Source organism: Daldinia childiae (assembly GCF_008694065.1).
Source record: "Daldinia childiae strain JS-1345 chromosome Unknown Scaffold2, whole genome shotgun sequence".
Classification (NCBI taxonomy): domain Eukaryota; kingdom Fungi; phylum Ascomycota; class Sordariomycetes; order Xylariales; family Hypoxylaceae; genus Daldinia; species Daldinia childiae.
This window is the reverse complement of record NW_022984643.1, coordinates 5,836,084-6,342,776: the sequence shown is the minus strand read 5'-3', so window position 1 is coordinate 6,342,776 and position 506,693 is coordinate 5,836,084. Positions and strand designations below refer to the sequence as shown.

Below are 506,693 nucleotides of genomic sequence, written 5' to 3'. Positions count from 1 at the left end.
TGTATAGCGAAGGATAGTAAGGCAAGGAAAGTAAAAACATATGTGCATATGATAGTAGCTAGAGCTACGTTAGACGTAGTCAAGAACATTGGGGATGTGAGAGGTGAGACATCTAAGAATATTGACTGACATGCTAAGCAGGCGACGAACGTACCCAGGTATGTTAAGTACCTATTTATGAATACTAATCTCGCAGACCTCCCTTTCGAGCTTCCCTGTGATACCGGTGCTCAGCCTGCTTCTAAAGCATAGCCCTCATGTACTCGATTTCATATCCAATAAAATAATAAGAACGCAAGGCTTTGATGATAAGGTATGGTGGATTAAATGTAAAAAATCTGCCGTACGTTTCGCCGTTGATATGCAGGCTGAGATGCCAACTCAGATCGGGGCAGTACGGCTAACCAACCAACCAACCAGAATCCGCCCTTCAGATTCTTGTATTTGGGTTACATATTTAGCTGCAATAGAGTAACCACATCAACTTCGGCGACAGCAGCTTTTCATTTAGAAGTATCTGATCAGTCTCTCATTTCGGGTCAAGATAGATGTTACAACTGTCGATTTCAAACATGCTATAAACTGTGAATTCTCATTACTACCTGCCTCAACTGTCAGTAGCAAGTAATAGCTAAGCTGGGTATCATACTATAGCATCAATGCCAACTTCTATAGACGTCGGCTGCACACCGATGTTCGAGGACCAATATACTCCTAGAGACTGCCCCTTAAGCCACCAGGTTCCGCAACCTAAATCACTTTTTCTTTGATGACGACGTAGTCTTGCTCGCAACTTTGTTCGCAACTTTGCCCCTTATAGCAAAAGCGTGATCGATATCTTGAACGGCAACCCAGATCGCATATATTGGGATAAAGACCCACAGCATATTGAAAAAGACTAGGTACACCCATTTATACATGAAGTTGCTCGTGTCGAGATTGTAGTTGGAGGTTAACCACTCGGGGCAGAACGTGATAAATCCGCCGTAGAGCTCCATGGTCGCGATTACGATCAAAAGGATGTTGGTGCGCGGGTCTTTCTTCGCGATACCGTAGCAGATGAGGCAAGCGAGGGGACCGGCGATGAAGACGGTCAGGAGCTCGAGACTAATAACGGTCTAAGAGAAAGAGTTATGTCAGCGACAAAAGGCCAAGGAGTGGGTGTAAAGCAACGGGATTGTCCTTACCAGATCTGCACCGGCCCATCTCCGGTCTGCCTTTGCATATACCATCCAAAGCTGAGCAAACGGGTTATTTCCGCCGGCCTGCGAGCCGTACGCGCGATCGGCGTGGCCGAGGAAATTATTGGCGGTGGGCGCTAACCAGTGTGGATTAGCCACTTTAGAAAGGGGTATCCATGAGAAGAAGCAGTGGTAGAGGAAGCTCCCCTCGAGGATGAAGTGTATAAGGGCGTCGAACGCGTGCCATATAAACAAGAAGCGGTGGCTTCCCGGCGTCTTCTGGTCGAGCGCTTGTAGAGATATAAGGTAAGCGACCGCTAGGATCGCAAGTGTCGAAGCAAGAGACACGAGGGTGGTCCGGTCGAAGAGATCCGGTGGTAGGGAGTTCTTAAAAGAAGCCATTGCGACTCAATTGTATAGTTGATATTTAGACACACACACAGGCTGCTGCCAATGTAGAAAATGAGCGTTGTTAGTGAATGAGGGGAGGGATGTAACAACCAACCATTTGATGTTTAAAACTGCGGTGTTCTGAAAAGTTCGTGTCGCGTGGGGACATTTGATAAAAGGGGCTCGTGCGTTGCTGACAGCATGAAAATTTACTGCCACATAAGAGGTAAACAGAGGATATAAAGTAAACAGTAACTATTCCAACGTAGTAAGTGAGGATGTAAATTCAAAAGTATTATGAGTATAAGGAACAAAGTTTATATTATTTCATTTTATACTATCTTTCCAATTGAACATTCAACTATCATTCATATAGTTAAGTCATTATAAGTGAACTAATAGATGGTAGTGAACAAATATTAACTATAAAAACGATAACTAGGTGCTTATCACTGTATCTCACCCTTAATGAACCCACTACGATTTTAAGCAATAACAACAACATTTTCACACCTGTTTCGAAATACCCCTGACAATATGATCCGCAATAGCCATGATGGTTGGTAATCATAGGCTTCACACCAGATCCCGAAGGGAACACGCTCGCGTCTGCAACATATAAGTTTTCGGTATCCCACACTTTGCCGTCTTCATTTACGACCCCATTAGTCGGGCTCGTGCTCATGCAGCAACTCCCCATTTGGTGAGCTGAGCCGAAAGTACCAGACGAAGAGTTCAGTTTTGCCGCCTCCAGGCGGTTTAACCATTCTATAAAGTCCGCATCGTCAAGGGTTCATTCGTGGACGGGTAGGTAAGTCGCTCCGATACCAAAGTAAACCGGACATCATTTACGGTGCCTTGAATATAACACATTTTTGCGATTGCTACTAGTCCTACAATCGCATTTGCACGATCGAACGACGATGTCGCGTAAGTTATGACAGGGCTTCCGTTGTCTAGATCTAGAGTGACGCTACCACTATCCCGATCCCTAACGAGGGCCATGAAGCAATTTCATCTGTCAGAACTTGAGCGCATCTAATTTGAACTGCAACCCGCCGTGCCATAGAACTTAAAATATAGCCATGCGAGGCTGTTAAGGGTGTTAGTTAGTCGATAGGTTAGGTAGGATAGGCAAAAAATTTCACTCACAAGCATAGAGGTCGTTTCAATTCTAGGCCCATGGCCTTTCCCGTCAAGACCTTCGAATTCCGTCACGACGGAGCTTATGATATCACCTACAGATCCCATGCCAATACACTTATCTGTTTCCACATATCATCTGAGAACATCGCTTGACTTACCTTCCCATCCACGGATATCTTCATCAAACACCGCGCTCGTGCTGTTGATGGGGTGGAGATGCAAGTTTTCACCTATATTAGGATTCTGCCAACGTGTTAGCATTATATACTGAGAGACAGAGTATCATCCACTCCAACGAAGTCGCAAACGCAGTCAATGGAATCTAGAAGTCCGGCGTAGAGAAGAATTTCAAGCCTTTCTCTTCTGTCTACTATTTGCGCAATCAGTTTGGTGGTGGCAGGCTCACGGCCCAGTTCACGGTGCCGCCGCCTCCCCAGCAGCTCCCTACCGCAACTACGAACGAGCCATCTCCGGTTGATAGACCACCACTCTCCCCTTCAAATAATAACTCCGCAGAACTGGCTCCGATGGAAAGCTGGTTTGGAGGCATATAACCCCCTTTGTCGACTACAAGAACCCTGTGTCCAGCTTCAGCTAGGACTTTCGCACATACCCCGCCTCCACATCCCGAGCCGACAATCACAATATCGGTTTCTATATGTATCGACTCAGGGGTAGCATCGAAATTCATAAAATTGAAGTCGACAATAGGTTCGGATTCTGAATGCGGATTGGCCACGTAGTCGTTCGGTTCGTGGTATAACGGATCTGTTTGACTCCAAGCCATTGTTCCCAGCTGGACGAACGTTCTCCCAAACATAGGCCAGATGAAGAGCCAGGAGCTTGGTAAAGTGCACCTATAGTTTTTCTAACGCACTTAACGGACACTGGATTATCAGAGGGCCTCGTTGCCAGATAATCCTAGAATGCCATCTTACTTAGCGGATGCTTCAATCTTCGTCGGATATCATGGTAGTGTCTATCGAACTCTTCCTGAGAGATATGCAGGTAGTCATCCCAAGTAGATGAGGAGTCTGATACTAGAATAGGTGGGACAGCGGCGTCAAGTATTGACAGCAACGACTGCCATTGTAGCCTAGGAAAGTTATTCTCTAGATTAGTTCCATGGCGATAAAAGGAGATGCGAATCGACCGTTTTCTAAACAGCCAATTTTCTAATTTATATCGCTACAACTCATAGTATCCCTCTCTTCTTCTGAACAAAGGATATTAATTAAGTGAGTATTATACAACATCCGCCCTACGGTAAGTTTCTATAAATTCCATCCCTCGCTTACACTTTGCTTTTCGTTTTCTCTGGCTTTCCTATCAGAGTATAATAGTTCAGTATAAGTTCTTCCTTTTATGCCCGCCCTTTCTTGTGGTCTAGTAGTCTAACAAATCATAACTAAATATCTATTTCTCTTACCTAATCATTTTAACCACGGGTAGACCTGGTAATCGTGGCGTTCGTATGTTGGCAAATGAGTATATTTCAACCGCCATTGAACAACTTCACACTTCCTTACATTACGTACCTATGTAAATACATCGTATAGGGGTCGCACTATAAGGCTCTGCTTTCTGACTCATTGTGGCTGTGCGTCGACCAGGTCTGCTCCTTTAAATATTGTTGATTCCGACCCCGTTTGGACTCTAGACTTTCGGCTTTAGTTTTCCCATACAGATCCGTAGAGTATATCCATCTGCACCGATATATGGGGGTATCGCAGCCTCCTTGTTTACTTCCCTCCGGATCTCCTTCCACGCCTTCTATACCAGGATGTGACGATGGCCGTACCGCCTGCATTCGTGCCAAGGATCAAGCAATGGATGGGCTGACCGAGCAATCATGAAACACGGTTCACATTCCTTTGGGCCTTAGTCAATGCAACAGTCCAGCATATCTGAGACGGGCTTCGCCAGCTATAGAACGCTGGATTTTCTTAGAGTTCTCTATACTTTTCGTTACTCGGATCTAAACACTTAGCATCAATGTTGTACCTAGGTTTAAAGAACATTGTTATAGGGAATCACGAGGACGATTTTCAGTAAACACTAGGGGTAAAATGGCGCGATGTGGAACTTGTGCTGCCTTAACCGTGGAGGAACTAAGAAACCATATGACCTTTTTTCATCCTAACTTACGGTCGCTCCGGGACTCTGCAACGGCGGGTTGCGATCTATGTCTACTATGTTGGGCTTCCATCCAGCGTAAATGCACAGCTGGTGAAATCAATTCCGTACTGGACGGTAGGTTCCCTGTCAACTATGAGAATGCAGGGCAGCCACTGGGTGACGAGCGGGTCTGGTTGACGGGTATGTTTATGGATCTATTCAAAAAGAGGAAAACAGCTGGTACCGTCAACACTCCTGTTGTAGACCATCGTGCTCAAACTGGCAGTAGGGTATTGGTAGAGTGCGGGAATAAAGAGAATGCGGAGGAGAGCTTCGGAAAGGAGATTTTACGTGCTGAGCTCTGCGTATTTGCGGATCCAGGTATATATCTCGAGTTCATTTACATATTGTTCCAACTGACGGGTACAGGCACACCTGCTGCAACTAGCTTCGACGAACGCCTTTATACAGCATTCAGAAATAAAGCTGGGGAAATTAGCTTTGCCCATACACTCCTCGATGGATGCCGGAAGAGACATCCAGAATGCAGAGCGACAGATGATAATGTACCACCGGAGATGCCTACTCGCGTTCTAGATATTGGTGTCGAGCCAGGATGGACAAGGCTAGTTCAAACACCACACTTAGGACTGCGTGAGCCGTATCTAGCTCTATCTTACTGCTGGGGACAAGGCGTTCGACACACGACAGAATTAAACGATAAAAACTTTCCATCTTTCTTAGAACTTATCGATGAAAATAATTTAACGGCGACACACCAAGAGTGCATCGCCATTGCTCGCCATTTAGGTATTCGCTATGTCTGGATCGATTCTCTTTGTATTATCCAAGGGAACCTTGAGGATTGGCTTTACGAGTCTGAAAGAATGGCCGAGGTATACGGTAATGCGGTATTAACTGTCATTGCCGGACGATCCGCAGATAGTCGTACCGGCTTCAGGGTAAACAACATGGAGCAAGTAGTGCCGCCCTGCCCAATACCATTCGGCGAGGATTTGGGCAACGTCTATGTATGGCTACCCCGGGACAAGACAGAAGGGCCTGTTAGTACCCGGGGATGGTGCTTTCAGGAAAAAATACTGAGTAGAAGGGTACTCGTGTACGCAAAGGAGCAAGTATACTTCTCGTGCCAGCGGTCGCAGCTCTGGGAAGATGGCACTCTAAACATGCAAAATTCAACACAGCTACGAATTGGGACATTCCCAAACCCTGTGGAAGATGCTAATATAAAGTCTGATGCAAGTGAGCAGAAACAGCTACGCACCCAGATGCTATATCTGTGGTATAAAGAAATACTTCCAGATTATACGCTCCGCCACTTGTCCAATCCAAATGACATATTTGCTGCATGCAGCAGTATCGTCCAGCTAACACGGAAAGGTATTAGATCTCGCTATCTAGCCGGTATATGGGAGGTAGATATTCCTCGCGGTTTACTATGGTGCACCTCCTATTTGGTTAAATGGACCCTTAGAAAGGTTTCCTGGCCTAAACCCGAAAGACCTGTTAACAGAGAGGGTGAGACGGTAGTTCGAGCACCATCATGGTCGGTAAGTCACCCATCTCAAGTACCCGGGTAGGCGTACTATCTCTACCACCTCCTATTCCTATTTGATGAGAGAAAAGGGGAAGCGAGGAATAAAAGCAATATGATTCGTTTAACTGTTAATCTACATTTTGAATAAGGTACCCTTTTCTTATAGCATGTCACTGTCATATAGCTACATACCTGTTGAACCATAAGCTTACCCAACTTTGCCAGTGGGCATCCGTCCAAGGCCAAATTTTCACTCGCCCAGAATTTCTGCGACGAGATGAGTCCTTCCAGAATCCCACCAATGTCCTCATACGGCCTTTATCTCCATCAATCACGTCGCATTCATCACCGCAGGATTCTACTCCAAGATGGACTCTTCTCGAAAATCCCAACTGCGACGCCAACATACTCCACATGCCTACCTGCGAACTCGCCTTCTTCGGCCATCCTAAGCCCGTCCATTGCACAATCCCTTCGCAGTCTCAACTCTCTACTTTTCCAAGGATCGGTTGGCCGCAGCGCCGCCTTGATCTCGCCGAACAGGGGTTCTTGGCACTTTTACAACCCGCAGATACGGAATACGCCATGCTGGACCAGCTCAAGTTGCCTTCTACAGAAGGTTTCGCTATTGCCTGTTTCGATATAGCTGAGGATCGTGAAGGGGCTCGGGACTGCTGGTTTTTGCCCATTATTAAGAGCGAACACATTGGTCTATTGCTTCGTAAGGATGTGTCGGATGGGAAGTACCGGCGTCTCGGTCTTGTGATGCTAGTGAAGGAAAAGGTTCGTCTTTTTTTTCTTATCCTTCCTCATATACCCCTATGCATGCGTACATGAGAATACGAGCAGGCTTATATACGAGATGCTTTCCTCCGTCTTTCAGCTTCCGGCTCTTACTTCAAGCACATAATAACTAACACTTGCCCATAAGTTTCTACCATGGCTGATTTCTGGACCGGAGGAGGAAGTTCATCTCGTCTAATAGAAAACTACCCCGCTAGCTTTCTCGCCAACCCTCAAACTTCAAGAACTAGAAGGTTGCTATGTCCCACTAATATTAAGAGGTTAGTTAAAGGCATGGTATTAATCGAAATAAATGCAAACATATGATATCTTATCACCTATATTCTGTTTATAGTCCACTGCCTGCCTGGCCCGTCCTTGAATCCCAGTATCCTACGCCGGCCTTGTGAACCCCCCATCTCGTATAATCGCACCAAATATCATCGCCGGCGACACGCCCACCAATCTCAAATGGGGACATTGAGTCATCCGCGACAATAGGGAAGAGGGAGTCGAGTAGTGTTTCGACGGCTACATTGAAAAAGCCCCGCCACGGAGCTCCCTCAATATCCTCGTTGATTGGATTGCAGTCTTGTTGACTACTATCTCTAGAAACAGCAACGACGAAAGGAATTCTAGTTCTATATTTTCTCTTACATGACGAAGGGGAAGGCGAGTTTAATATAGAGTCCACTGAAGCCGGCGTAATATATAGGCATAAACTATGGTTCAAACCTGGTAGTATAGGAGATGACGAGTATGCTCTGAAAAAGATCAGCCTAGATGAGACAAGGGCAATAAGGGGTGTTGCCCACCGTGATATAGATCCAATGCTCCCATCCTCTTTTCCGACGCCTTCTACCCATTGAAATTTCATTTTTCGGGCACATTCGTCAAGTCCGGCGTATCCGCGATAGGGACCAACAGAATCATCTATGATTTCTAAAAACCGCTTCTTGCAGGCCATCCACTGCTCCGCATCAACGATCTCTGGACTTTTGAAAACGACGAACCCCCACTGATCCCAGCGGACACCGCGATCTTCGCACAGGCGCATAACTTCCATGAAAGGAGGCTCTTTAATAGTCTTAGTAGAGCTTCCTAATAACTCCGCCATTAGAATATGGACGGCATGATAGGCGTTCTGTGCACGCAATATTTATCACCCTACCTAACGCCCCTTGCTCCCGCCTAAACATCTCATCGAAGAACTCATCGAACCCCTGCTGCCCCAGGTCGGCCCGCAGACCTTCGCGAAATACTTCCCTCTGTTCTTCGGTTAGGTCATTTATATCATTGACAGTAGCGTCGAGCATCCGCTCATGATCCCAGCCTGTGGGGTAATAAGAAGGAGTTGGGGCAGGCATTTGGTTTGCTGTCTGATAAGGGGCTATTGTTATATAATAGGAAGAAACAAATATTAGATGACGAGAAATTGAAAAGAAAGGGGTTGAAGTTGAATAGTCCGAGGTTTGACCGAGCGTCTAACTTGATGCCAATATAATTTCTAGGATAGGTGGTGAGTTAGAAACGTTACTCTGGAGCATGAACAGACTGTTGACTTTGTAAGCTACCATAGAAGATATAACAATGTGTTTAACTCCATTTATACTTTATCAAGGCCTCTTTCATGATCTTACATCAACTCGAACTAGGTAGTCAATAAACCTCTCCTAGTTCTAATTTTCCTACTTTAAATTACAAGCAATAACTACGACCAGTTATATATGGCCCAGTCCAAGTTCGTATTGGGCATTTTAATTATGGGATATATTTCTGACACTCCCTGCAGCTTACTATCATAAGCTATACACAACCCTTGGTATAGTTTCACCGATGACAGGCCTAAATCTCAATATACACGCAGGTATTCCTAAATGTGACAGAGGTACCGTGTGTTACGCAGTAAGAGCTCTCAGGAGTGACTGTGGATGAAACCGTCGTACAGCCGAGCACTAGGTAATATCTTACTCCGTAAATATTACCTCCGTACTAAGTAGAAAATACGAAAAAATATACTCCCCAGAGCCTCCCCAGACACTAACGTGACGGGTCGGAATGAAGAAAGAGGCAAAACTCGCAAAGCAACTTTAAGATTGGAAAGGTTGACTTGAGCATAACCTTTTTTTTCTAAGTGAGTGACCAGGTCTAGCTTCACGACACTAATTCTAATCACTTGGAGTATTAAAATATCAGCAAAATTTGGTAATTACGGCGTGGCAACAATTCCATCATCTCTTTCCCGGTTGCAATGAATCCCCCATGGACCTTCCATCCGTTAGGCAGGTACGACTCTAGATAGCGCAGTTCATGACACACAAATCAGCTATGATAGCAAAATTAAGACGGAAAGTCCATTCATTATGTTTCTCGAAGCTTTGGACGGCCACAAACATATGTATGAGCCAATCCCCGCCTATGGAAGGAACTTCCGTCCTCCCACAGGTGTCATTTTCATCCGTCGTTAAAATTCTACTGAATCACAGCAGAGTTGTAGATACTTTCTCCCTGACTCTTTCTGACATGGCTCGTGACCTCCGAAAAGCTCAGAGTAATGTGAATACCTAATGAATAAAGACCTGAGATGTAGATTTGAGTCAAAGAGCTCACGTTCAAGTATTTAAATTCCCCCCTCCTATGCCATGTCCTCCTTCCGAAGACATGCAAAGAGAATTATCTCCTCCGCCTTAGAACAAAAACTCCCATGCGAATAATTTCAACCCATTAGAGGACGGGATTGGGGTAGATACGGAAATTCAGCGAGGGGTCGTGCACGTCGCGGAAGATTGAATTCGTGGTATTAAGGATAAAGTCGATCAGGTCTATCACCACTCTCAACCCTCAAAATGGCTGAGAATGACAGTACTAGCAATGATGGGGGCCCATCTAAAGAGGAGCATCATTCCGAGGAAAGTAGCTGGGAGACAGAAACTGACGACGATTCGACCTTGGAATATGAGTTCGATTATGAGTCCGGTAAGTGTTTCTACTTCAACTAACAAACATATATTTTTAGCAATAAATATACTGATAATAATCTTAGAAGGACTAATACTTTGCAATCGGTACGAATTCATGGCATATGCCTATGCTTTAACCCCATACTTCGACTACGGGAGTAGCGAGTTATCCTGCAAAGACAATTCCAAAGTCCTCCTGCCAGATGAAGTTATCACAGAACTGCAGAGCTGGCTCGGCGAAGTGAATTCGCGGATGATCTGGATCCAAGGCCTACCGACGAAATCGTACGGCTCCGACCTCTCGCTAGCAGCGCTGCGGATCGCCTCGATGCTGCAAGACGAAGACATCCCCTGCGTATCGTTCTTCGTCAAGCCGGGCGACAACTTCGCGCCGTCGGTCCCGCAGCACCAAGCCGCCGTCATAGCCCTCCTGTACTCCATCATCGCGCAACTGATCTATCTCCTGCCACTCGAGTTTGAGGACGTCGACGAGCTCCACGAAACGAAGTTCCGGAAGCTGGATGGGAGCTTTGGAAGCGTGCCGCTTGCTCTGCAGATAATACAGGCTTTGCTGAGACACGCGCCACCGTCGCTGGTCTGGGTCTTGGACGGGTTCCATCTGGCGGAAAATCAAGATACGATTCCTCATCTGGAGACACTGGTTGATATTCTTCGCGCCCAGGAGTCGATGCGGGTTTCCCTGGTTTGTTTCACTACTGATGGTATCAGCGCGGTTCTACACCGTAGAGTGGACGTACTCGAGCAAGTCTGTGTGTCGGAAACGGGTGGTTCTGATATCAACAAGTTGAGTCTTCCTCCAAGTGAGTTCTCTTAGAGAACAATTTACTTGTCTGCCTATGCCATACCATTGGTTTTTCTTCTTTGAAGAAAAGGGGGGGAAATGACAAAGGGAAAAAAAGGAGGAAACCCCCAATTTCATGTATGATACAGAAAGTTGTAGTTGTTTTACATCACCTACATTTCTAAATGATTTTATTATACCAAATTAGAAATATCCGCAAAATCAGTCGTGACATTAAATTTTCATACTTCAAAATGATTCTTAACTCATTTAGCCTTGAGGTCATAAACCACCAAACCTTTATTACGTTAAAATTCACCATATTCATATCACGTAGTCAATGTAGAAAAGTAGTTTGGCGATGAATAGCGGCTTTAATTCTAAGCTATCATAGGGGTATTATAAAGCCAGCCGAGGATCTTTTGAATCTTTCAAGGGAATCAAATATTCCATCTCTCCATGCCCATTGTCAACAAAGGAAACAGCCCTGTCTGTTCCAAAGACGCCCAAATAATCACATTCCCCCATTCATCTCATCGTACAAGTCGTATAATAGAGGTGGAGTTGATCAAGAGGATTTATTGTATAAGCAAGCAAGTTTAGTGCTTGACGGACTCCTTGTTGACGTCGGCAGAAGTGTTGTGCTTCGTCTCGTCGACCTTGTCACCGACTGCGTCCTTGGCGGCGGATGCGCTGGGAGGTATGTTAGTAGACGGTCTTTTTTTTATGTGTAATAGTTGGTGTAGATGAAGCTTACCGAGTGGTGAAGTCGGCGTTGTTGTCCTTGGCGACCGACTTGTTGGTCTCCTTGGAGGCAGTGCTGGTGGCACCCTTGACGGTGTCAGAGACGTAGTTGGCGGCGTTCTGAATCTTGTCCATTTTGAAGGTTTGGTTGGTTTGTATTTGGTGGTAGTTGTGTTTGTTGATTGTTGTTGTTGAAGATTGAAGATGATGAATGATGATGGAAAGAAGTTGAGACTGAGAGGGAGTTGGAAGCACCTTATATAGAAAGTTGGAGCAGATCGTTCGACGGCTCAACGAACTATGGCTGATCTAGTTTACCTTACCTTACCGGCAGTCTATCCACAAGGATCGACCTTGGTAAGGTAGAGTGTGTATCATATGAACGAGTAAAGTACGTCATCATCTACCAGTTCGGTCATTATCCTATGTTCGGGTAGGTAGCCTGCCTCTCTTAGTCCGCATTCCAGCTATATTTTCTTGCCGCCCCTTTGTTCTCCATACTATTTTCTCCATTCTAAGTACCGCCGGTCAAAAAGCCGCAGTAAGCTATTTGTCTATTGGGTTGAGAAATTCCCCTGATGACCTGACGTCACCACTTTCGCAAAATAGATGAACCCCCAAACCCTCCTGCAAGATGCACGTTTTGAACGGGATCACACATGCGAATTGTCATTTATGCCTAGGCTATTCCCATATTATCTGACTCAATAGTTTGTACTTATTAAGTATTTCATCATGATCAACGGTTGGAATACTCTTTCTTTCGACTTGATCTATACTTTACCGTAGATGAATCGTGATAGTGACGATGTGAAGAGGCGAATAGTTGACATGCATGATGTCTTATTCCTTTTCGGGAACGGTTGACCAATCAGATTTTATTCTTTTGGTGAGCTTCCGCTCCAGAAACTTAGATCGCTGCAGGGGAAATAGTATATAAACATTCTATTGGTTACTTTAAACAAAAGGTCTCCGCAATGACAACATGACTTTTCGGAGCGTTATTTTGTGGAGTGGCCAAAGTCTAGAACGTCGCCCCGAATTGCAGTAAATATTGTCTCTCTTACATGATAGCAAACCGGGTTAGATGGAGATGGGAAAGCCATGGGTAAATTACGATTTCGTTACTATGTACGGTTGATCTCGATTAACTTCTCCCCCGCTAGTCTCTATCTTAGTCTCTAGAACCTATAGAATAATAGGTCGAAAATCGAACATTACCCCTCCCTTTTTCATCTTGCTTCATGATTGGAGTTAAACTACATCATTCGGGTCAGAAAGCTTTTCATAAGCCTCGTGTACAACACACACTTCTATGTAAAGTATAAGCCACATAATTAATTGCCTCTACACTATTACTCTTTTATACATATCTCTCATTGTAATCAGCGGAGGAAATGGTCCGGAAAGTCAAAGAGTCTATACATAGGTACTTCCCTTTTTGATCTATCGATTGTCTATCATGATTATAGTACTTCTAACCGTTAATTATATATTTCCTTTTTAACATAATTTATGACTCTATCGTCATCCATGCTTATTTAGAAATCCGTTCTCTACCGGCAGAAGTTGACTTGGATATGGATGACGTCAATCAACAGTTAGATCATAGTTGAGATCTAGTGTATAACCTATCTTATCAACTATACAGAAGCTTACGTGGAGAGTACCTATCTAAAAGTTATGCGCTTTGTTATGTCACACATCTATATTAGGATCGTGATATAACCAGAATTTGTTCGGTCCCGCATATTTACTTAAGCCATGGGTGCATAATGCCCGTCCCGGCTTGCGGCTCGTCACAAGATTACCGAAGCTCCTAGGTCCAATCCTTGGAAGGATCTAAACCTAGCAAGATCGGGGTTGATCAGATGATCAGCATAGGGAGCCTATCGTAAGGCGGGAGTACCCGACGCCCGTCAGACTAATCGAATATTTTGCTGCTTGGTATTTACCCCCTTGTCTACTTTTAAGAAATCAATGGGTATATACGTCACTAGGAGGCATGTTATTAGCGCTGGCTTTTACCTATGAGGAGGCAAAAGCTAGCACTAATACTCAAGAAGAAATACTAATATCGTTTATAGGAATCGCATCTAAACTCAACTAAATAGTCTATCACGGCAAACCAACATTTAACCTAAACATAGATATCTCGGTTTCCGAGGCGATATCCATTCAGTAAAGTTTAGTAACGAGTTCTCGAAAGGGACCTTCGGCGACCGAGCTCAAGACTGGTTCCATTAAATCCTACGACTCTTATCTACCTGGATACCTAGGTACCCAGGTTAGTAGTATTGGATACCTAGAGACTGTTTTCTAAGATGATGACGATGACGAACTCGTTAATAGCCAATGAGTGTGCAAGCTATCTAAATCATTTACACTTAATCACCCGAAATGCGTCCGTAGTGTGTGCGGCTATTATATCAACACATATGTCAATGAAGAAATCCGCGCATGCTTCCCCTGCTTATGGAGCAGAGCAAATAGCCACGGACGTCTAGGTACTTAATAGTGAGGTTTTAGAGCAACCAACCTCATGAAGATGTAATACCAAAGAATTCAATGGATATCATCGGCTTGTTATACCACAAGAACAGTGTAAAATCCTTTTACCTAACATCCACCAGATCAGAACCAACCGTAGCCACGTATATTACCGCTAGCCTACGATCACCCACCTAATTCCCACGCTTGCACTGAGCAGGTAGATAGCGGCCTTCCATCTCCTAGCCCATCCAACCCCCAGCCATAATAAAGGTATCAAAGAAGCCAAAAAATGATCCCAAATGCCCCCGAAAGCATCAGCGCCTCTAACATAATATCACTGCAAAGTGGAGGCCGCCCCAGCTGCGCTAGCATGGCGGCCAGGCTAAGTGGAATTAACATGGACGACATAGCCAACACCATATACTTCTTAGCGACATCTTCTGGGATCTCCTGCTCCGGGACTATGTCCGCGTCTAGCGTACTTTTACACAAGCAGCACTCGCAGTCAAAATTGACTATTGTCGTTATATCTACGTCTAGGAGGTATCAGTCCTTTTCTCGATCGTGTATCAGATGATTAATAGTGGGTTACCTCAAGTAGACAGGTAGTTATATTAGCAAAGTAAACTTTTTTCTTTTAATTCGTTTCTGCTTCCTTAGAGTACTTAGGGAAGTTTTGCGGGGTTGAAAAGAGATATGAGACGAGAAGATACGTTGCGATTTGCTTTTTGTTAAATATCGAGAAATTACGTAGGTGGAGAGCGCCTTGGAAATAACACTGATACCAACCCTCATTTATAAATGAAGAGAAGCACGACCAGCGATCAGATAATTATTTAAGAGTTAGTTTATGGGCACTTTATCCTGATCACACTTTCATGTTAGCAGTGATCACTGAAAGTTAGCAACTATCCAATATCTTGCGCTCAATGGCGGAAGAAACTCTATCGGATGATAGTAGGTCTAGGTAAGGGGTTGCATACCATAACTACCTAACCTAGGTACCTAGGTAGCTAATAGTCAAATTCACGTCTCACTCGTTTGAAGGCATAGTCAATGCTATAAAAAAACACCACATTTAGGTATATGTCATTAAGCCCGGTGCCTTAGTATGCTATCTATCATTCCCATATCATAAGATAGGGAGTAGATGTCTTTCCCCCTTAACTCCTAACTGTAATGCAAGGCAAAGACGAATAAATATACATTAGCTAGAAATTTGAGAATCATCGTAGCAAAATACTACAATACTCCCAGCGTAGTCTTAAGCCAGTTCCATCCCTACTTCGATTTGCCCGCATCGATTATCTTCTTATTAGCCCTTTCAAGTTTCGACCTCGCCTTCTCATCTAGTAGGTTATACCACGCCCGCATGTGCGCTACATAAGTGATCTCTCTCTCGCCGTATTCGACGGGAGGTCCCTTGATCTGAGGCGGTTCACCATCCTGGTCAAAAATGGCCCAGCTTGACTCGTCATTTGTGCGTAAGCCGAAGCCCTTGCCTTGAAGTGAGATGACCGTGAAGTTGCGAAGGAGTACAACATCACCGGCCTTGACGATTGGCAGCGTTTCTTTGTGCGGTCGATATAACTGTGCTTCCACAACCGAATAGGGGCCGATCGAGTGATCAGTGATAGTAAACGACATCATGAATTCGCGCGGGCCGCCCTTGGCTCTTTGTGGGTCTGGCGGGTACATCATAGCGACAGCAATTATATCTAGCTTCTTTTGAAGATGCTGTCGCAAAACCTTGAGAGGCGTGCAGTCAGGCAATTCATCCCGAAGATGACGCACAAGTTTTAGCTTCGCCGCCGTCATCGAATAGCTTTCTTCATCACCCTGTGAAGATCTAGTTAAAGAAGCTCGAGCTAGTTGTACGCTTGAATCTTCCACACTAGGCGACGAGCGTTCAATAGCAGACATATTTATCTCGTCCGCATGAACAATTTTGGTTGCATCAGGATTCTTCACCCTTCGCTTAGAAGCATATGCAACACGTGCAAGCTGCACACTCGGGTCCGTTTGTGACATTTGCTCAGAGTCAGCCTCTATGTCAGTTGAGTTGGCCCGCCTAGTGTCCCGTCGCTCTTGTATCTGCGTTCCAAGATCTGGAGACGGATCTCTCGAAACGGGACTTTGGCTTTCAAGCTCTGTGTGAACATCATCCTCACTTTGAGCGAGACTACCCTCATATTCATATTCTTCGACCTGGTACTGAGTTCCACGTTCCTCTGCCACCTCAGTATCCGTATCATCATCAAACTCGGAATTTTCCATGATACTGGCTTGTAATTCTTCATCAACCTCCATCTGAGATATAAATGACAGGCTAGCACGAGAAATACTAGTCCCAGTATCAGGTCGGGCATCAGTTCCGGTCTCAAGTTCGATCGTAATCTCAGGAATAGACTCAACGAAACTTGCTGGGACCATTTCCTCAGCGGCAACCTGAGTCTGGAAGGATAAACTCGGCGAAGCAGGCAAGTTGTTCCGTTGTGTGGTATCCTGGGATGGTTCTTCAAGGTGGGTATCTTCTAGTTGAGCTGTGCTGGGTTCCGTAGGCTCCTCGACATTTGTAATGATATCTTCAGCAGCTACCGAAGGTGGTTTTCTGCTGGCCAATTGCTCAGCCACGGGCGACAGCCCTGTCGCATCGTCTACCACATCTGGCTCATCAACATCCATAGAAACAACTGCAACAGAGTCTGATATCGTGATATCACCCATTAATTGTGTATCTTGAGGTGTTGGCAGCTGATCAGCCGGAAGCCGGGATCCCGTAACAGCAATATTCTCTCGTAACACTACATCCATCTTTTTGGAATCCGCAGATAGAGATATGAACGAATGTGTTAACAGAGGGGACGAGGGTGCTGTGGTTTCGGCTCGCCTCTCTTCGTCCACTGCTATAGGCTGCGGGGTTGAAGAAGTAGCTGGTAAAATAGGTACCATATCGACCATATCCTCATCCTCTTGAGAATTTAGGGATTCATATCCTTCTACTTGCCCCTCTAGAGCTTCTGTGCGTTCCGCTAGGGGTTCGTCACTTTTAGATAATATGGTGTCAACAGCATCTTCATCTTGCATATCCCTAGGAGACGTGACATTATTGTTGTTGGATTCACTATCGACCGCCCGACTCAATATTTCGAGTCCGTCAGCGGCCGATTGTGGAATGTTGTTTTCTTGATATTCCACCTTAGTTTCCATGCCCATTAATGCTGCATGACTAGGCTCAGGCGATGTTTTTTCATATGCGGTGAGCTCGTTAGGGCGCGGGGTTTCGGGTGCAGCGGGCATTTGCTGAGAACCCATCTCAATAGACTCCGCCACATCATCGTCTCCAGGAGTAAGCGCTGCTTCTTCAAGCTCTTCCTCGAGTATTCTCTCAACATCTTCATTCTCGCCTCCCGAGGACTCAGAATCCGATTTATCAAATGAATCGACCGAGCCGACGACGTCCTCCCTTTCAATATATTTATCCCCTTCCTCATCTTCTTCATCATTCCTCTCCTCGTTATCCAGGCTATCCTCGTCATCTTCTTCACTTTCACTTTCGATGGGCTGTACAAGTGCTTGCTTTGATATAATTCCTGGCGATGTTGCTGGCCGATTTTGTGATATACTGCTAACGACTGGTCGAGCCGCTTGCCGCGGCTGGGTAGCTTCGTCATCTTCCCCTTCATCCTCCGAGGATGAAATGAGATCAATGACCTGAGGGATAGACTGTGAAACTGGCCGCAGAGGTTTTCGATTCTCCTCATCATTGTCAGTTTCGTACTCGCTTTCATACTCAAGATTTTCAGCGTCCTCATCCTCTTCATCCCAGCTTTCGCCGTCGTCAAACTCGGGTTCTAGTTCGTGTGGTCGCAAGTCTTCATCGTGACTATCATCTTCATCATCGTCTGGTGCGGTATAATTCACTGTATCGTAGTCACCGCCCATTTCGTCGGCATCATATTCAGGTTCATCATCATCCGAATACTCAGCATCCACTTCTTCTTCAGCTTCTACTTCTTCATACATTTCGAGATCATCGACTTGACCGGTCATGACTGTGTCCTCTACAGCAGTCGGCGGTGGTGGTTCGTCGTCTGAATCACTCTCGTCTATGACAACTGCGGTATCGGGAGACTCTCCCTCTGCACTACCCAACCGGCCAGTATGAGGCATCGACGTCGCTTGGGGTGGGTTATTGACCGTAGCCCAAGACGATGATCCTACAATTTCAGCTGCAGGAACGCTAGAATCGAACGAGCCTCGTTCAATATCCATAGTCTCCTCTTGGGAGAATGGGTGATTGTTCTCTAAATAGGAAGGAGGATAATCCATATGTGCCACATGAGGTATCGTTGTACTTTCCTCTTCATCCTCAAGACCTAGCGGCGGGTAGTCCGTGCTATGTAATGTAGCGTGAATTGGGTAGCCTTGCTCATCAGTCGCCGGGCCCTCATTAAGATGGTGCTCACCATGTTCAACAGCAAGGTGATTAGGTTCGTTTGGGGAGTGTGTACGGCTTCTGGGTCTCATTATATCATGCCCCACGGATGTTTCGATCTCGAAGGAATTTGGAAAACCATTAGCTGATGGAGGTTCAGTAGTATGTAGGTAGCCTTCAGGCGGAAGGTTCATAGATGGAGCATTCCATCGCTGAAGGTCATCAGTGACTATGTTAAATCCATCGGCGGCCTGGAATGCAGATAATTCAGGACCACTACTAGGAAGTTCACTGCTAGCCCTGGGTGGTGGGAGTGAAGCAGGTGTCGCGACTGGCCATCCGCTGTGGAAATCCCCTTGAACACCATGATCTACCATTCCTTGTTGGGGATAAGTAACATCTACTCTTGATGTCGACTCCAAGATTAGCTGTGCTTCGTTGTTAATGTTTTCTTGCGTAGGCAAAGGCATTGGTAGGTCAATTTCCATGGTTTGACACCCTTCATCAGTCATATCAGGTCTTGGCGGAGAGCTCACGGTGATCTGAGGTGAGGTAGGTTCAGGACTAGGAGACTGGCTGGTATATTTCCATGCACCGCTTTCACGACCAAATCTTGACCTTTTCCGGCCTCTCCCTCTTACCCCACCATCGTCCTCAAATATGTCGTATCCATCTTCGAATAGGGATCCGTATGACATCCGAGCTCTCTTAACGAAAGCTGGGGATTCGAATTCACCATCTTTGAGCTTCGCAATATACGTTTTGCTAGGTGGCGTGAGAGTTTCGAGTATTTGAACAGGGAGATCTTCTTCGTGAGATATTTCGGTCGGCGGCGTTTCAGCCCGAGGTTGGGGCACTGCGGGAGGAGGACGGTCGACATTGACGAGCTTAGTCTCTCCAGTCTCGGTCAAGATAACCTAGAAAAGATATGAGCAATTGCTAAACCATAAGATGTACACACATATGTAGTCACCTGAAGTATAAGTTTATCTGAGAATTTCAACTGCCAATCAATCCCCGCGCCTAGTAAACTCTGCCGCTTCTTGGTTTGTTCAGGCTCCCACTCAGCTCCATCCAAGCTCACGAGAACTTCATCACCACTACTTAGCCCGCTCTCTCCAGCGGCCTTGGCAGATACACCGTTCAGATTTATACGAACCTGCCCCTTGCTTCTGCGAAGACGATAGTCAGGTTCAGCGAGGATAAAAGCAAATGTGCCTTTAACAGAATTATAGGGCCATGTGATAGTAACCACACCACGCACAGCACAAGATGCCGAGTCTTGTATTTCGGGGGTTAAGTCTGCGATAGCAATCCTGTTCATCGCGCCGAGCTGCTGAAGCGGATTTGACGCGTTCGTAGTGTCCATGACATCGGCATAATTTCGTGGAATCGCAGTCGCGTTGAGTGTTTGTACTATGACGTGGGATGGAAAATTCGAGCACGGCGCATTTGTACGAAGGGTGCAGTTATGATATAAGGATTATAATCTAATATTAAGTACTTTCTGGCTTGCTATTCCCAAGGCTATAGTATCAACCTTTTCTAAAATAAGAAGGTGGGAGTATTGTGGATGATATGTATTAAACTTGAGCTTGCACAGATGAAAACGTTAAGTTGAAGCTTCCAAATTCACCTCTAGCTGAGGTAGCTGCCAAGAGTCCTTAACGCGCCTCAAGTTATTAGCCACAGATAATAATAAAGTGGGGTGTTTCCGATAAGAGGTTAACCCCTACTTATCATTCCAGCAATTCCAACAATTCAAAAGATTCTTTTCGCATTCCATCCACCAACACTATAATATCACCCAAAACGGACGAGCTTGAAAGACTAAACCGTATCTCTCATAGAAGCATCTTTTGAGGAAATAGAATGAATCGAAGATAATATAGGTATTCACAAATCAACTCCCGCAAGAACAACAGCGAAGAAATAGGAGTGTTTGTTTGAGTTTATCGTCATCTACCTTAAGGTAGACAAGTAAAAGTCAACCATTGTTCAATCTAACTAACTTGATTCCAAAACACCGATCTTAAGAATCATCTATATCCAATTCACTTCAAATTCTCTCATTTTCAGTCTAGCTATAAGTAATAGTCCAATTACCAGGGAGCTGGTTGAGCCCTATCCATAGATATACGGTTAGTACACCCACATCAAGTATATCGAGAACTATAATCATCGACTTACATCCATCGTACTTCTCTGGAATGGTCTGATTAAGTGTGCACCGCATCGCGTCATCGGAAGTCTGCGATTTAAGCTGTGCGCAGCGATCGTTGCTACAACGAGCATCTAATGCTCTCTGGAGAGCATCGTCCTTCCAGCCGAAGAGGTAGTCACCGTGTTGGCCGTAACCGGAACTAGAGGCTATCAGCCATCATTCCAACTACTCTTCATCACATTCTCTCGAAAGAGTTCAGAAACTCACCCATCTCCCATACTATAGACCAGGGGCTGAGACCCATCCTCAGGCCACAAATCCGGGTCATTAAAGGGTCGTGTCTATGAATCATCCGGATTAGCAAACGAGCTAGGTCACCGTGGCTCTAAATATCGACCCCGTCTGAAACTTGTAGCCCCCGAAAGCATCTAACCTAGATAGAAACGATAGTACTTACATCCCATATAACTTCATACCTAAGCTCACATTTTTTCTGTTAGCAGCCAATCTTGATCCCGAAGAGGAAAAAGGTGAGAGAAATAGTTACATCAACTGTGGGAGCTTGACGGGATGACTGGCCGGGCAAGGGCCGCCGCTCTCGAAAGATCCGGTCTCGGGGTATGCAACGTGACTCTTATGGTCAGGCGAGTCGACATTAACGCCGTCCCAGCATGTAGGGAAGGTAATCGTTGTGCGAATACCGCCGTTGCACATCCCAGGGGGGAGGGATGCTGTATCGTCGCCTGTGCAAGGTGCGCCGCCAAATGGCACCTGGTTAATCGTGCTGAAGCACCGGTGGCAAATCTGTCGCTGCTGGCCTTCAGCTTGTCGTAGCATCGGGTCCCCAACCAGCATACGGAACCCCTGCGTAAAACACTCCTGTCAGCGGATTTAATCCAAGACAGGGAGGGGTACATGAGTGTTCTCAGATCTCATGGCTTGGGTTGGGTACTCACCGGCTTGAATGCAGTAACATTAGTCTTGCCATCATACGGCGGGATATAATACACGGTTAAACCCCCGTCAGCTTTCAAGCCCATATTCACCAGTTGTGGTACGCGTTTCAAGGTCCCATTACGAGCTCTGAAGAACAAGTTGGCAGTCCAGTAGTTCGAAAAGTCCTCGGCAAAGGTACACGAAGTACAAGTCGACTCCTTCACGGGATCGAAATCGACGGGTGGCATAGACGCTCGAAACGAGTTTCCGCCGCCGACCTGATGCATATGCGGTGACTGTTCCATACCTGGCGAGACCAGCGGGTCTAAACGCTCGATAGTCAGCTTCGAGCACGAGAATCGCAGCATCTGTTGCGCATATACGACATCATGTGCTGCCAGGAGCGCTGCCAAAGCAGCAAGAGAGCGCCATTGCATATTTTCTTCTCTTTTCCTTTTGATGTTAAAATTGAGGTAGAAAGAAAACTAGATGGTGCAGCAAACAGATTGGTACGTCTATATATCAAACCCGGGGCGACTACCTGAGGAAGTGTACCTCAAGACGATTAGGCCTTCTCACCTCCATAATGATCTCGGCCAAGTCACGGCAGCAGCGTAGGAACCTAGTAGTCTTGATACAGAAGCGGTTCGCAAGAGGAACTGCCGTAGATGAAAAATTACCGGGTAATTTGTTTGATAAGCTGGGGGAAGGGTTATATTCTCCAAAGTAATTGCCTCCGGTCTTTTGATTGGATAATGAGTAGGTGAGATTCGGCATGCCCATACGCTCCCCAGGCCAGTCATGTTATATTATCCGTGGCTTGGTTGTAAGCAAGCCACCTTGTCCTCAGTATAGGGGCTGGGTTTCTCCCGATCGGAATACCTAGTACCATCTCGCATAGCAAGGTAGGTAGTTTGAACTACATGTCACAATCACACCAAAGCACAGCCACGATCATTGTATAGATGATTCGGAGCTGAAAACAAACACGAGGCGATGCTACGCCAATGGCGCGTTTGTGCTAGGCCAACGCCTACGCTATCCCTAGGTAGTGATGCGGCTGAGACTTGGCAGCATCACATAGTCGTTACAAGTTTAAATATGAAAGACCACTTGCGACATTTTGATTCTCTACTAAGTATCTAAAGAACTAACATTTAAAATTATGACTACACTTTGAAATATAGTTATAGCCTCTCCACATTGGCCCGTCAACGTCGTTGCGTTTCCAACGTATAATGATATGACTACGTCGGACTAGATTACTACTTTAGTGTTACTATTTACAACTCCAAAATGCTAAATATATTCAGTTCCACCAAAGATATTACTAAGGGCGTGCGATTAGCAGCCGATACCGCGTTTTGGGTTGGGAATGCTGTCTCGCGGCGTGCAAAAGGACGCAAGACAGGTATTTGTCTCGTCTGCAATAACCTACAGCCTTACGGGCACGAAGATACATTCGGTCGACCCAGCACCGCATGGGATCAGCTTAGAGACCCCCAGCGGGCTACTCGCAAAAAGGAGCTTGGCTCCGTTCCTACTCTTGTGCTAGAAAAGATATCAACGAAGAAGATTTTAGAGAGTCGTGAAGTCGATCCCCAGACTGGTCGTCCTAAGAACGATTGCAAGTACTGTCGACTCCTCTGCGAAATATTTGACGCGTATTTCATCGACAAGTGGATGAGCTGGATTACGGAGACCAAAAATGCTATGCCGATACAGGTCGGTCTTATGATCAGAGAGGGGACACCTTTGATAATTAACTGCTGGAACTTCACGTACGACAAATGGTTTCAGAATCCGAGGGTAGATCTGGAGTTGTACATGGACCCTATGCCTCCATCTCCTATACCGGGAGCCCCTGCAATGGGGCCAGTAGGTTTTCGTGCAGCAGATGTCCGGTCTGAGGAATGCATAAGGTTTATGAAGGAAAGCATTGATGAATGCTGCAGAGAGCATCCTGGGTGTGCCACGCACCCCAATGGCTTTATTCCAACAAGGTTAATATACGTTGGTGAAGGGAAGAACGCGCTCAGACTCTGCGATAATATTCCATCAGGGGGGGATATTACGTGGGCAGCGTTAAGTCATTGTTGGGGTGGTGGCAAGCCACTATCATTGACAAAGTCGGTTCTGAGTAGCCTGAAAGAGCGCATTGATTTCTCAGAGTTACCGCCTACATTTCAGGATGCAATCACTGTTACTCAAAAGCTTGGATTAGCATATGTTTGGATAGATTCCCTTTGTATTGTCCAAGACGACAAGACAGATTGGGAGAAGGAGGCAGCTCTCATGGGCGAGGTATACAGCCGCGCGTTTATTGTTATCAGTGGTGCCTCTTCACCCAATCCTAGTACGCCATACTTACGGCCTCGAGAAGAAGAATGGCTTCCGAAGCAATTCAATTTTCCTATCGCACCCGGTGCTAATATACCAATCATGGTCCGGCAGCGACATCTCCTAGCAGCGCCACTTGACCAGGGGTTACTCGAACCGCCTTTCACGGGTTCATGGGCCACGTTGAAGAAAGTTGGTCCCCTTTATGCGCGGGGATGGTGCTTTCAGGAATCGTTCCTCGCGCCACGAATCCTCAACTTCGCTCCAGGTGCTATCATATACGAATGTCAGACGCATCGGAAGAGCGAGGATCAACTACCTCCTTATCCGTCTACAGTCCCTGGCTCATTAGGCGAAGTAACCCCCTTGGAACAGTGGCACATGATTGTCAAATCATACACGTCGCGCCAATTAACATTCACCAGTGATAAGCTCCCGGCTATAGCCGGCGCTGCTACTATCATGCCGCAGGTGAAGACCAGCAAATATCTTGCTGGCCTATGGAGCGAGTCTCTGCTTTTAGATCTTCTTGTACGTACTTCCAAGAACTTCCCAACAAAATAGGGAAATATCACTCCAGTGAAATACCCGATGCCCCTAAGCTACTTGTTTATTAAAAAGTGCAACTGCTGACCTATTTTTAAAGTGGCAAATAATGCCAGGCCGCGCACATCTACCACTAATGACGAAGGAGCACGAAGAGAATGCGCCAACATGGTCATGGGCTTCGATGAACTGGGGCGTGACTTGGAACCGAATGCAAGATCCGCAGCTTCTAGCCTCTGTGGTCGATGCTCAGGCAAATGTAGTAGGGGCTAATCCTTACGGGCAAGTATCAGGGGGCACTATCACTCTCCGAGGCAGAATTAAGTATTGTCGACTTTCGGCCGATTACCATAAGAACGAGCACTGGGTTTACTACCAAAAAGGCGACGGTGCTTACAGCCGAAAGCAGCACTTCCGAACTGATGGCGCTTTGGAATCATGGGTTGCACCTGGACATACCGACCCCTTTGCCTGCCGGTCGCGAGCCACAACATCTGGAAAAGCGTTGGAGACGGGAGCAGCGTTTTTCTGTGTTGCAAAATGTCACTGGATGAGGAGTGATCACATGGGTTTGATATTGGGCATGTCACAGAGGGTTCCTGGGTATATGGAGAGGGTAGGAAGTATCTCTAATGTGCCCAAGGATTGGTACGACACTGGCGTAGACGCCACAATAACTGTAGTGTAATGATAAGCCAGCCCGTGATGGGTATAACGTTGAGGGTGGAAGTGTACTTAGACTATGAGGAGATAGAGGCTGGCATGTTCTGAAGCTGGGATTCATGCTCAACTCTTCTCCATGACCAGCCGCAGCAAGCCATCAGATAACTCTGTATACTGGTAAACAGGGTAAGAAGCAAAAGAGAAGACATCCACCAATCTCAGTACAACACCCCTATACTATTGCAGAATAAGTTGGCAAAGGTATACGTCTGCATTGATATTCTAGTAATTTAGATTTATTAATCGTTGAGGAAAGTCACATATACCCGAGTGGCTTCCAGTTGTGTAGCTTTACCTACCTGTGTATGTCGTCTTGGCAATATATAATAGAACGTGGCGGCCTATTAGAGAATCTCGATCAAACCCCTTTATGCCATAATTCAGGATTCGCGCGCGCACACACACACACACACATCGTGTCTAAATAACAGGACAGTCATGATCACGCCATTACGAATATTCTATTTCTCTCGACTGTATATTTCTATAAATCTTTGCACGTATCTATCTCTCATTCAGAAACTATTCTACGCAATCTTAATTGAGACGGCATCACGTTCTTACCAATACAGCATTATGGCTAGCAACGTTTGGTTCATCGCAGGAGCAAGCTGTGGCTTTGGCCGTGCTATCTGCCTCGAAGCTTTGAAACGAGGTGACAAAGTAGTTGCCACGTCCCGTAATCTATCCAAGATGGCAGACCTCGAGGAAGCCGGTGCCTTAGTCCTGGCTCTGGATGTGACTTCCGATGATACGACTATCCAAGCCGCGTTCCAGAAGGCCATCGATACCTACGGAAAGATCACACACTGTATCAACCCGGTAGGGTATATCTTAGAAGGCTCTGCTGAAGAAGCTTCGTAAGTTGAGGTCCTTCTCCGTATGCCGATTTGTGAGAAGTAAGCTACCGACCCGCTGATATTTGTATATAGGACCCAGGAAGTATTCAATCAGTTCAACACCAATGTCCTCGGCGTCATGAAAATAACACGCCACGCGCTCTACCACATGCGCCCTCGCCGACAAGGCGTAATCGCCAACTTCGGCAGTCTGGTCAACTGGCAAGGCATTCCCGGCGCAATCTACTATTCCTCGACCAAGTCTGCCGTGACCGGGTTCACGGAGACGATGCACCGGGAGGTCAGCCCGTTCGGGATTTCAGCCGTCATCATCGAGCCTGGATTCTTCCGGACAGAAATTTTCGAAGACGGCGGTAGCAATCGTATCCGCGTTGCGAAGCCCTTGACGGATGAATACAAGAACACGCCTGTGGACGAGACGCGGAACCATTTCAATATCCTCCACAAGCACCAGCCCGGCGACGTTGTTAAGGGCGCCAAGGTCATTGTTGACGTGTTGACGCAGACGGGAGTCGCAGAGGGTAAGAAGATCCCTCCGAGACTCGTACTCGGCCGCGATACATTCGAAGCCATCAAGGATAAGATTCACAGCATCGAGGTATTGATTAAGGAGTGGGAGGATATCATTGTCAGCACAGATCACGACGATATCAAGAAATGAAAATGGCGTCGTGATCCTATAGCCTACTAACAGGTAACTAACCCTGCTTCTGGGTAGTCTACAAACATAGAGAGTTGCCAAGACTCGGATCTAATTAACTAGCAATACTTATACTTACCTTCAACCTATATCTAAAATATCCTGTCGTGTATCCCTTGTGCATATGCCGAATGACACATCATAGTTATCCCCGCAGTCTAGATGCAGAATAATCCCTGAACCGTGGTTTTGGTATTAGCGTAGGCACCTACCCGGCCTGCCGGGACGTGATAACCAAAGCTTAACTTCCAGAAACGGCAAAACTTGTCTCCACACGGACCCGACACCGATAGAGTGCCGGATATTGCCCGATTATGTAGATGCTAATTCCCGTGTCTACCTCTCTTAAATAATAGAACACTTGAATATTAATTCGGTATTAACAAAGTCTCCCCAAACTTATCAATCTCCTAATTATAAACTATTATACTAGCCAAGAAAGCTATCCACTGTCAGACAGAGCAAAGCGATAAAATATGGGATTGATATCATTATATTTCGCCTGTCTAGAGCGTAACATACCACTCCTTTATACAGCACTCCACGAAGCTATCTGAGTGTATCCTTAGGATCCACGCTACCAATGCTATAAACGCGTGAGCAACAATGCCGAGCCTCTAGCTAGTGAATGAGGCTGCTCCTACACATGATGGGAACCTCCATACCACGAATGATGCCCCAAAGTCAATCCCATACCAGAGGATCCTTCTGCCTAGTTTTTGTACACGCCCACCTCTTCGATAGGTGCCATGGAGTTATATCTTTCGAAATATATAATCCATTATCCCCCGTTGTGGAACTCTAGTCTACACACCTCTGCTATGGTTTCTTCACCATCTATGCTGTAATTGTTCGACTTTTCTTCTGTAGAAGATAATGGTCTGTCCTACCCTAGTGTCGTCTCGCTCGCTACGGGCTCGCCAGACTGTACAACATTAGAGCTTGAAGCTCGACCTAGTGTAGGCGGTTGCCCGTCAATATGCGGACGTTTGCTGTCTCGTTGGGACTCGTGGGTTGACGGCGGCCGTTTCTTATCCTTATCACGGCTGCTACCTTCTTTAGCAGCACGCCGTGCGTCTCGCTCCTGCTTCTCCTTCTCCCGACGTAGTGCCTTCGACTCAAACTCGTGCCATTCACCCTCCAGATCACGTAGTCTATAAAAAGTTAGCATACGATAAATGAGTAGGGAGAATGAATACATACTCGATAGCTTGCCTTGCAGGCGGCTGCTCCGTCGTGAAGTAGGGATGCTCCAAAACTTCTGCCGCAGACGGACGTTTCACTGGATCATACTGAAACATGGCAGCAAGAAGTTCGAAGGCAGCTGCTGGCACTCGTTCCTTGTATTTTTCAGCAAAGACATTAGGTCGTCGAAATCCAGGCCTCAGTAACTCAAACCAGGGCATGTCGACAAGCGCAGGCCAATCATTCTTATTCGGCGTACCGAGCACGGCATATATCTTCTCCAGCTGGTTGATCTCACCACCATCTCCAGGAAAGATGGCATGACGTGTGAAAATTTCCACCATGACACAGGCTGCACTCCAGATATCCACGGCGGCACCATACTGCGTCTCGCCAAGTAATAGCTCGGGAGATCTGTACCAAATAGTGATAACTCGGTTCGTGTAGTCGAGTTGGTGGCGTTTTGCGTAGAAACGAGCCAGGCCAAAGTCTGCTAGTTTTAAGACCCCGTCGCTACTAACAAGGATGTTAGCTGCCTTTATATCGCGGTGCAACACTCCTCGTTTGTGCAGATAGTCTAGGCCTTCAAATATCTGTAGAGCAAGGTGCTTCTTTTGTGCCGCATCAAGTTTGTACGATGGATGGTTTAACAAGCCCGTAAGGTCGTGAGACATATACTCAAAAACCATGAAACAATCGTTCTTCTCAACCATAACTTCCTGTAATGTGACAATATTTCGATGTTTCAGGGACTGGAGAAGCTTGATTTCTCGCACCGCGGTAACCGGAAACCCATCTCTTTCTCCTTCCATGCGTATCTTTTTCAGAGCAACAAGCCTCTTAGTATATACGTGGAGGCCCTTGAAGACTTTGCCATATGTACCCGATCCTACAACTGACTCGTTGCCAGGTTTTCTAAAGAACACCGAATCTGACGCAGCAAGGTCGGTTGGTAATTCGGGCTTCAGTTTCAGTCTTCGTTGTATTCTCTTTACCTTCCGCGTCCTTGGTAATTCGGGGGGGGCTCTATTAGCATGATAATCCGACCTTGCTCTTGCAGAAGCAGGCTCTCTTGGAGTATCTCGAGGTAAGTCCCGGTCCCGGTCACGATCGCGCTCACGCTGCCTCTCACGCTCCCTCTCACGCTCCCGTTCCCGTTCCCGTTCTCGTTCACGTTCCCATTCGCGCTCTCTATCACGCTCACGCTCTCGCTCGCGGTCACGGTCACGGTCTCGGTCACGGTCTCGATCATCAACATGTGGAGGTGGCTCCTTTTTAGAGGCCGTGTTGAACTTTTGAGAGATTTCTGGCTTTGGGGTCGCAACCGGTGTTTTATTCGTTGCCTTAAAGGCAAAGCTGAATTTCGAACTTGCAGGACCCGTCGGGGCTGAGGGAGGGGGTCGAGGCGGAGGCATCTGCTCATTAGTATTTTTCTCCGACAACAAATCTTCATTGTGGGTTTTTGATGCTCTGGATGTATCCTTGTCCTCATCATCTCTCTCTTCCTTTGCTCCAGCTAGGTCTGGATGGTTTGACGTCGAATGCTGTGGACTATGATGATGTTGAGGGGTATTCTCTCTGGAATGGCTGGGAATGCCTCTACCAACGCCTGATCGCTGAGCATTTTGAGCACCTCCCACATTCCGATAATTACCTCGAGCGGGGTGTGAGCTACCCCGAAAGCCCCCTCTGGAAAAATTACGGTTGTGAGGGTAAGATTGAGACATAGGCCCGGTAGGCGGCTGAGGTGACTGGCCTGAGGCGTGGTGACCTGAGGGGCCGGTAGGAGGTCCATGACTACTTCGAGGACGCTGCGCAGAATACTGACTAGATTTGTGATGGTGAGTAAATGATTTGAACCTATAGGGATTTAGTTGAGCATACCTATGGGGTGAGCCTTGGCGTTGATTACTCCAAGCCGCTCTAGCACTGCCATATGGTGATTGTGATGTCGGGGAATCATGGAAAGATGAACCCGAGTTGGGGCGCAATGGCGAACGGGCTGAGTGAGTAGGTCGACGGTCGTTATACTGGGCATTTCCGGGGCGAGTAGGAGGCACTTGTGTATTAGAAGGGCCTCGGTGCTCTAACCGCCTAGACATATTGACTTCGATACTGTTCGCACCGGACGCTAACTGACCTCCAAGAGGGAATTTAGAATCTTCACGATGCTTGCCCTTCTTGCGAGAACGACGAGACCCGCGCTCTCTAGGTGACCTGGGCGGAAAATCAGGCCTAGGGGGTTCAAAAGCAGGAGATGACCGACGTGATCGTGAGCCGGCTTCCGATGAACCGTGATGCTGTCGATCAAGTGGACGGGGTGGTGAATGTGTGCGTGAGAAAGATGATCGCCGGGAACTGGAATGCTGAGAACGACTGCGACCTCGATTTTGGGAGTCTCCTCGTGGATGAGGCGGAGGAAGAGAAGTGTCCTGTTCGGAATTATCTTCTCGAGCCGGCGAACGACTATGATGATGATTTCGACGCGGCTCGGGTAGTTCGCTACGGTCGGTACGCCTAGAATGAGACTCGTTGTCGTAAAGGGGTGAAAGAGAACGTCTACGAGATGATGCAGGGATTGAACTTTTCGGCTGATCCCTCTCTACCCTCTCTATCCTCTCCGCCCGTTCAGCGCGACGTCGGCGGTCCCGTTCACGCTCGCGCCGAGATTTCTTAGGCCGCGAAGGTGGAAAAGGAAGCGGGCTCCGGCTTCTCCGTCTTTTTCTGGACGTTGGCGAAAAGGATCGGCCCCTAGCACCGTGACTCGCGTAATCGTTGTTTCTCGGGCCGTGTCTAGGAGACGTAGGTATATTGCGGTGCCTACTTTGGTCCCGCAAAGGGCGATCCTTGACCTCACGAGAGCTATCGTCCTCTAAGTTCCTACTTCGATCTTGCGATCGGCCACGCTGATTTACATCGGACTTGTAAGACCTGTCGTTCTGCCGCGGAAATGGCTCGTCGCGAGTATTCCCGGTCCTGACACTGTAGCCTTCTCGGCGTCGGGAAGCGGGTGACTGAGATCGCGATGCAGGTGGCCTAGAGTGGGAATTGATAACTGAGACTCGACGGTCTGAATCAAATCTATCTCGATCCCTGCGATCGCGAACGCGGTCGTGGTCGTCGTTGTCGTAACCTTTGTTGCTCTGATCGTGTTTCATCGCAACATCTCGAGAATGGATCTTAGATCCAAATTTGTTGTTTGGAGCTGAAGCTGGCGGTGGTGATTGAGGATCAGGCCTACTGGGGTGTCGATGCATTACTGGATCCATGTCGGCATCTCTCATTTTAGCACTAACTGACTGCATTGATTAGTGCCAATGCCAGTGACAGAGTACCGCTAAACCAATGCCAGCCCGCTGAGGTCAGAAGAGAAAGGACGGTAAAATTATGTCGCCGAAAGACATGGGTCAGGCCACCTCAGCAGCCTCAGTTACTGAGAAAGATGGCTGATAAGTGGTCGATAAAACATGCGCTGGTACCTTTTTTTTTCTTCTTTACCCTTGTCTGCCCCGCAAAGACAATATTGGATGCGATCTTTGGGGAAATAGATGATAGAGAGGAGGGTAAGGATGGAAGTATTGAGGAATGTCGAGATTTGGGTGGTATGACAGATTTGATAACAATAAAAAATGATTGCAAGTGGCCTGGTCTTTGCATGTAGTTTCAATGTCGGAAAAAGTATAATGTTGTAAATGAACCGCGGTGCTTTGAAGGTTTTCCCCGTCCAAGATTTCTGGGTCGCGAAGCTTTGGCGTTTCCGCCCCGGGAGCCTTGCGGCACAATTGTCACCTAGCCTAACCCAAGCGAACTGGGGCACAGGCACAGGCTCAGGCTCAGGCTCAGAAAAGGGTACTTGTTAGTACTGTTGAGCGTACCTTTTATCACCACTATTACCACCGCCACCACCCAGACCGCTGATGTCCGAGGGGTAGAAATTTGTCAACTCTTAGATCAAAGATCCAATTTTAGTCCAGCCCCAATTTTAAGCAGTGGACAAAGGATATCAGCGTGCAGGTTGCCGCAAGAGCAGCACACTCGAGTAAAAAAAATGAGGTCTCGAGTGTTTTGATCGAGACTGATCAAACACCTAACCTAGAAATGTCTCAGCACTTCCAGGCTTTAGTGACTAGCCTAGTAAGAGTGACCAGGCAAGTCAAGCAGCAAGACAAACCAGGACAATGCTATCTACGATGATGTGTGCACTCTAAATATCATCCCACCCTTCAAACCATACCTTAGGTACCTGTTATCCTTTTTTGTCGCTATTCCAATTCCCCGCCCAACATAAACAACCAATATATTGTCAGACACGACACAACTCTTATAACCTAGCTGTCTGTATACCAGATCCCTGCGATATCCTAAGGACAGCCTTTGTATCTTTGTCGTCCACCGATTCTGTTGCCTGTAAGGCTCTGTCGTAACTTGACGTCGTCTTAGGACGGAACTAAAGCTAGATCCCTCTCCAGTGAAATTAACAGTGAAGAATTATTGAGAAGTCGTTTATTGAGCTGCTCAAACAGACGGTCGACCTGGGTTTCGTCGACATCTGCTTGAACAAGACGTAGTTGGAACCAAATCGAAAGGTCCCAAATCAAGCCGTAGGATGACTTTCTTCTCTGTGCCATTATTGCTTTGTCAATATGCAAATACCACATAACAGGGAATTACCACCGAGAGCCCAGTTCTTTCCATGTAATATGCAAGTCTGATATAGACATCGACACAAGAATCCAGACGTGAAGAAATATAGAACTATCTAATACTTCTGGAAAGTAGTAGCAAACCCAAATTAGGTTACGGAACAATAGGTATTTTGGTCTCTCATATCTAAATGAAGACTAATTAGATGGCTTCATTGAAATATAGAGCTGCCACGATAAAGGTCGGTAGAGCCAGATGTTGGCAAAGCATGGCATCATTACGCCTGCAAGTAATTTGACTACATCCAGTTAAAGTAGTAGAGAGCCTTCAATTTCTTAGAGGGTTTAGGAGTGTTATAGTCTGGCGGACTGGTGGATATTATTCCCTCTGCCGGGTATCGATGGTCAAGACATAAAAGGGCTTGTGGCAACCTGCATTGCGCAGAGCCCCACGGAAATGCCCACCATGCTGAATAGGAGGTAGATATTTTCCCCTTCATCTAGACAGGCATGGGTCCGACGCTGATAAAAGATCGTGAATTGAACTAGTTGAATGGGAACAACTGTGGGAGACGAAAACTCTCAAGCGAATTTCGATAGGTATGGCAGAAATATGCTAGGAAGGAAATTCGCTACTCCGAATTTCCGGCAAAGGTTTCTATCTCAGAACATGTTGCAAGAGAGGCAAGTGTCGAGAGAAGGCATATAGGTAATGGTAGGTCCGTGGTTGGCGATTCGGTCGGACCCACGGTCGCATACGGACATTCATGAGGTCAAAACGTTGCTGATAATAAGCAAAAGATGGCAGAATATTTCATCCATATCTAAGAAGATACAGTGAGACAAGATTTAACAAATAAATGCTATAGGCGTAGTGACGATTGATTTCTAGGAAGAACATCGTCATTTGTAAAGGTGTGGTGTGGTGTGTTGTCAACTTGGAACATTGAATTTGGAGAAAGCGGGATTCAGTAAAGAAAGCCTAATGCACCGTGTAAATCTATAGCTTGTATTGCTTATCATACTGTATGAGCAAATTATGTAATTCACCTAGCCTAGCAAAGTCTACATAATTGTTACTTTAGTTAGTTAGTTATATGTAACTAAGGTAACTACGATGTCAATTCTTTACATCATAATTCATATCCACCGTTAACATCATTCCAATAGTATATTGTGAATATGACATAATAAGAAATAATTCGACGTGTGAAAGATATCCTTTCTCTAACCTCTCTCCTATTCAACCTCCGAAACTATACCATGCTCATCAATCTAGATATGATTGGTCCCTCTAACTAGACAATGCACTATCGAAGAAATGCCACCATTCCCGTGTTTTCCGTACTACAACATTAATAAGCTTGGTAATTCGCGTCTAATCGTGATCCTCATCATCTCGGATCGACATCATTCCTACCAACCAAGTCCAGTCTCAAGAGCCCAGCCCAAGGTTCACATGCTTAAATCTGCTTGGACACATGGAAGCTACCCCGCGACCTACCCAGGAGTGATAGGAGTCCGGATGGCATCCTATTCTCCTGGTACCCATGCAATTACTAGTACTATCACTAAGCACGGCAGTATACTATGCCTTGATAGTTTTCATGCCATAAACCTACCTAACCTAGACTTTAGATATATTATTACATAAAATCGAGTCTTCTTAAGCCGAGTCTATACTCATATCATAACGAATCTAGTAAAAATAGTTCAATGTTTTATTATTAACTATATCGTTGGTAGGGATTGGATTTCATCGAGTCAGCTATATTCTTCTAGAGATGGGCGACACGCCGACTAATCAACTTCATAAATCCCCGTCAAAGTTGGGTCACTGGTCTTAATATAGACCTAGAAGTTTCCTCTCGCAGAATTTTCAACTCATGTTGGTTCGTCTGAACAATTATCGGCCAAACCCCACGCGTCAGCCGTTTCTTGTATCACACCCGCAGCAATTCGCACAAGGGGTTCCCATCGCCCCCATAGTCCAAGCTGACTATCTCTTACGAACAGCGCTTCAGACTCCAACCAGTCTCTAAGGAAGGGGGGTATAGGGTTAGATTATACTTTAAGTTAGATCTTGATGTCACCATTATGATCGGCCATTAAGTCGGACACGATCATATCACCTCTATTTCCATCAGGGTATAGATCAGTACCTAATGTATAACGTACACTACAGGTTACCAAAGCAAACTAGCACCTACTTACGACATGATGAAGTTAGCCAAGAAGAAGCTGCGAGGGTGAGGTACTATTTCCCTCTCATGCTACCGATAGGCCCTGGATTTATGTATGGGCTAGGGACCAGGGGTCTGCTTTGTTAGATTGTAACACGATCTTTCGATTTTATCCTCACCAGTAGAAGCTATTCAGAAATCCGCAGACCCGCCATGGTAAGCTTATCTATCACGCCCAGAAACGAGCGAAGAAACATCTAGCAGCGCGTATTTCAGGAGTCTTTTGTATATTATATGAAAGCTCCAAGTAAGATTAGTGGGCGATACGAGGAGTTTAGAACCTAAAGACATCTGCGTGGTATCAAATCCTTCGATAGTCCACCGATAAGGTCCAGAAGTTGAAGTTGAAGTCAGAAAACATGTTACAGGGGTGCGTCTGGCTTATGTGCGGAATGGTTGACCCCTGGCCGCGGCAACTCCCAGACTAATCTTGATTGGGCTTCAGTCTCCCCTAATGAGGCTTAAGCGACCCTCAAGTGGCCCGAGCCCCAACCTCATTGCGATAATTTAGCGAGACGACAAGGGACGCCGAAACCACTACGCGTTCCATCTCTGCCTCATCTACTCTTACTGCTTAATGCTTTCTGACAGCAGCGCCTTGGTCCTAGCCATAGCGGGTCGTCTCTCTACCTGGGTACATACACCATTATCATGGCAGCATGGTTGCGGATTCTTCGAGAACGGGCCAACCTAGCTCGAATTGGTATTGCCCGTGTACTCGGACCCTAGGAAGTTCATAGGATCTCGTCCGAAAGGTACTTGCATTGTTCATTTTGGATGAATCGATATGGCCAGTAGGCAGCCTCACCAGTGTGGGCTCTCGCCGCCATCGGTCAGTTGTGGCCAATCGCGAGTGTTTCTATTTCCCAGCTTGGACTGTGCAAGCACTAAGACAGTGACGGTACCCTTGATCGATCTTGCAGAACGAGCCGTTAGTCGAACACGGACATAGGCTGGCCCGCGCGGAACTGCTACCCTCGGAGTAGTCCTCGAGGTGCCTGTCTCTTATTATCGATTTCTTCTATGCATTCTTCTCATTTTGCCATCTCCTCTGGAGGAGACTTGTGGCCAAGTGCACGTTCTTCACTTCACCGGTCTACACTCGTCTGTGACCGTCACCATCTTTTAGTTTCCCTTCGTTCAGGCTTGACCTGATAACTGCTGGTTCAGGATTTTTTTCCTAATTTCACGAGCTGGCTCTTTGTATAGCATATTTTTATGTTTGCTTTGCATCCCGTTGTCTTTTCATCCTCCTGTTCGTTAACGAACGGCACACTGTAATATCGAACACGATCCGGGCATATTTTCTAGTTAGATGACTTGACTACAACGACAGGCGACTCTTTGGCCCGAAGCCCTCGCCTGATATCAACCAAACTTGGGCATAAGCCATGTTAGACAATATGGATAACTTTCACGGGTTCAGTAATATGGGCAACGACTGGCAGGGAAATATGAGTTCATTAGGCTATCCAAATGGATTCTCACAAGCTGCCTTTAGCAGCAACTCGACATTTGGTGTCATTAATCAGTTCAAGATCATGGCCGCAAGTTCGATACGGCAATCAACAATCATCCTCGCCGCTTTCAATACCGTATCGGCTTTTGCGACGGCAGCTGGTATTTATTATGACTGCTACACAACAGCGAAACGATCAAATCTAGAAGGCAAGCAGAGGTGAGTTAACATAGCCCCAAAAACAGACAACAAATGTAGTGCTTACGACGATTATAAGAGTCAATATTTTCCGCTGTGTTCAAGGGCCTGTGACATACCCCTTCATGTTATCTTTGGGGATCACAATCCAAGGCATTATATTTGCCGTCTCTCAGTCATATGGCTTAAACGATATATTCCTACGCGGGTGCTCTTTGATATCGCAATTCATGTGGCCTGGTATGTAGTACTCGATATGATCAGAACATCCATAAGACACCGTACTAAACAATTATTCAGCGATTTTCATTGTACCTTATATGCAGCTAGTCTTCGGATTAGAAGTTACCATTCGAGCTCTCAGGAGCAGACCGTTTCTCCCGAGAACCAAGTGGAATGTTCCGATCTGTCTCGCCGTGGTCGGGGTCCTCTTATTAACCACCGGTTTGGTCGGCCACTTCATCCGGCCTCCCACTTTCTGTTTTGCTTCACTCTTCTGGTTTGTAGCAAGATGGGCCGAAGGCGGTTTTGTGGTACTGCTCATTATCGCGGTCACTTTAGTGATCTGTACCATCATCATCATCTTGAAATTAACAAGGTATTCGACAATCGATGAGTCTGAGCGGATCAGCGCTTCTAGGATGGTGTACTTCCTTGCTTTAGCAGTTGTATCTAATGTAAGCACTTGACGTTTTACCATCAAGGTATACACGTGCTAACAATATATAGGCTTTAATCGTCCCGTTCTTCGTATCCCTCACTTTTGCGAATCCTATGGAGGATAGTGGTGGTTCCGGGTTAACATTATCCATGATTGCAACTGTCGTGGCTAACGTTTCGGGGCTCACAACCGGAGGCCTCCATATGTTTCTTCGATCCAACGCCATTGCTACGATCGGTTCCAGCAGCAAACTGGCTGAATACGAGCGCCAGAAGTTGAAAAATCAATATGAATCCGGAGCAGCAACCAGCATGGACTTTAACGGTCACATACTCAAGCCAGTATCGGGCCCCGGATCTTTCTCGAAGGCAGAAAGTCAGGTGCACCTTGTGGATGAGGAGAGCGATGCCATGGAACGTGGTGAGGGCTCGTATTCTATAGATTCGCCGATGTACAGTCCGATGAAACCAAATCCCCTAAGGTCCAATGCGGTATTGGAGACCCCGAACTTTTCTTTTCCGCGAGCCCCAGAGCCCGTTCAAGTACCTAACACTCCTTCAGCCAATTCACACAACCGAAAACCATCAGCATCTTACACACTCTTTCCCAACAAAAACCAAAACACCGCCTCGGTTGCATTATTACCATCAACTGCCTACAATCCTAACCCCCAGCCAAGTTTTGCCGTGAATGGGCTTCCTCCTGACGATTTGGATGTTCTACTTCAACCACCCCCGTCAATCCGAACTTCCTGGGGTGCCCATACTCGAAACTCCTCCATGAGCTCATCCACAACGGTCCAAATAGGTATACGTATCTCAAATATTGCAGATATCGGACCGATAGATAGCAAGGTTTCCACAGAGGCTGAAAGAGTATATTCTCTAGACTGTCCCCGGGATGAAGAGTTAAATATTTATCAGCCGAGCCCTCTTGCATTCAACGTATCGAATGTTACACCGCCACAGAGTTCTTATTCGAGGGATTCGAGGATGAAAAATCTCCCATCAACGCCTGCCAGGTCCGAAGACGAGAGAAGTGACTGCACCTTAAATCCGACAGTCTACGATCCGAATAGTCCTACGAAAGCGAAGACGCCGAGTCCAAGGGGGGTTGGGTTCAATATCCCCCGTAGGACAAATACCACGCCCGTGCAGGGCACGTCAACACAATTGCCACCCCGAAGTCGCGGCAATTCAAGCAGCGCTACAAATAGCAGGCCTAATTGGATCTAAGGTCTATCGGATAAGCGGACACCATATCGCCCGCTTTTGAGGTTAAAGACAACAAGATGAATCGACATGTACTATTAGAACCCGTGTTTCTTATCCAAGAGACTCCCACCCCCTCGTTAACTTTCCTTCAACCTTATCCTTTCTTTACAGATGCACGATGAACTTCGTCGTTCTCTTGTACCTCTTTTTTTCCTTTGATTCGATTCTTCTACTGAAAGGCGTTGTGTGGTTGGTGCGATACCAAAACAGACACTAGGCCAATATACTAGTTCTAATTCTACAGCAGGATAAGGATTGGTGGGTCAAATATCATGCATATACAGGCGTCCATCAGAAAGACGGGAGTCGCCTCCCATCTTTTTATTCATTCTCGGTTGGTTTTGCGTCGGCACGACCAGCGCCTGTAGTCACTATCCTGTGTGAACTAGTAGGGAATATTGTACAATGTTGGGAGAGGGCGTTGCATTTCCCGATGACTGGATGACAAACCAAGATCATGAAGGCGGCGGAATACCACGGAATAAGGGCCTTAGAAAGGTCCTGGGGTATAGACGGTGATGGCTGCCGTAGATGATTTAGCTAGAAAGACGCGAATATCCTAAATTTTTCTACACCTCTATAACTTGATTTAGTCCGATACATTCTCGTGATTTGTTCTGTAAAGTTATTAAACATCTTTCTGGGCTGACCTAGAAACGTAGCCGAGGCAAGGGATTTTACCCTCAAATAGAATCGTCAGTTCTAAGCACATTAGTAACATTGATGGAAGTAAGTGAAATTTCCCATAAACCCAAGAACTACGCCACGTGTGGAGAGATAATAACAAAATAGGGGTTATATAAACATTATACTATTGACAAGATAATAGCAAATTTTCCTAACCCGGTGGATCCGCCAAAGAGAACATTCCTCTTTTCTATGACGGGGCTCCGTTAGACAAGGGGATAAGGATTATGTTAGTGCTTTGCAGTGCTTTATTGTCATAATTATAAGTAAGGGTTCATCCAAAATAGCTATATATAAGATAGTAAGGTCCACAATGCGGAAGTTACTGCAGAGGCACTGGTTTTTTTTATTACTTCTTATAATATCCTTGCCTTTAGCGGTCTTCATATGAGAAACATCAAGGTCCTTCTACCAACCTATGAATCAGACGGATATCCTCACTTACATGGAGCACAGATTCTATTGGTTCTAGCTCAGAACTTCCGAGAGAAATGGGAGCACAATACCCGTACGGATATTGGCCGTTTAACACCCCATACAATTAAATGGATGTAAGCTTTTACGCTGTAACTTGTTTTTGCCGATCGGGCAGTGTCAGAAAGGTGACACTCCCGATGTCAGTCGTACGAGGCCCACATCTCCTTAAACAAGGGGCGGATACACTCTTGGTCACGATAGTAGTTTATTTACATGGTACTTATGGCTGCACTTCAAAGCTCATGATATGATGGGATTAGTTAACTAAATGGCACTTTAGGGGTTTAATATGAGGCTTCGGTAGTGGATATAAGCCTGGTAACAATATGTATTTAACTTAATGGAAACATGTAGGCTATACTAGATCGCTATTCTATCGTCTAGACTAATGCATTTAAATAATACAATTCATAACTGAAAGTATTGAAAATATTCTGAGCGAAGATCATTTTCATAAAGAGGCTTCTACCTGCTAAACTTTTTAACCTAGTTACCTTTAGTTACAATACAATAAGGCTCATTGTTCAAAACCTAATATGAATACGTAAGATAAAAATAATTTACATTCTATTTCCTTTAATTTATTTCGTTTTTCCAATCTCATGTTTAACACCAATCTGATCTTGTTGTTGTTAGACTTCTACTAGGTACGCCCATAGGTACCTATATACCTCTGATAAGATGGAATTCAGAGGGAAGCTACGTCAGCCACAATGTGGCGGGAGCTTAGATCTACATACCCTCAATTTTTTGAGCTCCTTAGAACCAGTGACGTCTCAACTTCACTCTCACTTAGCACTATCAAAAATTTATGGTTGGAATTAAAGGATAGGGCTAGGAGGAAAGTATGAGGTAGATACTTGTTTTTCAAATCAGTCGCCCCTATGAGGTTCGCGGATATTATTATCGACTTGGCCGCTGTCGTCCAAGCATCTCGGTCTATTGCATCGAGACATATAGAACTTCGAGCTCGACAGATCAATCGCTATGGCCAGACCTCAAGTATTGTGCGGTCTTTGAGAGAGAAGAAGTCGGGAACTTATCCTACCCATCCGGAGACATCTAGTGTTGCTAATACTTCAGTTGGCGGTGGTAAAGAACCAACTCGTGATGCAATTGCTCAGTCTGACTTAACTGCAACCGAAGCCGAAAATATAGAACCTGATGCGAGGGATTCTCCATTAAGGAATATAAAAAAGGATGCTGAGGATATCAGAACCTCACCCTTAGACCAGCAAAATGTCTCTAGGAACCTTTTTCGACACGGCTCACTAAATGACGTGGCATCCACACAGCATTCCTCAGTGGTGCAGTCAGATCAAAGTGCAATTCTAGCTCAACTAAGGAAAAATGCCGAGGAAGCTGAAAAAAGCACCAAAGTCGAATTGAATCGTACTTCTCAACCCCATTTAGCAACACCGGGCGCCGCTTTGAGCTCCGCAGTTGTGGAGGATGTTCCTTCAGATGTGGATGTAAACGTATTTCACACGAATCGAGGCTCGCAGATATTAGAAAGACAAAAAGATATGCTACGTGCAAATCGGCCTAATATTGCGGCTCCGTCCCCTGGGTGGTTTAAGGATTATGGCCATGGACAGGTGAAACCCCACAAAGAGGAGACTCAGGCATCGTCTCCTATTGCTGAAATTTCGGCAACACCGAAGGACTCGGCGACGAATGAGAAGACGACACATACGGATGTCAATACTGATACCCCATTTGCTAGAGAAGAACCTATAAGCCAGGAGGCTGAGAAGGAACACACTCAGATGGTTGATGAAATCTTGCCCAGAACAGAAATAGAGATACCACCGGACGCAACAGTCGAAACAGAAGCCATGTTCAATGACGGGTCGACAAGACCGGCCTATGTTCTCCGGGAATCTAAGGTACCGTCTACCCGCTTGGGCCGATTATGGAATTACGGGGGGTTAGCCGCCGGAATGCTAGGCGGTGCCATCACCGAGGGGCTCAGTAGAAGCCTCGGCGGCGGCGGCAAGGGCTCAGTGTTACTCAGCTCTGGGAATATGGAGCGACTCGTTGCCAAGCTCTCCAGGATGCGAGGTGCCGCGCTGAAGATGGGTCAGTTGATGAGTTTCCAGGACTCCAAGATGCTTCCCGCGCCCATCCAAGAGGTCCTCCAGAGAGTCCAGGACCGAGCCGATTATATGCCCGCGTGGCAGCGTGACCGCGTACTCACAGCCAACCTTGGACCCGAATGGCGGGAGTTATTTGACGAGTTCGAAGAAAAACCGATCGCAGCGGCGTCGATCGGCCAAGTGCACCGCGCGACGCTTAAATCTACAGGCGAAAAGGTGGCTGTTAAGATTCAATTCCCAGGCGTTGCCGACTCAATCAACTCGGACTTAGACAACATATCTATGCTTCTAACAGCCTCTAAAATGCTACCTAAGGGACTATATCTTAACAAGACAATCGACAACGCACGGATAGAACTAGGCTGGGAGTGCGACTACGAGCGGGAGGCCCAGTGCGGGCAGCGGTATCGGGAGCTTCTGGCTGATGAGCCGGACGTTTTCCTCGTGCCCAAGATCTACGCAGAGGCCTCGGGGAAACACGTTATAACGATGGAGTTTATGGAGGGAGTAGGCGTGACACGGAATATGTCATTCACGCAGGAGCAGAAGGACTGGATTGGCACGCAGATCCTGCGGCTTTGCTTGCGCGAGATCACCGAGTTCCGCTTCATGCAGACGGATCCCAATTGGACCAACTTCCTATACAATGCTGATACCCAGAAACTTGAGCTCCTCGACTTCGGTGCTTCACGCGAATTCCCAGAGCACTTCGTCACCCAGTACGTCGGTCTACTCGCTGCTGCCGCACGCTCCGACCGCCACACCGTCCTTGAACTATCACGCAGCTTAGGGTATCTTACAGGTCACGAGAGCAAGACCATGCTCGACGCACACGTAACCTCGATCCTGACACTGGCCGAGCCATTCCTACACTCCGCGCCTCAAGTGTACGATTTCAGCGACCAGACCATTACCGAGCGCGTCAAGGCGCTCATTCCCACTATGATCCGTGAGCGTTTGAGTCCCCCACCCGAGGAAACGTATAGTCTACACCGTAAACTAAGCGGTGCCTTCCTACTCTGCGCTAAGCTGGGCGCCCGCGTGCGGTGCCGCGAACTGTTCGAGCGAGCGATAAAGAAGATGGATGTGGATGATATTGTATGATAGGGGATATAAATGTATCGATCGGATTATACCCACCACTCACCTCTGTATAAACAATCTACCTACCTAAGGTTATATGTCACATGGAATAGGGGCAACGGAGCATTAAAGGGGTGGATAGAATTGCGGGAAAATGGTATCATTTTGTTTATAGTCATAGTAACTGTCATAGACCGCGGATCGCGGGCTACGTACCTAACCTTAGGTATGTATATGTATATGTCAGACTCTACCATCCTGCTCGTAACATCAACCCCCCCTTTCATCATCACCACTATCGCCTGGTATTGGTATATCCATCTATCCATCCATCCATCATGACCTCTCCCGCCTCTCCATCGGCATATCCCTCCTCTCCTTCGAAGCCAACTTCTTCCTACGCCGCTCAATCACCCGATCAACCTGCTTGCCCTTCAGGCCCGCAAACCGGTCGACGAGCAATTGCTTCTTCTGCTCACTGCGCTTGAGATAAAAGGGCTTCTTGCCCTGCTTCACGAGCTCCTTCTCCCGCCGGCGGTGCTCCTCGAGCAGCTTGCGCTCCGCCTCGCGCGCCTGCTGCGCCTTCTTCTTGCCCTCCATCGATGATAACGCGCGCTTGAGTTCTTCCTTGGCGGTCGCGTCTTTCGTCTTCCTGGCCGCGGCCCGCAGCTGGGCTATCTCGGAGTCCCGGTACTCGTCGAGGAAGCCGTACGCGCGCTGGAGCCGCTCCTCGTCTACGGGCCGCCCCTGGACTGCGGCGGAGAATCGTGGGTCTCGCGCTACGGGCTTGTGTGTTGCTATGACTTCTCGTCGGCGGGTGACTTGGCGTTTGCTGGTTTGCTCGGTGGGGGCGTGTTTGCTGGTACGGTGTGGCGTAGATATTTTCGTTTTAGACTCGGATCGTGGGTCTTTGTGTCGCTTGTCGTTATCTTCTTCATCTTCATCTTCATCGTCTTGGCTTTTGCGCCCTTTCCCTCGTCGTGTACCGGGGAGAGATGCTTGAGCTTTAGCTAAAGCGCCGAAGGAGATTTGTGAGGCGGCTGTTGATGGATCTTCTACTTCGTCTTCGTCTTCCTCGGATGAGGAGCCTGACTAGGAGGGTTATTAGGATCTTGCTCATCGGTTTCCATTCGCAAATTCGGTTTCCATACCTCATCGTCATCCTCTTGCTCATCGCTCTGTCCTTCAGAACCCTCGTCCTCACTACTCTCTTCTCCTTGGGATTGGTCACTGGGGATCTCTTCTGGTTCATCTCTTCTTGCCCTTACACGACGTTGTAGGCTTGCAAGTGGCGCTTTGCGTTTGGAAGTCGTCATTCGTTCCATCTTGACAGGGAAGTTTGTTTGATCTGTTTAGCTTTCAATGTTGTATATACCTACCAGGTATGTACTTGTAAATGATGTAAATGATAGGTGCATCACCTGCAAGGTGGTAACGCAACATACAACATACAAAAAAAGGTGGCAGCGATAAGGAGATAAGGGGATAAGACGATACTAACCCTTTATCGATAAACAATTTAGGCCCCACCAAGCCGTCGGGTCGCATTTGCCTTGGTGTTGCCTGCGCGTCGTTTTTAATTCACAAACATCTTCACTTTCGTTGCTCTGTGAAGAAATATTTGCTACGCCATTTCCTTCATGTGGCACGTATCCCATGGCAATGTGCTGCATAGCGTAGCGAAAGTGTCTACCGGGCTCTTGAGGCCACCATTTAAATACCTACCTGGCTTCTCGGCTTGTCGATCCTCAACCGTCGCAACACATTCAACATTCTCCCAATCTAGACACAACTCGCTACAGCAGAACAAAGGAACTTGCATCATGAGTGCAGGAGACTGGGGATACCAATGGGGGTATCCGCCTCCTCTTCCCTATGAGTCTTTTAACCCTGAAGCGTCTGGGTATGTCCCTGTATACTCTCAAGGACAAATACCACCACAACCACAACCACAACCACAGCTGCAACCTCATCCTCATCCTCAACCTCAATTTCAACCGCAGGCTTTCACTCCCTTCACACCATTCACGCCAATCGCCGATATACCTATGAATACTCCTATACCACCACCTGAAACCGACTCTCCTCCTTACTCACCACCCCCCTTCATAGGATCTGAGGCATCTCGCTCACAAAGCCCAGCAATCATTAACGGCAATGGCGCAAAGCCGGGCAAACATCCAAAATCCAAGAAATCCAAGAAGGGTAGGGACGAGAAAGTCCAGCCATCTGCGGCGTCAGGTGGTGTCCCAGACCCATCTCCAGAGTATCTGACACTGGCAGCGTATCCGCCCTTCCGGTTACCGTATGCGCGCAAGATTCTTGTGGTTATCGACCTCAACGGAACGCTGTTGTACCGACCTAGCCGACACAATCCTACGGCCTTCATAGAGCGCCCCCATGCGCGCACCTTCCTACGTTACTGCATTGATACCTTCAAAGTAGTCATTTGGTCTTCAGCAAAGCCATACAATGTGACCAGAATGTGCGAGCAACTTCTCACGCCTGAGCAGCGCTCACGTGTTGTTGCCGTCTGGGGACGTGACCACTTTGGTTTGACTCAAGAAGACTACTACCTACGCGTTCTCTGCTATAAGCGTCTAAGCGCGCTATGGGCTGATCCCGAAGTTGCAGCCAGCCATCCAGAGTTTGCAGAAGGAAAGCGCTGGAGCCAGGCTGATACGGTACTAGTAGACGACTCAGTCGAGAAAGCGCGTACCGAACCGTACAATATCATTCAAATACCCGAGTTCAAGGGTGATGCAACTGAAGAAGGCTTTGTCCTTCCCCAGGTGCATGACTACGTCAATGAATGTGCGCATCAGACTGACATTAGCACCTATATCCGTAATCAACCCTTCAAGACGGTTCCGGGTTGGAAGCTTCTCCCTCCTAACTCGGTTGAATGAAGAGAGAAGGGAGGGAAAATAAAAGGAGAGAAGTTAAGCAGAGAAATTTCACTCTATAATGGGAGTCGACCTCCCCATATGAGCCTCTTCCGAGTGGGTGGATGGCCAGAAATTTAGTCTCAGAAGCCTTGCAAAAAAGGCATTAGGAGAGGAGAGGAGAAACGAGTGTTACTCTAAGGTCTATCTTACTTTACTATAAATACCTATACACTACAGCAACTCTTGTTTAATAAGAGAACTTTCGACCTCGCACGACGAGTGTCTGCCGTCTCGTTCTTCTGGGAAAAGGGTCTTGCCTTGATACCCCTTCTTGCTATGGCTAGATTTTCTATTGCAATGCAGGATAGTGATGGATACCATCAAATCGAATTTTCTAAAATCGTGAAGTCGCTTACCTATGTCGTTATAATAATAAGTGAACTCTTCTATTAAGAATGGCTATCTTCGTCTCCTTGTCCAGAAAATGAGGTGGATGAAAACTGGTCGGACAGCATTCGTGGTAGTCTTCAAATTCAGAAAGCTAACTTAACTGACCAAACAGTTAACTTGTCTAGTAAAATATTGTGTAACTAGCACATCTAGTTACCGTAACTTAAGATATGACTATAACCTCTCTTTGGCTACCCCTATTTGCCTATCTAAGTCTATATCTATTATTGATATCTATGACTAGAGGTTGTATAACATCAAGCAATCTACGCTATAGAGTAGGTATACAAGGAGCACGACACTAATCTAGACACATCCAGGAGTTTGAAGTTACCCAAACACGTTCTTTAACAACTTAAGCGCTTGCTCATTCGCCGTAAACAATATCCCACCTGCCATAACAGTACGCCCAAGCCTCATCACAGTCCCACGCCAAAACCCCCTAACACCATCTTCGGCATAAATAGCACGCACGCAATCCATCGTACGCACCGCACGCGCCTGCTGCGCTTTCGTCTTGACTGTGTCGAAAGGCTGCGTGGCAAGCGTAGTCAACGTACCGGCAAACGCGCCGTTCGCAAAACTAGCCACCGCACCATCGACCTGGATCCCGTGTCCGCGCTCCCAGTCTTTCAGCGCGGCGTACGAGCCTAGCCGGAACCCGGTTGTGCCGACTTGCTTAAGCGTCGTAGTAGTGTACCCGCTGTATAGGGCACGCACGGGGCCCTGCTCTCGCCATAGGGATGCGATGCAATGCGTCGGCGACCGGAAGCGCTGTGTTGTCCGGGCATCGTCTATTAAAGCAGTTTTTATGCGCTCCGAGGGCGTGACGATGGCGGTCGAGGCTACGATGCCGGTTAGCATGCCGGCCGCGATGGATTGCGCTGTGGTGGACCGGTGTGTCTCCGGGTCTTCAAAGAGAGACCGGATGCTGTCGAAGGCGACGAAACGCACTGCGTCTTTGCCGATGGAGCCCTACATGTTGGACGAGTAAGTTACCTCCTATAGATCAACGGATGGATCTACCGGTGCGTATGTGTATGTGTATAATAGGAGAAGGTAGGGAAAATGATACATGTAAGTCGGAGATATTGCTCCGCCTAGCGAATATACAAAAATGAAAGATTAAAACATGTGAATGTCTATCTAAAACTGATATTAGAAAATTAGATTCTCCTAAAGTAGATTCATACTCCCTCTCTATCATAAGATATCGTGTAAGTCTCACGTCTACTGTTACTAGCAGAAACGAGTTAGAACAGACAATGATTCGTAGACTTTAAGCCTCCTATTACAACCGTATGATTGAGCAGCAAATAACGAAGCCGTTGAAACGGGCCTCGTTCGGCACTTCTATCAACCACCCATCCTTCATAGCTTAGGTACCTAAGGTACGCAAACCACCCCTGGACTACCGGGAAGTTTTAGTGCTATGTACATAGCATAGCCATCTCTAGTACGTAAGAAGTCGGCAGCTACCTAGTCTTGGAGCAATAAGAAAAAAAGGGCGGACCCCCCTCCCCCCAAATAGGTAGATAAACGCGAGCGGATAGATAGGTAGGTAGGTAGACAAGAAACGGACATTAGGTTAGGTTAGGATAGGTTAGGTCAGGTACATACCACTATCATAGTCGAGCAGCCCTTATACAGCGCGCGCAGACCCTCCTCCCGAGCCACCTTGGCAACGACCATGAACGGGTTTCTGATGCCCTCATGGCCGTATAGCTGCACGCGGGTCTTTGCGAACTCGAAGGGGTATCTATGATGGTGGTGGTGGTGTTAGATTGTCTAGTTCACATGCGGAATTGTCTAGCTTGGATATGTATGTGTAGGGGGGATAGTAGTATGAGGTGATATAGTGTATGGGTATAGGTAGATAGGTAGGTTGGTACCTATGTAAGTACCTCATCTAACAACACAGAGATCGATAGTAAGAAGGAAAAGAAAAAGAAAAAAAAGAGGGAAAACCCACGTGCAGGCCGACTCGACACCCCCCGCGATGCCGCCGGCGACCAGGGACAAGACCGGGGAGGTCTTGCGGTCCGCATCCGCTACCATCTCTCGATTTCTCCTCTTCTGATTATTATTTTATTATTTTTCCCGCTCTTCCAGCGCCTACGTCGATTTACGTTCGCGTGTGAGATATGTATGTATGTATGTATGTATGTATGTATGTATGTATGTATGTATGTATGTATGTATGTATGTATGTATGTATGTATAAGTGTCTGTGATTTGCGCGCAAGCAATGTGATGATGATGTGATAACAGACAGATAACTGACGTATTGGGAACCCGCAGCTAAGTAGCGGCGGGTCTATACATAGTAGGTAGCTCGGTAAGGTAGTCTGCATATGTACATTAGGTGTAGGTAGACAGACATCCATAGGCGACTTACATACATCTTCCCCGGTCAATAGTCGACCCTTGGCAAGAAGCCGAGGATGGGTCTTTTTGTTTTGTTTTGTTTTATTTTACTATGGAGTTCATGATGATTAGGCATGCAGCACGGGCTAACGGCTACTAATCACTAAATAATTCTCCAATTCTCTTTGTTAAGTTGCCTAGGTTAGGTTAGGTAGGTAGGTAAATATGTACTATGTATGCATGCATGCACTTCCAATCCATCAAGCTTTGTACGGAATACCAGGTTAGACGTCGGCCCGGGGTCCTACATATGCATCGTGGGGGTCAAGCTTGCGGCGCCTAGGTATCTTACAGCGTACATACCACCTACATGTATATTACGTACCTAGGTCCATATTCGTATCTAAAGGATCGGGGACTTTGTCGGAGTTATGGATATGCTGGCGCCAACAGCACTCCGCATCGCGATATTCATTGGATATGTATAAGACAGAATCAAGGACTAACCCTAAGGAACACGACAGGTAGACTAACCCTTACCCATATTCGCTTAAGCTTCTATATCGCATCCAACTATTAACTAGTACCAAAAGTTGGCTAAGCCACCTACGCATATTCTGCGTATTCTGCGTATTATACGATCATGAATACCTAGTAGGCATATGTAAGGTCGATCCAACGGGGCTATTTGACATGCCGTTTTGGTGCATGTACATGCAAAGCCTGCAAGCCCGCTTGAGTGCGGAATACAGATTTATGTACTACCGGGTCCAACGTAGCTCATCAGCCCAGAATCTATCTCGTACAGCATAATACCTCTTTATACCTACGTCCTTAAAAAGTACCTAAACTACCTCCTAGGCAACTATGATATCCAGCCAGGGACCCAACATATATCCATAATGGAGCCCTAGTCGCATCTAAACAGGATGTACTGTAGTCAAATACAGTAAGTAGGCAAGCGGCGAAAACCTCGCGAATAGGGATAATCATTCGGTCCTAAGAGACATGCCGAATACTCCAGCAAGCTCAACCATATGCAGATCCGTGTCCAGCGTGATCCCACTCGGCGTTCATATTGTCTAATTGCCCGACATCGGCCCACACGTCCAGTTTCTCGAGTTCGCGCTTAAAAAAGTCTTGCTCGTTTCGTAACGCCTCTCTAATATCTGCCGCCATCTGATCCGGGTACCTCCGGACGTTGAACCAGTGCGTCAAGCTCCGGAGGGCTTGCTCGAGCGGCAGGGCTTCTTCAACTTCCGCGTCTACATCGCTACCAGCCAGCCATTCGTCGCGGAGCTCTGGGCGGCAATGCAAATATATCGCTGTGATGACACGCATATTACCTTGCCGCCATTTACGGCCACAGTACGGTACCTGGTTTTTGAAGAGTTTGAGCGTGTATAGTCGCAACTCGGTTTGCGGTACCTTGAGTGATTTCCTTATGATATTTGACGATTTGTACTGTACGAGTAGTAAATTACGGTGCGCTTTGTTCTTGCAGATCTTCTGCATGATTCGCAGGTAATTGATGAGGGCGAAGAAATTTCGGCGCGAAAAATCGGTGATAGGCTCCTTAGGCAGGGGGTTTACGGGATAACCTAATTCGTCTACTTCAGGGCGAGTGGGGAGCTGCCCTTCTGTCTTGTTCGCGAGCTCGCTACTTTCGACCACTTGGTCGTGCAACGATCGTCGCCGTTTTATGGGTGGAGGCGCCGCATCGTCCTCGCTTTCCTCCTCTGGCCCGTCGATCTCTGTCGGCTCTTGCGGTACCTTTTCTGGAGGATGAGCACGATCGTTGCAGAACTGAAAGAAACTAAGATTTGTGAGATAAGTCAAAGTGTATAGTAGTTATAGAGCCTTTACCTGTGTTCAAGGCGATCGGTCTTACTATCGACCACCTGTTGAATATCTTGATGTGCAAACAACTTGAGAACCAAAGGAAGATAATTAGAATCCAGTAGTAGTTGTGCCAAGTATTCAAACTTTAAAACATCTAGGCGAGCAATTAGTATACCAAATCCAGAACTGGTATTTCTGTTACTTACGCGAGATCTTGAGCCATTTCATAAGCAGGAGAATGATGCCCGTAGCGGCTTTCGATTCAATCTCTCTACATCTAGCGGCATCTAAATCCTCCAAGGAACTGTCGGAACCGTCTGGGTTGGTCGAGCTGTTAGCTCCCATAGAACTATCCTGCGATCGATTTGTACCAGGGCCGCCATTAACGCGGGGTTGGTTACCCCCCTGGATTTGTGATTGCTGCTGGTTATTAGCAGGAAGAGCAATGCAAGCAGTGACATTGAATAGTATGCTTTTCATCAGAACTATAATCAATGACTGCAGTTGAGGCAAAGCAGCAGCCTATCAATAGTCAGTCGAAATTCACTAGCAGAAACGGACTATCACCTACGTAGAACGCTTCAATGGCTTCTAATCGTCGTTTGACCCTCGTATCAACATTTGGGTCCGGACCATAGTCGATCTCGGCGCCTCGCGCCTTCTTCTCTCTTTTCTCGATAGTTTCTAGAAGTTTGTCATCATCAACATCGTCGTCAAGATTAAGACCATCCAGGTCTAGGTCTTCTATGTCATCATCCGAAGGATCCCAACCCCTCTCGAATTTTTGAAACTTCTCGCGCTCTTCCCACAACTGCCTTGTAGCTCGGGTCATGCGCACTCGTTTCGAAAACAATTCGCCAGCCTCAAGAATAGATGCGGGCACGTCACTGCCTTCCCATTTCCGGCCAACAAGGAAATCTTGAAGGCCAGCAGCACCCTTTCCTCCTGCGCTATTACTGGTGGCATCCAATGGAGGGTACATGAAAGGGAAATTCTGGTTGGTTTGGTAATTTTGTTTCTTACCCCCTTTACCACCGGCAGCAGGAGATGGGGGAGGAGACGGCGCAGGGGTCGCAATGTGAACAGGTTGGTGAAGGATAGACGCGCCTCCACTCTGCGTCCCAGGAGGAGCAGGGAGTATACCATTCGATCCATTGTTCCTAGTAGGATGGTTGGGCAGCGGAGGTAAGAGAGAGGTGTTGTCTGCCTCAAGGGGTATTATTGGTTGAGGAGGTACATAGGCAGGGTATTTTGATGTGATCTCTTGTCGAAAAACATGATAGTCGAGAGGTGTCGCCATGATCAGGTCTTTTTCCTTGTCGTCAGTAGCCGTTTCCCTAAGGGCCCTTTTCGTTTCTTCAATCTCTGGCGTTCCACCGAATTCCAGAAGAATACACTTCCATAACAACAAAAGCGTCTAGTTGGTTAGCATGGTACTCGAGTCACCTTAGAAAGTATCGTACCTGAGGAGCTGGTACAACATTTACTTCTTGCCATCGTAGCTTAGCTGAAGCTGTAAGCATGAATGTTGTGAGATGAGGCTCTAATTCCACTGCGACTCTTAGCTTGACACTCCAGAAGAATTCAACAATATCACACTCACAGAGCTTTTCGTGAACCATTACCATTCCATCCGGGTCGTTAAGCGTTTCCTGTATACACATATACATTATGGTCATTAAATTCATCAGTTCGTCCTGTGCCTCGGCTAAGCTACTGCCTTGCGGTCTCTGAGGTTCATCCAGCCTGCAAAAATATTAGTATGATAATGGCCACCAAAGTTGGTAGATGCGAAATACCATAATATCTCAAATGCGCTGCGCAAAGCTCCCCATATAACGAGAATACCGTTCCACTCTGCGATCAACTCGACACCAGATTTCGTTGCGGCAAGCTGGGCGGGTGTTGCAACGCTTCGGGGATTCGTTCTGTCGCCTTGAGGCGAACCAGCAGTGTCTATCCACCGGCCCAAAACGATATACGTAAGTCTTCCTATTGCAGCGCCGCGTGTGGCAGCATCACTAGCTCTAACTCCGTCTAGTGCCTGTAGGATAAAATTTGTCCTAGCCTCATCATCTGCCTCATCCCAAGTAATTTCATCCTTCCTGGCTGCTATGTCGTGCTCCCACTGCCACTCGAAAGCCCGTTGAGCAGCGTTTAGCCGAATCCATTGCCAAGGTTGATAGACAAACCACTCGTCAATCTCCTCCTCATGAGGTCCTGTATCGGAATATTCAAAGTCATACGCGGCAGCTTCAGAGCGAGGGAATTCGGATACTATGCGTCGTAGCTGTGCTAGCGAGAGAGAGTCAGGTGGCTGGTTGTTTGCGGCCTGTACAGGTGGAGTTGACTGGATTTGGTTTCGCTGTAGCTGAGGTCGCATAGATTGTTGTTGGCCAGACGCTGCGCCTGTTATTCCAGGTCCAACATCAGCAACACCTGTATCTGTTACGTCCACCGATGTCTTTGATGCATTAGCACCATCATCGGCAGCTTTTGACGACCACAACGAATTCATTATATCCGAAGACGCGTTGCGGGGCTCAGATCGCGGCTGTCCTTCAAGGGTACATAACCGTAGAATCGCAAGTGATCATGCACATAGCTAAGAGAAGAAGTCGTGAGAAGTTGCCAAAGATATACAGAAAGAAGTAATTATTAAGGCGATAGAGCGTTGAAAGGTAGAATACTTGCTTGCTTAGAAGTAGACCTTAGAAGACACGACGTGAATAGATGAAGTGGGTAGGTTAACGGTACGTACCTCCTTAAATGTAATTGATAAAGCTTAAATGACCTTAGGTGGGAATTTTTTTAATATGTGGCTTTGATTATGCACTCACGGAGAGATTGTGGCGCAAGCTTGTGATAGACAACTTTACCTACCTGTATCTAACTTATAACATAAAGCATAGGTAACTACAATTAAAGAAACTCAAAATGATAACTATTAATTGAGATCACGATGATAATAGCTTTTAATCTTTAATTCTTATAACATCTTTAACCTATGAACTCCTAACATGCAGCCAAATTTAATATCACAAATAAGGCATTAGCTTAATCAATCCTCCTAGTCCGAACTGTCCTTATTACTATGCTCAGAAGCTGCATCGTATTTCACATCTTGTTTCTTTTCTCTTTCCTTAGCTCTCCGCTTTAGCTTTTTCTGCCTATTCAGTCTCTTTTTCTTGTCCTTCAGGTGCTCTTCCTTCTCTACTGTTTGTTGTTTTGTAGCTTCCTCTTGTTCCTTCTTTGCCTTCTCACGCTTTCTCAGAATTATTCTTCGCTTCTTCCCTGGCCTCTTTTTCTTCTTTTCCATATCAGAAATTGCATTCTTGCCAACAGAACTATTCGGGGCGCTTATTTTGTTGTTTGTAGTGATGGTGATAGTTGTGACTTTCCATGGCTTTTCAAGCCCCCACCGTCTCCTTTTTGCGTCTTGGAAGAGGTGATCTGCACTAACTGCGGTCATCTTGAATCTATTCGTAGCTTCAGGTGACAGCTCCCCAACTAAGTAATATGAGACCGGCCTTTTGGCAATCATAAAAGCGCCATCGCCACTCTTTTCCGCGCCAGCATTTTGAGGTTTGAGTACTACCTTCCGCGAGGGTTCCTCGTCCCGAAATAACCTGAATGTGAAGGCCTCTTCCTGGGGCTCCTCAACATTATCCTCATCCCTAGGGGTTTCATTTGCATTTTCTATTTGAGATTCTGGGACTTGTTGTGCTCTGGTATCTCCATCAGCTGCAAGGCTGAGATCTAGTAAACCAGAGAACTGTGCATTTAATTTCTCACGCAAAGTTGAATCCCATTGATCATCATGTGGCGCCTCTTCGTCCGAGGAGGAATTATATAATTCTTCCCGCCGAATCCTTTCACGTTTACTATTAGCTTCTGAATGAAAACAATGAATGGCTGAATCTCATACCGTTTAGCATCAGGAACATCGAACATAGTAGTAATATATAGAATTGAAATGGTAGGTAATATGAAAACTAACAGTTGTCGATAGAATGTATTTGCTGTGGATTAACACTGCATAGCTTCATATAGTACCTAGTCTGGTTGTATGTATGTGCGACCTAAGTAGGTTGAAGAATTGAAAAAAGTGTTGTCGCAAAGCTTGGACCACTAAAAAAGACCTACAAAGTACTCAAGTAAGCTAGTACAAATACGTGTTCGGGGATGGGGGGTCATCTTCTTCAGCCACTATCTGCACCGGACTGAACGGATGAGCGCCCGCATGACCAATTCTCGTCCCGACAATCTGGAACGGGTACTAATCTTAGCTGAGCACATATTACCTTTACCTACAGCCAATTCGTACATAAACTCTAAGCTAGTAACGGCCGTATGTCAGAGTTTCGTGTCACCTTGGATTAACTAGTGATACTACACCCGTTTACCTAACAGAGTACCTACTACAGTAAGTATTTTACATAAGAGGGAAAGTACATGCTAGGGGGTAATTATTGAAAAAGGAACGAAAAAGCAAATATGCTGGTGTAACCAAACAGGCAGGAATAAGCTATTATATTACCTAAGGAGGTAGTAACTTGATTTCCCAGCTGCTAATTTGATTTCTCTTTTCTACTCTTCTACATTTCTATATCCCATCATTTATTCATAAGTATACTTAACCAAGGCGAAATTAATGCCAACGAATCATAACTTTATATTTTAATCGCTAGCACAATTTTTGTAAATGATTTTGCAATGAAAGCTCCCCAAGGTTACTTTATGGAGTCCCATCTCAGCTTACTTCTTCCACACCTACATTTTATACCCATGAAAAATTGATCACTAAATAATGGTGAAGCAATAGTCCGCACTAAAAAAGACGATAGACACAACGAGCAAATGAAAGGATTTAGCTTGAACGGACAGATGTCTTGGTATGATACAATACACGACCTAGCGGCTGAAAGCTGAAAACCAGGTCCCACAAACCATCCAACACTATATAGATCGTGAGTTCCGCACTTTTACTAGAGTACAGGTATCAGTAATCCCAGATTTCGTCTTAGAAGCCTTCCAAAAACAATTCTCGTTTCTTGCCCTCTTCTGAAGCTTGGACGGTGGCCACTGCGCCTAGAGAACCTTGCATTCGGATGTTTTTAGACAGAATACTCTCTTCTTAGCCAGACCATGCTACCGTGCTGGGTAGAAGAATAGGATTGGCGTTTGAGATGAATATCGATATTATTCAGAACTAGCGCTTCCCTTTCCGCCGCCCAATTCACGGGAACGGGAACGGGCATCGCAAACGGCAATGACAACAAATTACCGCTCTAGCAACCCCACCTATCATATCACATGAATCCTGATCGCTGGAGAGATAACACTGTGGCCGCCCTGATCGCTTGCGCCAGTTTGTATAAGACGTAATGTCGATGATACTGCATGGTAATGGTATGGTATGGTATGGTACGTATGATACGAACGAGGGGGGGATATCGAATAGCAAATGACGATTTCCAACTCAAAATAACGACAACAATACGAGAAACAGGAAACCAACTCCGGATATTTCAATATCGACCCGTCTCTGTAAGCACTGGTGTGTATGCTATACGTCCAAATAAGATGGCCGAGAGGGTCGCGCTCGCTATTAGCGAAAGACACGAATGAGCATCGATATAAGAGAAAACCACCAGATACACAACCACCGCAGCAATGGTGCCTCTTCTCAGCACAGGTACACGGAGACCATGAATTCCACCCTCTCCTCTTTACTCCGTCACTCCAAACATTGCCTCCCCAATAGCCCTATACAAATCCTCCATAAGGGATGCGGAATTTCGAAAATAGCTTTTGGCCCTTTTTCTTCCACCACGGGTTTCGAGTAAGAAACAAAATCAAGCTTCCATTAAAATACTATACAGGCGACATGCAATGCAAGTCGCGCTTTTTATGGCAACGAGAGCAGTCGACCCCTTCTCTTATTCGCACACGCGCATTCCCTTAATGCGCGCACAGTGTGATCGAATAACCGATCCACAATCGATATATGAGAAATACGATCAGTATACTTTGATCGTTTTCCTCATTTTATTATGTTTAAGCACCAACTCTCACGTCGGGCTCCATGAATAATGGTTTAAAGTTGAGGCATAGCTCCCAGGCGCCGGCGGGTGATCGCTTTTGCTCGGAAATGCGTACGGCCTACTGCTTTCGTTGCCCGTCGCGGCGCTATTGTGGTATGAGTGGACAGTGGCGCTGCTGGGTTCGCCTGCAGTCGTTGTCCACGATGTTGTAGGTGGATAATAATCGCGAGGTGGCGGTTGTTGCGATTGAGGTTGTTGATGGTGAGAGTGACCGCCTGCCGATGAAGGAGCACTGGAGGCAGGCCCGGTTGGTCCAGCACTGCTCGCGCTGTCAGCGTTATATGTAGACGCCGAGTTTAGCTCGTTGGAGCTGTTGTTCACGGGTACGTACCCTGAAGGCCCGTACCGGTACTCAGATGTGTCATTACTATTGCTTATGGAGCTGGTGCTGGGTATGGACTGATGGCTACCATGACGCGGGCTCTTAGTTGGTCTCGGGTTCGAGTCGACGTACCGCGGTACGCTGAGATTGCTGTGATCTGAGCTGCTACCCATCGACGTTGTTGTTACTGAGAGCTGAGGCGGAGCAGAGGTTCCCTGTACGTAGGCGTATTGCGTCCGGATTGCTGGCGGCTGCTGCTCCGTTGCGGCTAGGGAAAGTTGCATTGATGGCATGGACGTCTGCATAGGCATCTCTTGCGGCTCCTGTGTGAAATTCGATGATCCTGAGAGTGGCATTTTCTGGTACGAATCGGCAGGTATACTTGCTGGCGGGTAGCTGGCAGTAGCCGAAGCCGGCATTCCAGACATGGGCAACTGGCTAGGAGGATTCCAACTGGGGTACGAACTAGAATCTCTCGTCAGCTCTGATCTCCAAGACGAGGAAGTCAACAGAAAGATTCCTATCTGCTCATCTCATTCACCTCAAGCCATTGTAACTTGGCCAAACAAAGTAAAATGTGAATCCCTTGGAATGGGATAAATGATGGACTTACTTGGACCTCATCGTCATCGGGCTCCCGGGGAGCTTTGATGCGTTGAAAGTAAACGCCGTCCGCGGTAATTCCAGATTCAGGCCACGCAATTTCGGATCCTGAGGCTTTACAGTTAATGGGCCTGCAACAATGCCTAGTCCTGTTTCAACCAATGCTTGCCCCCGCGAGCCGGCACTAGATCCCAGGAGAGGGATTTCCTTTCGAGCCTGAAAGTTTCGCGGACTTCGCCCCCGAACTACGATCGGTGCCGTTGTAGATTCCGTTAGAACTACCTTCGACCCATTTGCTAACGTTCCTACCACTTTTAGGTGTAGCACAAAATGCTGCTGAAGTTCTTTTCGCCTTCCGTTATTTGCCGTTGCTCTATGGAATCTGTGTCAGCTTATTGAACTGGGGACTAAGCCTTATAGCGGGATGATCGAGACCCCTTAATTGGACAACCTACATTCTGAACTGCAGCCGCCGCCACCCGATAGGGTATACAGCATATTCGCCCTCCGCTTCCTGTCCATCATCCGGGAATGGGATTAGTGGTAACGATGGAGGTTCCTGGTCCGGGGTCTGGGGTAGTTCCGGAGAATTCGGCGGTGGCGTCTTCCAGGGAATGACGATTAGCCTTACGGGATGGCCATCGACGGACTCGATGGCGGAGATGGTTACTTCGGTGTTATTCACAGGGACGGTTTCGCCCGTCTCGGGGAGAATCACTGAGAGCTGGCCTCGCGGTGTGATGAGCGAGCCACTGATCTGAAACAGGTTCCTCCGGTAGCACGTTAGCTCAGGTTGCAAAATCGCGCCGTCGCTCGTACTCGAAGGCATTTCCGAGAGAAAGAACATGCCGTGGAGCTGCGCAGTAAGTTCAAGCTGCTGCATTCGCCCATGCTGATCGACGATGGTGTGCTTGTCCTGAACTCTCCGGAAAGAGAGCAACTTATGATCATGGTTCACAGTGAGCTTCGACCCGTCGTCTCTCAAGTCCTGCACAATCTCCTGGTACGGCGGGTGCTCACCAGGTTGGTGAGGCCTCTTTAGGTTAGGGAAGCTGTGATGTTGTGTTAGAGACGGCTGCGGGTATCTGTCAAATCCATCCGACTCCTCCTGCGGGTATCTAGGGTACGGGTAGGGGTGATCGATAGTCGGGTGGCTGCTTCGTGGCCGGCCCGGATGTTGAGAAGATGTCGTCGACGGGTGCGAAAGATTCGACTCCATGGTATTAGGGAATCGAGCTGATAAGGACACCGGACCGCCATAGTTCGACCAAAGACTACTATGCGCTGGCTCCGGCTTCAACTCTGCCATGGTCGCCGTCAAAGTTGTTGTGGCTGACATGGGAGCCTATGTCCCAGTCGCGCTTCCAAGACCTGTCCTCGTGCGCCACCGGCTGACAAATTTCTACTTTCTCTTCCTTTTCAATTTTATTCCCCCTCTAGATAACAAGACGTTTTACTCAGAACATCAGCCTCGCAGCAATAATGGCTCACTGGTGTTCAAACTAGTTGTCTTGCCAAGTCCAAGTTCCTGTCGAAAGACAACACCTTGGTGGGAAGTGGCTGACTTTCCTTGTACAGGTAGGTGAAGTCAGAATAAAGTGAACGTTGAAAGAAGGTAAGGTTGCAGGCCGAAGTGTACTTGTATGGGATGGAACGAGATACAGTAGGATAGATGTTGCCTCTGAGGGGACTGTTTTGTACAGAGGACGGTATTATCCATTACCCTGGGGGGCATGTTTAACGGTTAACGGGTCCCTAGCCAAGCGGAGATGGCCCAGCCCGGTCAATGAGAGAGCAAGAAACGACTTGGGGGTCTGGTACAGAGACCTTTAGTACCTACAACTGACATGGGTTTAGAGTATGTACAGTGCATGCAGCCCGACTGGGAAGGAGAACGGAGCTAATGGCGATCTGGCTGGGGGAAGATACAGGGCTCTCAGTTCTAGCCGGGACTTGATTGATAGGCCCTGGGCAATATCTACAAGAGCTTGTTCCTTCAGGCCCTAGAGGCGCCAACTGTTGGAAGCTGTCAACGGGCAGAGAAAACAGATAGTACATTGGCCCTCGCATTCACTTGACAAAAACAAGGAAAGGCAGCTTTCTGAGCCATCTGAACCTCACGGCTACAAAAATACAGTCAGAACTTTAGTAAAGAGAGCTGAAGACATGCAATAAATGTAAGCGCAAGCTGGCTAGATTGTACAGTACTGGACAAGACTTTCAACGACAGTCTTACCCCATAATAACCTTCAACATGTCTGCCGACTACGACAGGGGGCCAAGGTACCTCGATCCTGTACCCTCCTCCAAAAATCCAAAATCCACCGGCAAACGGGCCTAGCCATTGCGGATGAAGATGATGGCAAGGCCTTCTCTAGAGGATGTGCGTATGTGAGTGCGGATGGAGGGGGTACAGAGTAGGCAGGTAGAGATGTAAAAGAGCATGGATCATATGGAGGCACGGGGGCCTATCGACAAGAGGCTAGCAGAGAGCCATTCAAGATACCCCTTGTAAAATAAAAGCCCCTCCACGCAGCTCCGTCTTGCCCAATGCTTGCCCTGGCCCCCAACAGGGGAGGTACTGATCAGTTAGGAAATCCTCCGACGGCTTTAGCTGGGTACGTAGAGGAGGGCCCGCTAATTTCTAGAAAGGCCGTTGGACATATCCGCCGATGAAGAGCCAGAAAGGAAAAGCGCGGGAGCATGGGGTGTGGTGGGTACGGTACCAGACATTACGGTACAGTAAAAAATATCGGTTCACGAGATTGCTCTCTTGCCTGGCGACAAGGGGGGGTACGGCGGGGATCCAGTAAGCTCGCTTCGCAAAAAGCGCACATAAGTTTATTGGACCCTTGTATGTCATGTATTCATTACCTATCTCGAGGTTGCCTTTTTTCCTGCTAATGCCCCCAGGAAGGAGGCTGCTAACGAGTTCGCCGCCTTGTTAATAGCAGACGGGCTGATATAGGGAATGATGCGGATAGGTCTCGGCCCACGAACCGGAACCGGCGATGGAGAAGCAATAGACAGAGAGACGATGCCAATATCAAGGAATTTCGCTTGCATGTTTGATTATCTCGACGGCTTTACAGCGAGAAAGACCCGAGATGAAGCGCGTCGAATTGGCGAATTGTCGAATTGTCATGAAAAGAAGGGTGAGGTGTGTGGGCCGAGTGCAGATAATAGAATGCATTAGCATGGCCGTTAACTATCTTATAAGTCAACTGGACCAAGAGCAGCCACCCACGGCGACAATGAGTGGCTGCAAGGCGAGTTGAATAATTGCTCAAAATCTACGATAGATAATTGGCAGGACGAGTTGAGCAGGTCCCTGACAAACCTGGCAACAAGCCTAGCAAGCCTAGCAAGCCTTAACAAGCCTAAGAAATGCGGAGGAATAACAATGCCATTACGCTACATGCCATACAGAGCCATAGCACACAGATCACGCCCGTACATAGTATCCAGCACATTCCCGATTTGGATCAGCGTGCCTAGCAAAGCGATCCACAGCTGGACAAGCCCGGCACGCCACTTCGGAGGTCATGTAAGCTTTAGAGCTCTTGGAGGGTACCACAGCATTCGATAGGACTGGAGTACATTTTGACAGAGTCGCCCCCAAGCAACGACACGGCTTTCGTTGAAGTATTCTAAGACGGGAATCGGCGTAACAGCCGCATCCTTTTACACTACTACTCTCTCTCCCTAGCCGCGAGCCGAATTACTGATTGGAGAAAGGCCTAGCTGATCAGAGGAAGCGATATCTTCTATCCTCTGAAGAAACAACCACTTATGCCGGTACTAATAAAAGCCTGCAGAGAAGTCATGGGCTAAGATATGCCTTGTCCGCTTACTCAAGCTATATACGTAGATATTGTGTAATGGTCCGCGCGCCCTGTCGAATGCTTCCTCGCTTGCGACCGCGCTTTAGCGATCGCATATCATTTGACGGCTCGTCTTTCTCAAGAGCGGGTGTGGTGCTTGTAACATGTGTTCTAAAATAGAACGCCCGCTTCTATTCACGCGAAGCTATGCAGGTGATATCGAACTCCAATGTGACGAGCTGGCCAGCCGCCCTCTTCGTTTAAGATTCTTATTACCTACCGCTGCGATGACGGCGCGCACAAAGTGGCAAGAGATTTGATTTTTAATTATTGTCATCGATATTAGGAGATAGGTAAGAGTACGCGCGCACGCGCGGAGATTTGGGGAGCTTTGGGCATATCAAATAGGCATTATCTAAACTCGCCTCCACAAAGCAAGGACCTTGTCATTGTTCCTTGTAGCTTTCGTTTTCCTAATCTGACGATAATGATATGTATCATATTTGTATCAACATGGGCGACTTAACATAAGGCCAGAAAGGGTTAGGTTTAACCAAAATGAAGCCGGCAGATCGCGCCAGATATTTCGTCGATTTGTATATATATGTGGCCTAGGTAAAATAGGTTAAGAAGCCAGGAAGCTAAACCTAGGTAACCTAGTCGTCCTCCACGAACTGACTAGGGCTGGTCCTGGTCCTAGCCTAGCAGAGGTCAACAAGGACCAGGTTGGTAACAATCAGTCAGGGGAAATGTTACCGGACATTTTTCCCATTGTCTCTTTTTCTGCTAGCAGCAATACACTACATCTACATACATAGTAGTGTAGATAGGCAGAGTAGTATTTCGCCGCAACGTAGGGGCAAGCCAGATAGCTACCGTACTATATATGTACCATACGTACATACGTACATACGGCGACTACCAAACCACATGGTTTGGTTGCTTCGAGTCTCCAATTGCTAGGTATATTCTTACGGTTACGGCAGTGAGATTCTCCCCTGATCCCTCACCATGGCCTCCAAAAGTTTCAAGGGCATTTTCACTAAGGCATCTCTAAGACCTCTAGTTTCAAGTAGTTAAAGCTGCTAGGTCAAATCACCGACACGAATTAGACTCCACAGCCGTTGAACGCGTGTGGATCCTGATGTCAGTGTCGATGACTAAATGGGACGAAGCCTTATCTACTTCCGGACTGGTAGAGATGCAAAACTTTGGTTCGAGAAGTGTATGAAATCTCTTGGGTAATGAAGCGGTCAAGCGATTCGAAGCTTGTAGCAAGAAAAAAAAAGAGATGTTTCATTAAGCTTAGTTCGTAGTATAGCTTTGAACGGACGTTCTAACGGTTGTTAACTAACTGATAGCTTAGGGCGTTTTTGATATATCTAACTTATTATAAGTAGATGATAAGTGATATTGGTTGGGGGCCCTTTTCACGAGGTCGAGGGTTACTTTGACCCGAGATTACCACACGCTTCAAACCGTGATCTTAAAAAGGGGCCGGGTTATAATGGTAATATGTGGTAGTTAATATATACTGAACCGAACTCAGGAACCCTTGTGAGTGGGAAGAGCTCACTATCCGAGATGCAGCTAATATTGTACGAACCACAATCGCGTGTAAACGAGAGAGCTCATTGACTGGTAACAGCCGTCAAGCTCCAACTAGCTCGGTGGCACTCGGTGTGTTGCGCGCGTTGGCGCGATAGCGAAAGCTGTAGCTAACTTACTAGTAGCCTGTGCCTTTTGCTGCTTATTCCCCAAGATTGCCGTCGCTCTACGGGATGGTAACCTCATAACCAAGATCAAAGGATTTGGTGGGGGTTCACTATAGATGCCTGCCGCGCCCGCGTTTCAACAGTCCAAGTGCGCGAAAGCATGTAACCCATGTCCCAAAGAGAGACAGCTGCCCGTCTTGGTATATACTTATTGGTATACGTATTACTATGTACAGAAGGAGTTAAACCTCGAAAAGGAACATCTGGAGCGAGCCGTCGTCGACGTCAGGTTCGAGCGGCAAGGATCTAATGATGACGAGAGAAAGAGGTGGGGAGAGCATATATGTAGCTAATGTATAGCGGATCAGATCGCGGCAGATGAGAAAAACAAACGAACAGCTTTTCAGAACAGACGGTGGTTCCTTTCGACGCAAGGCTTCCGCGGTCGCAACATAGCACGGCACGGCGATATACTTAGACGGGGCTATGTATCTGTGAAACGAGCAGATCCAGACTTGAACGAGTATATCTATCGATCGAGAATATATGGTTCGAGATACGTATCCTTTAGTATCCTTTATGTAAGAGGGACCAAAACGTGTTAGACCTAGATTCATCTTTGTATATACGTATATAGGTATGTATGTACATAGATAGTCTAATGTTCTGGCAAATCTTGCCGCGGTGCCGGTAGTCGTAGATCAACTAACCTAGTGAGGCAACAAATGAGGCAAGGCGAGTTAGAATCCATAGCAACTCATACTAATGTAGGTAATGTGTAAGTACTTACATATACTATAAGACAAGAGGCTGGCGTGCGCGTCTGGCCGCTGTCAAGTCGACAAACTAGCCTACTTCAAGGCAGTAGGACCGGCCAGTAGACTCCGCTTCGAACGAAGATCATCTACTACCGCTAACCTAGTCGGTTGCAACACGATCTCAGTAACTTGCTTGTACGTACATACATAACAGGCATACAACAAGCATACAACAAGCATACCAAGCTTATACCGGCACCAGCATACGCTAGTAGTATACATACATGCCTACATACATGCCTACGTACATACATAATGTTATAGACGCGCACACACCACGCAGCCTTGCTAGCTTGGCAAGCTGCCCAGTCGTTTACGACCTTTGTGATCCTTACGACGAAGGATGCGATATGCTTTCACGAGTGGAGCTCTGGGTCCCATATCCATATCCATATCCCCATCCTCATCCATGCCCTGACCAAAAGGCTCGCTGGGGTGGTCTCGATGAGAAAGTAGACTGGTCAAATCATAAGACAAGCCGACGCGCCATTTTCTGTACGACACCGTCTGTGCCGCCTCAGGGCCGTTGACGATCCCTTTCCCTGAAAAAAAGGGTTGTGCCACATCTCGTTGGCATGACGCAACAGATGAATTTCAGGTACGCATATGTATGATAGGATGGAACCTCTAGAGGGGCTATCTTACACTCTCTTCCCTCTTTCTCTTCTATGTATTCACTCGCGCCGCGCCGCGCCGCGCGAAAGTTGGGGTGCAGCATTATTAAATACCAAGACTCTTCTTTCGACCGACGCGGGCAGATCTACCAAGACCCCGGCTTACATCGTAGGAGGTAACTAGATGGGTATATGATAGACCTACGCGACGACCCTCTAGACTTGATATGTAGATGCGTTGAAGAGCATATATTATAGTGTAATGTAACTTGGTAAATCTCAAGGATTAAATTTCTATTCTATACCATATCAGGTCCCGTGGGATTTACACGTGTAAGCAGGTACCCGCGAAGGAGTTGATCTTTGATCTTGCGGGACCATACACTAAGCCGCCGCCCGTCGACGGCTCATGTTTCGTCACTCCCCAACCGCGGCTTACAAGGGGGGTTCATCATTTTCAAGAGTGCCTACCTACCTAGGTACCTCAGTACGTAGGTATGCAGTAGAAAACCCGGCGATAACCCCGGAAAGAGGTTAGCTACAGGGATGCCAGAATGATGTATGGTGCAAGATTCGCAATTCTACGACTACAAATGGGTGGATATCTAGGTAATACATACGCAGCTCGTTGAAAGAACACGGTGAATGTCTTAGTCCGCCTTGCGCGAAGACAAATGTACGTACGTGACGGGCCAAGTTACGGATTACGGAGTAATCAATGAGAAGAGTTGGATGTCGATAAATAAAAAAGGGGAAAAGCTTAGCGCGCTTGGGATCAGGCCATAGATCATTGTGATAGCCCATAAGAGACAGTCGTGATGCGGGGCTGTATGCACTGATGCAGGCCATGCATGTCCGTCAGTCAACAGGAGTATGGAGAGAGAGGTACATGACGAGAGCTGGATGTATGTGGTATGCAGGCTGTACATGCATACACATACATACATACATACATAGTAGTAATAATGGATGGCCTCCATACATAGAATAGAATCCATAGAACACATTCATCTAACGTCTCGATACCTTGAGGGATCTCGCGAGGTTGTAATTGTGTGGTTCGCCTTATTAACTTATTAATATACCCACGACGACTGAGATAAGTTTATTATTTAGCATTGTTACTCTTACTTACTCTTAGCATTAGAGAACAACCTCTGATACATGTGTATGACACTGATAGATAAAACTTACGATAGTTGAGACACGGACACGGAGTTATTTCCGCTAACTAGTTTAACTATTCAAAGAAATATACTATATGTATATGTATTATGTACTAACCCACCACAGCTAGAAGACGACGAGACAGCCGAAGCTAGGAGGATTTTTCTACGTCTCGTATCTTTGTATTGCCCGGACAGCCTTGTCTAATATCTCGGCGCGAGCTCCCAGTTAAGAAGGCATCAACAGCTACCTGGTCTCTGATTGGTTGATCTCACCCTCCATCACATCTAATAGAGAAGGCAACTTCAAATGAAGGTTACTCCCGCACTCACATCCCCTCACATCCCGAACACGAACCCCAACTCTAAAAGGCCACATGTTGCTACCAACCAGCAGCTATCAGCTATGTATGTACATACCTACCAACTAACCTACACTACACTACACTACACTACATCACACTACACCATCAAGAGAAGAAAAATTTTATCTCTTCGTCCTTCATTCCTCTGCCGCCTTGCCGCGTACTATATTCGAGACTTCTTCAGTAAAGTCTTGACCAATCAGGTTTTAGCTTTGCGAGGAAAAGGTTGCTTCCCTCTCACGGAAGTGATTACCTGAAGTTGACAAAGGCTGGTCCCGAAGAAGGAAATAGTTGGGTTGGATTGTCAACCTGGATCTTCCCGCCGTCGTATAGCTGACGCAGCCCTACAGATAAGCCATCAGTCTTGTTTGGTTGTAATTCCTTCCCTTGGCCCCCAGCCTTTCCCGTCGCTTTGGGGCACTTTATCTAAATAAGCTTACAAGCAGCCTAGCAGAGATTATTAAAAGAGCATTCTATTTGAGTGTGCGTGTAATGGTGTATGTAGGTAATATACTATTTCGAGGACCTCAAATTGAAGCTTGTTTGGATGATGGTGATATCTCGAGTTGTAGAAAGTGGATTTGGAGATTGTCCACTCTTTGACATAGTCCCTTAACATAGTACATATCTCACTTCATTCTTCTTATATGGAAAAGTACAATATAATACCTGAATATGTATGTATATATAAGTATACATACCAGATAAGTATACGGATACTTATACATACATATACATACCTCTTAACCTAGATATTCCCACTTACACCCACTTATACTACTATGTACGCACGCTAGTCTCCACTCTAACAGTTGCCAAAAGGGGAAATACGATATATGAAGAGAAAGAGAAGCGTAGTCCGGCGCCCCGTTAGGAGTTTTAAAATTTGACAACTCCCGATTTTAATCGTTTTTACCCCGCAAAAAAACCAACCAAGAAAAGAAAAACGTCTGGCCGCCGCAGGATCCGAGCTTCTAAATTTTAATACATATATATCATCCAAGTTGTTTTAAGCGCGTCGTATTATACATATCTGATACGGATCCTATATATGTACCTAAGGTATGTATATATGTATGTATGTAAATATAATCCTATATTTGGAGAATAAAGGGATAGGAATAGTAACAAACTAAACGAACTAATACCAAGTTATTAAGTTACTAAGATACTAACTAATATAACTAACTATATGTACCCCCATAACAAAAGATAGGACAAGAAGGTCGGAGTTCAGGTTTTATGTTTTATGTATCGAGACCCGTCTCGAACTGTCTAGGTTAGATAGATAAGAACAGAACCCTTGAAAGCTCGAAATTGTATAATCGTCAACAAGGCAAAAACTCGTTCGTTTCGTCTCGTCTCATCTCATCTCGCCCACTTGGCCACCTTTTTCCCTTAGGTTAGTTTAATAATAATAACAACCACCATAAAACCCACGCTAGGCCAGGCTGCCGAGATTTGGCGAGGCTATACGGACACCCGTTATGCATTACCCTACTTTAGCCTGGAGAGGTCCCCCGAGTTTAACCCGGCCAATCCAAGCCCGTCGACGGCGGTGCTTCCCCCCTAAAGAGATGTCCAAGATGTCCCAAATTGCGGCTGGCCATGGACTGCCATGGGTTTGAATATATGTACCTAGGTATGTATGGATGTTAATGGCCCCAGCTCCAATTTTATTGCCGCCAGCCCTTTTTTTTTTTTTTTTTCTTTCCTTTCTTCTTCACAATGAAAAAAAAATATTTAAAAAAATAAAATAAAATAAAACCCCATGCCTATCCAATCCATGTCCTAGCTCGAATCTCTTTCCCTTGTGGGCATCGATGCAACCAACCCAAGCAGCCAAGTCCAACCGTCCTGCAGAAAACAGTCAAAACGGCCCCCAATCGATCCCTATTCTAGGTAATCTGTTGGCGTCGACGAGTCCATTTTCAATTTATCTATACTACGTTGTATAATCTTTCCCACGTGTAGAGCTAGACGCTATCGACGATTTCCGCCGCGCGCGGACGCCAGCCAGCCCGTCCATTCTCATGCTAATGCCAGTCATGATGGGGCAATGGCAGCCAACCTTTACATAGCTTCTACCCCCCCTCCTCTTCTTCTTCCCCCCCCTTCCCCTCCCCCCTTGCCTATTTTTCTTTACATACTTGTGTAATCTTGTCCTAACCCTTCCAAATATAGTAATTGAGCTGCACCACCAAGTCCTGATAGAGTCGCCCGTTGCGATGCCGTGTTCCTCCACCGCGCTCGAGCTTTGATTAATCTTGATGTTCCCGTACTTTGAAAGACGACCGCTGTTACTGCTACTGCTACTGCTGCTGCGCTCATGCAGGTGAAGCATGTGGCATCCCGGGATGTTGCCCATATTCATCAAAAGAGCAATTTACTTGTGGGCCGCATGGCAAGGGATATTTAAAGATATCCTTACTATATTAATATAATCGCTCTCTCAACAAAACTTAACTGGTCCTTATATCGCTATTATAGCTACGGGACACGATACCAGTAATCATCAGTTTCATTTCGTCGCAGAAAATAGCCAGCGGATTACCCCTATGTAGGCGCATTATTACCTACCTACCTACCTATCTCCTAACCTAACTTACATACGAGGCAATACCGGTAACCTAGTCTTATGTGCTTAACAGTCCCCTAATAGCAGCAACCCGAAACCCAGCACCACCAGCCGTGCTCGGTTTACATATCAATAAGTAATCAAGACCCCGGTCACTTACGGTAGTACGCAGTTATATCAAAACGGAAGCCGATCTTACTTCTATATTCCCTAAACAGGAAAAAAAAAAAAAAAAACCACCAAAAGAAATAAATAATAATCAAGGAGGGGAGGCGAATCAGAATTCGCCCACTCGCTACAATAATCAACCAATTAACACCCATGAGAAATACGGGACCAGGTTCGCTCCAATCTAACGTGCCTAACATAACCTAACCTAACCTTTCTTCTCCCCCTTCCCTTCCCTTCCCTTCGCAAGAACCCCCCACAGACTCAGGTGGCTCGTCTGGGGTTCTCACGACGAGGCCCTGCCGCTGTTGTTGTATGAGGTACCTATATCTATATGTAAGTAAGTAAGTAAGTAAGTAAGGATAGATAGTGTAATGGTATAATAAGCTGCAGAGCAACATACATACAGATCGTCGCGGGTACATGCGCGTAGGTATGTATCCATCCATCCACCCCATACATACATACACGAGTCATGAAAGAAGAAAATTTGAGAGATCTCCTGACAGGGGGGCGTGGTTGGAGTTTAGTGATTCGACTCAACATACAAGGTACATACACATATATGTACATACCTAACCTTACCTACCATGTCAGATTACATAAAGCATTATGGAGAGCGTCTACATGGAAGCAGATGTGATGCCAAGAGTATCAGGTAGAGCTATGCGAGTTGTAGGACTCGTCGATGAGTATACTATGAGGTAAGCAGACCAGAAGTATGGTAGAGAGCACAGCACAGCATAGCATAGCCTCCAAGACAACTCCTCCGGTAGAGACGGGCTACAAGCGGCGGGCGGTGCGGTTGCAACATCGACACCATTTAGCGATCGCATCGAAGAAAAATCTCGTCGCAGAAATATGATTGTTGCGAAAGTGCATGTAGCGTGATTCCTGCGATGTTGCTGTGACATACCTGACACATATACACATACGTTATTTTGAGTGCTTACGGTATTTCAACACACGTACACTATATTAGACATATTTATTATTAGCCATCTCCCTTGATTTCCCCTGTTTAATGCGTAAGTTCTGCATACCGTCGCTCAGCTCGCTAGGGGCTAAGGAGCACAGTCGTCGTCAGAGGCTTTTCAAGGGGGTCGGTTTAAACATCAACGGAAATGTCACTTCGGCGTAACATTGCGAGCCGGCGAGATCTGCCTATCTCAGCCAGCCCGCTGTAACTTTAGCACGAACAAAGCGATTCGTTAAACCTGCCAGGCAGAATCTGCCCCGTGACAGCTGCCGGAAGCCGCTAGAGATGCAACATGACGCCCCATTCGCTACCAGCTAACGTCCGCTTCTGGTCACCTCCCTTCGGGAGTTCGATACACTCGAGCTATTGTGTGGCCAAATTCGCAAAGACAAATGGCCTCTGCGCTTGTGCTGTTACCATCTTAGGAATATCGTGCCTCGCATGCTTAATGCCTAGAGCCGATTTGAACCTATCAAGACCTCCCTGTCTAGTCGTCATCACTATCCTCGACCAGATCTTCCTGGTCGTTAAGTGCCAGCTGCACGAATTGGCGAACCCATGCCTCGTCTCGCGCATCCAGTTGGCCGTCTCCGCGGAGCACGTCGTCCTCCCCCATCCTATTCTGGCCGTTGCGACCGTTATTGTTAATTTGTTGGTTCTGCCCCTGAAGTCGATTCCGGTTGTTTTGCCGATTTACCCCGGGGCCTCTACCTCTCCTATTTCCTCGGCCCCCTCGCAGACCCACGTTGAAGGCGTGGACTTCGCCATGGTTGTTTGGAATGCCGGGCTGACGACGTCGTACTAGATCCTGAGCCGGCGGTACGTCGCCCTCGATTCGGAGTACAAGCGGCCCTTCACGGGCCACGGCGACTCTTCCATTAGGCTGATTCCTTGGCAGTTGGCGTTGACCGGGTCTTGGCCGGGGTTGTTGGCGTTCTGCCGCTACTAGCGCTTCGCCATCAGCCTCGTCAGGCTCGTTAACAATGCGCCGTTGAACAATTTCTAGGTGTTGTTCGTTTCTGCCAGGCGCAGCGGCTATGTTTCTAATACCATTCCCCTCGTGTCTGATCCCAGCTTCGCCACCATCGCCATCATTTAACTCCCATAGTCTCATGTAGCAGTCATTTTTCTCACCTGATGGTGGAATGTTGTAGTGTCGATACTATGATGTCTAGGGTTAGCCATTGTTATTTTCAAGTGTCAAGAACGATTCGAAGTCCGAGGCTAAACTCGAATCCCCAACAGTCAAGTGCCCTCTAAAGGGACAAGTGGATATGTCTAACATGGGAAATATCGGAATTCTACTCACCGGGTTAGAAGGATCGAGCCAGGCAGAACAGAGGTAGCAAAAGTGTGTTTGGCATTTGAAGCAACACATATGATTGCAGCCCTGCGTTTTCTGACATGGAGCATCGCAGGTAGGACACGGTGTGGTGTGCGCCTTCAGATACTCCAGCGACGCTTTCTCTTCCTCCGTGATCTCGTCTCTTCTTTCTTTCGGTATGCAATATTTGAATTCGCCATGCCACGACTGTTGACATCGAGTACAGAAAGCGAATTCACAATCCTCACAGATAGCAAGCAAATCTTGTGCCGATTCCTTCTTCTCCGTATCATCCTCCGCGATGTCATCTATATCGGACTCGAACGGTTCGACGAATTCAAGCCCCTTGGGCTTCTTATGTTTCTTTGATCGAGCCGCGCCTTGGCACCACGATCGAGGGCAATATACAGTATTCTTATCCGACTCGAGTTCGTTTTTGTGTCTTAGCGTGACGTAACGCATGACCATATCTCGTTCCAGGGGAATTTGTAAGAGCTCGCTAGGGCTGATGAAGGTCTTGGCTTTCTTTTTCCTGCTGGAACCTTTAACAGCATCCTCCCGTTCCTTAGCACATTTTGGTTGGAGACATCGTATTGAAGCTATATCGCCTTCCGTAATAGCATTGTTATAAAAATCCTGTAAGCACTGTACGCAGAAGACATGGCCACAGTCGAGCATCTTGTGGCAAACGCTCCCCTTTTGAGGATCTGATCTCTAGTATTAGTTATGTGCATATGTAGTAAATCGCCTCCTTTTTGGTACTTACCTAAACAGATATCGCAATTGAAAGTTTCTTTGTCAAAAGCCCTCTGCTTAGCTTTAATATCATAGTCAAGGATCTCTATCTTATGTTCTAACCCAACTCTTAAACGACCACCATCGTCGACTAACCCAAAGACTGTTTCAGAAGACTGTTGTAAATTATCGAGATATGTAAATATGACTTGGTCGTGACCGATTTCTTCCCACAGTGTTACCACTTCGGTTTCGAGCTTGCGTAAGATATGCCCTGGCAGCCAAGGGGGCGAAACCGAAATATCGACTCGGGGTGGCTCTTCTAAGGGATATTTGTCCGGAAGTTGTATAACGATGTGCAATGATGGTAGATTTGACAAGGCGTGTAAATCTACGGCTGTGACCACTGGGATTCGGCCCTGTACTGGCTCGACCGAAGGAGCGCCTTCGTTGGCGGCTGGGAAGAATACAACTACTGGATTTGCTAAGCTCACAGGCATTTCGATTGATATCTTATAAGGGTCATTTTCGTCGATCTGTAACTCGGGATAGATGGACGCTATCGTAGATAGCTCAACCTGACGAATATCTTCCTCCGCCATCCTGACTTATGGTTCACGTCACCGGTTCGCATAAAGGCGTGTGTAGACGTGATTGTTTATGGACATCTCCATGAGTTTGTGTTTCTAATATAATATTTCCTCTCGTCGGCCAGGTAATGTGAGCATTTACCGTCACTACATTCTCTTTGTGAGCTACTACACTCTCTTTGCGAGCTACTAAACTTAGTATCTGAATTTCAGACCCGAATATTATGCTCTAGGTCGTGCTAATAGTGAGCTCTTAAATGCTGTTTAGAGGCCTAAAGAAAATATTAGAAAAATAAAGAAAAAAGCCAAATCTACCTATCCTCTCTATATTAGGTTATAGGCTAGGTCATATACTCAGGAACAAGAGACAAAATTAGAAAGTGGCGTCGATATGAAAGACGGTATGACTCGAACGGCAAAAAAAAAGAGCAGTGGGGCAGAAATATGTTTGTAGGTAAAAGGAAGCTTACGGCGATTATCATAACCGCCTATCGATATTGAAGGTGAGGGGCAAAAGAGTAGAAGGCGCAACTTTATTATGACGCCTAAGTATTACAACAGCAACTACCACCTAACATATCTCTAACTAGAGCTAGAGCTTAGGAGGTTTAGCGCACTTATTGTTATCTCCGCAGTGTACCTATAATAGTATATATTTCTGCCCAACTGGCTGACAGCTGACCGCTTTTTTGCTTTTGCTAATGACGAAATTGTTTTAGACCCTTGTTTAGAGTTAAACCCGAGGTAGATTCAAGTGTATCGCGACTTTTTCATAACATCGTGAAAATACCAAATGCTTAATTTGATCTACGTATCTGGACCTACATAGGTACTAGTTAGCGTTGGGTGTTAGACAGGCTAGTCTGATGCTAGAGTTTTATTATTGATTTCCTATCAGACGAAAACGCCACTTATCATATTATATTTTAGTTATACAGAATTCTCGCTTTAACACTCAACCTCAATCCTATTGCGCCGAAAGCAATGCGTTGCTAAAATATTTCGAATTGCTCTCGCTTCAACCCTCTATCTAGTTCGCCACTCACAGACACTCATATAATTCGCCTCTTCCTTTAATATATCCGGCATGTCTGACGATCCAGTGCCCCTAGCATCTTTATCACTTACCCACGTCCACTATGTGAGTTCATTATCTGCCCGCCTGGATTCTATTTCAAAGCTAACCAGTCCCCTTAACTCCATAGGACCCCTCCGATCCCATATCCTACCTCTGCGCCTGGCTGGCCCTGATCCCCCAGGGGCTATGTGTCATGTACGCGACGCTAATCTGGTCGACCCGCGAGATCGAAATAGCGCTTCTGTTCGCGGGCCAGCTCGCCTGCGAGGCCCTCAACTTTGCGCTTAAGCGATTGATTAAGGAGGAGCGACCCCGTCGCATGAACGGGAAGGGTTATGGAATGCCAAGCAGCCACGCGCAATTTGTCGCGTACTTCGCCGTCTCGATAACCCTATTTCTACTACTTAGACACCAACCGCCAAGTCCCAGAGTCAGGAAACGGAATCATACGCCGATGAGTCTGCTTGAGAGGACTGGATGGAGCGCGATTGGGGTGGGTATGGCGGCTGCAGTTGCATGGAGCCGGGTATACCTAAACTACCATACTGAGAAACAGGTTCTCGTAGGCACTGCCGCCGGGGTGGTGAGCGCCGTGGGTTGGTTCATTATTACGACTATAATACGGCGGTCGGGCTGGTTGGCATGGGCATTGGACACACCTATAGCCAGGTTCTTCCGTGTCAGGGACCTCGTTGTGGAAGAAGATCTATGCCAGGCCGGTTGGGAGAAATGGGATGATAAGATGACAGCACAAAAAGCTAAGCGAAAACACAAGTAAACTCCTCGTCGTGGCTTATGGTTAAGTTAGTCAAAAGTTCACATTACTACCTACTCACTACTTTGGCAAGCGGCCATGGCAAAAATAAAATTTATCTCAATCAGCCTCGAAAGGACTACGTATACGTGATGAAAGATATAAGGCTGCTACATCGGACCAGTAAGCAGTACGCCAGATGCTACGAAGGAAAGTTGACGCCATTTCAATTTGCAATATATCCTGGTGTTGAAGTAACTCTTGAAATGCCAACTGGTTACAGTATATTTAAACAACTATATTTAATCAAGATGTCATCACAACATCCATATCTCCATTCTCCACCAATTTCATGCTACTTAAGCTGGGCGCGAGACTATCCATTTCCTGCAGGGTATATTCCACCAGATAGCTCTCCTCAACCAGCTCTTCCATACGCTTATAATGCCTCTCGGTATAGACCTTAAGCGCGTTCAGGACCTCCTTCACACTCTTCTGGCCCCGCGCTCCTTTAACAGATAAATTAGAGAAACGTGACGCTGGGTAACTCTTTATGAGCGCCCAGAGAATACGTTGGGCCATCGGTGCTGTCCGAGCGTTGGTATTCCAATCTCTTAGCCTTAGCAAAAGCAAGAATAGCTGGTCGTCTGAAAGAGATGCTAGCACTTCGTCGACTGCCTTCAGGCCTGAAAGACTCTCGGGATCCGCTGTCTTCGAATTAACTACCCGTTCGAAAAGGCTCTGAAGCTTGCGAGGGTGGTTGAGTTGAAGCGCCATCGTGATTGCCTCGCGGTATGCTCCCACATATTCGTAATTCTCAAGTTCCTGTTCTTGCTCAATACGCTTTAGAGCTGCTTCGTTGGAAGCAGTCTGCGTCTCGCTTGAAGTATCCTTCCAAAACGTTACAGTTGAGTCACCGCTACCAGAGACAATCATGTTCGTTTCGGGGTGCACCGCGAGAGCCCAGACTCGGTCCTCATGGTTATCCAATGTGCATTCGTTCTCACCATTATTGATGTCCCATACTTTCACCAGCCCATCTCCTCCAGCACTGGCGCATAGTATAGGCTTTTTACCGCGCTCTTCGTTTGGAGGGATGTTAAGCCATACTACTTTAAGAACCGTATTCGAATGGCCCTCGAATGTTCTCAAACATGTATAATCCGTGAGATTCCAGAGTTTTACAGTCTTATCACCACTTCCTGTGAGTATTACACCTTTCCCAGCAACTGATCCTTGCTCGCCCTGGAGCACGGGTGTGCTAGGGGGGGCAAAACTGACAGACCAAACACCTCGCCGATGGCCTCGGAGGATGCCTTGCACTTCTCCTTCTTCTATCGACCATATTTTCACGGTTTTGTCCTGGGAGGCTGAGGCAAATAAGCGCGATGCATGATTCATGTCGATAGCATTGATATCCTTGTCGTGAGCCTTTCGTGTATAAGCAGCTCTAATGGTCGTCTTTACGCCCTGTTGGGGCTCTTTAGGTATCTCCCAGCGTTTTATAGTTTGATCCGACGATCCCGTGATTAGGAATGAAGGGGGGTGACTTAATGGATCAGCATATGCCTTTGAACCTTCTACCGGCCGACTTCGAGGCAATGCCACGGCCCCGACAGATTCGGCATGTCCTGGGAATGTTGCCCAGCAGATATAAGAATTATTAGCCGGATCTACTCGCCACAATTTCGCGGTATTATCTTTAGCGCCCGTAGCGACCCAGTGTCCAGACCAGTCAGCATCAAGCGATATGATGATGTCTTCATGACCCTTAAGAAGCGCAATATCCTGCCCAAAGTACTCAGAAGACACTATAGCTTTCGATCCAGGCCTTGACCCAGTTACCGAAACTATCCGGATGTCTTCGGAGTTCGTTGCTAAAGCCATTGCAGAATGGTCAGGAAGTAGATATCGTAAGTCTATGATATCGTCGTGGGTGCCCGAAATTCGGCGAAACGGTTCAGGAGGCGGGAGTTGGGACTGCTTATGGACATCGGAGGGAATATCATACAGAGATAGAGTGTGATCGACCTGAACACAGACTACAAATGGGAACTCTGGCCTGTAGACAGCTCCTACAAAAGCTTCAACCTCAGATTTCGGCGCTTGTTCTTTTGTGAGTTCCCTGCCTGTTTCTGTGTCCCAAAAGCGTAAGCACCCGTTCGACCCAGCAGTATAGGTAAGTTGGCCATCCCCAATAAAACCAGCTGCCTCGACGAGTTCGAAACATGGAACGACCTTTCGAACTTTCCAAGACTTTGTATCCCACCATCTAATCGTTTTGTCCCTACCGGCAGTCACTAGTACATTTTGAGAGGGAGAATAATCTAGGCCTTGGACATCCGAAACGTGCGAGTCGAGGTTCGCTACAACATTCCTCTTATGTAAGTCCCATATACGAACTTTTCCATCTTGACTTCCTGAGGCCAGTCGGAATTTCGCCGTGGAACTCGTGTCATTTCTATCATCTTCAGTTGTGCCTTTTGGTTTTCCTTTTTTCCCTTTTTCTTTTGTATCGTTTTCTGGGGCGCTTGACGAACTTGCGGCAAGTTCAAAAAAGTGAAGGGCAGACACAAGAACGCTCGGGCCTCGAAATGTATGCGTGACATAGCCGCCACTTATATCCCAGACTTTAATAGAACCATCGGTTCCTCCAGTTGCTAAGAGGGTGCTAGTCCTATCGACAGCGAGAACAACGACGGGAGTCGAGTGAGGTTTGAGCGTTCGTACCAATTGAGGTTCTATCGAGTCGCTTGAGGCTTTGAGGGCATATATCCGCATGGATAACGAGCGGGAGCATATAATGAGGTGGGATCCCGAAGGAGTCACTATATTACAATGAGTTATGTTGCGCTTAGTCTTGACAAATGTCCACATCACTTACAAGTTAAAGTAGATATTAATTCTCCATCCTATAATATAGATGTTAGTATAAATCCAGTTAATAATAATCACTCAATCACCAAACACTAACCCCTTCCACTGTTGTGATATGTTTTCCAGTCTTGATGTCGGTCAAGACAGCATCCTCACCAAGGGTTGTTGCGAGAACTCGTGCGCCATTCTCCAATGCGACAGCGCCACCTGTAAAAATGGGCCGAATTACTTCGCTGGCCTCGAAAGTTGTCTTAAACGGCGCCTTATTCGCCATTTCGGAACTGCGCAAACATATAAATAAGTTGCAAGAACCTATTCTTTTTTTGCTGATGGGATGTTCAGGAAATTTTTATGACGGAGATGGATATCGATAAGGATTTATTAATTCACCTGCAAGTAATCTGCCTCTAGCGCACTTTAGCTGCTGCTAGCAGGTACGTACTACATGTAGCTGAGGTCCCAACCACTGTAACCTAGGTACCAGTAGGTACATGTATGACTTGGTCAATGCTTCCCCAATGTTAACATTCATTTACACTAGGTACAGTAAGAACATCTCATCCATTGTCTTCGCCTTCCACAACTTTATCAACACTTACCAATCTCATGTCTTTCCTTAAAACTTAAGAGATTTCTTGTTGAATCTCAGATTCGCCTAAAACAAATTCCTCTACCTATGCACTGAACGAACTGCATTTCATAATGGGACGACTTGAGCCCTTAACATCCCTAGCACTAGTATGTACTCAAATATAATCTCAAATCTATTGTCACGAAGAGGAGCTCATGAATCTATAGGGGAGATCTCCTTACGATGATGTCGTTTTAGGGGAAGGAGAGCAAGACCCTCATGAGCCTGAAAAGCAATACGACGGGACAGGGCGTATTGTGAATCCCCGAACAAAGAGGATCATCAAGGATATTATTCGCGCCCACAATGAAGTGATGCTGGTCATAGGAGTCGCCGAACCTGAGAATAATGGCATCAGCCCGGCCGACATAGAAATTACAAGGCAGTATCACGAGTATGAGAGTGACACAGGACGAACGTTATATCAAGCCGGTACAACTCTTGGTATATTAGGCACCTGGGGTGTTCTCAATATCCGACGACGCATTCTGGTAAGTTAAGATATACCTTTATTATAAAGGCAAGTTTTCTCTAGGCCCCCTAACATTCCAATAGGTGTATAAAAGACACGCAGATGTCTCGTTTTTTCGTATGATACAAACGGAACGCAGTAATCATTCCATTCTACAGTTATGCTTTGCAGGCTATCCGTGCCACCTGGTTATGCATGGATTACGGTTGACTTCTAGGTACATGAATGCATTTACGACCAGAGGCAAAAACCCTTGGTAAGTTTAGTGCCTTGGTTATTTATGATGAAGGCTGATGTTTTCCAGGCTCCATGGCGCCATCGAATATGTTCGATTTCATTTACACCTATTCCTAACAATGCAACGTTTAGATCTGGTACCCGCATCTCAGCTGCTTCCCGGCCCTAAATTCTTTATACCCTTTTCCAGCTCTTCTCCATTAACTGCGCCACCTCCGCTTGAATCATTTAGCATCTCAAGCGTCTCTAGGTGGGTTGGTCAGTTGATTATAGGCTTGGCACCTTACGCTACATTTTATGTTTGTGGTTTTCTTTGGCAGTCGGCATGCGCTACATGTAGGGTATACATACGAAGGCGTCTACCACGTCCTTTAAATTTTCATACGAGCAACCGAGGTCTGGCTTCCACTAGCGTAACTCAGAGGCAAGCTATTCCGGAATCACCAACTTTGGGAACATCTGATAGGGATGTTAGGCCTCAGAATTTAGAATCTGATGCTACGACTTCGCTAGCTTTAGATGTCCAATCCAATGGTGAAACGGTTCCCGTCGGCTCAATCAGGCGACAAAGCACATTTTCAAGCCGAGGCGGGGAAGATTACGGGACCGATGAAGAAGACTCTGAGATGGTCAATCCTACATTGATTAGCTTTGACGTGGATACTAGCGAATCTACGGAACCGCCTACTGGAGTCTGGTCAGCGGAGCTACGGCCGAGTCTTCAGGGAGACTCTCGTCAGCAGCCCAAAGAAACACCTCGCTATATCGTAAACCCCCTTACCAAGCTGCCTAGCTCATTTGCAGCTGACATACTTGCTAATTTCATTACAAACATCCTTTTCCTGCCTATTGATATATATGCATTCCCGATTGCTGCACGGGCGCTTGCATATAGGAGAGGCCTCCCTTACGAGGGTATGAATATTGGAGGCGGTGTGACATGGAGTGGAATCTTCAATATCGTACAGCTGGATGTGGTTAAGCTGCTCATCTCTGGCGAGATCTGGGCTTTTACTACTATAGTTTCGCAGTGGTTACATGTTACCGAGGAAGAGTGGAAGGAAATACGCAAGGAAGAAGACCAAGAATGAGCAGACCTCCATTAAGAGTTCACCCAACGAACCTGAGATTCCTATCTGCTACACATACAGCTGGTACAAAACCAGCGCTAAATTCGGCAATGAACTCAACGATTATTGATGTTCTAACCGCGGCTAAGATCATGTTATGGCGCCTATACCATATGGGCGGTTAGATAAGAACATGCATTTTGTTGATTAAGCGGTTGTGATACCAATATTATAAGGGGCAAGGCGGGAAACTAGGTGTACTATCGTCATTCCGCACATAATTATATACGATGTTTATCCAAGCGGACTGCTACGGTAGCACTTCGTAGAGTGCGGTATTACGCGACGATGGATCTCGAATAACCACGGTACCTAAATCCATCGCAAAATGGAACGTATCGTGAAGCCCTTTAGCCATCTCCGATGGATATCAAGCTTTATGCAGAACAATCCCTAACAAAATTAATTTAAATATTAGATAGTCTCCAACGTTGTGCACACCCATGCGAATATAATAATGTATTTGCAGAAAAGCAAGCCCCAGGCTGAGGAATATCACGGCTTCGCACTAGAGAGAAATACAACAGCCCAAACATAGTTACCTTAACTCACTAAGCAACACCGTCTTTCGCCCCTTCTTTCCCGGTATCCTACTCCCGGCGTGAAGATGAGTGGATATCGGCCCATATTTATACGTTCCAAGGGGCTCTCCCGGAGCATCTGCAACGTCTCCGCGGGCGGCCCGAGTCCAATGCAGCTACGTCCAGAGCTATCGGTGTTCCTTATCTTACTTGTGAAGCGAGTTTCATTCGTGATCGCGGAACGCCTCCTACGTACCTAAGGTAGGTGATCTCACAAAGCGACGTCGATCCTGACGATGTGGTGAAACGGCGATTACTGAGCTCCGGTTGCTCCGGTAGCGGCTCCCTTTTCCCCATTGCATAACCGGAGCAGGATCGATCGCAGCTGAGGCACCTGAGTCATCTCCTTGCTTATTCCCGCTTGGAGATCTGCAAGCCCCGGTAATGGCTCGGCATTCCGCTTTTTCTCCCAACACGCCGAGTCTCGGCCTGCGCGACCCGCTGGCAGCGCGCCGGCGGGGTCCCGTCGGGGAATAGCGGAGTCTGGTTTATGTTTGTATGTCTTACCTTAAGTCTTTAACCTAGTATCGTGCAAGTGATATTCGTTAAGGGCTCGAGTGCATTCAGCCGTAGTAGTATGAAGTTTCTACTTATATGTCTATCAATCTTGTAATGACCCCGCTATAACTCACCCCACCATCAACTTCATGATTTCTTTTTCTAATTATATATAATACATGTTACAACTTGTGTTCCCCCAGATTTGGGCGTCTATGTGACATATTGGTTCAGAGGCAAGCTGTGAGAAACCTAGCCTTGGCATAACTACCTAATTATCAAAATTTCAAGCTCGGCTCTTATTGGTGCGGTTGGGGTTGGCACTGACGGTTTGTTAGTACGTAATCAATGTGGTGATGCCCAGGTATGTTCTAACAATTACGGATTTCTGGTCTAAGTTTTCCTTTGACCCTTCGAGCAACTTTCAGCGATCAGATGTGACTAAACGAATAATGCAGATTTAAAAGAAAACAATGGAAAATGGGTTGCCTCTAAGACAGCAAAGCAAAGTTTTCGAGGTCTAGATGCTCCAAGGACTATTGCAATCTAGCAGGAGGTGGCGTGATTTACTGGCCGTTTGCATCGTGCTGAGAAGGATCCTATGCGGGATACCAATTTAAGACATCCGTTGGTATTGAAGGATAAAAATTCAATTGCTGGTATAATAATCTGCCAATTCCTTGGACAAATGGTAAGTGTGCTTTCGAGTATCTTGAGCATACGTAACTAGTTGTTGGATCGGGCGAGAGGGTGACTTTCACATGAATCTTGCGGGGCCCCAGAGTCCAGGCCAGCGAACCCAGACCCTTGGTGTTGGCAGATAAAGACGTGAGCTCGACTAGAGCGTTCTTGGGATTAGTTTCAACCCCATTGCCATGCGATGCGGAGTAATCTAACCTTAGGCGGCTACTGTAGATCACCCCATGATTTTGATGTGTTCCTAAGATGAAATGGCAATTGCTCCGATCCCTGGGTCTCGTCCGATTATAATTCTAGTCCGGGGGGGGGATCATGAGAGTATAGAGATAAAACCACTATAACTACAAGCAAATCCTAACGTAAGATAGCTAAGGATCAGCACAATTATATTCAACCTCTCTTGACAAATGATCACATGAAGTTGGAGTGTTCCTATCGCCCGCGACCTTCTCCGCATTTGAAAATATGTAGTTAGTATCGTTAAATAATACCTGAAGCAAGGGTTCTAAAGCTGCTAGTGGATAGACCATGTATTCTATTTGCTGAAACTTGAAAATACGTTGCAGTCGTGAGGACTAAACACGAGACAAGACTAGGTTACTATAATTCCCGGAACATCGTATAGTCTTGTCGGGTCCCGTGTTGGCCGTCTATTCAAGCCGTCCGGTCTACCGGTGTGTCAACCATGTGGTAGCCAAGTAGATATTACTCACATCCATGATCTAGCCCGGAGGCCTAGAGCTTGGCACCGGGCGCCTGGAAGGGAATAAGATCTCGATTTGTTGCCTAGTTTTCCTTTGTCCTTTGTCATGATAAGTGTATAGTAAAAAAAAGATTCGTTGGTACTTTTTTAAGTATTTGGAGATCATGCCGTCAATGTTATATTCAAAATGTTGAAAGGAAAGCCTTTAGTCCGACTGGTGACAGGACAAAGCGGAACGGCGTGGGGCTGAGTAAGACGCGGTGGAGACCTCCGGAGGACCTAGTCCTGATATATGCACCCGCTTAGTATGCATCAAGGTGGAGAACTTGCAGGGTTACGTAATGTGAGGCTAATGGTGAGTAAATGATCAGAGAGGTACGTACATAGGTACCATAGTATCGTTGCATTGCGCGTGGCCCTTTAGCCCGCTTTTTTCTAAGATTCAGGTGCTAATTCATTGGGGAAATATTTGACCCGCTTTCGCCGTTACATTTGATGCCGATTTTTAAGTCTTCGATTGGAAGTTACATTTTAAGTACGAAGTTACCTTCGATAAGGTACTGGAAACTCCGGCTTTTGGTTATGTTTGGTTGTTTTTTTGGGTTGTGTCACCCTGCCACAACAAATCCAAAGACAGATCGTGACCTTACAGAAATTTCATCGTTGATACGTCACATTCCTACCACATCCTACTATAGTACATCTTATTGTCTTCTATCCATATTGTAGAACAATCTGCAATACATGTTTCAATCTAAAAAAGAATTTGCATAATGTCGAAAAACCCGCCAATGCCGTTATTCAGATTTCTAACTCGTCTCCGAACACGGTTGACGGTTATTTGGATATTTTCGTTATTTTTTATAAAATCTAGAATTTCGACCGGTTTCTCCCGCTAGTTGAAGCCGAAACTGGAGCCCCAGCTGCTAAAGACATATGCAGACATGGCAGATGCTTGAATTGCTAACATTTTCTAATGAATACAATCTCATAGGACACAAGGTCCACTTGGCTTAGGGTTGGCCGCATGCAACATCGATGATGAGAGGACAAAGGAGTTTAGTGTGCTATGTACCTATGTATGTACATCGCGACGGTGACGGGGTCGACACCGATAATACCCCTGAAATTCTATGTTAGGTAAAAGTCTTCTATTATCCCGGTATTTACCGCCCAGGTTCTGCATGTTGTTACAATTCGAATGACACTTATCTGCGCTTGCGGCTTGCATTTTGCATTTTGCATTTTGCATACTGCAAACTTACGGAATGCATGCGTACAATCATCTTCCATGACGAGCGGTATTATATCGGATAGCCCTGCCCCCGGGACCACACGGATCATTGGTAGGCCGGGCGAACGGCCTTCGATCGTGTCTGTTTCTTATGTCGTACATGCCCAGGTCTTCATTATTGACAGGGGTGCGTTTACATACCAGATGCCAATTGGGATGAATGCTATCCCTTTTTTCGAATTTGACTGAGATTGTGATATGTGCTAATGGATCTATTCTTTACATCATCGCAAGTGCTCGAGCAACTTTCCTAGTAACTTACATTAATATCGAAATCTGTATTCAAGTCGTTTACATAAACGTCCCGATCGTTTCGTTAACTATTGCCTAATGGGTAAAAAGTTAACAATGATATCTCACCTTGATGGACATCAATTCTATAGAAATATCTTTTCCTCTTCCCCGCTAAGCTGACTCGAGGCCGTGGTCAGCTAAGCCGCCTTCAGACTAGGAAACTAAGCAACGTGATGCAGTTAATAACTGCAGAGAACCAGCGACTTGGTATTATTATAGCGTGTATCCGTGATTGGCTGCTCCGCAGAAACCAAGACTGACTGCTTCACGCCAATTAGACTTGGGCGTGGAGCTTTTTACAATCATGATCCTGAAGGCCAAGGCTGGGGTTATACGGAAAAGAATCGGAAAAGGAATCAACTCCCTAGACTCCATAAGGCAAGATTGCCTATAGTTAGCTGGAGAAGGTACCGTAAATGTATTATACTGGGTTATGATGTAGGTATTGCTTAGTTTGGTAGTCAACAAATCATATTCCTTCTATTAAGCCAGGCTATTGCTGTTTAGAGGAATTGTAGAGGTCACAAGGATGACGAGGCTACGCCTTACCAAATGCTTCAGATGTGGACATGTGAGAAGCCCGTTTTATCCTTCTAACGTTAGTCTCACGAAAGTGTTCCTTGCCGAAGCCAATGATAGGAGACGCACGCGAACACTTATTATGGAGATCGCAAAGCTAGGTTTTCACCAGGATTGCATGCAGGATATTAGACCCCGAATTACGATTATGAGCCCCCATCGGGAATCTAGTGGAGCGGCGACTTTTCCCAGAGAGGCATTCATTTATGACCGGTGGTAATCTGGTATTATGTAGTCTGGTAGTAAAGTAGTACTCTCGTGGTAACAATGGAATATACATAATACCATGAATCCCCCCCCACCAATATCCACCTCCACACAATCCCGTCCTATCCACCCGACCTTTCTTTCTCCTTGTTAATTCCAAAACTCCTAATCCCTAAAACTTCTTCTCATGCTGTCGAGAATCCTCGAGTCTCGTTTACTAGTTGTCGTTCGGTGTGGAAGTCAGAGGTGGGAGAGAGAAACCTCTCCCCCGTAGTCTCGTCGACGCAACTATCGACTATTAGATACGGCTTACAGCTTATACTTACAAACACCGTTTACCTCGTGACCTAGACATTCCAATACGTCTTCGTACTTTTTTTACACCGAAATTCGTCTAAGACATCTAGGATAACTCGGGTATTTCAGGAAATAGTTTCTTTCATACTTTTCCGTTACCAAAAACAACTACAAGTTTTCGTCTCGTTGGAAAAGGAATCTACAAGATGGCGATAGGAGACATACTCCCGGTCCGTTCACCCGAACAACAAGCCGACGAATCGGTAAACATCACCATGACCGACCGTCCCTCACCAATGCCGGAAGACAAGGAAACCTCGTCAGATTCGAATTCACAGTCAAAAAAGCGATCTGCGTCGACTTCGGAATCCAATGGCTCGGCCAAGATCACTAAGCGGAGAGCGGCGAGGGCCTGCATCAGTTGTAGGAGCCGAAAAGTTAGGTGTGATGTGGTCGAAGGGGCTCCATGCGGCAATTGCAGATGGGACAACGTCGAATGCATCGTACAGGAAAGTCGTCGTAGGAGGTGAGTTATCATCTTCCTTCCCCCTATCTCGTGAATTTACAAGTTCATGATCCAATTCATGTCTTTGGTATCTCATTATTCGATCCTAATTGCGTCATTCTCCAAAAATTGGTTTATTTTCAGCTCCAAAAAAAAATCTCCAAAACCACGTTTCTACTTTTCTACTTTGGTGCGTCGAAGCTTACAATCCCTGTCACTTTGTGTACTACAGAAAGAACCTTTTTCATTCGAATTCATCAACCGCTTCTCATAGCAGTGTTGCCCCGCAGGCTGCCGAGGCACAGTTAAGAGCGAAGCCCGCAAATCCAGTCGCAATCGCTTCGGCTGCAGCTCCGTTGCATTCCCCTAGCGAGGCAGCTCAATCTTCAACGTCTAGCAATGATGTAACTACTTCAGGGGGAATCTTGGATAATGGCTTGGAGAGTCACGTTCCTCATTTGCTATGTAAGTCATGGTTGTGGACCTCCAGATTTTCACATGCAAATATGCATCAACCTATCAACAAGGTGTCAAGCCTTGTGGAACGCAGTAAGCATCCCTCTAGTTGATCACGAGGACTGACATGTGCTTTAGATCAACGATCAGGTTTACGGCCTGACCCCGTATTGCTATCTACCCTCCAGGCTAGTAATACCGGATCAAGGTACCCCAGTATCTGGCCGAATCCAAACACGTGTCAGAGCTCAAGCTCGGCTGCCGGTACGGGGGCCTTGAGGACAGCACAGTTCCTCAACTCCCTCGAGGAGCCCGATGCGTCCTCGCAATTGCCTGCCTTCATCCGGCCTCTTCCGGCCAAGATAGCCCCTGAAGATGTGACCTACCTTCACACTAAGGGGGCCCTCACACTTCCAAGCCTTAGTCTTCAGAATGCTTTGCTTTCCTCGTACGTCGAGTATGTTCATCCTTACATGCCTCTCGTAGAGCTGCATGATTTCCTGGGTATGATCAATGCTCGAGATGGTCTATATGGTCAGATCAGCTTGTTCCTGTATCAGTCTGCCATGTTCGCGGCAACTGCCTTCGTTGATGTGAAGTATCTGAAGGATGCGGGCTATACCAGTAGGAAGGCTGCTCGGAGGGAGTTCTTCTATAAGGCTAGGGTAAGACTATTGTTCACGATCCTCTATACAGTTATTAACATATCCAGCTTCTATACGACTTCGATTACGAGAGCGACCGTCTCATCCTCGTACAGGGACTTTTACTGATGACATATTGGTATGAGACGCCGGACGACCAAAAGGACACATGGCATTGGATGGGAGTTGCAATCTCGCTAGCACACACCATCGGTCTGCACCGAAACCCGGCTAACACTAACATGACGCCGAGGAAACAGAAATTATGGAAAAGAATATGGTGGTCGTGTTTTATGCGAGATAGGTTGATCGCCCTCGGTATGCGACGACCGACACGGATAAAGGATGAAGACTTCGACGTTCCGATGTTAGATGAACACGACTTCGAGATCGAACCGCTCGCTGACGAGGTTCAAATCATCGGTCCCGAGTGTACGCTAATGCGGGATGTTATGATGCAACAGGAACTCGCCTTGATGTGCATTGCGAAAGCAAAGCTCTGTCTTTGTATTAGCCATATGTTGAAAGCACAGTACTCTGTCCTTATCAGGGATAAGTCGAGGGCAGAGAACACTACCAACAGCACGATGATGTTATTCCCTAACAAGCAGCTGGACAATGTGGAGGGTGTTAATTCATGCGACTTGGAGCTCCTCGCGTGGGTACAATCACTCCCGGTCTGCTGCCAGTACAGACCCTTATCAGCGCTTGACCTGAAGAACGGTCGCGCAACAGTCGCTGTACAGCGCAACCTTTTACACATGGTGTATTATACGACGATATCGGCTCTTCATCGACCACAGTTTCTCCCATCATCTCCGACGCATGCACCCCAGACGTCAGCGCAAGTTCAAGAGATCTCCCGGACTAGGGTTCGTGAAGCTGCAGCTCAAATCACGCGCATGGTTACCGACTTGCATACCCTGCGGCTTGAGAAGTATCTTCCGACTACTGGTGTCACTGTGATTCTTCCTGCTATGATCATTCACTTATTAGAGATGAAGAACCCGCTGCCACAACCTCGCGACGTTGCCATGCGAGGGTTCAAGCAGTGTATGAAGGTTATGGAAAAGCTACGCGACATTTATTCAGCCGCGGATTATGCAGTCGCGTTTCTGGATGCCGCATTGCGAAAGGCAGCTATTGATTTGCAAGTAGCGCAGAATCAAGCCTACGCAAACGGTGTTATGGGGACTACCAATGTCAAGACACCCTTGGCGCATTTCACCACTCCGGCTACCGCGTCGGTAATCGAGAACATGACCACGCCTCCACCAGAGAATGCACCGTATGCGACGACGCAGGAGGCTAGCCTATTCACGAAACCTGCGCCTCAACCGTTCGTGCCACCTACGGATCTGATCACCACCGCAGTCCACTCGCCCCCACATACCGAGAAGGACGTGCTTACACCTAGCGCGAGCGGATCCTCGGATGGACACGCTGCGACTATGGATATAGAAATGGATTTCGACAGCTTGGATAACCACGACGAATTCGACTGGAACGCGCTTACGGGTACTAACATCGACTTCGACCAGTGGCTACAGTTCCCCGGCGAAGGTATGGGAAACACGCGAACAGGCGGTGCGATGGGCGCCGGTCTAGTCACGATGAGCGATATCGACGGCTCGGCAAATTTCAACCTCGGCTTCGATAATGCCGGGCAGGGCATTGTTTCATAAGGACACAGCTAATGAACGCGATGAACATTTGACGTCTTGAGCCGTGGTGACGGCGAAAAAGGCTTGCTTTTAGGTAACTTACTCGTTGGGTTATTGGCGTTACGGGATTTCTACATACCGTTTTGCTATATAGATGTGGACATGCATAGGTAATTCCATGGGACGGGCGTTGGATAGGTACGTGGGGGGGGGGATCAAAAGTTCTACCTGGTTTTAGGGGAGCTGTATATAGTGCGGGTTTATTGTTTCTCGTCGTTGTTTTTTCGTTTTCCTATACCCGTGATGAGTATAGAATTGAGGGGAACGGGGGAGGGGTGAGTTCACTCGTGATAGACTTGGCGGAGGACTCGATATAATGATTAGTTCAATGAATATATTGATATGTCTTCTTATGCTTTTTTTTCTGCCTAGAATGCAATTCATGATGTATCATATATGCGGTGGTCCGTTTATGACTATGTATACCGGATATATTTATTATTCTGATTCTGATTGATAGACCCGACGGCCTGTATAACCCTGTCGCGGAGGAGGCTCATAAATAAATTGACCTAGCTTGCGGTGTGGCTCTTAGATGGACAAGGTAGCTGCTGCACATCATCTTTTTTCCCTGCAGCGAAATGCTACGAGATCCGAATATGATGTTCAAGATGATATCACGTAGTTTGACGTACATAACTAGATATTCTATGCATATGTATAGAGTTGAATATTGTTAACTAATAGTAATAGTATACGCGTATTTCTATCACATGAAGAAAAGTAATGGTACCTAAAATACCTAATAGGCTATGAGAGTGGAAGCCTTACCACGTCTATGTTGTAAAATGTATACTACGTATTCCGTACTGTGTGATCTTTATTCGATAAGGAAATTATCTGAGAGATGTCTCGGCGTACCTCATTTCAAGTTACATGTAGACAAGGGTATAGAGGTACCTCTACCCGCTAACAAGCAAGTCTTAAATTGACTTGGTCCTAGCTTCTTTCAAATGAGTTTAATGAGACTTTTAGCGCTTAAGAAGCTAATGATGGTTGCCCAGCGGCTCGTTGTTTCCACATTTTGTATTTGATAGCCAACAAGTACCTAGATTTGGTTGTCCACATGAAACTCGTCCAATTAGCATTGAGCTTTACTTCCCGCCTTGCCGCTGTACTTCCGCGAAGTTGTAATTGTAATTCTTTCGCATTCAACTCCCAAGCTTCTTGTATCCTACTTTTGTCCTACATTATACAATCCAATTTCTTTCATTCGCTTCTGTCTTTTTTATGCTTTTCTCTTTCACCTAAGTCGTCTATTAGGTCATTGTATTCAATTCCTTGTTATTTTTATTATACTACTTAAAAGTAAATGTGCATTACTGCATCACTGCGTAATCCCGCCGCTCCTTTGAACACGTCGCATACCCACCTGTCGCGCATATCACCAATGGCCATCAGCCTAACTTAAGTCTATCTCTGAGACCAATCCACCTTAGCTACGTTGCTTGATATTTCCTGCGGGCAGCCGAAGAAGCTGAGACTTTCCTTTTCGAAAACCTGCCGGCTCTCTGGAATCGCAGTGACCGGTCCAGGTGTTTCCCCTACTTCGTGTTACCAACAGGAACTTACGGGAAGGTGGCAAGGCGAACAAGGTCTTTGGCTGTAAAAACTCTGGGGGAAGAAGGAGATGAAAGTTTACAAACGAGAAACTCAATTACCAACTCCCTCCGTCATGGAGGACCGAATTTAACTTTTTCCGCATCTACGCCTATCCGTATCGACAGGTCATATTTGAGCTGGAAATGCCGGTTCGAAAAGTTGTACCGCCCACAGAATCCCGGATACTAACCCACAGCAATCAGACATGGCCGAGCAGCGAGTATTTACGCCTTCCGGCTCACGGGGCGCTGTTAGACGACACTTTCGCTCGAGCTCTCAGTCTCAGTCCCAGTCGCCAACCCACAATTCGCTTCGTCCCAGTGACGACTTGCTTTCTCAGCTTACACCCCTCGCGGCAGTCGACGCTCTTCAGTCTCCTACAGGAGCTTTAAAACAATGTATGGACAGAGCTTCAGCCTCCGAGCAAGCCTTTGCGATGAGAACGGCGACTGCCTCCCAGAAGATACGCGAGTGGTACGATGAGCTCTCCAGCTGGCCTTGGCCTAAGGACAGCTCTTCCGCCGGTTTTAAGATGCCATCTGGTAAGAAAAAGGACCCGTCCGACCCGAAGACGCCAGGAAATGATTCCAACGATGAGTTGGAGGAATCTGGCTTGCTTTTTGACGGAGGTTACCTTGGTAGTCTACCTGCCGCCGATGTAGATCGATACGAGAAACGGGTCGAAAAGATACGACGAGATTTAGACGAGTTAGATCTGGAGGAGATTAAGAATCAAGTTCTACATAATCATATCATGCCGCTTTCACGACCTGGCACTCCTCTGTTCGAAGGCGACCGTTCTCTCACGTCCACTCTTATGTTCTCGAAGATGGAAGATTTGACTGCGGTTGTTACCGCAATCACCATACAGGCCCTGCCTTGCCTATCCAGACTGTCAAGACTGTTGAACATGTGGGCGGTGCGGTTTGTCGTCCTGCGGAAAGTACCGTCTTTGCATTTTATGATGGCGGATGCCAAGATGGCTTTGCGTTCTGGCTGGAGTGCCATCGAGTCGGCTGAGTCGGGTGCTGCAAGCTCGACCGGACACGATAACTCAAAAAAGAAGCCCCGGCGACTTACTAGAAATGAGTTTGAAATCATAAAGGGCGTCATACAGAAGAAGATAATGAAACCAGGCCAAGTCCTAGACTCTATGCTTGATTCTCTAGAAGGATCAACGGATACCTTACCGGATGAGTGGTTGGACCGCATGGAAGCAATTGAGAAAGATTATGCTTCATGGGAAGCAACTGCTGAACGAAAAGTTCGGGAGAACGAGACACCTGGCTCATTTAAGGGATCTCCAGCGCACGGGTCTCGTATGGGGCCCGAAACTCCCCGACCGAAGATCAAGGTCCATGGCCCAAGTCCGACTAGGCTAGAGGAATCCGATGTCAGCCAGTTTGCCTCGCCTCCGATGCCATTCGATCCCTCTCCGGCAATTAGGCCTGGACGAAGGCCGAGCTTACCCAACCCCGAGCCGTCGAGAAGAAGATCTACGATTTCTTCCCGAAAAGACGGTGGGGTCAGACTTTTGACCGAGGAACGAAGCAAAATCATCCGGAGATCGGCTTCGCAAACCTTTGATCCAACAAGACATGTAACATCTCGGCGTGATATCGGCTCGGGAAGTATGCTCAGGGGGCAGAGCTTCAGTTACGACGGTTCTCACGACAGACGACCTCCAAAATTCGCAACGGCCAAGTCGACCGGTGCGCTGCCCAATGCTGCACGTCTTCCTCAGGGTAGACAACCTCAAGGTCAAGCACAAGATAAATTTAAAAATAAGCAGGGGGCAGGGGGCAATCAAATTAATCCTGTGCTAGGTGAAGTTAATCGCAACATCATTCGCAACCATTCCCAGGAACCCAACAAACCCAATGCAACTAATGAGGGTGGAGCAACTTTACTTGAGGATGATTTTGAACTCTTGGAACCTTCGGTCCTAGAAGCAGTGAATGAGGAACGAGAAGAGCCCGATTTACCCCCAGCCCGGTTCGAAGAACGGAAAGGCAGCATGGGGTCTGTCGCTTCTACTGTCATCCATGGTTCACCTAATGGTGGCGTCTTTCTAGGTCACTCTGATAATGGATCCTTCAGAGAGGGATCTATGGAGCCAGATCTACCACGTTTACCGGACCCTGATGAACCATTTTCGAGTGATGGTATGAGTCCACCTAGCTCGCCACCCTTGCGGTACAAGACTCGATCTACCTCTGTTACTTTTAAGGATGTTCCTGAGGTCGCTCACTTGCCACAAGTTAGTAGCACTCCACCCCGGAGTCCCATCGAGTCATCTGGAATCATAGATGGCGATGGCTCGTTTGAATACGAGAGCCAGTCCGGTAGTCCAGGCCGTATGAGCACATTCAGCTCTCTCAGCGAGGACGAACACCTTCAGCAACAGATTAGCGATCTCCTCCAGTCTATCCCGGCTAAGATCCGTCTTAAGAGGACACCCGGCGTTAATCTGAATCCGCCTGACTTTCAGTATCCATCACGGCCTAAACCCAGATCTTCGGACGGTACACGCCGAAGCAACTCTGGACTATCCTCACGTGGTGAAACTCCATCCTTCTCTCGTAGTGGAACTCCTTCGTTCATGTTGACTCCAGCGAGAGAACCTCGCCCAAGATCAAAGAGCAGCCAGGGAATTAGAGTCTACCACTTGTCACGATCCACTGGCGAGCCCCCACTCAAGCTACTGGTCCGCAGTGTCGGGGAGAACGGAGAGAGGGTTATGGTTCGAATCGGTGGCGGCTGGGCCGACCTGGGTGAATATCTTCGGGAGTACGCGTTACATCATGGCTCACGATCTAGGGGCGAAGGAAAGGTAGATATCAAGGATCTACCAACTGCGCCCCCTACCACAGGGTCAAGTCCAGCAAGCCGACCTAGTTCTTCTATGGGTTCTCCGGTTTCACCCCTTGCAATCCGCAAGACTAGAAGGAGCGTGGGTTCCGAAGGGGCCCCATTAAAATTCCCAAATACACCATTCGCTAGTCTTCCAAATGATGCGGAAACTCCGGCTTCAGAAATATCAAATAGGTCGCGCTCCTCGTCGCATATGGAATGGGATGAGGAGGATAGCGCTCTAGGTCTGGCGGGTCCGAAAGGGAGACGCGTAGATATGAGTGATGAAAGCCGAGCTTGGGTCGAGAGTGTGAAGGAGAAGGTCCGCATCGCTAGTAACGATCGCATACCGCCTCCAGAGCAACGAATAGACACGAAGTTCGGTGAAATAAACAAAGTCGGGGGTACTAAACGGTTGTTCAGGAAGCACTAGGGATATCTCTACGACCCGTAACGTACTTTGATCTCAAAAGGAGTTGCGTTAGGGGAGTAAATCAGGGAGTTGGAATTGCTCTGGGGAAGGGGAAAAGGAGAGGAGTAGGAATATTCCGTAAGAATAAACCCGGGAATGAGGATTCGGTTCGGTTAGCATTCCAGGCCGGTGTTCAGCGGTTCTTGTGAGCAGGCGGCCCTGCGGTTCGGGCCGCCACTACTGTGCACATTCATACACATATAAGTTTCTTTTTGTTATCAAGCATTTATCCATTGCTGAACCAATACCCCCTCTTTTCTCGACAATCATTTTGGCACTCGTAGGAGTGTTAGGGCATTCGTCCGTTTACAGACAGCACTTTAAATGCGTAAAAGCAACCAAATACTATATTCATATATTGAACATTTTGACTATCTACGTGAGTTTATGTATATCGTACCTTTCCCATAGAACAAGTAGAATTGTAGCCCATGTCTCATTATCTTGGGGTTGGAGCGAAACCCTAGTATGAGGCTCAACTACTGACTGGCGTAAGTTTTATCGCCATTTGAGGATTAGACGACCGGTTAGTTAAGCCTAGAATTACTAATTAAAACAGCTTTTCATCTCTATTACACATGATAAATATTCAGCATTAATAATGCGTTTCTAAGGTTACCTACCTACCCCCCAACGCACCCCCTAACAACATCCCACCTATGCCGCTATTATATTTGCCTACCTACCTGTCGTGCCCGCGTCGAGAAATCTCGAAGCTAGGAATGACCTTCTTCGACCGGGCGTACGACGCGGTACGGGGCTAGGGGAAATACTTTGCGAGTACCGCTCCCCTGTGACATTGCGGCGGCGGCCCTACGCTTCCTGGCTACGTGCATATGCTTCTCGAGTTGCTCTCGCACGAGGGATCTGGGCCACCTTCTTCTTTTTTTTTTTTTTTTTTTTTTGCTAGGTTAAGCGATTTAGGTACGGTTGGGCGGTTTTGGACTAAGACATTCTAGACCGGCTCGGACTTGGCGTGGGCCTGGGACCGGGGAAATGGGCTGCGTGGTCTTCGTAAAGCTTGATGGGTTCCGGTTACTGGTTACTGCGGAAGTTCTGGGGTGATGGACTGGGATGTCTGGGGAAGTCTACTGATGTGTTTATGGGTACGCTGTCTAACTAGGTTGTCTTCAATATGGCATGGAATATGGCATGGCTTGTTGAAGGCAACATTCGACTGACTGGCTACAAGACTTCGGACGGTTCTGTCTTGCTCTACTCAGGAAAGGGATCCCTCGACGAGACAAGTAACATGCGTTCATCTAGTGTAATGTGATGATAATAATCTTGTTATTTGCCTTGTGCCCAAGTTCCACGTCTCGCGCCCCCTAGAACCTGACTTCGTTCGTCCGTATGACAGCCCCGAACGTCGATGCAACAACAGCCAACGCCCTATATCTTGTACCGCGCGAAGCGGCCGTATACATCGTAAGGCATATGTCTACCTAAGGTAGGTAGGTATGCATCGAGACTCGTCTGTAGCGGACCGTGCCGTGGCAAAAAACGGCAAAGCCCATGGCCGTCCTACAGCAAGTTGCCACGCGATTGCGGTATTGTGGGGAGATTGCGGTTCCTTGACATCCTACCGCCGCCCATGGGTCAGCTTTTCGGGTTGATAACGATCTCGCCTCCACTTCGGTCTCGCTTCTCGGCCCGGGGATAGGCTGGCTGGCTGGCTGCCCGTGGGGATCGAAGTGCTGGGGCCGGACGGTTGCAGGTTTCCGTTATCGGGTCGGGCTTGCGCATTCGATGGCTTGGTAATAAAAGTATGGGGTTTGTATATCTACGGTAAATCTTTTATATAAAATCTCGTTTGTTGTCATCGCGATCACGGGAGACGTCGTATTCCTTACGACATCTACTGGTGATTTGCCCAAGTTCATATCAATCGACTGCGCTAGTGCTAGCTACTGTCTACATGTAGGCTGGGATGGTTGGTTTGTCTTTTCTAGCATGGCAAAACCTTCTATTCTCGGAAGTAGGTGTTGGTATAGATTGCTTGATAGTTTCTATCTATCCATCGGCCGTAGCGACGTGGTTCCTGTTATAGAAGGCGGCGAATTTACACGACGTTTTAGCCCCTATCAGGCTTGCTACATGACTACGACGGGGCGATTTCTATGCAATAAGGGTCCAGTCTTTTCCTATAGTGACGACCCCGTAAAGGTATAATCCAGCCCTACAAGTTCTAGATGGTCTAGCTATTATCCATCCATAGTCATTAGTAATATGATAAGAAGTAGGTATCATGATGATCGTGATGAACCGGGTTCTTTTGTTAAATCCGACATTCGTATTATATATCATAAAGGAGAGCACAGCAGTATCAGTGCTGAGCTGTCCCATCTGTGCCAAGGGGCACTACGGAATAACACCCGCATCCAATGGTTATATTTCCCGATGTTATTGACAGGTTAGGAGTTAGGCTCATATTCTCAGCCGTTGTGTCCATGTCGACTACGAGCTCGACTACGAACGAGAAGGTGTTTGCTATTACGAGACTTCATGTGTTTAGCACGTCTGCGTGCCTGCTTCTCGGCAATATCAGCAACTTCACCGAAAGTAGTGCAACGTTAGACGATGTAACGGCCATATTCTTTTTTATTTTTTATTTTTTTTATCAATCAGCGCTTTAGTATTAACTTCGCCGTGTCTACGTAACTAACAGGCAATATTGTATACTTGCGCTGCGTTCTATCATCTTATATCATATGTACTCTATAATCAGACTAATTTCATATATATTCTTGCTTGACAGGTAAACGGAAATGGGTATAATAGGTAGGTATATAAAAATTATATACCTAGATAAACGAGGCTATCTCGCATTATTCTATACCTATGGTTATTGAAATTCTTTGATGGGCTTACAACATGTATTAGCAAACTGTATTGATACGTTTGAGCTATTTCTTCGAGTGGGACTAACAGCAAACCAGGCCTCGCCCGATGGTTTCTCTACGATATTCGTGCGAGTTCATCTCAAGTTTTCAATCGGGTAACAGGAAGAATTTGGATCGGATGTTCTCTAGACACGAAACGTGGACTTGAGGTGTCATGATGCCTATTTGAACCAGTATGTGTTGGATCTTCATATTTATCACCAAAGGAGTCATAACAGTTCAACTTCAGGGTCCGACAATCCTCATCGTTGTTCATCCGAGATTGGTCGCCTTTTATGATTGTCTTAGTTGATGCGATATTGAGCTAATCGGGATTGTATGACGAGATCTACAGCCTCACATACGATTGAGAGGGTGGCGCCATTCTGCAGAAGGTAGTCTGCGGCCGGAACTTTGATCTGCGTGGATATATTACCTTTTCGCAAGGGCTGGGGAAATAACTGGAAAATAACAAAAGTGTGGCAACCATGATCTTCATTGAGCGAATCAATATTTTATTTGTTGGCCCTATGGTGACCCTGTGGTGATTCTAAGGGGTCCCAGCACAACGGAATCTCGATATTGTCGATATTAAGATGCATGGCGTCGGGTGTGTATCTCGGCGAATAGAGTGTTTTTCGTGATATTTCAATACTACCTTGGCGATCATGAGAACTACATCCGAGGCATCATAGTTCATGGCTGTGGGTACACAAGAATGTAGTGAAACATTGGGTAGAGACACAGGTCAAGAGGACCCTTCTTAACTCTTCTACAACAAAAAAGCCGTCGCACAGGTAAGACATCGGAGTTTTGAGCTGCATGGTAACTCACAGGGTCCAGCTGCTACCAGGTAGCTCTCCATAGGAGCTAGCTTTTAGGATGAAGAGACCATCTACACGTTGATAACTTCCAAGTCAACGAACCCCTTTACTTACAGCATGCGAGACGACAACTGTTGAGGATAGTTAGGCAGGTCATATTCCGTCCTATATGCATTCAAACTTGATCGATTGCATAGCCTAGCTGCAAGTCGCTTAACTCCGTAATAAAGCCTGCTTGACTTGTTTTTGGCTTCGCTAATATTACTTTTACGTACACGGAGGGCGCATTCTGTAATACAACAAACGTATAAGGTCATGATATCTCTCTCTTGTGCGACTAATGCTCTATGTACCTATGTAAGTTGATATTCGATTGAAGTCGTAATCTAAACTCACCAGCCACCATAGCTCTACTCCTTCAGCTTTGCTGACCACCCTTCTTCTCAGCAGAGTTGTGATACCCCTTGCCGAAGGCGGCGTGCAGCACAGCATCGCGTACCAAGACGTCAAGATAACATGATGATTTGATGGCGCAAACCATGGCTGAAACTGTCAATGCTGCTCAACCTACGCCTTGTTTAGATATTGGTGAGGCGACGCGTTGGCAGGCGAATATGTCAACGTCGATTCTCTCTACAAGTTCGTGTGTGTACCTACATAGTCCAACGCCCGAAATAATAGTTAGCGAATGCGTATACACCTTGATCTCTGTGTACGGCGTGTACTCGGGCGAGAAGGGTCTTATTTATTAGGGGTACGGGCATATATTTTTAATGTTATGCAGAATATGCGGAATATGCAGTGCGACGATGCATAGAAAACGGAAGTGGTTCAAGGGCAAAGCCCATAACAATGGATCATAGATCTCGCTCGATAAACCTGCGGAGTAGGTGTTCCCAAGACCAGCCAAGTGCTGCCAGTCAGAGTCAGTCAACTAAATTTGAACTGCCTGGATAGGATTAGTGAGGGGCAAAGGATTGTCGGTTCATCGTGACTAGCCCAGATATGGATGTGTTATGGATGCGTTTTATGGATGTAACTCTTAGAAACCAGAAATCATAGAGACCTTAGAGACCCCTGTTTTTCCACCCCGCTTCTTATTCCATCATTTGCATACGAGCTGCAGTAGCAAGGTCCATTGGGAACCATCAGGAACGCGGCGAACTTACACTTTTACCACTTACATCTACACCTACATTATACTAGTATAATAAATCTACGGCACTTGGATAAGCTAATAAGCCTCTATCTCATTTTCGTCATTAGCTGAGTGACTTAGTGCCACAACAACCCGCAGCAGCTCACAGCAGCTTAAACCCTGAAAGGTTGACGAAGAAGAGCGTGGAGACGGCAATGTCCGAAGCCACTGACCTTTGAGGCGCTTTTGGAGGTCCATCCTTTTTAAGACGCACTGCCTCGCTGCTTGTCATTTGACGTCTTTTAAGTCTTTCTAAGCGCTACTTTGAAGCGTTAAGAGTTGTCTTTTCATCGACATCTTCACCCGTCAAATTACTTACGACAAGTTCACGGCTGGGGCTTGCGCTTGAAATTACTCAACTCTTAAACGCCAGCGAATCACGACTTCTCGTACATTGCCGCTTATCCGTCTGCTGTTCCGAAGTTCCAGAGGTTTCAAGGAGCTAAGCTACAGTTGGCGGAATCTACTTGGAAGCTGGTCAGCAAGGCTGAGAAGCAGGGCGTTCGATTTACATATCAACTGCTATCAACTGCATTCTTTCTCCCCCTCATCAACACACCCTGGTTGCCATGTTCCAAAAATAATCAATAATCTCCCAATAAAGTTGGTTGAATATCTCCAATATGGTTGATGTCGACATCGACGCGTTCCTACGACAAGGCTATTGGCCTAACTCTAGAGCTAAAAGCCCAGATTCAAGATTGTAAGTTTCTATACCCCGAATCAAAATGACGTGGGATGAATCCCCAGGTATGAACCAAAGTTGGACGATTTACTGATACGTCATATGTAACGCAGCGCCACCTCGAGTACACCATCAAGTCAGTCCTCTTATGTAAATGTGACGGCTCCGAGTAAATTACCATTTCACACTCGTCGCCAGCGCGATTATCCTCCTCCGCCATGTGTTGAGGATGAGACGGCATCGCTCGCAAAGGAATATAGAGCCACGGTTCCAGTTTCAGGCGAGGGACCGATACACCGGGGGGATATTGACCAGCTGCCTATTCTGCTCCCCGTGCATGAATATAATCCGGAGAGACGCTTTGTAATAGTTTCGACTTCGCCCGATTCTACAGTTGATTCCTCTGGAAATGCTAAGCAGCTACCGAGGCGACCCAAATCTAGGGATTCAAACCCCGAACCCGAACCCGAACCTACCTCTTATGAGGCGAACACCGGTCGCAAATATGAAGCGCGCACGCGTCAAGAAGAATCACCTGAGACTAAATCAGACACGCGACCAAACCGTGAAAGACGTCGTAGCAAACTTGAACAATTACCTACTATAACTACGGACATTGAGCCTGATTCTCGGAAATCCGATACAAAGAGATCTAAATCTACGACGAGATCTGATAAAGGTGACGAGAATTACTTCTCGCCCCGCCATCATTCTCGGCTTCAAAGCGCAAGTACGCTGCCTCCAGATGTCATAGAATATGCTAGCAGAGGAAGAGATCGAGCATACTACCAAGGGGGCTCAGATTCTTACTCTCAAAATCGCAATCGCTCATCTCACCCTAATGTTGAGTACGAGAAGAGCCCTCGAGATGATAGGAAATATAGAGATAAGCCTCTTAAATCGGCCAAGTCGATAAGCCCTACTCATCACAAACGACGTTCGACTGCGGATATCCCCCAACACGTGCGAACATCCTCCAAGGTTGGCTATGAGAATCCTCCGCCATATGCCGAGCTTCGGTCGCCGAGAACTGAGACGAGAGCTGAACAGAGAGCTGATGATACTAGCCGTAAACAATATGAACGAGATACAGCGTCTCAAGTCTCATCTAATTCTGAAGAGAAACCAGAAGTCCCGCCTCATAGTAAATACATCTACTCAAGTGATGAAGACGCATCATATCGAGCTCGTCCCCGCCGTCATCGAGAATCAGTCGTATCTACTGACGGAAGATCATACCTCAAAAGCTCAGCAGAACTAAGACCCAGTAGCGATCGAAGATCCCGGGGCGCCTCCCCGCTTCCATCTTCAAGAACCTCCCAAGTCTACGAGAGGGAGTCGACTTCATCTAATCCGCGCAGCTCTACGTTCCCAAAAGATATTAAATTTTCACGAAGCGAGCATCGTTCTCAACATTCATTATCCCGTTCCTCTACGGGAAGATCCGAGCTTAAATCTTCCGCTCCGATCGTAATTCCTGTCGCTGCCGCTGCTGTAGCTGCTACCTCGGCGGCTATACATTCTAGTTCTCCCACTGATCCTCGTCGATCAGGTATACTTCCACCACCTAGAGTAGGATCTATCCAGCAAGATCCTCGCTCGTCAACATCGGCATTGTCGACGAGCCCTCAGAGACACGTACGCCAGCCGGTAGAATCCGCTTCGCCAAGGAGTCTTGTTAGCAAAAACCATTTTATGCCCCCGTATAAAAGATATCTCGACGAGGTGCAAGCTGGCGAGCTCCCTAATATGCGTGACTGCCCTCGTAGGCAAGCAACTACGGGATATATGGATTGGCTAACGCTTCCTCGTTGCGACAACTTCGACATATGTCCGTCATGTTACGAAGTCACATTTTCTCAAACCGAATTTGCGCACCACTTTGTTCCGGCGCCGTTCCGCTCGACAGACCGATATATCGTCTGCGACTTCGGGACTTCCCGATACTACCACATCGCGTATTTCCTAACAAGAAAATACGGAATGGCGGATCTAGCCATGTTTCGAAATATCGCCAACGTCACCGCTAAGAGCCAGCCGTGTTCGGGAGCGAGAGAAACTTCCCGAATCTGGTATTCAGTCAAAGATCCCCGCTCGGGACACCCTGTCGAAAGCTTTACCGTCTGCTACACTTGTGCGAAGACGGTCGAGGCTTTACTTCCGAATCTGACAGGCCTTTTCGTGCCTATGGACTCCCCGGCCGAAGCTACAAGGGGTGTCTGCGCGATGCACCAAGATAATGAACGAAGATTTTTATTCTATTTCGACCTTTTAGAGGCGGCGGCCGATAAGGCCTTAATAACTAAGAGCACGCCGGACGTCCAGGCCCTAGCCGATAGACTTCGCGACTTGACGGCCGTTCCCGAATGCGCTCGCGATACTCCGGTCCACAACGGTAAGTGGTACACGATGCGGTCAATTCCCGATCTTACGGTCTGTGAGGAGTGCTTCGGGGAAGTAGTCTGGCCTATGATTCAACGCGACAGCAGCTCCATTGCGGCCAACTTCCACAAGAACCCCCAGCTACTCCCGCTGGCCTCTTGCCAGCTATACTCGGACCGCATGCGCCAAATATTCCAGTGGGCCGTGCGGCATAACGATATGAGGTATCTGGAAGCGAAGGTCAGGGAACGCAGGCTTAAAGATCAGGAGTATCACGCCAGGATTGTGGGACTTGACCCGCACCGCTTCGGTACGGAATGGGTTGAGGCCGAGCTCGACCAGGCGGTTAGGGAGTGGCAGAGGTGGGAGTAAGGAAGGTCATTATAATGAATAGATAGGTGCGGTCATATAGATAGAGGGGGGTAGGCTAAGCTAGGATGGCATGGTATGGCATGGCATGGCAAGGCGGGGAGGGCATGAGACCACGCCGTTTATGTGTGACGAAGATGAATGAAACTATATTTATAGTGACGAGTAATGAGACATGGTTATGGCGAATTCTTTGGTATGAACTTTTGATTTTAATAAGTAAAGTATGAATAATTTTCAATTGCCCATAACGATAACAAGAATCCCTCCTCAACTTCTCCCTTCATCATCCCATCATTTGCTTCCACGATAGAACCTAACGGTTTCCACTCAACTGCTGCGGCCAATCAGCCGGACACGTCCCCGTGCAGGGGATGCCGCTCTCAGCCTGGCCCTGGATATTACTACACAAGTACTTGGGCGTACTCTTCCCATCCAGCGGGGTGATCTCGACGTTCTCAAAACTAAACCCCGAGCAAGGGCTAGACGCGGAGCAGTGGATCGCCGAAGCAATATTATACCGACTAGTCCCCGTCACGTTGATCCAGCGCACATCCTGGATCGGCAGGCGGCTCTGGTCGCAGCCGCGCGCCGTGTAGATGCACGAGGTGACGTAGATGGGCTGGTTGACGTTCTCGGCGCGGATGTTGGAGAAGGTGACGTTGCGCACGAGCCCGTTGCCGCTGTAGGTCTTGACCCAGGCTGCGTTGGAGCTGTGCGTGCAGGTGATGTTGTCGAAGGTTACGTCTTGCACGAAGTCTGGCGCGTTGCCTGGGTTGTTGCCCAGAGAGCCGATGGTTGCGCAGCCGGACTCGTAGCAGTGCACGTCGGAGACTTGGATGTTGGTGCTGTTGCCTTTGATGGCTATGCAGTCCTATAGGTAAGTTAGTTGAGTATCTGGTGTTTAAGCGAATAGGAGTAGGAGGGTGGTAGAGATATCGGGAGAGTTGAAGGGTAAAGGGGCTTACATCGCCGCAGGTCACTTTCCAGTTCTTGATGAAGACGTCCTTTGAGTTCCAAGTGTCGGTACCGTCAGTGTTCACGGTACTCCATTGGCTGTTACTGGTCGAGTTCATGTCTAGGTTCGTCATGGTGATATTCTCGCTGTACGCAACGAAGGTGTCTTATGTTCTATTAGCCCTCTTTCGTCTTTTATTCAAATTGCAACTTCAAGATACTGTTAGTAAATATGAAGGGAGAGTGAAATTAGCTTACGCCAGAATTGGCTCTGCCTCCAGGTGATTCCGTCGATAAGGACATTCTTAGCATGCCAGAGCGTTAAGCTGATCGGTCGTCCGGCCTGGTTACTTCCTCCACGGTTCTGGTCATACCAGAGCTGACCCTGACCGTCAAATAGCGCCTTGCCGAAGCCACGGATGCTGATGTCTTGGCCACCAATGCGCCAGGCCGTAGACCGCTGCGCGTACTCGACGCCGATACTGTTTCGCAGCCAATACTGGATATCCGAGGACCATCGTAGCGTACCATGGATCTCAATGTCCACATTGCTCAGGTCTTTAAGATCCATCACCTTCCCGATGTGGAATGAACCTTCCGTCAAGATGACCTTGCCGTTCTGTCCGCATTGCTTGAAAGCATCGAGGATCTGCTGTGTGTCGTCCGGTTCCTTACTACCCTCAACCGGTAAAGGTGTTACCGTGCATGTCGAGCCTGTGACGTTGAGAGCCGCAGAGGCTCCGCTAGCAAGTGCCAACAAAGCAGGTATAAAATATGTGAGCATCATCCTTCTTCTCTTATATGCTTTAACTTAGTTGTGGAATAAAAGATTTCCCCGGGCTTAGAAAGGAATCGCGCAATCGCTGCTCTTTTTCTAGCTTCAGGAATCTGAGTCCTAAGATGTGATGGCAGGAAAGAGAAAAAAAAGCGACTGCATTCCTATGGGATAGCGGAGCGTCCCATCTAGGTAAAAGCTTCGCCGAACCGTAGATATTTTAAACTACGGCCCCCCTTGGTGTCAAACTCTTCCAGAGTCGTAGAACCAGGTAATCCATATTACCGTCTTGGCTCTCGCGAAGTCCAGGCTACCTCGGTCGATGTTGGTTGGGCGATGGAATAGGGAGGGGGAATGGGTTGCTGTAACGCAAACGAGAAGACATATATTATCTTGATTCTATATTAAGGGAAAACGTGGCATCGTGTACCCCAGAAAGGATGCGCTCAAATCAGAATGCGCGGACAAAAAAAACGTAGACATGGATATTGGCGAACTCGGCTAATGTAGAGTGGGCGTGGAAGAAAGGGGCGAGGTTGATTAAGCGGATATTAAAAACCTGGGGTCTAGACTACAAGTACTTAACCTAGCAGTAATAACGGGGAAAGCTTCATAGTCAGGTAGATGATATGATTGATGGAGAAATTTTATGAGGTCAGGAGCTTAACAACTTATCTATCGCCAGTCCATATTTGCGGTGGTCCTCCCATTCGCGGCATCCTGCTCACAGGCTACGAGTATCTTGCTATTAGATACTAGATTATCTAGAAAGCACATGTTTAATAAAATAGTGAACCTAGACGCATAAACCCGTAAGATACAGCGGAACCATCCATTTTCCTACGAGAATAACAACAACTATGAGTTTCGATACGACGAATTTATGAAAGACGATTTGTAGAAATTCAACAACTATTTCCAGGCAACTTCTATAGGAAAAGATAGAGTGTTTAAAATAAACAGAATTTGAACATGGTCGATTTTAGTTAAGCCAGCTACGTAAAATTAATAGGACAACTTTTCTAAAAAGCCATAGGTTAATACAATACTGTATCTTCGATGGTCTAGATACTTAGGTGATATGTCACGATAAAGCGTCACCTAGCCAAGAATACCTATACAACTCATAGGATATCAACTATGGTACAAACATTCATCTTATAAAAGCTCAATTCGTCATGTGCATCACTACTACGATTCGTCGGGAATTATAAGTGTTACTATAGAAGTATATGGTGACGACGCTTCAAAATACGCACGGGTGATAAAGTCAAGCACACGCAATATTACCGCTAATGTAATAGACTTCCAGGCCGGAAATGCCACTTGCCCATGTTCGACTTTGGAATTAGTATAGAAGTTGCATTGGAGATTTGTTGGTATGAATAAACGAGAACTTTAAGCACCTGTGAATATAATACTTAGAGCCAGCGCTAATTAAGTAGAATAATGTTAGAGGAAAGAGGGAATGAAACATATATAAACGGAAGGTCTCATGTGTGAAATAATGATCTAGCTCTGTCCCGAAGAGGTTTCTCTAGACGTCGAAGTCAGTATCATTATCAACAACAACAAGCACATTCTTCTGCTAACAGGTACGCATCTTTATCAAGTAAAAATAGCAGCATCGCTTCTTAGACACGTTTGAAATGGATCAATATTTACATATTTTATCAGCTTATACCTTTCATACACACGCTGTACTTGTTGATTATGGGCAAACCCTTCAAGGCCGGGGTTTCCCACGAACTCAGGTTTATGTCGGGCAAAGGACAACAGGGACGGGAGTAACAAACTCCATAAACCTGCGTCAAGTCACCTACCAGCAGAACCCGAGGGATCACAATCCCTATCATACAACCTACGGATCAGGTCCTGTCCCACACCAGCAACTTCAACATCCTCGGCCTCTACGACATGTACGGAGCTCGCTTATACATCCATATTCTTATCCTATTAATACTATGGTAGGCATACAAGTCAACTACAACGACAGCCAGTCATCCCATATCAGACAACCACCCGATAGACCCCTTCAATCTGACCAGCCTACAAGTCTACGGAGTCTACATAACCCACCTACACAATCTAGTCTACCTACACAACCTACACAACCCAGTCTACCTATACGACAGAGACGGCACGATCTAGATAGGCAACATAGGCGATCCAGTCTACCTGGACAGCCCGGACAACCCAATCAGCCCAACCAGCTCGGACAATCCAGGAAACGTAGTAGGCCTAGGAAATCTCATCTGGTACAGAACCAAACACAGTCGTCATCGCCCGAGTTGGCGCCTCCGAAGGTTGAAGCATCACCTTCTGAGATCCACGCAGCGCCACTACTGAAGACCGAGTCGACATCTCCAGAGGTCAGAAAAGTGTCACCAGAGCCTCAACAAGCATTGCCAACGACCCAAACGGTACCACCAGAAGCTGAGCTAGCATCACCAGCCGCTCAAGCGATACCGCCGGAGATCCATACAGCACCGCTAGAACTTCAACAGGCAGCATCGGAGACCCAGCCGTTGCCATCAGACGCTCATTATGAACAATCAGAGTCTGAGACACCCCCCGAGATCCAAGGAGATATAACCGACCTCGATCCCGTAAGATGGGATGAATGGATCGAATTTTAAGCGGAGTGCTACGCTGTTAAAAGATATTTTCGTGATGGTTTTCACTCTATTGCATGGTATATGTCGTCTTGATGGACTGCTCAACCGATTAAGACTTCCAAGCATAGGGGACTCTTATTTAGGAGCGCAGGGAGGTCTGAAAGGGGCTGGCGGGATACACTTGACGTCGAGTTACAGTAATGATTCAGATGTTCAGCGTTAGGAATAGACAGGCACAGGGAGAAGGGATGGCAAGTGCCAAGGCATTTACGGATATCTCATAGCGATGGACTTTATAGACGGTTTGTTTAGGATTAGGTAACTAGGAGATATCCGAATGGAAGCGCTTCTCCTGAGAAAATTATTCCTACAAGGCCATTATGATGGTGCTCAATTTAAGTTAGTAGATGAAGTAATAATAAGATTCTTAATCGGCATCACTGGAATGATGGGAGTCACTAGTATTAGGTTCGGCCCTCAATGGAGCATAAACTACTTCGAGTTTGTCGGATGAGTTCCATAATTTCAAACTCTTAGAGAAATCGTCTGGTCTATCGGAGCACACATGCTGGTATTATAAAGAAACAACGAATATGTGAATGAAAGTGTTATTTGATCTATATAGCCCACCTATCTATTCGACCCTTATATCGTTGATTCTAGATCGCGGTGTTGTTTATTCCCTTTTTAACATGTTCCATGTTCTTTCTATCCACGGATTCGGAAGATCCCTCAACATGATGCCCGTGTAAGTAGCTAAGATCCCCCCAAGGATATATCCGAAAGTGCCTTCGTCGGAAGCGAAGCGTAATAATCATTATGTGCCAGACCCAAAGATGGGGAAAATAATACCAATAACGCCGACCATGAATCTCATCTTATGCATACCTCGTCATGCGAGCCACGTTCCTTACTTGAGGGGATCGTAGATCCTCTCCTTGATGTACTTCGTTAGAGCGACGTCACCCCATTCTTCCCATTCGACCCACTGTTCTTCGGGTAGAGTGCTAACACCTTCTCTGCGGGCAGCCTTCATCACCTCCCGGGCGACGACGACGCTGGCATCCCTGACACGCTCGATGTGGGGGTAGATCAAACCCTTGTGAACCTCTTCGGCATTTAGAGACTCAGATAACGAAGAAGCCGAGATATAGACCATCTCGTCGGTGATCTTTGACGCTTTGGCGAGGATAGCACCGAGACCTAGACCAGGGAACACGTAGACGTTGTTACCCTGGTTCGGCCAGTAGGTTACAGCGTGGTCACCGGACTTAACGGCAAACGGCGCAAATGGAGAACCAGATGCGAAGATAACGGTACCATCTGTCCACTGGACTGCTTGCTCAAATGTGCATTCAGCCTTGGTAAGAGGGTTGCTAAGAGGGAAAAGGATGGGTCGCCTTCCGGAGCCACCAGAGTCAACCGAAGCCTTGAGGGCACGAACGACTGACTCGGTAAAAACACCGAAAGTTGCCGTAAGACCAACGAGGGCAGACGGCCTCACATACTCGATTACTTCCTCGAGTGTGCGGAATTGGTGGCCGTTGTTATCCGACCGGGCAAAGTACTTCTTGTGGTCCGCCAACTTGTCACCTCGGTCTGCGGTAACCAGGCCCTTGGTGTCAACAAGGTAGAACTTCTCTTTCGCAGCTTGTTCTGAGAGACCGCGACGGGTGTAGTACTCAACCATCTGCTTTGCGACACCAACACCGGCTGAGCCAGCACCCATGAATACTAAGCGCTGCTCCTCAATGGGAACACCGGATAGGTTCACAGCGCCAATGTAACTAATATCATGTAAGTAATTAATGATAAGAGGTAAGATCAAGCTTCGAATCACTTACCCAGCTAATACGACGGCACCAGTTCCCTGGATGTCATCGTTGAAGCACTTGTACTTGTTACGGTAACGAGCCAAGTAGTTGAAAGCCTTCTCAGTCTCGAAGTCTTCGAACTGAACGAGCATGTTGGGGAAGACCTCGGCGGCAGCCTCCATGAATTCATCCATGAACTCCTGGGCAACAGCCGGCGAAGGACGTCTAGCCCGGAGACCCAGGTACAGGGGGTCCTTCAGGTTAGTTTCATTGTTGGTACCGGTGTCTAGTACGATTGGTAGAGTCTTTCCGGGGTGGATACCGGCGGCACCGGTGTACAAAGCCAGCTTGCCGATCTAAGTAGGAGTCAGCCTCAGATTTCACGGAGCACTAATGTAAGCCAAGATGGTAAGATGGTGGAACTTACGGAGATCCCCACACCATTCATACCGAGATCACCCAACCCCAAAATGCGGGATCCGTCCGTTACCACGCAGATTTCGGGGTCCGGATAAGGCCAGTTACGCAGGATTGTCCTGATTGACCGGCGCTGCTTGATCGATATGTACAACGCCTCCGGATGAGTGTAAAGCGTAGAGTATTGTAGACACACATCACCGATAGTGGGAGTGTAGACTAGCGGCATTAGGTCACGGACATTGTCGATAAGTACCCTGTAGAACAGATCCAAGTTTTGAGTCTTGAGATGCGACAGGTACAAGTACTTGTCGACGTTGGTCTGCCTAGAGTTGATCACCTTCATACACCTGGCGACTTGAGTCTCAACGTTTTCCATGGCGTGCGGCATTAGACCTGTGAGGTTCTTAGAGACACGCTCATCTGGGGTAAAAGAGAGTCCTGGATAGCTTGTGTGTTAGTAGGAAAGCAATCGCAAGGGAGTGTGGGCTTATTTAAAAACTCGGCGCAATACCTTTGTTCCACAGAGGCTCCCGTAATATTTGGTAACCACCAGCGGCGGACTGCGGGACGTAATCCGTGCTTCGGTACTGTTGAACCTCGCCGTAGTGGTTTTGTGCGTAACCTCGAAGACCGTCTAGAGCAGCCATTTTCATCTGTTCTTCAATTGCAGATATATCGACCGAGGACATTGGGTTAAGCGCAGACTGCCTCCGTTGCAGAGATAAGGACAGACGTTTACTAGAGACGGAAGTATGAGAGGAGCGCGCAGACGCGATAGAGAATGAGGAAGGAGAAGACGAGCGAGGCGTTGATATATCTGAACTGGCGGTGCTGTAAGTATTAAACGCCATTGGACGTCGCGGTGACGGGTGGCGTGCCAGTATTAAAAGACAACGGTTGGATGTTGAGCTGATGGGGTAAGACGGAAGAGTAGGGCTAATAGGGGACTGTCCGATCCAGCTGACGCTATCAGAACTAGAATTGGCTGAAGACAACGTGGACTGGCACGGAGCAATAGGCAAAGACGATGGTTCCCCTTTTCGGATATCACTACCAGTAGTGGTGCAAGAGAAAAGTCCGGAATGCAAGGAATACAAGGAACTAGGTTCGGGTGGGTGAACGTGGTGTGTCTGCTGATTACTGTCCCGAAGAGTATTCGTGTAATTTCTTGTGTTATTGCCGTGGTGTTTAATAAAAGTCCGCCCAACTACGAAGTCGTCGATGAGGCCATTTGCAGATGGGACCGGGCTTCTTAATAACATTAACGGCAAGTCGGCATTAGGATGAGTACTAGCATTAGTTCTAGCATAAGGAAGAGCATGAGGAATACCAAGGATCCTGGTTCCGTATGCCTTCGTTCTCAGACCTCCATTCGTTGCCGCCAAACGACCGCTAACACGGAGCCGTGTAAGCTGTGACAAGGGCGAACTGGGGTTTCGTTGGGGTTTCATAGGGGATCAAACACTAGGTCTAGATCGCTGTAGTATTTTTCGTTATTAGTTCAGGAGCCCAGGAGCCCAGGGGGAGCTAAGGGGGGCGGCTGATCGGCAAGTTACGGAACGAATAAGAAGAGAGGGAAAGGTAAAAAAGGGTATATTCGGTACGAGAGTACCAATGAAGCACGGCCGTACCGAGATTCGCGTAGTTTGGGTATCCTCCAATCGAAAAAAAATTTTTTAATACTTTATCATAAGTGGAAAGCAACGTAAAAAAAAGCGTTGTAAATCAATTAAAGCAACGTCCGAAACGGGCAACTGGTAAAGTTTTGGAGAAGTATGTAGGAGTCGATGTAGAACAACACTAATAGACCTAATGATAGAAGAAGAAGAAAAAAAAGATATTCTAAGTCAAGATTGACAGACACTCACCAAATTTCCGGTTTTTTTCTTATTTCTAAGAAAGATAAACGGAAAATTTTTGTTGGGATCCGATCAAGGGGAAATCAAGAGACTGCCGTACGAATGTACGCCGGTACCTACATATCTACCTACATACAGCATACATGGTGGTGTGTGTAAGAGCATCTAAAAGTATGTACGGATCCGTAGTACAGACAAGCATTGCACACCGTAGGGTTATCCCATAAGGTCATGACCTCCATAGAATACTCTCCATATTGGAATATGTTAGGCAGTTATTGTACGTACTAAAAAACTAAAAAAGAAGGATACGCCAAAGAAGGAAAGCTTAGCAGTTCGTAATTGGGCCCGGGGAACGATCCTTAGGACTACCTAGGACTAGCCCTGAAGGACTAACTGACTTCTAGTGGGACGTGGAACCCCCTTCATACCTAAACCTACTACATATGTATGTATGTACATAGTAAAGGTAAGTAAGTATGTAGCTAAGACGAAGGAAGGGTTGTTCACCGGCTGCCTTCACATGTCCAAGCCTGCCAAGTTACGACGTTGAGAGAGTATAAGCGCTACGTGTACGGTATGCGGACTTGGGCATTATTCATGCCTATTGCTTCATCCTTTCTGTGGCTGGTTATGGTACGATTACTCTGCAGGGCTTCATCCCCAAGAATTGCCACGAAACGCCTTCTCGTCAGCGACAGCAAGATTCACGAAATTTCTAATGTAAGAGGTATATGAGTGTGTGTGGTGTACGAGTGTACCTATGACATGTCGCAACACGGACTCCGAAAAAGTTTGGGGTGCATCGGATTCTCCCTGATCCTTGACGTTGCATGTCCGTCGATCCCGCAGTCCCGACTCTTGTGACTGGTCCGAGATACAACCAATTGAGCTCTATCTCCCCGTCCCTGCATAAGTCGGATTTGCGACTTGGGACCGTCCAATGTTTCTGATTTGATTTCGATAACGTACAGGTTAATCTAGCATTTCCAACCCGTCTTAGATGGTTCGTGCCCTTCCTCTTCTCGCCCTTCTCAAAAGTTGGGGATGATCATATTAAAAGAGGCTTCCCTTTGCAAGATCCTGTGATCCATCAACGGTTGGAGGCCTTAAGGACGAGGATTCGGGGATAAGAGGGTATATGGCATTTCCAAATGGAAATAACAGGAGATCATAACTTGAGATATTGTATGATTGACTAACTAAATCATGCCTCTCTCTGCTGTTACACGCGTAAGTAATGTTAGGTATATCAAGGTGCCCAAGCAAACTCCTTTACTTCACCATGGCCCCCGTTCATTTTAAAAAACTTTTTAGCTTCTGGAAGTCCAATCCAGGGCCAGCCCGAAATTGATCACGATATTGCAAGGTATGACCGCGCCGAAGGATGGGGCTGACAGGGCTGACGAATCTTGTACAAACCCTTGTAAGGGACCCGGATTCTTCCGATCTGAAAATGCCACGAGGCTTGGGTTTTACCGACTGGGTGCGTGGCAGGCGTGGCTAGTTTTACCCGTCTCTACCTCATAGAGAATTTTAGTTGCTGTAAGTCTATGTATTAACAGCCTCACCGAGCTCTAAGTCAAGACTACCTACCTATCAACTAGATTGATACATCAGATTCAACAAGAATTTCAAGATGACCGAAGCATACATGAGAGCTATATGTAGTATGTTCATCATATCATCAAATTCGTCGGAAGAAATAGGGAATACATTAGTCGTCATTACTTCAATTTCCTTCGGATTAGTACTTGAAATACGGCCATTATTTCTTTTGGGCTCTTCCCGTCCGTCTGATGAACCCGCCCAGCCTGTCAGTGTCAGTGCCCTACCGTCGTCCAATCTCTCTCCACTTCCAAGCCCAAACCCAAGCCGCCGAGCATGGAGAGCATGGAAAAAGTCTCCACTGAGCTCAAACACAGATTCACCGTCACCCTCACCGGGAACCCTACGGTTTTTCCATCTTTCATGCAGCTTAACCGTCCCCACTTGGTTATCAAATCGAGCTTCTCCAGACTGCGGGAGGATACAGACAAGCATTTTGTAGGTCTAGGCTAATTATTCGGAGTCGTAAAGCTCCATTTCGACGTGCGCATGACCGCGCTCGAGCCTAATGAGAAATCCACAATACCCGCCTACCTCGAGGCCTAGCTTCCCGGCAACGGTGAGCATTTTTCAATATCGTGACTAACAAAGTGGCCTTTGCCATGGCCGCGATCGTAGCGCTTGCTTCTAGAAAGTCGTCCGAATACATATATTCGGTCAACGACTAGCGGTACTACTACATACATGTAGCCGTGCCCGCACTGCAGCTCGTCTATCGCTCTGCTGTCTCAGGGTGCACCCTGATTTCTTGGCTTTTGAGCTTGTCTTGACTCTTTGCTTCTTAATTCATGGCCCTTTAATGGACAACAGGGCAAACTTCTTCATATCGTAACGTGCCAATGGCTTAGGCAATCAGGAGCTTGTTGCTCGAAGTTTCAGAAACTCTCAGTCTCATTGGCATGTGCCTTTTACTGATACAAAGGCACATTATCACATTTATGTGCCGAAATCTCGTCAGCTATGCTGTTATAATTGTTGCCGGATAGAGATCAGCATTCACTGATTCCCCATCACTGTCTCGGTGTTAGGCAGAATAGTCATGATGCGGCTAAATATTTCGCGGAGCTCAAAACACATATTACGTTAAGATAGACCGAAAATTTTAGGTCCAATTTCCGCTAAAATGTGACGATGCCGTCATTTTCTAAAAAGATATATATGTTCTACCAGTAATCATGGCCTTATTGGTAACTCCAATATATAGGAATAGCACTAGAGCCACGCCGGTCTCTGTTTCACAGAAAGGATCGTCACCGAAAACTTTTAAGTCTCGGGATGTTACGGCGAAAAAAAACTCTGCTCCTCAGTGGTATTCCTTATTTCAGATGAACTTCTATCTTAGTAAGTATTCGACTCGGCTAAGCTTCCAAGACGAATTTAGCAACGCTATGTTGTATTCTGACATGAAACCTCCAAGCATGAGACACGATTAAATTTTTACAGCTCAACGGCGTTTCTTTGACTTGCGATATTGTCCTCGGTTGCTTGCCTAACCTAATATAGCTCATAGCTTGTGGTTTTCACCGTATTACTCGAGTCTATGTGAGAAGACCGGTCCTTACTACACCTAGGCATTCCTAATAGTGGCGTCTCATAAAGAACTGAACAATATCGTCGCCTCATGTAATAATAAACATTATGTAGGAACCCAAATTACAATGCCAGGTTATAGAATTTCGCAAGGCTTCTTAGAACCTACTACTTAAGCTATTAGGCGTCACAGACAATATACGTACCTACCTAGGTACCTATCCTATTCAACTAAATAGCCAATGGTCAATGGATAATGCAGGATTAACGAGGCTTCCCCTTTGTTCGCCTACCTGGGCACTGTATTCGGATTGTCTAAGGGTCAAAGGCTCTGTATTAGTGAATACATCTACCCCATATACGAAGTTTTTCCTCATCGTCCGATAAGATATGTGATCATATGAGTAGCTTAAGTAGTAGATATGTCGCCATGTTACTTTATATCTTCATACTTAATCTTTATATATCGGTTAAGGGATGATAGCTATGTGCACTCACCCTACCAGTCTCACAGCCAACATATATATATCCAACTCCGCCCCGTCTATCATCACGTTTTCACACTTAAGGTTTCTCAAAGCACATGACCGCATACCTAAACGTCCCATTTGCATAGCCTCTCCTCATCGCCCTAAATGCCTGCAAGAACGCAAGGCCGTCTCTACCTTGAGATATGGCGAAGGCCCAGAGCGAAGGCGAGGAAACAAGAGACCATGAAATATCCCTATATGTGACAATTAGACCACGAATTTACAATAGCATAACTTGAAGTAGCTTACCACGTCTTAGCCACATCCTTACTTATATCAACCGGCTCCTTGCGAGCTCGGAACCCTGCCTGCGTCGCCAGTGCAACATACTCGTCCGCGGTATAGAGCCGGGGAAGTAACATGCCGTCTTCAATGGGCTTGATGTCAGCACTCTCTTGCTCGGGCGATAGAATCGGCGCCTTAAACCAATCGGCGATAACGAGCAATCCTCCACTCTTCACCAAGGAAAACGATGAAGAAAAGAAAAGTTCCTTATTCGGCAGATGCGACAGCGCCTCCGATATCCAGACGCAGTCAAACGTCTCCGCTTCACCGGCAGCCGGACGGAAGTGATCCAGCATCTTCTCGGCATCGAGCTCGAGGAAGCGAACCTTACCTCCCTCCTTCCCCGCCTCATCGGCATACTTCGCGAAGCTTCCCGGAGGAGGCGCGGCACCACCCGTCTCTGTCGCAGTCACCTGCCTCGCGATCTCGACCTGCCTTCCGCTGATCGTAATGCCCGTGACCGTGCAACCGCGCTCGCGCGCAAGAAAGCGGCTCGTGCCGCCGACGCCGCAGCCGACATCCAGGACCTTAGCGCCAGCGGGAAGAGCCGAGATCTCCAGCAGATAGTTAATAAGATTGACCTGGGCCTGCTCCTTGGTCTCGTTGGCGGACTTGAAGAGGCCGTGGTGGATGTGTTGGCCCCTACGGATGAAGAATGGGCCTGGCTTAGCTGCGCACCGGAAATAACGACAAAAAAATGAGAGGCGGGAAATACCATAACGAGTAGTAGTAGTCCGACGCGATTTCGTAGTGCGTCTTGATCCTGTCCTTCAGCGAGTCGAAGGACCCGTGGGCCTCAACGCTGGGGATCTCGTGCTGATCGCCGGGGTGGAGTTGGGGACTTGATGCTTCGTGTTGAGCCATGCTTGATAGGTGTAGATATGTATCTAATGTATATATGTATGTACCTCCTTGGGTTGGTATGTCTTACAAGTTCTATGCACAGATCGGATTTAGATAAGAAGAGGAAAGTTGTCTGGGGAGAAGTGAGGCAGAAGAAAAGTCACACGACAAGTAAGTGGCATACCTACCAGTGCCCAGGTATTTGTTCAAAGAAGCTATTCTGGTGAGGTTTTCAATAGATATGGGCCGAAGCAACGCTAAGGCAAGCAACTGGGATCTTGGCTGCATATCACGTACATATTGCTGAGCGCTTGTGACGAACTCCGAAACGTTGAATCGTCGTTGTGCCTTTCGCCTAATCTGCAATTGGTTACATCATGATGAAACCGACAGCAGAATTATGGCGGTTCTCTTGGGGATTTAACTATGCTGAGCTTTTTTTGGCTTGTGCACTTGCATAAATACCTGTACTTGTAGGCCACCTACCTGTTATACACATATGTATAGCTGAACTATATAGGTTTGGTACACACAACAGGACTCATAGAATAAATTGAGGATAATCTTTTGAATAACTAGTTTAGATAACATTATATTGATTCATAAACATACACTCAAGAGTTGAGATATATGTTACCAAGCAGGCCATTTACAACGTCTCGTCTCAGGCCGTTGAACAGAACGGAAATGCGCCGTATAAACGCCACCCCATACCGCTTCCCATACGTATAAAATAAAATAAAAAACCATAGATAAGCAAATTCAAACTCCTCATGAGGTTACCTGCTTAGACAGTAGATCTAGTTCTTAAACATCATCGGCCAAAACAGCAACGTCAGTCCGAATAGTCAAATCCCTTCAAATTCCCCCCAGCCTCATTTCCCTATACTTTTTTAGAAAATCACAACCCCCCCACGCCTGTGCTCAATTCCTCGCGTCCAATGCCCCTCACGTCCCGGATGCTTTCTCTCATACCTATCATGCTTATGCTTGTGCCTTACTCCCTAATCGAACGTAACGCTTAGACACTCGACCAATGTATTCTTTGTTTCGCGAAAAAATGTAGGGATAGCCGATAGACCCCCCGGTATGGTATTAAAGTAGTGGTAGATAGGTCAAACTCATCTCCCATTCTGCGTCGCGGACCCATTCTCGAAGCTAGGATACACGCCTCCCGTGAACTCGGCCCAATCCCAGTCGAGCCCGCCGGGCATCTGCCATAGCTCCTGTGGGAGCAACGGCTGGTATCCGCCCGCGACTCCAGGCGCGGCGGGACCCGGCAACGGCGGTGACGCGATCGGTTGTCCAAAGCCTGTCATCTCTGAGAAGTTACCGAAGTCCATAGCGTTAGGGTTCCATTCCTGCTGTTGTTGCGGCGATGGAGACGGCCAGCCTCCAGGTCCGTCGCGTGGTGCTGAGCCGTTGTTCGAGCTCGCTGTGTCCATGGGGCTAAAGCCTCCGTTTGCTGCATTATTAGCACGGTTTTGCTCTCCGTTAAATTTGGGCGATAGCTGCGAGGTTCCGGAGTAGTTGCCCGTCGGTGTGGCTGCCGATGAGGGTTGCGGCGTGCTGTATATTTGCGATGGAGAAGCTTGACTGATGGAGGGTCTCTGAGGCTCGTGACTCTTACGCTTTCGCCGATTAGTGTCGCGTTCTGCCTTATCGATGACGATCTTGGCGATGCGCTCAAACTCGGAGCATACACCGAGCATACGATGCACTCCACCAGTTTCAGCCTCTTGGCCGAGGGTGGAGAGGAATGTCACCACCAGATTCATTAGTTTTGTGTCCGACTTCGCTCGCGGGTCTAACGGGTTCTGCAGAATATTCCCGAAGAGCGTGACGAGAGCCGAGACAGGGAAGTAGAGAATAAGCCTGCAGTATGTTAGTAAGGATAAGGAGTGCGGGTATAAATATTGAGACACTCACCAAACGCAGGAAAAGTCGCCCTGCGGGATATATTTGAGGAGTTGAATACTTGCTCGGGCTGCGGATGCGCACAGAGCTGCAGATGCAAATACCCGTGGATTTAAAGGCCTGGGGTTCAAGCCCTGGATTGCGTAATTGGATAGTCGACTTGTCCAGTAGCCGTGATGTATAGACATGCGATGGATTGTAGTGAGGGCATTGTAGTAAGAGAAATGTAACATGACCACATGGAGTATTAGAGGAGTGTGAGACGCTTTTATTTCGTGTTCCGGACGGAAATCAATAGGGATGTTGTCCTTCCAAGTGTCTAGCTGTTTATCAAGCTCTCCTATGGTTTGTAACAGCTCGCCTTCTGATAACTTGGTGGCCTTGGTTGAATAGAGCCTCTTATAAACCTGACTTTCAATAACTGTTAATTCGCACATCGCTCGGAATAGATTCATCTTTCCCTTTCCGTCGGCAAGGGGAATGTTGCCAATATTGTCTACTGGATCGGCATCTGGGAGCTCTACATTCATGTCATCGTCATCCTGCGCTGGAGGCCGTCCGGATCGGAGACACAGATCCTTGTCCAGCATATATGCTATCCAGAACACTCGTTTCCTTTGCTCAATCTCGACCGGGTTCAGATTAAAACCACATCCGCGCTTATGCAACCCGATGCTGTGCGACAGTCTGATGGCTGCGGCAACCAGCAGAAACGACGGCTGAGGGTTGGGTGTTCCCTGCATAAAGGAGGCCATTCCGAGTAAAGCTTGCACGCTCAATAAGTCGGTATTGCGCATCGTTAATTCGGAGAAGACGCCCATGGCGTTCTTCATGTACGCCCACGACTTATCGTCCTCTTCCTGCGGTACTAGATTACTCATGACTCTAAGACGATGCGCAATGGCTAATGCAACATTCAAGCTAGCCCACCATCCCGAACCCTGATACGGGTCATTGGAGTACTGCCTCTCAACGAGATGCATAAACGTTGGTTGGTGGAACAGCGGGAACATGCAGTTGAAGTTGTCAAAATAGTCTTTGAGCAGGGATAAAGCCTCTGGCTTAGGCGGTAATTGCCGATAAATATGACGATGGAAAAGGTCACTAAAAATCTCGGGTTTCCAGTGATTCCATTTGTGATCGTCGATGGATACTTCTGATATCATTTGTTGAAACGATCTGTCTCCCGTCTTTTCGTTTACCCATTGGATACCCTTCGGTGAGAATATAGAGAAACCCGACGATGACCCTAATACGAGTTAGCCGAATTCTATCACGGGTTATATTCGTGATTAGTTAGTGGTTAGTACCTATATATCTTGTCTCTCCGGACTGATTCGTTACTAATGAACACATCATTTCAGATAGGGACTCGACTTCTTCATCTTTAGGCCGTTCGGGTTGCGGTGAGCTATCTTTTCTATTATCACGGTCTCTAGTCGGCTCTGGGGATGTTAGGGAACTTTGAGGTGTCGATGCAAAGCCATCATGACCAGATGTCGTTTGCGACGGTGATGTAGGATTTGAAGTGGCCGCTTGCGAAGCTTGTCTCGACTGCTGGTGCTTCTCTGCGAGACGTCTTTCCAGTGTAGCTAGATCGGTTGATTCATCGTCGTCTCCAAGTAGGCCTTCCTTATATTGTGAGCCAATGCAAGGTGTATAATAAAGAACTCGGGACGTACCGGATAGCCTCAGCAAACTTTCCATGCGCCCTAAACGGTTCTCAAGACCCTCGATATACTTTGCACTATTCGTATAGGTCAGTCTCTAATCGGACTTAGTTGGACATGAACCACTCATACCCTTTAGGCGGACTTCTCTTCTTCTCGACTTGCGTGAAGACGCATTCCGTCTTATAGTTAATACAATGCGTGCACGCGGGAAGCTTTCCGTCGCACTTTATTTTCTTCTTCCGACACATATCACAAGCCTTCATTTACACAGGTCAACTTATGTACAGCTGCACAACCGAAACTGGTGATAACTCACCCGTGCAATTCTCCTTCTCTTTGCATCGTTCGGGTCATCAAGCAACGACGACGGATCGAAAGCCATTTGTGCCGCGAGTTCCGGATGTAATACGGGTAAGCCATCGTGACTATAAGTTCCGAATATCTGTGGTGGTTGATTCATCAGTTGTGGACGGTGCATTCCCGGTATCTGGAAGCCCCCGGGATCAACCCTCATGTGATCCATAGTCTCTCTTCTACGGACTTAGTCGTTGATTCGGTTGGAAGTTGTCGCTCCTGGAGATAAGAAAATCGTCGGGGTGGTTATCGAGATACACGACGTTATCGTGGGGGGGTGTTTTGGTTAATTAAGAGAGTTAATGTAAGTTGACGTTTTAGAGAAATAATCCAGCCTAGGTAACTTTCAGGTAGGTACTTTATGTGGTACTAGGATTTTGCGGATTTAAAGTGTTTCCCCATGGACAGTGATCGATCTCCTTGCCTGTCTTTATCGAAATTGCCAACGGGTCTGTCTCCAGTCAAGACTCTTAGCAAGTGCGCTATTCGCTCGGTGAATTGTCTAAGGGGGCTTGGGCCGGGTTTAAACGCCGGGTTGTATGTACAAGGCTCTGTACGATGTACTGCGGATTCGTACTCGCTTTTTTTTTTTCTTTCTAAACTTGGTATCAGATTGAAGATTTAGGCGCCAAGCACTACTAACTGAACACAAAGATATTTTAGGGACGGTAATATGTATAGCTAGACTATCATATCGCGTGGCTTAGACGTCTAGACCAATAGTTTATTAAAAAAGTGGCTTAAGGGAATTATTGGCTATTGTTATTCTTCTTCCATAGGGCGAAATAGAAGGAAGAGAAAAACAAAAAGGACTCGTAACATATGAGACAAACAGAATGGAAATTCCGTTGTCTGAGACCTTATGATGTCCGTTGGTAACGCTAGTTGACTACTGACTAGTATTGACTGTCAGGGACGTGCGAGTACTCCCCTCCTAGTCCAAACAATGATTCAGTGGGATTGAAGTTCCCCGCGAATCAGAATTCACTATGACAGCACCAAAGGGTTCTGGGGTGGTATTATGAGGGGATCCTTTCGTCCTGAGTACCGGCAGGGTATAGTATGATAGACGCTTGAATACCCTCGGATCCCATGTCCTCCCATGTCCTACAGCTTCCAAAAGTGTCTGGTCTATGAATTACAAATTACCTAGTTACCTTGTTACCTAGAGTTAACAAGATTTATGATCTTTCCGAAAAAGTGCCTATATACCAAGCCGCTTAGTTTCCCCTTAAGTTAAGACAATAGATCGTCGAGGAAGTCAAGAATTCACTCGATCGGACAAAATGATACACCAGACCCTTGAATATTAGAGAAAAGTCCCCGAGTCCTAGTTTAGCCCCTCTTGCCTTTTTTGGTAATCAAGAACACTAATGCCTTTTGTTAAGCGTCTTTTCGAAGCCAGAAACGCTATGTAGAAACGGATTTCGGAGTTTATAATTATAATATTAGTTAGATAACTAACAACAACTGAGAGAGCATTTCTTTATGAAATTCCAAGATTTGAGAGGGTATTCTACATATTTCCAAGTTAATCCAATAAGCTTAGATACGTATCTCGTCAAAATTGTGACGACATATGGTGGAAAATATCATACGATAGATAATACTTACCTAACCTAGGTATACTTATCTTAGGCACCTAAGGTATTCAAGTATCATCAGAACGTTTGATGTCAGAGGCCGCCAACTACATGCACATGGTCGATAAGCTTCAATCCTTCCCCAGCACTAGGTTACGTGCATCCCCACCCTTAGACTTGATCGCCTTGCAGAAGTGACCTTGGTTTCATCCACCTAGGTAGTATGGGATGAAGAATCCAGTCTAGACTCAACACCCAAGGGGGTGACGAGATCTATCTACAAGCGTATGCGTTAGCGTTACCCGGGGTAAAGATAGACGGCATACGGATCCGTAAACACCAACGAACTTGACTCCGTCACCTCGTAACGGTATGGTGACATAGACATACCGATTTGTAATAACAGGCCAAAGCGTCAACGGAATCGCGGATAAGAGGCCAAGTCGTGTTTCATAACCGTCTCAACAGGTACTTATCTTTACAAACCCCTCCGTTAATCATATTAGGTAGTGAGATGCGATGCACGCTTGTGCTTAGGAATAAATGCTTCGTATGTAGCAACGTAAATTCATAGTGAAGGATTACTTCTTAAACTATACCTAATGGGAATAAACTAACTTCAGATCCATACACAATCGACAAGCTTATTCCATCGGCATAATAAGGCAAGTCTTTCCACTCAAGTCCTGAAAACGGTTATAACACAAGATCCGAAATGATATAGATAAAATATGTTTGATGACAATTATGCTTGATTAGGAGCAGACCACAGAGGAGATAGCTGCCGCAACCTCAACTCCCAAATATCGTGCTCTCATTGTCGTTATCCAGCCCGAAGGTCTGGAACGACATTTGACTATTTACAAGAAATGGTTTACATCTGACGCAGGGCCGAAAGCTATAAAAAAAACTAGCCTTCTATCCCTTTCCCCTATAACCCCTTGGAGTTTTTATTTCATATATCAACGCCAACCCGATGCCGTGACGAGTATATGTCGACACAGAATAACAAACAGGTATCATCACAATAAAAAAAAAAGCGAAATGTACACAAGCAAAGATGAAAAAGCAGGGTATCTATCCAGGGGGTCATAACTCCTCGGTAAACCGGGAAGCTGAACCGTGGGAACGACTCGACCCATCGTGAGAAGGGTGGGATCGTCCAAGTGGATCTCGAGGAGGCTCAAGTTCTGAAACAGGACTGAAAGGTACCTGCTCCGTCTTTGGGGTGCGGGCCGGCCCCGGGTTGAAGACCGGGATTCCGCTTTCCGGCCGCATCGGGGCACCCACAGCTAGCCTAGTCGGTGCGAGCCCACCGCCTAATCCAGGGAAGGCCGAGTCTCGATAATCAATGGACTGATCACTTAGGATAGTATCCCGGGGATCCGAATAACCATCCCCGCCGAACTGAATAACCGGAGGTAATTTCCTCCCAGAAACCTTAGAAAATCCTCGTTCGCCCCCATCCGAAGAGGCGGCACTACGTCCGGAGAAGTGTTTATACCCAGTCAAGCTGGCGAGAGCCGCGGGAATTGCAAAGGGAACCGAACGCCGTCGTGTTTCAGACATACCGCCCTCTCCTCCTCCGCCGGGACCGGAATTTCCAACCAAACCGCCGCCGGGGCCTCGTTCACTCGTGGAGCCTCGCATGAGCTTAATGGTGTTCTGGCGTTTCTTCCATCGAAGAAGGAAGAGAGCAAGAATCAAAATACCTGCAAGTGCAGCCACACCTCCTAGAACGCTTCCTGCGACCGTGGCCGCCTCGGGTCCATTTGAAACGGAGTCGTCATCGGTCGCTACGGCGCTCGAAGATGATGGTTGTGCATTGCCAACGCCAACAGTACCGTCTCCCGTTTGGGTAGGTACTCCCCAAGAACCAATAGTAGTCGATGTGGGGTTGGAGCGAGTGGTAGTCGTTGGCGAGGAGGAAGAAGAAGTAGTAGTAGTAGTAGCAGTAGAAGAATCAGAATCAGACGATAGTACAGTACTAGCTGATGACTCAGACGACGAGGAATTAAACCCCTCGATGGAAAATGAAGGTAGCAAAGTAGAACTAGTACTATTGGGAGAAAGAGTGGACGAAGAAGCTACGTATATGTTAGAAACCAATAACAAAACGACAACGACGGGGAATTATTTATAGTCGTAATAGTTAATAATAATTAAAAATAAGAGACTTACATTGGGTTGTGTTAGTCACGCCAGCCAAGGATGGGAAAACGGGAGAGCCTGATAAAGGAGTGGACGTCAAAGGCGAATAAGATAATGTGGGAAAGATAGTAGGCATCGAAGACTCCGACGGTGCTACGGTCGGGTCTATCGTGGGGATGGAAGTCGAAGAGAGGCTGTCGCCTTCATCGTCGCTGGTTCCCGGGGAAGAAGTAGGTAAACCTAGAGCAGAACTCGAAGTCGAAGTCGAAGTCAAACTCGAACTTGAACTTGAACTTGTTGTGCTCGTCGGGTCGACACTAACGTCGGGTTCGGAGCTAGTGATATTATAGCTGGACGACGCAGGTGGTGTCGATTGGGATGGCGTGAGGGTCTGGGTAGTAATTGGGACACCGGCGGAATCGATAAGCTCAAGAACGGAAACGGTCGTGACGATTATAGTGGGTTCCGAATCGGTGCGTTTGTGGCCCCTTTTGTTACTGTTTTGAGAACGAGCGTGGTGGGTGTGGTGAGTACGGTGGTGGTAATGATGGTGGTGGTGGCTTTCTCTGGAATTGTGAAAATGATTGTGTTGATGTACGTCTCGGGTCTGAGGGAGTGAAGACCCCGAGACTGGGGTTGTCATCGCGCGTGGCGGTGAATTGGAGAAATACGAGCTTTTTTCTCAAAGTGCGTGCGTGCGTGTAAGCGTGTGTACTAGAATACTAGTTTTTTTTTTAGAGGCAGAGTCGGATTCGCTGGTGGGTTTTGGGGGCGCGGTTCGCGGTTTGCGGTTCGCTGCTTGGGATAGACTCGTTTTTTTGGCCTGACTAAAAAAAAAAGGCTGCGATTGACTGGCTGGCTGGCAGGTAAAAGAGTGAAAGAGAATGAATGCGTTAGTTAGGTTGCTGATCGTCCAGAATAGCATCCCATCATTATCGTATTATTATCGTCCCCTATTCCTACTTCTTCGATCTTTGTAGTCCTTCTATCGTTGCCGGATCCTCATTGTTGGCGCGAAAGGCTCTGGAACCGAAACATCGACACCCACAAGCGACGAACGGTCGGCCGGACGTTAAGGTGAGGATAAAGAGAGGTAAAGGAGAGGAGAGAAATTAATGAAACCCGACGGCGGGAGCGTTTTTGATAATATGTTTGCCAATCCAAAAATTAAAATGAGATACTTCTCATCAGTGGACACCCCCCCGAGCATCGTTAGCTTCGTCGGACGCTCGACATGACACTGAATTTGGGGGCCTGTCTCGCTGTAAATGGACGACAGTGCTGGAAGGGTGATGCTGCTCATTTCGCTTGGGCTGAGCGTTGTCCCTCTGACCAGGGGGTCATAAACATACGGACCAATCATACTTAATAGCTACGGACAAGGACATGGGCAAGCCCTTCTACGATTGGTCCGCGAGACGGGGATTTCTTTACAAACATACGGGCATCTCTTGCATCCTCATAGGTCATCACCAGGTCGTTGTACCATTTCATGACGTTTTATCTCTTGAGAAGCCCCTTTTTTAAGACTTTTTTTTTTATACATATCATTATGGTGGATATCAACTTGATTCAATAAGTTGGTATTGTAAGATAGAATATAGGTAGAATATAGGTAACTATATAAACCGTGATATACCAAAACATTAGTGCTTGCAAGGGCAGACGAATATAAATGTACTTCTCGATACCCCCAAATCAACATGCCAAGCCTGTAACCAATGCAGGAACACGAAGTTTTAACTGCAGTAGGTTGGAAACCTAAATCCGCACAAGGTTAGCCACAGGTAAGCAAGATAGAATCATGATTCGATCCATTCGCGTGTAGCCGCCATATGCAAACCACCCGGTCCATCGTAGATTAGACAAGTTATGGTTGGCGGGTAGCAGAACAGCTCGTATTCCTTGGTGCAGATCTACCTGTTAGAAAGCCACGCGATTGGAATTGATTGATTCCTATGACAGATAAATGATTCATGACTGCGCTCGTATCACCACTCCTACTATATACAAAAACTCTCACATCTTCCTTCTCCTCATCTTCTCCTATGTACTACCTATTGTTACTTTTTATTTTTTTAAACTGAGAGGACCGGCCCAGTCCGTAGTCTGTTTGGTCTACTCAGATCGGTCTGGGCTTACGGCCTAATTTAGATGGCGTCAGGGTCCCCCAGGCCAAACGGTGGGCCGCCTTATTTATACCGCGGGTGCTTACGCGCAGCTCTGGTACTTGGCTTTTCCAAAATCATCTTGTTTTAGGGGAATTGCGTCATAATTTATATGAGATTCTCCGGTAATGGGGTCAGTAAAATCTAAAATCTAAAATCTAAAGTAGAAAGAAAAATAAGATTGTTTACTTTAAATAAGATATCAATGTTTACTTGAGTAAAGGAAGGGATACGTACGCACTTATATAAGGTAAGCATTAGTTATGTTGTTGTGAGACCACGAATCTTAAGCTAGGATGTTCCTAGTTTAGTACAAACTGCCCTCTATATTAGCTTCGGTCTACGCCCTATTTTTGCACCAGTCCGCATGCCATATACGCACTATCGTCGTGTCTAGACTCGTAACAACATGAGATTCGTCGCTTTGTCTTTATGACCTAACTAAATGATATCTAGCATCTTACGAGCGTACGTTGCTTGTGTTTCAACATCTTGCTACGTGCGAAGCTTACAATTCATGTTTTTCAATATTAACTATCCAAAATGGGTAAGTAAAAAGAGTACCGTAGTATTATAGTCTTGAATAGGGCTATTACACAACAATACCTTTCGCATGCACACTAAAAGAGACTGTCTCATCGCATCGTATATAGTGTAAGTGGCTTGCCAATAATGGCGCTTATGTAAAGTCGTCTCTTACTGAAGAACCGAATTCATGGTTAGTCTTCGATTAACCTCGGATCTTACAAGAAAGAGATAACTAAACACTTTAAAACACGAAGTGCTAAATCTGATGAAGCTATCGAATTTTTCTTATATTTAACATTCTCCAATTAGGGAGGTGATACAGATTTAGAAGAGTATCACCTTATAATAAGAGTAGTTGTGATACGTGTTGCTAGTTTTTGTTGATGATTAAATCTCACTTTTCAACCTAAAAGAGAAGCCAATAGCGCTTTACGGCAAAGTAAAACAATAGATCTGCAAATAGGCTTGTTAGTAATGCAGCCTCACCCACCGAATAATAGGTCAATTAGAAACAAATCTCTCAGTTCGCTCGGACAACTTCATAATAGGAGCATAATTACTAGAACTTTTTCTTGCCATTTCCATCAACAGAGCTACCTACTTGCATACAAAGATAGGTACATATCAAGAAACTACCTAGGTGGTTACTTAAGAAACATCGAGAATATCAAAAGCGACATATTAACAACCTACCTAGGTAGATACCTAATAATGACAATCTATTGCTAGAAAATCAAAGGTGTTTAAACTATGCTTAATATTAGAGAATCCCCAAACATTACCGTCTGTTTTAAGCTTAGGTAAAAAGCCTGTTATATGTTCGAGTTGCATTGTTCTCGAATCCACCCTCGAAACTCTCATATAAGGCAAGACCTAACATCATTAAATTCGATAATCTTATGAGCATCTACCCATACTTATCTACCTTAAGTACCTGTTTACTTGGGACGACTCGCAACTTTTGAAGTGTTTAGTTTAATTAAATTACTACTTGGACATTTCTTGATGGGCCTTGATTATGTCGGTGGTAGTGAAAAGCCATGTCGTCGGTTCGCATACCCTTCTAAGCTACATCCCGAGCGTAAGGCGTATGCTTGAGGAAATAATATGATTGGGACTGGAACCATCTTCTAGTTGTATGATAAACTAACTCGCGTAGCTTGGTTGAACCCATGCACATAATAATAGCCGTATTAATTTCGTCCTAGGGGTATCACGAAAATGCTTTGATGCTAATTTTATCGATCAATGCTCGTATTTTCTCGGGGGGTAGCCCGAATCAACGCCAAAACGCCGTCCAGTCATTCATATTCCCATCCAAAATCTCCTAGGCGAACGATACCCTCTTCTTCTTGGGTTTGGTGGCCTTGGTCCCAGCAGATGCGACTTCCTTGATTCTATCGCCGTCGTCGTTCTCATTAGGCTGCTTAGTCCTCTTCCTCTTTCTCCTCAGCGAGTCCTTGGTCTCGTCGAGCTTTGCCTTTTTCTCATCCTCTTTCTTCTCCGCTTCGACCCTTCTCGCCTCGCGTATTTCTTCCATCTGCCGGGCCTTGATCATCTTGGATTCGATCTCTCCATCCTTGTCGGCCTGAACCATGGCTAGAATCGTATTCATGCTTTCCTATTGGCGCAGCGACACATGTTAGCACTAATTCGTTGGCTGAAATGGAATAATCATATGCGAACTGGCCGTACCTTGTCGTCTACGAAGACTTTGCCCTTCTTCTTCCCTTTAGGTTTTGTAACTCCGACCGGGGTCACCATATTCAATTCTGGAATACCCAATTCCTTCTCTGAGTAGACCCTCTTCTTTTTCTTCCTCAGTAGGTCAGGTGTGTTTTTCCCTCTTACTTGCTTCGAAAGCACCGGTCCCTTCCGTTTTGACTTGACGATGCCATCTGACGGACCTCCTTTTGACGATTTACTGGAACTTATACCGGATTTATTCGCGGCATGCTTATTTTTGACTGTTTTTGTTCTCGAAGGCGCCATTTTTACAAAAGTTCTGATGCGACAAGATGTAGCTTGAAGACTTTGGTGCAACCTGCAGATTGTAGAAATAAAATTGTACTTTTACTTATCAGCGATAAGAGATAACCATACAGGTAGCGCAACCCACTTACTCAATCAGGAAAAGAATTAGCTAATAAAGCCGCCATCTGTTTAGTTGCGAATTCATATGCTTTAGCACGCTTAAGTAACTTAATCTAATGAATGTAAAGTTGAAGCCGTATGTTTTTGTTTATTTTTATCATCTAAGCACATGAATATGCCTTTTTAATGGCTATACCAAGTTGTTAAATGTCAGCGAGCTTACACACGACACACAAAATGCATATGCCAACTTCCCATTAACGCACGAGTCAGGAGATACATTCCTCTCCTCTTATCCTAAATAGACTACCTATCCCTCATTAATAAGTGGATTTTACCAGATGCCTCAATGCTAGGTAGGTATATTATGTTTCATATATGATTTAACAAATAGCTCTAGCTACAGCACCTCTAGGACAGAATATGCGGCTTAAGACAGGTAACCTAAGTTTTAAAGAATAACACCATTATACCAAAAAGCAAAAAGTAAAGGTGGTAATCTAACTACAAGTTTGTTCGCGGCCGATCATCAGCATTTATGCTTAAAGCATAACTTAAAGCCATGGGCTTTACTTTGAACTCAATGTACCCTGGCCTTCGGGACGGTCCGCTCATCGACGTATTCGAGTATACAACGTCGTAAAGGGTTACGTTACTCATATTTACCCAAATAGAGCAATAATTCCAGCAAAAAACAGTGTAGGCCATTTATATGCTTCCGTAGGGTTTAACGCTTGAAGCTATTGGTGTTAGACATACCTAAAGCTTACGAAGGATCTTCCGCAAGAATTCGTCGGTCTCAAGCTTTCGAAGCTACTCCAATCAAGGTCCATGGAAATGCTAACGGAGTGTTTTTATTGCTTTTTTGGTTGGCCAGAATATACGTTATAGTCGATATACCCCACTGATCGACAGAGGCTTTATGGTGGCCTGCAGGTGAAGTAGCGCTATAGAAAACCCTAAATCGAATAATTAGCTTTATAACGATTGGTCAATCGTCTGACGCTATAGCTTTCGCCTTCGCATAAGCCGATCCTCGGCGGATCAAAAAAATTACAAGTTAATACATTTACAACTTAGAAAACTAAAAAGTTAACTCGGGAACAAACGACATACCTAAACGAAAATGGGTTCCGAGAAAGCTACCCCGCGATGGGCAGCGTTTACCCGCGACACCAACGAGACCAAGATTCAGCTGGCTCTGAACCTCGATGGCGGGGCATTTCCTGAACATACCGACCCTCGCCTACTAACGTCCGTCGCCGAGGGCCATGCCAGCCAGTCGAGCAAATCGCAATCCATCAGCGTAAACACAGGCATCGGTTTCCTCGATCACATGCTCCACGCCCTGGCCAAGCACGCCGGCTGGAGCTTAGCCCTGGCGTGCAAGGGCGACCTCCATAGTACGAGCCCGCCCAACAACATGACATGATGAAGAACGAAGACCCGCTGACGAAGAATAACATCGCAAAGTCGACGACCATCACACCGCAGAGGACGTGTGCATAGCGCTTGGATACGCCTTCGCGAACGCGCTGGGCAGCGCCACGGGCCTAGCACGCTTTGGCTCGGCGTATGCGCCGCTTGACGAGGCGCTCTCGCGCGCCGTCATCGACCTATCGAACCGGCCGTATAGCGTCGTTGAGCTCGGTCTCAGGCGCGAGAAAATCGGCGACTTAAGCACCGAGATGATCCCGCATTGTCTACAGAGCTTCGCCCAGGGCGCCCGCGTTACCCTACACGTCGACTGTCTGCGGGGCGAGAACGATCACCATCGTGCCGAGAGCGCTTTCAAGGCCCTTGCTGTTGCCATCAAGCAGGCTACTACTAGGATACCTGGGAAGGAGGGCGAGGTGCCAAGTACGAAGGGAACTTTGAGCGTATAGTTGCTTAATATAAATGGTTAAACTTCTAACAACAGATATATTTACATACCAAAGTCTTCATGATGATCTAATTATCTAGTTGTTTAATATCTACTAAATTCGAACCTCTACGATGGTCTTGAATAGCCCTTTCCCCTTTGCTCTTCGACATGTCATCTACATCACATATTCTCTTTATTCTCATATCTTACGTTGACAACTTGACAGACAACCTCGAATTCATGCGACTGTTGTTATTATTTTTAACTCGTGCTTATTTAGCAAACGACGAATATATCTTGCTTCTCATTTAACTTCATTCTATTATATTCATACCAGCCAAGCAATGTTGGTGGCTAAGAGTCTTTTACGTTATATGCGTGATAGTAGACCACCAAGAAACCTAACGCGATCATTACGATTCCGCCACAATGTTCCCAGCCATGTCTAGCAATCTCATTAATATTCATATACATAGGGCAGCGAACGACAGCATCCCACATGCTAATCCCGTATAGGGTATCACTCCCAGTTCATACATATTTTTCTTTTTGAAAGGTACCGTTCCCCTCACGTTCATGAACAAACTCCTCCGTTAGAAGAGCAGTGCGCGTTTAGTAGCGGTAACCAGCCGGTGTAGTATGCGCCGTCGCAGTGCCGGTCTCGGGGTATGCGACTTGACCGTCGTACTGGTATTTGTTATTGTGCACCCCATTTTCATGACCGACAGCCGTAGCCTCGGTGTTATAACTCTGACGCATCTGGTCTGGGTGGGTGTGCTCAGGCAAGATGTTAGGGTTTGGGCTATCTACAGTCTTCTTTCGGCGGAATAGTCCGAATATGCCTCTCCGCCCGCCGTAGCCCGACGTGTAGTTGTTGGCAGGACTAGGGCCAAATCGCTGTTCCTTGCGTCGGTGGCGGACGAGGACAACCTCAAGAAGAGCAGAGAAGACGAAGAAGACACTGATATATCGGTCAGTAAGTTATACGAACAACCCGGAACAAGAACACTTACACTGCTACAATCGAGACGGCTAGACAAGCAGTTTCCATCTGACAAACTTGTTTATAAGTAGGGTGCTGATTGTCGATCAAGTCCTCAGCACGACCGGTGCCAAAAAGCGTATCGACCGTGCCGGTGCAACTGCTGGCTCCGGCACGAGTAGCAGTAGCAACATAGATATAGGACCCGATGAAGCAGATATCCAGCACAATGGCGATGAAAGAGGTGAATGGGTGACCAGCCAGACAACATAAGAGCAGAAGTCCGAGAATAGTATATAGTACACCGATACCCGAAATACCCTCAACGGCACGTGTCCATGTTGGTATGGGCAAATTACGGTTAGCAAGCACCGCGAGGAAGTACGAGAAAAGTGCGAGGATAAGAGCGCTGCAACCGAATTGCACGCCTCGGATGAACCATTGAACTACTTTGAGTGCGAGACCTGCTTTGGCGCCCATGATGGCGGTTGTTTGCTAAGTTGTGCGATCAAATCGCAGTTGTACGGAGTAGTACGTTGTGAAATGGGTCGGGAATTGAGGTAAGGTAAGGTAAGATGAGGTGAGTATGAGTAGAGTTGAGATGGAGAGCTTCCAGAGATTCCGGGGATAGGTTAGAAAAGGTCTAGACGCAAAAGATTTGTGCAGGAGTAGCAATAATATAAACCGGGGACAAAGGAGGAATATTGAAATAATAGGTGGGTTAGGGTGAACAAGTGTGTGTCACTTTTTCTTCTAGTCGGTCAATGAAAGGGAATTGACGTTACTCAGGATACATGAAAAGAGATATCGTTCGGGTTTTTCCACACGTTTGTATGCACTATGTACAGCAGGAGGCCGATGATAAACGCAGTTTTCTACTCGATCCAAAGCTTTGTACATACATAAAAATTAACGATGACGAATGCGGTCAGAGTTTATCCCAATCTGCGCCATTACAACAAGGTACCTCTGCCCCTCCATCTCCCTCAGTAAAGCTTCTCATTCGACGATGGCCTGTCACACTAGTGCCGATCTGCCGGCGTGACGTTGGGTCCCGACAGGGATAGAGAATGGTTATCGTCGCTGATTCGCTACGGAACCAACAAAGCCACAAACTGGCGTCATAGCTTGTGGCTTCGGCAGTGGGCAGGTTTGGCGGTTTAGCCACACTAACAGGTAATGACGATCGTCATCCGTCTCATCCGTCGCAACAAGGAACCAGCTTATTAGTGTGTCTGTTTGTATCGAAAAGAACGTCGGATGCTTTAGCAAAGGGGGTTTCGCAGCATGTGAATTACTCTTAGTTAAGTTAGAGTACCTAGCCTAACTCCCTTCTTAGAAATTATGGATTCATTTTTTTTCCCGCCTTCAATTACATGGGGAATTTAAGAATGCGATTATTCTACTTTCATTATCTTCCATGGATATTTCTGTAGGAAGTGGACCTGATTTTACACCTCTGATAGCCTATCGTCAACCCGACATTTCATAAAAATTATCTTGTCAGAGACTAATATGGATAAATAGATCTAGTTTGCTTTTATCATCATCGAAGCTTGAGTGGTAGCTATTACGTTGCTGGTGTCATCAGCTTATTGACTTGGCCGCTTGGCTTGGTTAATAACTTAACTGCAGTTGCGGGCATATGACTATCATCCATGCTATTTCCAAATTTAGAAATTATGTTGGACTGACTTAAACCAGTGGATAAGCAGACCGAATATAAGAGGGTACATAGAAGATCCAATATTCGTATATGATGTCTACATCAATAGTCTTGTTAAAGATATTGCTTTTGAGAAATAAACTTAGATGAGGTGTAGAGGTTGAAAAGGTTATCGGTTTCAACTCTATAACTCCTCAGTAACCTCAAGTATCAAGCCGGGCTCAGCTTACCTTCATAAGCTTTCACAGCTTCCTACTCTCTGGACAATACTGCCATGTGCCTTCTTTTATAACTGACTCAATTAAGAGATAACTTACTATCAGACCCATTGAGTACTAAGAAGCTGAGGAACGCGGGCTGTCGTTTCTCGATGAGTGTACTTACGAAGGGCTCTAAAGTAAGGGATTAAGGTAGCCTTTGTTTAACTTACTAAAAAATATGATGTATAACATCATAGTCTGAGCCTGTTTCCAGCTAAGCTTTCATCAACAAGCCATTTTGGCAAGTAGTTGGTCGTTGCAATCCTTTCTCTGGCGCACTTTTCGTATTGATCTTATTAACTAATTCTGAGAAGAAGTAGTAATTTAAATAGTTAAAAGTCTCGTCGATTTTGCCCAGGGCGCCGTGTAAGATCAAGCTCAAGGGGAAGACTCTGCCGCGTCTAGGAACGCTCAGTAACCTGCCGAGTCTGCGATTCAATATCTCGACTCCGATGTCTCTACCAGCATGACGGCACGATGGAATGCCTACGGAGACCCTAACTTCTGCGTGGCTGTGACTCCCTCGAGCGAAGTAAAACGCTGTCGAGATTGTGAACGAACCGTCTATCCTCGGCCTGGCAGATATAGCCAAGCTAAGTGTATGTGGTTGGTGAATAGGTTAAAGCTGATAATGCAGTGAACGTGCCGTTTCTTACTATGGGAGGATGTCACCAATATGGCGCTACGCTGCATAATCTGCAAAGTGGTCTTGCTATCGACTTGAGATGCCTGAACGGTATTAATATAATATCATCTACGCCCATTGTAACCGTTGGTAGTGGAGTTAAGATTCGCGGCGTTATTGAGCCCGTCGCCGAGACCGGTTGTTAGATCCGTAAGTTCTTTCTGCTTTATCGAGTAGGGAATAGTCTAGAGCGATGAGGTCTTTCGTAATGCCTAGAGCGGTTTATTGGCTCTGGCTTTGGTAGTGGCATAGGGGACATGGCTGATGTCCTTGGCTTGGTCAGCGGCGCTCTCGTATCTGGAAGACTAATTGTAGGCCGAGGTGATATAATTGAAGCATCGGAAGGCTCGAATGTAGATTTGTTCTGGGGTCTCCGTGGAACTAGAACTGGTTTCGGCATTATTTCAGTTGCTATGTATAAATTATCTGAGCCTGTCAATGATGATAAGTTTTTTACGCCTGTCTGATCTATTCGGCTGGTATAATGTTGGATTGTTTTAATGCGCTTCAATCATTCAATGATCAAATGCCTCATTAATTAGGGCTCTCTAGTGCTATATTCTAAAATTTTACTACTGATGAGGTAAATGTTTGAATCGCTTCTTTTCGAGTGTTGTATACGTGCGTAATATTGGCCACGCTGATATACGCTGATCCTAAATCAGAGGCTCACAAAGATCTCGCTACATTTTTGACTTTAATCCATCTATTGTGCGTGTTAAGAATAACCCATTCTATCGCGGTCTAAACGTCGTACTCACAGGCATCACGGATTTCTCATGTGATACGATAGAAGGCACCCACAGTATACATACAGTCAACGTCTGCTGATTCTCGGTTGAGACATACCTAGCTCATCTAGAAATCTGCCCACGTAGGCGCTCCCACCGTGCTCTGCCCTTTGCTGCAATTCTCGTCCCCGGTAACCGAGTAACCTAGATGATTATACAATTGCTCACTGACATCTAACTACCCATGTTAGGAGGTAAACATGTAGTTAGGTCTGATATTAAGGGATCGTAGCCTAAGCACATCTTTATGTCTTGGGCTAATATGCGAATAAGAATTATCGCTGGTCCTTAATCCTTTGTAGATATAAGAGATGATCTCATCTTTTTGATTTGCCCTTTGCTTTGGAAGCCTTTTGCTTGTCTACGAAATCTTTGATGATGGCATGGAGATCTTGATTTCGCCTGGCTAGCAGAAGGACATCGTCTGTGTTGATGGTAGTACGTCCTGCATGGCGACTAAAGTTTTCTAGATCCAACGCAACGTTTTCTAGAACAGGTTAACCTATGTTGCTATTATGATAGAGCTTAGGAATTCATAAATGTTGGTGATGATGATACCTATTTGAGCCCAGACCATCTCAGTTAAAGCGCCGATAAACTGGGGAGTGACATTTCTGTTTCTCCTCAGGGTCTCTTCGTCAACCATCTTCCCCACAGCGAACCATAGTGCAGCTTTTAGTTGCTATTAGTTATAAATACCGAGTTAGCAAATATTTCTTAGGTAGATAATTGCTTTAGAGTGCTCTCTCACCTCTCGCACCTCTTCCTCGGAATTATCCGCCATGACCGATTATGGTGCTCCGTCTAAATTTAGGACTTGTATAGTTTTAAGGGAGAGGAATTGGCAGTTCAACGCGTCTCGGTTACGTCAGACGCGTTGGAACACTGAAAGTTTAAAGCTCTACGCAGTAAAGTTTAGCGCTATTTTATATTATATAGGGGACCGTGCGCACTAAAGTTACCAAGCGGCCTTTTTCCCTCTTGGATGCTTATTTCACGCGGCAGGCAGGGATTCTGAACCATTCCTACGGCTTAAAAAGTCTCACAAGCCTTGTACATTTGCATATCCATTTGTATGCCATTCATTATTGTCCCATTGCCGAATACCTTTGAGGCATTTGATAAGATATTACGCGACAATTTAACTCCCAACTTCTTTATTTTTTCTTCTTTTTCTTTTTCTATTCCCTTGAACTGAGGAACAATCTATTCACTACAACGAGAAAGACAACCATTTGCCCATCATGTCGGAACTCATAGATCTAGTCACCCATCTATTCGAATCGATATCCGAGCTCTATACGCTGGTTCGAGACCGCTTTAGCAATAACATCAGCGAGTCATTTACGTCTATGACGGCGAAGGAATGGATTCGGCTAGTCATCATCGTTGGTGCATATGCATTACTACGACCGTATATCATCAAACTCGGCGCCAAGCACCAAGAAAAGCAGCTCGAGAAACAGTTTGCAGAAGAAGACGCAAAGCAAGCGGAAATATCGCCTAATCAATTACGCGGCGAAGTCGGTATACCTGAAGATAGCGACGACGATAACGAGGAACAAGCAGAAACTACGGCTTCGGATTGGGGAAAGAAGGCACGGAAGCGCCAGAGGAATATGATAAAGAAGTTGCTGGATGCTGAAGAAAAGAGACTACAAGAGCTACAAGAAGACGAAGAGGATAAGGATATTGAACAATATCTAGTGGCAGACGACTAGATAGTTGTACCGTACCATATAGTAAGAGAATATTGATATGCTTCGTTATCTGTAGCTGGAATAACAAAAAAAAAGCACCTATTATTGGGCAATCGAATATTTATTGTCCTCTATATAATCGATCTAGTAGTGCCTCATAATAGTATTTTGAATCAAGCTTTGTCATTTAATATCCCATAGCTGGCTGTACTGCCAGGTCTTGTAGCTTGGAATTTTTTGGTTTGGTTGGTAAATATGTCCATTTTGTGCATATTATACGATAGGTATGTAGTTTTCTTCTCTTTATCACATAAAAGGGATGCATCGCATTGGAACTTGTTCTTGGACAAAAAAACCCGTTACCTCCGAATGAGTCACGTGTGCTAACGTAATTGAGATAGCTTAGCTTATTAGCACTAATCTGTTTGGGGTTAATCTAGCGCAACGGAAGCTTTGGAATGATCACCCGCCGCATCTTTCTGACAGAGCGAGGCGAATTCGATTTCTAACACACGATTTACCTTAAGAAAACGTTAGAAATCCTTCCGGTATAAACCACTTGTCCGGTTTCAATCCTATTAAATACTACCCGCCCGTAATATCGGCCGCTGCCGCTGCCGCTGCCATCTACGTCCTCATGAGATAACTCGGCTCTCTATATTTTCCTAATCTTCACGGACCCTTGATATCTCCCCCGCCTTCATCGGCCTCAAGCTTTTGGACTAGCCCGGCATGTCAAGCTTATTACGGCGGTCGACCGGTCTTACGCGGGTTGCTAGCATCTCGCTCAGCGCCTCTGCCCGCTCTACTATACGATACTCGCGTCTGCTACCCACCTCCCAGTCTGCCTGGGCAGTCCAGCAGCGTTACTATTCTGAAAAGAAGCCCGAGAACTCCGACGACAAGAAAGAACCCGGTCGAAATGCGGTACCTCGGCCAAAAAACCAAAACTCGAAGCCCCAAATACAGAGCTCTCAATCGCCGGGACCAACGGAGGGTGATGCGCCAGTAACATCTGGTCCTAAAAAGGACGACTCGCCCCCACTACCCCCGGGTTGGACACATCTAACTGACGATGAGTTTAAGTCACTTAAGGCAATGTCCAATTCGGTTGGCATGGGTAATAGCAAGATCTTGGATTTGATAAAAAAGAGAGGAACACCTGAAGAGTTTCGGGATCTAATTAGAAGCTTTCAGAAGGGTACTCCCAGCGCTGGCGATCTTGCGAGAGCATGGAAGGCTCTGCAAAAAATCCCGGGGGTGTTGAATAATACGGAACTTGAAGAGTTTTCTAAGGAGCGGAAATCTAGCTACTTCAACTCGTCCTCAAGAAGACCTCGGAAGCAAGAGAGCAAGGAGCAGGGACAAGAAGAGCAAGGGAATAACCAGCAGAGGCCCAAAGAGGGCGAACAGGGCTTCAGCGGATTCAACTCAAACAAGAAACCTCCAGGCCCTGACCCCAATATCAACCCGATGCGAGGAAACGACTGGCTCACGATGATCGTGGGCTCGGCTATTGCGTATTGGCTTTACAATTCCTTGTTTGAAGAGAGTGGCCGGGAAATCACATGGCAAGAACTGAGGAAGAACTTCTTAGACAAGGGTCTTGTTGAAAAAATGGTTATTCAGGGTCACCGAGTCCGCGTTGAACTTAACCGGGATGCGACCCAGTCTATGTATCCTGAATCAGTTGCGACACGTCCTGGTTTTAACTACTACTTCTCTATCGCCTCTGCTGATGCTTTTGAAAGGCGTTTGGAAGAAGCACAGAACGATCTCGGGATTCCAAGCAGCGAGAGGATTCCTGTTAGCTATGCTCCTGAAAGCCCATTATTAAACCTCCTGATAGCATTTGGCCCAACAGTATTGTTGGTCGGTTTGCTCGTCTGGGCTTCACGGCGTGGTCCCGGCGGTGCTGGTGGATCCAGTGGTATCTTTGGTTTCGGGAAGAGTAAGGCGAAGCGGTTCAGCCACGAGACTGCCATCAAAGTCAAGTTTTCGGATGTAGCTGGCATGGACGAAGCTAAGCAGGAGATCATGGAGTTCGTGAGCTTCCTCAAAAAGCCAGAACGGTTCCAAAGACTTGGCGCCAAAATTCCCCGTGGCGCGATTCTTGCCGGGCCTCCTGGAACTGGTAAGACGTTGCTTGCAAAAGCCACTGCGGGTGAATCCGGAGTGCCATTCTTCAGTGTAAGCGGTTCTGAATTCGTTGAGATGTTCGTTGGTGTTGGTGCGTCTAGGGTCAGAGATCTCTTTGCTACGGCGCGAAAGAACACACCATGCATCATCTTCATTGACGAGATTGATGCCATCGGTAGGTCCCGATCGGAGGGACAGCGGTTCGGGGGGAACGATGAGCGAGAAGCCACGCTCAACCAGATCCTCACAGAAATGGACGGTTTCAACACCACTGATCAGATTGTTGTTCTTGCCGGTACCAACCGAGTAGATGTTTTAGATAAAGCGTTGATGCGACCTGGCCGATTTGATCGACACATCAACATTGACGCCCCGACAATGGCAGGACGGCAAGACATCTTCAAAGTGTACCTGAAGAAAATTGTGACGCATGAAGAAATCGAATATCTAAGCGGACGGCTCGCGTCCCTGACGCCAGGTTTCGCTGGTGCCGATATCGCGAACTGCGTAAACGAGGCCGCACTCATTGGTATGTTTCTTGATCAATCTCATCGAACAAACGTAGACACGATTACTAATGAAGAATAGCCGCAAGGGGAAATGCTGCATCGGTTACATTACTGCACTTTGAGCAAGCTATCGAGCGTGTAATTGGTGGTCTCGAGCGCAAGTCGCTCGTGCTAAACCCGCTAGAAAAGAGGACGGTAGCTTATCATGAGGCCGGACATGCTATCTGTGGTTGGTTCTTTAGATATGCGGATCCGCTGCTCAAGGTTTCGATCATACCCCGAGGTAAAGGCCTCGGGTATGCACAATACGTGCCAGGAGATGCATACTTGATGAGCTACGAGCAGTTAATGGACCGGATGGCTATGACGTTAGGCGGCAGAGTCTCGGAGGAAATCCACTTCCCTACGGTCACGACGGGAGCTAGTGACGACTTCGATAAGGTGACTCGAATGGCCACGGCTATGGTAACGCAATGGGGTATGTCAGAAAAAGTTGGGCCGCTACACTTCCGCAACGACGACAGCAGGGTCTATAAGCCTTTCTCCGAGGGGACAGGACAAGTCATCGACGCAGAAGTGAGACGTATTATAGAGCAAGCGTATAAGAAGTGCAAAGACCTCTTGCTAGAAAGAAAGGAGCAAGTAGGGCTTATTGCAGAGGAATTGTTAAAAAAGGAGATGCTAGTTCGGGATGACATGGTTCGGATTTTAGGTCCTCGACCATTTAATGATAGGGACGATTTTTCTAAGTATTTCGGTGGTGATGCTAGCACGGCACCACCGGCACCACCGGGGCCTCCGCCAGCACCGTCATCGCCATCGCTTCCCGATACTCCTGAGCCCCCATCAAGCCCTGCACTGTTCAAAGAAGTTAAGAGCGAGGATGGCAGGTAGCAATTGTGTATATACGACCTAATAAGCTCGGGAGGCTATTTTCGGCTAGGAGCTGTCGAGGGCTCTCGTCATGATATATAATGACACGAAGCTCCCAACTCATCCTATGTATATTTAAATAATGATGACAAGGGAAAAAAGGAGGGCATGCCACCCCGCCACGGTTTGCATATACTGTACAATAGTAGATAGAAGTCTCACAATCGCAAGACACTGGACTAAAGTTCAGATGTAAGAAGACAGAGTAGAGTTTCGTAGAGGCCACCAATGATGGTATTCCTCATTTGCCCATAAGAGTTTCGATTTCCCGCCCAGACAATGACCCCCCGGCCCCGAATGCGGCCTGCGGCCTCAGGAACACTTTTCTTGCCCGCCTAATCCCCCAGTCTCTCTGTGGGGAAGCGGCTCGGCAACATGAAAACTAACCCAAACCAAGTAGAGCATACGTCAGGATGCCCATCTTGGATTAAGTAATTGTAGGCCCTTTTTTATGGAAGAAAAAAAAAGGTGAAATAAAGTACACCGCCGGTCTAGGCTAATTATCTGATATTTCATAATAGTAGCTATTTATTCATCGGCCTATTGCTATTCGCGTCTGGATTGGCACCATCTGGCACATGTTATAGATATGTCGTCGCTTGGACTCGAATTCATATTCTGGTTTAGCTAACAATCTATACACTTAAGTTAAGGGGGCTAGGTGCATATACGCATATACATCTTAGTGAAGGTATTTGTTACTACCTACATGTAAGTACTAATTTTATATATTGGTAGTTATACTATATTAATAACGTTTTAAGCCTCAGCGATATATATTACGGGAATTTTTTTCATCAACTAGAATTGGGATATTCTGCCTTATCCACCATGTCGCGGACCGCAGACTCGCTGACCCTGCCCACGGCGATGCATTCCCCTGGGGGCGGGACGGCCGAGCCCAGGACTGCAGCTAACCCGTCACCAAGCGCCCGGATCCGGCAATGGACGAGTTCCCTGCTAACATCGTCGCGCAATAATGCCTCCGGCCGCGGCGATAGCGACGCGGCGTATGCGCCTGATAGCTGGTGGAAGATCCATCTCTTCCGCGGCATGGTCAACGACGTGCGCCGCCGGGTGCCGTATTATTGGAGCGACTGGCGCGACGCGTGGGATTATCGCGTCGTGCCGTCGACGGTTTATATGTATTTTGCTAAGTATGTGTCTCCCTTGAATCATTTACTTTCTTTGGGATTGGAAAGGTTGGTTGGCGTCTGCTTCTATATTTGTGTTTTGAAATCGAAGGATGAGAAAGAGGAAGAGAGAGAGAGAGAGACTAACACCTCGTCCCTTCTAGTATCCTCCCCGCTCTGGCCTTCTCGCTAGATATGTTCACCAAGACAAATATGCAGTACGGCGTGAATGAGGTACTGCTGGCGTCGGTACTTGGCGCCGTGGTGTTTGCTGTATTGGCTTGTCAGCCGTTGGTTATCGTGGGAGTTACGGGACCTATTACGGTGTTTAATTAGTATGTCTATTCCTAGATCCTATTTTTCGCATCCTGCATAGTATCCCGAGACCTAACTGTAGGGGCTAGTACTGTCTACGATATCATGTCACCTACCGGGACCAATTACCTGGCATTCATGTGTTGGATCGGACTCTGGTCGCTTGTGTTTCATTGGATCCTTGCTATTACGAACTCGTGTAATTGGTTGCGGTATGTGACGCGGTTCCCGTGCGACATCTTTGGGTTCTATGTTGCTTTTATCTATCTACAAAAGGGTATTCAAGTACTCGAGCGCTTTGGCGATGGGTCACCTTTCTACCTATCTATCATGGTAGCTTTGCTCGTATTTATGGTTGCGTACGCGTGCGGCGAGCTAGGAGGTAGTCCCCTATTCCGCCATCCTGTTCGTGTCTTCCTGAAGGACTACGGTACACCGCTCACTGTTATATTCTTCACTGGCTTCGTCCACTTTGGCCGTATGAAGAATGTCGAGCTAGAGAAGCTTCCTACTAGTGCTGCTTTCTTCCCTACCGCGGATAGGGACTGGCTCGTTCACTTTTGGGATATCTCGGTTGGCGATGTGTTTATTGCCATTCCTTTCGCTATACTACTTACTATCCTATTCTATTTTGACCATAATGGTAAGTTCTACTGAAGCATGGACCGATATAATGTTTCAACTTGGGGAAGATACTGACAGTGACTAGTGTCGTCGCTCATTGCACAAGGGACTGAGTTTCCCCTACGCAAGCCCGCAGGTTTCCACTGGGACTTGTTCCTACTAGGCCTCACCACTGGTGTTGCAGGTATCCTTGGACTGCCTTTTCCGAACGGACTAATTCCTCAGGCGCCATTCCATACCGAATCCCTGTGTGTGACCAAGCTAGAGGCAGATACAGAAGAAAACGGCGAGGCGAAAGGCCACTATGTTCTCAAGCGGACATACGTGGTCGAGCAACGAGTTTCAAATCTAGCACAGGGTCTCCTAACCCTCGGCACCATGACAGGGCCTCTCCTCGTCGTCCTACACCTGATCCCGCAAGCCGTTCTCGCCGGCCTGTTCTTCATCATGGGGTACCAGGCTCTCGAAGGCAACGGCATCACAGCTAAACTACTCTTCTTACTTCGCGACCACGCCCTAACTCCCGGCGGCCACCCTCTCGCGGGAATCCCCCGCCGCGCCGCGGTATGGGCTTTCGTTGCCGTCGAACTCGTCGCTTTCGGCGCTACGTTCGCCATCACGCAGACGGTCGCAGCCGTCGGCTTTCCCGTCGTCATTCTCGCGCTGATCCCGGTCCGCGCACTCGTTCTGCCCCGCGTCTTCACGCCCCATGAGCTTGCTATCTTGGACGCGCCAACCGCTAGCCCGTTTACTATGGAGAGTGTGGGCGGCTCGTACGCTGCGCCTGCTGCTGCTACTGCTACTGATACCTCCTCGGGCGTCCAGGAAGGTGTTCGTAACAGTGTTGGCACGGGCGTCTTCGGGGATGCGACGGAGGGTGAGCCGAGGAGAAAGAGCGAGGAGGTGCTTGCGGAGGAGGGTAGGGGGCGGACGGTCGAGGAGACGGGGGCGCGCGATGAGATTGAGATGAGTCGGTTGGGCGTCAGTAGGAGGGGCCAGGCAAGTCGGGGCGCGGGGAATGAGGAGAGTTAGTATAGCGGAAGTTTAAGTAGGGGTTCGTGCAAACATATGTAGGTAGTTTGGGCATTTCGGGTAGTATTTTGGAACGTATAGAGGCATCGAAGAGACCAAGGATATGTTCTTTTTTAAAATCTAACGTGGCTCGATAGATCTCGAATAGGCGTATATGATTTGATTAGAACGAATCGTGATTTGGAACTCGATATAGTCTTGAATTTATAGAGTGATGGTGGCATCGCGCGAAGCAAGATGCTAAAGGCCTTGGGAGACGATGAGTTGGATTATCCCGAGGCCTCCATAATACAGGTAAGGAGGAAGAAATATGGTCGAGTTATCGGATTCTCGCTGGTAGTATAATGTTTGGATAACGGTAGTTTCATTTGACGGTCAAGCCTCTGGATAGAGCAAGATGCCAGAGTTTGAGGGTTATTAGCAAGCTCTTCCCCCTTTGATACTTGTTCGTAGTCCAAGCCGTAATAGAACAGTAGCCAACGTATAATGATGGTCGGATTTGAAGATAGCAAGGACCAAGAAGTTCATGTATAGGTAGGTATTGTGGTTTAACTATTTGTATTAACTTCTCTTCTCTTCTCTATACTATATCTTGTCTCAAGTGACGGGAAACTACATGCTTTCAAGTCCATATGAATATTTCTCCTTATAGCTTCTCTTACGCTCGTTATATCTATCGCTTGTTACCCCGTGTTAGATAGGTCGTTAACAATATAGGGTATCGATATGTGGTGGTAGTTGCGTAGAATTACTCCGGTGTGCGTAGCACAGCTCGTTCGACCGATGAAATACATATTGTCCCTACTATCCAGAGGACTCGAGTCGCATCTACGATACTTTTAGTTTGGAAACCTCGAAGATGATCGTTTTGATCACACGTAAAGGTATTTTGAGTATGCGTAATACCTTACGATTAGCTATTCGATGTTTGGATACCTAGCAGCGCAGGAGGAAGTTAGTTCAAGTTCTGAGCGACTCGACCTTTGTGCTGTCTAGAGCCGTCTATTATTTAATTTAAAAACTAACTTATCTATGGAATAACTGAATATTTCCCTTCGACTCACTATATCTCTCTCCTGTCTGTCAGTTGGTAAAAGAACGAGATGCAGAAGAGGCTCTATTTCTAGCATCCATTCCCAACAAGCGGCCCTAGGGATGAGTTGAAAAAAGGGGCAAAATAAGGACGATGATGAGTACACGTGCTAGAGTATATAGGAGCGAAAGATTCAAATTCAATTCTTTAATGATATAAACGATTTCGTGATATTTCTAGACGAAAAAACAATCGTGAACCACATCTACATGATCCCCTAAAAATCATCACTAGGCAAACCAAGCGAATCATACACAAATCTTCTGCTCTCTTCAAAGGATCGAATTTATTCAGGTTCCACGATGACGAGGATGTAGGGAAACACATCTCTATTCATTCATTTCGAAATCCTGACTTGTCTATTCTACGGATTGCTCGTTTCGTAAACGATTCGATCGCATCTCACCGGTTCGTTTACTCGCGTGGCAGCTGGGTTTACGACCGCCTATGATAGGGCCATTTTCTGCTTTACCCGTGTATTTAGGACTGCGCTTATAGGGGGAGGGGCGAGGCCCTCTACTCATATGAATTCGCAATATGGACTTCATTAAGGGGAACACAAATCTACCTCTCAAGTTCACATGGTTTAATAAATAATTAGTTACCCTCGACATGAATGCCAATTAGTCGTATGGGCTGGCTCGTACAGGTGCTTTGATAACTTCTACTTGGGTCGAGACTCTAGCTATTGGGTACACGAGTGCTCGCGTGCATTAAGTCTACCTAACTTGGGGTTTAATCGCACCAGGCCCCTTTGTTGTTGTAAAAGGGAAAGTTGTTGGAAGCAGCCTGAACAGCAACTACACTTCGCGATGTCCCCTCCTTTCCCTTGGGCGACGGCAGTGATAGGTAGGTAGGTACGGTGGCTACGGCGGGTAAACACTACGGTTTTGTTTTTGTTCAGGATATCTTCAAGTATCCCCCCGTCCTGTTTCCCTGAACGGTAGCCAAACCTGCGAGACCCATTCTACCGTTTTGACTCCGTCGTCTTCGTGGCGCCTACGACTTAGCACTACGTAAAACAAACAAAAGAAGGCGACTGCCGTGCTAGCTTCCCCTCGATCTCGATATGAGCCGGTGCACTTGGGGCGGCTAACGGAGGCTGTAGGGGATGGCAATGATGGGGAAAGATGGGGCTCGCGAGTAGGAGCGCGGCAACCCAAGCGGAGCTGGAAGGGGGGACGTTAACGTCGGCTTTCCAGTGGGCTTTCCCAGGCAAATACGCTATTCCCCTTGGTTCACCTTCACGTAGAAGCACCGAGTTTCTGGCCGCTTACCTGCTTGTGACTGGTGAATCATGGCCCCTTGCCCCTTTTGAACAAACGGGGGTGACAAGCCATCGGAAAGTAAGTAGTAGTGCTGTGCATGGCAGTCCTTCTCCTGCGTCCTACATGCTTCTCCCCACACTAAACGACTCCTCTAAACTAGGTGGGAATGTAGGAATCCTGCAAAGCACTTTAAACATCGCAGCCATTTCCCAGGTCCTCGTGCTGCTAGATAGATAGGTAGATAGATAGGGAGGGAAGGATGGAGGGAGATAGATGAGCCTACCCCCGCGCTGCAGGTTTCCAGCCGTCCCCGGATTCTAAGACATATATGTAAGATTGGCTGGGTTGCGTCCTGGACGAACGGAGATCCCTAGGGCCATTCCTGTTTGGAGCCGCTTTGGGGATTTGGCGTCTTGGAGGATGAACTGATTCTTTTCGAGTAATACGTACGAGTACGGCGTGTAGCTACGAGATCTTAATGTATACTACATCTTTAACAGCAGACTCCAGACTTTCTGCTGTGCGAACGTGGGTTCTTCTTCCCCTTGCAGGAGCAGGAACCCACTATAGAGGGCATAATTCTCAACTCATTATCCCACTCCGCATGCGATAGGTACTACCAGGAGCCTGCTCCGGTGGCTCTCGAGAAATGCCTACATATGTCACTGTACCACGATGTCTCTTTTTTTTTTCTCGCGGGCTTGGAAGACTAGGGTTTGCTGTCGGCGAAATATAAGTCGCATGGCATCATCGCGTGCCAGAAGCGACCGTAATAACGATGCAAGGACAGGGCGCGGCTATAAGACAGACAGGCCAACCCTAATGCATTACAGCCGAGTCGGGTACCCAGGAAAATACGTGAAAGAACCGGGCACACAAGCAAGCCCGCAGGCGCCAACAGCTGCACGGTTATCGTCATCCATCTGCAAGCACATTATAATATGGCTCTACATATCGGTGGCGTGATACGATGTGTTGCTCATTCTGTCTCGAAGACATAATACGCATACAAGGTACATAGAGCTGGCTACCTAACCTAACACATACATACATACCTACACAATAGGAGAGACACCAAGGATTGTCTTGCGGGTGTTAGAATTCGGCCGCCCCCCTTCCCCTATTGATTCGGACAAAGTCAGGCCCGCGACCGGGCTTCGTGGCCGAGATGGCCTGTCCCCGGCGCGGAACGCTGCTCGCATAGCAGCCCCCTGGCGCCGCCACTCGTTTCAGTGATAGACCACGAATAACGAACCGATGACAACCTACCATTCTTCGGTAGAGCTTTGGGGCAGGTCACATTAGCGAGTAACAGCAGATAATGTACATCAATACCTAGGTAGCCGGTCAAGAAGGGGAGGGGGGGGGGTTAGAATGTGTTAGTCCGGTAAACCGCTCAGACACCGTTTCTACGTATACAGGTATACAGCAGCAGTAGACGCTCGAGAGATAGGTATAGGTAGATAGGTTAGGTAGATATCCACCTAGACATTGCCCTCAGCCACTGATGAAAAAGTGCCGAACTGCATCTAGGCTCTAGCCTCCAGGAACCGGTTTCTGGAGATCGTCGTTCCGGGGCCCCGACCTCTCCTTTGTCGACCCTTGATCCTTTTCGGAATTTCCCACCGTTCGGCATCGTGGGATTTTTGGGTCGTTCTACCCCTATGCGGCGTCCCTTACCCTTGCCCCCCGCGGAAACGAGAATGAGAGAGGCTTCCATTCGACGTATGGGGGTTTCTTTTTTTTTTTTTTTGCTCTCTCCCACTTTGCCCTTTTTTTCGCTTTTTCCCCCCACCGCTGCTTCACCGGAAATTTTCAATCCGGTTAGGTAAAGATACGGGTCCAGTAAGGCCAGACCTAGCTATCGTCTCGGCTCTCTGGCTGGCTGGCTCCCAGGGCCCCATATGCTGTCATTCCACACCTTTTGCCTAAATGGCGGGCGATCTCTCATCCTAGCGAGTCTACCTAGTTGGTTCCTGGCTAACAAGCTAGGAGCATAGATGACCGTTCGGCGAGGCTCCGTAGCTTTTCAAGGCTGAAGTCATTGTCATTATTCATACGGCTGACTGTGTCGTTCCTTTTTGCCTTTCTATCCGTGGAAGTTTGGATAGGGGCATATGTAATATACGAGGGCATATGTAGTACTTAGGGGTCCATTCCGGGGATGCAGTCATTCTGCGGGTAGGTAAGGTGAGGGGCCAGTCGGTATGGGATTGCTGAGTCATTTAATGTGGTGTAATAAACGAGATTCGCAGATTGGAGACTCGTTGTGAGATGAAGCAAGCCTAGAACCTCACCGAGTCTGACTAAAATGATCACGTTCCTGGATTTTCCCTCTGCACGTCTATCACCCGTGCATTCGTACGAGAGCCTAGAGGAGGGTATGGTAGGCGAGATAAAGATATGAGATATGTACAACTACGTCGTGTCATGGTACTTTTGTATCTACACGTTTCTAGTGACATATCCAGTACATCATTATCCTACCTTAGTAACCTACCTGTACAGAAAAAGGCAAGGCTACGACGGGAATGGGAATCACTGCATCTCAATAGGGGAAATCAGGACTCGAGGAATAGTGGAACGAGTGGGGGGATATAGCAGCACATCTTATAGCCCTGCCTCCGGCTGCCACGGCCAGGTGCATAACACGAACCAAACTGTGGCTTCAGTCGGACCCGCGACCTTGATTGACAGAGGTACGTATATGTTTATGTTAGGTACGCAGTAACGCAGTAGCCGGCTAGGCCTGTTCGATCAAGATCAATCGTCCAGAACCGATCGCCAGCGCGCGCTTGCGCCTGTGGCTTGATGAGGGGGGGGTGTATGCCATAGATGGGTGTGTATAAGCCGTGAGCGTAGCGAAGTCAAAACGGAAGAATAACAGAAGAACACGACAGTGCTAAGAGAACCTCTTAGACGCAGAGACACGTTGATTGAATCTAGCCGCAGTCAGATTCGGCTGTTGCTGCTGATGTTGTATGCGTCTGCAAAGATACGTAGGTAGACATGGACGGATTGAATCCGTGAGCAGATGAGATAGACGCGAGGATAAAATTTGTAGTCTAGCCTCTTGTTCGACGAGTGGTTGAACGGTGGGAGAGAAGAAGAAGAGAAAAAAAAAACCACCAACAGTAGGGTTAGGGGGCCAAAAGCCTCTCCTGCAACTCGATGTGTCGTTGTCGTTCAGCGCGGGATGACGCAAAAACTCATCCTGTTATTTTTTTTCTCTATAATACCAGGGCCAGGACCAGGACCAGGACAAAACTACCGATGGCTGTGCTGTCCGGGGCCTAGTCCCGAAGGAGCTGGGCGCTGAACGTACCGTCTAGCCAAAAATATCGGAGCGATCTTAAGCGTCGCAGCGCAGCTGTCTATCTGTCTTGGGCACGGTCGTTGTACCGGGAATCCTTGGCCGGAATCTACTCCTCTGCCCTAGGCTAAGCTTTGAAATAACAACGACTACCTACAACTAGGTAGCTTTACCGGCGAGCGACGGCAAGCATCTGCGGTGCAGCCATGACATGACATGACATGACATGACATAGATGGCATAGGCTACTATATTATGTTATGCTATGCTATGTTATACACATTCAATAGTTATATTGTTTGTATACAATGTTGGTAGGTAGTGTAAAAGTCGTGGTATATAATATAATAGAAAGGTGGATGCTTGATGCTTGATGCTTGATGCTTGCTACTTGCTACTTGCTGCTTGTTCAACCTACTTGACGGGAATATCCCTCCTCTTCCTCGATGTTGGGGGACTATGGCCCGGTCCAGCAAAGTCCTTCCCGCGCCCGAAGATCTGAACCAATCGTTATGTCGTGGTATCTGGCACAGCGTTCGGGTCCCTGTGCTGTCTTCCACAGAACTAAGATCCAGCTCCCGACAGGGTCTCACTGCACTGCGCCGTACGTATGCTTTCCTTCCTCCTCCTGCATAGCATTATACTGCATATACTACATATACTACATATACAACAGGTCTGTCTACCTTGGTATACCTTTGGCAGGCTTAGGTGGTTTAAGTGGTGGGAGGGTCGCACTCAGACGCAGCAGCCGTCATAAATACCATCCCTTTCGTATGCAACGGGCTGCGTCTTGTGCAACCCATCATGCAGTTGTCAGCTTTGGGACTCTCCTAACCATTATTGGTCTTTTCTTCTAAGCACCCCGGGTGCATCCATGTAACGCAGTCCATAGCTTGAGAGCTTGTTACCGCGCCTTTCGCTGCGATGCTTGCATAACACTAGGAGATGAGAAGATGGGATATCCCAGGAAACTTCTTATCATCTTCTTCTTGTCATGGAGAAGAAGTTTTATATCATATGAATGTTTAGACCCCTTGTAGACGTTTGATGATAGTCTTTGTTTGTTACATATATAATAACTCCTTGCTTTCAGATATCTTCTTTTCTTAGGTACCTTACCTACCTATTAAGCAAGATGAGGAGGTCCGTGTTATAGGGATCCGCTTATTTTTTTATTTTATTTTTCACTTCCTCTTTTCTTCCGGAATACTTGTTAGTTATCATGTAAGTTAGAGAACCCCTCCCTAGGTAGTCAACCATATCCATATCCATACCATCTCTCTTCTGCCTGCACGACCAACACCCGCCCACCCGGAAATGGATTTAAAACAAAATAAAATGAGAAGGTATAAAGAGAGGGAGATAGTTAGCTGTCTAACATCCGCAATGTCGCATCGAAGGCGCTGCCTGGGTAGGGAGGGCCGTCCTTATTAATTGCTAAAACGTGTTCGGGGAATTCTGAGTGGAACGAGATCTCTCCAAAACGAGATTTACCATCTATCGGCGTTACATTCCGAATTTAGGGGCAAAACCCTCTTTCTCCACGCTACTACAACTTGACCGTGTACGCTATGTACGCTATAAGGCAGGCAGATAGACAACCCAGCGTACTGTAGTAGTAGTAAGCTAGGGCGCATACCCTCGGTAAGTATCTCCCTCGTTGTTTGCGTTGGGCCGCCTTGGCCCAAGATGTATACCGGGAGACGACTTTCATGCCTTACTAGTCGTGAGCCTCAACATAGATCGACGAAGATTTGCGGAGAAGGTTAGAATTTGGAATGCGGATCGGTACCAAGCTTCATACAGGAGGTATCTAAGCTATGTAGTAATCACATCACTTATGCCACTACGTGCATCCCTATACAGGAAGCCCGACAAGAAAAAAAAACACTACAAGTAAAATAAAATTCCATATGAGCACTAGAGATTCAACAATCAACAAATGTGATCATGTTGTTCATTAGCTCGGTTCGCTTTCGCGATCCAGAACCTTTGCATTGAACACGAGAATACGTCTCGATCAAAGATGTTTCTATGTACATCTTATGGGCAAAGGGTACTTTTGCGCCTTAAACGGTGGAAAAATATGCTCGCTCGAATTCACCCATCTCCGACCACACGACAAGCCCGTCCCAAAGTCCCACCAGTCGTGCCCTCCTTTCAGTACCTATGTATGCGTGTATGTATGTTATGCTCTTTTCTCAGGTCGTAAACAAAATCATTCTGGTCCCGCCAAACCAATCACAAAATACTCCCCAAACCTGTCATGGCGCTGTCGCGCATCCACCCCTAAAAAAAAATGCAAAGAAGAAAATGAATAAAAAATGTATATAGTAACACAAGATAGTCTAGAAAGGTCCTTAAAAAACCGGGTATTATTTTCAAAAATCGAACCAGAAGAGCGCCGCATTATTTTCGAGTTTTCTGTGTTACAGTACTTCATGCTTATAATTTCGAGGAGTACGACTTTTAAGTGGCGCATCCCTCAAGTTGTGTGTCCGTATGGTTGAGAGGTCTGGGCTGGTCCAGGCGTGTGTCCACCCTGCGAGAGGCTGAACGAGCTTCGTTTGCGCTTTAAACTCGAGCTAGATCCGTCTTGTGAATAGTCTTCGCTTCTCTCACCGGACCCCTGCCCCTGATTAACGTTCAAAGGGCCACCTCCAAATGAATCTCTCATAGGAGTCCTAGAACTTGAACTACCTATACCACTATGTAGCGCTTGGGTGAAGTCCTGAGGGGGTGCAATTGGCGCGCTCATCTGAGACATGGAGTAATCCTGAACCGAGGTTCTATTAATTCCAGGTGTTCTTGATAGCGGGAAGTCGATTGGCGCCGATAGCGGAGCAGACGGGAAGCTCGTAGTGTATGCAGATGATGACCCATAGGGTGAAGAGGTAGGAACTCGAGGAGTAGACGAATGACCAGGAGACTGAAGACTGTGACTAGAAGACATGGGTCGATATTGATGTCGGAGATCTAGACCGAGCGGAAGAGTGGCGGAAGCAGCTCTAAGGCGTGATCTATTCTGCGAAGGCTGCTGTAGGCTCGAGTAGTTAATGTTGGTAGGAGAGGTTTGGACACCCGGGGCTGTGTAGGAAGTTAGCGACCGATATTAAATAAGTTACAAATAAAGGTCCCTCCTTACCAGAATAAGAGCTAGAATCATAGTTCAGTGAACTAGTTGAGTTACTTCCCATCTGGTCCGGCTGATAGATAGATTGATGTCGTCCTCCGATTCCAGGGCTACCACCGGTATTTGAGTACGTGCTGTAGTCGATTGCATCCCCCTTCCATGACATGCTCGAGCGCAGGGGAGATTGGAGGTTCTCTGGTCTCGACCGAGATAATGTCTCTCTAAGCTGAAGTGGCTGCAGGGGTCGGATTTGCTGTCTATTTTGCGAATGCATTTGAACACCGGAGTCGAGGCTATTTTGCCGGGCGAAAGGGTTTGAAGCCCTGTGGGCTCCTCCCAGAGGGCCTGTTAGGTGACTAGAATAGTAACCTCGATCACTTGAAGATTGCGACAGCGGTGAAAGAAGATCAGAGCTGTTCATCGGCCCTGAAGACGTAAAGCCGATACTTCCAAAAGCCGGACTCATACCTGTAGAGGACATATGGTCGTCGTTATCCCCTCGGCGCATGCCGTCTACCATCAGTGGCCGCATAATATGTTCTGTGTACGATGAAGCCCCGAAGTCAACAGGAGGTGTGATCGGGGTTCCCAGTCCGTGCACAGCTCCATAAGGAGAATGTAATGCCTGGACATTATCGAAGTCATCTGGCACAGCACGCATTTTGATCATTCGATCCCGGTCATCAGCTGTGAGTCTCTTGATTTTCGCTCTCCTGTAATTGTTTAGGCTTCTCTTCGAAATAAAAGGTTACCTCAGTAGTCTTACCTGTTTTGAAACCAGACTTGAACCTGCCTGGGGCTCAATCCGGGGATCTCTCTTGAAAGACGTTCTCGATGGGCAGCATCTGGATGCGGCTGCTTTGCGAACTCGCTCATGAGGAACCGGGTTTGTTGATGCGTAAGCCTACTTATTGTCAGCATAGTTTACGACCCACTACACCATCATTTCCTACCTAAAACGCTTCATTTTCCGCCGGGCAGCTGTGCGCTCTGCTGCAGTCTGGGGTTGCGTCGTGACATCTCCATCGGCTTCTACCATCTCGTCGTCTTCCAGTACATCATCATCTTCATCTTTCCCAATAGCAGCCTCTTCGTTTCCAGCTGGAATAGACGCGGGTTCCTGATCTTGACCTGCTGACGACGTTGAGCTTATCGTATTCTGTCCGAGGTGCAACCCTTGGTGATCCGCCGAAGCCAATGACTCTTCATGCGCAGACTCAGCCTTTATAGCATAGCTCGCACCCTGAACGTCGGGATGTTCTTGTACAGGTGATTCGGCTTTTGGTTGCCGAAGTCCAAGAGGGTCTAATATACGATGGTGGCTCATCGGCGAGTTTATGCGGCTATGATTTGTCTGGCTTGTGTTCTCAGGATTGCTGTTTTGCGCACTTGAAGGGCGCTGCTGAGAAGCGACATTGTTGTTACTGTTAGAGCCTGAAACTTGCTCGAAGGACTGTGCGAAGATGCTACCTTCTCCGGGAGGAAGAAAAGCGTATTGCCCCTGCCAATCAGGCTGTGTCGACAAATGGCCGTCGTAGCTCGACATGCGTGGGCTTGTAGATTTATGGAAGGCGGTCTCAAGTTTGCTAGACCAGTGGTGCTGCTCTGTATCGAGATGCCTGGTAACGAGCATTGGAAATATTGTAGAGGTTGGGTATCGGAGGCGATGTGATTCCAAAAGCTAGGGGAGCTACTTGCCGAAGTATATCGTTCAAAGTGGTCCCAAAGAAAACCAACTCTTCCACGGTAAATGCTCGACAAGGTATCAGCAAAGCCAGAAAAATAGCTTCTGGGCCCTAGGCTAATGGTAAAATCAAGTACTGTCCTAACTGCGAGACGAGATTACTAAGGCTCCAGTAGTAGGCCACCTCAGACGACCCGTAGTATTTAGATATCTTCTAATATTGCTGAAGGAAATCGCATATGTCTGCTATGAGAATCTAGAGTAGTTGCTAAAGAAGGTTCTTCTTGGATATACGGCCGAAGTGTCTCCTTTAGGGGTTGTCGTAGACGAAATTAGATACTGGCACCCAAAAGCCCACTGAGTAGGCACTCAACTAACAAGTACGAGCTGAATATATATCGAATCGTCGGGAAGGTAGTCAGGAGACGCAAGCTGTAGTAGTACGGTCCTAGTTGTTGAGCTTGTTTGTCACCGACAAGGTTGGATGGTAAGAGGGTTGCGAGGCATAGATATGAAGCCAAAATGTATATGTTATGAAGGGAAAGAAATAATCTTGGAGGCTGTCCTTCTTAATTCTATGACGGGTCGTGTATAAATCGAGAATCCTCGAATGATGGTGGGGTCGGTCGCCTCAAAACGTCTAGACACCGGCAGGCCTTGTGTTATGTATGTATTGGGCTTTGAAGGTTGACCGTGGTCGCAACGAGACGCCTTCGAGGAAACCCCTGCTCTTGAGGATGACAGAGGTGGAATTAATACCGAATGGTACATCCCATCCTTACGGAGAAATGCCCAGGGATGGTCCGAAGAAAAGAGACAGGGTCTGCACGGGCTGGAGAAGAGGGTGTTCGTGGGTGTTGGGTCAGCCTGGGACGGTACCTGGCCAGATACGGTAGAGATATTGAAAAGGGACTGAATGCACGTTTTAAGGCTCGTCAGGTCAGAAGCCGCACGCTTAATAGGCTAGGTGTGGTAATAAGAAAAAATCCCCCAGCATGGTAACTGCTGAGCCACACATCTTTTCCGTCATGGATGATAGTAGAGATGTAGCAACGTCTATATCGAGTGGGCCGTGACCATTGGGGTTTCTCGGCTGAATGGCTAATGCCGTGTTATGGTGGCCTGCCAAAGGACCAACAGATAACCCTTGCCGTTGTAGACCCCAACCGGAAACGTCAATACAAGAGTAGTAACTACGGAAAGACAGCCGCTATACTGCTAGGCACAATTTCTGTTCACAGGTTCGAAATCGGGAAATCTTTTTTGGTGTACCCAACGACTAGGCTAGATCCAGACGAAACAGAGGAGGAATACGGCACGGCTAAGACGACGAGAGGTCGTCCACACAGCCTACGCTAGGTACCTCAAGTCAAAATTCATGCTATATGAACAAAACTGAGGTATAGCGGTAAGCATGATCCTCGGAGAGAGGGCAGGATAAGGAAAACATAACATCTCGGCTGGGACATCTGGGAGCTGGTAATTGGCCTTTCATTACATTAGCTTAGCGTAGACTTCGCGGATGAACGCATGACCGTTGATGAGACTAGTGGAGGTTCACGCCAATAGGAAGATCAACGCTTCTGGGTGGGTGTGGTCCTCGACGCCTGCGGGGACGGCCTGGAGGACTGGTCCATGGTTAAGATGCCCATGTACAGAAGTACAAGAAGTACAGAAGTGTTGGAGGATCGCATCCGAATCGGTAGGGAAGTAAACCTGCGAATAATGTGGGCCGGACAGCGAGCAAGGGGTATCGATTTGTGATGCTTGCCCTGGCGGTGGCGACAGGGGGGTCAAGGGAAGATCCCATAAGATCTTCCTTGCCGAATGACAGTACAACATATGTACCTCGCACAGACAGGACAGGCCATGCAGAGCACCTGTCATCGTCCCGCGTTTTGATGCTTATTAAGAACAGTGAGCCGATGTGGGCAGATTGGCATTCTGCTCATCGTCCCTATCATCACATATGGGACGTAAAATATGATCGACAGAACCTTCCACACCGATTGAAGTGATGTAGCTGAAATGAATATCCTATGCTACGAGCTCGACGGTCTTACGGGCAGTGAATGAGAAGTACGGGAGATTTCGAGGGAACTACAGTATGCAAAGCACCTACACTAACAGCTTCAGATCTGAGGACCGCCATGAGAAGGCAAACAAAGAAGCGCGCTAAGTGGCTAAAAATCAAGGGACACCCGAATTGGTGATGGGGTTGTGGGAATCTGCGCCGAATGAGCCGTAGGCTGATAATGTGCTACCTACCAAAAACCTGTGGGGCCAAGTGCAACGGTAGATGAATTCAGGTGGTAATGAGATACCTATTTCAGTTAAACACTGTCCTAGTTCCTCAAGATTGCGAATTCTAATTTTTATTATTATTAGAATGAGCCGCAAATGAAAATGGGTACGGAGGGGGATCTGAGCGGAGAAGCCCCCGGGGTATAGAGATTTTGACGTTAGCAACAAGTCGACAAGGAGTAGGGATGACGTGAAGCGTGTGAAGGGTCTGATGAGATCCCCGTTTGGATCTTGAACGTTGAGAATAGACTTCAAAAAGTTTGCTGGTCGATTTGGCTAGACTATTGTAGGGAGGTCTGTGGGTACAGAACGGAGCATGCCTCTAGCGTGGGAGGGCTCTGCGGCAAGGATATCAGCCCGTGGTTTCATCAGGGGAGGCTGGCTGGGCGACAACATGGGTCCGTGCCAGGGTAGAAGTGAAGATGGCGCGATAAGATTGATCTAAACTCCCAGATTCTATTCTCAGATGTCATTTTTAGATGCCATTCTAGACATACGAAGGATATTCGATAAAACAGCCATGGCCAACATCAGCATCAAGGAGGATTCCTAGCGTGGATGGCGCATTTAAAGGGCTGATACGCTGATGAAATTCAGAAAAAAAAAATGAGCTTTGAAGAAAGCGGAAGCTGTATGTGAGCTGTGAGCTGTGAGCTGTAAGCCACGAGCAGTTGTGGAGACGTGCGAGAGCCCTTTCATTCCCCTGAGAGACCGCCATCATGGAACAGATTGTCTCATACGAAAAGCTGGCAGCGAGAAACATCCAGCATCGTTGCGTAACTTATCGTACCTGCAGGCGGACGCCAAACAGCACATCTGAGAGGATCCCGGATCCCGACACTGTGGACGTGACCACTCGAATACATTTTGATCTTCCTTTTTCTGTCACGACAGACGTGGAGACGTGATAGAAGATCTCCCTATCCCCAACATAATATCTCTTACCCGCAGTTAAAAAGTTACTGATAATTTAAAGCGGTGAATGGGTCATGACCATTAATACCTAATTTTATTCCCCTCTAAAAAGAAAAATATAAAAAGTTAAGAAACTTAACCTAGGGCATACAACTTTGCTTTGGGGTATACACCTAGGTTAGTCAGGTTGTGATAGAGGGGTTTAGCGAATTATAGCGATTGTATGTAGCGAATTGAGGGGAGGGTTAAGCATTTTGAGATTTCAATTGAAATTCCAAGATACCTGTTTTCTGTTTCGCAGCTAGTAGATGTACCTGCATACCGGCGCGTCGGGTCGCCTCTCCGGAGGTACAAAATACAAAGTACAAAAATGATCGATCTATGCCCATTGATTGGCAATTACACCCTCCAGCACAGACTGCACAGACTTATCGATGTCTTGCAGCGACGGGGTGGCTGGGCAAGGGACAACACCATAACTTTAGGTAATGGTGTTGATCTTCTTAGTACGGGTTAACTAATAATACCTTATTTTTACTACATTCAAAGTGCAATACCGTTTTCTATCTCACGCAATTGTTCGACACTTAATAAACATTTTATTCAGTAAAATACCTAATGCAAGGGCAATTCATACATACAATTAATTGTTAACTACCTAACCTAGTTCAACTCTCCATTAACTACTATATTTCAGTTTCAAAATTATAATTGTATATGTACGTGTTTCCAACATTATTCAATTACTTACTAAAAGGCCTTTCTTTAATAAAAGGGGAGAACGCGGCTGTGACAAGGATATAGCTTTTTCGTAACTCTTTATATTTACATATTAATCTACGAAGTACCTACCAATCCAGGGCCTCGGATACGTAGATCGCACGAAAGAGATTCTGAGACGGCTAGTAGTAGAACGTAATATAGCTAAGTCCCGACAGTATGGTTTTTGGCGACTGGTGCGGCTTGCTTAGCTTTGCTTTGAAAAACGTTACGAATATCTTATAACGTGATAGCTCGGCAAATTCCGCTTTCTTGAGAAAACTCTCGGGGTTTGCTCACGATTATCTTTTACACAGTAAATAACTGAGTTAATTATCGTAGACCTTCGGCAAATAAGTATACAGCAGTTGGTCTGCTGTCGAGAGCCGCAGCTCGACTTATGCAGACATACGGGACCAATTTCACAGCAAAGCAGTGATAGTACTATGTATGCGATTCTGTGGCGCAGACGGAGTACTCAGGGGTTGCTGTCCGTCGAAATGTTGAAAGGCTGCGAAACCGCCCCCACGAGGTGCGGTCGACGTAGGCAAGTAGGTAGCCGTAGTGATCGGAAATTGTTAACTCTCGGGTATCAATCTTCTGCATAAGGTTATGTTACAATCTGCCTAACTACAGTGTCGGTATCTATCCTTAGCCCGTCCTAGATGTAACCAAAATAGTCGACTAAGTAAGGTTTAGTAACCATAAGCGCGCATCCGCCTGTAGAGCACATATAGAGTCGTATGTGGTGTTGCTGTTACACATGTACCGCCCGTCGAGTCAAAGTAGCTCTCATCCAATCCCATCCTGCCGGTCGAAAAAATTGGGGCTTAGTTGACAATTACTTCAGATACCCATCGCCAGGATCATTAGCAGAAGACTCTCTAGTAACTTCGGTGTTTCGAAAATTACCTATACTCTATTATGTCAAATTCATACCAAAATAACTTAAGAAAAGACTTTTCAAATTGGGATATTAAAAGTGGAACTAGAAAATAAGAAAAATTTAAAGATGACGAATCGTAAAGCCGGGAAAGGCAGCCCCCCTTCCCCCCCCCCCTTGTAAAATACCATGCAGCTCTCAGTATCCATTGCAGAAACCCGCCTCTGATTTGCATCTGGGTCTGAGCTGTATTTAGCACTAGAGCTGCCCTGGTAGCTTGGTTGCTACATAGATCTCATGAGTTTTTAGAAAATCCTTGAAGAGAAGGACGTTTAAAGCTGCGGGGATCCCCATCTGCGCCACAGGAACCAAGAGTTTAAGGCGATGCGACTTACCCAAAATAGTATCAATGCAGATCCTCTATTCGACTTTTGCCTACATAGGTAGGCACAATTGCAACAGGATATAAATAGGCAAATCTCGCCAGCGTGCGGGTGGCGTCAGAAGTTTCAACACCCCGCTGCGAATTGTCGACCTGCCGTCCAAGTGCAAATACCTACAAGGGCGCTATACCAAGTAGTAAGGTGCGCGAATAGCTATTGCTAGTCGGTGCCAAGGTGAAGCGACCTACCATCTCGAGAGATCTGATGCAAGGATTGTGGCGGCGAACGAGCTATCAACCTAACAATCTCATGGACGATGCGGGAGATGAGAGACGGTAGTTGCAGTTCCCGGGTGGCCGTGTTTTCAACATCTCGCGCAAGCTAGCCTCGGGTCTGAACCCACGTCAGGCGATTCTGCGCGCATTGGCAAGGGGTTTACTGTCGCGAGACGTAATTTCGTTCGACGCGACAGTTTGTTGGCTGACCACAGAACGCCTCCGCCATTCGAACCTGAAACTGCCATATCGATTGGGGATACCCACCCTCACCGTCGCGAAAAGGTCCCGAAATAGTGCTCGCAGAAGGAATTAGATCCAAAGTAACGTTGAATCTCCGCGTGCCGGCATACTCTAGGTATTCTTCGGTTGTCGACCATCGAGATTCGGCTTAGCTGAGTTGACGCGCAACAAGGTGCATTACGTGCATCAATTGGATATCTTGGATAGCCGCGCAAGATGAGGCGTATTTTTAGGATGGTTATAAGATCGATTTTAGATTTGAGCTCCAAGTCGGGAGCTATGAACTACATAATTGGTACCTACCTTTGGCCCGGTATGCTCCTTACCGTATGCAGGTACATACTATTTGTAGGATGTAGCCGTGTACAAACAAACCCTAATCCAAGTTAGGGCGTCTTGCATGCTCTGTACACGTTACTTCCGTATGTTACGCAGTATAATTGTACATACATTAGAGGTAGGTAGGTATCCAAGGAAACAACACCCAGAGCTATAGTCCTGGGAAGGTATAGTCTAATTGAACATACATATGTATAGGTACCTAACCTTACCTATATAAACTAGGGGGTGTTAGACCCCGGGTTGACAACCCCCCAACTAGAATACTCGTCAATCTAGATAATATATTCTGTAATTAATTCTTATTATTCAATACCACTATGCAAGGTCTAAAGTTAACGGTCGTTAGTTGTAGGGCTGAGCTGAAATGCGACAATACCTCTAGTAAACCTCTATAGTAAAACGAAGAACCATAACAATTGATTCTATTATATAGGTGCACTTAATATTTAGATATTCAAATAAGAGGCACCTTAGGTAGCTTAATACCTTCCATGTGATGAATACATAGGTACCTACCTAACATATACACCTTAATGTTTTCATGTGCGTCTCTTTTTTTATTAACCTAAGGTCGTGGTTTCTCCGTGTGTTTCCATCCCTTTGCTGTGGAAATGCAAGCTGTACACCGTAACCGTAACAAGACAGGGAAGGGACAGCGCCGTATCGATAAGGCTTTACCCAGGGGTACCTAGCTCTTCTACAGTGATGTCAGGACCAGGGCATGTCAGGGAAAGAAGTGCTTCTTCCCTTTCTAACACCTCTTACACTTCCTCATTTCCTCATTTCCTTACTTCCTCACTTCTTACATAATGTTTTCGTCTGTACGAGTTTCTGCAGTCATGCAACATAATGGATCCTCTTCTCCATAACTCTCCTCGCGGACAATTCCCCCGTAATTACCTTAGGTAGGTAAAGGTACTGCTCGTTTCCTGTAACATCCATATTAACGAGGAGTGAGAAATCATTGATCAAGGTCTCTCAATGGCAGGCTTCATCACGATCAAGGTCCTCCGTTGTACAAAAAAAAAGCCACCTCGTTTTCATCCTAACCTATGCCTAAGCAGTATCCACGCTTCTGAGACTACAATATTGGGTCTCGAAAATTATGGATAAGACTATGCAGGAAGCCGTCTCGGAGTTCTAAGTTCCAGCTGGTGGCCGGACCCCGAGATCAAGGAATGAACTATGGAGGACGGGAACCGACTTTACTTGGTTGGAAGGCTTCTTACTACGGTTTACCTTATGTAGCAACCTAAGACAAGCTTAAATACATACAGCATGACAGTTGTCCGAAACTCCAAGCCACGTGCGCCAACTTTCTACACCTCAATCTCGCTCTATCATTTTTTTCGTCGTCTCTGGCACATACGCTATTATGCAACATATGGACTCCTTAACACTTTAATATCTCAAACTTCTATCTACCCTTTCATAACGCTCGCTATCTTAGCCGTTTGAGACTAGATTATCAGGAATGATACAGGTTATAATAACCAACCCTGGCTCTTTATATGCATGGTCGATGAAGTACTGGACCTATATCAACGCCGATCTACAAGGCGAATCCTTGGCACCACCCTATTGCTTCCGCCACATCGTAAGGTCGAACTTGGACTTACAAAGGACGTCTCAAGGAACGTGCCGATTGGGCAGGCTTATGTTCAGCCAAACGCCGGTCATGGAGATTACACCGGATTGCACTGCAGGTAGAATTTAGATTCTAACTTCTCGGCGTTTTATCCCCTTTGTCTTTTCACTACCTAGGTTGGGTACGTGTGGATAACTTTCGCAGTAACACGTCTACTCCCTCTCTCCCAATCAGCAGACTACGTGAAGCATATCCGAGACCCCAACGGTCAAACGGGAGTGGCCCAAGCCACATTACAACTCCAGCTTACGAGATCGTCGCTTGGTAGTGTAGTCTAAGTGTCTACTTGATGTACTCTGTATCTACTCCCTCACAACAGGATAGACTAACAGCGTTCAGGTGCAATATGCACTACTTGCTCGCGTGTCATCTGACCTGCTACTATGCTCACTATGAAGATTGCCTAGGCGTAGCACGACTGACCACTGGTAGGCACTCTTGGTGAATAGAAGGCCTCAAAATATCGCCGGCATGGTTGAAAATTGCTAAGCAATACTTTTAGAATATCATGTCTAAGGACTCTCATATCTAGTTGTCATCGTGCGAACTCATACATGATTTCTTAACGATATAAGCTTTCGATTAGCCGACCATTGGGCATCCTGTGATGAGATCCATCTACCTCATGAACCCCGATAGTGGAACATTTACACGCTAAATCAAGGTACTCAATTACGGTTATATCCCAGGGAACAAATCAAAGACATTCTCCTATCGGCTAGTGCAAATTTCTCGTTGACTGAATTCCGAAGGCTATATTCGAAGGTCTCTTAGAACTTGTAACGTAGCTACTGCTAAGTAAATGTTTTACCTAGGAATTCATATCACGCCGAGCATTACGTCGGCATTTTCCAGGGAAGCTGTTCAGCACGGGAATATCAACCTACACAGAGATGATGATAGATCCCACCAATATCCCCACCTCTATTATTCTGGCCTGTATGCTCCCCTTAATCGATATAGTAGAGCCCATAATAGCACGATATTTTTGTCCTTCCCACCTCGTTGCATAAGCCGAAGCAATTTTACTACATGAATTTACGGCACGTGGACGATCAAGGCAGTATCTTTCCCAAATGGGGAGGTTCTTATTCACGGTACGTTTCCCTTAGCCAACAATAGGCCGCTCCAGAGCCTTCGTGTACCAGAAAAAGAGCCATGTTCTATCCTATAGACAGGGTGTATTCGCCCCGTCTCTGTATCCCAGTCTCGGAAGTCAAATAGCTGCCCTCCGTGGTCTTGGTACTGACTAACTTCGGTTTCTGGTGAGCCAACTTTCAGGATAAGGTTGCTGCATAAATATATCTTATACAGGTATGAATGTTCATCATGATATGCGATGTCTTTTTGAACCAGTTTTAATTGACGAAGAACCAGTACCATTTTAATTCAAATGAAAGGCGTGTTCCTATGCCGTGTTCATTTTCCACCTAACTCAACGCCAAGAGTTATGAAATACCTGATCATAGTCCCCGATATCACACATTGTATAGTATTTAGTTTATACTCCTAATACCTAGATGGGTAAAGTCTAGAGATGCTTGATCATTCGCTACCGACGGTAGCTGTCCCGTTAGCTCCAGCCGCTTTGGGAAATACCGGACAAGGTTCAACTGGAGTCTACTACCGGCTAATACGGGGTTTTCTCCAAGAGGAAAGGTATAGCCACCGGGCCAGCCCTGTGATATGATGTTCCCAGGGAACTCTGTGCGGCCCCTAGTTTCTTCTATCTTCGATGTTCGAGAATACCGCACTCCTACTGGTCAATACGTCGCGACACCTATTCGCTCGCGGAACTTAAACTTCACAAACCTCTGGCCTTTGCGGGACTAGCTTGCCCGTTCTTGACAGCCTGCGGACGTGTGGATGCGACGCCTTACATCCCGAGAAACTTGTGTAACTTATCCAAGCGCGGCTATCGGTAAGTCTGTCTGACTTGCCCTTGCTACATGGTAGATGTTTGGTGGTGATGAGGCCATATATGCCGCACATCGCGCGGGAATGGAACACTGGAGTTGGATTCTAGCCGTCGATAGAAGGACCGATGCGTCTTGCAGTCCGCCCCCACGTTCTAGAAAACTTTTTCGCTACCTTTCAACTACCACCGCCAAGTCCTTTCTTCCGAATGCCTCATGACATCTTCGTCATGCGGGTTAATTGAAGTGGCCACGAGGGTTTCGACACTTAGAGTTGCTCAGCTAGTAAGGGTTCTCTATACAAATTCTGCATGTTAACACTTAGCTTAGGATAAGTAAACATGTACTAGCTTCTTAAGGAATTGAATCAGCACAACCGTTGACGCCGGACGAGTGATTGAATATGCTTTGGGGCTTAGGACTAATAGTTCTCGCGAATCATCTCATAGGAAGAGACACCGGTATAAGTTCTAACCAAATGGTCTGTCGGGTTGAGATAATAGAATCAAAAACACGTAGGCAGGTTCTGGATAGCTTATACCTAGTCTGAAGCGCCAAATGCATGGGCATACGTCACATTTACTTTCAGGTGCCAACATGTCCGATACTCGGGCCCTTGTAAGCCCACGATCTCTACTTTCTGTATTTATTTCAAGGAGGAGGGTATGCGGAGTGCTATATGCATCGGCTTATGTTGAATCCAGAAGCACCTTTCGGTAAGCTCGCTGACTTGCAATCGCATAGCAAAGGTTCAACACAGAATACGCCAAGGAAAATAAACCTATCTTCTGGAGTAAATAAAATCTACTCACTGATCCCATCGTGAGTATACTGCCCAAGTGTAATTTCTATGCTCTCAAGTAGTGTGCGTCACAACACACGTCGAGATGCAGTTAATGCTGAGAGCTGTATGTATACATAAAATCCAATCGATATTGAGGTTAATTGAAGTGTACAAGTCTGCGGCTGTTACTTCCTAGGCGTGGGATGTGCCTAGTTAACCCAACAAATCATGGATGTCTATCTCATAGGAATAAAGGTTTATATAGCACGTAAGACTATCTTCGTGTTATCTCTTGGTTTAATACGAAAGCTGAACTCTTAAATACTAAGTTGAGAACCTAATAACAACTTGGATCCAAGTACATCAGGAGGTAAATTATACCAGCACATTTAATAGATGACCCCTACGGCTCTATAGTCATTGGGAGGACATCGGGAAAAGTCAGAAATATGTAAAGACTAATGTTTAATAAAGGATCAATATAGGTCATTGCGCATTCATATTGCTTCACTGAAGACTAGTAAGGATTAAATCGCTCAATGCTTTGTTTGGAATTATCATGTTTTGCTAATACTAAATATACGATACGCTAATGCGGATATCAAAGTGATCATGTAAAATACACATACCCAGAGCACCCCCTCGTGCTACTTTACGCCATTGTCTCGTTACTTGACGCTCAAACTTCCTCCTTGGTGGCATGCTCGACGTTGGACACAGCGGCCTTATCGGTGAAGCCCATATCGGCAGCGTACGTAGAGTGAGGCACCCACTTGGCCGATGTTCTGGGTGTGGTCTCCTCCAACATGCGGTCCACCTGCTCTAGGGTCAAACCCTTGGTCTCGGGAACCAGGAAGTAGGCGTAGACGAAGCAGATACTGCAGAGACCGCCCCAGACATAGAACACCTTGGGACCAAGGTTGCCCTTGTCCGCGTCTACCATGTAAGGAGTAATGACGGCGATGATGCAGTTCCACAGCCAGTTGCTGGCGGTGGAGAGGGTGACACCACGGGCACGCATGGGTAGCGGGTAGATCTCGCCGATGACAACCCAAGCTCCACTAGATATATGTTAGCGTCTACTTGATCAAATGGAATAAAAGTCAAAAGGGTTAGGGATGAACTTACGGGCCCCAGGTGCTAGCGAAGAAGAAGAGGTAGATGCAGATGAAAGCAATCATGGTCTTAACAGCGGCGTCGGCTTGGGTGACTGTACCCAGAATGGCAACGATCAACTGGCAGATAACCATTCCAAGGGCACCCCAGATGAGTAGAGGTCGGCGACCGATCTTTTCCATACTCCAGAACGAGATAGGGGTCGAGCAGACGTTGACGAGTGTGGTGACGAGGGAGATTAAGAATGGGTCCTGAATAGTACCGAGTTGCTTGAAAAATTGAGTTCCGTAATAGAAGACAAAATTAACACCGGTCCATTGTTGCATCATCTGCAGCGAAGTTCCTAGTATAGTTCTCCTGAGGTTGCTGCTACCCTTGAAAATAGAGCCGCGGAAGCAAGTCGTCCAGGTGCTCCAGTATCCTCCCTCAGGGGCAACCGACATCTCGTACTCATGGTTCGCGATGATCTCAGCAAGTTCGTCCTGGATGTACTCGGTCTCGACGGAGTGACCACGTAGGCGGCCAAGTACCTTGGCAGCCCTGTCAAGCTGGCCCTTCTTCACAAAGTATCGAGGGGATTCCGGGAGGACGAAGAGGCCGATGCCGAGGATGAGAGCCCAAAGCATCTGGAGAGCGATGGGGATGCGGTAAGATCCACTGTCGTTTCGGTTTTGGGTAGCGTAGTCGACGGCCGATGCTAATAGCAGGCCGATGGTCACGCAGAACTGATAACCCGAGACGAGGGCACCGCGGATTTTACGGGGGGCAATCTCGGACATGTACAGGATCAGAATTGCAGAAACGGCACCAACACCGAAACCAGCAACAACACGACCAGCCACAATAAGTGATAAGCCAGCCGAGGCAGTCTGAAGAGCAACACCGATAAGGAAAACTATACATCCCCCGATGATAGTAGTGCGTCGACCATACCAGTCAGCAAGGTCACCGGCAATAAGAGCACCTAAGATAGTAGTCAGTGGATTGAATTCTTATACGTAGGTAACTATACCATATTATAAAACAAAGAATAGAGTTAATTCACTTACCGAAGAAAGTACCAGCAGACAGGATCGACGTGATGAGAGACTTATGATCACCAGTGAGTTCAGTAGCACCGGGACCCTCGATTTGGTTGATGAAATAAGGCATCGCCATGACACCGTTGATATAACCGCTATCGTATCCGAAGAAGATACCACCGAAGGCGGCAAAGGCACACATGAGATAGGCCTTGAGTGTAACCGGAGCCTCGACCCGGTTAGGGTCGGTGGACCCCTGGACCACGGCACCTCCCGCCATCGCGAACGAGAGACTTAAGTCGTCAACGTCGGATTGGTAATTGTGAGAGGTTGATTTGCTTGTCGTAAGACAGCTTAGCAATACGACTGTCTACTAAGCACCGGGGAGGTTGTTATATGCTAAGTAGATGAGGTCGGGGAGGGGTGGTGATGGGTAGTAAAGAAAGTAAAAAGAAGAAGTGAAGGATGAGCGACAAGGAAGCGTGTGTGAGAGAGAAGGAGATGTGATACATCAAGGGGAGTCAGATCTTCTTAAATGCGTCGTTGTATGTATGTGTGTGTGTGTGTGTGTGTGTATTGATCTTACCCAGGACCACGGCACAGTTAATTAACCTAACCTAGATCTCTCTCGTCCAAGCTTTCTCCTGAAGACCCCACCTCCACTCCCCAGACGAGATGAACTGAAAGCAAGTTGTCTCCACGTCCCCAAAGCACGAGGACAACCCGCAAAAAAAACCTAGAGCACTCCAGGCCCCAGAAGAGATCCCCTCGGGGTCACGGCCTTGTAAACCTAGCTAGAACTAGCTCCGTCTTTAGTTTAAGTGGATTACGTTTCTGGAACATGGTGAGGTGCCAAAATTTGGGAGGTAGGTTGCATTCATCCCGAGTTTGTTACACGCGTCATGCATCCCACGGCGGTATTCTGACCCCCACAGGATGTTACTCTCTACTTTCGAGAATATTTTTTTGATTGTTTAATGTTTCATTCACCAGTTCATTGATAAAGTTGTCATAATCGTCCTTGTGCTGTAAACCAAATTTACCTTTTATCTATCCCCGTAGGTTTCGAGAATACTAGTCTTCAACAATTGACACAACAAACAGGAAAATAGTTTATACCGTAAACATTTTTAGAAGGACTCGCTTCCTGATACGAACATGCCATGTTCTTTGTTCTTCTCGGCCTAATCCATACCACCACTATCCCATGGGGAACCCGGGGATGCAATCCTGTCATGGTTAATGTCTAAAGATGTCACGTCCGCCATGGAAGAACCAGCGCGAACTCGGTCTAATAGGCTCGTATCAGGGTCGAAAGCAAGCGGAGAAGCAAGGCGGAGTGCAGCGCCAACCCCGACCTAGTCCCCGTACTACGGATGAAGCCCCGAGGTGAAGGAGCCATGTGGCAGGAAAGAAAACGAACAAAAAAAAAAGAAGAGGTCTTTTTGCCTCTTCCCCATACTTAGCTGCTAGCACACACTTACCGATCTCCATCGTCAATCTTCCAAGGAGATGACGAGAACTCCACCAACCTATTGGCCGAGAGAATGCACTACACATTAGGTACGCACCAGTCTTTTCCCACCATCGCCCCTTACCCCAGAAAGGCCCCTTCTTTTACTTCACACCGGTCGGCCCGGTATGAAGTACGGAAGGTTGTCAATATACTACTCTCTGCATCCACGCCGTTCTCCTCCATTGACATTATCTATTCGAAAACGGCCGACATATATGCATACATACACACACACATACATAATGAAGACGGCAGGAGAAAACAAGAGAAAAGGAAAAAGCAAGCGTCTGGTGCTGACTCGGTACACTCGGCTTCATTGTGGAGCCGCGGCGATAGCGTCGGCCGTTTTGTCGTTGGCTCGACGGGGCCCCTTGATAAATGCGGCTCCGCGCCCAAGGTTTTCTCGCGCGGTCATTGGTCAGGAGGCCAGTCGAGCTAGCACATGTTTATTTTACGTGTACCGCGCTCATCTCCTGAGGCCTGTCCGGTTCTAGAAGGCCTGGTCCGTGTACCTTAACCAGTTTAATGCTTATGTCGGATTTTGAGATCAGGGGCAAAAAAAGACAGACAGACAGACGGACACTAAAGAAAAATGTCTGTTGAGAACGTGACTTGATTGATTTTATAACGGTCAATTGGGTGTTTTTATTATTTAGGTTTAGGTACCTGTTTAAGTACTGGGAATAATTAAATATACTTGACTAATAAATCTATAGTATCTAAGATAAGTTTATTATTCCCCATTCATACCTACCAAGGACCTAAACCTGGTATCAGACGATTTAGTATGTACTTTGGTAGCGAAGACGGTCCGACTCGGTCTATTACCTTATCCTGATAAAAACTCTACCGCGACGGACTGATTGGCTCTGCTCGTATGCGAAGCTATCGATAGCTATAGTAAGGGTGTAAGGATCAATTATTCAATTCATCGTCTCTTAACCATCTCCAAGTAGTAATCTTGTCGAATGCAGTATGTATGTGTCTTCTATATATTATGTAACTACCTATTCCATATACAGTCTATACTTCTAAGATCTACCGCACATCTTAATTACGTCATGTAAAGTAAACAGCGTTTACCCTTGTCATATGTCACTACTAGTCTTTTTTTTTTCTTTTCCTGGTCGGATGCCGTAAGCTAGAAATCATTCTAGACTCTTCTCGGCGGTACCGAGCCCGTCCTTGACTAACGGCCGCGCCGAGACGAATAGCGTCTATGCTCAAACTTGATGGGATATTAATTATTAAAAATACAAACTCTATGCGACATTCATCTTCAAATTTATAGCTTAATTTCTCTCTTACATCGGATGCGTTGATTTAGAGTTAGGTAACCGTAGGACATTAATATACGATCGATCACTGGAACATTCACACAAATCACTATTCGGTAAGACACAAGTCTATAAGCAGCAGCAAACCCAATTCTCTTGAATACATAGCGTCCGCCGCGCATAACGCACAGCAATCCGCATTACAACTATACATTGAACGTCAACATACATGCATGGTATTTGATATGTGATTGATATCAACCAACGTCTCTTCTCGTCTCGTTTCGTCTTGTCTTGTCTTGTCTTGTGGCAAATCTGCCCGTCAAATCGTTCCTTATGCTGCCAAGCGAAAAAAATAAATCTTGCCTTCGCGTGAGAAGGTAAAGTGCAAAGTGAAAAAAACATGATCAAAATGATATCCATGCCGGCCGTGCTAGACGCAAGAAAAACAACAACAAAAAAGACATGTTAGAAAAAAAAGGTGATCAGATGGTTTCCCTTTTGAAAAAAAACAAATAAAAAAACGCAGTGCACCTCGCCTTAAACCCGAAAACGCCACGCAAATGCAGACAGCCGAGTATGTAGGTGTATATACTTCATCACCGCCACTGCCCGGCCACAAGTTCACAAGCCACCGGCCGCCATTAATAAAACCAACTAGCGCGTAGCTTAGCCTAGCTTTGAGTCCAGTCCAGTCCGGTCCTCCGTGGGGTCCTCGCCCTCGTATCCCCATCCTTAGTACCACAGTAGCACGTGCACATTAGCAGTAGAACCCCGGAATTTGGGGTTTGGTTGGTCAGTTTTAGTTTCATTTCTTCTTTCCTTGTTCGTTTCGTTTCGTTTCGGTCTTCAAGTCTTCCATCTTCCCTTATCAGACGCAAACCCACTCTGCAAACACGCACCATCGTGCTGTCCGGTCCGCGAGCACCAGGCCGCGCCAGACGCCGCGCTCGGAGCACTTAATGATGGTTTCCCACGTGCCGCCGTCGCTGGCCTCCTCGTCGGCGCTGCGGCCTCCCACGCCGATCCCGGACCTGCCGACGCGCTCCTCTTTCCGCATGAGCCGCAGGATCTTGCCGCCAGGTGTTTGGATTGCCAGCTTTGCCGGCTTCTTGCCTGCGATGCTGCCCGTAGCTGAGCTCGGATTTGACCCCGCCGCACTACTGCTAGTCATGCTCATGGCGCTGGCCGGCCGCGCGAAGGGCACCGGGCTCGTACCTCCTGGGTTGCTGCCCGGTCCGCCTGCCGGACTGGATGGGTGTTGTCGGATAGCGAAGACGAAGGTATTGTTAAGTGCCAACCGTTGACATTGTGGCTGAGCCACGTAGATATCGTGACGCTGCGCGTGCGGCGTCGGGTGGCGAGTAACAAACTCGTAAGGCGGATTATCGCCTGTGTGAATAATCGGCAAGGCGAAAGCGAGAGGGTGCGGGATGTCTTTAATACTATGCATAAGTCCGCGCTTGCCAGCATACACCTTCAAGATGCCGCTGCCCTCGTCACCTGGTAGGAGCGCCTTTACTGTGTACCGTTTTATGCCGCCGTACCAGTCGGCTTGCGCAAGTGCGCGTTTCTTTACTGTTTCGCCGCTTTCGAAGAAGTCGCCGTCTGCGTCTCGTGTGAACCCTTTAGTTTCGACTTCGGCTGCCACTTCGATATCAGGGGGCACGTTGAACTTGATGTGTACCATCTCGAGATCTTCGATACGAGTTAACGACGTATTGTAATCCACCATAGAGATCATCTGTTTGAAGAACGGAGGACAGACGCCGGGTAGGTTGAGTAATGTTTCATGAGCTACAGGTGGGCAAATATGTTGTTGACTATGGCGCTCGGGAATATGAGTCCAACAAAGCTCGACAGGACGGGCGAGGAACCACCAAAAATCGGCAGTCGAATTACCAGCGCTTGAGTATAAGCCCCGACGGGAATTAGTAGGACTTGCAAGACAACAATCCATCATGCGCCATTCGTTATCAATAATAACCGCATTCCACCAATGGTTTGATCGAGGCATTATAGTCGTTTCGGGGATCTCGCCGGGAGTCTTGAGGTAGCCACGGATGACTTCAGAGTGTATACCAATCGCGGTACACATCTCGTGGACGAGAACAGCATATTCTTGGGGACATGCTCGCCTTGTCTGGATCACTCGCCGCGTATCTACATCTCCTTCAAAATCTTCCTCCCAATTCACATTCTCCGCAACCCAAGTGAAAATTGCCCGGAGACGTTGGACGTCACTTTTGTATGGTCTGCATACGTAAGTCGTGGCGAGGGATATGGCTGTCGTCATCGTCGGTAGACTACTGATGAAGCGAGAGTTCTTATCGACTTGGCTCAGATTTATGGCCTGATAGTTGATGGGTGAGTGAACCGGCATTCCATCGGCTCCTTCATCTCCTTCGACGCTCTCATACAGCTCATCGACGGGATCTATCGCCGGGTAATCTAACATTAAGCAACGATCTTTTCGCTCATTGCGCTCGTTCTTACTCAACGTATTCGATCGGTTAACATCTCTCCGTACTTGGACCCAGTCCCCGTCATTCCTGAGCCCCATATCTGTAGCTGGGTCCCGCAATAGGTTTGTGCTACTAGCTCCTGTAATGGCTGATATCCCGAGACCCATGGAGCGCTTAGACGGCGAAACTTGTCCAGACCCCGGGCTCATCGCAATACTACTACGACCACTAGCAACACCGGTTTTTGTTGCCTCTAGAATCCTCTTAATGAAATTTTGCTTCTTAGGTTTAGCGCTTCCAGGCTGCACGAGACCCCCAATAGGCGCAATTCCATCTTCGTTGAAGGCAATTTGTGACTGGGGACGCAAAGCTGATGTAGAGTGACTTGGGTGATACGACACCCCGGTGAACGGTGTTGTTGGGCGATTCGAATCCCAATCTTCCTCGTCGCCGTCTCGGAATCCCAGTGCACTCCGTGCTCGCTTTTGCTTCCTAGCCAGACTACCAGCACTCGTAGCGCTAATTCCGCCCGCGGATACGCCACTCATCAGACTTCGGTTCGTGCTATTTGTTACTATACTTCGATTACCGGAAGAGGCGTCTGTCGAAGTAGTCTTCGTCGTCCCTGTTCTATCCAACTGCTGTCCGATGTCATAGAACGACTTCTGTTTGCGGATGGATTTACGATCTCCAAAGAAGTGATCACCTATCGAAGACTTAGGTCTGCTATATAGGGGGTTCTTAGGCGGCGGCGGGGGTGGGGGACCTGTATCCTCTTCATGATCGCGATGATCAAGGACTCCTGCGCTCGAGCTTTTATGATGCATCTTGCGAAGACGTGTCTCCATTCTTTCAACATAATTGCTTATCTGCGGAAGTGGTTGCTCTGGAAAACTGCTGCTGTGATGTGTACTATCTTGAGGCGAACCACCGTCAAACGATCCGTACCCCGAATCTTGAAACGGCAGACCAATAGATGTTAGCGGTCTCGGCTGCCCTTTCTTCTTTGTTCGATGATGGACCAAGTCGAAGGACTCGGGAGACCATGGGTCTAACGGCGGCTCAGGTGACTCCGCCTCGCGTGACATTCCTAACGCGTCTAGTTGCTCAATTACGCCGTCCATAGCTTCGCGTAATGGCGAAGGGGTAAACCCGTCTACGGCAGGGGAGTGAGGACTCGGGGAAGGGACCCGCGGTGTATGATATCCTTCATGGAGATGTCGATTATCATAAGACGCATTTGACGCGGTCGAATTTCCCCTGGCGATAACGTGACGATGGGGAGGTGGAGCAGGGGGCGGAGGTGAGTCGCGCTCTGCTCCAGGCCGGTACGGCTTAAAACTAAATGACGGCGCCGGCGATGGTCCTCTCGATCCATAGTGTTGCACCGGCGAGGGGGGGATAGGGGAGGGTTCTCGTTGATAGTTGTATGACTGCGGCGGAACTGGGGATGGACCCCTGGAGCCGTATGAATGTATAGGGGGGGCAGGAGATGCGGCTCTGGGCATATATGAACTAGCCTGAGGAGGGGGAGGCGCAGGCGATGGGGCTCTCGATTCGTGCCGCCGAAGCTCAGCTGGTGACGGATCGCGGTCGATATTTCGAATAGCCTGGCGCGTACTATTCCTAAATGAACTGGCCGAATTCTTTCGAGGCGGTGTGTTAGAAAGCTTCCTTATTACATCGGGCTGCTTTATTATCTCGGGCTGTTTCGCGGTTGTGTAGTGAGGTGCTTTCGCGTAGGCCTCAAAAGGCTTTCGAAAGACTCGCGACTTAGATTTCTGCGGCGCATTCGTAGGGCTCGGCGTGTTACTTGTTGTCAATGGACTTACCGACCTGGTAATAGGTCGGAAATCTTGAGGTAATACCTCGACGAAGTTAGACGGGAAGACGCCAACAGTCTTGTTGCGCCGCAATCTGCCAGTCCACCATGATCCATCCCCCGCATTTAGACATTCTATTAAGTCTCCCTCAATAAATCCTAAGTCGTGTTGCGACTAAATAGAAGGTCAGCAAAGTAAACAAAGTCGCCGTGATATCACAAAAAATTTCAAAAATCAAATGCATACTTCTCCTCCCCAAGAATATACGGCTCTACACCAGCACGGAAACCGCGTGGGTAGCGGCGGTGCTGATCCCATTGTGCCGATATTCGAAGTCTTGGTAATCGTCTATTCGCCAGGTTGAAGATGTGGCGTTGGCGTAGGTAAATCAGACAAACTCGGCGAATTTGAGTTTATTCTGAATTCCTGGCGGCGTATTCGGCGGTTGCTGCAGGGTGATGGAGTAAATACGCAGAATACGCAGTTGGGAAAGTCGGTAGAGTCAATAGCATCTAAGGCGGTGTGGTTGCTCGTGGGGACTCGAAGGGATCAACAAGTCGGTGCAATAATAGCAATAATAGCAATAATACTAGCAATAATACGCTGTATTATTATGGCTATTAAGCCGTACTAAGCCCTAAGCACGAGTCAACGGTAGGGATGTTGAAGGTTGCAAACGTAGAAAAAAATAAAATGAAAGCAGTAACGGGAAACTCTGGAGAATGCCAGCACATCAATTTAGATCTTTGGATTGTGATTGGGATGTTCTGGGTGTTAGAGCATAACTAAAAGTTCAATATTAGAAGCTCGGGGCAGTATTGGAACAGGTTACAGTTAGTTTAGGTACCTTGGCGCAACCACCGAATGAAAACAGAGGGGTCTCGTAATCGTTGCCGGGTAACCACTAAGCTTTGAGACCCATAAATTTAGCGGCGCAGGGCGTTTCCTTCCCGCACTTACATTAAGTATGAGTACATACGTCACTATGTACAATATCCAAGGTCTTTGGATAATGCAATTGTACACTAAGGACCTTATCAACATAGAATCAGGATTTACAAACGGAGCATTAATAGCACTCTCTTCTATAGATACTTTAAATTGAAAAATTGAAAAATTGATTAAAATGTTCTTTATAATATCAAGAATATAATTATAACTTTAAATTCAAGTTGATAAATCATCTATTGTTATTAAATAAATAATACACGCACGTACATTAGATACATGATAATGTTGGTATGATGTGAAACCACAACACATGCACAATCATGGAGCAAAGTATGTATGTACATATGATACACCTCACGCACATAAAGCTTAAAGTACCGATACAGCTTTATTGCTAATGGCTGGATGCACCTTGTTTACCCCATATCTGCTCAATTCACAAATCAGAATAACCCTAGCAGAGCTGACAGACCTGGTTCGCATTATATGTACTGAGTACATGCATGTATGTATCTGTAGATGGCACTAATGTACTACCTATGTAAGCCCTGGCATGTAATGTAAGTCACCAGAGGATAGCTGCGTCTATTGTGTGCTTTCTATATGCATCCTTTTCCGCTTTTTTACCCTTTTTTTTCTTTTTTATATATCTTTCTCGGATAGCCATCATGAGAAACATCACGAAGTTACAGGAGAAAGATCCGTTGAGTTTTCCACCCCTGTTATTCAAACGGTAAAGGCTATCTGACGGAGTGATAATCTTATTAAATTTCCTAGATTCGGCACATCCATAGTACATGACTACGGATAGCAACCAGGATAACAGCCAGGATAACACGGATAACACCTGGAAAGCTCCCAATAAGCTCCACGCTACCCCTAAAACAGCAATCTGTTGTTGGTCATAGCTCCCTTTTTTAGAGCTTGTTACCATTTTAGAGCTTTGTTAAACCTTGCGCCCTGACAACCGGCTTCTCCAACAATTATCACAGATTATTATCACTTTCTACCAAAGATCCTCCCTGGCACTGGTTTAATTGCCAGCCATCGCAGCTCTTCCCAGGTCTTCCTAGCAACCAGACTTGAATCCCCGTGTTGCTCTTTTTGCTGTTTGTATAATACATTAGCAACCCATCTTCCGCATTGCGCCGTTTGGTGTTAAAGATCCTGTGTTGCTTGGTCTTTAGCTACCTCTCTACCGCTCTAAACTGCGAATCTCTATATTTACTTTCGTTATACTAAGCTTCAACATTTCGCAATCCTACAAGCTATAAGACGAGTTACAAACACTAAAGTCCTAGAGCAGGTGCTCTGCAGGCAACATGGGGTCCGAGGCTATTGCAAGTCATTATCAAGTCCTTGAGGAACTTGGCCGTACGTGTTTACCTCAGTTCTAACCACGCCATAACCTAGCATGGGGACAGTGCGCGCTGACCTTGTATCTCATGTAGGTGGTAGCTTTGGAATAGTATACAAGGGCATTGAGAAAGCAACAGGCGAAGTTGTTGCTATCAAGCACGTAAGTGGCACATTGATCGCAACCCCTGGTACATTAGTGGAAGCTACTAATTCGGATCCTCACAGATTGACCTTGAGTCTACCGATGATGATATTCAAGATATCCAGGCTGAGATCTCAGTCTTGAGTACCTGTGCTAGTTCCTACGTAACGCAGTACAAAGCTAGCTTCTTGCGGGGAACCAAGCTCTGGATTGTCATGGAATATCTTGGAGGTGGATCCTGTCTTGACCTGGTAATTATATCTCGCTACGCTGCGCACGGTTTCTAAATCTGACATATCATTCTTGCTAGCTTAAACCTGAGCCATCAGTCTTTAGTGAGACGCATATTGCTATAATATGTCGCGAACTACTTCGCGGTCTAGAGTACCTCCATACTGAGGGAAAGATCCACAGAGATATCAAGGCTGCCAATATCCTCCTCTCAGAGTCGGGTAAGGTTAAGTTAGCCGACTTTGGTGTCGCAGCTCAACTTACAAACATTAAATCGCAACGTAATACATTTGTCGGCACGCCCTTTTGGATGGCACCCGAAGTCATTCAGCAGGCTGGCTATGACTTTAAAGCTGACATATGGTCTTTGGGAATTACGGCTATTGAAATGGCAAACGGAGAGCCGCCCCACGCTAATCTCCACCCCATGAAGGCTTTGTTTCATATTCCAAAGAACCCACCCCCTAGACTAGAGGGTAATTTCTCAAAAGACTTCAGAGACTTCGTATCACAGTGCCTCATGAAGGACCCGGATCGCCGGCCGTCAGCGAGGGACCTGCTAAAGCATCGATTCGTCAGATCTTCGGGAAAAGTGGAAGCGTTACAGGAGTTGATCGAACGACGACGCAAATATGATGCCACAAAAACCAAGAAGAGAAGCAGAGCTTTCTATCAAGAAACGTTACGAGACTTCTCTCCAAAGGACGAGCAAGATGAATGGGTCTTCGATACAGTCAGGTCTGTTGCTCCTAAACAGCCAACTGTCAAGTCTCGAAAACCATCCTCAATCTTCTCTACTGAAGAAGCATTGCGTAGGATGGACATCAAGGATGCCCCATTGCAACCTTCGTCACCAGCTCCAACCCCGGTCACGATGCGTAAGGCTACAACGCGAAGACGATCCTCTCTGGCACAGATTTCTAATTCTGGATCTGTACGTGGTCCACCAGCCCCTGCAATTAGACGTCCTCTCCAGCCAGATATGTCGTTCGGTAACTCGGGATCGTCACAACGTCTTTTCAGAAGAGTGCCTTCCGACAGTTCCACATCTGGCCAGGTGGCTTCTTCAGACTCGATCCACATACTCTCGGATGAGAATAAGCACCCTGGCGCTGTTGAAGCAACCAGCAAGGAAGCTGTGCTCGGACGGCGCCTATTCTCTAAGGCTGTCGAGCCTACACTTGCAGAGCTGCATGCCCAGACATCGAGTATGGCTAAGCGGGAGGCACTAGGTAAGCTATCTGACGCTCTTGCACTATTAGACTCGGTTGATCCAGAAGGCGCCTACCATCTTTTGCGCAATTTGAACTCTGCTATTTCGCAAGATGCCAAGTTATCCAATGCATTCTTGCAGCAGAATTCAGGGGTTTCCATGAAGGGATCCGATCCCACAACACCACAGGGTACGGGTACGGTGGTTATTAAGAGTCAAACACCAACCAGCCAAAACCAAAGTCCAACAAAGCTTGTCCTGGCGGCTAGCAACCCTCATCTGAAGAGTCACAAAAGACGACAGGGGAGTTTGACAGTGAATGGTGTTGGTAGTCCTGAGAAGAGGGAGAGAGACCCAGAGAAGGTCGCACTACAGGCAAAGTATCCTGGCCGCGATGCTCAGCCAGGTATGGAGCACTGTAAGCAACTCTCTGATGTCTTGTACGGTCGATGGGTAGATGGATTGCGCTTGCGTTGGCCGGGTATCTAGTATGGATGCTAGGAGGCATCACCAACTGGGGAAGCCAAAGTTGCTGAGAGCGAACGTACTTGAGAGCGAACGTACTTAGGAAGTTGATATGGTGTAAGATCAGGATGGGTCTACAGGACTCTAGGGACGTAATTGGACTTAACAGCAAACGACGGCGCAAAATAACGAACAGCTCGCGCTGAACACGGATGAATGGGGAATATGGACATGGCAGCTTGGACTTTGATGCGTTTTCTGCTACTAGGGGATCGGGGATCAGGAGGGCTATAATCTTTCTGCATTTGGGTCCTTTATTCTAACAACTGCTATTCGCATTGCAAGGGGTGTTTGATGCGTTCATGTTTCATGTACATCATTGTAAAAGGTAAATAGGTACAAGGTTCGGATAGGGATAGGCAGTTCAACGGTCAGATAGCTTGGTATCAAATACGAACTATAGTTTAAGAACTCAATCTGACTTAATATTGAGATATAAGATACGAATGTAGTAGGCAAATTTATAAGTCACTTAGCCCCTTTTAGACACTACATATAATCAAGTCACGAAATCTGATTTAGTAAGTGCGATTTTCTGGTATTCACTCTAAACTAATATCTCATATAGAGAACTGTCTTGCAAACTGCTTAAGTACAGTTGCCTCCTTTTTTTTTCTTTTATCTTTTATTGCCCGTATCAGAACAGGCTACATGTGGTGAACCCTTTATGCCATCGCGATAAATTCTCAAAGAGTCTAGACTTTAGATAGTCGACTTTTAAACCGCAAGTGACAGCTTACCAGTGCCGTAGTCAATGTTCCAGACGGGTTGAGAGGTCAAAGAATCCAGAGAACCGAGAGTGTGTGGGCAGGTGGCCTGATTGGCGCCAGCTGCAAGGGTGCACACCTCGTCGTAGCCTTTGGTGCATACCGGGTTGGCGATGTTGTACAGGGCGGTCTTGGTGTTGCCGCAGGTGCCGAAGAAGTTCATGCCGTTGGCAGCAGAAAGAGCAAGGCGGCCCTGGGGTTCCTTGATGAGGTTGGCGCAGTCGGACAAGGGGGCATTCTCCCAAGTGGCGTCGATTCCACCACCGACGGTGGGCGCATCGCGGGCAGATTTGCCGGTGACGAGGTAGTTCCAGGCATCGTAGGAGATGTCGTGAGCACCACCCGAAGTGTCGACCTTGAGTAGATGCACGCTGCGGCCGTTGGCAGAGACTTTGACGCACAGGTTGTCGCAGTCAACGTTGGAGGGCCAGTACGCCACACGGTTGGTGTCGATCTTGCAGCCTAGCACGCCAGCAGATGACGAGTAGCGGTCGTGAGGCGTCACAGAGATGCTGCCGCGAGCCCGAACAGGGGCAGGGATGGTCGAGGCACAGACGGCAACGGCCGAGGCGACGAGGGAGAGTGTCTTGCTGAAGAGCATCTTGGGCAACGATAGTGATGGGTAGTAATAATAGAGAAAGACTGTAGTGAGGACTAAGGAGTGTCTGGGTTGGATGAGTAGTCTGATGGATCTCCGACTGAACAAACGGCTCTACATTGGGGAGAAGCAGATGTTTATATAGAAATATACGGTAGGTGAGGGGATTCCGTCGTAGATGCCTCTGTTATAAAACTACAGCGCTGTTGCCCTCTTTCCGACATTAGAGTCACTAACATTCACTCGAATCACAGTAGATTACCACGATACAGCCTAGCAACGGGAAACAACTACGCCCTTGTACCCAATCAGCGCCCCAATACTGTCGGTACAACGTTCGTACCTGCACATAACCCTTTGTTCACATGGCAAGAAGTAGTTCTAGAAGTGCAATCACGGTACCCTAGGCGGTCCGAGGGTACACCTCTTGACAGGTGTCAGTACAGATTCACTTGAAGTTATTTGCTAGCTAGAGCCTGAATAGCCTCATTAAGATATATGGCAGGCACGGACTAGGAAAGTGCGGCAGGTGCTCTAGCAAAAGATCCCAGTTAAGTACCCTTCGGGGATGCCCGGTCTTTACAACTACGATATTCGCTACAAATGGAATACTTTTTTTTTCTTCTCTGAGATAGGAACAGGAAGGTAAGATAGTTATGGGAAGGATCGTAGCCGTTTTTGAAATGCCGACTTGGATTATCTTTTCTTAATGTACATAGACTTAGACAAGGAGTACCTGGTGAGGGTTTTATTTATTTTTATTTATGTTGACTTATAAATCTAATAACTACCAGCCTACCAGGTACTTAACAGATCTATAGTTATAGTATTAATAGAAAAAGCCTGTAATATTTCTTGCATAAGACACCAGTCCCAAGTGTCTAGGGTCGAAGTAGGGAAGTAGTACAAAGGAGCAACATATCAAAGCCCATATTCGGATCGGTAAGCCGCAAAGAATGGTATTATACTATCACGTTTTGAACTTTATTAATAATATAAAAAGATCTGCGTAATGCAAACAATACCATAGGTTACCAGTTCTTTTCCCATCTACCAACACGTGGTCTAGATCTTGCAGATAATTGCAGGGCTATCCATCTATCTACGGCGCAACACCAAATAAAAGGTACCTTAGGTACATATGTATGTCTATATGTAACTATGTTAATATAGTAGACATAATATGCGCGCATGTTAATATAAGCTTATTTTTCTGCAGCGTGCATCGTTACTTCAAATATATATGTCCTTTCCACAAACATGCCGAGCTGTTTTGTATGTAACGGCGTTAGTTACCCCCTGTCTGCCCTACGTACCTACATACATTAAAAGCACCTAACGCTAGAGGACCCTGTCGATCTCTTTGTTACATCGTACCTACCAGGTGACGTATGTATCTACAGACGGCAGCTTTGTTAGTTGTGAACCTTATCTAAACTCAAATCTTGCAGAGATGGAACCATTGAATAGTCGGAATGGACCGGCCGTCTTAGCTTTCCACTGCAGGAACGGATTCGACAGGGTTAGTTTTTCCGTTATTGCGTTTGATACTTTAATTATTTAACAATTGAAGCTCTTATGCTTCTATCCGATATCAACTTTTCCACTACCTTACCTAAGGTAATCTGTATCTATGTACCACCAGGCCTTCCGAATTCTATTCAAAGGGAAAACGTTTAAACTTCATCTACCTCTAGTCAACTATTTAACTCAATCTTTTACCACATCTTCCCTGCTAATACATGACTAGAGGGATATAATTACGTATCAAATTGCATTTCAAAGGTTCTTCTCATTCTGTTTCCAAACGTCAAGAGTAACAAACTTTTCGGATGCCTCGAAGCAAGTCACCAAACCCAAGATTATATTGTCTAATTCATATCTTGATATTAATGCGTAGCAAACCAGAAATGCAAAATTCTATCCGTCACGCAATCCAAGGTCCTGTATTACCCAAGTTCTATATGAAATGACAGCATCCAGGGTATCTTTTTCCTATGTACTCTTGTGGTACAAACAGCCGCAATAGATGATAATACATCTTTATTCCCGAACCCAGACCCAGATCCAAACCCGAAATAACTTGCTCCATGCCCAATCAAATCCAATCTATCTTTTCAGAGGATGTTCCTTTTCCGCTTTTTCTTTTAACTTGTCCTCTACCTCCCTGCTAATCTCGCCGTCGGCAGGGATACCGTTGTCCACAGGGTACTTTAAGAAACCCTTCTTTTCGACCTCACGGATCTTCTCCATGAATATATCCGCCATCATGAAGTACCCTGAACTAGTAGGGTGAATTTTGTCGTGGCCGATGTCTTCGGGCCTAGGCCGGCGAGGAAGTTCCTGGTCGTAATGCATTTCTGCCAGCGCCACCGGCTTCCCCTCCCGGATTAGATCGGTAGCTGCCTGTCGGATCTGGGCATTGGCGCTCTTCATACACGGCTCGAACTCCATTCTCGGGGTCGTTACGATGGTCGACATGATTACCGTAGCCCGCGGCGAGGCTTCTAGCAGATACTCGACTAGATCGCGCATTCGTGACATGATGTTGGCGGGGTCGTCTTTTTGGAAACAATCGCTGGTACCGACCTGTATAAGCACGAGATTCGGCTGCAAATATGGCACGGACTGCTCTGCGTGTTTGCGAACCTGTCTAATCCGATTTGCGCTATAGCCTTCAACATCGTTGTCGAGAAAGTTGCCGAATCGATTGAAGCCGACGCAGTTGACCGGATTACCCCGTGACGTGAGCTCATCACGAAGATGCTTCCGATATCCTCTATTACCCACCGATTCTTCGCCGCGCGTGACTGATGCACCTAGGAACATGATGCGCAAAGGCGTTCCGCCCGCTATAATGCCATTAGGCGATGGTTCTCCTTTTCCATGGGCGAGGAGATGCCATTGGTACATAACATCAACGTCGACCGTCCGTATGAAGAAAAAGACTATGAAATTTATACATGTTAGTCTAATTGTGGATATGCGGATCTTCGCGTCGCTGGAAACGTACTTATCAATGACAATGCGACTACGGAAGCGCCCACTAACCTATAAATATTCGGCATTGTAACCAGACGGCGACCACGAATAGTTAAAACAGTAGAATACTCGCTCTACAGTCTCGTGAGTGGTTTTCTCATAGTTTATTGATGTCATGATTTCGATTCCACACGTAGGAAATATAATAATCTGACAATATCTTCTATTATTGTTGCCTAGATTTATTTTCCAGTTTCAGATAATTCTACCGTTTCCAAATGCTAATCTTCCCCTTTTTTCGGTAACCAAACCCACGAACAGTCGGCAAAGACGGCACGGGTTGTACTTACGTCACGCACCACACCAACACTTGGCGGTCGCCACAAGTGTAGAGAATCGTCGCCAGTGAGCTAGGGAGCCTCCAATCTCGCCAATAACGAGGCTGCTATACTTGGCCTGCACGTGCGTGATGCGACCCCAGCCCCAAATCCTACATGCTGGTTATTAACGACGTCGTAAAATATCTCCTTTTCTCTCCATGGCTTAGTCGCCCAGCACGGGTTTTATTACTTCGTAATTCGCGGAGACATACGAGGCGTAAATTTCTTGTGCGACCCTGTTCTTACTGCTACTAACGTTAAAAGAGAAAGATCTCCGTAGGAAGGAGATTCTTTTATTATCACTTTCCTGGGCACGAATGTTGGTTGGTATTAGGAGCATTCGTTCTCCTTTCACTACATATCATGTATGAATCTATTGATCCATATTTATCCAAACAATTGGTGTTCGACACTAAAGTCTCACGAATTATCAAAAATACCAAAACTGAACATATATGTTCAATGCGCCCGCCCCGAACGCATGGCTTGGTCTGTTTCATCGTTTACATCCGCAACATCGTCTTCGTAAGTTATAGCCTTACTCGTCAAGAATGGTTGGAGCGTCTCCCCAAAATAGCTGCCTACTACGAACCTGTACTGCACGGTTTCAGCCTCCTTTGCCAAGCCGAGATCCAATAGGAGATCGATAACGTCGTACTTAGCCTTGTCGATCTCCGCGCCGTGGCACTCATAAATCATCCGCCACACATTCTCCTCCGGGGCGGTGGCGGCGAATTGTACGATGCCAGTACAAATTCGGGCGTGCGTTGATACCCAGCGGCCATCTAGCGAACCGGCTGCCATGCAGAATTCAACTGTTGCCTTGGTATTTTTCTCTTCTACATTTTCGTCGCTATAGCAGTTGAAGTTGTATGCGCCAAGCGAGTTAGTATTTATTAGGTTCGCGACTGCGCCGTGGCTGCGACTGCTGAAGAGTTGTATGGCCCCTTGTAGGATATCAGGATGGGTAATAGGCTCCAATGGCTGGCCGGAACGGTGAACTTCGTATGTATTGAAGGGTATAGTTCGTTCCAGAGAAAGGACGATGTTAAGCATGTTACGCGGTAACGTGCGTTTGAACTCGGTCAAGAGTCTTTTTGGTCGCGCTTTATTGATATACTCTTGTATAGGGATGTCTAGCTTGTCAACGGGCTTAGCTTCTGTTTGTTCTGCCTTTTCTCCTTGATCGAGTTGAGCCGTTTCGCGCGGATCTTTGCGCCGTCTATTGTAGTGGCACGAAATAGGATGTATTTGCTGTAGGATTGGGTTACTGGCCCAGCAAACGGCAGCCATTTTTACAAAAGTTGGTAAGGGGACCGAACTGGATCCTGCGCCGACGAGTACGCGCATTCCACAGAATGGCGGGACCGCAGCTCGAAAAGTAGCACGTAGCATGTTGGTGACAGCCTCGACTTCTTTGAAGCTGGCTTCGGCGGCATACATCAGCGGTGACTGGACCTCTAGGTCGACATCCCAAAGGCCCTCGTATTCTGGCCGGGGTCTAGAGTCTTTCTTTACGGTGGCCTTGCCGGATTTGATCTTCCATTCTTGGTACTGACTTAATACGGGATCACCTTCTACGGAGACAACCTCGCCACGGTAAGATTGAGGGAGTTCGGAAAGACAGTTTTTGATTGCATACGATACGCGGCGTATTATCTCAGCTTTCATACCATCCAAGTTGTTGTAACTGTGCATGGTAAAACCCGGGTTCCCTTGGGGCGACATGTCAACTACAGGGGCTAGGCGTGGATCATTGTAGATGCCGACCGGGCGGAGGCTGAAGAAGTATACGGCTTCTAGCTCGACGCTGAAAGTTAGAGGATGCATATCGGCGGGAGAAGTGGTTGTTTAGTCGGATAAGTAACTAGTGTTGGGTGGGAGGGGCTTATAAAGTATTCGATTGGAGATGTTGGTCCTAGTGAGTACCTAGATAGGCTATTTTCATGTATGGATAGCTCCTTTCTTGGGTGTGTTCTGGTATGTTCTGATTTATTAGAAGAAGGGGATATTTAGATATATTAACTTGCTGCGTAAATGGCAAAGGGCTTCACTACCGTAGCTTTGAACTCAACTATAACCATCATAGTGGCTAGACTACAAGTTTATGTTATTATGCGATAGCTTTACTCTGATGAACAATGCCTAAGCTAATAGGCACCAGAGGATAGTACATGAGCATAGTTTTTCTTTGTTCTAAGCTCATTATAATAACATAACGTAATTGCATAGACTAATGGTCGAAGTCACCGCCTGTGCTGTTGTTTGTCATTATATTTAGAGTTCTGCCATGGCATTGCTCGGACTCCTATAGTAAGTTATTCCTTTAGATATCTACTGTGCTAGAGTAAGATAGTTTCAAGTATAGTCTTAGACCTATAGAAAGGATCAAACCACAATGCGAAAGTCTTATCCTAAGCCACCCGACATTCTCCCATTTTGAATCTAAAATGAAGGCTTATAAGCCTGATTAACAATATAGGTCTTTAACAAATGCCAAAAGGTCGTGTTGGTACGACTTAGCTAATACTCCTCCGACCCTCCTAAGAACTGCTTTGACTGCATCCTTATACTATCCTTATGGAGTATTGCTAGGTCCTGGGGTTCGATTCCCTAGACGACTACATATCTTTTTTTTTTTTTTTTCCGAATTTCGAACTTCTACATCACATAAGCCGATAAATTATTACTTTTACGTTTTCGAGATATAATAATAGTAAACTGAATTTTATGTTCAAAATAATAAGGAAGCCTTAGTAGCTAATGTAAATATTCAATTGATAAAGTATAAGTTAGGTACCTAAGGTAAGGTAAAATACGATGCGGCTCAAAAGTATTCGTCGTTGCAGCTGAAGGAGCAGTTACCCTACCCCTAACCCAGCACTACTAGACTACATGTAGTGGAGTTACATAATGTGGCCCTGTTAGGTAGTGCTGGCCCAGCTTCCATTTCTCAGGGTGCATAAGGAGGTACATAAAGAGGTACCTTGGTAATGCAAGCCCCACTACGCGCGAGAAGGTCGAATCTATCCGCCAAACGTCAAATGCACGTGAATAGAAAAGATACAGTACAATACATCAAAAACTCGATTATCTACAACTTCATTTAGTAACGCGATCGTGAAATTTATGAAGCTGAATTGAATGTGCTATTATAGTGCTTAAGGGTTTCTAGAGCGGTTTGCGGTAGGAAGCCCTAAACGCGTCTTCACTTCTCACTAGAATACACCAGGCCAGGGTTCGGACCAAGCTTCACTCAGTTCAATATCTATGAGCCTGCCCAGAGAGTTACAAAATTATGGAAAGCTTCCTTCGAGAATGGAGGCAAGACGCCTTAAATAAAGCACAGTATGAGTCTGCTATTTTCATTGGGGACAAACTTTTGGCATTAACCAGTAGGTTTGATATTTGTTGTTTGTATACGAAGTTCATGCTAAACTTGTCTTGTAGATGACGACAATGACGCGTTTTGGCTGGCCCAAGTTCATTTCGCTACTGGGAACTATACCAGAGCCCAGACCTTCCTATCTAAACAGGACCTTATTTCCCGGAATCCCTCATGTCGATACCTGGCCGCTCACTGCTTCATTAAACAATCTCGGTTTGATGAAGCTCTTGTGGTGCTTGGTGAACGAAATCCTACACACTTGATTTCTAATCCTGCAACTAAGCGCAAAATTCAGCACACGGGTACACGTACTGCCTCTCATCATGGAAGAGGCGCCACCAAAGCTCACGAGCGCAGAGATGGGCTATCAGAAGAAGAAGCAGCTAACAAACGCTTCGAAGCTGCTATGTGCTTTCTACGAGGTATATGCTATGCCAAGCAGAACGCATTCGATCGGGCGAAGGAGTGTTATAAAGATGCTGTTCGCATCGACGTCCAATGCTTCGAGGCATTTCAACAGCTAATGAAGAATTCACTTATGTCTCCCGATGAGGAATGGCAGTTTTTGGAGTCTCTGGATTTCGATGCTATTAATGTCTCTGGAGACTCATCTTCCTCTCAGGAGGCTGCCGAATTTACGAAGATGCTCTACACTACCCGACTCTCCAAGTACAGGAACCCAGCATCTTTCACAACTGCTTGCGAGACTCTATCTACACACTATAACCTCGCCTCAAACCCTGACCTGCTACTTGCCCGAGCAGATTTACTATACACTCAATGCAGATACAAAGACGCGCTTGCAATTACCGAGTCTGTGCTTCAAGAAGACAAATACAATTTCAGCATATATCCCTTACACTTAGCCTGCTTGTACGAACTCAGGATGAAAAACGTACTCTTCCTAATCTCGCACGACCTCGCCGACACACATCCGGAAGAACCCTGCACATGGCTTGCCGTTGGCATTTACTACTTCGCCATCGACAAGATCGCCGAAGCCAGGCGCTACTTTAGTAAAGCTAGCATGATGGATCCGCACTTCGGGCCGGCCTGGATCGGATTCGCGCATACGTTCGCGGCCGAGGGCGAGCACGACCAGGCTATATCGGCGTACTCTACCGCGGCACGGCTATTTATGGGTACGCATCTGCCCCAGGTGTTCCTGGGGATGCAGAACCACGCGCTCAATAACATGACTCTGGCCGACGAATTCCTCAAGACGGCCTACGGTCTCTGCAAGACAGACCCGTTACTGCTCAACGAGATGGGTGTTGTTTATTACCATCAAGACCGACCTCAGGACGCTGCCACGCTCTTCCTAAAGGCTCTCGAAGTCGCAGAGGACATCGACTCGGAACCTAATGCTTGGATCTCAGCACGCATTAACCTGGCACATGCATACCGTCGCGCCAAGCGCTACGAAGAGGCGCTAGATCAGTTCGACGAGGTCTTAAGACAGGGCGGCAAAGACGCGGCTATATTCGCGGCGAAGGGCTTGATATACATGGAGCAAGGAGGGAAGTTCGACCTGGCTGTCGAAGTGCTGCACCAGGCGCTCGCCATCCACCCCCAAGACCCCATCGCGACGGAATTATTAAACAAGGCGTTGGACGAGACGGCTAGTCTGTTACCTTGACATTGCATGTAGCGGCGTGGTGAGGCCGGTCTGAATAACTTATGAGAGCAGTGATGAGTAATACCTACCTACATAGGTAGTCTTTGTAGGCTGCGAAGATGTCTCGGATGAGAATGACTAATGCTATGCTTATGCCGTCTTATGCTCTCTACCATTACTTCTTTGTCTGGACGACGTCTTTCCTTTTTTGAAAATTTAGATGGCGTGCGTTGCTGACCGCCTATGTATGTATATGATCTGTCGGCCCGTGTCTAGATAATGTATGTATGTACCTTGCATGAGAGGCTTGCTGGCTTGCTGGCTTGCTGTAGGAGGTAGGTAACTCATCGATCGTGGCGTAGCATGGCGCATCTGCCCGAGCTGACGGATCGACTTATTTTGAAGATTGTAATTTAATTATAGTTGGCGCGTCCATTTCTCGTCGGTTATTTAGGTATGCATATCTTAGGCATGTATGTAACCGTGATTGAATGAGTGGCTTATTGTTTTATGTTTTATGTCTTATGTCACTTTCCAAATCCCGAATTGTTATTTCTATCTAGGTAACTGGTGTAGTGTATTTCTTAGGAATTGAGCGTGTGCCCTTATGTATTGCGCGTCACGTTAATTACCATGCCCTTGCGCCTTGATCGATACGTGATAATGATTATCATTAAATTTTTATTTTTTTTAAATTCCCCCCTAAGCCCGCGGACAGGGAGACGGAAGAGCGGTCAAGGTAAAGGAAATAATTGCTCGGCCAATATAACATAGAGCTCGGGTAAGTTGTAATATGTACATACTTATATATTGATAAAATTGGTGAGATGATGATGATGGCTGGCTGATATGTCGCGATTGCTTCGACCGTGCCATCTTACGGCGACGATGTCGGCTTTGTTGGCTGGTGGTCACAATTTGGGCTATTTGTATGTATATATGTAGGTATGTATGTACCTATCACATTGTGCCTTAGGTACCTAACCTATATAAACTTACATACCGTAGTAGCTAACTAAACTACCTAGTCATGAAGTCATTAGATCATCGTTATGCTTTCCGTCGCCTGTTATACCCCCTAAAATTAGGAGGCCCAGATCTTAGTTGACGGTATATGTATTGGGGGGACCCTAATTATCGCTGTATGTGCTACATTGCACATACATAGGGTAGGTATATATATACATATATACATGCTGCCATGTGGGAAGGCCGGGGTTACAATTCCTCTGTTCATTAATATGTAACGCTAGGTAGCCCGAGCCGTTTTTGCGCCGCGTGGGGGCGAGCAAACCCGGCCTTGCTGATCTGTTGTTGATCACCTCCGAGTCCGGACTGGAAGTGAATCGTATGTATGTAGGACTCGATTCAAGATAAGTTCAAGATTACCTAGGGTTTCGAGCGTGGTATCCTCGTTAGGCCTCAAAACGGCATCTTCTTAGGAGCGAGAAGCCGGGAAGTGATGTGGTCGTTAAGGCCGATTAAAGTAATATGTAGGTTAGGCATTTTTCTTCGCCCGCAACGTGTTCTTGGGACGTTGGTGGGCCATCGTCGCATCGGCAGCCAAGCAAGCAAGGGAGAGAACAACGATCTCAGATAAAGGGGTTCATTCCTTGCGTGATTGCGTCGAAGCTACCTACAGACCTAATGGTCAATCGTCAGCGGTACTGGTAAATAATTGACCCAATATTATCTGCCTTGCAAATCCCGCTTGGGTTTGCTTGTCATGAATATGTGTTTTAGCCTAGCTTGTCGTATTGACGAAAGTAGGCTTCTACATCTACTATAGTAGTGAAAGTTTGTGCCATGTGAAAGATAGCATGGGTTATCCTAGCATCCTCTATTTATGTAATGAATACATTTTTAAAGTTGATTTTTACGTAGCAACTTGAGGTTGTGGATAGAGAGAAAAAGGGGACCTAGCGTGATATCGATCAGCACTCTATTTATCCTATACACTAGTGGCTGAGTGGTAAGTAGTTCTTTAGTATATTAGGTAGTTAGTTATACATATAACTATATGATGTTAAACATGCGGGATCTGATGGAAGCTATGTATTCATCACATTGTTTATTACGACTTCATCCTTCGTCTCGGTTTAAGTATCCCCACAGAAGTATTCTTCATATGGGGATAATGGGGGATTGGTGGGGATTCTCATCCTACCTAACCGTCCCAAGAAATGGAGTTGCGGGAGTGATCCGCGGCGGGGCCGGTCTTCATCTTATGAGACTTTCGTTCGCTCGTCACGCCCTGACCGAATCTTTTCTGTGCACGTTACATAGTAAAGACCCTCTTCTATGTAGTTACTGCGTAGTAAAAAGGGCCGGCCCGTTGTGCAGTCATTTCCATAGGTTCCGCACAGAAGGAACTGGACTCAATTGCTACATATGTCACAGTAGGTAGCAGTTGTTGGGGCTTTTACTCATTATTCAAGGGGCTCGCTTAGTTACGGGACTTACCGTAGCCGTTCGAAAATGCCTCGATTTTATCAAAAGTGAGGCGTCCATGTTTTCACCACGCCGCGTCTCACAATTTGCTTCAAGGTTAGATTCCTGAGTAGATATGTAATGTATGGAGGTACTTGAGTAGATTTAAACTGCGATGATAGATCGAGTAAATATAGATTAAATATGTACCTATATGCATAGTAATACGACTGCATGGAGGAAGCAGATAGGATTTTCGGGTAAAAGAATGGTCATTTTACGTGCACTAACCTGCCGAATTCGGATGCCCCGGAACACGATCACAACTGTTGTTTATGATAGTATCATGATTGAATATTTATGGGGGGCTGAGTTAGTAAAATACTATCTACGACCTATTGGGAGTTTTACTGGTCTGATAATACAGAGTTATGAACGATATCGAACGGAGTAGTAGTAGAGATCTAAGTGTGTCTTGTAAACATAGTATAATTGAGGACTGGTTACACCAGACAAAAGTCGAACACCAGGAAGGTTTCGGCGCTGATATGCGTGATCTATATGCAAGGAGTCGAAGTCTTCGCGAAATTGCCACTTTATCGGTGAAGAGGCAATGTCGTCTTGTCGGCCGAAGGCGGAGAGAGAAGGTATAAAAAAAGACGATTAGGAGGCTCAGAATCTGCAGTAAGATAAGATGATGAGATGAGATGAGATAATCCGTAGTGTAACTTAAGGATTGTTGTTGGCGGCGGTCATACTCATAAGGCAGGAGAATATGTATTCTTGGGCGTCGACGTTGCAATAAACCGACTGCTACATTACCATCTTAATTGTATCTCATGTACTCTTTACGAATAGATTTGAAAACTCGTCGTATTCGTTAAAGAAATGAGAGTCCAGCCAAATTCAACTTTTGATACCACACAAGTAGAACTCTCCATGCGTTTGACACGCCTGAGTCTCCTCTAAAGGGGTTAGCGGAAAGACCGAATCTACATACCAAAAACATTAAATATTAAAAATACCCCTAATTCATTCCACGCATTTTATAGCCTTTTTTTCACGATCGTAAACAAAAAGTATATTGATGTGCATCTTTTTGCATACGCCACCGGACCCGACATTTGTCAATTGGGTATGGAGGTATGGTAGTTAACACCGTTTAAAAAAAATGCTGTGTGGCTGGGCCTGGAATGTCGAATTTTATTAATCGTTAAAGGTATTAAGAAAGAAAAAAAGAAAAAAAAAAGACCCCTTCAAAACGTAAATCCCAACGAATAGCGGGGTATGCCCCTTTTGAGTGCGGGGACTAGGAAGGTACTACTATGGGATGTATCCCGATCATTCGAACTTACTCTCGATGAGCTTCTTCTTATAATACCCCTGATCCTTGCTGGGGATCGCTTTTTAAGACGTCGGTTATCTGCCCATGTCAAATCGACCGTCATATGACCAAAATAAGCTATTATGCATCTTTTTACTTTTTCAATATGTCATATTTTCTTCTTGTCCCCTTTCCCACCACCTTCACCTCTAAATGCGAACCATCGGTCAAGACTTTGAACCCTTAAAAAGGTAATTAGTATATCCACCCCTGAGCTTAGCAGAATCGAGGATTGCCTGTCGATCCAGTATATATGCTTCTAGAACAATAGAAGAAAACTGTAAAAGTGGATTTTCTCTAGTCTCGTCTCTGCACTCGACATACATCCGCGGTCAACCCTATCCACTGAAGACACATCTGTTCGGATTATGGTGCATATCTACTGCATATACATATAAATGGTAGTGTCAAGTGATCCACACGGTTTACCAACACGTACATGCACAACACATGGGCATCAACTAGCTGCAGAGAGCTGATTGACCAGTCGTCCAATAGAATAGTGAGACCCCTGTGCTGGCAAACTTTGCCTGTTAAATCGGGGTCAAAGCGTGCAGACAACTAGTAAGTGCCCAGCGCTGCCAGCCTACTTTAATAGGGCCAAAATATCCCGTAAACGACCAGCGAAGAACGAACCCCTTATACTATCCTCCAATAGAAGCAACGAATTCTTTGTTGTTGATATTTAGTTGTGATGGCCCTATGGCCGCAGCAGCTGCGGCCATCATCATAAACGTGATCGGTGATTGGAACTAGCGGTGGCTAATGCCCCTTTCTACTAGATCGTCCCGGGTTCTTGGATTATTTACAATTCTTCGGATATATGTTGTGTCCAACTTGGACCGCCTCCACCTTCATTCTCGTATACTAGACCCCATCCCCATGGATTCGTGAATCATAATACATACATACAGGCCGCTTGGTATTCTGCCAAGAGAGAGAGAGAGAGAGAAATATGTAGATAAACTATGATCCCACAGGAGTGTGTATTCAGAAAATAAGGGTTTAGACACGACGATCCGATGAGTAGCGTGTCGGGAATCGCACATAGCGCCTGTATTCGCAAATGATTCTCCTTATGGGTTAAACTAATATTTAACTAACTACATAACTAGTAGTAAATGTTATTTACACAGTAGAACCCATACCTAAATTGACTAGTCCGTTATGACTTAGACAATTACGACTTAGTCAAGAATGGAGGTAGTTGTCCGGTCGAAGCTGACCTTACTACTTATAGATAACTTACCTAATCCATCATTACCCTCCGCAAAATCACTTAAGCACTTAAGCAGGCTTGCAGGTCTTGGGCGAAACACGTAACCAGGTTCCCTGTACCTGAATCCTTCGCTCTTTCTGAAACTATCTAGCCTGCTGTGTAGTGTGGTTCCAAGGATGCCGATTAACAACCGTGATTGGAGGCTAAGAGCCGCCTCTGTTACCGAGTAACTTTAGGTAGATACATATGTAGTAGAGTGCTTACCTATATGTACAACGCGAATAGATATTGTTTACTGAACAATTAGTTGAATGATATAACAATACATATAGACTAGCTTTGAAGCCGTCACAAAAGACTTGAATATCCACTCGAATCGGGAATAATCCCTCTTTCACTCTTCTTTGCCTTTTCGGCTTTCAAAACCAGACCGAGGTTTCTCTAACTTTTCCCCCTTTCCCTGCTAAGCCGCTGTGGGTACTGCTTTATACATATTACGGTATACGATTTAATCTACTAACTACATGTAACTATCTCATCAATATACATATGCATATTTGAACTTAATTGCTTTAAGCTCTAGACTTAATATGCATATATACACGCACTTACTTTAATTGTATTATTCTAGGGACGTCGTTGCTATAGATTAATACTAGGTACTACTAATCACAAATTACGCCCCTAGATTACCCAAGAGACTAAAAGAGGCGATTACGTAGGTACCTAGATATGTCTCATACTTTGTAGATCTTGGTAGGTGCCAAGTACCTACTGCGTAGAATTCTTGGCTACCCTGCCATACATACTTTAGTACCCATACCACAGTACCTCTTTGTACGGCGGTCTTTTATCGCGCTAGAACTCACTAGACTCTAGTAGGCATGCGTACCCAGCCTAGCATCCATATGACATGCATTAAAATATAATTAATAATTTCTTAGGGGGTCTCTCTAGTTAATACATGTAGCAAAGGTAGCGACAAGCCTCGTTCTCGTCAGCAATACTACACTAACCTACTCTTCTTCTCTCATCACTTCTTCCTAAACCTTTAACTCGCCACCCCTTCCGTCCGGTTGGCTCTTATGTCTTTTGCAACTTTCATTACAACGTCCAATTAACTGTGCGATTCCCGGAAAAAGGCCATCGACAGTCGTCGGGAGGACCCGAGTCTTCCTCCAGTTTTCATCTCCTTAGTTTCGACTTTCTTGATTCTTCTAAAAGAAAGACTAAACCGTCTTTCTTCTTTTGGCCTGCCATTTATTACAATATGCCGTGTTAATTATTAATGTTCTAAAGTCCGTCTTATATTCGATCTGTCGTTTGCTGCGCGCCATTATACAGATTAAGGTACGGCAGTAGCCTAACACATCGCGCAACCCCCCGCTGTATCGACGACAAACGGCACGATCTACCATGGAGGGCGCTTTACTCGTTCCCCCAGATCGGGGTAGTATCATTGGGAGAGCCGCGTGGAAGGTAATAACCCACCACAATTGCCATGCGCTCATCCTACGAAGTTCGTATACTCATTTATTTACAGCCTCGATATCTTGTCGTTGGTCCGCCTAAAGATGGTAGCCAACCGAATACTGGTTTCTCTCAAGTCCTATCCGCCGCTCGTATTAAAGATGCCAGCGGTCGATCATCTAAGTCGCAACAAAAGATACAGCCCGATCTCGTCTACCTCTCGATATACAAGACAAAGGTAGGAATTGAAAGAACTTATCTTATGTTGGAAAATACTCATTGTATTCTAGGACGATTGGGAACCGGTTCAGCAGCACTCGATGGCCTCTATCACAAATTGCCAGGTTCAAAAGCTTGCCTATCGCAAACAGGGGCCAATCCTTCCGACTCTTGCTGTTCAGATATCGCCAGATCCTACTACTGACAAGTTACGGAAACGCCGATCGAGTCGAACCGCAGGCTTAACTACTACTAAGGAATCTGGACCAACGACGCTATGGTTCCGCCTCGGCGATGATCGCACATACGCACTAGAGGACTGGGCCCACTACATACAATCACTAATGCTACCTGATGTTCTTAATAGACATCCGATCAGCCCGATCAGTCCGATATCGCCCTCTTTCATTAATCCATTTTCTCCCTCGTCATCCCGGGATGCGAACGAATTCTATGCCGGCACATCAAGTGGAAGCTCCTCTAAGACGTGGACGAAACGATATGGCAAATCCGGCCATGTGCATGCATCAAGTCGAGATGCTGCCACAACGTACACTTCGGGGACACCCAGTATACGCTCGAAACGCAGCGATGTCTCATCTTCTCATGCTAGCTCAATGGTTCCCGTTCCTACAGGATACCCAGGCCAACACTACACGACCGTTCACCCTTCGGATCTTCCGTCGCCTGCTACCACCATCGGTGGTGAATATCAAGACCAATTTATCGAGGGATGGACATCAGCACAAGGACGGTCCTCTACTCTAAGCTCGCCCGCCAGGATAAGAGAAAGTATTGCTTCTGCGCCGGGCCAATTTCTACCTGGTTTCAATTCCAGCTCGCCGCCAACGCAACGGGAAACCATATTAGATAGGGCTTTCCAGTTACGATGTATTCCCGGCTCGGATCGTGACGTACCCGGAGAAGAAAAGTTAAGCTCTATTGCTAGATTTGAGGCATTGATGCGTGAGGTAGAGGAGCGCCAGAAGGCTTTCGACGCGGATAGGACGATTACCAAGGAGCCGCTCAAAAGTACGTGGGAGGATGACGAAAGTGACGTTGAAGGCGGTGTGGATGAGGACGACGAAGAGGACAGCGATGAGGATGCTTTTGAGCACGACTTAGGTGCCGATGAGATCGGACCGTCCGCTCACAGAGCGCTCCAATTCATAGCTAATCGTCACAGCTCGGGGAGATCGCACTGGTCACACCAGAGTGTCAGAACTCTGCCTAATTATCAAGAGACAGGTTCGTCTATCCTTCGACCGCATACTGCGAATTCAAGATTAAGGCCTGCGGCTCAGCGAACAAATAGCCAGCCACATATTCCTACAGCCTCGCTCGATATGACACCTATGCCTAGTAGGGTACCAGAAGAAACGGTGGTCCGATTAAATCATGAAAAACGACACTCAGTATCCGACGTTAAACGCCTCAGTTTTAATGAATTTACCAAACGGTTGAGTGGTACTAGCAGCCTACTCCTCGTACAAACGAATGCTAGCAACGGTAGTAGTCGGGGGAGTAGTGAGATCGATGGATCTCAGCAAATGACACCACCAAGAAACGGTGCGTTAAGTCCTAGAGGGGGAGCTATGTCGCCGAGCGAGCGGGAAGAACGATGTCGTTGGCGAGGTAGCGTTGGTGTGTTCGGCAACGAAGGTGGTTTCCTATGAAGCTAGCACTCCGACTATTGCGCATTCGATTCCTGAGGCAAGCGATTGAACGACCAGCATCACGGCTAGGGAAGTTGGATCCCTCTGTATTTGATACCACGAATTTTTGCTTATTACGACTCTTCACGACGATTGCCCAAGAGCACGGCGCTATGATTTCCGATTTATGGAGCATGACAGTCCCCATGCATATTTGGAAATGTTCAGTAAATTATTATCCATTGGAATACAGTACGACGAAATATGTTTGAGTAGCTGAAGGAAGAAGAGCATTTGTCACGATTTCTGAGCTGGAAGACCCAGCTCCTGTCTTATATCCATTTATTTTTTTTAGAAAAGAGAATATTTTGTTTGTTTTGAAGAATAGTCGATACCCTTGGGTCATCATGCAAATAGATCACCCATATTTATATTATGTATTGTCTTGATCAACGGCTTCATCGTTTGGCCCCCCCTTTCATTGCGGTGTGATATCTTCTACATCTCAACATTCTATTTGTCAGTTGATCCGAAATACTAGATGCTGCATATGCACCGAATCCCAGTTCCAGTGCGGCAAATGGCATCTTTGTCTTCCCTATGGTGCGGAAGTTTCCCTCATCTTCAGCCACAGAGCTATACTACGGGTCAGAATCTTGATTATATGCTTGGCTTAATGGCCGTGCAACCAAACTCACGCCGGTATATCGTTCAGGGCTTTACCGAATCAAAGTTAAATTGGCGTAACAATTTGGAAAACTAATTGCACCGAGTTCGTTCGAAGTATCAACTAGTCGGATTATTTCGCACTCTGAAACCGCGATGATAAAATTTGCTCACGGCGATTTGGCCACGCCTAGATCTTCCTTCCGGTACTGGTCAAGGGGTTGGTGCATCAGGTATGGCCTAGAAGTCGTCGACTCCGTAGTAGTCCACTATTAACCCGATCTATGGGTTCCGGGACCTCAAACACGCATGATCTTTCGTCATTGTGCGCCATTATGCCCGTTACTATAGTGCCGGGTTCGGGTAGATCTAACCAGTTTATCGGGTAGGGGCACATGATAGGATGGGGTTTAATCTAGACCTCTTTGTAAGACACTAAGGAATACATAGTAGATGACCTACTTTAGAGCACGATCACGTAAAGAGCAAACGGACCGGCCAATCGCGGGGAGGGGGACGCTACTGAAGAAGAAACTCGATGGGGTGAGTTGTTAAATGAGGAAGATGAGCTAAGAAAGACAATAATGCTGATATAATCTTATAATTATACCGGCTTACTATTGAGATTATATGAGTACCTACCTAAGTTAGCTTATTTTGTAAAGCTCACTTATGAATACAGGTAAGTTTTCTCTATGCAACTATGCTGTTGAGAATAGAAATGAAGCCAGAAATTAGAAATCAGTCTTATGCTATTTGCAAAGACCATACTAAAGAATCCGCGCCGGGCTATCTAGCTCCGATTTACATATCGTCAGGCCTAGAGTGTCATTAGCGGTAGTACTCGAAAAGCGAATACGGTTTACGTTATCCACCTCTTCAGCCCCCAACACCCACAGCGTTCCACAGACCCTGAAGATCAGAGAAATAACAAGGAGTATCCTTCTTATTAGGATACGGAGATAGGCTATTAGGTACCGCAGCCGATATCAGGTGGTACATACATGTATAACGTTATAAAGAAAAGAAAAAAAAAAACTCAAGACCACGCAATTCGAAGGATATAGTAAAATATTTGAAAGGAAATCTGGAGTAAAACGGTACCTTTTTCAGGTACCATTGGGGGCCAATCAGCCCCCGGCGCAAGGTCCTTTCAGCTTTATTGCTCCTTTGTACCTGTTGAGGCCCACTTTCTCTTTAACGGTTGTGATCCCTGTCCTACCATGTAATTGGTAAGCCAGCCCCAGTACCATGGTCCATGCGTGGTTTAAGTGGACCTTCCCGTGGGAAAGGGTACTTCTGCAAGCTAACCGTTTGTGGCGATTCCAAAAGTACCAGTTAGGTACCGTCGGTCCAATTCAAGTTCATCTCAACCTTCACACTTACACATCCTAGAACAAGTTTGTCACGACTTCACAATCGTATATCCTTCTTGAGCCTTAAGACCTTTTTTTGAAATGGTTGGTAAAGTTATAACTATTTTAGGCACTTGCTAGGTTATTTTCATCGGACTAAGAAGATAAGTATTGGTAGCAGTCTAGAACATGTGCTAATATTTATCCCGATTCTAGCATGAATAGGTATCCACGAGGCTAATCTTAAGACGGAAGAGCGATATTTATATTTATGCCGCACACGGGTTATGCTACCCCAGCTATAGGTAGCAATATCTCGTATCTCGATATATGTCCTGCGATACTACAGCTTCGCCTTCACAGCTCCCCTGGCCTCCTCTGCCCTCTTCCTCTTGCGTTGGAAGCCTTCGATCTTATGAGTGATCATGCCCGTCCATAGTTCAAGCCATTTCTCGTCGAACGGGGGGAGCACGCGGCCGGTGGTCCCCGGGGCCGGCTCTCCGGCGATGCCACGCAGGAACTCGAAGAAAGCACCGTAGTCAGGCGCAATCGAGTAGTAATCCTTACCACCGCCTTTTTCGGCGACGCGTTTGCGCTCCCATTCTAATTGCTCCGGAATTGGAGGGAGCGGCTTGGCTCGACCCGCGAGATGCCGTGCAACAGTGACGGCTTGCCATTCGTACACTCGGAACGTGAAGCCACCTCCGAGCTAAATACAATAAAAATTAGTCTTCTATTTCATGCTAATATGTGTGATTAAGAAATGAGAGTCACTAGTTAGACTAGACTGTATAAGGGAAGCTTACCATTCCGACAAACGTCAAAGTCGGGTCCTCAATATCCCACGTATGCTGGTAAACCCCGGGAAGGCGACGATAGGCATTCCTTATACGTTCCTGCACGTGTTCTAGGTACGGCACACTGAATGTATATCCAGTTCCAAAAATGATATAATCTACATCATCGAGGGTCGAACCATCAGCAAAGAAGACACGCCCAGTCTCAGGATCCAGGCGTGTGATCTCTTTCTTAATTGCAATGTCAGGATGTAAGAACGGCTCCCACCCGAAGGCTGGGATAGGTTCCCCTCTTAAAGCTGCGTATACGGGGCTCTGAGCTGCCTCGAGGACTTCATGGACAACCTCGTGTGCTGATATAGAGCCGCCTACTACCACCACTCGCTATTTAGCAGGTTAGCGGCTACCGACTAGGCGTATCACGTATAAATGGGCTGGGGTAGTAGGTGGTGGCCACTTTGCGATATTCGCTTACTTACCTTTCCCTTGAATTTTGATCCGTTGCGGAAGTGCTTGCTGTGCTGTATCCTTCCGGGGAATTTCTGATCGTACTCTACGAGCCCCGGAATGTTTGGGAACCAAGGGACGTTGTAATGCCCCGTCGCAACAACAAGGGCGTCGAACGTCTCCCTCCACCAATAATTCCTCCCTGAGGATTCTTTCCTTAGCGTTAGCACCCACTCATTTCCGACCTTCTCGGCTCTCTCCACAGTCGTATTTAACTCGAGAAGCTTCTCGTGGCCACCACGGGAGAATATGCCCTCAATCCACTCGCGGATTACCGTGTGGTGCCGAAAAGGAGCACCAGGGCCGTACTCAGCTAATGTTCGAGGTGATAGCTTGTTCGGGAAGGGCTCTTGAGTGTAACTCATAATAGCCGGCGTAATATTGCTATGTAGATTCTCATGGAGCGCTGTATCCGAGAAGCGCTGCTGGTGTCCGTTGATCTCATCGGACGGTAGTGTAACAGCCGGTAACTGTTTTGGCAGGGGAACAGCAACGTCCGCCTTGCCCGATACTAAGTCACTAAGAGATGGAAATCCCGTTGGAAGCTGAGGCGTGTAAACCCAAGTGCCACCGATCCCGGCTCGCCGGTCGAATACCCGGATTGTGTCAAACGCCTGCTCCTTTACCAGCGCATCCGTGGCTATTGCACCGGAGGGACCGGCCCCGATAACAGCCACGCGCCGCGCCTTAACCGTCATGGTTAGGTAGGTAGCCTATAATAATTATAAGACGAAGTATCCAAGTAGCGAAATACTAGACGCCTTATCCCTTTACGGCCGCTACCTGCGGGCTCACGTATGCAACTTTGCTTAAGCGTCTTAACGAGAGAAGCCCAGAAATATAAACAGGCGGCTTTTATGTCTAAAATATTGAGCCAATGTCCTCCTATGAGGAGAAAGGAAGAGAACTCGTTCACCGATAAGCATGCTGCATTGCGTGACACTTGCCGCGATGGCGTCTGCGTCTGACCCAAGCACGCCAAAGAAGTTGGCCATATTGGATGGTACAGTAGGGATTATAGACATTGTGGAGAACTATCTGTTGCTACCTACTCCTCTCTGGATCATTGAAATGTATGTGTTCTCACCATACGCCGCATTCGAAGTTCGGGCAGGGTAGCGATCACGCCATCCTATACTATCTGCACGTAACGAGCATCTGTATGGCCACACAGCACTCCTTAAGTTCGCAACCCCTCTTGCCTCCGGTAGGCTTTCCGATATGTAGTACAGCGGCAAGGAGTGCTTTAAAGCGAATGACATCCATGTTGTCATGTAAAAGGATGGATACCCCGTCTTATTACTCCTGCACAATTACTTGCAGGATTTCGTAAAGATAGAGCGAATAGATATAAATCAAATATATATTATATAACGTAAGATTTATTTATCTAAGTCGATCCGAAATGCCGTCGGCCGTCGTGCCCAACCGACCGCTTCCGGTCTACTTTATCGGCCATGCCGGGGTGGGCCTCCTGTTCAGTGAATCGCCGCAAAACCGGATCGTCCAGGATAATCTCCGTGCCGTCGGTGAGGAGATCCGTGCGATATCACCCCGGCCTAAGGCCATCCTTACTTTTAGCGGACACTTTGAGGCCGGAGAGATTCACGGACCCGGGGTAATAGAAGGTGAGCTTAAAATATTTACTAGTTTGCTCCAAATGACGGCCAGTTGGAGCAGTACGGAAGATTATATATAACTGACTTAACCGGCATCTTGCGTATATGATAGTCAATGTGAAGAAAGGAACATATATCATGGTAAGGGGACATACATGCATTCGTCTTGACCAGGTTAAAGGAGACGAGAAATATCTAGAATAAAATACTAATATGTATAATATCCAAAATAGCACGATTTTGTCAACGACTTTCACGACTCAGCGCCATTCGTCTACGAGTACGACTGGCCGCACGAGGACGCACCCGAACTAGCAACGGAAGTGTGGAGGCACATAACGAAGTCCGGGATCAAGGCTAAGCGGGTAGAACGCGGCGTCGATCACGGCGTCTGGGTCCCCTTCAAGCTCATGTTTCCACCTGAGAACCCGCTTGATGTTCCCGTAGTCCAGGTCTCTACGTTCTACGGCTACGATCTAGAGAGCCAAATTCGGCTGGGAGAGGCTGTTACTTCGCTCCGGTGAGTACATATATATATATAGGTACCTATTGGTTAATGTTCTCATTACACCCCAAATTAACTATGTACACATTACTAACGCGAATTTCTTCTTTTCCAACGGCACAGTAACGAGGGATATCTCATCGTCGCCTCCGGCATGGCCGTGCACTCATTCCCCTCCATTGCGGAGATAAGGGGCGCGCCGTCCGACGAAGCAAGGGAGCTCGCGCGGCAGAAAGTCCTCAAGGAATCGCGAGATTTCGACACGCATCTCCGAGCAGCCGTGGCGAAGCGCGGTGCTGCGGAACGCAGAAAGGCGCTGGTGCAGCTGCAGTCGCTGCCGGAGTTCCGCCGCTCGCACCCGACGGTGGAACACTTTACACCGTTGCTTGTAGCGGCTGGGGCGGCGGGAGATGCTGAGGGTGTTGTGCCGTTGGGGGTTGATGTGGTTGAGCCGGGTATGTCGTATTTGAATGTGCGGTTTGCTTAGAGGTTGTTTGACTGGCTGGTTTTATGTAAGAGTTGTTTTGGACCGACACTCATTTTATCCTGTCTTAGATTTCTGAGGTATGTATCGAATTTAATATGAGCGAGGTTTAAGGTATAACTTACAACTTGAGAATAAAATGAGAAGAGAAACAGAACATAAATATTGAAGATGGTTATATTTGCTCATTTGTAAAGGCGTAGAATAGTCACTAGCTTTATGTGGCACAATCTTAACAAACAATAGCAAATTCAAGCGTATAACTAGAATCATGCTATATTAGAGCCATAATACCTAGATAAATATCCCAAGCTTATATCTACCAATAATACCTATATTTGCGGCCCTTCCGATCCGTATATAATGCTTCTACCTCTAAAGATGGCTCATCATGCATCTTCTTAGCGAAACGGCGATTCGACCACTTAAACAAAGACGTTTGTATGGTGAGTGTTACAATCCACACAGCGCCGAGAGCTAAACATGCCGCCCATGCTCGGCGGTATAGGGGTGCGTCGGACTAAACGAAAGGGAAAACGTAGGTAATTAACGGTTATTCTCGGAATAGGGGAAGCAACTAACTTACTCCTCTAAATACCTGATTTCCGTATGTTCCACCTAAATTGGAACATCCAACTGGAGACAATTTGTTAGAATACCCCTTCTTAAGGTATGATATGATATAGGCTTAACGTACTATATACTGCATATGCAATAGCACGCTTCTGTGGCGTCTTCTGGTTCAGAGACAACCACGTAACATTCAGGGGCTGCCAACCTCTACGTCACGAAGCCCGTTAATATATATTGTTAATAGGGAAGAACACGGAGGGGTATATCTTACGGGGCAGCAACCGTCACGACATAAGCAGCGTAGAAAGACCACGAGGCCTCGGTAGTAACCGGGAGATTCTTCACTTTATTAGGCTCAATGCTTCATACTAGGGGGTAAGTAGACTTACATAAAGAGCTATAAGCCCAGCCATAGTCCAGACCGCAGCAAACATGATAGTATAGCCGAACCGCTTGTACCGGTCTACGAACCAGGACAATACGAGCGCGAACAAAGCCGAGATAATAGGCGCGGGAGCATTGAGTAGATTCGCGCGGATGCTCGTGAAGCCGAGAGACTGGACGATGGTTGCTCCCCATGTTTGCAGGCCGCCGGCAGACTGAAGACCGCTTAGGCAGATGATTAGGTAGGGCCAAGTAGTCCAGCTGAAGAGCACGTCGGTTCTAAAAGGTAGGCAAGTTAGTAAACACACCCAGTTATACTTACCCTTTAATAAGAATCCAGAAGAATGATACGTACATGTCCTTAAACTCAATTTTCATAGTAGCAGCTTGTCCTTTCTTCGGATCAGCCCTGATTATCCTCGCTACGAAGACGTCTGCCTCGCGCTCAGATAGCCACCCGCTCCACGGGACCAAGCCACCAAGGAGGCGGTTTGTGTGGTGAGGGGACTCGGGGACGAGAGTAAAGGCTACGAGGCCGGTAGCTAGAATACACAGTTAGTAAAAACTAACGGTTATTTAGTGCTTAATTCGGTATTCTCACTTATCGTAGAAACACCACATATGAGAAAAATCCTATAAGGCCCATCGTTAGTACATGTGCACCTAGATACATAAGCACCAAGGTAACCAATATATCACGTCGGCCACGCAGAACAACTAACCATTGCCACCCATACAATCCCCTCGCGCCCTCGATACTCAGCGCCCCGGCACTTATCAACGAGCCAAAAGCGGCCGAAATCGACGGGCCGAAGAAAAACACCGTCGTGCGGCTCGCGAGCTCGTCCTGCGTGTACCACCGCGAGAGCACGTACAAACTGCCAGGGATAAAGCCGCTCTCCGCCAGCCCCAAGAACAAGCGCGCCGCGTACCACCCGCCAGCGTCCCGCACGAACATCTGCAGGACCTCGAGCACGCCCCAGACGACGACCTGCAGCGGGATCCAGTAGTGGGGGCCGACGCGGTGGAGGACGATCTGTCGGGGTGGTTAGCTACCTCCTGCACGGTTTCTATTGCTGGAAAAGGGTGCTGTCTGGTTTTTATAAAACGGTCAAGGTATATAACTAAGAGGATGGACAGTGCAAAAAGTCAACCCACGTTCGAAGGAATCTCGAGTAATACGATGCCGAACCAGAGCAGCGAGACCCCCGTGTTCGCCTGGTCTCGCGTCATGTGGGTGTCTTTTAGGAAAGTCGACGTTAGGACGCCCGAGACGTTGGTGCGGTCGATGGCCATCCATGTGAACATGAGCTGTGACGCGAGTTGGGTATTAGACAGGTAGGTGACCAATATAAGAAGTTTATATTCAACAATATGAGCGTATAGATGTGACCGAACGAGCGCAAATACGTACAGCGAATATAGGGAGAAACAAGTAATCTGCTTTACGAACAACGCGCCTCTCCTCTTCCTTCGTCCAGCTGACGAGGACTTGTTGGCCATTTCTCTCGATATGCTGGTGGAAATACAATATATCCCCTGAATTCCCAGACTCGCCATCGGACGGTGTGTTTAAGCCGTCTTCCTTCGCGTCTACACCAGCTTCAGCAATAAACTTCGCCGCCGTCTTAGTCGGCGCCGTAGCCGCAGCAGCAACGGCCAGAGACTCGGTAACTCGAGACGTCATGTCGTATACCCGGAGAACTCAAGATGTCATACCAATCAATCCCTTACGAAATATAATCAAGGGGCGATAGCAATATATAAGTCGCGACAGACCCAACAACACGGAACCATGCGGATCGACTCTTAACTACATTAACAAGAGCCGGTAGCAAGATCCCGATGCGATGGGACTGACATGTGAGTAGATACTTTCGCAGCCGTGGGATTCAAAGATATCCCAAACCATGATAGCTCGCTTGTCTAAAGCGGCGAACTATCTTTTTGGGAAGCCGAGCCGATTCTACCATTCCAACTCCTGATGTTGCGATGCTAGATAACGATAGAATACATGCCAATAGCTACGTCGGAAATCTACAAATGCCGACCCTGGTTGCAGTATAAGTCGTTCTGGGTCGGTAGGGTGTGATGTCGTCTTCGGCCCTGGGAATATCGTGATAATAGTGGGGTTAGTATAGACTGAAGAGCTTTTGTGTAATAGGTCCAATGTTATTGGAGAATCAGCCTTAGAAATGGATTAAGAATATCATTGATTTCGAATAATCAGAGATTTGTTAAATCTTAAGATTGAAGCATAGATAGGTACCTACTTCTATGAGGACAGATACATACCTAGGCTTTGGGGCTAATATAACAACGGCGAGTTAACTAAATTCAAGTTTCAGCTCGAATAGGCTATAAAACTTCCCCATAAACGAGGTAGTTATACGAGTTGGAAGTATCAGTTGTATACCAGGTCACATCCAAATCTTGATGCGACCACGGTCCATCTACAATCCGTATCTTTAGGTATATGTACATATGATACATTAACTTCGATAATACATTTATCGACGGCCATGAGCGATACCATAGATCCTCTTGCTGTATTTCCATAAGCCTCTGTACTTGGGCTTCTGCCTCTTGGCTTCCCATCCCCTCGGTTTCTTCTCCTCCTTGAGAGAGTAGACCCTCTTGAACTTGAACTGGACATCGGCGCCCGGAATACCCGCCTTCTCCATAACGCCAGCAGTACCCTCATCCCAGATCGTTCGGAAGATGTTGAAGCCAACTGGCGTGAGGCCAAACTTGTCTCGGTAACTCTTGAGACTGAATCCATCCCGACTAGAGTATAACTCTCGCAATTGAGCAATGTCTATGTTTTCCCCCGGCTTCTGTTCTAGAATAAACACAGATAGTCGGTGATATGGCGCGCCCTTTTGAGAGAAGGCGGGGAGCCACGGTACAGCAAGTTGAGACTCCTTATTGACCTTACCTAGGGGTAAAGAGGGCTGGTTAGGAGAGATAGGAACATTTGCCGCAAGATAGTGACACCGCCTGTCAAAGGAGTCCGTCTCTGCGTTGGGAACATCCGAGTCCATAACTACAACTGAGACGAGGCGCTCGCCAGGGTTGAAGACTTGAACTTTCAAGCGCGGCGGGACTTCCGTAATTCGGGAATCAAGAATAGCACCGGGAGTGACCTTGATTCGTCGGAAGAAAAGTTGAACATCTACAACGGGATCAAACTTGGGTAGCACATCGGGAACGATATTGAGCTGCTTGATACGTTGTGTGATGATACGATAAGGCAAGCCACGCCATTTACGCTCAGCATAGTATCGGTAAATCGGCTTGTCCATGTCACCTATGTAGTTGTTAGCATATATGTCTTAAACACCCCAGATATAAATAGATACTATGACCAATAGGAATTAAGAAAAAAAATAAAAAAAGAAGAGACCAATAAAAAATAAAACATACAACACCAGGGATTCGCTGGTCGTCACCGACCCAACTACTAATCTGGCGGTATCTGGCTTATCTATGGGAGAGCGGACGGGATCCCGAGTTTTCCAGATCCTATGGTCGTATGTGATAGAAAGGTTGGTTATTCTTTTTTATAAAGCAGTCCAATTGCCAAGTCCACTCCAGACTCAGGAACCAGGTGCTTTTGAAGTTGGCCCAACCCCTATCATCCCACCACATTCCAGTAATATAGAATTCGCACCAAAATTCAAGGAAACCCAATGTAACACCCAATGGCTCAAATGTTTCTAGAAAGAAAGAAAAAAAGGAAGAAAAAAACCTACCGAGTCCGTCCTCGAATTTCCGCTTGACGACAGGGTCATTGACATCCGCTAGGATTTTGAGCTTCTCTACCCACTTCTTCAAGCTGGCAAGACGCCTATTCTTCCTGTACTCGCCGCCGGGGACTTGGTCAGCCGGAGTTTCCTCTAGCCTCTTAATCTTAACCAGCTCTTTTGCGATAGCCTGGATCTTCTCCTGTCGGTCCTCCTGCAGGATCTTGCGTGCCTCTTGGAAGCATTGGTAAGGCAGCTGCTCGAAGGGCACGTTCTCAGAGGTACGTATAGCGGCACGCCGACGTCGCGAACCAACCGGCGGCGTACCCATGCGGACGAGCTTCCACTCAGCCCAATGCGCCGTAGTAGTCTCCCGGTCCATCAATCGGTCCTTCATGCGCAATTTCTCGGTTTCTGCTCCATTGCTGGCAGCCTCTAGCTTGTCTAATGAAGTTTTCGAGGCCGTTGGTGGTGGAGTAGAAGTAGTAGTTGTTGTAGTAGTTGTTGTAGAGCCCTCATCTTGGCGTACTATACTTCTCGAGAAAGATCGCGAGAAATGCGATGCACTCTGGAGGAATATGCGCTCTTGTCGAAGAGACTGCACTAAAGGTCTTGCGACCCTCTGACAGCTCGACATGGCTCGGCTCTGTCGAGACTGTACCTAGTTTAGTGGTAGGTTATAGAGGAAGAGGATATAATCGATAATGTCGAAAGCATGGAACTTTTTGCAGCTTGTGTCCCCACTATAAAATTAGAAAGTGCCATATCTTAGTGGACGGCACACTCCGCTATATCTATCGATATGAAGTATCTACGTACCCTTAGCTTGCATCTTTAATAATTTTTCCGGGGTTGAATTGAATTAAGTTCTTCGTCTTCAATTGGGAATTGGGATATCGACATACTCGCCGACGGGCCTACTAGGAAGTTCAAACTACCCCGGGTACGCCCCCCCAATAACAACCGGAGCCATGGCGAGCAAAGGTGTAAAGTGTCTCAATGAGGCCTTTAAAGGCCTAAACCTATCGTCACAGACATGCAGAGAAGCCGTTTCAGTGCGTTATACTCTTTTTCAATAAATCGACTATAGTAGGCATGGCTGCTAACGAGCCTAGCATCGGATACCATCGTCGACATTTACTCGATCAATGGCAACTGAAGCCCCTCTACCCAAAATCACCACCTCGGTAGACTCGGATTCTATATGGAGACCAGGTACACACCCATCCACACATCTATCATCCACCCCCGCAACTCACGATCCCTTTTCCGTACCCGAATCCAAAGCACCCCTCGATCCACCATACTAACACAAATCATCAACAGCAACCACAGTCCCTCTAACCATCTTCAACTTCCCGTCCTTCGAACCGCAGCGCCTCGAGTCCTGGTCCGCGAAGCACCTACACCTACCGCTGCGGCGCGATATCCTGCACCTAGCAGTCGTATACGAGGGGGACAACACGCGGCAAGGCACAGCCTCGACGAAGACGCGCTGGGAAGTCGCCGGTTCGCACCGCAAGATGCGGCCGCAGAAAGGCTCGGGCCGCGCCCGCATAGGCACGCGGCAGTCGCCGATGCTGCGCGGCGGCGGTAAAGCGTTCGGCCCCAAGCCGCGCGACTTCGGCACCAAGCTCCCGCGCAAGGTATACGACCTGGCCTGGCGCACCGCGCTGAGCTACCGGTACCGCCGCGGCGAGCTCCTCGTGTGCCAGGACGGCATGGAGCTGCCGCTGCCGGCCGAGTTTGCCGACCTCGTGGCTGCGGGCGAGCTGCAGGACGAGCTGCAGCGCAGCTTCAAGGCGAAGTGGGTGCAGCAGGTCCTCGATGCGAACGATTTGGGGCGGCGCAGCGGCCGCAGCACCTTCATTACGACATCGCCTAGAGATAATCTATTCGAGGCGTTGGAGGAGGTGCCGAATTACGGACGCGCGCTGGAAGTCGACGACGTCGATGTTAAGAATCTACTAGAGACGGGCCGTCTGGTTGTGGAGAGGGAAGCGCTCAAGGAGCTGATCGAGCGGCATCAGAGCGATATAGTCACGAGAGTGTTTGTCGCTAATGCTGCGTTGCCCAAGGCGCCTGAAAGTGGTCATGTGTTGGTAGAGTAACATTATTTCGGCTGTATATTATTTGAAGCCATTGTAAAACCTCTAAACTACATCCTCATAAGTAGGACCAACATGTCCATATATTGATGCCATTGGAATAACTACCTATTATTTTGAGCATGTATAAGACTTTACGACAAGCTTTAGCATCTTCAGTCTTTTGCTTGCAATCCTGATAAGAAGCCTATGTATGTCTTAGGATACCTCGAGCGGCACAGTGTTTACATGCTAGGTAACTTCGCCAGGTATCTAATCTAGGTACGATGGACCGTATTTACTATAATGGCAATATTAAGTATGCGGTTTCTAAGAATGCAGATATCGAAAAAAACGCTGGACACATGGCATGATGACGTCGATCTTATGTATTGCATCCATACAAGATCTACGTCCTAGCCAATTCCGGTTTGCTTTGCCCCAACCTTTTGCCCCTTGGATCACGATGCACTTAAATAGAACAACCTTAGAATTGCTGCCTCGTGTCAGGGAGTGAAGTCATCAATATAGTAGTGTAAATAGTTCTAGTTTTCTGACGTTATAATGGGGTATACCAGGTATCAATATAAGCAACTTTCTAGATCTGTAGGTCAGGTACTTATAACTAATATAAATAAGAGGTAGCATAGCTATATGAAATTTACATTCTGCTTTTCCACCAACAATTTCAATTAGTGCCTCGCATAATCTTTACTATGTTATCCTTTCTCGTCCTAAGACTTCGTTGTTTATAAGATAAATAGTTATCATCTTTAGCAACATGTTCCTCTTCTGAGTTGAAGCTACAAGATGAGTATCGTCAAATATCGCCTTTACGTTTATGATAATTTTGACTAAGCATTAACTAAAGTCAAATTGGAATTTCGAAGTGGCTTAACTTCCCGAGACACGGGACTACATATCCGAAGGACAGGGAGATGAGCAAACTTACCTAAGGTACCCCCCGTCTTATGTCGATATCCTTTTATTAGGTAGTCTACTGGCTTGGTACACCGAAGCCTACAATACAGACACCGTTACTCGGGTCGATCTAGCCGAATAGGCAACACTCTCTGGGCGCACTTAAATCTTTGGTATATTTAGGTAGCGAATCGGTTTGCTACTATAGGTATCTCGGAGTGGATGCCGTTGCCGAATCACATACTTTCCAGATGAGAATAAACGAATGCACGGTCCCGTTTAGTCAGGGATCAGGATATGGGAAATCATAAGTAGGAAGACATCTTTTGCCACTTCCATCCAATGTTGGAACCACAGCAGATTATCTTCTATCTCCCTCTATTGCTCCTTTCGACTACGGTGGGAAACTACTTTTTACGGCATTCTCCCATATCGAATTTCACTATCACGACTAGCGCCGGAATACTCACAACCTATCGTGTGTGGCACTCGCGGTAGTGAAAGTGCCTCCGAGGTGATTATGGTATCGTTAGATCATTATTTCCCCAGTCTATCCGATATCCAAGAGATAGCCTGGTAAGAAGCCATCTCCTGCTCTTTACAACCCTCTCCTCGATGCTTTATAACCCAAAAACCCCCCCAGAAGGAACTGGATACAGGGAACGGGACTAGATTCAGCCTTTTTCAACCCCCCTCTTCCCCCGCGCGCCGGCATAGATCCACGTATTTTTGCCATTTCCGTAGCAAACTCCTAGAGTATATAAAAAACTGACTTAGACGACCGTAGGAAATCCTTATAACAGAAACATAAAACACCATTCGTACTAGATTGCCATTCACCGCAACTACAATTCATTTCGTCCGTCAACAGGATTTGCAAGTATGGGTCACCATTCAGCTTGAGCGTTCTGGCATATGACTATACCACGTCACGGCCTCAAGTAGGGTTTCCCTCTGGTTTCGAGTACTTCCGAATCAGCTTGTAGGAAGAATAAAATTCTCGAAGGTTTCAACCATCGGTATACTATGGAAGACGGACATGTCCTCGGCCGTCGTATTATGTAGAGTGTCAACCGGGTAGGGCTCTTCGTGTGAGTCCGATGCTGCGACCTGCGGAAAGTTCGGCGTTAGATCTGGATGGTAGAGTATAGATGGATTTGGTTCGAAACCCCCGGGATGAAATGAATGTGATGGAGTAACTGGGCTAAGAAGTTCCGAATCACGCATTGCCTGACATCCTGCGGCGGAAGAGAAGCTATCCTGGCGAGTTATAATATGTCTTGGAGAGTGGCTTAAATTAACCAGCATCTGGTCGTATTTTTCGCTTGTTCCCAAGACAAATCTCTTTGCTTCATTTTCGATCCATTTGTCGATATTGGGATCGTTGCAACTGGAATGATTCATGAGTTGCGATTTTATCTCAGTAATCTCAGTTTTTAAGTCGCTGTACTCCCTCTGAAGGAGGTTGTGCTGGTTTTCTAAGTCAAATTTCGTTTCTTCTAGATCCGTCACCCATTCCCTTTTCTTTTGGCGACACTTAGTCGCCGCTGTTCGATTTCGCTCAAGGAACTTAGTCCTTCTAGTCGTGTTGACCCCATGATCAGTATCATCGTCCGCGTATTGGGATCGTTGCCGCGTCCCCGTAGTTGGAGGAGAGTTTGGTGACACAATCCCGTTCCGTCTGGGTTTATTATTTGCCCTACCCGTTATGTATACGCTTTTATCCTCTGGTGTTACGGTCTGATGCGACGAGCGAGACGATATTTCGGATGATCGAATTGACGACTTGGGAGAGTCAACTTTATCCGATTTAGAATGTGAAGTTACTCGATTTTTGGCACGGCGATTCGCAAGTCTTCCAGATGTCCTAATGGAGGCCGGTTTCTGAGGCGAAGAGATTGATTGGCTAGCCTTTGCTGACAGTGCGTCGGTCGAGGGACTGCTTGGGTCGGTGCTGCTTTGGCCGTATGAGCGTTCGTCGCCTTGGCCCATAATCGATTGGGAATCGAGGGTCTCGCTTGCAGAATATTGGTCGTTTCGGACGTCAATACTAAAAGATACCAGTGGCATATCCATACTTGCTTGCTACGGAACTATTGCAAAATCTCTCAGCCTAAGAAGATTATCCAGGGCACAGCTAGGAAAGTAAGAGATGCAAGGCATGAATGGATCGGGCACGGATTTAATAATCGAAAGAGTTGGAAGAGTTGGACTTCCAGCTATCCAATAGTCGAAGGACTGGTAAAGGTGGCCTGCCCATTAGAAAAATAGTCAAGGGGGGGGAATGGAAGGAAATGGACATGCCAGCATGCGAGTCAAGCATAGTTGTTTTACGCCATCTAAAGCACGAAAAGCAAATCGAAGAAGACGAGAGCAAATCGACTTATTATTAGGTCCCTATAAGTTGTGTTACGATAGGCGATGGCAAGTGAGGACAAGGGGATTGGTAATCAGAAGCGTACTTTCTGCGTTGCTGCTCCTGCAAAGAGACTACTAAATTTTAGGCAGGGCTTGTAAAGAAAGAAAGCACGAGACACACATACGGGCTAGTGGAACAGGGGGAGATATTTTGGATGCATACAACCTGCAGACTTGGGACTTGGGATTTGGGACTTCACATTTAGTACATAACCCAAAGTACATATTGGGTAGGGCCGAGTCGCAAGTCTCCAACTTCACATGTACGTAATGGATGTGATTGATTTATTAGCCCAGCGATGCCCGTTCAACTTGCTCATCTCTTTTTTATGTCTGCTTCCTTGCTACGGAACGACTGCATTAAGTTTCGACTGCATCAACTGCATGGCTAGACGAAACTTTGTCCTCCCAACCCCCCCGTCTTTAAACCTTAGGTACCTAACGATACCCCCTATATCCCCGTTCCCTCAGACCGGCCATACAGGGGCGCATTCCGAACAATGTTCCATATGGGTTTAATAGCCTTGGGCAGTGATTAAACTATGGGTAACTGGAAGTGCCCTAGAAGTGTCAGCATAGGGCGGCTGTGATTGCGGACTAGGCGGTTGAGATCCGATCTCCGATCTAAATTTATAATATTCCTTTATTTCGATCACAAGATGCCAAAGCGGCGGAGATAAGTACCCAAGCTTCGCATACAGAGCCTTGTTTGCTAAGAGTATGAATACGAGTCGGAATATGCCAAGTCCGCATAAAAGCTTCTTAATTTACCTACATCATGTATGTACTTTAAAATATTAAATTCTGTTCGGTAGAAGCTAGATAAGCCACATGTACTTTTAATCAGACTTCTGACAGAATCGGTTCTAGATCTCGATTAAACTTTGCTACGAGGTATCGGCGCAAACTTAACCAATTATGTGCTATTTGTGGTAAACAGAGCTCCCGAGCATCTAGAATGTTCGTCTTGTTCCCTGTCTCGAACAGCTCCGACTATCATACATTTAACGACAGTAACATCGAAATTATCAATAATAATGAGCTTCAAATAGTAAATGCTATCTAGGAAGGGCTCCGACGAACGTGTTGTTTATAAGATGTTGTTCTATAGATATATTTTTGGGGGTTGGAATCGAGTCTACAATACTTACTTCACAAATACAAGTAAAGTAAATGCTAAAGGCATACAAATCTATATCGGGAATCGATCGAGGCCACCTGATCAATATTTTGTGGTTTTTGATAAGTGATCATCACGTTCATCGAGATTAGACGCACCATCGCCCTGAACACGCTGGTCTAGGGCTCATGTACACGTGAGCAAGGGGTATACAATATAACTAAGCAATGTAGCCGCTCCGGAAGTTTAGATTCAATGGAGATAAGACTTATAAGTGGGTGGATCTGCCGTAGGTTTCCTAGCCGGAAAGTCTAATCGACAGCTTAACTTTGACGGAATCGACGCGTTTAACTATAATATAGAAGATTATTGTTTTGACAAGAATTGACAAGGTACGATAAGGGATGATGCTAGCGTTTGTAGGCTCTTTCAAAAATAAGAATTTGCTACCACACCTATATAATGTTGAATCTGATAATAAAAAACTGAATTTATTTATGTATGTATTCTACCTATTCAACTGACACGACTCCTTATTTATATTTAAGTGATTGGTTATGCGGGGAACATTTATGACAAGAGATAAACTGGCTCTGGTCGTTACTTATTTCGAGACCTAGTAGCATTAATCTCTTCTCAACTGTACCTACCTAATAAAGGTACCTAAGTTATACGATATACGGTAACTTTAGGTTGTAGCAAAGCACCAGGAAAATATGCACATGGTGTGTCTATCAATTTCTACGAGGGCTAGGATATGATAGCCTCTCGATAAGTTGTAGTGATCTCTTCCTCCCGAAACTGGAAAAGCCCATGCAGACCGGCATCTTTTACTTTGCATCACGTGAAAACAAGAAAAAAAAGATATTACGTAGCCCTGGAATATTATGTCCGGTTATGATGAAGTGTTGCAAGCCTAGAATACTACTACCTACTTATTTATTGATCCCCTTGGTCATGCCTACCGAGGTAGGTACCTATGTATGTTGATGTCGATGTCGATGTTGATTTCGATTTCGATTTCGATTTCGATTTCCCACCACTACCTGGTTCCGGTGAAGTGACTTTCGACACATCGTTTCGTCTCGCTGCAGCACTATCTCTCATAACCCAATAGTGCTTTACCGTAGTTCTCTTCTAGCTCTTACCGAGCATCGTACAGAGAATAACTAGGAGCTTGAATGGATTAAGACCGCTGCTAGTTTTGTCTATGAGGTTTAGGCTTACTTTGTATACCTAAGCAATCGACTATCTTCCTTTTCTTTAATCTACGAAACCATGGACGTTGAGTACTTCGGAGGTAGATATAGTCTCTCCGGAGAACTTGATTGGCTAGATAAGTAGGGTGAATAGTTTAGACCAATCACATCCTGGCGTTATAGCCTACAACGGTCCAGATTGGCTTCCAAGTTCGGAGGCGCCTCCAACAATAGGTACGCTGTTGCACAACAGCTGGGTGTTGTAGGCTACCTAGGAAGGAAAGTACGCATCGACAAACTCACCGTCTTTTAATAAGCTACGTCATTCTTGCTTTAATACTCCGAGGGGTTAGCTCAAAGTTTACCTGTTACGGTAATCGTCAAGGACTTAAAAACTTAGGTACAAACCGAGGCCCCCTCTTATTGAGAAGAGGAAATGTTTGTTCATGTAATGTCATCGAGCGCCACACTTTGGCGTTCAAAAGTCACGGGCCATGCGTTGTGGCTAAAGCGGGACATAAACCTATGAATTCTTCTAGAAAATAACGCTTGGACCATCTCATTTTCCAACTAGTAACAAATTTTCGAGACAATTCAATTTAATTCAATTTAACTAACTCAAATCAATTCTCAGCTTTCAGCCCTGAATCTTTTCATGACGCGTCGCGCCTTTGATCGGCCCCACACTTAATTAACTTTTAGGTACTCTAGGTATTCCGTGCGGAAGTCTTTGATAAATCTCCATCTTCAAAACTGTTGTATCTGTTGTATCTAGATTTTTAGCGGCATCACCGTCGACTATACAACTATACAATGGAGTCGACTTCAACACCCCGCATCTCGGCGGCTTTAATGGATTCGTACATTGGCCAGAATGTCATAATCGTTGGCAAGGTTGCCCAACTACGTGGTGACGTCGCTTTTATTGAGGCTGACGGACAAGTCCAAGCCAACCTCACCAGGGTGAGTAAAAGTCGACTCATAGCGTTGCACATGATCTAAACTCTACCGTATACAGGATTGTCACCTCATGGTTGGAAATGGAGCGCAGATTATCGGCAAGGTGAATCCAGACTTATCTATTAAAGTACTGAACGCCGTAGATCTCGGCTCCAATGTTGGTATGTATTACACTTTCTATTGCACTTACTTTCTTACTATCTGCAAAAGCATCATCCCGTCTAGAATTAGGTCTGGCGTACGGATTTATGAACAAACGGAGCTTACGATAAGGTCTTGCTCAACTCATTTATCTTATCTTATAAATTCTATCTTATAATATAGTTATTAGTTATCCTAACACTGTGTTTCACAGATTTCCAAATATGCCAGAACGTCGTTGACGTTACACACCAGTTCAAGGACATCTTCGTGTATCCGGAACGAGGCGGCATGAACTGACGTTTCGCACGTGGACGCGTGTCTCTGGGATGGTCGGCTGGTTCACAGCAGCAGTCTTCGTCTACTCAGCCTCAGTTTTTAACTCAGTCTCAATCTCAAAAACATGAATCGCCAAGTTTTGCTGAATCAACTAATAATACTACTGCTTCTTCCGTTGCTACTACTGCTACTATGAGCTCGCGGTCTTCTGAGGCCCCTCGAGCAATATCACCGCCGACTAATCAGCTATCCCACCTATCTATCCAGGAGACGCCGCAGTCCTCTCATACCGTCACTCAGTCGTTCGTACCTAACGATACCCAGTTCTCCCAGCAACCACCCCCTGTTACTCAGGACATTCAGTATACTCACTACACGTATGAAGAAGCCACATCCTCGTTACGGCAACATAAAAGGAGTCGGTCATCTCAGTCCTCTCGTCATCGACGAAAACCCCCTGCGCCTGCACTTGAAAAAATCAACTACGAACCATCAGCTCCAGACCTAATCTCGGACCCAGTCCCACCCCCTACCTCGGTTCCAATAGCAGCACCAGCCACTGTTCCTATTCCAGTCTCAGTCCCGGCCCCTGCCTCAAATCCAATCTCAGCCTCGGTAGAGCCATACTATTACATGACCTCCCCTTTTCCTGTACCTCCCCCCACACAGCGACGCGGGCGGCTCTTCCGTACACGCTCAGGGAACCTGGTAACTGCCGTCGAAATCCGGCGACGTAGAGAGCTAGAGCGACACGCCGAGGAGCTACTAGAAATGGTCCTTGAGGGATTTGGTGACGAGCTCTCTCATACGATCACCTTCAATCTGGACGACACCGGCCGCTGGCGCATCGCAAGGCGGGACCAGCCGGAGGTGGAGGTGTACGAGAATGCGTAGTTTATGACTTAATTCCAGCACATTTGTCCCTCTGGTATGTGGGCTTCGGATAGAAGTCATTAGATAGGAATCTCATAGGAAGGGAAAAAGGAATAATGTGCATGTTTGAGTACTTACTTGTTATTGTGACGATGATGTAGAAATATATGTAGAAAAGGCTTACCGTTTCATCTTTCAGACCCGATATTCCCCTATATCTGATTATGGAAAGATATCCAGGTGTTAGTATGGCTATCTACGTGATAAAACATACTGGAAATAAGTTCTGGACTAATTAATTCAAAATCCTATATGAGTTAGGAAAAAACAAAAAACCCCTCACCCTTTAAAGACAGGAGAACCTGTTGTGATGAAGCTATTACTATAAAGTATACACGAGACTTTGCTTTATACGCAACATACTAGTGGCCAGGCTGTTCGAAATTAAGGTTCAGTCGATATCCTAAGATGAGGCTTTAGTAACGAACAGGAGCATATGCTTATTATGCGGTCGTGGCTACATATATATCACCACGATTATGACAGGTAAGCAGTGATCTCATTATACTAATCGCAGTCGAACAAGCTTAGGCACCTAATAGTTAATTTGTCGAAAAAGGATTAAGTACCTCATCAGGTTGGTTCGGGATTCATAAAGCATTGGGTTAGGTAGACTAGCGAATCAAATCACAACTGCGGTCCTTAACTATTGGGCTTTTTTTTTTCTTCGTGCCTTCTATTAATACTCTTAGCATTATACATAACTAATAGCTATATAGTTCAACCTTCGTCCATAGTTTAGGTCACAGCATTGGAGTCTTACATGAACACCACCGATCGTTCTTCAACTCTCAAGACAGACACAGTGTAACCATACAAACATACACAGATCACATCTCAACAAAAAAATTTCAATCAAGGAGGTTCCTCTATTTATTTCATTCCACTGCCCTCGATAGCACTCATTACTTCATCCGTAGAAGCTACCAGCTGCGCTGTAAATGCCACAAATGCCATATCATGCGTGAGCTTTCCGTGAAAAACGCCACTTGAAATAGAAAAAAAAAAAAAAAAAAGCAAAAAATCCTTCATGGGTATCTTTACAAGCTTCCCTTTTCCTGGGCTTGTGCTGTGTTATCCTGTCTATGACCGAAGACCGTAGACCGTAAACCGTAGAACAAGAGAAAAGTGTAGGCCAAACAGATCTACACGCCTCAATACTCCAATAAACTTATGCAGAAAGCCGAAAGTGAATCAACACGTAACTGTAGATGTGCGTATAATGCTCGTTAGGCATTGTCGTCATCTAATTTCATCCCATTAATATTCCGTGTCCATCTCAGCCCATTGATCCGCGTGTCTATCGTAAGTGATGCGTGGGCCGAAGTTCCCTCTTTGGTCTTCATTTCGTGCAGAAGGAGAACTACGCTGGACTACGTCGATCGTGAATAAGTTGCCGAAGTCTAAAGATGCATGGTTAAGCTCTTCCTCTAGCGGTGCAAGAGAGCTAAGATCCAATTGGAAACTAGGGGACGACGGTATCGGCATATTAAACTGACTGATATCAGGTATCAGTTGGTTGATGGATCGTGATAGTGGCGTGTCAAAGATCTGACTATCCAGGAGGTGCGAAGGTAGAAGACCGCCCGGTGAATGGCGCTTAACCCCACTGGAGCGAGGTGTTCGAGACGGAGTACGTTGAGCCATTAGAATCTGGCTTGGGGAGTTGAGAGATCTGCCAGAGCGCATAGATCTGGTAACACTTCTAGTGACCGGTCGATGGCTTGGGGTGGGACGAGTCGGTGTCTTAAAGGGGCCACTATGGTTGGCCTTTGAAGGTGGTGTCGAAGGCCGGGGCGGAGTACCAAATATATCCACAAACTCATCTTCCACCGAAGCCTCTCCAATCATTGCTGGGCCGCTATTCTCTTTCTCCAGCTTGCGTCCACCTTTTGCGTCCGGATATTCAGGTGGCGTCTGCACAATATTAATAACAGCCTCACCTAGAATCCTCTGCTCTCCATCTTTGCGCGGTGACGGAAAAAGAAGTCGTCGAGTAACTCCGAGATCATCATCAAGAGCAATGGGGCTGCCGGGAGTACCACTTCCCCTAGAGTGTGTTGATCCCCGAGAATGTGTCGAGCCTTGGCAATTTGCTTCTAACTCGGATTTCCCATTCCCCTTTCTCGAGTTTATTCCAAGGCCTTGCTGTTGTATCTGGCTGAGCGACTCAGCTACTAAGTTTTTGGGTGATAGGGATCCATCTAACGGTCCGAGAGGATCAGTGGGTAGGCAAGCTTCTGAGGTTAAATTCGTCTGTGAATCGCTCTTTGTCCGTGCCTTCTTCGAACGAGGTGGTGCGGCGCCATTCGCCCTCTTCTTCCGTGTTTGAGAGAGCCTCTGCTCATCTTTCTCCCATTTCTCTGCTGGCCTATGTTGTTTGAACTTGCTAAACCAAATACCACAAGCTATGAATTGTTAGTCAACTTCAACGCTAGCTATGTCGTTTACAACTTACGATTGCAGAGCAATACTTCGTTCCACGCGCTTTTGCTGTCTTTTGGACCTAAGGACTTCTTGATAATTTCGTACGAGATCACTTTGCCTTCGGCATCTCTCTCGAGAACATTAATGGCAGTAACGTAACCTGGCTTCTCCGAATATTCATGATACGCCGGAATACCTTTGTGTTCCTGTTTCCAAATCTTTCGCCACGTTGGCGTCTGCAGAGCTCCACAGTTGCGACAAAAAGACGGCAGTTGACCTTGAGCAACAGCTTCTTCTAATTTCTGGCGGATCGTCTGTCTTTTAACGAAATTCTTATTCGACTTTCCATCGGCAGGTCCAACGGCATCAGTTTGGGGGTGTGCAGGCTCTGAGTGAAGCGTGGGAAAAGTCAATTGAGGAAGAATAGGATCACTCGCGGGTACCACTGGAAGCTCAGGCTCCGGAGGTGTCTCTCGGCTCTGTCGGAGAGCAGGCGGTTCTATTTGGCTACTGGCGATCTCTGTAGTGGGCTGTACGTTATCGTACTTTGACAAATCTTCGGGAGCTCGAGTAATTGAATGACCATCATTTAAGGACCCCAAACCCTGACCCTGATCCTCCGTTAAATCATCCATTTTAGCCATCTCCAGGTTCAACACATTCTCTAAAGTGGTTATTTTCTCTGGAGAAATTTCCTTTTCTAAGAGTTGCTGTTTAATAATTTCTGCCTCTGCTCTTTCGGCTGGTAAGCATGGAGGTTCAGAAACCACGGGTGTTTTAGCAACTTCATTAGTTTTTCGACTGAGATGAGGTGGGTTATATATCGACGTTTGGGGTAATAACTCGGGGGGTCCAGGCGTCTCTGTATGGATGATAAGGTCACTTTGAATGTTGGCTGGCGCTTTCTTTGCACGACTTCGACGGGGCTTCGGCTTCGCTACCACAGGGGCCTTGCGTGCTACGTTAGTCTCTTCCTCTATTCGGCTGTCCAACCCTCCGCTCATGTATCCTGAATCGGGCTGTGGCATTGCTATGGGCATCGGCGGTAGGATAGGGCTCGAAGGGGCTGGGCTTGATCGCATACTACTGTATAGTGCAGATCGTGGAACCGGAGGTGATGATCCAATGTCGGGACTAGCTCCATCGGAATATGTACGAGATGGTGACGCACCCGCAGACTCTACAGGAGATCGAGCGTCCTGGCTTTGCGACATGGACGGGTTGGGCTCTAGGAAAGATGGCGTGAAAGAGCGGTCCATCCCTGAACTTGATATCGATTCGCGTCTTAGACCACTAGGAGCTAAAGCTCGTGCTTGCGGGAGACCTGAAAAACGGGAGTCGGGGACGGGCGTTGGAGCTCGTGGGATCTCTTGGCCTGCAGGAACATCTCCTGCAGAAGCAATAGGCCGGAAATTTCGAATCGATCCTGCAGTGCTAGCAACAACTCGGAGTGACTCCTGTGCAGAGCCGAACGTGGCAGTATTACTACGTTCAGCTTTAGTCATTGTAGCCCTCTTCTTGCTTCGCGGTGGTCCATCATCCGCATCGGTGCCATCTTCGTATCCCGATGTACTGCCCTCAGCCGGAAGAGGCTTCTTTCGTGGTCGTCCCCTAGGCCGTCCTGACGGGGGGCGGCTTGATGCTCTAGAAGCTGGACGTGACTGTGCTTTTCCTCCCTTAACCGGTGCCGGCGCTCTTGCTAACTCCTCCATAACCATGCCTTGCTTTTGGTGAGCAGGCCCTTGAACTGAAGCTGGTCTATGCAACTCCCTGACGCCTGGTTCGATCGAAGCTGGACGACTTCCTGGTGCTGACCTTGGCTCTTGAAAGCTCGATATGGGTGTATTGGCTCTAGGCTCGTGATTCGGATAAAAAGGTTGAATGGGCGTAGGAACCATAGAGGAACAAATAGGCGTTCCTTGGGGTGGAGCTAAATTTGAATAGGATTGGTTAAATGAACCCCATTCGGTGTTCTCTGAGGGGGTAGGTGTTGATGTTCTCGGAGCAGTAATCGGTTCTGTACCAACCGCCGGTGTTGAACTGTTTCGTGTAATTCTTGGAACTGGAGTCAATTTTAGTCTAACTTCGAGAGTCTCTCTGACGCCAGTTCCGAAAGCAGCAAGTAGATTCTTCGTGATGCGCCCCGTAACTAACTGTGGAGTGTTAGATAAATTAGGTCCTTGATCGAGGCCCCAGCTCAGCATGCCCTGTCCAACTAAGGGGATGTCCGGTTCAGAATAGTCATAAGCGTAGACGGTGTAGTCCTTTTCACCACTACCAATTAGCTCCGGACTGCATTGAGCTACTGCCTGTAGACATGGCTTTAGGTCAATAACACCAATACGATTCTGTTCGTCCATCGGAATCGTTTGGACTTGAAGAACATGAGGCCATCGGGCAAGACATCGTTCTTGACAATCTTTATCGAAAGTATATTGAACTTTTACTGTACCGCAATGATTAGTCCTTGAAGCATCACTCGGGGGGTCGATGATGCTTACACCCCATAGGCTTCACTTGTAGCCCATACTCATCCATGTCCTGATTACTACCCCAGGAGGTATTGCCGACATGATTCGCCATACTGGCAATAAAGAGGCCCTTGGCCACTTATGATGAAGAATTTTGATGCACACGAATATGCAAACGAGAATCTTGTATGATTAAAGGTATACGGATATAATTGTCAGGCCTAGTTTCGTGAATTATCGTTATCAGAGATGCGTCATGGTATTGAGTCGTTGCAAGTTTTTATAATCCCAACATTGATTCGCTAGGATGTGAAGGTAGACTTGATTTCGGGAAGGGGAAAAGAATTTCAAATATTGTTATGTATGTTAATTATTGAAAATAATATGTAGAACGGATAAGTACGCTAATTCCAATTGGAATTGGTAAAGTCCGACAATTGTCGAACAAGAGAAAAAAGTTGAAGAAGTTGAGGATATTGTGAGAATATTGTAAACTGGCGGAGGTACGAAGTACGAAAGTACAAGTTGGGCGGAATAGATATTTAGGAAGTCAAAGTACCCGGCAACGCGCTGAGTGTTAGTGGGGATTCGCGCTAATAGTTTCAATTGAAGAACGCGTTAAAAGCGTGTCTCGCGATAAGGACGTCACGTCACTTGATCGGGGGGAGGCTGGACTTGCGCTAGGACTATCAGCAAGAGATCGGTTATCATACGGTTACGATATGGGGCCGTTAACGCACAGACTATATATGCCGAGTCCGAAAAGACGCTAGTACGTATTAAGCCAATACAATATGGAGGCAGACCACCAACGCCGGTAGCTGCACCTTCTTCTCGAGACAATCCAGAAAAAGTTATTGAATTTATTTGTAGAACATAAGAGGGGGGACTCCGAGGAGATATTTATACTAGCCGGTGAGACCCACAATTCAACGGCCCCTTTAATGACTCAGCCAAATCAGGCTGTCTATCTCACATCTTAGCCCCCCTTTACACCAACTGGGATACTTATGTTAAGTTAGGTACCTTAAAGGTGCGTAATTTAATACGTGCCAAGATATGATATCTGGTATCTGCCTGTAGGTAACCATCCATCTGATGGAAAACCACCAACTGATCCCAACGCATCGATGGATTTTTGTACAAGTTCTGCGCCGAGATCTTGCTATCTCTAGCCGTTGCTGGCCTATCATAATATACACGAAGAGGTAATACAATACGATGTGCTATTTTGATTATGAGTCGATCCATTCCGCTTTGCCCTCCTCGTTCACGATGGTGTTTCTAGATAGAATCTCATCCACAATAGCCGCGATGCCCTGCCTGCCATTTTTCTTTCGGATGAACTCTTCCCGAACCTCGTAACGGGATGATCTGCCTTCTCTAACGATGGCTTCAACATCCTGTTCCGTAGGTACACCAAAGGATTGGTACGGGTATTGGGAGTAGTCCCTATCTGTCACTAAGTTTAACTTTGACGGGCCGCCACTCAGTTGGAAGAAGGGCTCGACAATCGTGCTGTCTGGTGGGATGTCTTCTAGACTAGCTGGTTGCCACTTCGGTGTTTCTTTCGAAACTAGTCGCGCTGTAACGCCCTCTGTAAAGTCAGGATGCTTCATAAACCTGGCAGCGATTTGGTGTTCTCTCTGGAATGTCTGCGAAATGGTCCAGTCGCGACCTAACCTCATCTGCCTAAGAGCCACGTGAACTGAGGTTGGCGATCGTTGATGCAGAGTTTCCAGCGTCTTTTCAGCCCAGGCTTGAGTAACACCTTGCTCTGCCTCTAAGGCAGCTATGATGTCGGCAACTTTATTTTTGCTGAAGCATCGGTCAATGGCCTTCCGAAGTTCGCCACCCAACAGGATTGATTCTCCAGGAGGTAGACCGGTCGCATATTCCTCGATAGTCTTTTCGATAATAGCAAGGCGTTCTGTCATGGTATCATAGTCTTTAAACCGCAACTCGGCTAACCGTGATTCTAGGCTCGGTAAACTGGTTGAGTGTAGATAGTGAGTTGCGATTCCAGAGTAAAATACATTCGCTCCTTTTAACCGCTCGCTTGTCAGGGCCAAGTAAGTACCTACAGAGCCCGCCATCCTTGGTAGGAAGAATGAGGCACCAACATCTGGGAAAAAGCCTATAGTAGTCTCCGGCATTGCGAAGACCGTCCTTTCGGTAGCAATTCGGAATGGAGCATGAATACTGAGTCCTACGCCACCGCCCATTGTGAAGCCATCCATAAATGCAATGTATGGTTTCTGATATGTCGCGATGTAGTGATTCAACTGGTATTCCTGCGCAAAGTACTCTACCGACTTGTTCTGGCCTTCTGGACCTTCCTTGTTTTGTGTTGCTAGTACGGTCACATCACCTCCCGCGCAGAACGCCTTCTCACCAGCACCCTTCATAACAATCACATTTGCCATATCGGATTTCTCCCACTCAACTAATCGGGGGAATATCTTCCTAATCATAGAGCCATCGAGTGCATTCATTTTCAAGGGTCGATTAAGCTCGATGGTCCGTAGACCATATATGTTGTTGAAAAGGACATCATTGCGTTCATCTGTATCAAGCTCCTTAGGAATTTCTCTAATGGGGTTTGTAGACATCTGCACCAACAAATCAGCAGACGTTCGCTAAGAAAGTATATCTTCTTCTGATCGTACTTGTGCTCGTGCCGTAGGTTGGGGACTTATTATCTTAGCTCTTAGTGGCATAGTAGGATTTGTTCTCCAGCAAGGAGAGGTAGCAGTGGTAGCTGCTGACCCAACTCTCCTTATTAAGACTCTGAAAGACATCTAATCCAGTTGTCCGGATGCGCAATCCTCTACCTATATGCGCATCTAGTGGCCTGGGCTGAAAGCTTCAAGGGTCCGGGGGGTCAAGTTGCGACAAGCGGTTTTCGATGCAAGTCGGGAGTTGTTATCCTCGGTTTAAAAAAAACAAAAAAAACTGATATCTTTTACCCGAAGTACCTGAGTACAAAGTGGGATAGGAGTACATGATTCAATGTACCTTAGGTACCTCAGGTCCTTAGCATTATGTACCTAAGTACCTTATACAAATTTACTGCACTAAAGTGGATACTTATTCAATTTGAAGCTTAACGCGCTTCAACCAATCAAATCTCCCTTTTGTTCTGACCGCACTAATACTTTGGAGATTTTAAGAACCGAAGTAACCAAACATCTCAGCCTTGCCTCAACCTTAACAAACTGTCGCTTTTTGATTCAATAGTCCGACCACAATAATCAATATGGCAGACAATAAGATTCAGTAAGTTCTAAATTGCATGTACTGGTATGGCTAAAGCTAATATTATTCTTTTAGGGAGCTTCTCACAAAGCCACGCAATGAACTGACGTTCGTATTCCGCCCTGCCGTCTATAGGCTCCCTCTTTTCTAACGCGCGAAACAGGGAATACGAGATATCGCTTCTCGAGGAGCATGAGTTTAGCGCCGGCCCTTTATCAATTCTCCAAACCGCTGTCCGTAGCCATACGCAGGTTCTGATCTCTTGTCGCAACAACCGGAAGCTCCTAGCTCGCGTTAAGGCTTTTGACCGCCATTGTAATATGGTGCTAGAAAACGTCAAGGAGATGTGGACCGAGACGCCCAAGTTATCAAATGGAAAGAAAGGGAGACCTGTCAACAAGGACCGATTTATTAGCAAGATGTATGTTGTGTACACCCCACACGGCTCGATGACAGGATACCTAATTTTGCATCTTCCACAGGTTTCTAAGAGGAGATTCGGTTATCCTAGTCCTACTCAGCTAGAGGAAAATTTGGAACCCGGTTATAAAATACCACTCGTGTACGCGGCATATCCTTCATTATACGGTGTCTAAAACAGGTAGACAGGGCATGAAGGCCGAGACAGCATATCAATGCAGAATTATGTCTCGTGGGCGTGCTCATTACGGTAATAGCAGTTTGACGAAGCTGCCTAAAAGGAACATATTGAGCAGCAGAGAAAGCCGTGATCATGGGATGAAATAGGACGCAGATATTATTAAATCTGATTATATACTCTGCACTACCGAATCGGCTCAATACCATTACAAGACCCGTAGGTGAACTAACAATTATATAGTTTCCCAGCTTTCATCATCGGATTTTATCCCAGCAAGGCCTAGGAAGAAACTTGCCAATCCCCAAGCGCCCGGGTCAGGTACCTGTTCAAATCCGGAGCCCCCAACATACACCGCCCGGCCCAGACTAGGCTTCATTCCCTTGGTCTCCTCAGCAGCTTTCCTCGAGGCTTCAGCGGCCTCCTTAAGATCTCCTGTCTTTCCGAGAACTTCAACAAACGGATATAGCGCGTCTATTAGTGTGCGATCACCTGGCCGTGCCGGTGTATATCTTGATAACGCATCACAGCTTTGTCTGAGAGCGCCAGCCCATACCTCCGGAGATGCATCTCCTGGGGCAAAAGTTCGGAGTGAATGAACAAGAGCGTTTAGGAAGATCGCAAACAGCGCCCCTGAAGTGCCATCCATCGCCTTTTCAATAATAGTGACGATATGGGTGAGATCGACAATGACATCTCCTGTTGCCGGCTTTTCCTTTAAGTGATTAAGGATAGCTGCGAATTGTTAACATTAAGTAATCTTCTGCTAATATCTCAACGTTGACTTACCTTCAGCACCACGTTTCAAGCCGATACCGCAGTCGCCATCTCCAACCACAGTATCATATCTGGTCACCTCTGGCTCGACCGCTACGATAGCTCGCAAACCTGAAGCCAAAGCATCATTGAATGCATTTCCGTTGGTCTTAAGACCACTTGATTTAATGCTCTGGCCGAAACCCGTTCCATTTTCCCTAGTAGCGGCATTCTTTGCTTCCCATGTAGTTTTCTGGATCGGTGCTGACCAGCCTGTAGCCTCACACGGATAGTCTAATAGCTGAATCATGCTCGGACCACCAATATCTGTATTTACGACATTCAGGAGCGAAATACTAAATCCTAACCCGTTTAAGCTTGTCACTATGGTGCTTGTGATTAGCGATCGACATTCATAAAAACTCTTGTAACCATGCAGGATAATTACTCACTGTATGTTCCGCTAAGAATCCTCACGGGCTGAATACCCCAAGATGATCTTAGCTGCTTCGCCACCTCCGCAGTGATGCCTCCTAGTTCGAGGACGCTAACACCCCCAAGGTTGTTCACAAGTAGTACTATTTCGTTAGAGTTTACGTTGAGGAACGCTCTGTCCTTGTCGTTCTGGTCTAAAAGCTGTGATAGCATCGTGCCCACGAGCTCTGGGAGATCGACCTTCTTTCGTCCCGATCCTGCCTCGTTATGGATTCCCATTCCAATTTCTACCTCTCCTTCTTGAAGGCTCTCGGCGGCGTTAGAACCGATTGCTCTCCCGGGAACATGCACATGATCAAGGCTGGCTCCGACGCTCACAAGATTAGCTGCGGTGAGTTTTGCGACCTTGTAAACTTCTTCAAGGCTGCGTCCCTGTGCTGCGAGAGCGCCAGCTATCTTGTGTACTAGAACTGTTCCAGCGATTCCTCTCCTACCAACTTTACCTCCCTTTTCCCTGCCAACTCCAACGTCATCGCCAACAATGATCATCTCGACATTCAGACCGTCAGCTTTCGCCTTCTCGGCTGCCATACCGAAATTAAGAACATCGCCAGTATAGTTCATGACGGTAACCAAGACACCTTTGTCAGTATCCACTCTCGAAGTTATAGCCCTGCGTATTTGCTCTGCGCTAGGTGATGCGAAGATAGTTCCGGCCACGGCAGCCGAGAGCAAGCCAGTACCGACGAAGGCACCGAAGCTCGGCTCATGCCCACTACCACCACCGCTGATAATTGAGACCTGCGATGGCTCATGGCTGGGTCTTTTATAGACGATCTTGTTCTCAGCATCCAGGGCCACAGAAGGGTTAGTAAGGGTGAGGCTCTCGAGAGCTGAGTTCACCAGCAGAGTAGGATCGTTGATGAAATGCCTGTCGGACATCTTAATATAATTATGAAGACCTCACTTGTTATAAAATTGAAAAATATATGTATGAAGCTCTCGTGAATTAAAAACGATAAGGTTTTGATGGACTGGACTTCGATTATATATATATCTGGTGACACAGGAAGAAGAGGGCAGATAAAAGATGGGACAAAAGATGGATTCCATCTGAAAGGTTTAGGTACTTGCCCATCATACCTTGTAGTGGCGTCCGATGATTAAGTCGATGCATGATAGGTACATGTATGTAGGTACCTATGATGCAGTTAATTCAGGTACCGTGTGTTTCGGCTTGACATACACAGTCCAAGACTTGAAGGACCACCTAATCGGTAAAGCTACTACAGAAAGTGCGGGGTCTTCCTCGCGGGGTTTACTAGTTGATAGGATTCATCGGGCTTGGACACGGCATCTTCCCGACTCAGAAATATAACGGAAAGAAGCCGTTTACAGGTTGAAATTACCTAACTACCTACCTAGTGTCAAACTCAAATACGGCATTGACGGCTAAAAGATATTGATATCACAACGGTATTAAATTATATACGTCTAGTTACAATACCGTGTAAGTCGTAAGCGGAAACACTTCAACATCACATAGGTATGTTCCAGGTCATACATATGCACGACCATTCGTCCTCCCCTCCCTGCATATCAGGTGCTTAAAACATACCTCTACATAGATCTGGACCATCTACTCTTTGCAGTATCCCGGTATTTCACCCCACTAAAACAGCCTTAATACTACCACATGCCCATCAAATGCCGTTCATTACACATACCCACTAGAAACACAAACCGGAGATTCTCCTACATATACCTTCCGCCGTCAACGGACTACATTCCCTTCGCCACTTGCCCCATGGATTGCGCGGCTCTCTCACCGGCATTCTAGCGGCTGATCAAAGCAAATATACCGGTTTACCAGGATGAGAATAAATAGCTCACCCGAGACTCTTTAGGCCTCGAGCTGCGTCTATGCACACAGGCATCGCTAATATATTTCCCAAATTCAAATTCAGTACCGAGTTAACCAAGAAGCTCCAAAGGAAATCCGAAGATAGGGGGTTTGAATCTAACAGTATGCGATTTAAGAAACACCGTGATTTACATTGCGCCAATTTTATCCATAATTTGAGGAAGTTCTAGCACTTACACAATGACATGTGTCAATAGATTCAACAATATTAATATTTGTTTTCACCGCTATTGGATTGCAAGGCGCCTTCGGAACTGATAGATACCTCGCGTACGGCAGGCCATTATACACTAATAGCACGTGGTACTTGAGACGTTGAGGTCTATGTAAGTTTTATGTCCCTAGAGGCGTTTTCGTAGTACATTATATATCAGTTTTCATCCTAGGAACACGGGAGTCTAGCAACTCGGTATCAGATATTCAAGAAATACCACTATTTTCTTCTTTCGCAGCGTTATTGGTACCATGCACAATTGTATGTATTGATAGTAACTCTAGATGTTCACCCGGGAGATATATATACCTAATTAATCAAATATGAGACAATTCAAATTATCACCACTATGTAAAAGATATTATAACTAGGGGTACATTCTAAATATATCTCGATTTCAGATGGTGTGGAGTTTATTGTGGCAGATTGTGGCTAGGTAGCGTACTTAAAAACTTGAAGATACCCGACGCCAACCCCTCCACAGTGTGGCTCGTGCAATTCGAGAAATATTCCTTGCCCCGCGCTATGAATGACTCAAGTCTCTCCTGCACGCAACGCAACGAGATTGGTCGCAAAGAAAAAGGAAAAGAGCTTCTTTAAGGGAAGCTTAGGTTTTCCCACAATTCTTTCTCTAAGCCTAAGGCTCACGTGCAATTTTTTCAGTATTTATTTAATGAAAAAGCTTATACGCTGGTACCGTAGTTTTCTTAAAGCGCGGCGTGACCGTGATTCCATTCTCGGTGAGCCAGGAAGCACAAGCGTCACTATGTCAACAGCTCAAAATGAGCCGCCTACAGAGGCTACCCCCAAGCAAGCTCAGCCTGCTCAACCAGCCCAGCCATTTCAGGATGCCATAAAGCCTGAGAAACCCCAGGCACCTACACAAAATAATAAGAGCACGAAGGGCGAGGCGACTGAAGTTGCAAAACCGCAAAAACCCTCGGGCGCGGAATTAAAAGCCAAAGCTAAAGCAGAGAAGGCTGCAAGACGTGCCCAAGCAAAGGTGTCGAAAGAGGTCGTTAAGGGGGAAGCTGCCGTATCATCAACTCCCGGCCAATTAGGTCCATCTGCGGGTGAAGTGAAAGGCAGCAGGGGCAAGGGCAAGCAGGATGGTGGCGCATCAACTGCCTCGGGAGCGGCAGGAAGGCCAGTAGTGTCCAAGGGACCTGTGCCTGTTGCTCTATCTGAGCCAAAGTTCACGATACCTGAATGCTTTAGTCACTTGTCCATGGCTAGGAGAATCCCGATAACTCAAGCAGATAAAGATGTCCATCCAACTGTCTTAGCACTGGGTCAGCAAATGGCCACGTTCACAATTGATGAGAGCATCACGAGACTAAAAGCAACCCTTTTGGCTTTTAAAAAGGTATTTGAATCGATTGTGATAACATTAAATTTATACCTATGCTAATAATAAAATAGGTCATCAATTCATACACTACCCCCCCTGGCAACACTCTCGCGAGACATCTAACACCTCATGTTTTGAATCCTCAGATTGACTACCTTACAGCATGTCGGCCGATGTGCTTTTCTATGGGAAATGCTATCCGTTGGCTTAAGTTGCAAGTTAGCAAGATCGATCCTGACGTTCCTGAAGCAGAGGCGAAGAAGCAGCTATGCAGCAACATAGATACCTTCATACAAGAACGGATTAGCATGGCTGATCTCGTTATAACTGAGAAGACTTCCGAGAAGATTCAAGATGGCGACGTTGTACTGACATTTGGACGGAGCACTCTCGTCGAACAAGCCCTTCTTCAGGCTCACACCATCACTCAGAAGAAGTTTACAGTTACTATTCTCGATGACCCATATGAGAGAAAGGGGCAGATACTAGCGAAGAATCTGACTGCCGCGGGAATAAGAGTGTCTTACTGCGGTGATTTTGGTGGACTGAGATACTATTTACAAGGCGTCACGAAAGTTATAGTTGCTGCTGAGTCCATGTTTAATAATGGATCTATGTATGCACGATCAGGTACTTGCGATCTTGCGATTGCCGCAAAGCAGCTGGATTTACCTGTTATTGTTCTCTGTGAGACCGTCAACATTACTGAGCGAGTCTCAACGGACTCTCTTACGTACAACGAGATTGACCCTGAGCGAAGTTCAAGCGCCTCTTTCAGACTATTATATGACACTACACCAGACAAGTACCTGTCACTTGTCATCTCGGAGCTAGGAACGGTGCAACCAACGTCAGTGCCAGACTTACTGCGAAAACTTGAAGAGTCCAACTAGAAGGGGGGCCCAAGAGAATCGAGGTATTTAGATAATAGGGCGGACTCGGATTGAATCTTTCAACCTACTTGGAGATTTCAATGATAACTATGTCAAGGCTCCTAAGTAGTGCCCATAACTGGGTAGAAAATGCAAGATCGTTAAACACATAAAATATTGTGCTGCATCCTTAAGTGAAGAACATGTTGGTTTGCTCTTAATTGTCGACCCTTTATTCCGTAGCCTCTATATGTACATTGAACCGAGTATTCGAGATAGGGGGTTTTTTTTTTCACGCGGTTGCCGCCGCATCCCTTGCAGCCTTCCGTGCTCTCTTCTCAAGGATAGACTGTTTCCGCGCCTCCAAGATTGCCGATTGCCTCTCATCAACACCCTGTAACCAATATCCGAAGCTTGCGCCGACTCCGGCAAAGACCGGGTAAGCCCATAAGGAACCCCTGTTGAAGAAAGGTCGCATCTCGAGGCCGAGTTGCCAGAAGCGGACGGCAACGCCTATATTAACAGGTCAGCCATAATTCACTCAGTGGAATGTCTGCTCTCTAATCTCTAAAGTCATACCGAAGCCTCCCCAGAAAACAACTCGATGCACCATTGCGAACGTTCGGAGTGGGGTGTTGCCTCAATTGGCTGGTCTCGTAGTTTATTTCGTATAGTAAAAGCGCTCTACTTGGCCTGAAGTAGTGGTAGGCCTGCCTATGTGGTGGAGGATTGAGATGGCGACTGCCGACGATACTAACACTGACACTGACACACTGACTTGAAGTTCATTCGGGTTGTGATTTGGAGCCTCCAATCAAATAAGGTGGAAACTAAGCTTATGCACAGACCAGGTAAGAACAAAATGCTGCACGGATTACATAATACCTAAAGTCCCCCTTATCTCTTATCACAAGCTAAGTACCTAGGTACTACCTGCCCAAAGGCTGCCAAGTCTAATCTCCAGGGTCTACTCAACTTTCCGACCTTCACCAATTTAATCATTCGCGTTTCTTCGATCCATGGTTCGCCGGTCTCTCTTTCTCCTAATAGCATTTTGTTGCCCATCATCTAGAAAATTCGTGACACTATACATTTGATTTACCTCTGAATCAAATTCACATGCTCGTTCCTCACCTCGAATAAATACTCGCGAGGCCAGATGGCCTCCGCGGCCACGACTATGGCTTCCGCCGAGCAAACGACTGTTCCAGCTACTAGCACTACGACTCTCACGCCCCGAAAATTCAAGGCTTCGGATCTACCTCTGCCATCTGCTACGCGATCCGCAATCGAGGGATTGGCCCATAGCTTTAAAAAGAAGGGTGGTTACGATGCAATTCGCAAACAAATCTGGGAGAAGTTCGAGCAGAGCGTGAGTAGTCGCGACTAGTTATCTACGGCATAATATTATATAGCTGCTTGGCCTCGTATACTAATTACCGCGGCCAAATAGGATTACGAGGCTCAGGTCACCAAATCTATCCTCGAAGTCGCCGAGCAAGAACTAGAGCGTAATCCGTCGCAACTTCTAACCCTTGAGCGCCGAAAGGCTGCCGCCCTTATTGATGGTGCTCTCGACCGTTCCGGCGTCTATCAAAAAGCCGAGGAGGTTCTCGACCAGCTGATCGATGTTGAGGCTATTGAGACGCGCATGCGTGAACTACGTCAAGCTGAAATCGGCCTCGACGCAGCTAAGGAAGAGCAAGAACGCGGCTCCAAAACAGATATAGAGTACGCTATTGAATCAGCTCGCAGCCTAGATGAGCGTGAACGGATCCGACGAGAGCTTAGGGTGAAGGAAGAGCAGATCTTGGAGGAGAAACGTAAGATCGAACGAGAGGAACGCAAGAAGAGAGAGCGTGAGAGAGAACGTGAATTAGAAAAAGCCGAAGCTAAGCGCAAGGAGGAGCGAGATGCTCGAAGGCGTGAACGTGAAAAGAAAGAAGCAGAGCGCGAACGCGAAAGGGAGAAGGAGAGAGAGGAACGTCGACGCGCCAGAGAGCGAGATAGAGAAAAGGACCACGACCGACGCAGATCCAGAACCAGGTCAAGGCATAGATCCCGGGACAGGTCACGACATCGCGACAGGAACCGCGAGGGAGATCGTGATCGAGACCGCGATCGTAGCCGTCGTCGGGATAGCCGCGAACGGCGACACCGCGAGCGGTCCCCTAGGGATGAACGTGAACGTGGAAAGCCGGAGGAACTCAAGAAACAGCTTACTAAAGAGGACCATGAGAGGCTTGAGAGGGAAGCGCTCGAAAATCTTTTACGGGAGAGCAAAAAGAGCACTGCTAAACAACCCGAACTAGAGGTTGATGAGGCCCTCGTACCGCCTCCTCGAAGGATTAAACCAGCTTCCGCCATACAACCTATACGTCGTGACTCGATTAAGAATTCAGACACAAAGAGGACACCCGAGCTTACGAAGTCGGAATCCAAAGATTCGGCAAAAGAGGCTGCGGACGGAAAGGAGGGGAGGGAAACGAAGACATCTAAGGAATCTAAAGAACCTGAACCCAAAGAGACCAAGGAAAATAAGGAAAGCAAGGAGCCCAAAGATACCAAGAGCAAAGAGGAGAGACGGCCTAGCCCGGCCCCTTCTCGACACCATCGTGATCGATCACGTGGCACAGAAGATGATCGAAGACGCCGTGATCGTGACCGTGTTAGAGAACGTAGTCGATCCCATGCTAGATCTGATCGAAGGGAACGGAGCAGATCAAAGCATCGATCAGACCGTCGAGAACGTAGCCGTTCTAGAGATCGTGACCGGATTATGGAGAGAGATAGGGATTTTTACCGTCCAGGCCAACGAGACAGAAGTCGCTCTCGTGCGCGACCTCAGCGCGACAGACATGAGAGGAGTCGCTCTCGAGATAGATACAAACCCGACCGTAGAGAGCGAAGTCGTTCTCGGCGGCCCAGGGACGATCGAGACAGACGTGACCGGAGTCGCTCACGTGCCCGCCCTGAGAAACGGGATGATCGCCGAGAAAGGTCGCGCTCACCTAAGCCCAGAGTCGAAAAACCTCGGTCGCGTCCGCCCCGAAGCCGATCCCGTTCTCGGCCAGCTACTGCTAGTAAGCCTGAACTCACCGATGCCGAAGCCTGGAAACAAGGGGAAATCAAGAAACGCGAGCAGGAAGCGAAGGCTTATTTGGCAGCGCAGCGCGCGGCTCGCGAGAAAGGTCTGCCTATTCCTGGTGTCGATGATAAATGGAGTACTGGAGAGCGCTCACCCGAAGCTAAGAGAGCCCGTGCCCCTGATGAGATTGATCGGTATAGGCCTGGCGATCGCGACCGAACCGACAAGTATCGCGAGCGAGATAGAGATGATCGTCGAGACAAAGAGAAGGAGCGCGACAAGGATGATCGACGAGAGCGGCGACGTAGTCGAAGTAAAAGTCGTAGTCGCCGCCAGGATCGTGATCGAAGCCGTGATAGGGATAAAAGCCAAGATCGCGAACGTCACCGGTCCCGCGATAGATACCGTGGGGAGGGAACTCGGGATAGGGACCGCGACCATGACCGTGATCGTGACAAGTATCGCGAAAGAGACCGTGATCGCGACGGAGATAGGGATAAGCGCAGCCGTCGTGACAGAAGTAATGAATCACGACGCGACAAAGGCCGGGACCGAAGGGATAGGAGCATCGAGTCTAGGCGGGATAAGAGAGATCAAAGTCGCAGTCGCCGACGAAGCCGCAGCCCCCGTTAGTCACAGGGCCAGCCATTACTTCAAAATTTAGTAATATTACGGAACACGGTCCGTCGTTATCCTATCCGGGACCAGGTGCAGTAATTACTAAGGTTGATGGGTTTCGACTATATGTAATATTAGTGCAATAGGAGAGGATATCAGACCAGTCGGCATAAGTTATAGCACACAACGATAGTGCGTCTGATTCTAATTTGGAGGGGGTTTGAGACCGAGTTACTTGGACGTTACGGACTACAAAAAGCTATACCCTGGAACTTTGCTGGGCGTTGAAGGTTTTGCTATCTCGATAGGTGTAGCACAAGTCACAATCTGGAAAAGCTAATTGATAGCAGGAGATAGGTACTAAATAATGGAGTTGTTTCATGTCTGATTGTTCTTCTAGTTATTCTTTATTCGCGTATTTCGTAGTATCTTTATTCGCATATAGCACTGTGTAATCAACCACATCAGCGTTGGTGCCATTGTAAAGTGCATAACACAAGTTCATCTAAAGATAGGTAGAGGTAGGTAGGTAGGCATCAAGATAATAATGCACCGCGTAACGCAATGCGCTTGCCGAAACAAGCCCCTTGTGGATCCGCGCTTACGAAGGATGTCAAGAACTCGCTAATGTACTGGATGTAGGAGAGGATAAGCTTCCTATAGAATGTGGTTGCATAAAGAGGTACCTATTGATTATATGTAGGTATCTTCTTGAGTATCGGAATTGAGTCTATTTCCGATAACTAATTAGAGAATCTTCGAATCTTAGGTTAGGGGTGTGGCTTATTATTAACGGAGAAGGAGAAGGAGAGTAATCAGGGCCTAATATGAGGTCAATTATAATATTGCCAAGAAATTGAACCAGGTGACGATGATACAGTGAAGGGGAGAGTGCGATACAAGGGTTTCCGGGTCGGGTGAGATCTCCAGCGTTATGAAAATAGTCTCAGCGTCGTCATTAGAGGCTTGGGATTGGCAAGGGGTATGGATGTACGTACATGATATACATACCTCTTAGCTACGATAGAAGCATTGTTGGAGTAATGGAAACAATTTGGAAGTTTTCCGCCACTTATAGAATTGAATTGATGTACCCAAGGTATTGCGTCAAATTCACTAATGAATTGTGACATATTAATGTATTATATAATATATTTACCTATTGACAATAATAAGGAAGTATCGTACCAAGACGTGCCTTACTTCCTCGACCCATCTTGTGACGCGCACATCTTTTTAGGTAAGGTACCAAATGCAAGTGTCACAAGCCACAGGTTCCTAGCCAGCCAGCTCAGATTTTCCCCATCGTAGGGCGGAGTAATAGCGGTTACCTAGTTGCACTTTTGCATTAGAACTACATGTACCTAACGTACCTCTTACTCGGGTACCTATACCTAACGTACTATCCAAACCAAGTACGATCCAAGATAACCAACCAACTTGGATGAACTAACCTAGAGAGCTGCGATCATTCCTTCTTCTTTTTCTCGTCCATTCTTATTCTCCCATTTTTCCCTCCGCTCTTGTGATACGCTGTTACCTGCGAGGCAGGACATATTCATTTCTTCCTGTCTATCAACTCTATATTCTGTTCTGTTCAATCAGTCAATCCATTCAAGTCAAAATCGCCCAACTAAACAATAACAGCATTATCGACCTAGTTAGTGCGTCTTATCAATTAAACTAGGCGTTACCTTTACGACCAGTGCGGTGTGTCAGTAATAGTACAACGACACACGACACTTTTGAGACTTGAGACCCGACACCGATCACCCATACCCATTTCAAGGATCAGGAACCAATATACCTCCTCAATCGAACTTCAACCCTCCACAGCCACCCTTTTCCATTACGAACGAGAACCTTACTACTTAGACTTGTCTTTCGGAACCCGAGGGAATTTATTCATTTTTTGGTGCTCTCCTTTTTTTCCATTTGTATCTTTTTTTTAGCTGCTGCATCGAGGTACTTCATCCTCGACAACTCCACATCCGAATGCTCGAGATTCGACCGTGAGGGAAAACGTCCCCTAGTCTAGAATATATAATTCCCCTCATATTGCCACCGATCGATAAACCACTTCCAAACATGGCGAGCCTAGATGGCATCCTGATCGGAATTTTATCGTCCTTCGGCTCCGCCATCCTAATAGCCCTGATTTTCCTAGTCGTATACTTCTTCAGATACACGACTTCCGGTCGCATCTTTCTTGGCCGGATCGGTCGGCCTGGCGAATATGACGATGAGCAAGCATTTGCTAGGGAGGAGGCGGAGGCCTTGGAGGTGATGGATGACATGCAAAGGATAGAGTACCTAAGAGCAAAAGGTAAATATCTACATTACGAACCAACAGCGCCCGTGTATTTCCTTATCGTGAAGGATGGTCCGTTAACAATGATGTAGCGTTTATCCAAGCGAATCCGCCCGAGTCGCTTCAAACAGACATTTCTTTATCACAATACCTAGCCATACAAGAAAAGGGAGTTTCAGCGTGGGAATTCGAGCCGGAGCTGGAAATCGCCAACTGTTTCGTTGAAGCGAGAACCGAGATTGAGTTCTTTGATTCTGAATGCACAGTCATGAGCAATCTACCCGTACCAAAGCAGAACGAAGTCTACTACTGGGAAGCCAAGATCTACGATAAACCCGAAACCACATTGCTTAGCATCGGCATGAGCACGAAACCTTACCCTCTATTCCGACTTCCAGGTATGCAGCTTCATTCAAGTTGACACTGCGTATCCTGAAACTAACCTCTATCACGCAGGCTTCCATAAATATTCCATCGCCTATACTTCCATCGGTGCTCGACGGTACAACCAACCCTTCAACGCAACTGCTTACGGGCCTCAATATGTTCAAGGCGACGTTATCGGAGTTGGCTATCGTCCAAGGACAGGGACCATTTTCTTTACCCGTAACGGCAAGCGATTAGACGACGTAGCTCATGGCCTGAAGTCTCAAAACTTCTTCCCATCTGTTGGCGCGAACGGACCGTGTACCGTACACGTCAACTTTGGTCAGGCCGGCTTCGTATTTATCGAGGCGAACGTAAAGAAATGGGGACTTGCTCCGATAACCGGCAGTCTGGCACCGCCGCCACCTTATGGAAGCGAACAGGGAAGCATCCTACTCGAGACCGGACGCAGGAAAGACGAGCAGCCCGGATCGCCATCGAGGGGCTATGGTTATACACAGTCGGTTCAGCGGTACACTAACAGTGGCCCAGGTTTAAACCCAGGACACGGGCGGACAAGGAGTGGCAACTTCAGAGTACTTCCGCCTACGAGTCCAGGACCACAAAGAAGTCCTACTGATATTTCCCTCGCGCAGCTGGTTCCTTCGGACGAGGCAGGCGAAGCCAGCAACGCTATCAATGCTGGCGGAGACCAAGTTGTCGACGTCGTTGGATTGGGTCTACATGAAGCATCACACCCACCGCCCGAGTATACTAGTCCGGAACACTCGGATGAGGATAGCTCGGGCTCCGATAGCGATCACGTTCCATTGATCAGATCAGGTCGCAGCCGCGGGGCATCCGCAGCCACCATAAGACCGAGTAACCCCCCGATACCTAGCTATAGTGACGCCGTCCGACAAGGTGCTGGTAGGGACAGGAGCCGCAGCGACAGCGCCATGCCTAGACGGGATGGCATGTAAAGCGGTGAAGCCGCCCATGAACCTAGAGTAGCGAAAAATGATTTATCACTCAGCGCGGAACAGGGGAGTTTACGGTCAGGAAAGGGAGCAACACACTTTTTTGCTTTGCGTTTGTGCCGCAACTTGTTTTTGGGCTACGACAAACATTGGCATTGGGTCAGGTGACACTACTTACATGATACCTCAAGAGAAAGTTTTTAGGTCTTTTTTTTCGCATTGTTTAGCGGCATGGTTGAGGGACGGAATGGGAGGGTTTATTATTTAGGGTTCTTTTTTGTTGTTGTTGGCTTCTTGTCTCTCTCCCGAAGGGATCGAAAAAAAATTCAAAGTACGAAACAGGGCTGGAACTACTAGAACTACTACTACCACCTGACCTGCTCCAGACAGGAATAGGGGTTTGGGATGGAGATGGACTAGGTACCTAACATGTCACATACTGGGAACAATAAGAAGAATATATCAAGGTGATATAAGCGTGCTTACCATTACGATATCTGATATCCTTGTGTTTGGTTAGAAATACGGTTTCGATTTGCGTGAAGCTAAGAGGTGTCATCAAGGTCATGATTAGGGGCTTGACTAGTAGGAGTTGAAAATATACTTACGTACCTATGAAAATTGAAACCTTACTCGTATGTGTACAGGTAGATACTCCTATTTTTATGATATGTATAGTTAGTTAGAGGTTACGGTTAAGTCAGAAATTGCATTCCTGGGATTTAATTGCAAGACTTGGAAGAAAGCATAGCCTTAATTACGGCATAGCTACCTGTTAATTATTAGTTCTAAGTACTCATATAACTATATGCTCTTTACATTTACTATTCCAAATAGTTGATATTAAGAATATCATTTTATGCTTCCGTCATAACATCTTCCGGTGTCAATCTCTGAAAGGTCCACGTAATAGTACTGCAAACCTGAAGAGACAATCCTTGAATCGAAAACTCAAGCGAAGAGGTCTGGTCAGTTGGCGCTTAGGTTTAACTACTAGACAAACGAGACTGTTATTGAGTAGGTTATATAGGTAGGTAGTGTTGGAGAAAGTTGTAGTTGCTATTCTGCGGACTACCTAAGGTTTAGAAAGCTCGGAATGGAAAATTAAAATGTAACTTGGAATATTCAAGTTCTTGTATATGTGTCTATAGTATCTGTTTATCACCTGTTAGATTTGCGACATATCCTAAAGCATAAGGAAACCACATGGAACTTTAGGTACCCTCGAAGGTAAACTTTATACTAGGTATGTAGTATACTACAGCATATTATGCTTTTAGTAGATATAAGTCAGCATAAGTTGCTAAGCAATAGTAGACATATGTACTAAAGAAGAAATTATTTAAACGCAGGCGCTAGCTTTGGAAAGAGGGACTCAACCTAATAGCACTCTGCAATGTTGTGCCGCAAGACGTAGAATACATGTATAGAAAAATGTAATAGGTACCTTAACATGCAACAAATTGAATCGTCAACTCTATAGCGAAACAGTAATCAAACAACTTTGTAAAATGATACCACGCTGCTCTATTAACTCCTTCAAATTACAAGTAGCCATCAGAGCAATATCAATAAAGAGATGAGCTATTTAGATAGAAATCGTCTATCTTAATTCAGTGCTACTTGTTGATTCTACAACATGTAGTAACCCCGAGGAAACCCTCCAAAATAGTTACCGCTTGGCTCGTACGACTGTCACAAAAAATCAAAGCCAATTCCTCGGCTATAAGAACCAATATCTTCAAACCCGGTATAGCAACGCTTTCTCGCGTACCTGAGCTCGAATCACTACACACATAACGCAGAACGCCAAAAAAACAAAACCATGTACCGCGGCCCTTCCGTTGGCTTGCTACATACCCTATCCGCAAATCCGACCATAGAATGAGTTACTAGAAACCAGGGGGATAGAAATTGTTCTTAGTTTGGGGGAATATTGACCTGTTGGAGAAAGGAGGAGGCGGCGGCGGAGGCGGAGGCGGAGGCGGGGGTGGGGTATTTGGCCATCTTCTTCGAGGCTTATTGCGATTCTATCGCCGATATACGTCTCGGTCCCTGTCCCGAACGGGTGAACGGCTGCGACTGCGTGTCTGGCTTGCACGGCTACGATCGTCGTAATCTCCTTCGCGACGGTCCCGATCACGTCGTCTACCATCTCGATCCTCCCATCTTCGACGATCATCTCTCGGTGGTCGATCTTCTCTAGGCGGTCGATCTTCTCTAGGTGGCCGATCACCATCACGGTAGCGAGGAATGTAGGTGTCAACATCCGGCCGATTAGCCCCACGGTTTCTCGGCGCCCTATCCCTGAATGAGTCGTGATGCTCGGCAGGATTATCCCATCCGTTTCCTGGGTAGTCAGGGGGAGGGGGACGTGGCGGTAATCGATGATCCATATGAGGTTGGTCCCGGGCCCAGGCAGGTCGACGACCCTCTTCGCCGCCCCGATATCCGCCGTGATGTTTGGGGTATCGTCTGTTACCATACCCATCACCACTACCAAATTCCGCATTGGGACCTCCAAATGCACCCACACCGACAGTACCCCCCTTGGGGGCGGGCGGTAGAGCAGCTTTTCGATCATGGAATTTCCTACGGTCCAATTCGTGGCTGTCCTCAAAGGTGGGGAGGTCTTCTGGCTTTGCCGGGAAAGGAGAAGACTTGAAGTAGGGATGTTCTAGCGCATCAATAGCGTTGATACGACTTCGCCAGTCAAGTGTTAGGAGCTCTTTCAATAGAGAGATGGCGCTCGAACCGTGCTCGCGGAACCGTTGCGCCAATGATGCTGGTCGCGGTCGTGGATTAATAGCCTCAGCACCAGGTAATTGTTTCCATCCCGGCATAGTCTGATCCGTCGGAGTTCCGACTAGGTCAAAGATGATGTCGAGCTGGTGCGTATCGCTCTCGCCGGCCAAAATAGGTTTGCCAACTAACATCTCACCGAAGACACAACTGAAGAAAACGTTAGTATAACACGTGATAATAAGTTGTCTTTGATTCTTACCCAACACCCCACATGTCAATAGCAGTGGTGTATTTTTTAAGGTGTAGCAAGAGCTCAGGAGGTCGGTACCATCGGGTGACCACAAGACTAGTGTACTCTCTCCGACCCTCACCACCACCTTTTCCTTTTTCGGGGACTTGTCCCTCGTAATGTCTTGCAAGACCGAAATCAGCAATCTGTAGTATACCCTTATTACTGATGAGTAGGTTGGCGGCCTTCATATCTCGGTGGAGAATCTTGCTGTCGTGTAGGTAACGGAGACCTTCGAGAAGCTGAAGGAGATAGCATTTAATCTGAGGTACCGTAAATTGAACGGATGGGTTGTCGAGTAGGCCAGATAAATCGTGATCCATGTATGGCGTTACCATATACATGATCGGTCGTTTTCTCTTATCGGCTTGAAGGAGTCAGTCTATGGGAAATCATTGCGCAAGGGCAAGTAAACCTACTCATTTTACTATGATGCTCGACGGCCATGTCCTCCAGGCGCAACACATTCCTGTGCGACAATAGTTTAAGAAGCTTGATCTCTCGAAGTGCTGTGATTGGAAATCCATCTTTCTCGTTGTGCATTATAATCTTCTTTAATGCAACCAAAGCACCATTTTTTCGTGCTCTCGCCTTGTGAACTTCACTTGAGGAGAGTCAGCGTCACTAGCAAAGCAACAACAGGCGTAGAGAATACTCACCCAAAAGTACCTTCTCCTAGTTTTCCCAAAAGCTCGTAGTCGCTAATTCGAGAGCAGCCAACGAAACTATCCTTAGGTCGTTGATGCTGAATCGCAAAAGATCGAGGCGAAGGCGCCTCGCTTCCATTATTGTGCGCCATTCTCGAGGTCAAAGCTTCGGGTGTTGAGGATTATATAATTCGCAGGTCGAGGCAATGGTAGTGATTGGGATTGGAAATAAATGGTTAATGGCGAAAGAACCGTTGGAGTTGACCAGGTCAGGAATTTGTTTGCCACGTTAACATCGCAAACCAGTGACCAGCCAGGTCGCGAGGGGTATGGCCAGATTAGGAAGGAACTGATCTCATTATGTTTTATGAGAATATGTTTCGTAAATGTAAAGGAAGGTCAGTTTAATTTATGAAGCTATTTGGAGGTTCCAAAGTTGTTTGTTCGCGTTCTTGTACAGAAAGACGACGCCCCAAAACGCCCCAAATTGGTTCCACTTTAAAAGGTACCTAGCGCATGTACATATGTACCTTGCATTTGAGCTCGGAAGATGACGAATGCAGAATGCGTCTGTGCGTAATCCACGGTTTACATAGCAGTTTAGCGTACTAATCACGCATACATAAGCTGATAAGATAATACCTGCTAATCCAGCAAGCCGCGGGGAATCTTCGGTTCTCAAGGCTTACCTTAACGTCTGAAGCTCTTCGAGAGAATCGGCTTGTAATTAGGTTATCCAGTTATTCCCTATTAACCTCACAATACCAACTTGTCGGTTCCTCTTGCCATTGCGAGCTCACACCACTCCCTATTGAAAAGGCGTACGCTCCCTTAGCATAAGAGTGCATTACCTTTATTCCCGACGCAATTAACAATCTCTAGATTCGAGACACCATGGCTGGCCCCGGTCCGATCAGGCCTCATGTCCCTGGTATCTACAGATACACTGCTACCGCCCTCGGCGCTAGCATGTGGTTCTTCGTAAGGCTCCTTTGCCTATTCTTTGAGGGAGTATCATATACGCTAACTTCACTTACAGCTAATGTGGCGCGCGAGGAAAGACGGTAATTGATCCTAAATCCGAACAATATCGAGTTATTACTTACACGAACCCAGGCCCCGTCCTACTAGGCTGGAAGCACCCGTGGGACCATTAGACTGGTAATTTAGCGAGGGCGATATAGGACCGCGCAGAGGGCAGATACCACGACTGAGAAGGGTTGAAGATGAATGTGTAGATACGCAATGGTCGCCAGTCATCGGGAGGCCCAGGTCAATAGAAGAGAAGAAGAATCAGGCAACCAATCTATATAGTATACTACATACTACGATGTTGCTATCACGATTGTTTCGGCTTCTCGAACAAATAATGGGCCACACCCCAGGTATCCCCACCCTCATAGGCGAATAATTCCGAACAAGCCATGTAAAAGATCTGCCACCTGTTGTACCACGTGTTCGCGTTGTCCTCTCCGTACGTTTCTTCCAGGTGTGGCCATATATTATTCTTGTTTGCAATCGTGTTGGAAAGCCAATGCTTTGCTCAGGTCAGCGTATTATTCAAAAGTATGTAAAAGGTTGAACCAGTTGATAGCCTCCCCCTTTACGGATAAGCGGGAACGAAACCCGGGGGTATGTATGCTTACCTCGCACGTCTTTGAGTAATTATTTCCATTGACCCACCATTGCTTCTCAACGTGAAGGTCTTTCTGGAAATATAGTAGTAGATCCGCTGACGGCACTATTCAAAATACCTAAGTTAGTAAGACCATCCTCCCGGCTATATAGGGGTTAAGTATATAGTACATACTAGTCCCACCAGTGAAAAAATACGTAGTCATCCAACCCTCCTCATAATCATACGGGGTATTCTTATGCGCAAATATATGCACAAACAACTTACCCCCCGGCTTCAGGGCCCTCGATATCTTAGCCATAAGTTGCTCGTAATTCTTCATATGCTCGAAGAGCTTGTAACAATGTTAGCGCATCCATTCTATAATGAAAACACGGTGTTAGTGATATCAAGCTAGATACCTCTATCGAGACCACCCGATCAAAACTCTGCTTCTTGAACTCGTAGTCAACCACGTCCCCCGTGATGACTGTCAAGTTCGTCAGGCTCTTCTCCTTGGCCTTGGCGTCGATGTACTCCTTTTGCGTCCGCGAGTTCGAGAACGCCGTGATCTTGGACTTTGGGAACATCTCGGCAAAATACAGGGCGCCGGAACCCCAGCCGCATCTATTGCATTATTTCCGTCAGCATCGGCGCTTTTCAATGCTAGTTGGTTGATAGGCTCGTTTACCCTAGGTCTAGGATACTCATGCCGTCGCGGAGCTCTGCCCTCGCAGCATACAGCTCCAGCATAGCCATCTCGGCCTGTGCAAGAGTTTCGCCGCCCTTGGGGTACAGGCTGCAGGAGTACTTCATACGAGGGCCTAGCATACCGGCCAAGACGCCCGTACCGACTTCGTAATGCTGCGTGTTAGCAGTAGCAGTCTCGACAGCGATGGGTCGCGTGCCCAACAGCTCAATGTACTTCATCTTGCGCTCGTAATCAGCTGCTAGAGTCGACGACTTAATCTCCTCGAGCCGCTGCGCCAATTGCCGCCGGATACCAACCCGTATCACGGGATGCGGTAGGTAACCGCGGTCGAGGAGCCAGTCTATACTATTACTTAAGTCATCTCAATTCTATATATAAAGGGGAAATGGGGGTAGTTACCGATATTCATCGTGTATTACCCGAAGCTATTCTTTTTATAGGTATATCTAGTATCTAGATTAAAGGTACCTAACACAATTAACGGTCGACGTTTCTCAGTTATGAAATCCAAAGTTGGGTAATTAATAATTATTGGGTAGTGGGAGATTTCACCGTCTCTTACACCATTTGCATGAATGCATGAGCGCATTCTAAGCCTTTGTGAAACAATGACATACATGGATGTTAAAAGTGGATCAAAGTTAGAGAAGTCTATCGATTATCGTAGTTAGGTACACTTATAAAAAAGCAATGAGACACCAGAAAACAAGGGTTACCTTATCAGTATACATACAAGAACCCTAAGTGATCGGCCTTATAAGATGCACTGAGAAAGTTATAGTATTATTCAACTATTTTCTCAAAATGATGACTGAACCTCCAATAAAAAAAAAAACAGAGCTAAAAGAGAATAACCACCAACAGTTTCACAGAATGAAGTAATACCGACAATAGAAGGGCAAGCATTAGTTCCAATTATATTTATTATTTCATTTTCAGCCCACTTAGATTTAGTATTTAATACCCTATATCATAATCATCCCTCACGTTTTCCGTTTCCCCTTAGGATCTCGCCGCCTTTCCCATATCTGCAGATACGACTCCCCGAGATACAATAGTTCCTTCTGAGTCTTCTCCACAAAGAGGTCCTGACATACCACCCATTCGTCTCGTCCTTTATCCTTAAGTTGGACCTTCCACGTCTTCCGTTCCTCTCCCGAGTCCGCTACATCCTCTTTTGCCCTAATGGCTTCGTGCGTGACGTTTGCGACTAGATCGTACCAGATCGGTTCCCCTGGAGGATGATCTGCTGGGCTTGGTTCTACGTAGGGTGATATGTCAAGACCGACACGTGCATCGAACGTGACGATCGTCGGGTTCCGCTCCGACACGAATTTGTTCGTGGAGAAGCGTTTAATATGAAAGGTGAGGTATGGTGGTAACGGGTGCATAAGTCGGTATCGTTTCCTCTGCGCCAGATGTTCTTGCGCTTTCATACCGTCATATTTGGTCAAGATAGTCGTTAAGGGAACTTGAGGAATGATGTTGCGCTCCAGCTCGTCTTGGAATAGAGGCGCAGGGGGCAGATCGAGCGTCAAGAGCAAGAACCGATTGATATCCGTCTTGACTTCTGCTGCCTCTTCAAACCGTAAGCGATCACCGGCATCTGCCTTGGCTGTAATAGCTTGCGATTCGACTTTGAGTTTCCCCTGGAATATTCGTTGTATAATACTGCTCCCTGGCTTTGTCTTGCTTCCACCTAGTCCTAGGTGCAAATTGTTAAGAAACCATGACAAGAAATCAACAGGGTCGGATTGATTTGTCAAAGTGAACTTCTTGTTGGACCTCAACGAGATCTCCTGTAAAAGTTCGTGAGGTGATACGTGGTTCTTGAAGGCTCGAGGATTCCAGATCTTTCTAAATAAGATGCCGCAGCGCTTCACGAGCTCTATGCGCGACGACAGATCTTCTAGTAGAAGATAGTTCCGTAGAGGCGAAACGTGAGATAGCGCTTGAACTACGACATTGAGATAGTCATTCTCCTTGATGTTGTTCATACCCACAAAACCAGGTGTGTATTCTTTTCCATCTAGTGTCCAAGCGGTCCGAGCCTTGCGATCCAGCTCCATCACTTCCTGCCTCGTGTATCTCGGATCAGATACGTATTTTATATCGTCCAAGGATTTGCTCTTCACTTCGTAGCCTTCTGGTAATACATAGACTTTCTGAGTTTCCATGTTGATAAATACATGATGTCCGACTTCGAGAGAGTGGAAATATGCATGCGACTTTGGACCTCTGCCTTGAAAGTATTTCCCGCAGACCAGACATGCATAGACGTTTATGTTGGATAGGCTGATAGAGCATAGCTTTTCGAAGTCGAAGTCGAGCACGTTGCGATCGATTGTATCTAGATAAAGGTCGTCGTACCCTGCTGTAGGCGCAGACTGTCGTATCGGCGCCTTTGAAGGCTCATCTTCAAATTCATCGTTATCTCCCTCGCCAATAATGGGAATATCGTCGTGTCTCTCGTCTGAAGCTAACGCGCCATTGGCATTTAATTCTGGGCCGTCATCAAACCGCGACCGTTTCGATGCAGGCGAACCAACATCAAGCTCCTCCAAAGCTTCGGAGGCCTGTCTTTTAGGCATATCGTATAAAATTGAGCACCGAGTTTAAGATATCGTAATATCAATCGGGAAAGGTGGGAGTATATTAGAAGATCAATGTTTAGTTGAATATAAGGCTAAAAGATTAGGAACTATGTAAGTCGCGACTTTGAAGCTATCAAAGCTCTTTTTTTAAGAGTAATGTTATTTTAGTAGTAATGGTATTTTAGTAGTATTCAATTTTAGCCCCACTTTTTTAAAAAACCGGCAGAAAAAACTAGCGCTTATAGCGTTTACAGCCTTTATTACCATATAATTAATTAAGTAATATACATTATATTTTACGAGGTTTTATTTTTTTTTTTTTTTAAGTTGAATTGTAAGTTTTTTTATATAAATTTTTTTTTTTTTACCAATAACCGCGCGGTAATAGGCTATTATTGAGGTTTAGAGGTTTTAAAAGTAAGATCCTTGATATTGAGGATATTTTGGGAGATGAGGAAAGAGGTAAGGAAAGTGTTGGTGATATTGGCGTGATTGATTTGACCAACGAGTAAGGATTAGGAGGCTTTAGGAGGCTAGGATGGCTAATACGCTAATAACTGTATATATATTTTAATTCGGAAAGGTTTAATTGATAGGTTTATGTATAAAAAGGCATGTTTTTTTAATAATTTGAGGTAATGTAAATGGATTATTTTGATGAAAAATAACGGGTTTGAATGAGTAAAATTTAAGAGTGAGGGTATATTTAATTTGGTAGGGTTATCCGGGATGCCAAGAAGGCGGTTACCTTTTTGGGCAGGCGGTGAGAAAGGTGGAGCTAAAATTGAATATTACTGAAATACTATTACTATTGAAATAATATTACTCTTTTTTAATTAATGGGGACATTTAAGGCTGGGCCGGTACGTACCTACTGCACCTACGAAGGTACCTGGTACCTATGCCCCTCCAAATACACCTGAAAGGCCACCACCAAAGTCAATCATACAATGAACGTAAGTGGAAGCATTAACATAGAAGCTTTATACAAGCTATGAGCACAGCCTTCAATTAAATTAAGTATCAAATACATGTGAATACGTCTGGTTGTATTCATTTCCATTCAGAAAGAGACTTAGGATCAAACTTTTTATTTTATTGATATCATATAATCAGTCTATCATATATAATGCATATTATTCTCTATTTGGGGTATCATAATTCCTATCATAATTCATGTCTGCCTGTATATGTGTTATTTCAGCACATGCTTCAACTTGGAGCTTCTTCCTCTCATCGGCGTGCCTTGACCTCCGAAAGGCGTTCGAGGTGTAGCACCACCACTCCCTCCAATCTGACTCCAGAGCCGTTGCGCTGCCGGCGTCAGCCCACCTGTGACACGGGGACTGCTTGGGAATTTCGGGACAGGTGTCTTCTCAACTTTTCCAGTCAAGCCGATCTTGGAAGACGTTCTCTTAGACTGTGAGATCCGGTCAACCATGCGATGATGAAGGGCCTCCCGTTTGCTCTGCTCCTTGATGATAAAGGGGTTCGGTGTTGAATCACCGGGACCAAGATCGATCTTCGGTGCTGCCGGTGGTTCATATTCTGGCTCCTCGTCGTCCACAAATGCATACCCGTTTACTCTCGGTGTTTCGCTTCCCACGGTAGTCGAGTCCAGCTCGCTCATTCCTCGTTTTCCTGCAATAGCATCTCGGACGGCGGAGAGTGATGGGGATGACGGTACGAATTCGTCATCGCCAACCTTCAACCCCGGTAATCTAGTGTTCTCATAGTTGACACCCTTCGGGGCGGCTCGAGATTCAGTCTCTGCCCTTTGTATCCTGGTCTCCATAGAATCCTCTACGCTTTCGGGGATAAACATCAACGAGTTATTTGGCAACGACTTCCACGTATCCGGTTGCGCAGGTCTCTCCTCTCGATCCTTGATAGCTAAACGGTCCCTCTTGAACCCATCGTCTGTCAAACTCCGCGACTCCGCCAACTTTGCTTCGATTTGTTTTTGTTTCAACTGCATCTTGGAAGGTAACTTGTTTCCTGACCATAACCACGCATACTTTTCAGCCTTCTTTGAATTTTGCTTATCGAGAAGTTTGTAAAAGCTCTCATTATCCTCGCTCGTATATTTGGCCTGAAAGGCTCCTAGACTCATATTCGTATCGATATCGTCCTTCTCCTTCAAACTGGACACAGTAGATTCCGAAGCCACTGATACCGGCGTATCACCTACAAAGCTTCTAGGAGTTTGCGCGCCTGGAGCCAATGATGTTCCTCTTCTTGTATTGTGACGTCCCGGGGTCATGACTTGCTGAAGGCGTCGGCTTGCGCTCGAGATCCATGCTGCATCCTTAGACTCTATTGCATCTAAGTATTCCTGTTGTGTTTCGCTTTCTAAGAGCCCGGGAAAGAAGTCTCGGGCAATAATCTGCGATAGCGCATCGGTGTAGCTATCCTCGTCGATAACTTTCTTTGGTCTCTTGATCCGCTTCGGGGGTGGCGGAGGGGGCATCAACTCCAGGTCATTTCTTTTTCGGACGAGCGCTGTAGAAGCGCTCGCGCTATTTTCCATGGTCGTCCGCTACTGATCGTTTATTACAGGGTGGTTTTTCGTGATAAAAGTGTTGAAATAAATAATGGAATATGACAAAGAAGTCAAACAAGGCGATATTAACGAATCCTTTGGTATTCGCGATCAGCTGAGCTTATCGATATGTATGTAGCCCCACAATGTGCCTTAAATAGTACATAAGCTAAGTACCCAGCAGCCCAGGTGCACATATACGTCACATTATAAATTAGCCCTCATATTTTATAGTTGAGTCTTGGAATAAGACTGGCTACTCTAGATAGTCTTCATTAGTTAGTCTTTATTCTATCATTGCCTAGATTTTAAATCATTTTCAGTGACCGCCAGCACAAGCAATCTCATATATCCAGAATTTCTAATTCTAATCATAATGTAAAGGAGTCAAGAAAGGTTAGATTTGAACTATCCAACATGTTGACTACATTCTATCAAGATATCCAAACATAATAAACCCAAGCCTAGCAAAGGAAATTTCTATAAATCTTTGGCATGGTTAGGGGTCGTAAGGACGTGGATACATGAATAATTGGTGATTTAAGAACTTAGATGAATTAGCAACGGACTAATATATCTTGGCCTACAAAAACGTAGTATGTGTAAGGACAAGGAGATGTAGAATATAGTAGTTTCAATTAAAACTAATTAATTTTACTATGTTAAATGATTCAACCTTGAGGATGCCTTATGTTTACATGATTGTTCTGTGATATATTGAATTTAGGCGTATCAGAAGATCACAACTAATTAGTATAAGCATATCCTCGCTGTTTCGTTTATAGCCACTCTAGCTGTATCTCTCTAACTATATCTACCGTTTGTAATAAAAAGATAGGCCATATCATTTTACTATTTGACGTTCAACGTGACTTTAAACCGTCAACACCAAACCCCTTTACAATTACCTAACCCAACTAGAACTTTGTAAAAACAATTAGTGTTTTGAAGATCATTATATTTGGAGCATGAATGAAGTAAAGCCACAAAGTCACATCTATATCTATTTGCTTAGATTATTAAGTTGTTAGAATATTGCTAAAACTTAAATCAATATATTCCACTAGGAGCCAACATCATCGACAAGCAACTCTACAGCTATACTTTTTCAACGTATTAACTAATTTCATCCTTGTAAATACTTGGACTCGAACACTTTACTGTCTCAGCTCATTGATGAATACCGGTGCCATAGTGGCCAAAAAGGGAGAATTACGTTACACGATTGGTATACTATGTCATTTATATGAGGGTTTAGACATGTATCAGGGGAAAGAAAGCTTAGCCCGACTAGGGGGTTTCTGGCTGCATGAAAATGAATTGATATTAATTAGCATTCCTAGAAAAACATTTCTGGCTAGATCTGGTACTGGGCCCTGTAATGACACTACTTTATTTAACAGAGTTAAATAGTAACCACGAAGTTGTAATGACTAATATTAAAACCGTGAATATATTGTAATTTTTCCTCTATCACCACGCAAACAAATATAGAAAACTAATGATATAAATAGTATGTGACATCAAGAGTTCTTTATTCTGTCTGGGTGGTCTTTGTAGTCAACTTATGCCTAACTACCCGTCCTTTGTTCCAAAGGGATCATGTCTTTATTCAACACTACAAGACTCACGAGCCGGATATCTTACACTTAATCTTAATCCTTTTCTATACATAATCTCCCATGGCTGTGTTTACGACGCACTCATAAATCGAACACATTAAATAACAAGGGATGGTCGCTACATCGCTATAAGTAAATTGAATTATATATTGCTTCGGTTCGTGGAAAGATAGACAATTTTTCAGGGTTCTTTACAAGGACAGGGCCGCAAGAGTAAGAAGTTCACATCACTTCATGCTTTGCATGTAGAAAATATAAGATAAACTGACGCTGTGTTTAGGTAGCCTAAGAACTCTAGGTATTTAGATAGAATCTATTGAAGAGTCATTTCGAAATCAAGTACATTCACAGTTAAATAATTCAAAGCTCGCAGTCACTCATTCAAGTATGAGTCAGGTATATATGGATCAGCGCCTGTATTGATTTTTGTACGGCAAAAACGTGGTACCTATGTACAGAGAAAATGGCTAATGTTACATCGAAAAGTCTAAAATGCTAAAATAGTGTCGTGAAGAAGAAGAAGAATGTGAATGCACCGAGATGGAAAGATGAAGTGAAAAGTATGCAGCCCGCTCCCTAATCGTGATAGCCCCAAATATTGAATACAACCCCGTGAGAGAGAAAAAGTTTTTGTTGTATCCAGTCATAACAACCCGTCGTTAGATTCCCTAGAGAGAAACAGAAGGAATCCGGACCGTCATCATAACACCGTGAGACCGCTCAAGAAAGTATGCGATGATGAGAGAAAATTTACGCGCGGAAAGAGCGTCCGGAGCGCTTGCGGCCGGCGGCGGCGATGCTGAGGGTAGATCCCTGGCCACCAGTGCACATGGTGCCAGCAGCCATGGGCATGCTGACGGACCAGGTGCCGGCAGCGCACTGCTGGTAGCTGGAGCCCATGCAGTTGAAGGTACCCTCGGGGCTGCAAGCACCAGACTGAGCAGAGCCGGAACCAGCAGCGGGAGCAGCAGGGGCGGCAGGGGCAGCGGGGGCAGCAGGAGTCTCGGGGGCAGCAGGAGTCTCAGGGGCGGCAGGAGCTTGAGTAGGGGCAGGGGTGGAGGGCTCAGTGATGAAAGCACCTCCGTCAGCGGGAGCAGGGTCGGCCGGGGTAGCAGGAGTCTCAGGGGCAGCAGGGGCGCTGTCACCATCAGTGCAGCCACCAGTACCGCAAGTGGCGACGGAGCCAGCAACGGTGTTGTCCTCGACAGAGTCGCCGGGGTTCTCGAACTTGTAGTCCTTACCCTCGGGGGTGGAGGGCTTGCCCATGATGTTCAGGACAACCATGTCAGGGAGCTTGTCGAAGTTGGCCTTGTCACCACCTTCACCGGTGAGCTCGAGAGCACCGCAGTTCATGTAAAACTCACGGTTACCGACCTTGTTGAGCCAAGACCAGGCAATGGTAGCCTTTCCGGCGGGGATGTTTGAGGGGATGGTGTAGTCGTAGGTGTAGGGGTCAGGGAAGTCAGCGCTGTCGGCAGGGAGGTTACCGGGAGTGTCACGGGCAGGGCAGCCACCCTCGATAGAGTGGATGACCTTCCAGACACTGTCCTTGGTTGGGCTCTCATCGTAGGTGATGGAGATCTGGCAAGAGCCACCACCGTGGACGGCTGAACCCTTGAAGGCAAGCTTCTGTTGGGAGCCGAGGGCGTAGCTGTTCACCTCGCCACCGGAAGCGGTGTAGCCGCCGGTGAACTTGCAAGGGAAGTTGCTTCCATCAGGCTCAAGAGGGCCGTTGCTGAGAGCGGTAGGGTTGAAGGGAGCGGGGCTGGTGATGACCATGTGGGCATTGACACCGGCAAAGAAACCGGCGATGGCGGCAATCTTCTTAGAGTAAGACATTTTGACTGTTTGATGAAACGGTGAAATCTGATTCCTGCAGATTTAGTGAAGTAAAAAATCGATCTGGTCGTTGACTGAAGAGTCTGAAAGTTGCTTGAACTGGATGCATATAAATTAGCTTTCAGATCACTGGTAAAAAAAAATAATATTGCCTTGATGCCTTTGACTGGGGGTATACAAAGACGTTGTTGCGAAACAAGATAGTTCTCGAATAGCTCTTTCGAGTCGAGATGAGTAGCTTGTAGTCGAACAATGCATTTATGATGCCAGAGAAAGGAGAAAAGCGTGTGGATAATTGGTTACTGACCTTGTTGGTACTTTGTTCGACTAAGGGAACAAAGGTAGAAATCAGTGTGACGATGTTTGAGAGAGTGAGATCGATCAAGATAATTCTTCGTGAGGTAAACTCAAAGGAAGGTAATGCTCCAGGCGATTGGAAACGAAGATGTTTGAAAATGAAGGAAAGACTGAAAAGGTATCAAATTGTTGCCGCTGGCGTGATGATGAGAGAGGAAACAAAACAATCGACTTGGGCGATTTGTAGAGATTCTTATACTCTCGAAGGATGGGCAAAAGAATGGAAGGCGGCAAGTGAGTATGCACGATGATGGCGGAGGGAAAAAAAGAACGAATGCGGTAAGTCAGTGAGTTTGTGTAAGAGTAAGATGCAGGAACAAAAAGGCAGGAGGAAAATGATTGGATCTAGGAGGAATTGAGTAGAACATGACTACATGGGCTAAACATGGTCTGCATGGCCTCTACATGGTTCATTCTCCCCTATCCACTTCCCATTATCACGCTTATTCCTTACATACTGTCCTTACTGTCCTTACTGTCACTGCTACCTAAGGTACCATAGGATGAGATCCACTTGGGGCGCAGAGTTAAGAGTAGATCGACAACCCCACAACTCAGGGCACCGATGGAACGTAGCCAGTAAAGCTCAGCCATAACTATCACTGTCGTGGGTTTTGAGGCATGGTGTTGAAGAAGGGCTAACAGGGGGGGAGTAAGGAGGGCTAGATGACAGGGGATGCAAACGAGGATAAGGTCATCGGATACAGCGATTGGCTCCAGTAAGAACCCTAGTAACACTAACTACTGGCAGACGGCTCTTTTCACTTGTTTCGTCTTGGCTTAAACTGTGACCAAACATTGCTCTGAGTGGACAGAATAAGGGCACGTCAAAAAACTTGTGTTAATAATTTTTTTTTCTTTGCTTTTGCTCTTGCCGTGTTATAGGTTATTTGTTATCTTTAATTCTGATATGAGGTCATTGTTTAGATTTATTGTAACTGCATATGACTAACTAGGTGGAAATGTTTGTGACTTTGCAAACGAACTTGAATCGTGTCCCGTTTGCCCACTAATTACCCCAACAATGGTAAGTCAGCTGCAGTCCAAACTGCAACGACACTACATACATACGCGCTTTACATTTGAATATGTTGGTAACATTATTCCGGAATGATTAATTCCAAAAAGTGAAGTTTTAGTTTTAGTTTTTTTTTTACGCCGTACATAGGCAGCAAGTTAGGAATGAAAATAGAATGTGAATAAGGAATTAGTGACGGCGCAGACCTCGGTTCTCCATAAGTTTCAAAATATTAGAATACCATTTTGCTTCAATGAGGAAGGTTTTTCCCAATGTCTGTCAGGCTGCATTATCATACAGCCAATCAAATCACCTAGTTACCAAATCTACTTGCCCGATTCGGACAACTTGGCAGCCAATTACGGTAGCGTGGCGCAACATAAGACCCTGCTTTTTACCCTTACACTTGGGACTTGATCCTTTCTGCGTGGAACTTTTCTAGTTGAATACGAGGAGGCAAGTCGTAGTGACATCGGGAGGCAAAAAATCATTATTTCATTTACGTACCTACTTACGAGCGAAAAAGCTGGCCGCGATCGTCAGGAGATATTCATTACTAAGATTCAGGGGGTGAAGAAGGCGAAAGACTTTCCCGGTTGCGTATGAGCCGAAAAGCTCGTGATAGGCAAGGGGAATTAGGGGAATTTTTGACTTTAGTCGTATGTCAAGAATCTTCCAGCCTTTAACATTCCAGCTGGGTCGCGCCGAGAGATCCAAGCATCGTCCACTCATAGCTCAGGAACAGGGGCTAGGCCGATCCCCTAGAGACCTATGGAGAAGCTTTTAAGCCTGTAATGGTTCCCTCCCCTGCGTCTAGGCTTGCTAGGCATTTTAGCGAGAGGTTAACCCCCCGCCCCCGCCAGGCTGATTGAAAAGGTGAAACCGCACTAGTTTCAACCGGCGCTGAATTCTCCAAGGAGGGTTGCAGTGTGAGACTTGAGACGCCTAATTGCCTATGATTTTCTGATGATTTTGCTTGTAGCCTATCTCTCATGGACGATCGCATCATGCCGCTTGTAACCCTTCACTAAAGCACACACATAAAAAAATTAAGGTTTGTTCGAGCCAACTGTCAACTAGCCAATGGTGTTAATTCTATGCACACCTAGGTATGTCGTCTAAAGTGATGACCCTAAAATCAGCCTTACATGTACCTATCAATTGAATACTAGCCACTGCAGCTATTTTCTATGTTGAGATTTCTTACGTTCTGCGCTAACTACGCCACGTGCTTTACGTCTCCGCTTGGTGCTGCCTTAGGTACCTAAAGTATACTCCGGCCGCATATGGCGAGCCACCGGCTCAATCGACCGGAAGAAGGCGCCTCGGCTTCTAACACAGACCAATGCATACATTAGGTAGTCTATTAAGTAGTCATCACCAACACCCCGTTTTAACTGTCAGCTATTAGAAGATGACAAGGCTGTCTCCCTACGGAGTGTCATCTTCAATTACTACCTAATGCTAATAGCTTACCGCATGTGAGCTGCAGATTGACGCCAGCTCAGCAATTCTAAACAAGGCCATCCCGCCATTCCGCCCGCCTTTTTGTTTTCATTATAACGGTGCTGTTTTTAAAGCGATCCTTTGTATGATGTTTCCCGTAAATACCTTTAGTTAGGTATTTGGGGACGCAAGGCTGTGATTCCATGGCTTAATGGATACCTCCACTCTAGAAGCACTTTACATAATAAAATAGAAGTTCAGGCAATATTGAAGGGGAGAAATTAAGCATCTTGAGCTGCCTATTTAGGATCCTGGAGGATAAAAATAGAGAGAAATATTCTGGGATGTAATCTTGACGATTTCCTTGGCATCAAAATAAGGTACGCCATATCTCATCGGATAACTGTGGAGATGAGATGCAAGGGCATTACCGTTGGATGCTCAGATAGGTAGAATGGAGTTATTTAGCATTATGATGCCTGTTGGTTGCAATAAACACGACACAGGCCAGACCTTCGAGAATTGTATTACGTGCCGCTTGTTCCTGTCAGCTGTTGTGCTGAAGGAACTGGTCTCAACGCTTTGAAACTAGTTTCATGTTTAACATATTAAGACGATATGCTGCGATCTCGTTGACAATGGACTGAGACAGTCAAAACTGGTAGTTAGATGCATCTTTGATTCTCCTTGGTAGTTCCATGTTTATTGACGATTGGCCGCCTCAAACACAGCTATGCTATGCATGCGGCTCCTCAGCTCTGCTCAGCCGAATTTCGTTTCAAAAAGACCATATAACACTATCCGAAATGTACATTAGCGTGATATGCACCATTCTATTTTTCGATTGACAGACTAATTTAGCCATGAGAGAACCACAACCAAACCAACCTTCCCGATGGGTCTATGCTAAGCAAGTATGAGATGCATCATTACCATGCCTACCTAGTATACTATGTACTATTGTAAATAGTTCTCCATCCTAGAATATCGATTGATTGATCCACTCTGGTACCAACGTCTAACTGTATAGCTGGTAATTCTGCAAGGCTTACCTTACCAACATCAAGGTCTAGGCAAAGCTGAGAGATTGCGAATCCCCACAACTAAGTCATTTCAAGAAAAGAAAGGTCGAATTAGTAACGTTGCATACCTATCTATTAAGCGAACAATATGTACATGTAGTCTTGCGAAAAAAAGACATTATGAAGGCATTGCCGCATTAGCACTGATGCATTCTGACAGTAATCTCAACTCGACCGCCATTCTTCCTTATTGTTCTCTTTGAAATCAAGATAGGAGGTCAATGATGAGCTTTGTAACACTTGGGGTTCCGCTGAGCTTCAAACAGCAGCCACCTTTTCGTCATCTTTGACGTCTTGAGGAGCGAAATGGTCGCTCTCTTCGAAGCCATAATCTTCTCTTGTCCAGTTTTTCATCTTCTGCGTCCGGAATTCCTCGAAGTCCCATTCACGATCTTCTAGGTGGTTAGGATGCTTGAAGACGTATACTTCGCACTCGACCTCCTCGCCTTCGACATTGCCCTGTCCTTTGTCGTCGCCAACTTTCGAAAGTAAGCGGGCTTTAACCGTTTTACGATCATATTCGCTCCCCTCGAAGGCGTCGAGATGGAACATGTTGGCGTCTGTTAGGCCTGTTACGTACATCCCTCTGACCTCATGGTTTGGGTCCGGCGTAATTCCCGGATAGTCTGCAAATTGAACCCGACTATGGAAGTAAGTGTTAGCCCCATACTGTGGACATTCAGTTGAGGCTGTTATATTATAAGGCAGTGTGAGCGTTCGGGCGGTTCGGGGCCTTAATGTCCAACAAAATGATATCCTGATTATCGACTTACCGTCGGCAATAACCATGTAATATAGCTGGCTTGAAATCGTGAAGGCTTTTTAAGAGCGCTACGTTTTCTGTGGAAAACCTATAGCACACCGTAAAGAAGACTTCAGCGGCCATCTGAATAATTGTAAGAAAACAGATGATTTCTAGATACGCTTGGGGAAGAAAATCTCACCAGCGTGCCTATAAATTATTAATACTGGCATTCCAGTGGACAGAGGTCAGACGAGACTCACCATAGAAGAACGCCGCGTGCGTGCGGTCCGACATTGCTGCTTAATATTTGAGCTCACGAGTCACTTTACTTTGTTTTGTTGAGTATAGTATGGAGAAGTATGGCAGTTAACTTGGAGAGATGAGTATAAGATCTAGGAGTATCAGTGCTGAGTTTAAATAAAAAAAATCGAAACTACCTACCTAAGGTATTAAAGTGAGTAGACCCTCAGACCTTGATTTTCTATAAGAATAACTCTAACACATGTACCTAATGATTCATGCGGGGATATTGAGGCCTGATATACGGTGTTCAGGACTTATCCCTGAAGAGAGATAACCGTATCTCCCTATAGATTCTAAAATTTAAATAGGCTAAAAGCTTTACTAAAAGTATTAACTTATCTACCTCTTATTATTATTTAAGACACATTCGGATGCATCCAATAATTTAATGTCTTGAAGGTTGAAGCAAGCTAAAGGCTACTCCAGAATCTCAATGAAGATAAGGTTCGGGACTTGGCAGCTAATAGCCCGAGCTACCTCACCTAGGTACTATTGTTCTTATCGATAGGTAAGAATAGAAGAAGAAGAACTCTATCGGGATTGGTCAAAGCAGTCATGATCCCTGCTAACTTTCAAGCTGATGCTTAAGCTTGAACCAATGACAAAGCTTGATTCTGGAGTTATCGGAAAATCAATAAGGCCTAGCGTTGTATATGTACAATTCGTCAACCGTCGCGCCCACCTCTCAATGAACTTTCGCCTGTCTTTTCGCGCTGCTTCAACTTTTTAAGCTTTTCCCGAGCATCACTCAGCCTTGCGCGTCCTTTTTTCTATACAATATTTCTAGTTGTTTCATGATACCCCCTTCAATACATTCGATTCTATCTTCGTGCAGGCGTAAAAACTACGATACGAATTTCTTCGCGTTTTATTACATTGCCGTGTTCTATACGCAGCATTTACTAACCTTGCGTCTACGTCGCATCGAGCTATCGCGTGGAATCCCGGAAGCGCCTCATACTCTGCGCCCCTCCCCGAATACCTTCCTGTAGTTAAGGCGGCATTTGTAATTCCCAATTCGAAAATTACTTCCTATGAATATTATATGGTAAACCTCGAGTTACACACGCGCATGCGGGGGCCGGAGTCATGTCGGGAACAGGGCTTGAGGATATCGTCAAGAGGCTGACGACCCATGAAACTGGTATGCATCTATACTGTCATTGATAATGCTTGCCCTACTTGATTAGCTGTTATTTATATCTATCGTGCTTGTATGGTATAGCTAATCTTCATGATTTTGTAGAGCCTAAATTGAAACTTGATGCTGCCACTACGCTGCGAGACAGCTTGGATCATTACACCAATGGCCCTCACTATGCCGTATTTCTTAAGCGGATGATGCCGCTGTTCGTTCTTATCCTTAGAGGACCATGCTTATTCCAAAGCACATCACCGGAGCAGGTATGCTATACCGGCCTTTTCGTAGTCAACTCCCGCTAAGCCTGCTATCTAGAAACTCCGGAATTGCGTCCTCGAGATCCTCCACCGATTACCCACTCACCAGACACAAACTTCGCCAGAACCCTTCGAGCCGTATGCAGAAGAGATCGTTGATATATTAATGAGTTTAGTTCGGAATGATAACGAGGATAATGCCACACTATGCGTGAAAATAATATCGGATATTATGAGGCACCAACCGAAGGTTCTCCATGGGAAAGTCCAGCCGTTTCTGGATCTGATCCAGGAGCTTTTCGAACAGATGGAGAAGGTTGTGAGGGAACAACTCGATAGTACGGCGATTCCGTTCAATGCGTCGGGTCAGCCATCAACACCTGGTAGTACCCAAACAAACTTCCAGTCGCCGCGGCCGGGATCGCCAGTCGCTTCTGTCAATGACTTGGCTCAAGATGCTCAGCAGCAGAGCCGGCCCTTGCTGAAAGGCATGCAATCGTTTAAGGTTCTCTCGGAATGCCCCATCATTGTTGTATCCGTCTTCCAGACGTATAGAAACATTATCCAACAGAATGTGAAGGCCTTTGTCCCCTTAATTAAGGCTGTTCTGTGTCTCCAGGCCAAGGCCCAGGAACAGGCCCATGCTGAAGCGAGGGCGAGAGGTACTGTGTTTGCCGGGGTGAGCCCAAATATCAGAAACCGGGTGGCGTTTGGAGAGTTTATCACAGCTCAAGTGAAGACCATGAGTTTCTTAGCCTATCTACTGCGCCAATACTCTAGTCAACTCGCCGATTTTTTGCCAACTTTACCCGAGATTGTTGTTCGATTGCTTAGAGACTGTCCAAGGGAAAAATCGGCCGCCCGGAAGGAGCTGCTTGTTGCGATCCGCCATATTATAAACTTCAACTTTCGGAAGATTTTCCTTCCAAAGATTGACGAGCTCTTGGAAGAGAAGACATTGATTGGCGATGGGCTCACTGTTTATGACACACTGAGACCGCTGGCGTATAGCATGCTAGCCGACTTGATACACCATGTTCGCGAATCACTATCGCCGGAACAAATTCGAAAGACGGTCGAGGTGTACACAAAGAATTTGCAGGACAACTTCCCTGGCACGAGTTTTCAGACGATGAGCGCCAAATTATTGTTGAATATGGCAGAGTGCATAGCCAAGATGCAGAATAAAGTCGACGCGCGACATTATTTGCTCATGATTCTGAACGCTATTGGTGACAAATTCGCCGCAATGAACAGACAGTACCCCAATGCCGTTAAGCTCTCCAAGCTTTACGCGCAGCAGGCTGCTGACCAGGTTCCTGATACATATCTTGCGGACAAGGAACACCATCCTGAGTGGGATGAGACAGATATCTTCACGGCAATGCCGATCAAGACGTCGAACCCTCGTGACCGTGGCACAGATCCCGTGGCAGACAACAAGTTCTTATTCAAAAATCTTATGAACGGGCTGAAGAACACTTTTTACCAGCTGAGGACTTGCAATGCAAGTATTCAAATCGACCCCAAGAATGCACCTCAGCATTGGCAAGAAGTATCGTACGGATTTTCCGCGGAAGAGGTCAAGGTTATCATCAAACTTTTCCGCGAAGGTGCTTACGTCTTCCGCTACTACGAGATTGAGAAACCCACTGCCGAGGCTCAGTATGCTTCACCGGTGGAGTACATGGCGAATTTCTACATGGTATCTAGTAGTAAGGAAGAGAAAGACCTTCTTGAGACATTTGCCACAGTTTTCCACTGCATTGACCCGGCTACGTTCCACGAAGTATTCCAACAGGAAATCCCTCGCCTCTACGAAATGATCTTCGAGCATACCGCTCTCCTACATATCCCTCAGTTCTTCTTGGCAAGCGAGGCTACATCGCCAAGTTTCTGTGGTATGCTTCTAAAGTTTCTAATGGAGCACATTGACGAAGTGGGTTCGGCCGACGTAAAAAGATCTTCAATCCTCCTGCGACTGTTCAAGCTCGCATTCATGGCGGTGACTCTTTTCGCGAATCAGAACGAGCAGGTGCTGCTTCCCCATGTTGTGGATATAGTCACGAAGTCAATCGATTTGTCTACTAAAGCCGAGGAACCCATGAATTATTTCTTACTTCTACGTTCCTTGTTCAGGAGTATTGGTGGCGGTAAATTTGAGCACCTTTACAAACAGATATTGCCTCTCCTAGAAATGTTGCTCGACGTTCTTAATACTTTACTCATGGCTGCCCGCAAACCTACGGAGCGAGATTTATACGTTGAGCTCTGCCTTACGGTACCGGCACGTCTCAGCAATCTGTTGCCGCACTTGAGCTTCTTGATGCGACCTTTGGTTGTTGCTCTTAGGGCTGGGACAGACCTTGTGGGCCAAGGCTTGCGCACGTTGGAACTATGCGTTGATAACCTTACAGCAGATTATCTGGATCCCATTATGGCTCCTGTGATAGAAGATTTGATGAATGCGCTTTTCGAACATCTCAAGCCCCATCCCTACAGCCATTTCCATGCCCATACGACGATGCGCATACTAGGGAAATTAGGCGGCAGAAACCGGAAATTTATGACAGAGGCATTCCCTGTCGACTATCAGAAGTACGCCGATGACCCTTCGAGCTTCGATCTACGTCTAATAGGATCTAAACGGGATCGTGCATTTCCGGCTGAGCTTGGGATTGACTTTGCCATTTATAAATTGATGGAAATTCCGAAACCGTCTAAGGCTAACCCAGCCAGACAATATGACGGGTACTACAAGAAGCAAGCACTGCAGTTCATCAAGGCCCAATTGAAGTTACGAGTTGGTATCGATCATCTTCCCGAAGACTTACCCCGATTAGTTCGTCTTCAGGCCCAAGACCTCCTCGCCCGGAAGCCAGCGGCGGATTTCGCAATATTCAACGCATCGGACCGTGAGCGCTCTGTCGCCAAGAAAGACGAACAGGATGATGTTACGAGGCGCCTTATTAAGGCCATCATGTATGCGGAATCTATTCCCGAGTTTCGGGAAGAGGCTGATATATTCCTCATGAACCTTTGCCGGCACTTCACTATTATTGAAATTGGGCGGGGGCTTGCAGATATCAAGAAAGAGATGAGTCTCTTTGATGTGCAAGCAGGAGAGGGACCCTTATACATTGACACTAGGGTTCTTGCGGATGCTATTGTTGAGTCACTTGCGTCCGACCTACCTGATGTACGTGATACTGCTTTTCGGGCGATCCGCGCAGTGTACGACTCTACTGCGACCATTTTTGGATCTGAAATCCATGCTGGCCGACTAGCGTTCTTCAGCCATCTTAGCAGGACTTTCTGCCATGCTTGCAATGAAGAAGAGTGGTACACAAAGACTGGTGGCACGCTTGGTATCAAGTATCTTCTGGTAGAGATCGATCTTGGTGATTTATGGGTGGTGTCGAAGCAAATGGATTTCATACGAGCTTTGATGTATGCGATCAAGGATATGCCGCAAGACTTACCAGAGAGGACAAGGAACTCGGCTCAAACTACGCTCGAATCTCTATTGAGACGGATTACAACAAATGCGAAGAAGGAAGATGTGTTACCCCCTCCTGCACCGCCAGGCCAACCACATCCCAAGCATTCGCGACTAGCGCAGATCTGCGTTCTATTCAACGACGAGCTATCCCACATGAACAAGCATGTTCGAGGGACTGCGAGGCGGTCACTGGAGATTATTGCCAATGCAACTAAGGTAGAAATATGGGAGCTTTTGCAACCGTATAAGGACCGGTTATTACAGCCTATCTATGCTAAGCCTTTACGGGCGTTGCCATTTTCAACCCAAATAGGGTACATTGACGCAATTGCTTATTATATGAGCCTTAAGTCCGACTTTGTCGCTTTCGATGATAATCTAAATCGGCTACTTATGGAGTCGCTGGCTTTGGCTGATGCTACGGACGAGTCCTTAGCCGGCAAGCACGCCGAGTTCCGGACGCATGAATCTATTGTGAACCTTCGAGTTTCTTGCATCAAGCTCTTAAGCAAAGCAATGGGATTTGACGAGTTCCAGAAGGGCCAAAATAACCCGACACGCACCAAGATTGTCTCAGTGTTCTTTAAATGTCTGTATTCGGAATCTAAGCCTACAATTGAAGCAGCGAACGATTCTTTAAAGGCCGTACTTTCTCAGACCAACAAATTGCCCAAGGATCTGCTGCAGCAAGGACTTAGGCCTGTTTTGGCTAACCTTCAAGATCCTAAACGGCTGAGCACTCACGGACTGGACAATCTTGCAAGGCTTCTTCGCCTTTTGACTACTTATTTCAAAGTAGAAATTGGTGCAAGACTATTGGACCATATTAAGGTCCTCGCAGATCCAAATCTTCTACAGCAGATCTCGTTCACGTTCTTTGAACAGAATAATCAGATGAAGGTAGTCGCATCTGTGTTTAACATATTCCATCTTCTTCCACCTGCTGCAGAGCAGTTTAAGGAGCGACTAATTGACACCTGTTTGGACCTCGAGGAGAAATTGCGCCGAACTCACCACAGTTCTTTCCGGGCCCCGTTATATAAGTACCTTAATCGATACCCGGCTGAGGTGTGGAATTTATTGGTGGGCAAGTCGGAAGACTTAAAGTATGGTCGATTCTTGGCCCAAGTTCTCCTAGATCCAGAAAGCAAACCCTTAAGAGAATACGCTGCTACCAACATTGACGGATTGATATCGGCTTGTACCCAAGTCGTCAATGCTGGCAAAGATACGAGATTCATAGCGGTTGTAAACACTATCAATGTCCTCGAATCGTTGAGCCAACATCCTAATACGCGAGGTTGGCTAGAGCGGAAGGACACGATTTTGTGGTTGAGACAAGTTGGCAAAGATCTAGAACTTCACTTACGGACGAATAGCTTGTCGCCAAACCTACGACTTCCTGCCGACCAAGCGGCGGAGCAACTGATGGGTATCTTCACTAAGGCTTTGTCTCTGAACCCGAAAGATTTGGATGCTCTCTTTAGCCTAGTGGATTCTGTCACTTCCGAAGAGTTGCGTGCTACACCATCCTTGTTTAACTTCCTCTACAAGCACGTTATCTGTAGCGATTCCATTGACTACTGGAAGGCCGTCGTGCTCCGTTGTCTTGATATCTACGCTGGAAAAAGTTCCACACAGAAGACCAAATGCTTCCTACTTCGTAACGTCGTTAATCCAATTATTGCTATGGATGTCATGCGACATTGGCATCAGCCAAGAGCCCAGAGGTTGGTGGATCGAACAGTCATCGAGTCTATTAATGTCAAGATATGGAAAGTCAACCCTGGAGAACCCCAGGAAGATCTAGGACACCCTGGTATCGATCATACGAGAATGGAAGTCCTCCAACTCTCTGCGATGCTAGTCAAATATCATTATGCCATCCTCCAAGATGCTAGGAAGGATATTATTAAGTTTGGATGGACCTACATAAGATTAGAAGATGTTATCAACAAGCACGCTGCCTATGTTGTGATTGGCTATTTCATTGCGCATTACGAGACGCCGCCAAAGATTGTTACGCAGGTATACTATTCATTGCTGAGGACAAATCAGAATGAGGGACGTGCTCTAGTTACCCAGGCTCTTGAATTAATGGCTCCTGTTCTCCCCCTACGCTGCACGGCAGTACAGAGTGATCGCGGTACTGGAGACCGTAACGCGGTCTGGGCTATGGCGCCGCGCCGCATCTTGGCCGAAGAGGGTCAGAATGTTCAGCAGATGACAAGTATATTTCACTTCCTCGTCCGGCATCCTGATCTATTCTATGAGTCTCGAGACAAATTTGCCGTTCTCATTATCACGTCCCTCCGAAAAGTATCGCCTTTTGTGTCATCTTCGACCGAGAGTAAGAGGCTTGCCTTGAATATGATGTGGCTAATCTGGCAATGGGAGGAGAGGAGAGTAGATAGTAAACCTAGCGATTCCGAAAGGGTTCTGTCAGAATCACCTAATTCTAGAAAGCGGAAATTTGATAACGACAAAATGAGTTCCTCGCCACCAGCGGTTCGCCAAGTTGCTCAAGTCGATAGGGCCGAGTTTCAAATCCCTGCCGGATACCGCCATAAGATGGTGAAGTATTTGATCGAGTTTATTGCGCAGCTGAATGAGAGGTATCAATTGCCCTCGGCGAAGCCCAGAGATGCAGCTCTAACATCCGGGCCTGCTCTCCCGTCTCAGTCTACGGAGTTATGCAAAAAGGCAATGTCGCTCCTTTATAATCTGTTACAACCGCGATACTGGGCCGACCTTGACGTTGATTTGTTCCCGAATATCACCGATGTTGTCCTGGCTAGCGAGAGAACTACTAAACTCCTCGCGGCAGATCCTTCAGACAAGGAGAATTACGATGAAAAGTTCATAACCAATATCATCAATACTCTCCAAGTGGTGCGGATCATTCTCAATTTCAAGCCCGACGACTGGATACTGAGAAACATGCCATCAATCCAAAAAGTTATTGAGAAATGTCTCAAGTCAGAAAATCCCGAGCTGCAGGATTGTCTCCATCTAGCAGATAAGAAATATGACGATGGACGCGACGTCAAGTCTACAATCCAGCGGATCCTTGATGCTATACCAGAGGATGTACCTATGGAGGATGCGGATGCTGAAGGTGAACCCGAAGCTCCCATTTCGGAAATTATCACCTTCCTGTCTACTGTCGCGACGGAGTCTCTAGCAAGTTCCAACTATGTGTCTGGTGTCAATATCCTGTGGTCTCTGGGTCAACGCAAACCCTCGGTCATTGACCAGCATATCGTCTCCTTAATGAAGGCATTGCAGACGAAGCTTGCCAGGGAACACGTCCAACACTATACAAGTGTGGCTACGCACCAGCAGATGAATATGGGTGCTATACGACCTCAAGATCCAAATGCTCAACCCGGAGAGTTATCACCTTATGACCTCAATATCCAGACTGATTTGATGATCAAGGCGATCCAAGTAACTGCAATGCGCATGGAGATACTCGGCGACCACCGACGGCCCTTCTTGAGCGTTCTAGCGACTCTGGTCGAGAAGTCACAACATATTCCACTTTGCGAGAAAATACTTGACATGGTAGAAGGTTGGGTTTTTCGATCCGAAGGGACATGGCCGACGCTTAAAGAAAAGACGGCAGTGCTTCATAAAATGTTAACCTTTGAACATAGGAGCGATACGACAATGCTGGGGAAGTTCTTGGAATTGGTAATCCGTATCTACGAGGATCCGAAAATAGCACGAACGGAACTCACCGTACGGATGGAGCATGCTTTCTTAATCGGAACCCGAGCACAGGACGTCGAGATGCGCAATAGATTTCTGAATATATTTGACAAGAGCCTCTCTAAAACAGCAACTGCTCGGTTGTCATATGTCATAAGCTCTCAAAACTGGGACACCCTTGCCGATTCCTTCTGGCTAGCACAAGCCACCCAACTCCTTCTAGGCGCTGTTGAGATGAATTCCAGTGTTCAACTCCACCAAGAAGACTTTCGGACACTTCCGGCGTCTCTTGTTTTTGGCATTTACTCCAAGGATACCAGAGAACCTACTGCGATGATTGATGATAAATATGATACCTTCATGGCGAATCACCGACGCTTTGTTGCCGAGCTAGGTGACGTAAAAGTCCGGGACATTATAGAACCACTTATACAACTTCAACACATCGATAGTAACCTATCCCATAGTCTTTGGGTTACTCTATTTCCTATGTTCTGGTCTGCTACCGCCAAGGAGGAGAAAACAGATCTGGAGAAAGCTCTGGTAGTACTTCTCTCGAAAGACTTCCACTCTCGTCAAATCGACAAAAGACCAAATGTGGTGCAAACTCTACTAGCAGGCGCTGCTAAAGCGTGGCCAGAGTGCAAGATCCCGCCACACATCCTTAAATTTGGAGCCAAGACTTATGATGCTTGGTACACAGCATTAGTACAACTTGAGAATTCCGCTATCAAGCCAGATGTGGACTCGTCTAAAGTGCGGGAAAGCAATCTTGATGCATTGGTTGAACTGTATTCCAGTCTAAAGGAGGATGATCTTTTCTACGGCACTTGGCGTCGGCGATGCCAATTTGTCGAGACCAACGCGGCCTTATCATACGAGCAGAATGGCATGTGGGACAAGGCTCAAAAAATGTACGAGGCGGCTCAGATTAAAGCCCGAACAGGTGTCATTCCGTTCTCCCAAGGAGAGTACATGCTCTGGGAAGACCACTGGGTCCTTTGTGCGCAGAAACTGCAGCAGTGGGATATATTGCAAGATTTCGCCAAGCATGAAAATCTCCAAGATCTTCTACTCGAATGTGCTTGGCGAGGTATTGATATGTGGCAAACCCAAGAACAACGTGACAGCCTAGACATGGTCGTTAAGGGTGTTATGGATGCACCGACTGCCCGGCGAGCATTCTTCCAAAGCTTCATGTCCCTGTTGAAATTCCACAACAAACAGGAGACTGGGCAGGACTTTTCTCGCGTCTGTGATGAAGCAATACAATTATCTATTAGAAAGTGGCACCAGCTTCCGAAACGTCTAACCGCTGCTCATATTCCCTTACTTCACAATTTCCAACAGCTTGTCGAGCTCCACGATGCTAGCGTCATCTGCCAGAGCCTCGCGAACACGAACCAAACGAATTTAGACGTGAAATCTGGCGAGTTGAAGCTTCTCCTCGGATCTTGGAGAGACCGGCTACCGAACATTTGGGACGACATAACCGATTGGCAAGACCTAGTCACCTGGAGACAACACATTTTTGGGCTGATCAACAATACATATCTCCAACTTCTTCCCCAGCAGGGCCAAGGGGCTAATGGTGCTTCATTCGCGTACCGCGGCTATCACGAGACGGCGTGGATCATTAATCGTTTCGCCCACGTTGCCCGCAAGCACAATTTGCCAGATGTGTGCATAGCCCAACTCAGCCGAATATATACCCTTCCCAATATAGAGATTCAGGAAGCCTTCTTGAAACTAAGGGAACAGGCGCGGTGCCACTACGAGAATCCTGCGGAGCTTTCAAGTGGGTTGGATGTTATCAATAATACGAACCTCAATTACTTTAACAACCAGCAGAAGGCCGAATTCTTCACTCTAAAGGGAATGTTCCTGGAGAAGCTCAACCAAAAAGAGGACGCGGATGCAGCATATGGTACGGCATTGTATTACGATATTGGCAAAGCCAAGGCCTGGGCTGAATGGGGCTACTTCAACGACCGCAAGTTTAAAGAGGATCCTAAGGATTTGAATTCTGCTAGACAAGCTCTAACTTCGTACCTACAAGCTATTGGTAGCTATAAGAGCGGTAAGGCACGGAAGCTAATCGCGCGTATCCTCTGGCTCCTAAGCTTGGATGATTCGAATGGAACTATTGCTGCGGGTTTCGATGATTATAAGGGAGAAACTCCCGTCTGGTATTGGATCACATTTATACCACAGCTTCTAACCGGCATGGCCCATAAGGAGGCACCCAAAGTCCATGCTATTCTTCTGAAAATAGCCAAGGCGTATCCCCAGTCCCTGTATTTCCAATTAAGGACAAACCGCGAAGATATGCTTGCCATCAAGAAGAATCAGGAAGCCAAGGAGAAGGCACGGCAACGAGCACAGTCAACAGCATCTAGTGGGAAGCCGAGCAGTTCACCGTCGCTTAGCAAGCAGGAAAATCCCCAGATGAAGGCAGAGTCGTCTTCCAGACCCGCAACCTCAAACGGCGAAAGCAACCTTCAAGCGAAGCCGGAGGCCACCGATGCTAACGGGGTAGCCAACGCCACACAAGCAGGTAACGCGGACCAACAGTCGACTGGGAAGGATGGTACATCCTCGGCTCCGGCACAGAAACGGCCGCCTTGGGAGCTCACAGAAGAGATCATGTCTGTTCTGAAAACAGCGTTCCCTCTTCTTGCTCTTTCCATGGAGACCATGGTGGACCAGATCCAAAAATACTTCAAATGCCCCCCTGACGAGGATGCGTATCGCCTAATCATAGCTCTTTTGAACGATGGCTTAGCGTATGTCAGTAGAATGCCTGCTTCGTACGCCAGGGATGTGAAGCTGCCATCAGGTACCGAGACTAATATCACTCGCTTCGCCGAAACGATCCTTCCTGCGCACATCAAAAAGTCCTTCGAGGCAGACTTCGTTCAAGTGAAGCCAACGATGTACGAGTATATTCACAAACTTCGCAAGTGGCGAGATAAATTTGAAGAGAAGCTGGATCGTAGAAATCCAAGAGCGTACTTGGAGACGTATTCGCGTCACTTGAGCGAGTTCCGCTACTTGAAATTCGATGATGTCGAAGTACCCGGGCAGTACTTACAGCATAAAGATAAAAACCAGGATTTCATTCGTATAGATCGCTTCCTTCCTAACGTGGAACTTGTTCGGGGCATTGGTGGCTCCCATCGGCGCTTGAAGATTCGTGGTCACGATGGTAGCATTCACTCGTTTGCAGTACAACATCCTGCTGCGCGACATTGCCGACGAGAGGAGAGGATTCTCCAACTATTCCGACACTTAAACCAGACACTCGCCAAGAAGAAGGAAAGTCGCCGTCGAGACTTACAGTTTACAGTGCCCTTGGTGGTCCCTCTTGCTCCTCATATCAGGATTGTGCAAGATGACCCATCTTATATCACGCTCCAGGGCATTTATGAAGATCATTGTCGACGCAATAGTATGCCCAAGGATGAGCCCGTCATGTTTACTATGGAAAGACTGAGAGGTTTGATTGAGCCTAAGGGATCTGTAAGTTTTTCTCGTCAGATTCAAGTACCAGGGGTCGCTAACAATTTGATTCAGAAGCCTCCCGAGCAAACTGCCACGGCACGTCTTGAAGTATTCACGGCCATCCAAGAGAAATGGGTACCTCGTACTGCCGTTCTCGAATACTTCCAGAGCATCTTCCCCGAGTTCTCCGAATTCTGGCTTTTCCGACGCCGATTCTCGTACCAACTCTCAGCACTCACATTCATGACATATATCCTCTACAGTACCAATAGGTATCCTCACAAGATGCACATAGCTCGCGGCTCTGGAAAGATCTGGGGCTCCGAGGTAATGTCGTTCATGGCACCCGGAAAGCCCTTCTTCCACAATCCAGAACCCGTACCTTTCCGTCTCACTCCCAACCTGCAGACCCTGATGGGCCCTCTGGCCACCGAGGGTATCTTCAGCTGCTCGATCATGGCTATCGCGCGCTGCCTAACCGAACCTGAATTTGAACTCGAGCACGCGCTTACGCTTTTTGTTCGGGATGAGGTGATATTCTGGTTCACTAGCAGTCACCGAACTGTCCATCTTAACGAAAACCAACTGCGCGAAACAGTCCAGACCAACTGTGATATGATCGTTAAGCGCGCCGTTAGCCTCGCTCAGAGCCCAGTTGGTAATTTACCGGCAAACCAGACGGTCATCGATCTTATCGCTCGGGCCGTCAACCCCATGAATCTCGCCCAGTGCGATGCTCTCTGGATGCCTTACCTTTAATATCCTTCCCGTCTGTTATCATCCCGAAATAGGGACTAGCATTGTTTTTGTTTTTTATTTCCTATTTTTCACTAGGGACTCATGGAATTGCGAGGCTATTTTGCAGCAAGGCGTTAAGGGTCCGGGTCCGAGACAGCATCACGGGCCAGGCTGGGGTTTACGGCGCGGACTAACTGGGCATCAGATTAGACGGTCGATATTAGGGACTAAAGGCAAAATTATTACTCATATTTAGGGTTATACGCTTAGTTCGACTTGAATTATAATGCGTTTGTTTTATGATACTCGTTTATTGTGATTAATATGCTTTACTCTGTGATATATGTTAGATATAGTTATACTTGGAACTACGTAGGTTTATTCTCTCAAAATTCAAATTTTCTATGAGTCGAATACCGTTATTATTGAGTGTCGATTATTATACAGACTTTACAGCTTCTTGCCGCGCATGAATTGGGGGTATCAAGATGATTCAAGAGGGCTATAGGTCTATCTATTTCAATATAGATATCTTATTTAGGTTAAAGGTTCTCTAGAGGGCATCATTTATTCGGGCGATATTATCATTCCTTTTTTTTTAAGGTTGCGGGCTTTATGCAGTAATCGTAATAAAAGCCACTTGCGAAGGCCACCAAAGCCGCTGAAGTTTTTGTAATTAATAAAGCTAATAAAATTAATATTTATTAGATTTTAAAATCCAAATTGGAACATAAAAACACGTGTTTTAATATGTATAGCAAAGCAGCTCGCTTTGAGTGGACATGATATCTCGAACAGGAATATCTTTCGCAATGTTAAGCATAGGCATAATGTCATCTAAGGTGGCTTGAGGAGGTGTTGGTTCTCCGGGGTTACTTTGAGTCTTAATACCGCCGTATGCATTTGTGCGGATTTCCGGGTCCCCCTGTTGCCAGAGATACCAAAGACGGTCAATTTGAGTGTGATGAAGGAAGAAGAGAGGGTCTAAGGGATTTATCAGTATTTAAAACCTCATTATGTTCGGTTGGAATTTACCATTAGGCGAAGTAGCGGGCATCATGTCACCCGCCACTGAGCTATGAATCGCACCGTGGGGCCCGCCCTCCAGTTCGTTGTGAAAGTTATCATAGTCGGAAAAGGCATTGATCTTGGCTATGGCCTCGGGCGTATAAGCTTCGCTAAACATATTTCCAATTTGTTCGGTTCCGTTATTGAAATTGCGTCTTAAGCAATGCGGTACAAGTGTATCAGTAATATAGGCAGGACGGAGGTCCTTAAACGGCCCATCTGATACGCACTTGGAAGTGCTTCCGTCTATCGTAATAGTATTGTTAGGGTCTCCATTACCGCCCACACCGGTGACAGGATCCCATATCGACGACTTGGAAGTGTCATCTGAGTCGAGTGTCCAATCCCAATACCTGAAATATGTAAGTTATTAGAAAATACAAACTGTAGGAAATACGCACGCTACGGCTCCAGTGTAACCGCATTCCTTAAGTGCTTGCTCGTAGACGTGCACAAAATAGCGATGCCACGGGAGGAAGCTTGCGACGAAATGGACTAACATTTTATAATTAGCGACTTGTTATCTAGGACTTACACTCGAACTTACTGTCGTCGTTGAGAGCATTATGCACGAACGGGAAGTCATCGTATTGCGTCGTATCTAGGCCAAGCTTAGAGGGTTGCTTGGCAAGGCAGTGGACAGCGCTAATATATGAGTCTCTTTCATCTGACGATAGAGAACGCCACTCTTTTCTGATAGTTGGATTCTCACAGGTTACGGCTGGCGACCTAGGAGGAGTGATAGAAGCTGCAACAGCAGCTGGGAGTGCTAAGGTTCGAAATAACATGGCTAAATTCGTAATTATTTTATTGATATAGGCAAAAGAGTGATGAAGAATAGAATGCAAGATCAGTGAGTGGAATAGTTGATGGTGGATTATGAAGGTTGACCAGTCTCTTTAATCTATTGATTATTCAAGTCCTTAAGCATGTATCGTATATAATATTACCTAGGTACCTGTAGCTAGGTGATCGAACTTTGTAACACGAGGTTGCCTCGGCATAAACTGCTAGAATGGGATGAATATACCGAAGATAGCCTACTTGGTAGCGCCCTTTATCCGCCTACATATCAATCCGCCGTGTATGATACTTTTGGTAGTTTTCAACTGAAACTGCGCAGGATTATTATTATTTATTATCTTATTGGTACATGTTGAAATAAAACTTATGGTCTCGACTGGCTGAAAGGTGTAATTGAAAGTTATTGTGGGCATTACTCAGTGTTATGCTAGGGGTCTACAGACTTGCCAAGCCCTTTGGCTCACTGTCCTTTTCGGTTTTCTGTCGAAAACAACCACAAAAGTGTAGCGTGAAACAGCACACCCTTTTCTATTTGGTATTAGGGATCAAACGGGTCTTAAATCTATACTAGACCTTGAGTAACTAGTGTATTTCAAACAATTTTAGTCAATACGAGTTGTTTTGCATCGGACCCTTGTCATAAATTAGCTAAAAATCCGGAGGGTTACCGGTTCAGTAATAGGCATGAGAGGGGAGTTTGAAAAAAAAAAAAAAAAAAAAAAAAAAAAAACAGTTCTTCGGGAATACCTATTCTATATATATTAGTTTAATTCACGTATAATGGCATTGTAGGTTATTATTAGAAGCCATATTTGATATGGAAAGGCTGGGTGGCTATCTCTTAGGTGGTTGAGAAGTATAAATTACATATTTTTTTGCACTTGATACTATAGATACCCAAGTACCTATTAAATAATCCTTGATGATGCGCATTTCGTCACTGGAGAAGATGGCCAACTACCTAAGTTAATAATTTCCGTATTTGGAATCGAACTAGACATATGGCGGTGCTAATTGGCTGGAATATACTACGCATAGTATACCTACCTACGCTAATGAACTCAGTTTTACATATGATTATCATCAAGTTTATCGGTTGCGCCTCTTTTATTCCTATTTACATTTTACCCACTTCAATGCCATGCTTCTTTTCATTTTCCTCTATGCCAAACTCAGTTTCGAGGCTACTGCGTAGCTTGACTTGTTTCTCAAGAAACACGAGTAAAAAAGATAACCCTGAAAAGACAATCGAAATCTGCCATACTCGCTGTAAACTGTGGCTGTATACACTGACGATCTCTTCCCGTGTGGGCGAGGAGAAAGACCATATAAGCTCTGCCTGAGCGCGTTCGTAAGCAACACCGCCACCCTCGAACATTGCACGAGCCTGCGGATTTGTAATGGCACTGTTTAGTTGAGAAAAGCGGTTGTTGAATATAGCAGCAGGGATAGCAACGCCCCAAATGCTACCAAAGGCACGCATGAACGACCAAGCAGCAGTGGTCGCTGCTTGGTCTTTTTCTTCGAAATGTGCTTGGACTGAGGGTAGCAGAGTATTTAATACGAAGCCTGAACCGGCTGCAGTAATAGCCTGGAATATGATCCACTCGGCTGTCGTAGTATTCGGGCTAAAGAGGGTAAAGAGCCCCAAGCCAATGGTACAGATAGCGAAGCCGATCATATGAAGCGGCTTGTACTTCCCAAACTTAGCTAGAAGAAGTACTGCCGCGATTGCTCCTGGGATTGCAATAAGAACCGAGGGAAGGATCTGTACTCCGGCTCTCGCTGCGGAGCTACCAAGAACGGTCTGAAAGTATACAGGGAGGAAGAATAGAACCCAATATAATAGTGCTGAGTTGAGGAATGTGATGCCGAAAATTACGCAGGAGGTTCGGTTTGCGAATAGACGCGGTGGTACAACAGGTTCTTTCGCCCATTTGGTGGACTCAAACCACATAAAACCCCCAAGACCAATAAATCCTATAATTAGGGGTGTCACAACATTGACAGAGGACCAACTATACTTAGTACCACCATAGGTAAGTGAATAGAGGATAGAGACCGTTGCGCCAACTAATATTAAGTTTCCGCCGAAGTCGATGCGTTTTATTTTCTGAAGAAATGACATCTCCTTATTATACCGAACTTGGAGGAAAAAGAAAATCATAATCATCGCGGTACCACCAACCTGCCACAATCAAAATTAGATCAGGAGTCTAGAATGTGTCAATATGGAGTTCACGTGGATGAAATGCTTACAGGAAGATTGATCCAGAATACCCATCGCCAGGTAGTATGGGCTACAATTTCACCGCCAACCCACGGGCCTAACGCTGTTCCAACGGTATACACGAGAAGAACTATAGCCATATAGTTTCCTCGCTCTCGAAGAGGTACCAAATCAGACACAATAATATCGATGATGATATTGATACCACCGGCGCCGATTCCCTGAACCGCGCGACCAGCAATTAACATGGCGCCATTGGTAGCACCACCACAGATTCCGCTCCCGAGAGTGAAAAAGAAGACAATGGCCATGGTGACCCATCTACGTCCGAAGATATTGGCCAACTGCCCGAAAAGGGGTTGGACGGCGGCGCTGTTAACTCGATTAGCATTTAGATCATCCTTATAATAGACCTATGCCTATATACCCTGCCAGGAAGAACACGTTCGTCACCCAGACGTAGTTGTCCCCTAGATCCAAGTGTTGAGTAATGAAAGGTAGCGCAGTGGTTACGACCGTATTCTCGAGGGCGCTAAGGATGCCGGTAACCGAAAGAGTAGCCATAATAGCCCAAAACCGCTTGCTCTGGTTGAACTTCTTTTCGATGGTAAAGTTATCGGAATGAGAGCTGTTGTTGTCTGTTATATGCGTAACATGACCTAAGTCGCTGGGCGACTTAGTTTTGATCTGATCCATAGCAAGACTTGTGCGGTAAAGGTTTAAGCCGCGATAAAAATAAATTAGGAAACTATAGTTCTTCGAGTTGATTATAATATGGTCATGTCAATAGTTATTGGTAAAACTGGCCCTAAAAAATCTCGACAATGTAGGACCAAGGGGCCGTAGCAAGTTTTATGATCAACCACATTGAAGTCCAACATGGGGGCCGCGAAGAATAGACGGCGAACGGGGCGACATAGAATATAGTCGGAACATCGTCGGGAGGTTATAACTGAATGTAGGTAGTATATTGGGTTGGTAGAAAATGAATCCAAGTAAGAATAAAGTCTCCGAAATCAATCCGCCCCACAAATAAATATGGTATAGTTGAAGACTCTTTTGGCTGTCTAATGGTGTTTATACCTCCTAAGTGCGGCACAGATTAAAATTACTGCCTGGTTTCATATGAATTATCCTAGTAAGCTATTGGTGATTAGAAGACCTAGCTAGAATATTGCTCTCAAACTAACGACTAATATTATTCTAGAGAATGGCGTAGCGCATAGGGTAGGTATTTCAAATATCGCGTCTAAGGGTTAATGCATTTTGTAATACTTACCTCTTAGGTAGTCAGAACTAAGTCGACTTTACTAGTTTTAATAACTAATGCCCTACCGGCTCTAGTCTAAAACGCCATCGTAGGAGCCTCTGGTGTAATTGTACCAACAGAAAATTGTAAGTGACTTGTCTTCATTTGTAATTTCTCTACGTTGATGATGAACCTTAATTACAATATCTCAGTGAAGAGGAGAATGTCTCAAAACATATCCCCTAGTCTACTAGCTATGAATATAAGGTTATTCTAGTGAGCCTGTATTTTCCTAATGGCATTTCTGATCTTCTCGCTGAAATGAGTAGATGAGGGGATTTTGCTAGGTATAGCGTGAGGTATCTTGGTGAGATCATGTGTATAAATCAGGCTTTGCCCTTCACTCATGGAGTAACCCAGTTAGTCAGTTAAGTCATTCATACTGCTCATATATCTCTATCTCTGGTAATCCTATAACACACTCTAACAGGTATCTTCTACTATACTCGTAGTTCTGAAAAGGGGGTGAAAAGGGATAAAAGTGGACCAACACAAGATTTGTGAAGATAACAAGATATCAGACTCTATATCCGTGGACTGTATATTAAACCAGATAAGATATAATTGAATGGACGTTGGGGAATGCTGACCATTCGTGGCCAGGCCGGGCTAATGTATTATGTGGAGCAGAAGGTCGAACCATCAACTTAGATGTACATCATGCCTTGTTGCTTCATCGTCTCTGAAGTAGATTAAGTTGTACCCCGGGTAGTCCAGGGATGGTGAATATCTCCACACGGGAATTCGATTGAACTATGATGGCTAAAGATCATTGGCGACAAACGTCAACTTCCGCACAGCTAGGGTAGCAATCGCGGGGTAAATGTAACATAAGACTCATCTAATGCAATCACCCTTAACTATCGTAGAATTGGGACCTATAGATACCTTACCTACTAATGTCTATCTCGGCATAGATGCCATAGCCCGTATACGACACCAAGTAGATGATAATCTGTTAGTAAGCTCGTCTAATGAGAAAAATGATGGCTCTTAGGATCTGCCGAATGTCTGTGGTAAGTATCAAGTAGTTTATCGTCACAGATGGGGGACATACAAAACAAGCTCCGCACCCATCAAAGCATGGTTATGAAATATCCGAGGACGTTTTCTGTTTCTTCTTGGATATCATTTTCTCTCTATAACTCTCCCGCGAGGTTACTTATTTTCTCTATATGAATATGGCTCGTAAACTTGTCAGTGGGCCTCAAAGCCGTGGGACGCATCTGGTGCGTAGTCACGCGCACGAAGAAGATATCCCCGGGACCGTCAATGTCCAGACCGTGGGTTAGTAAAACCCGAGGTTATATCCAACCATTAATTATTGACATTTTGGGAAACAGAAGGGGATGATTCTTATAACGGCCAGGCGCTTTTCCCTGTGCCTGCTGAAGATCCTAACGATCCGTTACAGGTGTGTCCTAGACCTGCGAAGTTGACATTGAGGTCGGAAACCTACAATTAACGATTTTAACAATTGTATAGTGGTCGAAGTCTAAGAAGATAATGATACTAGTAGTTATCTGCTTTTACTCTTTCCTCGGCAATGCAGCGCTATTGGGTCCTGGCCCTTATTTGACGTTATGGTCGGAACTATTCGATATCACCCCTGCGGAAGCATCGACACTTATATCATATCCCAATCTCGCATATGGATTCAGTTCTTTCATCCTCGTGCCATTATACTTGAAGTTCGGAAGGCGGCCTGTGATGCTTGGATCATTGTTAGCTGTAGGTCTAGTACATAGATTTGGATGGAGTATACTTCCCAACTAATCTCTTCTAATAAAGTTCATTGCTGGCCTTGCTGGATGTTCTCAGGCCAATGACTTTGGTGGACTGATGGTACGTATCAAGACCTGTGGTTCCAAGATATAAATATTTCTATTCTTCGTCTAATTAGGTACCGTTTAATCGTTATTTCTGGCTAACGGTTTGCAGTAAGTCAGCTTATCCTATCCCCTTATATCATCTTCTCTGGCAACGGATTATGGGGATACCAAGCTCGCTAGAGGTAGTCAATACCACGGCTAACATATTAAATATCCAATAGGGCGGGCCGAATTATACACTGTTTTGGTGCTGGTATATGCGAAGCTTTACCTGTTCAGCTCGTGTCAGATATATTCTTCCTTCATGAGCGGGGGAAACATATCGGCTACTATACATGTATGAAAGTGACCACTGCTTAAACCTGTAGAGCTTCTGCTTACGCTGATTGAAATAGTCGGCATGTGCTTCGCCTCCATGGCAACAATTCCAGCCGCATATATGCTACCAACTAAATACTCCTGGAGACTATTCTTTTACGTCATTGTCGCCTTCGCCAGTGCACTATTTATCCTTGCATTCTTCGTCGTCGAAGAAACATCCTACGATCGGGAGGCGCATATGGTCCAAGATACCTCTACAGAGCGCTCGGATGACACTGCCTCCAATGCCTTCGAAAAGCCTAACGACTCAGTCGTCGAGCAGGCGGCGAGCATGCCGAAACGAAAAACGTTCTTATCAACACTTAACCTATGGGGTCGTGTCGATCCAGATGTCCGTCTTCATAAGTTTATGTGGCGACCTTTTACCTATTTTTTAGTCCCTCAAGTCCTATGGGTTATCACTTCTTTCGGAACTATCATAGGGTTAGGTGCATTGGCCTTCAACTACGTCTTCCCAATTAAGATAACTGCACCTCCATATAACTGGTCAGAGGTATGTGTTAGGCTCTGCTTTATCCCCATAAATAAGTCTAATTAATGATGATCTATAGGCCAGTTCCGGCGTGCAGTCGCTTGGATCTCTCATCGGGTTCATTCTTGCGCTCCCTTTTACTTCCTCGTCGGATCTCTTGGCGGGGTACTTGACCAGACGTAATAATGGCATTCGCGAAGCCGAGATGAGATTAGGAGTCATGTTACCTGCTATGATAATAGGCCCAGCGGGTTTAGTTGTTTACGGGCTCACCGCAGAGCTCAACTTACACTGGATAGGCTATTTTATCGGATCCGGCCTGGCTTCTTTCGGCGGTTATTTCTATTACTGCTTTACATTGGCATATGCTGTTGATTCTTATAATAGCGATACCTCCGAAATGCTCATTGCGATAAATGTTGGAAAACAGGCCGTTAGCTTCGGCTTAGGTTATGGCGTTCTCGATTGTATGAAACCTTTCGCCTTTCCCAAAGGACCTCCATATCCCGGGAATCCATATTATTCTTATTTAATTCACATAATAAATGAATTGCTAACATTTCTTCAGGGGTAACCGAAAGCGGCTATGCAGCAATAATTGCAGGGGCATTTGGTGGAGTGTTCTTAACAAACAACTTGATGCTCATCGTGTTCTTATTGCGTGGCAAACAGATTCGGCGATTCATGTCAAAGATTAGAACTAAATATGGGTTCTAAAGTTATACGATATATAGTAAGCTTCGGAAAAACGAATAGTCAGATTTAATAATTAGGTACCTTTTTTTTTATAAATCATTGTCTACTAACTGAAAGTCTTGCACATCCCAAAATCCCTAGTATCGCATTTAAACGTAGGTACTTTTTGATTTACTAACACTGTATTAACTACACGCTAATTCAAAGTTCGGATAGTGGCTTGTCCACTAAACCTAGGTGATTTACCACTGTATTTATAGCGAGACCAACCACTATGGCTTAAATAATACCGTGCAACTAGGTTTAATCACACATAGTCTTGCCAGGATTAGATGTGTAAGACTTTTAGCCCGGATCTTCATAGTGTTGACCCCTTTCAAAAATTACATACATAGAAGAATTTTCAAAGAGTATACTGTAATCCATACTAGTGATTTCCTCTCACATATCTGACAGGTAGGTAGGTACCTATATTTGCTAAAAGGCTAATACTTAACCTTTGGCTGAAGTTATTGTTTAAATGCATGGAGGTACAGTTACATAAAGATTAGATTCACAGGCGCTGGTGTAGAAGATGGCTTTATTAAGTACCTAATCCTTTTAATCCTTTCTCTATTGGTATAGTTCATCTTGAATACTTACCTTCTGGTCGCTCAAGATTTATTGTAATAGAAGTAAATTTATTCGCCGTAGATTTTTAAACACTGGTTACCTCACTCTGGCCGAACTAATGCTTACCTCCTGTAAGCTAAGCAACGATCCAGAGGCGTGATATCAAACTACTTCTCTATATTGAATAGCTAAAACATTGTGGTTACTGAGCCATAATGGCTATAAAAAAGCGTGTTCCTCTTCCCGATCACCCGCCATGTAGAAACAGGTCTATGAATTCTACAGGCCCCCAACCAACAATAAAAGAACAAGTTAAGCAACTCCCCCAGAAGCGCAAAAGAGGCAGATCAAAGGCTATTACGAGTTGCGAGAGATGTCGGCAAGCACATGTCAAGTGTGTCTCACAAGGTCCAGGTGAGCCCTGTGTCAACTGCGCAAAACGATCGACGCGAGCTTGTAGCTTCACGCAGCGTCTTGGCGAAACTGATCTTAATCCGCCGATCCATCAAAAGGAATTTCCCTTGCAACTATCCCCAGATCTTAAACTACAAGTACTTGCAACTTCTGCCCTCAATTATATGGAAAGACAACTATTGCACTTGAGTGTTGATGCTACAACATCGTTGTCATCGGGATAGGCCTTGGATGTACACTAGTCACCCTGTAGCATGGGACTAGAAGCAAAGCATAAACGTATGAGGTACTTGTAATACCGAAAGCGAATAAGAGACTCAACATGCTGTAATCGAAAATATTGTGAGTTGTGATTTGTTATTACAGCATCAGTTGGTATTGACACGTGCCCCACTATTGGAATAGGGGCTATGGTTGATGAAAAGTGTCAAATATGATATGAAAATACACCAATTTCAAAGTAAACTACCCGATTTACTATAGATTCATTTAACGAGGGTATCATTTGAAACTAAAAGTGGTTTGCGTAATATCTAGTTGGTTTTTTTTCTCGCTCTTCATTTATAAAGTAAACGGAGTTAAAGATCTTATGCAATTATGTGCCTTAGCTCAGCTATTAATACCTCTAACGATCAATACAAAATTTTTAAATGTAAGCTAAATATATATAAAGATGTAAAAAAAAATTAGAATAAATATCTGAAGCTCTTCGTAAAAAGTGAATACAGCACCAGTCTATAATAGTCTATAATGCTAGAAATGATGATGCGATAAGTCTTTTAATGATACCCCTTCAGAATTTATGCTGTCAGAACTTTATAATACACCAAATGCTTCACAACTTCAAGATGTTATTCTCGCTGCGACAGGGACTCGCATATATGAGTGAACGAAAATATCCAACCGCCGTATCTGATCAGTGCTTGCAGATGTACTGGCCCTTGTTTGAGTTGCTGAGAGTAGGGGGGTTAGTGTCCGCCTTTCCCCAAACCCAGTCCGCTATGATGAGGTTAGCGTAGCCCTAGACGAGATAAAAACATTCATTCCCAAACTTACAGTGAATGAGTGAGCCGGACTGAACAAGGCTGTCCCAGGGCCAGATGAACCAGTCGTTCGAACGGAACTCGGCTTGTTTATCGGCAGGATCAGCGGTATCGATAGATGTTTTGCGGGTGTCGAAGATGGCGTGGTAGAAGGCACCGACGTAGACTTTAGCGTGATCACGGTTCTTGGCCCCATTCGTGCTTTTATCACCCGAGCTAACTACATGTTAGAACATAGAACTGGTTGCAGTATCGACAGCCCACTTACTCGTTGAAGGTATTCTGAATGTCGCCCCAGTTCCTTGTTACGTAGCCGCCGTGCTGGCCCAACATGAGTTGGCTTCTAGTCCACATGTTGTTGCTATCTCCCTGCCAAACAACCGATACTACCTCCCAGTCGCTCTTGTGTCCGGAATCATGCTTGAAGTAAATACTGTAGGTCACACGGAACTCATGATCCTTGCATTGGTTGATAGTGTAATACACTGGGAAAGGGTTTCCTTGCCCCGGACCACCACTCTTAGGATTAATCCACGGGCCGGGGTCAGCGCACCCCCTGCCAAGATTTGACCAGTTTCCCGAGTCTGGATCATTACCGTCGACTTGGTTGCCATTGATCTGTGCCGACTCAGGGTAGCATGGATTTGCGCCATGAGGACGGCCAAAATGGAACATAGGCACAGCAGCCATGGCAGCCTTGTGACCCTTGCCAAATCCATCATCTGCCAGATAATTAATTAGCATGCGTAATTAAACAAGACTATAAAGTACGGACCATCGTGGAACCAAGATCCAGGAATTTTAGTTGTCCCAAGCGCAGACCCTATAAGGGCGGCGGAGACACCAAAAATTGATGCGAATTTCATGATGGTTCTTGAAATATGATGAAATTTATATTATAAAGACTTGGCTTGGGAGTGATGACACTGATGAGTAAAAGATTTTAAAAGTTCAACCGCGTCGACGCTGGGGCTTCTTATACGTGAGAGTCCTCCTGAGGGAGCCAGCGACAACGTGATTAAAAGCGGATTTCTTAGATCTACATTACCTAATTTGGTTCACGATGTTCTTTTCTATAGACTAGTTCAATTTATTTAGACTATAGCTGGCTAGCTGGCTAACCTGGCTATGCTACCTTCCCAAGAGGGTTTATTGGTATAGCCAAGACTGTAGTTGACGCCAGCATCAGAGCGTCTAGATCAAGTCTCTTTAGGACCCATAGTCAGCAAGCAAATTATAGCTTAGTTTTAGTTACAGCTGCGGGCGAACTAGTCACTGGAAAACGTCAGCAACAATATAAAGCATTGTTAAAAGAGGCGCAAGTGTTAACACAGCCGATACGTTAGGTACCAAGACGGTAAAAGAAAAAAGATAAAGTTCTATAATAACCATTCGTAAGTCCAAAGTGCAATCTTACAATAATAAAATATTTTCCTATGCCTACTTTTAATCCGACAAGATATAAGATTCTTTGGGGCTTGCATAGGAGATACCTAACCCACTAAACCGGATGCTAATAAAGGCACCTAACTTTTACTATTTTTCAAATGTCTACTACGGTTTAACTTGGTATTATATAGCATACGTATTAATTATCTCCCCAAGAATTAAAGTCTCTCCAGCCCCTCTTGTTTCAACGCCGTTTTTGTATCAGGTAGTTAATCTCACTGGGGCGCGTCCGACTTGATGCCTCCAATATCTTCCGCCGAAATCTCCATGTCTGTGTTGCAGCCAGAATATGATACGTTCCACTTCCTGCTATCCCGAGGGCGGATTTCAACATCTATGTCCCAATCCGGAACAGGAACCGCTGCTACTAGGGGCGACTTGTCCGTCGTGGGTTTCAGCCATTTCCCGCCTACTGGACGAATGTCAAACCGCAGAGCCATTAGGGCAGAGAACATCAAGACCTCAGTGGACACAAAGTGTCGCCCTGGACACAAAGTAGTACCTCCACCGAATCCCCGGAAAGCAATAGGGTTAGGTGCCTTAATTCCAGGCTGTCGTATAAACCTCTTATGGTGAAATTCGTTTGCCGTTTCGCCCCATACCGATGGTATGGAATGTTGAACTCTGGATGGAATCATCACTGTACTCCCCTTCTTGATGAGGTACTTATTATCGAGCATATAGTCCTCCATTGCGATGCGAGCAGAAACACCTATCGCGTTACAGCGAAACATCTCCTTAAATGTAGAGAATAGGATAGGACAGGAACTTTTGACGTCCGCAAGATTGATAGTGCATACTCCATCTACTTCCTTCACATGCTCATATAGCTCAGTTCTGATGTCCTCCAGCACTACGGGGTTAGAGAAGATATGATATATCATCCAGAAAGTGGCCGGCAGCGTGTTAGAAAGGATGGCAAACGAACCGCCCACTTCGATTTTGGCTGTCTCTTTAATAGGAATTTGGAAATCTTCGTTGATTTTGACCCGGCATTGGATAAGTTCGGAACCTTTCTTATACGCGCCAGATTCAAAATAGCGCTCCCAGACCTTACCCATGTATTCACGGGCCTCGAAGCTCTGCTTTGCGAGGAACTGCGGCCAGAGTTTTAACACGAACATCATGATGCCCGGTTCAAATTTGCTATCTTGTTAAGTATCACTGTAACTATAACGTAGGTTTTGGGAGACTTACTACCAAGCATCCTCCATAGCTGGATCGCGATAAGGGTTTTTGGGACCATAAACGCCTTCTGTAGTCGCTATTAATAGCTCATGGCGCGTCCATTCGAACATTTTAGTCGTCGTGGGCCCCTTATCCGACAATCTATCCAAAGACTCGGCTAGCACTTCAACCGACCTCCTATTCATAGCATCCAGGCCTGGTCCAGCACTGACGGCAGAATGGATAGATTTAGGAAATGTCATAAGGTACCCTTCGTCGCGCACAAGATTGTGGGATATGATGTCATGCGTGCTTTTACTGACGCCTATTAAATCTCGAGCCAATCTTGACTCTAGAGCAGTAAAGGCCAATGTGCGAAATTGGCGCTGCACTATGGGAATAAGAGAAGTAGAGTTGATGACGTATATCCTCGACCCGGGCATTCGCAAGGTGTACAACGGGAGGTTGTACTTATCTCTGTTAGGGAATGCTGTTAGTAGAGTCTATATTGATGAATTCTGTGATACCCACCTCATCACACTGTAGAAGTTTGCTTTTTTAGCAGCCATTTCTAAGATCGGAGAAATAAATGGGATGGTATGCGCAACTGATTGCGGCTCTTTTGCATCTTGCGTAAAGTATAGGAGTGCCAGTAGAAACATGTAGGCTCCTACAACACCACCTAAGAATGCGACCCCAAAGAAAGACATCATCATCATATTTGTCAAGACTGATAAAGTAGGTCTAAAGAGAGACTTGTTGCCGATGAAGAAGTGTAGAGTTGGGAAAGAGTCAATTTGCTTTTGGTGGCCCCTGTTGGTCCTTTTATTTGTTAGCACCATAGCGGTAACCAATAGGAGATCTACGTCAACAATGAGTGTGAAAGGGAGTACATCTAATCGATTATATTACTTATCACATGTATTGAAGCAAACCTACATAAGAATGAGGCAGGATGGATATCAAATGTCTTGGCACACTACCTGGTGTAAGTTTCTGCCATCTATATCACCTCCTTTTAGTCACGTACCTAATAGTATGTGACACTTAATCTTGGTGTAGAGTTATAGTGTCGAAGGGTAAGCAGGGTTCGAGATATGAACCAGGATCCTGGCTTGAATGCATGTTACACAAGGACTTGAAGAGCAACTTCTTAGCCATGAGGCTCTGAGGTTATGTGGTAAGTAGTGGAATAGGAGAAGGTAGGTAGAAGGCGCTCTGATGCTTTTCCTCCCATTTGATCGTTCACCTATCGAATTATCTTTCTCATCTCTTGTACGTAGAGTAAAATTTAAAAGCAGTAGCGGAGCTGTTTCGTAGTAGCCGTATAGTAGTATAAATTTATTGACGTTTAATTTTCTTTTCTTCTTTGGACATCGTATGGCGCCCCTTAAATATCTATCTCGAATGGATATATCCCTAATTTATATCAGTACTATTTATACTCTGACAGTGGTGTCAGTACAATGGCACATGGTCATGGTCTCATTTTTCAGCTAGCTGTTTCACTTTCATTAATTATATGAGAGGGGTCTTTGAATATTTTGCTATCTTCTACCATTAGCGTTGCTGTAGGGTTCTTCGTATGAACAATAGGAATGACGGAATATTTACTAACATTGTTGTTACTATTATTGATTGCGTTCTATTTTTTTGATATTACAATATAATTTGAGTCTCCTAGGACGCAGTTTGGTCAGCATCGCCTTGGTCATTGAAAGATACCTGGGAGGCAGGTAGGTATTTTTGTTTATAACATATAGTAACTAACTACAAATGTCCTTGCGAGGTCTCGTTACTTCAAAGACAGCTCTAATCATAGCCTCATACACAATCTCATAATTGAGTAGTAAGCCTGTTACAGAAACTGAAAGATTCTTGAAGCTTGTTATCACCTTCGTGCTCACAATATCTCCCTCAATAAATATCTCAAGGGGCCCTGTGCCTTAGCTTCATCTCTTGGGAAGAACTTTTCTCTAGACTTAGTGTACTGCTGAAGGGCTTCGAGGCTCGGAAATATACGAATGCGCTTGCCAGTCCGTTGACAATCCACCAGATCAACGAGATTAACATGTACCGAAGAAACTTTCTAAAAGACGCTGTTAGTTCATCACATGGCAATGCCATTAATCAGGTACCGATAAGGGTGAGATAAATGATTTGGAAAGAGGCGAACCTTGCGGCAAGCATCGATGTCATCAGGTACAGGGCGAATTCTGAGAACGCGACAAAGCTTCTGCCACGACGACAATGATGTGTTGTCGTTACCATATATTCTTCCGAACTCTGATATCATGGCATCCTTGAATTTACGTCGGGCTTGACGCATCTCGTAACTTTTTTTATCCCATTTTTGATGCTTGCACAACAGTCTGAACTCATCCCAAACCGGTACAGTTTTATCATAGTGAAATCGAGGGTATTGGGCAAAAAATTCTTCCATTGCGCTGGAAGGAGGCGTTCTGAGACAAGTAGATAGATTTCGATTTGTAACAATTAACGAAGATAGGCGAAGTCCCATATCGGAATCTATATATTAACAATAGCTTTGAATCCCGCACTCCTTAACTAGTAGTAAGAGGACATTTTTTGCCCAATATGCGGGATTGCGAGTCGTACCTGTACTACAGAAGAACTTCATTTTGCATATGGAACGAAATCTGATATATCATATTATTAAGTGGTCCGACACGCGCGTATCCAATCCAAAAGCAAGTATAGCCCGAGGCGAAGATTAAATGTAAACGCCATGGGACAGTTAACCACATACATATTAATATGAGCACCAAATTGACCAGTTATTATTCAGCAAACAAATCGGGCCCATTTCCCCCAAGTATGTTGTTACATCGACGGCCAATGAGCGGAATGGGGCAGCAGGAGCCCATCCGAATACGAAGTTGTAATATACGTGTCCGATCTAACTGCGTACCTATCGTGGTGAGCTTAGTCTAGTAGGAACAGAAAGTAGCAAGAGAAAAAGATCAAAGTGATGAATACACATTATACAATGATGTTAAGATGTAAATACATTAAACTAAAGGTAACCCCGGGCTGTTAGCGCAATAGTATATAATTTCATCTATTTTATTATTATCTTTATCACGGTCGCTTTTATGTAGACAATAGGAATAAGGAAGTCCTCGCAAACTTAAGTGCCTAAGGTAACTATTATTAACTACCTAGGTAGGTAGGTATTATCAGTAGGCTATAATTCCAAGACCTCTAGGGAGCAAGAGGATTAACGTTGCCTTGATTCATTGACGAGTGTGAAATGTGTAGATCGCGAGCATCTGAAAAGATCTGCCTACTACCTATATTAGATGTAAAATAAAAGTAATTAATCCAAAAGCCAGGACTTTTCTTTGCATAGGTAGTAAACACGGAACTTTAGCAATGGTATATTATTTCAAAGATAGCTCCGAATCGAGACTAGTTAGGCAATTAATACAAGTTCTCGCAATCCATAAGTAAACCGACTATCGAAACAGTTATCAAGATTCTTGAAATCCGCTTTCATTCCTTCCACACGCAGACATTTATGTACTCTTAGACGGGAATATTATCCTCAATAGATACCTTAATGGTCCCTGTGCCTTAGCTTTTTTCTTAGGGTAGATCTTTTTCGATTCCCTAGTATATTTCTGGAGATCTTTCAGATTTGAGAAGAAATGAATACGTTCACCAGTTTGTCGACAACGTACAAAGTCAACGAGGTTAACGTGTATCGAAAGAACTCCCTAACCATATATTGTCAGTCCATATTTAATAATATTCAAAGCAACAGGACTTGTTGGATGCAAACCTTTTTACAGGGAATGATTGTATGAGGGACGGGAGATATTTCGAGACTACGACAAAGCTCTTGCCATGATGATAGTGATATGTTGTCGTTACCATATATTCTTCCGAATTCTGCTTTCATGGCATCCTCAAATTGACATCGGGCTTGACGCTTAGAATCGCCTTTTTTAGTCCATTTATAACATTTGCACAGTGACTTAAACTCGTCCCATAGCGGTACAGTGCCGTTATATTTGTATTTGGGGTACTGGGCGAAAAAGGACTCCATTGGTCCTTTGCGCTGCTCAGTACAATCCGATGTGCACTGTTGTTTGCTGGTATCATTCCTGGCCGAAGTCGATGAGATGCAACGGAATAAGTTGTAACCTGGGGAAACAGCACGAACTACTAGCCGGCTAAACTTGAAAGAATGGACGTATTTCATCTCTACTGAGTATAATAGGAGAGGAGAGGAGGGGATAGGATGAGATGTTATAAAATAATCTATAAAGACCTCGTGAGTGGAAACGACATAAACTATATAGTGGTAGAAAACTGCTGTTCACTAGTACCTAATATGACTTAGAAAGGTACGATTTGCTCCTATGATGCTTCTAACCGAAGACCTTGTGGATGTCAGTCGATTATATTTTAGACTTGTCATATTTCAAACCCGTTGAAAATGGCTGGAATAGTAATTGGTATTGCCCTCCAAATAGTAAGTGACCTGGTATGTATGTAGCCGATGTAGGGGGAAGATTACCCAAATCAAGCTTCAAATGCAAACGCCATGAGGCACTGATGGCAGATTTCTGCATATTGTCTCCGTTCATTTGCCGATTGAAGTCTAAGTAGTATCTCATGAATGACATATCACTGTTTCACGAATAGGTAGGATACAGGTACTAAGATTGTCTGTTATGAAGTCTTGAGCGCAATGGACTGAACTTGTGCTCCGAGGAAATAACTGCCTACCTACCTAGGTAGATATTCGAGAGTGACGAGTTTCATCCCGGAGCGATAGGTACCTAGGTAGGTAGGGAGGAAGAAAGTATAAGGTCATAGATTTAAATTGTACGACGATGTTAGCCTCTATCACATAATTACATGTAAGCCTAGTAACGAAAATACACTCATGTTATAGTAAAACTGCATTCAAGTGACAACCCAATCCCCCCTAAAATGGGCCTTGCGTGCCTGTGAAACAACGTCAGGCAATATCAGATCAACGTCATTAACCACAATCATATGAGAGGTTAGAAAGCTAGAAGTTAGAACTAAAGGGCCTTGAAATGTTCCTCGCGTTGATGACGGAGGATTTCCTCAACAGCCGACAAGTAGGTATTGTTGTTCTCAACTCGACCACCGGTAGACTTCGAAATATCTCGCATCGCCACAGATGTATTCACAGATCCGCCATTGTAGATTATAACTGAGTGTGCTTGAATGTTCGCGGACTTTAGTTGGTCGCAAGCTGTGAAAAGAGAGGTAGAGCTTGAGCAGTTGGCATTTCCATCTCCTATGAGTATTATAAGCTTTTTACTGCCAACATATGCATGAAGGATACTTCTGGCTTCTTCCATGCAGTAAGTGTAGTCCTCGCTGTCCATGCCGTTGATGGAGTCTAGGATCTGAAATGTCGCATTGGAAATGGTTTGGGCAGGCAAGGGATTCATCTTCGTACGGCTTCCATGAACAACAACCGCAACTTTAGCATCGTTGTTGCTCAACTTAATCATTAGTAAGGTTTCCCTGTAAACCTGTTTGACTTCATGCATGATTGAAACAAGACTTCCGCTAACGTCGACGCAAATGACTATTGTCTGGGTAAAGGGTGCAGTAGTCTTTTGCAGGTCGTCGAAACTCTGGGACTTTGCCTTGAAGGCATCGATTTGAGCGTCGAGTTCTTTCTGCACAGCTTCTTTCTTCTCAATGGCATTCGCAGAAGTACTCCGAAGTGTGTTGAGTTCTCGCTCAAGGTCCCTAACCTCTCTGCCTTTTGAAGTGAGCCGCTGCTGAAGCTCGCGCTCGCGCGATTGATGAGCTTTTTTCATATCGGAAATTGTGAGATCTGCTTTGTCATTCTTTTCTTGAAGTTTCTTGTATGAATTATTGAGGTCGTGGATTTTAACCCGGTCTGCCTCAAGGTCTAGTTCAAGCTGTTGGACTTGGCTGACTTGCTGGTCACGAGCCTTGACAACCTGAGTGTAGGCTAACTGAGTAATGCCTAGTTCGTATTTCGCATCATCGAGTTTCTTGAGTATTTTTTCAAGTCTGGATTGTATATCTGTAATTTTATTCGATAAGGTTTCTTCTCGCTTTCCAGCTTCGGTAGTTTGAGATTTGAACTTCTCATCTGCCTCATGTATCTGTCCGTGAAGTCTTTCGCATTCAGCTTCGAGTGTTTCCTTGCTAATGTTGAGGCTAGTTATCTTGTCTTGTTGACTGGTGACCTCAGCTTCCAATTTTGTGCACAGCTTTTGTTGGTCGCTGAGCCGTCCCGCAAGATCAATGCGTTGCATGTTTAAGGCTCTTTCTCTGCCACCGGTTCGATTAGGCCGTGTACTAGTCATAGACGGCGCATTTGTTGTTGAAGTGTTTGAAGTCGTTGCTGTATGACTGGGATGCATGGATTGATCCGATTGAAGTTGCACGCCAGTTGCCCTCCCGGCAACCGGCCCCCGTACTGGTAACCCCCGTGATGCCGCTGTAGTGGTTGACATACACATGGCCATTTTCCCGGATGCCTCTAGTGGCATCGGAGGTACACCGTTATCTGTCATGGCTGCTCTAACTTGATTTGAAGTGATAAAGCGCCTATCAACCACAGTGTTAAATGTCGAGAGGGATAATTATTGTCTAAGATGGACGCGATAGTAACATAGAAGCTTGAGAGGTACTTGACCTAAGGTAGGTAAATATCTTTCTATTATATATTTTAATATAACTTAGGTAGGTACCTAAAGTAGTTCTACTTGGATGAGAGGATACGGAATTTCTCTAAGTTCGTCTGTTGAGAGACCTTCCGCTATTGTCTGGACGGAGCTGGTTCAAACGGATCTGACCTCTCGGAAGCTATGCGACGATTCTATTCAATCATTACACGGTTCTAACTAATCATTTGCAAACCGAATACGAAAATAAAAACAGGTACATAAGTAAAATTGGAAATAAGCACCTTTCCGTGTGCGCCTAATCTTAGGTAGATTCCTCGACGAATATTCGGGAACTATTACTGTACCTATCCGTGATGGAAATATGAGGCAAAATATAGAAGCACGAATCATATGAGTTTATTATATTAAATTGAGGATTTGGTCTTAGATTAAACGGCCTAACGGAAATGTCGTAGACTAGAATCTAATAGGTACCTAATTTATAAATCATTTCTCATGCTTTCGACATCTATTATCTACCTTGGCAATAGGCAGCCACCTTGAATACTATCAACAGTCATCGACTAGACTAGGCTCAACAACTACAAACAATACCCTAGTTCAGCCGCTTGATGATTATGTAGGTGAATGGAGAAAGAGTTGTTTTCGTTGTGATACAGTTAGAAAGTATACTATACCAAACGATCAAAGAGTAAAAACACAATTGCGATTCGTAACTTTGATCTGTCTAAGAGTAGGTAGTTTCGTGGTCGAATTCTCCAGCACCTGCCTACCTACCTGGTATCCAACGCCCACGTGCATGTGAGCGCCTATTTAATATATTTATATATCTCTGACATTTTCATACGCTGTAACAATATCTTGTATTATCATTTTACTCTACCTGTCTTGATCTTGCTTTTAGAACATCATGTCTACTACCCCAAAGGAAGAAGATATAAGTCGATTTCTGGCACAGTATCCAACCTGCTCCAGAGACACCGCGTCGGATTTTCTAACAGTGAGCATTCCTAGGTCAGCCCCCACAATATGAAATCGCTAATATCCTAGGTTTATGGAAATGATCTCGAAGAGGCTATAGAAAAGTATAAAGCATCTGAGGTTTGGATTTACTCTTTTATTCGTAGGCCTTTCGTTTAACAAGTGTTTAGAAATACCTTATACCCGTCCCTCCGTTTGAAGATGATATCTCGCCAAGTAATTCAAGTAATGAACATGACACTCGAGTTAGAACAAACTCACTTGAATCATCACAAGCTGAAGACGAAGGTATCGATGAATACAGCTCGTGGATGCCCAAGTTACCAACCCTTCCGGTTCCTGATAGATCTATCGCCAGTGATCCCCCCGACCCTTATGTCTTTGAACTGCGCGAACTCTTAGGCGCAATTCGAGCTGGCTATTTCGACGCCGACCGTATCCGTAGATACTTAGGGTATTACGATAAAAATGATTTATATACGCAGCTGAATGAAACCATCGACGGGTATCCGGCAATCTTTTATGTTATCTCGACCAATGATATCGGTATACTTCGCGAGTGGCTCAAGCACGGAGGTGATCCTAACGCGACATGGGGAACTAGCGCCATTCCTGCAATTGGCTTCTCTATTCTTCATGGAGGCCAAACTATGCTTCAGGCCTCGAAGACACTTGCTACACTTCTTAGATTTGGCGCAGACCCTCGGGTCATCCCAAAAGCGTTCTATGATCCCTATTGTCGAGATTTGCCGGAGGGAGGGCCAATTCTGGAAGAGCTTTACGATATCAATGATACTAACAAGGAATGGTGCACAGAGGAGGTACGGGAACATCTTACTGAGGTTCTAACCTTGTCACAGCGATATGATCTCTACAGGTCCAGTAAGGTCATGCCGCACTCCGGTCGAGAGAAAGAAGTACTTAATCGACAAGGCGCCGGAGAAGTCCTAGGCCTTCACCAAATGATTGTCGCTCAGTCCATTGCAACGCGCTGGCTCCAAAGAAAGCTTCTTGTGTAAGTTCAAGGCTTCTACACATGTACGTTCTACAGCTAATAGACATAAGTTACCTTGCGCTCCAAAAGAAAAAGCCGTTTATTTTGGTCTTCGCAGGGCCGAGCGGTCACGGCAAAACGGAACTTGCTAAAAGATTCGGAGATCTTATGTCGCTAGAATTGCATGTGGTAGACTGTACCATATTTAAACAAGACAACGAGCTGTTCGGACCACGTCCCCCCTATACTGGACATGAGGACGGCTCACAATTGAATAATTTCTTGGTTCGCCAGGCTGGGCAGCGATGTATTGTGTTTATGGACGAGTTCGAGAAAACTAGCAAGGACATCCACAACACATTATTATTACCTTTCCAAGATGGTTAGTAAACCTAGACAGCTGGACTATTTACCCTTCGTGCACTAACAAGTAAGAAAAGGCCGCTATGAAGATCGTCGGAATGGGAAAATAATTGACTGCTCCAAGACGATTTGGATTCTCGCCACCAACAAACTGGATGATAGTATTCATGGGTTCTGCAACGCTAATGAAAAGACCATTTTCCACTCCGAAGACCAAGATGCTCAGGATAAGTTGGTAGAGAAGTTGTGTCGTCAGCTCCGCAAGGAGTTTACCGGGCATTTTGGTGCCCCTTTGAGTGGTCGTATTACCGAAATCATTCCTTTCCTCATCTTTTCGCCACAGGAGGCAGCTGTCATTGCTCATAGAACATTGATGGATTTGGAGAGCGAAGTTATTCAACATGTGCGCCTGGCTCTGAACAAGGAAGAAGACGTCTATGTCGGGAATATCAACATCCGTATCAAGAATGATGCAACAGTATGCTCCGCCATCACCCGTGACGAGTACGACAAGAAGACCGGCGCCCGTAGCATTAATCAAGCTGTGGAGCGTATGGTCCAGGATCCGCTCGTTAGCCAGTACCTGAAAGATGGTGATGAGTTTGATGAAAATCAACCTATTACCTCGTTTGTCGTTGATGTTGATGTTGATGGGGAGGTTGAAGTGAGACTGGTTACATGACGAGGAGTAGAGAAGAAGGATACTAAAAGGGAGTTGCCGAATGGATTATATCTGTCAGGTATAGAGCAACATTTAAAATATTGGTAGGGGGATTTAAAGCGCTACTCTGAGTACCTTTTCTATAGAAACCTACATATCTAATGGAAATACTTAGTCCTCATGTTACTGCATACATTTAGCGTGATCATCAAATAATACCACTCAAGAGAACTAATCGGAGAGTTATCGACCTAATTAATCATATTCGTTCCAATTACAATAAGCTACTCTCAATGTAGACTCAATAGAAACGCCCAAAGGGGTAGTAGAAATTCAGCCAATCAACGTCTAAGGGATTCGTATTAACTACCTAAGGTATCTAACCTACCTATGCATCAAGCACGGAATCCCGACTTTATGCAATCCCATAATAGTGACTAGAAAAGAATGAATAGCTACCGGACTCCGTAAAGTTAAATTCCGCCCCGGGTGATCCGGTATCCACCCCCAATGTCTCGGTAATGTAGGTCCTGGCTTGGAGATAAGAGTGAGATTCATGTCATCAAGCTCATAAGAGAAGTAGAACAGGCCAACAAACCACGAAAACGTATAGATAATGGTAGAAGACAGATAAACTATACACTTTAACTTATAACTAAGAGACCGTTTATTTATATAACCAAATCCTAAACTTACATTAACCTTAAAGAACTTCAAATCAATTATCTTATCATGTAAGCTGAAGCTCGAGCCCAAAAGATAAGCTAGCTGCCCAGCTGAGAGATCTCAGTGGTTATTCAGCAAGGGTGGTGCAAACGTCAGGGGGGATGACGTGCGAGAACATCAACAGGGCTGAGTGGCACACAGTGAAACAACAGGATGGCGCAACCTCTGGATTTAGTGATCAAGAGACACTTTTGTCAGCAGCTCGGGCAATCAGATGGCGTCCAAGGTGCGATTTCCAGCCCGTCGGAAAACCTAATAATAATGGACTTGCGTCCTTTAATATTTGGGAATCTTAATACATGAACCTAATAAACAGGTACGAAATTTCGAATCTCTCTGACCGGACAATAAACTACTTATACACGATCGCGAATGAAATAAATGATACTAGAAACTATGAGCTAGAATTACGCGTCTGTGCGAACTATTTCCCCAAGCCTTACTAGAAAATGTCTACGTCCTACGGCGAAGATAGCCCCTTGTTGGGTGCGGATACGGCATCGATACGTTCGTCTTCGATCCTCAAGCCCCCGACGGACGACGAAGATGGGCCTTCTTCACCACCCGAGTTCGGGAATCTCGAAGACGATGTCTTACCCGAGGAGTCCGTCCTAGGCCGGAACATCGACTGGAAAAGCGCTTATATCATCGCCATTTCAAGAGTTATCGGAAGCGGCATCTTTGCGGTTCCGGGAGTTATTCTGTCCTCCGTCGGAAGTGTGGGTCTTTCGCTTTCGATTTGGATCCTTGGCGCCGTCGTCGTAGCATGCGGCCTTACGGTATCTCTTGAATATGGCTGCATGCTGCCGCGGTCTGGCGGAGACAAGGTATACCTCGAGTTCACATATCCGTGGCCACGCTTCTTTGCCTCGACCATGATCGCGGTTCAAGCTGTGCTTCTAGGTTTCACGGCAAGCAATTGCGTGATCTTCAGCCAATATGTGCATTTCGTATTCGACGTCGAGGCTCGAGATTTTTCTAGGAAGGCTCTGGCAGTCGGGCTCCTTACTGTCATCACTATTATTCACGGCGTCTGGTATAGAGCTGGCATACGCATCCAAAACTTCCTAGGCTGGATCAAGGTGGGGCTTGTTGTATTCATGGTGTTATCGGCTCTTTACGTCGTGGTATTAAGGCCCGAACAGGAAGATGCAAACTTAAGACCGAAGAAGATACAATCTTGGGAAGGACTATGGGAGGGCAGTGACTGGAATCTTGGGACCCTTGCGACTTCATTATTCAAAGTTTTCTATTCTTATGCTGGTCTATCCAACCTGAATAACGTTATGAACGAAGTGAAAGATCCGTAAGTACTTTCATCTCCTTCCTCCCGCCTGGCTTGCGGTTCGGATTTCCTAATCGAGTCGACCGGGTTTTACTATTTCTAAGCCATGCCCATGAGTCTTGATTCTCGGACTGTTTACTAATCGAGAAAATGGCTGATTATCATTTATACAGTGTTAGAACCTTGAAGTCGGTTTCTCTGACGGCTCTGGTTACAGCGTTGCTCTTGTACTTGCTTGCTAACCTCGCTTACTTTGCCGTGGTACCCATTGAGGATATCAAAGAGAGCGGTCAGCTGGTTGCCGCATTGTTCTTTGAACGTACATTTGGCCCCAATATCGGCAAGAGGTTTCTACCTCTGGCCGTTGCGCTCTCGGCGGCAGGGAATGTGATGGTAGTGACATTTTCGACCGTAGGTTTATGCCCCCAGAGTTTCTGTGAGATCACCAGTGTAAGACCTGAATCCTAACCAACTGTAGGCGCGTCTGAATCAGGAGGTTGCTCGTGCGGGCTTTTTACCATTTTCCAGATATTTATCATCTTCGAAGCCTTTCAACGCTCCATTAGGAGGATTGATTGTACACTGGATTCCTTCTGTTCTGGTTATCATACTCCCACCATCGAGCGAAGTGTACTCCTTCATATTAGAAGTTGAGGGTTATCCAGGACAAGTATTCGCGCTTGCTACGTCAATAGGACTTATCTGGCTGCGATATAAGCGACCGGACTTGAAACGGCCGTTCAAAGCCTGGATCCCGGCGGTCATATTTAGAATCGTTCTGTGCTTTTCTTTATTAGCTGCTCCCTTTTTCCCTCCGTCGCATCCGAAACCCGGTGGCCTATTTTACGCGACATACGCCATTGTTGGTGTCGGCATGTAAGTTACAGCGTTCCCAACACGAAGAACCAATAATAGTGTCTTTTAAGATTTTAACCGCATATGCTTACAAATTCGTAGACTTGTGTTTGGAGTCCTATACTGGCTTATATGGACAGTCATATTACCCCGACTGGGCGGCTATAGGTTAGAAGAGAAGCAAGACGTGCTAGATGACGGGACTGCTATCACTGTGCTAACAAGGGTACCGAATGATGTTGACTAATTGTTTAAATATTTGGTACATTTCATCACTCTGCTTACAAGGTGTCCACTGATGTTGAGTAATGAATCGGGAATATTTTTTTCAAATTCGGTTGTAGTATTTGACCGTGGTTGTGTAATTTATCATCATATCATATTGAGCCGCAGTTAGACGAAAACCGTAGATGTCAATGAAAACAAAGGCTATAACTGGTAATACAGAATAAGTAAACGTACTTAGTGAGAAAACGAGATATGACAAATACAACTTGAAACTAGTATTTCTAATCAGTGCCACGCCACTGGAGTCTAGATGCAGGATGTAGGCAATCATCTTATACTCTGGGCGCATGACGTCCTGTCACAGAGCTCCCCCTACTGTCGCAATCTTGCGTGATTGCGGGGAGCTACTATTCCTTTACCGCAAGTGGACATGCACTACTGTACCGACATCCATGGATGAGGTAGCAGCCGATATCACAGTATTTCCGGACTAAGGAATTCATCTTTCGATAAAGAAGTATATAAGGAATAAGACTTGCCTCTCTATCCATTGCTACATCAGACACGAGTATACAAACACTACTACGCCTTTAACAAGTATACAAAACACACAATGGCCTCCCCAGACGTCCAACTCCCCAGATCTGTCCCAGCTTTCTCAGCCGCTGGTATATCAGCTACTCCCACGGCCCCAGCACCGCGTGACGTCGACACCGTGCTAAACTACCACAAGGACGCAGAAGACGGCTCACCACCGGCCCCTACCTACGTAGATCGGCCCGAGACCCAGAACCGACCGTTCGAGTCTTACCCAGTCCACATTACGGACGTGTCAGGTCGGGAAGCCGAGTTTACCCTCGACAAGAACGGTTTCCAGTTCTATCGTCATGTTGCGCAGGAGAAGGACTTCCTTGATGATGACCATATCAAGGCGGTTTACTACCCCGAGACCGAGCAGCTGCTGAAGGATGCGTAAGTTGATGAATTACAAGTCATATATTTATACACTTATAAAAGGGGGCATTGTCTCAAACATAACAACCATTGACTAATGCCCCATCCAGAACCGGCGCATCCAAGATCTTCATCTTCGACCACACCATCCGGCGTAACCCAGCCGACCAGCGCGGCGCCGACGGCGGCCCTTCCCGCCGCGGCCCCGTCAACCGCGTGCACATCGACCAGACGTACTCTGCGGCGCTATCCCGCGTACCGCACCACCTGCCCGCGGAAGAAGCCTCCGAGCTCCTCAAAGGCCGCGTGCAAATCATCAACGTCTGGCGACCCATCAAAACCGTTCTGCGGGACCCGCTAGCCATCGCGGAGGCCAACTCGGTCGGAGAGGCGGAGCTCGTGCCCATTCCGCTTATTTACCCGAACCGCAAGGGCGAGACGTTCGCGGTCAAGTACGCCGAGGGCCACAGGTGGTACTACAAGTACGGGCTCACGCCAGAGGAGGTCCTGTTCATCAAGTGCTTCGATTCCAAGACGGACGGACGCGCCCGCCGCGTTCCGCACACGGCTTTCGTGGACCCGACGATTGGACCTGATGTGCCTAAGCGCGAGAGCATCGAGGTTCGCGCGCTGGTGTTCCATCCCGACGATAGGGATTAAATACTTAGGTATATAAAGGGGAATGGTTTAGATACCTAGCTACTATCGATGAGATGAAATAGACGTCTCGAGGTGTGAAGAGATGAAGATGCAGCGTGTATAGGATACGGGTAGATTGTTATATTAAATAAAACAACTTTACAGGAATACATTGTTAGAAATACAATAAGAATAACTCTATCTTTAACAGTGTTAGATTCATAAGAAAATATACGCTATTTCTAATATTGCCTACTTTGGTATAAGTATATCAATATGATTGCTTAGGAAAACTCATCCAAGACGATAAATGGTGCATAGAGATCACTACTAAGAGAACCTCACAACGAGCAATACAAGTATCATATACACATATCAAATAAAATTCAAACCATATCTCATCTAAGATATCTCAAACGCCACCCGTATGCAAATCGCCTATGCGCCCTCTCTGCTAAGCCCCTAACCCCTATTCGCCATCCATCATCTCATCACGCACCTAAATCCAGCCCCTCCAGCCCAAAATCCAACCCTCTAAACCCCTCTTCAACGCTCCACGCGCGGCCCTTCTCAAGCTTATTTAAGAATTCGCACGCGCGCCCGACGACAAGTAGTCCGGGGGGCCTACTACCCTCCTGCTCGACAGCCTCGACGACGCGGTCAAGCGTAGTCCGGATGACGCGTTGGTCCGGGCAACTAGCGCGTTCGACTACGGCACAGGGTGTATTTCGCGGCCATAGCGCGCGCCGAGGAGCTTCATTAGTGGTTATGTTTTTTTCTGTCTCTAGGTGCCCCGTTAATTCCTCAACAAGCCCCGCGATGCGATGCAGCGCCATAAGGAACACAACTGTCCTACTCGGTACATATTCCGGCGGTGTCGGTGCCTTGCCCTTCTTGCCCGTCCCCGTGCACACCAGTACCTGGTCCGCAACGTCGCGCTGCGTAGGTGGAATTCCCGCGAACAAGGGTGCGGATAGCGCCGATGTAACCCCTGGTAAGACTACAACCTTGTCTCCTAGCCCCTGACTTCGGAAGTGCTCGACTTCCTCGCCGCCACGCCCGTAGATATACGGATCGCCCTGTTTGAGGCGTAGGACCGTCTTACCCTCGCGCGCGCCCGCCATGGCCATTTCCTCTAGCTCGGCCTGCGCCGCGTCCGCGTTACCCGGGAACTTGCGCGCGATGTGCACGGGAGTGCGGCGCGGAATCAAGTCCAGCACGCCAGCTGGTACTAGCTTGTCCGCTAACACTAGATCCGCGTTTTGTATGGCTTTGTACGTTGCTCGCGTGAGCAGGTCCGGGTGGCCGGGGCCGGACCCGGCGAGAATGATGCGCCCCCGGTTGCTAGCGTTGTTGGCGGGGGAAGATTTGCTACTTGGATTGGAAGAGCCAAGGTCGTCGTAGGATTTCAAGATGTTAGCCATATCCTCATCCGTAATAGCAGCAAGCCTTTTCAGTGGCCAATACTCGCAGATTTGGCTAAGCCAACGCATGCGCCTATTCTTCACTGCGTCTAAGTCTGCCTCCGTAACAAGCTTGTTGAAACTAGCTGATTGGTCGATCGAATCGTCAACATCGTCTCCATCCGCCAGGGCCATATGTAGCAAGTGATCTTCCTCTTGTATCTTCCTACGCACGTCTCCCAGTCGCGAACAGGCAGATCCTAAATTCAGAGGTAGCGAAGCTACAACCTCACGGCGTATTCTAGACGCCAATTTGCATCCGCGACCATTCGTTGTTATGCCGATTTGTAACGGACCGTCGACATGCGTAGAGAGGAGGGAGAAGGAGCATAATTGCGGCGCATCGACAACGTTCACGGGGATGCGATTATGTTTGCAAAGTGATGATATATGTGCACCTGTTTTAAATTAGCAAGCATTTCTACTATGGTAGGTTTGGCAACCAGTCATACTTAGAGGGTCTCGAGATCCCGAAGTCACGAAAACAGCGTCCACAACACGATTGATTTCCTCTCTTCCCAATGTGAATAGATGCTCATCCTGGAATTTATTCTTTACCCATTTCACTTCACCATCGTCCACGCGCTTCTGCAGCGCATAGTACAGCTCTGCTGTCTCCGGCGCAATGAGGATTGGCGATGCGCCAGCACTTAACGACTGTCCACATCGCGCCGCCGCAAGAGGGTTCGAACCAATGATTAGATGGACATGTGATCGGGCATCCGTCGCCGTTAGAAGGGAGATATAACAATTCATCGTCGGTTTAAGTCTCTTCTTATAGGCGCTTGTAGACGAAGTCTTGATAGCTCAAGTCCCCCACTACCTCAGACTAATAAATGAGTACCTATAACAGTGATACTCTAGTAAATCAACCATACAAGTATATAAAGGAAAAGAAAGAAGAAATCATGGAGGAAATAAAATATAATTAGTCATTGTAAGTATATCCTTACAACAGCCCCAAGAAAAATATATATAGTTCTTAGCTAAGAAGTTATCCGCGACTAGAGGCGATGTCGCCATGAGCGCCGCGGCCGAATTCTTTGAAGAGTCTGGACCGATTCCCGAAAATTTCAGCGGGACCCACGGGGGTTTGGAGGGGCATTTCTCTGACGCAATCGCACTTGATAATGTTATCGGGCCAATCATTGATAAAACAATTGACATTAGTTTAGTTGCTGCACACCGAGTTCCGCGGACCCTGAGCGGAAATCTGTAAGTCGATGAAATATTCTAATTAATACCTTGTGAGTGAACCATTTTATTCGGAAATGTGACTTTCAACTACTAATTCTTATCGTATTCTTAATTCTCATTCTTACATAACAGTCATAGTTTGAATGAATATAACTAGGCCTATGCAATTCTTAAGTGGAGGTAGTTCGTTCATAGTTCATAGGTACATATCTGTTATAGCATTTAACTATACATAGTAATACATCCTCCGAGGAGATGTTGTACAAATTTAACGGTAAGCACTTGTCCATATTATTTATTGGAAGCCATCCTCTTCGAGCTCCTTCAGCAAATTCTCCAGCTTTGCCTTCTTTCCTCCCTTGGTCCTCCTAGTGGAAGGGCCATGTACTTTAACTTTCTCGTAGGCGCTGTAGATGCCTCTCGAGTCAGCATTGAGATGGACAATCTTCGCCTTGTGACCTTGTATGTTCTCGCGAGACCGTACACCACCATCATTACCCACCGCACCCGCTCGTCCAAGTCGAACATTACGAACTACTCTCGTCTTAGCACCTAAAGCCCATAGATCTCCCCACTTCGTCTTGCGTGCGTCGTGATACGCCTGCTTGCTGAAGCTCTTGGGAACCGTCCATCTCTCGATCTTTCCGGTAGGTGTGCACAGGTCAAGCGTCACGTGCCCACGTCGCTTCAGAGGAGGGAGAATGTTTCTGGGTAATAACAATGTGTTCGGCACTTCTGTAGCGTTCTCGTAGCCCTTAAATGCGCGATCAGTCATGTTGCCGCTCTGTTTAGGCACGGTGACCGGCTTCATGTCGGGCAAAGTGCCGCGTTGAATAGCGATAAAACTAAAGTTTATGTCTGTATGGTTACGGTGCGTGGCACCAAGCACTTTTTGTAGGAATGGTGGGCGAATAAACCTCTGATTAAAATGACAAAAATCTTTCCGCCCACTGCTGAGTCCAGGCGTCAGATACATGGGACACTCCTTGTGGTTAGTACATGGGGCAATAATCATGCCTGGCTCACGGATCCTTCGCTGCTCAATCTCAATTTCATTAGGTCGAGGATCCGAAGTAGGTGAAACGATGAATTCATTCAATAACCGAGAACGAACATCTGCGACAGCTTCAAATCCCCGCGGGTGGCCTTTTTCCATGAAGATGAGAATCCCACCATCGGATGACAACATTTCCCACAGGTTGTCTAACAGAGCTTTGCGTTGGAATCCTTCCTTTAATGGCAATAATAAATGGGAGGCGATAATAATGTCAAATGACTTCTTCTGCTGCGGCTTATCACCAGCGTCTAGCATATCTGGGTTGTCGGCAGAGTGTATATAATCTGGCAAGCGTGGGAGGAACGTAGTGTCATCAAGAAATCGCGATACCCGTTGACGCAGCTGATTAGATCCAACCACAACCGTTTTTTTCCCTGGCGGTCCATGGTTAGGCTTCTTACCCCCTTCGATCATGAGATCCCATTCTGCTTGAAGGACTTGCTGCCAGGCTGCTAATCCCGCACCGCCCGTACCGACATCAAGCACACGAGGGCCCTCCCCATTGCCCCTAGAGATGAGTTTGGAGATCCACTCCGAGCCTAGGCGTTTCCTAATTTCAACTAGGATCCCCATCGTAGACGCAAACATTCCTGGAAGGTTGATAGCCATATAAGCGTCTGCTTCGATCTCGCTCATCTTGTGCTGACCTGCTGCCATGGCCACAGGTTTCTGCTCGGGACTTTTCCTCACTGCGGGAGTTGCAACAGAGTTTGGAAATCCGACGCCACCAAAAGCTTTCTCTCCTGCCTCTTTAATATGCTTAGCATCTGTTCGGTCGAGTAATTTATTGATTGGGTTGACAAATTCCTCTTTCGGTAACTGGATAGTCGAGGGTTGGGTTCTCCATTGGCTCATTCTCGTATACTGGTGAACGCGACTATCTTGGATTCGGAACCTTGCATCTGACTCGCCTTCGTCTTCATCTTCTTCGTCTTCATATTCCTCATCTTCCTCCTCAGGCTCTTCATCGATTTCCTCTTCATCAACTGCTCGCAGCTGGGTGCTTTCGAAGTCTTTTTGTAGTCTCAACAGAGCGTCGTATTCTCTTTGGCTTTTAGCCACGGCGCCAACATGACTTAACCCGGCTTCAGAAGGGAATTCTCCTGAATTTTGCATGTTCGCTGAAAAGGGAATTTGAGTACCATCAAAGCCTTCGGGATTAGATATAGCAATATTAGTTTCGTAGACAAGTTCCTCTAGCTTCCCGTCTTCTCCTTCCCGCAGTAGTATTTTCTTCGATAGATCGTAGGACGCATCTTCAGAGACGAAGTCAGATGTCGGCACACCTACATCTTCTGGCCGAGTCTCTCGTAAAGGCGCGCCGTACAGTCGCTCGTATAACTTATATTCTTCTTCATTTAAATAACCCCTTGGTAAAGTGTCACCAAATGCGTGTTTCGCTTGTCGTACCGCAACTTCGATGTCGTTAGAATTTGACTGGCTTTCCGTTGGCTGCGAATTTTGAAGCTTGCGCTTCGTTGTCGAGAAGAGGCGCACATTCGACTTTCGACTTGACGGGAAACTTCTAATATTAGGATATGTCGACCGAGGCAGATTTCGCGGGGCTTCAAATCGTAGGCTAGCAAAACCGTTCTCAAATAGATTGAGAAGTCGGAGCCTGCACTGAGGACATGAGCCCTGAGCTTTCGCTGCGGAAAGCATTGCGCTTGTTTCTCTTAAACCTTGAACTGAAAAGAGAAGTAATAAAACCTATGTGTGAATGATGGCAAAGATTCGCAAACAACTTTTTCATATGTTCAGGAAATTTTAGACTAGCTCATGTACCTTGAAAAGTCCCATCCACTTAAAAGGCGGGTATTAGAATACCACCCCGCAGTAGACCCGTAGCCCGCATGGTTTAGCAAGGTCTAACGTAGCTCATTGCAGCTATGGCAAGGGCATTCAACAATCCGATAAGAGAACAATGCACTATCTGGAACCGATAAACTAATAAAGTTTATTTAGGATAACTAAGGGAAAGCTATTATTCTTTTTCTTGATAGAAAGGTGCAATTCGTCTAAAAGCTCAATTATGTAGGCTGTTAAGTTACATCCCCCAGACGACCTCTATAGGTACTCGACATAGTTATACGAGATCAAGCAATCTTCCCATCTACCACATCTACCACCTTTACTTAGTAAGATCAGCCAGTGTCCTAACCCCCCCACTAGGTCGAGCAGAGCTGCCTTGTCCACCAACTTTCTGGCCCTTAATACCGATCGGCGCCGGCGGTGCCCCCGGATTATTAAGATTGAATTGTGACCTTTCAGCCGCTTTATAGGGATCAAACTAGTTGACATTGTTAACACTATATGCAAAACATGGGTAGTTAAAAAGGCGACTTACTGAGAAGAGCGATACGAAGTAAAGTCCGAAGAACGTGAGAATAGCATTGATGATATTGAAAGGACTAAACTTCCACGGCTGACCGCCTAGCGACTGACCACCTCGCCTCGTCGGTGTGACAGAAGAAGACGAGTTGCCTCCTAGTGTTCTTCCGGGTGTAGTGAAAGATGCGCCTGGTGCGCTCACGGTAGCCAACTTGACAGCCTTGTCGACAGCGGAAGTTAGGGCTGGAGGGTTCGCGCCCTGGATCGTTTCGATCACGGATCCGTTCTTGAAGATGAGGAAGGTCGGCATCGCGCGCACGCCATGGCTTTGAGCGATGGATTGTTGATTATCGACGTTAACTTTGCAGAAGGTGATCTTGCCAGGCTTGGAATATTTCGTTGCTAGCGACTCAAAGGTAGGCGCAATCATTTTGCAGGGGCCGCACCAGTCGGCGTAGACTACATGATCATTTGTAAGCGGCCGGGCGGGATCGCGAACGATGCGACAGGTAAGAACTTACAGTCTGTGACCACGATGGTCGAAGACCCTAATATGCGCTGCCACTCACTCGAAGAGCTAATATTTACGGTCATTTTAGCTATCTCGTTTGGTGATGTATATTTGTGTTGTTAATAAGACTGAACGAAGTTGCTGGAATCGTTGATGGGTGGATGAATGGACGGATGGATTGTAAGTGGATCTTTTGGCTAATGACGGGAAGCCGAGATAAAGCTGTCCAGATCTACAATCTATGAGGTACCTATGTACCATCGAACGCCACATTAGTAAGGCGTCTATAGATGTTACACAACATATGTTATTGTTGGTAGTTATGTCCATCCATCCTTAGTTTTTTTTTTAGGTAGGTTGGATATTTCGTGATATGAATTTGTACCTAACTTACTAATTTTCAAATTATTCAAATATATCGCGATTTAAAGTGTCAGACGTTTTATTTTCCATAAATTCGATCGACTCAATGGCACTTGACCTTCATATTCCAGCCTGCATCAGGAATCCAATTCATCCTTTACATCTCCCATCCCTAGAACAGCCTTTAAGAATCCAAATTGAAGGTCCGTTGGTATCAATCCAAAAATTATTTCCAGATATACCATGGCATACCAATGTCATGTCTCTAGAATTTCCACAGCCGGCTGGTCCAGCACTCGCGAGATTAACATATTAGAAAATTTACGGACAAGATGTCCGTCGTGATATTGCTGGCGATATGATTGTGCGAGACGAATATTTAGGTTGGGTAATGCCACAACCATTAAGGTAAGGGAATATTCATATCTCTAATCTAATCACATCTCGACATCAAATAATCTGTACTACATACCGTAGGTACTTGTCACTATGTTCCATCACGCTCATCACCTTGGGTATTTAGGCACATTGACTACTATGGCGTCACATTCGATCATCTAGTCCCTGGCGATAATCCAGACCCAGAGGTACTCCAAATCAACATTATCGAGATAGAGGAGGATGGTGGTTTATACGCGAGTAAATGTTTGCCTTTTTCAATAGACCTAGCAGAATACGCCGGGAAGAAAATATTAGCTGTGCCAAGATGTTGTCAGAAGAGGAACGGCACTCAAGATAGGAATCGAGTAAATGATTCGGTCACCGAGAGAGATCAAGAGATATTGCAGCAGAATAAGTTGGAAATGATGCCACCAAATTAATCATCAGTTCTATCAAGCTTGGGGACATTATGTAGAGGGATGAACAAGTTTGCTTTCCATCAACCCTGATACGTTTTACGTGATTGTGGCTTGCAGTCTTCTATACCAGTGGTCTACGTACATATCATAGTTTCATTATCACTACGCGGCCTTCCATTGTAAGACCAATATATGCTAGATAACAATGTCTCATCCCTATCCCCCAGTCGTATATATACTTGACGACATCAAATAGCTCTTCTGACGATGATCTAGATAGCAACAGTCCAAGTAGATATAGGTTTATAACCTACGCCAACTTAATCGACTCACGAGCCAATTGAATAGGGATATTTTGATTCCAAGATATAATGTCGGTCATCGTTCTGATCCTCTCATCGGATAGGAGTAAGATTTAAGACCATCTGGAATTGAGATACAAATAGCTACTAGATCTATGCCAAGTAGCATACAAGGCTCAATTATGAGGTTAATAAGGAGTGTGTAGGTACTTCATCCAACCAGTAACAGCCAGAAACCAACTTTAGAGAGAGATGAGCGATCAATCCCCGGCACACTTGTAAAAACCCTTCAATGCGAATCGTATCCTAGGGGGATTACAGCCCGTAGTCTTGCTTGATTAAGTCAGCAGCTTTCTCAGCAAATGCATAAACAGTAGACTGAAGATAAGCAGTACTATTGAGTGGGATCACACTCGCATCCACAATACGAAGGTTATCGACGCCATATACCTTCAGTTTCGGGTTCACGACGCCTCCTTTTTCCTCTAGCAACATTACGCAAATCCCTCCCATATGCCACATAGATATCACGCTAGCGCGCAAGAATTTCTTAGCTGACTCAATATCAGTGAGGTAGGAAGCGAGTTGCGACGGATTAGAGGTTGTTTTAGCAGCTTGCTGAAAGGCGACGACTTAGCGATTGTGTCAAGGTAGAGCATATATCATACATAAACTTCGATGTCAATCTCGCTAGAGAAATAATTAGGATCGATGGTGGGCGCGGCCAATGGATCGTTAGATGTGATGTGAGCACTGCCTCGTGAAAGGGGTTGAGAAAGCGCAGTGATGAGTGTCATAAAACTTCCCAGTATGGGCCCAGATGGCAAGTCTAGGTTGGGGTCGATCGGATGAGGGATCTGTCTTAGAGCTGAGATATAAGCTGCTGGAGGCTAGTTTGAGTCTAGTAATATCTTTTCGGCGAACTGATAGTATGATCAAGCTCGTTTTTCATTAGGGTTATTGCCAGGAGGATGATGCTGCATAACTTATTTCTTTCCTCGTTGGATCGACACTGGAGAGGGAGGTAAGGGTCCCGACGGATATTCCTAGAATTGGGTCATTTGATATTTGATAGCCTTTGCTTTTGAATGTTGTCATCCAAGCTTCGCGTACGGGATGCTCTGGATTTCTGGCGTATGATAGTTGGAGTGGACCGTTGGGAGTATTATATGGGGAATACCGGTCTACTCCCAGCACCTTTCTTGATGATCGATTAATTTTGGGAAGTATAAATGCCTTGGAATAATACATCTTAAATGTGTCTAAGTTCCATCCGTCGTTACCAAGTGTACCCCAGGCATCAAGCGATGCATCGGTTGGGGGAACAAAAACTTGCGCGTTAATAGCGCTTGACCCTCCGAGGGCCTTTCCTTAGTTCAAATTGATAGATTTTCCATTTAGATTCAACTTATAGAGTATTAACCCGGAGTGTTTAACACCAAAGGGTGTGCGTTTACTTACCTGAGGCTCGCTTTGGAAATTCCAATCCGCTTGTGATCCAAGCAAAGCCGGTTGGAATGCTGCTGTCTTGACTCGTGGGTCATCACTCAAGTAGACCCCAGCTTCCAGGATAAGAACGCTCTGTCTTGGATCTTCAGATAGACGAGTAGCTACGACAAGACCTGCCGTGCCCCCCCCTATAACCACGAAGTTGTCATGGTCAAGAGGAGCACCTAGAAAGACCAATGATTCATTGAAATTTTCAGAGGACAATGAAAATTGTTAGGTGCCTATTCTTTATGTTTGAAGTACATATGATGGGAAAATAATAAACAAAGACCTCATATATATGCCTATGTGTTACGAGAATCATCTTCTCGCATATCTCCCACTTTTCTCAATTACGTCTTTCAAGCCGAGAATGTAACACGGATAGATTCACTCTTCAATTCTAATTCGCTTCTTATCTACCTCTAATAGCTTTCAAGCTTTCACCGGTCCAGCCACTGCCACATAGCGTTGACAATGCCCCTTAGACCGGGCGCAATGCAAGTGACAGTGGTGAGTATTGTCTTAGCCATTTTCTCGCTTGTTTTCCTTGGTTTGAGATTATGGTCCAGACATATTTTACAAACCACACTCGCTTTTAATGATTATATGGCAATTGTAGCAATGATTCTCACCGGTGCTATGCTCTCCACCCTTGTTTTAGGTATTTCTTTCGAGTCCCTCAAATGGTAAAATCGCTGTCATTACTAAATAGTCGCAACAGCTAGCTTCATTGGTGGCCTCGGATACCACGTGGAGGAACTTTTGATGACAGCCCCTTTACTCTATGATCGCTTCTTAAAGGTTCGTTAATTCCTCAAACTCATCTACTATATCTCTAGTTAACAGCGTTTGTATAGTTATTTTTAGCTGCAGAGATACTCTGGGCAGCAGCAAATTCAAGTGTCAAGTTTTCAATTCTCTCCCTTTATACATCTATATTCCCTAATCCGAAGTTTGCTTACATCTGTTATGCCACTATGGTCATCAATATGGCTTACCTAGTCGGCGTAACCTTACAAACTTTTCTTGTCTGCAAACCATTCCCGTACACCTGGGACAAAAGTATTCAAGATGGAAAATGTACAGGGCAACTTATGGCATTCATCGTTACTGGTATCATCAACCTCGCTCTTGATATTTTTGTAGTGTTGTTGCCAATGCCAATGCTGTTCCAATTAAATATGTCATTGGCGAGGAAATCCGTAATCGTCATAATGTTTAGTGTTGGCGCCGTGTAAGTATTCCAATTTCGAAGATACCGCTCACAATATCAGCTACTAACTAGTTTAAATAGTATCTGGGTTGTCTCTTTATTGCGCATTGTTACGCTCTTCAAACTTGACATAGAGGATCCAACATATTCCGCTACTACAAACAATATTTACTCTGCCTTGGAGCCAGCTCTTGGAGTTATCAATGCATGCGTCCCAACTATTAAGCCCGCTATAAATAGGCTCACTAGTCTCCGTCCGGATCGGTGCACTAGGAAAGGAGTCAGTGTTGTGATTACATCCGGCCTAACAGCAACTGGAGAGCGCAACACTTACCTTTCAACACACGATGGCTTGAGTGTTCATTACCCAACCATCGAAGACGCGATTCCCACACATAGTGCTCATGAGCTACATCGTTTGGGTGGAAGCTTAGGGAGTACAGATGGGATTACCATTACCCGACAATGGGAAGTGACAATGGGAAGTCGATCATACCCATAAGGGCGAAGTTTGAATAAAAGTTGAATCAGTTAAAGCAGTTTAAATATCCACAATATATGGCGTCATTGAAATGATGCTTTTGTAATAATTTATTAGTTGGTTTATTATTTTTTCTTATTTTACCTTTCTTATCTTGAGTAATGCTTTAATGTACTGACTGCAAATTTAAACAGTAAGAGAACCGACATATATTAATGTGCTATCCAGGAATATCATGTGTATACCTATATATATTTAGTATCTACCGATTAGTGATGTTTAGTGTATTAAGGTTTCTAGTACCTACCTCTAACCATACAACGTTCCATGATTGTGATTAGTACCTAGGTAGTTAACCTAAGACTTAACAGTATGAAAACACACATTATATAACTTTGATGTAGTTAACTAAAATGTTCATTACATACTTAAGGCAATATTCTCGCCATGGTTGTTGAAGTACGTTGGTTACAAAGTAGTATGAAGCCTTAAATGCTTGTAAACTAAACCGTACCCTTTTAATAACATTGAAAATAATAATAGTATATACTTCTATTGTCACCAGGTAGTTTTCGCCCTCACTACTTATTATAATAACGCCTACCTATTCAGCATGTGATTCAAATATTACTGATAAGCCTTATTACCCTGTAGTACATTATTAACTGAATCGTATAAGTAAGTGGCATAACTTAATTTTACTGCAGATATCGCGTCTACAGAAAATATTTCCTTGTTTCACGTGGTTTAATCAAGATAATTTATTTTGTATAAGCTTAGGCAGATCAAAATAAATAGTTCGCGGGGTTTCAGCTATACCCCTTTTAGGCTCAAGTTCCCACCGGAATATACTTTATGCCAATGGAGATATGCTGTCCATAAACATGTTCTCAAGGTTGCAATTGGTGTACCTTTTATCATATTTAGGCTAATTCCTAATTCTAAAATGTAAATATGTACCCAGCCTAGATATGTAGAGTATGGGACCTAACAAAGTTCACTGAATAATACATTATTATGTGGTATGTATGTATATATGTATATATGCATGTTATTTAGGTTTTAATATTTAATTTTCAGCCTATCTGTCATTTTAATAGGAGAGTATCTATTGCTGGTGACACAATGCCTACCATTTACTCGATGAGTAGGAGCTGAATCATGCATCACATCCAACACGCGTCGAGCTGACGGCAACATCGTCATACCAGAAGGTGTTAGTATCACCGCCGTAGGACTCCCATCCAAAGTAGACACCGGTGATTTTAGGCTTGGCGGTGCCTCTCTGCCACTGGCCTGCGTTGGCATTGTTGCTACCAGATTTGACAGTAAGACCATCAATAGCTTTGCCGTTCAGCCAAGTCTCAATGGTGCCATCGGTTCCCACGTGGTACTCGAAGCATTGCCAGTCGCCGGTAGGAAGGGCAGTGGAAGCGGCAATGCCTTGCGGGGAGAGGTCGGGAAGAGTAGCATCATCAGATTCGCGGTTGTACATTAGAATCTTGCTCTGACCACCAATCCTGAGGTGCTTTTTGTCGCCTTGGGAAGAGTCAGGCATAGTGATGAAAGAGACGTGAGAATCGGTCAAGGCTTTAGAGGCTTTGCTATAAGAGGATTGATATTAGCATTGCCTTTAATTAGAATCGCTTCATTCCTCAAGCTCCGTAGTACTACTACAGCAGAACTTACAGATAAGTCCTCACGTAAACATCTCCGCTGGGGACTTTCGTCGTGCCAAAGAAGATGTGTCCACAGTAACCACCGGCACCATCAACCCTCACGGAATTCTTCCCACTGTGAGCGGTAGAGCTATCAAGTGTGACTTTACCGCCCTGGTTACAGTCGTTCGCGTATGTAGGCCACGAAGCTGCGTCCAATCCACCTTCGAAGTCATCAGAGACTTGGGCGAAGGAGAAGGGTAGGAAAGCAAGGGCAAGGAGACCGAATTGGCGGAACATTGTCACGGAAGGATTATCGTAGGTGATAGGTGAAGGTGCGGCGGATAAGACAGAATTCCAAGAACTCCAAGAACTGGGAGATTTGAAGGTATTTACGTAGATACCCTAATATACCTATACTCAAATTCGCATTCCGGGCACCCTCCCTCCGTTGCCGCATGGTTGTATTGTTGTTTCCTTCCGTCCATCCTCTCTTCTCCACAATTCGGAATTTGGAACCAGGTTTTCCGAATATACGGCCCGCTCTCCGAATAGCAGGTGGGCGCAAATTGGGTCTCGCGTTGTCAATTCGATGAAAATGAAATTGATCGCTTAATACTGAGGATAGTACAGAGTGGCTTCATATGTGAACATGATCGAGAAATGTATACCTAGCTTCTTTCATAAATGTGTTTACCTGTTATGTATCTATCGTAACTTTAAGCTTCATAACTGTATAAATTCGAAGGTTGCCATGTACGTTCAACCTCCATCTTAGCATCAGAATAGGTTCTCGTAAAACATGAAAAACATGAAATGTTGATTCTAGCCAGAGAGTGAGATACATTTTGAATATGAGTATGAGCTTATCAAATTCCCTTGTCGGACTGACGTGCCTCGCATCTTTTAGATCTTAATTATACAGTCGGCCTGGTATTACGTACTTTATAATGAAAAAAAAAGAGATTTGTAAGGGTAGGTTTTAGTGTTAATACATAGTGAAGACGATCTACTGTACGTAAGTATTCAATTATACTCATATTTAATATAAATATAAATATAAATAGTTAAACACGGTTTAGTTCGCGATTTGTATGTATCTTGAAGAGGTAAATTTGGTCTTATGCAGGAGAGGCGGGGATAATATACTAACCTAGACCTATGTAGTAAGTGGATGTGATTGGACTGCTGAATGATGCATATCTTATCCACCACGCTATACCCAACAAGGGAAGCGGTGAGGAAGGTGGTGAGGTTTTGCCGGCGCAACTTTTCAAAAGTCAATTCGAAGCTAGAAATTTTACTATGCGCCATGTGAAATGTCATGTCTTCGAAAGTGAGCTTACAATTCTTACCGACACACCCCTAACTTCCGTCGCTTCTCACAAAATGGCAAGCTATGAACAAGACAGACAAAAGGTAAGCTAATCTACCATAAAGTAATTCAAGCTAGAAATCTAACTGGTCTATAGAAACGTCGCCTTACAAAAGACGGCGACTACGTAGATACATCGAAGCCGACTGCCTTCTTTAAGCCTATCCAGGGTCGGGACTGGACCATATCCGTAGCCGTTCCGGGAAGCGTTCTCTCAACGTTAGTCGTATTCACTAGCACACCTACCAGTCAGCTTTTGCGACAAACTCACTAAACTTAGATTCTAGCTGTCGCCGAGATGACCAACGTACAGGAGTTGTTTCACACATCGCGCGTGCTCTTGCCGTGTTTAGCATAGACGAAATCGTCATATTTGATGACTCGCATCCGGACACGCGACCTAGGAACATCGACCCTGCTGGATACACAGGCGATCTCGACCCCTGTGGGTACCTCGATCATCTATTGCAATATCTGGAGATGCCGCCGTTTATGCGACGAACACTACTACCCATTCACCCTAATCTAAGAGGTGCGGGGCTTATGTCAAGCTTGGATATCCCTTCACACCCGCACTCTACCGACTGGTTGCCGTATTGCGAGGGTGTGACGGTGACTGGAGCACCGAAAGGTGGTAAAGGGACGCTCGTGGACGTGGGTAGAAAGGAGCTAGTGACTATCAGTGACGAAATCCCCCCAAAGACCCGAATTACTCTTCAGATTGACGAAAACGATTTATCAAGGGCGGAGCCAGTAGATCCTAGCACACCACGAGTTGAAGGGGGTTACTACTGGGGCTTCTCAGTGCGACGTTGCGATTCGCTCGCAAACGTGTTTGAAGAGTGCACCTACGAGGGTGGCTACGACTTAAACATCGGAACATCGGAACGTGGTATCTCTATATCAGAAGCGTTTCCGGAGCGAAAGAAGAAGGATGCGGTGGCCTTCAATCACCTTCTAATTGTCTTTGGTGGACCTCGAGGCCTTGAGAATGCCGCAGAAAACGACCCGCAATTGAACGGGATGGGAATTGTCAAGGGGAGAACGAAGGAACTGTTTGATCATTGGGTCAATATTCTGCCAGGACAAGGAAGCAGAACTATCAGGACGGACGAAGCACTATTTATCGGTTTGTCAGGCTTACGGAAAATATGGGAAGGAAGGTGAATGAGCAAGATATCTACTGTCCTCTAGGGACTATGAAAATTAAATTTTGCAGGCAAGTAATCGATACCCTATTCGAAATTTGTTACTAGAGTTGATATTGCTATTTTTCGGGACGTGGTCCAATGGATAACAGATCAATATCATCAATCTTCAGTTCCCATCCTTTTCCTCTGAATCTCTTGGGCCAAATCCCGTTTCGACCCGGGGCTAGAATCCCATTCGGGTCTAATACATCCTTGATTGTCTCATTGAAGCGCATAAACGCCGAATTGTTCCAATTATATGTCCCGGCTACTTGATCGGCGAAAAGGAGATGTGTGCGATACTCACCAAACCCCTTTTCTGCGCATTCCTTTATCATTTCTCTCATGAGTTTAATAGCGGATGCCTTCATATCCTCATCGGCTCTGTCATATATTATGTTGGTAATGTAATGTATCTCACGACCTGCCACGCAAAGCGTAGGAAATAGATCGAAGCCATGACGTTCATGCGCCTTGACAATTATGTCGTGAATAGTACGCGCATCTTTGCCACGCGTTGGAGCTATCGGGCTAAAGAATAGATGGCCGCTATTCGGTAGCCAGTTTAGCCAATGGAGCTCACGGAGGACAGGAACACCACTGCAGACTAATGAGCGGTCGTGCAAATAATGATCAGACGGCAGATCAGATGGTAAGAAGAACTTGGAGCCAGGGATCTTGAAAAATGCAGCCTTGATAACTTCCAGTTGTGCTGCGATGGATGCGGATGGACCATATTGCGTTCCATAGAAGACCCAGGAACAGTCGCCTAAGGGCAATTCAGCAGCCGCAGATCGAATCTCTTCACGCGTCATGGGGCCAGAGCCATCGTGGAAATCTGACCTCCGCCGACTGGTGACATTGAGCTCCTGGATTACATGACGCAGCTGCGGAATATTCCCTACTACACCCTTCTGCGCCAACGGCCGAATGAGATCAACGATCTGATCAAAATCATCATCGCGCGGGAATGTGAAGCAGTAGGACTGGTGTTCTGTCTCTGGCATCAATTGCATTCCCATCTTAGTCACGATGCCGAAGTTGCTCTGAGAGAATATACCATCGATCGATGGGCCGAAGGCATGTTGAAATGACTGCCAAGTAGGATTGTCTGCCCCGTTTGGACCCGGCAGAGCTCCCATACCCGTCCGCAGTAACTCGCCATTAGGCAGGACAACTTCCATGCCGCAGCGGTTTGCGAAATGATCGCCATACGGTGTGTACCCAACACCGCGGTCAATCGCATTACCCAATACGCTACCACCGCCTAGATCAGGTGTATCGATCCATAAAGGAAGTTTTCTATTCTGAATTTCCTCGTAAAGTCGAAAATATGTTACTCCAGGCTCGAGGAGACAACTCGCGTTCTCAGCATCGATATTCAGAATCTCATGCATCCGCCTGCCGAGATCAACGACTACACCTCCTGGGACTCGGGGCGCCGCCCCGCCATAGCCTAAGTTCCTGCCAATGGAGATGGGATAAATCGGGATGCCGAATTTATTTGCCCAACGTACCGTAGTCTGGACTTGCTCGGTTGATCCGGGATACACGGCTGCACTGCTGACAAGTTCTTCCTGGTCCGTGATATGAAAAGCATCGTGGGTATTTGGATGCTGCATATACCATCCATCCACCAATGGTTTATCATTGACTTCGACATTTTCGTCTCCTATTGCGCCTTTCAGCTCCTTGATAGCTGCTTCAAAATCCTCTAGGGACACATCTGGTGGAAGGCGTATTGGGTTCTTCCTCGGACGGCTAACCGGTAGCGTACGGTTTGACAGTAGGCTATCTCGTACAACTTGGGCCTCCCGCTCCAGTCGCACAGGCACGCCACTATACTTCTCCTTTGTCGAAGGGATTATCCCCGGGGCAGCTTCTGTTGCCATGATGTTAATAATATGATCTTTTCAAACCACGAAAGGACCCTCCAATTTCTTTCTAGGAAGCTTGGTGAACTTGACATGTCGACTACCTTCGAACCCCATCTTCTTATTTGAAGTTTCTCCAAACTCACTAATAATGCCATGTTCCAAGTTCTCCAACAGAGAGCGGCACCATGTAAGGATATAGGCGGGGTTGGATTTGGGGGATCCTCGGCAGATGCGTCCTTGCATATATCATCGATCATGCCCCCTATTTGTGCGATGTCTCGTTGGCATTCTCGACGTGATCGATCGGGCATTGTCCGAGACACAATTCCTATGTTACTCAACATATCAGGTCCATGTGTAAGATTAGCTACCTAATTATCTTTAGCATACACTACAGATTAGATCTCAAGATATCTCATATAAACTTTATCTAACGGTACAATTCGATGGCAATTCTCTTAATACGTACAAGTTTGGACCATACCCTCACAAACAGAGAGTTCATATATCAATAATCATATAGAGCTCAACCCTGGTAGTTGGTAGAATTAATATTGAGGCTAACCATTGGGTGATCGATTCGGTAATTCATATAGCACATTCGGTTACTATGACGGCATCTAAAGAGCCTGAAGAGGGGGGGATTCGCCCCTAATACGCCGAGGGTGGGGATACTACTAAATCATATCCTGCATGGGATTGGAGAATCCTTAACAGCTGGAAGAGGATATAATATAAAAATCCGAAGATGCGGGTCGAGAACAACGTACCGTCGCATTAATAGAATCTACCGTGGTAAAATGGGCGTAGCACGATGGATCTGTCTTGTTATTAGTGACTTCTTGGCAGGGAATCTGCTGATGTTCCCTTCGGCATGAAAAGAAAGTCATTTACATGCAGGCCATCCTGGAAATCCTGGCCCTAAATATGGAGACCCCCGGATTCTCACGAAGGCTCGTCCCGCCGAATCGTACCCATCACCTAAATTTCACGGAATTTAATCGCAGCGGTACATGTTATAATAGAGTCTATCCATCATGACCATCAACGGTATAAAAAAAGAGCCCATTAAGGGTGAGTTGACTGAATTAACCACAATTGTGCTACGATTTTATACTTTCGATCTTCAGAAAATTACTAAATCTATCAATTATAAGTCATCGTTATCGGTGCCGGTCTTGGCGGATGCGCCTGCGCACTCGCTCTTAAACATCATGGACACGATGTAGTTGTTTATGAGAGGCTGAAAGCATTCCGACGGCTGGGTGACTCGTTAGGGCTAGGGGAGAATGCGCTCAAGCTACTCGAACGCTGGGGAGGCAAGTCTCTTTACCATAAATTAACTAGCATCGGTAATCAAGCCCCTGACATGCAAATCCGCCGCTGGCACGACGGCAAGATTCTAGCGCAGCAGCCGTTGATGGATATGGCGGGCTACATCGGCCATCGCGGGGATTACCACGAAGCTTTCATTCAAGCCGTGAAAGACGCTGGCATTGAAATACAGATGGGCCGCGAAGTTGTCGCATACGATGAGTTTAAGCCAAGCGTGATATTTGCCGACGGAACAGAGGATACGGCAGATCTCATCGTGGGTGCCGACGGTATCAAGTCGCGTGCACGGGAGCTCGTATTGGGATTCGAAGACGCACCGAAGAGCAGTGGATACTCATGCTACCGAGCTTATTTTCCCGGAAAGCATTTGCGGGAAGACCCCTTATGTCGCGAGTTTGTAGACCACGACTGTGTTAATATTTGGTATGCTAAATAAGTACCGTCCTTGAATGAAGTCAAGTTAGTTCGAAGCGTGTACTAAAGATAGCAATCTAGGATCGGCGAAGATACACATCTAGTTCAGAACACTCTCCGGAATGGCGACGAGTTCAACTGGATTGTAACGCGCAAGCTATCTCACGAAGCTGACATGGTGATCAAGGAGTCCTGGTTTCAAGAGGGAAACATGGACGAGGTCAAGAAGTCGCTCCAAGATTTAGACCCGCGGATACGCGCCGCTGTAGAGAAAACTGAATCATGTTTGGATTGGAGTAAATGCTACCTCGCCTCATCTATACTGTGAAATATAACTAACATTTTTAAAATCAAGAAATCTGCTACAGAGACCCTCTCCCTACATGGATATCCAAAAGCCACAAAATTGCGCTTCTAGGCGATAGCTGCCACCCGCATCTACCGACAAGCGCACAGGGCGCAAGTCAAGCGACAGAAAGCGCCGGCGTACTTGCAATTTGCTTGAAACTAGCCGAAAAGGACAATATTCCATTAGCAGTAAGAGACCTCCTATTTTCCCCCTAAACTGGTGTATCATTAGATCGATATGGTCATTAATCTAAACAACGACCCACAGACAAGATGTTACGAGAAGCTGCGATTCGGGAGGACTAGAGCCAGTCAGACGAACGGAGAGGACTTGAGAGATCGCTGGCACAACGCGCTCAAGAACGTGGACGAGGGCGTCGAGATCGATCCCGAAACCGTCAAGATGCGGAACAGGTGGTTGTACGCGTTTGATGCCGAGGCAGATACGATGGAGCGCTGGGACGAAGTTTCGGCGCTGGTTTCGGATGAGTTGAAGGCTGGGAAGATTACGCCGTTATGCTAATGATACGTCGTAGGGATCGTAAGCAAATGTATGCTGTATAATTCTATCATTCGGTTAGATCTAAGCTATATAATTATTTTATGTGCAGTTATTTTACTCAAGTTTCTCCTATACTAATAGGAGATAATTATAGGTGTAGGTAAAGCCATAGGACTATGTTTTTATTATTCATTATTTGTAGCTCTAATAAGTACACTTGTTAAGGTCTTGTAAAAAATTCTAGTTAACTAGACTCTTTTCAGAGTAAGTAGTTTCTACATGGTACATCTTCATGCATCCAGAACCTCAGACCTCTAATGACATTTAATATCCTATTAACACAGCCATGACAAACGTAGCAATCCAACTAAACATTATAAGATCCAACACATTCAGCAGCTTCTGTGTTCGTATTTCTGCCTCTTCGTAATCCCCCATTTTAGGCAGACTGCCCTTGATCCCAGGGGTCTTCCCAGCCCAGAAGCCCTGGATATGTTCTCTCGCAAAGTAGACAGCGACGACCGTCACAACCGGGGCTAGGTAACGCGGTAAAACCCCATATATTGAACCACGACGGGCAAGCAGTACCGACATGAAGAATGAGAATAACAGCGTGACGACACCGGTAGCTTGCGTGGCGTATGTCTTTTGACGCTGGCGTTCAGCTTCGGTAGATACCTTGGCTAGCTTTTTGGTTGCGTTTTCGTATTTTTGAAGGTTGGTGATAGCGATGTAAGATTGCTTGCCGCCGTAGATTGCCAAGGCGGCTTGGGCAAGGTGAAGGATTTGTAAGAACATCTCTACAATTATTACTTAAAGGATTGATGCGGTATTAATGATAAGTAATAGTGATAAAGTAAAACTTAAATAGAGAGATTGATGTATCCCCTTGGCTGGCATAAGACAGCAACTCCATAACTTTCAGTATTAGTACATAAGGCTTAACGTCATTCATTAACATAATAGGAAAAGGCCTTATGATTAGTCTCTAAAACCGCAACCCACAAATATTATTGGTCGATTCAATACCGCACGAGCGTTTCTTTCTTTTCTAGCCAATCCGTATGTATTGATACTGAAAATTATGGAGTTGCTGTCTTATGCCAGCCAAGGGGATAAGATAGGTATTTTAAAGACTACTTGATTAAAGCCGTCGAATTGATTTTGATAATGGAGTACAGGTATGTACCTAGGTACCTAATGTAGTGAAGTAAGTAATGACGGCTTGACTATTTGATTGTATGACGTAATGAACCCGACATAAGATCAACTAAAACCAAGTCATTTTTACCCCCTATTCCCCTATTCCCCTATTCTATAAAGTTTCAAGAACATAGCTACATACACTTAATATGGATTTATCCTATGTTTTCCAGAGTTGATACCTTAATGAAAGTATTATATTGTTACATAGATGAATGATTTATTTTACATTCACTTAGTCTCTATCTTAGGAGGTACCTAAGTATTATAATTAACGCTACATTTATGACCTGCAAAATGCTAGGTTAGAAATTTTGGAGTCTTAACTAACCCCCAAGAATGAGTGAAACGCCAGAGTCTACCACCACTGACTGGCCGTTGACAAAGCTTGCCCCCGGGCCAGCCAGGAAATGAACTACACCTGCAATTTCTCGGGACAAAGAAAAGACACATTGCCCTTAGTTTCACCGTATTGTCACCGGTTTATATGGAAAGATAAAGACAAGTAAAGGAGATAACTATTAGCTGATGCAGCATTTAGATGGTTGGTAAGCTTCGATTTTTGTAACACCCCTGAGTACTCTGTACCTAGGGGCAAGCAAAATATAAGGATCTAGGAAAAATTCTCTTTCGTAATAGAGGTACATAGAGTTAAATTAAATGGAGAAATTTCCCATTGCAGGTGCTGTAGCGCTTACTATACCGTCGGAACGCATTGATTGCCTCATTATCGAGGAACCCGATAGTTGCGTTAATATACCTGCGCTTGGCAACAGTAGAACCGGACTTCGTGCAAAATGAAGACACATAAACGGCCTGAGGCTCCGTAGTGTCGGGATTGAACTCGCTGGGGCTTGCTGCACCGAATAGAAAGGTTATATAGGCGTAAATCCGTGCAGATGTATCGACACATACAATTATACTGTACAACAGATGCCGACTTCGCAATAGCTATGTCGGGGGCTCATAAGCCTATCGGGTACGGCTTACCACTACGATAATTGGGAAAGGTTGATACTGGGAGGCTGTTAGACTTGGTATCAGCCACGGGCAGAAGAGAGAAATATACAACATGTGCATAGCCTATTCTGACTAGAAACGTACCTCTTTGGAGTGTTTTGAACAGATTCGGAAAGACAATTTTCGTGTTAACCAACTGCATATATTAATATAAGATTTTGACTGGCTTGTATCTTTTGTCATTATTAAGTGCATCATTCCGACAGTTCTAAGAGGGCAAAATATATCCCTGGGTTGATATGATAATTAATACATGAGTCTATGTTGCATGTATTAACTGCGGTGCTACTTTACGTACCTGTAATTCCTTGGCCCTTATGAAATAGGATCTGTCGAGCCAGTTCATGACATTCAACAACCCGAAAAATTGGTTATTTTAAAGACGCATAAGCTTGCCTTATACTCCTAAGAGGTATTCTTCTACCAACTAACATACCAGCATAATCCGCATCTAACTGTCTTATTAAGCTCCACTAGTCTAATTCATACCTAAAATCTTCTAATATTATATTGATGATATTCTTACCTATCTCATAGTCATCTTGCAACGTTTTATTATATTTCGACCCTCTTGTCGTCACTATGCCAACCTTGAGAACTAGTTTCAATCCTTCGGCACTTAAACCAGACGAACAAAAAGCGATCATTCCCCTTCTCGAGAATGCTTGGAAACATGATGCCCTGAAATCATCAACCGAGGCCATCGTTTACGCGTACGTCTTGTTTAATTCCAACAGCTATTCCTCAGCTGTTACTCTAAGGAACCTTGACTAACCTGGTTTTGGGGTTCCAATTGTAGTTCAGGTAGAAATTGGTGGCATGTTACCGATAACGATCCCCGTGAACACATTACAGTTCGGTATAACCGCAGAAAAAACCGGGTCCATATCTATAGGGATGGTTCCGTTAACGTGAGCCCTCAAAAGGGTCCCCGTGTGCGACTGGAAGGTACCGTTGGAGGGGATGAAGGAGAAGACGGAGGCTATGACTCTGTGTCGGATATTTCTGAGGAGGAATTCGATGTACAGCAGCCAGAAAGTACACAGTAAGGCGACCATGTTAGGATTCTAGACGGGACGTCTAGAACAAAGAACATGTTCGATACGCATAGGTTAGAGTTCCTTGCGGAACAACGAAGTTGTTTATATGCTATCTGGCTCCGCCTCGTAATAGGTGTGTCCAAATTATAGAGAGTGTGTATCTGCGTGCGTGTCATTTCCAGCCTCAACGAATAGAGCATTTTTGGGCTCAGCCGTACAGACCAGCGTTGTTGGTGGCCTGGAAGATAGCCTAGCTAGGTCCCTAGCTAGATTTCTGAAGGTGTACCCAGTAGCCGTAAATTGCACAAGTGCCATCGGGATCCTATGTGAGGGCTTCTGAAGCGTCGTTAATGAAAGTGAAATGCACAACGCAGTCACTTCCCCTGACTCAACTTACGGGCAAACTGCGACTAGCCTGTTCTCGGAACTCCTGAGGGAGTACATCAGGCTCGTGATATTAATATCTGCAGTTTATGCCAATATTCCGGTACTTACAAAGCTTCTTTGACGACCAGAAAGTGGTGCAGAAGTGTAATACACTATAAAAGGCTCGAATCCGATAATTGGTGAAGGTTGATACCGGTAGGCTGTCAGACTTAGTATCAGTCAGCCCCGGGCAGAGTAAAAAGGGAACTATACAAAATGTGCATAGCCTATTCAAGCCGAAAACGTATTTTGAGGTCCTCTTCTACAGATTCAGAAAGTCCGTTTTTATATTAGCAAACCGCATGCACAAATATTTTTTTAGACTAACTACCTCTTGTATGTTTTCTTGTTATTGGATATATCACTACCATACTTGCCAAATAACAAAACATGGCGTTCTTTCGAGATGGTAATGAATATAATATATCAGCTTATGTTGCATATGTATTAACTGTTGTGATACTTCATATAGTAATTTCTAGCCCTCGTGAAATAAGTTTGACTGGCTGCGAAAACTTGCGTTACTTCGGCTTTTGTTACCTATCCAATATCAAGGCGCCACCCCGACTCACCTCAGCCATGCGATTGGTATAGAACTTTTGTAAACGATGTATTTGGAAGAGCCAAGTAACATCACGCCCTTCCAACTACTCCTCGATATGTTGGACGGTATAGCCAATGCTCATACACTCAATCTACCACTAATAATCAAACCACACGGCGGGGTCTCAGGCAATATGTGCATATTGCAGCATTTCCTTTTCGTCCGGGGCATTTCTCGGATCACGACTGACTCCTACGTATTGAGCATATGTCCACCCGGTCATCATGAATGACTAGGGGATATTTGCAGATCTTGTAACTTCAAATTCTTTTCTTGTGATGGGCGGTCGCTTTATGACAGTATCCGCCCGCGAGAAAGCCACGCAAACAGTATGTTGCAGTAAGTGCCATGTATTAGTATAAATATAGCCTGTGATTCCATCTCAAATTTCTCTGAATCTATCTTACACCACACTCTTCAGCATCTTAAATTTGATCTTATAAACTCTACCACTGAACAAAATGTCTGTCTATTTCAATAATAACTATATAATTGCTCAGGCAAATGCCGCTATTGTTTCCATCGATCTTGGATTCGCTAGTGCAGATAACCTTACCAACAACCAAACAACCACAACTACAGTCACGGGGACGTCTACATGGGTTATTACCACATTCAAGGACAACAACTCACCACCTTTGCGCTTCACTGTTACTCAAGAAGTCACATTTTCAGACGGAGCTGATATAACCATTACTGGTAAGTTTAGACCTTTCGAATTATGATTACCTACCTAGGTAGGTATGTAGATACTGATAATGATTACTAGGTGGTGGGCCGAACGATGATGTTATCGAAGCAACCGACACATCTGGAAACAGAGCTGTTTGGCAAGTTGTTGGGAGATAAATAGGAAAAGGCTTTTTGGGGGAAATTACCAACTAGGTGCAATGCTTTTCAACAAGCATTAAGAAATGTTGAAACTAAGAAAGAATGCTTAGTTTATGATCTTAGAGGGTTTCTTATGTACTTAGTCGCTCTTTATTTATTGAAGTTTAGTATGCTTCAAACAGCCACATAGCATAAATAACACCAGAAGGATACAATAACTCGTTGGTAATCTTACCACAATTATCATTATCATCACCATCGCCGAATCAATCATGCGATAGAAGTAACAGTTTATGCAACAACAGAGGAGATAGTCACATATAGGAAACAAAACTTTACCATTCTCCGTCTCCTTCAAGTGATAATTATATAGATATTGAGACTCTGAACCTTATCTTATTCCTCATACCTAGCCTCTGTAGACTGTATTCTGATGGTCTTCTTATAAGCCCGAAGGATCCTGATATGGCCCAAGACCTAGTATGGAACAAGTGGTGTTTCAACCAATGACAGATAAACCATAGTAGATGAAGAGATCCAAATAATTTATTAGATGATTAGATTATTTAGATCATACAACTATAGGAATGTAGAAATAAGTAGTTATATAAATTTAGAGGTCTCTGTAAGGGTAACGTAGGTCAACCTGCAATATTCGGTAGATTCAGGTAGTATACACCGGTAGTTATATTACTGAACTTATAAACTTTATTTGTTTTGATAAATTATGCCTTTGCGATGTAACGCTGGCTTCGCGGGCATAAAGATGAAATCAGATCAGGGGATATTATATGAGTACCTACATAAATTGAGAATAGGGGTTATAAAGGGGGAGTGGCGTGTTAGCTTTGTCAGTAGGAATAACTGAAGACAACGGGAAATCCTCATAGTCCAACTTTGAACAGATATTCATTACACTACATAGGTTAGAAATAGGGGTGCTGGTACGAAGTTACACATCTATTTCGCGAAGTAAGTTTGGATGGTACTAATATACATACAGCTTACCCCCCTCCGATGAGGGGTTCTTGGGGTATCAGGAGAGGTTGAATTATAGATCTTACAGTCCTTAATGTATATTTTTTATTATTATTACATATTATCATGATATCCAGTCTCCCTTTTTCTTCTTTTTTCTTTTTACATCTTCGCTCCCTTTTATATCCCGAATTTTTCATATCTCCCTCCTAAATATTATATTATGTCTACCATCGACACCGCTTCCACCGCCAACCTAAGTATGGATTATGACTACATTATCGTTGGAGGCGGGACAGCCGGGCTTGTAGTTGCGTCAAGGTTAACCGAAGAGAAAGATGTTCGCGTCTTGGTTCTTGAAGCCGGTGCGAACCGCCTAAGAGATCCGAAAATCTCTATTCAAGGCCTTGCCGCTGCGACGTACTTTGACCCGGATTATGATTGGTGTATCACTACAAAACCTCAAGTAGGACTTAACAACCGTAGGCTAGCACAGCCTCTGGGTAAAACTCTGGGCGGTTCGTCGGCGTAAGTACCCAAAGCCCTAATATAGGAATACGACACCTCTGAAATGATAGCTAACTTAGCTTGAGTTGAAGTATCAACTTGGGTATGGCTGTATACCCGTCTAAATCTGGCTTTGACACATGGGAAAGACTGGGAAATCCAGGCTGGGGATGGAAAACTATGGAAAGTTATTTCCGCAGGTTCCATACATTCACCGATCCTCAAGCGAAGCTCAAAGACGAGTTCATGCTTGATTACTTGAATGGCGTTCACGGCACAGATGGACCCATCCAGATCTCTTACGGTAGTGAGGAAGGCTTCCCCCCCTTTTCCCAAGCCTGGCCCCGGGCATGGTCCGCTCTGTGTAAGCCTATTGACGGCGATCCTATCGCTGGTATGTCTATCGGGGCTTTCAACAATGCCGCTACGCTTCATCCAACAACTAAAGAGAGGAGTCATGCCGGAAATGCGTACTTTTCGGACAAAGTCGCTCAACGACCAAACCTACGCGTCATCACAGAAGCACTCGTCGAGAAGATTCTCTTTGTTAAACGAACTGACGGTCCTGACAAGCTTCGGGCCACCGGAGCCGCATTTATTGGGAAAGATGGCCGGAGACGGCAGGTTTCTGCCACACGCGAGGTGATTCTAGCGGCCGGCGCAGTCAAGTCTCCTCAGCTGCTTGAGCTCTCAGGAATTGGTGGGAAGGATATACTTGAAAAGTACGGGATTGGTTGCCTTCTAGACAATCCTAATGTTGGCGAAAACTTCCAGGATCATGGTTTCGTACCGTTTTCCTGGGAGGTAACCGACCCGATAACGTCAGGCGATCAGATGCGAGACCCAAGAGTCATTGAAGCAACTATGGCGGCTTACCAGGAGGCTAGAGCAGGTCCCTTGTCTGTGAACGCACTTGCATCGGCCTTTTTCCCGCTTCAGGATGAAAGTCTTGCACCCGTATCCGTAAGCCAGCTCCTTTCGGACCTCAACCAAGCGGAGGCAGAACCTAGAGTTCTTCGTGAGCAGATCTGTGCCCCTGGTGACTGCTCAGCACAATTTACTCTCGCACCATTTCAGCTGAACCCTTTCCCAGGGGATAATCCTTCCCAGATCTTTGGCCTTGGTACTGAAGGTTTCTATGTGTCTATTGTAGCTGTTCTGAGTCACCCATTCAGTCGCGGATCAGTGCATATACAATCAGCTGATGCATACTCATCACCCATTGTTGATCCGCGTGCTATGTCTCACCCGCTAGACTTGGAGTTACACGCACGGCACGTACTACTCCTCGAGAAGATCCGTGATACTCCACCACTACGACAGCTATTTAAAGAGGGTGGGCGGCGTCTGCATCACAGCGGGCAGAAGATTGAGACGTTGGACCAAGCAAAGGAAGCGGTTAAGAACGGATACACACCGCATTATCATGTATGCGGAACGACAGCCATGATGCCTCGAGAATCTGGTGGTGTGGTGGACTCGAGCCTAAGGGTCTATGGAGTGGACGGCTTAAGAATTGTTGATGCAAGTGTGTTTCCACTAATTCCGAGAGGGAATATTCAAAGTTCAGTCTATGCAGTTGCTGAAAAAGCTGCTGATGTCATTAGGTCATTAGGATAAGTTAGTGGAAGAGGGACACGACGATAAATTCAATAAAGTTTATAGGTCAGTATAAATCAACGCGCGCGTCCCTATGACAAGACAACGGGTGCATCTGCACTGCATGTTTAGTTACCTTTTGTACTCGGGTTTTACGGGGCATGTACATAAAAGGTAGGTACCGTAGAATAAAGAATTTATTGCGCCAATCTGACCACAGAACTATTTCGACTAAATCAATTCACGGTCATACGTGCACGCATTTGGGTCGCGTTTACTACTTGCATATGAAAAGCTGAATTTATCTCGACCACCAATATAAATAAGTGTATTCTCCTTAGAATTTTTTTAATTTATGCGATAGAAGATAATATATGTAATATTTACTTCTTGATCTCTCCCCCTCTTTCCTCTTCCCTTCTCCCTCTCCCCCCCCCCCCCCCCCCCCCCCCGGTAAAGGTGGATCCCTCCCTCATCAAGCCTCATTTAACATAACAGCCACGTTTGTGGCTATACGATACTCTCAATCCTAGAGATAAATCTCCATCTATCTTTAATTATTAAGAGTAGCTGAGCTGAGACTTATATCGATTCACAATGTCAAAGAAGGTTGCTAAAGTCATATCAACCGAACTACTCGTATGTGCCCAGGTAACCCAATAGCATCAAATTTGCTAAGGGCGTTTTTTAGGAAAATAAAGATGCGAAGTGGATCAACCTCGTAAAGTCAGTCGTGATATACCTAGATATACAGCGTTGAACTATACACTACCTACCTATATACTACGTCCTAAGTTTCTATAAACTCTTCATCGATCTAACCATAATATGATTTAGAATTACGTACGAGGATGAAAATGGCCAAGTACGCACTTGGGAGGCGATGAAGCGCCCTGGACGTCCGAGCACCAGTGCCGTTGATGCTGTGCAGATGATCGCCGTCATTCATCATAAAGAAGGTCCCAAGGTTCTCCTTGAGAAACAGTTTCGCGCGCCAGCAGGTAAAATCGTTGTTGAGTTTCCAGCTGGATTAGTAGACGAAGGCGAGACTGTAGAGCAGGCGGCGCTACGTGAGTTGAAGGAGGAAACAGGTTACGTTGGGGAAGTAGTGCCAGACCGTGGAGGTTCAAGACCGATCCTTTTCAGCTGTGAGCTCTATTAACTCTTCCCGTTTTATGAGAATATAAATTAACCATATCCTCAGCTCCTGCATCCTCGAGGTAGAATTTATGCTTCCTAATTCTTATACTAGTTAAGCCATTTGACTAACTCTTGATATAGCTCAAGGACATTTCTCATCCATATAAGAATTGACCCGGAAAAAGAAGAGAATAAAAACCCAAAACCTCAACTAGAAGATGGTGAGTTTATCGAGGCCTTTTGGGTGTCATTAGACAACATATATGCCGAATGTAGGAATTTAGAGGCCCGAGGATTTGCGATTGACGGCAAGGTCGGTGTCTTTGCTGAGGGTCTCGAGATGTCTAAAATTTGGCCAGTTTCATGAATACGCCACGGATCATATAAAAGGCATTATGTACCTATAATCCATAAATATTGCTACATATATAGGTATTTATAGCGAATAAGAATGCATTACAAAGTCGAATATTCATTAATAGAAGAAATTATTTAGTTACCTACCTCTTAAGTACTTTCTTATGTGATAGCACCTTACGAGTCGACGATTAAAGACTATTAAAGAAACTAAATCTGCCACGACGGTCGCAACTTTAAAAGCATAGGTACCTAGGTAGGTACCTAGGTATACTAGCAAAATAATATAAATACCTACATGTATGTCTATTATTAATTGTCTATCCGATAAACCCTTCCCTATCCTATACTCTCAGCAAACACTAGCAAAACCAAGGTATTAGAGTCCCATTTTCTACTTTTTTCCAACATGAAAGAGGATTGCACAGTCCATCTTCCATCCAAATAGCAGAAAGTTGAGAATATATCTTAGCTATGACCCCCATACTTTTACCCGTCTACATTAATTAATACAATTATCATCTCCCCAATACTATATACAAGCAGCGAAAATTATAGGATACTATCGCCATCATGTATTCCCCGATAGGTCTCACTAAACAACAATACACCTGGAAGTGTAAAAAATGTGGGCGCTGGTGTCCTTTCACCACTGATATTTGTATCTGCGGTATCTATAGGCCACAGACCAATCATAGATTCCTGGGGATTCAGAATCCAACTCAACTACCCGCGTTTCAATATGCACTCGGTATGCCAGGTAACGTCTTTGGGCGTAATTCTGGACCTATAGGAAGCACTATATCGAATCAGACCATTTTTGGTGGATATGACGCGCCCTCTGAACGGGATAATCTCCCTTCGAGAGGCTCCCCTAGACAAAATGCTCTCTCTGTCACTCCACTAAATCCCTTACGAATATCATCACTTCTGAATGAAGAAAATACAACTGCCGGATACTATCACCACACCATACAGGATAGGCATTTTTACCAGTATCCAGTCGTCGATGCATCTGCCAGTCCATCTGTCAGTCCATCTGCCAGTTCTTCACCACCTAGTGGAGCTTCTACGATCGGCGAACCTAGACGTCCAACTGACACGCCTTTCCAAAGCAATTATATCCAACATGATACCACTCCCAAGACAAATGACGCTTCCTCGGCACAGTTCTCTGCTACTTATCAAGGAAATTCCTCTCAGGGCAACTTGGAAGAAACCACTTGGTACAATCCGACCAAGAGATACGAGTATTAAAATGAACGCTACGTTGTGTCAAAATCGTTCGAAAAATTAAAGGTTCGACCTCCTGCCAGATAAGATCTCTCCCTAAAATAGTGTAACTAACTTTGACGAAGTTTTATTGCTTCTACATGTAGCCACGGCAGTTCCCCTGGATACGGCTCTTCTAATACCACCAATCGAAGATATGCATTATATCTTTACTAAGGACGCAAAAGCTTAGTGTACTTATGTGCATTATTCTGGGCTTGCCTGTGAGTTTATGGGGATGTTTGTTCTGGAAGGCTCTACTTTAGGTTCTTAAGGTATTAGTAGATTGGATTATATAGGGGCTTGTATTGAGGGCTGGCTAGCGATCTATACAATTGGTACACGGAGCGAGTCATTTTTAAAAGACAAAGAAAAAAAATCAACTTTTGTTAGTCATTCATTAAAACTTCAATGTTAATGAGGATTCTATGATAATCCCGTTATTCCATCATTGCTTAGAATCCTTAGCGTCTTGGGGGGGGTAGCAGTAGCTGCATATATACCGCTTATTAAATATAACCGTATTTATCCCACTCAATTCAAGAAGCCGCTCCCAATTCTTACGTTTAAAAGATTAAGTGACTCAAATATTTGAGTGGTAATATTACCGCTTACGGTTTAAACGCACCAATTTTTTTAAACGTTAGGCCAAAATGAGCCATATGCATGCGGTTCCAGCCAATGAGCGGCTCCTGCGCCCCTCATACTTTTTGCGCCTCTCCCATCTCTGCGCCGCTCCCCGTTTTGAGCCGCTCCTCCGTTTTGAGTGGTACGTATAGGGTATTATTACATACACCTTGGCCGCACAGACCCCCTTATACCCCATAATTACAAATCCACACGCGTGCCCGTAATATGTAACATGACATGCCCGTAGTCTATTTGAAAAACGCGTAACCTTCCAATAAAATCAATCATATACCATAACCTGTATTTGTAATCGTGACCATATAAAAAAATAAAAATAAAGTAAAAATAAAAATAAAAATAAAATAAAGTATATTCCCATACAAAAAAGTATGGGAATATACCTTTTAATATTTTATATATATATATGCACTTACCCGGAGCGGCTCCCATTTGGGAGCGGCGCAAAAAGTGTGAGAGGCGCACGAGCCGCTCATTGGCTGGAGCCGCTCACAGTGGGGGAGCCGCGCAGCACTTGTACCGCTCAAAAAAAATTGATTGGCTCAAAACACCGATACGTATGAATTTGGTGAGCTCCACGTTTTTCACTAACATTTGGGAGCGGCTCATACCTGGGAGCCGTATATATACTGTATATATACGGCTACCACTACCCCCCATCTGACGCTAAGGATGTGACTTAACATGTAGCGGCTTAAGGCAAGCCACAGCAGGGGAGAAGTCTGCATTAAGGGTTACCTCTGGATTGGCCAAGCTCAACTACAGCAAATGTTAGTAAGCTCTGTCCATCATCAATATGGCTGGGATTACCTTCTTCATATGTAACATGGCAATATTCTGCCCTAAGCAACTCCGACGTCCCCTACTAAATCCCATATGGGCAGCCTCCATGCGCCTCAGTTGTTGTCGATTAGAAATAAGCCAGCGTTCGGGACGAAATATACAAGCATCATCTCCAAAGATCTCAACATTGTGGTGGACCGCTATGGGTAAATACCCTACACTAGTGCCTCCTGGAAAGAACATGCCCGCAATAGTGACACCTCCCGTAGGAACTAGCCGCTCCATCGGCCACGTAATAACGGTGAACAGCCGCGTACCCTCTTTAATAACAGCATCTAGGTACGACAGCTTAATGACCTGTGAGGCACTAGGTATTTGCAGTATATCTGAGGGTACCAATTCTTCCTCGAGCTTCTAGAGTGATTCTAGGTTCTTAATTAAGTTATAGAGTATTGCCGTTACGGTAGTCGCCGTCGTATCGCCTACTCCGGATATTGTAGACATTAGCATACCTACAATACCCGCCGCGTCTAGCTGCAGGTGAACTTTGCCAGCTTCAAGAAATCTTTGAAGAAGATCTATATCACCAGCCTCGTCTTTCAATTGACCGCTCCTTGCCTTGATCTTGGATAAAGCCACCCCCACCATACGAGACGGCGCTCGTTTCTGACGCATGGCGAGAGGGTTACGATATACCAATCTCTCAAGCTTTGGGATCGAAGACCACCATCCCCAATGGTTGAAGCGGTCGCGCACGAGCTGTATTGAACCATCCACGTAGCCCTCAGCCCGAAGACATCCGAGCGGCTCACTAAAAGAAAATCGCCCCGCCGCGTCCATAGTGTACCAAAAGATCATCGATGAGAGGTCAAAAGTCTCCTTCTTACTTATAACATTTATTAATTCTTCTATCGTAGTATCAATCCACCTCTCATAGTCCAACACCCCAGTGGGCGTGAAGGCATTGGCTACCGATCGCCGCAATGCTCCATGACGAGTCTCGTCGGATGTGCTGATTAGGCCCGGTACCTCCTTACTATTCTGTATCCCTATTATCACCTTGTATGAGTCTGCCTAGGTGCCTATGCAATATTGGTAAGAATACGGCAGCACAGATACCTAGCCTTTGAGGTTACTATACCGTGATGAACCCCGCCCGACTTCCGTAGACAACGTTGATAACTTCCGGGTCGCTGATACTGATACTACGCACGCCATATCTAACTATGGGCCCGTATTGAGAGTGTAGGTCTAATAGTTTCTCCCTTAGTCTCCCATTATATTAATAGTAAGCCCTCCACAGATCTGTGCACCCCGCGAGGATCGGCCCTGATGCTTTACTGAGCTTTGTCCAATTGTGGAGAAGGCGGGCAAAGATTAGAGATACAATAATGATTGAAAAGGATAGAAATGAGAGAGTCATGTTGATTTTAAACGGATCTTTTGATATTTCAAGCCAATATGGATATGAGTAGAGAAACTGAGAGGTGAGGGTGAATTGTTTGTTTAGATATGGACCAGGAAATGATATGCATGCTTACCTCTCTGACATCACCTCCTTTCTATTGTTCTTCCGCAACACATGAGTGATAAAATGGAAAAAGTTCGGAGTTACCAGAGATTGTGATAACTTCGTATATCAGCAATGAGCACCTAGGTTAGGTGCTGAATAAAATAAAAGGAGTTCAAATGTATAACTACAAGTCTGACTAGGAATTAAGCATAATGATTTATATATTCATTTGATACATCCTATTCGTATGTATCAATAACCATATTCCATGTTCATAACCAACGAAAAAAGTTCCACCATCTCTTGATTGCAAATTACCATGTTGTAAGAATAACATAGAACGCCCATAATATGTTTTTTCTATTAGAGATCCATATTAGGATTGCGCGTGTCAACCCTTGCTCCGAGCTTCTTTGTAATCTCTTCCAATCAATACTCCTTTCACTCCTCAGTTCTCCGCCATCCCATTCAAAATAGCTAGTGCAATGGGTAAACAACATTCAAACTTGCGAGCTAGCGACAGAATTAGAATCCCAGTGTTTTCGGAGCAACACGATAGCTTCAATCTGAATAACTACCTTCTATCGTGTTGATAAAAAATAGAGGAATACTCGGTATATATGCCTTCTTATAGAATTTCGGGCGTGATGCTATTTGCCTGGGTGCCCTAGTAAGTATTAGAAGTCGTTGTGTTCTATCTCAATTCCTATAAGTGGCCAGGGAATTTCTGCTTTTTAAAGGGTTTTAAATAGCCTTTATTACCAAATAGTAAAAGCACTTGAAGTAATTATCCAAGAAGTAAAGAATATCTACGTTAAAATGGAAGGTTTTATTCGCCTATACTCTTGTTCAAATAAGCTAGATATATGGAAGAAAAGGGAGGAGATTTAGGAGTTTAGCTTATTGAGAGATAATTATATGAGCAACAGATCTTTTATTAGTATAGTCACTTGTTTATGTCACATCACTTGAAAGAGAACTCAGTTTATTGTGTAGAATTTATGAAAAATTATCTTTTTGATTAATCGTTATAGTCTCAGTTCCAATCTACTGTACATATCCCAGTAGGTATCTCTATTTCAATCTTTCTGCTCTCCAAAGTTATAGATCTAACCATGCCTATTTCTGCGTGAAGATTGCATAAATATTAATGACCCCTAGGTGAAATCTACAGATTTAGTAAACAAGTAAATGTTATTCGTCACAATATCAAAGTTTAAATGTCTTTATCAACTTGCCTTATATATCGAAGTAAGCCTTGTTTAATATACACTAATGAGCATTCTTGTTCCTTGTTCGCCATACTTGGGTCACCCACCCCTAACCTCCCTCTGGATAAATCAACCCCCTATAGACCCTTTCAATATAGCCATTTTCAGTCTAAAAGGTTTAATAGTTATAGTATAACCTGAATATATTGAATGGGAACATCATTATGCTACAGTCGATTGGCTATGTTAAATGTGCTTGGTCCAATATATACCCCCAAAACAGCTTTGACCAATCCTGTTTGATAAGGTAGAGATATGAATTCATCTATCAATTAGCCTCTTTATTAACATGCTAGCTGTCATCCATGTTACACATGTCTGCCTGAAGTCCACATAGCTCTTGACAGATGTATGGATTTTATGATAGGTCTACCCGTTACGTAGGGTACATGCAGCTATATGTTTGGTCTAAGTGCACGCAGCCAATCATATAAACCTCTCTATTAGGCGGACACGTTCCTCCTAGCAATTCATGTATCACAGCTGACAACACTTCGCGACCGCGACCGTGGGGAAATTCAGCCTTTGTACCTTCAATGTTCTTTTATCCTCCATAAATGCCTACCTAAAGTATACGTACCTTAAGTAAATACCTAAGGCAACAATCCACAATAGAAACCAGGATGCTCTTTCCCAGGAGTTGCTGTTGCCCCGGTACAAAATGCCATCATGACAACCGCGACTTCTTCGATTTATGAAATGACTGAGGCTGTTTCCTTAGTGATAAGGCTCTAGGCAAATTTTTACCTTAGACATCCAATCATGATTCATTTGGTTGAGCCTGCATGCTCACGGGCAACTTTGGGAAGTTGCATTGCTGCATTCTGCATGTAATATTTTTCTATATATTTACAGCCTTCCCTTTATACTTCAGTCATCTTGACTTTACACTTCGTGGAAGCAAAACGTTTAACTAGCAACGCGTCTTTGACTTTAGACGCGTATCACTCCTTTTAAGACGTTTTGTTTTTTTTTCTATTTGATTCTCCCATTATCCCCCACAGTTCACTCTCACTCTCAGCAACACCGTGATCATCGAGCCCTTTAGCCGTCAAGCAATAGGTCGCTCTAGTTCTCTGCATAGCTTTGGACAACCGGCTTGCACACACTTACTTGGCGTAAAGTTTTTCGACTACTATGATGCCCTGATCTTCACTTATATTTTGATCAAGCCAACGTCAGCCGTATTATAAATTGTAGCACCTCAGCCGAAAGCCCAAGTTACAATTACTTTACGCTAGCAGTTGCGTTACCCCCAACAACTACATCTCTTCCGCATAAATTCAAGTCACCAATAGCCCTATTCTTTGCCGATTAGTCCAACATGGCATCAGAGTACATTGAGCCTCAGAAAGGTAAAACATGTCTTAGTTCCTTAGTCTTCACCCTTCTCTTTTATCTTCACCTTGTACACACATTTCAGGTCTTATACACCTTGTTTGAAACTACCTTGCTAATTTTCCGCGTCTCTCAGCTGTCTATCAGGACACTGGTGATCCTATGTCCATTGCCTATACAAGCCAAGCTGGCGAGTTCCCTGAGCTATCTCAAGACATCGACTATTCCGCTACTAGGAAGCGCTCATTCAGCGAGTATCTTGAATCATCTGAGGATCTCGAGACTCCAATTAGCAAACTCCGTTGCGTTACTATAAGCCCGCCCATACCTGAGCCGACAGCTTCATTAACCACAGCAGAATCACGAGATCAACTAGAGATCAAAAATGCAAACCTTAGGATGCTAAACAATTGGTACTGCTCTTTTACAGAAGCAACAGCGCCTGGTAATAATCTTAAATCTTTCCTCGATGAAGCTTCCCTCTCCAAGAACGGAGATAGCTTTGAAGGGCTATTTTCGAACTTCCAAGCCGACGACGCTCATCCGAACCTAGCAGGTTCTCTAAATGCTTTGCGATATCCCCTTTATAAGCATCAGCTAATAGGGCTGGAATGGATGAAGAAAATGGAGCTAGATAAGGAGAAGAGGGGTGGCATACTTGCTGATGACATGGGTCTTGGAAAGACACTTTCGGCTATTGCTCTGATGGTTAGTCGCGACACTGAGCCGTTTCGATGGTCCAATGTAAAAGTAAGTATCTCTTCAATGTTAATATGATCTATGCTAACTATTACAGACCAACCTCATCATTGCTCCAGTATCCCTGCTCAAGCAATGGGAGCGGGAGATTAAGCAAAAAATCCTGCCTGGCTACCAGCTAAAAGTTTTTATACAGCATTCTAGAAAGAAGAATTACAATCAGCTCCGCCATTATGATGTTGTACTGACTAGCTACGGATTGATCGTGTCTGAAGTCAAGAAGAGGGATCAATACATCAGACAAGCGAAAAAGGAGGGACGGGAGGTCGATGAGGATTACTTGTCTGAGATCTGCCCATTTCTGAGCCAAAAAAGCCTCTTCTATCGCGTTATTCTTGATGAGGCACAGTACATCAAAAACCACAAAGCCAAAGTTTCAAAGGCCGTTTGTGAGTTACAGGCCAAGTACCGTTGGTGCCTAACAGGGACACCAATGCAGAATGGGCCAAACGAACTCGCCGCCCTTGTCCGATTCTTAGGGATCGAACCATACTGCGTGGTTGAAAAATTCCATGCAGTAAGTTTACTATTAATGAGAATCAAAGTGTCTAGGTGGCTAACAGTATTGCGCAGGAATTCAAATCCCTGCAGCCCGGATCTAAAGGCAGCCCAGACGAGAAGAGGAGGGCAATGAAAACGTTGCAGAGTCTCCTTAAAGATATTCTACTTCGACGAACAAAGAAGTCTAAGATTGACGGAAAGCCTATCGTCCCGTTGAAAGAGAAAATAGAGGTCATTGATCATGTTGTTTTTGATCCTGATCAACAGGAGTATTATGATACTCTTGAGAAGGATGCCCGTGTCCAGTTTAGCAAGTATCTCAGGGCTGGCACAATTGGGAAGCATTATACCAAAGTCTTGATACTCCTTCTTCGGTTACGCCAAGCTTGTTGTCATCCGTATCTGCATCTCACTGATCTAGAACTAATCGTACCCGACATCCCAGAGGAGCAGGCAGAGGAGTCTGCAAAGACCATACCCCCAGAGGTAGTCGAGCATATTAAGGAAACCGAGCTCTTCCATTGTTCCGTATGTTCTGATGTCGTATCAAACCCTTCTATCATGTGCCCTTGCGGAGATCTGCTCTGTTCGCACTGTGTTGAGGCATTTATGAACATGCTTAGGGAGAGGGAGATACGCACGGCAGGGGATGAGCGCAGCTTAGAGTGTATGGCCTGTCACAAGCAAGGCAATTTCACACCAATCAAGTTCGATTCATTCTTGAAGACATACCAGCCTGAGCGGCTTCAAGATGAAAAGGAGTCAGAAGCGGGTGACACAGATGACGACGATGATGATTCCGACGATGATTACGAGGTTGATCTTAAACCAAACGAGCTTGCGAAGTTGTGTCAGCGGGCAAAACACAATCAGCGAGCCCACAAAAGGTACATGCGAAACCTTCGTGAAATCTGGCAGCCATCGGCTAAGGTAGCCAAGTGCTGTGAGCTCATTTCGACTATCCAGAATACTACGGGAGAGAAGATTATAATTTTCTCGCAATGGACCATTTTCCTTGACCTAATTCAAATCTCAATCGAAGATGAACTTGGGCTTCGGGTTGGCCGCTACGATGGTAGTATGACAGCAACCAAACGTGATAAGGCAATTAGTGAATTCACCGAGGATCCCGAGGTGAAGGTTATTTTGGTGTCTCTCAAAGCCGGAAATGCTGGCCTCAACCTGACAGTAGCCTCACAAGTTATTATTATGGATCCGTTCTGGAATCCCTACGTCGAGAATCAGGCCATCGATCGCACATACCGTATTGGTCAACAGCAAGATGTTACAGTCCACCGAATCCTTGTCGAGAAAACCGTGGAAGATCGGATTATGGCCACGCAGGAGAAGAAGCGTCGAGTCGTCGAATTTGCTCTACAGAGCGAAAATGCGATGAAAGATATGAGCAAACTTGGTACTGAGGATCTCGCATTCCTCTTCGGCATGGATTCCTAGCCACGAAATCTAGGACCTCAAAGGATATAATCCATACAATACCTCATTGTACTAATCACGACTGGTTTCTATTTTTATAACCAATCATTACCTTATGCTTTTTTTTTCTTTTCTCTTCTTTTCTTCCTATCAGTTAGATGCCAACGATTCCTGATGATATTCAGACAGAAAGAGGACCATTTTGTTGCTTTGCGACGCATGGCTCTGGCACAACTTACCATCTGCTTGATTCACAGGCAATGGATCATTGAGCGGATGAGCATTATAATGGCGGTTTGACAAGAGGTATACTGTCTGCCTAGGCTTACAGTTTAGTCGGTTACCTAAAGGAAGGATGAAGGATATTATTTCGTACACGATCCTGCCTCGCGGCGAACCACAGGAGACAGACGATTTGTTTGTACTAAGGGAGCATGGTGTGTAAGGATGGCTTTTGTAGTAACGAACTTGCTATATACGGTTCTTTGATTGATATGATTGTACTCTCCATAGTCATACTCACGACTTAATAAGAATGAGTGTATTTCTTTTCCCATTCGATTTTCGGTAATCCTCCGTACTCCTATCCCTTTTTATGACCAAGTGCTAGCTAGCACAATGCGCTCATCCATAGCTTGCCTACATTGGATATCAAAATCACAGTATGGGCCTTGCTCAAGTCAACTAGTAATAATTAACCAGGTCTCCATATGTGTCTCGTTGCGAAGAGGTAAAACATTGCATACAATATGAAACCCGTTTAGGTAAGGTACCTAGGTAAGTTAGGCGCCTAAGGAAATATCAGATATCACAAGTATACATAGGTATCTCATATAAATAAGGTTCTTTGTTCGCTACGTTAGAATAAATCTCCCTAGGTTAGTCTATTATATTCAAACATTATGTAACTACGTACCTACCTAGGTAGGTAAAGGCGAAGAGTACCTGTCTTAAGTAAAGTACTTGTGCTATTGATATACGCAACGCCTTTGTTGTGGATGTCTCGATGGTTCAGGGGTATATTTAATAGGGGTTAGTGGGTCCCAGAACTTAGGTACCTACCAAGGTATGTTCATGAATAGTAGATACCTAACCTATGGAGGTATTTTAACAGTCAAAATTAGATAGAAGCAGCTCTCATACTGGGTTTAGTGTTAGTTGGAGCAGTTACACGAGATATTCAGCGATCAAAGCTCATGATCCCTTATTTGTAGTTATTAACTTTGAATTATCGAGCCTTATAACTAGTATAGCTTGTAGAGCTAATTCTATACCTGGGATTTATATATAGGTAGGTATATACCAGATGCAAAACCTTCTGCCTCACTCAGTTTTCGGAGAACCCTCTTCGGTAATAGAAGCCTCCTCAAAAAGGAAATTCTTTTTGATAGCGAAGCCAAGTTTAGTTAGTCCATATGACACCATTCCACATTGGGGTAGTCGACTAGGGTATAGGAGGAATGGATAGAACACTCGTCAACAATGATGTCGTCGAATGTCTAATTAACTACGCCGTCGCCCTGATGTTGCGAATAACTCTGCATAACTTGGACCACGGCATCAATAATACTGTCCCCTCTCTCATCTCCGCGGTCTGCCCTCCATGTCCACACGCGCCTAGCCGTGTGATTGCCTTCCTTCCATCGCCCGTCGAGGCTTAGGATAAGACGTCCATCGCTATCCTCCGTGATATTAACCCTTGCCTCGCTGTCATCTCTGTCAACCACGCCGGGACCATGCACTGTCTCGGTCCAATGTATATCGTCTCTTCCCAGCTTCTCTCCAGCAGTTCCTGCAAGAATTTGTGTTAGGGCGCGCAAGATAGCTTGTTGAACATAATAGATAGCATCTTTTGCGTTGGGATACGCTTCGCGATTGAGATCGGCGGGTGGGTATAGATCTTCCAGGGGATTTTTCGCTCCCTGATTCGTAGATGTGGCGCCTTTATTACTCTCCGCGGTGCCATTTTGAGGAGGAAATGGCGTTAGTGAAATATTGAAGTGCATCTGGATGTAAGGGACGACCATGATCCGGGCCCGCCCAAATATTCTGACTTCTGGTGTAATAGCTAGCTCAAAAGCAGACTCGAGACGGCCGGCGAGATAGTTAATAAAGTTAAGCTCGGTCTTGGGGTTGCGACGGGTTAGGTTGCCTTGCAGGAGTATAGGGGTGAGCGGTTGGGTAGCCGACTTGCAGGCAGCGGTAGAAATACCGGCCCGCTTTAATGTGAATACCAGATCGTCCAAAAAATCTATCATAGCTTTGCAGTCTCTGAAGTACTCTGTATTTGCGATTACTGCACGCAGAATAGCATAGGGTGATTGCATGCGATTGGGTGGGAGTTGCGCCATAGTAGTGCGCCGGTGATAGTTCTGCCGGTGCCCTTGGAATAAGAGGAACTGTATGTAGATGTAGTATGCCGTACATGAGCACTGCATATTTGTTATCCTTTCATTTGCGTTATCCGGTTCGCCAAGATCTTCGAGTGTGAGGATAAGATCTGTTTCTGGATCCTGCTTCCAAGTAATACTTGAAGAATCCGAGTAAACATCCGAGGAGAGTAAGGTTCGAGCTTCTCGATTAATCTCGTACCAAAGCTCCTGGTGAAAGGCCGTATTTCTGGCTTCACGTACTCGATCTTGTAAAGGCGCGTCGTCGGATACCCGTCCAGGCAAAGGTGATTGATCCACGATTATACCATTCTTCTTGAGGGTGATACGAACTCTTTGAGAACCCCCACCAACGCGACCCAATCCTAGACGGACGGTACCATCATCATTGCGCCTGAAGGGGGCAATGCTGCTGTTTCTAAACTCAGGCGCGGATTCAGCGAAACCAAACCGGACACCCAACGTATGTGCTTCGTGAGGCGCGGCACAAACAGCCCAGCCGCCTTCGCTAACAGTCAAGACATCGGCCCAGTACTTGGTCTCTAGCTGCATTTCTTTCTCCAGTTTCTCCGCAGCTGCTACAACCGAGTCCACCATATTGTTGACCCCCATGAGCCTCCACCCCGTTGCGACAGCTAGATCATCTTGCCTTCGCGTTTCGGTGATATTGGATTCGTTCAACTTGGAAGCTCCTAGAGTACCAATGCCGACTAGTTCACGCAGCTCTGGCGACAACGTGCTCAAAGCCCGTGGGTCTTGTTTCGTAAGAAGGAGGGATACGAAGTCGAGACTTAACATGGCGGATTGGTGCGCGACTCTAGACAACTGCCATTAGTATAAATTTTCACTAATTACAGTTTCCTTCCACCGCGAAGGCGCTTACTCGATATTCTTTAGGAATTCTTCTCGCGCTGCTGTAACACTTTTCAGCTCTCCATCTTCATCTTCCTCCTCATCTGAAGACCCCTCGGCTTCAACGCGACCATCTTCCTGGGCTGCAATCTCCTCACGCAACTTAGCTTCCGTTACGTTGCGAAAGCCACCGCTTTGGGCACTAATGCGTGAGATGAACTCGCCGAGGTTCTTTGGTTTCTTGTCGCCTATAGGCCAAGGGCGCAACGAGAAAGGTGAGCTGGAGGCCATTTCAATTATTCGCCGACCTATATATTACGTTCGAACTAATGTTGGAATTGCGGGCGGGAGACTCAAGGAGCTTAGATGTGTGCCGTTGGAGCTTACATTTGATTGCGATTTCGAATATTGAAGATGAAGATGTAAAGAAACGGTATGTACAAAGTACATGAAGCTTAGCTGGAAAGCCGAGATCATGATTGTAACCAATGATTGGAAGCTTAACCTTGATGAGTCAGCAAGAAGCTAGTGCAAGGAGACTGGAGCTTGGTGATATGTATTTCCCCACTAGCTACGTACTCCTCTCTCTGCTCCCCTGCAGTAGATCATCCCAAGGTTTATGTTTGCATTTACAACACATGCTAATGTTCGTCAGGATGTATTTTTATAATATTTATCACAGAAGTCTTCTATCTCTTCAACAAACGAAATATCCTTCATGGTCATCTCATCTTTTCATAACAGTTTTAATATATTCTACGGTGTATTTTCGGGTATCGCCATCAAACTTGAGTCAATACTTGCCGACTATTTAATCTCAACAACTTGCTTCATCGCATGATCTAGGTTACTCAAGTGTACCCTTAATATGATGCAACTGTAACAACAACTAACAAAGTAGTTGGGATGGCTTCTTTAAATACATGTATTTTGCCGAATCATTCGAGAATATACAACATGCCGATCCTATGTATCATGTTATCTCACGCTAGAGCTACATTTCCATGTGGTTTTCTTCTGGAGTTCTGCCCAGTAGGCTGAAGATCGTCTCGAGGAGTTATTTCACGCAACCGAACCTATCGGACGCCAATCCATATATGTATAGGCCTATCGAGCGATTACCATACTCTACAGTTTTCATACATACATTTTTATCACTGCGGGAATTTCTAGCATATGCATCAAGGTATCTCTTGTCTGGGTATTGACAGGGAGTTCTTCAAACAGTCAAATAGAATGCAGCGGATCCTTCTCAACAAGACCTCGACACTACGTCAGGTGGGGATTGCCAATCGGACGCTAATTTGACTACCGTTCCATGGCGAGCTCCGTTACGTAGACATACATATTCTTCGATTATTCCCACCTGGTACGCACTGTAATGCTAGGTACCTAAAATGTTTCGATGACTCCTACTTAGGACAGAGCTAATAAAGGACCGACCTAAGTGCCTATTTTATCTTACGAGAATAGGAATATGTCTCATGTTGAATCGTAAATATATTATAGCAATACAAGCAACTATTCGTATTCTAGGTAATATAGGTATGTAAGTATGTAAATGTTTGGAAACAACAAAAAGAGCTCAACAAGGTAAAAATAACTCAGCCTCACCATCCAGCTACAATAAATATAATTAGGATTAAGGGTGCAGGTAGGTATTACGTTAGAGACTTTCCAATAAATTAGCCCAGACACACTGCATGTACGGAGCATGGAGAGGTAGTGAGGGGTTTATTTGTACCTCCACTACCTACGTAAGAGGGTTGATACTTGCATGGTGCGACTTCCTATAGCTCCCCCGCACTGATAGTTGATAAGAGCTTCTTTTGTTCACCATATTATCGTTTTTTTTTCTACTCGATCTAAAGAAATGACATACATGTATGTGAAATAGGTAAGTACATGAAGAAGGTAAGCCACTCTTTTTTTATTTCCCTCGTCACATTAATAACACTACTATCTCCTGATATATATTTTTTTTTCAGTCGCTCTCGCTTGCATGGGCTAATTAGAGCATGTAAAAGAACGCATTATAGGTCCTTGCAGTTCTAATTCCTCTTATTCGCCTACTTAACCTCTACTTTAACCTTTGGATGTGCCATCTCTTAGTTTAGTAGACCTCATATTTCCCTTTTATTCATTCATTCCTAAAACCTCGAATTTCGAACCCCCCCCCCCCTAAATCTCTTTACCTACGATATTATACCTAGAATACCTATCAGCATGGCTACAACAAAGAAGAAGATCGCCGTTATGACCTCAGGCGGTGATTCGCCAGGCATGAACGCCGTTGTCCGGGCCGTCGTACGAATGGCTATTCACATGGAGTGCGACCCCTATTGCATCTACGAAGGCTACGAAGGCCTAGTTCAAGGTGGGAATTTCATTAGAAAAATGGAATGGAATGATGTTCGAGGATATCTTTCCGAGGGTGGCACACTCATCGGTACCGCGAGATGTATGGCTTTCTACGAGCGTCCCGGACGTTTGACTGCCGCCAAGAATTTAATCCTCAATGGCATTGATGCCCTCATTATCTGTGGCGGTGATGGCTCCCTTACCGGTGCTGATAGATTCCGAGCCGAATGGCCTTCTCTACTTGAAGAACTGGTATCTACAGGCCAGCTACAAGCCAAACAGATCGAACCCTATAAACACCTTAACATCGTAGGGCTCGTGGGTTCAATTGACAACGACCTTTCCGGAACCGACGCCACCATTGGCGCCTATTCCGCTCTAGCCCGTGTATGCGAAATGGTAGATTATATCGAAGCCACCGCCTCCTCACACTCTCGCGCTTTCGTAATAGAGGTGATGGGGAGACATTGCGGTTGGTTAGCTCTGATGGCAGGCGTAGCTACCGGTGCCGACTTCATCTTTATCCCAGAGAAACCTAGGGAGGATAACTGGAAAGAGGAGATGTGTCAAGTTATTAGGAAGGTATGTGGCCAGACTTAATGGTGTACTCCAAAAAGGGGCTTATACTAACTTCACAAGCACCGAGACTGGGGCAAACGTAAAACCATTGTCATTATCGCAGAAGGTGCCCTCGACAGGCATGGCACAAAGATTACGCCTGAGATGGTGAAAGATCTCCTTGCCGACAAATCGGGCCTAGCCCTGGACACTCGCATCACAACTCTCGGCCATGTACAAAGAGGAGGAACCGCAGTGGCCTACGACAGGATGCTCGCCACGCTACAAGGAGTAGAAGCTGTCAAGGCTGTACTTGAGGCTACACCAGAAACCGAGACTTGTGTTATCGCTATTACCGAGAACAAGATCATTCGGAAACCTCTAATGGCAGCGGTACAAGAGACGAAAAAGGTAGCGACGGCTATCGAAGCTCAGGACTTTGACAAGGCAATGTCACTCCGTGACACTGAATTCTCCGACCAATACAAGTCATATATGATGACTACTACTATGGGACTTGACCAAGATATACACCTGGAGAATTCCAAGGTACGTTTATAAAACTACTAGCATTACTAGCGATGGACACTAACATCTCTATAGAGGATGAAAATCGGTTTTATCAACGTTGGAGCACCTGCTGGTGGTATGAACGCTGCTATCCGTGCAGGTGTAGCTTATTGCCGATCTCGTAAGACGCCCCCTTCGATTCATAGCCACCCCCTTGACAACGTCAATGGGTGAGCCTTCCAATACCTACCATAGCATATCCCCCTATGATATCAATTGGAAATTCTAACTTTAAGTTTATAGGCGGGCATGAGCCTCTCGCAATTCACAATGGCTTTGCTGGATTTGCCCGGCATCACGGTGACTCGCCATTAGGCGCTGTCCGGCACTTCGATTGGCTCGAAGTAGACGGATGGGCCAGCAAAGGAGGCTCTGAAATAGGAACGAACCGGGAGCTCCCGGAAGAGTCTGGTATGGAGCTAATTGCCAAGTTAATCGAGAAGTACGAATTCGATGCTTTATTCCTAATCGGCGGTTTCGAGGCCTTCCATTCAATCTCGCAACTTCGAAAAGCCAGAGCCAAGTATCCTTCGCTCTGCATTCCCATGACTCTACTTCCAGCAACCATTTCAAACAATGTCCCAGGCACAGAATATTCCCTAGGCTCTGATACTTGTCTAAACGAACTCGTCGCCTACTGTGACAAGATTAAACAGTCTGCATCAGCCACCCGAAGGCGAGTGTTTGTTATTGAAACCCAAGGTGGTCGTTGTGGATACGTAGCAATTCTAGGAGGATTAGGCGTCGGTGCGAGTGCCGTCTACATTCCAGAAGAAGGGATCAGTCTAGACATGCTGAATGCAGACGTCAAACATCTAAAGGAGGTTTTCACGAAAGATAAAGGCCAATCACGAGCAGGCCGGCTGATCCTTGTCAACGAGAAGGCAAGCAAAGTTTACTCAGCCAAGCTTATCGCAGATATCATCCGGGAGGAAGCTCATGACCGGTTTGAATCTCGAGATAGCATCCCCGGCCACGTTCAGCAGGGTGGTGTCCCCTCAGCCATGGACAGATGCCGTGCCGTCAGACTAGCTATCAAGTGCATACAGCACCTTGAGGAGTACGGCCCCAAGCCGCAGAAAACCCCGGAAAAGATAATTCAGGATCCTCTAAGCGCATCCGTCATTGGTATCAAAGGCGCACACGTGACCTTCTCGCCCATGGAGCAGATAGAAGATAATGAGACGGACTGGAAGAACCGACGTCCGACGGCAGCCCACTGGTTGGACAACAAGGAAGTTGTCGACATTCTCGGCGGGCGTCCTCCATACCCATTGCCCGAGAAGAGCCTGGTCGGATTGATAGCCAAAGATGCGAAGCGCGGACTTATTGAATAGTAAAACGGACTGGGGACTAGAGAATAGGACGGCCGGCTGGGTTGGGAGTTACAACATTGGGACAATACCTAGGTAGATAGATTGGTACGGTTATGCGAGCATGATTATGGTTTATTTTTACGGTTTCTTGAAATATCGTTGGGGCGTGTCATGAAGTTGACGTCCCCATTTCATGACAATCAGTCTATTTTTAGGACATCTGCTTATCAAAACAACGTCGTTATCATTGTCTTCAGACGAAATCTCATGTCATTATAAGTAAATCGTTTCTTGTGAAAATCTAGCAGGAATTCATATGGTTCAATATAGGACCTTATTGATAGTACCACGCATATGATAGATATGAAGGTTTACTATACGGTAGTGAGAGTAAATAGGGGTAAGTTATTGGTAGAGAAGTTCGACGCAATACCGCAGCCAATATTAGACCGTTGATATATAGCTAGAAATAATTTGCCGCAAGTATCTTAATGGATAATTCGCTCAGAGCGTTTTGGGTAAAACTCTTAGTTATTCGTATATCTCTCATGGCACATTCAAACTCTTACCTTTGCAATACCCTACTATCGTAAAGGACTTTTTACCCTTTATTAGCTCGAGATCCTATTGTTGTTCTTATTCATCTTATGTCCTCTCCGGTGTGTGCTAAGCGTTCGTCAAGAGTCCCAACAATGCAAGAAATATCCGGGATGTTTTTAAAGGTGTATTTTACGAGGTCGGTGCATGCAGGTCAGATATGACGAGGGGTTTAGTTGGTGCGTGATATTGTTAGCATCCGCACAGAGCTTCATAGAATTCCTCCTAAGGGGTTCTTGTCGACCGGTTATGATTCTAGCATAACCTTGTGTGCTAGCAGAGTAACGCGGATGATGAACTCTTGCCACGTGAAGTGTATGAAGACTGGATGAGGGGGGACAGAGCGTTTATATAACTTCAGCCTCTCGGGACCGTATGTGACTTGGCCAAGAAAGAAGCGACCCATCAAGTATTTATAGCATATATAATCTGGGGTAGAGGGCCTATCCGATTGGGTAAACGGGAGAATTATGCGTAGCTGTTTCAACACATAGGTACTCAGACTTTGTCTAAAATCCTAGTAAGCAAAGCCGCCGTTGTGCTGAAGCAACCGAGCTTAATCCAGCACTTCGGGACTGAATCATGAATATAGTTTCGAACGAAACGGCAATTCATGCAGGGATATCAGCCACGCCTGAGTTTACTTGGACGGTAAGCAGCGGGTAGGCACCGTCGCTATTGTGTTGAAGTACTCCTGATCCTTGGTGAAGCTTGAGATAACAGTCACAGCCAAATCAGGTGCTATGTTTCTACATAAGTTCAGACTAACCAGCTCCGCCCTCTAAAATTGAACCTCGGTCCTTGGCAAATTGTAATTGGATACAGATAATCGAGAGAGAAAAAAGCCAGAATTAAAGATATGTTATCTATGAGATAAATGAGAAGCTGAGAGTAGAAAAGCTAACTATATTTTAACCAAGATAGAGAACTGACACAGATCAAAATCATTAGGAGACTGGAAGAGATAAAAGGCAAAAGAGTCAACCTTGAACAGAATGAAAGTTGGTTTCGCCACAATATGCAGTGATTACGCCCCCAGCAAGCCACACCGTCTCAGAATTAGGAAGGAGAACCCGGCGTGTCTCGGAATGCCCGGCCGAGGGCACGTGCCTTTTCTCGATTTTCAAACGCCAGCAGCTGCTATTCCTGGAAATTCACTGTATCTTGTACTTACCTTTTCCAGAACTAACGGGACTTATGTCTTATGAGTTTTGTAAGAAAAGAAATTAACATTTCGAAATGACGGAAGTAAGGATATATATCTAATTCCAACTATGCGTTGCGAATGTATGAAAATGAATAACTATGGTAATTGAATTTTTGTATTCGATTGCTGGACTCCGACTCGGAATTTCACATGCTTTAAGTTGCAATCGGATGAAAAGTCCCCCTGCTACCAAGTTCGTCTCAACCCGAAAATACTACCTACGACGTCAGATCTATAAACGAAGACGCGTCGAAAAAAGAAGAATGCGACTTTAAACCTGCCAGTTTAGCCTCCAACCACTTCCAACATACGAGTGTTTTTTATAACTTATTGCCTCCTAGTTTAAGACAGGTCTAACAGCTCGTGCAGCTTCAGTCCTTTTATTATAAAGTACTCAATTGGCCACAGGCTGTGCCACCCGCTAATTTATATAAAATACTACCTGCGGTAAACTTCGCTGTTACTATGTACCCATGGTTCGAAGCATCTTGTAGCCCCCAAGAGACAACTTTACCTTGACAACGCTATATAATTACCTAGGTAACTAATATATCGTTGCATCAACAATTTAACTACCTAATGCTAAGCACATAGTTATATTCAGTCAAATCATATATTCCCTTCCAAGTTACTACCTCCTACCTAGGTATTAGAGCTTACAATTAGTTCTTAGAAGAAGCCAAGCTACCTATGTAATGGTCTAGACATACGATGTAACTACGTATTATCTCACCTACCCGATTCATTAAGCCGGTCTAGGCTAGTATTGCCAATTGTCGATCGAAAAGTAGGTATGCTACTAACCCTGAATCCTTCCCGTTGCAACGCCCTCTCCAGACCCCAGGTCCGAAGGAGTAGTGAATGAAAGCGTTGGTAGATCAGGATTACTTGTTCCAGGCTTCACCCTAATCGATCAATTGGGGTGTATTTTATCCCTGCATATATATCATCTACACACTTAGGTTAGTGGCTTACCAGATACGACTTGATACCTAGGTTAGATCTCATCAGTCCTATTTCTCATAATTTTCTCTCTTTTCTCATCTCATTTTTATCTTTTCCTCTCTTTAGCTACTTCTATTTGTTTTATGTGGTTTGTGATTGCTTAAGTTTTATCCTACTTCTATCGTCTGTACTTGGGTATTAGCACGATAATGGCTATGATTATCACATGCTAGCTTTCTCTCGACATATCATAACCTAAGCGGATCCCGACGAGCCTACGCGCTCCTTTACGACAATGGCTGCAAAATTCACATCCCTCATTTATCTATCAATATGGCTGCTTGCGGGACAAGTGTCATGTGGCTCCATTGCAGCGTGGTGGAATACAAGAGCTCCCAGCTTTATTATGCAGGACGATGATACTGGCGGTATACGATATAGTCTCTGTAACGGCAACTATACACCAATATTTCCAGAAGACAAGGCGCTCATAGCTCCCTTCAAAGACCACCAGCCGAAAAACAAAACGGGGCTGTCCGCAACTGGGTGGATGGATGGCGAAACCGCTCGAGTAAGTAAAAGCTGAGATATTCTCACCATTGCGAAATGGGCGAAGTGGAGCCGGTCAGACCAAAGTGAGAGTTTCGCTGACGCCAGCCAACAGGCATCGATTTTCTACATGGATAATAACGATCAGATTGTCAATGCGCTTCTGAAATGCGATTGGAACACGGGACATTGGGAAAATGCGGGCGAGTATGTTGTCTCCGGAGGAGCTCCTAAAGTAGCGCCAAACTCGGGGTTATCAGCGGTGCTGCTTGGATCAACGGAAGGATACCGAGTATATTACAATGACCTCGAAGGGACTCTTCACGCAATCGGATACACACCTAGTACGACATGGTCTTATTATGGTGTAATCTCCCATGATGCAGCCTCTTCCCAGGCTATTGGGTCTACTTTCTCCGGCAGCAATATCTCAGTTGTGAGGCCTAGAGATGCCGAAAATATGGGAGTGTCAAAATTCGATGGTGGTGACATGTGGCATATATGTGAGACTACCCTCAAGATTTATTCAACCATAGCGCTAATTATGAATTTTCAGCAACCTTTCCACAGTCATTAACACAAACGGGGAACCATTCAACCAACGCAACAAAGGCGTCCGACCTCAAGCTCAGTTCCAATAGCCCGAGCTTTAGCCTCCCAGCTTGGGATGGTAACGCATCTGCCCTCGCCGTAACCATCAACAACAAGAATACGCGTAGCATTTTCTACATCGGCACTGATAAGAAATTATACCAAGTTAGTAACAGCGATGGTAACAGCACCTGGAGTATAGCCCCGCGCCCAGATGACGAGGATAAATCTTGGCCCGTAGCCGATGCGGCCGGTGCCCCGATCGGCATCGCAAGCGACACCGGGAGCCGTACCACCCGTTTGTACTACATGAGCGGCGGCCGTATGGTCGAGGTCAACGGCGACCACGGGAAGTGGCAGCCATCCACCGTGCTACCTAACACCAACACAAGCCAAACTACTACAGCACAAGCACCAGCGGCGACAACTACATCGCCATCAGATGAAGATAATGGGGGTTTAAGTGACGGTGCGAAAGCAGGGATTAGCATTGGCGTAACGCTAGGCATTATCGCGCTTGCGGGCACACCATTTGTATTATGGCTTTTACGCCGGAGACAGCGGAGAATCGACGAGGCAGCTGCGGCGGCGATGGCGGCGGTGAGAAGAGATCAATATAAGCCGGAAAATGGATATGCGGGACCAGGACCAGCGTACGGTCCTGATGGGACGCAGGCTGGGGCTCAAACGGCGGTTGGTGCCGACGGGTACGTGTACGGTGCACCACAGACTTATGGAGGATACCCACAGGCTCAGCCGCTTCAACCTGGATATGGACAGCAGCCACAACAAGGGGTTGCTTACCCATCGCAGATGGGTTATGCTATGACCTCGGATGGGTACGCACAACCTACCGCGACAACAGCAGGGTATCCGCAACAGGCAGGGTTCACGCAAGATGGGGGATGGATGTATACTCCGCCAACTGGGGATAATGGAGCACACTACCAACAACAACAACAGCAACAACATTACTACCAACAACATCCGCAAGAGATGCCGGGGGATACGAAACCCGTTGAGTTAATGGGCGAGGGACATTACAAAGAAGTACCATGATCTAAAGTAATCTAGTAATGAGCTAGATACATGCGCGCTCATATAGAAAATGGGACGGTTCGGGAAAAAGACGGGAGGTATTTGCATTTTGGTTATCTCGGTTTTATATGTCGATACTTCAAACTTAAAGGCGGACTTCTAGCGTTAAGCGGATATGTCTAAGCATAAGCAGCATGGTAAAGAGCTGTGCCTATTCAGTATATATACGCTATTATAATGTATATAATTAAAGAATGTTAAGTCATAATAATTATTCTATTTGTATAAACGAGCAGATTATTCATGAAGAAGTCTTGTTTATGTGTTTTCGAGGCCGCTAAACGGTCTAGCTTAACTAAGTGAGTCACGAGCTATAACCCTCTATTTTAGTAGTAGTTGATGAAAGCCTTTAACCTAGTTCCTTTGCGTCTTAGTATAGATTAGCTACTTACATATCCGCCAAGTGAAAACAGCTAAGATAGGATGGCCATTCGTAAGAATTCTTGACGAAGTAAAACCTCACTATGTAGAATGAAATATCGTGTCAATGGAAAACCTTCGAGTAGATTAGATAGTCCAGATTCAAGAAACTCAACGGTATCCGGCACGGCCCGGTAACCTTGATCTGCGGATCAGCTTAGGCGAACCAATTTCGAAGTTCAATTGGTCATGAGATCTTCCAAAAATTATGGCGAACCTCCTAGAAGGCTCCCTGTGTCCTATGAGATCTGGAACCGAGATGAGTTCGTCGATATCAGGGGTATCCTGACGCAGGGTTCCTGAGAGCGACACGCCATCTTAGGTTGTTTGATGCCCAATAGCTAGATCATCATGTATAACTGACTGTTATAAGGAAGTTCCTGGTTATATGGAGACAGTAATAAATATCCAATAGTGCCATAGTCCAGAAATCCCTTGCAGATGTTTTGAACAAGACGCATTTTGTCTTCTTGGAATTGTCGAATTAGAATCCCGTGATTTCCGCCATCTTCATAACGAATTATATGGTCGACATTATCTAAGCGCATTATTAGGTACCTACCTATACATGTATTTAGGTACATCTATCTTATTAGGTAAAATATGTACATATTTAATGTACATTCTGCGAAATCTGTACGAAGTTACATAAATAGGGCATATCACGTTATGGTCCGAGCGTGGACATCTACGGAGGCCTTACGAAAAAAACAGGAGCGGCTAGGTAGGCAAAAGACAGGGAAAAGCATTAATGCTGCAACTGCAACCACTGCATCATTGCGTCAGCGTCCTCCCCACTGGTTTCGACCCCACCATTTTTCTTCCTACTTCAGGTTCCTTCAGGCTTCTCTGCACCTATCCGAATGCCCATCTACCAACCTCTCCAACCACTCAACTGCGACTTGGCATATACAATATGCAACCCGATGTTATGTATGATGCATTCGATTTCTTTCGATACTGAAAGAAGAAGTAATAACTGGCCATACTATGTAAAAATTGGTGAGGAGAGTATTCGGCATTTCTGACGCAGCGCAACATGAATTACCTACCTATTAACCAAAGAGGTATCGTGAGCAAAGGTGGCGCGTGGTTATGCCCTGGTCTATCGCATGGTCGATATTGCATACGCTACTGGCCTGGATGCGCAGCCTGCTCATTTGGCTGCCCAACAGCGTATGGCCGTTTGCTTGTCTCACATACTAGCATGGCATACTAGCATGGCCTTGCTGTCTCACGAGGGCATCCGTCACGCTCAGCCTGCAGCGATCTGCTGAGTTGAGTAAGCGGCATAGGTTCACGCAGAATCTCAAGACATTCGAGACATTTCAAGGACCTAAGACATCTTAGGACGAGGGGGGAGACCATAGCCATAGCCAAAAAAGCCAAGCCACAATCTGAATCTATATTTCTATTTTTTTTATTGATGGTTACCTGCATAGGTTCTTTGCCTGATTCCGTGACATTCTTCTCTTCTACCCGCTGCCCCCCCATTCCCCCTCCACTCTCTTTCCTCGTACCGGACGTAGTATCGTCAGGACGTGAGGAGCTTAGCTTAGCTTAACAGCCCTAGCCTTCCTTGATTCCCGTCCACCGCTCCAAGCGAACCCCCCTGCTACTTTTCGTATGCTTTATTAGTATCGGGTCTCCCAGCTGCTGTGGTATGACGACGTTTGTCTTCCCTTAGCTTCTCTCCAGTCCAGAATTACACTTTTAACTTGCGACGACATCTGGTATTTTTCTCCGCGAACCTGTCAGTTTTGTATCACTGCTTTGACACCATTGACACCCAATCCGATGAGGCCTTATTAGCTAGTTTATAGTACAAGCAAACGGCACAAATCCTGGCCTACAAATCTTGTGACCCCCCCCAGCTTGAGGTCCTTCTGACAACCTTCAGCTCTAATAACTCATACTGAACTTTTTTTACTTCTTCCAACTACTGTTAAACCATCAAGCTATTCTGCTAGGGAGTTAATACTTCAGGAGATTTCAGGTCGAAATACCGCGGCACGCAGCCTACAGTATTCTTGGTGTTGATCATTTCCGTATCAGTCTACAGCTATTGAGGTTCCTCTTCTACCCCGCTACCGTCGCAGAGTGACGCACCTCAGCGGTGAATCTTTCACCACCACCACCACCACCACCACCACTACCACCAATTGATAAACTCAACTCTTCATCTACTCCATAGACGATCTCTTTGAGAAGCAAAGTTTATTTTTAGGCTTAAGGCTTGAGGAGATGTCTTATAGAACTAGTCGGTCCGATGTGGACGACAGATATTATGAGTCCGGTCCGCCGCGGAGGGCACCGGCTCGGGATGATGACTTCGAGTCCTTACCGCGACGTCGCAGCCCACCACGCAGAGCACCCGTGAGGGAGTATGAAGACATAAATATTCAAGTCCAAGACCGGGAACGAGAGCGAAATGACCGCACTCCTGCATTTCTTAGAGAAGATGTTAGAAGGACAGAAGCTGGACCGCTAGTCCTGCGTCAGCGTGAAGTTGAGACAGTTGACCGGCGACGTCCTCGCAGCCCTAGTCCTATTCACTACCGGGAGCGCATTGTTGAGAGGGACCGTGAGCGGGCTCCTTCGATGCCTCCGGAGCGTCGGCCTAGATTTATCGAACGATCACCATCTCCACCTCCCACCGCCGTGCGAGTAGAATCACGCACAATTGAAAGACGACGGGAAAGGTCACCAACTCCAGAGCGGGAACGGGATCGAGATCTCATTCACCTACGAATTGAACGTGAAAAGGAACGTGCTCCCTCACCTAGTCCTTCACCTCCGCCTCCACCTCCCCCACCAGCAGTCATCCGAGGTCCTACAATCGAGCGTGAGGTCATCACGCACTATCGTGACATTGACCACGGTAAGTTTTACCTATTTATGAAACATATAACTTAAGACGGTCCCATTCTAATATTCGAATAGGTCTCATACGGGCTAAACCTCCGACTCCACCCCCACCCCCGCGTACTGCACCGCCTCAAACTAGAGAGCGGGACATAGATATCGATATTGATATCCGCCGTAATGAAACAGATGTTGACATCCGCGAACGAACTCGGTCGCGATCTCGCCCGCGTGTCGAGCGCCCTCGTCCGCGCAGGCAACCAACTTACTACGATGAGGACGACTTAGTAATTGAGAGAGACCACGACATCCTTCGTGTAGACTCTCGACGAAGAGCTCACTCTGCTGCACCACCCCCAAGACCAGACTATGAAGATGAAGCTGAATATATCACCGATAAGATCGATTCACGGGGTCGTATGGGAGAGGCATGGAACGGCGCTACTAAAGACTGGACAATCGTCGATGTGCCACCCGGCACTGAGCGCGTGAAAATGGATGGTGCCGGAGGCGCCGCCGCCGAAGTGACCTGGCAGCGCTACAGCGGTGTGAGACGGTCTAAGTTCATCCCTGATCGGGAGGGAACACCTATCAGCGCCGTAAGTGAACCAATTCGAGAAACGATTCGGGAATCTTTTCGGGAACGCGAGCCATCACGTGAACGAGATCGGCTCAGCATACAAGTATACGACAAGCGAGAGAGATCGCGCGACCGAGACGTTGAAGTTGAGGAGATCCAAGACCGACGGATTTCGATCCGTGATGGTGATAGAGCGCCACCTCGAAAGCGTAGCGAGATGTGGACCGAGATTACTAAGGATCTCGTGCTTCGTGAAGCTATCGAACGGATGGGGTACGAGTATGAGGAGACAGAGTGGTTCTTCTACGTTATGCAGTACCTACGCTATGTAAGTCTCATTCTCGTTTCTGTGGCACCGCGTCACACGTCGCACCTTTTTTTTTTTTTAAGATCAGCATGTTAACACAATGTTTCAATAGGAGGACGTCCTTGAACTCGTGAACTTGTCTGACGACATCCGCCGCGCTAAGCGACGCAGAGCCGAAGAGGCTCAGTGGAGCCGCGATTGGGACCGACGACATCGTCATCGACATTCCTTGAACTGGGATACTGTCGATGACGAGCGCATCGTTGAGCGTGAGGTTGTGTATGATCGCCCGTCGCACCGCGGGTATGCCCGTTAAATCACTACTCATGACACGGATTATTCTATATCCTATGATTAGGCGTGTCTACCTCGTGCTTATAGTTGGGTTTTCTCGACTTTTAGCTTTCAGGCGAGAACAGTAGACCGTAGTGGCGAAATAAATGATAACACCAACGCCATCGAGAACATCACTCTCCAAACACGAAATGAGGCAGATACCACGGCGACAATCTTAAACATCATCTTCGCCGACAGCGCATCATATAAAACATTATATATACCTCACGACAGTGGTACTAGTCCCAAAGGCAGAGTTGATCGCAGCATATGTTACCTTTTTATTTTTTTTATTCCATACCTCCTTTTTTTTCGGTACCTATCATGAAGATGAAGTCACGGGGTTATGAAGACGATTTGAGGTATAAGCAGGACAGGCAGATGGCGGAGGTAATTTGGTCTGTTGTTTTCTTTGCGTGTAGGGGAATGGAGATGAGGATGATGATTGAATGGTATTATTATTATCTTTTTTTATGTCTATATGCTGTATCTAGACTGCTGTTGAGTAAGGTACGGAAATTGATTACGATTTATGACTATAACTTCTGCTGTTGCTATTTGACTTGTTTGTGATGATTACTGAGTGTATGTGTGTATGCTGTGTACCGTAGTGTAGGGTCGGTATTCATGGCTCTGAATTAGGTACTTACTTCGAATACACGTCTGCATACGCACGCACACACATGTATATAGCAGACTCTATCTACGGCCTTGGTAACATTCTAGAAGACTTAAATATAAATAGGGGATGTAGATATGAAGGCGAGGTAAGTGACGATATCGCATAAATACCTCGGGAACCCTAATCATGGTCGAAGTAAGACGTCATAGGTACCTGTATTGAATAAGGTAGATCGGTATACTGCTTGAGCATAGGATAAGAAAACATGAGGAAATAATCATGATCCGTGAATAAGTAAAGATCGAACTAACCCCTATATAGATTCCTCTTTCTCCGTTCGCTAGCATCCTTCAACGATGAGCGTATACCACCAGATGCAGGATCTCTCATGTGCAAGACTTGTCAGCTAGTACGCGTCTTGGATCACTAGTCCCTCTTCATCAACAGGTTCGTAGAAATAGTCATTGTCTTTAGGGTGCGAGCCAATCCTCTCCTCAGAAACCTCAATGAATTCCTCCAGAGATTCAATAGCAGCCTCTGTCATCCCCTCCTTTATCTGGACGTCGATGGCTCGGAAGGTCCTGTACTCAGCTGGAATATTCCAACCTATCTTTTCCTGTATAACGGATTGGAGAGTCTCGCGCGCAAGTTCAGTTTCCTCGGCCTCGATATGCGTGATGACCTTTTTCAAGGTCTGAATCTCGGCGGTTAGGTAGCGGTCCCTGACACCCTGGAGCAACTTCCAAAATGATTCGATATCGCCTTCTAGAAGAGGGTGGATTGCATATTTCACCGGATCAGCTCTCATCCTCAATTCAAATATTTCTAACGGTGTCCATCCATCTTCATCCTGCATACGCACGTCTGCTGTGAACTCGGTTTGTTCCAGGATGTCGATACTTTCTGCATAACCATCCCACGCAGCTTGTATCAAGGCGTTCTCGTTACTTTGGAATTCATCGAACCTATAGCCAGCACCAACTAGTAAGCGAAGCATATGTCCGTTTCTATAATAAAACGCCTCCATCAGAACTGTACGGTGATAAATATTTTTCTCTTCGACGTTTACCCCAGCACTGATAAGCAGATTAAACTTCTCCTCCATATCAGCCGCGTCATGAATCACCGCAAGCCAGTGCAATGCATTCCCCTCATAATTAAAAGTGCTAGCACCGTGATATAGGAGAATACTGGCAAGATTTGCTGATCCTTTTGATGAAGATGCTATCGCATAGTAGAGAGCCGATTGATGAAAATCATCAACCAAATTTATATCACACCCGCTATCGATCAAAGCCCGAACTTGATCGTATTTTAAATATCTTGCTGCTGATATCAACGGTGTATCGCTGAATATATCAACAGAATTCATGTTTGCACCATGGGATATTAAAATTTGCATCGCCGCATCGTCGTAGTTTAACACGGCAAGATGTAGAGGGGTGTTTCCAGCGTGATCAAGTATATTGATATCTTCCGGTGATTCCTTTAAAGCCTCGATTAAATCACCGCCGGTTCGTATAGCCTCATGAACTGGCCAGGAATCATACACACTTTCGTCATCAAGTGCAATGACTTCTCGTAGGATGACCTGCTGTCTATTGTCTGGGCCTTTGAAGTCCATTAAATATCTAGCCATCATTGCTGCTTGTCTACAATTCGGTAAGAACATGCGAACAAATCTATCTGCTAAATAGGGCTTCAAAACGCTTACTTTCCGGTATCAGTGCCCCTAACAATTGATCTCGTACCGTTTAAGATGGTTGGTATTGGACCGTACATTTGCCAAACTAAAAGGTTCTAGTACATATTATTATTGTGCATCGTTTTTTACGAGGAAGGGCCGCCTTACATATAAAATACTGTTACCACTAATTCGGTCAAGAGGAGATAAGCCGCCATAAGATATCTCCCAACAGAGCCCTTCAATGTTATTATTAAGTACGTGAAAATTAAAATGTCTGTGGTTCGAAAGAATGCGCGGGACACGTAGGTGGAGGGAAGCGCTGGCACCGGTAATGCTACTAAAGGATAAAGTCGCATCGAGTGCCCGAGAGCAGAAGAAGAGAGGAACGCGTAAGTTGAAATGACGAGGTGAGCGAGCCCGTCGACAGGTATGCACATCACAACTCTGCGCACCGAGTCGTGGGGCACCATTATAAACAGACTGAAGCCATCCATAAATGACCGAGGTGGCAGGGTACAATCGGGTTCGGGAAATAGAAGAGTGGCATTGGCATGCACAATCTTTGGTGCAGGCTCTTCGTAACGCAGCCGTGATTTGTACTATTGGCTCATGATTCTGGATCGCTTCCCCGCTGTCGTTCATATATAGCGAACCCTCTCTAGACATGTTTGATAAAGTGAGTTGCGAAATTTCCTGTGTTATAGTAGTATCAATGCTACTGGCTATCGCCTCGGTGCTATCACCGTCGGTAATAATGTGAGAAGTACTTTCATCATCATTATGTCCTTGGCCGATTGACTGGCGTGGAGGCAGAGCGAGGGTTGTTTGCTGTACTTGAGTTGTTACTATTGTATGAATATCCAAGAGCATCCTTCCATTAGACCTTGAGCATTATCAGCATAATACTAAGCTCTGGAAGTAAGGATGATATTAGACATACGTCGACGCAAAGAAAGATGCGCTATCGAGAATTGTATGTAAGTATTCACGGTTCATTGTTGCCCTTTTGCTCAGTGAAATAATCTTTGATCTATACCAGAGCCACTTCACCTTGGAGATTTTAATAGGGCCATTTCCTTTCACCTCTTGTCGACATTTTCGGCAAAGCTCTTCGAGTTGCGATATAATTGATGCCGTGTTGGCCTCAATCATCGATAGTAAAGCGCGTTGGGGTATTTGAAATCTCGGGTCATTTGGTAAATCCTGGATCCCCTCTCTTATGCGAATCCCAAACTCATTCAATAGGATTAGCTGAAGATTTTAGCGAGAGTTACTGCGAGTGCTCTGAAGGGGTGGTAGAACTGACCTCATTCGTTAGCTGAATCGTCTCATGCTTGGCCCCGAAGAAAGATTTCAATATATCGATGATCTTTGGCGTAGCCGCAAGTGCTTGTCCGATCGCAATGAAGCTTGCGATTGCTGAAATCACATCCATGTTGCTATGTTGAATATTCTTATTTCAACTTAGCTGATACGGAATAGATGAAGTTGGAAGACAATGGGGAGGTGGGCGGATTTGGAGTTTATTACACCAATTGCCTCTTGCCGATATGCAGGCTGACCCGGACAGCAAAGACAGACAGATAAAGTCGTTGTGGCTTAGCAATACCAGAGCCTACTTTCCTGGCTTAGACGCCTACATCTAAAGCAACGTTGCCGTCACCGATTGGTAGCCTTCACGTTAGGCGTTTCCATGCTCGCATCCTTATGCAAACAGAGGGGATCATCAGAGTACTGAAATGGATTGTCTAAACCTTTGAATTATAAGCTCAAGATTAAGATGTCTTTTCGGATTTGAAAGGAGAATATAGACTGTTGCGTACATATATATCTCTAAATCTTACTCTGTGCAACGTCGATGAGCACTATGAGCTTCGTGTTTACAGCTCGGGTAAGGCATCCTAAGCGCCTTAGGTAAGTACCCATACCTCGTAGGTACAAGCCAATTTCGAAATATAATAAAGGGGTATTCGGAGTTATAAAGGTGATTCAGCCTAGCTGTCGAATCAGCAAGTAAAGAAACCGATCATGCTAAAGAAAGGGGTATAGGCCGCGGCGTCTGATAATACCTACTCACGATACGAAGATAATAGGTAGCAAAGAGCAGGTTACAAATTAATATTTCCTTGTATTTATTTCTACCAAGCTGTAACCGTATTTGACGCCAATATCATAAATAAGTATTCCGCATTTCCTCAAATCAACGCCATGAGATGCCTCGTCTCCTATCGTCATTATGTCGGGGATGTGATAACCGGGTATCTAGCCGAGCCGACAAAGAGGTAATTCCTACCCTAATAAACACCGGAGTTTCTAGATGAATGCGCCAGAGCCCTGCCAGAAGGCTTAATTGTATCGCTTGGCGGCTTCTTCAAATGCCTTCTTTTGGATCTCCTCCAGTTGCGCTAGAGTCATCCCACTGTCTTCCAATTTATTTCCACGCTTCTCCCGGACCTGTGATAGTTAGAGCTTGGACCATAGTAGGAAGAGTTAAGGGGTTATCAAACCTTCTGTGTCTCTTTGTGCTGTGCCGCAGCCTCAAGAACGGCGGGGATATAGTCCTCAAACCCTAGGGTCTCTAGTGCCTTGGTGATATGGTCGCATGCGATTGTTTTCTTCGCCTCCTTCTCGGAGATCTCGTTAGCTTCCGAAGATACCAGAGTGATGAACTCCACGCAACATTCGATAAGCAGATCCCGAGCTTCCTTGGCAAAGGAGAGACCGCTCGATGCAGGTAGAATTTCGGTGACTATCTTCTGGACAGTCGCTGCATTCCATTAGTATACAAATAAACCAGTGGCGAAAACAAGTAAGAGGTTTACCACGTACCTTTGGGGAGGGAAAGATCATCGCTGCCTAAAGAGTTGTTAGTTATCAGTCTGAAGCTTTGTAAATGAAAGAAGGCTAAGAAGGGCCAAGAATGGAACAAAGAAATATAAACGTGGCTTTATGTCAGTACCAAAATGGCTCGAAAACTCCCAGGAAGTGTCTTTCTTAGGGCGTCCCATCCCGTGGATTGAAATAAAGTTGTATATTGGCGATAAATGTTGGATTTGAAGTAGAAGTCGATGATATGTCTACAATATAGGTCCTACCTTCTTCTGGGAGGGATAGATAGGCAGCGATATATGTAACGAAAAGACATCAACCAGGATATTGAGCTTCTGTTTGATACAGTAATACGCGTGACCATGATAGGAGTCATTGAATTTATTATTGAATTTATTTCCTATTGTTGTGGTAGTAGCCATCCGCTTGGTAGACTAAGAAATGGTTCAAGCCTCGAACAGTTCAGATGCATATTGGGTCAGTGATACAGTTCGTCATTGTCCTGAATCACAATGAATAAAGTTTGCTTCATTCATCGTCCCATTCGGGGAGTTTACGGCCAGGGCAGTTTGCGTTTATTTCATTGCGAGGTCGTAAATGACTTGGAATCATAAGACTAAAATAGATATAACGAACTTACCGCCGTACTCATGATCCGACATATTGAAGATGGGTTGAAGGGAAAGTGGGGGGGTCGTGAGAAATGATTGACAATATCTGCTTCGCGGCAATTTCGATCTTGTATTCCCTAGTTTGATTTAGACTTGGATCAAAATGTAAGAAATAATGTGAAAGTTTAAAGAGGTTTGTGGACGAGATAAATAAGAGTAAGAAACGCAAGGCAAACTACCTTACACCTTCGTTAAGAGGATGCAGCGATGTTTTGTATCGAAACTGCAACCTTAGACAGCCGGCACACCGGTGGGTACTGTGGCTGATGGAAGAAAACCACGGTGGCGTTAAGTTCCACTTTATTTTTTATCTACCTCCCCATAAATTCTTTTTTTCTTCAAATTTTCATTTTAATTTCTTCCCAAGAATATCAACATTCTACCATTTTTAACAGCATCTTTCGTGGTATACTTGCTTACGATGCCTCCTAAAGTATTCTGCTAGAGGTTTTCTTTGTCTTGCTAAGCTACTAAGTAGCAGCAATCTATATATTGCATCCTATAAGGTACGTTTTTCTGGAACATCATGTATCACCCTTTCTATGATGAATACGTTGTCGCCCCAGTCTTACTATAGCCTAATGGCAATATGGTGATTGACACGTCTAGCCAAACGACATATCTGAGTTTATTCTATTCACATTTTATGTACAAGACATTTTTCTGTTTTCATCTACTAACAGTGGACTTGCAGGTTGCATTGATTTTATAAAAAAGGTATATACATGCACGCATACCAACTATCCCATAGCTTCTCCGAATGATGCCAAATAATAAAAGTACTATCAAATACCGATTCTACATGACGGACCCTATTATTACCTGACCGACCACACTCCCGCTGTATAATGAAAGAATTGCATTAGCTGAAGGACGGGGGGCTAATTTGATCATTATATAGTACCAAGATGGACGTGGGTTTTATATCGTTGAACCGGTTATAGAACCCGAAATATAATTCTTGTAAGGTATGGTAAACCTCTAAATATTTTTTAACGTAACTGCTTATGATGATTTAACGTGCTCCTGAATCATAATGTTGAAACAACCAAATCTTTTCATCTTTCGACTGAAGCTATCTTCTTGTTCTTTCTCTAGTACAAATAAAAAGTTAATCTCAGCTAACTTACTATATAATCTTAGTACCTATCTCGCGGGTTGTCCTTGCTATTAGGCCTACTGGAACTCTGCAAGATCGGTCGCGCTCCAGCTGTATACGCATTAGTATTCTAGTATCTCAGACGGGGTCTTTTCTATTACGTACTTGAAATGCTTGCCGCTTAAATCTCCGGGTGCACTGTTAACCAGCTTGGCTATGACAGTGCCTGGCTTTTTAGGATCCACCAACAATCCGCTCTCATGTTCATTGACGAAGCTCTGATAAGCTTCTGGTGTCATCCCAGCCTTACCCGTGTCTCTTATTTCTTTCTGCATATCAGTATCAAGCTTCCCGGGTGAAATAGCAATGCTAGTAATGGAAGGTTCCTCAACAGCCAGATGCCTGCAAAAGTGATTCAGGGCTGCCTTAGAGGTACCATAAGAGCCCCATCCCGCATACGCGCCAAACGCGGCTCCGGAAGAGACAAAGATAACCCGTCCCTTTGACTTTCGGAGTTCGGGGATGGCTTCTTTAATCTGTAATTAGAGTTAATACTAGCACTAGCACGGCCTCATCTGGCATACATACCAATGCTATAGCACTGAATACGTTGATGTCGTACGCTTTTCTCCATTCTTCAGCACTTGAATCGGATATTTTTGTGATAGGAGATATGACGCCATGATTGACAACGATACCATCAATCTTGCCAAAGGCTTTTAGCGCCGATTCGATGATTTTGGGTGCAACCTAGAGCGAAAGTGAGCTATTTGCCTTCATAATGATACAATCTAACAATTCTGAATTGGTAAGTTTAGACACACCTTAAGATCTGCTAGATCTGCTGCTATGAAATCGACAGACGATGAATGTTGGTCCTTCAACGTCTGCATATCCTTCTCAGTTCTGGCAACCAAAAACACCTTATGCGAGGCCTGGATTAAGGCTTGTGCTACAGCTAAGCCGAGACCTCGGCTCGCACCGGTAACAATAAACACTTTTGACATGGTGGCTTTAAGGTCTTTGAGAGGAGATATATAGTAAGGTAAGTGAGATTCTCTATTGTTGATTCATATTTCCAAGTAAATGTCACTAGTTTATAGGTAGACAAGGTTACCGAACTATCTATGAACTATATTGCTCAATTTTTTTTTTTATTAGTCCAATTTTTTTTCTTCGTCTCCTTTCTCGGAACTGCGGCTACTGGCGGGGTTGAGAGGGGCAGACGTCACTATCAGATTATGCATATGTTGATGCATTCCATATACAAGTACCCTTTGAACTACATATATATATATGTAATACTAGGTATATTACACATCTGGCATCGCCTTGATATAACTGTCTAGAATCTACTTTTGCAGACTTCATGAATATTAATTTTAGTTCATGAAAGAATTGAAGGATATGTTGGTGTCATGGCTACGACAGTAATACTAGGTGCAGGTATCATCGGTACTTCAACCGCTTACTATTTATCCAAGCACCAACCAGCATCAAGCATCCATCTCGTCGAACCCTCGCCCGAACTGTTCGCTTCGGCCTCCGGTTACGCAGGTGGATTTCTGGCGAAGGATTGGTTTTCGCCTGCCTCGGCTGACCTTGGCGCATTAAGCTTCGAGGAACATCGCAAGCTGGCTGGGAAAGAGGGCGGCGCGCAGAAATGGGGTTATGCGCGGAGTACGTCTATTAGCCTGTCGCCAGCTACCAGGTCCAAGAAGAGAATCGACCTTTGGGTCCGCGACGGCGCTAGTCGTGCAGAAGCTGCGAGTGCGAGCCCGTCGACTGGCGTGGCGCCACCGTGGTTGAGAAAGGGGGAAGGCGATGCTGTGGAGGTTATAAGTGAGGAGGGTACTGTTGCGCAAGTGTAAGTTTATAGCTTGGGGTTTCCTGTAATCCACGTGAGGTACGTATAATTCATATACAGGTTTCTGATCGTGAGATTCAGGGATCCGTTGCAATTATCTCAGTTCCTATTGCAGAAATGCATCGACGCCGGCGTGCACTTACATCACCCCGCTAAGGCGATATCCATACAGACCGACGTGCGCGATGAGCTTTCCAGTATCTGCGTCGCGGAAACACAGTCTAGTACTGAGACGGATATCCCCTGCACTAATGTCGTTATCGCGGCCGGTGCTTGGTCGTCAGAGGTCTTTAAGACGCTATTCCCAACTTCTAACTTCAAGCTCCCGGTTTTAAGCCTCGCAGGCCATTCTCTAGTAGTGACTTCGCCTAAGTGGAAAAGCGAACATGAGAACGTCGGCTGTCATGCCTTATTCCTAACTAGCAGCCCGGGGTACTCGCCTGAGATCATGTCGCGCATCGGCGGACATATATACATCGCGGGCCTGAACTCTGCAACTGAGCCGCTGCCGGACTTAGCGACGGACTCGAAGGGTAGAATCTCAAAATCGAGTATCGATACGCTGAGGCAGACGGCGAAGGAGGTACTAGGTGAAGATGACGTAAAAGTTGTGAGAGAGGGACTATGTTTCCGTCCTGTGACAGAGCGCGGCACGCCGATTTTGAGTCGCGTGCCGGATGAATATCTTGGACCCTCCATTGGCACGAGGCCGGGTCCTGAGGGAGGAGTGTATGTTGCGGCTGGACATGGGCCGTGGGGGATAAGTATGAGTTTGGGGACGGGCTTAGTTATGGCTGAGATGATTCAGGGGAGGGAGTTGAGCGCCGATGTGTCGAAGTTGGCTTTGAAGGTTTGACGTGGTTTGATGTCCATCGGCGCCTTTACAGGATGTATTTTGACTTGTTACTCTTACATCTAAATGAAATCTAATGCATGTATTTATTCAGAGGCCTGATTGTGTCATGTCGAAATTTGTAATTACGAGTTTGCCAGATCATATCGTTAGCTTTTAGCAATTTTCGATTTTTAATTAAGTAGGAATTATCCATATACGTCGAACTAAACGGTAAATTATTAGATTAACATCTGTTTGAATATAATAATAGGCACTTATTTGATAATTGTAGATTGATTAGAAGACTAGGCCGAAATGCGTAAATATTAGGGCTCAAAAAGCCTCGCTCACGAGCAAATTCGAAGTTGAAAAATGCACTCAACTAACCGCGGTCCATGGATTTAATTCACTGGCACAAGTTAGATCTGTCTGATAATAGCGTCCCGGAGTAATAGACCCGTAACGTGTACAACCCGCTAACCGTGAGACGCCACGGTCTACCATTCTGTAGCGAGAACCGAGACAGTTCCTGACAGGTACCTAGCTGCCTAACCTAAGGTACCATACCGGCAAAATGTGGTTTTGAGATATGATATTTGGGGGGTGGAATGATTTTTGTACCGGATATCTTTTCTTGTACGGGAATCAGAATCTTGATTGGATAAATTATTATTGTAATATTAAAAAAATGAAAGTGTAGCTAATAAGGTTCAAAAACGGGTAATCTTTCAGCACTAGTGGACTGGCCACCCACTAGCTGTTAGCTCAATCAAAACACTCCCGCATTGGTGGGGTGTGTTGTGGTGGGGCTAGGAGCCTGGGGTTCGAGTCCCAGCTATCCTAGCTTTTTTGATTTTTAAGGTTTTTGGGGGTCACATGACCCAAATCCCACTTATTTCAACCAATCAGAGCCTTCAGTTCCAAGGAATCATTCCTAGGAAAGGAATGATTTTTTACAAAAGAATTATAATTTTATAAAATATGATATTACCCATTTTAACCATTATTATGGGTAATATGATAATCTACGTACGGAATCCTTCCTGAAACCCATACAATGCCGCTACGGTAGGCAGGTAACCATCATAAAAGCCAAACAACCAGCGACTTAGACACAATACTCCGTAGCAAAAAGCGAGGAACTTTCTAGATCGCTAAAGGTTGTGAGACATATTTATGGATGAGGGAGTTGAGCAAGTCCGATGAAAATCAGCGGTTTCGATGTTTTTAGATCGGACGGAGAATATTTCGATCACAGTCTCCCACAACGAACGTCGGCGGCGATAATTGGGGGGGTAGATCAATATTTCTATCTAGCTGCCCTTGCTTTTCAATCTCGATCGTAGAAAGTTATATTGAGAAAGGGGGAGTCGAGACAATGATAAGGCACACGCGAACAAAGTGGCGCCCTTTATGAGAACAGTGGCGTTCGAGTCTCGATTCGAATCACACTCTTCCTCGGCATCGCATCTGCCTTTGATTGTAGCTTGTAGAATACTTATCTCCAGTACCTACCTACACTAGGTACCTAACTCAGGTCCCGATCGTACCTGAAATTGCTAAAACTATCTCGTACCTGGCCAGGCTTAGTCTCCGTGGCACGCGAGAAATGCCAATCGTGTCTTAGCCCTAGGACGACAGGCTGTCATGTGCCCATGTGCACCGTCGGGGACTTACGCAGGGGCCGGACGAAGTTACGCCCGAATATGTCTTGTCTTGTCTTGTCTTGTCTTGCCTGCAGGGTAGACACCCTATCTAGCGTATGTACGCACTTAAGCTTAGGGCCATGAACTGAGACAGGTAGGCAGATAGACAGCACGGTAAGACACGCATACGAACGATCGTGTGACGCAAACGTCAGCGGCCACAGTCGTGCAGAGGCTCCATCAGCTAACGTGTCTAGCCGATTGCGGCTTACAGCTTCAGCTGGGCTAGGCTAGCTCTCACCGATGCTAGGACCTGGAGAATGGACGGGTAGGTACCTACCTAAGGTAAGAAAGCGATGAGCGAGCTGGGTTTAGCTGTATGTATTTTCCTAAACGAGGCATATTACTCTATTCTAATAGCGCGAACCCCGCCGAAGATGCCGAGAGTGGGGATATGCCGAGCCAAGCATGATGAAAACGACGACGACGATGAGATGGAAGATAGAAGATGAAGATAAAGGTTAAAACTTCGAATTGAATGAAGCTACGCTAATGGTAGATGATTAAAGTAAAACTAAGGTAACCATGTAATAGTGTAGTTAATAGTAATGTTAGGAGGAAATAGTTTTTTAATGTCAAGTGGTATCTTTGTCCCTGCACCGTTTTACACCCCGAATAATGCAGCCCTAGAAGATAAGATGTACAAGAAAGTTAGGCACAGGTACCCCCCCAAGATGAACTCCCCCCTTCCTCCTCCGTAGATGATCGTTTGTCGTGTAATAACGCTGTCCTTTCCCGTCCATTGGCTTCCGTGGCTGCCCGTCCTGCTCAATTCCTTATTCTTTTCCCCGCCCTTCCCATAAATTTCGTCAAAGCACAATTTGCGGGGTTGTCCCCGGTGCTAGTAGTTGTAATAATAATAGAGTAGTAGTAGTAGTAGTACATTTAATAAAACATGGTGTCGAATGAGTTAGAATTTTGATGGTGTGATATGATATGGTGATATGATAATGTAAATGCTTTTAACACTCAGGTAGTTCAAAGTGCTGCTCTTGTTCCTCTTCATCGTTCGGGTCGAGCTGGAACACTATACCCCTGCGCTTCCAGTCGCCGCGCTTGAATAGGGCGTCTCTCTCGTTCATCCATTCCGTCGGCCGCCGGCGGTTGTTATAGTGCTGGGTAGGCGACGAAGCTGGAGACGAAGCTGGCGAGGAAGAGTCGAGCTCAGCGAGGCCTGGCGGGATTGCCTGCCAGTCCTTGAGTGGCCACTGAACGCTCTGGTCATAAACGTAAGGGCGGCCGCTGATAGGCCGCATGAAGAAACAGTTACGATCTTTGAGTGGTGAGTACTCGGCCGCGTTGTCCAGATGTTCCGCAGGGTGCTGCGATATCCGTTCTAAAAACCGGCGTTCTCGCTCCTCTTCCTCTAAGTACCGTTCCTCTTCGTACTCCGGGATAATATTTGGTGATGTGTTGAGACTTAGGGGTGGGTGTAGCGACAGCGGGTCGAACAGCTTAGTATCAGGGGAGCTGCTCGCCGTCGAGACGGTACTCGATGTACTCCATTTCCGCGCGTGAGAGGAAGAGTGCTCTTCGAGGCTGTCCTTTCTGCTTTGGAGGCTGCTCTTAGATTTCTTATGAAAGAGCGTTGATTTGTTTAGGCCTCGCATCGTGACCGTTATGAGAGTTATCTGGGTAGATAGATATGGAAAGTGCAGTATGTCCTCTTCAATGTGAAGGAGTACGAATGAGTGTAAGAAAGGAAAAAAGAGACACGACTAAGTCTTGTAGTCGGATGTCATGGGTAAGCGGTGAGGCTTATGTTAGGTTGCACAGTATAATATCAGCTGTTAAAGCTGATAGTTGGAGAGTCTCGAGGAGTCGAGTTGTATTGTATGTTGGAAAGCCAGGTAAGATTCACCTCTTTTTTTTTTTCAGCTCAAGGATGGGATCCGGGGCGCAGGAGGGTGTAGTATTTTAATAACTATTCCGTGATCCATCATGATCGTCCCTGAAGATCCGGTAAAGAAAAAAGAGGAGACCTACTACCTTGCAGCTAGTTCAATTCCTTCTACGCTTGCGAAAGAATGCGAGTAGTGGATCCTAGGTCAAGCCAGGAAGTCTTACTACATAGGTATTCTAACTACGAATGTACTTTTGGATGACTCTAAAGGCGAATATAGTGAAAAAGCTTATTGCCCACAAGACCCGGTACACAAGACTATTCCAATTCTTCCTTGGCTTAGCTTCTTGGTGGTGTGTGTGGACCGGATGCGTCATTGATCAATAGCGGCATGTGGTCGCTATTCTATTGCATCCGTCATAGGTCCGCCAATCATCGGATCGCTTGTCTCAGAATTCGGACGAACCTTGGCAGAATTGACAGATTGGCAGATTGGCGTAGAGGGGAAGGGATGAAATAAATGGAGAAAAAAGGAATATTATGAACACGAATTGTCTTCGCCCTCGTGTGGTGGACTGAATCAAGGCTGTGAAGTGTTTAATTCTTAGGATCGAATTATATAGGTACCTAAGCCAAGTTATCGTCCGTTTCTCGTTACAATTTTTCGTATTATCATCGTACATATTACCGAGGCTGCCGAGGAGTTATGCAAGGCTATCTAGGTACCTAACCTACCTAACCTACTTAACCTACCCATGTCGTACTTATGATCCATCATCCCATCAGTTTGGATGATCTTGCAGATCCTTGTTAGCGCATCACCGATTGCAACTTTAACCTGCTTTGGCTGAACCAGGTGGGGATGTTCAAGAACCGGCTCAGCATAAAACTTAATTGATTTAAACTATTGCCGGCGTCTTCATACTACATAACACGCTTTTCCCATCTCGTCTATACTATCTATAGTCTCGTCGGCTTTAAGCAATCTCTTAAACTTCATTGGCGATATAGTTAGGTAATTATTTCTTCTCTAGACGTCAAGTCCAGCGCTTATTAGGCGATGTCTATATAGATGAAAACTTTATGTGTGCGGCTGAATGTGAGTGAACTCACGCTGATGTCACTGGGGATATAACATCTCGATAGCGTATAATAAGTAAGTCCGATATTGTCCAATCGCGAGTGATTTCAAATCAGAATTCCTCCACGCTAGCAAGAGAACTTTTATTTAGACTTTCTCTTTTTCTCTTTACTTTCCATGGCGACTTAAGCGATGCCATTAAGATTTTCTCACACAGAAATTTCGTGTATCCAATGCCAAGAAGTTCCGGGTAAGACTCTAGGATCAATATATTCAGATTGACAAGTGGCAAAGACCCTAGAAACTCTCAAAATATAAACCTAATTGCACGCTAAAGAAACGGAATATGCCTACTTGGATAAGGATGAAGGCTTTTAAATGGAAACGAATGTGCCGAGTTAGCTATCTTGGAGACTTTTTCAAGCTGTGGGATGATTGTGGCGCTTAGGTATTTATATCTCCTTTAAATTATAGTTTAGAGTTAAAGCCCGCGTTGTCTATACGCTCCCAGGACTGATTGTAATGACTAAGTAGCCGAGGTTTGAGTAAAACCCAAGAGTTGCAATGCTGAGAATAGCTGCTGATAGACTGCGAGTAATCAACATTTCGAGCTACCCCTCTTCTAGGTCTATTGTAGATGGCAATAGAAAGCATGAAAGTGGTCCCAACCCTGCCTAGATAATCATACAGAGCGGGCTTAATTGGTTCCCCAATTAGCAATCATATTGTTGGATTCGGTCGATTATGTTATGTTATCTGAACATAAGTTCTTCCCCCTCACTTTAATCTTTCGACAAATCGCGGAATCCCGCGCAATATAACCCCTAGCGCATCGGGCCAGATTAAAGCAACACTTGAAGCTTCGAGGAAACCACTCTGATACTATGTCGTAAGGGGGTGGCTGAGAGAAGCATTTTCCCTCAGTAGTTTTGTAGTCTTACTGCGAGTATTTCATCAGAATCGATAATTGGGTAATCGGACTCGAGGATTGATTTGGGCTCGAAGTGACCCCTTGATATACAGATCGCTTATGTCGCGTCGTGATCAACTCAGATGCTTTAAAAGAAGCATATTGATGCTGAGTCCTAGCATGCTAATAATTGACTGAGAAGTTCTTCCGAACTGTAGGCTATATTTTTATAACACGCCGTCGTGCTCTCCAGGAAGTCTCTTGACACGCTTCTGTTCCCAGTTGTCTATGTCTTTCGCAGCGAGCCTCTATATACGTATAGGTTAGAGTAATCCTTTAGAAGTACATGTTGAAGGAGGCCGAAGCTTTCACAGAGAGAACTGACATAATATTCGTCTTTCATATTGACTCTCCGCCCTGTTTTGCCGACTCCTAATTCTTCATCCCGCGTCATTTGTCTAACTCGTCTGTCATGTTTCTCGTATCGCACGGCCGTGGCAGGTGTTAGTACAAATGATCCAGCTACAATAACGGACATGAATGGCAGCCCAAATAACAAGAACGGATGTTTCGCCATCATAGCACGATATTTCGCTGCAAACGTGCCAGCATCGGCGGCACTCCGATATTTCTTAGTTTGAAATATCGCCATTGCGACCGGGCGAAGTAAGTAAAATTGAAGAACGGGGTTATAAGTCAGTTTGGGACTAATCAATGGGTATAGAGGCTGATGGCATTGATAAGTAATGTAAAAACGAGTGGCATGACATCAATTGTAAAAAGTGCTTCAATTGTTGCAACGGTTGAACGAGAGCTGCATGAAACATGTACCTGAGTACCTAAGGTACGTACCTATGTAGGTAGATATATCTATCGATTGCAGAAGGTTGAATAACCCCACCTTGATTGTGTTGATAAGATTCAACTTAAAATCACGTGCTTTCGTGAAGATTACATTCGCGTAGAACGCGTCTCCAACTTCTAATACCTAAACTCAACCCTTTCTTGCCTTAGACCAGGCTGATAATCTAAGGTAATAACATCAACACTATGGCTCCTACATCTCATGGAAGAGTTGGTCCAAATAGCCGTGAGAGCCTTGCGAATGGCTCCGTGAACAATAATAATGGTCCGCCACCTTCGACTCTGGCCGCGCAGCTGGTGGAAAATATCTCTGCTTCGACGCGTTCTTCTCGGCCGGATGAGACAGCGGAATTGAAGAAATTCTTCGGCATCATAGAAGAAGTCAAGAATAATCCTGAACTATTAAAAACTGCGAAAGAGCGAATGGAACATAATCACATGTTGATATATGTCTATACTCGAGTTGTTTTAGAAGGCCTTAGATGGGATGACCCCTTTGCCGACAGAGTTCAGCTACGCGCAGATGCATTAAAGGCTGTGAACTTTTTGAAGATCACTATCAGAGAAACACCGGAAGTCCTGGCTGCAAAATCCGGCCCAGCTTCGTTCCTCTTCAGGGGGGGAGAACCATTGTGGTTATGGATTTTCCCAAAGGTCTTGAAAATGCTTGGGAACGGCCAATGCGCTGATCTAAGAGGCGAGATCGAGCTATTCTTCCATGAAATTCTCTTGACTGCCTCTCATACTGGGGTTTTATGGCCTGTCTTACCACAATTCCTTACACATATTAAGCTATGCTTCAACGGTAGGCGTGTAGTTGCTTTGGTTCCGTAGATATGGTCTTAGCTGATAATTTATACAGCTATAATGGAGCACTTCAAGGGGCTAAAAACCAATTCGATGAACCGAGATATTCCTATTCACTTACAATTACCCCCAGAACCGTTTCTAATGTCTACTGCGAGTGGAGACTTAAAGCTACTCCAACAACAATGTACATACGTTATACCTTTGGCATCGCAGGCCCTACAACATGCAACTTGCCTTCTCTCTATCATATCCACACCTCTAACGCAACACTACGCTGAATTTGACATCATGTCTGGTTTCCAGGAATATATTCCTTGGCTATTTGACGCTTATCTTAATCTCCACGACACCCAGGTTCGATGGCAATACATATTTCCTAGTACTCTCCCTCTACTCTTAGAAAATGCCTTGAAACTTTTTGGGGCCATCGAAACGACCAATGATTTTGATACCTGTATTCAGCAGAAAGCATCTACTCTCCTAGTCCTTCTCTGCATGGAAATGTCAAATCATTCGTTGGGACGACTTATAGCTGAGGAGCAGGGAGGTTCTGACTACCTATTACTCTGCAGGTCACTTGGCAAGGTGGCCAAGACTTGTCTACAATCTGTACCAATATCGCGACTCGTCACCTCGCAGCTGATACCTGCCCTTGAGAAGCCGATAATGGGAAATGAGGTTGCTGTCTCTGGTACTGATCTATGGGTGAGTATTAATTTAATATTGGATAAGGACATGCTAATTCTAGTATAGGGGTGTTTAGAGTTGCTCCGGAAGGTGGCTACGGCTCCTATATCTACTTCTCTAGGTGTCGTGGCACAGATCGACCAATTTTCCGACGAAGCACTCCGCCAACAGATTAATGAATTGAACATAGAAGTCGCAGATGCTACGGAATCTGAGCGGCAATCGAAGCGAAGAAAGGTCTCGGCCGATTCGCTAACGTTATCTAAAGTGACTGCTCGCCTATGGTGTTTACTTGGGGTTGAGCCCCTGACGAGTCTCACAGACTTAAAGCCTATCTTAGAGTATGTTTATTTAGTTACCTGCATCGTTGGTTATATTTTATTTACCTATATTAATAGGACACGATTCGAAGAGTTATCTGAATCCGAGTTATGCCGAATCATTGACTTGCTCGGTTACGTCTGTTGTGCTGCAGATGATACGCTTTTGATACATGAGAAGAGAGGCGATAAGTTCCTGCGACTCGACTGTTGTCATTGTCAGGCTTCAAGATCATCATGCGAAAGGTCGTTCTATGTTGACCTCACTACAAAGCAAGCGGTCCAAGGTATATTTGCTTCGTTGGTTCGGCTTCCAGGTTTCCTGGAATCTCAGAAACCACGCGTAACCGCGATGACTGCGATGAGACGCATCGCAAAGCACTGTACAGATTTAGACTTTCTGGATATAGAAATTTCCATAACTGCACAATGGTGCTTAAAGTCGCTCCAGAGCTCTGTTAGAGAGCTTCGTATTGCTGCCGGGTAAGTAAGTGTTAAAGCACTTATTCAATTTTTTTCTAACAGGTTTAGACGAACTATTACCGTGTTTTTATCCACATCAACTCATCCGAGCATCACATCAAAAGTTGTACAAAGGAACTGCGCAAATGTTCTCAACATACTTCGGTCTCTTTCGGACCAAGACATGCCTCAGCTTACAGAAACTTGTATTTTAGCTTGGTCTCAAGTTGGAAGGTAGGCGCAGAAATCCAACACCGGTTCTAAATGATTACTAAATGTTCATATTAGTGTTATAGACGATGATCAACTAAACCTCGTACTCGTGAAGCTGGTTGATTATCTAGGGCACGAGAGCATGATCATATCTGCAGCCGCATTTGCCGAGGTACGAGTTTTTCATTGTAATCTTTGTTGCGCCAGGCATCTTACTCTAGGCAGATAGTGAAGCTGGCTCGCTCTCGGGGTATGGCTATTCGGCAATTCTTTGAACCGTTTTGGCGATATCTTGCCTTCTCCGCAACCAAAGATCTCACGACCCGCCCAAAACTGACAAAGCTATTGGCAGAGCTATTAGATATGAGCGTAGTGGAGCTGCTACTGTACATACAAAAATATGCTCTGCCCTGGCTTGTGCTTACCAAGAAGCGAGATGTTATTCAAAAGATCGCCGAAGCTCGAAACGAAAAAGAAGTGTGGCAGCCGTGTCTGGACGAGGCTAACTTAGGCCCAATACTGGCTCTTTTGCTTACCCAGGAAGCCCCTGATATTCAGCAATTTTGTATGGAGTTGTTGGGGCATATCTCGCTCCATCTTAATAAATCGGGTGGTCTTCTAGAGTTACTTCGAATAGAACCTATCGGGACTACCTTAGAACTACTGAAGGCCGCAGGCGATTCCGAAGAAGATCGAAAACATCACGTAAGAACCCTATGCCCATACGGTTTGTTATAAGCCACGCTAATTAGACTTATAGATCCGCGGCGTCTTGAATAAAGTGGCAAGCATGATGCTAGCGGGGAGTGGAGAGTTGAAACAGAAAAAAGTACACGCATCAGGCCCCTTTTTACAGAGGTATGCACTGGCACTCATGGCCGGGCTAACTCAGGTCATCAATGATGCGTCAATCCGAACATCAATACAAGAACGGAAACGATACATAAAAGCGATGGAGGAGATGATTCGAACTGGTAAACAGTACATCCGTATTGCTCGTCCGCAGGTAATGTTGATGCCTTAGCTTGCACTTAATACGCGCTGACCACATAATAGATCTCCGCTTGTCTTCAGGCGGTAATGCTATACGACGAACTTCGCTCCGCTGCGTTTTCATGCTGGGCTGCAATGCTTATTCACTTGGAAGAAGAGGATGTCGAGGCTCTTATTGAAACGACATTCTTCCTCATCAGTCATTACTGGTCCTCATTCGACGAAGCAACCCAGAAGCTGACTCGAAATTTAATCGAATCTTTATTAGAAAAAGAGAGTGTGGTATTAGAAGCGATGATTAGTAAACTGCCATCGTTTAGTCACATCAACAATCTATTAGATATCGAAGCTCAGTTGAGCAAGCTCCGTCAACCTGTAGACAGCAGGACGGCTTTCTCCTTGCTCGCAGAGAGAATTCGCCATGAGAATGATGGGGTCGTCTTGCTAGCACTGAGAGAGCTCGTATCCTATCTACAGAGGCAGCAAGACTATTTACAGGCATCCGCCGTTAGTGAGCAACCTGACTCTGTTGTGCCTATCCTTGCTCGCTCGCTTCTTGATTGCTCATCGCGATATAACGGCGTCCACGGTGAAATCTGCGATCTCTGCACCCAGTGCATAGGGTTGATAGGTTGTCTAGACCCAAACCGCGTGGAGACAGTTCGTGCGGAGAGACAGATCGTTGTTAAAAGTAATTTTGAGCATGCCGGGGAGACAACAGATTTTGTTATATATATACTTGAGGAGGTTCTAGTTAAATCATTCCTTTCCGCAACTGATACTAATCTTCAGGGGTTCCTCTCATATGCCATGCAAGAGCTTCTCGACAGATCTGATATCAGAGCTGCCGTGGAGATGCAAGGCTCTCGAGAGGCAGCACCTATTTACCGCAAATGGCTGACGATGTCTGAAAATTCTCGGGAGGTATTAATTCCTTTCATGACTTCGAGATACGTTGTCCAACCAATGGCACCACAGAAGACAGAATACCCCATCTTTCGTCCCGGTAAGACAAGGTATGCCAACTGGATGCGGAATCTCACCCTCGATCTTATGCGTAAACCGCAAGCTCCATTTGCTCAGCTCATATTCGAACCCCTATGTCGGGTGATTCGAATCAAGGACCTATCAACTGCGGAATTTCTATTTCCTTATGTAGTTCTTCACATTGTTGTTGGTGAAGATACGACGGACGAAGAGCGATCAAATGTTCTTAATGAGCTTCTCAACGTACTTCAACACGAAGTTCCGAATAATGCTACTTACGAAGAGAGGGAGAATCAAAAGTTGTACTGCGAGGTAAGTTTTATACGCGTATTCTTCACGCTCTAAGACTGACTATAATAGGCTGTGTTTCGTTTTATTGACTATGGTATGCGATGGTTACAGTTGAAGAGGAGTTCTGGTGGCCTTAATCCGCGCGACCACGCTGCTATGGATAAAGTACAGAAGATACTTGAATCCATTCCCGCTGAATTGATATCGAAGCGGGCAGTAGATTGCAAGGCTTACTCTCGAGCCTTGTTCCATCTAGAACAGCATATTCGTCAGGTAGATGAGGAGAAGAGAGGCACCGACGAGAGAGAGCGATTCCTTCAAAGGTTGCAAGACATATATACGCAAATAGATGAACCGGATGGTTTGGAGGGAATATCAGCACATCTGCACGTACTTGACATTAACCAACAGGTTCGAAGTCATCGGAAGGCTGGGAGATGGGCAGCGGCACAGACTTGGTATGAAATCAAGCTGGCTGAAGATCCTGATAATGTAGACGTTCAGATCGATCTCTTAACTTGCCTTAAGGAGTCAGGACAGCATGGTGAGCTGCTTCTCTTGGATATTCGTTTACACTGATAGCTAATCGAGATCACAGATGTCCTTCTGAATTATGTAGAAGGTATCGAGAAGCACACCGCAATAACGACGATCAATCGGATAGTGCCGTACGCCGTAGAAGCGTCCTGGGCAACGGGAAGGTGGCAGACGATGGAGAAATTTATTAGGAAGTACCAAGGAGATCTTACGGAAAATTTCAACGTATCCATCGCTCAAGCCCTTCTTTGCCTAAAAAGGGGATCGACCAAGGACTTCGTCGATCAGATGAAAATACTCAGGGACAGAGTCAATGCTTCCATGAATTACTCAGTCACATCATCGCTACAAGCGTGTCACGAGCCCATGCTGAAATGCCATGTCTTAACCGATCTAGAGCTTATTGCTGGCATTAACAACGATGGCAACCAACATCCCCAGGAGGTGCTCAAAACTCTCAGCCGACGTCTTGAGGTTCTCGGATCGTATGTGAGCGATAAACAGTACGTGCTCGGTATTCGGCGGGCAGCTATGAAATTGTTAGGGTAAGTCTCCGTGAATCACATAACTTGCCTTCGAAAGCTAATTTTAATAGATCGCGATTCAGTGACCTGGATATTTCAGCTCTCTGGCTGTCAAGTGCTCGGCTTGCAAGAAAGACTAATTCCATGCACCAGTCCTTCAACGCAGTGCTCCATGCTTCACAGCTGGGTGATAATTCAGCAACCATCGAAAATGCTCGACTCTTATGGAAAGAAGGTCACAATAGAAAGGCAATACAGACGCTTCAAGGAGCTATTGCTAGCCAAGCCTTTACCAGCCATAGTTTCACCGAACATGAATCCTCTGAGAAAAACCTTGAGTCGCAACAGAGCATGTTGACTGCGCGTGCTCAATTACTTCTCGCAAAGTGGCTCGATAGTGCAGGCCAGACTCATGCATCTGCGCTGCGGGAACATTATCGGAACGTCCCTAAAATCTACGGCACGTGGGAAAAGGGTCACTACTACCTCGGCCGACATTACAAAAAAGTTCTTGAATCTGAGAAGGTTCTTAAACCGGATGATCAGAGTGACGAATATCTAACAGGGGAGACGGCGAAGCTCGTAATCGAGAACTACATCAGATCATTAAACTATGGGGTCAAGTACCTCTACCAAACCCTTCCTCGGGTACTAACGTTATGGCTTGAGATGGGTGCTCAGGTCGATAAAGCACCGGAAGGCAAGATCTCTCTTTCCAAAGAGCTTCAGTATCGTCGTAAAACACAGCTCGAGTCGCTTCATAAGTATCTTTTCAAATCAATTCAGCGGTTACCAGCGTATATCTTCTATACAACTTTACCTCAACTAGTAGCTCGTATCGCTCATCCTAATACAGAAGTATTCATGATACTCGAGGAGATCATATTGAGAGTTGTCGAGGCTCATCCAAGACAAGCACTATGGAGTTTGTTTGCTGTTATGACATCTCGGCAAGCGACTTCTGAACGGAGGGCGCGCGGTCAGCAGATGCTACAAAAGCTCAGAGGTAAAAATAAGAAGGTAGAGAACGGTACTTACGATCTCAAAGCTCTGCTGCGAATGGGTGAGAAGTTGGCAGAGCAGCTACTCATGGCTTGTAATAATGGGGATTTCCAGAGCAATAGGACGACAGTAGCCAGCATCACCCGAGATTTGAACTTCAATCACAAATGTACTCCGTGTCCCCTCGTCGTTCCGATCGAAGCCTGTCTCACGGCCACGCTGCCTACCCTCACAGATAATGTCAAAAAACATAAAGCGTTTTCGCGAGACGTCATTTCCATTCAATCATTCCTTGACGAGGTTTTAGTCCTAGGTTCTTTAGCGAAACCTCGAAAACTTACAGCTCGCGGGTCAAACGGAGTAAACTATGGTCTGCTCATCAAACCTAAGGACGATCTTCGAACTGACCAACGGCTAATGGAATTCAATGGAATGATCAATCGATCGTTGAAGCGAGATGCGGAATCCAGTAGGAGACAACTATACATCAAAACGTACGCCGTTACGCCACTCAATGAAGAATGCGGTATCATCGAGTGGGTTGACGGGCTTAAAACACTTCGGGATATTCTCCTCGCTATTTACCGATCGCGTGGCATTATCCCCAATTATCAACACCTCGCACAGATGATGAAAGATGCTGCCTCGGGAGACAAGAATACCAAAATATTTTCAGAAACGATCATAGGAATGTTCCCACCTGTACTTCCTAATTGGTTCATCGCGCAATTCCCGAACCCTTCAGCCTGGTTCGCAGCTCGACTTAGGTACACAAGGTCGTGCGCTGTCATGTCGATGGTTGGTACCATTCTAGGACTCGGTGATCGACATGGAGAGAACGTGCTCCTAGAAGAAGGCAACGGCGGCGTATTTCATGTCGACTTCAATTGTCTTTTCGACAAAGGCCTTACCTTTGCGCAGCCTGAACGGGTGCCATTCCGCTTAACGCACAATATGGTGGCAGCAATGGGAATTTACGGATATGAGGGGCCATTTAGACAGTGTTCAGAGCTGACACTAAGCATTCTTCGACAACAAGAGGAGACGTTGATGACTATTTTAGAAGCTTTTATCTACGATCCAACATTAGATTTGCAGCGAGATAAGCGTAGAAAGAACGAGGTAGTCAGGCTTAACCCCCAGAGCGTGGTGGATAGTATTAAGAGGAAAGTTAGGGGTTTACTACCCGACGAGAGCATACCGCTTGGAGTGGAGGGGCAGGTGGAAGAGCTGATCAAGCAGGCTGTCAACCCAAAGAATCTGTCGGCTATGTATATTGGTTGGTGTCCGTTCTTGTAGAAGAACAGTACCATTCCATTTTTATAGCTGCTCGTTTCCTCACTATGGGATGTGAGATGTGAGAAGCTCATTGTTACCGTGGGGTTTAGACATGATATTTTTAATAGTCATTCTCTACACACAGGTTCTGCATTTAGGCTGTGTTTCTTGCGTGTTTAGATTAGAGGGAAAGGGGGCATAATGTGATGAAATACCTACGAGAAAATGAAATGAAATAAGTTATTGATATTACGAGTGCAAACAAATTAGGAAATAGTAGAATTTTCAAGCAGGTGATCGTTTCCCCTTGAACGATGAGATGTGCAAATTAAATATACCGTAACTCAACCATGGTTTGGTAGGTGCGGTACACCTATAGTTAGTGTATGAGTACCTAAGTGTACCTACGTACCTAGGTAACTTACCTCCTATGTAAAAGGTACCTGCAGTTGCCTAGGTGAATAATAAGGTACCTAAAGACACCTATAATTTATGCCCTAATCAATCGTGCTGCCGCCTAAATTGTGTTACATAGGGCCCAACTGTAAGGGCATAGCCCACTGCTAAATAGACAGTTCGGGGTGTCTGGAGCTGCCTCCGTGTTCGACGCGCTGCCAACGCGTTTCAACACCCCCCCGAACTCGTCTCCAATTCTTTCGATTTCAACCACCTTCCTTATTGTCTCTCTCCCTTTAACAACCTGAGGCCATTTTGTCTCTCCATTTATTCTCTTTATTTCGGATGTGCTGCATTTGACATTTGATATACTTTTAACCTTAAAGAGGCTCATCTATCAAATCGCAGTTTCTTCCGCAAATTTATTTAAAACAAAATACATATTCCAAGACCTGCATTAATTCATTTCTTCCCGAGGGTCGCCTCTTCCACCACACCGAATCGCCCCTGTCGTATATTATACGATTCTTCACTTACCTTTGACTTGCGACATTCTAAGAAACTACCTAATACATTAGGTATTTCTCAAATCAATTCAAGACAATCATGTCTTATCGCATTGGTACGTTTTAATCTTTATTTATCTCTATCGTCGTGAATATCACCCCTTACATTCTACCCCATTATCATAGTCTTCGCACTATATTATTTACCCAATTGTCTTCTTTCGTAGTATAGCTAACCTATATTTTAGAGATCGCCAAAACTGGCCGTGCTGGCTGCCAGGATACCCTATGCAAGAAGACTGGCGACAAAATCCAAAAGGGTGAGCTACGTTTCGGTGTCTGGGTTGATTTGCCCGGATCCGAAAACGGATCCTACAGATGGCGACACTGGTATGACAGTCTATTGCTTTTATAAATCACCAACTAATTTCCCTAAGGGGCTGTATCTCCGGCAAGACCGTCGCCAACCTTCAGGAGAAGATCTCCGATGGCGATGGTGATTATCAGTGGGACATGATCGATGGTTACGATGAGTTAGAGTAAGTATTACCAATAGTTACATGGTTTATAATTCTTCCATTTTGCTAACTTTTCTCCCCTAGTGAGTCCCCTGAGATCCAAGAAAAGATCCGACGTGTCGTGACTCAAGGTCATATCGATCCCGAAGACTTCAAAGGAGTAAGCTTCCATTTTGTGGATTCTATCAAATAGTAACTGACAATTTGGTAGGATCCCGAATTTAACAAGCCTGGCCACCCGGCTATTCGCGGTCGTACTAACTCTAAGAAAAAGGCGAAGGATGATGAGGTCAGTCTATCCATTGTGTTCCGTTTTTCACTTCTACTCACATTTGTTAAGGACGAGGAAGAGGAAGCCCCCAAGAAGGCTGCTCCCAAGAAATCTGCGAAGCGTGGCCGCAAGAAGGCAGATGAGGAAGACGATGAAGAAGATGATGCCCCACCTGCTAAGAAGAAGGCCACCAAAGCTAGCCGCAAGCCTAAGAAGGTAGCTGACGAGGATGAGGATGAGGAAGAAGAGCCAGAAGAGGCTGCGCCTGTCAAAGCTCCTGCCAAGGCCCCTGCTAAAAAGGCTCGAGGTAAGAAGGCTGCCGCTAAAGCTCCAGCCCCAGCCCCTGAATCTGGCGATGACGAGCAAGATGAGGAACCAGAGCCTGCCCCCAAGGCCAAGGCTAAGCCCAAAGCGAAGGGCGGTCGTAAGGCTAAGGCTGTTGAGCCTGAGCAGGATGAAGAAGACGACGAGGAACCTGCCCCAAAGACGGCGCCTAAGAAGGCAGCACCCAAAGCAAAGGGTGGCCGCAAGACCAAGGCCGCCGAAGCTGACGAGGAAGAAGCTGCTCCTAAGCGTGGCCGGGGTCGAGGTCGTCCCAAGAAAACGTAAGTTTTCAACTTCAGTTAACTCGGGTTTGATAATATAAGCTAACAAGATGAACAGAGATGACAATGAGTAAAAGCTCTAAGTTCTTTCAGGCCGGACAATATAGTTGACGACGATTTCAAGATGCCATTCCTCTCCTAGTCCATTGCAATGTTATTAAGGGCTGTTTAAGCAGATAATCCATGCGTTTCCTTTCAAATTTAGCCAGTTCGTTAAGCAGGACAGTCAAGATAGGAGGTCTTGATACTGATCCATGTAATACCAGCAGAAGAAAGGCATATATTATGGTAGTTATGCTTCGAGAGATACCAATTGATGCTTGAGATTGTTGCTATTACATGGGCGTATTGATTCTTGAGCTATACCTACCAGCATTTGCCATAATTAATGATTATGAAATAGCATAGCAGGTACATATAATTGACTTGATGAGATCAATCAAATTTCCTTTTGGGTATGTGGGTATTGTATATGTACCTAATAGATGAATATCTTGGTTGTATGCATACGAGCTATAGGTTACGTAATAATACCTACCTAAGACACCTATGTAAGCATTGGATCATAGTGGATTCGAAGTGGATTTGACGTGGATTCGTCCCAACGTTAAACAACGGTGGATCTTCTCTAAGCCATCAACCATTCAGCCATCGACTCTAATGCCAGATATTACTGATTATCACGATCCCGGTTCCAAATAGCATCTTTGTCGCGTAGATTAGTCTCTACGCATTCGAACAAGATGCATCTACCGGCTCAGACGCTATCAATTGCTTTACTGTTAGCTCTGCCTGCTGCCGTGCGCGCCGTCTTCAAAGACGAGGTTGGCCATATCGACTTCCACCACGAGCTCCTCGGTGTTCCCCAACGCGAAACCACATTCTTCCACCGTCCGAGGCCCCAGGAAAAGGCTAGCCTGCTATACACTCTTAGCGATTTAGGCGTTTTAGGTGCTGTCAATCCCGGCAACGGTGCTGTCGTATGGAGACAGCTGTTAAATAAGAATGTTACGGATGGTGGTGGCCATCTACGAGCTGGAGAGGATGAGACATGGTTAGCCAGTGCTTTGGGCAGCTCCGTGCATGCATGGGATGCTATTAGCGGCCGCAATGTCTGGACAATTGACTTCGATGGGGCTGTCAAGGACCTAGAAGTTATGGAGATGACCGAGACAGACCACAAAGACGTCCTAGCGTTATATCAAGAAGACGATGCAACGGTTGCACGAAGGATACACGGCATTGATGGGCGTGTGGTCTGGGAATTCAGGGAAGTTACCAAAGGTGTCCCTCTACAAGTCAGCACCAACGTCGAGAAGGTCTTTGTCGTCACTCTACATGGGTCGCTGCTATCCTACAACCTCAAGGTTATCGTGCTAGATACCCTCACCGGGAAGAAGTTAGACGAGATTGTCCTTGGAACTAAGGGCGAGGTGCAAAAGCCGGAGGATGTTCAGTTCGTCGGCGCTAACTCCGCGGCTCCCGTCGTTGCTTGGACAGATAACACTTTAACGAAGCTCAAGGTCAACGTCCTCGGCTCTAAGAACAGACAAGAGTTCCCTCTCGTGGCTGATACGGTTAGTGTGGAAGTCCATGCTCCGCACACCGTTCGCTCTTCGCCGCATTTCCTCGTACACACTCGAACTAAGAAGGGAAGTAGGGCTGACATATTCCACGTCGACCTCAAGAGCAATGCCATTACCAAAGCGTACGACTTACCATTACTCGAGGGTGGAAGTGCATTCTCTACCAGCTCGTCTGCTGCCAATGTCTACTTCACTCGAGTTACTGCCGATGAGGTCATTATTACTTCATCCGTCTCTCATGGCATTTTAGGTCGTTGGTCCTTGAACACAGGAGCGGAAAAATTAGATGCTGCACATGGTGTCTCTGAGGTCATTAAGAAGTCCGAAGATAACTACGCCGTCAGATCAGCTATTGTCACCGACGCCGACGACTGGACGCAAATTGTCAATGGTGATGTGTCTTGGACTCGACCTGAAGGACTAAGTGGTGCGATTGCTGCTACGTGGGCGGAAATTCCCGAGTCGGAAGATCTAGCGAAGACGTTGGAGGCCGAGGCGCATACCGATCCCTGGTCCGCTTTCGTCCATCGCGTCACTCGTCATATCGACGAGCTTCAGTACTTGCCCGCGTACTTACAAACAGTTCCCGAGCGTATTTCGGCTAGTCTTCTTGGCTCAGAGACTATAAGGTCAAGCGAAACTCTGACACGAGATGGCTTCGGATTCAATAAGCTCGTCGTTCTTGCGACAAAGCGCGGTAAGCTATACGGACTCGACACTGGCAACCACGGCAAGATTGTCTGGTCTAAGTCGGCAAGCGAGACCCCTGGAAAGAAGCCATGGAATGTGAAGGCCATCCATGCTGATGATGTGAATGGATTCGTTACTGTCCGTGGATCTGACGGTGAATTTATTATCGTTAAATCTGATACTGGCAAGACTGTTGAATCGATACCGACCGGTTTGTTTCCTGCGGTTGAAAGTGCTGTTGTGGTGGACAGCGACGCCGGGCCCTGGTTGTTGCCTGTTGGCGAAGGTGGGAAGATTGCTGAGATAAATAGCACGTGGGCTCCCAAGCAGACTGTTGTCACACGGACGAGCGATGGCGGAATCAGGGGGGTGAAATTTGTGACTAAGGGTGAACAAGCTATCGAAGTTCCAACTTGGATCTTCAACCCTCCTACAGGACAGAGGATCGTCGAGGTTGCAAGTCGGTCTACACACGACCCAATTGCATCTATAGGCCGAGTACTTGGGGACCGGACTGTCAAGTACAAGTACTTGAATCCTAACACGCTGGTAGTCGCCGCGATCAACGAACAAGCAGCCTCCCTCTCAGTCTACCTTCTAGATACGATTTCCGGACAAGTATTAACTTCATCTACCTACGAAGGTATCGACCCTACCAAAGACATTACATGTGCCGTAGCCGAGAACTGGTTTTTATGCTCTTTCTTCGGCCAATACAAGCTGCGAGATTCTCAATCCCAGAGACTAAAGGGATACCAAGTTGTCGTATCCGACCTATACGAATCAGATAATGCAAACGATCGCGGTCCGCTTGGCGACTCAGTTAATTACTCAGCCCTAGATCCGATCGATTTGCCTACTGGCCCATATCTCCCTTCCGTCGTGTCCAAAACATTTATCCTATCAGCCCCTATCAAATCCCTCGCCGTGACAAAGACACGCCAAGGCATCACATCTCGCCAGCTACTAGCGTACCTACCGGAATCCCACTCCATCGTCGGCATCCCACGCATGGCCCTAGAGCCTCGCCGCCCCGTAGGCCGGGATCCGACTCCCGCGGAGCTAGAAGAGGGGTTGAGCAAATACTTCCCCGCCATCGAGTTAGACCCGCGTATGTTAATCACGCACCAGCGTGACGTGCTGGGTGTTAAGGAGGTGATTACGGCGCCGGCTGTGCTCGAGAGCACAAGCTTGGTTCTGGCGTATGGCATCGATGTGTTTGGCACGAGGGTCACACCTAGTCTGGCATTTGATGTCTTGGGTAAGGGGTTCAATAAGTTGGCACTTGTAGGCACGGTCGCGGCACTTGTTCTGGGTGTAGGTGCTTTGAGGCCTATGGTAAGCTCTGCACTCTTTTCATATCGTTTTTTCTGAGTGCCGAAATATAAATGCTAACAACCCAACGCAGGTCCGGAAGAAGCAGATCGATGCTCGGTGGAAATCTTGAGTAAATCAGATCAGGGGATACGAGGGAATGTCACAGGTTTTAATATAATAAAACAGGACGGGAAATATAAAGTGATAGAGAAATACGGTATGCATTGTATATTAGTATTGTAAAGGGGAAGTAGTGGTACCGTGATATCATGAATAGGTAGTCAGATGCTGCGCCTAGGGAAGTTTCTAATGCGAATAAATAAAATAAACAAGTACATCTCGTCTGTCTAGTGTCTGAATTCCTTCCCTTCTTCCCATTTTATAGTGAGATTAATACCTATGAGCCTAACATCCCAGAACGGGGATTATATGTCGTAACCGCAGAGAAACCTCCACGAATTGGGTGCTCAAGAATATAGTAAGAGTGGTAAGCGATGAGGTAGGTACTTTACGCAACATTAAACACGGACAGTTAGTTAATTTGAAAATATTTATTTTGTTTTATTCTATTTGTCACGACATCTACTCTTCAGCTCGGCACAACTAGGTATGACAAAACCCTCGCCCCTGAATCACGAGAATAGTTCTTTACTTCTCCTTTTTCTCTTACTTCCCTTCCCATTTTCGCTTCCTATCGCAATAAGCCTCGGCAAGGTACACACATCACACACCCACCCATCCCTTACGGGGTGAGCCTCTTAGGTGTGCGGGGGTAATAGCTTGCCAGATGCACACTGGGTAAGTTCAAGTACCACGCGACCACACGGTCGAGACCAATGCCTCCACCGCCATGAGGCGGCACACCGGCTGACCTGAACACGTCGACGTAGTCCTTGATACCGGGACTCGTGGGGTCGATGCCCTTCTTGCGTAGACGAGCTTCGAGCAGCTCGGGGATGTGGATACGCTGGCCGCCGGACAGAATCTCCTGGCCGCGCATGAAGAAATCGTACGCGTTGGTGACCTTCGGGTTCTCGGGATCCTCGATAGTGTAGAAGGGACGTGCACCCTCGGGGAACTTGTCGAGCACGTAGAAGTCGGTGCCAAACTTCTTGCGTACCAAGGCTCCTAGCGCCTTTTCTTGCGGAGTGCTCATGTCTTCATCGTCTGAGACGTTGCGGAATTCCTCAGGTCCTTCCTCGCGTAGTAGCTTCTGGCCCTCGGCAAACGTGAGTCGCACTTCCTTGCCATTTTCCGGTAGTAAAAACTCGTCTGATGGGTAAATAGCTCGGACGAGCTCGATTTGCTCCTTGCATCGCTCCTGGAGGCCTCGGAAGATGTAGAGCATGACGCCTTCGATCATGTCGCGGACCTCGTGGTAATGGTCCTCAATTTCCATCTCCAGATCGAGACCAGTGAACTAGAAACCGTTAGTTAATTTACTTTAGTTAGACAGTAATTAAGTACTAATTAAAAGTGTATCCTACCTCAGTCATATGTCGGGGAGTGTTACTGTTCTCTGCTCTGAATACTGGTCCGATACAGTAGACGCGCTTTCGACCACCAGCAATTTCAATTTGCTTATAAAACTGAGGCGATTGCGCAAGGAAAGCCTGCTTCTCGAAGTACGGTAGCGAAAAGACGTTTGCGCCACCTTCGGAAGCGGCACCAATTAGGCAAGGGGGCTCGAACTGGACGAAATCTTTAGACTCGAGATATTCGCTAAACAGCTTTCGCACCGTCATTCGAACATCAGCGATAGCTTGCTGTACGGGTGCTCGCTTGTGCAGAGCCGGGTTGTTCAAGTGCGTAGACAAGCTCGCAGACGGCGCGGCAGCAGATTCTGCAATGCTCAGGTTCTCGACACCCTCGGTCGGTGCTGGGGCAGGTGCTGAGGGGTCCTCATCGTCGAAGCTGGAAATAGCCCTGTTCGCGGCATTAAGACCTAGGGGAAGGACCTCGGGACCAGAGGCGATCAAATAGACCTTTGTTAAGTGTAACTCGTAGTCGCTAACACGACAACTCTTGACAGGCTCTAGAGGCTTCTGAACGGTGGCCTCGACTAACACAAAACTCTCTAATCGTACGCCACCAACCCATTTAGCCATCTGCTTGCTGACTAGCTTGCCCTCGGCGCTGGCAGATATGACACCTTGTATAGACCAGTTGCGCTCTTCTCGCAGCTCGACGAAAGCCATCTTTGCGCCTTGCATACGAGAATTTTGAATCCATGCTCGTAGTTTAACAGATTTTCCAATATGCTCGTCTCCTAAATGTTTGAGTTGTACTTTGTCTGCAGCAACTCTGGTTGTGGGAGTAATATCGCCATAGTTATCCTTGGCGAGATCCTCGTTTCCACCAGAAGCAGCTTTTTGAGCGGCAGCAGCAGCTTCTCTCTCAGCAGCCTTGCGCGCCTTTTCGGCTTCCTTCTTAGCCTTTGCTTCGGCCTTCTTTGCGCCCTTCTTAGACTGGGCGGGAGCTTCACCCTCGGCTGGAGGGGCAGAACCCTCAGCTTGGGCCGGGTCAACGGGAGGTTCAGACATGTTCTAGTGAAATTTGTGGAAGTGGTATAAATCCAATTGAAGTGAAAATACGAGAAAAGAAACGTAGGATTTCCCTCCTATAAATATGTCGCCGGCGTGAGCAACAACGTACGATGGGGTGATAAATTACTGATAGTTTTTGACTCTTCCGGCGAACGTGTGACGCGGGGCAATTTTCTATTCTTGGTGGGATGTCGGCATAGCGGCGGCATGGCGGGGCTTAAAGACTTAACCTAAAGGCTTAGATTAGATAATTCAAGTTACGAGGTACAGTACGTAACAGTGAATCTCGCATATATGAATATTTAATTTAGGAGCTAGGACCTCGACGGTTAACTGAATTTTTCTTCTCATTGACAATTCTCATTCTCATATCACAACTATCATAATTCTCGACATAACATACCATCTACACTTTACACATAAATTGATAATCCAAAACACATAAATAGGTGTTAATCATGGCCGAAACTCAAGTTCAGAGGCAGCAACCCGCAGCCACAAAAGCCAAGTCCAAGAAACGCCCTCGCAATGACGAAACTACTGCACGTAAACGAAGAAAGCAAGCTTATGAGGAAGAAGAGGAATACCTCGACCTAGAAGCCGGTGTAAACAAGAAGATCTCTATGATCGATAGCCTACTCCTTGCAGACCATTATTCCAAGAAAATCAGGAGATTCGGAACGGATTTAAAACCAGTCGAGCTCAGCCAGTTAGACATATCACGTATACTTAATCCATCCCACATCTTATCAAAGACAGACAAGACAGACAGACAGACACTAATACGCCAATCATAGCAAACTACATCACAGACACCACGTCTTTCCAGGAGACGAGGAATCTAGAGAATCTGCCACAGTTCCTAGAGCAATTCGCAGACGCAAAGAAGCTAGGGGAAGCACCCAAGGACAATGGCGCACCACACACTATCATCGTCACCGGTGCCGGTCTAAGAGCCGCAGATCTCGTGAGGTACGTCCCCCTTTTCACCCTATTCTTATTTCCCTAATACCAGTATAAGTACCTACATACTCACAAAACATAGATCTGTTCGGAAATACCAATCGAAAAACAACGCAGTCGCAAAACTAGTACGTATAACCCATCCGGACCAATTAAGGGGGCTATCCCGACTAACTAACTCCCCTCCCTAGTTCGCAAAGCACATAAAAATCGAGGAAAGCGTACAATTCCTCCAGAAGCACCGCACGGGTGTTGCAGTAGGCACTCCCGTTCGATTATCCGACCTAGTCGATAACTGTGAGTCTCGCCTCCCGTCTTCCCCCTAGGTAAAGCCCTTTTTCGCAGGTCTAACAGACATGTAGCCGCCTTGAACCTAAGTAAGCTCGAGCGCCTGGTTGTAGATGCTTCGCACATTGATCAGAAGAAACGCGGTGTCATGGATATGAAGGAGACCATGTTGCCACTAGCCCGTTGGCTAGCCCGCCAAGAGTTCAAGGAGAGGTATGCCGATCCTGAGAAGCCCCTACAGCTACTTTTCTACTGAGCAGACGGGTACGGCTCCGGTGGGTTGGTTAACCCAGCTTACCAAAGATATTCAAACTTATTCTCTGTAATCTCATGAGAGTAAAGGAAGGCAGTCAACATATGATACCCCGCAGATCGACGAGTCTTTCATTAGTTAGTAATTACACATAGGTAGATTAACCTACCGAACAGTGGGTTTCCCTATGAGATACATTATATTATGAGAAACCCATCGCATTTCGTGCCCTGCATACAAAGCAATTTGTGATTGTAGCAGCCTTAAATAGGCTCGGTGCCAGTTGTCATCGCCTTGAATTAGGTAATTAAGGTTTGGATCAATGGGATCGTGATATTTAATTATATAGACAATTATCAGCATGGCTAAGCTTACATGGGTGATCATCTGCACCCTAATAACATTTGTGCCTTTCTTCTAATAGCAAATTTTCATACCCACGTCGTAAATAAAATCGACAATGGAGATATGCTCGTCTAGCTCTAGTGACTGCTCATGTCCATCCAGTAATCGAGCATGATAACAAAGGTAACCCACAAAACCAGCCCGAAGAAGGATGGTCTTGACCGAGCCCCTTCAGTTGCTTCGGATACAGGTATCACCCAAGGTCGGCTGGATGAGGTAGTTGTTACTTCCGCTGCTTGTGACGTCTCTAGGAATGGACTAGGAGTTAGATGGTTCGAGGTGTAGGTGATAAGGGAATAAGACACCGTGATGAAGTCTGTAACGGTGGTAGTAACAGTTATGGTCGTTCCTATGCCGGCAACGCTTTCCTGTCTTAGTTGGAGATGTGGAACTTCTTCGACTTCTCGGCCGGCAAGATAATCTTCTTCACGAGACCGTAGGAGTTCGTCATTAACCGTACCAGGAGCAGCCATATAGATCTCAGCGCCAAAGCTCATACAAAGCGAGATCGAATGGCTAAGAGCCGGGCCGTAATTATTCGAGTCGCATTGAGAATAGAGACACTGGAATAGGGACTGTAAAAAAAAGGTTAGTTACATGGTAAGGAGCTGTTGTAAAGGAGAGACGACAAACCTTCTGGTAGTCTTTCTCGTTGCAGAGACATCTTGTGTCTAGGCACTGCGTCACAAACATGCTGTCTACCATGCAACGGGAGGCACAACCTGCAATTGTATTAGATTAATAAACTATGATAAACTGGTAGGGCCGACGAAGGAAGACTTACTGGGCGGTCCAGCTAATGAGCTAGAAGTTGTGCCATTGCTAATTGCGATAGCAAGATGCAATAGGCTCACAAGGAAAACCCGTGCAAAAAGGAACTTTGCAAACATCATCGGGTCTTATTCTTTGGTAATCGAAATAGAGAGGGAGTCGAATGGAGTGAGTTATTTCGCGTTATGTGCCTTTTTTTTCTCTATGGGTTTTCTGCTTTTCTAGATTCCGTAAATCGTATAAAGCGAATGACTAAAGACAGTAAGGATGATCACCAAGAAGATCAATCCGAAGAAACGAATGTTGATATTGGGCAATCCAAAAAAGAGAGGGACGTATTGAGGAATCTGATTCTGTGTTGTAATATGAAAAAAGGAGATGAGAGAGGTGCACAACTTTGTAGCCTAAGTAGCAGGTCCTCTGTTCGATGACTGGGGCAAGTGCGTCTTGCCTTTATCAAACTTACTTAATGCATGTAGGAACTTTCCAGTACCCAAATAAGGAAGTTTAGCTCTAGTGAATAGGTACCTGATAGCAAACCGGGAAAGTAGAATGATAAGTTCATACGGAGTCGTGACTGCTTTAGTTGGCAAGCAAATGTCGTTTCCTACCACATTACATACTCAAAGTACCTACTTACCTTAGGTACATAAGGTATCAACATCCGTAAAAGGTAAAACCTCGTAATTTACGTATTAAATTCTCTTGCAGGAATATTTATGATTTTAATTGAGTAAAGAAATATTTCAAAAATACCTAGGTAGCATTCTCCTATTTTTATAGCTACCTACGCACCTAAAGTAAAAGACAACACCTTCCCCTTTTCCTTCGGCCATATCTAAACAGCCCACGTGATCATTTTGACATCTCTATATGTATTGTACCTGAGTTTCTGATGGATTGAATGGTACTAAGAAATGGTAAGAACTGTATAGGTACTATCTATGAACGACATGATGTACATGATAGCCTCTCCCATGGTAGTATTTATTTTTATCAAGCTTGAACTAGTAGCTGATCAGTGATTAAGAATGATCTGCGAGGGCGGAAGAGTTTCAAATTGAATCATTTAATAGCCTTGAACTTGTCATTATTTTATATCCTCAGATTTAGTTCGTAGCTCAATTTAAAAGGGATGACTGACTGGCTGGAATACATGGTTATCAACTCACAAAATGACTAAATTGGTGGATTAGAACTTGAAGAAAACTGGCCAAGTTTTGATACCATACATGGTACAAGTAAATTGAGAAAATATTTCAACTTAAGTGCTGAGCTAATAGTGTAGATATTTCTCAAGCAGTCTGTCATAACTAGGCTAGTATATTGAACAAATAGCATTTGAGGAGGGTTTTGGTAGACTGTTAGTCCCTCTTCACTAAGCCTCTTTAATTAATTTAGGCAAAAACTTCTGCATTAATAATCCTTGTATAAGCAACCGGCCGTCTGGCGAAATGGTATCGCGTCACTTTCCGGTATTATGGAATATGGTGAAGATTGTGGGTTCGAGTCCCACGGTGGTCGTTTTTTTGTCTCACTAAGCGTTTGACACCTAATCATGCATGAGAGGTACCTGGGTATGTACCAATCAGAATACTAGGACTGGGTAACTTCATAAATCTTCGTATTTTGCATAACACCTTGTTTTATTGGACATGTGTTGGCCTTGAACTTACAATCTTTTGCAAATGCAGTCTTGCTTACGAGGTGTATTGTATCTGTTATCTTTAATAAGGTGATACTTAAACTAGGACCTAGGTATGGTCGAGTTTAAGATGAATTATCTGTCCGGTTCAAATATGTATATCTTGATTTGACTTATCTTCAACAATTAAGATGGCGACGACTTTGTAAAGAAGCCATGGCCTATTACTTTTTAGATGTGATACCTAGGTAGGTACATAGAAAGGCATTTGACTGTACATTAATATATTCATATGGCATATGTATTTAAACAATACTAAAGTATCTAATCTTTGTACTTAGTTGATGCCGGCTCCACCTGCTGAGCTAGTTAAAGGACCCACCAAAATTTTCTGTCTGGACTGCATCGCGCTTGTGAATCTCTATTGTACCAAAGAGCTACCCACCACCCTCAACAACTCAAATCGCCTAAGAGATTTGATATATTCTTGCGACTCCTGTCCACTAAGCTTAGAATTCCCAACCCATTTCAGCTATTTTATTAAACCTCATCCCTCTAAAGGAACCAAATACAAGATGTCCTCCAAAAAGCGCAAGTCAGAAGAAGACCCCACGACCAGCACCGCTATGAGCAGCGACACCACGGGCAAGAAGCGAAGACGCCTAAGTGACGCGGACTCCGTCGTAGACAAGAAGTCTAAGAAGAGTAAAAAGGAGAAGAAGAGCAAGAAGTCCTCGTCTAAGAAAGACAAGGAGCGCAAGCACGTTCCCTCTGCCGAAGACGAAGATGCCGCCACCGCAGACAACGCAGCTCTTGAAGCCAATGACTCGCCCGAGGACACCCCCATGGACGAAGCTCCCCTCTCCGCCGTAGAACCCCAGGGCGACGAAGAGGGCAAAGAGGAGACCAAGGAAAGCTCCAAGAAGAGCAGCAAGAAGGACAAAAAAGACAAGAAGTCCAAGTCCAAGAGCAAGAGCAAAGACAAGTCTGAGTCTGACTCCAAAGCCAACGCCTCTCAAGAACCCACAGAAGCCGAGCCCGCAGACACCACCAACGACAACGACAACGAAGAAGCTACCCCCTCAGACCCGCCCCAAGGCAAAAAAGTCCGCTTCATAGTCTTCGTCGGCAACCTGCCCTTCTCCGCGACCCCGGAGCAAATAACAGCGCACTTTTCCGCCGTGCACCCGACCTCGGTGCGCCTACTACACGACCCGCGCACCCGCAAATCCCGCGGTATCGCCTTCGTCGAGTTTGCGCGCTACGACCACATGAAATCATGCCTGAAGACGATGCACCATACCACTTTTACCTGCCCCTCGGACAAGCCTGGTAGGTCCGAGGAGCGCCGCATCAATGTCGAGCTGACCGCCGGCGGCGGCGGGAATACTTCCCATCGCAAGGAGAAGATCCGCGCCAAGAACGAGAAGTTAAACGAGGAGCGCGCGCGGAGGGCCCAGGAGGAAGCTAAGGCCAAGGCCGAGAAGGACAAGGGGAAGGGGCAGAACGGGGGCGAGAAGACTGGTGGCGGCTTCGAGGATGCCATCCACCCGAGCCGACGTGGAAGAGTCCCCGGGTCATGATACCCTAGATAGTAGCAGCTCTTCTGTTAATGTATTTATTTCATCTTAATCACATGCTCTGCGAAGCAACTTAGGCGTTCACGTATCGGAAACGAAAAAAAAATGTTATCAAATTTGGGGGGACATGCCGTGAAATTTAGATTCTTCTCGCAAATATGCTATCTACAGAATTGTGAAAAGGCGAGTTTGAATATGCTATATGCGGGGAATTGTGACTCTTGCTGCCGTCTAGTTGTTCAAAGGGTGATTTCCATGCAGAAATATTTAAACCCAGTTTACCTGTATGTCCAATCCCGACGGAAGCCAAGATGGCAAGGAGCAAACAGGATGGCAGCGTGCCAGAATTCTTTAAAAAATAACGGTACTCGCAGGCTCACGTATGCTTCCGATTCCTCGCTGACGGCCTTCGACTTTGCAACTTGATCCTTTCCCCCTAATTCTCTTCTGGTCGAATAAATAGCCTGCAACAAAACGGCCACCAAAAACGTCTGGGTATGTAGATTTCAAAATGAGGGGACGCGAAATATGGGTAGTCGGCCAACTCGAAGATGCCTGAATACGTCGGTTCCTCATGGAGGATGGTAGTCTTTCCTATATGTCCACCAAAACGCCATCATCGTTTCGAAAAACCTTCTGGCTCGCTCGACCAAATCTCAAAATGTCATAAGCAATGATATATGCTGCTATGTGCTGTTTATAGAATCGTGCACTTGCTCTTCTTTGATCCACCTTTCGTAGCGACAGGCCGAGGGTTTAGAACGGCACTGTATATAAGATTAATACGTGGTTGAACATTAGGGGGGAACTATCATGATCTATCATACCGAATAGCCTCGTCGAATACGCTCTTCAAGTTTCGCTGAGTGAGGGCTGAACATTCAAGATATTTATGGGCACGGATCTCTTTTGCGCAGACCAGGGCTTGGTCGTACGACACCGGCTCCATCCTCTTGGATCGAAGGCTTTCCAGGGTAGCGGGGTCCTCTCGAAGATCCAATTTGGTCCCAACTAGGATGATGGGAATGTTTGGCGCATGGTGATCGATTTCGGGGTACCACTGAGCTAAGTTAGTAACTTAACCTAGAGTAGTTGACCCGACTGATTAGGTGCCTTCCAGCTGTTCACGTACCTTAGCCTTTACGTTATCAAACGAAGGCGGGCTCACGATGGAAAAGCAGATTAAGAAAACATCGGTTTGAGGGTAAGAGAGCGGTCGCAATCTATCGTAATCTTCCTGACCGGCAGTATCCCATAGTCCTAAGCTGATAGGCTTGCCATCAACCATCACGCTTGCCGAGTAATTGTCGAAGCTGAATGTGACATCAGTATACAATTTAGAATGGGACAAAGACCAAATTCTACTAACACCGTGGGTATATATTCACCAGGGAACGCATTCGTTGTGTATGAAATAAGAAGACATGTCTGACATCGATGTTAGATTTGGAACATGGCTAGACTCGGTCGACATTGGCTAAGGTTGGAATAGACGGACCTTTCCGACAGCACCGTCACCCGTAACGACGCACTGCAGGGCAATCTCGCATTAGTATACTTGCTTCATGATGCGGTATTCACCTGGAGCGACGTGGCGGACGTACCTTCAATGATTGAACACCAGGGGCAGCCATGATAGGCGACTTCGATACGTTAAATTTGATTAACCAGCAAGGTACCGGGGCTTAATAGTCGGCAGCTAAAGAAATCAGCGGTATTAGTATTTGATGAAAATATATTGATTATAATACTGAAATTATTCTGGAAGGACCTGCCGGCGACACAACTATGTAGGAGTAGAAGAAGTTTAGAAGGGAGCTGCGTTGCATAAGGGTTAGAAATGTTTTGACACAGGGTCGGAAGGGTGTGGTGCCGCAGATCGCAGGAGGTGGTGGGCAAGCTGGCAGTATGGGCAGTATGGGCAGTATGGCAAGTATGGAGCACGGCGCTACGTTCCCAGTATCGTAGGACTGGTCCGTACTGTACTTCTTAAGCACGGTTCGCAGGCTGGAACGATAGCTGGTTGAGCAGTCCTGATAGGGTAGGTAAGCTGGGATAGGGTGCCCCGATAGGGATGCTGGAGCTTGAAATGTACTAGGTATGTGCTAGGGGGGGATGTGGGACCGTCTTTAGAGACACACAATGGTGACCTTGATTCGAAGGCACTTTAGTGCTTGATGCTTGATGCTTGATGCTTGATGCTTGGTACTTGATGATCTATGTGTATGGTGGCGTGAACGCCCCGAAGATGGAATTGGATAAGGTGGAATAGATGTGGCGGCGAAGGAACAAGAGTACCTAGGTAATTTTTTTTTTCTTCTCTTACTTTTAGAGCTTCTTTTCTAAAATGGATTCGAAAGCGCGTGCTACCTAAAGCTTGATAGGTGGGAAGTGAAGAAGGAAGCGATGAGGACAGCTAAACGGTGTAAGACTGGCGGATGGGGGACGAAGGGTAATGTGGTAATGTTACAATTAATGGATGGGGCAGAATGAGACGATAATGAACGGCGGTTGGGGGGTTTCTTGGGGCGTCCAAAAGGAACAAAGGAAGAAATATTGACTACCTACAATAATAAGAGGCTGGCCGTCCCTTTTTCGTTAAAGAGGTTACAATCAGCGGCGCGTACCGAATCGGATCAAAAAATATAGTGGAAGAAGATTTTATCATTCGATATTGGAAAAGATATTGGAGACCCAATGTGAGATGTGATCTGAGAGAAATGGCGTCGCAATCAATTTGAACCCCTATAATTCGGAAGTTATTAGCCCAGTCGGAAAAAGTTGTTGAAGGTGTGGAGGAGCCGTCTCCAGTATGTATTTGTATGTAAGTAGCTTGGTAGCTACATTTGCCTATCTAGGTACCTAGGTACGTATCCATGCCTATTATGGAGACTGGACAAGGCACTTACCTGGGTACACTAAGGCAAGGGGTATTATAAAGCTCAAACGGTCTAAGCGTCTTCATTGGTTCAATATTGAACAATTGGATATTCATACAGTTGCTCTTTCCTGAAGTTTAAACCACTCAAATCACTCAAATCACTCAAACCATACAGCTGGGTCTATTCTTCAATCCGCTTTAAGCCGATGTACATGATGTAGTCATCATCAACCTTGAATCCGGTTATCAACTACAAAAATAGAGTGGCTGGATTTAGGACCGATGTAATAATATAAGAAAAGTTGGGTAAGCGAAATATTGAAAACCCGAAGTATAACTCCATCATTCACAGTCAGGTCGATTATTTCTTTATATACTGGTTACCTTAGGTAGTGATGTGAGTTCTCCTGTCTTATAGGGTTATTCATTTAGATCGATCTTCACGAACTATCTGACTGCCGTTCAACTACCCGCTTTGCATGTGCATGTGTATATGCAGGTCAGTAGTCAAGTGGGCAGATCAAGTTGCATATAATAGGTTAGGTAGGTAACTATGTAATGCAAGCACATGTTCCGAGCTAAATATCAACCAAGAGCTGGTCTTCGTGCTCGAGAAACACCAACGCGATACCGTACGGATAAGCCGAGCCACTACTTGAAGCGTCTCTTGTAACAACACCAGCTCCTCAGGAGCATTCGAAAACCTATCGTTTGTCGAGAGTGTCAGGGGTTCTACCCCGGAACATTCTCGCATCGGACTAGAAGCTATGCAACGCATCCGGATGATTCGTCAGACTATCGAGGATCTGTGGCGAGTCGACAGACCTGGTTTGGGTCATAGTCTTAAGGCTATTTTATTTGTGCTGACTTTATGGAGTTCTTCAATCCAGTCAGCACCGCAGCTTTGCGGTTTATGACCAATAGTTCTACTATGTAAGCAAAGCTTTAGGGGTTTACGGATTAGTTGAAAATGATTTCGAAAGTAGTCTCAAATTGGTATTCTGTGCTTTGTATCCCTAGCTTGAACAACTGAAAAATGTGCAAACTACTGATATTTAGTTGTTTGCTCAAACAGTTAAACCTATCTCCACGATTTCCTAATAGTCGGAGTGTTATAATGATTAAAGCACCAATCGGCAGGCTGCGGCACGAGATATCGGTAAGAAACGGTCTACAGAGCAAACGGAATTTCTATTCTAACTTCAGTCTAATCTTGTCATGCTGCACATGTACATACTAGACGTAAAATACATGTAAGCACTCATGACTCCACCAACATTGATATCGCAAGAGCATGGCGTCATCTTGATAGATTTGCCGAAAGGGTGAAGAGAACCAAAGAATCAAGGAATTGGTGAGATCTCGGAGCTTAGGCAAATGAGTCGAAGACGTTTCAGAAGATTCTGGTTCGGCTAGACTTTAGGACTGCGCTGTTAGGAGGAGGTACTATGTATGTAAGAAAAAAGTTGCTTTGAACAGTTTCGGCAGCAGGGTCAGGGCAGTTTGGGTGGGCAAGGGGAAGTATGAAAACCAACAAGGATAACCCAATAGTACTAGAACCCCTCTGAACTTTAACGCCACCTAGCGCATAAAGCCCCACGTAACTCATACAGTGCGAGAAACCCCACGTGCCCACCCTGTTCTTTCAACTTTACAGCAGCTACAATACAATTGTATCGCTGAATAACCACGACGCGTCTAAGCTCCTAACCGCGTCTAGTATATACCTAGTAACTGAGTACACGTCATTTCACTAGACAGCTTCAAGGTATCGGGGTAATAGTCACGAGATTTCTTATAGGCGACCAATTAACCGGAATTTGGCAGAGAGCGAGAAATAGAAACGAATTGTCATGAGCTAGACAGCGAATCTTCCGTTTACTATTGATATCCGGTGAGGTATACGGCTGGGCATAGGAGAGACATCGGCATATTCAAAATGACGGACCCGACTCCAAATAAAAACCGTCTCGCAGCTCTTAGCACCCCTCGAGCACTTGCGACCCCGAACCGCCGCGCTATCAGCGCCGAGCCCTCCTCCCTCCGTCTATCTGCTTCAGGCCGCCGAAACCCTAACACGCCGCATGCCCGTGCCGCCATCCGTGCTATAGATCAGCGACGTGCAGCCCTATTCACACCAGGACGAGTGGGACGGCGGCGCAGTGTTGCACGCGAACGTGAGCGCGAAACGCCACGGGATCTCCTGCGGAATCTTAGTCGGGTTCTCGCACCTACGTCAACGGTAGTCTCCTCGTCTTCGTCGTCCCCTCGTCGCGGCAATGAATCGACGTTGCAGACTCTCCTCGAGGAGGGTGACGATGACGATGACTTTCCTATTGAGCGTCCCCGTTTTTCATTACCCTTAGATCGCGACGATGACGACGATAGCGAGCTGAAGCCTCCCCGGTCTAGCATACTGGATGATGAGAACTACACAATGCAGTCGATCGAGCTCCCTCGTCGAGCATGGACTGAAGCGCCACTGGGTCGCTTGGATAGGAGTAGTTTAGGCAGCGCGAGGATGAGTGATTTTGTCGGGCCAGAAATAGGGGACGATTATGATAATGACGTTGGTATCGATTCGGGTTTCTTCCCCCCACCAGCGTTGGACGATGATACCGGAGGGATTGGCTTAGACGAAGATGCTATATTCGAACGGTATTGCCATGTTGACCTTTGCGTATGAGTTACGATGTGCTGACATATTCTAGTGTCGATGAAGAGATAAGACGTCAAACTATGGGAGGCCAGGATGATTTTGGTCCAATCGAGATTCCCGACCTCGGGAATGAGAGTACCTTTGTCATGGCTCCTATGGAATCGCCTACCCGAGATCCAACGATGGTCGAGGACGTTCAGACAAGTGACTTACCTGGCTTCGACCACTACGATGACGATGACGATGGCCCGGGAGACTTGATGGATGCACCTGGATTAGATGATGTCGATGATGTCGATGATGTTGATGACACCGAGCCGTTACAGGACACAATTATTTCCCAGGTCGTTAACCATCCAGCACAAAGAAACATCGGGAGAAGAAAACCCGGAAAGAAAATCTCGCGACATGGTATTGAGTATCCTTCTCTACCTGTGGGTGTAGTAAAGCGGCTGGCAACAACACTCGCCAAGACGGCAGGGGTCAGCAAGGCGAAGTTGAGTTCAGATACGGTAGATGCTATTATGCAAGCGACGGACTGGTATTTTGAGCAGCTAGGAGACGATTTATCGGCCTACGCAAGACACGCAGGCCGCAAGACTATCGATGAGAGCGACATGATGATGCTTATGCGAAGGTATGTTGCTTTATATTTATTCTAGGGTATATGATTATTCCTAGTGCCTAGTGGTACAAATTTACTAACCTTTTGTTGTAGACAACGGCAGACCAGTACCTCCACTACACCCTTCTCCTTAGCGCAGCGGTATCTGCCCAGAGAACTCTTACAAGAGATGCGAATGTCTGTACCAGCACCGACGAAAGCTCCTCGAAAACGACAGGTCCGACAAGGGGGTGTCGATGAAGAGGAGGAAGTTACTTGAGCCCATCCCCTATCCGGGGTTCTGTTAAATGGATTCAATGCACATTCACTCAGAACAAAGGTTTACGACCATTCCTTGTTCATCCTCACTCGGCGTGAGATATCGGTGGGAGGCTTCTTCACCACCATGTAGAACATTATCGACGTCGCTACTGCGAGTCCATACCTAGGGTATGTTTATTAGTTCGAGCGCGAGAAGAGGAGGTTTAGAAGAATGAAGGAATCATACCACGTGAAGATGTACTGGGCGTGGTTATTCCTTAGGTTGACTTCAGCAGGTCTACCAATAGGAATACCCTTGGATTCCATATCCAGAGTCTGGAGTAAACCCGGCTCTGTAAGAATAAAAATATTAGCTAAGGAAGTATTCTCAATAGCCAGAAGAATCTATCCACTGCGTCCATGAATGGTGCTATTGTTCAAACGTACCCATAGTCTGCTCAATCCACACAGCCTGGCTTCCCGTTAAACCAGCCATCTGCTTCACATCGGGAAAATAAAACTCATTTATATCAGGTCTATTATCCGGCGTAAACATATTCTTCTTCCACGGCTCCCGCAGTAGACCCTCTACGGTAACTTCACCGGCGTATAGGGACTCGGGCCTACTCCGCCGATCGCGAAACTTCTTAGATATCCAGCCGCGGTTCACCAACACTGTCGCACCCTCATCGCCCCCGCGCTCCAGCGGCGTCACAACCATGTACCCCTGCTCGCCGTCGCGCATGCGGGGGCCGATCAGCATCTCGTGGTCGTGGCGGTAGCGTCCCGTCGCTGTAACCCGGCGGAAATCGAAGTCGTGGATGGCATCCGGGTCGACACGCGGCGGGAGCGGCAACGGTTCGCGCACGATCCGGTCCTCGAACTTGGCGATCAGGTCAGTCTTCCAGCCTAGCCGCTGTACTTGCCATGTCCCGAGCAGAAACGCGGTTACGGGGATGATGGCGAGGATGATAAGACCCGGCCCGTGACGTCGTCCCGTGCGCACTAGTTCGGGCGGGTTGTCGAGGATCGAGGTGAAGTTTGGGTCTTCGGCGGGTTGGCGCTGGGGTCGGGGAGTATGTGTGAAGGGTCGGCTGAGGAAAGGATGGCGTGGCCGATTGCTGGGGATGTAGGAAGGGGAAGTTCGGAGGATGCTACATGACGAGGTTTGCGTGCTGTAGTTCTGGGGTTTGGAGGCGCGAGCTTGGGCTTCGAGGGCTTTCTCGACTCGCCGAGCAAGTATTTGGGGTGTAAACCACCCTTGAGACTTCATTACGAAGTACGTAGTATATATCCTCGAAGCTAGATAATACTAATTATTTTCTCTTCATTCTTGAGGCCTTCAACGATGACGTTCGTTTTCTTCAATAAATGAAGCTCTCCTATTGGTTATTGACTAGATTTTACAAGTTGATCCAATCAATTGAACTCTGCGGAGCCGGCAGCCCGAAAGCTTGAGCAGGGACCCGCAGATAAGCTAGGTCGTTTTAGGTAAAGCGTACGTAGCTAGAAGTACTTTGTAACTTGCGACATGTTGAATGTGCAGCTTCTCACATGTGGCACTTAATAACAACCTTATGACGACTCAACCTATTCACAAGATAATCCATAATCAGAGACACGCTCAACTTAGATAACAGCGGAATAGGTTGTTTGAATTCATTGATGGTCACAATACTACCAGCAGTCAGAGGCCGATAATTCCATCAAGAATGAACACGCATCCGCATTTTATTAATTGAATATTGAATAGTTATTGAATATCAAATCTCATCTAGTCCTGCGCTCGGCCGCTGTGTCTATCCATCCACAAAATTATTTGCCACACTTTTCTCTTCACGACCTCCATCTTTCAATAGTGAAGATGTCGGAAAGTGTATTCTTTCAAGGCAGCCTACAAGATGGCATCTCCCTCGCCATCCACCAGTCTAAGATGGTGCTCGCATTTGTCACTGGTAAGCTACCTCTTATGTTGAAAGGATGCATGATATCAGTTTAACTGACACAAGTCTAGATAGTGGAGACGAGAGCCAACTTTGGGAGAACGAGCTTCTCGCAAATGACTCTGTGAGTAGCTATACCTGTATATTGAGGATTTATCTAACTGATTTTATACAGCTAAAAGCACCACTAAAGAATCAGGCTGTGGCCTTACGACTACAGGCAGGGTCTGAAGAGGCTGGATTTTTGGAGGCGCTATTTCCTATACCGAAGAAGCCCACAGTAGTCATCATTCAGTAGGTCTCATCCCAACCCTCATAACAGCATTTTTAAGTATTGCCACTTACAAACGCCCCAGAAACGGAACTCTAAAAGAGTATATTCAAGGTGGCACAGCGAAGGAAGACCTCGTTCGCAGGATTGAGGCAATTCTCAGCACGGCAACAGTAACTCAAACCCAACAAACGGCTACTGCCCCTGCAAGACAGGCTTCAAGTCAGCCACCTCCGGCCGCTCAAGCCCCAGTATCCACTAGTAGTAACGTATTAGACGACCTATATGATGACTATGACATCCCAGCCAGGCCCTCTCCTGTACCGGCAGAATCCTCCCGGGAGGGGCAGAGTTCACAAGAAGCGAAGCGCCTAGAAGCCGAGAAGAAAGCGAAGGAGGCTAAGGAAGCTAAAGCCAAGGAAACCAAAGCTAAGGCAGAACAAGAAGCCAAGGCCAAGGCAGAGCGAGAGGCCCAAGCACAGGAGCGCCGCAGAGCTAGTGAGAGTAACGAGGGCCAATCTTCTACCACTAACAGACCAGAGCGGTCTTACGCAGAAGAAGTCAGGCAGCAGAAGATCCGGGCGACTGAGGACAGAAAACGCATCCTAAAGCGCATCGAAGACGACAAGCGGGAGCGCAGAGAGCGCGAGGCCAAGGAAAGACAGGCAAGACTACTGCTAAACGCGACAAACGACACCGAAGCCTCTAGCAGCCAAACTCCGGCCATCCCCCTCGCTCGAAGACAAGCCAGCAGCTCAGGAGACCACTGCAACTTACAGGTCCGCTTGTTTGACGGCTCGACAATCCGATCGCGCTTTAAGAGCGACGCGACTCTTAATAAAGAAGTACGCAAGTGGATCGATGAGGACCGGACCGACGGCGACGCGCCGTACACCTTCCGAATCGTCCTAACGCCGCTTCCCAACAAAGCCGTCGAACCCGCCGAGGAAACAGAGTCTTTACTATCCCTTGGCCTAGCCCCTTCCGCCACTCTAGTCCTAGTCCACGCCAAGTACTCCTCCGCGTTCGCGCGCGCCTCCGACGGCCTCATCTGGCGCAGCCTGGCATACGTCTTAGGCTTCTTCGGCTCCGGATACGGGTTCCTGGTCGGAATGCTAGGCGGACTCGCCGGCCTGCTAAGCAGTCGTGGGGCTGCGTCGCCCGAGGAGGTGCCGCTGCAGAATCTAGCCGAAGATAGGATTGCCTCGGGGATCAGGGGGTTTTATGAAGCTGAGGACAGGCGTAGGGATGCGCAGTTGTATAATGGGAATTCGGTAAGTTTACTTAGAGAGCATTGCTTGTTTGATTGGTTGCTAACGCTCGATAGTTGAATTTCGAACCGCGGAGAGATGAAGATGATGAGGATGTGGAATGAAATTACATCCTGAGGAGAGATGTAGACTTGTGGTGCTATCTCTTGCCATAGCTTTCCTTCTAATCGTAGGATATTATGCTGATGTACTGCATCACTCAGATATAAGATAGTTTCAATAATAGGTTAATGCTACCTATCGTCTTAAGTATAAATTCTTTAACGAACAGTTCTTTTTTCTCTCTCATTTTATACTATCATATTTATAGTGCTATCGCTCCGGAGGGATACGGCTCCCAACATCTTATCATACCGGCCATAACTAGGGCGATATTCTCTTTGTTTGGTCCATCTACTAGCCTTACCCCTACCAAACTTCGTCCGCGACACCACCGACATGGCGAAGCGTAATCTTGTGGGATGGTTGGTGGATCTCTCTTTGCTTAAACGATGTCCATGGCTTCGGCATCAATGTATTCGTGTTTAACTAAAGCACGAATATAATCCATGGTCCATTCTTAACAGCGTCTATTAATAGTCTATCAACTGTTAGTTCTCACACTTTATAGCTTCATCGTATCGTCGTATTCGTGGCGTCAATACTACCTCTAGGTGTACGTATGAAGACGTACATAATTGAGAGATAATTTCGTAAGAAAACATCAAGGGGCTGGGTTCCATTTCCATGTTTATCCTTCATGGATGCCATCCTCCTAAGAGAAAAAAAAACCACTCTTCGATAGTGCTACCAATACTGTCGTGAAATATTGTCTAGGTACCGTGTAGAAGAAACAAGGTACTCTTTGACGATGGGATGATTCTCAACCTTTACCGTGTCCCGTGAGACGGGCAGTGAGGACCAAGCAACCCCCAATGTGCTTATGAGTGATGTCTACTTCTTTAGCTGTTAGGCCTGTCCTATAACCGAACGTTTTTACTACAACCAATACAAGGCGTGGTATTAGCTCAATCGAATCATTTAATGTCCTTGGTCACCATGGCCCCATGTTCATACCATTCTAAAAGCATCTACCTTTTCAAGAAAGTCGCAGTACTTCTCAGGCGGTTTGTCGGACAACCCACTCTCTAGTTGATTTAAATTGTCCTTAAGCTATAAGTTGACCATACCACTAGTTATCTAGTTTCTGAACTTGATTATCTGCACCCCTTGCTTTTATTTAAACTTTGACGTCCCTTATTCTTATTTAGCCTGGCTCGTGTGGTCGGGTCCGCGTGTTAGGGTGGAACCTTGAGTAAGGTCTGGTTCTTCAAGGCTTGCGTATGTATAAAGAGACTCGCGCCGTTATTATTAAACTAGGGAGGCTAGAACGGTGGGCTTAGACCTTCAGCACCTGAGGTTACCGCTGCTAAAAGGAACCTCCGAACTTGTCTAGTGCTCGCCAGATAACCCTCAGTGACATCTTTGCATAGCTGATAATGACAAAGTATTATTGATAAGGTATTGCTACATGCACATTGCGTTATGCCTCCCACAGTAGAACGAATAGATACTAAATTACCAAGATATATTGCAAACTCTTTCATGTGTTATCGCTTCGTAAGTGAAAGTGCATAGCCTGCCTCTATACCACCCAATATCCGTCTTATCTATGGAGGAGCGGATGGCTGACACGGTTTTTGAGCTTATATTTACTTGTCCAATTTATTACCGGTGACCTTCGAAGCATATTTGAACGTCACAAAACCCTCTTTATTGTATGAATACCACCAACCATAAAAATCATTAGGAACCTCAGGTATCTTCGTACGCAATTTGAATAGTTATGGCCTAAAAGCTCGAAAACTAGTACTTCAGGATCTCTTGAATTGTCTCTATATTTTATATCGAGGTCAATGCGGTTTCATCACACCAACGAAATAGTGAGTACTAGAAAAACTTGTGATGAGACTCGCAGTCCGCACAAAGGCAACGGAGTATTGGACCGCGCAAATATGCACTTTCGTAGGATCAATAACAGGAGCTTATCCTTGTTAGGTATAAAAAAACGTATACAAATCAGCGGCTTTCCGGTGGGGAAAACAGCGAACACAAGCTATTACGTATCCTGCAGATGCATTGCGTAACTCACTAAAGTCTAAAGGATTTCTTATTATTATAAATCAAGTTCGTGTTATTGTGCTATGTTCAAATATCATAGGGACTACCGTGGAATGTCTACAAATTATTGGCTGAGGACTCGCTAAAGTGTGTGAATATATGCCAGCATCGTATAAATAATATCGTACCGTTGTACTACCCCAAATACCACCTTACAAGGTACCAATCTAAGTAAGTAATCGTAATTGCTCTATAAATACGCTCTTAGCTCCCTAGTCTATATGAATCCTCCCATTGCTTTAGGATGTTTTATTCATCAAGCCTGTTTACCGAACCCTTCCTAGGTCAGCTAAAATGTCCAACTACTTCGTTTCTTCAGCAGAGGCAGAGAATAGGCGCTTAGAGCAGGCTTCTGCTGTGGTAAGAGCGTATATGGATGGAAATGTCTTCCTTGCCCCTATCGACACAGCACGCGGGAACCTTAAAATACTCGATAGTGCTACTAATAACGGTATATTCTTCTTGGACACTCTCAACGGGAAAGTTTGGCTGACATTTTAAAAAAGGGTTCTGGTTGTCTCAGTTCCAAGCTTCTCTCAAAGATCCAAAGTCAGCTACATTAATTGGAACCGACCTTCAGGATCGGTTTCCCAAACCCCCGCAGCCAGGAATCAGCTTTCAGATCCAAGATATTAACGAGCCATGGCCAAAGTCTTGGAAGTCAACATTTGACTACGTGCATCAAACTCTGGTGCTATTCCAGGCGGGCCCGAAACAGCGTGAGGCCATTAACTCTCTCGGAGAGCTCGTGAAGCCCGGTGGTTGGATTGAACTGATGGAACCTCAATATGAAGCAACTGATGATAACAAAGGGCCGGCCTATAAGCAGTTCCTTAATATGTTGGACGAGTTGTGGACTATGAGGGGCACGAAGAGCGGTTTTGCCGCTGACCTAGAGGGTATAGTTAAAGACGCTGGCTTTGTGGACGTCAAAAGCGTGCTATTGCCTATTGGCGTAGGTCCTAAGCATAAAGACCCAGGATTAGCCGGTGTCAGCGTCGAGAGTACCGTGGGTGGTGGTAAGAATATTACTATAGCTGGGAAATGTAAGTCTATTCCTTGGTACTACGGTTACGATGGAGTTGACAAGATATTTTAGCTATTCCAGGAGGACTCAAGTCTATTTCCGCAAAAGATTTCGAGACCTGGCCAGCGCGCTTTGAAGAGGAGTTGAAGACAAAAGGAGCCTATATGCCCTTAAGGGTGGTGTACGGCAGAAAACCCGAATCCTAATTAGGTCTAGAAACATAAGGGGTTCAATAGAGGTATTGGCGAGCCATTGGATATGCTTCCCTAGGTTTAGAATGTATCGTTTGTTAGGTAATCGTAGGAGTGATGTAGGAGTAATATGTCACCATAAAGTTTATGAAATCTATCGCGTTCGAGATGGAGATCCAATCAAGCTCTACTTACGACTTTGATATTAGCGGTTAAGTGGTCTAGAATATCAGCAATAACCCCAAAACCCCTACTCTAGAAAGTCTCAGTTACGCCGTCTTTGGAAAACACCGTTAAGCCAGACTACGTTCTTGAACAAGCACGAAGCTAATGTAACAATCTAGGTAACTTTACAAGGACAAGCTGCTGGTATTATTACTGTAATAACTACTCAATTAATGAATATTGCCGACTATGGCCATGCCGTTATATTGAAGGCTATCCAAGTTATGTAACGTAGGTGTGAAATAACTTCTTGAGTACCAAGAAAAGATGCCATAGTCCAGAAGGTATAGGGATAATATGAAGTCTCAATAAGACCGCTATCATGTTTTAACAACAAATATTGCTAGTCTTAAACGAGTAAGCGTCATCGTGTTAAGTAAGATAGGGGCAGCAATCCCGAGGCTGAAAAATAGGGATTTGAACCTGACATATATTCAAATCCCGAGTGTCCATACAAGGTAAACGCAGGGTCTTTTTTGAAATGTACCTACAGTTATACGAGGATATATTCAGCCGCAAGGGTATTTTCTTATGTGCTCCACATTAGCCTGTTGAACGTTGGCGAATTCATTATCATCGACGGAAGGATTCCAGAAAAGCCATTAGATTACAAATATGCCTCATAGCTAAAGCTGTATCATTTCAAGGTTTAAAAGGAGTTCCAATCCAATTTTTGCAGCCATATAAAACTCCTGACACTTCGTAGTGAATATGTAAGTTTAAATCCTCGCGCATCGTTTATACATGCGCCATTATGAAATATATATTAGTTTCCTAATTATCAAAGCTATAGTGTGGTGCTGAGACCAAAGCAAGTCGGTGTTGCTATTTTAAATTAGCAATATATGGGGTCCAGGTTTACCGGCAGTTATTGAAATATAAGTATACCATTATATTAAATCATTATGACGCTGTGTCGTTGAGATCGTCATTACAAAGCTGAACATAATAGATGTGAAGGAAAACCCCGGATCCTTCGCGGCTGATAGTACAGTATTTCGACGTTATCATCCTGTGCTTAATATATTATATGCTTTCATCGTATAATGAGCAGTTCCAAACACAAGGAACATTCTAGATTCAGTTGTATATCTCAAATATTTATATCTAAAATACCTAGTATTACAATTGCTAGGCATTTGGTGGCATTAATAACCCCAGTTCTCCATTAGTTTAATATGCACAGAATTTTCAAGAATAGGATGTGTAGGATTGAATAAAATCGCGTGTTCTATTAATTATTGTTGATGCCTAAACCCCCGAACCAGGGTTATATAGAGTACCTGTTAGAGCTTTTAAAGAGGTTTGGTTTAATATGACTCCTTCAGCTTCTTAATGGGTGTCTACTTACCTACATACCAAACATTAAATCTAGGAGACTAGAAAGTTTCTCTAGCCTCGGATGGAAATACGAATTACACAAAGTATTTATGCCTTCTGAAACATGGATAGTCCGACACTCCCGGACTTTGAATAGATGATATACAACTATTGAGATGCGATGACCTCCAGTATAGCTATTCTCAAGAGATCCGGCGTTATATATCCCTATACAGAATCTACGTTGCTATTGACCCTCCCTTCTAACCTAAGTCCTTTTAAGTCCCGAAAACCAACCCATCTCTGGGGTACCATATCCAGCCCATAACGCCAAAGTGCCCTTAAATTGCAAAGTCTAATAGACATATTATGACAACATATTCATCATAGCCCCCGGCCAGTCTAACCATCTGTGCCACTCTTGGTCTAGGTGCAACCGAATGCTCTGAACCAGCAGCTGACCAGCATTTCTTATAATCCATACGTCTCGACATAAGTGCAACGGTATGGCATAATATGCAAGGACGAGTAGAGCCTCTGGCTTCCTCTCCGATATGAGTCGGAGGAAATCGGCTTCGATTATTACCGGCCACGAGATTAGTGATAAGAATGGCGTTCCTAGAGAGGTACCGGTTTTCTTCGCATCGTCAGCTCTGCTCAGAAACCATTGGATCCTATCTAGGGCGTCTTTGCAGACAGTCTTCTCGTTGTCGTCCAATGCCGGCGAGTGCTGGATCCAGTTTTCCAACTCAGTAGTATGAGACCCCGGGCCCGCCTCCTCAAAAATCCTAGTGGCCTCCCGCAACACGAAACCCATCTTCGACTCGAGCATTAGATGCCATGCTTCTGCAGTGACGGCGCGTACTCCCCGTTGCATCTGCAGATAGTGAATGAACTGGTCTAAAAATATATGCGGGTCTGTCGAGTCTGTTGTATCGCATAGCGTATGCAAGGTCATAAACCAAGTGAAAACTAACACCTCCAGGCAGTTTTCACTAGTAACACCCATCATCTCACGGTTGAATATGCTAAGCGCGTGAGTTTGCAACCCGACCGCATGGTGTTTGTAGAACTGGGCCTTTGTAGGGTTGAGATGAGCTAGATGAAGTGCGGCGAAAGCCAACACCTCATTCATTAGAAAAGGAGAAGATATGGCGGCTTCAACAATCATCTCTGGAGATGCTATCTTGTTAGGATCCTCGGACGAAGGCGGCAAGTCGAAATTGCTGTTAATACAGTGGTGAAAGAGTTCCATGTGCGTCATGTTAACATCTTGGATAATCGACGGTTCACAGTTCAAACTAATAGGAGAAGACGATTGAGAGGGTGTCGATGCATTCGACGAAGATCGGAGGAGGCCCGGGCTTGTAGACTTTGCCGGACGTCGGATGCCGGGAAGAATCGGTTGCGAAGATAAAAACGAGCATTGTCTTGAACTAATTGTGCAGTTACCGCATGCCGGCCGGTTTTCATCGCACTAATATCCTAGAGTTTAGAACTAGAATGTGGATCAGGGCTAAATGATTACCTTAATATGTCGGCGTTTACACTCGAGACAGCCTGCACGAGATTTTTGATGAGAGCGACGAGGCATCTTTATTCCTTATAATTTTTTTTTTATAATTTCTCAGGCTTCGAAAATCTATTAACCATTAACACTGGCCTATTACTAATAAACATGATGCAGTTTACAGCAGCAGGAGATTTTATAAGGTAAAGATTGTGGCGGAGTAACGTAGTAGTCGTGTTATTAGTCCCATCGAGTCAGGGGTAAGTGACCGGCGAGCCCCACTTCGTCCTCCCGGCATCTATACAACTCCAAGAGGATTTCTATAGCTTATAAGTGATGCCTAAATTCATATTAGTTAGATATTTACATATCTATGAGGTCTATTACCCTATCTGACATATATAAATCATGGAGACTTATCATATCAACAACACTGACAGAAGAAGGAATACTGTAAACTTACCATACCAACCTAAAGCCAAGAATCGTCTTTCACTTGGAAATCGGATAGTTCGGGCCATTGAGCCTCCTCACGTCGGAGGCCGAGGCCTCATCCTGATTTCGCCCCGCAAGATTGCCGTCCCAATTTGTCCAGTGGGCGGCCTCAAAATGCTGGAGGTTATCTGTGTACCGCACGATGAAGAAAACCATAACTACCAACATCGAAACTAACTCGAAGATGTAGACTGTCTACCCATCCTTTACCCTTTTTTAAGAAGGTAGTCGTCCTGACCCGCAGCGAATTCGATAACTCGAAATATATTCCGGATTATCATAAGCGCGCTGACGCTGATACAACATGAGCATGCTAGCTGACCCTCTAGCCCGTAGCGTCATGCGCCGAAGCATCTATTTTACCATTTTTATATCTGGTCTGGGAAGTCGAAGCTGTGACGATAAAGAGACCGAGCATTATCTAAATAAGTAGCCTTCCGACGACAATCTTCTCGCCGTTATCCACTTGTCCGCTTTGCGCCACGAGACCGGCCCGGCCGCCCTATACGCAGAAGGAAGCTACGTTGCCGAACATGAAGACTTTGGTAAGGATATTAACACGGATAAGGGGGTAGGGTTCTCCGTGCACGGTTCGGATGATGCGCCCTAGTAGTATCGTGTATACCGATGCGGCAAAAGAGGGCGGGCGGTGGTAAGATTAGCATTTTCTGAATGAGATAAGGAGTAAGATCGCCGGCTTGAGAGTTTGATACCGCGCGGGCATAGTAACCTATGACTTCTACTTTATGGCTGTTAGAGGAGACAGTATTAAATCGTCGAGGATGGAGTAAGTTTGCTTTGCAACTTACTAATACCTCTGATCGCAAATAGCAAGTAGAACCAGAGCTTTGTTCGAAATGAACGGTAGGAGTAAATAACGGCAAAAAATATGGTAGAAATGATGGTTGCCGCTAACGAAAGGACATACTGTCTTAGGTAGTAGTCACCGACGTACGGTTCGAATTTGGCCATGGACCATGGTGGGCTTTAAAGAAACATTCCTTGAATCTAGGGTTCTTTCTAGATATTCAACATCTGCTGTGTGTGTACAATGAACATCTCAATATAGTCAAGACAATATCCAGAGAGCATCGTGTTCTTACAGAGCAGCAGAGCTTCTAATATAAATCAAATCCTTCTCTAAGAATGTTTCCGTCTGCCTGCCTGTAATAGCCTCCATACAAATAGCTATACGCGTATTCCAGTTAACAAACTATGGAAAAGGTGAATCCGACTACAAGGCGATCTAGATTATACCCGCGCTGTCGGATGCTGATTCTCGATGCCTAGTTACACTAACTTCTATTTCATCATGTACAGAAGCAGACGTATTATTTCTGTATTCAAACCCCAACCAATAAGAAGGCATTCTATACGCGGATATGTTCTCAACGGACTGAACGTGGGCCACCCCTCCTGGACTAGTACCATTTTAGGTCTACCGAAAATGGAATTGATGGAACTCTCTAGCCAATGAAACTCAAGTTTTACGCGGAAAGGGTACCGGAGCAATGATATTGGCAAACAACGTGGTCTAAGTTTTGAGCTACAACCTCGTGCTTCAGAGATATCTAAACCCTTTGGAAGGGGTATCTTAAATACATAGCTGTACGAGAGCGCCATAGGTACGGGCTAGCTACCAAAGGTAACTATACAGATACGTGATTGTGATTCATAGTATAGCAACTTCTAGCGGTAAACATATAGGCCAGAGGTGATAGATAATATACTCAAGTCCCGTGGCTTCAAACCCAGGACCATAGCCCACTCTTACAGCCCGTTTTACCATTCCGAGGTGACTTCCCCGTTATACGACACCATCTTCCCGCCATGCTCTGCTTTCGTGGATACTGCGAGCATATGCATCATACCGTCGCATGACTCGTCGACCCCTAGCGGGGCTTGCCCAACCCCTAGGCCGCGCGCGCCCGCATTCCCGAGTTCGGTCTGGACCCAGCCGGGGCCCGTAACGAAGGCGTTGAGCCAGTTGTCCTCGGCATTGATTCGGACGGTGAACCAGTGTAGCGCTGCTTTCGATGGTCCGTATGCCGCGTTAGTGATGGGAGGTTGTTTCCTGTTTGCGCCTGGTGTTAACATCCAAAAACCCTATGCCTATAATATCCACACAAGTTTTATGTTCGTTTTTACTTTCTGCAAAGGAGGACTGGCTCACCCTATAAATCCAGCCGAGGACCCGATGGGTGTAAAGATGGGCTCGCGGGAGGACTTCTGCAGTAGCGGGCGCGTGGCCTGGTACAGAGTTACAACGCCATAAACGTTAGGTTCGATATGTGCTCGGAGATCGTCAATCTTGACGTCTTTGACAGCCGGCCAGACGAACGAGACGCCGGCGTTAGCGATAACAATATCAAGGTGATCGATCCCGTGCGACTCCTGGAGAGCCTTGACGGCGTCAAAAGCATCCTGCTCGACCGTAGCGTCAAGTTTAACAACGATTAAGTTACTCCCCTCCCCCTTAGGCAGATCGGCGAGCGCTTTCGACGTCGGATGCCTCGGGTTCCGATTAGCGGCGATTACGACGTGGTTCGGCTGTGCCAAGTAACGCTTGGCCAGGCCCTCGCCTAGACCCCGGTTCGCACCTGAAATAAGAACGATAGTCTGTGCCATAATGGATTGATATAAGTCTACTTGAGAGGAAGGATGCCACATTGATTTCGTAGGCAAGCATACTTCTTTTTAACTATGCCGATGAAGTTGGTGATATTACGTGCCAAACCCACCGATCCGGATAGAATACCATCCGTGCTGAGCAATCGTTCTTAATAGCATTGGAAATCTGAATTGGCATTTCTAATCCAATTCTAATCAATATTTCGGCATTTACTATAAAGTTGTTGCGATGACTATACTATTTTTGATTCCCTCCGGGCTGCTGCTCCTTGACTGACTCTTCTCCTAGCACCTTACTCGCAGCCATGAACCTATTGTCAGCCAAGTTAATCAGTACCCCTTTTATAAATCATCGCTCAGTTTTCATAAGAGACTTAAGATAAAAAACAAAAGCGAAAACATAAGAGAAGAAATGAGACAAAGGATGCACTCACAGCCCACCATGCCAACTACCAAGACCTCTCATAGCCTCTGCCTGTACGCTTGTCATGCGCAGGAGGTTCTCCGTATCCGCCAAATTTGCTGAGAGTTGCGCTAGTTGCAAATGGAGATGCGTCTGCTCACAATACATTAGCATTTAATATTCTAGTTAGAATGATTACGATATAACATACAAGTTGCCGCGTCTTAACTACGCCGCCGGAGCTAGAACTCTGTGGCGCCATGGAAGGTCTCGCCGCCGCGGACCCTGAGCCTTGCATAACGATTGTACGATCTGCGTTTCCGCCTCTAGAAGTCATATTGGTGTCTTTTGTTATATTTGTGTTGTTTGTAAGGATTAAATAGCAATTCATGCGAAAAGTGGTTAGGGGAATTAGGAGAGGTACAGATGCTAAGTACCTAATAAATACAGAAAATACCTATAGGTAGGTACCTTAGATAGGTAGGTTAGATGCTTGTATCTAGATGTTTGTCATCAAATGATAGATCGTACCTGCAACAAAGTCAACTTTGTTTCTATATTGGCCCCCCCTTTTTCCCCCCACACCAAATAACGCGTCTGGTTACGCGTGATTTAAAGTTGTGCGGGGTGGCTTGTGGCGTTGCTATTTTCAGAACTTATAAAAGTGGTCCATGCCCATGCCCATGCGATCCCGAAGTTACGGTGATAGCGGACCCCTGAGCTAAAAAAGAGCTATAGCCCTACAATATCCTAGTTTTGCTGCATATCACAGAAAAGTACGACAGTAACATTTAAGTGTATAATTGGCCCGCTTGACGACGTCATTCACTAGGATTTTATATTTGACACTAGAATAATTAGAATATAATTATAATCTTATAAAATCAAGTCCACTCCACGTCGCCATCGACTTTTCAAATTTGAAATGTCGCGAATAATCGGTCCTTGTTAATTAAGCCTAGCTCCTAAGAGTCGCATCACATTACGATGGCTCTTGTCTAATTCTTGACACGACCTTCTCAACCTTCACTATTTCTTTCTCATCTTCACTGACAACTCCAAGGCCTGTCCCATTTCCAGGCCCGCGCCTTGCCAGTCTTTACAATATTAAAATCCAGACAGAAACCGACAAATAAAAGAGAGAGCAAGTCCTTTGTGTAATGTATTGTCATAATACCAACGCCTTCTTCTCCCGACCCGAACTGCACCAGAATCCCTTATGACTTGAACGACCGCCTCTATAGGATAATCGACTTAGACTATACGTATCTATTCCGCAAATGGTCTTGATACTAGGAAGGTCGTCGGTCTTAATTGCGCGTCGTCAAAAGAGTTAGTCGAGCCACGATATATCAAGGCCAAATGGATGAGCGTTCGAAGACGGTAGACGAGTTTTATATGTATTCCCATTATGTCTTTTTTAACCCAGCAAATGTCCACCTTACACTTTCCAAGTTTTCCTCCGAGAGGTGTCTTCGAGATTATCAACACTTTCGGAATGAGTTAAAACGTGGTGGTAACAGGCGTAAAGATGCTGGGCATCGGGTCGGCGAGTGAAGGCTAGGAAGTCATTGCGTAGAGAGGAAAATTGATAGAAATATATGTGTTCCGAAAGGTGAGACCCCGCATCCCAATGCAATATTACCGAAGATGAATAGCCACTGCTTCAACCTTCCAAAAATGCTTATGTACGTGATTTTCCCCCTGCCGAGACGAATAGAATTATGTGTGCATCGTTATGTTGTAATCCAAGCCAATTCCATCTAACCTTATCGAATGCGCCATGATCTGAATGAGACGAACTCGACAACCCTAATGCCGCCGTGGAAACAGCAGCTTACCTACCTACAAAGATATCGGGTAAGCGCGCAAATTAACCCGAAAAAAAAAGAAAATCGCAATGTGTCGACAACAGCAAGGCACGAAGGCCCGCCTACCAGCCTAACATGGGCTGCGCATCATCGTACTCGAGGTTTTCACCGGACTCCAATGGGAGGTCGAGGTCCGAGACTACTTTGACTGCTGTGAGCGGATGGTTCAGAACCTAGATTCGTCGATTCACCACTCTCCGCGCTAGCACTCGCACTGCCGGTCAGACTTCTTGTGGTCTTCGTAATTGGTGGTTGGAGAGAGCTCACCCCGACATGTTGTTCAACTTGTTGTGGCGCGACCATATTCCCTTGACCCGGAGGATACCTAGGAACTGGCTGGCGCACACCATCTGGAGGCGACGGGCGTCCATTAGGACCGGGTCCTCCAAACCCGTTGGGAGGTGAAGGTCGTCCATTGCCGCCTCGAATTGAAGGGCTATACGGGTTCCCTGGAGACTGGCTAGCACGTCTAGGAAATGGCCCACTCATTCCATTGGCTCCATTTTGAAAATCATGTAAGTGCGACGCCGTTAAAGAGTTGGCTCTGGATCCCGCCTGCATCTGTCCCCGATCGACATTACCATACCGGTTCGACGTGAAGTTCATTAGCGGATCGTCAAGAATATTGTCATGGAGACCCGGCACAGCATTCATGATTTGACTAGATCGATTTCTACCAAATGCCGGTCTCCATCTACTTCCACGGGGCGGCGCTCCTCCTCCAGGACCCTCGGGGTTCATTCGCATTTCGCTTTGGTTCGGAGCAGGCCTACTGCGATTTTTCCTAGATGTGACGCTCATCATATCGAAATTGTCAGGGTCAATCATGGGGGCAGGTGGGCCCGAGTTGGGATCAAAATAATCGTCCTCCTCGTCCTCATCGTCGTATATACCACCTCCACTACGGACAGGAGGAGCAGCGCGCCTTCTACCGCCAGCCGGTGGTGGGCCACCGCCGCGTCGCATACGCATTTCCTGTTCCTTTAGTGCTAGCTCACGCTGTCGTAATTGGAGCTCCCTTTCACGAAGAGTGATATCTGAAGTGTCAGCATTGTATCCATCACCAGCATCAGCCGAATCCTCGTAGACAACTAAGTGGCTAAACTCTCCAAGATCGGTGTCGTCAAAAGAACCGCGTCTCGACGGTTGCCGCGACTGAGGATGACCGTTCGGTGCGCCGTTCATCGGAGGTCTATGCCCATTTGGAGGGCCACCGTTCATGGACGGAGGGGGTCGACGCATACCCGGGGGTGGTCCACTAAGATTGGACGAATTCCTAGGTCTAGACCTGGGCATCGGCATACCGTTTCCGTTCGGAGGGCCGTTGACAGCAGGACGAAGCGGTTGGCTCGAAGACATGCGAGGCATCGGTGATGCACCGGTCGGCGAACCAGAAGCAGCTGGTAGTCCATTAATCTCCTTAGGTCTGGACTGGTTGACGATGTTCAGGTTATGGAAAATAGCGTAGAGCGTCTCAATCCGTGGCAACTTCACTCCCAAGCTTTGAGCCAATTTGATTGGTGAGCCGAGGAATGTCTCGACTTCCATAGGCCGTCTAGCCATATAGTCCTGCCACATTATACTTGGGTTATCCGAAAGTTCACACTGTTCCTTAATAGTGTTCTCCTTGAATTTAGCGTCGAGCGTACACCCTTGCGCAGTAGCAAGAGCAATAAGCTCGTCAATTACATCAGAAATTAGTTGCCTCACACCGGTTTTTTCTAACAGAGCCGTGTGAGAAGGTGTTTCGAAAATGACGCTGGCCGGATGGAAAGCAATAGGGCTAATACATTAGCAAACGATCAACAAGTTTGACTGGATATTAGCGACCTACCCAATAACTCGTTCAAATTGCTGCTGTCTTATGTTACTAGAAACCTTACAGTCGACGCGGCCTGAGCTCAAAGTCAAAGCAAGTGCTTGCGCCATGTCATCTTGTATTGCAGCGGGAATGCTGCCATTCTTATTTGCTGGACCAACCCAGATCTCAGTTGAACCACTATGCTCAAATTCGCTTGATCCCAACTGGGTCAATTCGGCATTCGAAACGAGCGACAAGACGACATTTGTTGGGAACCTCTCCTCGAGAGCAGCTTCGACTCCGAGAGTGTGTGTTGTATTGACAAGAATACAGGTATGTTGAGGAGTGACAACGGCGTCAATTACCGAGGCGAGATCGTAAACATCTGGGAGGGCCTTGATACAAAGGATAACATAATCGAATGCGCCCTCTTTATTGTGTATGGCCTCCTCTGGTGTTCGGACAACTAAACAGGTACGTTAGCTAGACAGTCGAACTTGGAGAAAATAATGCGCTTGTACTTACCACGTCGAGGTTTAAACCGCTCGTTGCCAAACGACCCAGACTTGAAAGAGATACCATATTGGCTGACGCTCTCATAGCCTGACTTCCAAACGAGCGTTACGTCGCACGCATTGGTAGCCTGAAGCCTCCAGGACAGGAAAGCAGAGACAGCATTTCCACCCACTGAACATATTCTCATTAGCTCACTGTCAGCCATGGCGAGATGTCGCAAGCGGCTTTAGGCGTATGCCAACGCGCCTTGCCCTCGAAGTAGCGTGGAAGGGAGAACGAGCGTAATAGACAATTGAAAGAACAAGACACAAATGAAAGCAAAGGAGCGGGAGGTTTTCCGTTTCTTCCGGTGACAGTAGTACGAAGAAAAATAGAAATCTTCTTCACCAGGTAATGTGAGGTCAAGTTGGGAATGTAGGTTACAGAATTGGAAATCGACGAACCTGAGAGGATCTTGAGGCGCGGCGCTACTGGAGCCATAATGGAGACCCAGCGGACTAGCGGGTTATACTACCCTCTGGAATTTCCTTATGTCTCTGTGCCTGTGTATCGTGCGGGCGTACTCACGATGGTGTCGGGACGAGCCAAGGTAGCCTTGTACTACAACTACGAACCCAGTCACAACGTGGGTACAACGGTTCGCAATAGCTGTCTCACGTCCCTGAAAACCGGCTTCTTTTTATCTTCCCAATTTACAACACTGACGACTCTACAGCCTTCTCCCTTTCGGTGATCAGCTGAGAATTTGGCGACGGGAAGTGAATGTATTGGCGCAGATCGGGCTTGTCGTTTGACGACTCACTGGTCCATTCGAAGCGGCCGCTAGACTGATACACAACGATTCGATAGCGTCTAATTTAACCCTAGTCTTCACACTGTAGGCTTGCAGGATTACCCTATTTCTTTTTCCTTTTTTTTTTTTCAGAGATTCCGATCCACAACAGTAAGAAGTAAAATGCCCAAGAAAGCCAAATATCGAACAATAACGAGCGTAACGGCCTAAGTACAGGTCGTGGGATGGTGAGGACAGGAACAGGACGAGGAGCGGGTCGGAATGGACGGTCAAACGTAGGACTAGTGGGGGGGAAAGAGATTATGGAGAGGTTTAGCTTGTCGAGAACATCAAGAAAATGGAAGAAAAATTAACGAACGGACGCAACGACTCTAGCGGGCCCCTTTGTGGAGAGTTGGGTGTAGTTGAATGATGGTTGGACGAACGGCGGGATGCCGATGCGAGGTGCGTGTCCAGCAAGAATAGAGAGAGAATAGCGTAGACGATTTGGGAAGAGTGAATAGGAAAAAAGCAGGGCAGAAAGTCAAGGAAGAGACCGAAGGCAACGAAAGGTACCCAGTAAGAAGCCAGAAAGTTGCCTAATAGGTACACTAGACGGACCGGTACTGCGTAGAAGGGCTGCGGGAGGGGCGTAGCGCAAGTAGCGTTGATTCGGGAGGGTGGACAAAGTCGAAACTGGGCTAGGCCAGCTATCTAAACTGCTTGTTATGTGTAGGTAAGTACCACCCATGACAGACCGGGATGTACGTGTACGGGGCTTGTAAGTGGATAGAGGGTTGACAGCAGCGTTACGTATGTGCATAAGGACTTTTAGGTACATATGTAGTACCTACACATACCTAAGGTGATGCTACTAGGTAGTAGTAGTAGTGTATTAAGTAATCAAAAGCTTGGCAATGTTGTAAAAACGGTTGGTCGGTGTTGGCAGCTTCGCGGAGCCAGGACTAAACTCCCTAGTAAGCTCCCTAGTAACTTGGGACGCTTTTCCAAGAAAAGAACTTCTTACCCACCTTGATGAGTATAGGGGATAAAAGAATTTCGAGATCTACCAGATTGGTTGAACAAGCTTAAGACCAATGTCAATGATGTCAATTTGAATTCCAATGAAGTGATAGAAATTCGCGATGCCTGAGAAAATGAGAAAATTGGGATTAAGCTGGACTAATACAGTAATCAGTCCCTTTTTTTGTTTTGTGATGGATTTGAAGCTTGAAGAAAAAAACAAAAAAAAACATTGAATCAAAACCGAAAGGTACGACAAGCCAATGACAAGCCGATGTGGCGGACTTCTTCTCGGGCTTCCGATAGCGAGGGTAGGTACAGACCTGTATATTCAAAACGAATAATCAATATGTGTACCATACTTGCACGCACTGTGCGAGGCTTGTCCTTCCTGCCATCCACAGGTATGTCTAGATTATACCTAAGGGTACAGACACACCCGCCATTCATTCCATCAGTGCTTACATGTATGTACCTATCACAAGTACCTAACCTAATATGTAAGCATAACTATTATAGAATTCAATGTTGTTCCTTCTATTTAGATGCAGGTATGTCTAGCAAGTATCAAACATTAAGTAAATCCATATTATATAACTATCTCCTGTTAAAACCGAATCGTCTTACAAAAGGTTAAAAACCGAAGAGATAAACAATAGCAAACGCCCGATGCTTATCTGCATCTAGAATAGGTACGTACACGGCTTTTAATTCAACAAATTTTACATACATGTAGCATGTAGGTCAACCCCCATTGCTGCAGTTATTGGTGCACCAATGCTAATCAGGTCTGCAAAAGGAGTAAGAGGCGCTGTGATCACTGCGCGTGCTATCATTCTAGAATGAGGATGTGCCGGACCTTACATAGCTAACAGCCATCGGATGGCAATATCGAACGTTGTTGGTATGTGCGGGACATATCAATGCTTGGGACAATGAGGCTGTGCAATCTATTAGCGTCCACTCCGTCTTCATACTGTACGGAGGGATTCGTGCAAAGACTACATATATATGGACATATACATTGTAAGGTATGTACCTTACAATACATGATCATGCATATGTATCGTGGGGTGCTCTCCTTTTGACTGCAGATAAATTGCTGGGTTGGTCTTCGTATTCTGTCATGATGACCGAACTATATATTGACACGCGCTCGTCTCGATGCGCACAGAACGCAAATTTTCAAGCTGGGCTGAGTATATACGGGGAACTTCGAATATGCACTTCAGTTACAATTCTGCTTATTTCCGATGAGACACCGCTCGCGTGTTGAGTATTATGTGGACAAGACACGGCGTTTTCGAATAAGACCGGTTTCGATAGCTGTTGAGAGACGAGATTTACAAGCTTGTCTCGTCCAAGTAATTGTTGTTCACTGCTTAACTCATAATATTACAAATTCTTCTCCAGAGAGCGAAACCGTAGGACTTTGGCACCTACATATGTATATGTAACATTGAGAATATCAAAATATACATAACGAATCAACGAACTATAATTGGTACGGAATAGAATGTTAAGATAACCCACAGACGAAGGTAGGTTCTTCCAAATTAGGTACACTTAATCCACACTACTTCTCACATGCAGCCGTTAATCCATGCGATCTGACCCATCCTACCGTCCATAATCTCGATAAGTCATTCCGTTCCATAATTATTAGTGATTGAAGTTAACAACATTGGATATTTTAAGTTTGCACATCAACACAGGTATTAATATAATAGAAATTGGTTAATAGAATAAAGCTTTTCTATACACCAAACATTTGCGAAAAAAATAATAGTCGAATAATGAATTAATATTATTCTCTTAACTAATATATAAACACTTATATAGGTACGCATATTAAAGAAAAGTAACATATTTGATACATATATTCAACAGCCAAAACCTATCAACGGTATAAATTAATTGCATGCTGCTAATTGAATACTTGCAGGGAGTGGCTCCTTTCAGCGGCTAGGAGGCGCAATTCGCAGTAGAAACAGGGGTAGCAGGCCTTAAAAACTTGAAAACGGAAATTAAAGTACGGAATTGTTGGCTTCGCATGTCATCTTCGTTGTTCGGTCTCGAGCTTACATTATTGTAAAAAGAACACCTTGTAGTAGGTATACGTAAACAGCACAGCAGCAACGATCATCCAACTCATGAGGTGTATATGATGATGCACTTCTATGTAAAGATATAAACCCCTACCGATCTGACGGTAAGTGATAGACATTACATACAATCGAAATCTCACAGCACCCGCAAAAATAAAGCCCAAAATATCGCGTATCTAACCTTTGTCAGCTAGTTTGATAATGATACCGCGACTCCCTTCCTTCATCTGTAAAAGATTACCTCATTAACCCCCTTTAAGTCTAGCCGTATGGTACTAAATTGACGTAGTTAAAACCACCCAGTTACTAGCAGTTACCGGCACTGTAAATAAAGTTTCTCCTGACGGCTGAATCCGGTCCAAACAAGTATCATCGTGGTAATGACGTAATGTGATGAAAAGTACCCGTTCTTGTCATCTCAATAAGTGGGATATCTTTAAGCGTTGAGATGTTGGATGGTATTTCCTACATTGCTATCATGTTACACACGATTATTATACCTCTATACGTCTAAATATCTATACAAGGACGTATCTTGTAGGTATGTAGGTATGTATATATGTCCAATTGCAATGTGAAATTTACAGATATTTCTCATGGAGTACAAGCCTACATAGGACTACTACCTGGTAAACGTTTATTTTAAGAGCTCTAGGCTCCACTATAGGTAGCTTTTGGTTTTTATACGTACCTAGGTATCTAAAAGGAAAAAATTTATCTTGGCGTGATATACCTGCAGCAGCCTTAGGTAAAAGTCTACGCAATAAGTAGGTACATGTATACCTAATGTATAACTACCTCTTACAAACCGACGATTGAAGTCGCGATTCCTCAACTACACAATCCACATTTCTCATCTTTCATCTATCTATGTAGTCGCCTCAATCCTTCATATTACTTCAAATTTCTACTATGATTAGGCAATAAGTAAGCTCCACCAGTCATCGTGAAGTCTATCGAGTCTAGGTTTAAAGGGCTGGTGGCGTTTTCAATTATGCCATGGCAGCATAGCAGCATGGCTACATGCGTATGATCAATATTGATAACATCTCGGCCACGTCGATACAGCGAGGGATCTGCCCTTGCATTTCCATGTACTCCAATAGGATTCTAGAACTACCGTCTTCCACGCGGCAATACGACTTTTTAGTGATAACGAACTCATTTTCCATCTCGTGCCCAAATTCAATTCGCCGCCATCCATTACTCAAATGTTTCAAGCAGTAGAAGAAAAGGACAAAGCCAATAGACGAACCAGGTAATAGCATGCTCACCGCTGTTGATGCTCGATACAGTTTTATCTTCCCCAGATGCGAATGATATCGGTCAGCCAATTAATGGACGGGAGAAATACTCCGAACCAATCGCATAGTCAGGAACCCGAAAAACGAGAGATCTAGTATTAACCTCAAATCAAATGCATCCTGGCATCGTAAATCCTGCAGGGAAGAGAGCCATTGTACATAGTGTATAATGTAAAAAATCATTATCTCTCCACAGTACTCTGCCGCAGCTCGGTCTCAGTCCCAAAAACGCCACCGCTAATCAACAAAGCTTTCTCGATGAAGCTAGGTGCTATATGTACCTGTCGGATAGCAATGCGAAGTTTCCATTTTCTTGAAGCCTCACCGATGTGTAACTAGGTACCTTCGCAGTAGAGATAAGATTTTTATACCTTGGGTACCTGCTTTATGCCAGTACCTAGCATATACAAACATCCCATATCAATCTCCTAAGCTATCAGGTCTACCGCTGGTAGGAAACCCATTCGGAGCTGCAACGAGCCGCTTATAGCGTCTCCAGCCTGACGCGTGTGTGTCTATCTACATACGAGATACGAGTAGACTGAGGTCGTTTTCTGAAGCGCAAGGGAGTCTGCAGCCGTCACCTTCATGAAATTTCCCGTGGGTATCTAGCAACCAGCCATTCGTATTTAAATATCAATCCTTGACCACTTGTAATTTACAATTGGATATGTTATGCTAAAGGACAGCAGTTCTGGTTCAAGTCAGAATTTTGTGTGCTTCTATATGCCAAGATGAGCTACGTATCGTGGCAACTCGCAGAAAATATCGAATCTGAATGCATTAGCAGGGATCACAAAACCTGCTTTTGCAACCGGGGTCTCCAGCCTTATCCAAAAGACTTGGGTTCCATCAGATCGACAATTTACAGGGCTATTTCCAACTATACATAGTAATGCTAGGGAAATCGGGAACGATATCAACACGATCTTCGGTGTTGCCCCTTAAACATGTCGAAATCTAACCACCAACATAGCCTCGATATAAACGCGAGATTATCACCAAAGAAAATTTGCTCCTGCCATCCTAGGCATAGCACAGTGACCCGACATTCTGGCATCTGGAAAGAAGGCACTATGACTAATTCGGGTTCGGATTCAGACCGCAGACCCGAGATCCGAGGTGGCCAAGTCGGGAAATCCTTGTGACATGCGTCTATCCGCCGCACCCCCGGCGATGCCGGATCGTTATCCAATAATCTGCTAGTTTTGCTGATACTCGAACCATATTATCGCAGATAAGCTCTAGCAACCAGTAACGGTAATGCGACCTATTAAATACTTAGTTACCATATTTTCCTTTACGTGTTTATAACCTGTTACCACCCGGGTACATGTGAGCAAAGACTGACAGGCCACTAATCGTATGGGTTCGGTAGAACAACATAATCATCTATACGCTAACAATCCCGAATCGTCATCTATATCTGCCGTATGGCCAACCAGGAGCTAAGCTACCGCCCGCTGCATAATGCAATAGAATGCGAGTTTCGTTAAGATTCAATAAATACTCAAGAAGCAGGAAATTATTATCGACGCGTAGTCTTTTTCGTAACTTGTGAATTACACAACATATTGCACACAGGCCTGAACGCTATTTAGATCGGAGTCTTATTATGTAGGTAAGTGCTACAAGACAGGTAGCCAGCAAGTCATATACGAAGCTCTCGGTTTGCGACGATAACTGCTGCTTGTATGGAATGGTATTTTTCACCACTCCTATAAATATAAACGATATAACTAGTAAATCCTTGATATCCAAGGTATATACAATACTTAGTTATTACTACCACACGAGATATGTTTAATATACTATCGCAATCCCCGTCCCCCGTTAGTCGCCCCTTTTCCATTCCGAAGCTTATACTAAATAGGGGCAACATAACAGCACCAAACTGCTTTATAGGTGTCTCTCTGGTTGTCACACGGATCACGATTCCGTTCCGGATCTAGATTAGATCTTATTGAGATAATCGTTGATTTGGCATGGCTGTTGCAACTTGTCCCGGGTTTCAACCCCCTCTTAACTTAATACTTGTCAAGGTAATTATATAGGTATATACCTTATTACTATCGTACAATATCACGGAATCGCGCATGAAAGATTGTCTAGAGTCTATCACCAAAAATACGTACGTATTATGCCAATATGAAATTTCTACCGCTACAGCTCGAGTTCTAAGGAACAGTGCGAGTGTCTATACTCGGACTGAATTTGCTAGAGACTAAGTGATACAAGACTACATGTTTCTGTCATTTGCTACACTTTATAGGGATAGAGAGTTTAATAGACAGTAATGCGATGAATTCACTTAATAGAGAAGCAGAAGGCCTCATGATAGACCGATAGGCTAAACTATATTCATTGTCTAGGTATACTTCGTATTCTCTATAGTAGTATCATGCACCCCCTACGTAGAGCGGACTCTTCGCCCGCTCACCCGTCTGTCCTTCTAGAGTTCCAAGCACAAGCGCAGACGCAGATACAGCTATATTTAGACAACTCCTTATTTCGTTATCCCGTTCTCCGCTTTTCCGGCAAATGGATCAAACTCCGGGTCCGTATTCCGGACATACTCAGACGCATTGGCCAGAGTCTGCGCGACATCCTCGCCGTACTGGTCTGCGACAAAGGCGTACATCATGTCGATACCCGCCGAGATGCCCGACGACGTCCATATGTTGCCGTCTGTCACCCAGCGCGCCTGGCGCACCCAGTTCACGAGCGGGCCCTGCGCCGTGGCCTTTTGTCGCCACCGCTTCCCGTTAATTACCGCACTTACAGCTAAGGGGTAGGGCAGGGTAGGTGGGAAGGGGAAAAGGGGGCTGAGAGAATTCTGAAACGTAGTAGACAGGTAGGGACACAGGTGCCGAAGAAGAAAAAAAAAGGAAAGAAAAAAGAAAAAGGGAATAACGAACCCACTCCCAGGCCCTCTTATTCGAAGTCGCGCGCCGTCCGTCTAATACACCCGACGTGGCTACCACTGCGCTGCCCGTGCACACCGTCAATAGGTACTTAAGACGTGGGTACGCTGCGCGCACGTACTCGACGACGGGCGCCACATTCGCCGGGTCGCGAGAGCCGAAGCCGCCCGGGACGAGCAGAACTTCGATGTCGTCGACGCCATCAGCATAGATGCGCGTGGGCATGATAGATTGGCCCGTAGTATGACCCGAAGACGAAGTCAGCGTGGGGACCGGGTCAAGCGTTGTGGATAAGATTTCTAGGGATAGAGGACGGATCTTGGATAACATGTTGAGGATGTCGAGCGGGCCGAACACGTCCAGGGCTTGGAATCCCGGGTACAGTGCCACCGCAAAGCGGGTTGGAGGGCCGTGGCTGTCGATGGAGTCTTGAGGCGACATGGCTTAGCTTAGCTTGACTTGACTTGACTATGGCGTAGGGGTGAGTACGTTAGTAAGAAGGGTATTCCGGCTTGAGGATCGTAACTGGAGAGTCATATTATTAAAATAGAGCCTAATTGAATTTGGATACCCAATATACCATAGTTACTAGCTGTGAGGTATGTTTTAAGTGTGGATGATGCAAAGGTCGCCAAGGGATCGTGATCCGGGGTCGGAGCCGGCGGCTTGAGCTGAGTAATGCGGACGTCCTGACGCGGACTAGTGTCGCTTAATAGCTGCACGTCTAATGTCAAATGGAGAAAAACTGCTGCCTGGTACGACTTCCCGAGATGTAGGCAAGGGAGGACAGGGGGGGTTGCGACTCGGTAGCCCCAGATTCAGGGATGTGACTCCTAGGGGTTGAATGCTTTATGCGGGTAGTTGCTATCTTAAGCAGAACAGAGTTGTGCTAATAACTTTATACGAACTTCTATTTAACAAGAGAGAGGTGTATAGTCGTTTGAATAGGCTTTTACATCCTTGTTCAAATGAGTCTTGTGTTTGTATTACGATAAATGAAACAAAGTATGAGATGGTAGTGCTGTTTTATTATCAGTCAACCTGACATAACGAACGTCCGTTCGTAGCGATAGTAAAGAACGCCATCCTGAGAAGGACTGCTAGGGATATCAACCAACTTGCCCTAATTTCTCAGGTAGCCATGTAAGAAAATAAAATAAAAAATTAGGGGAATATAAGGCATATTCCTCTATCTAGCTAGTTTACGATCTTCCCCGGGTTTCCATACTCCTTACTTGCCAAAGTAACTCTGGTCGAGGTCTCCCTGACTCGTGCCAATCTGAACCTGGTAAACATAACTGTCCACTTGAACGTCCTCTCCGCCGTATATGCCAAACTTGGGATCGCTCTCGCCAGGATACATATTTCCAGTGAGCGTCTGAGACTTAGTAGTAGCGAACGTTACAGGCTTGCCGTTGAACCAAAGCTTCACGTGGCCGTCCTTCGCCTTAGCTTCGATCTCCAGACCGATCTTGTACATAGTGCGCGGCTTGACATCTTGCGACCACTGGACCTTGCGGCCGTGCTCCTTCCAAACCGAAGTATGCGTGAATTCTAGCTTGTTCTTCCGTATCTCCAGGGCGAGAGGGATATTGGCGCCCTTATCGTGGTCGTTATTGGCCTTGTATTCTTTCCATTGGAATACGATTAGGCCGTCAGGTAGTTCCTAAAAATTTTATTAATGGATTTGAAAGGCTTTATTTAGTTGACGTAACCTCGAAACACGGATTCTGATGGTATGAAATGCGAAAGAGACCGAGATGTGATTATTGTACTAACCTCGAGCGCGAAGCTGTAAGTAATGAAATACGTAGTTCCAGCTTTAGTCTGGCCCTTCAGCGAATGGTACTCAGCTCTATCAAAATTTTTGTATTAGTCTTAGCTCTACCTGGAAAGTGATTATTGTGCTTCCTTACCTACGATAGCCAGCTTTATGATGGAAATGTGCGGCCTTAGTCCCTTTCCAATCCTTGCCCAACTTGATATACAAATCATTAGTGTTCTGCTTGGGCTTGTCTCCCTTGCCCTTCTCTAGGTTGAGACTTCCAAGCTTCTTGGGGTCGTCACCACGCGCGGCGTTGAAATCGACAAGAGGTGCCCCGCGAGGAGTTAGGGTTGTTGGTATCGGTTCACTTTGAACTGGTTGGGCAGGAAGCCCCAGCAGAAGAAAACTAGTCAATAAATGGGTCAACAACATATTGTTTTTTTTTTCTTTTTTCTTCCTTGAGTTGTGTTGTCAGTGATGCTACTCTTGGCTTTGCTGATTGCTTGACTCAAGGGATTGAAGCGAAGGAAATATCATATATTTATATCAGATATCCTCAGCTACAGCCCCATCTCAGCTATACGAATTTTCTGCATCTAGTCAAGATTAGCATAAGCATGATGGGTTCGTGAAACGATTCCCTCCAATTAATCACCCAGGGGCTGAACTTCGTAGGTGAGAGGGTTCCATTAGGATTTATTCGTAAGATAGTGAGGTATTGAACTATTGCTTTCGCAGTGTCCAAAAGGGCTGATTTCGCAGCATGTCTCTATATGCGGCTTAGGGATTGACAAATAGCACCGTAGAAAATGGTGGACATGCTTACGATGACTGCAGCCTGACCATCTTATTCTCCAAGTTGCGATAATCCTCCCACTTTATTGGCGATGTAGTGATTATTTCTGAGTTGGTCAATATTCGGGTTGATTTGCTTGTATTTGCTTGTATTTTTAGTATGATATACCTAAGATCCTACCTTAATTATATCATATTATACTAAGGATTATTAAACGAGAATCACTCATTACCTCTGAGTATAATATTCTGACCTACATAATTGACAGCATTTCTAGATTATCAGCCCCCAATATTAAGCCCCCAAACTCCTCAGAGGAATTAGAGCATTGAAAATATTTTAGTTATATTGATGGATTCCTAGGGGATTCACCTAATGAGTATTCTTCTGTCATCAATTCAATCTACGAATGGTAAAATATTGCTACAGATATATGCCTTTAGTATTATACTTATTTTCTAGTTCCATGTTGTTGACTTTGTGTACTGTTTTCATATGGTAATGGGTTTAGACTCCCTATCCAATCTTGTGGCATTTTATAATACAAAGCTGACTTGGTATTCTACTTCCAGGTTCAACACATTCATGATGGTAAAAAAATTAATAACTTGAATTACACATAGTTAGGTAATTACATGATTAACTGGTAACTTAGGTAGGTTACTGTGATTTTATCTACTTGAACTTGAAGGGGTATAGGTACCTAGGTACCTAGTAAGGAACGATAAAAAGAAGGACGACACATTGAACATAAAAAAGAGTAAGGAAAACAACAAAAAATGTGAGCACCTGCACCGGGATTCGAACCCGGGTTCCCGGCTGTCTAACTGAAAAGTCGGAGGCCGATAAGTTAACCACTACTACATGCAGGCTGAATTGAGGAAGGTACGATGTGAAAGTTATGTCTAACATCTACGCCATTTGGCCTTTGATGTGCTACCTCGTTAGTGATAGATCTTCTGAAATTACTATTCATATGTCTCCTGATCTTCCGACTTATCATAGAAACAGGGCATAGCCCGTCTATTTCCTGCTACGGTGAGGAAGGAACTTACAGTATAAGGTCGGAAGGGTTTGCACAATCCACTGTAAGGAGGTCTCGGGGCCTGCCCGGGTGACTCAATTGGGTAACCCATACCCAATGGGCAACTGTTAAGGCAAAGCTAAACTTATTAACATGCGTTAATAAACACACAATCCAATTGATAAAGGAAAAAAGAGCTCATGGAAGCTTCTATCTTAGATACCTAACCTACAGGGCTAATCGCTCCTGCTTCAACTTGAGATATTGTTAGAGGAAAAGAGCGGCTTGGATAGTACCCCTAGGAATATGTTGTAGCTACTTCCTCTTCTTATCAAAGGGGGGAACTACATACCTACATATCTACTAGCCTAGGTACCTAAGGTATTGCTGAATAATGAGGTAAATATAGACACCAGGTACATAATAAAGTGGCTCGACATTGCATTGCCATTTTAGGTAGCTAAATCTCAATTGGACCAATGAGAAGGGTCGCTGTGATAGAGCATATGAGGGAAGAACACCTACATGTATAAAAGGGAGGAGCTCTATACAATATAGGTAGCAACCCTAAATGTGCATTATTAAGGTACCCAAGGTAATTTAGCATATAATTCTGATTTATCCTCTCAACCTCTTCTTGATCACCATAAACCATAGCTTTTATTTTGGAGAACTAGCCCAATAGAAACTATTCCTATAGCGATTAAATATCACCCTTCCAGTCTTACCAACCTAAAAACCCGCCGTTGATTATCTTTCATCTACCTATAAGAATCGCAGTTCGAGTTGAGACTTCTACTACAAAAGACTAAAAGCCTTCAGACAATTTAACACCGGTGTCAACACTAAACTCGTAGTTAAAAAGGAGGAAGGCGTTCTACGAACCATGGCGGAAGAAGCCCGAACCACCTATATGAACCCCTTGGCCGCTAGAGGATGCGTGGGTTGCTTCGAGACAAGCCCTGATTTGCGACAACTCCAATGCGGGTGCTTATGGTGCCGGGATTGCTTGGAGAGATATCTCCAAATGAAGCTGGCCGAGAAGTATCGCTGGCCACCCAGGTGCTGTAGCCTCACCCTCAGAGATCAAGACGTCGAATGGATACAGTCGAGCGTGATCTTGGAAGAATATCGAAAAATAGACCGCGAGAAACGGGAAACACCGCCTCTATATTGCTCACAGGAACAATGCAGGGCCACTCTCAATACCCAAAATATAATAGAGGGGAGCAGTACCGTTGTATGTGACAAATGCAAGTCTAAAACTTGTCAGAAATGCGAGCGGGACCATGAGCCTAACGATCCGGGGTGTGAGGGACGGCCTATATATGCTGAATTAGAGGCCTTAGTCCAGCACGAGGGTTGGCAGAAATGTTCACGGTGTAATAATACGGTCTCTCGAGCAAGTGGGTGTAGCCATATCATGTGAGTTCATCCATCGTATTTTCATTGTTATATTAATAAGGTATGTTTACCATATTCATTCTTCGGCATGTGTAGATGCTATTGCGGTCACGAGTTTTGCTATCGTTGCGGCTTAACATGGAAAAGTTGCGACTGTGAGGATGCCTTAGATTATATTTTCGAAGAAACGCAACAACAAGGAGGAGAACTTCCGGTGATGGATTGGGAACAGGAAATAAGGAGAAGAATGTACCAGGCGAGAGAGTCGCAAACCATGCGCAGGAATAATAAGGAAAAGGCTCTGGAAGAAGTGGAAGAGTTGCAACGATCAAAGAAGGAAAATCAGCGCCCAGGGCAGAGACATGGTCACGGATCACCAACGCTATCCGAGGAGTCTTACAGACGGACTGGTGCAGCACCTGGGCAATCTCAATACTTGCCGTATAGGCAACCCCCAGAACCTCTGATAGAGAATCCACTACGTTATGTCTCCCCTAACCGCATTTTCCCGTCTATTCCTGAATCTTCATCTTCTACATTGCCGCCTCAAAACGAGGATGTAGATAGCCTGCTCAACTACCTCCCGTATCTACAAGTTTCGGAGATGGATTCAGACATTAACATCAGGCGCCCGAGATGGCGTCAACGACATCGAAGACAACGATCCCGATCTCTCGAAGTTCATGATCCACCCTTACCAGATCTTTCCACTACACAACAGAAAACAGAGGAAATTGCGACGGAACTACCAATACGTCAATCCTTAGGTCTTACAATAGGCCTGGGATTCTTTGCCCCTGCTAGAAGGGCTCTCCCACAGATCCACGATCCTTTACCAACAGAACAAAATACTCCAACCGAGCCCGAGATCCAGCCGGAACCAGCGCCGCAAGATGAAGTGCCACATGCTTCTAGTCCCTATACGCCCCCATCTCAACTTTCTCCTCCCATGCCTAGCAGTCCTCCACCATGGTTTCCTCGATCACATTGAGGGCAGCTCTGTGATCTTGAGCATTTATATGGTCTTTCTTTTGGGTACGTACTTACCTATTTGCCCTTTCTATTCCTAGCTGTTGCATTGTGGACATGAGGGAAGAGAGCTAACTAATTTAGTAGGTTCAAAGAGGATTTAGCGGTTATCGTTTAAGAGTTCAGCGGAGTAAATTTTTATTTAGTATGGATACCAATTTCTATTTACAAGGCAAAGCCCTCAATAGAAAGGACACAAGGATATCAAAAATGATAGCGTACCTACCTGTGTAGTCAGTCTTGCAGATAGGGGTATTAATGCAGGTATAAGTTTTTTAATTATAGAATAATATTATGATTTAAGTTAAAGGAGAACAACTTTTTGTGGGAAGGGAAGAAGAAAAAAAAAACCCCCCTAAAATGGCTACCTAAAAAAGTCGAAAAAAAGGAAAGAGCTAGCTTCACTCCGTTTCGATCGGAGGTCCTCCGGGTTATGAGCCCGGCGCGCTTCCACTGCGCCATGAAGCTTCAGCTTGTATCCACAGAAAATTCTTAGGATTGCGGTTGAATGTAGCCGTGCAATTTCACCTTATAACGTTTTCCACCTTTGCGTTTTTTACCTAGTTAATTATTACTCTTGTTCTGTTGTTTGGCCCTTTCGCATCGTCGTGCTATTATTATCTCAAATTAACACATGCAGACTTTAGGTACCATCGAAGAGTGCGCCATAGCATGTTGTATTGTATGCACATATACATACCTACCTAATATATATCATGCCATAGGAAGTAATTAACACCAAGGGAAAAATTTAGGACTATGAGAAAAGGAACCTACAATAACATATTTAGGATCCCTTACTACATGTAGCTTAACACCGCGTCGTTCCTTTTTCTCTTGCTCTATTTACCTTTGTTGGGAACAATTTTGTGCAAGCAATACCTATAGAGAGTAGGATAAATATCAAGACACCGATATCAATAGCATTAACTTAATCATCATTAAAAACATCCGCTTATTACTACTTCATAAAGTTAGATAAAGAGGTAAAACATCGAGAGCAAGCTCAGGTTGGATAAACTCTCCAACTGAGATTTATTACAGTATCATATCTAGGATCGACCAATCACATCCGTTTCGGAAACGTGACCCTTCCCTCCTCCAGCCTGGGACAGGAAATGCAAAAAAAGGGGGCGAGATGGAGGGAGGTTAAGCACGAAAAACAAAAAGTGGATGATACCGTTCCAATAGATTTCCTCCCGACTCCGACCGAAACAACTACCTGCCTCCGTGCCTAATCCGTGTCAAGTTACCCGTTCGTCTACCCTGCTCCATTGTATTTTACGAGCGGATAGGTGCTCTAGTCGTTACTTGAGCAGAGCTCAAAGCATTCAAAAAAAAGGGGGGTTAGAGAAAGAAAATATAGTGTCATTACAACTCCGTTACTAGCATTAAACGTGTCCTCTTTTCTATCTATGTGAGAAGAGGATGATGGTGGCTATGGCTATGGTTGGAAAGCCGAAAGGAAGGTTATGTGTAGGTTTATAGCGAGTTGAGGAAGGCTTCCGGCTTCTCGCTGGCACAGGTAAAGAGGTTGATGTGATAATCGCCGCGAGCTGCGCAGCCTAAGATCATGCGGTGCGGATGGAAGGCGGTGGCAGAGATGGGCGCGCCACGGTTCTGTTGTAGGAAGCTAGAGTAGGGTTCCATACGGGAGAGTTCGTTGCCATCGAAGTTGAAGACCTTTACGGTGTGGGCGGACGTTCCGCTAAAATATTGTTAGCATAAATAATTTAAATTTGACACCGGCTAGTGACTTACACAGAGAATACCGGTAGGTGTTCGTGTGTACTTGCTGTGCGGATGGTATCGCGAGTTGCTTGGATAACGCGGAGCGGCGAATCCATTCGAATGTCCCAAAGCTTTACTTTCCCGTTTCGGCTCGCGGAAAGCAACTCGCGTTGACCTCCGCGCTGCATGTGCACGTCTCTAATCCACTGTCGATCGGAATCGTCCTTCCATTTCTTTACCATTGACTCATGCGGTCGGAGCCGAGTATCGAACACTCGAACCGCACCGTCTCCAAATCCAGCCACAAAGATATTGCCAGTCATCTGGTCCGATGTTAATGAGGTAACGCATGATCCTGAGCGTGCGGGTATGTCCATTATGCATGTTTCGTATGCTGCAGCCCAGACCCGGATGACACGAACATCTCCTGCAACAAGCACATTGCCTGTCACCTGCTGCCAGTCGAACACCATACCAGAATTGACATTACTAGGGACCATATGGGTAAGTGCTCTCCAGGACGATGCTAACTCGGTCGTTTTGAGGGTATCGTAATTACGGTAGACCCGGAGCACGCCATCGGATGAACCCGTCATCAGGAACGCCGTGTCGTCCTCGTTGATAAACGTCATATCGCTGATCTTCGAGCCTTCCGGGTTCCCATTTGAGAATCGGTTTAATCTAGTTTGCTTTTTCCAATCCCAGATATAGACAGTGTTCCCATCGTCGGCCACTGCGAGATGGTCTTCGTATTGGTGAAACGTCATTTTTGCCGGTTGAGCGCCGTTGTTCATAATGCAGAGCTGGTTATTCCACTTGTGACTGCCAGCATACTGCTTCTGCGGCTGTGTCTCTCGGAGTATATTCTCGTTTCGTGATCTTCGCCACAAACGCTCGTTGTACTCGGTGCTTCCCGGTTCCTCAGCCTCGCTAGGGTGCATCTGCGGTTCGCGGAAGTACTCGATGGACCACTCCAGGAATGTGCTCGGAAGGGGTAGAGAAGGTGCTTCGTCGAGGCGGTGTTCTTTGAATTTCCCTGACACAGGCTCATCAGCTACGTGATAATATGCCGATACGCTGGCCTGATCAATCTGTTCAGGGAGAGCAGCCCAATCGCTGGCGGGTCTCTGCCGTTGAGAAGAGGTTCTTGTAAGCCCGGGAGAAGGTAATGGCATAGGATTAACCGCTTTATCTTCTCCAGCCCACATGCTAGGAAGCTGAAATAGAAGACTTGCGGTTCGTTTCAAAAGGCCAGGTGAGGGTTCGGGGGGAATGATATCAGAAGCTGATGCGCCTATGCCATTTCGTGACATAGAGGGTTGCCTCTTGTGACCGCGTGACCGTCGCGTTCGCTTTTGAATCTCATCCATTAGATTTCGGGCTGGGACACTTGCATTTGATGATAGAAGTGCGTTGTGAACATAATCAACGACAATCGTTGCATCTCGTTGAACCTCAGGATGAGGGTCTACGTTTAGTATCAAGACATGTTTCCAACAAGCAGCGAATACGGTGTTCGAGGATAATCCTTGGGCTGTGGCCTTGATTGTTCCATCAGGATTGCGATTTTCCGGGCGAGCATAATGCATACCCATTTTATGCTCTAGACCGTCGTCCGTTGGGGGACAGTGCAAGTACTCCTTCTCCTCGACCAGCTGCTCATAAGCAGCAACGATAAACTTATTTTCATAACGAAGAACAAAATGCGAAATAAAGACTAGCAACTCCTTACGGACAAGTGGACTGCCGTCACCAGCCATATCCAGAAGTGTCCAGGCTATTGACTCCTCAACCCTAGCCACCTCGTCTGTAAGATCTGGAATGCCCAGGAACGTCGTCATTGCATGAACGACCGCAGCTCGTACTTCGCAAGCCTGATCTTTCGTCAATGTAGATAGCTTCAAGGGCGCGTTCTCCCGAATGCCTCTCCATTTAGCCTCGGGCAGATCTTGCCAGAGTTGACTAATGCAAAGGCACGCCCACTGGCGTAGCAACACATTCTCCTCATTCCGAAGATGAGTTAGACAATACGTCATGATATTTGATGAATTGCATACTGATTGCCCAGGCCTATAACCCTTGCATAGCATTGAGAGAACGAATGCGCACATTGCTTTATGCTCATCGCTATTAGTGACGGCAAGCGTTTCGGATGGATTTAGTATGGAGGCGAAATAATTGTAACCGCTATCCTTGATCAGATCAGGTTGGCAAGAGACATCTACGGCGAGAACCCGGGTCCAAATAAATACCATAACGGGTTTCAGCTCGGCAGCGGCAGATTGCAGGAGCTTCAACACGTAGGGGAAGATACCAATGCTCAGGGCTAGGTGGACTGCCCAGGGACCTAAATCTAAGAACTTGCCCAACAAGATAAGAGCACGTACTCGGTGCTGTTGGCTTAATAAGACCTGGAGCACAACAGGGAGTTGCTCAGGAGGCTTTTTCTGCATAGCATCTCCACGCGTAAGATAGACTTCAAATGCAGTCAACTGCTCCGTGAAGAAGGTCGAGCTTTGGTATTCGTATTCAATACCTTCGTTCTCTTTTCGCTCCATCAAAGGGAGCTGTGCCAACGCCAAATCAACAGCCAAATCCCAGCTTTCCCATAGGGGATGCTGGTGAGTATCCGGTAATTCTGGATATGACTGAGGATGACATCCATAGACCATCATGATTCTCTGAGCAAGAATGAAATTACGGAAAAGAGCCGCGACCATGAGGTCCTGCCTGAAGAACTTACGGAATAACTGCCGAGGTAAGGAGGTCCATGCAATAGTATCAGTGATTGCCGTAAATATCCAGTTGAGCTCTCCTAGTGGTGTTCTCCGCTCTTGTAACCTACCAGGCAGTTTCTTGGCCCGCTCTGGTGTTATACTCGTCTTAAGAGGATTTTGTAAGACAAAAAACCATAACGCCATCTCTATGGGTGTTGTTAGACACGCAGTGAAGAGATCAGCTGGGAGTCGGGGATTGGTAGGAAGATTCTCCTTGACAGCACACGCTGCAAGATGAAGATACGATCGATATTTAGTCTTTTCATAGTTAGGGTCGGCGGCGGCGGCAGCCTCTTCTTCCTCTTCATGTTTCTCTACGAAACGGTGGTAATTATTTAGGATATTACCAGCCTCAGAGCAATCCCAGACGAAGATAGTAGGCGCCTGAAGCCAATGTTGGAGGTCATACAATGAAATAGGGATATACTGAGTAAAGGTCTTATTAAAGACCCAAATCTCTCCTGATGCCGTTGGTTTCGGAACACCATGGCCATTATAATGAAGTAGAACACGCTCATCCTTGGCGTTCCTTCGCAGCGACTGACAGAATCTCTTCGTTTCTTCGACCGATGGATCCAGGTATTGCTTATATCTTGTTCGTAATGAAATATTCTCGTACTGAGCTTGTAGTGACTTTCCAATTGCCTCTAGGGCTTTTGCAGCTGGAGGTACGAATGGATCTTGCCACGCCTCGAGCTTAGCCCCCGGGTTTGTTTTTAACTGATCAGGGGGCTCAACCCCAATGTTGAGGCATACAGCTAGAGCAGCCGAAACAGTTTTTAACCGATCTCGCATACGCCAATCCTCAATCGCATAATTAGGCGAATCTGGCTGACCGGTAGTCTCGTGTCGCTTATCCGTAAAGTACATATACCAGTTCTGTATTTAGAAGTTAGTTCTAAACCAATAATTATAAGAAGGAGCTTTTTCAATGTGAAGAGGTAAACAATGTTGGGTGTACGATAGCAAAATAGCTACAGCCATGCCACCAAGTACAAAAACACCACAGTAAATATGACAGCAATGCTGTCTCATCTCCAGACTATTGCCAGGTAGCAGCGCATCTCGAGAATTTCTACGCGACAAGGCGACATTGCTAGCAATATATGAAGCAAAGCTTGACTTACATTTGCTAGCTGAGAAATGATATCTTCGGATTGGTAATGATCTTCAAAGCCATGCCTAGCTCCCCATTCATAGATCTCTTCATCCGCCTGGTCCGCATCTTCACGTCTTACTATGTGTTCACTCTTGGATCGCAGTAGCGGCGGCTTGGAGACTGTTAACCTTGACTGGTTGTGATCCGAGTCATCATGGGAGTTGGAGGGTAGGGGATCAGCCTTGTTTCCTGGGGCGGTTAATGGACGACGGCCAAAATCTACAGGCTCTCGCTCATCTGTTGCTGTTCGTGGACGTCCCTTGGGCAATTCTGGAGATCGTATGGCATAGGTTGGGCCGTTCGAGCCTAGACGTGAAGGCATAATGGTAGAAGTACCATTAACCAAAGGTAGGTTGGTCACTAAGTTTAGCTGCTGATGGTCGCGCAGCGGCGTAGGATTAGAATCGGCGGTCAGGGTATTAAGGGTATTAGGGCGGGTGTGCGACGACGAAACAGTCCTAGATGTGGAAGATGCGGAAGCGGAAGATGCGGTCGGCATGTGGTGGCTTGGGTGCTGCCCAGAAGTGTACGCGCTATGGGAGGAGACTGTAACAGCGGTCATAATGGTTGTAGCACATCTTTAATGTACCTTTAGTTGAAATTATTTGACGATGAGATGTTAAAAAAAAAAATCTGTGGCGTTGGAGTTCGGTGGTGAGGCGGAAGACCTCGGTCAAGTTGATTATTCAACAAGGCCGATGCGATGGCGGCTGGCGGCTGGGCTGATGTTTGCGAATGAAGCTTTGCGGTCTAATCTAACTACTCTGGTTGGTAGGTACACCCGGAACGACGGTGGGGACTAAAAATTATGTACCTAGGTATCTTAGGTTAAGTTAGGTACCTAACCTAGCCTATCAGTCCTAGCCCCCACTCGAAGCCAGTGACGAAATCCATAATTTGAGAACAGCTTCCAACTTAAAATCCTTTCTTTATGTTAGGTAATTAGGTAATAATAGGGGTAAGTGTTTATCATTCAACCTTTTACACCACTCATAAAATGATTGATATTTCGCATAGGCAGTTAAAAATTTCTCAAATAGTAGCACTTTCTAAATCATTAGAGTCACATCCTTCAGCCGCAGTTGACCGATCGAAACAAGACAAATCTATTAAAAGCTGCGTATGCCAGAAGACAGAGCTGAAGCCTATCGGATGGTGCTTTGTCACACCTTTATCATCGTCAGTGTGCATATATGGCAGATATTTAGCCTTACACAATTAGGGTAATTCGGGTGTAATAGTTCCTTTATAGTTGTTTAGCAAGCTGTAATCCGTACTTTTCTAATATTTTTTTTTTAGACTTAGGTATTACCGAAGTGTTGTATTGTTCACGTGCTAGATAATTTACTGTGTTTCAGGTGGCCCGTTTTGCTATAAGATCTGCACGTCCCCAAAGCGCGCATGTACCCACATGGCTCCCTCGCCATTATCCAGCCTTGCGTAGTAGTAGCCCAAGCAGTCTAGGGTCCATTAACTTAATTGCTGCAGTAGCTAACTTACATTGATAGTTGCATATCTGTATCTGATCAATTACCTACCTATGTATTTTAGGGCGACCTATCTATCTCACAATGTACTTACTTATTAGGTGCTTTAGACATATAACTAAGGTACCATGTATAAAAGCCAGAAAGGGGTTCTAGAGGTATATGGAAAAGGGGGAAAGGAGATCTTACATTTTCAAAGTCAGTACAGCTACTCTAGGTTACACTTTAGAAAAGAGTTTAGAGATGCTTGCTCAGCTATTGGTGTAACCATCTACCGTCTCCGCATGCTGTCACATCACAGTATAGTAAGTCTACTTATATCTCAATGCGTATAGGTGTACGTGTCGATATGTTAGCTAAAGAGATCATCTACACATATCCAAGAAAATATTAAACATAAAGATAGATCGAATTATTTGGGAGTTGATGACACTTTAAATAGCTTAGAATTCGATAAGTAATAAGTCTATAAAGCATGCCTTTTTGATTTGATTAATACGTATATTTTATGCGTACTTTTCTACCATGTCGAGCGACCTACTTAAAAGGCAAACCTACAGGTACTTTAACAAAGCCCAATCCAGTTCTTTTTATAAAAAACTGTTGTATAATATTAAGTACATAGAATTTAATTGGAATATTTACTACGTAATAAAATATTTTATACTAAATCACTATAGTTGTAGATATAAGTAGTAGTCAATCATAGAATTTCAGGAGTTCAAATATTACCTAGGTACCTAAGGCATTTTTTATGTTGGTTACCTACCTTTAGGTACCTCTCGTCACACTCATTTATTTTAGTACCTCTAGTGCCGCTAACCCACTTAGAGCGATGGGTGTCTCCTAAATTAGCTACTTCTTGCCCAATGATAGTCTACAGTAAGGCACAGCATAAGAGTGAACTAACCCGATTCAAGAATTAGCGCAGGCACAGTTCCCCCCCATAACCCGACCCTTGGTGGTGACAGTCCTGGGGAACTTTAGAGATTTTTTTCTGGAAATTTGGTTGTATGCAGTCCCCGGCAGGAACCTCGTCGCCAGTGCGGTCTCTCTCATCAAACCAAACTTTCTCTCTTTCTTATCCATTCATTCAACTCCCTTTTTTTTTTTCTTGATGGCGATGTTCTGAATTGCCACGGTTGTGGAGGACGCGCAATAGTATTTGGAAATTCAAGGTAATAAATAAGTAATGTTCTAGTTTTAAATCATTTATCCGTACATTACAACATTACATACAAATCACTACCAATTGCACAACCCCGACGATCTCGAAAGGGATTACCCATCAGTGGCACAGAACAAACGAGCCGTCGCAACATTCGATCCATTAACCCTTCATTTTTCTATACATACTCCTAATTCAATGTTCCTAATTCAATAGCCTAACAACACGATACGATTTAGAACTGTTTTCTTTCGCGCCTATCCAAGTTCTAGAATTTTTGCACAAAGCAATTACAAGGGAAAGGAGAATAGGAAGGCTTACGAACTGGAAAAGGAAGGGGTAAAAAAAAGTCGAGAGGCTACGCAGGACACGGGCAATCGGCGCAATTTCGATTAAGGACCCATTTTCAAGATTTCCAACCTCATGTTATCAACCCCAGCCATTTCGAAGGCCGAATCCTACCGCGACGAACTCTTCATACATTCGTTTTCCGCTTGGTCATCAAGCTAATCCGTCCATTCGCCGATCCATTGTATGCAACTTACCGGTAACCAGTGTTCGATACCAACCATAGAACACCTTGTCGCCGCTGCGACAACCTTGCCCTAGTACTCCTCAATCGAGGTCCCTTCGAAGGGTACTCGACTAACTCGCCATGGCTTTCCTATTCAAATCCAAGAAAAACCAGGACAGGAACGTCCAAAGCCGCGATGGAGCTCCCGGTTCGTCGCCTCCAGTCCAAAGCCCTGCCGGGCGCATTGCTAGAGAGGAGAAGCACTCCAGGTCAACACCAACAGGAAGTTTGAATTCCTTTGACGAAAGTACGCCTAGCCCGGACGCCGAGAAGTATGCCGCTCGCCGTGGCCAAGATCTATCACAGCAGATGCAACAACCTCAACCTCAGCAACAACAGCCGCCGCTCCAGCCGCAGCAACAGCAGCAGCAGCAAGCCGGCAGCGATTTGCCTGTAAGTGAATTTCGATTTAATCTAGTTACTATATACCCGCGTCTTTTCCCCCTTGGTTTATCTAACGATATTACTTTAAAAGTTCCGTAATACTCCTCCGCAAGGCGCGAATCCTTCCTCGTTATACCCTTGGTCTCAACGACGCTTGACGTTCACTGCGTCTATACCCAGTCCGTTCCCGAGATATGGAGCCGCGGTTAATTCCGTTTCGTCTAAAGAAGGCGACATCTATATTATGGGTGGTTTGATTAATAGTTCGACCGTCAAAGGCGATTTATGGATAATTGAAGCTGGGGGGAACATGTCTTGCTATCCGCTTGCTGCAACATCTGAGGGACCCGGGCCAAGAGTTGGCCACGCGTCTCTTTTAGTTGGCAATGCATTTATTGTCTACGGCGGTGATACTAAGATTGACGAGACGGATATTTTGGACGAAACTCTATATCTTCTCAATACTTGTAAGACATTATTATCCCGTCGGATCCCGCTCTCATCGACGTAGACTAACTTGGCTCTTTAGCCACAAGGCAGTGGTCGAGAGCTCTGCCGGCTGGTCCTCGACCGTCAGGACGCTATGGCCACTCTTTAAACATCGTCGGGTCCAAGATATATATCTTTGGTGGTCAAGTTGAAGGCTATTTCATGAACGATTTAGCAGCCTTCGATCTTAACCAATTACAAATGCCTAACAATCGATGGGAGGTGCTTAGCGAGAATACCGAAACTGGAGGCGCGCTGCAAGGCAAGGTACCACCGGCCAGAACTAATCATTCTATGGTCACCTTTAACGATAAGATGTACTTGTAAGTCTTATATACACCCCTTACGCAGGCATAGGTTTTAGAGGCTCATTATAATAGGTTCGGCGGTACCAATGGCTTTCAATGGTTCAATGACGTATGGTGCTATGATCCTGCAGTCAATAAGTGGTCTCAGTTGGACTGTATAGGTTACATTCCCGTCCCCAGGGAAGGACATGCCGCTGCTCTTGTAGACGACGTTATGTATATTTTTGGTGGACGTACGGAAGAGGGTGCTGATCTAGGCGATTTGGCTGCGTTCCGAATTACGTCTCGTCGTTGGTATACTTTTCAGAATATGGGACCCTCGCCGTCGCCTCGATCCGGTCATAGTATGACATCTGTAGGAAAGTCAATCGTTGTAGTTGGGGGCGAGCCAAGTTCGACTCCAACTCAGATCAGCGATCTCTCGATTGTATATGTTTTGGACACCACCAAAATCCGGTATCCCAACGATGCGCAAATCCAGTCTACCACCCAGAAAATGCAACAAAGGCGTCCAAGTGGTAGCGATATCCCCGGGGCTAGGCAGACACCATCTCGCGAGGGCTCTATTGGAGCAGATCCGAAACGGGTAGCCAGTCCTAACAGCCCAACTAATAGCTCCGGAAAGGGCGGTACCGGTATCGATATGAATGGGCCCCCGCCTGTCAGTAACGGGTTATCGAAGCTTCCAAGAGCTGCAGGCACCTCGACTCCTTCAGGCCCTCCACCTCCGGGGCAAGCTCCTCGGCCAAGTATTGAAGGAAATGCGAACGGCCGCCGCCCTAGAAATCCATCAATCGAAAGAATAGAAAGAGAAACTACAAGGGTCGGTTCACCTGGCATCAGCAGTCAAAGCCAGTCCCCCGTACCAAGAGAACTGGTAAAAGAGGAAATTCCAGTCGTGAACGGGAGGCGAACACCGAGTCAGCAAGCCCCTAGGAGTGGTTCGCGGTCAGACAATCAAATAGAAGAGAAATCAAAGTCGAGGATGTCGTCGCGTCAGGCTCGAAGTCAGGGGTCCGTAGACAGCAGCACGGAGCCAACACTTAAAACTGTGGCTAACCGCCCGGCTTCTCCACCTCCACCGACTCGACAGCCAAGTAATCCTTTGTCACGAAGAACTTCGAATAGAAATTCTCAGACTGTTGTTCTTCTAAAGGAGCTTGACATCGCCCGCAATCGAACTGCATGGTACGCATCTGAGCTGGAGTTAGCCCGCAAAGCTGGATACATGCCAAATGCAACTCTTAGTCCTACTCTCGAATCTCGAGCCGCGGACACGTTCGATGATGATGATAAGCGGCTCATTGAATCGCTCTTGGCTATGAAACAGGAGCTGGCTAATGTCCAAACCTCCATCGATAAGCAAGCGATCCTTGCAGCAAAACAGATCGCTGAGGTAGAACGACAGCGTGATGCTGCCGTACGTGAAGCAGTTTATGCCAAGGCAAAAATAGCAGCGCAAAGCGGAAGCGCAGCCAGTACGCCGCAACTGGACGGCGAGAGAGATGTTGACAGTGGCGATCGTTCTTCGGAGCTAAATAAGAAACTTGCATCAGCACTGAACATCCAAAAAGAGTTGCAGAATAATATCACAAAAGCTACTTCAGACCTTGAAGCAGAAAGACGCGCGCGACAGCTTGCGGATGAAACCTTGAGCGCTACCCAAAAGCGTATAGCTGAACTAGAAGCGTACAAACAGCAAACGTCTTCAGAACTTGAACAACTGAGGGCAGAATTGCACATGGTCCAACGTGAGGCGCGAGAGCAATCAGTTGCCGGTGCTGAAGCGATTGCTGCTATGCAACTTCTACGCATCGAGAAGGATGAGTACGAAAACAAATATAACGAAGCTAGCAGTAGCTCCCAAGAGTATAGTGAGACCTTAGAGTCTCTTCGAGAAGCTGTTGTAGCATCTGCGGATATGCGTACTCACCTTGAGCGGAAGCTCGATGAGGAACGGGCTCAGCGAGAAGCAATTGAATCCAAACTCACGAAGCTTAAGGCAGAACATGAAGCGCATGCCGCCGAACTGGAAACCGTGACGCAAAGGTTGCGAGATGCAGAGGAACTCGCGGAGCGGCATGCGGCTGAAGCAAACGCTCATCGGCAAGCCTTGATTTCCGGATTGGAAAAGGTTGCTAAGGATCCCAGCAAAGGAAGCCGAGCTGACGCTGAACGCATTGTGGTGCTTCAAGGTCAAGTTGAGGCAGCAAACAACCTTGTCAAGAAATACCGGGAAGAAGCTGACGTTGCTTCGGATAAGCTCCGAAGCGCGGAGGAACGAATCGCGGGACTTGAAGCATACCAGGAACAATCCAGCAGGGAAGGCGTATCAATTCGTCGGCAACTGCAATCTGCCCTGAGGGAAACGCAATCGCTTCAGGCTTTGAATTCCGATCTCAAGAACCAGCTTGCTAACCAGCAGCTCGAGACCAACGCCATAACAGTTCAGCATAATACCCTAAAAGATATTCTAGCTGAAAGGGGCATCAGCCCGACCAATCTTGCTCGGGTACGAGAGATGGGCTCCAGAACCAGTTCGCCTAACCCTTCTCGCAATAACGATCTTGAACGGCAGCTTGCGCAAGCAGTTGCTGCCCACGAAGAGACAAAGCAGACTTTTGCCGCCCAAATTCAAGAATCTGAGACTACTTATCGCAACAGAATAGTCCAACTAGAGAACGATTACCAGTCTGCCGTCCACTATGTTAAGGGCACAGAGAAGATGCTTAAGAAGATGAAGCAAGAGCTTGCCCAAGTTCAATCTGAGAACAATCGTTTAAAGAACGAAAATATCGAGCTAGAGGAACGTTCTAGCCTCCATGACAATGCCACGCCTGCGGATTGGGAAGCTGAGCGCTCGGAGCTAGAGGATAAGATAGAAGGTCTCCAGGAACAAGTCAAGTCAACTTCTGCACAACTTGAACAAGAACTCATCGAATTACGGAGGAAGCTAGATGCTACCAATCAAGAGCGTGACAGCACAGCCAGATCCCACAATGACGTTGCAGAGCAACTGACTATTCGAGAGAAGGAGCTTGAGCAAATGCAGCAAGAGAATGCCCTCCTAGAGAAGCGAGTGCAAGATGCTGAACAAAAAGTCAGTCTACTACTCGACCAGGTAGAAAATTCAGTTGATAATTATCGGAGACGTAGCCGAATAAGCACCGATCAAATGAATATTGGCACTCCTAATCCAAACGGTGGCTTGGGGCATATTCGACAAGAGAGCTCAGAGGCGGGAAGCTCCTATGGCGGTGCTGGCGGTGTTGGTGCTGTTGGCGGTGTTGGCGATAATAGGAACAGCACGGCTCTCGACGATTTAGCTAACGAACTTGATATGTTACGGTCCCACTGGGAGGCAACAAACAAGAACTATCGACTTTCAACTAACTTCGATTTTGAAGGACTCGGAACCAAAAAAGAGAGCGACGCTGTCGGTCTCAGCGAGAGCTTGGCTGACTGGAGGAAGCGGCTCGACGCGGAGGAGCGCGCGACCGACAACATAGGGACTGCCCAGGGCAATCATGCCTCGTAAATACCTTGGTCCTCAAAACCCAAACGCGAAATTCCTAGGGAAATATGCTGATCGCCAGCCTTGTCAATCTCCTAATAAATAATACCCTTGTACAGCAACTACGATGTGTATCAGAACACATTTATTTTTTCACGATTCATCACTTCCTATTTCAATTCAGATCCGTCCTTGTACTCTCAGTTCGGAACAGCATGTCTTTTGCGCTTTATCGGCATATCGACTCGTAGGCTTACCTACTAGCGTTCTTTTGAGTCTCCAGGACGACGATCTTGTTTTTATCCTCCACGAGCCCCCTTTTTTTCTCTAAATGTGTTTCCTGCGCTGAAGACGGAATGAACTGTAACCCCCACGCAAACTATCCAATCCGTCGTCATTTGGAGACCTTGTTCCGAAGATATGACCGATTGCGATGCCCCACGGAGTTGATTTGGTTCAGGAATGTCATAAGTTTTTTATTGTTTGGTTTTTTTTTTTTTTTTGAGAAATACGCAGATTTTCATGGGATGCTGTGGTGAAACGCGCAGAATGACTAGGAAGGGCGATGACCCTTCCTAACTTTAATGTACATTATCGCTGCTACTGCTGCTGCTGCTGGAATAGTGTCGAGGAGGCGATCAGGTGGAGGAAGTGATACCTAGAGGAGACAGGCGGCGACATACATCCCGCTGGATTTGGACGCTTCACCCCCGTTGTGGTAAAAATGTAGCGATTGCGATGTGGGAGTAGTTCAATATTGATGAATCATTCGGCTTGAATTAATACGATAATAATCATAGTGACTAGAAATATCTAGCATATGTCTAGTAAACATTCTCAGAGTCTACTTGTCTTCTCATTCATCGTATATTTTATCATATATTGCTAGGTGCGTCTGATCCTAGGTACCGAAAGCACGACTACCGCATTACCGTTCAAGTATCTCTAACTCGATCTTTTCAATCGAAAGAGCTGTTACCTATACATGGTACGTAATACCAGTTAAGCAGAAGCCCTAAGCATATGTCCTATCACGCAAACCACTACTATTGCTAGACATACCTCAAGGTTGAAGCACTAGGAGTATTTAATTAGTTAACCATAACCTTTACATTATAATATTCTATTATCTAGGTAAAGGGATATTAGCTACACTAGTCACTAAGACGAAGAATATTCTCTTGCCGTATGCTTATATGACTTGACCCATAGCTCCTTTAAGTAGAAGTTATAGACTCGCGACTCCACTTGGAGTCTCTCGTCAGAATAGCATCACTCTACTCCAAGTCTACGAAACTTGATAGTCTCAAAAGGATACGTGCATATCGGGATGTCGTCAATGTCATACGGCGCTATCTTGTCGGTTGGTGTAATTCAAGCTCGCTTAACCGTGTGCAAGACTTCCGAAACTTGACGGTACTTGCGTCTTCTAACCTGGCGAACTTCCTTTTGTCAAGATTCCCTTCGCCAAGGTATATGCTAGTATAGGTCAAATGCTGGAATAAGCAGCGTGCATATTCTTCGTGCTTGTCCTATATTGTCTAACCCCGTGTTAGGAAACGAGAATATACCGTCTAGTAGTAAGGCAAAGGCCAAGATCGATTAGCGCTATCCTTATCACAACCTTGACCATTATTCAAATCCTAAGCGCGTATTTATATCTCGTGTCTCGTCGGTTGGCCCCAATCCTGACCATAGTAGTCGATGAATGCGAAATATCGTAGTGCGGAGTGTAATATTTCCATTGCGTACCTCATTTCTCTATCAGGGGGAGCAAGGCACTTCAAATATATACGATTCGGATTATTTTTATATTGCGTCTAGCATTTACTTAACTGAGCATAGCATTCATAAGCTTCTAGCTATATATGTACATAGAATAGGTGTGTCACTAATAGACGAGGCAGACAGAACCACATCGTACCATCAGGGACTAGTCGTCTTACGATTTGCTCCCCCTTCATTAGGTGTGTATGGCGACAGCACTATTCGTTTTACGCGCCAGGCTCATATTAAGCTGCATTAGGGATGTATGAATAGTCGAGTTGAGCTGGAGAGACAAACTACCTAAAACACAATATACTAACTAGTTAAATAACAATTGAGTAGTTTCGATTATTACCTAGTTTTCCTATTAGAATTCTTGGCAAAGTTATAATAGTTTAGGTAGTTAACTAGTTATATATAATCCGTACTAAGAATCTTGTAACCTAGAAAAAAAAAAAGACATATGTATAATCGTTATTAATTATATCCTCTCTCTATTCCATTAAGCTTCCATCAAACTAGGGTTTGTCTCGTCCTGATGAAACTTGGCTCATCTCCGTTGTTCTCGAACGTAGTCCGTCGCAGATTTAGATGCGGAGCCGGGGTTTTTATATAGGGATACAGTGCTATTATTCATAGTTAGAAACCAATACACTGTAATACATTACCTCCTTTCCCCTTCATTTGAAGGCATCCAATGATAACGAGCACAGTACCCGCTGCACTGTAACTGTAACTGTAACGTTAGGTCCTCGGCGTGGCTTGTGTAAGGGAACATGGATCATATGATGATGGATTCCTCCTTCCCTCTTCTCCCTTCTGCTATCCCTTCCTTGGCCTTTTTTTTTTTTTTGCTAGATCGTGAAGTCGTCAATTCTAGTTTGGGTTTCTCTTCCGCACATCACTTCCACAAAATTCTCTTCTCGCTCTCTAAAGATTTTGATTTTGATAATCCACATTGCGATCTGGTTATCGCTCACCCACAATCGTTACATTTATATACATACATATCAAATAACTGCATTATACCTTATTTAATTCGGAAGCCCGCGACACGAGATTAATAAAACCCACATAACCCACACCATCCATACCTTCGCTCGGACGAACAGACGAACGCGCTAAACAAAAGGGCTAGCTGGTCTATCTTACCCATCAATCTACCACTTTTGCGATATTGTACATACATATCTATCTATCTACATACCTCATATATACCTACACACCGAGATCGACAATAAACCGTTCCCCAAATCAATCATTCAAGATGAAGACCGCATTCGCTACAACGCTCCTCGCCGCGCTCTGCGCAACCCTCGCCAGTGCCGGTGTCGTTATCACCCCTATCCACCAGAATCAGGTCGTACCTAAGGCGAGCAACGACTGCTTCTTCGGCGAAACGACTCCTTTCGGCTGCGGGTAAGCCATTTCTCTCTCTTTTCCACCCTACACCGTTAGGGACTAGGACTGGAAAAAAAGGATAAACGAGTAGAGAATTTCAACTAACATGACCCCTTGCAGTCCCCTCCGCTCGTGACGAGTCCACACTCACGTCTTAAACGAGAGGTCTGTTGGAATAGATCCAGTTCCGAGGAACGAACTAGGGAAGCGCCGGCGTTGGGTAAATAAATAGATCTTGAAGTTCTCGAAAGAGATTACTTCGATCACTTGGATACAGTCAAGTTAATGGTTACATGGACAAGGTCGCGAAGAAACATTTGTGGTTGTGAAATTCGGTAATGAATGTGTGGCATTGTGTTCAAGCCCAAGTTTGGGGTTATTGATTTTCGTCGTTAAACCCGGGAAATACAAAATTTACTTCGCAATTTGCAAATGGTTCTAATCCTACATCCATGACAAATGTCTAAACGGTGCTTCTAATCGTAGAGTGCTAGGATAGAAACACTTCATGCTCTTTAACACAAAATTCGTATGACATTTGTACGTTCGTACATACTGCGATAAGTTTTCAGTAAACAGGTCCTACTAGGTAATATAATAAATGATTGCGAATATAACATTATATATGGTATCACATCTTCTATATCTCCTATATGTCAACTACTGTCAACATATACTTAGCGGTAGTATATGACAACATATAATTACAATCGACATCTAAATCAGCGCCTATATGCTCCCCCCATCTCTTCCTACGCACATCCCCGTCTACTAGCAGAATAAAACAAGAAAGCAGGTTTAGCACTTGAGGTTGTACTTGGGTGTCCGGTCGTCGGTCATGGCACCCCACGAGGTCTCGTCAGCGACGGAGCCGTCCTCACCAATAGCCTTGGGCTTCCAGGCCTCGTCAAAAGCCTCGAAGAAGAAGACGTTGAATCCCCAGTCGACCATACCGCAGACGGCCTGGCTGTAGAAGGTCGAGGCGGGCTTGACACCGGGCTGCGCGTTCTGGTACTTGTCACCGCCGGTAGGCCAACCTGTCTCGCCGACCCAGAGTTCGATCTTGTCGGTGCCGCCAGCCTTCTCCTGAATGTGGCCGAACGCCTGGAAGATATCATCGTAGAAGGAGCCCGTCGCGTTCGACAGCACCTGACCCTGCCAGTACGAGAAAGCGTTGCATAGCATAATGTCCACGCTACCCGATTCCGCAAGGGCATCAGCCGTACCATCTGCGTACTTGTTCCACGAGTCGGCCGTGCCGATCTTGAAGCCCTTGCCCACAGCTGACTTGACGTCCTGGATCTTGGACACAAGCTCCGGACCCGTCAAATTGCCACGGTACATGGCTTCCGAGCCTACGGTAATGGCGTATACCTGGTCCTTGTACTTTGGTGCGAACTCGACGACAGCTGCCTTGTCAGCCTTGAAGGATTCATCTGTGTCGGGCCTATTTGATGTCATCGTTAGTAACTATATCCCCCCTTCTCGCAAATTGGGTTGAAGTCTACCCTCAGAATAGATCAAATACGAAAGTGTTAATAAAACGGTATATTACTAACCAGATGCCCAGGACAACCTTGAATCCAGCCGTCTTAGCAGCAGGTAGGATCAGCTTCGCGACATCGCAGTCGGAAGCAGCGTAGATACGAACGACTTTGGCGCTCGTCTCCTTCGACAGAGCAGCGAAGTCAGCCGCGTAGTCGCTCGATTCCTTACAATTGCCATCGGCCTTCTTGTTACCCAACGCAAATCCTAGTTGACCTGCGGCCGACGCCACGATTGGGCCCGTGGCCACGGCTGCCGAGAGAATAGTCGAGAAACGCATATTTCCTATACCTTTCCTTCTTGCTGTGGTATCTTTAAATCAAATGGATTCGCCCGAACGCGTAGATTCTTTCAAAGGGGTATCGTTATCTCCTGTTCGTTTGGAAAGCAGGCGGTGAGTAGGTACCTAGCAATGCTAACTTGAAAAAAAAGGAGCGAAATGCCGGGCCGACGCAAAAACAAGAAAGAGTGTGAGACTACAGCTAACCGGCAGGGGAAAAGGCAAATAGAGCAGAAAAGAGAATGACGAATTGGATGTTGGTAGTTGTGATGATAAGAAAATAAAAAGAGAATGTCACGACTGCTTCTATTCTCTTAGCTGAAATTGGATGTTTCGAGCAGGGGTCGCTGTAATAAAAAAAGGGGTACCTACTAGGTACGTATCTCCTACGCTAAGAGTCTTAGCTAGCTGCATTAATGCAGGTACAATTAGATGTATTATATAATCTCGATCCCCACATTCCCAATTCCAAGTAATGTACCTGCTTATATAATATCGATACTTAATAGACCCCAAGCCTAGAAACACCAGTATATAATTAGAGGTAGTATCCTTAAGCTCTATACAGAAGTCTATACAGGAGTCTATACAGGAGTCTCTATAGGAGGGACTTAGTATATTAAGAGATAATGTTGGTATCAACATATAGATGCTCGTGTGTAGTATAAGTAAAGCCGATCTCATCTCTCTTCTAATTATATTCAATACCCAAGTCCCGTTCCCTCATCCATTTATCATGTCCATCACTCATCCTCCAGGTAGGATAGTCGGATGACCCTATAAAAATAATATATCTCAGTGAATTATAACACGATGACATTATTTTAACAAGATTCACCAATGACCCTACGATCTATGTAGGCCATCATCTAACAACTTTCTTGTTAAAATCTTGAGAGAAACATATTTCACGCCCAACCATTAGCATCGGATATTGTTAGTAGTTGTATTTACGCTACGTCACGAATATTGTGACTAGGAACCTAAGAGTAGTAGAGTTAATACGAAGTTAATTGAATAACTATAATTATAGCGACACCTGTGTATTGAATATATATATGTACCTAGCTTAGGTAGATACCTATGCATATTTAAACACTTGCGCCGTCCTTGTATGAGGGAGCATTTCTAACCATCAACAACCCCTTTGATCAATCAACTACTTCTCTTCATCCACAAATAGCTCAACCACTCTATCTACTCCTTTCGCGTCGCCAACACACCATCTCCCTCAGAACTCCTACAAATTACCACCGCATACTTGCGCCATCCTGCCAATCAGACACCATGTGTAAAATGGTATACCAGTTTGTGAAATACAGCTGCGGCCACGGGACGTTTACAAACCCAGTTGTGGGTACCGGAAACTCATGCCCTGACCTTAGCAAACCCAAATGCCTGTATCCGCCTCCTACCGATGAGAGGATTCCCGAGGATATTGAGGACCCCAAATGTTGTTCGGAATGCAGCAGACCACCACCAAAACAACAACAAGGATGGTTCGCATGGGCATTTGGTCGTTAGCTATTTAAATACTACGACGCATACCTACCCGGTAATAACCTATATGGCAGATATTATCGAGTACGACAGGCAGTCACTCGCGATGATTTTACCTTGCTGGCAACTAAAGCTAGATTACCTACCTAGGTACCTATGTAGATGAATTTACCATAATCATCTCTTATATATTTATATAGTTAACGTATAAGTAAACTCCTAAACTCACCCTCGCTTGAGCTAAATATTTCTTGACGTGAAATAATTCATAATCTTATAAGGCCGGAATTATTGACAGGTTTGAATAATGATGGAGGTGTGGTTCTTATGGTATCATAGTTGCTAGTTTGGCATCATCTTGATACTTAATGATCGGAACTTTCAATATAATACTGTATTAAGAAACCTAAACTTAATGATGGTCGAATACTAACATATCTTTTGTATCCCATTGGCTAAATTTTGTGAGTGTATCCTAAAAGGATATATACTAAATGCTTATTAAGTCTTGATTCGCTAGTATGGGTAGGACTTATACATCTATCACCATGCACACCCGAGAATAAGATGTTACAGTAAATTTAGATCTTGATAAGAGAGAGTCGAGTGATGGATTTTTAAGTCAGGTATATACAATCTAAGAGGACACCCATGATAAATAATAGGTAGCAGCACGATCTAATTCGCCGAACCCCTATCCTCTACAGGGAAAAACTTCAATAAACCATGGTCATCCTCTCTAAACTCCACACAAACCCCTTTCGCCAGCTCCTCTAATTTTCCAACGCTTTCTCTCATACTATGCACCGGCTCGTCCCCTTCATAGCCGTCGAGAGGGTGGAAGAGCAGAGCTAGCGGCGAAGACTTGAGTAGCGGTTGGTTCCTAGTCAATACGATGGAGACGGAAAGTAGCACCGCTGTTATAAAGACTTCGGCTACCGGTAAGATGATCCACGGCCAATGGACGTGCCAGTATGTCTCTTGGCGGAACGCCTGGCCGGGCCACATCAAGGCGTCTCTGTTGTCGCCGGGGGCGGAACTGCGTATTTGATTCGTGAGAGTATCCTCGATGTTCTTGGTGAAATTGGTTAGATTCGTGTGGTACATAAACTCGCCAAAGCTAAAGTCCGTGTTAGCGGCTTCGTCTGTTAGGGGCGAAGTTAGATCTGTCGAAAAGAGCTTGTTGACGTATTCGAAGAGCCCGTTTCGTAAGGAGACGCTTATGTTAAAGAGTTCCCTAGAAGAGTTTGTGCGGAACGTGTCGTATGTGAAATAAAGGGACGGGTTTCCGGCTCCCTCTTGAGACCAGTCATAGCTGAGGAGCTTTTCGGTGGTATAATTGGCCTCTTGGATCCCGGCGAGCGTTGCGACGACGTTGTGGTAGGTCCTGACGCAGAAATCTAAGGTAATCGTAAAGGCTTCCGTATTCGTAAATGTGATCCCATCGTACCGATCCGTATTGTTAACACCATTTAGCACACCTTCTATGACACCGTCTAAGTTATTCCAGGTTCGTGACGTGTTGAATAACGAGCCGCCTCCGTTTCCCCCTCGCCATGACATCTCTATGGGCTCTCCTTGGGGGAATTCAAATGTGCACACGTATTGATACCTGCTAGATTTGCAGGTCTTGTTAGCAATATTGGTAACGTCTTTAAAGCTAGCGCAGACTGCTAGTGTGTCGAATTGATCCCAGGTGCACTTCGCAGCTGGTTCAGGGCAATAGAAGTTAACTTCTTGGATAGAACCTACGGCACCGTTCGCAATAGTCGTCTGAAGCTTCAATAAATCGGGATTTGGATCACGCGGGCCTATATGCTATTTTATTAAACTGCCGAACCCCCAATAGGAACCGGATTTCAAGACGTACCTCCATAGCCTTGTATCGAATTAGACCATATAGCCTTTGACGTATAGTTACCAGCTCGTCCTATCTGGGCCGTGACGTTTGTTAGGAGTGCCTGCCTGATCTGCTGCTCCAACATCTGCTGGGCCGTTGGCTCGATAGCCAGTGCAACCAATGTGACTAGAGCCAAGCCCCATGCTGTAACAGCTTTGAGGCGGCCAGCGAGTAGCAATAAGAAACAACCCCATGGCCCTCGACTTGCATCGTCGTAGAGCTGCAAGTGATGGAGTGGGTTGGCTCGATATTGAAAATGACCCCATTTGAGCTGACTGAGGCAAGACGCGATAGGAATCATCATCGCTGTTCTTGCGATCGTGGTGAGAACAGCTACCATAGAGTTTGGTCTGATAGGATACGTCCACATTTCAACTGGTTGATCGTCAACCTGCTTCAACACAGGGATAATCAAGCTTATGCTAACGAGACTCAGAACCGAGCCTCCTATCTCCCACCACCACCACCAAGAGGCAATTGTGCTTAAGCGCTCTACTTTTAGTTCTAATGCAACCTTGTCCTCTTTAAGTATACTTTCCGAGTCGCCTAATCTTTGGAGGTTTGGGTCTAGGTTTGAGCTGTGGGTAATATCGGCTTGAATACCTTCCACATGAGACAAATATCTACGGCTCCTGATGGTTTGTTCTGATGGCGTGAGGAGGGATATATCCGCTGATGCACGACTTCTCTCTAAACTGTAGCCTACCTTCAAGCTACTTCTCGAGCTTGGCGTTTCGTTGTCCGTAGGCTGGCTATGATCAATAGACATGTCTATTCTAGTTTCGTTTTCCACACGCTGTGATAATATTGTGCTATAAGTAGTAAGCAGTGGAATAGTATAGAGAAGTAGTGTGAGCATATGAAATATGATATGTTATCTCCCATTTATTAGAGAAGAATGGAGCTTATATCAAACCCTGCTTAGATATAAGAATGTGTGAGTCTTAAAAGTTATTTGACGGGCCTCATAATGCCTTGATGGTGTATTGGGGGCTAAGTACCTAAAGCGAAACACTGGCAATGCCCCTCAACAAGGCAGTATCGTAACTAAATACAATATAACAAATGTTGTGATACCAGTGAATTTCAGCTGATTAGTTGATTGGTTATGCTAAGTCAAATACCTATAAATATAGAACTACGACACTCTATGTCTTTGAATGGCATGGATGTGGTGTGTTATACGAAGCCACAATCACCGCAATCTCAGCCCTTTGCTTTAGTATAGGGCGAAATAGTGTAGTTAATATGTATCAGATGAGGCACATAGACTTGTTCATTAAATAGAATTCCTCGGTTGTATTGGGGGTGGTTTGGATTCATTAGGCTAGATGCCGTGCAATTATCGCCTGTCGAGCACAGACTAGTTGGGGGCCGTCGACAATAATCCGCACGGGTTTAAGTATAAATTTGGAGAATTCAACTTGTCAAGAACGGTAAAGCTTTGATCAAATGCATATTTCCGGTGATGCGAATATTATCTAAATCCAAACCGGGGATCACCTGAAAACCCCTATTATAGAACGCCTAGATAATGCTCCTGCCATGATGACCTTAACCCCTATATAATTCCAAGTTAACAAAACCGCGTTCCAAACCTACCTACAATAGGTACCTAAGGTATCTGATGTTGCAAGCAATCACCTTTACGCAGCCTCGCTGGTACCGTTGGCCTTGCTCACTCCCCTTTTCGAGTAGATCCTGAACTGATAGAAAATGATACAATCCTCAACAATCGTACCAAGAGATCCGAGGAGCCAAGGAATGGCTTTAATAATATACTCTGGCTCTGGGGAGTAAGTGAAAACACTTAGGCCGTATGTTAGATTGCCAGTGAGAGATAATAGGAAGAAAAGAAGAGCAAGACCCTCGCAGGACTTCTCCCGGTAGTTCTTGATTATCTGGGGAATTCGAGCACTGGGCTTCTATTAGCACGCGTTTTAGAGCTTACCGCGATCAAGTAGACGTACCATAGATAACAAATAGCACTGGCATATCCTAGAACAAGGCCTAGAATGGCAACTGATGATTCAACTGCTGGCTCTTCGGGAGCGTCTGGCTTGTCCCAAGCCCCAACCTTATACGACACGAACCAACCGGCAGCTCCAACGACGTATATAGCCGCAACGCTTAGCGTGTTGTGAAACCAAGGGTTGTTATCGGGAGTATCGTCTTCGCCCGTGACAATTCTCTTGATGGGGTCTAAACCGGACTCGGAATGGTGCATCGAATGACGTCTGTGCGAGCCTGGAAGGCCGCTAGACGACCTCCTCCGCGGCTGCAAGAGGGGTTCGTCTTCCGAGGTCTCAGATTCGGTTGACCGTGTTCGCTGACGGGTTTTTCGGGCGTTGAGGGTGTTATAGTAGACACATTGCGTGATTAGGATGACATCGGATATGCAGAAGTAGCCCGCCAATGCTGTCGCCGTGGGTGCAAGTCCAGTCACAAGAGCACCTATAGATAGATTAGAGACAACGGTCAGCTTGGCACGTGCTTCATCGTTGAAGATATATGATAGGTAGATAGGTATAATCCTAGTATTTTCGGATAGTGGCAGAAATGTTATAAACGTACGTACCTGATAGGTTCGCGAGATCGCCAAAGAGCCAGACAGCTAGGAAAATCATGGACAGGCCTTCTGCACTCTTGGCTCTGTAATTAGTGATAAGCTGAGGAAGCTATCGCATAGATAGTTAGTAAAATACTCATAAGGTGATACAAAATATGGAGAGCTCTCTTTGTCCCCCAGAATACGTACGAGCAAACAGATCCATGCTGTTAAACTGATGCTACCAAATACTCCAGATAACATCTCATTAACGGAGAGGCCGTGCGATAAGGCCATATCAGCGAGATTCATTTTCAACGTAGCAATAGTACGATCAGATATAATAATAGATAATGGAAGATAGAAGGAAGACTGGTAATTGGAATATTAGGGACTGGGTTTAAAGAAAGAGGGAGAGAGAGAGAGAGAGATCCAACCCAGGAGCAGTTAGTCAGATGGTTTGTCTAGTAAGAGTCAGCTGGAAAGAGGTTATCAGTGGGTGGTTAGTGGATGGTCAGTGGCTTCAACGAGTTTTCCCTTATCGCATGCACCACCGATCTTTAGTCGCATTTCTGCGTAACTGTGCAGCGTCGCACAGAGATAAGGGACGCATAAGAGGGAGGGTAGTAGCGAATGGGGTTTAGCGCCAACGATAAAGCTATGCAGTTGTGCAGCTGTGCCTGCGCCCGCTGCAGCCCCCCAGAGTTTTGGGGGGGGCTACCTCCGCAATTAACCAGTCTCGGGTTCGCAGTAGTGACGCCACCTGCAGAGGTAGCTTGAGGTAGCTTACACAGTACTATCTCGGGTGTTGCCGATAGTTTAAGCTACCTCCTAATATGACCTCTTAAGGTTACGTACATGATGTATAATTTACATAAGGTATGACAGGTAATGAATTCAAATTAACAAACTCCGAGATTGAATCGAAAGTTTAATTATCGGAGAACATTTTTTTGTTGAAACCCGAGGATAGATGGGTGGTTAATTATCCATAACTACCTACCTAGGTACCTATACATTAGGTAACTTATAAACCATGTCTTATGTTAGATGCTCGCAGCCGCAGCCGCAGCAAATCAGATGAGATCCAATGGTCACGCGTGTGTTCCCTCGACAACCAAATCCAGACATGCTGCGAAAAGGACAAAACGGGTAGATGCGCACCAACGATTCACGTGTTTACTCATATACCCCTATTATACCTTATCCATAATTTATTTTTGAGAGATGAGTTATTGAAACTTATATCCATAAGACGATAAACAGAGCCATTTCGTATTTAGCAATTGAATTAAGTAAATTATAAATTACCTAACTCAATTATCATGAAGCTTGGTCAGAAAGCTATCGTCTTGAGCACGCTCTTACCAGGTGCTCTGGCATGGGGAAGTAAGTAGATAGATACCTACCTTATTAGGTATTCAACCCCCGGTTTATAAGAGCTGTTCAGTTAACAAGTAGTTTTCATCAAATCTCAGGTTTGGGACACATCACTGTGGCTTACATAGCGACAAATTTGGTCAAGGATGACACAACTGCTTTCTTCCAGAATATCTTACAGAATGACACTGAGCATTACCTCGCCGGGGTAGCTACTTGGGCGGATAGCATCAGGTATACGAAATGGGGACAATTTTCCAAGAATTTCCATTTCATCGATGCGAAAGACACGCCACCGACGTACTGTGGTGTAGACTTTGAAAGAGATTGCAAGCAAGATGGCTGTGTTGTGAGCTCGATCCAGAATTACACGTCCCAATTACTCGATACCGAGCTGTGGCCGTCGCGGAGAAACCAAGCTGCTAAGTTCGTTATTCATTTCGTCGGCGATATCCATCAACCTTTACACGTGGAAAACGTCGCTTATGGCGGTAACGGTATCCATGTTAAATGGGAGTCATCTGAACTGAACCTTCACCACGTCTGGGATACGAGCATCGCAGAAAAGATGCTGGGAGGCATCCATAGGAAGCCTTATGTGGCCGGGCTCGCATGGGCGGCCAACCTTACCCATCAAATCAGGTCGGGCAAGTATGAGGCAGCCAGCAAACTTTGGAATGACGGCCTTAGTTTCGATGATCCTATCCAGACAGCCATGGGCTGGGCAAATGAGTCTAATACCATTGTTTGCTCCCACGGTAACAATCCCATCTTCATTTCGAATCTTCGTTTGGAAATGTAACAGCTGACCGACCTCGTATAGTGCTCCCGGAAGGACCTGAAGCAATTGTCGGCCAGGAGCTCGCGGGCGATTACTATGAGAAAGCCGCCCCTGTGATCGAGCTTCAGGTGGCCAAGGCAGGATACCGTCTCGCGACTTGGCTAGACCTCATAGCTGACAAGGCTTCTGGAACGACCCAGCCTATTAACGAATTGTAATAGAACTTTTCAAAGGATCTCTAAAACTAGAATATTCGTTTAATCCAGTCCCAAAGATATGTTCGATAGGGATAGGAATGGAATCTAAAAAGGCGAAATGCTGTCATGTTGAAAAAATAAACGTTATTGCTTTCTTAGTAGCGGATGGATACGAGTGAGGCTTGGGTGCGGCCCGTGGAAATCCTCTATGTAGTAACCCGGAGAGTGTTCCAGTTAAATTCAAAGCTACCTAGCTTCCTCTACTAGATGCTTTCGGTTATTGCGGCATACATACGACTTAAGGCTTCTTGGCGAGGTCGCCGATAGGGAATGTGATAGTTTTCGAGACGACGCTCGCCGCATAGGGACATGTAAAGAACTTATATTTATCAGTTCCTTAAAGTTATGAAGTTGGACCCCGAAATCTTGGCTGGCCTAAAAGTTGTTACCTCACTCACGTAATAGGCAGTTCTGTTTTTTTCTCTTCTCGATTTCTGGGCGGGAAGATCATTTCCCTTGCAGTGGCCGGTTCTTGGCGTTTCTTAGCATCTTGGTTACGGATAGGGGAATATTCCTTGCGAACAAGAAGTTCCCACGTGATAGCCCTGATCGTGAATCAGGGGTCGGCCGAGTTTCATCATTGTATTATGGGACGTGCTTCAAACTCGGATTGCTTAGGGCACTCATAGCTCCGGCTGCCAGCCTTTTCCTCATTGGCACCCAGGTTAGTCAAACACGAGAAAACCGGTGCTTGAAGCGCGCAAAGCCGGTGGTATATCTGGCACCGACTAGGTATTCAGAAATTCCGGGACGGAGTAAACATATTGGACTTTTCTAACCGAGGAAGGTCGACATTATACGCAGAGTAAGCAGAACAATGCGCATTGTTATCTAGGCGCCATACTGCGCTGGTTAGGATGAATACGGTTACAGATCAAGTTGAGAGGTTGAAGTTTTTCATCCCGTCGCAAGTAGAGATCCTCATTACCGTGAGAGAGAGATCTTCCGCTAATGCGCCAAGCGGAGCACAACGATGCCGAGCGCGCTGTTTCATTCCAAGCCAAAGTCGGCATATCTAGACGTCATTTTCATCCCATCTTTGACCTTGTGAATGTTTCTCCTGCTTTCAACCTTAATGATAAAATAGAGCCTTGTCCCGTGAGAACGGGGTAAGATGTGTAACTCCTGCGACTGGCGAGCGGTCCAATGAGGAATTTGGGAGACTTCTAGAACTGCCAAGGGGTCAGATAAAGCTAGGAATAATTACAAGGGTACTCCAGCCATGACCCCCAGGTAAAATTCTGATAGGATTCTACCTTTTTTAGTGGACTTTCTCTGTATGCAGCCATTTGTTCTAAGCGACCAATTTCCCATCTATACTAAAGCTAAATAAGGAATGGCTTGGTAAAGGATCTCGGATAAGATTGCCGACAAAGTTCGGGAACGTCACATTTTAGGGGATGCAGAATATAGTTGAGCTGTTTCAGGGCTCTCAGAATCTAGTATCTCGGGATTAGGCAGGATACACAACACCAGGAGGTATCGTGAGGATTCTCAATCCTCCTCGATAGTCTAGATCAAATCGGCTATGTACTATGTAAAGGAGAAGGCTTTATACGAAGCTATTATGTGAAGAGACGGGAGCCCCTATTATCAAATACGCACGGCCTATGGGGCCGGGCTTAATCCCGGAAATAAGATCACGAACCAAAATGAGCGGGAGCTTTGTTTTCAGTTGATCTGACAAATCAATTAATTCAATTGAGTTCCCTGATATATGTTATAGTGGGATTTTAGGAAATTTGAAATAATGTGAAGCGTGTATAGTTGCTACTACCCGACTTCAGGAAGATCTGCTTTCAGATCGGATTCTCTTCCATTGGTGTTGTTTTACAACTTCATAATGTCTCAGCAGTTAATTGACAGGGCTGGTTACCAGACAATATGTTGTATTTGGGGGAGTAACCCTAGCTCTACGGAATATGGTAGCAAATCTTCAGCCCTCTTTCCCGCTCATCTAGGTAACCTAGGTACATTTGGTGCTTGGTTTCATTTTTTAAGCTTGTTTTCACGTTGCTCACGGTGGGTCTAGATAGATCAGAAGGGGCAGATCTCATAATTGGACGACGAGGATGAATACAATTTGATTTTCATTGGATGTTGACATAACAAGGTTAGGTACCTACCAAACTTACTTAGATACCTACCTAATATAAATAGCTTGAGTAAAAGTATAGCTAATATCTACCTAGGTTACCTCATTATACGGGATGTTAATATATATGATACTTATTTGAACCGCAATATACTCTATAAGAATGAACTTGAATAAAACAATGATTACTATCCGAGTCATATTCGTACTCAGCCGAGAGATCACGAATCCTACATAGTATAACTAGAATCCTATAACTAAGATCACAGTCTAGATTAACGCGAACCTAGCAACGGACTCGTTTCGTGTTGTATGCTAAAACAATAAAAAAGCTTTTCCGGTTATAAAATGCCAAGGGATCGGCAATCTAAGACCTTACTGATAAGTGATCGTATTGCTTAACTATTATCTGTCATCCAAAGTTATGGATCGCTAAAAGGAGATCTAGGTATTATTTCAGCGTAGTGTATTTAATGTAGTATCTAATGTCTAATGTAGTATGTAATAGGTATGTAGTAGTTAATTTGTATAGTTAGGTAGTTAATTACTACTCTAGTAGCGCTAGTTGAAGTTCGATAGACTGCACAGATCCGCGCTTATTTTTTTTTTCCTGTCGGTATGTTTTGCTTCAGAATACTACCAGGGGTCGAAACATGAGGTGCCTGATCTACTGCAGCTAAACTTGCGCTAATTGGTTCTTTTTCCGAAATAATGTGGGACTTGCGACATATCGAGCCGCAAAACCAGATGTACCGCTTGGCCCGGACCATTTCAGCTGTTCGGCCAACTGAACCCCGAAGTCTTAGCGCTTCCCCTTCTTCAACTTCAATCTTCAATCTTCAATGGAACTTTACGAGAATTCCCATAGATTGCGCCAGATCTCCATCTCTATATCCTATACCCTACCTTACTTACCACACCTATCAACGGGATAAGGCAACCGAGATTCGTCTCAGCACTCGCATACAATGCTCTACAGTCCAAGCGGGTTCTGTTCGTTGTATCGTGTCGTCGATGATGCTCAAATAGGTTGATCAATAGCTTGAATAGGCCCAATCGCCTTCGCTAAACTCTCTTCGTCTCATCTCAAGTTGAGCGACTTACACGTAGCAGTGCTCGCGTAGTAAGACAGCATTTACGGGATATTACCAGATGAATATGAGTTACACTACCTACCTACCTACCTACCTAGGTACCTAATGTACGGGAATAGTTCAAGATAGGTGTATGTATTATTGATACATCCTCTAATCAACACAGCCTTATCCCGAGCCAAGTCGCTTCGCAAAGAGGAAGAAATCAAGGACTTTAAGGGACTACGGCGTGTACTATCCGTATGTATGTAATGTCTCTATTCGACTAGGATTATTGAAGCTTCACCTCCCCCATGCATTCGTACATACACATTACTTCGGCGGTGGTGGGGTCTCGCCAAGGCGAGGCCAGAGACTCGACCATCCCATACCCCTGCCTCCGCACCTTGCAAGGTCCTGTCATTATCCTCGACATCCTCTCTGCCCTGCCATCCCCGTTCGCGTTTTGAGACTGTGGATACATCTCCTGGGGATGGAACCTCTACATGGGAACATGATGTAGTGTTTGTTGCGGATGCCTTTGATTCCATAGCACCCAGGCACAATCCGTCCGAGGGGCCTGTCCACCCTGCTGGTGGAGTATATAATAAGGAAATGTCTTGGCCTCGCCTTTTTTATGCCTTCTATTCCCATCATCAGCTTTTAATTCTTATTTCCGATTCTCTGTCGAGTTTCTATCATTCCTTTCTCTTTCTCTTAGAATACGCTGGTAGTGTGTCTTATACATTCGTTCTCTTCTTGACAGCATTTGACATTTCCCATTTCAATTCACTTCAGTGTTGTCTGTGACCACTCCTTTCAGCTAATTCGAAAACGGTCTGGAACCATTTTTGGATCTTACCATTTCCATTCTCACACCTCGAAAGACGGAAGTGAAAAGAACTTGTCTCTCTCGCTCGATCAGCTTAGGGTACTTTTATTCAATATGCATACCAAGAGTGTTCTCATCGGCCTGCTAGGCATCACGGCTTTTGCCGAAGCCTCAGCTATTCACCGTCCGTTCGATCAGATAATGAACCGACGAGCGACCCGAGCCCTCAACGCCCGACAATTCGGTGGCGGTCAGTTCGGTGGCGGCAACTTTGGTCAAGGTGGTCAAGGTGGCCAGGGCGGTAACAATGGCCAGAACCAAGGCAATCAGAACAACAATGGTCAAAACGGTGGTAACAATGGAAACAACGGGAACCAGAACAATAACAATGGTGGCAACAACAACAATAATGGCGGTAACAATAACAACAACCAGGCCTCATTGACATTGAACCAAAATGCCGTCCAGACCGGTTCGCAGTCCGATGGTAACCCAGATGCAGCAGATGGAGAAGCGGCGTCCCAGACGTAAGTTGTTAAAATTCAAGTTGAATGGGGTCAGTAACTAACATTACCCAGCGATAATGCCAACTTCATCAACTTCTGTAGCGGCCAAACCTTGACAAACGGTCTTCAGGTGAAGGAGGGTTCATGTAACGGTATCCGTAAGTAAACCACATTACCTGTATCTCGACATGGTAAATAGTTGCTAATAGGAACCAGCCATGGGTAAAATTCCCTCAACCAACAAGATGGTTTCGAGTGTTCTGGTCAACCCTCAACACAACGACAACATTCAGGCCAACCAGGACTTTGATATTCAAGTTCAAGTGCAGAACTTTGCGCCCGGTACATTCACGAATGCCGCCAACACGTACTACTCTGCGCCTCAGGATCTGGATGGCCAAGGACAAATTATTGGTCATACTCACGTTACAGTTCAAGATATGGGTAACTCTTTGAACCCTACTCAACCTCTTGACGCCACCAAGTTCGTTTTCTTCAAGGGTATCAATGATGCGGGTAATGGTCAGGGACTTTTATCGGCTACTGTTGATGGTGGTTTACCTGCTGGTAACTACCGTGTATGCACTATGTTCTCTGCTGCCAACCATCAACCTGTCATTATGCCTGTTGCCCAACGTGGTGCTCAGGATGACTGCAACAAGTTCACTGGTAAGATTTAACTTATGACGTGTTTATACTTCCGGATTTACTAACTACCTATACTTTCAGTTGGTGGCAATGGCAACAACAACAACAACGGCGGCAACAACGGCAACAATGGTGGCAACAACAATGCTGCCAATGGTGGAAACAACAACGCTGCCAACGGCAACGGTGGAAACGCTGCCAACGGTGGAAACGCCGGTAATGGTGGAAACGGCCGCGGTGGCAAAGGCCAAGGACAAGGCTCAAGTAATTCGAACACAAATAATGGTGCTGGCGGTAATGCTAACGGCAAAACCCAACAGACTAAGAACCTTGGCGGTGCACCTCCGAGTGTAACAAACTCAGGAGATGCTAGCAGGCCGTTTGCTGTCAACGGGTGAGCTTGATGACCCGGATTCTATATAAGCACAGTCGCTAACTTATCATTTTAGGAACACGTTCGTGAACCAAGCTGCTGCTAAGCAGAGGGCCTGCGATGTTAGTATTTTCACACCTTTAATATCTTGTTTACTTTACTAACAAATTACGTAGATACAAAACAACAAGTGCAGCGACGCAGCGAACGCTGGTGCTGGTTTCAAACTTTCAGATTGCCAAGCGCAACTTCAAACTTGCCTCGCGGCATAGTTGAAATTTGGGGATGGGGGGTTAGTGTTTGAAACAGCATGACGGTTCACTGTCGAGCGGTATGTACTAGAGTTTTTGATTCGTAGGCTCTCTGTTTTGCCGCGGCAGATCCAACGTTGGTGTATAATGTCACGCTGTGTGTGGCAGGATAGAGAGTCCCGGCGGTCGGGCGCATGACAAATACTTTTTAATGATCAACAACCAAGCTCCGACTGTACATTTATATCATTATGAGGCTTGGTTTATTTCCCTGATATCTATTTTCTTTTTTATACGAAGTGAACTGGAGTGGGGATGGTCATACAGCTAGAAGGGAATGAGAAGCACATTACAGAAATTCATTATTTAATATTTGACACCGTGACCGGGCTACCTTTGCATTTAGTGATCGTAGTGATGCTGGATAAATCCATGTAGTAGCAGATCTTGGTTCGCGCGTTTAGAGATGGAGAAGATAGTCTGATCTCAACGCGGATGCAAGTAATCTACAACGGTCAGTTTCGGCACTCAAAGTACCCAACGGCTTTCACGTGTACTTGAGCGCAATAAGCCAAGTCTAGCTGTTTACTTCCAAACAGCAATTGTTATAGAAATTGTTCATGTAACTCTAATAGGTACCTAAGGTACCTAATGTAGGCGTGGCTAATTGGGTAATCTAGTAAAGGGCTAAACTATGTCAGTACCTAACTAAGGAACTTGGAAGCAGATGAAGAGATTACCGCTTTCGTTGTGAAGTAAGTTGTCAGTCAGAGAACTGGTATGGCTGTATGGTAACAATAAGGGGCTAACGCTAATCCTATTTTGTCTTGCGGCTCATTTTGTTTGAACCCCCTTGTCTGACGACTCCTTGTTTTATGCACGTGGATTGTGAGGTATATCTTTTGGTAACCTTTTTATTCACTTCGCCTATTAATACATATCTCTTCGCGTATGTAGTTATATGAACATCGTGTAAGCTTAACTCAGCATACTCTTGTAAAAACTAAACACTAATTATTATCGCTACATCCCTTTTAAGTAGGCTTGGATTCCGAAGGAAAAGGTGCCTAAACTCCAATATCAATGCATCGCCAGTGACATTGTACGATACAGGAGTCGTCGTAGCGTCGCGGGTGATTGTAATTGTCTACTGTAAAACGGGTTGCGAAGTTGTCCCCTACTCCTCCGATTTCTCTAAGATGATCTTGATTAGGCAGATAACTCAAGAAAGTATGTGAAATATCCAATCAAATTAAGAGTCATCCTAGAAAGATAGCATAATAACCTCTTTGTTCAACTTAGGGGTAGGCACTGGGTACTCGGTTGTAATCTTTTAGCTATTGCCCTATGGTGATGATTACGTAATTACTGAGTTATACCAATAATTACTGGACCTTGCCTAGGAGGTAATCATCAGAAACTTTACTGAATCAACATCATATTATCCCTTCAACATGCCCCTAGTCTTAGGTTCATATGCTTTTCATATTATGTGTCCGTTCCGTATCTTGGGATGTCCGCATTCGGTAAATTTCCTTTTGTTAATAAAATTAATCACATCCTAACAATTTTCACGTCTTTGATTTTGGGGCTAAACAGTATGCAGAATGGAGAGGTATAGGTATCAATAGTTACCTTAGGTACCTAGGTACCTTTAACCTCCTAGATGATAACGAGAAGTTCCAAAATTTACAGTTACTCAGTCATGGAAAATTGGCATGTTTATGTATCCGCTATATTTCCGAAATTTTGTCGAAAGAGCCTCAACACGTCTGCCTCGCACATATGAGTCGACGCGAGCAGATTCAAGCTTGTCATAAGCAGCAAGTGAAATTGGAATTTCTCGACTACGCTGTCCGGCACTGACCAACAGATTACCATGCTCACATCCAGCTATGAGTTAGATGCGCAAAGTCGAGTCAACAGCAGGAAGAGCCGACAAGACAACCTCAGGGACCTAGTATAGAGACTGATAATTCCGAGGCCGAGGTTTTAGCGTTTTTGGTAAACGACTCTTGAATAGGTGGTATCGACTGTTCTGCGTTAATTCAAAGCCAGAAGAGGACATTGCCGAATATGTTAGGACCTTAGAAGTGGCTATAGCTCTCGGCCTATCTAATATTGTGGAAACCCTTCTACGCAACCACACAGCTGGAATTGCTGAAACCGCCACCGCCACCCCTCCGAACTTTTCTAAACTCTTGCATATTGCACTAAAGCGAGGTCATACCGATTTGATAGATCTCTTTCTCCATGAAGTAGTTAGGAGAGATGATGCTATTTTGGAGACAGCCAGCTTCAGTCGAGTTGACTACCTACTTACTTAGAAAAACTCCTATCAGATGATATGCTTCACGATGACCATGAACGACTGGCTGAATACGCACTTCATAGAGCAGCACAGGTCGGAAGTCTCCCTGCAGTTAAGTTCTTCGATGGTTCCAACGTGGACTGGAATTGGATTGACTCTGGAGAGAGGACTATACTGCATTTCACTGCAGTCGGTGGAAACGAGAAAATTTTCAAGCACATCATTAGTCGGGGGGTTCTTGACCTCAATAGGAAAGATAAGGATGGAAAATCACCATTGATCATTGCAACCCAGTTGAACCACGCTCTATTCGTGGCAGGGCTTTGTGAACAAGGAGCTGATGTGACATTAGCTGACAAGGATGGAAGGACGGCACTCCATCATGCCATCTCCAGAGACCCTAATATAATAGGACTTCTTCTCCAGCACAATGCCAGTCCAGCCACACCCGACAAGGAAAAGAAATCGCCACTACATTTTGCCTGCCAGCTGGGCAATATTGACACCTTCAAGCCCTTGATCGGGGCATTAAATGACGAGGAATTAACCAACGTCATGGATGGAGAAAAGCCTTCCCTCCGCATCACATCAGCCGGTATTAGCTCAACTATCATTCGGTCCCTCCTAGATGAGGGTATTGATAGATCAGCTGAAGAAGATCAGAGTCAAAAACCAACCCACCCCGCTGTAGTCATGAGGTACCTAGACGAACTTGAAAGAGTTTGTCTACGCACAGAAGTTAGTTCCTCTAAGCATAAGGATTTGCTCACACATTCATTATGGAAGGGCCATTTGGTGCCTGTGTGGTTTCTTCTAGGGAAGATCGACAACGTCGACTTCATTGTTGATGGCGAGTCTCCGCTAACAGTGGCCGCCTCGAAAGGCTACAGCAGTGTTGTAGGTCGCCTTCTTAAGAAGAAAGCCGATCCCAACTTTGCCAATCAGAAAAGAGACTCTCTTCATCGAGCTGTAATAGGAGGACATGTAGATGTCGCCGGGAGCCTTCTAATTGCTCCCAATACTTCGAGGTTGAAATCTTGCGAGATGAAGAAATGCCCAAAACCGGGACGACTGTCTGTATTAGACTCTCTGGGGAGTTCACTGACATGAGTTACGCATTTCCTGGGCGCGTTGGTCATGGGGTATCAATAGGCTATCACGGCGATACTGGCTGCATGTACTGTTCTTTAGTAGTCGGTAGGATGGTTACCGAGTGCATATCGGACGACGATAAAATATATACTAGCAGAAAGTTCGCAGAAGGGAATATAATTGGTTGTGGAATTGATTGGGAGGGGAGCCATGCTTACTATACGGTTGATGGCCAAAACGTTGGTGAGTATATCAAATCACCTCGTTAGTCAATACTTGGCTGAAGTTAATACTGACCATGATTATTTATCGCAGGAGCTCACCACTACGGCCTAGCTTTCTTTACTAAAAAATGTATCCTGTCATCTCCATACACAATACAGCTAGCAAGGTACGAGTCAACTTTGGCGAGAAAATGGACGAAGGGAAATGTAATTTCAAATATCCACTTTCCATGGGAAAAGGAAAGGGAAAGGGAAAGGAGTGATATGTACCTAAACTGCGACCAATGACGCCGTTGGTTTGAACTCGAAATACTAGATAGATTCTCGGTGTGGCTTGACGATATAAAGTGATGAGTTTCTCTTTCCTAGTCCGTTGCCTTCGATTTAGTAGCTTTAGTACTTTCAGCCGCATGTTTTGGCTATAGACGGGCATTGCTATTACATCAATATATTATCGGAAATATTCATGGGTAGCGATTTAGAATTAAACTAAACGCAACTATGTCCAATACTCTTTATATTAGCTTTGACCATTTTCTGAACTACCTATGTACCTAGGTACTTTTTAAAGGTCTCTCATTGAAATGAGCATGAATATAAATAACCCACTGTCATCTTTATATATGGCTTATATGGCAAGTAATAAATTGAAGTAGCAGATGTTTAATGTTTATACTAAGTACTTAATAATAGCTGGTGACGTGGATAAGCTTTTTATATTGTATAGTACATACGGCTAATAAACCAATTGCCCTTGGCTATTAGATCATACATCGCCTATTCATATGTTGAATGCGGTCTTAATGTCGACCTGTGCGAATAAGTAGTAAGAAATGAACACGCTGTAGTAGTATATAAGTACATGATAGCTCGCTAGGGAATAAAAACCCCGCGATACGCTAGTTTGTCCTGGATGCCATGATAAGGCCCTCAGACTACCCCTCATAATATCTTATAGTATATATGTATAGCAAACGCTACCGAGACTCCTAAAAATCATGCGAACGTAGGTCCCATAAATACATCATAATCAAATCGCTGGGAATCTCTACTTATAGTAGCCAAATGATCCCGCAAATTACGCCTTGCCTTCGTATACCCCTCGTCTAGACAGTTGGAAGATATTTCATTATCCATGATTCTTTAGAACCCTTCGAAGTAGTGGTCGTATTGACGAGACAGTTCGTCAGTGTATGGGTCCCGCTTGCCATCGTCCTCCGGGTAGATATCGAAGCACTGTGCGTCGCCCGGGTACCGTACGTTAGGCTGTATCGGGGGCCTGATTTGCCGGTGATAAAGCGCGTCCCAATCTATGCCTTCGAAGAATTGATGCTCCTTAACTTGACGAGTACCGCCGATGAGATTTCCTAATCGCCTAGAGCGATCCACAGTACAGAACGAACGGATGATGCTTTGCGCATTAGGCGAGATAGGGGGTTCAGCGGGGAAGAGCACGGGCTTCTCAATTATCCTGTCATCTTATTAGCTTTTACGAGCAATGAAACATGCGACTCCCGGTACTCACTGCTTGTAAATCTCAATAGGATTCTGATGCCAAAATGGAGGATAACCAGTGAGGAACTCGTAGATCAGAATACCCAGGGCCCACCAATCAACCGCGATGGTATGTCCCTTGTTCTGAATAACCTCGGGCGCCAAGTACTCGGGTGTACCGCAAAGAGTATAGGTCTCAACAGGTCTACTATCCCTGCTACCGAGTCTCTTCGCAAATCCAAAGTCCACCAACTTCACGTGACCCTGACCGTCCAGGAGAAGGTTTTCTGGTTTCAAGTCGCGGTATGCGACACCGCCCTGATCATCATGAAGATATTCGAGTACCAAGACGATCTCGGCAGCATAGAACTGGGCCCATTCTTCTGGAAATCGTCGATGTCTTCGTAGATAACTAAAGAGCTCGCCGCCTGGGACATAGTCGAGAAGCATGTATAAGGAGTCGTGATCAGAGAAGGTAGTGATTAATTCGGTAATAAAAGGGTGGCCAGCGACATCGCTTAGTATGCGACGCTCATCTCGGACGTGGTCTATTTGCTTTAACTTGATAACTTCGGCCTTCCGCAGGATCTTGAGAGCAAACACCTTGTCACGGTCGTCTTCTTTAGCGCCGGCAGGACGAACTAGACATACTCTAGCAAAGGTGCCTATAAGAAACTGGGTTAGCATAACAAACACGGTAAACGCTTGGCGCATCTAAAATAGCTGATATGATGGGTAGGTGTATTACCAGTTCCTAAAGTCCTCACGAGAGAAAAGTCGCTCAGCTTCAATCGTTGGTGTTGGGGTGGTACTTTTGGCTCGACGTCAGCCTCTGATTGGGAATTGTTGTTGGTGTCTGTGTTCGCGACGGGCCGCAAGCTGTGTTCCTGTATAACCCGTGGAATCAGGCCGGGTTTGGCTACCGTAGCGGCCATCTTTTTAAGATTCATCCGAGGTACTTTAGATATTCCAACTAGGTAAACGCTGCCTGTCGCAATTGGCGGATATCATCAGACGATACCCATGTCTTAGCGCAAAATATTTATAGTAGCAGCGAGGACGCCTCTGACTATGGGCCGTCGAAAGGCAATATACATGAATTGGATATATGGTGTAAGCTGGTTATTTCAGAGAGTACACATGGTGAACGTGCTGAAAAGGAGGCGGCACATGTATACCTGGTAAACTTGACGGAGGGAAAAACTTAGTTATAAGAGAGTGCTAAGATAAGATGGTGCGTGATTAGACCAGGTCAATGGTTGTCCGCCTCTTTAGCGCATTAGGTGGTAGGTGGTAGGTGGTAAGTGGTAAGTGGTAAGTGGTAATAATGGTAATAATAGCTAAAATCTATATGACGAGGATGGTGTGCTATTAAAACGGAGTTGGTTATTCTAATTATTATTATTTTTTTGGTTATTCGGTTAGGCTGGGCTGGAGTGGATGGAGCTGGACAGGCTGGATGGGTTCAAGGTAGGTAGGTTAGGTAGGTTAGGTAGGTTGGTAGGTAAGTAGTAAGCAAAATACATACATGTATGCGATCTCCAGCCTTGTAGCGATGACGTTTTCTGTAGAACAAACCCAAGCGGGGAGGGATTCCATTGTTGCAGGTGATGAAAGTGGACCAAAGTGGACCAAAGTGGACCAAAGTGGACTCCAACACTGTCTGATCTAGACCACGAAGGGAAACTACCCTTTATATTGCGTGGATGCTTGGATGCGTGGAGAGCAGCTGGAACGTGCTGCGTAGTTGCAGGACGTCGCGCCCACGCATTTCAACCAATCACCTTTACCCTTCTACTTGATCATACGGACCATATCGAAGCTTTGAGACACAAACATGCGCATTTGAGAATTAGACCGTGCTCAAGGAAAAACATATGTATTAAGTACCTGGCTATCAATAATAAGCCAATTGTAATATAGTTGATTTAGACAAGTTATTGGTAAAAGTATTAATTATATCTAGGTATGTACTATGTAGGTAGGTAACAACGTGATGCGACAAGTTAAAAGGTTGAAGAAATAGGATCCGGGTTTAGCCGTGTTTAGTGGTCGTTATGACGAATGTCTCGATGGGAAAGCCAGCGGGATATCGGGGAATTCCAATAGGTAGCTAAATGGGCTTGAGATGATGTAGGTTGACCTCAATCTCAATGTACGTACTTTAGCTCAGGTACCAAAGTACCCCCACTTCAAGGGGTTTCAAAATGGATATTAGAAGGTACCTCATTACCTAAAGGTAGGTACCTAGGTAGGTTAGGTAAGGTACACTAGAGCTTCAGCCACAATATAATGGTCATTTTTACCGGGAGAGGCTGAAAACCCGGCCAGAGCGGCACACCTTAGTAACTAACCTTACAGTGTCTGTCCCTGAACCTGTAGCGACCCCACGGAGGAACATCTCTCCTTACAACAACCTACACACTTACATACGATAACGGCTGATATAACATCTAGCATTTTCACGACGAGTACGACTGCTACTTTTCCATTTTCTGCATAAGTTCCATCTCCCTGGCCTATTTAGCGTTATTGCTCCTCCGAACTTCATTAGAAATGAATTAAGTTACAAATACATGGACTTGACTCTGCTGGAAGGTCTTGAACCATGTTTAATAACCTCAGCAGCTTTGTGCAGAAGGCTCAGTCGGCTGCTCAGCAGCTGATTGATCCTATGCAAGGACTGAATCTGACCAACTCAGATAGACATCCCTCCAAAGCTTCTCTATTCCAAAATCAGTTCCGACTTCCCAGCTCCCAGACGCCCCTGTACGAGATACCCGCCGAGCTTACTATACCACCTTCGAACGTCACCCAAGGTGATAAAGAACGTGACCGGGGTTGGCACTATGTCGGCAAGCTGCACCTTTCCGAGTTCTATATTTGTTTTTCGACTACCCCGACTAGTTTTTCACAAGGCGCTAGCCCCTCGAGTGCCGCCGCATTCACTGGCCAGACACATGGTGCCGGGCCTAGTGGGAATGGATTTACTTTCCCTCTCTGCGCTATCAGAAAGGTCGAGCGCCTAAATACCCAGAACCTTCAGGTACGACAACATTCCTCTTCACTTACAGCTACTGTATCAACTCAAGCTAACCTTAGAGGACTCTAGTTTGCTCTCGCCATCACCACGTGGAACGGTATAACACAAGAATCGGTAAAGGATAGAGATGCGCAAAAAGACAAGAAGGATTTCAGAGAGCAGAGGATCACTATACAGCTTGCCGGATCCCGTCCGGCATGTGAAAGATTTTGTGACGGCCTCAAGAAAGGCTTAAGGAATGCAGTCGGTAGCGTCGGGAGATATAAGAAGGTTATGTCCGAATGTTATTCGGAGTACCTCCTTAGGCCAGAGGATAAAAAGAACATAAACCCGCCTGATGCTGGTTTAGGTATGGTATTTCGATATCCTGGCGACCCGAAGAAGCTTAGGGATCGGGCAAAGATGAGGTTATGGGCCGAGTATCTTCGCGATAATGGTCGGAATGCGACCCTAATTCGTCAGCCCACATTTCATAAACTTATTAGAGTCGGTCTCCCAAACCGACTCCGAGGTGAGATCTGGGAGTTAACGTCCGGATCTTTATATCTACGACTCGAAAATCCGACCCTATACGTGGACACACTCGCAAAGTTCGAAGGGAAAGAGTCGTTGGCTATAGATGAAATAGAAAAAGACTTAAACCGAAGTCTCCCCGAATACCCGGGATTCCAGAGCGAAGACGGGATCAACCGCCTGCGACGAGTTCTCACAGCATACAGCTGGGTTAACACCGACGTCGGGTACTGCCAGGCCATGAATATTGTCGTGGCCGCTTTGTTGATTTACATGTCCGAGACTCAAGCATTCTTCCTCCTTTCAGCATTGTGCGATAGGCTAGTTCCCGGGTATTACTCCTCTACCATGTATGGTACGCTCTTGGATCAGAAGGTATTTGAAGCCCTTGTGGAAAAAACGATGCCAATTCTGTGGGAGCATCTCGTTAAGAGCGATGTACAACTCTCCGTCGTTTCTCTTCCCTGGTTCCTCTCTCTGTATATCAACTCGATGCCCCTGGTTTTTGCATTTAGGGTTCTAGATGTTTTCTTTGTCGAGGGGCCTAAGGTATTATTCCAAGTCGGACTAGCTATTCTAAGGATCAACGGCGAAGAATTATTAGACGCTACGGACGATGGTGCTTTCATATCTGTTCTAAAGTCATATTTCTCGCGCCTCGATGAATCCGCACATCCCAAATCAGAAAACCCAAAGCTACGAGCTATTAACAGGTTCCAAGAATTGATGGTAGTAGCTTTTAAAGAGTTCTCGGGCGTTACTCATAGCACTATTCAGGATTTACGATTAAAGAACAAGGATGCGGTTCTCAATAATATTGAGAATTTCGCTAAGCGTACTGCTATTCGAAATCTTGGACCCGACAGTAAATTGCTGAGCCCCGACGAACTAGGAGCCCTATATGACAGATTTTACGGGATCTTGTACGAACGACAACAGCGAGATCACATCATCCAAGAACAACTAGCTCGAGCTAAAGCCAGCAGAGCCAGAGCCGGCGACGCATTCCCAGAACATCGCGACCACGGCATCGAGAAAGGTCGAGTCGGCTTGGGTCCCAGTACTAGCTTAATGGATTACGATGCGTTCCGGGAATTCTTAGCGAGCGTGTCTAAATGGGCCATCTCTGATGCTCCAGCCTCGCCTAGGCGCGACGTGTCCGAGAAAGACCGTGGTTCATACTTTGGCAGTTTTAGGCGGTCCGAACCTAACTTGCTTTCACCGTGGGGCGGAGGCCCCGAGCCGACTGATCATGAGTTCATGCAGAGATTGTTCCGAAGATGGGATGTGGATTCCAGCTCGACGTTAACGTTGCAAAATGTCGTGACGGGCTTCGCACATATCAAGGGGAAGCGTGATATCATGGGCACAATCACATACTTTTTTGAGCTCTATGATGATGACGGCGATGGAAGAGTCGATCGAGAAGGCATACTCCGAATATCAGAAGCGCTCTTGTTCCTCTCGCGTCGTGGCCTCGAAGGATCATTAAGTCATTCTGCGACGACCCCGGCTCCAAATGGGCTAAGTGAATCTAGCAGTGGCTCATTGAGCCCACCAATCGGGGGTACTATTAATGAACGATTTTTGGGAAGCGTGAGCGCTTTCATTCGGCGCTGTTTTGAATACGCAGATCCTGATCATCCAAATAACCAAATCACAAATACAGGAAAATCATTCTCCAATATCGAGGAGCCAGTAGGCGATAACAATAGTGCATTTGCTATTGGTGATGATGAAGACGAAGACGAGGAAGATTTACTTGCTTTTGAGGGTCCAACAGACAGTCCCAAACCTGCGAAGAAGAAGCCTGACCTAGGAGAGACAATTCCATCGGCTTTAGGTAAGCCAGATACCGACAACGAGGCCAGACGTGCGGTATCCAAAGCCCAGTCCGAGAAAGCCAACGCAGCCCTAGATCCTTCAAATCCGCTACATATAACTTTACCAACGTTCCGAATGGTAGTGCTTGCAGACGAGCTACTGGAACAGTTCTTCGAATCGTCATTTCCTACCTCATTACATCTCATTGATGGCTTGGCGTCTACCAGCCAGTCTACTTCGTCTCTAACCACGTTTTCTAATATAAGCTTCGGACGTTCTCCTGGTGTACCACCTCCTGTTCCACAGGTAGGCATGGCAGGTGCTGGCCGTAGTCTACGTGGCGTTCTAGACAATATTGTCACGGATGCATCACGTGTTGCCGCTGAAGTTCGCCGGCGTATGGAAGAAGCACAGCGCGAATTGGAGAAGAACGCGGTACCTGGACAGAAAGACGAAGAGGAGGAAGAGGAGGAGGATGTTCAAGGCCTACGCCCGACTGGATATGGTGGAGATCCCGAGCGTAGGAGCGTCAGATCATCCGATAGAGATCTATTGGATGGAGCGGATGCTGGAGCTGGAGCGGCGAAGAACCCAGAAGGGCAAAGCCAGTTGAATGTTGATGCTAATAGTACGCAAGAAGGGAGACCAAGAACCTCCAGTTCAACAACACAGAGAATTGTGGAGTTTGAGGGTTGAAATGCATGTAGAGGTTAGCACAGGGTCATGAGGGAGTTAGGGTATCGGTCTGGAACATGATTGAAGGTCTTGGCGTCGTTTCTGCTGCTTTGTTCGCAAGGTGTATGTACAACTGAATGCCACTATACCAGGGACTGTAATTCAATTCAATTCAATGAATCAACAAATTGATCGGGCTGAAACATTGTGCTATAAAGAATTTAGGGAGACTTCCCTTCAATGCCCGGGAATCCAGGTTTTTGGACGTAAACTAAACATTACCTAATTATTAATCTTGACTGTTGAAGGAATTATCAATATTGATATTAGATGAGCCAGAGGTGAAAGGGAAATTTTTTCTATTCATCTATTGCTTAGTCTATTCTCTATGGGAGCTATTCTATAACTCAATGCGATTGACATAGACGAGTCCACTCTTAAGGGAGGCGTATCTAAAATCGCGTCTCCCTTGAGACCGTCGTTATCTTCAACTCCAGCCTAAGGGGTTAACTCAATTCATTCCAAGGGGAGCGAGATAACTTAAGAGTAAATTACGGTGATAGATCTGAATCAATAAGGGAATGTCATGGCTGGCCAGATTCAAGTCTCCCTTTGAGTAATATAATCGAGCATTCCCCTTGGATATTTACATTATCCTAAACTGGAAATGCTGGGTGGGATGATATATTCAAATACTTCCAAATTCGCCCGTCCAGTCGACTTTTTTGCTCGGCATCCTCCTACTACACTAATACTATCTTTCTAGTAATCTACCGACGTTCATTTATAATAATTTCACCTGAAGTAATACTTGTTTATATAAAACATACACATCCACGATGGGGTTATCGATTCAGGTCAGAACCGCCGTTGCGACCAGCTTGCTGGTATTATCGGCTCAGGTCAACTCAGTTTCGGCATCTCCCACTTCCACTTCGACTGTTTCCTTGATGAGGTCGTCTCCTGCCTCTTCCTCGGCTATCCCGGGCGTTACCAATTCAAACACCCCTATCGTGCTCGCCGTCGTGCCGGTCCGTGACTCTATCAGTCGCAGAGACACTGAGCATAAACACCCTAAACACTACGACTCCGACAAAGGACACCACGACTTTGATAAGGAACATCATCACTCTGACAAGAAGCACCACCATTCTGACAAGGAACACCACGACTCGGATAAGAAACACCACGACTCTGACAAGGGACACCATGACTCTGACAAGAAGGACCACCACCACGACAAGGGACACTCTGACAAAAAACATCACCACGACAAGGGATTCGTGGGCACTGCGCCCGCTAACCCACTTAGCTGTGCAGAAGCAACTACCTTCGATCTAACGGACGGGTTGATCAGCAGCGGCGGGGAGTACCTTGCAAAAGCCGGAGACGTCCTGTACGAGCCATTTACAACATCTTCAAAGCACGGGGTTTCCGCAGCCGGCAAGTTCGGCGTTGAAGACGGGTATCTACGCTGGTACGACGACGGGTTCTACGGCGGGCGGGCCCGTTACTGCCAGATGCCGGGCTCGGGACAGGTGTACGTCACGTACCACATCGACAGCACCTGGCCCGCGGGTTGCAAGGAGGTCGACCTTGCAGTGAAACCGCAGTCGTGGTGCCAAGACGGATACAAGTACAAACACGACGACGGCGATAAATATAAGACCAAGACTAAGGATGATGATCATTATGACACTGACTACCCAACGAGCTATACGACGAGCTCTGAATATCCCGTCCATACGGACTATGAGACTAGTTCCTACTACGTGACCCCGACGAGCTATGAAGCGCACAGCAGTTACAAGACTCCTACCAGCCGCGCAACACCTACTTATCCCACCGGCAGCGTCCAGACCCCCACGTCTGAGGGCATCTACCCGACGTACGCCAGCCCAACCGGCCAGATCTGCGTCGAGACGCCGTTGTCTTGGGTCCTCGGCAGCCACACCTTCATCCGGGACGAGCTATGAAGGAAGAAAGAGATCGTAATTACCTTTACGTATGTCTTATATTACTTCCACTACTACTACGTATAGCAATACACGAATGCTGGTTCACTATCGGCCGGGTATAACAAGTAATAACGGCGGGAAGGGCGAGAAGGAGAGGCGGTAAAACAAGATACGAAGAAAATGGGGAAAGGGGGTTTCGATTTATATTTCTTGTTTACACATATGTTAATTGTCTTTATACTGTAATTTTATAGTTATTGATTTATGTTAGTCACAAGGCATCCCAAGTTACCTACAACCTGTATTATTACAACGGTCTGAATGAATTACACAATCTAAATATCGTAATTTCATGCTTGACAGACTAAGACGTTGTAAATATAGTGAAATAGAAAACAGGCCAAATCCATCTTGTCCAAATATACCTATCCATTGCAGAAACTCGCTAGTCGGTATATCATGTTAATTTCGACTTCGCTTCTCATGTTCCCTTTGGTCAGATAAATCTTGGATACTCCTTTACGCCCATGAAAACTCGCGGTCTTCTCGGCCTCTTAAACTCATATTGCACACCTCTTATGCATGAGAACTTAGTAGTGGCAAATGAATACCCATGATTCTCGATCATTTTTTGTATATATAGTCATACTATTATTGACAAATATTTCCTCCATTATAATAAGCCCCAGGTCTTCTATCCGATAAGCACATATTTATATCAAAAAATAAATATCATCATATAATACCACTGTGAGCACCAAGCCCCTAATCAAACTAGATATGGCACGAGCCTCTAAAGTTCGAATAATATTTACTTGACACGTTTTGATAGCAAAGAAAAATATATAATATATGGCTTGAAGCAGGGGGCTTATGATATGGATAGTAACTGGACTTAAGTAGGTATTTATACTAAAGACTCTAGAAACACGCAAGTTTAGAGCCATTCAGTTTATATACTTTACATTAAAGATATTAGTAGATGAGGTATGCAATAACTTTAAGCCGATGGAAATGATACTGTATATAGACGGCCTGGTCTTTTCTTTCTTTTTCTCGTGGTAAACTGATCATAAACGATAAGTTTGTATTGGTTCCTTATATACAAAAAGTATTATAAGAGATATTAGAGTAGTTAAGTAATTATAGTAATGGCTATAACTCTCCTCCCTGTGAACTATCTGTAATAATACTTTTCTATGGCCTCGGTAATCATCCATTAGGTATCCCGATACTCCTCTCTCAGTCGACCCATCATCTATTTTTCCTCCTCGGGCCACCTTGACGTTTGCTTGACACTTATCCTTAATTCCCCTTTTATCGGAGTTCAATAAAGTGGAAGGCACACCTAAGGATTGTATCATGTATGACCTGTCGTTGACACCCAAGGAGCAAGACAAAGCGATGGAGTTAATTTATAGTATTTAACATGGCAAACTTTCTAATCACAATAATCACCGGCAACGCGATGAACGATAAAGCTATTTAAATGAAGTCTCGTGTTTCTTTATCTTGCTGCTTTACAACACCTGTTCTCTCATCACCTCTCATCTCCCCTACAACCAATTCTATACAGCCAGTCCACTCCGCTTTCCCCCAAATAAACACGACCAGTATAGCCGATAACCTAACCCCAATCCCGAACCGGAAACCCAACCATGAACCCGATGTCCCTGGAAAAATTTGGAAAAAGCGTCCTGTCCTAATGCTTCTTTCTTCGCAAATCCTGCCCAGGTATCATCATATAACGCACACGACACGCGCGGGCAGGCGCGCGCCAAGATAGAGAGATAAGAGATGAAGACCCCGGCTCAGCAAATGCATGACAGTCATAAATGCCGTGAGACTCCCCAAGTTAAGACTAAGAGACCCTATGAGGACAAAGGAAAAACAAGCAGTAGTGGTAGCCAAAAGAAGCTCGGGATATACCCCGTCTAATCTTGCGGGATAGGTCGTGCGTCTTTTGATGGATAAGACGACGACTCCGACTATTGAAGTGAAAACCCCTATCTTCAAGGTTCTCGATAGGCCATCCGGCCTCTCCATAACAAATTCTAATCCGTATCGATACAAGCCAGAAGACATTAAAAATAAGGTTGTTGAGCGTATAAGCTCCCCCAGAAGAGCGGGTTACTTTATCTTCCTGGAGTCGAACAGCGTCAAGCTTAGACTCGTATCGTTCTCGCCTACGACAGGAGTGGGTTCGTTGAGGATTTCCCACCTCCTGAATACAAAGGGAGTTAGCTTCTCTGGTATCATATTCATCCCCATCGCCATTGCCCTCCTTTCTTGGATTCCCTGGGGCGGCTTCTCGCGATGGGCTAACATTAGGGTTTCAGCCGGGTTCGGAGCGAAGCTGAATAGATATCTGATCCTAGGATCAGCCGTGGCATCTTTCACTGCCCGTACGCATAATAAGCGCGCCTCTTCGGGTAAATTATCGGCTAGCACGAGCGCGATGTCGAAGGCTTTTTGACCGAGATTGGAGGATAGGTGGTTATCGAGCTCCTGGATGAGACCTGCGAGGATGACTAAAGCACGGCCACGAATTTCACCGCCAGAGATCCGTGATGCATCCAATGCGCTGGCGGATGGTGAGGTGAAAAGAGTCAGGTAAGATAATATAAGAGGCAGCCAGCGCGAGAGCACAGCGGCTTGAAGTGAAGCGTACTCGCCAGTTCTTGAGGATAGGATATCCCACAAGTCTGCAAGTTTGTCCACTAGAGCGCTAGAAAACTGGAACACTTTTGATCCCGACCCGCCACGGAATATGGAATCGATGACCGTCAAGAGATTCTCCGCCATGCAGATATCCCTATCAAAAGTGGCGTCTCCGGGAGGATTCTTAAGAGATGGAATGATATCTAGCAAGCGCGACTCTGCTCGGTTTCTCATGTGTTGCGTAATATCAGGACTAAGAGAAGGGAGCATGCCTGTCCACATGATATTGTTAGCGTCGATGGCATTGTCAAGTGCTTTCGACAATAGTTCAAATTGCGATTGGGTTCTCTCCGATGCCTCAGTTGATCCTAATTCATCAACTGCAAGATTTAGAGAAAGTTTGACCTGGCAAAAAGGCAGCGTAAATTCATTTGCCAATTCTAAAACTTGCTCAAATGATTTTTGGCCACCACCACTATGAGGTACTAGCAACTTCGTAGTCCAGGTTTCGATAAGTGCCGCTAATTTGGGATCGGGACTTTTTAACGAAACCATTTGGCTAGCAGCATTTGGATCGACAAGTACTAAAGATCGGAGGACTTCTAGTACCTTAGCCTCGAACTGCTTATTATCTAACGGTTGAGGAATCGACGTGTGTTGATTAAGGGAGGTCGAATACTCGGCCAGCGCCCCGCGGACCAACGGCATCAACTCCCTAGCATGCTCACGTCTAGCGTGGTCCTGGACGATACGGAAGCGATAGCAATCCTCCGAAGTCATCATAGGACTCGGACTGCATGGCATGACTAACATTTGCAATACCTCCTGCATGTAGACGGAAGCAGACCCGATGGCGTTCGGCCGGGACTGGGTAGTTTGATCTTGATTCCTAGGAGCGGTTGCGAACAATATTGCAAGAGGTAAACAGCCTGAGCTCATTAGAGGTGGAAATAACTGATCGATATGTGGCCTGTTCGTTAACTTGCGAATGTGCTGAATCCATCCCCTCATGAGTTCGCTGAAATGTTGAATATCAAATACACGAAGTCTCGTGAGAAGGATGCAGCAAAGTCGCTGACGCTCATCTGCTTTACCCCAGTAAACTTGTAGCTTTTTGATGATTGCATAGAATAACCGCTCCATTGTCGGCCTATCAGCACTGGTGTAACTAGCAAGCTTCTCTATTTGCTCACTCAGCTCTGTTTCGGCGTCTTGAAGTTGGGTAGCCATGTTGTCAGACAACGGTGACGAAACATCTGCAGCACTGCTACGGTCTATACGTATCAGATCGTTTTGTAGTTGGGTCGCTACATCTTCCAGGCCGGGTAGATGCGGTACTAGATAAGCAAGAGAAGCTAGAAGCGGACGGGCACCGACACCTTGCTCTTCCATGATGGATTTGAGTCGCTCATAGAAAATTTGGAAGAGTGGTTTGGCTGCTCCAGTTGCGGTAAATACTGGTAAATGAAGATTGATGGTGTCGGCACAGAGTGCGAGAAGCTCTGCATTCGAGTATGCCGCTGTCAGCTTCAAGACCTCTTCGAGCATAGTATAATCTTCAGCGGCTTCGAGAAGAGTTCGAACCATCTCGAACGTGTTCTTGGGTAGTTCAACACCGCCTTTGCTCGATTGTGAATTCTGGATGACGTTGCTAATGAAATCGCTACTGAGCCACGAGGAAATAGTCGTCTTTAGAGATCGACTACTTAACTTGATCCGCTTCGATAGCTTGTCTAGACTCATGGGCATCTTCTGTAGGAGCGGATCCCCGGGTCCCAGTGGAACGGAGAGCGTACTTTTGATGCAACTGATAGCCATTGCCATATCCTGGGCTTCATCATCAATCGAATACGACGCCCTTCGTAATAAAGTTGCCCTCACATTTTTCATGGACTCGTTTAGAGAATGGAGTGGAATTTCGACAAGTAGCCTCGTGAAACATGGCCCGTCACGTGCTGCTTCGAAGGGAAAAGAAAGTCCACCGCGGGATATAAGCCATTGGATATACTGAGGAACTGAGAAGTGGCCAGATCGAACGAGTTCCGACACGAGATGATATACAAGCTGCTTTCGGGCAGTTTCTTCAAGCGAGTCGGTATCCAGAAAGTCCAGTACGGCTCTAGTGACATCGACATCCAATGCAGACGACGAACGCAGAAGCGTTGTGGCAATGTACACTTTCGCAACCCCAGGCCGATGCAGCGAGGTGGACCATTCAAGAATAGTTCTGACTATCGGCAACTTGTTATCGCTCGTTTTCCAAAGCTGCTTTGGAATATCCGTGTCGAGAGGTGTTCGATGTATGCTGTCAAGTAGCTGTACTACTATGCTGCGGAGAGCAGGTTGCGATTTGGCATTGGAACTAGTTAAATAGTCATTACGCAAATCGATTGATTTGAATGCTCTCGATCTGGCTTCGTTGTTACCAGATCTAGGGGGCTCGGCTACAGAGTCGCGAAACTTGTACCAAGCCCCAGGATTAATAAAATTCTCCGGGCAAATAAGGAGTAGAGACTCTACCAGCGACTGTAATCGTGTGGCAAGAGGCAGTAAAATATCGCGATCGGGATGATGATAGATCTGCTCATTGGGTTAATTGACTGAGGCTAAGAGATGTTGCTGGGGGCATACAGAAGAGTGATGAGACAGAATGGCGCTGACTAAACGTCGTCCATGTCTCCTTAATTTGAGAAGATCTTTCCAGTATATTTGTATGATTAAAAGCCACATGGGGAGCTTGGCCTGGTTACTATTTTCCAAGCCAGAGACCAGCCAGTCCATATAATGGTCGCGGTCTAAAAGATGTTCAGCGTAAAGATGAGTAGCCAGGCGAATGCTACAAGCGGTTAGCAAAAATATCAATCTACAAGGTAGCACCGTCACTTACGCATATGTAACTTTGGCCTTCCAATCATCTTCACTGAAAGCATTACAGATGGCCTCGACGAACTGTTCGACAAACACGGTCCAGTCTCTAATCCATTTGGCTTCTCCGCCCATAACAAAGATGCCATTTGCCCCCTTTCTCTTGAAGGCTCGTATCTCGTTTGCGCCGACACATTTTGCAAGCCAAACAGCACGTTCTGTGGGAACGTTCTTATTTAAGCACTGCTCAAGCAAGACCTTCCCGCGAATACCGTGGGGGATAGTTCGACTCAAACGTCTGAGGGAGATAGCTGGGTTAGCAAGGTCCTTGAGCCATATCTCTCTTTTCGTGTCGGTTAGCGTAACTCGAGGCGGGGGTTTGAAGGTAGAAGCCGAAGTGATCTGGCCATTATGTCTTCTCTGATTGAGGATGCTGGTAAAAACGGTAGATAATGTGTGAAGGCCAGTTTTATGTTTCAGCGCAGGAAACAATGAAGCCTTGGCCGACGCAGGCTCCTGCGTAGATTGCGCCGGTGCCTTGTCGAAATATCCATGCCTAATAATATTATCAGAAAACTGATCCTCAGGGTGTGATCCATTCCAACGATAGAAATCGGCGACTCCTGTACATGGGTCAGTACACGCACGAGCGGGCACATCCTTAGTTCTAGTTTTACCGGTGGACTCCGACTTGCCCGTGTTGGGGTACCGAGCAGCAATCGACGGTGGATCGAGAACGAAGGGCTTCGGTCGGGCGTCCTTCTTAGGAGGCGTACTGATACTTGAAGGTTCCGACCGTTTAACAGGCACAACGAATCGGATTCGACGAGGCGGCATGGGCAGGGGAACCGAATCATCATCAGCCGTTTGGCATCTCGACGTTCGAGGAGTTAGATCGCCAGCATCAGATGCATCATTCATCGACATCATCCGCGACGGGGTAAAGACCTTGTTGGCAGATAGGGTATCCAAGTTTTGCGGGGATTCGCTGAAGCCGGGATGCTCGATGCCATCATTGGCGAGCTCGAGCTTGAGCCTCGAGCCTCCCCTTCTTGGGAGTGTATTAAATCTATTCTGTGCGACATCGCCCGCATCGATAGATTGCTCATGAAAACTCTCTGATTTCCGTATAGGGGACGGGGGTAAATATTGTTGCGAGAGGGTTCGCTGGTGAGTAGGGGACTGCGACAACCCCGAGCCGCTTAATGTTCTCTGAGGCTGTCGCTGAGGGACGGCCATAGGGGGCCTGGAGGTCATCGCGGGCGAGCGATGCGTTGATGCGCCATGTCTTCACGTAGTCGAAATGAGCGTTACGTACGCGGTGGAATTATGGATTGTAGATTGCAGATTGTGGATTGCGTGTTGCGTATTGCGTATTTCGGATTGATGATTGCGGATTGGAGGAAAGCGAATTCGAGTCTAGGGATGCGATACAACGAGGCTTAGATGCAATCGACGATACCTCGGAGGAGGCCAGTATGAATAGAAGCGAGGCCAACAGAAGGAAAACAAACAAGTCAAACGAAGCCTCGTGTGTATAACAGAATTTAACATGTGTGTGTTGTATAGATGTGGTAAGATGTTGTTAAGCTAAAAAAGAGGGTGTTTCTATGATTACACACACACAGTTTCCGCCTCACACGTCCGTAGCGGCGATACGGTGGTAGCGGCAAAGGTAAATCGGGGGTTGCGGTAAGAATGCGTAGTGGCCCAAAGACTGGTACATAGCAGCAACCCAGGTAACCAAAAGGTACCTTGGGTACCTAAGGTAAACCGGTGGCCAGTAACCAGTAACCAGCCAGTAACTATTGACCGCATCTGGGAATCTGAACCAGTGAGAGCTAGAAGAAGGCATGTAAGTGGGTCCTAGGGCGGGTTCTCAATAGACTTTTAGGTCTGGTAGGTACTAAGGTATACTACTACTTGAATTCTGGTTTGGCATGATCTGCGTGGCAGGGGGTGGAGATCAAATGGATGGGATCGGAAGCGCGGGAAAATATGCGAACTGACACCATCGCACTTGCGCTTCTGCTTCCTAAGCTTTTACATAGTACCTATCTCACAATACCTATCTCCTTCCGTCTACTCTTCATACCTGACTGGGTACCTACCTGAATAATACCTCATAAATATAACAAATATAAATGAAAGAACGTATTGATAATAAAAGTACCTAACCTATCTTAAGAGATATATTATGTAGATTAATTATGGCATAATTGTATTATATCTTTTACGTAGCACATACCCTCTCCACAACATATCACGGTAACAACCTAGATTCGCTAGATTCGCTAGATTCGTCGGACTGAAGCGATATTTAAAAATACCTACTCCAACGTTAGGTACATACATAAACCTATCCGAATATCATGATACAAATTGGATCAATACGATTAATAAACACTTGGCACGCTATCTCAGCTTAGCCAAGTAGTCCCTATAGCCAAGCCTCAAAACCCTTAACTTACCACTACCTAAACAATCATACTAATCCAAGTTCATGATCAGTCCCGATCTCCTAGGCATTCACGAGGACGCTGGTCATCTCCCCATTCTCCCCCCGTAACCTACCGAACCTGCTGAATCTATCTTGCCTTACCTTGCTTAGGCTGCAAGGCACCGGGGTGTAACCCGCGGCTATCGTGGCAACCAGATTACACGTATAGTAATCATCATATCAGCTATCAGCTCCTTTTTTTTTTTTTACTTCCTTTCTGCGCCGCAGCGTCAGCCTCTGTTTAAGAATTTGGTTGGGAAGCCTGATAGGGGGTTTCGTTCGGAGATTCAATAGTTTCGCCCCGCGAGTGTGTTCGTTAGGTAAGACGCCGAATAGCTTACACATGCAATATCCGTAATCAGCGGGATGAGGAGCTTTCCAATTTGCAAATACAGATCCAACTCACGACAGACTAAAACGGAGTTAAAGAAATCTAGTAAAGCCTAAAGAGGAATAGGAAAGGGAATTGAAGAGAGAATGGGGGCTGAACCGAGGCCCTGGACAAGCTAAATCTGTTAGTTTACCGGGCAAGCCGGTCCAGATTTGGCGACCCTATCTCCTGGTATATGAGGGTTGTTAAATTCGCCCCCAAATAAATGAATTGAGATGCTACTAATCTAACCCACGACAAATCATATGGTACGTGGGTATCGTGAGATGATGGCACGTTCTACTACTACAACGCACAACATAGGTAGCAGTTGTTATCAAGTTGTTATGGCGCCCAAGGATGCAAGCGGTAATCACAAGACAGGATACTGCTTGATAGGCTCCTTTGTGCGCGGGAAAACCATTTCACAGTTGCGGAGAATGAATTGTTTTGATGATGAAAATCCTTGTGTTATCAAAGGCTACTCCAACACCGTCTCCGGTGTTTCATTGGGCTTTGGGGATTTTTATCAATATTGCTCTCTCGTTTACTTTGTCCCCAAGCCCGGAGGCCCTATCAGCCAGCAGCCAGCCCCAGACGCAGGTCATCAATAACCCGCGTCCGGTCTTGTATCTCTGACAAATGGTTGATTGAATCCCGGCGGTCTTTCGTAGAGAAAGCCCCGCAACCAATTGCCGCATACGAATAACAATCAAAGTCGCCGGAGGCCCATTCGGCCGTGAGTAGCTGTTGTGTATCCAGGTCTACAGATCCAATGCAGGATCGAATCCCTTATGTGTGACGAGTTTGCGTGGACAACTCGGATGCCATATTGGTTAGATGTAAGTGGGTAGAGAGACGACGGCGATGTAACGGAACCGAACATTAGACTTTATTAACTAAACGAGAGTGCTAAATGAGAAAAATGTAGACTTTAATTACTACTATTCTATTATTCTATTTTATTCGTTGGCTTCCTGCAAGGAGAAACAAAGGAGCTCAACCAATTACCGTGGCGACAATTATCCTCGATAAATCTATTGTTACCTGGTACCTATGAGACGTGGTTGGATGCACGTACTTAAGAGGGATACCTATAGCAACATTCGCTCCGCTCCAGAATGACGTTGCTCACTTGTGTGCTGAGATATGAATAGCCACAAATTTCAAATACCTCTTTATAGACGTGTTCGCATGAAATTCCCGGTTCGGAAGTTGAAAAAGACAATAACCCCTCACGGTTGATGTTCCACGTCAATGCCGAAATTTTATTAGGAGAGATCACCGGCGACAGTCGCCTTTTGTAGATTGTCTTCGGAAACTTAGAAAGGCTATCTGCCTCTCTTAACTCGTCTCGTTGGTACTCACTCACCCGTATACAAAAGCCGCATATATTAGGAACCCGCGAACCGGGCTCTTGGCCAGAAATAAGCGGTTGTGCCATTACGCGAGGCGACGCTGATGTCGTACGAAGAAGATTGATGAGACATTGGCAAAAGCCGAACGGGGAGCGACCTCTGGAGATGGAGTTAGGGGATCGCGATGACACAAAAGTGCCGGCCCAAGTACGAAGCTACTCCGCCATTTCCCGCCCTCTTAGATCCTCTACATAAGATTCTCTCAGCTTTCTTCGGTATTTCACTTTTGCATGTACAATGGGTGACACTGGTAATACTTAATATAATGACTCGAGTCGAGTGTCAAAGTCAAGACGAGACGAGATGAGACGACATCGAACTTGAGGTTGGTTACCTTTGTATCGTACCTTTCAATGTTGCAACCCAGGGGGGTATCAATGTTTGTAGGCCACATTATGTACTTCGCACTTAATAAAGTGTGGATAATGAATATACACAGTATAAACCGACTGTATGTAGATCTGTACCTTGGATGTAATCTGGCTGATCCCCGCTGTGTGGCTTCATCGCACAAAGGTGGGGGAAAAGGTAGGAAAGCCCAGTCCACTAAAAAGGGTTTAGCGTATAACGGCATCCTGGTCCGACCCTGCAGCACTTGGATTTAGGCCTAACTTCAATGGATTGCAGCATTGCATCTCAACGACATCACATCTACGTTCCTATAATACACCCAAATACATACAATAACCAACGCCGAGTTACCCGAATAATAGATTCCTAACCAAGGAGAAGGGAAATATGTCCACTAAGAAGGATATGCGAAGGCCGGACCTGGGTAAGAAACTCTCTCATCTGCGCATTACGTATTACATCGCATCGCATCGCATCGCATAGCATAACATAACATAGCATCATGTCGCGTCGCATCAGCTAACACATTCCCCATCACAGTCGTCCCGTACCAGGAGCCCGCGCCCAAGTCCGGCGATAACGCCGAAATCTCCTCGACCCTCTCATCCACACTCCCCATGGCCGCCATATTTACGCGGAACAGGTATATCGGTTGGGCCTCGGTCGTCATCAGCATCCAGAACTGGCTCGGCGAGAGTGAGGAGACCAGTAAGAGCAGCGCCAGCACTCCCGGGTACTTCACCATTGGCATGTCAGGTAAGCACCCTTTCCCTAGTAATGCCCAATATATTACCCCCTCCCGTCTAATAAATAAATAAATAGCCATGGCCCTCGCCGTAACCTACCTTCCGATGTTTCTTCCGCCGCCGCCGAACCAAGCCACCAGCACCGGGCCCGCCGCCCCAGCCGCTGCTTAAGGATATCTAGCAGCATGACCCACGATAACAAGCTAAAACAGGCCGTAGCAGGAATAGGAAACCCTCAGAAGGCCCTAGAGAATAATTGTAAGACCATCGACGGAGGCGGGATAATGTAGTAATTCACTTAAACCCAAGAGACGTATACCGCACCGGGGTTTCACTCCAGAACCGGATTACGGCAGAAGAGATGATTTAGTACCCAAGCCCCCGGGACCTAGACCTTGTAAATATATAAATGCGAGTATAAACTTGGTCTTAGAATCAATTACAAATCATATATGAAGGAAACAGTTACGCCCGCAACAACAGACAATTAGTAATTATTTAAGGTCTTGTGGGCCTCTGTCAAGTCTCTTGCGCGTAAGCACCGAGGTAATCTCATAAGCACATTATATATATAGTAACGGGGCACAGCCTTGCCCTGTCTTGCTTACAACAGACTATGCCAGCACAGATGACAACATAGGTAGCCAAGAGAGGAAACGACCAGGCCTCGACTAAATAGTAACGAAATATGTGATTTTACTCAAAAAAACAACGTTACTGCCAAAAGCCTCTTTACTTTGATAGATCCACGGCGCAAATTTAAAGATTCAGTTATGCACTCAAGTTGATACAAGGCACGGGTATGATGAAAAGGAGCTAACCACCTGAGTAGTCAAGCAAAGCTTTAAGACAAATTATCTTAACCAAGCACCTATCGTACTTATTGCCTTCCCCTTGCCCCTTAACCCCTACCTCATCCCCACCACCCCGTCCCTCCTCCACTAGAAGAAAACAAATTACTCGTTACCTGGGTAGACGATTAAGTAAACTGTAGCATATTACACCGGACTGTACTCTCGTAAAGGGCAGACGAGGGTCTCGCATACTGTACACTCTCGCTACTTTCTCGGGTCCAGTTCTCATCTCAGGGTAATCCTTACGTATGCACCTCTTTCAATGCTCTGCTCCCTAAACCTAATCCTCATCAAAGATCTGGTAGGTATTCTGTAATATCGTATCAACAACTCTGACCTGCCATCCTGCGTCCTGGATATTTGCTCCTGGTGCCGTGCCCATGAGCGTTGGCCCAAAGACAATGGCCAAGTTCTGCGAGTTCATGCGATTGACGGTTGAGTTGTCGATGACGCGGTGCAGGTGGAGTGCCAACGCCCTTAGCGTAGCGTAGTTTGGGTCCGGCAGCGCGTTGATGATGGCGTGTAAGCTGTCCCGCCGCACTACCTCATCGTCGTTCTTCGCCGCCTCAATGAAACCCGCGTAATGCTCCGATGTCAGCAGCGGATCCGGCAAGTCTCTCAAGAACTGTTTTAGTAAGCCTGCTACACTGTTCACGTCATGGAAGAAGTTCTCTGGATTCCGGAAGTCTAGGATCGGCGCGTCTTCGTCTATTTTCCCTTTAAGTTAGCTCTCGCTACCCACTTCATAGAGGGGGGAAGAAAGGGGGGGGGGGGGGGACGAACTAGTATCAAACAAGTGTTTTAACTTGTTCACGTGCGCTGACGAGCCGGAAAGCCTGTAGATACCCTCGACGGTAAGTCCGTACAAATCAACGGCCTGGATACACTGGTAGACGACCATCGGTACGGGTCCTTTACTATTTTCGTATAGCCGCTCCAGGGAAATCCCAAAGACCGGTCCCCTCGATATTGCTCCCTCTGTCTTCGGTACAGCAGCACCATGAGGCGATGTCGACCGCGCCGGAGACTGTTCACTGCGCGGCGGGGCCTGGAAGCCTGTTTGCCCACCTTGTTGTTGAGGACTTTGCTCTCGAGGCGGCTGGTTCTGGAATGGTAAGGCTCCAAGTTGTGGAGGGCCACCCATGCCACCCATACCACCACCATTGAATCGTGACTGGGTCGGAGGGGTTTGTATCGAGTTCCGGACATTATACTGCGGCTGAGGTTGCATACTAGGCTGGTTTAGCATTGCACCATGGCTGAAGCTCCTCTCATGCCCTGCTCCTGAAGGCGGCCGTTGGACTGGTGCCAGTCCAGGAGGAGGAGTGAAATTCTGAGCTGATCCTTGGAACCCAATCGGTGACGATATGGAATCGAACCCTCCAGTCCGAGAGCCCATTGAACCTGGTTGCTGTTGCACTTGTGAAGGTGACCCTTGTCGCTGCTGAGACTGCGGCCGTGTTTGTTGCTGATGCATATGTGTCACCTGATTTAGGGACACATTTTGCTGAGGGTTAAGAACCTGGCTTAAGTTAGCATCGAGCATGGCTCGAAAGTCAGATAGCCGACGACGTACGGGATTCCTCTCGTATTTTGGCTCTGATGATTTAGCCGGTACTTTGCTATGAACGCTGATAATATAGTTCTCCAGGTCCTTCTTGTTGTCGATGGCCTGGACAACTTCTTTTAGACTGCGAGACTGCTGACCTGGTTGAGTGGTGGTCTTCAAAGGACTTATCACCAACCCGTTACTAAGCAATAGCTTTTCATTGAATGAAGCTAATACGTAGTTAATATCATATGCCAAACTTTGTCTCTACGTTCGCATTTACTTACCAAATTTCTGCATTTGCAGAGTAGTGCCAGAGTCGCATTCTCTAATGAGATCTTGCAGCGCCTTGACAGCTTCTGGACGGGTCGAAGTCTCGACGGTTGCTTTTTCAGACTGGTATGCCTGAACTTTGCTCATGTAATCTGTGTCGGCTGCTTGGACCTTACGTAGGAGGTCCTCTTCGTGCTGTGCCGCTGATTTGGGCTTGATACCGAAGACCCTCGGGCCTTGTTTTGCTTCGCCAGTTCTCACTCTGTCATACTCTTCGGCCAGCGAATCGTATTTCATCTTGGACTTGCGCATTGCATTCTCCACATCAGTCAGACGTTGTTCGGCGGCTAAGCCGTTCTGCTTCCATCCTTTGCGGTGTTTCTCGGCCACCGCAGCTACCTCAAGGAGGTCTTCATGCATTTGGTGTAGAGATAACGCAAATTGTATTCCATTTTCGGCCATACGTTCATGTATTGTGAGCATTTCCTCATACGACTGCGCGAACGACCCCTGCCTATGATCTGTGTGGTGGACGCTGTCTTGAGTCGATTTACACAGCTTTTTGAGGCCCTTAGCATGTTGGTCTTCGAGGTCCGACCGCTTCTTAAGAAATGTAGCAAATTCCTACAAGATATAATGATTAGAAACTCGACAAGAATAGTTATAACTGGAGCGTATTATCGAAAATAACTAACCTTGGCAGCTATAATGCTTTGCTTGAGCCTATTTAGCATAGTGGAAACACCAATCTGCACGAAATCAGCCATGTCTTCCTTAGTATGCGACGCCTTGTAGGATTTATACATCTGAAGCGAGCACCTCTTGTACTTCCTTGGACATTTCGGGTTCACCTGGGCTAGAACCCATCGCGGTAGGTTCGAGTACACCACCATTTGTTGAAGAGACGGCACCATCTTCAGGTGGTGGTGGTGTTGCGCTATTCCCTAGTGACATGCTGGCTATGTGCTCGAGCTCGGGAATTTGGGGAGAGTTGAAGTCGGGAGACTGGCGGCCATAGTCTGCCATATTGGGCGAGGACAGTCAGGAGAGATGCGACTTGAATGTGCTTCGCTACTTTATTCTCGACCCCCACAGGATCAATTAACTTTCGTCACACTATTTTAGGTATAGATCCGGGGTAGACTGTTCATGGGCAAGGTCTCAGAAAAAGCTTAGTTGTTGGTGGGAGGGTTGTGAAACGTGGGATCGGGATCGATATTCATGCGACGATGTCAGGCATTTATTATGCAAGCAAGTATCTGTTTTCTCTCCGTCTCCTTTCGGGTCGCAATCGAATGTCGAGTATGGTAATCGGATTATGTGAACTAGAATGTACATTCACGTATTTTTCTTTTCGTGTATCGATTTCATGCAGATGGATAACGAGGCATGTTTGAAAGTCTGTCAACTCAGCAGTGTAGATGGTGTGGTGTGTAGAGTGTACTGTTAGTGTATTAGTGTAGTGTGAAGAAGCTCCAATGTCACGATATCCACATGCAAGGTGGTTCTACTTTGGTTCTATGCTAGGTTAGATAAGGTACTTTAGTCTTTAGCAAACTGAATCTCCCCCCCCAAGTGCAGGCACAAAAACTCTTGTGGCTTAGCAGAGCAAACTACGTAATTCCCTAATCAAACGCTTAACCAAACAGGGCACAGTGCTAAAAGCATAGTTGGGTGCTAACTTAGGTAGCGTAGCGGATACAAGCGAAATGCTAGCTACCGCAGGCCCTGATTGGTCGCCTAACCTTTTACGCTTTCCAGCGGTAAACCGCATTTTGGCCCGCAATTCCCCCTCGGATGGTTGATATGTCGTACTCGGATAGTCGGAATAGTTGTCAATCCTCGTATTACCATAAATAGAGTTATACTCGTATTATTAAGTGACAAGTCAGTCAATTAGTTAAATACGCAAGTAGAAGAAATAAAAACATACCTAGGTACCTATATAGCAAACAGGTTAATATAATCATTTAAAATAGGTACATAGAATAAAAGTAAAGACGGATAAAACCCTCTGATACTAGCAAAATAAAAGCCTTCATACATACTATTAAAGCTATATGCCGTAGTGTAAATGGAAATCAGCAAATTAACCCCTTGTATAAAGATTCCCTAATAATTTTGAAAATCCAACATGTAGTCTTTCGGAGGGAATGCTAGACAAGACAAATATAGCTTGCCATCTAGAATATTGGTAAAATACGTGTTAAATTAGAGATGCAACTAGGCTATTGCTCTTAGATGCTAGTGAGTATAATAGAGCTTGTTGGTGCCAAAACTTTAACCTATGTAATAGGAGGATGGATGGGATATTATTAAGAAGTCATATACTATTGTGCATGCGACACTTTTTTTGTTCTGTAAGCTCCCATGTCATATCCTTCTTCTTATGCCGCAATATCTCTTGTTCTATTCATTTGGATGATATCGACCCGTCCAGATCACCTAAGTTGGTAGTCTATAATATTAGTTTCACGTCACCACCTCCAGATAGACTAGAAGGCGCAGATAATTTTATCTCGCATTTATGTATCTCTTATTCCTTGCTGCTATACTATATGTACAGTTCTAGCAACATTAGGTAGCAACAGCTACTCGTATACCTGCCAAGTCCTGATGCCATAGCGCCTAAATAGAAGAAAACGACGTCCCTGTTTCCGAATGGGTATAGAATGTGCGTCCGTCAATACGTGGTATCATTTTCCATTTATTAGAACAGAAGAAAAAAACACAGCAAACTGTTCTTCCCAGTCTGCGTCATGACCGTTGCCTAGTGTCGTAAATTGTTGCCGTTATCATCCAGAATCAAAAATCCACCTTGTTCTTGTAGTATGCTACATATCAACCACAGGAACACACTCTTTCACCTGATAAAGGAAAATGATTTGTGATAATGAATGCAGTGAGGGAAAGGGTCACATGGTAGCCATTGGGTTACCTCAAAGTAAAACGCCGGGGAAATGCGGGATATCAAGGAAATAATTAGAAATGTTGAGATGCATCTCAAGTCAAAATGCAAAAAGCACAAGGAAACCCTTGCAATTCAACTCTTAGGAAAGGCAGTAGGGCATGTAATTTATTGCCAGATCGGCATGTGACGATAAGCGGGAGAGTGGTAGGAATGAAGAACCCGATAAGGCATGGGGTTACCTTGCTGATCCAAACTTAGGTGCCTAGTATGGTGCCGAGGAGGGGGTGTAGGATGTTGTATATGTTGATCCCATTGTTGGTCTAATTGCTGTGGCAATGACATTGACCGACCACTCCAAGGATTCGAGACGTATGTCTGTCCGTTGCGAGACAATGATGGGTAGGGGCCGTTATCCCGAGCACAGCTGTCTTGCGGCACAATATTATACTCATCATAACTAGGCCGACGATGTAATGGTAAATTGGGTTGCGAATGGTGTGATTGCCGGAAGAAGGCTGGCCCAGTAGTTACAGCGCTTCGTCGACTCGACTGACTTGCAAGTGAACTTCGACGGCTATAATCGGATGAGCGTCGAGAAAGGGAAGGACCATGGTCTATCTGAATATCCCAGCTAGGCGCCTGATCTACCACTTCCGGTCTGAGGCTTGTGGGCTGAACACCGTTTAGTGTAGGCAGAGAAGAAGACTTATCAATGTAACGATGAGCTTGGCCGGAAGGGTAACTTTGGAAATTCTCCCGACTCGATCTTCTGGATACCATAGTCTGATTTGCCGCGAAAGTACCCCTCACGTCGGGGGTCGTCAAATTGCCTTCTCGACTCCCCTTACTAGAGTAGAGAGGTCGACCTGGCCGGCCCATGTTTTCTGGAGGGGTTGACTTTGACCTCACAGGTGAAGGAACTCGTAAAGAACCTATATTCCGAGTTCTCATACTAACGGGCGGGGGGCTTTTAGAAAATCTCGAACTTGGTATAGGTGGTGGAAGTTCAAGGGATATTGCAGAGTGCGGTTTGCCTTGAGAGAATTCATAACTACGTCTGGTATTTATCATCCTCGATCCCTCTTCCATATGTCCCATTACAGTATTTGAGCTAGGCTGTCGCGGAATGTATGTAGAGTATCTCGTTCTGTTGTTTGATGTGGTAACGTTAGTGGAACTGTTAGTGGAACTGTTAGGGTCTCCATTGGTTGTTCTAGGTGATGCGACCTGAACGAGCTTATTTTCCGGGGATGTTTTCATGATCGTAGGTGGCTTAGGAGACGCATCATAACTTCGAGCGGGTACAGGTTTACGGCGGACCGACTTCTTCGATAAGGTGGATGAATTGTCCGTAACCTTTGATTCAATAGAAACTGATGTCCCTTGATTTCGATCTGGAACTATTATTTGGCCGCCTAAGGTTTTCGGAGAGAGATCTTCATCCTGGAGTAGCTCTGCACTTCCAACACTTAGGATTGTTCCCAGTGTCTCTTTGCTAGCTGCAGACCTTAGAGCCAATTTCCTGAACGACATAGGCCTTGACCCTGAATGCATTTGAAGTTTTGCATGCATATCCCTAGAGATAGCAGGAACACGTGCATATCCAACAGGATGCGTATTATTGGTAGCGAGCGGTGCTCGACTTCCACTTAAAAATCTCTGTAGTTTTCCGGGCTTGCGGAAGCCAGTGGTAATGCTTCGACTAGGACTGGATGTAGGTGGACTACGTAGAGATGTCCGGTAAGTTTCGGTGCCACGGCTGGGATGATTCCACGTATTGCGTGATGGTAAGGCTCTTCCTGGCGCCTGAGTAGGCTGAGAAATGCCTAATGATCTGGGGGCTTGCTGAAATTGCGGCGAATGTCCTCCTGGCGTCTTGGGGCTAGCAGGAGCAACAAGATGGGGATCTTTCATAGGTACCGGCGGAGGGGATAATTCGTTAGATGACTTAGAAATATCAACACTAGCTGTCGCGATAATAGGACTCGTGGCCTCTAATTCTCCGGTGCGCCTGGTTTGCTTCACACTAGTATCGCTCATAACCTCAAGAGTGCGGTCTTTTTCGGGAGCCTGTAGCCTTGAAGAAAGCGATCGCAGTGAAACACTTGAACTATAGCCTGAATCTGCCTTGGATAAAGGCGCGGCCGAGTACTCTGAAGCAGGACTCGCAATGCCACTATCTGACCTACTGATCTCTTTGGAGCTCCTCTCTTCTGCCGCTGGCTTCGTGCAAGGTGGCACAGACTTCGCGTTTGGGTCAATTCGTACATCTAGAATCTCGACTGATGAATACTCGTCCTGATCGTCGTCTTCGAACAATTTATCCTCTATAGCCGTATTCTTGCTAGTAACGTATATATCTGGGATAATCATCTTCTCATCATTAAGCGTTGGTGGATTTATCTGATGCTCGCCTAGAAGCTCTCCGAACTTCTGAGACGATATAGAGCGTGCAGAGGTCGCTTCTTCGACATTAGAGTTGATTTGGATTTCAACTCCCGGAACTGAAACCTCGGGGCCTTGAGTCTGAATGTGGTTGGTTGGAGCCGCTTGTACCTTTCCAAAATAATCTTCTGCTGTACCATTACTTGCTAATATCCCGGTATCTTCGTACTTGGTATCACCATCAGGATCTCGAATAGGGCTCCTTGCCGGGCTCCTTGCTGGACTGCCATTTGTAATTCGGAGGGTGCCAAGCTTAAAAGCGCCTGTCTGTGTATATTCTCCCTCGCAAGGGGTAAGTGCACGGGGTACAGGCTCTGGATTGGTTAACCGATGAGGCAAACTAATTGTACCAATACCCATCGACTCCATAGACTCTCGACGCGCTGGGGTAGAGGGGACACTGTATCTCGTCTTCTGCTTTGGAAGGTCCGCGTCTATTCGCACTTCACGAGTAGCAACGCCAGGAGTCATAAAAGACCTCCGTCGCATAGGGGCATATAAAGATAAGTCAGAATTACTTTGAGTTATTGACGGAGGCGCCTCAGGGATTGACGGTCGTCGTCCCCTGAGGTCGCCCCGTATCGTTTCGGAAATGTGTATTCGATTCTCCAAACCAACCGAATTATCTTCGCGAGACGGTTCGTTAACGATATTTAACAAGCGTTGAGCCTCGTAAGAGAAAGGGTCGTAATTAAACGAAGTTCGTGACGTATTCTTAGACAAGCTCCTAATGATGATATTTAGCTTATACCTCTATAATGAAAAACAAGCATCATAGCTTACACTTGGACAGAAGCTTGGCCATAGTTATAGCCTTCATTGAATCCATTTCCTGGAAAATCTATCCTATTTGACCAACGCTCTTGCGGAAGATCTGGTACCTCGACACTGCTACTTCTCCGATGATGCCTAGGTACGTCTTTGGAGGTATTGGAACGGAACAGTCTCCTCGAAATACGATGTCCTAAATCTAACCCTTTCTCGCTGCTTGGCACGCTTACGGATACGACAGGATCCTTTTCAGGAAGCATCGGCGGGGCTGCAGATATAGGAGCGTGGGGGAGCGAGGCACGTCTCGCTGCCGGGGAATGGCGCGGTTGGTTTGAGGCGCCATTGGTATTCAACAGGCCAGCTGCGGTAGGATTACCTGTCTTAGGTTTCGATAGTTTCTGAGATGCTCGGTGACCCTTCCATGGAGCTTCGGCGGAGATCGAATTCCCCATGATGTTGGGTGAGGGCAAGGCCGAAAAACCGGCGCGGTACTAATATTAGGCAAGCATTGACAATTCCATGCCGGTAGCTTCAACAGAACATTAGCATTAGCGATCAACGAACCACACTAATCTCATGTAAAAGGGAATAGACAAGCTCGGATCGAGAACGGGTACGATTCAAGATTTGAGAATGAAGGAGGCTTTAAGACAGGTATTATAAAGCGTATTATAAAGCAGTCTGGGTTACACCCCGAGATCCAAGGTCACATATATGGATGGATAAGATGTTATTGATCTAGATGGTGAGTTGGGGGTTGGGAAAGGTGCGGGATGATGGATTAATAGGAAATACGCAACACCCCCGGTCCTGTTTATCTCAGTCCGTACGCGGTGTGTATCTTAAGAAGACGAATATATTGACTGACCGAGTTATCTGAGCTACACACTGAGACGGAACGAATGCGGCGGCATTAGTTAAGATGTTGCTTTATTCACATATATCTTATAGGAGATAGATCTGCGCCCATGACTACATATATTATGTAGGGGCTGTGAAACAAATAAAATAGACAAAGGAGAAAAGAGTGTTATGTGCAGGATTTGATGTAGAGGTTTGCGTACACTTACATATATGTTTACCTTAGGAGGTAGGTAGTTGTGGTTATGTTACATGAGGTAGGTAGGTATGTATGTATGTTGTTGTATGTTGTTATGCACATATGTACGGTGGGGTTGAGTTAAAAAAAAAGATAGAGCAAGTGAAAGAGACAGAGAGATGCATCCATGAACTATGGCTGGGAATATAAAAGTTATTGGTACTTATTGGTCCAGGATTAAAGTGTGAGATGCGGGTCTTGGAAGTCTTGACGCAGAAGAAACCTGAATTTGGAACTTGATCTTGACTGAGTTTAATGGGACATCGAGATCTGGAAAATTAAGACAAGACTTGTATGTTACTTTTGCTACTTCAGCGCGGCAACTGAGACGCTCAACTTTCCCATACTAAAAACTATGGGAACTATGGGAAGCCACGGAAATTAGCATTCTAGATTTCTGGTAAGGTAAGAAGGCACAAAAGTACATATGTTGTACGCATTTAGCAGTCGCCTTTAAAGTATTACACAAAGTACCTCTTTTCTAAAGGTCCGCTTATAAGCCCCGCCAACCGGCTGCTCCCTGCATCTGTCTGATCTTCATACCCTTGCAATCTCCATTCCTGCACCGATTGGAGACCGGAATTGACCTAAGTTGGGAAAGCTAGAGATACATACACACTAAATCAAGACCGTGTACCTATTAGTACCTATCAACTTGTCAACTATCTAAGCAGCTAAGGCATTCCCGAATTCTATTATTTGATCACTACATGAGGTACTTTAAACTCTAAGCTGCATACTAAAGTAAACAAGGATTACGGAACTTTTATAGCTAAGGCTAGAACTAGTATAATTTACAATAACTAACTAGTTATTCAAAAACCATAGTTACTTGATTAGATCAATTATACTATTCTAGCCTAAACCGAGCTATCTGTCCGAAGATGCCACAAAGATAGTTATATGCCACCGATAGTTTATCCTTGCTCATATATGCGAGACAATGGGTTCGGTTGCACGAATCCATCATCGCTATAGTACGGTACTGTTCTTTTCTTCTATCAGATATCAACTATATACCTCTGCTGAATACGGAAAGTCCTTCGCTAAGCTATACTTGATACTTAACCCCATGAATTAAGGCTACTATACCTTATTTCATCCCGTTGTCTCCGATATCCGACATTCTACAAGGATGAGACCGAAGTTCAACAACTCAATGTTATGTAATACTTACATACGATATATTCTCACTTACACATAGGTAGAAAACCAACTCACATCTACGTTAGGTCAAATCTCCGGGATTCTAGTTATCGGTATCCGTCATGCTATCATCACAAATACACGCGTCTCGGCCTGATCTTTTTTTTCCCTATATCCACATACGCATATACCTATCATGTATGTATGACTTATAGAGCAATCTTAAGCTTCGATAACACAAGTACGACTGACGTTGCATCTTGCGGAGCAGGACCAAGACCAGCCACAAAGACCGGGGGACACAAGATTACAGGGTTATGCTAGTAATTCTCTAGGATTACCGCTTCAAACACTCCGGCCCTGTTCACTGTTCTTTTGAGCCGGCGCTTCTAAATCTCATATACCTATCCAACTAATTCCTCGACAAAAGGAATACTTCCTCTTCCTGACACTTCCGACATTGCTCTCCACACGGTTTAATATTGGGTAATCCTTTAGAAGCCGCCGACAACATCGAGAACGTCACTTGCGGAAGAGCCTCGTACATAGCGTCGGATTTAACACACGCGCTACATTGTTTACGGAAATACAGAAACACGTTAAGCGTCTCCAATCAAAGAGGTCGGTAGTCTACAGTACTAGTATGTTTACACCAATGAAATGAAGAAGGGATCGATTCCGCAACGTCGTAATCGTAAAGATTTCCCCCTTCCCCCCCACTTGATCCTATTCAGAATTTACAAATGTCGCGAAACCTTGATTCGGTGTTGACGTCCCGAAACTTCTGTTCTTGCCTGACCACCTACATACATAGGACATATGCAGGTTATTTTGGTGACAACAAATCTTCCTTTTCACCGCCTTATTGTACAACAATCAGCTGTTTCATGTATGCGGTTGCCGTTTGCTAATACTGACGCAAGAATAATGAAGTTTCCCATTTTGGTTATCTCCTTTCTCCGATGGCGGTCAAGAATTCCCAGGTCACTACATATGTATCAATATTAGTATAAGTCGATCTAAGTTCTAACGTTTCTCTACATTCGAAATAGGGAGAAGTGTATTCAAGACATCTATCTATGACACTATTGACAATATACAGAGCATGCGATTAAACTTTTGATACCCTTGGTGCAGATCGTTGATCAGCGCGTTACAGGAAGACGGGATGTCCCATTAGACTGCAGTGCGACTTCATTCATAACTCGCCATCATTCGTTCTTGTCGTCGTGCTACCGCATGCTCTATGCATACTTCTTACGCAAGCTTCAATTAAGCCCCACGACAGAAGGATGCGGCTGATTTAGTATATTTATTTGGACCGGCTAAACAAGCCGAAGTCGTAGGAACATATTCATGTGAGAATATGCTTCATTTAATTTTATTTCTATAGCCAGGGAAGCTAATCTAGTTTATAAGTAGGTAGCTAAACTAAAAGAACATATACCTATACAATATAATTTGACTTGAAATATACCTACCTAGGTACCTAATGTATCTTAGATATTTCAACGGTATGGCCGATACACCCGCTTATCACTTCTAACGACGCCTCTCAGCATGTCAATGCAGGACGATAACCTCAAATGCAAACTTCGTGCATGTATAACCGTTGCCCCGCTGCTCAACAGCGGGCATCGAGCTACAACTTCCGATAGGAGTTGGGAGATGTTTCAACCCGCCCGGCGCCGTGGCTAATGCCCGCCGCGTAGTGTAACCGACACCCTCACGGTTTTTGATAGGTATAGATTTGAGGACTCGTCAGCTTCCCGGAATGTGGTGATACAAGCCCGCACAAGATCGATATTACACGACATCTTGCCGCAATTTGTTAGTAAGTATTATATCTACATACATGTTTGTTTAGTTCGTGTGGTTGTACATTTGAATGATAGGGCGGAAAGTAAAAAGATTTCAGCTGATTATGTGCGATCTTAAACTATTGACGCTTGTCTAACTTGAACCTCAGTGATAATCGTACTCAACTAGCGATCTAAGGTTATCGGTCTGCCGGCTTGTTATCGCTCTATGGGGTCTACTAGTGGTGGCGACATCATCCGAGATGCCGTTTCTGAGGTCATCGCCATTATTCTAGTCGCCGCCCGTGACGAATACCTGCATGAGGTCACTTAAAGAGGAATTTCAGACACCGGCATGCCCGATCCGATAAAATAATCATCAGTCATGAACTTATTCGAGTGGGGAGTCAATTCGCTATAGAATTCCTCTTTCAACATGGCAAAACTAGATCGGACTTGCCGCCTCTGAAGGGCTATACGGAGCTCCGAATCCGTCTAATAAGCCCTACATGTTTTGATCATTCACCTTAGCAAATCCCGAGGAGTATAGAGGTAGTAGCCGATTTCCATAGATTTCCGAGGCTAAGAGTCCCAAACGGGACCTAGTTTTACGAGGAGCCTGGATTAAATGTTGCGATGGTCTCTCGATTTGTGCATGCCTCACATGATGTTTAGACATGTAAGACTACGAAAACTTTTTTCTTACTTGGACTGAGGTCGATAATGTAATTTCTACCGCGCATATTATGACAAAGCTCCAGCAAGCCACTGCTCCATGTGGGTATTATAGAATCGCAGTCTTTCGTTCTTATCATTAGACGGTTAGGAGAATGTTATAAACTCGGGAGCCTCTCTAATATTTGTATATAGAACTAGGCGCACCGTCACTACGTTCCTTCCCCATAGGCTCATACCATACCTACAGGCTGATCGAATGGCTGATTCACTCATATCAAAAGGGATATCATACAGATGGCGGTTGGAGCCACCGCCACAGTCGCCCAGGCATATCGGAAGCCGAAGATTTCTGTTTCCCACAGCCGAGATTAGCATACGCCGAGAATGAAGCTTAATGCCCATAATTGATCTTGTCTCATGAAAAGAACTATTTGTCTCCACTCTATTTATTAGTTAGTATGTATCCAGTTGCCCCGTCGCTGTTAGAACCACACGACGACCTCTACGTCTGTAATATCTTACCACCCTTTATTCGACATTGCTACTGTTCGCTAGACGAAGGTTATTCGCCAATGACGTATGTACATCCATCATTGCCTATCCAAACCTCGTGAACTCGGCCGGCGTCGACATCAATGCGGTCGCCGACCGTGTATGTCTTCTTCTCCGGATCAGCGTCCTTGGGGTAGGTGATGGTGAGCTGGCCATCCAGGATCAGATGCGTTGTCAGGCCGGTATGAGAGTGCGGCCTGTAGTAGGCATTACTGCATAAGTATTGTGAGTTAGCACTGGCATCTCATGATTCCTTTTTTTACATTCGTTGACGTAGGGCCTGAAACATACGGGCCGTCAGTCCAAGTGAAGACGTGAGAAAAGCCCCAGGACCGCACTTCCGCCTCATAATCCCTATGGGTCTTGTTCGACATGACCGACCTAATAAGTGACCACCTCCGTTTCCTGCTGTCGATACCTAAGTGAGTTGAGTTGAGTTGGCCGGTGGATATGGTCGATTTATTAGCACAGCCAGCTTTTAATGCCTAAGGTTGACTACCAAAGAGAGAATAGGCTTGACTAACGTGGCTGTGTTTTATTGTTTTGGTGAGTTGGACAACTTGGGGTAAAAGTCTTTCAAGAAATCATGACGTTGCTTCGGTCTGCAGCCTTGCGTTCATTTCCAGGTTTAGACATGAGCGTCGGACAACTCCTCCTCCCTCCACCCCCCCTTTTTTTACCCCAGCTTCACGTGCTGCTTAGGTTAGTTAATTCCACTATATTAGGTACATTAGGTACATGTAGGTAATCAATTGGGGCTGATAGATGGAAATTGCGTTGTTTGGTTGTTATTGCAACTGCAACTGCAACTCATATTCGACTATAATCATGACATTTCCACATTTCCACATTTCCTCTTTCCTGGTCGCACATCTGCATGTCCATTTTTTTTTTCTTTTTGCTTTCTGCAAGCACCCAGTCAGTAGCGAAAAATAAAGGCTCAGTCTTGGAATTTAGCCTTTCTTAAAGAATTAACATTTACGCATATATAATTCCACCGTTTTTGAGGTAGTAAAATTATAAAAATTACCTATAATGATAATAAAGGCTAAAGAGCTAATATATAATTTTTTTTCCTTTTTTCAACCCTTTTTTCATGCTTATTTTGAATATATTATATGGTGTTGTTTTGGAGGGAGAATGCCAAGACTGGGCCTTTAATTTTCGCTGGGGGCTGGCACCGCGCAAAAACTCCATTTTGCAATGCCCTGTGCTTACTTATTCCTAACTTCTTAAGAAACATTTACAACCATTGGATTGCTCAGTGAGGCGCAGCCATCGATAAACCATCTTAGCCGCATCAAGTCATTCCCATTCCGTCATCTCGTCCACCCAATTCTACCTTGGGCCGATCGATTTGCGATTCAAAATCGCATTGTCTTTACGAAGCGGGGTATGCGCCGCTTTTTCAAGGTCGATAGGTTCTTTTGCTAGCTTCAGACTTTGACCTGAAATTAGTTTCTTTTCTTATCAAAACCTGAACTTATATCATGCACCCTAGAGTTGTATTAGAGCCTTTCAGCTGTGCTCGAACATTCAGACAAGCGAATTGTATTGTTCAAAAGAGTGGAGAGTAGCATTAGTGGACTTATCAACTCGCCGTTGACTTGCATGTCCACTATATCATCTCCAGCTGTCGGTCATCAATTGGGGGCCAATCGTTACTATCCGCTACTGTCAAGCTGTAAAGACTCCGCCCCCAGATGCTTCAGGGCCCATGGCACGGCACGCCTTAGGCTGACCTAAACCCGTCTTTGACGACAGTAGCGGTCTGGGCATATGCTAAGCTGTGCGTTAATCAATTCGGCAACCATTAAATTTATTCTTCTGCCTCGCCTCCAACATTTTTCTTCTCAGGTTTTATTTTAACATTTTCGTTCCTGAAATCCCTAAGTTGGTATTACCCAGGTTTTCAAGATCCTCCAGGAACGTCAACTATAGTTCTCTTGGGTGGTGGGCAACCAAGACATACAGGGCCCGGTCCCACGGTACAGCCCTACGAATAGTAGCTTATTTCAGGGATCGGCTCCCCTGAAACGGTCGGATTGGTCGTGTTCTAAGTTTCTACTACAGCAGTGGGGCCGCTTGTTCTGGGTTTGTGCTGGGTTTGTGCTGGGATGAGGCTGCACCCTGTCCATAGCTGAACCTGAACCATAACTCGAACTTGAACCTTTACGCTTTCGCTCTTTTTGCATTTCTCTTCATTTCGCATTACAAACCCTCTCGCGTCATACGTTGTCTGCGTGTACAATTTTCAATTCCTTTGATTTTCGAATTACTTACTTTGTCCATTGTCTGTCACGTTGTCCAAAGCCGTTAAGCTCATAGTTTCATATCTACCTACGAATACCTATCATCCTAGCCGAGTTCAAGAATTATTCCTACCTGACCCTTTAAAAGGGGAGCGACGCCTTTACTCTAATGCCCTTCGACAATACCTTATTTTGCTCGACCAGGGCATAAATTAAAGAGGCGACACTTCTCAAGGAAGATCTGAGCTAATCTATAACTACTAACTCAATGTGTTTTAACGTAAGCCTATAGTAACTTGACGCGGTCCCCATTTCTTCCATATTAAGATGAGGGCTTTTGAGTGAGTACTGATAGTTATACGACAGATGCGGAGACGGACGAACAACGCGACACCGACGCGCTCGGTAACGATTCGGCGACGACTAACGTTGAATTCCGAGCTTGGGACCAATTCGATTAAAGCGCTTAAGCGAGCAATCGCTCTAGCTTCATTTATCACGCCAACGGCTGTGCACTTCCAAGATGGAGAAAAGGAAGTATATCTAAGCGCTGCTATTCAACGACATCTACGAAAACTTTACGACTCCCTTCGTCGAGGGGAAGCTTTCTTGTCACGCCAAGCCTTTAAAGACTTCCTCGAAATCGTCCAGGGCAATAAAGCTCCAGTTTTAAAGGAGGAAAGATACAAATTTGAGAAGTTCCTCGAGGTGTGGTGGCTAGGGTTTGGTCTTCAAGCAGAGAAGCCCATCTCCCTTGAACAAAAAGACCTCTCGAAACCTATAAGCAATTATTTTATTAGCAGCAGCCACAACACGTACTTATCCGGCAACCAGTTATCTGGCCGAAGCACAGCGGATGCTTACAGGCGCGTTCTTAGAAGAGGATGTAGGTGTGTGGAGATAGATGTGTGGAATAGTGATTCGCAAAGCTCCACGCCGGACAATCCAAGAGAACCGTCGGCGAAGCCAACTTCGAGATTTGAACACGTTCGTCACCTCTCCGGGGGAAGTCTACATACAGCTGCCGCTCATTTCAAGGATGCTGTAGAAGAGACGGTTGAGAAAGCTCGATTAAGACTAGGTGTCGAGAAAGTCCACAGCCATAGTCCAAGATGCAGCAAGTCCGAGCTGGCGCCGCCGCCGTTTGGCCGAGAGATTGGTGCTGCCCTTGATCCGGCCTCCCTTGCCAGCGAACTTGATGCTGAGCGTCTATCTATAAGATCTAGACCGTCGTTACCACCGGACGAGCCGATTGTGATGCACGGTTATACCCTTACAACACCCGTTGGATTTCGGGAGGTTTGTAAAGCCGTTCGCGAAGTGGCCTTTGAGACGACCAATTTACCCATTATTGTCAGTCTAGAAGTTCACGCCGACCAGGAGCAACAGGGTGTTATGGTTCAAATCATGAAGGAAGAATGGGCTGGTTTACTAGTCGATAAACCCCATGAAAATTGCCCGAATGGCCGAATGCCAAAGCTAGAGGAACTGCTTAACAAAATACTCATCAAGGTCAAGAGGGCCTCGCCAAGCTTAGATGGGACTATGTCGACATTATCACCTCACACCACGATTGATGATGACGCATCTGGGTCAGAGGATGATAGACCTATTCTCCAGAATGGCGCCAAGAAGCCTAAGGTTCCTATATGTGAGGCTCTTAGTTCTCTTGCTATTTATACTCATAGCGAGCACTTTACGAACTTCGAGTCGCCAGCTGCTAAAATCCCCTCGCACATCTTCTCTATAAACGAGAACAAGATTTTTGAACTCATTGCTTCTAAACACTTTGAGCTATTCTCTCACAATCGACATTTCTTTATGCGTGCCTATCCAAAGGGCTTGCGATGGGACTCGTCAAATCTGGACCCGTCACACTTCTGGCGCAAAGGTGTACAAATGGTAGCTATGAATTGGCAGTCTTGGGATGAAGGCATGATGCTCAACGAAGCCATGTTTTCGGGTGAGCATGGTTGGGTACTGAAGCCGCCAGGATACCTCAGCGAAGACGCGTTTACAGCTCCAGAGGATGCTGGCCCTCAGAGCACTCTCGATCTTGTCATCACCGTGCTCGCTGGCCAACATATTCCGTTGCCCGAGGGTACTCACAGTAGCAACTCGAGATCCCTGAGACCCTATGTAAGGTGCGAGTTACACGTCGAAAAGATAGAAGAGCGATTCGGAGCCTTTATCGACGGGGGTGGTAGGGTCCGCGAATGCGAGTACAAACAGAAGACAGGGATCGGGAAGACGGATTACCCAGATTTCGGCAGTGTCAAAAACGAACTTCATTTCCTTGGTGTCAAAAGGGTCATAGAGCAACTCAGTTTTGTCAGGTAAGAATTTGCCGCCCGTGTTTTCTTTCCCGTCGTATTCTCATTTCAAAAATTTCCCCGATACGTCTTCCCGCCGGGCACCCACATATCCGGATCCGGATAGTCGGGTTTTCACTATGATATACATATCCAATAATTCACGTGTTCCGAGCCGGGGAGTCGCCGGCGGCTGAGCTTGCATGTGCAACGAACCGTTGAGTGACGGAAAGGAGGATGTGATATATCACAACAGGCCATTGCCCCTTAGAACTGTTCGCGGGAGCGAAGCGAGTCCTAGAGCAAACGACCACCTAGCGTTGGTCCTTTTTTTTTTTTTTTTTTTTGCTACTCATATTCGCTCGCTACGTTCCATTACGTCTCATTTATCAGTTGTGTAACAGACGGGTTCCTCCCTAGTCTGTGATATTATGGAGTGTTCCTGAAGATCCCGATTTGTTCATGAACCCTAGCTTACGAATTCTTCTCTATCTAGGTTCAAGGTGGAAGATGACACGCCTCGACTCATGTCGCTAAATCGCGACCCATTTCTTGGCTGGGCATGCATCCGCCTCGACCGTTTGGCGACGGGTTACCGCTTTATACAACTCTTAGACACCCATGGCAACAAGACGCCGGGTGTCGTTCTCATCCGCGTGGATAAGAAATTTCATTGACGCAATTTTATTCGAACGGGCGAAGTCGGAGGCGGTATTCACTGTGTTTGACACCGCTTATGTGCCACAGGATTAGCAGTCTATTACTTGTCATGTATGACTGGGTATACCGAAAACCAAAACCAAGGTCTTTTTTTTTCTCCCCTCGACCTACCCCGACGCCCATTTCCGAAACCAATTTTACTTATCATTTTATTATTATAAATATTCGATCATCCATGTTTCAAGGAAAAAGAAAAGGGAAGCGGGCAACCGGCGAATATCTACGGTAGATTGTGCTAGGGAGGCGCAAGTTTAAGCATCATCATTACCATCCATTATTTTTAGCGAACTTTTTTTTTTATCTTCTAT

General features: G+C 45.9%; 127 protein-coding genes across 133 annotated transcripts; 52 read left to right on the top strand and 75 right to left on the bottom strand.

Annotated features, from left to right (window-relative positions):
* Positions 1-755: 755 nt before the first annotated feature.
* GL218_02553 (Emopamil-binding protein-like) lies at positions 756-1,583 on the bottom strand (the record flags this gene model as incomplete). Its single annotated transcript, XM_033579077.1, has 2 exons — positions 756-1,118; positions 1,188-1,583. The coding sequence occupies 2 exons, from the start codon at positions 1,581-1,583 to the stop codon at positions 756-758; spliced, it is 759 nt and encodes a 252-aa protein (XP_033439240.1).
* A 3,203-nt stretch (positions 1,584-4,786) lies between these two features.
* Positions 4,787-7,375, top strand: GL218_02552 (Heterokaryon incompatibility; the record flags this gene model as incomplete). Its single annotated transcript, XM_033579076.1, has 5 exons — positions 4,787-5,036; positions 5,100-5,216; positions 5,265-6,406; positions 6,619-7,176; positions 7,325-7,375. The coding sequence occupies 5 exons, from the start codon at positions 4,787-4,789 to the stop codon at positions 7,373-7,375; spliced, it is 2,118 nt and encodes a 705-aa protein (XP_033439239.1).
* Positions 7,376-10,022: 2,647 nt separating this feature from the next.
* On the top strand, positions 10,023-10,971 carry GL218_02551 (uncharacterized protein; the record flags this gene model as incomplete). The annotated part of the gene is made up of 2 exons (XM_033579075.1): positions 10,023-10,152; positions 10,220-10,971. The coding sequence occupies 2 exons, from the start codon at positions 10,023-10,025 to the stop codon at positions 10,969-10,971; spliced, it is 882 nt and encodes a 293-aa protein (XP_033439238.1).
* Positions 10,972-11,537: 566 nt separating this feature from the next.
* On the bottom strand, positions 11,538-11,817 carry GL218_02550 (Glucose-repressible gene protein; the record flags this gene model as incomplete). The annotated part of the gene is made up of 2 exons (XM_033579074.1): positions 11,538-11,631; positions 11,696-11,817. The coding sequence occupies 2 exons, from the start codon at positions 11,815-11,817 to the stop codon at positions 11,538-11,540; spliced, it is 216 nt and encodes a 71-aa protein (XP_033439237.1).
* Positions 11,818-15,456: 3,639 nt separating this feature from the next.
* On the bottom strand, positions 15,457-22,150 carry GL218_02549 (uncharacterized protein; the record flags this gene model as incomplete). The annotated part of the gene is made up of 8 exons (XM_033579073.1): positions 15,457-16,024; positions 16,079-19,530; positions 19,587-20,029; positions 20,804-20,976; positions 21,045-21,118; positions 21,235-21,253; positions 21,325-21,641; positions 21,734-22,150. The coding sequence occupies 8 exons, from the start codon at positions 22,148-22,150 to the stop codon at positions 15,457-15,459; spliced, it is 5,463 nt and encodes a 1,820-aa protein (XP_033438244.1).
* An 859-nt stretch (positions 22,151-23,009) lies between these two features.
* GL218_02548 (uncharacterized protein) lies at positions 23,010-24,617 on the top strand (the record flags this gene model as incomplete). Of its 2 annotated transcripts, none has more annotated exons than XM_033579072.1 (1): positions 23,010-24,617. In XM_033579072.1, the coding sequence occupies one exon, from the start codon at positions 23,010-23,012 to the stop codon at positions 24,615-24,617; it is 1,608 nt and encodes a 535-aa protein (XP_033438245.1). The 2 variants fall into 2 exon arrangements, with proteins under 2 accessions (XP_033438245.1, XP_033438246.1); XM_033579071.1 differs by having other exon boundaries at positions 23,583-24,617.
* A 1,281-nt stretch (positions 24,618-25,898) lies between these two features.
* On the top strand, positions 25,899-26,843 carry GL218_02547 (putative oxidoreductase YusZ; the record flags this gene model as incomplete). Its single annotated transcript, XM_033579070.1, has 2 exons — positions 25,899-26,182; positions 26,255-26,843. The coding sequence occupies 2 exons, from the start codon at positions 25,899-25,901 to the stop codon at positions 26,841-26,843; spliced, it is 873 nt and encodes a 290-aa protein (XP_033439042.1).
* Positions 26,844-27,768: 925 nt separating this feature from the next.
* Positions 27,769-29,862, bottom strand: GL218_02546 (CTD kinase subunit alpha; the record flags this gene model as incomplete). The annotated part of the gene is made up of 3 exons (XM_033579069.1): positions 27,769-28,036; positions 28,086-29,618; positions 29,675-29,862. 3 exons carry the CDS (start codon positions 29,860-29,862, stop codon positions 27,769-27,771), a joined length of 1,989 nt encoding a protein of 662 aa, XP_033439043.1.
* Positions 29,863-36,356: 6,494 nt separating this feature from the next.
* Positions 36,357-42,912, top strand: GL218_02545 (Protein ABC1 like protein, mitochondrial; the record flags this gene model as incomplete). 2 transcript variants are annotated; one of them, XM_033579067.1, is made up of 5 exons in its annotated part: positions 36,357-36,631; positions 36,690-36,850; positions 36,911-37,287; positions 37,340-37,701; positions 41,055-42,912. In XM_033579067.1, the coding sequence occupies 5 exons, from the start codon at positions 36,357-36,359 to the stop codon at positions 42,910-42,912; spliced, it is 3,033 nt and encodes a 1,010-aa protein (XP_033439045.1). The 2 variants fall into 2 exon arrangements, with proteins under 2 accessions (XP_033439045.1, XP_033439044.1); XM_033579068.1 differs by lacking the exons at positions 36,357-36,631; positions 36,690-36,850; positions 36,911-37,287; positions 37,340-37,701 and having other exon boundaries at positions 40,594-42,912.
* Positions 42,913-43,227: 315 nt separating this feature from the next.
* GL218_02544 (rRNA biogenesis protein RRP36) lies at positions 43,228-44,216 on the bottom strand (the record flags this gene model as incomplete). Its single annotated transcript, XM_033579066.1, has 2 exons — positions 43,228-43,983; positions 44,043-44,216. 2 exons carry the CDS (start codon positions 44,214-44,216, stop codon positions 43,228-43,230), a joined length of 930 nt encoding a protein of 309 aa, XP_033439046.1.
* Positions 44,217-44,939: 723 nt separating this feature from the next.
* GL218_02543 (uncharacterized protein) lies at positions 44,940-45,800 on the top strand (the record flags this gene model as incomplete). The annotated part of the gene is made up of 1 exon (XM_033579065.1): positions 44,940-45,800. One exon carries the CDS (start codon positions 44,940-44,942, stop codon positions 45,798-45,800), a length of 861 nt encoding a protein of 286 aa, XP_033439047.1.
* A 759-nt stretch (positions 45,801-46,559) lies between these two features.
* Positions 46,560-48,287, bottom strand: GL218_02542 (Tricarboxylate transport protein; the record flags this gene model as incomplete). Its single annotated transcript, XM_033579064.1, has 3 exons — positions 46,560-47,204; positions 47,850-47,988; positions 48,202-48,287. 3 exons carry the CDS (start codon positions 48,285-48,287, stop codon positions 46,560-46,562), a joined length of 870 nt encoding a protein of 289 aa, XP_033439048.1.
* Positions 48,288-49,625: 1,338 nt separating this feature from the next.
* On the bottom strand, positions 49,626-52,956 carry GL218_02541 (Factor arrest protein 11; the record flags this gene model as incomplete). The annotated part of the gene is made up of 7 exons (XM_033579063.1): positions 49,626-50,412; positions 50,463-50,592; positions 50,645-50,960; positions 51,010-51,855; positions 51,902-51,990; positions 52,042-52,184; positions 52,238-52,956. The coding sequence occupies 7 exons, from the start codon at positions 52,954-52,956 to the stop codon at positions 49,626-49,628; spliced, it is 3,030 nt and encodes a 1,009-aa protein (XP_033439049.1).
* Positions 52,957-53,508: 552 nt separating this feature from the next.
* GL218_02540 (uncharacterized protein) lies at positions 53,509-54,392 on the bottom strand (the record flags this gene model as incomplete). Its single annotated transcript, XM_033579062.1, has 2 exons — positions 53,509-54,310; positions 54,367-54,392. 2 exons carry the CDS (start codon positions 54,390-54,392, stop codon positions 53,509-53,511), a joined length of 828 nt encoding a protein of 275 aa, XP_033439050.1.
* Positions 54,393-56,512: 2,120 nt separating this feature from the next.
* On the bottom strand, positions 56,513-57,295 carry GL218_02539 (Transcription factor vib-1; the record flags this gene model as incomplete). The annotated part of the gene is made up of 1 exon (XM_033579061.1): positions 56,513-57,295. The coding sequence occupies one exon, from the start codon at positions 57,293-57,295 to the stop codon at positions 56,513-56,515; it is 783 nt and encodes a 260-aa protein (XP_033439309.1).
* Positions 57,296-57,921: 626 nt separating this feature from the next.
* Positions 57,922-58,809, bottom strand: GL218_02538 (Transcription factor vib-1; the record flags this gene model as incomplete). Its single annotated transcript, XM_033579060.1, has 1 exon — positions 57,922-58,809. One exon carries the CDS (start codon positions 58,807-58,809, stop codon positions 57,922-57,924), a length of 888 nt encoding a protein of 295 aa, XP_033439308.1.
* An 11,375-nt stretch (positions 58,810-70,184) lies between these two features.
* Positions 70,185-72,358, bottom strand: GL218_02537 (E3 ubiquitin-protein ligase itt1; the record flags this gene model as incomplete). Its single annotated transcript, XM_033579059.1, has 3 exons — positions 70,185-70,859; positions 71,007-71,728; positions 71,788-72,358. The coding sequence occupies 3 exons, from the start codon at positions 72,356-72,358 to the stop codon at positions 70,185-70,187; spliced, it is 1,968 nt and encodes a 655-aa protein (XP_033439311.1).
* A 1,075-nt stretch (positions 72,359-73,433) lies between these two features.
* GL218_02536 (putative dolichyldiphosphatase) lies at positions 73,434-74,202 on the top strand (the record flags this gene model as incomplete). Its single annotated transcript, XM_033579058.1, has 2 exons — positions 73,434-73,487; positions 73,552-74,202. 2 exons carry the CDS (start codon positions 73,434-73,436, stop codon positions 74,200-74,202), a joined length of 705 nt encoding a protein of 234 aa, XP_033439310.1.
* Positions 74,203-74,484: 282 nt separating this feature from the next.
* GL218_02535 (putative U3 small nucleolar RNA-associated protein 13) lies at positions 74,485-77,329 on the bottom strand (the record flags this gene model as incomplete). The annotated part of the gene is made up of 3 exons (XM_033579057.1): positions 74,485-77,006; positions 77,063-77,090; positions 77,153-77,329. The coding sequence occupies 3 exons, from the start codon at positions 77,327-77,329 to the stop codon at positions 74,485-74,487; spliced, it is 2,727 nt and encodes a 908-aa protein (XP_033439313.1).
* Positions 77,330-77,757: 428 nt separating this feature from the next.
* GL218_02534 (uncharacterized protein) lies at positions 77,758-79,486 on the top strand (the record flags this gene model as incomplete). The annotated part of the gene is made up of 3 exons (XM_033579056.1): positions 77,758-77,793; positions 77,854-78,177; positions 78,818-79,486. The coding sequence occupies 3 exons, from the start codon at positions 77,758-77,760 to the stop codon at positions 79,484-79,486; spliced, it is 1,029 nt and encodes a 342-aa protein (XP_033439312.1).
* A 5,397-nt stretch (positions 79,487-84,883) lies between these two features.
* On the top strand, positions 84,884-87,967 carry GL218_02533 (Cutinase transcription factor 1 beta; the record flags this gene model as incomplete). Its single annotated transcript, XM_033579055.1, has 4 exons — positions 84,884-85,203; positions 85,415-85,647; positions 85,777-86,303; positions 86,351-87,967. 4 exons carry the CDS (start codon positions 84,884-84,886, stop codon positions 87,965-87,967), a joined length of 2,697 nt encoding a protein of 898 aa, XP_033439315.1.
* Positions 87,968-89,813: 1,846 nt separating this feature from the next.
* Positions 89,814-92,894, top strand: GL218_02532 (uncharacterized protein; the record flags this gene model as incomplete). Its single annotated transcript, XM_033579054.1, has 1 exon — positions 89,814-92,894. One exon carries the CDS (start codon positions 89,814-89,816, stop codon positions 92,892-92,894), a length of 3,081 nt encoding a protein of 1,026 aa, XP_033439314.1.
* A 7,323-nt stretch (positions 92,895-100,217) lies between these two features.
* On the top strand, positions 100,218-101,276 carry GL218_02531 (uncharacterized protein; the record flags this gene model as incomplete). Its single annotated transcript, XM_033579053.1, has 1 exon — positions 100,218-101,276. One exon carries the CDS (start codon positions 100,218-100,220, stop codon positions 101,274-101,276), a length of 1,059 nt encoding a protein of 352 aa, XP_033439317.1.
* A 313-nt stretch (positions 101,277-101,589) lies between these two features.
* Positions 101,590-103,017, bottom strand: GL218_02530 (putative galacturan 1,4-alpha-galacturonidase A; the record flags this gene model as incomplete). Its single annotated transcript, XM_033579052.1, has 3 exons — positions 101,590-102,147; positions 102,242-102,396; positions 102,489-103,017. 3 exons carry the CDS (start codon positions 103,015-103,017, stop codon positions 101,590-101,592), a joined length of 1,242 nt encoding a protein of 413 aa, XP_033439316.1.
* A 3,516-nt stretch (positions 103,018-106,533) lies between these two features.
* On the bottom strand, positions 106,534-108,708 carry GL218_02529 (NADP-dependent malic enzyme; the record flags this gene model as incomplete). The annotated part of the gene is made up of 4 exons (XM_033579051.1): positions 106,534-107,410; positions 107,468-107,793; positions 107,865-108,295; positions 108,369-108,708. The coding sequence occupies 4 exons, from the start codon at positions 108,706-108,708 to the stop codon at positions 106,534-106,536; spliced, it is 1,974 nt and encodes a 657-aa protein (XP_033438303.1).
* A 4,710-nt stretch (positions 108,709-113,418) lies between these two features.
* On the bottom strand, positions 113,419-114,533 carry GL218_02528 (2-methyl-6-phytyl-1,4-hydroquinone methyltransferase; the record flags this gene model as incomplete). Its single annotated transcript, XM_033579050.1, has 3 exons — positions 113,419-113,578; positions 113,634-114,311; positions 114,385-114,533. The coding sequence occupies 3 exons, from the start codon at positions 114,531-114,533 to the stop codon at positions 113,419-113,421; spliced, it is 987 nt and encodes a 328-aa protein (XP_033438304.1).
* Positions 114,534-115,633: 1,100 nt separating this feature from the next.
* On the bottom strand, positions 115,634-118,625 carry GL218_02527 (uncharacterized protein; the record flags this gene model as incomplete). The annotated part of the gene is made up of 6 exons (XM_033579049.1): positions 115,634-116,387; positions 116,442-117,678; positions 117,740-118,057; positions 118,112-118,176; positions 118,232-118,359; positions 118,419-118,625. 6 exons carry the CDS (start codon positions 118,623-118,625, stop codon positions 115,634-115,636), a joined length of 2,709 nt encoding a protein of 902 aa, XP_033438307.1.
* A 2,503-nt stretch (positions 118,626-121,128) lies between these two features.
* On the bottom strand, positions 121,129-122,833 carry GL218_02526 (uncharacterized protein; the record flags this gene model as incomplete). 2 transcript variants are annotated; one of them, XM_033579048.1, is made up of 2 exons in its annotated part: positions 121,129-122,126; positions 122,221-122,833. In XM_033579048.1, the coding sequence occupies 2 exons, from the start codon at positions 122,831-122,833 to the stop codon at positions 121,129-121,131; spliced, it is 1,611 nt and encodes a 536-aa protein (XP_033438308.1). The 2 variants fall into 2 exon arrangements, with proteins under 2 accessions (XP_033438308.1, XP_033438309.1); XM_033579047.1 differs by lacking the exon at positions 122,221-122,833 and having other exon boundaries at positions 121,129-121,689.
* A 3,380-nt stretch (positions 122,834-126,213) lies between these two features.
* Positions 126,214-126,878, bottom strand: GL218_02525 (60S ribosomal subunit assembly/export protein loc-1; the record flags this gene model as incomplete). The annotated part of the gene is made up of 2 exons (XM_033579046.1): positions 126,214-126,507; positions 126,582-126,878. The coding sequence occupies 2 exons, from the start codon at positions 126,876-126,878 to the stop codon at positions 126,214-126,216; spliced, it is 591 nt and encodes a 196-aa protein (XP_033438305.1).
* A 1,228-nt stretch (positions 126,879-128,106) lies between these two features.
* GL218_02524 (Imidazoleglycerol-phosphate dehydratase) lies at positions 128,107-128,866 on the top strand (the record flags this gene model as incomplete). Its single annotated transcript, XM_033579045.1, has 2 exons — positions 128,107-128,383; positions 128,454-128,866. 2 exons carry the CDS (start codon positions 128,107-128,109, stop codon positions 128,864-128,866), a joined length of 690 nt encoding a protein of 229 aa, XP_033438306.1.
* A 593-nt stretch (positions 128,867-129,459) lies between these two features.
* Positions 129,460-130,309, bottom strand: GL218_02523 (uncharacterized protein; the record flags this gene model as incomplete). The annotated part of the gene is made up of 2 exons (XM_033579044.1): positions 129,460-129,808; positions 129,861-130,309. The coding sequence occupies 2 exons, from the start codon at positions 130,307-130,309 to the stop codon at positions 129,460-129,462; spliced, it is 798 nt and encodes a 265-aa protein (XP_033438312.1).
* A 3,239-nt stretch (positions 130,310-133,548) lies between these two features.
* On the bottom strand, positions 133,549-134,015 carry GL218_02522 (Centromere protein S; the record flags this gene model as incomplete). Its single annotated transcript, XM_033579043.1, has 3 exons — positions 133,549-133,718; positions 133,790-133,913; positions 133,983-134,015. 3 exons carry the CDS (start codon positions 134,013-134,015, stop codon positions 133,549-133,551), a joined length of 327 nt encoding a protein of 108 aa, XP_033438313.1.
* Positions 134,016-134,475: 460 nt separating this feature from the next.
* GL218_02521 (uncharacterized protein) lies at positions 134,476-134,952 on the top strand (the record flags this gene model as incomplete). Its single annotated transcript, XM_033579042.1, has 1 exon — positions 134,476-134,952. The coding sequence occupies one exon, from the start codon at positions 134,476-134,478 to the stop codon at positions 134,950-134,952; it is 477 nt and encodes a 158-aa protein (XP_033438310.1).
* Positions 134,953-135,663: 711 nt separating this feature from the next.
* On the top strand, positions 135,664-138,473 carry GL218_02520 (Mitochondrial respiratory chain complexes assembly protein YTA12; the record flags this gene model as incomplete). The annotated part of the gene is made up of 2 exons (XM_033579041.1): positions 135,664-137,599; positions 137,659-138,473. 2 exons carry the CDS (start codon positions 135,664-135,666, stop codon positions 138,471-138,473), a joined length of 2,751 nt encoding a protein of 916 aa, XP_033438311.1.
* Positions 138,474-139,343: 870 nt separating this feature from the next.
* GL218_02519 (uncharacterized protein) lies at positions 139,344-141,616 on the top strand (the record flags this gene model as incomplete). The annotated part of the gene is made up of 4 exons (XM_033579040.1): positions 139,344-139,669; positions 139,810-139,980; positions 140,050-140,603; positions 140,670-141,616. The coding sequence occupies 4 exons, from the start codon at positions 139,344-139,346 to the stop codon at positions 141,614-141,616; spliced, it is 1,998 nt and encodes a 665-aa protein (XP_033439392.1).
* An 8,162-nt stretch (positions 141,617-149,778) lies between these two features.
* GL218_02518 (uncharacterized protein) lies at positions 149,779-152,059 on the bottom strand (the record flags this gene model as incomplete). Its single annotated transcript, XM_033579039.1, has 4 exons — positions 149,779-150,380; positions 150,439-151,139; positions 151,193-151,330; positions 151,380-152,059. The coding sequence occupies 4 exons, from the start codon at positions 152,057-152,059 to the stop codon at positions 149,779-149,781; spliced, it is 2,121 nt and encodes a 706-aa protein (XP_033439391.1).
* Positions 152,060-163,241: 11,182 nt separating this feature from the next.
* On the bottom strand, positions 163,242-164,980 carry GL218_02517 (putative glucose transporter rco-3; the record flags this gene model as incomplete). Its single annotated transcript, XM_033579038.1, has 3 exons — positions 163,242-163,623; positions 163,691-164,642; positions 164,728-164,980. 3 exons carry the CDS (start codon positions 164,978-164,980, stop codon positions 163,242-163,244), a joined length of 1,587 nt encoding a protein of 528 aa, XP_033439384.1.
* Positions 164,981-168,364: 3,384 nt separating this feature from the next.
* On the bottom strand, positions 168,365-172,099 carry GL218_02516 (cytokinesis protein 3; the record flags this gene model as incomplete). Of its 2 annotated transcripts, XM_033579037.1 has the most annotated exons (2): positions 168,365-171,955; positions 172,028-172,099. In XM_033579037.1, 2 exons carry the CDS (start codon positions 172,097-172,099, stop codon positions 168,365-168,367), a joined length of 3,663 nt encoding a protein of 1,220 aa, XP_033439382.1. The 2 variants fall into 2 exon arrangements, with proteins under 2 accessions (XP_033439382.1, XP_033439383.1); XM_033579036.1 differs by lacking the exon at positions 172,028-172,099 and having other exon boundaries at positions 168,365-170,506.
* A 1,955-nt stretch (positions 172,100-174,054) lies between these two features.
* GL218_02515 (Serine/threonine-protein kinase svkA) lies at positions 174,055-176,166 on the top strand (the record flags this gene model as incomplete). The annotated part of the gene is made up of 4 exons (XM_033579035.1): positions 174,055-174,106; positions 174,184-174,251; positions 174,317-174,484; positions 174,544-176,166. 4 exons carry the CDS (start codon positions 174,055-174,057, stop codon positions 176,164-176,166), a joined length of 1,911 nt encoding a protein of 636 aa, XP_033439381.1.
* Positions 176,167-176,919: 753 nt separating this feature from the next.
* GL218_02514 (uncharacterized protein) lies at positions 176,920-177,570 on the bottom strand (the record flags this gene model as incomplete). The annotated part of the gene is made up of 1 exon (XM_033579034.1): positions 176,920-177,570. The coding sequence occupies one exon, from the start codon at positions 177,568-177,570 to the stop codon at positions 176,920-176,922; it is 651 nt and encodes a 216-aa protein (XP_033439380.1).
* A 2,106-nt stretch (positions 177,571-179,676) lies between these two features.
* GL218_02513 (uncharacterized protein) lies at positions 179,677-180,396 on the bottom strand (the record flags this gene model as incomplete). Its single annotated transcript, XM_033579033.1, has 1 exon — positions 179,677-180,396. One exon carries the CDS (start codon positions 180,394-180,396, stop codon positions 179,677-179,679), a length of 720 nt encoding a protein of 239 aa, XP_033439388.1.
* Positions 180,397-181,388: 992 nt separating this feature from the next.
* GL218_02512 (uncharacterized protein) lies at positions 181,389-182,759 on the bottom strand (the record flags this gene model as incomplete). The annotated part of the gene is made up of 1 exon (XM_033579032.1): positions 181,389-182,759. The coding sequence occupies one exon, from the start codon at positions 182,757-182,759 to the stop codon at positions 181,389-181,391; it is 1,371 nt and encodes a 456-aa protein (XP_033439387.1).
* A 1,468-nt stretch (positions 182,760-184,227) lies between these two features.
* Positions 184,228-185,956, top strand: GL218_02511 (Anaphase-promoting complex subunit cut9; the record flags this gene model as incomplete). Its single annotated transcript, XM_033579031.1, has 2 exons — positions 184,228-184,324; positions 184,380-185,956. The coding sequence occupies 2 exons, from the start codon at positions 184,228-184,230 to the stop codon at positions 185,954-185,956; spliced, it is 1,674 nt and encodes a 557-aa protein (XP_033439386.1).
* Positions 185,957-192,384: 6,428 nt separating this feature from the next.
* On the top strand, positions 192,385-194,333 carry GL218_02510 (uncharacterized protein; the record flags this gene model as incomplete). Its single annotated transcript, XM_033579030.1, has 3 exons — positions 192,385-192,447; positions 192,512-192,676; positions 192,729-194,333. The coding sequence occupies 3 exons, from the start codon at positions 192,385-192,387 to the stop codon at positions 194,331-194,333; spliced, it is 1,833 nt and encodes a 610-aa protein (XP_033439385.1).
* A 2,343-nt stretch (positions 194,334-196,676) lies between these two features.
* Positions 196,677-198,335, bottom strand: GL218_02509 (Thiol-specific monooxygenase; the record flags this gene model as incomplete). Its single annotated transcript, XM_033579029.1, has 3 exons — positions 196,677-197,042; positions 197,140-197,514; positions 197,610-198,335. 3 exons carry the CDS (start codon positions 198,333-198,335, stop codon positions 196,677-196,679), a joined length of 1,467 nt encoding a protein of 488 aa, XP_033438369.1.
* Positions 198,336-199,042: 707 nt separating this feature from the next.
* GL218_02508 (4,5-DOPA dioxygenase extradiol-like protein) lies at positions 199,043-200,248 on the top strand (the record flags this gene model as incomplete). Of its 2 annotated transcripts, XM_033579028.1 has the most annotated exons (3): positions 199,043-199,265; positions 199,521-199,776; positions 199,885-200,248. In XM_033579028.1, 3 exons carry the CDS (start codon positions 199,043-199,045, stop codon positions 200,246-200,248), a joined length of 843 nt encoding a protein of 280 aa, XP_033438370.1. The 2 variants fall into 2 exon arrangements, with proteins under 2 accessions (XP_033438370.1, XP_033438371.1); XM_033579027.1 differs by lacking the exon at positions 199,885-200,248 and having other exon boundaries at positions 199,521-199,780.
* An 837-nt stretch (positions 200,249-201,085) lies between these two features.
* Positions 201,086-202,889, bottom strand: GL218_02507 (uncharacterized protein; the record flags this gene model as incomplete). The annotated part of the gene is made up of 7 exons (XM_033579026.1): positions 201,086-201,157; positions 201,208-201,481; positions 201,558-201,744; positions 201,804-201,835; positions 201,925-202,238; positions 202,361-202,513; positions 202,617-202,889. The coding sequence occupies 7 exons, from the start codon at positions 202,887-202,889 to the stop codon at positions 201,086-201,088; spliced, it is 1,305 nt and encodes a 434-aa protein (XP_033437992.1).
* Positions 202,890-203,712: 823 nt separating this feature from the next.
* Positions 203,713-205,345, bottom strand: GL218_02506 (54S ribosomal protein L35, mitochondrial; the record flags this gene model as incomplete). Its single annotated transcript, XM_033579025.1, has 2 exons — positions 203,713-204,512; positions 204,958-205,345. 2 exons carry the CDS (start codon positions 205,343-205,345, stop codon positions 203,713-203,715), a joined length of 1,188 nt encoding a protein of 395 aa, XP_033438372.1.
* Positions 205,346-205,919: 574 nt separating this feature from the next.
* Positions 205,920-207,059, top strand: GL218_02505 (54S ribosomal protein yml6, mitochondrial; the record flags this gene model as incomplete). Its single annotated transcript, XM_033579024.1, has 3 exons — positions 205,920-206,003; positions 206,064-206,163; positions 206,275-207,059. The coding sequence occupies 3 exons, from the start codon at positions 205,920-205,922 to the stop codon at positions 207,057-207,059; spliced, it is 969 nt and encodes a 322-aa protein (XP_033439378.1).
* Positions 207,060-208,931: 1,872 nt separating this feature from the next.
* Positions 208,932-209,948, bottom strand: GL218_02504 (Cyclic AMP-dependent transcription factor ATF-7; the record flags this gene model as incomplete). The annotated part of the gene is made up of 1 exon (XM_033579023.1): positions 208,932-209,948. The coding sequence occupies one exon, from the start codon at positions 209,946-209,948 to the stop codon at positions 208,932-208,934; it is 1,017 nt and encodes a 338-aa protein (XP_033439379.1).
* Positions 209,949-213,506: 3,558 nt separating this feature from the next.
* GL218_02503 (Replication factor A protein 3) lies at positions 213,507-214,094 on the top strand (the record flags this gene model as incomplete). Its single annotated transcript, XM_033579022.1, has 3 exons — positions 213,507-213,656; positions 213,712-213,814; positions 214,009-214,094. The coding sequence occupies 3 exons, from the start codon at positions 213,507-213,509 to the stop codon at positions 214,092-214,094; spliced, it is 339 nt and encodes a 112-aa protein (XP_033437981.1).
* A 2,172-nt stretch (positions 214,095-216,266) lies between these two features.
* On the bottom strand, positions 216,267-219,151 carry GL218_02502 (uncharacterized protein; the record flags this gene model as incomplete). The annotated part of the gene is made up of 2 exons (XM_033579021.1): positions 216,267-217,414; positions 217,465-219,151. The coding sequence occupies 2 exons, from the start codon at positions 219,149-219,151 to the stop codon at positions 216,267-216,269; spliced, it is 2,835 nt and encodes a 944-aa protein (XP_033438360.1).
* A 1,988-nt stretch (positions 219,152-221,139) lies between these two features.
* Positions 221,140-222,516, bottom strand: GL218_02501 (3-hydroxyisobutyryl-CoA hydrolase, mitochondrial; the record flags this gene model as incomplete). Its single annotated transcript, XM_033579020.1, has 1 exon — positions 221,140-222,516. The coding sequence occupies one exon, from the start codon at positions 222,514-222,516 to the stop codon at positions 221,140-221,142; it is 1,377 nt and encodes a 458-aa protein (XP_033438361.1).
* A 647-nt stretch (positions 222,517-223,163) lies between these two features.
* Positions 223,164-223,758, top strand: GL218_02500 (Small nuclear ribonucleoprotein Sm D2; the record flags this gene model as incomplete). Its single annotated transcript, XM_033579019.1, has 3 exons — positions 223,164-223,183; positions 223,238-223,270; positions 223,326-223,758. 3 exons carry the CDS (start codon positions 223,164-223,166, stop codon positions 223,756-223,758), a joined length of 486 nt encoding a protein of 161 aa, XP_033437987.1.
* Positions 223,759-223,995: 237 nt separating this feature from the next.
* GL218_02499 (Dihydroxyacetone kinase 1) lies at positions 223,996-225,893 on the bottom strand (the record flags this gene model as incomplete). The annotated part of the gene is made up of 3 exons (XM_033579018.1): positions 223,996-224,495; positions 224,550-224,900; positions 224,969-225,893. The coding sequence occupies 3 exons, from the start codon at positions 225,891-225,893 to the stop codon at positions 223,996-223,998; spliced, it is 1,776 nt and encodes a 591-aa protein (XP_033438930.1).
* A 1,962-nt stretch (positions 225,894-227,855) lies between these two features.
* GL218_02498 (putative translation initiation factor eIF-2B subunit delta) lies at positions 227,856-229,333 on the top strand (the record flags this gene model as incomplete). Its single annotated transcript, XM_033579017.1, has 2 exons — positions 227,856-228,455; positions 228,512-229,333. The coding sequence occupies 2 exons, from the start codon at positions 227,856-227,858 to the stop codon at positions 229,331-229,333; spliced, it is 1,422 nt and encodes a 473-aa protein (XP_033439430.1).
* A 271-nt stretch (positions 229,334-229,604) lies between these two features.
* Positions 229,605-229,925, bottom strand: GL218_02497 (uncharacterized protein; the record flags this gene model as incomplete). Its single annotated transcript, XM_033579016.1, has 2 exons — positions 229,605-229,825; positions 229,892-229,925. The coding sequence occupies 2 exons, from the start codon at positions 229,923-229,925 to the stop codon at positions 229,605-229,607; spliced, it is 255 nt and encodes an 84-aa protein (XP_033438928.1).
* Positions 229,926-230,471: 546 nt separating this feature from the next.
* On the top strand, positions 230,472-233,033 carry GL218_02496 (arginine rich protein; the record flags this gene model as incomplete). Its single annotated transcript, XM_033579015.1, has 4 exons — positions 230,472-230,684; positions 230,766-231,978; positions 232,034-232,395; positions 232,446-233,033. 4 exons carry the CDS (start codon positions 230,472-230,474, stop codon positions 233,031-233,033), a joined length of 2,376 nt encoding a protein of 791 aa, XP_033438929.1.
* Positions 233,034-235,106: 2,073 nt separating this feature from the next.
* On the top strand, positions 235,107-236,678 carry GL218_02495 (Protein ssh4; the record flags this gene model as incomplete). Its single annotated transcript, XM_033579014.1, has 3 exons — positions 235,107-235,344; positions 235,422-235,727; positions 235,786-236,678. The coding sequence occupies 3 exons, from the start codon at positions 235,107-235,109 to the stop codon at positions 236,676-236,678; spliced, it is 1,437 nt and encodes a 478-aa protein (XP_033438926.1).
* Positions 236,679-238,705: 2,027 nt separating this feature from the next.
* GL218_02494 (Serine/threonine-protein kinase bur1) lies at positions 238,706-240,508 on the bottom strand (the record flags this gene model as incomplete). The annotated part of the gene is made up of 4 exons (XM_033579013.1): positions 238,706-239,627; positions 239,680-240,076; positions 240,129-240,313; positions 240,369-240,508. The coding sequence occupies 4 exons, from the start codon at positions 240,506-240,508 to the stop codon at positions 238,706-238,708; spliced, it is 1,644 nt and encodes a 547-aa protein (XP_033438927.1).
* Positions 240,509-241,695: 1,187 nt separating this feature from the next.
* GL218_02493 (putative mRNA-splicing protein ubp10) lies at positions 241,696-245,274 on the bottom strand (the record flags this gene model as incomplete). Its single annotated transcript, XM_033579012.1, has 6 exons — positions 241,696-241,893; positions 242,003-242,097; positions 242,167-242,326; positions 242,394-242,598; positions 242,663-243,028; positions 243,671-245,274. 6 exons carry the CDS (start codon positions 245,272-245,274, stop codon positions 241,696-241,698), a joined length of 2,628 nt encoding a protein of 875 aa, XP_033438925.1.
* A 1,198-nt stretch (positions 245,275-246,472) lies between these two features.
* On the bottom strand, positions 246,473-247,807 carry GL218_02492 (Protein DGCR14 like protein; the record flags this gene model as incomplete). The annotated part of the gene is made up of 1 exon (XM_033579011.1): positions 246,473-247,807. One exon carries the CDS (start codon positions 247,805-247,807, stop codon positions 246,473-246,475), a length of 1,335 nt encoding a protein of 444 aa, XP_033439428.1.
* Positions 247,808-250,191: 2,384 nt separating this feature from the next.
* Positions 250,192-251,280, bottom strand: GL218_02491 (putative chitin- domain 3 protein; the record flags this gene model as incomplete). The annotated part of the gene is made up of 1 exon (XM_033579010.1): positions 250,192-251,280. One exon carries the CDS (start codon positions 251,278-251,280, stop codon positions 250,192-250,194), a length of 1,089 nt encoding a protein of 362 aa, XP_033438923.1.
* A 4,161-nt stretch (positions 251,281-255,441) lies between these two features.
* On the bottom strand, positions 255,442-256,222 carry GL218_02490 (Protein AIG2; the record flags this gene model as incomplete). The annotated part of the gene is made up of 4 exons (XM_033579009.1): positions 255,442-255,826; positions 255,957-256,069; positions 256,128-256,135; positions 256,189-256,222. 4 exons carry the CDS (start codon positions 256,220-256,222, stop codon positions 255,442-255,444), a joined length of 540 nt encoding a protein of 179 aa, XP_033438924.1.
* Positions 256,223-257,320: 1,098 nt separating this feature from the next.
* On the top strand, positions 257,321-269,108 carry GL218_02489 (Transcription-associated protein 1; the record flags this gene model as incomplete). The annotated part of the gene is made up of 4 exons (XM_033579008.1): positions 257,321-257,375; positions 257,478-257,635; positions 257,688-268,367; positions 268,422-269,108. The coding sequence occupies 4 exons, from the start codon at positions 257,321-257,323 to the stop codon at positions 269,106-269,108; spliced, it is 11,580 nt and encodes a 3,859-aa protein (XP_033438008.1).
* Positions 269,109-269,832: 724 nt separating this feature from the next.
* GL218_02488 (Tyrosinase) lies at positions 269,833-270,943 on the bottom strand (the record flags this gene model as incomplete). The annotated part of the gene is made up of 4 exons (XM_033579007.1): positions 269,833-270,071; positions 270,123-270,508; positions 270,557-270,650; positions 270,703-270,943. 4 exons carry the CDS (start codon positions 270,941-270,943, stop codon positions 269,833-269,835), a joined length of 960 nt encoding a protein of 319 aa, XP_033438007.1.
* A 1,133-nt stretch (positions 270,944-272,076) lies between these two features.
* Positions 272,077-273,885, bottom strand: GL218_02487 (putative transporter C3H1.06c; the record flags this gene model as incomplete). The annotated part of the gene is made up of 3 exons (XM_033579006.1): positions 272,077-273,147; positions 273,219-273,561; positions 273,617-273,885. The coding sequence occupies 3 exons, from the start codon at positions 273,883-273,885 to the stop codon at positions 272,077-272,079; spliced, it is 1,683 nt and encodes a 560-aa protein (XP_033438004.1).
* Positions 273,886-279,821: 5,936 nt separating this feature from the next.
* Positions 279,822-280,814, bottom strand: GL218_02486 (uncharacterized protein; the record flags this gene model as incomplete). Its single annotated transcript, XM_033579005.1, has 4 exons — positions 279,822-279,904; positions 279,962-280,164; positions 280,217-280,670; positions 280,724-280,814. 4 exons carry the CDS (start codon positions 280,812-280,814, stop codon positions 279,822-279,824), a joined length of 831 nt encoding a protein of 276 aa, XP_033438003.1.
* A 798-nt stretch (positions 280,815-281,612) lies between these two features.
* Positions 281,613-283,283, bottom strand: GL218_02485 (Cholesterol 7-alpha-monooxygenase; the record flags this gene model as incomplete). The annotated part of the gene is made up of 3 exons (XM_033579004.1): positions 281,613-282,543; positions 282,595-283,041; positions 283,096-283,283. The coding sequence occupies 3 exons, from the start codon at positions 283,281-283,283 to the stop codon at positions 281,613-281,615; spliced, it is 1,566 nt and encodes a 521-aa protein (XP_033438006.1).
* A 1,184-nt stretch (positions 283,284-284,467) lies between these two features.
* Positions 284,468-285,007, bottom strand: GL218_02484 (uncharacterized protein; the record flags this gene model as incomplete). Its single annotated transcript, XM_033579003.1, has 2 exons — positions 284,468-284,653; positions 284,741-285,007. The coding sequence occupies 2 exons, from the start codon at positions 285,005-285,007 to the stop codon at positions 284,468-284,470; spliced, it is 453 nt and encodes a 150-aa protein (XP_033438005.1).
* Positions 285,008-287,624: 2,617 nt separating this feature from the next.
* On the bottom strand, positions 287,625-288,869 carry GL218_02483 (uncharacterized protein; the record flags this gene model as incomplete). Its single annotated transcript, XM_033579002.1, has 1 exon — positions 287,625-288,869. One exon carries the CDS (start codon positions 288,867-288,869, stop codon positions 287,625-287,627), a length of 1,245 nt encoding a protein of 414 aa, XP_033438000.1.
* Positions 288,870-290,154: 1,285 nt separating this feature from the next.
* Positions 290,155-292,264, top strand: GL218_02482 (putative ATP-dependent Clp protease ATP-binding subunit; the record flags this gene model as incomplete). The annotated part of the gene is made up of 5 exons (XM_033579001.1): positions 290,155-290,244; positions 290,295-290,345; positions 290,396-291,240; positions 291,291-291,601; positions 291,660-292,264. The coding sequence occupies 5 exons, from the start codon at positions 290,155-290,157 to the stop codon at positions 292,262-292,264; spliced, it is 1,902 nt and encodes a 633-aa protein (XP_033437999.1).
* Positions 292,265-293,418: 1,154 nt separating this feature from the next.
* Positions 293,419-295,356, top strand: GL218_02481 (High-affinity methionine permease; the record flags this gene model as incomplete). The annotated part of the gene is made up of 4 exons (XM_033579000.1): positions 293,419-294,275; positions 294,428-294,665; positions 294,733-295,130; positions 295,212-295,356. The coding sequence occupies 4 exons, from the start codon at positions 293,419-293,421 to the stop codon at positions 295,354-295,356; spliced, it is 1,638 nt and encodes a 545-aa protein (XP_033438002.1).
* Positions 295,357-295,950: 594 nt separating this feature from the next.
* On the top strand, positions 295,951-296,951 carry GL218_02480 (uncharacterized protein; the record flags this gene model as incomplete). The annotated part of the gene is made up of 2 exons (XM_033578999.1): positions 295,951-296,309; positions 296,402-296,951. The coding sequence occupies 2 exons, from the start codon at positions 295,951-295,953 to the stop codon at positions 296,949-296,951; spliced, it is 909 nt and encodes a 302-aa protein (XP_033438001.1).
* A 470-nt stretch (positions 296,952-297,421) lies between these two features.
* Positions 297,422-299,149, bottom strand: GL218_02479 (Uroporphyrinogen-III C-methyltransferase; the record flags this gene model as incomplete). Its single annotated transcript, XM_033578998.1, has 2 exons — positions 297,422-298,791; positions 298,846-299,149. The coding sequence occupies 2 exons, from the start codon at positions 299,147-299,149 to the stop codon at positions 297,422-297,424; spliced, it is 1,674 nt and encodes a 557-aa protein (XP_033438867.1).
* A 736-nt stretch (positions 299,150-299,885) lies between these two features.
* Positions 299,886-302,309, bottom strand: GL218_02478 (37S ribosomal protein S22, mitochondrial; the record flags this gene model as incomplete). Its single annotated transcript, XM_033578997.1, has 1 exon — positions 299,886-302,309. The coding sequence occupies one exon, from the start codon at positions 302,307-302,309 to the stop codon at positions 299,886-299,888; it is 2,424 nt and encodes an 807-aa protein (XP_033438868.1).
* A 469-nt stretch (positions 302,310-302,778) lies between these two features.
* On the bottom strand, positions 302,779-303,572 carry GL218_02477 (Thioredoxin-like protein; the record flags this gene model as incomplete). The annotated part of the gene is made up of 3 exons (XM_033578996.1): positions 302,779-302,937; positions 302,995-303,437; positions 303,500-303,572. The coding sequence occupies 3 exons, from the start codon at positions 303,570-303,572 to the stop codon at positions 302,779-302,781; spliced, it is 675 nt and encodes a 224-aa protein (XP_033438872.1).
* Positions 303,573-306,919: 3,347 nt separating this feature from the next.
* GL218_02476 (uncharacterized protein) lies at positions 306,920-308,160 on the top strand (the record flags this gene model as incomplete). Its single annotated transcript, XM_033578995.1, has 4 exons — positions 306,920-307,106; positions 307,167-307,246; positions 307,303-307,679; positions 307,740-308,160. 4 exons carry the CDS (start codon positions 306,920-306,922, stop codon positions 308,158-308,160), a joined length of 1,065 nt encoding a protein of 354 aa, XP_033438873.1.
* Positions 308,161-309,298: 1,138 nt separating this feature from the next.
* GL218_02475 (uncharacterized protein) lies at positions 309,299-310,097 on the bottom strand (the record flags this gene model as incomplete). The annotated part of the gene is made up of 2 exons (XM_033578994.1): positions 309,299-309,743; positions 309,829-310,097. 2 exons carry the CDS (start codon positions 310,095-310,097, stop codon positions 309,299-309,301), a joined length of 714 nt encoding a protein of 237 aa, XP_033438874.1.
* Positions 310,098-311,186: 1,089 nt separating this feature from the next.
* GL218_02474 (putative methyltransferase C9orf114 like protein) lies at positions 311,187-312,339 on the top strand (the record flags this gene model as incomplete). Its single annotated transcript, XM_033578993.1, has 3 exons — positions 311,187-311,216; positions 311,270-311,391; positions 311,460-312,339. 3 exons carry the CDS (start codon positions 311,187-311,189, stop codon positions 312,337-312,339), a joined length of 1,032 nt encoding a protein of 343 aa, XP_033438875.1.
* A 100-nt stretch (positions 312,340-312,439) lies between these two features.
* GL218_02473 (Vanillyl-alcohol oxidase) lies at positions 312,440-314,254 on the bottom strand (the record flags this gene model as incomplete). The annotated part of the gene is made up of 1 exon (XM_033578992.1): positions 312,440-314,254. The coding sequence occupies one exon, from the start codon at positions 314,252-314,254 to the stop codon at positions 312,440-312,442; it is 1,815 nt and encodes a 604-aa protein (XP_033438869.1).
* A 1,022-nt stretch (positions 314,255-315,276) lies between these two features.
* Positions 315,277-316,859, top strand: GL218_02472 (6-hydroxynicotinate 3-monooxygenase; the record flags this gene model as incomplete). Its single annotated transcript, XM_033578991.1, has 4 exons — positions 315,277-315,313; positions 315,397-315,997; positions 316,070-316,253; positions 316,605-316,859. 4 exons carry the CDS (start codon positions 315,277-315,279, stop codon positions 316,857-316,859), a joined length of 1,077 nt encoding a protein of 358 aa, XP_033438870.1.
* A 303-nt stretch (positions 316,860-317,162) lies between these two features.
* On the bottom strand, positions 317,163-317,636 carry GL218_02471 (uncharacterized protein; the record flags this gene model as incomplete). Its single annotated transcript, XM_033578990.1, has 1 exon — positions 317,163-317,636. The coding sequence occupies one exon, from the start codon at positions 317,634-317,636 to the stop codon at positions 317,163-317,165; it is 474 nt and encodes a 157-aa protein (XP_033438871.1).
* A 5,527-nt stretch (positions 317,637-323,163) lies between these two features.
* Positions 323,164-326,553, top strand: GL218_02470 (Oxygen-dependent choline dehydrogenase; the record flags this gene model as incomplete). Its single annotated transcript, XM_033578989.1, has 5 exons — positions 323,164-323,468; positions 323,540-325,054; positions 325,884-326,194; positions 326,251-326,266; positions 326,328-326,553. The coding sequence occupies 5 exons, from the start codon at positions 323,164-323,166 to the stop codon at positions 326,551-326,553; spliced, it is 2,373 nt and encodes a 790-aa protein (XP_033438995.1).
* Positions 326,554-333,354: 6,801 nt separating this feature from the next.
* GL218_02469 (putative ATP-dependent helicase C23E6.02) lies at positions 333,355-336,083 on the top strand (the record flags this gene model as incomplete). The annotated part of the gene is made up of 4 exons (XM_033578988.1): positions 333,355-333,385; positions 333,505-334,118; positions 334,165-334,644; positions 334,701-336,083. The coding sequence occupies 4 exons, from the start codon at positions 333,355-333,357 to the stop codon at positions 336,081-336,083; spliced, it is 2,508 nt and encodes an 835-aa protein (XP_033437947.1).
* A 1,478-nt stretch (positions 336,084-337,561) lies between these two features.
* On the bottom strand, positions 337,562-339,595 carry GL218_02468 (Mediator of RNA polymerase II transcription subunit 17; the record flags this gene model as incomplete). The annotated part of the gene is made up of 2 exons (XM_033578987.1): positions 337,562-339,269; positions 339,336-339,595. 2 exons carry the CDS (start codon positions 339,593-339,595, stop codon positions 337,562-337,564), a joined length of 1,968 nt encoding a protein of 655 aa, XP_033437946.1.
* Positions 339,596-341,530: 1,935 nt separating this feature from the next.
* On the top strand, positions 341,531-344,130 carry GL218_02467 (ATP-dependent 6-phosphofructokinase; the record flags this gene model as incomplete). Its single annotated transcript, XM_033578986.1, has 4 exons — positions 341,531-342,247; positions 342,305-342,772; positions 342,827-342,914; positions 343,037-344,130. 4 exons carry the CDS (start codon positions 341,531-341,533, stop codon positions 344,128-344,130), a joined length of 2,367 nt encoding a protein of 788 aa, XP_033437951.1.
* Positions 344,131-347,153: 3,023 nt separating this feature from the next.
* Positions 347,154-353,584, top strand: GL218_02466 (putative glutamic acid rich protein; the record flags this gene model as incomplete). The annotated part of the gene is made up of 6 exons (XM_033578985.1): positions 347,154-347,429; positions 347,523-347,910; positions 347,964-348,837; positions 351,778-352,397; positions 352,460-353,289; positions 353,381-353,584. 6 exons carry the CDS (start codon positions 347,154-347,156, stop codon positions 353,582-353,584), a joined length of 3,192 nt encoding a protein of 1,063 aa, XP_033437950.1.
* Positions 353,585-354,632: 1,048 nt separating this feature from the next.
* GL218_02465 (Serine/threonine-protein phosphatase 6 regulatory ankyrin repeat subunit C) lies at positions 354,633-355,868 on the bottom strand (the record flags this gene model as incomplete). Its single annotated transcript, XM_033578984.1, has 1 exon — positions 354,633-355,868. One exon carries the CDS (start codon positions 355,866-355,868, stop codon positions 354,633-354,635), a length of 1,236 nt encoding a protein of 411 aa, XP_033437949.1.
* Positions 355,869-358,259: 2,391 nt separating this feature from the next.
* GL218_02464 (Negative cofactor 2 complex subunit beta) lies at positions 358,260-359,404 on the bottom strand (the record flags this gene model as incomplete). The annotated part of the gene is made up of 4 exons (XM_033578983.1): positions 358,260-358,367; positions 358,421-358,680; positions 358,743-358,769; positions 359,383-359,404. The coding sequence occupies 4 exons, from the start codon at positions 359,402-359,404 to the stop codon at positions 358,260-358,262; spliced, it is 417 nt and encodes a 138-aa protein (XP_033437948.1).
* A 1,185-nt stretch (positions 359,405-360,589) lies between these two features.
* GL218_02463 (Benzil reductase ((S)-benzoin forming) IRC24) lies at positions 360,590-361,519 on the bottom strand (the record flags this gene model as incomplete). The annotated part of the gene is made up of 4 exons (XM_033578982.1): positions 360,590-360,623; positions 360,678-361,048; positions 361,101-361,262; positions 361,337-361,519. The coding sequence occupies 4 exons, from the start codon at positions 361,517-361,519 to the stop codon at positions 360,590-360,592; spliced, it is 750 nt and encodes a 249-aa protein (XP_033437955.1).
* Positions 361,520-361,930: 411 nt separating this feature from the next.
* Positions 361,931-363,235, top strand: GL218_02462 (putative oxidoreductase C1F5.03c; the record flags this gene model as incomplete). The annotated part of the gene is made up of 2 exons (XM_033578981.1): positions 361,931-362,379; positions 362,461-363,235. The coding sequence occupies 2 exons, from the start codon at positions 361,931-361,933 to the stop codon at positions 363,233-363,235; spliced, it is 1,224 nt and encodes a 407-aa protein (XP_033437954.1).
* Positions 363,236-365,882: 2,647 nt separating this feature from the next.
* Positions 365,883-366,530, bottom strand: GL218_02461 (uncharacterized protein; the record flags this gene model as incomplete). The annotated part of the gene is made up of 1 exon (XM_033578980.1): positions 365,883-366,530. The coding sequence occupies one exon, from the start codon at positions 366,528-366,530 to the stop codon at positions 365,883-365,885; it is 648 nt and encodes a 215-aa protein (XP_033437953.1).
* A 2,451-nt stretch (positions 366,531-368,981) lies between these two features.
* Positions 368,982-369,406, bottom strand: GL218_02460 (Cytochrome c oxidase assembly protein cox16, mitochondrial; the record flags this gene model as incomplete). The annotated part of the gene is made up of 2 exons (XM_033578979.1): positions 368,982-369,062; positions 369,140-369,406. 2 exons carry the CDS (start codon positions 369,404-369,406, stop codon positions 368,982-368,984), a joined length of 348 nt encoding a protein of 115 aa, XP_033437952.1.
* Positions 369,407-371,787: 2,381 nt separating this feature from the next.
* On the top strand, positions 371,788-377,743 carry GL218_02459 (Protein kinase rad3; the record flags this gene model as incomplete). Its single annotated transcript, XM_033578978.1, has 9 exons — positions 371,788-371,918; positions 371,967-372,131; positions 372,186-372,282; positions 372,336-372,815; positions 372,871-373,116; positions 373,167-374,402; positions 374,451-374,925; positions 374,980-375,463; positions 375,514-377,743. 9 exons carry the CDS (start codon positions 371,788-371,790, stop codon positions 377,741-377,743), a joined length of 5,544 nt encoding a protein of 1,847 aa, XP_033438798.1.
* Positions 377,744-378,724: 981 nt separating this feature from the next.
* GL218_02458 (PARP-type zinc finger-containing protein C2A9.07c) lies at positions 378,725-380,160 on the top strand (the record flags this gene model as incomplete). Its single annotated transcript, XM_033578977.1, has 6 exons — positions 378,725-378,740; positions 378,873-379,014; positions 379,062-379,163; positions 379,227-379,302; positions 379,354-380,018; positions 380,112-380,160. 6 exons carry the CDS (start codon positions 378,725-378,727, stop codon positions 380,158-380,160), a joined length of 1,050 nt encoding a protein of 349 aa, XP_033438799.1.
* A 601-nt stretch (positions 380,161-380,761) lies between these two features.
* Positions 380,762-383,741, top strand: GL218_02457 (ER membrane protein complex subunit 1; the record flags this gene model as incomplete). The annotated part of the gene is made up of 2 exons (XM_033578976.1): positions 380,762-383,632; positions 383,703-383,741. The coding sequence occupies 2 exons, from the start codon at positions 380,762-380,764 to the stop codon at positions 383,739-383,741; spliced, it is 2,910 nt and encodes a 969-aa protein (XP_033438556.1).
* Positions 383,742-384,353: 612 nt separating this feature from the next.
* GL218_02456 (Aspartate-tRNA ligase, cytoplasmic) lies at positions 384,354-386,154 on the bottom strand (the record flags this gene model as incomplete). Its single annotated transcript, XM_033578975.1, has 2 exons — positions 384,354-385,031; positions 385,099-386,154. The coding sequence occupies 2 exons, from the start codon at positions 386,152-386,154 to the stop codon at positions 384,354-384,356; spliced, it is 1,734 nt and encodes a 577-aa protein (XP_033438794.1).
* A 461-nt stretch (positions 386,155-386,615) lies between these two features.
* Positions 386,616-387,664, top strand: GL218_02455 (Protein cms1; the record flags this gene model as incomplete). Its single annotated transcript, XM_033578974.1, has 5 exons — positions 386,616-386,880; positions 386,955-387,129; positions 387,203-387,248; positions 387,312-387,417; positions 387,483-387,664. The coding sequence occupies 5 exons, from the start codon at positions 386,616-386,618 to the stop codon at positions 387,662-387,664; spliced, it is 774 nt and encodes a 257-aa protein (XP_033438793.1).
* Positions 387,665-388,143: 479 nt separating this feature from the next.
* GL218_02454 (uncharacterized protein) lies at positions 388,144-388,959 on the bottom strand (the record flags this gene model as incomplete). Its single annotated transcript, XM_033578973.1, has 3 exons — positions 388,144-388,641; positions 388,700-388,788; positions 388,851-388,959. 3 exons carry the CDS (start codon positions 388,957-388,959, stop codon positions 388,144-388,146), a joined length of 696 nt encoding a protein of 231 aa, XP_033438555.1.
* Positions 388,960-391,057: 2,098 nt separating this feature from the next.
* Positions 391,058-392,065, top strand: GL218_02453 (uncharacterized protein; the record flags this gene model as incomplete). The annotated part of the gene is made up of 1 exon (XM_033578972.1): positions 391,058-392,065. The coding sequence occupies one exon, from the start codon at positions 391,058-391,060 to the stop codon at positions 392,063-392,065; it is 1,008 nt and encodes a 335-aa protein (XP_033438796.1).
* Positions 392,066-392,759: 694 nt separating this feature from the next.
* GL218_02452 (Ras-related protein ced-10) lies at positions 392,760-393,696 on the bottom strand (the record flags this gene model as incomplete). Its single annotated transcript, XM_033578971.1, has 6 exons — positions 392,760-392,829; positions 392,890-393,122; positions 393,195-393,375; positions 393,432-393,490; positions 393,561-393,593; positions 393,667-393,696. 6 exons carry the CDS (start codon positions 393,694-393,696, stop codon positions 392,760-392,762), a joined length of 606 nt encoding a protein of 201 aa, XP_033438797.1.
* Positions 393,697-396,882: 3,186 nt separating this feature from the next.
* On the top strand, positions 396,883-398,486 carry GL218_02451 (uncharacterized protein; the record flags this gene model as incomplete). Its single annotated transcript, XM_033578970.1, has 3 exons — positions 396,883-397,601; positions 397,655-398,239; positions 398,321-398,486. 3 exons carry the CDS (start codon positions 396,883-396,885, stop codon positions 398,484-398,486), a joined length of 1,470 nt encoding a protein of 489 aa, XP_033438557.1.
* A 62-nt stretch (positions 398,487-398,548) lies between these two features.
* GL218_02450 (Cytochrome oxidase assembly protein shy1) lies at positions 398,549-399,740 on the bottom strand (the record flags this gene model as incomplete). Its single annotated transcript, XM_033578969.1, has 3 exons — positions 398,549-398,651; positions 398,715-398,820; positions 398,915-399,740. The coding sequence occupies 3 exons, from the start codon at positions 399,738-399,740 to the stop codon at positions 398,549-398,551; spliced, it is 1,035 nt and encodes a 344-aa protein (XP_033438795.1).
* Positions 399,741-400,331: 591 nt separating this feature from the next.
* GL218_02449 (UBX domain-containing protein 4) lies at positions 400,332-402,056 on the top strand (the record flags this gene model as incomplete). The annotated part of the gene is made up of 5 exons (XM_033578968.1): positions 400,332-400,422; positions 400,482-400,534; positions 400,586-400,704; positions 400,767-401,955; positions 402,009-402,056. 5 exons carry the CDS (start codon positions 400,332-400,334, stop codon positions 402,054-402,056), a joined length of 1,500 nt encoding a protein of 499 aa, XP_033437879.1.
* Positions 402,057-404,406: 2,350 nt separating this feature from the next.
* GL218_02448 (putative methyltransferase-protein) lies at positions 404,407-405,345 on the top strand (the record flags this gene model as incomplete). The annotated part of the gene is made up of 3 exons (XM_033578967.1): positions 404,407-404,563; positions 404,619-405,158; positions 405,212-405,345. The coding sequence occupies 3 exons, from the start codon at positions 404,407-404,409 to the stop codon at positions 405,343-405,345; spliced, it is 831 nt and encodes a 276-aa protein (XP_033437878.1).
* A 1,897-nt stretch (positions 405,346-407,242) lies between these two features.
* GL218_02447 (putative rta1 domain protein) lies at positions 407,243-408,469 on the bottom strand (the record flags this gene model as incomplete). The annotated part of the gene is made up of 2 exons (XM_033578966.1): positions 407,243-408,352; positions 408,404-408,469. 2 exons carry the CDS (start codon positions 408,467-408,469, stop codon positions 407,243-407,245), a joined length of 1,176 nt encoding a protein of 391 aa, XP_033437871.1.
* A 2,193-nt stretch (positions 408,470-410,662) lies between these two features.
* On the bottom strand, positions 410,663-411,508 carry GL218_02446 (Norsolorinic acid ketoreductase; the record flags this gene model as incomplete). Its single annotated transcript, XM_033578965.1, has 2 exons — positions 410,663-410,954; positions 411,054-411,508. The coding sequence occupies 2 exons, from the start codon at positions 411,506-411,508 to the stop codon at positions 410,663-410,665; spliced, it is 747 nt and encodes a 248-aa protein (XP_033437870.1).
* A 241-nt stretch (positions 411,509-411,749) lies between these two features.
* GL218_02445 (uncharacterized protein) lies at positions 411,750-412,251 on the bottom strand (the record flags this gene model as incomplete). Its single annotated transcript, XM_033578964.1, has 3 exons — positions 411,750-411,822; positions 411,946-412,067; positions 412,126-412,251. The coding sequence occupies 3 exons, from the start codon at positions 412,249-412,251 to the stop codon at positions 411,750-411,752; spliced, it is 321 nt and encodes a 106-aa protein (XP_033437873.1).
* A 1,639-nt stretch (positions 412,252-413,890) lies between these two features.
* GL218_02444 (Meiotically up-regulated gene 72 protein) lies at positions 413,891-416,307 on the bottom strand (the record flags this gene model as incomplete). Its single annotated transcript, XM_033578963.1, has 3 exons — positions 413,891-415,568; positions 415,620-416,052; positions 416,112-416,307. The coding sequence occupies 3 exons, from the start codon at positions 416,305-416,307 to the stop codon at positions 413,891-413,893; spliced, it is 2,307 nt and encodes a 768-aa protein (XP_033437872.1).
* A 7,508-nt stretch (positions 416,308-423,815) lies between these two features.
* Positions 423,816-424,674, bottom strand: GL218_02443 (Isonitrile hydratase; the record flags this gene model as incomplete). Its single annotated transcript, XM_033578962.1, has 2 exons — positions 423,816-424,145; positions 424,228-424,674. 2 exons carry the CDS (start codon positions 424,672-424,674, stop codon positions 423,816-423,818), a joined length of 777 nt encoding a protein of 258 aa, XP_033437875.1.
* A 790-nt stretch (positions 424,675-425,464) lies between these two features.
* Positions 425,465-426,430, bottom strand: GL218_02442 (uncharacterized protein; the record flags this gene model as incomplete). Its single annotated transcript, XM_033578961.1, has 3 exons — positions 425,465-425,899; positions 426,013-426,088; positions 426,150-426,430. The coding sequence occupies 3 exons, from the start codon at positions 426,428-426,430 to the stop codon at positions 425,465-425,467; spliced, it is 792 nt and encodes a 263-aa protein (XP_033437874.1).
* A 5,303-nt stretch (positions 426,431-431,733) lies between these two features.
* GL218_02441 (WD repeat-containing protein mip1) lies at positions 431,734-436,240 on the bottom strand (the record flags this gene model as incomplete). The annotated part of the gene is made up of 3 exons (XM_033578960.1): positions 431,734-431,959; positions 432,013-435,638; positions 435,887-436,240. 3 exons carry the CDS (start codon positions 436,238-436,240, stop codon positions 431,734-431,736), a joined length of 4,206 nt encoding a protein of 1,401 aa, XP_033437877.1.
* Positions 436,241-439,228: 2,988 nt separating this feature from the next.
* On the top strand, positions 439,229-443,866 carry GL218_02440 (Tip elongation aberrant protein 1; the record flags this gene model as incomplete). The annotated part of the gene is made up of 4 exons (XM_033578959.1): positions 439,229-439,540; positions 439,623-439,998; positions 440,061-440,343; positions 440,401-443,866. 4 exons carry the CDS (start codon positions 439,229-439,231, stop codon positions 443,864-443,866), a joined length of 4,437 nt encoding a protein of 1,478 aa, XP_033437876.1.
* A 3,942-nt stretch (positions 443,867-447,808) lies between these two features.
* On the bottom strand, positions 447,809-448,835 carry GL218_02439 (Glucan 1,3-beta-glucosidase; the record flags this gene model as incomplete). The annotated part of the gene is made up of 2 exons (XM_033578958.1): positions 447,809-448,457; positions 448,570-448,835. 2 exons carry the CDS (start codon positions 448,833-448,835, stop codon positions 447,809-447,811), a joined length of 915 nt encoding a protein of 304 aa, XP_033438717.1.
* A 2,178-nt stretch (positions 448,836-451,013) lies between these two features.
* GL218_02438 (uncharacterized protein) lies at positions 451,014-452,539 on the bottom strand (the record flags this gene model as incomplete). The annotated part of the gene is made up of 2 exons (XM_033578957.1): positions 451,014-452,146; positions 452,206-452,539. 2 exons carry the CDS (start codon positions 452,537-452,539, stop codon positions 451,014-451,016), a joined length of 1,467 nt encoding a protein of 488 aa, XP_033438718.1.
* Positions 452,540-453,881: 1,342 nt separating this feature from the next.
* On the bottom strand, positions 453,882-455,095 carry GL218_02437 (putative vacuolar amino acid transporter YPQ3; the record flags this gene model as incomplete). Its single annotated transcript, XM_033578956.1, has 4 exons — positions 453,882-454,152; positions 454,206-454,689; positions 454,814-454,913; positions 454,994-455,095. The coding sequence occupies 4 exons, from the start codon at positions 455,093-455,095 to the stop codon at positions 453,882-453,884; spliced, it is 957 nt and encodes a 318-aa protein (XP_033438719.1).
* A 1,013-nt stretch (positions 455,096-456,108) lies between these two features.
* Positions 456,109-457,162, top strand: GL218_02436 (Nuclease S1; the record flags this gene model as incomplete). Its single annotated transcript, XM_033578955.1, has 3 exons — positions 456,109-456,172; positions 456,262-456,921; positions 456,987-457,162. 3 exons carry the CDS (start codon positions 456,109-456,111, stop codon positions 457,160-457,162), a joined length of 900 nt encoding a protein of 299 aa, XP_033438720.1.
* Positions 457,163-461,315: 4,153 nt separating this feature from the next.
* GL218_02435 (uncharacterized protein) lies at positions 461,316-463,000 on the top strand (the record flags this gene model as incomplete). Its single annotated transcript, XM_033578954.1, has 6 exons — positions 461,316-461,728; positions 461,780-461,865; positions 461,924-462,376; positions 462,437-462,749; positions 462,805-462,850; positions 462,905-463,000. The coding sequence occupies 6 exons, from the start codon at positions 461,316-461,318 to the stop codon at positions 462,998-463,000; spliced, it is 1,407 nt and encodes a 468-aa protein (XP_033438721.1).
* A 4,749-nt stretch (positions 463,001-467,749) lies between these two features.
* Positions 467,750-469,035, bottom strand: GL218_02434 (Protein kinase DC2; the record flags this gene model as incomplete). The annotated part of the gene is made up of 3 exons (XM_033578953.1): positions 467,750-468,077; positions 468,132-468,765; positions 468,849-469,035. The coding sequence occupies 3 exons, from the start codon at positions 469,033-469,035 to the stop codon at positions 467,750-467,752; spliced, it is 1,149 nt and encodes a 382-aa protein (XP_033438722.1).
* Positions 469,036-470,708: 1,673 nt separating this feature from the next.
* On the top strand, positions 470,709-474,176 carry GL218_02433 (uncharacterized protein; the record flags this gene model as incomplete). Its single annotated transcript, XM_033578952.1, has 2 exons — positions 470,709-471,146; positions 471,213-474,176. 2 exons carry the CDS (start codon positions 470,709-470,711, stop codon positions 474,174-474,176), a joined length of 3,402 nt encoding a protein of 1,133 aa, XP_033438723.1.
* Positions 474,177-474,994: 818 nt separating this feature from the next.
* On the top strand, positions 474,995-476,131 carry GL218_02432 (uncharacterized protein; the record flags this gene model as incomplete). The annotated part of the gene is made up of 1 exon (XM_033578951.1): positions 474,995-476,131. The coding sequence occupies one exon, from the start codon at positions 474,995-474,997 to the stop codon at positions 476,129-476,131; it is 1,137 nt and encodes a 378-aa protein (XP_033438724.1).
* Positions 476,132-478,243: 2,112 nt separating this feature from the next.
* GL218_02431 (Mediator of RNA polymerase II transcription subunit 12) lies at positions 478,244-482,896 on the bottom strand (the record flags this gene model as incomplete). Its single annotated transcript, XM_033578950.1, has 3 exons — positions 478,244-481,354; positions 481,406-481,610; positions 481,662-482,896. The coding sequence occupies 3 exons, from the start codon at positions 482,894-482,896 to the stop codon at positions 478,244-478,246; spliced, it is 4,551 nt and encodes a 1,516-aa protein (XP_033438725.1).
* Positions 482,897-486,665: 3,769 nt separating this feature from the next.
* On the top strand, positions 486,666-487,195 carry GL218_02430 (uncharacterized protein; the record flags this gene model as incomplete). Its single annotated transcript, XM_033578949.1, has 3 exons — positions 486,666-486,702; positions 486,819-487,034; positions 487,101-487,195. 3 exons carry the CDS (start codon positions 486,666-486,668, stop codon positions 487,193-487,195), a joined length of 348 nt encoding a protein of 115 aa, XP_033438726.1.
* Positions 487,196-488,158: 963 nt separating this feature from the next.
* On the bottom strand, positions 488,159-490,726 carry GL218_02429 (putative Rho-GTPase-activating protein 7; the record flags this gene model as incomplete). 2 transcript variants are annotated; one of them, XM_033578948.1, is made up of 6 exons in its annotated part: positions 488,159-488,586; positions 488,662-489,400; positions 489,455-489,657; positions 489,715-490,324; positions 490,396-490,449; positions 490,505-490,726. In XM_033578948.1, the coding sequence occupies 6 exons, from the start codon at positions 490,724-490,726 to the stop codon at positions 488,159-488,161; spliced, it is 2,256 nt and encodes a 751-aa protein (XP_033437817.1). The 2 variants fall into 2 exon arrangements, with proteins under 2 accessions (XP_033437817.1, XP_033437818.1); XM_033578947.1 differs by having other exon boundaries at positions 488,662-489,657.
* A 10,385-nt stretch (positions 490,727-501,111) lies between these two features.
* On the bottom strand, positions 501,112-501,475 carry GL218_02428 (RmlC-like cupin; the record flags this gene model as incomplete). The annotated part of the gene is made up of 2 exons (XM_033578946.1): positions 501,112-501,313; positions 501,393-501,475. 2 exons carry the CDS (start codon positions 501,473-501,475, stop codon positions 501,112-501,114), a joined length of 285 nt encoding a protein of 94 aa, XP_033437816.1.
* A 2,244-nt stretch (positions 501,476-503,719) lies between these two features.
* On the top strand, positions 503,720-506,342 carry GL218_02427 (1-phosphatidylinositol 4,5-bisphosphate phosphodiesterase 1; the record flags this gene model as incomplete). Its single annotated transcript, XM_033578945.1, has 2 exons — positions 503,720-505,689; positions 506,162-506,342. The coding sequence occupies 2 exons, from the start codon at positions 503,720-503,722 to the stop codon at positions 506,340-506,342; spliced, it is 2,151 nt and encodes a 716-aa protein (XP_033437815.1).
* Between the last annotated feature and the right edge of the window lie 351 nt (positions 506,343-506,693).